At 46.8% G+C, this 576,716-nt stretch overlaps 1 protein-coding gene across 6 annotated transcripts; it reads right to left on the bottom strand.

Annotated features, from left to right (window-relative positions):
- Positions 1-104,711: 104,711 nt before the first annotated feature.
- On the bottom strand, positions 104,712-537,729 carry CACNB2 (calcium voltage-gated channel auxiliary subunit beta 2). 6 transcript variants are annotated; one of them, XM_073677469.1, is made up of 14 exons: positions 537,345-537,729; positions 493,551-493,643; positions 212,453-212,572; positions 153,523-153,645; positions 151,770-151,906; positions 150,004-150,080; positions 145,013-145,146; positions 136,286-136,366; positions 134,550-134,608; positions 123,988-124,097; positions 116,805-116,956; positions 115,469-115,564; positions 110,580-110,765; positions 104,712-109,657 (listed from the first exon to the last, which is right to left on the bottom strand). In XM_073677469.1, the coding sequence occupies exons 1-14, from the start codon at positions 537,423-537,425 to the stop codon at positions 109,163-109,165; spliced, it is 1,944 nt and encodes a 647-aa protein (XP_073533570.1). In that variant the 5' UTR covers positions 537,426-537,729; the 3' UTR covers positions 104,712-109,162. The 6 variants fall into 6 exon arrangements, with proteins under 6 accessions (XP_073533570.1, XP_073533572.1, XP_073533573.1 ...); XM_073677471.1 differs by lacking the exon at positions 145,013-145,146 and adding an exon at positions 144,848-144,867 and having other exon boundaries at positions 537,345-537,728; XM_073677472.1 differs by lacking the exons at positions 493,551-493,643; positions 537,345-537,729 and adding an exon at positions 360,990-361,736.
- Positions 537,730-576,716: the final 38,987 nt, after the last annotated feature.

Here is a 576,716-nt window from a genome sequence, read left to right as displayed (position 1 = left end):
ATAGGGGGCTCCAGACTGCACATCCAGACTGATGTTATAGGGGGGCTCCAGACTACACATCCAGTCTTCTGTTATAGGGGGCTCCAGACTACACATCCAGACTGCTGTTATAGGGTGCTCCAGACTACACATCCAGACTGCTGTTATAGGAGGGCTCCAGACTACACATCCAGACTGCTGTTATAGGGGGGCTCCAGACTACACATCCAGACTGCTGTTATAGAGGGTGCAGACTACACATCCAGACTGCTGTTATAGGGGGCTCCAGACTACACATCCAGACTGCTGTTATAGGGGGGCTCCAGACTACACATCCAGACTGCTGTTATAGGGGGGCTCCAGTCTACACATCCAAACTGCTGTTATAGGGGGGGCTCCAGACTACACATCCAGACTGCTGTTATAGCGGGGCTCCAGACTACACATCCAGACTGCTGTTATAGCGAGGCTCCAGACTACACATCCAGACTGCTGTTCTAGGGGGGCTCCAGACTACACATCCAGAGTGCTGTTCTAGGGGGCTCCAGACTACACATCCAGACTGCTGTTCTAGGGGGGCTCCAGATTACACATCCAGACTGCTCTTCTAGGGGGGCTCCAGACTACACATCCAGACTGCTGTTCTAGGGGGCTCCAGACTACACATCCAGACTGCTCTTATAGGGGGGCTCCAGACTACACATCCAGACTGCTGTTATAGGGGGGCTCCAGACTACACATCCAGACTGCTGTTATAGGGGGCTCCAGACTACACATCCAGACTGCTGTTATAGGGTGCTCCAGACTACACATCCAGACTGCTGTTATAGGGGGGCTCCAGACTACACATCCAGACTGCTCTTATAGGGGGGCTCCAGACTACACATCCAGACTGCTGTTATAGAGGGTGCAGACTACACATCCAGACTGCTGTTATAAAGGGGCTCCAGACTACACATCCAGACTGCTGTTATAGCGGGGCTCCAGACTACACATCCAGACTGCTGTTCTAGGGGGGCTCCAGACTACACATCCAGACTGCTGTTCTAGGGGGCTCCAGACTACACATCCAGACTGCTGTTCTAGGGGGGCTCCAGACTACACATCCAGACTACTGTTCTAGGAGGGCTCCAGACTACACATCCAGACTGTTCTAGGGGGCTCCAGACTACACATCCAGACTGCTCTTATAGGGGGGCTCCAGACTACACATCCAGACTGCTTTTATAGGGGGGCTCCAGACTACACATCCAGACTGCTGTTATAGGGGGCTCCAGACTACATATCCAGACTGCTGTTATAGGGGGCTCCAGACTACACATCCAGACTGCTTTATAGGGGGGCTCCAGACTACACATCCAGACTGCTGTTATAGGGGGGCTCCAGACTACACATCCAGACTGCTGTTATAGGGGGGCTCCAGACTAGACATCCAGACTGCTGTTATAGGGGGGTTCCAGACTACACATCCAGACTGCTGTTATAGGGGGCTCCAGACTACACATTCAGACTGCTGTTATAGGGGGCTCCAGACTACACATCCAGACTGCTGTTATAGGGGGCTCCAAACTACACATCCAGACTGCTATTATAGGGGGGCTCCAGACTACACATCCAGACTGCTGTTATAGGGGGGCTCCAGACTACACATCCAGACTGCTGTTATAGGGGGGCTCCAGACTACACATCCAGACTGCTGTTATAGGGGGCTCCAGACTAAACATCCAGACTGCTGTTATAGGGGGCTCCAGACTACACATCCAGACTGCTGTTATAGGGGGGCTCCAGACTACACATCCAGACTGCTGCTATAGGGGGCTCCAGACTACACATCCAGACTGCTGTTATAGGGGGCTCCAGACTACACATCCAGACTGCTGTTATAGGGGGCTCCAGACAACACATCCAGACTGCTGTTATAGGGGGCTCCAGACTACACATCCAGACTGGTGTTATAGGGGGCTCCAGACTACACATCCAGACTGCTGTTATAGGGGGCTCCAGACTACACATCCAGACTGCTGTTATAGGGGGCTCCAGACAACACATCCAGACTGCTGTTATAGGGGGCTCCAGACTACACATCCAGACTGCTGTTATAGGGGGGCTCCAGACTATACATCCAGACTGCTGTTATAGGGGGGCTCCAGACTACACATCCAGACTGCTGTTATAGGGGACTCCAGACTACACATCCAGACTGCTGTTATAGGGGGCTCCAGACTACACATCCAGACTGCTGTTATAGGGGGCTCCAGACTACACATCCAGACTGCTGCTATAGGGGGCTCCAGACTACACATCCAGACTGCTGCTATAGGGGGCTCCAGACTACACATCCAGACTGCTGTTATAGGGGGTCAAGACTACACATCCAGACTGCTGTTATAGGGGGCTCCAGACTGCACATCCAGACTGATGTTATAGGGGGGCTCCAGACTACACATCCAGACTTCTGTTATAGGGGGCTCCAGACTACACATCCAGACTGCTGTTATAGGGTGCTCCAGACTACACATCCAGACTGCTGTTATAGGGGGGCTCCAGACTACACATCCTGACTGCTGTTATAGGGGGGCTCCAGACTACACATCCAGACTGCTGTTATAGAGTGTGCAGACTACACATCCAGACTGCTGTTATAGGGGGCTCCAGACTACACATCCAGACTGCTGTTATAGGGGGGCTCCAGACTACACATCCAGACTGCTGTTATAGGGGGGCTCCAGACTACACTTCCAAACTGCAGTTATAGGGGGGGCTCCAGACTACACATCCAGACTGCTGTTATAGCGGGGCTCCAGACTACACATCCAGACTGCTGTTATAGCGGGGCTCCAGACTGCACATCCAGACTGCTGTTCTAGGGGGGCTCCAGACTACACATCCAGAGTGCTGTTCTAGGGGGCTCCAGACTACACATCCAGACTACTGTTCTAGGGGGGCTCCAGACTACACATCCAGACTGCTCTTCTAGGGGGGCTCCAGACTACACATCCAGACTGCTGTTCTAGGGGGCTCCAGACTACACATCCAGACTGCTCTTATAGGGGGGCTCCAGACTACACATCCAGACTGCTGTTATAGGGGGGCTCCAGACTACACATCCAGACTGCTGTTATAGGGGGTTCCAGACTACACATCCAGACTGCTGTTATAGGGTGCTCCAGACTACACATCCAGACTGATGTTATAGGGGGGCTCCAGACTACACATCCAGACTGCTGTTATAGGGGGGCTCCAGACTACACATCCAGACTGGTGTTATAGGGGGCTCCAGACTACACATCCAGACTGCTGTTATAGGGGGCTCCAGACTACACATCCAGACTGCTGTTATAGGGGGCTCCAGACTACACATCCAGACTGCTGTTATAGGGGGCTCCAGACAACACATCCAGACTGCTGTTATAGGGGGCTCCAGACTACACATCCAGACTGCTGTTATAGGGGGGCTCCAGACTATACATCCAGACTGCTGTTATAGGGGGGCTCCAGACTACACATCCAGACTGCTGTTATAGGGGACTCCAGACTACACATCCAGACTGCTGTTATAGGGGGCTCCAGACTACACATCCAGACTGCTGTTATAGGGGGCTCCAGACTACACATCCAGACTGCTGCTATAGGGGGCTCCAGACTACACATCCAGACTGCTGCTATAGGGGGCTCCAGACTACACATCCAGACTGCTGTTATAGGGGGTCAAGACTACACATCCAGACTGCTGTTATAGGGGGCTCCAGACTGCACATCCAGACTGATGTTATAGGGGGGCTCCAGACTACACATCCAGACTTCTGTTATAGGGGGCTCCAGACTACACATCCAGACTGCTGTTATAGGGTGCTCCAGACTACACATCCAGACTGCTGTTATAGGGGGGCTCCAGACTACACATCCTGACTGCTGTTATAGGGGGGCTCCAGACTACACATCCAGACTGCTGTTATAGAGTGTGCAGACTACACATCCAGACTGCTGTTATAGGGGGCTCCAGACTACACATCCAGACTGCTGTTATAGGGGGGCTCCAGACTACACATCCAGACTGCTGTTATAGGGGGGCTCCAGACTACACTTCCAAACTGCAGTTATAGGGGGGGCTCCAGACTACACATCCAGACTGCTGTTATAGCGGGGCTCCAGACTACACATCCAGACTGCTGTTATAGCGGGGCTCCAGACTGCACATCCAGACTGCTGTTCTAGGGGGGCTCCAGACTACACATCCAGAGTGCTGTTCTAGGGGGCTCCAGACTACACATCCAGACTACTGTTCTAGGGGGGCTCCAGACTACACATCCAGACTGCTCTTCTAGGGGGGCTCCAGACTACACATCCAGACTGCTGTTCTAGGGGGCTCCAGACTACACATCCAGACTGCTCTTATAGGGGGGCTCCAGACTACACATCCAGACTGCTGTTATAGGGGGGCTCCAGACTACACATCCAGACTGCTGTTATAGGGGGCTCCAGACTACACATCCAGACTGCTGTTATAGGGTGCTCCAGACTACACCTCCAGACTGATGTTATAGGGGGGCTCCAGACTACACATCCAGACTGCTGTTATAGGGGGGCTCCAGACTACACATCCAGACTGCTGTTATAGAGGGTGCAGACTACACATCCAGACTGCTGTTATAGGGGGCTCCAGACTACACATCCAGACTGCTGTTATAGGGGGGCTCCAGACTACACATCCAGACTGCTGTTATAGGGGAGCTCCAGACTACACATCCAGACTGCTGTTATAGGGGGGGCTCCAGACTACACATCCAGACTGCTGTTATAGAGGGGCTCCAGACTACACATCCAGACTGCTGTTATAGCGGGGCTCCAGACTACACATCCAGACTGCTGTTCTAGGGGGGCTCCAGACTACACATCCAGACTGCTGTTCTAGGGGGCTCCAGACTACACATCCAGACTGCTGTTCTAGGGGGGCTCCAGACTACACATCCAGACTACTGTTCTAGGAGGGCTCCAGACTACACATCCAGACTGTTCTAGGGGGCTCCAGACTACACATCCAGACTGCTCTTATAGGGGGGCTCCAGACTACACATCCAGACTGCTTTTATAGGGGGGCTCCAGACTACACATCCAGACTGCTGTTATAGGGGGCTCCAGACTACATATCCAGACTGCTGTTATAGGGGGCTCCAGACTACACATCCAGACTGCTTTATAGGGGGGCTCCAGACTACACATCCAGACTGCTGTTATAGGGGGGCTCCAGACTACACATCCAGACTGCTGTTATAGGGGGGCTCCAGACTAGACATCCAGACTGCTGTTATAGGGGGGTTCCAGACTACACATCCAGACTGCTGTTAAAGGGGGCTCCAGACTACACATTCAGACTGCTGTTATAGGGGGCTCCAGACTACACATCCAGACTGCTGTTATAGGGGGCTCCAAACTACACATCCAGACTGCTATTATAGGGGGGCTCCAGACTACACATCCAGACTGCTGTTATAGGGGGGCTCCAGACTACACATCCAGACTGCTGTTATAGGGGGCTCCAGACTACACATCCAGACTGCTGTTATAGGGGGCTACAGACTACACATCCAGACTGCTGTTATAGGGGGGCTCCAGACTACACATCCAGACTGCTGCTATAGGGGGCTCCAGACTACACATCCAGACTGCTGTTATAGGGGGCTCCAGACTACACATCCAGACTGCTGTTATAGGGGACTCCAGGCTACACATCCAGACTGCTGCTATAGGGGGCTCCAGACTACACATCCAGACTGCTGTTATAGGGGGCTCCAGACTACACATCCAGACTGCTGTTATAGGGGGCTCCAGACTACACATCCAGACTGCTGCTATAGGGGGCTCCAGACTACACATCCAGACTGCTGTTATAGGGGGGCTCCAGACTACACATCCAGACTGCTGTTATAGGGGGTCAAGACTACACATCCAGACTCGTGTTATAGGGGGCTCCAGACAACACATCCAGACTGCTGTTATAGGGGGTCCAGACTACACATCCAGACTGGTGTTATAGGGGGCTCCAGACTACACATCCAGACTGCTGTTATAGGGGGCTCCAGACTACACATCCAGACTGCTGTTATAGGGGGCTCCAGACTACACATCCAGACTGCTGTTATAGGGGGCTCCAGACTACACATCCAGACTGCTGTTATAGGGGGCTCCAGACAACACATCCAGACTGCTGTTATAGGGGGCTCCAGACTAAACATCCAGACTGCTGTTATAGGGGGGCTCCAGACTACACATCCAGACTGCTGTTATAGGGGACTCCAGACTACACATCCAGACTGCTCTTATAGGGGGCTCCAGACTACACATCCAGACTGCTGTTATAGGGGGCTCCAGACTACACATCCAGACTGCTGCTATAGGGGGCTCCAGACTACACATCCAGACTGCTGTTATAGGGGGTCAAGACTACACATCCAGACTGCTGTTATAGGGGGCTCCAGACTGCACATCCAGACTGATGTTATAGGGGGGCTCCAGACTACACATCCAGACTTCTGTTATAGGGGGCTCCAGACTACACATCCAGACTGCTGTTATAGGGTGCTCCAGACTACACATCCAGACTGCTGTTATAGGGGGGCTCCAGACTACACATCCTGACTGCTGTTATAGGGGGGCTCCAGACTACACATCCAGACTGCTGTTATAGAGGGTGCAGACTACACATCCAGACTGCTGTTATAGGGGGCTCCAGACTACACATCCAGACTGCTGTTATAGGGGGGCTCCAGACCATACATCCAGACTGCTGTTATAGGGGGGCTCCAGACTACACATCCAAACTGCAGTTATAGGGGGGGCTCCAGACTACACATCCAGACTGCTGTTATAGCGGGGCTCCAGACTACACATCCAGACTGCTGTTATAGCGGGGCTCCAGACTACACATCCAGACTGCTGTTCTAGGGGGGCTCCAGACTACACATCCAGAGTGCTGTTCTAGGGGGCTCCAGACTACACATCCAGACTGCTGTTCTAGGGGGCTCCAGACTACACATCCAGACTGCTCTTCTAGGGGGGCTCCAGACTACACATCCAGACTGCTGTTCTAGGGGGCTCCAGACTACACATCCAGACTGCTCTTATAGGGGGGCTCCAGACTACACATCCAGACTGCTGTTATAGGGGGGCTCCAGACTACACATCCAGACTGCTGTTATAGGGGGCTCCAGACTACACATCCAGACTGCTGTTATAGGGTGCTCCAGACTACACATCCAGACTGCTGTTATAGGGGGGCTCCAGACTACACATCCAGACTGCTGTTATAGGGGGGCTCCAGACTACACATCCAGACTGCTGTTATAGAGGGTGCAGACTACACATCCAGACTGCTGTTATAGGGGGCTCCAGACTACACATCCAGACTGCTGTTATAGGGGGGCTCCAGACTACACATCCAGACTGCTGTTATAGGGGGGCTCCAGACTACACATCCAGACTGCTGTTATAGGGGGGGCTCCAGACTACACATCCAGACTGCTGTTATAGAGGGGCTCCAGACTACACATCCAGACTGCTGTTATAGCGGGGCTCCAGTCTACACATCCAGACTGCTGTTCTAGGGGGGCTCCAGACTACACATCCAGACTGCTGTTCTAGGGGGCTCCAGACTACACATCCAGACTGCTGTTCTAGGGGGCTACAGACTACACATCCAGACTACTGTTCTAGGAGGGCTCCAGACTACACATCCAGACTGTTCTAGGGGGCTCCAGACTACACATCCAGACTGCTCTTATAGGGGGGCTCCAGACTACACATCCAGACTGCTTTTATAGGGGGGCTCCAGACTACACATCCAGACTGCTGTTATAGGGGGCTCCAGACTACACATCCAGACTGCTGTTATAGGGGGGCTCCAGACTACACATCCAGACTGCTTTATAGGGGGGCTCCAGACTACACATCCAGACTGCTGTTATAGGGGGGCTCCAGACTACACATCCAGACTGCTGTTATAGGGGGGCTCCAGACTACACATCCAGACTGCTGTTATAGGGGGGTTCCAGACTACACATCCAGACTGCTGTTATAGGGGGCTCCAGACTACACATTCAGACTGCTGTTATAGGGGGCTCCAGACTACACATCCAGACTGGTGTTATAGGGGGCTCCAGACTACACATCCAGACTGCTGTTATAGGGGGGGCTCCAGACTACACATCCAGACTGCTGTTATAGGGGGGGCTCCAGACTACACATCCAGACTGCTGTTATAGGGGGGCTCCAGACTACACATCCAGACTGCTGTTATAGGGGGGCTCCAGACTACACATCCAAACTGCTGTCATAGGGGGGCTCCAGACTACACATCCAGACTGCTGTTATAGGGGGGATCCAGACTACACATCCAGACTGCTGCTATAGGGGGCCTCCAGACTACACATCCGGACTGCTGTTATAGGGGGGCTCCAGACTACACATCCAGACTGCTGTTATAGGTGGCTCCAGACTACACATCCAGACTGCTGTTATAGGGGGGCTCTAGACTACACATCCAGACTGCTGTTATAGGGTGCTCCAGACTACACATCCAGACTGCTGTTATAGGGGGGCTCCAGACTACACATCCAGACTGCTGTTATAGGGGGGCTCCAGTCTACACATCCAGACTACTGTTATAGGGGGCTCCAGACTGCACATCCAGACTGCTGTTATAGGGGGCTCCAGACTACACATCCAGACTGCTGTTATAGGGGGGCTCCAGACTACACATCCAGACTGCTGTTATAGAGGGGCTCCAGACTACACATCCAGACAGCTGTTATAGAGGGTCCAGACTACACATCCAGACTGCTGTTATAGGGGGCTCCAGACTACACATCCAGACTGCTGTTATAGGGGGGCTCCAGACTACACATCCAGACTGCTGTTATAGGGGGGCTCCAGACTACACATCCAGACTGCTGTTATAGGGGAGCTCCAGACTACACATCCAGACTGCTGTTATAGCGGGGCTCCAGACTACACATCCAGACTGCTGTTATAGCGCGGCTCCAGACTACACATCCAGACTGCTGTTATAGCGCGGCTCCAGACTACACATCCAGACTGCTGTTATAGGGGGCTCCAGACTACACATCCAGACTGCTGTTATAGGGGGGCTCCAGACTACACATCCAGACTGCTGTTATAGGGGGGCTCCAGACTACACATCCAGACTGCTGTTATAAGGGGCTCCAGACTACACATCCAGACTGCTGTTATAGGGGGCTCCAGACTACACATCCAGACTGCTGTTATAGGGGGGCTACAGACTACACATCCAGACTGCTGTTATAGGGGGGCTCCAGACTACACATCCAGACTGCTGTTATAGGGGGGCTCCAGACTACCCATCCAGACTGCTGTTCTAGGGGGGCTCCAGACTACCCATCCAGACTGCTGTTCTAGGGGGCTCCAGACTACACATCCAGACTGCTGTTCTAGGGGGGCTCCAGACTACACATCCGGACTGCTGCTATAGGGGGCTCCAGACTACACATCCAGAGTGCTGTTATAGGGGGCTCCAGACTACACATCCAGACTGCTGTTATAGGGGGCTCCAAACTACACATCCAGACTGCTGCTATAGGGGGCTCCAGACTACACATCCAGACTGCTGTTATAGGGGGTCAAGACTACACATCCAGACTGCTGTTATAGGGGGCTCCAGACTGCACATCCAGACTGCTGTTATAGGGGGCTCCAGACTACACATCCAGACTGCTGTTATAGGGGGGCTCCAGACTACACATCCAGACTGTTGTTATAGGGGGGCTCCAGACTACACATCCAGACTGCTGTTATAGGGGGTCAAGACTACACATCCAGACTGCTGTTATAGGGGGCTCCAGACTGCACATCCAGACTGCTGTTATAGGGGGCTCCAGACTACACATCCAGACTGCTGTTATAGGGGGGCTCCAGACTACACATCCAGACTGCTGTTATAGGGGGCTCCAGACTACACATCCAGACTGCTGTTATAGGGGGCTCCAGACTACACATCCAGACTGCTGTTATAGGGGACTCCAGACTACACATCCAGACTGCTGCTATAGGGGGCTCCAGACTACACATCCAGACTGCTGTTATAGGGGGCTCCAGACTACACATCCAGACTGCTGTTATAGGGGGCTCCAGACTACACATCCAGACTGCTGCTATAGGGGGCTCCAGACTACACATCCAGACTGCTGTTATAGGGGGGCTCCAGACTACACATCCAGACTGCTGTTATAGGGGGTCAAGACTACACATCCAGACTCGTGTTATAGGGGGCTCCAGACAACACATCCAGACTGCTGTTATAGGGGGTCCAGACTACACATCCAGACTGGTGTTATAGGGGGCTCCAGACTACACATCCAGACTGCTGTTATAGGGGGCTCCAGACTACACATCCAGACTGCTGTTATAGGGGGCTCCAGACTACACATCCAGACTGCTGTTATAGGGGGCTCCAGACAACACATCCAGACTGCTGTTATAGGGGGCTCCAGACTACACATCCAGACTGCTGTTATAGGGGGGCTCCAGACTATACATCCAGACTGCTGTTATAGGGGGGCTCCAGACTACACATCCAGACTGCTGTTATAGGGGACTCCAGACTACACATCCAGACTGCTCTTATAGGGGGCTCCAGACTACACATCCAGACTGCTGTTATAGGGGGCTCCAGACTACACATCCAGACTGCTGCTATAGGGGGCTCCAGACTACACATCCAGACTGCTGTTATAGGGGGTCAAGACTACACATCCAGACTGCTGTTATAGGGGGCTCCAGACTGCACATCCAGACTGATGTTATAGGGGGGCTCCAGACTACACATCCAGACTTCTGTTATAGGGGGCTCCAGACTACACATCCAGACTGCTGTTATAGGGTGCTCCAGACTACACATCCAGACTGCTGTTATAGGGGGGCTCCAGACTACACATCCTGACTGCTGTTATAGGGGGGCTCCAGACTACACATCCAGACTGCTGTTATAGAGGGTGCAGACTACACATCCAGACTGCTGTTATAGGGGGCTCCAGACTACACATCCAGACTGCTGTTATAGGGGGGCTCCAGACTATACATCCAGACTGCTGTTATAGGGGGGCTCCAGACTACACATCCAAACTGCAGTTATAGGGGGGGCTCCAGACTACACATCCAGACTGCTGTTATAGCGGGGCTCCAGACTACACATCCAGACTGCTGTTATAGCGGGGCTCCAGACTACACATCCAGACTGCTGTTCTAGGGGGGCTCCAGACTACACATCCAGAGTGCTGTTCTAGGGGGCTCCAGACTACACATCCAGACTGCTGTTCTAGGGGGGCTCCAGACTACACATCCAGACTGCTCTTCTAGGGGGGCTCCAGACTACACATCCAGACTGCTGTTCTAGGGGGCTCCAGACTACACATCCAGACTGCTCTTATAGGGGGGCTCCAGACTACACATCCAGACTGCTGTTATAGGGGGGCTCCAGACTACACATCCAGACTGCTGTTATAGGGGGCTCCAGACTACACATCCAGACTGCTGTTATAGGGTGCTCCAGACTACACATCCAGACTGCTGTTATAGGGGGGCTCCAGACTACACATCCAGACTGCTGTTATAGGGGGGCTCCAGACTACACATCCAGACTGCTGTTATAGAGGGTGCAGACTACACATCCAGACTGCTGTTATAGGGGGCTCCAGACTACACATCCAGACTGCTGTTATAGGGGGGCTCCAGACTACACATCCAGACTGCTGTTATAGGGGGGCTCCAGACTACACATCCAGACTGCTGTTATAGGGGGGGCTCCAGACTACACATCCAGACTGCTGTTATAGAGGGGCTCCAGACTACACATCCAGACTGCTGTTATAGCGGGGCTCCAGTCTACACATCCAGACTGCTGTTCTAGGGGGGCTCCAGACTACACATCCAGACTGCTGTTCTAGGGGGCTCCAGACTACACATCCAGACTGCTGTTCTAGGGGGCTCCAGACTACACATCCAGACTACTGTTCTAGGAGGGCTCCAGACTACACATCCAGACTGTTCTAGGGGGCTCCAGACTACACATCCAGACTGCTCTTATAGGGGGGCTCCAGACTACACATCCAGACTGCTTTTATAGGGGGGCTCCAGACTACACATCCAGACTGCTGTTATAGGGGGCTCCAGACTACACATCCAGACTGCTGTTATAGGGGGCTCCAGACTACACATCCAGACTGCTTTATAGGGGGGCTCCAGACTACACATCCAGACTGCTGTTATAGGGGGGCTCCAGACTACACATCCAGACTGCTGTTATAGGGGGGCTCCAGACTACACATCCAGACTGCTGTTATAGGGGGGTTCCAGACTACACATCCAGACTGCTGTTATAGGGGGCTCCAGACTACACATTCAGACTGCTGTTATAGGGGGCTCCAGACTACACATCCAGACTGCTGTTATAGGGGGCTCCAGACTACACATCCAGACTGCTGTTATAGGGGGGGCTCCAGACTACACATCCAGACTGCTGTTATAGGGGGGGCTCCAGACTACACATCCAGACTGCTGTTATAGGGGGGCTCCAGACTACACATCCAGACTGCTGTTATAGGGGGGCTCCAGACTACACATCCAAACTGCTGTCATAGGGGGGCTCCAGACTACACATCCAGACTGCTGTTATAGGGGGGATCCAGACTACACATCCAGACTGCTGCTATAGGGGGCCTCCAGACTACACATCCAGACTGCTGTTATAGGGGGGCTCCAGACTACACATCCAGACTGCTGTTATAGGTGGCTCCAGACTACACATCCAGACTGCTGTTATAGGGGGGCTCCAGACTACACATCCAGACTGCTGTTATAGGGTGCTCCAGACTACACATCCAGACTGCTGTTATAGGGGGGCTCCAGACTACACATCCAGACTGCTGTTATAGGGGGGCTCCAGTCTACACATCCAGACTACTGTTATAGGGGGCTCCAGACTGCACATCCAGACTGCTGTTATAGGGGGCTCCAGACTACACATCCAGACTGCTGTTATAGGGGGGCTCCAGACTACACATCCAGACTGCTGTTATAGGGGGGCTCCAGACTACACATCCAGACAGCTGTTATAGAGGGTCCAGACTACACATCCAGACTGCTGTTATAGGGGGCTCCAGACTACACATCCAGACTGCTGTTATAGGGGGGCTCCAGACTACACATCCAGACTGCTGTTATAGGGGGGCTCCAGACTACACATCCAGACTGCTGTTATAGGGGAGCTCCAGACTACACATCCAGACTGCTGTTATAGCGGGGCTCCAGACTACACATCCAGACTGCTGTTATAGCGCGGCTCCAGACTACACATCCAGACTGCTGTTATAGCGCGGCTCCAGACTACACATCCAGACTGCTGTTATAGGGGGCTCCAGACTACACATCCAGACTGCTGTTATAGGGGGGCTCCAGACTACACATCCAGACTGCTGTTATAGGGGGGCTCCAGACTACACATCCAGACTGCTGTTATAAGGGGCTCCAGACTACACATCCAGACTGCTGTTATAGGGGGCTCCAGACTACACATCCAGACTGCTGTTATAGGGGGGCTACAGACTACACATCCAGACTGCTGTTATAGGGGGGCTCCAGACTACACATCCAGACTGCTGTTATAGGGGGGCTCCAGACTACCCATCCAGACTGCTGTTCTAGGGGGGCTCCAGACTACCCATCCAGACTGCTGTTCTAGGGGGCTCCAGACTACACATCCAGACTGCTGTTCTAGGGGGGCTCCAGACTACACATCCGGACTGCTGCTATAGGGGGCTCCAGACTACACATCCAGAGTGCTGTTATAGGGGGCTCCAGACTACACATCCAGACTGCTGTTATAGGGGGCTCCAAACTACACATCCAGACTGCTGCTATAGGGGGCTCCAGACTACACATCCAGACTGCTGTTATAGGGGGTCAAGACTACACATCCAGACTGCTGTTATAGGGGGCTCCAGACTGCACATCCAGACTGCTGTTATAGGGGGCTCCAGACTACACATCCAGACTGCTGTTATAGGGGGGCTCCAGACTACACATCCAGACTGTTGTTATAGGGGGGCTCCAGACTACACATCCAGACTGCTGTTATAGGGGGTCAAGACTACACATCCAGACTGCTGTTATAGGGGGCTCCAGACTGCACATCCAGACTGCTGTTATAGGGGGCTCCAGACTACACATCCAGACTGCTGTTATAGGCGGGCTCCAGACTACACATCCAGACTGCTGTTATAGGGGGGCTCCAGACTACACATCCAGACTGCTGTTATAGAGGGTCCAGACTACACATCCAGACTGCTGTTATAGGGGGCTCCAGACTACACATCCAGACTGCTGTTATAGGGGGGCTCCAGACTACACATCCAGACTGCTGTTATAGGGGGGCTCCAGACTACACATCCAGACTGCTGTTATAGGGGAGCTCCAGACTACACATCCAGACTGCTGTTATAGCGGGGCTCCAGACTACACATCCAGACTGCTGTTATAGCGCGGCTCCAGACTACACATCCAGACTGCTGTTATAGGGGGCTCCAGACTACACATCCAGACTACTGTTATAGGGGGGCTCCAGACTACACATCCAGACTGCTTTTATAGGGGGGCTCCAGACTACACATCCAGACTGCTGTTATAAGGGGCTCCAGACTACACATCCAGACTGCTGTTATAGGGGGCTCCAGACTACACATCCAGACTGCTGTTATAGGGGGGCTACAGACTACACATCCAGACTGCTGTTATAGGGGGGCTCCAGACTACACATCCAGACTGCTGTTATAGGGGGGCTCCAGACTACCCATCCAGACTGCTGTTCTAGGGGGGCTCCAGACTACACATCCAGACTGCTGTTCTAGGGGGCTCCAGACTACACATCCAGACTGCTGTTCTAGGGGGGCTCCAGACTACACATCCGGACTGCTGTTATAGGGGGGCTCCAGACTACACATCCAGACTGCTGTTATAGGGGGGCTCCAGACTACACATCCAGACTGCTGTTATAGGGGGGCTCCAGACTACACATCCAGACTGCTGTTATAGGGGGCTCCAGACTACACATCCAGACTGCTGTTATAGGGGGCTCCAGACTACACATCCAGACTGCTGTTCTAGGGGGGCTCCAGACTACACATCCAGACTGGTGTTCTAGGGGGCTCCAGACTACACATCCAGACTGCTCTTATAGGGGGGCTCCAGACTACACATCCAGACTGCTCTTATAGGGGGCTCCAGACTACACATCCAGACTGCTGTTATAGGGGGGCTCCAGACTACACATCCAGACTGCTGTTATAGGGGGTATCCAGACTACACATCCAGACTGCTGTTATAGGGGGCTACAGACTACACATCCAGACTGCTGTTATAGGGGGCTCCAGACTACACATCCAGACTGCTTTATAGGGGGGCTCCAGACTACTCATCCAGACTGCTGTTATAGGGAGGGTCCAGACTACACATCCAGACTGCTGTTATAGGGGGGCTCCAGACTACACATCCAGACTGCTGTTATAGGGGGGCTCCAGACTACACGTCCAAACTACTGTTATAGGGGGCTCCAGACTACACATTCAGACTGCTGTTATAGGGGGCTCCAGACTACACATCCAGACTGCTGTTATAGGGGGCTCCAGACTACACATCCAGACTGCTGTTATAGGGGGCTCCAGACTACACATCCAGACTGCTGTTATAGGGGGGGCTCCAGACTACACATCCAGAATGCTGTTATAGTGGGGCTCCAGACTACACATCCAGACTGCTGTTATAGGGGGGCTCCAGACTACATATCCAAACTGCTGTTATAGGGGGGCTCCAGACTACACATCCAGACTGCTGTTATAGGGGGGATCCAGACTACACATCCAGACTGCTGTTATAGGGGGGATCCAGACTACACATCCAGACTGCTGTTATAGGGGGGATCCAGACTACACATCCAGACTGCTGTTATAGGGGGGCTCCAGACTACACATCCAGACTGCTGTTATAGGGGGCTCCAGACGACACATCCAGACTGCTGTTATAGGGGGGCTCCAGACTACACATCCAGACTGCTGTTATAGGGGGCTCCAGACTACACATCCAGACTGCTGTTATAGGGGGGCTCCAGACTACACATCCAGACTTCTGTTATAGGGGGGCTCCAGACTACACATCCAAACTGCTGATATAGGGGGGCTCCAGACTACACATCCAGACTGCTGATATAGGGGGGCTCCAGACTACACATCCAGACTGCTGTTATAGGGGGCTCCAGACTACACATCCAGACTGCTGTTATAGGGGGGCTACAGACTACATATCCAGACTGCTGTTATAGGGGGGCTACAGACTACACATCCAGACTGATGTTATAGGGGGCTCCAGACTACATATCCAGACTGCTGTTATAGGGGGGCTCCAGACTACACATCCAGACTGCTGTTATAGGGGGCTCCAGACTACACATCCAGACTGCTGTTATAGGGGGCTCCAGACTACACATCCAGACTGCTGTTATAGGGGGGCTCCAGACTACACATCCAGACTGCTGTTATAGGGGGGCTCCAGACTACACATCCAGACTGCTGTTATAGGGGGGGCTCCAGACTACACATCCAGACTGCTGTTATAGGGGGCTCCAGACTACGCATCCAGACTGCTCTTATAGGGGGCTCCAGACTACGCATCCAGACTGCTGTTATAGGGGGCTCCAGACTACGCATCCAGACTGCTGTTATAGGGGGGCTCCAGACTACACGTCCAGACTGCTGTTATAGGGGGGCTCCAGACTACACATCCAGACTGCTGTTATAGGGTGGCTCCAGACTACACATCCAGACTGCTGTTATAGGGGGCTCCAGACTACACATCCAGACTGCTGTTATAGGTGGGCTCCAGACTACACATCCAGACTGCTGTTATAGGGGGCTCCAGACTACACATCCAGACTGCTGTTATAGGGGGGCTCCAGACTACACATCCTGACTGCTGTTATAGGGGGCTCCAGACTACACATCCAGACTGCTGTTATAGGGGAGCTCCAGACTATACAGCCAGACTGCTGTTATAGGGGGGTCCATACTACTCATACAGACTGCTGTTGTAGGGGGGCTTCAGACTACACATCCAGACTGCTGTTATAGGGGGGCTCCAGACTACACACCCAGACTGCTGTTATAGGGGGGCTCCAGACTACACATCCAGACAGCTGTTATAGGGGGGCTCCAGACTACAAATCCAGACTGCTGTTATAGGGGGGCTCCAGACTACACACCAAGCCTGCTGTTATAGGGGGGCTCCAGACTACACATCCAGACTCCTGTTATAGGGGGGCTCCAGACTACACATCCAGACTGCTGTTATAGGGGGGTCCAGACTACACATCCAGACTGCTGTTATAGGGGGCTTCAAACTACACATCCAGACTGCTGTTATAGGGGGGCTCCAGACTACACATCCAGACTGCTGTTATAGGGGGGCTCCAGACTAAACATCCAGACTGCTGCTATAGTGGGGCTCCAGACTACACATCCAGACTGCTGTTATAGGGGGGCTCCAGACTACACATCCAGACTGCTGTTATAGGGGGGCTCTAGACTACACATCCAGACTGCTGTTATAGGGGGGCTCCAGACTACACATCCAGACTGCTGTTATAGGGGGCTCCAGACTACACATCCAGACTGCTGTTATAGGGGGGCTGCAGACTACACATCCAGACTGCTGTTATAGGGGGGCTCCAGACTACACATTCAGACTGCTGTTATAGGGGGCTCCAGACTACACATCCAGACTGCTGTTATAGTGGGGCTCCAGACTACACATCCAGACTACTGTTATAGGGGGCTCCAGACTGCACATCCAGACTGCTGTTATAGGGGGCTCCAGACTACACATCCAGACTGCTGTTATAGTGGGGCTCCAGACTACACATCCAGACTGCTGTTATAGGGGGGCTCCAGACTACACATCCAGACTGCTGTTCTAGGGGGGCTCCAGACTACACGTCCAGACTGTTGTTATAGGGGGCTCCATACTACACATCCAGACTGCTGTTATAGGGGGGCTCCAGACTACACATCCAGACTGCTGTTATAGGGGGCTCCAGACTACACATCCAGACTGCTGTTATAGGGGGGCTCCAGACTACACATCCAGACTGCTGTTATAGGGGGCTCCAGACTACACATCCAGACTGCTGTTATAGGGGGGCTCCAGACTACACATCCAGACTGCTGTTATAGGGGGGCTCCAAACTACACATCCAGACTGCTGTTATAGGGGGCTCCAGACTACACATCCAGACTGCTGTTATAGGGGGCTCCAGACTACACATCCAGAATGCTGTTATAGGGGGCTCCAGACTACACATCCAGACTGCTGCTATAGGGGGCTCCAGACTACACATCCAGACTGCTGTTATAGGGGGTCAAGACTACACATCCAGACTGCTGTTATAGGGGGCTCCAGACTGCACATCCAGACTGATGTTATAGGGGGGCTCCAGACTACACATCCAGTCTTCTGTTATAGGGGGCTCCAGACTACACATCCAGACTGCTGTTATAGGGTGCTCCAGACTACACATCCAGACTGCTGTTATGGGAGGGCTCCAGACTACACATCCAGACTGCTGTTATAGGGGGGCTCCAGACTACACATCCAGACTGCTGTTATAGAGGGTGCAGACTACACATCCAGACTGCTGTTATAGGGGGCTCCAGACTACACATCCAGACTGCTGTTATAGGGGGGCTCCAGACTACACATCCAGACTGCTGTTATAGGGGGGCTCCAGTCTACACATCCAAACTGTTGTTATAGGGGGGGCTCCAGACTACACATCCAGACTGCTGTTATAGCGGGGCTCCAGACTACACATCCAGACTGCTGTTATAGCGGGGCTCCAGACTACACATCCAGACTGCTGTTCTAGGGGGGCTCCAGACTACACATCCAGAGTGCTGTTCTAGGGGGCTCCAGACTACACATCCAGACTGCTGTTCTAGGGGGGCTCCAGATTACACATCCAGACTGCTCTTCTAGGGGGGCTCCAGACTACACATCCAGACTGCTGTTCTAGGGGGCTCCAGACTACACATCCAGACTGCTCTTATAGGGGGGCTCCAGACTACACATCCAGACTGCTGTTATAGGGGGGCTCCAGACTACACATCCAGACTGCTGTTATAGGGGGCTCCAGACTACACATCCAGACTGCTGTTATAGGGTGCTCCAGACTACACATCCAGACTGCTGTTATAGGGGGGCTCCAGACTACACATCCAGACTGCTCTTATAGGGGGGCTCCAGACTACACATCCAGACTGCTGTTATAGAGGGTGCAGACTACACATCCAGACTGCTGTTATAGGGGGATCCAGACTACACATCCAGACTGCTGTTATAGGGGGGCTCCAGACTACACATCCAGACTGCTGTTATAGGGGAGCTCCAGACTACACATCCAGACTGCTGTTATAGGGGGGGCTCCAGACTACACATCCAGACTGCTGTTATAGAGGGGCTCCAGACTACACATCCAGACTGCTGTTATAGCGGGGCTCCAGACTACACATCCAGACTGCTGTTCTAGGGGGGGCTCCAGACTACACATCCAGACTGCTGTTCTAGGGGGCTCCAGACTACACATCCAGACTGCTGTTCTAGGGGGGCTCCAGACTACACATCCAGACTACTGTTCTAGGAGGGCTCCAGACTACACATCCAGACTGTTCTAGGGGGCTCCAGACTACACATCCAGACTGCTCTTATAGGGGGGCTCTAGACTACACATCCAGACTGCTTTTATAGGGGGGCTCCAGACTACACATCCAGACTGCTGTTATAGGGGGCTCCAGACTACATATCCAGACTGCTGTTATAGGGGGCTCCAGACTACACATCCAGACTGCTTTATAGGGGGGCTCCAGACTACACATCCAGACTGCTGTTATAGGGGGGCTCCAGACTACACATCCAGACTGCTGTTATAGGGGGGCTCCAGACTAGACATCCAGACTGCTGTTATAGGGGGGTTCCAGACTACACATCCAGACTGCTGTTATAGGGGGCTCCAGACTACACATTCAGACTGCTGTTATAGGGGGCTCCAGACTACACATCCAGACTGCTGTTATAGGGGGCTCCAAACTACACATTCAGACTGCTATTATAGGGGGGCTCCAGACTACACATCCAGACTGCTGTTATAGGGGGGCTCCAGACTACACATCCAGACTGCTGTTATAGGGGGGCTCCAGACTACACATCCAGACTGCTGTTATAGGGGGCTCCAGACTAAACATCCAGACTGCTGTTATAGGGGGCTCCAGACTACACATCCAGACTGCTGTTATAGGGGGGCTCCAGACTACACATCCAGACTGCTGCTATAGGGGGCTCCAGACTACACATCCAGACTGCTGTTATAGGGGGCTCCAGACTACACATCCAGACTGCTGTTATAGGGGACTCCAGACTACACATCCAGACTGCTGCTATAGGGGGCTCCAGACTACACATCCAGACTGCTGTTATAGGGGGCTCAAGACTACACATCCAGACTGCTGTTATAGGGGGCTCCAGACTACACATCCAGACTGCTGCTATAGGGGGCTCCAGACTACACATCCAGACTGCTGTTATAGGGGGGCTCCAGACTACACATCCAGACTGCTGTTATAGGGGGTCAAGACTACACATCCTGACTCGTGTTATAGGGGGCTCCAGACAACACATCCAGACTGCTGTTATAGGGGGTCCAGACTACACATCCAGACTGGTGTTATAGGGGGCTCCAGACTACACATCCAGATTGCTGTTATAGGGGGCTCCAGACTACACATCAAGACTGCTGTTATAGGGGGCTCCAGACTACACATCCAGACTGCTGTTATAGGGGGCTCCAGACAACACATCCAGACTGCTGTTATAGGGGGCTCCAGACTACACATCCAGACTGCTGTTATAGGGGGGCTCCAGACTATACATCCAGACTGCTGTTATAGGGGGGCTCCAGACTACACATCCAGACTGCTGTTATAGGGGACTCCAGACTACACATCCAGACTGCTGTTATAGGGGGCTCCAGACTACACATCCAGACTGCTGTTTTAGGGGGCTCCAGACTACACATCCAGACTGCTGCTATAGGGGGCTCCAGACTACACATCCAGACTGCTGCTATAGGGGGCTCCAGACTACACATCCAGACTGCTGTTATAGGGGGTCAAGACTACACATCCAGACTGCTGTTATAGGGGGCTCCAGACTGCACATCCAGACTGATGTTATAGGGGGGCTCCAGACTACACATCCAGACTTCTGTTATAGGGGGCTCCAGACTACACATCCAGACTGCTGTTATAGGGTGCTCCAGACTACACATCCAGACTGCTGTTATAAGGGGGCTCCAGACTACACATCCTGACTGCTGTTATAGGGGGGCTCCAGACTACACATCCAGACTGCTGTTATAGAGTGTGCAGACTACACATCCAGACTGCTGTTATAGGGGGCTCCAGACTACACATCCAGACTGCTGTTATAGGGGGGCTCCAGACTACACATCCAGACTGCTGTTATAGGGGGGCTCCAGACTACACTTCCAAACTGCAGTTATAGGGGGGGCTCCAGACTACACATCCAGACTGCTGTTATAGCGGGGCTCCAGACTACACATCCAGACTGCTGTTATAGCGGGGCTCCAGACTGCACATCCAGACTGCTGTTCTAGGGGGGCTCCAGACTACACATCCAGAGTGCTGTTCTAGGGGGCTCCAGACTACACATCCAGACTGCTGTTCTAGGGGGGCTCCAGACTACACATCCAGACTGCTCTTCTAGGGGAGCTCCAGACTACACATCCAGACTGCTGTTCTAGGGGGCTCCAGACTACACATCCAGACTGCTCTTATAGGGGGGCTCCAGACTACACATCCAGACTGCTGTTATAGGGGGGCTCCAGACTACACATCCAGACTGCTGTTATAGGGGGCTCCAGACTACACATCCAGACTGCTGTTATAGGGTGCTCCAGACTACACATCCAGACTGATGTTATAGGGGGGCTCCAGACTACACATCCAGACTGCTGTTATAGGGGGGCTCCAGACTACACATCCAGACTGCTGTTATAGAGGGTGCAGACTACACATCCAGACTGCTGTTATAGGGGGCTCCAGACTACACATCCAGACTGCTGTTATAGGGGGGCTCCAGACTACACATCCAGACTGCTGTTATAGGGGAGCTCCAGACTACACATCCAGACTGCTGTTATAGGGGGGGCTCCAGACTACACATCCAGACTGCTGGTATAGAGGGGCTCCAGACTACACATCCAGACTGCTGTTATAGCGGGGCTCCAGACTACACATCCAGACTGCTGTTCTAGGGGGGCTCCAGACTACACATCCAGACTGCTGTTCTAGGGGGCTCCAGACTACACATCCAGACTGCTGTTCTAGGGGGGCTCCAGACTACACATCCAGACTACTGTTCTAGGAGGGCTCCAGACTACACATCCAGACTGTTCTAGGGGGCTCCAGACTACACATCCAGACTGCTGTTATAGGGGGGCTCCAGAGTATACATCCAGACTGCTGTTATAGGGGGGCTCCAGACTACACATCCAGACTGCTGTTATAGGGGACTCCAGACTACACATCCAGACTGCTCTTATAGGGGGCTCCAGACTACACATCCAGACTGCTGTTATAGGGGGCTCCAGACTACACATCTAGACTGCTGCTATAGGGGGCTCCAGACTACACATCCAGACTGCTGTTATAGGGGGTCAAGACTACACATCCAGACTGCTGTTATAGGGGGCTCCAGACTGCACATCCAGACTGATGTTATAGGGGGGCTCCAGACTACACATCCAGACTTCTGTTATAGGGGGCTCCAGACTACACATCCAGACTGCTGTTATAGGGTGCTCCAGACTACACATCCAGACTGCTGTTATAGGGGGGCTCCAGACTACACATCCTGACTGCTGTTATAGGGGGGCTCCAGACTACACATCCAGACTGCTGTTATAGAGGGTGCAGACTACACATCCAGACTGCTGTTATAGGGGGCTCCAGACTACACATCCAGACTGCTGTTATAGGGGGGCTCCAGACTATACATCCAGACTGCTGTTATAGGGGGGCTCCAGACTACACATCCAAACTGCAGTTATAGGGGGGGCTCCAGACTACACATCCAGACTGCTGTTATAGCGGGGCTCCAGACTACACATCCAGACTGCTGTTATAGCGGGGCTCCAGACTACACATCCAGACTGCTGTTCTAGGGGGGCTCCAGACTACACATCCAGAGTGCTGTTCTAGGGGGCTCCAGACTACACATCCAGACTGCTGTTCTAGGGGGGCTCCAGACTACACATCCAGACTGCTCTTCTAGGGGGGCTCCAGACTACACATCCAGACTGCTGTTCTAGGGGGCTCCAGACTACACATCCAGACTGCTCTTATAGGGGGGCTCCAGACTACACATCCAGACTGCTGTTATAGGGGGGCTCCAGACTACACATCCAGACTGCTGTTATAGGGGGCTCCAGACTACACATCCAGACTGCTGTTATAGGGTGCTCCAGACTACACATCCAGACTGCTGTTATAGGGGGGCTCCAGACTACACATCCAGACTGCTGTTATAGGGGGGCTCCAGACTACACATCCAGACTGCTGTTATAGAGGGTGCAGACTACACATCCAGACTGCTGTTATAGGGGGCTCCAGACTACACATCCAGACTGCTGTTATAGGGGGGCTCCAGACTACACATCCAGACTGCTGTTATAGGGGGGCTCCAGACTACACATCCAGACTGCTGTTATAGGGGGGGCTCCAGACTACACATCCAGACTGCTGTTATAGAGGGGCTCCAGACTACACATCCAGACTGCTGTTATAGCGGGGCTCCAGTCTACACATCCAGACTGCTGTTCTAGGGGGGCTCCAGACTACACATCCAGACTGCTGTTCTAGGGGGCTCCAGACTACACATCCAGACTGCTCTTATAGGGGGGCTCCAGACTACACATCCAGACTGCTTTTATAGGGGGGCTCCAGACTACACATCCAGACTGCTGTTATAGGGGGCTCCAGACTACACATCCAGACTGCTGTTATAGGGGGCTCCAGACTACACATCCAGACTGCTTTATAGGGGGGCTCCAGACTACACATCCAGACTGCTGTTATAGGGGGGCTCCAGACTACACATCCAGACTGCTGTTATAGGGGGGCTCCAGACTACACATCCAGACTGCTGTTATAGGGGGGTTCCAGACTACACATCCAGACTGCTGTTATAGGGGGCTCCAGACTACACATTCAGACTGCTGTTATAGGGGGCTCCAGACTACACATCCAGACTGCTGTTATAGGGGGCTCCAGACTACACATCCAGACTGCTGTTATAGGGGGGGCTCCAGACTACACATCCAGACTGCTGTTATAGGGGGGGCTCCAGACTACACATCCAGACTGCTGTTATAGGGGGGCTCCAGACTACACATCCAGACTGCTGTTATAGGGGGGCTCCAGACTACACATCCAAACTGCTGTCATAGGGGGGCTCCAGACTACACATCCAGACTGCTGTTATAGGGGGGATCCAGACTACACATCCAGACTGCTGCTATAGGGGGCCTCCAGACTACACATCCAGACTGCTGTTATAGGGGGGCTCCAGACTACACATCCAGACTGCTGTTATAGGTGGCTCCAGACTACACATCCAGACTGCTGTTATAGGGGGGCTCCAGACTACACATCCAGACTGCTGTTATAGGGTGCTCCAGACTACACATCCAGACTGCTGTTATAGGGGGGCTCCAGACTACACATCCAGACTGCTGTTATAGGGGGGCTCCAGTCTACACATCCAGACTACTGTTATAGGGGGCTCCAGACTGCACATCCAGACTGCTGTTATAGGGGGCTCCAGACTACACATCCAGACTGCTGTTATAGGGGGGCTCCAGACTACACATCCAGACTGCTGTTATAGGGGGGCTCCAGACTACACATCCAGACAGCTGTTATAGAGGGTCCAGACTACACATCCAGACTGCTGTTATAGGGGGCTCCAGACTACACATCCAGACTGCTGTTATAGGGGGGCTCCAGACTACACATCCAGACTGCTGTTATAGGGGGGCTCCAGACTACACATCCAGACTGCTGTTATAGGGGAGCTCCAGACTACACATCCAGACTGCTGTTATAGCGGGGCTCCAGACTACACATCCAGACTGCTGTTATAGCGCGGCTCCAGACTACACATCCAGACTGCTGTTATAGCGCGGCTCCAGACTACACATCCAGACTGCTGTTATAGGGGGCTCCAGACTACACATCCAGACTGCTGTTATAGGGGGGCTCCAGACTACACATCCAGACTGCTGTTATAGGGGGGCTCCAGACTACACATCCAGACTGCTGTTATAAGGGGCTCCAGACTACACATCCAGACTGCTGTTATAGGGGGCTCCAGACTACACATCCAGACTGCTGTTATAGGGGGGCTACAGACTACACATCCAGACTGCTGTTATAGGGGGGCTCCAGACTACACATCCAGACTGCTGTTATAGGGGGGCTCCAGACTACCCATCCAGACTGCTGTTCTAGGGGGGCTCCAGACTACCCATCCAGACTGCTGTTCTAGGGGGCTCCAGACTACACATCCAGACTGCTGTTCTAGGGGGGCTCCAGACTACACATCCGGACTGCTGCTATAGGGGGCTCCAGACTACACATCCAGAGTGCTGTTATAGGGGGCTCCAGACTACACATCCAGACTGCTGTTATAGGGGGCTCCAAACTACACATCCAGACTGCTGCTATAGGGGGCTCCAGACTACACATCCAGACTGCTGTTATAGGGGGTCAAGACTACACATCCAGACTGCTGTTATAGGGGGCTCCAGACTGCACATCCAGACTGCTGTTATAGGGGGCTCCAGACTACACATCCAGACTGCTGTTATAGGGGGGCTCCAGACTACACATCCAGACTGTTGTTATAGGGGGGCTCCAGACTACACATCCAGACTGCTGTTATAGGGGGTCAAGACTACACATCCAGACTGCTGTTATAGGGGGCTCCAGACTGCACATCCAGACTGCTGTTATAGGGGGCTCCAGACTACACATCCAGACTGCTGTTATAGGGGGGCTCCAGACTACACATCCAGACTGCTGTTATAGGGGGGCTCCAGACTACACATCCAGACTGCTGTTATAGAGGGTCCAGACTACACATCCAGACTGCTGTTATAGGGGGCTCCAGACTACACATCCAGACTGCTGTTATAGGGGGGCTCCAGACTACACATCCAGACTGCTGTTATAGGGGGGCTCCAGACTACACATCCAGACTGCTGTTATAGGGGAGCTCCAGACTACACATCCAGACTGCTGTTATAGCGGGGCTCCAGACTACACATCCAGACTGCTGTTATAGCGCCGCTCCAGACTACACATCCAGACTGCTGTTATAGGGGGCTCCAGACTACACATCCAGACTGCTGTTATAGGGGGGCTCCAGACTACACATCCAGACTGCTTTTATAGGGGGGCTCCAGACTACACATCCAGACTGCTGTTATAAGGGGCTCCAGACTACACATCCAGACTGCTGTTATAGGGGGCTCCAGACTACACATCCAGACTGCTGTTATAGGGGGGCTACAGACTACACATCCAGACTGCTGTTATAGGGGGGCTCCAGACTACACATCCAGACTGCTGTTATAGGGGGGCTCCAGACTACCCATCCAGACTGCTGTTCTAGGGGGGCTCCAGACTACACATCCAGACTGCTGTTCTAGGGGGCTCCAGACTACACATCCAGACTGCTGTTCTAGGGGGGCTCCAGACTACACATCCGGACTGCTGTTATAGGGGGGCTCCAGACTACACATCCAGACTGCTGTTATAGGGGGGCTCCAGACTACACATCCAGACTGCTGTTATAGGGGGGCTCCAGACTACACATCCAGACTGCTGTTATAGGGGGCTCAAGACTACACATCCAGACTGCTGTTATAGGGGGCTCCAGACTACACATCCAGACTGCTGTTCTAGGGGGGCTCCAGACTACACATCCAGACTGGTGTTCTAGGGGGCTCCAGACTACACATCCAGACTGCTCTTATAGGGGGGCTCCAGACTACACATCCAGACTGCTCTTATAGGGGGCTCCAGACTACACATCCAGACTGCTGTTATAGGGGGGCTCCAGACTACACATCCAGACTGCTGTTATAGGGGGTATCCAGACTACACATCCAGACTGCTGTTATAGGGGGCTACAGACTACACATCCAGACTGCTGTTATAGGGGGCTCCAGACTACACATCCAGACTGCTTTATAGGGGGGCTCCAGACTACTCATCCAGACTGCTGTTATAGGGAGGGTCCAGACTACACATCCAGACTGCTGTTATAGGGGGGCTCCAGACTACACATCCAGACTGCTGTTATAGGGGGGTTCCAGACTACACGTCCAAACTACTGTTATAGGGGGCTCCAGACTACACATTCAGACTGCTGTTATAGGGGGCTCCAGACTACACATCCAGACTGCTGTTATAGGGGGCTCCAGACTACACATCCAGACTGCTGTTATATTGGGCTCCAGACTACACATCCAGACTGCTGTTATAGGGGGGGCTCCAGACTACACATCCAGAATGCTGTTATAGTGGGGCTCCAGACTACACATCCAGACTGCTGTTATAGGGGGGCTCCAGACTACATATCTAAACTGCTGTTATAGGGGGGCTCCAGACTACACATCCAGACTGCTGTTATAGGGGGGATCCAGACTACACATCCAGACTGCTGTTATAGGGGGGATCCAGACTACACATCCAGACTGCTGTTATAGGGGGGATCCAGACTACACATCCAGACTGCTGTTATAGGGGGCTCCAGACTACACATCCAGACTGCTGTTATAGGGGGCTCCAGACTACACATCCAGACTGCTGTTATAGGGGGCTCCAGACTACACATCCAGACTGCTGTTATAGGGGGCTCCAGACTACACATCCAGACTGCTGTTATAGGGGGCTCCAGACTACACATCCAGACTGCTGTTATAGGGGGGCTACAGACTACACATCCAGACTGCTGTTATAGGGGGGCTACAGACTACACATCCAGACTGATGTTATAGGGGGCTCCAGACTACACATCCAGACTGCTGTTATAGGGGGGCTCCAGACTACACATCCAGACTGCTGTTATAGGGGGCTCCAGACTACACATCCAGACTGCTGTTATAGGGGGCTCCAGACTACACATCCAGACTGCTGTTATAGGGGGGCTCCAGACTACACATCCAGACTGCTGTTATAGGGGGGGCTCCAGACTACACATCCAGACTGCTGTTATAGGGGGCTCCAGACTACGCATCCAGACTGCTCTTATAGGGGGCTCCAGACTACGCATCCAGACTGCTGTTATAGGGGGCTCCAGACTACGCATCCAGACTGCTGTTATAGGGGGGCTCCAGACTACACGTCCAGACTGCTGTTATAGGGGGGCTCCAGACTACACATCCAGACTGCTGTTATAGGGTGGCTCCAGACTACACATCCAGACTGCTGTTATAGGGGGCTCCAGACTACACTTCCAGACTGCTGTTATAGGTGGGCTCCAGACTACACATCCAGACTGCTGTTATAGGGGGCTCCAGACTACACATCCAGACTGCTGTTATAGGGGGGCTCCAGACTACACATCCTGACTGCTGTTATAGGGGGCTCCAGACTACACATCCAGACTGCTGTTATAGGGGAGCTCCAGACTATACAGCCAGACTGCTGTTATAGGGGGGTCCATACTACTCATCCAGACTGCTGTTGTAGGGGGGCTTCAGTCTACACATCCAGACTGCTGTTATAGGGGGGCTCCAGACTACACACCCAGACTGCTGTTATAGGGGGGCTCCAGACTACACATCCAGACAGCTGTTATAGGGGGGCTCCAGACTACAAATCCAGACTGCTGTTATAGGGGGGCTCCAGACTACACACCAAGCCTGCTGTTATAGGGGGGCTCCAGACTACACATCCAGACTCCTGTTATAGGGGGGCTCCAGACTACACATCCAGACTGCTGTTATAGGGGGGTCCAGACTACACATCCAGACTGCTGTTATAGGGGGCTTCAAACTACACATCCAGACTGCTGTTATAGGGGGGCTCCAGACTACACATCCAGACTGCTGTTATAGGGGGGCTCCAGACTAAACATCCAGACTGCTGCTATAGTGGGGCTCCAGACTACACATCCAGACTGCTGTTATAGGGGGGCTCCAGACTACACATCCAGACTGCTGTTATAGGGGGGCTCTAGACTACACATCCAGACTGCTGTTATAGGGGGGCTCCAGACTACACATCCAGACTGCTGTTATAGGGGGCTCCAGACTCCACATCCAGACTGCTGTTATAGGGGGGCTGCAGACTACACATCCAGACTGCTGTTATAGGGGGGCTCCAGACTACACATTCAGACTGCTGTTATAGGGGGCTCCAGACTACACATCCAGACTGCTGTTATAGGGGGCTCCAGACTACACATCCAGACTGCTGTTATAGGGGGGCTCCAGACTACACATCCAGACTGCTGTTATAGGGGGCTCCAGACTACACATCCAGACTGCTGTTATAGGGGGGCTCCAGACTACACATCCAGACTGCTGTTATAGGGGGGCTCCAGACTACACATCCAGACTGCTGTTATAGGGGGGCTCCAGACTACACATCCAGACTGCTGTTATAGGGGGCTCCAGAATACACATCCAGACTGCTGTTATAGGGGGCTCCAGACTACACATCCAGACTGCTGTTAAAGGGGGGCTCCAGACTACACATCCAGACTGCTGTTATAGGGGGGCTCCAGACTACACATCCAGATTGCTGTTCTAGGGGGCTCCAGACTACACATCCAGACTGCTGTTCTAGGGGGGCTCCAGACTACACATCCAGACTGCTGTTCTAGGGGGCTACAGACTACACATTCAGACTGCTGTTCTAGGGGGGCTCCAGACTACACATCCAGACTGCTGTTATAGGGGGCTACAGACTACACATTCAGACTGCTGTTCTAGGGGGGCTCCAGACTACACATCCAGACTGCTGTTATAGGGGGCTCCAGACTACACATCCAGACTGCTGTTATAGGGGGGCTCCAGACTACACATCCAGACTGCTGTTATAGGGGGGCTCCAGACTACACATCCAGACTGCTGATATAGGGGGGCTCCAGACTACACATCCAGACTGCTGATATAGGGGGGCTCCAGACTACACATCCAGACTGCTCTTATAGGGGGCTCCAGACTACACATCCAGACTGCTGTTATAAGGGGGCTCCAGACTACACATCCAGACTGCTCTTATAGGGGGGCTCCAGACTACACATCCAGACTGCTGTTATAGGGGGGCTACAGACTACACATCCAGACTGCTGTTATAAGGGGGCTACAGACTACACATCCAGACTGCTGTTATAGGGGGCTCCAGACTACACATCCAGACTGCTGCTATAGGGGGGCTCCAGACTACACATCCAGACTGCTGTTATAGGGGGCTCCAGACTACATATCCAGACTGCTGTTATAGGGGGGCTCCAGACTACACATCCAGACTGCTGTTATAGGGGGCTCCAGACTATACAGCCAGACTGCTGTTATAGGGCGGCTCCATACTACTCATCCAGACTGCTGTTATAGGGCGGCTCCATACTACTCATCCAGACTGTTGTTATAGGGGGGCTTCAGACTACACATCCAGACTGCTGATATAGGGGGGCTCCAGACTACACACACAGACTGCTGTTATAGGGGGGCTCCAGACTACACATCCAGACAGCTGTTATAGGGGGGCTCCAGACAACACATCCAGACTGCTGTTATAGGGGGGCTCCAGACTACACATCCAGACTGCTGTTATAGGGGGGCTCCAGAATACACATCCAGACTGCTGTTATAGGGGGGCTCCAGACTACACATCCAGACTGCTGTTATAGGGGGGCCCCAGACTACACATCCAGACTGCTGCTATAGGGGGGCTCCAGAGTGCACATCCAGACTGCTGTTATAGGGGGGCTCCAGACCACACATCCAGACTGCTGTTATAGGGGGCTCCAGACTACACATCCAGACTGCTGTTATAGGGGGGCTCCAGACTACACATCCAGACTGCTGTTATAGGGGGGCTACAGACTACACATCCAGACTGCTGATATAGGGGGGCTCCAGACTACACATCCAGACTGCTGATATAGGGGGGCTCCAGACTACACATCCAGACTGCTCTTATAGGGGGCTCCAGACTACACATCCAGACTGCTGTTATAGGGGGGCTCCAGACTACACATCCAGACTGCTCTTATAGGGGGGCTCCAGACTACACATCCAGACTGCTGTTATAGGGGGGCTACAGACTACACATCCAGACTGCTGTTATAAGGGGGCTACAGACTACACATCCAGACTGCTGTTATAGGGGGCTCCAGACTACACATCCACACTGCTGTTATAGGGGGGCTCCAGACTACACATCCAGACTGCTGCTATAGGGGGGCTCCAGACTACACATCCAGACTGCTGTTATAGGGGGCTCCAGACTACACATCCAGACTGCTGTTATAGGGGGGCTCCAGACTACACATCCAGACTGCTGTTATAGGGGGCTCCAGACTATACAGCCAGACTGCTGTTATAGGGCGGCTCCATACTACTCATCCAGACTGCTGTTATAGGGGGGCTTCAGACTACACATCCAGACTGCTGATATAGGGGGGCTCCAGACTACACACCCAGACTGCTGTTATAGGGGGGCTCCAGACTACACATCCAGACAGCTGTTATAGGGGGGCTCCAGACAACACATCCAGACTGCTGTTATAGGGGGGCTCCAGACTACACATCCAGACTGCTGTTATAGGGGGGCTCCAGACTACACATCCAGACTGCTGTTATAGGGGGGCTCCAGACTACACATCCAGACTGCTGTTATAGGGGGCTCCAGACTACACATCCAGACAGCTGTTATAGGGGGCTCCAGACTACACATCCAGACTGCTGTTATAGGGGGCTCCAGACTACACATCCAGACTGCTGTTATAGGGGGGCTCCAGACTACACATCCAGACTGCTATTATAGGGGGCTCCAGACTACACATCCAGACTGCTGTTATAGGGGGGCTCCAGACTACACATCCAGACTGCTCTTATAGGGGGGCTCCAGACTACACATCCAGACTGCTGTTATAGAGGGGCTACAGACTACACATCCAGACTGCTGTTATAAGGGGGCTACAGACTACACATCCAGACTGCTGTTATAGGGGGCTCCAGACTACACATCCAGACTGCTGTTATAGGGGGGCTCCAGACTACACATCCAGACTGCTGTTATAGGGGGGCCCCAGACTACACATCCAGACTGCTGCTATAGGGGGGCTCCAGAGTGCACATCCAGACTGCTGTTATAGGGGGGCTCCAGACCACACATCCAGACTGCTGTTATAGGGGGCTCCAGACTACACATCCAGACTGCTGTTATAGGGGGGCTCCAGACTACACATCCAGACTGCTGTTATAGGGGGGCTACAGACTACACATCCAGACTGCTGATATAGGGGGGCTCCAGACTACACATCCAGACTGCTGATATAGGGGGGCTCCAGACTACACATCCAGACTGCTCTTATAGGGGGCTCCAGACTACACATCCAGACTGCTGTTATAGGGGGGCTCCAGACTACACATCCAGACTGCTCTTATAGGGGGGCTCCAGACTACACATCCAGACTGCTGTTATAGGGGGGCTACAGACTACACATCCAGACTGCTGTTATAAGGGGGCTACAGACTACACATCCAGACTGCTGTTATAGGGGGCTCCAGACTACACATCCACACTGCTGTTATAGGGGGGCTCCAGACTACACATCCAGACTGCTGCTATAGGGGGGCTCCAGACTACACATCCAGACTGCTGTTATAGGGGGCTCCAGACTACACATCCAGACTGCTGTTATAGGGGGGCTCCAGACTACACATCCAGACTGCTGTTATAGGGGGCTCCAGACTATACAGCCAGACTGCTGTTATAGGGCGGCTCCATACTACTCATCCAGACTGCTGTTATAGGGGGGCTTCAGACTACACATCCAGACTGCTGATATAGGGGGGCTCCAGACTACACATCCAGACTGCTCTTATAGGGGGGCTCCAGACTACACATCCAGACAGCTGTTACAGGGGGGCTCCAGACAACACATCCAGACTGCTGTTATAGGGGGGCTCCAGACTACACATCCAGACTGCTGTTATAGGGGGGCTCCAGACTACACATCCAGACTGCTGTTATAGGGGGGCTCCAGACTACACATCCAGACTGCTGTTATAGGGGGCTCCAGACTACACATCCAGACAGCTGTTATAGGGGGCTCCAGACTACACATCCAGACTGCTGTTATAGGGGGCTCCAGACTACACATCCAGACTGCTGTTATAGGGGGGCTCCAGACTACACATCCAGACTGCTATTATAGGGGGCTCCAGACTACACATCCAGACTGCTGTTATAGGGGGGCTCCAGACTACACATCCAGACTGCTCTTATAGGGGGGCTCCAGACTACACATCCAGACTGCTGTTATAGAGGGGCTACAGACTACACATCCAGACTGCTGTTATAAGGGGGCTACAGACTACACATCCAGACTGCTGTTATAGGGGGCTCCAGACTACACATCCAGACTGCTGTTATAGGGGGGCTCCAGACTACACATCCAGACTGCTGTTATAGGGGGGCCCCAGACTACACATCCAGACTGCTGCTATAGGGGGGCTCCAGAGTGCACATCCAGACTGCTGTTATAGGGGGGCTCCAGACTACACATCCAGACTGCTGTTATAGGGGGCTCCAGACTACACATCCAGACTGCTGTTATAGGGGGGCTCCAGACTACACATCCAGACTGCTGTTATAGGGGGGCTCCAGACTACACATCCAGACTGCTGATATAGGGGGGCTCCAGACTACACATCCATACTGCTGATATAGGGGGGCTCCAGACTACACATCCAGACTGCTCTTATAGGGGGCTCCAGACTACACATCCAGACTGCTGTTATAGGGGGGCTCCAGACTACACATCCAGACTGCTGTTATAGGGGGGCTCCAGACTACACATCCAGACTGCTGTTATAGGGGGGCTCCAGACTACACATCCAGACTGCTCTTATCGGGGGGCTCCAGACTACACATCCAGACTGCTGTTATAGAGGGGCTACAGACTACACATCCAGACTGCTGTTATAAGGGGGCTACAGACTACACATCCAGACTGCTGTTATAGGGGGCTCCAGACTACACATCCAGACTGCTGTTATAGGGGGGCTCCAGACTACACATCCAGACTGCTGCTATATGGGGGCTCCAGACTACACATCCAGACTGCTGTTATAGGGGGCTCCAGACTACACATCCAGACTGCTGTTATAGGGGGGCTCCAGACTACACATCCAGACTGCTGTTATAGGGGGCTCCAGACTATACAGCCAGACTGCTGTTATAGGGCGGCTCCATACTACTCATCCAGACTGCTGTTATAGGGGGGCTTCAGACTACACATCCAGACTGCTGATATAGGGGGGCTCCAGACTACACACACATACTGCTGTTATAGGGGGGCTCCAGACTACACATCCAGACTGCTGTTATAGGGGGGCTCCAGACTACACATCCAGACTGCTCTTATAGGGGGCTCCAGACTACACATCCAGACTGCTGTTATAGGGGGGCTCCAGACTACACATCCAGACTGCTCTTATAGGGGGGCTCCAGACTACACATCCAGACTGCTGTTATAGGGGGGCTACAGACTACACATCCAGACTGCTGTTATAAGGGGGCTACAGACTACACATCCAGACTGCTGTTATAGGGGGCTCCAGACTACACATCCAAACTGCTGCTATAGGGGGGCTCCAGACTACACATCCAGACTGCTGTTATAGGGGGCTCCAGACTACACATCCAGACTGCTGTTATAGGGGGGCTCCAGACTACACATCCAGACTGCTGTTATAGGGGGCTCCAGACTATACAGCCAGACTGCTGTTATCGGGCGGCTCCATACTACTCATCCAGACTGCTGTTATAGGGCGGCTCCATACTACTCATCCAGACTGTTGTTATAGGGGGGCTTCAGACTACACATCCAGACTGCTGATATAGGGGGGCTCCAGACTACACACCCAGACTGCTGTTATAGGGGGGCTCCAGACTACACATCCAGACAGCTGTTATAGGGGGGCTCCAGACAACACATCCAGACTGCTGTTATAGGGGGGCTCCAGACTACACATCCAGACTGCTGTTATAGGGGGGCTCCAGAATACACAACCAGACTGCTGTTATAGGGGGGCTCCAGACTACACATCCAGACTGCTGTTATAGGGGGGCCCCAGACTACACATCCAGACTGCTGCTATAGGGGGGCTCCAGAGTGCACATCCAGACTGCTGTTATAGGGGGGCTCCAGACTACACATCCAGACTGCTGTTATAGGGGGCTCCAGACTACACATCCAGACTGCTGTTATAGGGGGGCTCCAGACTACACATCCAGACTGCTGTTATAGGGGGGCTCCAGACTACACATCCAGACTGCTGATATAGGGGGGCTCCAGACTACACATCCAGACTGCTGATATAGGGGGGCTCCAGACTACACATCCAGACTGCTCTTATAGGGGGCTCCAGACTACACATCCAGACTGCTGTTATAGGGGGGCTCCAGACTACACATCCAGACTGCTCTTATAGGGGGGCTCCAGACCACACATCCAGACTGCTGTTATAGGGGGGCTACAGACTACACATCCAGACTGCTGTTATAAGGGGGCTACAGACTACACATCCAGACTGCTGTTATAGGGGGCTCCAGACTACACATCCACACTGCTGTTATAGGGGGCTCCAGACTACACATCCAGACTGCTGCTATATGGGGGCTCCAGACTACACATCCAGACTGCTGTTATAGGGGGCTCCAGACTACACATCCAGACTGCTGTTATAGGGGGGCTCCAGACTACACATCCAGACTGCTGTTATAGGGGGCTCCAGACTATACAGCCAGACTGCTGTTATAGGGCGGCTCCATACTACTCATCCAGACTGCTGTTATAGGGGGGCTTCAGACTACACATCCAGACTGCTGATATAGGGGGGCTCCAGACTACACACCCAGACTGCTGTTATAGGGGGGCTCCAGACTACACATCCAGACAGCTGTTATAGGGGGGCTCCAGACAACACATCCAGACTGCTGTTATAGGGGGGCTCCAGACTACACATCCAGACTGCTGTTATAGGGGGGCTCCAGACTACACATCCAGACTGCTGTTATAGGGGGGCTCCAGACTACACATCCAGACTGCTGTTATAGGGGGCTCCAGACTACACATCCAGACTGCTGTTATAGGAGGCTCCAGACTACACATCCAGACTGCTGTTATAGGGGGGCTCCAGACTACACATCCAGACTGCTGTTGTAGGGGGGCTCCAGACTACACATCCAGACTGCTATTATAGGGGGGCTCCAGACTACACATCCAGACTGCTGTTATATTGGGGCTCCAGACTACACATCCAGGCAGCTTTTATAGGGGGCTCCAGACTACCCATCCAGACTGCTGTTATAAGGGGGCTACAGACTACACATCCAGACTGCTGTTATAGGGGGCTCCAGACTACACATCCAGACTGCTGTTATAGGGGGGCTCCAGACTACACATCCAGACTGCTGTTATAGGGGGGCCCCAGACTACACATCCAGACTGCTGCTATAGGGGGGCTCCAGAGTGCACATCCAAACTGCTGTTATAGGGGGGCTCCAGACTACACATCCAGACTGCTGTTATAGGGGGCTCCAGACTACACATCCAGACTGCTGTTATAGGGGGGCTCCAGACTACACATCCAGACTGCTGTTATAGGGGGGCTCCAGACTACACATCCAGACTGCTGATATAGGGGGGCTCCAGACTACACATCCAGACTGCTGATATAGGGGGGCTCCAGACTACACATCCAGACTGCTCTTATAGGGGGCTCCAGACTACACATCCAGACTGCTGTTATAGGGGGGCTCCAGACTACACATCCAGACTGCTCTTATAGGGGGGCTCCAGACTACACATCCAGACTGCTGTTATAGGGGGGCTCCAGACTACACATCCAGACTGCTGTTATAGGGGTGCTCCAGACTACACATCCAGACTGCTGTTATAGAGGGGTTACAGACTACACATCCAGACTGCTGTTATAAGGGGGCTACAGACTACACATCCAGACTGCTGTTATAGGGGGCTCCAGACTACACATCCAGACTGCTGTTATAGGGGGGCTCCAAACTACACATCCAGACTGCTGCTATAGGGGGGCTCCAGACTACACATCCAGACTGCTGTTATAGGGGGCTCCAGACTACACATCCAGACTGCTGTTATAGGGGGGCTCCAGACTACACATCCAGACTGCTGTTATAGGGGGCTCCAGACTATACAGCCAGACTGCTGTTATAGGGCGGCTCCATACTACTCATTCAGACTGCTGTTATAGGGGGGCTTCAGACTACACATCCAGACTGCTGATATAGGGGGGCTCCAGACTACACACCCATACTGCTGTTATAGGGGGGCTCCAGACTACACATCCAGACAGCTGTTATAGGGGGGCTCCAGACAACACATCCAGACTGCTGTTATAGGGGGGCTCCAGACTACACATCCAGACTGCTGTTATAGGGGGGCTCCAGACTACAATACCAGACTGCTGTTATAGGGGGGCTCCAGACTACACATCCAGACTGCTTTTATAGGGGGCTCCAGACTACACATCCAGACTGCTGTTATAGGGGGCTCCAGACTACACATCCAGACTGCTGTTATAGGGGGGCTCCAGACTACACATCCAGACTGCTGTTGTAGGGGGGCTCCAGACTACGCATCCAGACTGCTATTATAGGGGGGCTCCAGACTACACATCCAGACTGCTGTTATAGGGGGGCTCCAGACTACAAATCCAGGCAGCTTTTATAGGGGGCTCCAGACTACACATCCAGACTGCTGTTATAGGGGGGCTCCAGACTACACATCCAGACTGCTATTATAGGGGGCTCCAGACTACACATCCAGACTGCTGTTATAGGGGGGTTCCAGACTAAACATCCAGACTGCTGTTATAGGGGGGCTCCAGACTACACATCCAGACTGCTATTAAAGGGGGCTCCAGACTACACATCCAGACTGCTGTTGTAGGGGGGTTCCAGACTAAACATCCAGACTGCTGTTATAGGGGGCTCCAGACTACACATCCAGACGGCTGTTATAGGGGGCTCCAGACTACCCATTTAGACTGCTGTTATAGGGGGCTCCAGACTACACATCCAGACTACTGTTATAGGGGGCTCCAGACTACACTTCCAGACTGCTGTTATAGGGGGGCTCCAGACTACACATCCAGACTGCTGTTATAGGGGGCTCCAGACTACACATCCAGACTGCTGTTATAGGGGGGCTCCAGACTACACATCCAGACTGCTGTTATAGGGGGGCTCCAGACTACACATCCAGACTGCTGTTATAGGGGGCTCCAGACTACACATCCAGACTGCTGTTATAGGGGGCTCCAGACTACACATCCAGACTGCTGTTATAGGGGGACTCCAGACTACACATCCAGACTGCTGTTATAGGGGGGCTCCAGACTACACATCCTGACTGCTGTTCTAGGGGGCTCCAGACTACACATCCAGACTGCTGTTCTAGGGGGCTCCAGACTACACATTCAGACTGCTGTTCTAGGGGGGCTCCAGACTACACATCCAGACTGCTGTTATAGGGGGACTCCAGACTACACATCCAGACTGCTGTTATAGGGGGGCTCCAGACTACACATCCAGACTCCTCTTATAGGGGGGCTCCAGACTACACATCCAGACTGCTCTTATAGGGGGGCTCCAGACTACACATCCAGACTGCTGTTATAGGGGGGCTCCAGACTACACATCCAGACTGCTGTTATAGGGGGCTCCAGACTACACATCCAGACTGCTGTTATAGGGGGCTCCAGACTACACATCCAGACAGCTTTATTGGGGGGCTCCAGACTACACATCCAGACTGCTGTTATAGGGGTCTCCAGACTACACATCCAGACTGCTGTTATAGGGGGGCTCCAGACTACACATCCAGACTGCTGTTATAGGGGGCTCCAGACTACACATTCAGACTGCTGTTATAGGGGGCTTCAGACTACACATCCAGACTGCTCTTATAGGGGGCTCCAGACTACACATCCAGACTGCTGTTATAGGGGGGCCCCAGACTACACATCCAGACTGTTGCTATAGGGGGGCTCCAGAGTGCACATCCAGACTGCTGTTATAGGGGGGCTCCAGACTACACATCCAGACTGCTGTTATAGGGGGCTCCAGACTACACATCCAGACTGCTGTTATAGGGGGGCTCCAGAGTACACATCCAGACTGCTGTTATAGGGGGGCTCCAGACTACACATCCAGACTGCTGATATAGGGGGGCTCCAGACTACACATCCAGACTGCTGATATAGGGGGGCTCCAGACTACACATCCAGACTGCTCTTATAGGGGGCTCCAGACTACACATCCAGACTGCTGTTATAGGGGGGCTCCAGACTACACATCCAGACTGCTGTTATAGGGGGGCTCCAGACTACACATCCAGACTGCTGTTATAGGGGGGTCCAGACTACATATCCAGACTGCTGTTATAGGGGACTCCAAACTACACATCCAGACTGCTGTTATAGGGGGGCTCCAGACTACACATCCAGACTGCTGTTATAGGGGGGCTCCAGACTAAACATCCAGACTGCTGCTATAGTGTGGCTCCAGACTACACATCCAGACTGCTGTTATAGGGGGGCTCCAGACTGCACATCCAGACTGCTGTTATAAGGGGGCTCCAGACTACACATCCAGACTGCTGTTATAGGGGGGCTCCAGACTACACATCCAGACTGCTGTTATAGGGGGGCTCCAGATTACACGTCCAGACTGCTGTTATAGGGGGCTCCATACTGCACATCCAGACTGCTGTTATAGGGGGGCTCCAGACTACACATCCAGACTGCTGTTATAGGGGGCTCCAGACTACACATCCAGACTGCTGTTATAGGGGGGCTCCAGACTACACATCCAGACTGCTGTTATAGGGGGCTCCAGACTACACATCCAGACTGCTGTTATAGGGGGCTCCAGACTACACATCCAGACTGCTGTTATAGGGGGGCTCCAGACTACACATCCAGACTGCTGTTATAGGGGGGCTCCAGACTACACATCCAGACTGCTGTTATAGGGGGCTCCAGACTACACATCCAGACTGCTGTTATAGGGGGCTCCAGACTACACATCCAGACTGCTGTTATAGGGGGGCTCCAGACTACACATCCAGACTGCTGTTGTAGGGGGGCTCCAGACTACACATCCAGACTGCTATTATAGGGGGGCTCCAGACTACACATCCAGACTGCTCTTATAGGGGGGCTCCAGACTACACATCCAGACAGGTTTTATAGGGGGCTCCAGATTACACATCCAGACTGCTGTTATAGGGGGGCTCCAGACTACACATCCAGACTGCTGTTATAGGAGTTCCAGACTACACATTCAGACTGCTGTTATAGGGGGGTTCCAGACTAAACATCCAGACTGCTGTTATAGGGGGGCTCCAGACTACACATCTAGACTGCTGTTATAGGGGGCTCCAGACTACACATTCAGACGGCTGTTATAGGGGGCTCCAGACTACACATCCAGACTGCTGTTATAGGGGGCTCCAGACTACACTTCCAGACTGCTGTTATAGGGGGGCTCCAGACTACACATCCAGACTGCTGTTATAGGGGGGCTCCAGACTACACATCCAGACTGCTGTTATAGGGGGGCTCCAGACTACACATCCAGACTGCTGTTATAGGGGGGCTCCAGACTACACATCCATACTGCTGTTATAGGGAGGCTCCAGACTACACATCCAGACTGCTGTTATAGGGGGCTCCAGACTACACATCCAGACTGCTGTTATAGGGAGGCTCCAGACTACACACCCAGACTGCTGTTATAGGGGGGCTCCAGACTACACATCCAAACTGCTGTTATAGGGGGCTCCAGACTACACAATCAGACTGCTGTTATAGGGGGCTCCAGACTACACATCCAGACTGCTGTTATAGGGGGGCTCCAGACTACACATCCAGACTGCTGTTATAGGGGGCTCCAGACTACACATCCAGACTGCTGTTATAGGGGGCTCCAGACTACACATCCAGACTGCTGTTATAGGGGGCTCCACACTACACATCCAGACTGCTGCTATAGGGGGGCTCCAGACTACACATCCAGAGTGCTGTTATAGGGGGGCTCCAGACTACACATCCAGACTGCTGTTATAGGGGGCTCCAGACTACACATCCAGACTGCTGTTATAGGGGGGCTCCAGACTACACATCCAGACTGCTGTTATAGGGAGGCTCCAGACTACACATCCAGACTGCTATTATAGGGGGGCTCCAGACTACACATCCAGACTGCTGATATAGGGGGGCTCCAGACTACACATCCAGACTGCTGATATAGCGGGGCTCCAGACTACACATCCAAACTGCTGTTATAGGGGGCTCCAGACTACACATCCAGACTGCTGTTATAGGGGGGCTCCAGACTACACATCCAGACTTCTCTTATAGGGGGGCTCCAGACTACGCATCCAGACTGCTGTTATAGGGGGGCTACAGACTACACATCCAGACTGCTGTTATAGGGGTGCTCCAGACTACACATCCAGACTGCTGTTATAGAGGAGTTACAGACTACACATCCAGACTGCTGTTATAAGGGGGCTACAGACTACACATCCAGACTGCTGTTATAGGGGGCTCCAGACTACACATCCAGACTGCTGTTATAGGGGGGCTCCAGACTACACATCCAGACTGCTGCTATAGGGGGGCTCCAGAGTGCACATCCAAACTGCTGTTATAGGGGGGCTCCAGACTACACATCCAGACTGCTGTTATAGGGGGCTCCAGACTACACATCCAGACTGCTGTTATAGGGGGGCTCCAGACTACACATCCAGACTGCTGTTATAGGGGGGCTCCAGACTACACATCCAGACTGCTGATATAGGGGGGCTCCAGACTACACATCCAGACTGCTGATATAGGGGGGCTCCAGACTACACATCCAGACTGCTCTTATAGGGGGCTCCAGACTACACATCCAGACTGCTGTTATAGGGGGGCTCCAGACTGCTCTTATAGGGGGGCTCCAGACTACACATCCAGACTGCTGTTATAGGGGGGCTCCAGACTACACATCCAGACTGCTGTTATAGGGGTGCTCCAGACTACACATCCAGACTGCTGTTATAGAGGGGTTACAGACTACACATCCAGACTGCTGTTATAAGGGGGCTACAGACTACACATCCAGACTGCTGTTATAGGGGGCTCCAGACTACACATCCAGACTGCTGTTATAGGGGGGCTCCAGACTACACATCCAGACTGCTGCTATAGGGGGGCTCCAGACTACACATCCAGACTGCTGTTATAGGGGGCTCCAGACTACACATCCAGACTGCTGTTATAGGGGGGCTCCAGACTACACATCCAGACTGCTGTTATAGGGGGCTCCAGACTATACAGCCAGACTGCTGTTATAGGGCGGCTCCATACTACTCATTCAGACTGCTGTTATAGGGGGGCTTCAGACTACACATCCAGACTGCTGATATAGGGGGGCTCCAGACTACACACCCATACTGCTGTTATAGGGGGGCTCCAGACTACACATCCAGACAGCTGTTATAGGGGGGCTCCAGACAACACATCCAGACTGCTGTTATAGGGGGGCTCCAGACTACACATCCAGACTGCTGTTATAGGGGGGCTCCAGACTACAATACCAGACTGCTGTTATAGGGGGGCTCCAGACTACACATCCAGACTGCTTTTATAGGGGGCTCCAGACTACACATCCAGACTGCTGTTATAGGGGGCTCCAGACTACACATCCAGACTGCTGTTATAGGGGGGCTCCAGACTACACATCCAGACTGCTGTTGTAGGGGGGCTCCAGACTACACATCCAGACTGCTATTATAGGGGGGCTCCAGACTACACATCCAGACTGCTGTTATAGGGGGGCTCCAGACTACAAATCCAGGCAGCTTTTATAGGGGGCTCCAGACTACACATCCAGACTGCTGTTATAGGGGGGCTCCAGACTACACATCCAGACTGCTATTATAGGGGGCTCCAGACTACACATCCAGACTGCTGTTATAGGGGGGTTCCAGACTAAACATCCAGACTGCTGTTATAGGGGGGCTCCAGACTACACATCCAGACTGCTATTATAGGGGGGCTCCAGACTACACATCCAGACTGCTGTTGTAGGGGGGTTCCAGACTAAACATCCAGACTGCTGTTATAGGGGGCTCCAGACTACACATCCAGACGGCTGTTATAGGGGGCTCCAGACTACCCATTTAGACTGCTGTTATAGGGGGCTCCAGACTACACATCCAGACTGCTGTTATAGGGGGCTCCAGACTACACTTCCAGACTGCTGTTATAGGGGGGCTCCAGACTACACATCCAGACTGCTGTTATAGGGGGCTCCAGACTACACATCCAGACTGCTGTTATAGGGGGGCTCCAGACTACACATCCAGACTGCTGTTATAGGGGGGCTCCAGACTACACATCCAGACTGCTGTTATAGGGGGCTCCAGACTACACATCCAGACTGCTGTTATAGGGGGCTCCAGACTACACATCCAGACTGCTGTTATAGGGGGACTCCAGACTACACATCCAGACTGCTGTTATAGGGGGGCTCCAGACTACACATCCTGACTGCTGTTCTAGGGGGCTCCAGACTACACATCCAGACTGCTGTTCTAGGGGGCTCCAGACTACACATCCAGACTGCTGTTCTAGGTGGGCTCCAGACTACACATCCAGACTGCTGTTCTAGGGGGCTCCAGACTACACATCCAGACTCCTCTTATAGGGGGGCTCCAGACTACACATCCAGACTGCTCTTATAGGGGGGCTCCAGACTACACATCCAGACTGCTGTTATAGGGGGGCTCCAGACTACACATCCAGACTGCTGTTATAGGGGGCTCCAGACTACACATCCAGACTGCTGTTATAGGGGGCTCCAGACTACACATCCAGACAGCTTTATTGGGGGGCTCCAGACTACACATCCAGACTGCTGTTATAGGGGTCTCCAGACTACACATCCAGACTGCTGTTATAGGGGGGCTCCAGACTACACATCCAGACTGCTGTTATAGGGGGCTCCAGACTACACATTCAGACTGCTGTTATAGGGGGCTTCAGACTACACATCCAGACTGCTCTTATAGGGGGCTCCAGACTACACATCCAGACTGCTGTTATAGGGGGGCCCCAGACTACACATCCAGACTGTTGCTATAGGGGGGCTCCAGAGTGCACATCCAGACTGCTGTTATAGGGGGGCTCCAGACTACACATCCAGACTGCTGTTATAGGGGGCTCCAGACTACACATCCAGACTGCTGTTATAGGGGGGCTCCAGAGTACACATCCAGACTGCTGTTATAGGGGGGCTCCAGACTACACATCCAGACTGCTGATATAGGGGGGCTCCAGACTACACATCCAGACTGCTGATATAGGGGGGCTCCAGACTACACATCCAGACTGCTCTTATAGGGGGCTCCAGACTACACATCCAGACTGCTGTTATAGGGGGGCTCCAGACTACACATCCAGACTGCTGTTATAGGGGGGCTCCAGACTACACATCCAGACTGCTGTTATAGGGGGGTCCAGACTACATATCCAGACTGCTGTTATAGGGGACTCCAAACTACACATCCAGACTGCTGTTATAGGGGGGCTCCAGACTACACATCCAGACTGCTGTTATAGGGGGGCTCCAGACTAAACATCCAGACTGCTGCTATAGTGTGGCTCCAGACTACACATCCAGACTGCTGTTATAGGGGGGCTCCAGACTGCACATCCAGACTGCTGTTATAAGGGGGCTCCAGACTACACATCCAGACTGCTGTTATAGGGGGACTCCAGACTACACATCCAGACTGCTGTTATAGGGGGGCTCCAGATTACACGTCCAGACTGCTGTTATAGGGGGCTCCATACTGCACATCCAGACTGCTGTTATAGGGGGGCTCCAGACTACACATCCAGACTGCTGTTATAGGGGGCTCCAGACTACACATCCAGACTGCTGTTATAGGGGGGCTCCAGACTACACATCCAGACTGCTGTTATAGGGGGCTCCAGACTACACATCCAGACTGCTGTTATAGGGGGCTCCAGACTACACATCCAGACTCCTCTTATAGGGGGGCTCCAGACTACACATCCAGACTGCTGTTATAGGGGGGCTCCAGACTACACATCCAGACTGCTGTTATAGGGGGCTCCAGACTACACATCCAGACTGCTGTTATAGGGGGCTCCAGACTACACATCCAGACTGCTGTTATAGGGGGGCTCCAGACTACACATCCAGACTGCTGTTGTAGGGGGGCTCCAGACTACACATCCAGACTGCTATTATAGGGGGGCTCCAGACTACACATCCAGACTGCTCTTATAGGGGGGCTCCAGACTACACATCCAGACAGGTTTTATAGGGGGCTCCAGATTACACATCCAGACTGCTGTTATAGGGGGGCTCCAGACTACACATCCAGACTGCTGTTATAGGAGTTCCAGACTACACATTCAGACTGCTGTTATAGGGGGGTTCCAGACTAAACATCCAGACTGCTGTTATAGGGGGGCTCCAGACTACACATCTAGACTGCTGTTATAGGGGGCTCCAGACTACACATTCAGACGGCTGTTATAGGGGGCTCCAGACTACACATCCAGACTGCTGTTATAGGGGGCTCCAGACTACACTTCCAGACTGCTGTTATAGGGGGGCTCCAGACTACACATCCAGACTGCTGTTATAGGGGGGCTCCAGACTACACATCCAGACTGCTGTTATAGGGGGGCTCCAGACTACACATCCAGACTGCTGTTATAGGGAGGCTCCAGACTACACATCCAGACTGCTGTTATAGGGGGGCTCCAGACTACACATCCATACTGCTGTTATAGGGAGGCTCCAGACTACACATCCAGACTGCTGTTATAGGGGGCTCCAGACTACACATCCAGACTGCTGTTATAGGGAGGCTCCAGACTACACACCCAGACTGCTGTTATAGGGGGGCTCCAGACTACACATCCAAACTGCTGTTATAGGGGGCTCCAGACTACACAATCAGACTGCTGTTATAGGGGGCTCCAGACTACACATCCAGACTGCTGTTATAGGGGGGCTCCAGACTACACATCCAGACTGCTGTTATAGGGGGCTCCAGACTACACATCCAGACTGCTGTTATAGGGGGCTCCAGACTACACATCCAGACTGCTGTTATAGGGGGCTCCACACTACACATCCAGACTGCTGCTATAGGGGGGCTCCAGACTACACATCCAGACTGCTGTTATAGGGGGGCTCCAGACTACACATCCAGACTGCTGTTATAGGGGGCTCCAGACTACACATCCAGACTGCTGTTATAGGGGGGCTCCAGACTACACATCCAGACTGCTGTTATAGGGAGGCTCCAGACTACACATCCAGACTGCTATTATAGGGGGGCTCCAGACTACACATCCAGACTGCTGATATAGGGGGGCTCCAGACTACACATCCAGACTGCTGATATAGCGGGGCTCCAGACTACACATCCAAACTGCTGTTATAGGGGGCTCCAGACTACACATCCAGACTGCTGTTATAGGGGGGCTCCAGACTACACATCCAGACTTCTCTTATAGGGGGGCTCCAGACTACGCATCCAGACTGCTGTTATAGGGGGGCTACAGACTATACACATCCAGACTGCTGTTATAGGGGGGCTACAGACTACACATCCAGACTGCTGTTATAGGGGGCTCCAGACTACACATCCAGACTGCTGTTATAGGGGGGCTCCAGACTACACATCCAGACTGCTCTTATAGGGGGGCTCCAGACTACACATCCAGACTGCTGTTATAGAGGGGCTCCAGACTACACATCCAGACTGCTGTTATAGGGGGCTCCAGACTACACATCCAGACTGCTGTTATAGGGGGGTCCAGACTACATATCCAGACTGCTGTTATAGGGGACTCCAAACTACACATCCAGACTGCTGTTATAGGGGGGCTCCAGACTACACATCCAGACTGCTGTTATAGGGGGGCTCCAGACTAAACATCCAGACTGCTGCTATAGTGTGGCTCCAGACTACACATCCAGACTGCTGTTATAGGGGGGCTCCAGACTGCACATCCAGACTGCTGTTATAAGGGGGCTCCAGACTACACATCCAGACTGCTGTTATAGGGGGGCTCCAGACTACACATCCAGACTGCTGTTATAGGGGGGCTCCAGATTACACGTGCAGACTGCTGTTATAGGGGGCTCCATACTGCACATCCAGACTGCTGTTATAGGGGGGCTCCAGACTACACATCCAGACTGCTGTTATAGGGGGCTCCAGACTACACATCCAGACTGCTGTTATAGGGGGGCTCCAGACTACACATCCAGACTGCTGTTATAGGGGGCTCCAGACTACACATCCAGACTGCTGTTATAGGGGGCTCCAGACTACACATCCAGACTGCTGTTATAGGGGGGCTCCAGACTACACATCCAGACTGCTGTTATAGGGGGGCTCCAGACTACACATCCAGACTGCTGTTATAGGGGGCTCCAGACTACACATCCAGACTGCTGTTATAGGGGGCTCCAGACTACACATCCAGACTGCTGTTATAGGGGGGCTCCAGACTACACATCCAGACTGCTGTTGTAGGGGGGCTCCAGACTACACATCCAGACTGCTATTATAGGGGGGCTCCAGACTACACATCCAGACTGCTCTTATAGGGGGGCTCCAGACTACACATCCAGACAGGTTTTATAGGGGGCTCCAGATTACACATCCAGACTGCTGTTATAGGGGGGCTCCAGACTACACATCCAGACTGCTGTTATAGGAGTTCCAGACTACACATTCAGACTGCTGTTATAGGGGGGTTCCAGACTAAACATCCAGACTGCTGTTATAGGGGGGCTCCAGACTACACATCTAGACTGCTGTTATAGGGGGCTCCAGACTACACATTCAGACGGCTGTTATAGGGGGCTCCAGACTACACATCCAGACTGCTGTTATAGGGGGCTCCAGACTACACTTCCAGACTGCTGTTATAGGGGGGCTCCAGACTACACATCCAGACTGCTGTTATAGGGGGGCTCCAGACTACACATCCAGACTGCTGTTATAGGGGGGCTCCAGACTACACATCCAGACTGCTGTTATAGGGAGGCTCCAGACTACACATCCAGACTGCTGTTATAGGGGGGCTCCAGACTACACATCCATACTGCTGTTATAGGGAGGCTCCAGACTACACATCCAGACTGCTGTTATAGGGGGATCCAGACTACACATCCAGACTGCTGTTATAGGGAGGCTCCAGACTACACACCCAGACTGCTGTTATAGGGGGCTCCAGACTACACAATCAGACTGCTGTTATAGGGGGCTCCAGACTACACATCCAGACTGCTGTTATAGGGGGGCTCCAGACTACACATCCAGACTGCTGTTATAGGGGGCTCCAGACTACACATCCAGACTGCTGTTATAGGGGGCTCCAGACTACACATCCAGACTGCTGTTATAGGGGGCTCCACACTACACATCCAGACTGCTGCTATAGGGGGGCTCCAGACTACACATCCAGACTGCTGTTATAGGGGGGCTCCAGACTACACATCCAGACTGCTGTTATAGGGGGCTCCAGACTACACATCCAGACTGCTTTTATAGGGGGGCTCCAGACTACACATCCAGACTGCTGTTATAGGGAGGCTCCAGACTACACATCCAGACTGCTATTATAGGGGGGCTCCAGACTACACATCCAGACTGCTGATATAGGGGGGCTCCAGACTACACATCCATACTGCTGTTATAGGGAGGCTCCAGACTACACATCCAGACTGCTGTTATAGGGGGATCCAGACTACACATCCAGACTGCTGTTATAGGGAGGCTCCAGACTACACACCCAGACTGCTGTTATAGGGGGCTCCAGACTACACAATCAGACTGCTGTTATAGGGGGCTCCAGACTACACATCCAGACTGCTGTTATAGGGGGGCTCCAGACTACACATCCAGACTGCTGTTATAGGGGGCTCCAGACTACACATCCAGACTGCTGTTATAGGGGGCTCCAGACTACACATCCAGACTGCTGTTATAGGGGGCTCCACACTACACATCCAGACTGCTGCTATAGGGGGGCTCCAGACTACACATCCAGACTGCTGTTATAGGGGGGCTCCAGACTACACATCCAGACTGCTGTTATAGGGGGCTCCAGACTACACATCCAGACTGCTTTTATAGGGGGGCTCCAGACTACACATCCAGACTGCTGTTATAGGGAGGCTCCAGACTACACATCCAGACTGCTATTATAGGGGGGCTCCAGACTACACATCCAGACTGCTGATATAGGGGGGCTCCAGACTACACATCCAGACTGCTGATATAGCGGGGCTCCAGACTACACATCCAAACTGCTGTTATAGGGGGCTCCAGACTACACATCCAGACTGCTGTTATAGGGGGGCTCCAGACTACACATCCAGACTTCTCTTATAGGGGGGCTCCAGACTACGCATCCAGACTGCTGTTATAGGGGGGCTACAGACTATACACATCCAGACTGCTGTTATAGGGGGGCTACAGACTACACATCCAGACTGCTGTTATAGGGGGCTCCAGACTACACATCCAGACTGCTGTTATAGGGGGGCTCCAGACTACACATCCAGACTGCTCTTATAGGGGGGCTCCAGACTACACATCCAGACTGCTGTTATAGGGGGGCTCCAGACTACACATCCAGACTGCTGTTATAGGGGGCTCCAGACTACACATCCAGACTGCTGTTATAGGGGGGGCTCCAGACTACACATCCAGACTGCTATTATAGGGGGCTCCAGACTACACATCCAGACTGCTGTTATAGGGGGGATCCAGACTACACATCCTGACTGCTGTTATAGGGGGCAGCAGGCTACACATCCAGACAGCTGTTATAGGGGGGCTCCAGACTAAACAGCCAGACTGCTGTTATAGGGGGGCTCCATACTACTCATCCAGACTGCTGTTATAGGGGGGCTTCAGACTACACATCCAGACTGCTGTTATAGGGGGGCTCCAGACTACACACCCAGACTGCTGTTATAGTGGGGCTCCAGACTACACATCCAGTCTGCTGTTATAGGGGGCTCCATACTACACATCCAGACTGCTGTTATAGGGGGGCTCCAGACTACACTTTCAGACTGCTGTTATAGGGGGCTCCAGACTACACATCCAGACTGCTGTTATAGGGGGCTCCAGACTACACATCCAGACTGCTGTTATAGGGGGCTCCAGACTACACATCCAGACTGCTGTTATAGGGGGCTCCAGACTACACATCCAGACTGCTGTTATAGGGGGGCTCCAGACTACACATCCAGACTGCTGTTGTAGTGGGGCTCCAGACTACACATCCAGACTGCTATTATAGGGGGGCTCCAGACTACACATCCAGACTGCTGTTATAGGAGGGCTCCAGACTACACATCCAGACAGCTTTTATAGGTGGCTCCAGACTACACATCCAGACTGCTGTTATAGGGGGGCTCCAGACTACACATCCAGACTGCTATTATAGGGGGCTCCAGACTACACATCCAGACTGCTGTTATAGGAGTTCCAGACTACACATCCAGACTGCTGTTATAGGGGGGTTCCAGACTAAACATCCAGACTGCTGTTATAGGGGGGCTCCAGACTACACATCCAGACTGCTGTTATAGGGGGCTCCAGACTACACATTCAGACTGCTGTTATAGGGGGCTCCAGACTACACATCCAGACTGCTGTTAGAGGGGGCTCCAGACTACACTTACAGACTGCTGTTATAGGGGGGCTCCAGACTACACATCCAGACTGCTGTTATAGGCGGACTCCAGACTACATATCCAGATTGCTGTTAAAGGGTGGCTCCAGACTACACATCCAGACTGCTGTTAAAGGGTGGCTCCAGACTACACATCCAGACTGCTGTTATAGGGAGGCTCCAGACTACACATCCAGACTGCTGTTATAGGGGGGCTCCAGACTACACATCCAGACTGCTGTTATAGGGAGTCTCCAGACTACACATCCAGACTGCCGTTATAGGGGGGCTCCAGACTACACATCCAGACTGCTGTTATAGGGGGGCTCCAGACTACACATCCAAACTGCTGTTATAGGGTGCTCAAGACTACACATCCAGACTGCTGTTATAGGGAGGCTCCAGACTACACATCCAGACTGCCGTTATAGGGGGGCTCCAGACTTCACATCCAGACTGCTGTTATAGGGAGGCTCCAGACTACACATCCAGACTGCTGTTATAGGGGGGCTCTTGACTACACATCCAGACTGCTGTTATAGGGGGGCTCCAGACTACACATCCAAACTGCTGTTATAGGGTGCTCAAGACTACACATCCAGACTGCTGTTATAGGGGCCTCCAGACTACATATCCAGACTGCTGTTATAGGGGGGCTCCAGACTACACATCCAGACTGCTGTTATAGGCGGACTCCAGACTACATGTCCAGATTGCTGTTATAGGGGGGCTCCAGACTACACATCCAGACTGCTGTTATAGGGAGGCTCCAGACTACACATCCAGACTGCTGTTATAGGGGGGCTCCAGACTACACATCCAGACTGCTGTTATAGGGAGGCTCCAGACTACACATCCAGACTGCCGTTATAGGGGGCTCCAGACTTCACATGCAGACTGCTGTTATAGGGAGGCTCCAGACTACATATCCAGACTGCTGTTATAGGGGGGCTCTTGACTACACATCCAGACTGCTGTTATAGGGGGGCTCCAGACTACACATCCAAACTGCTGTTATAGGGGGCTCAAGACTACACATCCAGACTGCTGTTATAGGGGGCTCCAGACTACATATCCAGACTGCTGTTATAGGGGGGCTCCAGACTACACATCCAGACTGCTGTTATTGGGAGGCTCCAGACCACACATCCAGACTGCTGTTATAGGGGGCTCCAGACTACACATCCAGACTGCTGTTATAGGGGGCTCCAGACTACACATCCAGACTGCTGTTATAGGGGGCTCCAGACTACACATCCAGACTGCTGTTATAGGGGGCTCCAGACTACACATCCAGACTGCTGTTATAGGGGGGATCCAGACTACACATCCAGACTGCTGTTATAGGGGGGCTCCAGACTACACATCCAGACTGCTGTTAGAGGGGGGCTCCAGACTACACATCCAGACTGCTGTTATAGGGGGGCTCCAGACTACACATCCAGACTGCTGTTATAGGGGGGCTCCAGACTACACATCCAGACTGCTGTTATAGGGGGGCTCCAGACTACACATCCAGACTGCTGTTATAGGGGGGCTCCAGACTATACATCCAGACTGCTGTTATAGGGCGGCTCCAGACTGCTGTTATAGGGGGCTCCAGACTACACATCCAGACTGCTGTTATAGGGGGCTCCAGACTACACATCCAGACTGCTGTTATAGGGGGCTCCAGACTACACATCCAGACTGCTGTAATAGGGGGGCTCCAGACTACACATCCAGACTGCTGTTATAGGGGGGCTCCAGACTACACATCCAGACTGCTGTTGTAGGGGGGCTCCAGACTACACATCCAGACTGCTGTTATAGGGGGCTCCAGACTACACGTCCAGACTGCTGTTATAGGGGGCTCCAGACTGCTGTTATAGGGGGGCTCCAGACTACACATCCAGACTGCTGTTATAGGGGGGCTCCAGACTACACATCCAGACTGCTGTTATAGGGGGGCTCCAGACTACACATCCAGACTGTTGTTATAGGGGGCTCCAGACTACACATCCAGACTGCTGCTATAGGGGGGCTCCAGACTACACATCCAGACTGCTGTTATAGGGGGCTCCAGACTACACATCCAGACTGCTGTTATAGGGGGGCTCCAGACTACACATCCAGACTGCTCTTATAGGGGGCTCCAGGCTACACATCCAGACTGCTGTTATAGGGGGGCTCCAGACTACACACCCAGACTGCTGTTATAGGGGGGCTCTAGACTACACATCCAGACAGCTGTTATAGGGGGGCTCCAGACTACACATCCAGACTGCTGTTATAGGGGGGCTCCAGACTACACATCCAGACTGCTATTATAGGGGGGCTCCAGACTACACATCCAGACTGCTGTTATAGTGGGGTCCAGACTACACATCCAGACTGCTGTTATAGGGGGCTCCAGACAACACATCCAGACTACTGTTATAGGGGGGCTTCAGACTACACATCCAGACTGCTGTTATAGGGGGGATCCAGACTAAACATCCAGACTGCTGCTATAGGGGGGCTCCAGACTACACATCCAGACTGCTGTTATAGGGGGCTCCAGACTGCACATCCAGACTGCTGTTATAGGGGGCTCCAGACTACGCATCCAGACTGCTGTTATAGGGGGGCTGCAGACTACACATCCAGACTGCTGTTATAGGGGGGCTCCAGACTACACATCCAGACTGCTGTTATAGGGGGGCTCCAGACTACACATCCAGACTGCTGTTATAGGGGGCTCCAGACTACACATCCAGACTGCTGTTATAGGGGGGCTCCAGACTACACATCCAGACTGCTGTTATAGGGGGGCTCCAGACTACACATCCAGACTGCTGTTATAGGGGGGCTCCAGACTACACATCCAGACTGCTGTTATAGGGGGCTCCAGACTACACATCCAGACTGCTGTTATAGGGGTGCTCCAGACTACACATCCAGACTGCTGTTATAGGGGGCTCCAGACTACACATCCAGACTGCTGTTATAGGGGAGCTCCAGACTACACATACAGACTGCTGTTATAGGGGGCTCCAGACTACACATCCAGACTGCTGTTATAGGGGGCTCTAGACTACACATCCAGACTGCTGTTATAGGGGGGCTCCAGACTACACATCCAGACTGCTGTTATAGGGGGGCTCCAGACTACACATCCAGACTGCTGTTATAGGGGGCTCCAGACTACACATCCAGACTGCTGTTATAGGGGGGCTCCAGACTATACAGCCAGACTGCTGTTATAGGGGGCTCCATACTACTCATCCAGACTGCTGTTATAGGGGGGCTTCAGACTACACATCCAGACTGCTGTTATAGGGGGACTCCAGACTACACACCCAGACTGCTGTTATAGGGGGGCTCCAGACTACACATCCAGACTGCTGTTATAGGGGGCTCCAGACTACACATCCAGACTGCTGCTATTGGGGTTGGCTCCAGACTACACATCCAGACTGCTGTTATAGGGGGCTCCAGACTACACATCCAGACTGCTGTTATAGGGGGCTCCAGACTACACATCCAGACTGCTGTTATAGAGGGCTCCAGGCTACACCTCCAGACTGCTGTTATAGGGGGCTCCAGACTATACAGCCAGACTGCTGTTATAGGGTGGCTCCATACTACTCATCCTGACTGCTGTTATAGGGGGTCTTCAGACTACACATCCAGACTGCTGTTATAGGGGGGCTCCAGACTACACACCCAGACTGCTGTTATAGGGGGGCTCCAGACTACACATCCAGACAGCTGTTATAGGGGGGCTCCAGACTACACATCCAGACTGCTGTTATAGGGGGGCTCCAGACTACACATCCAGACTGCTGTTATAGGGGGGCTCCAGACTACACATCCAGACTGCTATTATAGGGGGGCTCCAGACTACACATCCAGACTGCTGTTATAGTGGGGTCCAGACTACACATCCAGACTGCTGTTATAGGGGGCTCCAGACTACACATCCAGACTACTGTTATAGGGGGGCTTCAGACTACACATCCAGACTGCTGTTATAGGGGGGCTCCAGACTACACATCCAGACTGCTGTTATAGGGGGGCTCCAGACTACACATCCAGACAGCTGTTAAAGGGGGGCTGCAGACTACACATCCAGACTGCTGTTATAGGGAAGCTCCAGACTACACATCCAGACTGCTGTTATAGGGGGGCTCCAGACTACACATCCAGACTGCTGCTATAGGGGGCTCCAGACTACACATCCAGACTGCTGTTATAGGGGGGCTCCAGACTAAACATCCAGATTGCTGTTATAGGGGGGCTCCAGACTACACATCCAGACTGCTGTTATAGAGGGGCTCCAGACTACACATCCAGACTGCTGTTATAGGGGGCTGCAGACTACACATCCAGACTGCTGTTATAGGGGGGCTCCAGACTACACATCCAGACTGCTGTTATAGGGGGCTCCAGACTACACATCCAGACTGCTGTTATAGGGGGGCTCCAGACTACACATCCAGACTGCTGTTATATGGGGCTCCAGACTACACATCCAGACTGCTGTTATAGGGGGGCTCCAGACTATACAGCCAGACTGCTGTTATAGGGGGGCTCCATACTACTCATTCAGACTGCTGTTATAGGGGGGCTTCAGACTACACATCCAGACTGCTGTTATAGGGGGGCTCCAGACTACACACCCAGACTGCTGTTATAGGGGGGCTCCAGACTACACATCCAGACAGCTGTTATAGGGGGGCTCCAGACTACACATCCAGACTGCTAATATAGGGGGGCTCCAGACTACACATCCAGACTGCTGTTATAGGGGGGCTCCAGACTACACATCCAGACTGCTGTTATAGGGGGGCTCCAGACTACACATCCAGACTGCTGTTATAGGGGGGCTCCAGACTACACATCCAGACTGCTGTTATAGGGGGCTCCAGACTACACATCCAGACTGCTGTTATAGGGGGGCTCCAGACTACACATCCAGACTGCTGTTATAGGGGGCTCCAGACTACACATCCAGACTGCTGTTATAGGGGGGCTCCAGACTACACATCCAGACTGCTGTTATAGGGGGCTCCAGACTACACATCCAGACTGCTGTTATAGGGGGGCTCCAGACTATACAGCCAGACTGCTGTTATAGGGGGCTCCATACTACTCATCCAGACTGCTGTTATAGGGGGGCTTCAGACTACACATCCAGACTGCTGTTATAGGGGGGCTCCAGACTACACACCCAGACTGCTGTTATAGGGGGGCTCCAGACTACACATCCAGACAGCTGTTATAGGGGGGCTCCAGACTACACATCCAGACTGCTGTTATAGGGGGGCTCCAGACTACACATCCAGACTGCTGTTATAGGGGGGCTCCAGACTACACACCCAGACTGCTGTTATAGGGGGGCTCCAGACTACACATCCAGACAGCTGTTATAGGGGGGCTGCAGACTACGCATCCATACTGCTGTTATAGGGAGGCTCCAGACTACACATCCAGACTGCTGTTATAGGGGGGCTCCAGACTACACATCCAGACTGCTGCTATAGGGGGCTCCAGACTACACATCCAGACTGCTGTTATAGGGAGGCTCCAGACTACACATCCAGACTGCTGTTATAGGGGGGCTCCAGACTACACATCCAGACTGCTGCTATAGGGGGCTCCAGACTACACATCCAGACTGCTGTTATAGGGGGGCTCCAGACTAAACATCCAGACTGCTGTTATAGGGAGGCTCCAGACTACACATCCAGACTGCTGTTATAGCGGGGCTCCAGACTACACACCCAGACTGCTGTTATAGGGGGGCTCCAGACTACACATCCAGACAGCTGTTATAGGGGGGCTCCAGACTACACATCCAGACTGCTGTTATAGGGGGGCTCCAGACTACACATCCAGACTGCTGTTATAGGGGGGCTCCAGACTACACACCCAGACTGCTGTTATAGGGGGGCTCCAGACTACACATCCAGACAGCTGTTATAGGGGGGCTGCAGACTACACATCCATACTGCTGTTATAGGGAGGCTCCAGACTACACATCCAGACTGCTGTTATAGGGGGGCTCCAGACTACACATCCAGACTGCTGCTATAGGGGGCTCCAGACTACACATCCAGACTGCTGTTATAGGGAGGCTCCAGACTACACATCCAGACTGCTGTTATAGGGGGGCTCCAGACTACACATCCAGACTGCTGCTATAGGGGGCTCCAGACTACACATCCAGACTGCTGTTATAGGGGGGCTCCAGACTAAACATCCAGACTGCTGTTATAGGGAGGCTCCAGACTACACATCCAGACTGCTGTTATAGAGGGGCTCCAGACTACACATCCAGACTGCTGTTATAGGGGGCTCCAGACTACACATCCAGACTGCTGTTATAGGGGGGCTCCAGACTACACATCCAGACTGCTGTTATAGGGGGCTCCAGACTACACATCCAGACTGCTGTTATAGGGGGGCTCCAGACTATACAGCCAGACTGCTGTTATAGGGGGCTCCATACTACTCATCCAGACTGCTGTTATAGGGGGGCTTCAGACTACACATCCAGACTGCTGTTATAGGGGGGCTCCAGACTACACACCCAGACTGCTGTTATAGGGGGGCTCCAGACTACACATCCAGACTGCTGTTATAGGGGGCTCCAGACTACACATCCAGACTGCTGCTATTGGGGTTGGCTCCAGACTACACATCCAGACTGCTGTTATAGGGGGCTCCAGACTACACATCCAGACTGCTGTTATAGGGGGGCTCCAGACTATACAGCCAGACTGCTGTTATAGGGTGGCTCCATACTACTCATCCAGACTGCTGTTATAGGGGGGCTTCAGACTACACATCCAGACTGCTGTTATAGGGGGGCTCCAGACTACACATCCAGACACCTGTTATAGGGGGGCTCCAGACTACACATCCAGACTGCTGTTATAGGGGGGCTCCAGACTACAGATCCAGACTGCTGTTATAGGGGGGCTCCAGACTACACATCCAGACTGCTATTATAGGGGGGCTCCAGACTACACATCCAGACTGCTGTTATAGTGGGGTCCAGACTACACATCCAGACTGCTGTTATAGGGGGCTCCAGACTACACATCCAGACTACTGTTATAGGGGGGCTTCAGACTACACATCCAGACTGCTGTTATAGGGGGGCTCTAGACTACACATCCAGACTGCTGTTATAGGGGGGCTCCAGACTACACATCCAGACAGCTGTTAGAGGGGGGCTGCAGACTACACATCCAGACTGCTGTTATAGGGAGGCTCCAGACTACACATCCAGACTGCTGTTATAGGGGGGCTCCAGACTACACATCCAGACTGCTGCTATAGGGGGCTCCAGACTACACATCCAGACTGCTGTTATAGGGGGGCTCCAGACTAAACATCCAGACTGCTGTTATAGGGGGGCTCCAGACTACACATCCAGACTGCTGTTATAGGGGGGCTCCAGACTACACATCCAGACTGCTGTTATAGAGGGGCTCCAGACTACACATCCAGACTGCTGTTATAGGGGGCTCCAGACTACACATCCAGACTGCTGTTATAGGGGGGCTCCAGACTATACATCCAGACTGCTGTTATAGGGGGCTCCAGACTACACATCCAGACTGCTGTTATAGGGGGGCTCCAGACTACACATCCAGACTGCTGTTATAGGGGGCTCCAGACTACACATCCAGACTGCTGTTATAGGGGGGCTCCAGACTATACAGCCAGAGTGCTGTTATAGGGGGGCTCCATACTACTCATCCAGACTGCTGTTATAGGGGGGCTTCAGACTACACATCCAGACTGCTGTTATAGGGGGGCTCCAGACTACACATCCAGACTGCTGTTATAGGGGGGCTCCAGACTACACATCCAGACTGCTGTTATAGGGGGCTCCAGACTACACATCCAGACTGCTGTTATAGGGGGGCTCCAGACTATACAGCCAGAGTGCTGTTATAGGGGGGCTCCATACTACTCATCCAGACTGCTGTTATAGGGGGGCTTCAGACTACACATCCAGACTGCTGTTATAGGGGGGCTCCAGACTACACACCCAGACTGCTGTTATAGGGGGGCTCCAGACTACACATCCAGACAGCTGTTATAGGGGGGCTCCAGACTACACATCCAGACTGCTAATATAGGGGGGCTCCAGACTACACATCCAGACTGCTGTTATAGGGGGGCTCCAGACTACACATCCAGACTGCTGTTATAGGGGGGCTCCAGACTACACATCCAGACTGCTGTTATAGGGGGGCTCCAGACTACACATCCAGACTGCTGTTATAGGGGGCTCCAGACTACACATCCAGACTGCTGTTATAGGGGGGCTCCAGACTACACATCCAGACTGCTGTTATAGGGGGGCTCCAGACTACACATCCAGACTGCTGTTATAGGGGGCTCCAGACTACACATCCAGACTGCTGTTATAGGGGGGCTCCAGACTATACAGCCAGACTGCTGTTATAGGGGGCTCCATACTACTCATCCAGACTGCTGTTATAGGGGGGCTTCAGACTACACATCCAGACTGCTGTTATAGGGGGGCTCCAGACTACACACCCAGACTGCTGTTATAGGGGGGCTCCAGACTACACATCCAGACAGCTGTTATAGGGGGGCTCCAGACTACACATCCAGACTGCTGTTATAGGGGTCTCCAGACTACACATCCAGACTGCTGTTATAGGGGGGCTCCAGACTACACACCCAGACTGCTGTTATAGGGGGGCTCCAGACTACACATCCAGACAGCTGTTATAGGGGGGCTGCAGACTACACATCCATACTGCTGTTATAGGGAGGCTCCAGACTACACATCCAGACTGCTGTTATAGGGGGGCTCCAGACTACACATCCAGACTGCTGCTATAGGGGGCTCCAGACTACACATCCAGACTGCTGTTATAGGGGGGCTCCAGACTAAACATCCACACTGCTGTTATAGGGGGGCTCCAGACTACACATCCAGACTGCTGTTATAGAGGGGCTCCAGACTACACATCCAGACTGCTGTTATAGGGGGCTCCAGACTACACATCCAGACTGCTGTTATAGGGGGGCTCCAGACTACACATCCAGACTGCTGTTATAGGGGGCTCCAGACTACACATCCAGACTGCTGTTATAGGGGGGCTCCAGACTACACATCCAGACTGCTGTTATAGGGGGCTCCAGACTACACATCCAGACTGCTGTTATAGGGGGGCTCCAGACTATACAGCCAGACTGCTGTTGACGCGCCCCTGGGCCTGTGTCGCGCTGCGTTGCGCACGCGGGAGCTTACCCGGAGCCGGATCTCTTGAGGGTTGTAGTCTCGTGGCGGTGACCCGGTCCGTGCCCAGGGAGTCAAACTGAGCGGCGATGTAACAGCGGTAGATGTAGGACGACTACGCCACCCGTTGAATGCAGCTATGGAGCTGCCGCTGCAGGACAGTCCGCTGAGGCCGGTGGATGGATGGTGCAGCGTAGATGGTATAACCCCCAACGGGAGGGGTATCGCCTCAGGGCAGCAGATGTGGATGATGGGGGTAGCAGGAACCACTCAGAGACGGTGCGGTGTAATTCAGGGTCTTTACTGGTAACAACGATAGACCCTCCCGGAGTACTTGCTAGTGAACGGGGCCTGGTCAGTCCTTGAGCAGATGGGATCCCCCCTGGCCAGGCGGAGTTGTAGGCCTCCCAAACTGACTGTACTCTTCTGGCTACCTTGCTAGAAGCGGATATAAGTAGCCCACGTCCCTGAGTGTACCGTGTGGTGCTCACCCGTATGGCCGGTGACTCGGGGCCTTCTAATGGCTTCCGCTCCACGATGGCGGTGCTGGTCCCACGCGTGTGACCGTGCCTTCGGGTTTCTGGGCCAGAGGACCTGCAATCCCCTGCCGGTCGGCTTCTGCTGCTGGGTAGAGATTAGTCCCCACAGCCTCGGACTCCGGGTCCGGTAAGAAATCTTCTCAGTCAGGGCGAGCTCTGCAGCTGCCAGCCCCTGACTCGTAGTAGTATTGCTTCTGCTGTTTCTTGTCTCTACTCTCCTTGACTGCTCACCCTGCTTCAGCCCCGGGTTTATATAGGGGAAGTTCTTCCCCTCCCAAGACTGGGCAGGAGGTGTGGCATGCACAGGATCCCTGACCAAAGGACCTCCCACCTGCTCTCAGACATAATATCTCTATCACTGTGGCAACCAGACCCCTGGGGTGTCACATTCCCCCCTAGTGAAATTTAGTACTCCGGGACTAAACATATTTTAGAAAAACATAACAAGATATAACAATAACAATACAATAAAGAAACACATAAAGGTGGTCACGGCATGTCCGTAACCGGGTGCAGTCTTTGAAGAAAGCAAGGTGTCCATTTCACCAAAACAGGGAGACGTAACCAGGTAGGGGTCTGTCCTACCCCGAGTCCTTAACAGTCTTTAGTCCGTCCTGGGTTACGCTCCAACTATGTACAAGGATTCCCGGTAAATCCACCAAGGACTCCTACAAATAACTAGAAACACAAAATTATACACAAGCAACAATACACAGGTAAACATAAATAAAACAATTTATACACTTCAAATCCTCCACCGTGCGGGTAACTGGCCTCTAGTGGCCCTAGTGGACCTACGGAGCTGACTGTCTGGCCCTGAACTACAGGGTGTAGGAGCTGTCAAGGGTAAACTGGGCAGCTGTCTACCGGCTCTTTGTCTCACTAGGGGTACGGCAGGCTCACTATAAGCAGAGGGTTGATCCTCCTGTTCTGCTTGTGTGGAGTCTTCTGCCTCCTGGACCGGCTGTTCTTCCAGCTCTACCTGTTGCTCCGTAGGTGCTTGGGATGCTGGTTGGAGGAAGGTGAGTACGGGTACCACAACTGCACCATTGACTTGAGTCCAAGACCGAGGGAAGTCCCCGAGCACAGTACTAACCATATCTTCCCTTTCCTCTACGGGTCGATGGTCTTCTTGTTCCTCTTCAGGGTTCCTCAGTTGTTCGGGACACTTCTTCAGGTGGTCCCGGGATACAATGGCTGTAGTTTCCCCTCCGTCTTTACTGATGGTACAAACCTTCGGGTTCTCGTGGCTTGAGGGCAGTACGGTGTACGGGTCCTTCTCCCACTGGTCGTCCAACTTGTGGAGCCGTCTCTTCCTCTTCAAGACCTGCTCTCCGGGTACCAGGGGAACAGCGGGAGCATACTGGTTGTAAGTTTTCTCTTGTCTTTCCCTAGCCTGACAGAGACTTCGCTCCACGCTCTCCTGTACTCTCCGGTACTGCTGCTGCCTCTCTGTGTCCCAGTCTGCTTCTGGTGAAGTGTCCTCGGGTGTCAGGACTCCCATTTCCAGGTCAACAGGTAACTTACCAGGTCTTGCCTTCATTAGGTAAGCCGGGGTACAGTTGGTGGAACCTACCGGGATGTGGTTGTATAGGTCCACCAGATCGGGCAGCTTCTCAGGCCACAGACTGCGTTCTTCCAGGGGCAACGTTTTCAGAAGATCCATTACCACCTGGTTCATTTTCTCACAAAGTCCATTAGTTTGCGGATGATAGGGTGTCGTCCTTATCTTCCGGCAGCCATACAGAGTGCAGAATTCTTGGAAGACCTCCGCTTCAAAGGCAGGTCCCTGGTCTGTCAACACTTGGTCCGGGTACCCGTGTGGACGGCAGAAATGCTGCTGGAAGGCTCTCGCTGCTGTTCGAGCTGTTAAGTCCTTGACGGGGACGACAACCAAGAACCGGGAGTAGTGATCCACGATGGTTAGTGCGTAGACGTAGCCACTTCTGCTTGGGGTCAGTTTTACATGATCCAAGGCTACCAGTTCCAACGGCTGCCGGGTGACGATGGACTGCAGGGGAGTCTTCTGGCTGGCACGGTCCTTCCTTCTTAGGTTGCACGGGCCACAGTCTCTGCACCACTTCTCAATGGTTCCCCTCATGCCTACCCAGTGGAATCGCTCACGCAGCAGGAACTCCAGCTTCTTCCACCCGAAGTGTCCAGCTCCATCGTGGTATGCCTCCATCACCATGGCTGCATCTCTTCGTGGCACCACTACTTGCCAGAGTAGTTCATGCGTCCGGGAGTTAACCATTCTGCGGCACAACTTCCCCTTGTAAAGGAACAGTCGACTCTTCTCTGCCCATAGTTGTTTGGCTTCCTCCGGAGCGTCTGGTTCAAGGCAAGCCTCCGGGCGAGTCAGCATCTCCTTCACCAGTCGGACGGCAGGGTCGCTGTCTTGCGTTTCCGCCCAGTTGTAGTGAGGTAAGGGGTTCAACGTAGCAGCCTGCTTACTCCTTACCCGGTGGGAATACTGGATAGTCCCATGACGGTGGAACGCAGGGAGTTCAACTTCTTCCAGTCCCTCCGGATCTTCTCCTTCGTCCGGCAGGTTGGGCATCCTGGACAGGGCATCCGCGTTGGTATTGGAGCGTCCGGCCCGGTATTTGATTGTGAACTCGTAGTTGGACAGACGGGCCATCCACCTCTGCTCCAGGGCACCGAGTCTTGCCGTGTCCAGGTGTGTCAACGGGTTGTTATCCGTGTACACGGTGAACCGGGAAGAAGCGAGGTAATGCTTAAAGCGCTCGGTGACTGCCCATACTACGGCCAGGAACTCTAGCTTAAATGAGCTGTAATTCTCGGGATTCCTTTCGGTGGGTCGCAGCTTTCGGCTGGCGTAGGCGATTACTCGTTCCTTCCCCTGCTGGATCTGGGACAGTACGGCTCCTAGCCCGATGTTACTGGCGTCGGTGTAGAGGATAAAGGGCTGGCTATAATCCGGGTACGCCAGGATTTCGTCCCCCGTGAGGGCCATCTTCAGCTGGCGGAAGGACTCTTCTTCCAGCTCCTCCCATTTGAAGGGCGGCTTCTGGTTCTTGGCCTTCCGGGACTGGCCTATCAGGAGGTCCTGCATAGGTGCTGCCTTTTTCGTGAAACCGGGAATAAACCTTCGGTAGTAGCCTACCAACCCGAGGAACTGCCGCACTTCTTTTACGCTGGAGGGGCTTGGCCATTCCTTAATTGCGGTGATCTTATCAGGGTCGGGAGCCACTCCGTCAGCGCTCACCACGTGTCCCAGGTACTGCACCTTTGGTTTCAGGAGGTGACACTTGGAGGGTTTCACCTTTAGGCCGTAACTCGCCAGAGCTTCGAACACTTCCGCCAGGTGTTTCAGGTGGTCCTCATACGTCTTCGAATATACGATGACATCGTCCAGGTACAACAGGACCGTCTCGATGTTTCTGTGGCCCAGACAACACTCCATTAGTCGTTGGAAGGTTCCTGGTGCGTTGCAGAGTCCGAACGGCATGCAGGTGAACTCACTAAGTCCCATCGGGGTGGTGAATGCGGTCTTCTCCCGGTCCGCCTCTGCTACAGGAACCTGCCAGTACCCGCTAGTGAGATCCAAGGTAGAGAAGAAGTTAGCAGATCTTAAAGCAGCCAATGACTCCTCTATCCTTGGTAAGGGGTACGCATCCTTGTGTGTGATACGGTTGATTTTCCGGTAATCTACACACATCCTCATGGTGTTGTCTTTTTTTCTGACTAAGACTAGTGGAGCTGCCCAGGGGCTACAGCTATCCCTGATCACCCCAGCCTCCTTCATGTCTCTAAGCATCCCCTTGGCGTGTTGGTAGTGTGCAGGGGGTACGGGTCGATACCTCTCTTTTATGGGAGGATGGTCTCCCGTGGGGATGTGGTGTTCTACCCCCTTGACTCGCCCGAAGTCTAACGGGTGTTTACTAAACACTCTCTCGTACTCTTGAACCACCCGATAGACTCCCTGCTTCTGATGTGAGGGAGTGGAGTCAGTACCCAAATGTAGTTGCTGACACCAGTCCTCCATTGTTTTCTTAGAGCCGTTACCTTCCTCCGGGTGAGATGGAGGCAAGGGTTCCACAGATTGTATAGCATTTTGGTTAATGGTATATAATTTGGCTAGCGTGGCATACCGGGGCAGGTACACTTCCCTCTTCCCGATATTGATTATGCGAACGGGCACCCTCCCATGGCGTACATTAACCACCCCCCGTGCTGTCAAGATGGTGGGCCTACTGTCTGAGTAAACTGGTTCTACCATTGCCTGGTAATCTCTACCTCTCAGACCAATAGCTGCACGGCACCAAATCATCATTTCACTTTTTGGGGGCATGGCAATAGGAAAAGGGTCACACATTCTTACGCTACCAATCTCACCGCCGGAGAGTTCCACCTGTTGCCGTCGCATCAGTGCCCGGATCTCTTTCTGGAGCACCCGCTGCTCGCCGGAGCTGGCGTTCTTGGCAACCTGCTGTAAAAGGAAAATCACCTCTGCAAGACAATTTTCAATTACATTAGTTCCTAGAGTTATTTTTGGGTGACTCTCATGTTTGTCAATATCTACAATGATCAGTCCCTGTGCTGCCAGTTCGACTCTACCGATTTTGATGGTCACCTCTTTAAATCCGATCTGTGGCACGGGCTGGCCATTGCTGGCGATGATACTCAAGTCGTCGTCAGGGTAGCGGGTAATATCCGAGTCATTCCAGTACTGCTTAAAGAGCACGTACGGGATGGTGGTGACCTGTGACCCGGTGTCCAGTAGGGCACTCATGGGAATGCCATCCAGTACCACAGGCAAGACTGGACGTCCTCCCACATATCTGTCGCGCCAGTTCGATGGGCCTGGTGATCTTTTTCCTGGGGGTTGGCCCTCTACCCCAGGTTGTGCCCGTTTAAAGAACAGTACCTTGCCATATGTCCGGGTTGATTGCAGCGGCGGCAGATGGGTCGTCCGTCTTCGCTGTATCGGTCACTGGGTCTTCCTCTGGCCGGTGGGGTCCTCCTTGGCCGACGCCACGGGATGTCCTCCGGTCCGGATGCCAGCTGGATCTTCCCTGGGGTGGAAGCCTGTAAAGACTGCACAGTTCGGGTTAGCGCAGCAACGCTCTTAGCTAGCTCTTGGACCTGATGGTGTAGGTCTGGAGCCGGGTCATTGTCCAAAGCCTGCGCATCAGCTCCCACAGGCCCTGCCGACAAGGGCGCCGCCTCCTGGTGGTAAGTGATAGCAGGGCGCTTGTGGGTCACAACTCCACCCGGTGCCGGTTCTCGGAGCACCCGGATGGCTCTGTCCTTGAACTGTGCAAAGCCCAGATGGGGATCCTGTAAGGCCATCGCCCGCAACTGGGTTCGGTGGGCATTACAATATAGTCCCTCTATAAATTGTTCGGTCAACAGCCTGTCCTCGTTTCACACTCCATCAGGGTCGGTCTGCTTAATGGCCCTCAGGGCCTCTTGTAGGTTTAGTGCATAGTCCCTTATACTCTCATGCGCTCGCTGCTTGCACCCGTAGAATCTAAGCTTAATCTCGGCTGAGGTGCGGGTATCAAAGGTGTCCTTCAGCCGGGTTAGTATCCCTGCGACAGTCTTCCTCCCAGGTGGCCAGGATTTTACTTCCCTTTTGGCTGCCCCGGTTAGTTGGGCCACCAGGATGCTCACTTTTTGCTCTTCTGTGAGGGGGTACACCTGGAAGAGGCTATCCAGCTTTTCTCTAAAGTCATGCAGGGTATGTGACTCCCCTGAGTACTGGGGTAGCCAGGCTGCCCCCGGGATATAGGGCATGGTGAAAGGCATGACCGCAACAGCGGTGGCGCTGGCGGGGGTTGAAGCGGTGAAGCTCTCCTCCGTATCCGACATCCTTCTCCCCCCTAGTGGACCGTGGCCTACCTTGCGATGATCCTCTTCCGTAGGCCGCGGCTCCGCAGTGGATCGTCAGGGTTGAGGACCTTCCGTCGCGCTCCGGTGACGTCGGCGTCTGCTGGGCTCCTTCCAGGACCTTACGCAACGTCCGGACGTGAGGCGGGGCTTCAGTTCTCGCGCGCTTTCGGAGTCCACGCCCCTCTTCTTCCCGCGCGGCGTCCTCAAGATGGCGTCCAACGGCGGGAAGACTCCATGGATGGCGGGAAGAAGGCTGAAGATGGCGCCGGATGGCAGGAATCTTCACAGATGGCGGGAAGAAGGCTGAAAATGGCGCCGGATGGCGGGAATCTTCACCGATGGCGGGAAAACTTCACGGATGGTAAGTTTTAAAAGTCTCTTTTTCAGGCACGCAGTACCCGGTGGTTGCGGGCACGAAATCCTGCTGACTACGCCAAAGTTGACGCGCCCCTGGGCCTGTGTCGCGCTGCGTTGCGCACGCGGGAGCTTACCCGGAGCCGGATCTCTTGAGGGTTGTAGTCTCGTGGCGGTGACCCGGTCCGTGCCCAGGGAGTCAAACTGAGCGGCGATGTAACAGCGGTAGATGTAGGACGACTACGCCACCCGTTGAATGCAGCTATGGAGCTGCCGCTGCAGGACAGTCCGCTGAGGCCGGTGGATGGATGGTGCAGCGTAGATGGTATAACCCCCAACGGGAGGGGTATGGCCTCAGGGCAGCAGATGTGGATGATGGGGGTAGCAGGAACCACTCAGAGACGGTGCGGTGTAATTCAGGGTCTTTACTGGTAACAACGATAGACCCTCCCGGAGTACTTGCTAGTGAACGGGGCCTGGTCAGTCCTTGAGCAGATGGGATCCCCCCTGGCCAGGCGGAGTTGTAGGCCTCCCAAACTGACTGTACTCTTCTGGCTACCTTGCTAGAAGCGGATATAAGTAGCCCACGTCCCTGAGTGTACCGTGTGGTGCTCACCCGTATGGCCGGTGACTCGGGGCCTTCTAATGGCTTCCGCTCCACGATGGCGGTGCTGGTCCCACGCGTGTGACCGTGCCTTCGGGTTTCTGGGCCAGAGGACCTGCAATCCCCTGCCGGTCGGCTTCTGCTGCTGGGTAGAGATTAGTCCCCACAGCCTCGGACTCCGGGTCCGGTAAGAAATCTTCTCAGTCAGGGCGAGCTCTGCAGCTGCCAGCCCCTGACTCGTAGTAGTATTGCTTCTGCTGTTTCTTGTCTCTACTCTCCTTGACTGCTCACCCTGCTTCAGCCCCGGGTTTATATAGGGGAAGTTCTTCCCCTCCCAAGACTGGGCAGGAGGTGTGGCATGCACAGGATCCCTTACCAAAGGACCTCCCACCTGCTCTCAGACATAATATCTCTATCACTGTGGCAACCAGACCCCTGGGGTGTCACACTGTTATAGGGGGGCTCCATAGTACTCATCCAGACTGCTGTTATAGGGGGGCTTCAGAATACACATCCAGACTGCTGTTATAGGGGGGCTCCAGACTACACACCCAGACTGCTGTTATAGGGGGGCTCCAGACTACACATCCAGACAGCTGTTATAGGGGGGCTCCAGACTACACATCCAGACTGCTAATATAGGGGGGCTCCAGACTACACATCCAGACTGCTGTTATAGGGGGGCTCCAGACTACACATCCAGACTGCTTTTATAGGGGGGCTCCAGACTACACATCCAGACTGCTGTTATAGTGGGGTCCAGACTACACATCCAGACTGCTGTTATAGGGGGGCTCCAGACTACACATCCAGACTGCTGCTATAGGGGGCTCCAGACTACACATCCAGACTACTGTTATAGGGGGTCTCCACACTACACATCCAGACTGCTGTTATAGGCAGGCTCCAGACTGCACATCCAGACTGCTGTTATAGGGGGGCTCCAGACTGCACATCCAGACTGCTGTTATAGGGGGCTCCAGACTACGCATCCAGACTGCTATTATAGGGGGGGCTGCAGACTACACAACCAGACTGCTGTTATAGGGGGGCTCCTGACTACACATCCAGACTGCTGTTATAGGGGGCTCCAGACTACACATCCAGACTGCTGTTATAGGGGTCTCCAGACTGCTGTTATAGTGGGGCTCCAGACTACACATCCAGACTGCTGCTATAGGGGGCTCCAGACTACACATCCAGAGTGCTGCTATAGGGGGCTCCAGACTACACATACAGACTGCTGTTATAGGGGGGCTCCAGACTACACATCCAGACTGCTGTTATAGGGGGGCTCCAGACTACACATCCAGAGTGCTGTTATAGGAGGTCAAGACTACACATCCAGACTGCTGTTATAGGGGGCTCCAGACTGCACATCCAGACTGATGTTATAGGGGGGCTCCAGACTACACATCCAGACTGCTGTTATAGGGGGCTCCAGACTACACAACCAGACTGCTGTTATAGGGGGCTCCAGACTGCACATCCAGACTGCTGTTATAGGGGGCTCCAGAGTACACATCCAGACTGCTGTTATAGGGGGCTCCAGACTACACCTCCAGACTGCTGTTATAGGGGGGTCCAGACTACACATCCAGACTTCTGTTATAGGGGGCTCCAGACTACACATCCAGACTGCTGTTATAGGGGGGCTCCAGACTACAGATCCAGACTGCTGTTATAGGGGGGCTCCAGACTACACATCCAGACTGCTGTTATAGGGGGCTCCAGACTACACATCCAGACTGCTGTTATAGGGGGCTCCAGGCTACACATCCAAACTGCTGTTATAGGGGGCTCCAGACTACACATCCAGACTGCTGTTATAGGGGGGCTCCAGACTACACATCCAGATTGCTGTTATAGGGGGGCTCCAGACTACACATCCAGACTGCTGTTATAGGGAGGCTCCAGACTACACATCCAGACTGCTGTTATAGGGGGGCTCCAGACTACACATCCAGACAGCTGTTATAGGGGGGCTCCAGACTACACATCCAGATTGCTAATATAGGGGGGCTCCAGACTACACATCCAGACTGCTGTTATAGGGGGGCTCCAGACTACACATCCAGACTGCTATTATAGGGGGGCTCCAGACTACACATCCAGACTGCTGTTATAGTGGGGTTCAGACTACACATCCAGACTGCTGTTATAGGGGGGCTCCAGACTACACATCCAGACTGCTGTTATAGGGGGCTCCAGACTACACATCCAGAATACTGTTATAGGGGGGCTCCACACTACACATCCAGACTGCTGTTATAGGGGGGCTCCAGACTGCACATCCAGACTGCTGTTATAGGGGGGCTCCAGACTACACATCCAGACTGCTGTTATAGGGGGCTCCAGACTGCTGCTATAGGGGGCTCCAGACTACACATCCAGAGTGCTGTTATAGGAGGTCAAGACTACACATCCAGACTGCTGTTATAGGGGGCTCCAGACTGCACATTCAGACTGATGTTATAGGGGGGCTCCAGACTACACATCCAGACTGCTGTTATAGGGGGCTCCAGACTACACAACCAGACTGCTGTTATAGGGGGCTCCAGACTGCACATCCAGACTGCTGTTAAAGGGGGCTCCAGAGTACACATCCAGACTGCTGTTATAGGGGGCTCCAGACTACACCTCCAGACTGCTGTTATAGGGGGGTCCAGACTACACATCCAGATTTCTGTTATAGGGGGCTCCAGACTACACATCCAGACTGCTGTTACAGGGGGGCTCCAGACTACACATCCAGACTTCTGTTATAGGGGGGCTCCAGACTACACATCCAGACTGCTGTTATAGGGGGGCTCCAGACTACACATCCAGACTGCTGTTATAGGTAGGCTTCAGAATACACATCCAGACTGCTGTTATAGGGGGCTCCAGACTACACATCCAGACTGCTGTTATAGGGGGCTCCAGACTACACATCCAGACTGCTGTTATAGGGGGGCTCCAGACTACACATCCAGACTGCTGTTATAGGGGGGCTCCAGACTACACATCCAGACTGCTGCTATAGGGGGGCTCCAGACTACACATAAAGAGTGCTGTTATAGGAGGTCAAGACTGCACATCCAGACTGCTGTTATAGGGGGCTCCAGACTGCACATCCAGACTGATGTTATAGGGGGGCTCCAGACTACACATCCAGACTGCTGTTATAGGGAGCTCCAGACTACACAACCAGACTGCTGTTATAGGGGGCTCCAGACTGCACATCCAGACTGCTGTTATAGGGGGCTCCAGAGTACACATCCAGACTGCTGTTATAGGGGGCTCCAGACTACACCTCCAGACTGCTGTTATAGGGGGGTCCAGACTACACATCCAGACTTCTGTTATAGGGGGCTCCAGACTACACATCCAGACTGCTGTTATAGGGGGGCTCCAGACTACACATCCAGACTGCTGTTATAGGGGGGCTCCAGGCTACACATCCAGACTGCTGTTATAGGGGGGCTCCAGACTGCACATCCAAACTGCTGTTATAGGGGGCTCCAGACTACGCATCCAGACTGCTGTTATAGGGGGGCTGCAGACTACACATCCAGACTGCTGTTATAGGGGGGCTCCAGACTACACAGCCAGACTGCTGTTATAGGAGGCTCCAGACTACACATCCAGACTGCTGTTAGAGGGGGCTACACACTACACATCCAGACTGCTGTTATAGGGGGCTCCAGACTACACATCCAGACTGCTGTTATAGTGGGGCTCCAGACTACACATCCAGACTACTGTTATAGGGGGCTCCAGACTACACATCCAGACTGCTGTTATAGGGGGCTCCAAACTACACATCCAGACTGCTGTTCTAGGGGCTCCAGACTACACATCCAGACTGCTGTTATAGGGGGCTCCAGACTACACATCCAGACTGCTGTTATAGGGGGGCTCCAGACTACACCTCCAGAGTGCTGTTATAGAGGGCACCTACACATCCCGACTGCTGTTATAGGGGGCTCCAGACTAAACATCCAGACTACTGCTATAGGGGGCTCCAGACTACACATCCAGACTGCTGTTATAGGGGGGCTCCAGACTACACATCCAGACTGCTGTTATAGGGGGGCTCCAGACTACACATCCAGACTGCTGTTATAGGGGGCTCCAGACTACACATCCAGACTGCTGTTATAGGGGGCTCCAGACTACACATCCAGACTGCTGTTATAGGGGGACTCCAGACTACACATCCAGACTGCTGTTATAGGGGGGCTCCAGACTACACATCCAGACTGCAGTTGTAGGGGGGCTCCAGACTACATATCCAGACTGCTGTTATAGGGGGGCTCCAGACTACACATCCAGACTGCTGTTATAGGGGGGCTCCAGACTACACATCCAGACAACTGTTATAGGGGGCTCCAGACTACACATCCAGACTGTTGTTATAAGGCGGCTCCAGACTACACATCCAGACTGCTGTTATAGGGGGCTCCAGACTACACATCCAGACTGCTGTTATAGGGGGCTCCAGACTACACATCCAGACTGCTGTTATAGGGGGTGTGATGAACCCGTAGCCGCCATCTTGGTAATGATAAATCATATCCAGGGATGGCCACACTTCAGCAGCCCCCACCCTTGGGACCTTCTGTTAAAACGTCAACTAGATAGTTTCCCCCCATCCAGGCTCCTGTAAGATAAGAAGCCTACTTAACACTTGAATGCTAGGAGCTTCAAAGACTTCGAGAGGAAACACAGCCAGCAGGGGGGGGTGCTTCGTCTATCTGTACCTGACCATTTGTCCCATAGGACTAGTTTCTTTGTCTGTCACAAGCATGGAGGCATAAGATATAGAAACATGAACAGTACACGCATGTTGCGTGGGATGGGCCAATAAAAAAATATCACGGCGTCCCGGAGCCATTGCGCACACAAGCCTCCGCGGTAGACGTTTGTACGTGCTCTGGAAGCCAAGATATAGCGCGGAGCCATTCCTGAGGACCGTATGGTATCATAATTGATATCAAAAGGTCGGTTACGGCGGCCCGAATCCATGGGAACCCCTGGGGGTATCATGAGACCATCCCAGAAGAAGTTATTGGGTTCCATAGAATTTGGGCTTCTGATCGAAGTTAGACCTGAGGGTGGAGACTGAGCCAGCTGACCTCACCAGCAGTGGGCGGGACGGGGCAGGTAAGATAGCAGGACAGACAAGAGACAAGTCAGTCTTGACCCAAGAGTGGGGTGCTGAACATCTGAGCACCAGCTGAGGCCACCAAGGGGAGGAGCAGTCTGACCATGCGGTGGTAGGCCTCAGCCTGTAACAAAGAACCGTGCCTGCGACCGCAGAATCCTCTCCCTGCGTCACAAGAAAATCAAGAAACCGGTAACTGATATGCTGTGGTGATTCTGTGTGTTGTATTCCATTGTTGTATAGTTTAGCCTGACCTTATACCTGTGTATATTTAGTTGTATATCGTGTATCTAGTGTATTATTATAATCAATTACCTCAAGTAATTGTGGGCCTGCCTTTTATTCTGCATAACGAACGCACGTCCGTGTGAGCTCGGCTCAAGCCAAAAACGCTACCCAGGGTTGGTTCCTGACCCGATATAGGCCCATTCACGGACTGGGCGTATATCTAAAATAGGGACTGGTGGCAGCATACCAACTGGGGATTGGGGAAGGCTGGTAGTGACGGTCGGAGGTTCAGATATATATATTCCTGGCGCGGCCAAGGAAGATATATATACCGCCCTCACTACAGAGGGCCCCGATACCCAGTAGGTTACAGGACAGTCTCCCTGGCGACCGCTTATCCTAGGTGCAGTTCCTTGACTGACCTGAGGCTAAGAGGGCGCTAGCGAGTTGTGCTGTGTAGTGACGTTACGGTTTAGTGACGTTGAAGGGATAACACACTACCGTGTTCCCTGCGCTGGTTGCAGCTACCTGGCACTACTTTCTCTAGGTGCAGTACCTTGACTGACCTGAGAGGTAAGGGGGCGCCAGAGAGCTGCACCCACCGGCCGGCTTTCATCACATTGGTGGCAGAGCGGTGGGATTGCAGAATAATAGTGTTGTGGGACCCCTACTCCCAGGCACTAAAGACTGCCAGTGGTAACTTCCACTGCTGGAGTCTTAAGGTCAGCCCAACGTTAGACGGTCAGGCTAAAAGTATAACAAGGTGTGTGCAAACTCAGGGTTGCAGCGGTGTCGGTTACCAAGATGGCAGACGGCACCAGGAGCAAGACCCTGCAGGAGGCTAATGCTACGGTCCGTGTGGCAGGAGGGGAGGACATTGTTACTCATGGCGAGGAGGAGTCCAGCCCGGGCACCTCAGGGAGCCAGTCCCCAGTATACGGTCCCGCAGTGGGCTGCCCACCACCTACCCAGCCCAGCCTGTCCAGATCACAAGCCCTTTTACAAGCGGCTATGGCAAGTCTCCAGTCTCATGGCGATGCCGTCTACAAAACCCTCCTGGCAGCATCAGAGAAGGCAGCGGAGGAGGAGCGCGAAGCTGCAGAGCGCCGGGAGGCTGCGGAGCGTGAAGCTGCAGAGCGCCGGGAGGCTGCGGAGCGTGCAGAGCGAGCTGCGGAGCGCCAGCACCAACTGGACCTGGCCCAGCGGGGGCTTCCGCTAGAGCAACCAACCCATCAGGAGACCAAGTCGTCCAAAGTCCGAGCTGAGGACTTCCCTCTACTGGAGAAGGATGGGGACCTGGACTCCTTTCTGGTGGCATTTGAACGGACCTGTCTTCAGCACCATCTGGCCCGGGATCAGTGGGCCAGATACCTGACCCCCCGTTTGAGGGGTAAGTCCCTGGATGCCTTGGGGGACTTACCTGCCGGGGAGGTACAGAACTACGACTGCATCAAGCGGGCCCTGATCCGGCAGTACAACCTCACTCCCGAGTCGTACCGCCAGAAGTTCCGGAGCCTGCTGCGTGGCCCCAAGGACACCTGGACCGATCATATGCGGGCGCTGTTGAGAGCCGCAGAGCACTGGACCTCGGGTCTAGCGCTTACTACCCGCCAGGAGGTCCAGGAACTGTTCGTCACGGAGCAGTTTTTGTGGAACTGCCCAGAGGACCTCCGACAGTTCCTCCGTGACCGAAAACCAACAGGGGCTTCTGCTACAGCCGCCCTGGCAGACGAGTATGCCAATAACAGGGCGCCTGAGCTGAAGAAGTCTGCCAGCAGCACCTGGAGAGGGGGTAAGCCCAGTCATGCCCCTGTTTCCCCGGCCCCTAGAACACAAGGGGTGTATCCCCCTGTTGCCCTCTCCAGGCAAGGACCAGACGTAAGACGTTGTCATCTATGCAACAAACCAGGACACTTTAGGGCTGAGTGTCCCCAGCGCCAAAAGACCCCATCCCAGTCCCAGAGAGCGCCCAATGTTTTGTGTGTGGGAGGGGGTGGTGGTAGGTCCCTGGACAACATCCAACCCGTCACCATAGGCCGTTCTGCGGTCATGGGACTGCGGGACACGGGCGCTGAACGAACACTGGTACGGCCTGAGGTGGTGTCCCCCCAGGACTTGGTACCAGGAAAGACTCTTTCCGTCTCCGGGGTTGGAGGCGTGGAGCCGGCACTTCCCGTTGCCATGGTGTATTTGGACTGGGGTGCCGGAAGGGGGATGCGGGAGGTGGGAGTAACGCCAAATATTCCCGCAAATGTTTTATTAGGGACCGACTTGGGGCGTCTAGTATCGCAGTATGTACCCTCTGAACCCCCAAGTTCGGCCCCCCAAGAGTGTATTGATTTGTCTGCTGCTAATGCCAACCATGTTGTATGTAGTGTGTGTCCTGCTGAGGAGGAGGGAGTGAAACCTGAGGGTAACACCTGCACAGACACAACACAAACAGGGTTAGTGAAAGCAGGTGGGGAGTGTGGGGATGCCCGCAGAGGTGCTCAGCCGGCGTGCCGTGACCTCTTGTCCTCCGGTGAGGGAGGGGGCGGGCAGGATTCTGTAGAGGGAAGCTCAGGGATGGAGAGGGGGGCAGCTACCGGCAGTGTAGGGCTCCCAGGGGTATCCAGGCTGCTGAGTATAGGCCCACTGCAGGGGGAGGAACAGGCCATGGGAGGTGGGGGTGTCCCAAGAGAGGAGCCGCCAGGTAAGACCCCAGGGCAGGAGTTCCCCACATCCGAGATGTCCAAAGGCCTAGGAAGCCTGCCTGATCGGGCGGCTTGGTCAGAAACAGAGGGGAAGCAGGCACTACCCACGGTCACAGCGGTCATAGCCGCTGTCACCAGGAGTGGGAGCGCCGGAGCCCAAGGAGCCTTGCAGAGGTCCGACGGCTTCCCCACTTCTGACCAAGTGTCTGCCGGGTCAGACAGCGGCCAGGTGACATGCCCGGAGGGGCTGACGGAGGATGTGGCAGTTTCGTCGATTCTGGCCACATCAAGTCAGGAATTTCAGGCTGCGTTGGAAGCAGACGACAGCCTGAAAGCTCTCAAGGAACAGGCGGCACAGCCTCCCATGGAGTCAGACTGCGAGCGGGTGGTCTGGGACCAGGGACGGCTGTACCGGGTAACGGTCCAGCAGGGTTCACCGGAGGCGTGGCCCAGGGACCGACAGTTAGTGGTACCCTATCCGTTCAGGGCGGAATTGTTGCGGATCGCACACGAGATTCCGATGGCCGGACACTTAGGGATCGCTAAAACCAAGGCCAGGATAGCTCAGCATTTCTACTGGCCTGGGATGGGAGCCGCGGTGGGTGCCTACTGCCGTTCGTGTGACACCTGTCAGAGGGTGGGGAAGGCGGGGCCGCGCCCCAAAGCCCCACTGGTAACTCTGCCAATCATCGAAGAGCCTTTCTCGAGGGTCGCTGTGGATCTTATTGGACCTCTGTCCACTCCCAGCCACTCCGGGAAATGCTTCATACTCACGGTAGTGGACTATGCCACCCGGTACCCGGAAGCGGTAGCTTTGTCGTCCATTCGGGCCGACAAGGTGGCTACCGCCTTACTGGAGATCTTCTCCAGAGTGGGTTTCCCCCAAGAAATGCTCACCGACCGAGGGACCCAGTTCATGTCGCGGCTGATGGAGTCCCTCTGTAAGCAAATGCAGGTGCAACATCTGGTGGCCAGCCCGTATCACCCACAGACTAATGGCCTGTGTGAGCGGTTCAATGGCACCTTAAAGCAGATGCTTAAGATGTTGGTCGACTCCCACGGGAGAGACTGGGAGCGTTACCTCCCACACCTCCTATTTGCTTACCGGGAGGTTCCGCAGGCCTCAACGGGGTTCTCCCCCTTTGAGCTCCTGTACGGGCGACGGGTACGGGGCCCCCTGGCTCTGGTGAAGGAAGCATGGGAAGGGGATTTGGCCACCCCCGAGGTGTCGGTCATCGAGTATGTCGTGCGCCACCGGGACAGGATGATGGCCTTGGCAAAGCTGGTGCAGGACAATATGGCCCAGGCCCAGGCCGACCAGAAGCGGTGGTACGACCAGAATGCTTGGGAGAGGACCTACCAGGTGGGTCAAAAGGTGTGGGTACTGGTCCCCGTACCACAGAACAAGCTTCAGGCAGCCTGGGAAGGTCCCTACTTCGTGCACCAGAAACTCAATGCCGTCACCTATCTGGTCACCCTGGATCACGCCCGTGGAAGGAGGAAGGCCTTCCACGTGAACATGATGAAGGCTCATCATGAGCGGGAAGCGACTGCCCACCCAGTGTGCAACCTTCCCGAGGAAGGAGAGGTAGAAACCCTCCTGGATCTGCTCACCCAAGCCAAGGCGGGTGGGTCCATCGAGGATGTGGGGGTTGGCCACCAGCTCACGGAGGACCAACGGTCCCAGCTGGGGACCACCCTGCACCCCTTCCGGGGGCTGTTCAGCAGTCTGCCCGGAAGGACTGAGATGGCTGTCCACGACGTGGACACTGGCGATCACCCGCCGATCCGGCGTTCAGCATATCGGGTCTCTTTCGAGGTGCAGGGAAACATGCGCCAAGAGATAGACGAGATGCTGAAGCTGGGGGTGATCCAGGCATCCAGCAGCGCGTGGGCCTCGCCTGTAGTCCTCGTACCAAAGAAGGACCGAACTACACGGTTCTGCGTGGACTACCGGGGGCTCAACGCTGTAACGGCCACCGATGCGTTCCCCATACCACGCATCGATGACCTGCTCGATCGGATGGCCGGGGCTAAGTACCTGACCATCATGGATCTGAGCCGGGGGTACTGGCAGATTCCTCTGACCCCCGCGGCAAGGGAACGCTCTGCCTTTATCACCCCTTTTGGACTGTACGAGTCCACAGTGATGCCATTCGGCATGAAGAATGCCCCTGCCACTTTTCAGCGGATGGTCAATACGCTGCTTGAGGGACTTGAAGGGTACGCGGCTGCGTACTTGGACGATATTGCAGTCTTCAGTCCCACTTGGGAGGATCACCTAGAGCACCTGCGGCAGGTGCTCGGTCGGATCCACCGGGCAGGCTTGACCATCAAGCCGGAAAAGTGCCAGCTGGGCATGAGTGAGGTCCTCTACCTGGGACACCGGGTAGGCGGGGGGGTTCTGAAGCCAGAACCGGGGAAAGTGGATGCCATCGCATCCTGGCCCACTCCTAGGACCAAAAAGCAGGTGATGTCCTTCTTGGGGACCGCCGGGTACTATAGGAGGTTCGTCCCACACTATAGCACCCTGGCCAAGCCCCTGACGGACCTCACCAAGAAGAAGCTGCCCGTCGCAGTCGACTGGACAGTCGCCTGCGAGACAGCTTTCGGGGCACTCAAGGCCGCCCTAAGTAGCTCCCCTGTACTGCAAGCTGCCGACTTCGACCGGCCGTTTGTGGTACAGACCGACGCCAGTGACTTTGGCCTCGGTGCTGTGCTAAGTCAGGTCAACACGACAGGCCAGGAACATCCTGTCTTGTACCTGAGCAGGAAGCTACTGCCCCGGGAGGTGGCTTACTCCACGGTGGAAAAAGAATGCCTGGCAATTGTATGGGCCCTGCAGCGTCTGCAGCCCTACTTGTACGGGAGCCATTTCACCGTGGAGACGGACCACAACCCCCTCAGCTGGTTACACACGGTCTCTGGGTCGAATGGCAGGTTGCTACGCTGGAGCCTCGCTCTCCAGCAGTACCACTTCTCCATTCGCCACAGAAGAGGCCGTGACCACGGTAGCGCTGACGGGTTATCCCGGCAAGGGGAGGGTGCAGAAGGACGCACGGGGGAACACAGGAATGTGCTACCCCCTCGCGCCCTCGTATAGGGGGAGGTGTGATGAACCCGTAGCCGCCATCTTGGTAATGATAAATCATATCCAGGGATGGCCACACTTCAGCAGCCCCCACCCTTGGGACCTTCTGTTAAAACGTCAACTAGATAGTTTCCCCCCATCCAGGCTCCTGTAAGATAAGAAGCCTACTTAACACTTGAATGCTAGGAGCTTCAAAGACTTCGAGAGGAAACACAGCCAGCAGGGGGGGGTGCTTCGTCTATCTGTACCTGACCATTTGTCCCATAGGACTAGTTTCTTTGTCTGTCACAAGCATGGAGGCATAAGATATAGAAACATGAACAGTACACGCATGTTGCGTGGGATGGGCCAATAAAAAAATATCACGGCGTCCCGGAGCCATTGCGCACACAAGCCTCCGCGGTAGACGTTTGTACGTGCTCTGGAAGCCAAGATATAGCGCGGAGCCATTCCTGAGGACCGTATGGTATCATAATTGATATCAAAAGGTCGGTTACGGCGGCCCGAATCCATGGGAACCCCTGGGGGTATCATGAGACCATCCCAGAAGAAGTTATTGGGTTCCATAGAATTTGGGCTTCTGATCGAAGTTAGACCTGAGGGTGGAGACTGAGCCAGCTGACCTCACCAGCAGTGGGCGGGACGGGGCAGGTAAGATAGCAGGACAGACAAGAGACAAGTCAGTCTTGACCCAAGAGTGGGGTGCTGAACATCTGAGCACCAGCTGAGGCCACCAAGGGGAGGAGCAGTCTGACCATGCGGTGGTAGGCCTCAGCCTGTAACAAAGAACCGTGCCTGCGACCGCAGAATCCTCTCCCTGCGTCACAAGAAAATCAAGAAACCGGTAACTGATATGCTGTGGTGATTCTGTGTGTTGTATTCCATTGTTGTATAGTTTAGCCTGACCTTATACCTGTGTATATTTAGTTGTATATCGTGTATCTAGTGTATTATTATAATCAATTACCTCAAGTAATTGTGGGCCTGCCTTTTATTCTGCATAACGAACGCACGTCCGTGTGAGCTCGGCTCAAGCCAAAAACGCTACCCAGGGTTGGTTCCTGACCCGATATAGGCCCATTCACGGACTGGGCGTATATCTAAAATAGGGACTGGTGGCAGCATACCAACTGGGGATTGGGGAAGGCTGGTAGTGACGGTCGGAGGTTCAGATATATATATTCCTGGCGCGGCCAAGGAAGATATATATACCGCCCTCACTACAGAGGGCCCCGATACCCAGTAGGTTACAGGACAGTCTCCCTGGCGACCGCTTATCCTAGGTGCAGTTCCTTGACTGACCTGAGGCTAAGAGGGCGCTAGCGAGTTGTGCTGTGTAGTGACGTTACGGTTTAGTGACGTTGAAGGGATAACACACTACCGTGTTCCCTGCGCTGGTTGCAGCTACCTGGAACTACTTTCTCTAGGTGCAGTACCTTGACTGACCTGAGAGGTAAGGGGGCGCCAGAGAGCTGCACCCACCGGCCGGTTTTCATCACAGGGGGCTCCAGACTAAACATCCAGACTGCTGTTATAGGGGGGTTCCAGACTAAACATCCAGACTGCTGTTATAGGGGGGCTTCAGACTACACATCCAGACTGCTGTTATAGGGGGGCTACAGACTATACATCCAGAATGCTGTTATAGGGGGGCTCCATACTACTCATCCATACTGCTGTTATAGGGGGGCTTCAGACTACACATCCAGACTGCTGTTGTAGGGAGGCTCCAGACTACACATCCAGACTGCTGTTATAGGGGGACTCCATACTACTTATCCAGACTGCTGTTATATTGGGCTATAGACTATACATCCAGACTGCTGTTATAGGGGGCTCCAGACAACACATCCAGACTGCTGCTATAGTGTGGCTACAGACTACACCTGCAGACTGCTGTTATAGGGGGCTTCAGACTGCACCTCCAGACTGCTGTTATAGGGGGGCTCCAGACTACACCTCCAGACTGCTGTTATAGAGGGCTCCTACACATCCAGACTGCTGTTATAGGGGGGCTCCAGACTACACATCCAGACTACTGTTATAGGGGGCTCCAGACTACACATCCAGACTGCTGTTATAGGGGGGCTACAGACTACACATCCAGACTGCTGTTATAGGGGGCTCCAGACTACACATCCAGACTGCTGTTATAGCGGGGCTCCAGACTACACATCCAGACTACTGTTCTAGGGGCTCCAGACTACACATCCAGACTGCTGTTATAGGGGGCTCCAGACTACACATCCAGACTGCTGTTATAGGGGTCCTCCAGACTACACCTCCAGAGTGCTGTTATAGGGGGGCTCCAGACTACACATCCAGACTGCTGTTATAGGGAGGCTCCAGACTACACATCCAGACTGCTGTTATAGGGGGGCTCCAGACTACACATCCAGACTGCTGTTATAGGGGGGCTCCAGACTACACATCCAGACTGCTGTTATAGGGGGCTCCAGACTACACATCCAGACTACTGCTATAGGGGGCTCCAGACTACACATCCAGACTGCTGTTATAGGGGGGCTCCAGACTACACATCCAGACTGCTGTTATAGGGGGGCTCCAGACTACACATCCAGACTGCTGTTATAGGGGGCTCCAGACTACACATCCAGACTGCTGTTATAGGGGGCTCCAGACTACACATCCAGACTGCTGTTATAGGGGGACTCCAGACTACACATCCAGACTGCTGTTATAGGGGGGCTCCAGACTACACATCCAGACTGCTGTTATAGGGGGGCTCCAGACTACACATCCAGACGGCTGTTATAGGGAGGCTCCAGACTACACATCCAGACTGCTGTTATAGGGGGGCTCCAGACTACACATCCAGACTGCTGTTATAGGGGGGCTCCAGACTACACATCCAGACTGCTGTTATAGGGGGCTCCAGACTACACATCCAGACTGCTGTTATAGGGGGCTCCAGACTACACATCCAGACTGTTGTTATAGGGGGGCTCCAGACTACACATCCAGACTGCTGTTATAGGGGGCTCCAGACTACACATCCAGACTGCTGTTATAGGGGGGCTCCAGACTACACATCCAGACTGCTGTTGTAGAGGGGCTCCAGACTACATATCCAGACTGCTGTTATAGGGGGGCTCCAGACTACACATCCAGACTGCTGTTATAGGGGGGCTCCAGACTACACATCCAGACAGCTGTTATAGGGGGCTCCAGACTACACATCCAGACTGTTGTTATAAGGGGGCTCCAGACTACACATCCAGACTGCTGTTATAGGGGGCTCCAGACTACACATCCAGACTGCTGTTATAGGGGGCTCCAGACTACACATCCAGACTGCTGTTATAGGGGGCTCCAGACTAAACATCCAGACTGCTGTTATAGGGGGGTTCCAGACTAAACATCCAGACTGCTGTTATAGGGGGGCTTCAGACTACACATCCAGACTGCTGTTATAGGGGGGCTACAGACTATACATCCAGAATGCTGTTATAGGGGGGCTCCATACTACTCATCCATACTGCTGTTATAGGGGGGCTTCAGACTACACATCCAGACTGCTGTTATAGGGAGGCTCCAGACTACACATCCAGACTGCTGTTATAGGGGGACTCCATACTACTTATCCAGACTCCTGTTATATTGGGCTATAGACTATACATCCAGATTGCTGTTATAGGGGGGCTACAGACTACACCTCCAGACTGCTGTTATAGGGGGCTTCAGACTGCACCTCCAGACTGCTGTTATAGGGGGGCTCCAGACTACACCTCCAGACTGCTGTTATAGAGGGCTCCTACACATCCAGACTGCTGTTATAGGGGGGCTCCAGACTACACATCCAGACTGCTGTTATAGGGGGGCTCCAGACTACTCATCCAGACTGCTGTTATAGGGGGGCTACAGACTACACATCCAGACTGCTGTTATAGGGGGCTCCAGACTACACATCCAGACTGCTGTTATAGGGGGGCTCCAGACTACACATCCAGACTGCTGTTATAGGGGGCTCCAGAGTACACATCCAGACTGCTGTTATAGGGGGCTCCAGACTACACCTCCAGACTGCTGTTATAGGGGGGTCCAGACTACACATCCAGACTTCTGTTATAGGGGGCTCCAGACTACACATCCAGACTGCTGTTATAGGGGGGCTCCAGACTACAGATCCAGACTGCTGTTATAGGGGGGCTCCAGACTACACATCCAGACTGCTGTTATAGGGGGCTCCAGACTACACATCCAGACTGCTGTTATAGGGGGCTCCAGACTACACATCCAAACTGCTGTTATAGGGGGCTCCAGACTACACATCCAGACTGCTGTTATAGGGGGGCTCCAGACTACACATCCAGACTGCTGTTATAGGGGGGCTCCAGACTACACATCCAGACTGCTGTTATAGGGAGGCTCCAGACTACACATCCAGACTGCTGTTATAGGGGGGCTCCAGACTACACATCCAGACAGCTGTTATAGGGGGGCTCCAGACTACACATCCAGATTGCTAATATAGGGGGGCTCCAGACTACACATCCAGACTGCTGTTATAGGGGGGCTCCAGACTAAACATCCAGACTGCTATTATAGGGGGGCTCCAGACTACACATCCAGACTGCTGTTATAGTGGGGTTCAGACTACACATCCAGACTGCTGTTATAGGGGGGCTCCAGACTACACATCCAGACTGCTGTTATAGGGGGCTCCAGACTACACATCCAGAATACTGTTATAGGGGGGCTCCACACTACACATCCAGACTGCTGTTATAGGGGGGCTCCAGACTGCACATCCAGACTGCTGTTATAGGGGGGCTCCAGACTACACATCCAGACTGCTGTTATAGGGGGCTCCAGACTGCTGCTATAGGGGGCTCCAGACTACACATCCAGAGTGCTGTTATAGGAGGTCAAGACTACACATCCAGACTGCTGTTATAGGGGGCTCCAGACTGCACATCCAGACTGATGTTATAGGGGGGCTCCAGACTACACATCCAGACTGCTGTTATAGGGGGCTCCAGACTACACAACCAGACTGCTGTTATAGGGGGCTCCAGACTGCACATCCAGACTGCTGTTAAAGGGGGCTCCAGAGTACACATCCAGACTGCTGTTATAGGGGGCTCCAGACTACACCTCCAGACTGCTGTTATAGGGGGGTCCAGACTACACATCCAGATTTTTGTTATAGGGGGCTCCAGACTACACATCCAGACTGCTGTTACAGGGGGGCTCCAGACTACACATCCAGACTTCTGTTATAGGGGGGCTCCAGACTACACATCCAGACTGCTGTTATAGGGGGGCTCCAGACTACACATCCAGACTGCTGTTATAGGTAGGCTTCAGAATACACATCCAGACTGCTGTTATAGGGGGCTCCAGACTACACATCCAGACTGCTGTTATAGGGGGCTCCAGACTACACATCCAGACTGCTGTTATAGGGGGGCTCCAGACTACACATCCAGACTGCTGTTATAGGGGGGCTCCAGACTACACATCCAGACTGCTGCTATAGGGGGGCTCCAGACTACACATAAAGAGTGCTGTTATAGGAGGTCAAGACTGCACATCCAGACTGCTGTTATAGGGGGCTCCAGACTGCACATCCAGACTGATGTTATAGGGGGGCTCCAGACTACACATCCAGACTGCTGTTATAGGGGGCTCCAGACTACACAACCAGACTGCTGTTATAGGGGGCTCCAGACTGCACATCCAGACTGCTGTTATAGGGGGCTCCAGAGTACACATCCAGACTGCTGTTATAGGGGGCTCCAGACTACACCTCCAGACTGCTGTTATAGGGGGGTCCAGACTACACATCCAGACTTCTGTTATAGGGGGCTCCAGACTACACATCCAGACTGCTGTTATAGGGGGGCTCCAGACTACACATCCAGACTGCTGTTATAGGGGGGCTCCAGGCTACACATCCAGACTGCTGTTATAGGGGGGCTCCAGACTGCACATCCAAACTGCTGTTATAGGGGGCTCCAGACTACGCATCCAGACTGCTGTTATAGGGGGGCTGCAGACTACACATCCAGACTGCTGTTATAGGGGGGCTCCAGACTACACAGCCAGACTGCTGTTATAGGAGGCTCCAGACTACACATCCAGACTGCTGTTATAGGGGGCTCCAGACTACACATCCAGACTGCTGTTATAGTGGGGCTCCAGACTACACATCCAGACTACTGTTATAGGGGGCTCCAGACTACACATCCAGACTGCTGTTATAGGGGGCTCCAAACTACACATCCAGACTGCTGTTCTAGGGGCTCCAGACTACACATCCAGACTGCTGTTATAGGGGGCTCCAGACTACACATCCAGACTGCTGTTATAGGGGGGCTCCAGACTACACCTCCAGAGTGCTGTTATAGAGGGCACCTACACATCCCGACTGCTGTTATAGGGGGCTCCAGACTAAACATCCAGACTACTGCTATAGGGGGCTCCAGACTACACATCCAGACTGCTGTTATAGGGGGGCTCCAGACTACACATCCAGACTGCTGTTATAGGGGGGCTCCAGACTACACATCCAGACTGCTGTTATAGGGGGCTCCAGACTACACATCCAGACTGCTGTTATAGGGGGCTCCAGACTACACATCCAGACTGCTGTTATAGGGGGACTCCAGACTACACATCCAGACTGCTGTTATAGGGGGGCTCCAGACTACACATCCAGACTGCAGTTGTAGGGGGGCTCCAGACTACATATCCAGACTGCTGTTATAGGGGGGCTCCAGACTACACATCCAGACTGCTGTTATAGGGGGGCTCCAGACTACACATCCAGACAGCTGTTATAGGGGGCTCCAGACTACACATCCAGACTGTTGTTATAAGGGGGCTCCAGACTACACATCCAGACTGCTGTTATAGGGGGCTCCAGACTACACATCCAGACTGCTGTTATAGGGGGCTCCAGACTACACATCCAGACTGCTGTTATAGGGGGCTCCAGACTAAACATCCAGACTGCTGTTATAGGGGGGTTCCAGACTAAACATCCAGACTGCTGTTATAGGGGGGCTTCAGACTACACATCCAGACTGCTGTTATAGGGGGGCTACAGACTATACATCCAGAATGCTGTTATAGGGGGGCTCCATACTACTCATCCATACTGCTGTTATAGGGGGGCTTCAGACTACACATCCAGACTGCTGTTGTAGGGAGGCTCCAGACTACACATCCAGACTGCTGTTATAGGGGGACTCCATACTACTTATCCAGACTGCTGTTATATTGGGCTATAGACTATACATCCAGACTGCTGTTATAGGGGGCTCCAGACAACACATCCAGACTGCTGTTATAGGGGGGCTCCAGACTACACCTCCAGACTGCTGTTATAGAGGGCTCCTACACATCCAGACTGCTGTTATAGGGGGCTCCAGACTACACATCCAGACTGCTGTTATAGGGGGGCTACAGACTACACATCCAGACTGCTGTTATAGGGGGCTCCAGACTACACATCCAGACTGCTGTTATAGCGGGGCTCCAGACTACACATCCAGACTACTGTTCTAGGGGCTCCAGACTACACATCCAGACTGCTGTTATAGGGGGCTCCAGACTACACATCCAGACTGCTGTTATAGGGGTCCTCCAGACTACACCTCCAGAGTGCTGTTATAGAGGGCACCTACACATCCAGACTGCTGTTATAGGGGTCCTCCAGACTACACCTCCAGAGTGCTGTTATAGAGGGCACCTACACATCCAGACTGCTGTTATAGGGGGCTCCAGACTACACATCCAGACTACTGCTATAGGGGGCTCCAGACTACACATCCAGACTGCTGTTATAGGGGGCTCCAGACTACACATCCAGACTGCTGTTATAGGGGGACTCCAGACTACACATCCAGACTGCTGTTATAGGGGGGCTCCAGACTACACATCCAGACTGCTGTTATAGGGGGGCTCCAGACTACACATCCAGACGGCTGTTATAGGGAGGCTCCAGACTACACATCCAGACTGCTGTTATAGGGGGGCTCCAGACTACACATCCAGACTGCTGTTATAGGGGGGCTCCAGACTACACATCCAGACTGCTGTTATAGGGGGCTCCAGACTACACATCCAGACTGCTGTTATAGGGGGCTCCAGACTACACATCCAGACTGTTGTTATAGGGGGGCTCCAGACTACACATCCAGACTGCTGTTATAGGGGGCTCCAGACTACACATCCAGACTGCTGTTATAGGGGGGCTCCAGACTACACATCCAGACTGCTGTTGTAGGGGGGCTCCAGACTACATATCCAGACTGCTGTTATAGGGGGGCTCCAGACTACACATCCAGACTGCTGTTATAGGGGGGCTCCAGACTACACATCCAGACAGCTGTTATAGGGGGCTCCAGACTACACATCCAGACTGTTGTTATAAGGGGGCTCCAGACTACACATCCAGACTGCTGTTATAGGGGGCTCCAGACTACACATCCAGACTGCTGTTATAGGGGGCTCCAGACTACACATCCAGACTGCTGTTATAGGGGGCTCCAGACTAAACATCCAGACTGCTGTTATAGGGGGGTTCCAGACTAAACATCCAGACGGCTGTTATAGGGGGGCTTCAGACTACACATCCAGACTGCTGTTATAGGGGGGCTACAGACTATACATCCAGAATGCTGTTATAGGGGGGCTCCATACTACTCATCCATACTGCTGTTATAGGGGGGCTTCAGACTACACATCCAGACTGCTGTTATAGGGAGGCTCCAGACTACACATCCAGACTGCTGTTATATTGGGCTATAGACTATACATCCAGATTGCTGTTATAGGGGGGCTACAGACTACACCTCCAGACTGCTGTTATAGGGGGCTTCAGACTGCACCTCCAGACTGCTGTTATAGGGGGGTTCCAGACTATACATCCAGAATGCTGTTATAGGGGGGCTCCATACTACTCATCCATACTGCTGTTATAGGGGGGCTTCAGACTACACATCCAGACTGCTGTTATAGGGGGACTCCATACTACTTATCCAGACTCCTGTTATATTGGGCTATAGACTATACATCCAGATTGCTGTTATAGGGGGGCTACAGACTACACCTCCAGACTGCTGTTATAGGGGGCTTCAGACTGCACCTCCAGACTGCTGTTATAGGGGGGCTCCAGACTACACCTCCAGACTGCTGTTATAGAGGGCTCCTACACATCCAGACTGCTGTTATAGGGGGGCTCCAGACTACACATCCAGACTGCTGTTATAGGGGGGCTCCAGACTACTCATCCAGACTGCTGTTATAGGGGGGCTACAGACTACACATCCAGACTGCTGTTATAGGGGGCTCCAGACTACACATCCAGACTGCTGTTATAGGGGGGCTCCAGACTACAGATCCAGACTGCTGTTATAGGGGGGCTCCAGTCTACACATCCAGATTGCTGTTATAGGGGGCTCCAGACTACACATCCAGACTGCTGTTATAGGGGGGCTCCAGACTACACATCCAGACTGCTGTTATAGGGGGGCTCCAGACTACACATCCAGACTGCTGTTATAGGGGGGCTACAGACTACACATCCAGACTGCTGTTATAGGGGGGCTCCAGCCTACACATCCAGACTGCTGTTATAGGGGGCTCCAGACTACACATCCAGACTGCTGTTATAGGTGGGCTCCAGACTACACATCCAGACTGCTGTTATAGGTGGCTCCAGACAACACATCCAGACTGCTGTTATAGGGGGCTCCAGACTACACATCCAGACTGCTGTTATAGGGGGGCTCCAGACTACACATCCAGACTGCTGTTATAGGAGGGCTCCAGACTACACATTAAGACTGCTGTTATAGGGGGGTTCCAGACTACACATCCAGACTGCTGTTATAGGGGGCCTCCAGACTACACATCCAGACTGCTGTTATAGGGGGCTCCAGACTACACATCCAGACTGCTGTTATAGGGGGCTCCAGACTACACATCCAGACTGCTGTTATAGGGGGCTCCAGACTACACATCCAGACTGCTGTTATAGGGGGGCTCCAGACTACACATCCAGACTGCTGTTATAGGGGGCTCCAGACTACACATCCAGACTGCTGTTATAGGGGAGCTCCAGACTACACATCCAGACTGCTGTTATAGGGGGACTCCAGACTTCACATCCAGACTGCTGTTATAGGGGGCTCCAGACTACACATCCAGACGGCTGTTATAGGGGGGCTCCAGACTACACATCCAGACTGCTGTTGTAGGGGGGCTCCAGACTACACATCCAGACTGCTGTTATAGGGGGGCTCCAGACTACACATCCAGACTGCTGTTATAGGGGGCTCCAGACTACACATCCAGACTGCTGTTATAGGGGGCTCCAGACTACACATCCAGACTGCTGTTATAGGGGGCTCCAGACTAAACATCCAGACTGCTGTTATAGGGGGGCTTCAGACTACACATCCAGACTGCTGTTATAGGGGGGCTACAGACTATACATCCAGAATGCTGTTATAGGGGGGCTCCATACTACTCATCCAGACTGCTGTTATAGGGAGGCTTCAGACTACACATCCAGACTGCTGTTATAGGGAGGCTCCAGACTACACATCTAGATTGCTGTTATAGGGGGACTCCATACTACTTATTCAGACTGCTGTTATAGTGGGCTACAGACAACACATCCAGACTGCTGTTATAGGGGGGCTCCAGACAACACATCCAGACTGCTGTTATAGGGGGCTTCAGACTGCACCTCCAGACTGCTGTTGTAGGGGGGCTCCAGACTACACATCCAGACTACTGTTATAGGGGGCTCCAGACTACACATCCAGACTGCTGAAATTGAGGGCTCCTACACATCCAGACTGCTGTTATAGGTGGGCTCCAGACTACACATCCAGACTACTGTTATAGGGGGCTCCAGACTACACATCCAGACTGCTGTTATAGGGGGGCTACAGACTACACATCCAGACTGCTGTTATAGGGGGCTCCAGACTACACATCCAGACTGCTGTTATAGGTGGGCTCCAGACTACACATCCAGACTACTGTTATAGGGGGCTCCAGACTACACATCCAGACTGCTGTTATAGGGGGGCTACAGACTACACATCCAGACTGCTGTTATAGGGGGGCTCCAGACTACACATCCAGACTGCTGTTATAGGGGGGCTCCAGTCTACACAACCAGACTGCTGTTATAGGGGGGCTACAGACTACACATCCAGACTGCTGTTATAGGGGGTCTCCAGACTACACATCCAGACTGCTGTTATAGGGGGCTCCAGACTACACATCCAGACTGCTGTTATAGGGGGGCTCCAGACTACACATCCAGACTGCTGTTATAGGGGGTCTCCAGACTACACATCCAGACTGCTGTTATAGGGGGGCTCCAGACTACGCATCCAGACTGCTGTTATAGGGGGCTCCAGACTACACATCCAGACTGCTGTTATAGGGGGCTCCAGACTACACATCCAGACTGCTGTTATAGGGGGACTCCAGACTACACATCCAGACTGCTGTTATAGGGGGGCTCCAGACTACACATCCAGACTGCTGTTATAGGGGGCTCCAGACAACACATCCAGACTGCTGTTATAGGGGGGCTCCAGACTACACATCCAGACTGCTGTTGTAGGGGGGCTCCAGACTACATATCCAGACTGCTGTTATAGGGGGGCTTCAAACTACTCATCCAGACTGCTGTTATAGGGGGGCTCCAGACTACACATCCAGACTGCTGTTATAGGGGGGCTACAGACTATACATCCAGAATGCTGTTATAGGGGGGTTCCATACTGCTCATCCAGACTGCTGTTATAGGGGGGCTTCAGACTACACATCCAGACTGCTGTTATAGGGAGGCTCCAGACTACACCTCCAGACTGCTGTTGTAGGGGGCTCCAGACTACACATCCAGACTGCTGTTATACAGGGCTCCTACACCTCCAGACTGCTGTTATAGGGGGCTCCAGACTACACATCCAGACTGCTGTTATAGGGGGCTCCAGACTACACATCCAGACTGCTGTTATAGGGGGCTCCAGACAACACATCCAGACTGCTGTTATAGGGGGGCTCCAGACTACACATCCAGACTGCTGTTGTAGGGGGGCTCCAGACTACATATCCAGACTGCTGTTATAGGGGGGCTTCAAACTACTCATCCAGACTGCTGTTATAGGGGGGCTCCAGACTACACATCCAGACTGCTGTTATAGGGGGCTCCATACTACTTATCCAGACTGCTGTTATAGGGGGGCTACAGACTATACATCCAGAATGCTGTTATAGGGGGGTTCCATACTGCTCATCCAGACTGCTGTTATAGGGGGGCTTCAGACTACACATCCAGACTGCTGTTATAGGGAGGATCCAGACTACACCTCCAGACTGCTGTTGTAGGGGGCTCCAGACTACACATCCAGACTGCTGTTATACAGGGCTCCTACACCTCCAGACTGCTGTTATAGGGGGCTCCAGACTACACATCCAGACTGCTGTTATAGGGGGCTCCAGACTACACATCCAGACTGCTGTTATAGGGGGGCTCCAGACTACAAATGCAGACTGCTGTTATAGGGGGCTCCAGACTACAAATGCAGACTGCTGTTATAGGGGGCTCCAGACTACACCTCCAGACTGCTGCTATAGGGGGGCTCCAGACTACAAATGCAGACTGCTGTTATAGGGGGCTCCAGACTAGTCATCTAGACTGCTGTTATAGGGGGCTTCATACTACTCATCCAGACTGCTGTTATAGAGGGCTTCAGACTACACATCCAGACTGCTGTTATAGGGGGGCTCCAGACTACACATCCAGACTGCTGTTATAGGGGGGCTTCAGACTACCCATCCAGACTGCTGTTATAGGGGGCTCCAGACTACACATCCAGACTGCTGCTATAGGGGGGCTCCAGACTACACATCCAGACTACTGTTATAGGGGGGCTCCAGATTACACACCCAGACTGCTGTTATAGGGAGCTCCAGACTACACATGCAGACTGCTGTTAAAGGGGGGCTCCAGACTACACATGCAGACAGCTGTTATAGGGGGCTCCAGACTACACATTCAGACTGCTGTTATAAGGGGCTCCAGACTAGTCATCCAGACTGCTGTTATAGGGGGCTTCATACTACTCATCCAAACTGCTGTTATAGGGGGCTTAAGACTGCACCTCCAGACTGCTATTATAGTGGGCTCCTACACCTCCAGACTGCTGTTATAGGGGGCTCCAGACTACACATCCAGACTGCTGTTATAGGGGGCTTAAGACTGCACCTCCAGACTGCTGTTATAGTGGGCTCCTACACATCCAGACTGCTGTTATAGGGGGCTCCAGACTACTCATCCAAACTGCTGTTATAGGGGGCTTAAGACTGCACCTCCAGACTGCTGTTATAGTGGGCTCCTACACATCCAGACTGCTGTTATAGGGGGCTCCAGGCTACACATCCAGACTGCTGTTATAGGGGGGCTCCAGACTACACATCCAGACTGCTGTTATAGGGGGGCTCCAGACTACACATCCAGACTGCTGTTATAGGGGGGCTCCAGACTACACATCCAGACTGCTGTTATAGGGGGGCTCCAGACTACACATCAAGACTGCTGTTATCGGGCGCTCCATACTACACATCCAGACTGCTGTTATAGGGGGGCTCCAGACTACACATCCAGACTGCTGTTATAGGGGGCTCCAGACTACACATCCAGACTGCTGTTATAGGGGGCTCCAGACTACACATCCAGACTGCTGTTATAGGGGGGCTCCAGACTACACATCCAGACTGCTGTTATAGGGGGCTCCAGACTACACATCCAGACTGCTGTTATAGGGGGCTCCAGACTACACATCCAGACTGCTGTTATAGGGGGGCTCCAGACTACACATCCAGACTGCTGTTATAGGGGGGCTCCAGACTACACATCCAGACTGCCTTTATAGGGGGGCTCCAGATTACACATCCAGACTGCTGTTATAGGGGGGCTCCAGACTACACATCCAGACAGCTGTTATAGGGGGCTCCAGACTACACATCCAGACTGCTGTTATAGGGGGGCTCCAGACTACACATCCAGACTGCTGTTATAGGGGGCTCCAGACTTCACATCCAGACTGCTGTTATAGGGGGCTCCACACTACACATCCAGACTGCTGTTATAGGGGGGCTCCAGACTACACATCCAGACTGCTGTTTTAGGGAGGCTACAGTCTACACATCCTGACTGCTGTTATAGGGGGCTCCAGACTACACATCCAGACTGCTGTTATAGAGGGTTCCAGACTACACATCCAGACTGCTGTTATAGGGGGGCTCCAGACTACACATCCAGACTGCTGTTATAGGGGGGCTCCAGACTGTTGTTATAGGGGGCTCCAGACTACACATCCAGACTGCTGTTATAGGGGGCTCCAAACTACACATCCAGACTGCTGTTATAGGGGGCTCCAGACTACACATCCAGACTGCTGTTATAGGGGGCTCCAAACTACACATCCAGACTGCTGTTATAGGGGTGCTCCAGACTACACATCCAGACTGCTGTTATAGGGGGCTCCAAACTGCACATCCAGACTGCTGTTATAGGGGTGCTCCAGACTACACATCCAGACTGCTGTTATAGGGGGGCTCCAGACTACACATCCAGACTGCTGTTATAGGGGAGCTCCAGACTACACATCCAGACTGCTGTTATAGGGTGGCACCAGACTACACATCCAGACTGCTGTTATAGGGGGGCTCCAGACTACACATCCAGACTGCTGTTATAGGGGGCTCCAGACTACACATCCATACTGCTGTTATAGGGGGGCTCCAGACTGCTGTTATAGGGGGCTCCAGACTACACATCCAGACTGCTGTTATTGGGGGCTCCAGGCTGTTGTTATAGGGGGGCTCCAGACTATACATCCAGACTGCTGTTATAGGGGGGCTCCAGACTACACATCCAGACTGCTGTTATAGGGAGGCTCCAGACTACACATCCAGACTGCTGTTATAGGGGGCTCCAGACTACACATCCAGACTGCTGTTATAGGGGGGTTTCAGACTACACATCCAGACTGCTGTTATAGGGGGGTTTCAGACTACACATCCAGACTGCTGTTATAGGGGGGACTCCAGACTATACATCCAGACTGCTGTTATAGGGGGGCTCCAGACTACACATCCAGACTGCTGTTATAGGGGTGCTCTAGACTACACATCCAGACAGCTGTTACAGGGGGCAGCAGACTACACATCCAGACTGCTGTTATAGGGGGGCTCCAGACTACTCATCCAGACTGCTGTTATAGGGGGGCTTCAAACTACACATCCAGACTGCTGTTATAGGGGGGCTCCAGACTATACATCCAGACTGCTGTTATAGGGGGCTCCATACTACTTATCCAGACTGCTGTTATAGGGGGGCTACAGACTATACATCCAGAATGCTGTTATAGGGGGGCTCCATACTACACATCCAGAATGCTGTTATAGGGGGCTCCAGAATACACATCCAGACTGCTGTTATAGGGGCTCCAGACTACACATCCAGACTGTTGTTATAGGGGGCTCCAGATTACACATCCAGACTGCTGTTATAGGGGGTCTCCATACTACTTATCCAGACTGCTGTTATAGTAGGCTACAGACTATACATCCAGACTGCTGTTATAGGGAGCTTCAGACTACACATCCAGACTGCTGTTATAGGGGGGCTTCAGACTACACATCCGGACTGCTGTTATAGGGGGGCTCCAGACTACACACCCAGACTGCTATTATAGGGGGCTCCAGACTACACCTCCAGACTGCTGTTGTAGGGGGCTTCAGACTGCACCTCCAGACTGCTGTTATAGGGGGGGCTCCAGACTACACCTCCAGACTGCTGTTATAGGGGGCTCCAGACTACACATCCAGACTGCTGTTATAGAGGGCTCCTACACCTCCAGACTGCTGTTATAGGGGGCTCCAGACTACACATCCAGACTGCTGTTATAGGGGGCTCCAGACTACAAATGCAGACTGCTGTTATAGGGGGCTCCAGACTACTCATCCAGACTGCTGTTATAGTAGGCTACAGACTATACATCCAGACTGCTGTTATAGGGGGCTTCAGAGTGCACTTCCAGACTGCTGTTATAGGGGGCTTCAGACTGCACCTCCAGACTGCTGTTATAGGGGGCTCCAGACTACACCTCCAGACTGCTGTTATAGGGGGCTTCAGACTACACATCCAGACTGCTCTTATAGGGGGGCTCCAGACTACACACCCAGATTGCTGTTATAGGGGGCTTCAGAGTGCGCTTCCAGACTGCTGTTATAGGGGGCTTCAGACTGCTCCTCCAGACAGCTGTTATAGGGGAGCTCCAGACTACACCATCAGACTGCTGTTAAGGGGGGCTTCAGACTACACATCCGGACTGCTGTTATAGGGGGGCTCCAGACTACACACCCAGACTGCTGTTATAGGGGGCTCCAGACTACACATGCAGACTGCTGTTATAGGGGGCTCCAGACTACACATGCAGACTGCTGTTATAGGGGGCTCCAGACTACACATTCAGACTGCTGTTATAGGCGGCTCCAGACTAGTCATCCAGACTGCTGTTATAGGGGGCTTCATACTACTCATCCAGAGTGCTGTTATAGGGGGCTTCAGACTGTACCTCCAGACTGCTGTTATAGGGGGGCTCCAGACTACACCTCCAGACTGCTGTTGTGGCACCCCAGGGGTCTGGTTTCCACAGTAACAGCAGTGTTATGTCTGAGAGCAGGTGGGAGGTCTCTTGGTCAGGAATCCTATGCATGCCACACCTCCTGCCCAGTCCTGGGAGGGGAAGGACTTCCCCTATATAAACCTGGGGCTGAGGCAGGGTTAGGAAGAAGAGTAGAGAGAAGAAGAGAAGCAGTAATAGGAAAGAAAGATCAGGAGCTCTGTGGGAGTCGTGCTAAGAGGAGGTCAGGGGCTGGAAGCTGTAGAGCTCGCCCTGATTGAAGATTTCTTACCGGACCCGGAGTCCGAGGCTGTGGGGACTAACTCCTACCCAGCAGCAGAAACCGACCGGCAGGGGATTTCAGGTCCTCTGGCCCAGAAACCCGAAGGCTCGGTCACACGTGTGGGACCAGCACCGCCGTCGTGGAGCGGAAGCTACTAGAAGGCCCCGAGTCACCGGCCATACGGGTGAGCACCACACGGTACACTCAGGGACGTGGGCTACCTTTACCCGCCTCTAGCAAGGTAGCCAGAAGAGTACAATTAGTTGGGGAGGCCTACAACTCCGCCTGGCCAAGGGGGATCCCATCTGCTCAAGGACTGACCAGGCCCCGACCGCTAGCCAGTACTCCGGGAGGGTCTATCTTTGTCACCAGTAAAGACCCTGAACTACACCGTATCGTCTCTGAGTGATTCCTGCTACCCCCATCATCCACGTCGGCTGCCCTGAGACCATACCCCTCCCGTTGGGGGTTATACCATCCACGCTGCACCATCCTCCCACCGGCCTCAGCGGTTTGCCCTGCAGCGGCAGCTCCATAGCTGCATTCAACGGGTGGCGTAGTCGTCCTACATCTACTGCTAATATACCGCCACTTAGTCTGACTCCCTGGGCACGGACCGGGTCACCGCCACGAGACTACTACCCCTATCAGATCCGGCTCCGGGTAGTCCCTGCGTGCGCAACGCTACATCACATAGGCCCAGGGCGCGTCACTGTTATAGGGGGCTCCTACACCTCCAGACTGCTGTTATAGGGGGCTCCAGACTACAAATGCAGACTGCTGTTATAGGGGGCTCCAGACTACTCATCCAGACTGCTGTTATAGTAGGCTACAGACTATACATCCAGACTGCTGTTATAGGGGGCTTCAGAGTGCACTTCCAGACTGCTGTTATAGGGGGCTTCAGACTGCACCTCCAGACTGCTGTTATAGGGGGCTCCAGACTACACCTCCAGACTGCTGTTATAGGGGGCTTCAGACTACACATCCAGACTGCTCTTATAGGGGGGCTCCAGACTACACACCCAGATTGCTGTTATAGGGGGCTTCAGAGTGCGCTTCCAGACTGCTGTTATAGGGGGCTTCAGACTGCTCCTCCAGACAGCTGTTATAGGGGAGCTCCAGACTACACCATCAGACTGCTGTTAAGGGGGGCTTCAGACTACACATCCGGACTGCTGTTATAGGGGGGCTCCAGACTACACACCCAGACTGCTGTTATAGGGGGCTCCAGACTACACATGCAGACTGCTGTTATAGGGGGCTCCAGACTACACATGCAGACTGCTGTTATAGGGGGCTCCAGACTACACATTCAGACTGCTGTTATAGGCGGCTCCAGACTAGTCATCCAGACTGCTGTTATAGGGGGCTTCATACTACTCATCCAGAGTGCTGTTATAGGGGGCTTCAGACTGCACCTCCAGACTGCTGTTATAGGGGGGCTCCAGACTACACCTCCAGACTGCTGTTGTGGCACCCCAGGGGTCTGGTTTCCACAGTAACAGCAGTGTTATGTCTGAGAGCAGGTGGGAGGTCTCTTGGTCAGGAATCCTATGCATGCCACACCTCCTGCCCAGTCCTGGGAGGGGAAGGACTTCCCCTATATAAACCTGGGGCTGAGGCAGGGTTAGGAAGAAGAGTAGAGAGAAGAAGAGAAGCAGTAATAGGAAAGAAAGATCAGGAGCTCTGTGGGAGTCGTGCTAAGAGGAGGTCAGGGGCTGGAAGCTGTAGAGCTCGCCCTGATTGAAGATTTCTTACCGGACCCGGAGTCCGAGGCTGTGGGGACTAACTCCTACCCAGCAGCAGAAACCGACCGGCAGGGGATTTCAGGTCCTCTGGCCCAGAAACCCGAAGGCTCGGTCACACGTGTGGGACCAGCACCGCCGTCGTGGAGCGGAAGCTACTAGAAGGCCCCGAGTCACCGGCCATACGGGTGAGCACCACACGGTACACTCAGGGACGTGGGCTACCTTTACCCGCCTCTAGCAAGGTAGCCAGAAGAGTACAATTAGTTGGGGAGGCCTACAACTCCGCCTGGCCAAGGGGGATCCCATCTGCTCAAGGACTGACCAGGCCCCGACCGCTAGCCAGTACTCCGGGAGGGTCTATCTTTGTCACCAGTAAAGACCCTGAACTACACCGTATCGTCTCTGAGTGATTCCTGCTACCCCCATCATCCACGTCGGCTGCCCTGAGACCATACCCCTCCCGTTGGGGGTTATACCATCCACGCTGCACCATCCTCCCACCGGCCTCAGCGGTTTGCCCTGCAGCGGCAGCTCCATAGCTGCATTCAACGGGTGGCGTAGTCGTCCTACATCTACTGCTAATATACCGCCACTTAGTCTGACTCCCTGGGCACGGACCGGGTCACCGCCACGAGACTACTACCCCTATCAGATCCGGCTCCGGGTAGTCCCTGCGTGCGCAACGCTACATCACATAGGCCCAGGGCGCGTCACTGTTATAGGGGGCTCCTACACCTCCAGACTGCTGTTATAGGGGGCTCCAGACTACAAATGCAGACTGCTGTTATAGGGGGCTCCAGACTACTCATCCAGACTGCTGTTATAGTAGGCTACAGACTATACATCCAGACTGCTGTTATAGGGGGCTTCAGAGTGCACTTCCAGACTGCTGTTATAGGGGGCTTCAGACTGCACCTCCAGACTGCTGTTATAGGGGGCTCCAGACTACACCTCCAGACTGCTGTTATAGGGGGCTTCAGACTACACATCCAGACTGCTCTTATAGGGGGGCTCCAGACTACACACCCAGATTGCTGTTATAGGGGGCTTCAGAGTGCGCTTCCAGACTGCTGTTATAGGGGGCTTCAGACTGCTCCTCCAGACAGCTGTTATAGGGGAGCTCCAGACTACACCATCAGACTGCTGTTAAGGGGGGCTTCAGACTACACATCCGGACTGCTGTTATAGGGGGGCTCCAGACTACACACCCAGACTGCTGTTATAGGGGGCTCCAGACTACACATGCAGACTGCTGTTATAGGGGGCTCCAGACTACACATGCAGACTGCTGTTATAGGGGGCTCCAGACTACACATTCAGACTGCTGTTATAGGCGGCTCCAGACTAGTCATCCAGACTGCTGTTATAGGGGGCTTCATACTACTCATCCAGAGTGCTGTTATAGGGGGCTTCAGACTGCACCTCCAGACTGCTGTTATAGGGGGGCTCCAGACTACACCTCCAGACTGCTGTTGTGGCACCCCAGGGGTCTGGTTTCCACAGTAACAGCAGTGTTATGTCTGAGAGCAGGTGGGAGGTCTCTTGGTCAGGAATCCTATGCATGCCACACCTCCTGCCCAGTCCTGGGAGGGGAAGGACTTCCCCTATATAAACCTGGGGCTGAGGCAGGGTTAGGAAGAAGAGTAGAGAGAAGAAGAGAAGCAGTAATAGGAAAGAAAGATCAGGAGCTCTGTGGGAGTCGTGCTAAGAGGAGGTCAGGGGCTGGAAGCTGTAGAGCTCGCCCTGATTGAAGATTTCTTACCGGACCCGGAGTCCGAGGCTGTGGGGACTAACTCCTACCCAGCAGCAGAAACCGACCGGCAGGGGATTTCAGGTCCTCTGGCCCAGAAACCCGAAGGCTCGGTCACACGTGTGGGACCAGCACCGCCGTCGTGGAGCGGAAGCTACTAGAAGGCCCCGAGTCACCGGCCATACGGGTGAGCACCACACGGTACACTCAGGGACGTGGGCTACCTTTACCCGCCTCTAGCAAGGTAGCCAGAAGAGTACAATTAGTTGGGGAGGCCTACAACTCCGCCTGGCCAAGGGGGATCCCATCTGCTCAAGGACTGACCAGGCCCCGACCGCTAGCCAGTACTCCGGGAGGGTCTATCTTTGTCACCAGTAAAGACCCTGAACTACACCGTATCGTCTCTGAGTGATTCCTGCTACCCCCATCATCCACGTCGGCTGCCCTGAGGCCATACCCCTCCCGTTGGGGGTTATACCATCCACGCTGCACCATCCTCCCACCGGCCTCAGCGGTTTGCCCTGCAGCGGCAGCTCCATAGCTGCATTCAACGGGTGGCGTAGTCGTCCTACATCTACTGCTAATATACCGCCACTTAGTCTGACTCCCTGGGCACGGACCGGGTCACCGCCACGAGACTACTACCCCTATCAGATCCGGCTCCGGGTAGTCCCTGCGTGCGCAACGCTACATCACATAGGCCCAGGGCGCGTCACTGTTATAGGGGGCTCCTACACCTCCAGACTGCTGTTATAGGGGGCTCCAGACTACACATCCAGACTGCTGTTATAGGGGGGCTCCAGACTACACATCCAGACTGCTGTTATAGGGGGGCTACAGACTACACATCCAGACAGCTGTTATAGGGGGCTCCAGACTACACATCCAGTCTGCTGTCATAGGGGGGCTGCAGACTACACATTGCGACTGCTGTTATAGGGGGCTCCAGACCACACATCCAGACTGCTGTTATAGGGGGGCTCCAGACTACACATCCAGTCTGCTGTCATAGGGGGCTGCAGACTACACCTCCAGACTGCTGTTATAGGGGCGCTCCAGACTACACACCCAGACTTCTGTTATAGGGGGCTCCAGACTACACATCCAGACTGCTGTTATAGGGGGGCTCCAGACTACACATCCAGACTGCTGTTATAGGCGGCTCCAGAATACACATCCAGACTGCTGTTATAGGGGGCTCCAGACTACACATCCAGACTGCTGTTATAGGGGGGCTCCAGACTACACATCCAGACTGCTGTTACAGGGGGGCTGCAGACTACACATCCAGACTGCTGTTATAGGGGGCTCCAGACTACACATCCAGACTTCTGTTATAGGGGGCTCCAGACTACACATCCAGACTGCTGTTATAGGGGGGCTCCAGACTACACATCCAGACTGCTGTTATAGGGGGGCTGCAGACTACACCTCCAGACTGCTGTTATAGGGGGGCTCCAGACTACACCTCCAGACTGCTGTTATAAGGTGACTCCAGACTACACATCCAGACTGCTGTTATACGGGGGCTTCAGACTACACATCCTGACTCGTGTTGTATGGGGGCTTCAGACTACACATCCAGACTCGTGTTATATGGGGGCTTCAGACTACACATCCAGACTCGTGTTATACGGGGGCTTCAGACTACACATCCAGACTTGTGTTATATGGGGGCTTCAGACTACACATCCAGACTCGTGTTATACGGGGGCTTCAGACTACACATCCTGACTCGTTTTATATGGGGGCTTCAGACTACACATCCCGACTCATGTTATACGGGGGCTTCAGACTACACATCCAGATTGGTTTTATAGGGTATGCACAGATTACTCTGAGGTTTCATGATAAGATAAGGTTATGTATATCGCTGCAATCCACAAGTCCTGTTCTCAAATGTATGTACATGGGAGGTCCTGATCGGCAGACGTAAACCATACCTAAATACTGTACGCATAAACATTTTTATTCAGTAAGAATTCTTTAATCTGGCATCTTTCGTACTGGATTAGTATTTCTGTATTTTAGGATTATTGTATGAAAAATATATATATATAAAAAAACTCACAAAATAAAATGTTAATGCAAAATCTGCCATTATAAATTAAGAGTAAATTCTCCCTTCTCAGATTTCACCTCCTCGGAAGAAGATATGAGACTACTGGTGGTTTCTCAGTTAACTCCTTCTTCATCCAGCCATAGACAGTGCAATGAGAGTCCACATTTTGTTACAGTTCAGTGCTCAAAACAAATTAGTCAGATGCCAAATTAAAGGAATTGAAATCTGCTTTTGACGTGAAGGATAGAATAAAAACACTCAATTTATTGTAACATCATTCTCTTGTTTGTTGTAGATTTGTACATGTTAATAATAACATGTTTATGTTTTGTTTTTTTTCACAGCCACCATTTGTAATATAGCATAATAAATAAATAAATCCAATTAACAGTCCGACATGTCTACGGAAACCTACAGTCCAATATCTACAAAGGCCGTTTTTGAAGTATATACAAATGCTTACAAATAGGATTCTTGAAAATAAAGATACTTTCCACAAATATGCATATACAGTATTCAACAAAGCTTATATTTAAATCTCTTTTTTTTTCATTGAAAAAACAAAACAAAAACAAAAAAACATAAAACATTTTACCAAAGTGTGTTGTCATTAACCCAAACAATGGAATTACGGAACTTGATAATTTAGTGGTTACAATGAAAATGCTGCTTGGCAATGATAATACTCACCGGTGCAAGTGTATATTTCAGTCTAATATTTTCTCTTAAATATCACAAATATAAATATAGATATTTTCTGTATATATGTACAGGTATATGTATGACTTCTGAACGGTTTATTAAAGGTTTGGGAGATTACGGGAGAGTTTTACTGCTGATACACAATGGAGAAGGCCATGTTGTAGCTTTAGCTTTTTTTGGGGGGGGGGGGGGAGACTGAGTTTTTGCATTGAATCAATGAAGAGATCTGGGAAATGTGGATACAATTCAGAGATATGAAAATGTTGGGGGAAATGCATTAGAAGCATTTTTTTTTATATATTGTGGTACCAAACTTCAGCCAGTAATAGCTAGGAATTTCCATTACCCAGGATGAATATGTACTTAAAGGGAATCTAACACCAGGTTTTTGCTGTGTTATCTGAGAGCAGCAAAATGTAGGGGCTGGAACCCTGATTCCAGCGATATATCACTTACTGGGCTGCTTGCTGTACTTCTGCTAAAATTACTGTTTTCTCTACTGCAGATCTAGCAGTTCTCTAAATACTGAGCTGAGTATAACCCCGCCCACACCATTGATTGGCAGAAAGCTGACAATTAGGAGTGGGGGCGGGGTTACACAGAGCAGGAGGACTATATAGCACTAGACAACTAGTCCTCTAGTGATAATCTCCTATGGATAAAACACTGATTTTATTGAAACTACAACAAGCAGCCTAATAAGTGACACATCGCTGGAATCAGGGTCTCTGCCCCTACATCATGCTGCTCTCAGATTACATAGCAAAAGTCTGGTAACAGATCCCCTTTAAGATGCTTTTTTAGCTCTGATTTCAAATATACTAACCAAGGCATTCTATAGATCTGTAACTGGGATGAAACTACAAATCCCAGCATGCCTGCCACAAGACATCCAGGGAGTGAAGGTTTCATAATCTGAAGCATCTTTGGTTGCATATAACTACACACTATTAACAGAAGCCACCTATAGTCTGCAAATGAGATAGAGATGGTCTGCAGGGAAGTAATGAGCGTATCGCATTCCCTATGATTTCCCGGCTGTATATCTGTATATTATTATAGGGGTTCTGTGCTTTGCAAGATTAACCTGCAAATTTGGTAATCACAATGTGACTTGCTGCTGGGGGGTTCCAGTAAAGCACTGTAATCTGTAAGACAACCTAACAGTAAGAGAATTTGAATTGCCTACAGTGCCCCCGCAGGGAATATCAAGCATTACATGGTACCTTCTGAATTCAATGCACTGTTTTTATTATGTACAGACATCCCTAGGCAACCCAAATTTAGTCTAAATACCCCAAAAGCTAAATTACAAATCCCTATTCTGATCCCTAATAATAAAACCCAACGCCCTCTGAATGACTACAAGTAGCAATCTGTAATATACTTGCAGTTAATATCTGCACGCTCCCATGGACCTGTGGTCCCTTGACACATCTTACTTACTCACTGTGGGCAGCAATGGTCTGCTAGAGTGCCATATTACTGTCAAACTTGTCTTACTGGTGTCAAAGAAGTGGCCCTGCGAAGAGTCAAGGTGGCCATGTCCCAAACGGTCTTAACACAGCTTGAAAGAAATTCTTAAAGGGCATCTGTCAGTAGGATCGTCCCTCCTAAGCCGTCTATATGGGCATGTAGCTCATAGAAAGCTGAATAAAATGACACCTTGATATCTGTGATCTGATGTCTTATTCCAGGGAAATCCAGGACCTGATGGCATACACCCACGGGTACTAAGGGAACTAAGTAATGTGATAGACAGACCGTTATATCTTATATTTAAGGACTCTGTTGAGACTGGGTCTGTGCCACTTGATTGGCGACAGGCGAATGTAGTGCCAATATTCAAAAAGGGAGCGAAAAGTGACGCCGGAAACTATCGGCCGGTGAGTCTGACGTCCGTTGTGGGCAAAATTTTTGAAAGCTTCATTAAAGAGGCAATTACGGAGCATCTTGATGCTAATAATCTTTTAATCCCGAACCAACATGGATTCACGAGGAATCGCTCCTGCCAAACAAACCTGATTGACTTCTACGAGGAGGTTAGCTCTCGAGTAGATCAGGGGGAACCAGTGGATGTCGTGTATCTCGACTTCTCAAAAGAGTTCGATAGCGTGCCACATAATAGGTTGGTATACAAAATGAGAATGATGGGGCTGGGGGAAAATGTCTGCAAGTGGGTAGCTAACTGGCTAAAGGATAGAAGGCAGAGGGTGGTTATAAATGGAATATACTCAGATTGGGTAAGCGTCACTAGTGGGGTACCACAGGGGTCTGTACTAGGCCCAATGTTATTTAATATCTTTATTAACGACATAGTCAACGGGATAAATAGTAAAATATCAATATTTGCAGATGACACAAAGTTATGTAAAACAATTAATACAAAAGAGGATAGTGAAGACCTACAGAGGGATTTGGATAAGCTGGGTAGGTGGAGCATTAAATGGCAAATGAGGTTTAACGAGGAGAAATGTAAGGTCATACATATGGGAAGGAAAAATGGAAGTCACCAGTACTCACTGAATGGGAAATCATTGGGGAATTCAGAGATGGAGAAGGACTTGGGCATCTTAATTGATAGCAAACTAAATTGGAGTGCCCAAAGTCAGGCGGCTGCTGTAAGGGCAAACAGGGTAATGGGATGTATCAGAAGAGGTATAGCTGCAAAGGATGAGAACATTGTTCTTCCACTGTACAAAGCACTGGTCAGACCACACTTGGAATACTGTGCTCAGTTATGGGCCCCAATATATAGAAAGGATATAAATGAGCTTGAAAAGGTACAAAGGAGGGCAACAAAATTAATAAAGGGAATGGAGGGACTGCAATACCCAGAGAGGTTGGCAAAACTAGGACTATTCAGCCTGGAAAAGAGAAGGTTGAGGGGGGACATAATAAATGTGTACAAATATGTTAGGGGACAGTATAGAGACCTTGCCCGGGATTTGTTCAAAAGGAGGGATATTACGGTAACAAGAGGGCACTCACTAAGACTGGAAGAGAAAAGGTTTCAGCACCAGCATAGGAAGGGGTTCTTTACGGTAAGAGCAGTGAGAATATGGAATTCACTGAGTGAGGAGACGGTAATGTCGGATTCACTACACCAGTTCAAGCGGGGACTGGATGCTTTTCTAGATACCAGGCAGATTTCAGCATATACTTAAAAATAAAATAAAATAGTAGGTTGATACAGGGATTTATTCTGACTGCTGGTTTCAGAGTCGGGAGGGAATTTTTCCTCAGGTGAAGATTGCATAATCATTTGGGGTTTTTGCCCTCCTCTGGATCAACTTTAGCAATTACAGAACTAACAGGTCGAACTTGATGGACGCAAGTCTTTATTCGGCTTTACAAACTATGTTACTATGTTACCATGTTTTTCTTAATATGTAAATGAGCTGTTAAGATCTATGGGCCGGACATAGATCTCCCAGAGAATCTGCCTCCTGAGCTTATTTTAAATAAAAAGGGCATTATCAGTGTGAGACATGTAATGACTGATAGTTTGCTCTCCTCATCTACATGTCTCACACTGGTAACGCACCCTTAAAATAAGCTCTGGAGGCAGATTCTCTGGGAGATCTATGTCCGGCCCATAGGTCTTAACAGCTCATTTACATATTAAGAAAAATGTGGATTTCTCTTTACTAAGACATCAGATCACAGATATCAAGGTATCACTTTATTCAATTACATTCCCATATAGACCGCTTAGGAGGGTTGATCCAACTGACATATTGCCTCATGCTTGTCTGAGATCCGCGTATTGGTTTTAGGGCTGAAAAAAAGATTCAAGTTTAACTTATACTCTTATGTGTTAATCCAGAGGAAGGCAAAAAACTTCTAGCTTGTCAAAGCAGGATTTTGGTCAGGCTTGAGATGATGCATCCTGTCGACATTATTGTCAATCAAGCCATAGGGGGCGGGATTAGGACATAGCTATCTTGACTCTTCTGAGGAGCTGCTCCGCCTCCTTGACTTCAGCAAGGTTCTTTTCATACAGTGCGTGTGATTATTTAACAGTTTCCTTTATAAAATCGTACTCATAATATTGCACACATGGACACCTAGAGAAAGCAACTTGGATAATGGCGAAAAACCCACTAAAAGTCATATACTGTTGGTGGTAGCCATTTGGAGTAGGTTGAAGCTTGTTGGAGCTCAGGAAACTCCTTTACCACATTACAAAACTTCTTACAATGCAGTCCCCTATTATTTTAGCCAAAGTACTTTTATGGCATAGGATCCCAGTACTGAAGATTATCCTTGTGGGGCGGCTCAGAGGCGTAACTTGATCATCCTTGTTCTAATGACACAAGTCATAACTTGATCTCTACAGCCCCTTACTAAAATCTATTGCAGGGCCCAAAAATTATCCCATATCCCTTGTAGTACTGGTTCCCCAAAAATTATCCCATATCCCTTGTAGTACTGGTTCCCCAAAAATTATCCCATATCCCTTGTAGTACTGGTTCCCCAAAAATTATCCCATATCCCTTGTAGTACTGGTTCCCCAAAAATTATCCCGTATCTCTTGTAGTACTGGTTTTCACTGATGTGGCTGAGTTGCTGTTGAGCCCTGGGTGTATCTCCAATGTCTGCACCCGATATGGTTACACTCCCTCTGATTACAAATTGCCTTCCTCCATTGTATGCCAGGAGCTATTTTTGGTATATTCCACATCTCCCGTCACTTACGAAAAGGTGAAGAAGTTCAAGCCTGACCCCAAAATCTGGTGATTTGTGTGCGTTATTTACAGATTAGTCATTTGGGATTTTTACGTCTAGAGTGGCAGCAAAAATGATATTTTTCAGTTACACCTGCAAAAATGTTAGAAGTGTCGTCCTAAATTAAAAATAAATAATAAAAGTATTTTTGGCCAAAATCAGCACCTTTTTATGGGCAGTGTCTAGTATATCAGGTCTTATCTATTCATGTGAATAAGGCCGGGCTGTAATACCAGACACGGCCCATAGAAAAAGTGGCGCTATTTCTAGATGAAAAGTTAAACTTATATTTTCTAATCTGGAAGAGCCATTAAACATTTTTATTTAGTCACATAGAGAGAGAGGAATACGAAAAAGACTCTGAGATCAGCCCATTTTTATGCCAGCAGTCAGTGAGATCAATCCTGCTCCTCAAACCTCATATATAAGCATATCTTTTATCTGTTGCTGCATTCCTGAGTAATTATCATTTGAATTCATATAAATGAAGCGTTAAGTGCTCTGGGCGTGACAGAGCACTTCCTGAGCCTTTGCCTACCATGGTTTTTTCTCTGCACAGCACCAGCCTCTTTTTCACGATTGTTACCTCACTATCTGATTTCCATGCCTGGCACCTGACGTCACACAGATAGTGAGCTATCAATCAAAATAAAGGTGCTGGTTGGGTAAATAAATTCAGGAGACAGAGGCGTGGGAAGTGCTACATCACGTCCAGAGCACTTAATGTCTAATTTGTATATAAATTAAAATGCTAAGTGCTCTGGGCGTGACATAGTACTTCCAGAGCTTCTGCCTCCACAGCTTGTTTCCTCGGCCAGTACCAGCCTCTTTATCTTGATTGTTAACTCACTGTGTGACGTTAGGCACCATGCAATGAAATCGGACAGTGAGCTGTCAATCAAGCTAAAGAGGTTAGTGCTGGGTCAGAAAACAACCTCGTAATGTCGAGGCTTGGGAAGTGCTCTTGTCATGCACAGAGCACTTAATGCCTCATTTACATTAATTAAAAGCTAATTTCTTAAGAATGCGGCAACAGTTAAAAGATATAAAGGTGTCGAATAATTTACTTTTTAAATCTCTTCAGGCGGGTTGATCTTACTGACAGATTCCCTTTAACCTTTGAAATTTCCCCTTTATATCAGTGGTTCTGCAAGAAAATAAATTACGTACAGATAATATTAAAAAGATGACCTAACTATCGATAAATCAACCACTTTTCTGTTTCCGTTGATCTCCAGTAAAGTAGCCGATTCACATACAGTTTTTTTTTTTACTACCTATTGATCAATTGAAAGAGTCCTATACCATTATTTCTCCATGCTAATTCCAGTCACTGACTATTGAAGCATGATGTAAAAACGTACAACGCCGTACAATCGAACGATTAACCATGCAGGGCTAAGAAAACAACAAAAAACATACCCAACATAGAAGAAACATCACATAGAAAATTCATCTGAAACATCGTGAGTATAAGGCAATATTTAACTCTGCTCTCAAACAAAGACGACGGGAGGCCGAAAACAAACAAAAAAAACAATGGCATAAAAAATAAAATAAATAGTGGCTTGGAAATCAACATTCAAAGTAGGTGGGTGCATTCCAAAAATACAAAAATAAATGCAAAGTTTTAGTAGTCTCTTCACAAGTCTGATATCACTTCTGCAGCCACAACAGATTATTAATATAGAGATCTAACAGTGCAAAAGTGGAACACATACGGAAGGAAAAAAAAGAACGTGAAATCACCATTTTTCGATGCCAGAAATAGGTTTCTTCTAAAAAATAGGAGGTTACAAAACATCATCACTTGCTTTAGAACAGCAACAATATCTTGATGGCAACGTACAGCATTCAAGTGGTTGTCACAGAAAACGGCTAAACACATGGTTTGGTAACAGATTTCTCAAGGAACCATGGAAAGTCAAAGTGAAAAGAATTATCCTAGGCTAGAACCGGATCGGCAAAAACCGAAAAGAAAAGAAAAAAAAGACAAAAAGAGTCGAAAAAAAGAAGAAAAATATAGAAAATACGGAAGGGGCGCTAGATGTTTTACAACATTGGGTTCAAAACAATTTGTAAGGGGTTTTATACAAGATTGAAAAAAAAAAAAACAGTCAACACATAGAAAGGTGTCGAAAGTTACTGACGGATGTAAACTTCCCGGTTCCACTCGTTATCGTTGCGTTTCCTGGAAACCTCTCCGTCCCTTTCGCCGTGTCGTTCTCTCGATTTGTGGCGACTGCGGGGTTTGTTGCATTCGTTGTGGTCCTGCTCTTTGTCCTGCTCATTTGTCCGATGTCGAGACTCTTTGTGTCTATGTTCGCTACCACCTCCGTGCGATTCGTCTCTATGATTGTGATCCCGGTGGGATTCCTGAGGATCAGCATGCTCGGAAGAGAAATCATCCTTTGGCTCTAAGTAAACGGAGTCTCTGGTTTCCTGTGTCTCGTTATCAAATGTGTCCTGTCTGGATAGGCCTCTGCTTACTCCACTTCGATGATTGTGGTGCTGCGCGGAGGAGGAAGATCGATGTTGAGACTTTCTCGTCACTTTCTCTTCGGGAGGAGCTTCCTCTTCCACGGATCCGGTTCTTTCAGGCGGTGGAGGATCATTTTTCTGTTCTGCCTGGGAGCCCTAAAAAAAGAATCAAAAATACAACATAGCTTAGAAATATCTTGAATATTGGAAGTATTTCCAGTTCATATCTCAAAACCTTTTAGTAGGAAATAAGGGACCTAGATACATAAGCCCTAACACACGGCTATATCATGGCTTCTTGTTGAACAAATTTCTTAATATGGAACCTAAAGAATTCTATGGGTCCATAACTTGCCTCCATATACATCCATATTTATAAGCTCCATTGCATAATGTATTATAGATATATTATCCCTTAATGTCAGGCTCCAGCCTCAACTGTGATTGGATATAACTCCCATACTCTCAGTTTAACCCCTTAGACGCTATGGTCAATTGAGAATTTTGGATCTAAAGGTGTTTGACAGAGGGAGAAAGCTCCCTCTGTCACAATATATCAATATATCAACTCCCTTTGAAATGTGCTGATAGGCCTACAGCTGTCAAAGTTACCTAACAAATTCAACCAGGTCAGCCAATTTAGAGACATAGTTAATAGGTTTCAGAATTATTTTTTTTTAATTTAGCCAGTAAATTATATGTACAAAAAAATGGTACCCATAAAACTATAACTCATCTCTGTCAAAAAAACAACAGTGATGTATTTTGAGTCGTGGAGAATTGCCTTGAAAAAAGTCTCCATACTAAGTTTTGTATCTTCAATGAGAGCCAGTATCTCCTCACCTCTTAAGCTACAACTATGATGACTAAAGGATCGGGAGTGTAAAAAATCAATATTCCCAATCCTTTTTTTTCCCTGACATATGCAGTGACTTTCTAGCATGGCACCTCATACACATTAAATAGTTAGTTCTGCCAAACTTGGAGGGTTTGGCCGACATTTATATTATGATGACCAGACACGTTATAGATGAAGTCTTAGACTACACCGATTCACATCATGCCTTTCTCAGATTACCTGTGCATTCGTGGCCGAGGAAGGTGCTGCAGGAATCGTTGCTGTAGTTAATGTCCGAGATATGAGTGCATTTGGTGGATTGCTGCTAGGGGGGTGGGTGGCTTTCCAGTAGGCCTCTAGATAGTCTGCTAGATGTTCACAAGCATCTTCAAGTTGGTTTTCATCCAAAATAACATCAAACATTTCCTAAAAAACGAAGAGAGGAGACTTAAGGAAATGGTATGAATTACATGTACAATCTGAACTCCATAACTATTGCTGAAGGTCCACCGTGGTCAGATGTTGCACTGGTGTATAGGTGTCCACCAAAGTAAATTACTCTGAGTGTCTAATGTCCATTCCTAATATAATCCAAAATTAGAAATTGAAAACAAGTTGTCCGGAGGATAGGTGAAAACATATCAATTGGAGGGTGTCCGACCACTAGGATCAACCCTGATCAGCAGAATAGGGAACTTTTATCCCTGTTAGAATGGCGCAGCAGTGCGCATGGCCGACCATTGCTCCATTCATTCCCTATGGGTCTGCCGTGCACTCATACAGAATGAATGGAGCGACAGGTGGGCATCCGTCCCTCCGATCCATTTTGCAATGTGGACAAAAGTTCCCCATCGCAAATAAAAATTTCCGGCTCTGTTGTTCAATGTTCGTCCCAGCGATCAGACCCCCAACTGATCAGTAAATTATGATCGAACAATCCCTTTTAGTTGTCCCTTCCAATGATTGGTACCAAAGTTAGCACCATAGGAGATAAAAATTTGCTCCATCAGAGAAAAATTTCTGCCTCTGTCGATAGGAGCTGCTCTCAGTGGTCAAATCCTCATTGATCAGTAAGCTATAAAAGGACAACCACTTTTAGGTTCCCCTTTCAGTGATTGGTTTCAAACCTAGCATCAAATTGGCCTACTGCAAAATTTTGGGGCTCAACAGGTGAAGACCATTTTTTTATTGCAGAGAATCCCCAGGGCATGATGTATCTGTAGATTTTGCTGCAGATTTTTTGGCAATTGGGTGTCAGAACTCAGACTAACTGAAGGAATCTCTGGAACGTTGTTGTGTCAATACAGCGCGCACCGAGTGTCAATAAAGGTAGGGTCTTATTTAACATGACCATTGTCTTGCTGTGAAATGGCCCAATGCCTGCTCCGTCAAAAGGGACTGTAATAAATTATTCTAATTTTATTTTATGTCACTTTTATTTTTTTTGTCTTGTGGCAATCGTAAATGGTTTTTGTGGCAAATTTTTCAAAACGGCAGACGAGGCTCACGCATTTTGCATGAAACCAAACATGCTGTTCATTTTTGTCCTTAACCTATGTTGAGATTTTTTCTATCAAGCCGAAGGTTCAGCTAAAAGTTCAAAAAACTTGAGCAGAAAATCACTCCAGAGGTGGGATTGGAGTACATTTGTGCAAAAATTTAGCAACTTAAAAAAAAAAATTGCAATTGATGAAGCAACTGCAAACGTCTGGAAAACAAAAAAAAAACATGACGACAATGGCGAACATAAAACATAAAAACAAGCGACCACATAGAAAACAGACTTTTAAAAAGAGCAAATTTAAAGAAGAAAAAATCAAAAACAGGCATAAAACATGAAAAATTAGACAAAAAAGACACAAATTCAATAATGAAATCAGGCCCTAAGTGTAAACCACTGTGGCAACCACTAGGTGAGACTTTATCCTCAAAGTCCAGCAACGTGAATATCAGGACATGATATTGCTTTGGATTTTACTAGGTAAGTTGGGTGCTTTCTCTTGCCTAAGGCCATGGCCCCACTATCAGTATTTGGTCAGTATTCGGTCAGTATTTTTTCTCAGGAGTGGGAGACAAAACCAGGTGAGGAACAATCAGAGAAAATGGATAATAGAAACAAGTCACCAATTCTGCATTTATCACCCACTCCTGGTTTTTGCTTCTACTCCTGAGAAAAAATACTGACCGAATACTGACCAAATACTGATAGTGGGGCCGTGGCCTAACAAGAATGACTGCAGTTCTAACGCTTTCTCCAAAACATCACCCTTTAGCCAGCTATTCACATTCGATGACATGGCTGTTGGCCGTACGATGCTTCGGTTGATCGATCGGCCAACAGTCATCTCGGCCGACTCTCCCAAACACAGGAGCGTCCATTTGGCCGAGCACTCCTTTGTTCTCCATGAGAAAGTCGCCGACTAACACATTGGGTGGTGGCTTATCTCCGGGAGAACAATGTGATCGGCAATTGGAACTCAGACATGCCCAATCGACATCTCATCTGACCATAAGTCGGTCGATGCTTTCCATACACATTAGATTGTCAGCCAAACGTGTCAATATCGGCGGGTTCAGCCGACATTAGTCTAGTCTAATATGTATGAGGGCCTTTAGCCTAGGAACTCATTCTCATTGTCCTGAATTTTCTTTTTGAATTATATTATTTTAATATATATTATTACCTACCAATCTTCTGTAATTCCTAAATAACAATATCCGAGCAGGACTTGATGTTTTCCCTCGGGTGACCCCATCAGATACAGTCATGCCTGAAAGTGTTATCCTTAAAATTGCTCCAAAAATTAAGTATTTCTCCCAGAAAATTATTGCAATTACACATTTTGTTATACACATGTTTATTTCCTTAACATAATTTCACACAAAACCCCAAAAATGAGAGGACAAAATTTTTGGCACCTTTCCAAAACTGTGGGTAAACAACTTTGTTTCAAACATATGATGCTCATTAAAACTCACCTGTGGCAAGTAACAGGTGTGGGCAATATAAAAATAACATCTGAAACCAGATAAAAAAGGGAAAAGTTGACTCAATATTTGCATTGTGACAAGTCCATCTCCATAGATCCTGATGTTCCTTTGTCCACAGTGCGCAACATAATCGAGAAGTTTACAACCCATGGCACTGTAGCTAATCTCCCTGGACGTGGACGGCAGAGAAAAATTGATGAAAGGTTGCAAAGCAGGATAGTTCGGAAGGTGGATAACAAGCCCCAATCAAGTTCCAAAGAAATTCAAGCTGTCCTGCAGGCTCAGGGTGCATCAGTGTCAGTGCGATCTTTACGTCGACATTTGAATGAAACGCTATAGAGACAAAGGAGGACCTCACTGCTGACCCAGACATAAAAAAGCTAGACTGCGGTTTGCCAAAATTTAAGTGGGTAAGCCAAAATCCTTCTGGGAAAGCGTTTTGTGGACAGATGAGACTAAGATACAGCTTTTTGGTGAAGCACATCATTCTAACGTTTACTGAAAATGGAATGAGGCCTACAAAGAAAAGAACACAGTACCTACAGTCAAATATGGTGGAGATTTAAAGATATTTTTGGGTTGTTTCGCTGCTTCTGCCACTGGGTGTCTTGACTGTGTACAAGGCATCATGAAATCTGAAGATTACCTAAGGATTTTGGACCGCAATGTAGTGCTCAGTGTCAAAAAGCTGGGTTTGTATCCTAGGTCATGGTCTTCCAGCAGGACAATGACCTCAAACATACGTCAAGAAGCCCCCAGAAATGGATGGAAACAAAGTGCTGGAGAGTTCTGAAGTGACAGCAATGAGTCCAAATCTAAATCCTGTGGAGAGATCTTAAAATTGCAGTTGGGAGAAGGCGCCTTCACATATGAGAGACCTGGAGCAGTTTGCAAAAGAAGAGTGGTCCAAAATTCCAGTTGAGGGGTGTAAGAAGCTTGTTGATGGTTATAGGAAGCGGTTGATTGCAGTTATTTATTCCAAAGGCTGTGCAGCCAAATATTAAGTTGGGGGTGCCAACAATTTTGTCCAGCCCATTTTTAGGGTTTTGTGTGAAATTATGTCCAATTTGCCTCTTCTTCTCTTCTTACATATGTAATTGCAATAATTTTCTGGGAGAAATATTTAATTTCTGGAACAATTTCAAGGGTGCCAACACTTTTGGCCATAACTGTAAACTGTATGTAAATAAGACGTAAAAAAAATTGCCTTTGTACCAGGTGACCTCCGGTGTAAATGATTCATATTGGTTTACTATATTATCCTCTATCATACTGGCGGCTCTCCCAGGACATGAGGAGCTGCCGCCTGTACACGGCTTGTTACCAGCTTAGATATTCATGAGACTGAACCCAGACCTCAACTCACAGGGGACGAGGCCCAGACATAAGGACAATTACAAGGTAAAATCCCCATTGCTAAATTAATCTGGTCTATAAATTGCTTTTTGTTGACGGATCTCAGAGCAGGGAACTTGAAGACCCCATTTGCATGGTGAGATATTTTATGCTAGTTATCCAATTCATACCATTAAATTTTCAATCGTAATTTCTTTTGTTTGCCAGGGAAAAACATTTACACGTTAGTAAAGCTGTCCACACATAGGCTGATCTTACAGCTTTTAGGCTGTGTTCACAAGTTGTGGTTTTTGTTTTGTTTTGATGAGGTTTTCTGCAATTTTAGCAAAAAAAGTTTCAGGTCAACAGTGCTCGTGGGAAAAAAATCCCAATGGGGTCGCAACGGGTGAACGCAGCCTCTGCTTTGGTAAAGGCTAGTGTTCGTCATAATGGAAAATTTTTTCCTTATAATTCTATAACTATACAATGTGCTGTTCCTCTGTTATTCCTCCTAGAAGTGTAAAAATAAATTGACAGCTGGGTGTTATCAAACAGAAGCGGGCTCCTACTCCATTCAGGCCGGCGATGCTTTGAAACTGGTGGTCCAAACTGTCAATCAATCAGGAGCACACCGCTACCCAACAAGCAGGGAGGCAGGGGAGCGGTGCGCTCCTGCACTGCAATTATGAAACAACCCTTTTAAGGTTCTGGTTCTCTCCATTTTTTCGTTCTCAAGCTCCAATGATCTAAAAAAACAAAAGAGAAGGAAAGGAAGGGGAGATCAAATAAAATGGAGAACTTACTGGAGGACACTGCGCTAGTTTGTCAGCTGCCACCATTTGGACATTTAGATGTTTAGCCTGAGATTTTCCTCTTGATTTTATCAACCTCTGTAAAACCTGGAAAAGAAGATAGAAAAAAAACATTAGGAACCAATGAAACAAATATATCTAAAAAATACTCGACCAAATGTTAGGCAAAATTAAAAAATAAATCCAGCGGTATTCACAAAATTGTCATTCTATTCTATAACTTGGGTATCTAGTCGTTCACTTTTCTTTTAAAATTGAAAACTTCTACAGATAAATGGGTATTTCCTTCTCAGTTATTATGGCATGTCCACAGGATACGTAATAAAGGTCTGTTCGATAGGGGTCCCAATTCTGGAACCAGCACCCCCATGCAAGGCTCTCTTCCTACATTTCTAAGGGAATTATTTTTATAGGAATTAAGAAAAAAGCCATATAAGCATGCTTAAAGGGGTATAATAAAGTTTGAAAAGACAGCTTCCCGATTGCTGGGGGTCCGACCGATTGGCACCCTCTGATTCCGAGAACCGGGTCTCTGAATGAAGCGGAGGTTGATCATTCGCACTGCCTCTCCATTCATTCGGATATTGCTGAGTGTTGCGCTTGGCTGGTCTTCGGCACTCTCGTAAGAATGGATCATGATCGACCACTGCTCCATTCATAGGCTCTTCAGATCCCTGGTTCTCAGAATCGGAGGGGGTTCCAGTGGTCAGACCTTCAGCGATCATGAACTTTCAAACTTGACTTTAGGATACCCTTTTAACATTTTGGTACTCCAAAGTGAAATGGGGTACCCAGTCTCAACATAAGTGTTTGTTTCGGAGGTGGCACCCTCATCTATCTGACACAGAAGTCTGAGTTGGAAACATCCCTTTAACTGTGACAACAATATGTAGACTTTTCTATATCATCCAATCACGTTAAAAACTTTTTCGGAACTAATGTGTTCTATATTTACTGTCAGCAGTTGTGTACCTCATTTTTTTTTACTGTCTACACTATGAGGATCTCATTGGATGGATGTCTTACGAGTACTATTGAGATCGGTAGTAGCCAATTCAAACCATGTGTAGTGAGCTCCCCCTAGTGGTGGCTTCATGCAGCCAAAGTTCTAGCATTTCATTTTATGTGTGAATTGAAAGGTATCTGCAGTTCTATAGATGAAAATTAGAGTTTTGACTACTATAAAGATATAAAAATATGTAATGCAATTTTTGTAGTTTTCAATGAAGGTGTGGGGAATATTGAGGTTTTGCAATGTGGCCCTATGATTTATGTTACCCAGTTTATGATAATAGCCCACTTAAATGTATATCTGTCACAGGCTTACCTTCGGAGAAGAAATCTTGACATAAACTATAATGGGGGCTAGGGAGGTTTTGCCAAGTTGCGTTGGATGGTTTATGGTGTCGGCATCTAGGACTACGAGCTGCAACGTTCTGGCTAATTCAAAGATCCGCTCAATTTCACTCTGAACTTCCGCTGCCAATAAAGAAAAAGGAAATAAAACAAAAGTTACTTGTGTACAATCAACAAGACAACCTGCTGTATACAAGAACAGTTCAGTGACGCATTTATCCACTTGTCTTTTCAGATTAGATTTTGGTCAGCAGCAAAAACAATGTCTACAGCAGGCTCAAAAGATCCAATCATTTGCGTACCAGACGTCCTGTAAGGCTGTTAAAAGCTGTTTTAAAGGAATTTACATTTTTTTTTTACATAAATAAAAATACTTTTTCAGAACTTTCTGCTTTTTTTGTATCCCTTTTTTTGTTGCTAATTCGTGCAGCTGGGGTCCTCATTGATTGGACAGAATATATCTTCTTCCCCATCTGGCAGCTGACAATATTGGCAGCCTCAGCCAACAGTGTAACCGTGTATGGGGGCCTCTTGATTTTCCCTAAACAGATAATGTCAATTTTGGATCCTTTTGTTCTTGCCGAGATAAGCCGACACTAGAGGAGTCTGGCACTTCAACCAATTATCTATTCTCATAACTTTCTACTTTTTTCTTGTAACCCAATGATGTTGCTAATCCATGCAGCTGGGGCACTCATTGGACAGAATATACACTGCTCAAAAAAATAAAGGGAACACTCAAATAACACATCCTAGATCTGAATGAATGAAATATTCTCATTGAATACTTTGTTCTGTACAAAGTTGAATGTGCTGACAACAAAATCACACAAAAATCATCAATGGAAATCAAATTTATTAACCAATGGAGGCCTGGATTTGGAGTCACCCCCAAAATTAAAGTGTAAAAACACACTACAGGCTGATCCAACTTTGGTGTAATGTCATTAAAACAAGTCAAAATGAGGCTCAGTATTGTGTGTGGCCTCCACGTGCTTGTATGACCTCCCTACAACGCGTGGGCATGCTCCTGATGAGGTTGCGGATGGTCTCCTGTGGGATCTCCTCCCAGACCTGGACTAAAGCATCCGCCAACTCCTGGACAGTCTGTGGTGCAACGTGACGTTGGTGGATGGAGCGAGACATGATGTCCCAGATGTGCTCAATCGGATTCAGGTCTGGGGAACGGGCGGGCCAGTCCATAGCTTCAATGCCTTCATCTTGCAGGAACTGCTGACACACTCCAGCCACATGAGGTCTGGCATTGTCCTGCATTAGGAGGAACCCAGGGCCAACCGCACCAGCTTATGGTCTCACAAGGGGTCTGAGGATCTCATCTCGGTACCTAGTGGCAGTCAGGCCACCTCTGGTGAGCACATGGAGGGCTGTGCGGCCCTCCAAAGAAATGCCACCCCACACCATTACTGACCCACTGCCAAACCAGTTATGCTGAAGGATGTTGCAGGCAGCAGATCGCTCTCCACGGCGTCTCCAGACTCTGTCACGTCTGTCACATGTGCTCAGTGTGAACCTGCTTTCATATGTGAAGAGCACAGGGCGCCAGTGGCGACTTTGCCAATCCTGGTGTTCTGTGGCAAATGCCAAGCGTCCTGCACGGTGTTGGACTGTGAGCACAACCCCCATCTGTGGACGTCGTGCCCTCATACCACCCTCATGGAGTCAGTTTCTAACCGTTTGTGCAGACACACGCACATTTGTGGCCAGCTGGAGGTCATTTTGCAGGACTCTGGCAGTGCTCCTCCTGTTGCTCCTTGCACAAAGGCGGAGGTAGCAGTCCTGCTGATGGGTTGTTGCCCTCTTACGGTCCCCTCCATGTCTCCTAGTGTACTGGCCTGTCTCCTGGTAGCGCCTCCAGCCTCTGGACACTACGCTGACAGACACAGCAAACCTTCTTGCCACAGCTCGCATTGATGTGCCATCCTGGATGAGCTGCACTACCTGAGCAACTTCTGTGGGTTGCAGAGTCCATCTCATGCTACTACAAGTGTGAAAGCACAACCAACATTCAAAAGTGACCAAAACATCAGCCAGAAAGCATTGGTACTGAGATGTGGTCTGTGGTCCCCACCTGCAAAACCACTCCTTTATTGAGGGTGTCTTGATAATTGCCAATAATTTTCATCTATTGTCTATTCCATTTGCACAACAGCATGTGAAATTGATTGTCAATCAGTGTTGCTTCCTAAGTGGACAGTTTGATTTCACAGAAGTTTGATTTACTTGGAGTTATATTCTGTTGTTTAAGTGTTCCCTTTTTTTGAGCAGTATATTTTCTTCCCCCTCTGGCAGCTGACAATATTGGCAGGCTCAGCCGACAGTGAAATTGTATGGTGACTTCCTGATTTTCATTCGACAGATAATGGCAATTTTGGATCCTTTTGTTCTTGGCAAGATAAGCCGACACAAGAGGAGTCTGGCCCTTCAACCAATTATCTATTCTCATAACTTTCTACTTTTTCTTGTAACCCAATGCTGTTGCTAATCCGTGCTGCTGGGGTCCTCATTGATTGGACAGAATATATCTTCTTCCCCATCTGGCAGCTGACAATATTGGCAGGCTCAGTCGACAGTGAAATATGTATGGGGGGCCTTCTGATTTTCATTCGACAGATAATGGCAATTTTGGATCCTTTTGATCATAAGCCGACCCTAGAGGAGTCTGGCCCTTCAACCAATTATCTATTCTTCATGTATAGAATAAAGTCATTTGTAACACAACCACCACAGACCCTCAAACACATGCAACAATAACATTGTAGAAGTTTAAACAGCAAATTAAAAAAAAATCCTCTATAAAGTTTTAAGGCATCAGTAACGATATCCTGAAAGGGAACCTGTCAGCATATTTTTAAATATGAAAGTAGTGGTATGGCTGTTTAGGCACTGGTCCCCCAATAAAAATGATACCTTTTTTATTGAGATCTAATGTGCCAGTCATGAGAAATCTAGCGTTGAAGTCATATGCAAATTAGAATGTTAGAGCACAGGGGGAGTGTTACAAGCAGCCTACATGCATTGACACGCCCCCACTGCACCTCCAGTCTTCTACATGAGATTTCTCATGACTGGCACATCAGATCTGGACAAAAAAGGTATCATTTTTATTGGGGGACAAGCTCCTATATAGCCATATATATTATTATTTCCACATATAAGAAAGTGCTGATAGGTTCCCCATAACTGATGAAGTAAAAGTCATCAAAGAGACAAACCATGTTATTGCTATTAGCCTAAGTTCACACTTGTATATTTTTGGTCTGGGTGCTGTCCTTCTGTGTAACAGACTGCACATGGACAGCACACAGATTAATGTAAAGGGCTATTTTCCACATGGATCTCAGATCTCCTTGGAAAAAAAAATGGCAGCATACGTTAGTCTGGTCCAATTTGTAGACCAAAGTATTGCATGTAAATAGAAGGCAGCTCCTTGCTATGTGGATGAGAACACAGACCTGCACAACCTTCAAACAGGACTAGTCTGCAAAGTTCAGAACTTGAGTAAACTTAGTCTTAGGATATGTGCACGCAACGTCTTTTAGGCCCCCGCATACCTGCATCGTTTTTGAAGCAGAAGACACTCTAGGCAAACAATGGCAGTGTCTTTTGCTACCAGCATCTTTTTATACATGCTATATATAAAATAGTGGCGGCTTCTTAGCAGAACCTGCCAGAATCATGGTCACCTCTTTTAGCTACTTAGGGGCTTTCGAAGCCTGAAGCTGTTAAACGAGGTGACAAAAGATGAAATATCTGCACAGCAAGTTGTTTTGCCATTCCTGTGTATATGTTCATTCTTTTTGACATTTTTCTAGCGCTTTTTCGGGTGGGTTCCAGGCGTAATTCACCTGAAAAAGACTTTGTGTGCACAAACCCATTGCTGGCAGACATGACAGTAGTAAAGTTTATGGCTTTCCCTGTAAAACATATTTTGATGCTACCTACCCCTCTCCCATACAGTCTTTAAATGATACTGCCATATAGTGCCCACATAATACCATCATGCAATCCACAAAAAGTGCCTCTCCCATTTTATACTCCCACTCAATGTTTTGATAGACAGGCAAATATTTGTCAAAATGTTTTTGGAGAAGATAACACGTCAAAATCCATTTCCATTCCCACCATGTCAGATTTTCCGGCAGAATTACGTTTGCTATAAAATCTGGTTAAATCTTTAGGACTTGTGCACATGACCGTATTTTCGGTCCAAGGGCAATCTGACAAAACATCGGATCGCAGTCGGACCAATGTTATTCTATAAGGCTGTGTTCATGTCCGATTGTTTCCTCAGACAGAGCGAATTTGGGGAAAGAAAAATCACTGCATGCCCGGGTTTGATTCGATATACAGTTCACACTCAGCCATGCAAGTCAATGAGTCCGTGCAAAACATCAGACTGCACTTTGATGACATCTGAGTGCAGTCCAATTTTCACGGACTGACAGAATGGAGAAGATGGAGAATTTTGTTTTCCACCTTCTCATCTGAGAAAACATTTTTTATTGGTTTAGTATAGTATTGAGCTTTTCAGTGATCTGCTGTTTCTTTTATTATATTGCCATGTGTATTTTTATTTTAATCACTACTTTTGCTTTGATTAGACGAAAGCATGCTGAAGGTTGTAGTTGTACAGCTAGAATAATTTAACGGGAGTTGAAATCAATGGTCTGAAGTCTTGAGCAACCTGTAGCAAAGTAGTATAGTAAACACATAATACACGCACGATATAACACCTAAAGAGGACCTGTCATCAGGTCCAAAGTTACCAGTTTTCACTCCTATTTTATCCCCACTGCTCCGGTTAACAGTCCTTTTTTTTTTTTAAATCTGCCATACAGTTCCAAAGATATGGGCCTTTTTATTTTGGGGGTGTGGCTCACAGGCTCCTCAGGGGCGTGTCCTTGGGCTGATCTGCATAACTATACTGAGAGCCACGCCCCCTTGTTAACGCCCATTAAACATTAGCACAAAATAAAACGTTCCATATCTCTGGAGCTGTATGGCGGATTTGAAAGCAAAAAACGGCAGAATACTCAGGAGAGGAGCTGTAATAATATAGGAGAAAAAAACTGGTCACTTTTGACAGGTCCTCTTTAAAGGCAAAATTTACTTTGAGTAGAAACGGACGATGCGCCACAGTTATAATGTAGACAGTCTGCTACAATCACCTTTCGGCTGGTATTATGCTCTACATTATACAAGGGGCTGCAGCGGTCGGAGGTCGGAGGGGCTGACAATGTGTCTATATAGGTATCACCGCACACACAGAAAACAATACACTGCAAGCACAATACAGTGTATCAAGTACATACCAAAACCATCTGAGGTGGGGGGGCATTAATGGAGAGAATAATGATATAAACTACAACCATTATGAGGAACACATGCAGATTGAGGGTAGATATCACTGGTGTGTGTATGAAATGGGGATAGACACATGACAGCAAAGGTCTCACATTACAGACACTGTTAGGAGTCCTGTTACCAAAACAGGGAAAAGAATAACTAAGAAACACTAAGCTGCACCCGGTGCTCATCTTAACATGACCAGTAAAACTATACATTTCTGACTCCCAGAAGCTGCCACTAGGGGGAGCTCAGTGCATACAAATGTATACAGCACCCAATAAGTTACATGGAAGCTGAGCTGCCACTAGGGGGAGCTCAGTGCATACAAATGTATACAGCACCCAATAAGTTACATGGAAGCTGAGCTGCCACTAGGGGGAGCTCAGAGCATACAAATGTATACAGCACCCAATAAGTTACATAGAAGCTGAGCTGCCACTAGGGGGAGCTCAGTGCATACAAATGTATACAGCACCCAATAAGTTACATGGAAGCTGAGCTGCCACTAGGGGGAGCTCAGTGCATACAAATGTATACAGCACCCAATAAGTTACATGGAACCTGAGCTGCCACTAGGGGGAGCTCAGTGCATACAAATGTATACAGCACCCAATAAGTTACATGGAAGCTGAGCTGCCACTAGGGGGAGCTCAGAGCATACAAATGTATACAGCACCCAATAAGTTACATGGAAGCTGAGCTGCCACTAGGGGGAGCTCAGTGCATACAAATGTATACAGCACCCAATAAGTTACATGGAAGCTGAGCTGCCACTAGGGGGAGCTCAGTGCATACAAATGTATACAGCACATAATAAGTTACATGGAAGCTGAGCTGCCACTAGGGGGAGCTCAGTGCATACAAATGTATACAGCACCCAATAAGTAACATGGAAGCTGTATACATTTATATGCAGGTGGCTCCCCCTAGCTTATCAGAATTGTATCATTAAAAGGGCTTTTCCATTCATTTAACTCAACTGTCTCACAATTACAACTTCAAAAGGATAGGTCTTATTTGTCTGACAACAAGCCACCAATTTTAAAGATAGCTCTCCTGCTAGGCAGCTTTTCTGTGGACGCAATCCAGGGGACCCAGTTGTAAGTATAGATTTCTAGATTCTAGATTGAAGTGAAAGGGTTAAGGCCAGGCCACCTCTGGGACCTGTTAAGCGGAGTGGCTTGCACAAAAACTGTCCATGAAAGCTCTGTTAAAGGGAATCTGTCACCAGATTTTTTCCACCTAATGTAAGAGCAGCATAATGTAGAGACAGAGGCCCTGATTCCAGTGACTTGTCACTTACTGGGCTGCTTACTGTAGTTTTGATCAAATTCCCTGTAGGTGATTATCACTAGAGGACTAGTACACCTCCATGTAGTACTCCATTTTCATGAGCTCTGTATAACCCAGTCCCCACCACTGATTAGCAACTTTCTGCCTATGCACAGTATCCACAGAAAGCTGCCATTTAGTGGAGTGGGCGGGGATATACAGGGCTCAACATTCAGAGAGTTGCTAGCACATAAAACTGTGATTTCATCAAAAAAGCAGCCCAGTAAGTGACACATTACTGGAATCATGGTCTCAGTCCCTTCATCATGCTGCTCTCAGATTACATAACAATAACCTGCTGACAGATTCCCTTCAAGAGCTACTTGGTTTCCATGTACAGTTCACCCTTGCAAAACCTATAGAAAAGGAGGAGACTATCTTGTGAAAAATAATACAATAGTAAAACTTTTAATGAAAAAAAAATGAAAGAGAAGAAACTGAATAGAACTTACCTAAACTTGACCGTGTATTAGACCTTTCTATAATTGCATGTTTACTTGGATTATTTAATACTGAACGTTTGGCAAGCGAGATGTCAGCAGTGACTCGAGTAATGGATATTCTGGGAAAAAATAAAGTAACACTTACAAATCAGTGACTACAGTATGATTATTACCGATTACAAAAAGAAACAACATACTGTATAAAATACAAAATTTAAACTGTCTGCAACCACCACAAGGGGGAGCAAAGGAGCCTACTGCATAATATATTCAGAAAGCTCTTAAACTCCCCCTAGTGGTGTCTGCAGGTAAACAGAAGTATTTTAATGATATGATTAACAAAGTATTCTATGAGGAATGAAGGAGACCCAGGCGCTGTAAAGTTATGTTAGAAATTTAATCAACACACAGTTTTTTATTAGATGACATTAACTTTAAGGGTGTTGTCCCATAAATAAGATTTATCACCCATCATCAGAGTAGATGATAAATGTGTGAGACCCCCATTGATCCTGTTAACGGGGGGGGGGGGGAGGGGGAGGCAAATTCCCTTGTGTGAATTGGGTGATAGTGAGCATGTGTGCCCACCTCTCCTATAAGTGGTAAAAGGAGTAATAATCACACATGCTCACTACCACTCCATTAACACAGGGGACTTTGGGACCCCCAGTGATTCTGTATACATATATAGATATACAGTACAGACCAAAAGGTAGGACACACCTTCTCATTTAAAGATTTTTCTGTATTTTCTTGACTATGAAAATTGTACATTCACACTGAAGGCATCAAAACTATGAATTAACACATGTGGAATTATATACTTACCAAAAAAGTGTGAAACAACTGAAAATATGTCTTATATTCTAGGTTCTTCAAAGTAGCCACCTTTTGCTTTGATGACTGCTTTGCACAGTCTTGGCATTCTCTTGATGAGCTTCAAGAGGTAGTCACCGGAAATGGTTTTCACTTCACAGGTGTGCCCTGTCAGGTTTAGTAAGTGGGATTTCTTGCCTTATAAATGGGGTTGGGACCATCAGTTGTGTTGTGCAGAAGTCTGGTGGATACACAGCTGATAGTCCTACTGAATAGACTGTTAGAACTTGTATTATGGCAAGAAAAAAGCAGCTAAGTAAAGAAAAACGAGTGGCCAACATTACTTTAAGAACTGAAGGTCAGTCAGTCCGAAAAATTGGGAAAACTTTGAAAGTGTCCCCAAGTGCAGTTGCAAAAACCATCAAGTGCTACAAAGAAACTGGCTCACATGAGGACCGCCCCAGGAAAGGAAGACCAAGAGTCACCTCTGCTTCTGAGGATAAGTTTATCCAAGTCACCAGCCTCAGAAATCGCAGGTTAACAGCAGCTCAAATTAGAGACCAGGTCAATGCCACACAGAGTTCTAGCAGCAGACACATCTCTACAACAACTGTTAAGAGGAGACTTTGTGCAGCAGGCCTTCATGGTAAAATAGCTGCTAGGAAACCACTGCTGAGGACAGGCAACAAGCAGAAGAGACAAGTTTGGGCTAAAGAACAGAAGGAATGGACATTAGACCAGTGGAAATCTGTGCTGTGGTCTGATGAGTCCAAATTTGAGATCTTTGGTTCCAACCACCGTGTCTTTGTGCGATGCAGAAAAGGTGAACGGATGGACTCTACATGCCTGGTTCCCACCGTGAAGCATGGAGGAGGAGGTGTGATGGTGTGGGGGTGCTTTGCTGGTGACACTGTTGGGGATTTATTCAAAATTGAAGGCATACTGAACCAGCATGGCTACCACAGCATCTTGCAGTGGCATGCTATTCCATCTGGTTTGTGTTTAGTTGGACCATGATTTATTTTTCAACAGGACAATGACCCCAAACACACCTCCAGGCTGTGTAAGGGCTATTTGACCAAGAAGGAGAGTGATGGGGTGCTACGCCAGATGACCTGGCCTCCACAGTCACCAGACCTGAACCCAATCGAGATGGTTTGGGGTGAGCTGGACTGCAGAGTGAAGGCAAAAGGGCCAATAAGTGCTAAGCATCTCTGGGAACTCCTTCAAGATTGTTGGAAGACCATTTCCGGTGACTACCTCTTGAAGCTCATCAAGAGAATGCCAAGAATGTGCAAAGCAGTCATCAAAGCAAAAGGTGGCTACTTTGAAGAACCTAGAATATAAGACATATTTTCAGTTGTTTCACACTTTTTTGTTAAGTATATAATTCCACATGTGTTAATTCATAGTTTTGATGCCTTCAGTGTGAATGTACAATTTTCATAGTCATGAAAATACAGAAAAATCTTTAAATGAGAAGGTGTGTCCAAACTTTTGGTCTGTACTGTATATAGATATATATAGATATATATATTGTGACAGAGTCACTGGTGTTATATGCGAGGGGAGGTATGTGTCACTCAGGGTGCTTACCTGTGTGAACTGAGACTTACTGAATTTCTGCCAGCATGTTATATGCTGGGGTTTACCTCTTTTAAAGGGTGTGGTTTTATGGGAATGATGTAGAGATGGGAGGGAAGTCATTCCCCATACCTCCACCTCAGGGTGTGGCTGGGCAAGCTTTAAATATTCAGTCAGTTTGTTCTCCTGGGTGGAGTGTGTGGTCTGGAGATTTAAGTCTCCAGGCTGTGTATGGCTGACGCCAGAGAGCAACACCGGAGGACTGGTGTTGCTGAAACTTCACAGAACTATCAGCAGCCGGCAAAGGCCCTGCTGGCTAGAGGACTCTGTTATATTTCATCTATATATATCTATATATATCTATATACAGTACAGACCAAAAGTTTGGACACACCGTCTCATTTAAAGATTTTTCTGTATTTTCATGACTATAAAAATTATACATTCACACTGAAGGCATCAAAACTATGAATTAACACATGTGGAATTATATACTTAACAAAAAAGTGTGAAACAACTGAAAATATGTCTTATATTCTAGGTTCTTCAAAGTAGCCACCTTTTGCTTTGATGACTGCTTTGCACACTCTTGGCATTCTCTTGATGAACTTCAAGAGGTAGTCACCGGAAATGGTCTTCCAACAATCTTGAAGGAGTTCACTGAGATGCTTAGCACTTGTTGGCCCTTTTGCCTTCACTCTGCGGTCCAGCTCACCCCAAACCATCTCGATTGGGTTCAGGTCTGGTGACTGTGGAGGCCAGGTCATCTGGCGTAGCACCCCTTCACTCTCCTTCTTGGTCAAATAGCCCTTACACAGCCTGGAGGTGTGTTTGGGGTCATTGTCCAGTTGAAAAATAAATGATGGTCCAACTAAACGCAAACCGGATGGAATAGCATGCCGCTGCAAGATGCTGTGGTAGCCATGCTGGTTCAGTATGCCTTCAATTTTTAATAAGTCCCCTACAGTGTCACCAGAAAAGCACCCCCACACCATCACACCTCCTCCTCCATGCTTCACGGTGGGAACCAGGCATGTAGAGTCCATCCGTTCACCTTTTCTGCGTTGCACAAAGACACGGTGGTTGGAACCAAAGATCTCAAATTTGGACTCATCAGACCAAAGCACAGATTTCCACTGGTCTAATGTCTATTGCTTGTGTTCTTTAGCCCAAACTTGTCTCTTCTGCTTGTTGCCTTAGCAGTGGTTTCCTAGCAGCTATTTTACCATGAAGGCCTGCTGCACAAAGTCTCCTCTTAACAGTTCTTGAAGAGATGTGTCTGCTGCTAGAACTCTGTGTGGCATTGACCTGGTTTCTAATCTGAGCTGCTGTTAACCTGCGATTTCTGAGGCTGGTGACTCGGATAAACTTATCCTCAGAAGCAGAGGTGACTCTTGGTCTACCTTTCCTGGGGCGGTCCTCATGTGAGCCAGTTTCTTTGTAGCGCTTGATGGTTTTTGCAACTGCACTTGGGGACACTTTCAAAGTTTTCCCAATTTTTCGGACTGACTAACCTTCATTTCTTAAAGTAATGATGGCCACTCGTTTTTCTTTACTTAGCTGCTTTTTTCTTGCCATAATACAAATTCTAACAGTCTATTCAGTAGGACTATCAGCTGTATATCCACCAGACTTCTGCACAACACAACTGATGGACCCAACCCCATTTACAAGGCAAGAAATCCCACTTATTAAACCTGACAGGGCACACCTGTGAAGTGAAAACCATTTCCGGTGACTACCTCTTGAAGCTCATCAAGAGAATGCCAAGAGTGTGCAAAGCAGTCATCAAAACAAAAGGTGGCTACTTTGAAGAACCTAGAATATAAGACATATTTTCAGTTGTTTCACACTTTTTTGCTAAGTATATAATTCCACATGTGTTAATTCATAGTTTTGATGCCTTCAGTGTGAATGTACAATTTTCATAGTCAAGAAAATACAGAAAAATCTTTAAATGAGAAGGTGTGTCCAAACTTTTGGTCTGTACTGTATATATATATACACATATCTATTTTATATATATATAAAATCACCCATCCTGATTAGGTGATATATGTTATTTTTGGGACAAGCCCTCTCTAAGATGAAGAAAAGCCTAAATATGCCCCAAACCCGACCAAGATCCATTAAGACATCCTATTTTTGGAGATAAAAGAAATATTTAGAAAATTGCATAAATCACAATTCCTCAATATATTGTAATTAGCAGAATTGTTCTTCTGATCAGCAGGAACAATCCAAAGATAGAGCAGGGTACTTTAATTCCCCCCTCCCCCGCGGTTTCGCAAGAGCTATAGATGGTGGTAAACAGGCTGCAGACTGCTGACAACTGTGAAATACACAGACAGCCATGTCCTATTTTCAGATCTCCCCCGCTGATAATGGAAGTGATTCCGATAATAACATTTTATTAAAGCACATCTGCACTGAAAACTCCGAGCTGCTTTTGTTTTATCGCTCTGTGCTGCTTGTCTCTCCCTATGTCATCCGACTGCACTCCTGATCTCCTGTGTCCTCTGGTAACTGGGTCCAAGCAGTAGTCTCAGTGGCTATTTTAGCAGCTATGGAGCTTTTGCAAAATCGAACGGTAACGCATTCTTTATACATATGCATAGTATATTTTTTTCCTTCATTTTCATTACTACTTCCACTTTATCACTACAAAAGCTGCCATGTTTTTCTAATTAGGGACAAACATTTGATGCCTTTCTGCCCTTAGTTGTACATTTTAAAGAATCACAATTTTTTTATTTAATTATCCTGCAGTCATCACATAGTTATACATTTTCGTAAAATACTTAATTACTTTATTTTCCTTCTTTCTCTTCCAAATACAGTGCTCTTTGAATGCTCTGTTTATGCTCCTTTAAAAGCTGCTTTCATCTGCTGATCAGTCAATATCTGTACACTGCATTCAAACAGTCTATATACAGTACTTTTCCTATCCAAGTATAAGGATGGGGAGCAGAGAGGCTCGAATAGGTAAAGTCCCATACATAGACTGTATGAATATAATGAACAGATCTTGCCAAGCAGCAGTTGAAAGCAGCTTATAAAGGAGCATAAACTGAACACTGACACAGCACTGCTGTGTAGAGTTTGGGAAAAAAAAGTAATGAAGTATATTAGAAAATTCATAATTTCACAATGACTGGAGGATAGTTTTAAAAAAAAAGGACAGTTACTCTTTAACCCCTCAGATGCCACAGTCAATGGCAACTAAGTGGTTTGACAAAACCAGGAGGCTCCCTCTGTAACCCCATTGATTGCAATAGCCTTCATATCAATATATGGCCTCAAACCGCAATGTCAAACGAAGATCAAAAAGTTACAGCTCTTGAATTTCAACAATAAAAAATAGAAAAATACTGCTGTGTCTTTAAGACCAAAATTGGCTTTGTTCTAAAGAGATTAAAGGGGTCCTCCATGACTGTACTAATAAATGTAAATGAACATAGAATGAGAGGTCAGCATAACACAGGAATTTACAACCCCTGGCAAAAATTATGGACTCACCGGGCTCGGAGGACGTTCATTCAGCTGTTTAATGTTGTTGAAAAAAAGCAGATCACAGACATGGCACAAAACTAAAGTTATTTCAAATGGCAACTTTAGGGCTTTAAGAAACACTAAAAGAAATCAAGATAAAAAATGTGGTACTCAATAAGGGTAATTTTTTTCAGACCAAGCAGAGGGAAAAAATTATGGAATCACTCAATTCTGAGGAAAAAATTATGGAATCACCCAGTAAATTTTAATTTCCAAAACTAACACCTGCATCAAATTAGATCTGCTCGTTAGTCTGTATCTAAAAAGGAGTGATCACACCTTGGAGAGCTGTTGCACCAGGTGGACTGACATGAATCATGGCTCTAACACGAGAGATGTCAATTGAAACAAAGGAGAGGATTATCAAACTCTTAAAAGAAGGTAAATCATCACACAATGTTGCAAAAGATGTTGGTTGTTCACAGTCAGCTGTGTCTAAAATCTGGACCAAATACAAACAACATGGGAAGGTTGTTAAAGGCAAACATACTGGTAGACCAAGGAAGACATCAAAGCATCAAGACCGGAAACTTAAAGCAATATGTCTCCAAAACAGGAAATGCACAACAAAACAAATGAGGAACGAATGGGAGGAAACTGGAGTCAATGTCTGTGACCGAACTGTAAGAAACCGCCTAAAGGAAATGGGATTTACATACAGAAAAGCTAAACATAAGCCATCATTAACACCTAAACAGAAAAAAACAAGGTTACAATTGGCTAAGGAAAAGCAATTGTGGACTGTGGATGACTGGATGAAAGTCATATTCAGTGATGAATCGCGAATCTGCATTGGGCAAGGTGATGATGCTGGAACTTTTGCTTGGTGCCGTTCCAATGAGATTTATAAAGATGACTGCATGAAGAGAACATGCAAATTTCCACAGTCATTGATGATATGGGGCTGCATGTCAGGTAAAGGCACTGGGAGATGGCTGTCATTACATCTTCAATAAATGCCCAAGTTTACATTGATATTTTGGACAGTTTTCTTATCCCATCAATTGAAAGGATGTTTGGGGATGATGACATCATTTTTCAAGATGATAATGGATCCTGCCATAGAGCAAAAACTGTGGAAACATTCCTTGAAAGAAGACACATAAGGTCAATGTCATGGCCTGCAAATAGTCCGGATCTCAAACCAATTGAAAATCTTTGGTGGAAGTTGAAGAAAATGGTCCATGACAAGGCTCCAACCTGCTAAGCTGATCTGGCAACAGCAATCAGAGAAAGTTGGAGCCAGATTGATGAAGAGTACTGTTTGTCACTCATTAAGTCCATGCCTCAGAGACTGCAAGCTGTTATTAAAGCCAGAGGTGGTGCGACAAAATACTAGTGATGTATTGAGTGTTCTTTTGTGTGTTTGTTTTTCATGATTCCATATTTTTTTCCTCAGAATTGAGTGATTCCATAATTTTTTCCCTCTGCTTGGTCTGAAAAAAATTACCCTTACTGAGTACCACATTTTTTATCTTGATTTCTTTTAGTGTTTCTTAAAGCCTTAAATTTGCGATTTGAAATGACTTTAGTTTTGTGTCATGTCTATGATCTGCTTTTTTTCAACAACATTAAACAATTGAATGAACATCCTCCGAGCCCGGTGATTCCATAATTTTTGGCAGGGGTTGTAGATGGAGGCCTACATACAAAACAGGATGCCCTAAATCCAAAATTAAAATGTTTCCCTGGTGCCACCTAGTAGAAAAGGTCTTGGGCAAAGGGTACGGGACCAACATGAGCTGGGTCCCTCTTTTCAAAGGTCCCCGTTGGTCCTCCAGGTGTAAATGCACGCCGGTAAAATGTTTCAAAAAGCGCTCATGTGGCGCCCCTGCGGGTTCAGTCGTCACAGAGGTACTGCATCTCACACAGAGGTGTGGTAGCCCACTCTCAGTTAAGGAGGGAGTACTACCCGGGACCCACCCACCTGCATCCAGCACTACACCATTCCAGACCAGCAGGCGGGGCAAGATGCACGTGTACAATGGTGAGCCCTGCCCCTGGTTGGAAGTGGGGTAACCAAGAGAGGGGGAACCATGTAGTGGGTGTGGGTGGATGAAGTAGTTCAGGGGAGCACCGTCAGTAGGTGGTGTAAAAGACAGAGAGAAACATCTAGAAGGGTCCAGTCCTGCTCAGGAGAGCAGTGGAAGGGTCCAGGCTCCTGGCTCCAGTGGAGCAGGAGTTGAGAGGAGCCTAATCTGAGAGGCCCAGGAAAGAGAGAGAAAGAGGACGGGAGCAGAGGGAAGGCTCCAGAGACAGAGGGGATCCCAGGGGCATGGGAAATGCAGGAAGCCACCCGTGCGCCCGAATCTACACGGATGTGGAGGGATCAGGCCGCAGAGGAGACCGGCCCCTAAACTAGTGGAGAACAGCCAGGCTCAGCTAGATAACCGGAGGCTACTGTACTTTCAAGGTGCAGCTGCCCACTACCACAATTACATCGTCGAAAAGGTGGCCGCATAGGGTCCAGGGGATTGCAAGTCGCCCGATAAGGCCCGAGGTCACTGGCTTGGGACACTGATTGTGAGGCGCAGGGCAGGAGGGTGAGAGCCAGCGCAGGAAGACGACTGAGGAAGGAACATAGCACAGGGTCCCGTTTAAGTACTCTTGAAATACTTGAGAGCTGCTGAACTCCTTCCCTGGTGAACACAGGACGACGTGGGTGGTTATAAGCTGGCAGTTGTAACCAGGAGCAGCGTGATAACTGTGAGTAAAACCTTGAAGACTGAACCCCACTGTGTCCTAGAATTATTGCTGCGCCATCACCAGCCCTGCACTACACAGCACCAGCAACATCTACCTAATAGCATCATCTATACTGCCCTGGAGCTTAGCTCTACCTGTGGAGAGCTGAACCAACTCTGCTGCATCACCATCAGCTCCAGAGGATCTGCACCGCAGCGGCGGCTCCATATAGCCGCATACCACAGGTGGCATCACGAACATCATCTCTAAAAACTTTATTCCCCTTTTACTTCCCCTTTAATTGACCGCCCTGGGTCACGGACCGGGTCACTGCCACTGTGCGCCCAGGGGGCGCATTATACTCAGTGTTGTGTAAAATAATAAAACAAATCGTACTTATCTTACTGATTCTAATCTGCTCCAGCATTCCCCCCGCTCTGGGCCCCTTCGACGGTCTCTTTATTCCTGTTAAGGTCTGAATGGACATGTGACCACTGCAGTCAAACAATAGGCTTGTAGCAGTCACATGTCTATCGAGGCGGGACAAGAACTACAAAGCCAGCCTTTGTGCTTCCTGCTTTGTCTCTAGATGAACATGCGACCACTGCAGCCAAACAATTGGCCAATAATATTGGCTGCAGCAGTCACATGTCCATGGAGGTGGGACAAATACTACAAAGCCAGCCTTTGTGCTTCCTGCTTTGTCTCTAGATGGACATGTGACCACTGCAGCCAAACAATTGGCCAATAATATTGGCTACAGCAGTCACATGTCCATGGAGGTGGGACAAATACTACAAAGCCAGCCTCTGTGCTTCCTGCTTTGTCTCTAGATGGACATGTGACCACTGCAGCCAAACAATAAGCAAATAATATTGGTTGCAGCAGTCACATGTCCATGGAGACGGGACAAATACTACAAAGCCAGCCTCTGTGCTTCCTGCTTTGTCTACATGGGTATGTGACCACTGCTGCCAATCACTAGCTGTAGCAATGATCTTTTATTTCTTTTAGTATTTTACATCATTTCGAGTGATTCTTCTTTTTTTAACTTAGGTGTCTGGACAACCCTTTTAAAGATGAACATACATTTTAAGGATGAAGGATTTCCTTTCTGGCAGCCCAACAAGTATTTTCTAGTTGATATTGTCCAGATCAGTACAGCAGCGGCTGAAAGCATGGCTGCTATTCCAAATCCTAGGGGAATGTAATTATCCAGTGGAAAAAATCCGACCAATTATAACAGATATTGCGACCAACCTATATTTTTCTGTGTGGACATATGAACCCAGACCTCATAATGGACATATCAGACTGGTAAGTGAAGCAATACATAACCTAGACCTATTATACGCTGTGGTAGGGGATGACATATAAGGCCTGGTTATTCATCATTCCTTCTACATATTTTCCATTGAGTATATATAAAGGATTAAAGGGATGGCATCAACATCGTTACGTATGTTTTTTATCCAGGAACAGCGCCACAGTTGTTTATAGTCTCAGTCTAGTACTGCAGCTTAGCTTTATTCACTTGAATAGATCTGAGCTACAATACCAGCCACTGACGTAGAAAAGAGTGGCTCTGTTTATAGAAAAAAAAGGCAAAATCTTATAAAATATAACTAGTTTCAGCACAATGCATATTTTTTGGCATAATGTTTTTTTTCCCTCCAACTAACCGAATTTGGCTATCTCACATTTTTGTTTATTATTTCCACATAGTTGAAGGAAATCGTGTCTTCTTTTGTGACGTTTTCCCATTGCAAGCTTTAAACCAAGTCTTCATTTAAAAAAAATAAATAAGTGATTAAATTAAAAGTAAAATACAAAACAAGTAAAATCTAATAGGCAAAGTAAAAGATAATAAACAAGTCTAAAAAGTTTGTGCCGGTATGATTCACTCCTCTTCCGCCTGGCATCTTTAAACTTACCTTCCTTCAAATCTGTGTTTTAGAAAGTCAAATAATGCTTTCTGCATCATATCTGTCACCTAGAAGTTAAAAAATAGATATGTTAGTACTTCCAGGGTCACAATCAGGGTAGTGCAGCTAAAAAAGAACCCAACCATTTTAGAAAATGAATGGGCCCAACCACTGATATACATTTCTGCATCTTGTTTATTCACTGTTGGTATGTACTAAGGTAACAGTTTATTCACTTCTGGTACCTACAGTCATTGCCAAAAGTGTTGGCACCCTTGAAATTGTTCCAGAAAATGAAGTGTTTCTTCCTGAAAATTATTGCAATTACACATGTTTTGGTATACACATGTTTATTTCCTTTGTGTGTATTGGAATAACAAAAAAAAAATAGAGATCTTGATGTTCCTTTGTCCATTGCACTGTAGCTAATCTCCCTAGACTTTGACAGCAGACAAAAATTGTTGAAAGGTTGCAATGCAGGATAGTCCGGATGGTGGATAAGCAGCCCCAATCAAGTGGCAAAGAAATTCAAGCTGTCCTGCAGGCTCAGGGTGCATCAGTGTCATCGCAAACTATCCGTCGACATTGGAATGAAATGATACAGTATGGTAGGAGACCCAGGAAGATCCCACTGCTTACACAGACACACAAAAAAAGCTAGACTGCAGTTTGCCAAAATGTACGTGAGTAAGCCAAAATTCTTCTGGGAAAGCGTCTTGTGGACAGATTAGACCAAGATAGACCTTTTTGGTAAAGCACATCATTCTACCGTTTACTGAAAACAGAATGAGGCCTACAAAGAAAAGAGCACAGTACCTATAGTCAAATATGGTGGAAGTTCAAAGATGTTTTGGGGTTGTTTTGCTGCCTCTGGTCCTGTGTGCCTTGACTGTGTGCAAGGCATCCTGAAATCTGAAGATTTCCAAAGGATTTTGGGTCGCAATGTAGTGCACAGTGTCAGAAAGCTGGGTTTGCGTCCTAGATCAGGAGTCTTCCAGCAGGACAATGACCCCAAACATACTTCAAGAAGCCCCCAGAAACTGATGGAAACAAAGTGCTGGAAAGTTCTGAAGTGGCCAGCAATGAGTTGAGATCTTAAAATTGCTGTTGGGAGATGGCGCCGTTCAAATGTGAGAGACCTGGAGCAGTTTGTAAAAGAAAAATGGTCCAAAATTTCAATTGAGGGGTGTAAGAAGCTTGCTGATGGTTATAGGAAGCGACTGATTGCAGTTATTTATTCCAAAGGGCGTGCAACCAAATATTAAGTTGAGGGTGCCAAAACTTTTGTCCGACCCATTTTTGGGATTTTGTCAGAAATTAAGTCCAATTTGCCTTTTTTTCTCTGTTTTATTGTGCTGTTCCAAAACACACAAAGAAACATAAATACGTGTATAACAAAACATGTGTAATTGTGATAATGTTCTGGGAAAATACTTCATTTTCTGGAACAATGTGATGGGTGTCAACACTTTCGGCCATGACTGTATTTATGCCTATGGCCCATAGGGATGTTTAATTTAATCTATAGAAATACAATTTTACATTTTATTTACTAATATTGGTGAAAGGTTCCAAAATGATCTGAAAATCTGACTGCATGGGTCTGAGACTTTTCTGATGACAGTCCCGACTACTCCTGGCAGATCCATCATACTATTCCAGGCAGACATGATACTGAGCAAACTTTTTTAAAAAGTGTCTCTCATCATGTTATTTTCTACTTTAATCCATTTTTCGTTTCTTACCTCGTATCCTTTTAAAGAAGGCCCCACTAGGACTACGGGTCTCATTGAAGGCACTACATCATAAGGAGGAATGTGCTCTGTCTGTACAAAAACGGAAATATGGGCAACAAGAACACAAGTTTAAAATAAGAAGAGAATATTAATTCCAGTAATCTGGCATCTAATCTGAAAAAGGATAGAGATGGGAAGAATGAGATGATATATCCAATTACCAGATTACTCTGATGTTTATGTTATGTTTTATCTTATTTTATGATGATTTATCTCAGTTCCACCTACATTTATAAAGTGTTGTACCATAATCTGATATTCCTGAATGTTTGATAACTGGGCACAAGTCGAAAATCCAATTTCTCCACCTCATTCCTGACTGTAAGGTTAAGTTCCCACTATGAGTTTTTGACGTTGCGTATTTTAGAAAAATTGCAAGTAACCTATTTTTCTTAATGGGTGCAGAAATGGTGCGACATCAAAAACTCACCCAAAAACTCATCGCGGGAATGTAGCCTGAGGCTGCGTGCCCACTGTGCGTTTTTCAAGCGTTTTTGCCGTGGAATTTCTGCAGCGAAAACGCTTAAAAAACGCTTGATAATAAGTGCCCCATGGTCCTTAATGATAATCCGTATGTGCTGTGCACATGCTGCGGAAATTTCCGCTGCGGATTATCATTGCGGAAAAATACGCAGCATGTCCATTAATTTTGTGGACACGCAGCGTAATTGCTGCCATTGACTTGCATTGAATCGCTTAATATCCGCATCAGGCTAAGTGCCCACGATGCAGAAATGCTGCATATTTTTTCCGCATCTCCCTGGCAGGAAAAACGCATGCGGATTGTACATGCGGATTGTACATGCGGATTGTACATGCGGATTGTACATGCGGATTGTACATGCGGATTGTACATGCGGATTGTACATGCGTTTTTCCTGCCAGGGACATGCGGAAGTGAAGCGTTCTTCACATGCATTTCTCCATGCGGGTTATCAAGCACTTTTTCAAGCGATTTTAGCATCACTTGGAAAGTGCTTGACAACTTGGTCACACTATATAAATCCATGCAACCGGCATGGATTTATATAGTGTGACCAAGTAATAGTTAAAAAAAGAATAAGAATGGTAAAAAATAAAAAAGAAAGATTATACTCACCTTCTGATGGCCTGCGGTCTTTTCTCCGATGCGTCCGGTCTCCCCGATGTCTCGCGGTGGTATGAAAGGACCTGCCATGACGTCATTTAGTCATGTGACAGGTCACGCAACCGCCGACGTCAGCGATCGAGTGACCTGTTACATGACAAAATTACGTTATGGAAGGTCCTTTTAGACCACCGCGAGCTGCCGGAGAGCCAGGACGCAGTGGAGAAAACACCGGGGGCCATCGGAAGGTGAGTATATCTTTATTTTTTATTTTAAATTCTTTTTTTAACAGGTTCTATGGTACCCGGGTCTGGAGGAGAGTCTCCTCTTCTCCAGACCCGGGTACCATCCGCACATTGAATCGCTTAATATCTGCGTGTGCACATGTAGTGATGCGGATATTAAGCGATTCAATGCAAGTCAATGGCGGCAATTACGCTGCGTGTCCGCAAAATTAATGGACATGCTGCGTATTTGTCCGCAATGATAATCCGCAGCGGAAATTTCCTCAGCATGTGCACAGCACATGCGGATTATCATTAAGGACTATGGGGCACGTATTATCAAGCGTTTTTTAAGCGTTTTTGCTGCAGAAATTCCACGGCAAAAACGCTTGAAAAACGCATAGTAGGCACTCAGCCTCACTACATGTGCACATGCGAATATTAAGCGATTCAATGTGCGGATGGTACCTGGGTCGGGAGAAGAGGAGACTCTCCTTCAGACTCAGGTACCATAGAAACTGTTAAAAAAAGAATTTAAAATAAAAAAATAAAGATATACTCACCTTCCAATGGCCCCCGGTCTTTTCTCTGTTGCGTGCTGGCTCTCCGGCAGCTCGCGGTGGTGTGAAAGGACCTGCCATGACGTCATTTAGTCATGTGACAGGTCACGCGACCGCTGATGTCGGCGGTCGCGTTACCTGTCGCATGACTAGATGACGTCATGGCAGGTCCTTTCACACCACCGCGAGACATCGGGGAGACCGGACGCATCGGAGAAAAGGCCGCAGGCCATCAGAAGGTAAGTATAATCTTTCTTTTTTATTTTTTACCATTCTTATTTTTTTTTTTAACTATTACTTGGTCAGACTATATATGCCGGTTGCATGGATTTATATAGTGTGACCTAGTTGTCAAGCACTTTTCCAAGTGATGCTAAAATCGCTTGGAAAAGCGCTTAATAACCCGCATGCAGAAATGCATGTGAAGAAACTTGACACACGCTTCTACCTGGCAGGAAAAATGCATGTAAAATCCGCATGCGTTTTTCTTGCCAGGGGGATGCGGAAAAAATATGCAGCATTTCTGCATCGTGGGCACTTAGCCTAAGATTGTAAGATTTTGTTGCAGAAATGTCTACATCTTTTTTAGAAAGTAATGTACATGCTGCAAAAAGAAGTTTGGAGAATGTCCAAACTAAAATCCCTTCCCTTTAAGAGTCTGAACAACCCTTTTAAGAACACTCTATAAAAAAATTAATTTAAAGCTTTGTCCCAATGAGATAAGTTATGGATGAAATGGTGGTCTGACCACTGGTAACCCTGATCCTGAGATTGGTGCTTTATGGAGTGACATCTGAACGAAACGGTGAATCGACTAAGCAAATCTACGCTCCATTCATTCTCTATGGGACTGCTGGAAATGGTAAATACACGGTGTTCCAAATTATTATGCAAATAATATTTTCTCAGATTTTCCCAAATTACCTATATGAATTGCAGTCATTGTAATTTTCCAGTCAAATAACTATTAGAGTACAATTGAAAGTTTTTTGTACAAACTGCCTATTATAACAGTATATTTTAAAAAAAATAAAAACTCAAACTGCACTCAAAATGCATGTTCCAAATTATTATGCACAGCAGAGTTTTCAACCTTTTCATTTTAATAAAGAACAAAAAAATGGTCATTTTTGAAATTCTAAGCATTAGCAGGTTATTACAAACTGAAATCAAACAGTTTTCAACTCAAAACTTTATTCTAGGTGATGTTACATTTGCACATAGGACCGCTTGTTCGAAAGGAGCTTCTGAACTCGTCCATTGAATTTGTCAGGTTTTGGATGGTTTCTGCTTCAATAGTTTTGCATGAGGACAGAATACTCTCCCAGAGCTGTTTCTTAGATGTGAACTGCCTCCCGCCATCATAGACACTCCTTTTGATGATGCTCCAGAGGTTCTCAATGGGGTTGAGGTTAGGGGAGCATGGGGGTCACACCATAAGTTTGTCCCCTTTTATGCCCACAGCAGCCAGAGATGCAGATGTGTTATGTGCAGCATGAGACGGGGCATTATCATGCATGAAAATGATCTTGCTGGGGAATGCACGGTTCTTCTTCTTGAACCATGGAAGGAAGTGCTGTTTGAGAAACTCAACATACATTATGGAGTTCATCTTTACCCCTTCAGGGATCCTAAAAGGGCCGACAATCTCTCTCCCCATGATTCCAGCCCAAAACATTACTCCACCTCCTCCTTGTTAGCGCCGTAGCCATGTTTGCATGGGGTGTCCATCAACCAGCCATCCTCCACTCCATCCATCTGGACCATCAAGATCATTTCATGCATGATAATGCCCCGTCTCATGCTGCACATAACACATCTGCATCTCTGGCTGCTGTGGGCATAAAAGGGGACAAACTTATGGTGTGGCCCCCATGATCCCCTGACCTCAACCCCATTGAGAACCTCTGGAGCATCATCAAAAGGAGTGTCTATGATGGCGGGAGGCAGTTCACATCTAAGCAACAGCTCTGGGAGGGTATTCTGTCCTCATGCAAAACAATTGATGCAGAAACCATCCAAAACCTGACAAATTCAATGGACGAGAGAGAGTTCAGAAGCTCCTTTCGAACAAGGGGTCCTATGTGCAAATGTTACATCACCTAGAATAAAGTTTTGAGGTGAAAACTGTTTGATTTCAGTTTGTAATAACCTGCTAATGCTTATCATTTCAAAAATTACCATTTTTTTTGTTCTTTATTAAAATGAAAAGGTTGAAAACTCTGCTGTGCATAATAATTTGGAACATGCATTTTGAGTGCAGTTTGAGTGTTTTATTTTTTTAAAAATATACTGTTATCATAGGCAGTTTGTACAAAAACCTTTCAATTGTACTCTAATAGTTATTTGACTGGAAAATTACAATGACTGCAATTCATATAGGTAATTTGGGAAAATCTGAGAAAATATTATTTGCAAAATAATTTGGAACACAGTGTATAGTACTTAGCTAGAGAATGAATGAAGCAGAGGTGTGCCTGGTGGATTTCCGTTCCATTCAGGTGAGTTTCTTCAGAGCCCTGGTTTTCGGGATCTGTGAGGGTCCCAACGGTTGGACGTCCAGCGATCAATGAGTTATCCCTAACTCTATCGATAAGGGATGAGTTAATAATTTGGTACAAACACTTTGATTAATGAATTAATTAATATCTACAGTAATTATAAACTGTTGATCAAGATTTAAGAAAAGAGGTTCATTTAAGGGAATTAAAATGACCTATTGTTTAATTCAGGGTTTTGTGTTAAATGTATTATTATTATTATTAATAACATTTTGTAAAGGTTTTTTTCCATCTGTATTAGAATTAAAAGTTAGAAATTTTGCAATTTTTACATTGGCCACTAGGGCTTTTTTAGACTCTAACTTCTTGTTAGTTCAGGAACCAACACTTGAACATGAGCAGCAATGGTAAGACCTTGACCCTATCTTTTGTATTGAAGCATTTAATGAGTGTGTGCAAAGGTAATTATGTAGGGAGGAGGAGGAGGGTCAGCTGTGACATCACCTATTGTGATTAGTGGATCCTGTGTTATCAGCCTTGTATAGAGGTGTTATCAGTGATTATACAGGAGGAGGTGAGCTGTGACATCACCAATTGTGAATACTGGATCCTGTGTTATCAGCCTTGTATAGAGGTGTTATCAGTGATTATCCAGGAGGAGGTGAGCTGTGACATCACCTATTGTGAATAGTGGCTCCTGTGTTATCTACTGTATATAGAGGTGTTATCAGTCATTGTACAGGAGGAGGAGGTGAGCTGTGACATCACCTATTGTGAATAGTGGCTCCTGTGTTATCTACTGTATATAGAGGTGTTATCAGTGATTGTACAGGAGGAGGTGAGTTGTGACATCACCTATTGTGAATGGTGGCTCCTGTGTTATCTACTGTATATAGAGGTGTTATCAGTCATTGTACAGGAGGAGGAGGTGAGCTGTGACATCATGTATTGTAATTGGTGGATGCTGTTTTATCAGCTGTGTATAGAGGTGTTACCCGTCATCGTAAACCTGCCTTTGATGATAAGGAAACTGCTGAAAACACTTCCTGAAAGGGCAGGAAGCAAGAGTCTAAAAAGGCCCCAGTGGACAGTGTTAAAATTATTTATTTTTTAATTAATATCGTGAAATAAAATATTGTGAAAAAAATACATGTAAAAAATAAGGGTTCATTTTCTGATGATAGCCTCCCTTTAAAGGGATCATCTCATTACAGACATTTATGGCTTTACTAGCTAATATATGGGGAGAGAGGTGGAAACCAGGTTCAGACACTTAAGTGGAGACTTTTTTTCCCCTGAGAACGAAGGGATTGGGCATGTTAAAATCCAACCAGACTGACATTGCTTTCCTACAACATCTAGAGTTGGGCAATCTTTTTGACTATTTCAGTGATGACCTGAAGAATTTTGAATACAGCTCTAGAGCATAATATAGATTAGTACTAGACAAGTAATGTAATGTATTTACAAAGTGACTCAACTTTTTATGTGCATTATTTATATATACAGTATAAATCATCAAACAGTACACTTAATGTACTATACTTCAATAAAGCATCCACAAGGTATAATCACAATCCGATAGTTAATACATAGAACGCAGTGTTAGAATTATTGAAAATGTTAGAAACTTTGCAGAGGTAATTTTTCACATTTTCATTGACATTTCTAAAACTTTTAGTACTGTTACGTTATAAAACAATGAACGTGAGACAGACACACAGAAGACATCAGCAGAAAATGTATATAAAGCACATAAAGCAACAAAAGCCAATTGTAAAGACATAAGGCTGAATATTATTGTAAAAGACCTGACCTAACTTTCTACTGTTTTAAAATGTTTCTTTCGATGTGGAGATATTATGTATGATTAATCTATCCTGCTGTATATGGGTAAATATTTGGTGGGGTATTTAGGATAGAACATTAAAGGGGTATCTTTTCAGTAGCTCACAGCTGTACCATCTCCTTACAGTCTCCTCACTTCCTGGTCTCTGGCAGGACGGGCTCTCCTCCTTGAGAAACAGTCCTGGTGAATAGTAGAACTATAAAGCTCAGCACAAGTTCTGCTGTAATACATTCAGGGGGTCTACACTATTATCACTATTTTTACATATAGAGATAGCAGGGCATTTGAACAAGCTCAAGGCTCAGGAAAGTGAGAGCCATGATTAGGAGACCTGATTTGAAAGCAGCTGATGGTAAAGACTAGTGATTTTGCAAGGTTTATAACAGCAGCTTGTCAGGAGCTCAGAGGGAAGTGAGTAGCCAACTGCTGTATAGAAATAAATGGGCTAGAGAGAGCTGACTGGTATGTTAGGAGTTAACCCTTCTCATGGCATGTAACTACTGCCCACTATGGGCCCGTGTCTAGGTAGTTACTAGTGGCCGAACTACATGGAAAAGAGCTGTATACTATGAAAGATAAAAGCTCTCATTTCAGAAGAATGACAGTAAATAGAAAATGCAAGTCATTGCTTATTTTCATGCTGTCTAACTAATTAAACTAATTAAATAACTTGAGAATACTTGTTTAAATTAAATTATATATTTTTAAAGGGGTTATCCAGGACTTATTGATAACTGATCATGAGGCTAGGTCATCACAAATATATCAGCTCCTGTGGCAGCTGGATGCACATTGTGTACGGGGCCAGAACAGCACAGCTCCATTATCAGGTACTAAAGCTCAGGTGTTGTCGAGTAGCGTGAATCCAGACACGGGAGCCGCAAATAACTGAATGGTAGGGCTGCTGTATTTCAGACCCTCAGCGATCTATCCTATGGCTAGGTCATGAATATATAAGTCTAGGACAGTTCCCTCTGGTGGTAACAGCAGTGGACTGAAGTTTATCAACTCAAGGAGTTGTTCCATAACGAGTTCCTCCACAGGAGATATGATAACTGTATGAAGGCTGGGGGTCATGCTGCCGAGACCCCACTGAACCCAAGAACGGGGAAATCACCTATGTGAATGAAGCAGTAGTGAGCATGTGTGACCATCACAGGAAGTTAATGGAGCAGCGGTCGCACATGTTCACTACCGATCCATTAACACAGAGGACTTTTGGACCCGGTTCTCGCAATAAGTGGAGGTCCAACCCTTCAGAGGGCCAGCAATCATATATATATCCCATTCTTTGGATCGGTGGGGGTCCAAGTGGTCAAAAAAGTTACTGATAAATGATAACTCACAATTTTAGTACAAATCCGTTTAAGAATTCTGGACCTAATTAATTATAATAAAATTTAATTTTAGATATGTTTTTCTATACCAGACCACCATCATTAACCCCTTCACCGCCCTAATCCAACAAGAAGACTATTATATCATATTTTTCCACCTCTGGGGGCTTTCTAATGTTACTTAAAAATGCATGTATTTGAGGCTAAAAATCATTTTTGCAATTAGGTTTCATTAGAAAAATGTGCTTTTCTTCTTGACTTTTAAAGGTTGTTTCCCTGCACATTGAACTTTGATGTGACCAGAGCTCATAAAAAGACAAAAACCTCTACAATCTCTCCAATAAAACTGTCAGAACGAGCTCACTGATAGATTCTTAGTTAATTCTGCAGCCAGAGCAGCACAGAGGTTATAGAAGGCAAACGGTGAACATTTTTTTTTAATGAAACACAATTTCAAAAATGATTTTTAGCTTCAAATACATGCACTAAAGTAAAACAAAAAATGTTTTCTCCAATAGGGATGAGCAGCCCCGTGGATGTTCGGGTTCGTCCGAACTTTAGTTCAAAGTTCAGTTCGGGTACCAGGACTCTACCCGAACTTGAACCAGAACTTGAACCCCATAGAAGCCAATGAGGACCTGAAATTTGGTGCTGTAAAATGGTCTCTCCCTCTCTCGGAACTCTCGGAACGGGAGAAGTTCGTGTTCGGAATTCATCACCGGACACTAGGTGTCCGGTACGAACCCCAAACTTTACAGCTGGTGTTCGCTCATCTCTAGTCTCCAAAAGGGGCCAATCCAGACCATCAAGAATATTTGATACTAACCCAAACCACCCTAGACTACCAAAGATTTACAATGGCTAATTTATCTATCTTTTGGTTCTGCTGCGGTGCAGGAACGGATCCTCGTGATGCCTTCTGCTTTGTAAACTCTACGTCTATGTAAACTTACCGATTTTTGCTTCTGTTTAGCTACAAGCAGCATGAAAAGGAAACAGAGAACAACAAGGCATGCATGTTATTGACATCTCGAGAGACAAAGACGTTAAACGAGACTTGAAATGTGGCGCATGGCAGCTGTACAGATGGTGCGCGTCCGGCCGGAGGTGGCGGTTACCTTCTTAAAAAAAGGCATTCTTTTCTCTTTCATGTGGGGTGATGTTAAACTGTTTACACTGGGTTTAGGGGAGCGATGATTTGCTGGAATTTCAATCTCTTCTGCCTCTAAGCCAGTGGCATCTAAGTCTATAGCTACATACAGACAAATTACGTATGGTTATCAGATGGAGAAGAAAAATGCAGTCACACATAATATTATCTGGAAAGGAAGGTTCAAATCGAGGCACAGGAGCAAAAGACAATTAGGTTACTACAGGGGATTTGTTTGAGCCAAACTTTGATTTTCTTAACCGAATCGGGGGTGGTCCAACCCTTAGGACCAACACTGATCAGAAGAACGGAGGGGTCGCAGGACTACAGCACAGACTTCTTGTGGTCATTCTACTGGTCTTGGTGGTGCCACCCTAACTTCCCAACAGAATAGGTCTCTGAAACGCCATGAACTCGGCTATCTCCAGAAATTCATAGAAAATGAATGGTGGCACGCACGTGTGGCCACTGCTCCATTCTTGGTATGAGTGGGGTACCAGAGAGCAGACCCGCCACTTATCAGCGAGTTATAATCTATCTTATATATAGGTCATAACTTTCAGTGTTGTAAATAACCATTTAAAGTGAATCTATAAGCTGGTTTTTGCTATTTAATCTGAGAGAAGCATGCTGTAGGGACAGAGACCCCGATTCCAGGGATGTGTCACTTGTTCAGTAGCTTGCTGAAGTTTCAATACAATCAGTGTTCTATCACTGCAGGACTAAGTGTCATGTGCTAAGCAGTCCAACTAATATGTGTAACCTCGCCCCCATCACTGATTGGCAGCTTACTGACAATGTACAGTGTACACAGGAAGCTGCCAAACAATCAGTGGTGTGGGCGGGGTTACACTGAGCTCAACATTCCGAGCTCTGCTACATCTACAGCAGAGAAAACAGGGATTCTATCAAAACTGCACCAAGCAGTCCAGTAAGTGACACCTCACTGGAATCAGGGTATCTGCCCCTACATTATACAGCTCTCAGATTACATAGTAAAAACCTGCTGACATATTCACTTTAAAGAGAGATAATCAATGTCTGACTCCTGCAAATCCCAATTAAAAGAGTTCTCTTATAGACAGTTTTCATTTACATGTATAAGCTTCCATATGGACACAATCCATACATTTATTTTCATGCACATATGCACCTTTATGCCAGACTTTATGGGCAAGTTCAACGACCAGAAAATACGTTTTTACATTTACAGAGTCTGTAAACATCTAATGAATGTTTTGTTTAAACCATATGTCAAAATTGGAATACCCCTTTAAATTAGATTGATAAAATAATAATAGGACATGAATCTATCATGCCAAACTACTTTTTAGGGGGTCATTTACATCTTCAAGTTGAAAAACCATGCATTGCCATCTGTTAATTACTAGAAATGAAAGTCAATCTCAAACTAAACAAATGTTAACTCAGTTTTACAGCCTATAAACACACTATGGTTGAGAAGAAATGGTCTGCAGGGGTATGGTCCACAGGGGATTAGTCTGCAGGGGTGTGGTCTGAGGAGGGTGTGGTCCACAGTGGATTAGTCTGCAGGGATGTGGTCTGAGGAGGGTGTGGTCCACAGTGGATTAGTCTGCAGGGATGTGGTCTGAGGAGGGTGTGGTCCACAGGGGATTAGTCTGCAGGGATGTGGTCTGAGGAGGGTGTGGTCCACAGTGAATTAGTCTGCAGGGATATGGTCTGAGGAGGGTGTGGTCCACAGTGGATTAGTCTGCAGGGATGTGGTCTGAGGAGGGTGTGGTCCACAGGGGATTAGTCTGCAGGGATGTGGTCTGAGGAGGGTGTGGTCCACAGTGGATTAGTCTGCAGGGATGTGGTCTGAGGAGGGTGTGGTCCACAGGGGATTAGTCTGCAGGGATGTGGTCTGAGGAGGGTGTGGTCCACAGTGAATTAGTCTGCAGGGATATGGTCTGAGGAGGGTGTGGTCCACAGTGGATTAGTCTGCAGGGATGTGGTCTGAGGAGGGTGTGGTCCACAGGGGATTAGTGTGCAGGGATGTGGCCTGAGGAGGGTGTGGTCCACAGGGGATTAGTCTGCAGGGATGTGGTCTGAGGAGGGTGTGGTCCACAGTGGATTAGTCTGCAGGGATGTGGTCTGAGGAGGGTGTGGTCCACAGGGGATTAGTCTGCAGGGATGTGGTCTGAGGAGGGTGTGGTCCACAGTGGATTAGTCTGCAGGGATGTGGTCTGAGGAGGGTGTGGTCCACAGTGGATTAGTCTGCAGGGATATGGTCTGAGGAGGGTGTGGTCCACAGGGGATTAGTGTGCAGGGATGTGGCCTGAGGAGGGTGTGGTCCACAGTGGATTAGTCTGCAGGGATGTGGTCTGAGGAGGGTGTGGTCCACAGTGGATTAGTCTGCAGGGATGTGGTCTGAGGAGGGTGTGGTCCACAGGGGATTAGTCTGCAGGGATGTGGTCTGAGGAGGGTGTGGTCCACAGTGGATTAGTCTGCAGGGATGTGGTCTGAGGAGGGTGTGGGTCCACAGTGGATTAGTCTGCAGGGATGTGGTCTGAGGAGGGTGTGGTCCACAGTGGATTAGTCTGCAGGGATGTGGTCTGAGGAGGGTGTGGTCCACAGTGGATTAGTCTGCAGGGATGTGGTCTGAGGAGGGTGTGGTCCACAGTGAATTAGTGTGCAGGGATGTGGCCTGAGGAGGGTGTGGTCCACAGGCGCTTAGTCTGCAGGAATGTGGTAAACAGAGGTTTAGTCTACAGGGACGTGGTCTGAGGAGGACGTGGTCCACAAGGCCTTAGTCTGCAGAGGGTTTGGTCCACAGGGGTTTAGTCTGCAGGGGTGTGGTCAACAGGGGATTACTCTGCAGGGGTGTGGTCTGAGGAGTGTGTGGTCCATGGGGGGATTAGTCTGCAGAGGGTGTGGTCTGCAGAGGGTGTGGTCTGCAGAGGGTGTGGTCTGAAGAGGGTGTGGTCTGCATAGGGTGTGGTCTGCATAGGGTGTGGTCTGCATAGGGTGTGGTCTTACACTCAGCTAATTGATGTCAATGCCAAGCTTACAGGGAGGAAACAACACTACTTGATACAAAATTAGATGTGTTCTAACGTCTATGGATTTTAGAAAATGTCACACTCTCAGGTGCCCATTTTGTGGCCTCCAGCTCTTGTCTTCCCTCTATATAGAGTAGCAGAGGGTTCAAAAGGAAACACAGACAGGAGAGTGCATGTATGGAGGCATGTACAGTCTATGTGGTAAAATACATCATCTTTAGATCTTAAAATTGTTGACTGTGACACTTTAATTAAATTCAGCCTTATCATTTTTGGATTATCACTATATACATTTTGGAGTCTACAAACAATTCGCCATGCCAGACAGCTGGGATCATCCAGATCCCAAACACAAGCATGGCCACCTCTCCAAAGGAGAAACATGGGAATACTGAATGCCATGGGTGGCCCTCAGATGTAAAAAAGGGCTACATCTGAAGATCTGATAATTTAGTAGTTTATGACCTTTCGTTATGCACTTTTATGTAATTATTTATTGATATATACGATCATTCAGAATCATGGATAGAACCAAAATAGGACTTGCTACATCCATGCATGAGAGGCCGAGCCATAGGTCTACTCGTATTAATTGTGGTGGACATTACTAATAGTATTACTATTAAAGTAATCAAATACGTAATGTATGTTACAAGGCTAAAGAAATTTACCAGGTTCAGAAGTCCATAAATAACGGACGGTCAAAATTCACATACAAATACATTGGACTTCACATTTAAATAAAGGGTGCAATTGAAAGGGTTGTCAGTTGGGGTAAAAATTACTTAAAAAAAAAAACTCAGGTTAGGGAAAAAAATAATACCCCCCTTCACCAATAACCAGCAGCTCTCAATCCCTGATCTTCTACTTGGTCCTCGTCAACACTTCAAAAACACTTTCTAGTCAATCCATGGGTTGTTAAGGATGAACAAATTGATTCTTAAGAAATCAAATTCATTTCGAATTTTCCAAAATTCAAAGATTCTAGAAAATTTGAATTTTTGAGAGTTCGATTTCTTTGAATCCAGTGATCATGGCAACTAGACAGATTTTTATGGGACCTCTCCCTGGCAGCAAAAAAATTTTCAGCTCAGAAAATTGCATGAGTCTCGGATGTGGAGAAGCGAGGAGTCACGTCTCTGCTATACGTCAGATACTGCTTTTGAAGGAAGTGAATCCTGCTTCAATCCATAAAATCAAAATTCTTTATTTGTCGATTAAAATGAGCATGGCGACACTATGGTATGCCTAGGCATAGGCATAACTGGGGATGAGGGGAGTGAGGGGGTGAAAACCAGACGAGTTTCGAACAACCCCAATCTCTCTACTAGTCCTCCACTTGTCCTAAGGCAGCTGCTCCGGTCTCCTCTTCGTCGGTGCTTCCCTCAATGCACGTCATTACATCATAACATACTCCGCCACATATGGACACTTAGGGTGTCATAACATAACACCATGCAACTAGACCTAGGAACCATTGGCAAAAAGTGAAGAGGAGACCAGAATGGGTACCTTAGGAAGCCAGGGGAGGATCATCAGGGTTCCAACTCCAAAGACTATAAACTGCTTTTTCATAAGGCAAATGAGGCTCATTCGATTCACATTGAATAAATTGGATGCAAGTCAATTTTTCCAGCCAAACTTGAGAAAAATTGCCAAATTGTATTTTTGGCAGATTCGTTGCTGTGGCCAGCGACTGGCAGAGTGGGCACTTCTGTCCATTTCTAGTGTGTCAAGATGAGACTGAGATCTGCTGGGGATCTGTTAGGGTGAGTATTACTTCTTTTTTATTCTACTCTAACAACGTGTAGAAATATTTTATATCCCCAGGACAACCAATTAAATATAAAAGGTAGATAGCTTTTAAAAGTAGGAACTATAAAAATAAAAAGTCAAGGTTAGACAAGTTGGGGCATTGTTGATGAGACCAACTTACCAGATGATGGTGGAGTCGATCTTCTAGAGCTAGGTACCACATCACCCAAACTGGAAGAAGAATTTGCTCCGGTTTTACTATTACATAGAAACAGATAGAATTATGTCACTTCTTATGCATTTATACATAAATATGTCATGTGGACACTAATGAAATGGTAAATCAAATATTTGTCAACCCCCCCCCCCCCTTTATAATACATGAAGTACACAACATTCTTGAAGTTTTTATATTGTGCCCCCACAGAGCAGAGATTATTTCCTGCGAGATCGCATTAAGCCCTGTGGTCTCTTAATATGTGAATGAAACTATCTGGCACTTTAAACCCCTGCCAAAGCCCAAATATCAAAGCAGCCAAAAATAATCTGATCCTAATAGGGGTCTCTGAACTTCCCTAAAAAACGAAGACATTTATATATGGGAAAAAGGATAATTTCATAAAAAAATATTATTTACTTAGCGAATCAAAACGTACCCTCTGCCTATGAGTAAGAAATGTCTTCTACGCCAAGAAAAAAGAAAAATATACACAGGACCAAGAAAAGCAACTGTAACAAATATAATACATGGTTATAGGGCATGGCAAACATGGCAACTATGTATCGTGTCTATCTAAGAGAAAAAAAATGTTCCCAAAGTTACACAACTTTAGGTAACAGGTTGTGCTGATGATACAATGATCAACCAATCAAGTCACAGTGTCAGCATAATACAACACATTTATGTCTTTAAAGGAATGAAAATTTTGTGTATCTTCCATCTTCGAAAATCTGATTCCAATCGGCAGCTATCATCTGAGTCTAATCAGTAGCTATCATCTGATTCCAATCAGCAGCTATAATCTGATTCCAATCAGCGACTATTATCTGATTCCAATCAGCGGCTATCATCCAAGTCAAATCGGCGGCTATCATCTGATTCCAATCAGCGGCTATCATCTGATTCCAATCAGTGGCTATCATCTGATTCCAATCGGCGGCTATCATCTGATTCCAATCAGCGGCTATCATCTGATTCCAATCAGTGGCTATCATCTGATTCCAATCGGCGGCTACCATCTGATTCCAATCAGCGGCTATCATCGGATTCCAATCAGTGACTATCATCTGATTCCAAACAGTGGCTATCATCTGATTCCAATCAGCGGCTATCATCTGATTCCAATCAGCAGCTATAATCTGATTCCAATCAGCGACTATTATCTCATTCCAATCAGCGGCTATCATCCGAGTCAAATCGGCGGCTATCATCTGATTCCAATCGGCGGTTATCATCTGATTCCAATCAGCGGTTATCATCTGATTCCAATCAGCGGCTATCATCTGATTCCAATCAGCGGCTATCATCTGATTCCAATCAGCGGCTATCATCTGATTCCAATCAGCAGCTATCATCGGATTCCAATTGGCAGCTATCATCTGATTCCAATTGGCAGCTATCATCTGATTCCAATCAGCAGCTATCATCTGATTCGAATCAGGAGCTATCATCTGATTCCAATTGGCGGCTATCATCCGAATCCAATCAGCACCTATCATCCGAATCCAATCAGCAGCTATCATCTGAGTCCAATCAGCAGATATCAGCTGAGACTAATCAGCAGCAATCAGCAATCATCATTTGACTCCAATCAGCATCTATCGCTTGAAGCATTACATGGCACCGTACACATCAGTGTATGTCCGTGGTCCACCATGGTGGATGGGTTAGGGGAGGGCACACTAGATATAAAGGATATAAACTGTATATAGAGACCATTTTAATACCTTGTGTAGAATTTCCCCTGTTTTGCCTTTTGTTCATGCTGAAGTCTCATGTTTTCCAGCTTTACTGGACTAGGGATAAATCCTATTTCACAGCCTTCTTTTACCAGCCGACCTATCCACCAGTCATTGTTAAATTTCTGAAATAAAACAAAAATGATTCAAAACTATATGACATAAACAACTTTGCATGAGGAGCACATATTCACCAGTATAATTCTGTCGTACATCTGGGTTCAAACCCTTGAGCCTATCCTTTGTGGCTTCGTGTTCTCTGTTTGCTGAGCCACAGCAGATACATCTTTACTCCGGGTGTTTAGTTTCTGTTATCCTTGCTTCAGTCTTTTAAGGGAAACAGGTGTTTTCATTTAGTCATTTGTCTGCCTTATCACCTTTCGGGTGCAGGTTTATATACTTTCCTCCTGATGGTATTTCCTGCTGGTGATAGTCTCATTTGGATGTCCTGCCATACTGCTGTAGTTTAAGGCAGTCAGTGAAAGATCAGCTAGGGTTTATCCCTCTACTGTTTATGTTCTTTACCCTGCACCTATCTTGTGTTTCTTTTTAGGAAGTAGATGGTATATACTCTAACAGTACATACTTAATCCTTGTATTCCGTCGTTTGTTTAACTCACTCTGGGATCTCTTTCTATTTCAGCACACTTTACCTTCTGTAGGTAATTTACACTTTGCTCTGCCCTTCGTTTCTTTAGGAGGAACGTGAAGCGCTTGACGGCCTTTCAGGAAGCATAGGTCCAAGTTACCAATATCTAGTCTGGGGTTAGAGTTATTTTTGCTCACGCAGGAACCACTAGGCACTGCGAGGTCAGGATCTCTAGTCTGCACAGGAACCGGCAGGGTCAGTTGCAGTTTTTTAGTGTGTTACCTATTTTCCAGAGTTGCTACACTATCATAACAAATTCCAGAAATTAATGTAGCTATAGGGGATGAGGAGTCATCTGCTGCATCTGGCGCCTGTTGTTCCTCTAGGCCCCTCAACCCACTAAGACACCTTTATTATATATGGCATGTGGTAGGTGGTGGCGCTGTTACAGAAACTGAATTGGAACCCAAGAGCTTAATAAGAGTTACCCCTAAAAACAACACTTATCTATCCATAGGATTGCTGGCGATCTGACCCCTGGGACAACCAACAATCACACCCACAGGGGACTAGGAACAGTAGAGTGCGTGCATGACCACGGCAGTCAATGGAGAGGTAGTTACTTATCCATTCTACTGCTTCATCCATTTTCATGATTGTCAGAGGTCCCAGCAGTTAGACCCCCATGTGATTATATATTTTGTAAATCTTCTTTATGGGATAACCTTTTAATTTGTACATCTGATGCCAGGCATTAAAAGTCCATGCATTGTCATTGACTAAACTAAATACATAGCACAGCAGGTCACTGGCAACCCAAACACGGCAAAAAATTTCAATGGGTGCCATATGTACAACACACTAGTGCCCCAAAAAAAGGTGCTGAGAGGACAGCAGAGGAAAAAACTGGAATATACAGTATATGGCTGACCCATGCAGACAAAGTCACGTAGTGTATGTACAGAACGGAGCAATGGTAGGTGATCATGACAGCTGCTTCATTCATGCAAAGTGCAGCCCGGATCATGGCAAATATGTTATCGTGATAGATAAAGGCTAAATAAAAAAAATTGATTTAATATTTCCTCCACGTAAGAAAATATTCCACGACTCCAGACATCAGCAGATATTAGTATTCCATAATAGTCTCACCTCTTTGACGTGCAAAAAATCTTTAGCCTCAAATGAAACAGCCATTCCTGGAACTGGAACCTCGTCATCATGAGCTGCGCTGTAGCCAACATTCGTCCGTACGGCAAATGCAACCGGCTTGGTCTAGAAAAAGAACAAGAAGATGAAGAGACAATTAATACAATCAATGACTCATCTACAACTACATCTACATGAAGCTCGCGCTAAGGAACCTTAAGGCACGGTCTTCTTGCTGTATTTTGCCCATGTTAAAGGGGTGTTCCATTACTGTAAAAACTAGTGTCAATGGGTCCAGGTTGGAGACATAAAAATAATTCTATACTCATTGACTGGACAGGCTCCATTTTTGCAGTCTTTTCTGTATACTTCGCCCTACTTACGGCATCAACGTCTTGAGGAGCAAGTCATGCGCCCGCTGTAGCCAATAAGTGACCGTTGATAAGCTGCAGTCTTCATATTCCATCCAAAACGTTTCTTCCATTTGGACAGAATGTAAAAACTGCAGCTGTCTATGACCATGAGGGCACTAGAGAAGAAGCCTAGAAAGTAGAGTACATGCACCGCAAGTGATAAACTCATGCGCTTTCCTTACACATTATGGAAGAATGGAAGATTTTGGAATGTACCAGAGTTTGAAATGTTAGTAAATTGCTCGTAAATGCCATAAAAATATTGTGTAAATGTTTAAAGTGGAGACATTTATGGAATCCAACTGCTGACATTTTTTCAAGTCTTTAATACAAAAACTGTTCCACTGAATGGTAACGTCGCTCCAGGCCATCTGATCATAAGAAGAGACCAGGATGAAGTCAGGTAATAGGCGGTTCTCCCACTCCCGTTCAACGACCATAGACCACTTTCATGGACGATGGACTGAAATGTTTGAATCAATTCACACCGATATGCCGGTTTCTGAGCCGGGAACGGCGGAGATGTATGCGATATGCATACTCCCGAGCAGAACCAGTCTAGTTGGTGCGGCCTTGCTCCATGCAAGTGTATGGAGCAAGGACGCACCCACTAGACGGCAGCATCCACTGGACGTCCGCGCCCTCACTCCATACACTTCTATGGAGCGATGCTGCGCCCACTAGACGGCTTCTGCCCCGGAGTATGTATAACACATGGATCACCACCGTTCCCTGCTCAGAAAACGACGAATCCTTGCAGCGCACAGTGCATACGCTGGCGGGATTCATAAGTCTGCAGTAACACAGAGTGACTGCAGACTTATTATTCTACACTGTACAACCCCTTTAATCTTTGCACCGAGCTGACGCTTTACACCATGCATCTGACAGGCGAACAGTAGCAGTCAGCAGAATTGTGAATTCAGCTGTTGAGTAAAATGCAAAAAAATATCATATAAGGAAAAAACTATAGGAACACTATTCTTAGTCATGATAATCAGGTTTCTCATTCATTCCCATTGCCACAGGTGTATAACGTGACAGAACGGTCGGTGGTGCAGAGCTCACTGACACCAGCGTGATTCTGTAATAGGAGCCACCGGGGTAATAAGTCAGTTCATGACAATTTTTCCCTTCTAAATCTTCCCTGTGAGTGATATTATTGAGAAGTGGAAGGAACTGCAGCAACTCAACCACAAAGTGAGACCCTGTAACGTTACAGAGCGGGGGGCCGAATGCTGAGGAGCAGAGGGCCGAAAAGTCACCATCGCTCTGCTGACTCTATAACTGCAGAGTCCAGACCTCCTCTGGTATCAGCACAAAAACCACATCCCTGCTGGGAGCTTCATGGACAAGCAGCTGCATGCAGCCGTACATCACCAAGCACAATGCCGAGCGTCGGATGGAGTGGTGTAAAGCCGCCACCACTGGACTCTGGAGGAATAATGCAGTGGGGTTAGTTCCAGTGAATGGAAATCTTAATGTGTCAACGCAAAACATTTTAAACATTTGTAGCTTGCAACTGTTTGGGAACAGTTTGCCGAAGTCCCTTTTCTGTTCCTCATGACTATATCCAATGCACAAAGCGAAGTCCATAAAGTCATGGGCAAGCAAGTTTGGCATGGAAGAACATGACTGGCCGCACAGAGCCCATTCAACACCTTTAGCATGAACTAGATCGGAGATTGGGAACCCGGCCTCTCCTCCAACAGAAGGGTCTGACCTCACAAATGCTCTTCTGGACGAAGGGGCAAAAATTCCCAAAGACACCTCCAAAATCTTTTAGAAAGTCTTCCCAGAAGAGAAGGAGCTATTATGGCTGCAATATTAAAGTCTATGGATTTAGAGTGAGAGGTTATAAAATCTCCTTTAGGTGCAATGTTTCGGTGTTCCAATACTTTGTCCTTATAGTGTAGGATTATAAAGTTACTCAACTATTGTATAGATCATAACAACATCTAGACTGGTGAATGTACTCTAGCAAAAAAAAAAAGAAACATAAACTGATCTAATGTGAAGTTTTTACAATCAGATCCTAAAAAAAATCTAAACTGTTCTTAACATCTACATCCAGTCCATGACACATCATCGTGGATTCATTCGATATCCATATATAATTTATTTCCTTTAACTTTATTTTAAGTATCGTGGAAGGTTTTTCAATAAACACTTTCCCGAAAAGACATAAGTCATCAGTCTGTGAAAGTCCAGCCGTTATACATTTTCGTAAAACTTTCTGGCAACAAATGTCAAAAATAGCAACAAAACTCTTCTAAATTTAGAGTGCAGATTTCTGAGAGAAGACAGAGCAGTAAAGTTTTGCAAAGTACATTTGCATTCTGAAAAGAAAAATTTGGAGTGCGCTAATCAATAACATATCCTATAATTGTAATAAACATATCCATCGGGATTTCGGATTCTCGTGGATATGTCACAGAACTGAATATATAAAGGTGCACAGACGAGATGCATCTGAATAGAAGACTATTCTTTACATGCGGCTTAAATACACGATCAGCCCTACCAAATTAGGAAATGCTAACGCTCAGCTAGCGGTGAGAAGAGAGGAATCTGCAATAGAAAAGTACAGGACACGCAGGCAGCAGGAGGATACAATGAAACGGAATATATACATGCACAGACCAGCGAGATAACTAATGCTAATGGGACTAGGAAAATTAGGAAAACCGATTTTTCATGACTATGCTGCACACACATCTCTCCCATACAACATGTTCACTCCTAGGCTCGGTAGACCTGTTTAGATGCCATAGAAATACAAGTAGTGGCTTAATTTGTGCACCATTTTTAAAGGGAATCTGTCACTAGGATCATCCCTCCTAAGCCATCTACGTGGGCATGTAGGTCATAGGAAGCTGAATAAAATTATACTGTCACGGGTGTGTCAGATGTGACAGACAGTCGCTATGCAGTTGGTTGCAGAAGATCTCTTTTCGTTTGGCATTACAGACATCTTCTTGAATCTGTCTCACTCTCGGACCCAGCGGCTACCTTCCTCCTGCTAATTGACACCCAGGCCTAGGTGTTTAAATACTTTCTGTTTGCAGCAGGTTGGCACCAGTGATATTCACATGTTTCCTTATGCTTGGCTTGGAGCTTCTGCAGTCTGCTTACTTCCTCTCTGGTGCTAGGAGGACGTTTGGTGTAATCTCTCTGAAGTCGGCTCAAGCTAAGTTACTTTTCCCCGTGTTTGTCCCCCTTCTTGTCTTTAGTTGCTAGTAGGGACTGACTAGTGCTCACCCCCCCTCCCTATCCAGGGCCAATCTCTAGGGATATACATAGCTTAGGTTCCTGTGCTGCGGTTGGTGAGGAACCAATATAGGGATGATAGGGGACACAGGGTGATATCAGATAAGCCTAGGAGGTCTCCACTCCCCCTTACCCTAGTGTCTGGGCTCCTTTCCCCTTTTCCCTTCATGTTGCACTTAGTCTTTCCTACACCTTGCGTGACAGATACCTTGATATCTGCGATTTGATGTCTTATTCCAGAGAAATCCACGTTTTTCTTAATATGTAAATGAGCTGTTAAGATCTATAAGCTGGACATAGATCTCACTGAGAATCTGCCTTCAGAGACTTGTAAGGGGGTGTTACCAGTGTGAGACTTGTAATGACTAACAGTCTGCTCTCCTGATCTATATGTCTCACACTGCGAATACCCCCATTTATTTAAAATAATCTCTGGAGGCAGTTTCTCGAGGAGATCTATGTCCAGCCCATAGATCTTAACAGTTCATTTACCTATTAAGAAAAACATGGATTTCTCTAGAATAAGATATCGGATTGCAGATATCAAGGTATCATTTTACTCAACTTTCTATGACCTGCATGGTCATATAGACGGTTTAGGACAGTTTATCCTACTGACAGTCTCCCTTTAAGGCTGAAATTGAATTATAAATAACAATGAAGCTACTTTTAAAAACCTTCTACCGTTTTGTGTCTACTACTCCTATGCGGTCCTTTAGGTTTCCATGGATACAGACTACAGATCCTTCGTAGTCTGGTATTGCATCAACCAAACACAATATAACTGCACATTTGCCAATGGCCCCAAATTTGCTTGGACTATCCTGAATTTTTACTGTAGATACAGTCTAGACCCAATTGAGCCACTCTGGGGTGAAAAGGGTTTGGGTGTATGTTCTAGGTCAGGGCAGGTTGCTGGCAAATATGTAACAGTGAAGGTTCAAAATTGTGTGCAGGTTGCAGGAAACCCGCAGATGCTTGTTAAAGGCACACACAGAAGAAGAATATTTGTAGATGTCACCCATACATTTCTGGATTGTTGCTATGATAGGGCACCAAAACATTAAAACTGATTACAATGGGAGCATAATTATAAAAAAGTCAGATTTTTTTATTATTTTTTTTTTTCACCATACAAAAAAAACCACCATTAGAAAATCTAAAGACATATGGAAATCCAGATAGACAAAAACAGTTATGTGGAAAAAGGCAGACAAGATATTAAAAAAAAGGGGAGAAAATTTGAAAATTAGGAACATTGTAGCACTTTACCTTTCGATTTGATCAATAATAAATGATTCAACTACACATGGTGGGAGTTTTCCTGGAAAAGTATTGCTTTCAATGGAGCTTCCCTTTAAATGAAGTACTTTAAGGAAGAATTTGTCACCAGTTTTTTGCTAATGAACTGTAAGTCTATGTTCACACATGTTGGGTTCGTCAGCGTTTTTTGCTGCAGATTTTGATGCAAATTTTCAGCTGCTTTTTGCAGTATCAGCAAAGTCTATGAGAAACCAGAATTCTCTGTTCACACATCATGATTTTTTTGCTGTTGCGTATTTTGCGCCTTGGTTGGGTTTTTGGAAAATAGAGCATGTCACTTCTTCCAGTGTTTTTTTCACCCATAGGATGTAATGGGTGGTGAAAAAAAACGCTGAAAAAAAACCGCGTCAAAAACGCACCAAAATTTGTATCAGTGTTTTTTCAGCGTTTTTGATGGCAAAATAGAAAGGGATTCTCTTTTTTCGCACAGAATTTTATGTACATGCATAAATAGAGAAAGAAGGACAGTGAAAAAAACGCTGAAAAAAACGCATCAAAACCTGCGTTTTTGACGCAGCTGATTTCCTGCCAGAGATTAGGTTTTGCTGCAGAATTGTGACGCTGAAAAACCCAACATGTGTGAACAAAGACTAAAAGTGTGATAAATACCGGAATAAAAATCTGTACACTTTTTCACAACTTCAAAAAAAATAAAAAATTTTAATGGAAGGGGAAAAAAGAGACCTATTTTTACAGACTGATCAGGAATTTCTGGACGGTTGGCAACACTGGTCATCTTGTATGTTTTACCTACCTACATATCTGTAATGCAAAATTCTTCTATACTTCTCTGTCGGGAGCAACTAGTGGACAATTCAAGTCCGGTCATTCGGAATAAATTAGAAATACCACAAATACCAGAGAACAACACAGGGGAAAGCAATCATCTAATACACTCAGCAAATCAAATACTCATTGATTCATTGTCTTGCCGAGTTCTCAACAGTCCTGACTGCTCTCCCCTCTAGTAACACTTCTTACTTATTAACGGCTGGCAGACGGCACACGTCATACCGGGTCATAGATTCACACGTTCCTGGCAGTGATTTCATAATCTATTCTTATGAATAAAAATGAGCTCTGATAGTAAACCAGTGGTGTGTACTGGGATCTATACTGGTTTGTGCGGAGTTACAAAGTGACGTTCCAGATCAAGTACGCACAGCAGAAAATGTGTCCATACTGCTGTACAACTGGTAGTCAGGGTCTGACAATGGCCAGGGGGTGGGAGGTGTCCAACTTTTTGTAACTTTTGCACCCTAAAATGGGATTATTGTGATTTAAAAAGGAAAGAGGACCCAATACCCCACTGCCGCATATGAGAACAGTAGTACTGTAAAGGAGAGATATAGAAGAGGGGTGGGAGCGTCAAGCTTCGACTCTGATCATCCATTAGAATAATTTATATGTTTTATTTATTATGTATTTTACTTATCATATTCCACAGCACTTTACAGACATCATCACTGTCCCCATTGGGGCTCACAATCTACATTCCCTATCAGTATGTCTTTGGAGTGTGGGAGGAAACCGGAGAACCCGGAGGAAACCCACGCAAACATGGAGGACATACAAACTCCTTGCAGATGTTGTCTTTGGTGGGATTTGAATTACTGAGTCTTTGTGCTAGCCTGTGGTTCTAAAGTTGTTATTCATTTTTTACTCTAAGAAATAATTAAGGAAACACTTAAAAGATGTATTCCCATCTCCAACATCCTATCCTAATATGTAGGTGCAATAATAATAATAATAATAATATTATAAGCAAATACCTCCAATTAGAAATGTAGTATAGTTCTTCTGATAAGCTATGCCGCTTACCCGATGTGCACGGCATTGCAGTAGCTTAGGTATCCTTGGTTACGACCATTAACAACTAAATAACTGTCACTATATGAGTTGTCATAACCATGGATACCCAAGCTACTGCAATGCCCTGCACATGGGGGTAAGCAACATAGTGAATCAGAAGAACTATACTACATTTCTAATTGAAGGTATTTGTTAATATTATTATTACACCTTCTACCTATTGGGATAGGATTTTGGAGATGGGAATACCCCTTTTAAGTCAAACACTGAATCTTAGTGTATGAAAGATTCAGGTTTAAAATCTTTACCAGAAATTGTGCAATTCGTATAGAATAAAATGACGTAGCAATAGTCACCAAAGACATTAACCAACTGAGTAAAAGTAAATAATAGAAATCACCGGCAGATCCAGTTTGTGTGAATTTCAAGATGGTAATAAGTATTGTGACACAGTAGTGTGCATGACTACCACGTGCTTGTGTGACCTCCTGACAATGTCCGGGCTCGCTCCTGATGGGATGATGTCCTCCTCAGTCATCTCATCCCAGACCTGGGTCAGGACATCGGTGGCTCTGGGACAGTCTGTGGGGCTACTTGGATGCACTGATACATAATGACCTAGAGGTTCTCAATTGGATTCGGGTCTGGGTTGCACAAGGTCTAGTCAATGGCATCAATGCATTTGTCATCCAGGAAACATCTACACACTCTGACCATATGTGGCCAGGCAATGTCCTGAAAATTTCATCCAGGTACCTAACAGCGATCAAAAAATGTCATGGTTTCTCTAAGGAGCTGAAGCTTGAGCATCATTGGATTTTCCACCAGGACAATAATCTCAAGCATACCTCACAGTCCACCGAGGCTAGGTTTGAGAAAAAGTTCTGGAAGATTCTTAACTGGCCCATCATAGTTCCTTGACTTGAACCCCATAGAAGATATTTGGTGGGATTTGAAAAAGGCCATAGCAGCATGGAAAACTGACCTGGAAACCATTGGCCATGAGATATAGGCTAAGATATCCTCAGGAATGCTGATAGAACCTGCTGTCTGGCTAGGCATCATGTTTGCAGCAGGGGCTTTACTATGTACTAAAGACGCTTGTCATGATGGAGTGAATAATTTTGAGATTGCAGTGAATGGTAAAAGGTACATTTTGTGCTGAATTTGGAGAAGCCGCTTGTTATATTAGTTGTGTTAATTACATTGCTCTTGTTACATTGGTAAACTGCAAACCAAAGAAAATTTGCGTAAGTTTTTCTAATTAACCAAGTTTACAACTGTAAAAAGAATGTACAGATCCAGCGTGGAGCAGCACCAAGGAACCATAACAGGATATGCATCTTAGATTACTTCTTAAAGGGGTGTCCTATTAAGCCAACTCTTGTCCGCAAGTTCTTTTAGGGCATGTGGACATCATAGAGGGGGATTCTTTACCCAGAACTCACCCTATGTGCCAAAATAGGACGTGTCTAATAATATACCTCCCAATTTTCACAGAATACTTTTACATATCCAGACGGGCTCCGTACAGCGGTCTCTCATGTGCATGACCCGTAACTCTGTGTAATATTTATATTGGTAACTCCGAGCATCATGTAATAATATGAATGTACCAAGAGTTGAAACCTCAAGTGAACAAGAAGCTGTGTATCCAACCACACTGTTTACATCCAATCCAATAGTTATCAATATGTTTAATAATAATAATAATAATAATAATAACAATTAGCGATGAAAGAGCACTAAAATGCTCGGGTGCTCGTAGTTCGAGTCGAGCAAATTGGAATACTCGGGTGCTCGACCCGAGCAACGAGCCCAATGTAAGTCTATGGGAAACTCGAGCATTTTTCAGGCAGCTAAAAAATTGCCCAAATCGATGGGAACAGTGCTCAAATGACATGGGAACAGCATGGGGAAGACCCCTGGAAGCATTTCTGACCCCCAGGTCACTGCTGTCAGCAAAGAGGTCAGAGTATTACACCACTTTTACGGACTCACAATAGAACATACCAAAACAAAACCAAAATGGATTTTCCTGGGAAATATGTTAAGGAACATCCTTTCCAGGGTAATGACTTGTATATAAAGCAAAATAAATAACCAAAAATAAAAATACTCCTCCACACCTTCGGCTATGTTCACAAGTAGCGTTTTTGATGCGTTTTTTGCACTTTTGCATTGCTTTCAACCAAGACAAATGCATTCACCAGGAAATGTAATTTTAACATTTTCCAACCTTATATGGCCATGTGGTGTGTGAGATATCATCAGACATATCCTGTTTCATTTCTGAATGAGGGACTCTGAAAGTCACAAAGGGCTAGCAGTCGGCTATGCTTTGTTGTTCCCATTATTAACAAGTGGGTCTCCAATACTATTATTGCGTTTGCAGTGACAGCAAGGGTTGCCAAAAATTTGGACGCAACCCAATACCCCTTTGAAGAGACATACAGGAGGGCCTCAGTAAAAAAATGTTCCCATTATAAAGGAGCAGGTCTCCTATAGTGGTAATACCCATGCTGTAACTGCAAGGGCAGCCAAAATTTGGGAAAAACCCCACTAACAATTTAAAGACCCACAGAGCTGGGCCACAGTAACAATATGTTCCCATTAGAAAGGAGAAGGTCTGCTATTCAGTTACAGGGTATGCAGTTGTGGCACCCCAGAGGGTCTGGTTGCCACAGTGGTAGTAATACCATGTCTGGGAGCAAAACAGGAGTTTCCTGGTTGGGAACACACTACATGCAACACCTCCTGCTCCAGACCAGAAAAGGGGAGGATCCTGCCCTATATAACTGGATCTGGAGGCGGGGTTAGCCAGTTGAGTCTAGACAGTGTCAAGAGTCAAGCAGGACACAAGAGCAAGAAGCCAGGGACTGGAGCTGTGCAGAGTTCGTCCTGGCCAGAGTACACACAGAGAACCGGACACCAGAGTCCGAGGCTGTGGGACCCTTCAAGCCCAGCAGCAGATACCGCAGGGCAGGGGATTTCAGGTCTCCTGGCCCAACAGAAGCCCGGAGACTCAGCCGCACGAAAGGACCAGTACCGCCACAGAGGAGCGAGGAATACACGGGATCCGAGTCGCCAGCCATACGGGTGAGCACAGCATGTCACACTCAGGGACGTGGGCTACAACACGACTATAAGCGGGATAGCCAAAGAGTACAGTCAGAACGTCAGGCTTACAACTCCACCTGGCCAGGGGAATTCTAGGATTGCTCCCAGACTGACCAGGCCCTCATCCCTAGCAAGTACTCCTGTTGGGGCCTATATAATTACCCCCAGTAAAGACCCTAGGACTGCACTGCAAAGACTCCGTGTTATCATTACTGATTCAGGCACTATCACCACCATCATCCATACAAGCTGCCCTGAAGCTACACTCTTCCTGTGGAGAGTTACACTACCTTGCTGCACGTACCACCAGCTTCAGCCGACTGCTCCGCAGCGGCGGTTACCAATGACCGCAATCCACAGGTGGCGTAGTCAGACTATTTAAACCAAATACACATAGACTACCCTGGTTTAACCGCACTGGATCACGGACCGGGTCGCCGCCACGGTGACTACTACCCCCAACGTCTACAATGCCCGGCTCCGTGTGCCCCCCACGGCCCAGGGGGCGCGTCACAGTGAGTCCAACGGCTGTCAAAATTTAGGAAAAATCCTACTAACAATTTAAAGACACATAGAGATGAGCCACAGTAACATGTTCCCATTAGAAAGGAGAGGGTCTGCTATTCAGTTATAGGGTATGCAGTGAGTTCAATGGCTGTCAAAATGTAGGAAAAACCCCACTAACAATTTAAAGACACATAGAGGTGGGCCTCAGTAACGACATATTCCCATTAGAAAGGAGAGGGTCTCCCATACTGTTTGCCTATGCAGTGAAGCAAAGGCTGCCAAAAATTTGGAGGAGCTCCAATGCCCCTTGCAAGAGACGTAGAGGTCGGAGGGCCTCCTGAAAACAATGTTCCCATTATTAGGAAGTGGGTCTCCCATACTATTTGCTTATACAGTGAAGCAACGGCTGCCAAAAATTTGGAGGCACTCCAATGCCCCTTGCAAGAGACGTAGAGGTCGGAGGGCCTCCTGAAAACAATGTTCCCATTATTAGGAAGTGGGTCTCCCATACTGTTTGCCTATGCAGTGATCAACGGCTGCCAAAAATTTGGAGGAACTCCAATGCCCCTTGCAAGAGAAGTAGAAGTCAGAGGGCCTCCTGAAAACAATGTTCCCATTATTAGGAAGTGGGTCTCCCACACTGTTTGCTTATGCAGTGAAGCAACGGCTGCCAAAAATTTGGAGGCACTCCAATGCCCCTTGCAAGAGACGTAGAGGTCGGAGGGCCTCCTGAAAACAATGTTCCCATTATTAGGAAGTGGGTCTCCCATACTGTTTGCCTATGCAGTGAAGTAACGGCTGCCAAAAATTTGGAGGAACTCCAATGCCCCTTGCAAGAGAAGTAGAAGTCAGAGGGCCTCCTGAAAACAATGTTCCCATTATTAGGAAGTGGGTCTCCCACACTGTTTGCTTTGCAGTGAAGCAACGGCTGCCAAAAATTTGGAGGCACTCCAATTGTAGATATGTTGATATAGTACATATGGTGGTGGTATGGTGGTGGAGGATGAGGATGCGGAGAAGGAGGAGGACAAGAGCAAATAGACAAAATCAGGAAGCGTATACCCATGTCTGGGTGTGAAGACAGAGGTGCATGGGAAGAGAGTTAGACCTCTCAAAAAATGACACTGTATTTGAGTTTGTTACACTGCTATCATTCGGTGGTGTTGAGAAGTCTGGCCCAATCTAGCCCTTGTTCATTTTTATAAGAGTCAGTGTGTCAGCATTTTCAGTTGACAGGCGGATGCGCCTATCGGTTATAATTCCACCGGCGGCACTAAAAACCCGCTCTGACAAAACGCTAGTGGCAGGGCAGGCCAGGACCTTCAAGGCGTAGAGAGCCAGTTCATGCCACATGTCCAGCTTACATACCCAATAATTATAAGTCACAGAGGAATCACGGAAGACGTTGGTACGGTTGGCAAGGTACTCCCTCACCATCTTCCGAAACCTTTCCTTCCTTTGAAGAATACCCCGTGCCTCAGGGCCTGTGCGATGGGAGGGTCTGAGAAAACTGTTCCAGAACTTTAACAGTGTTCCCCTGCCTCTGCTGGATTGCATTTGTGTCTCTCTTCCTGTACTCCTTGGTTGTCCAATGAACTGTGACCTCTGCCACCAGCGTTTTCAGATGGGAATTATTTAAATAATTCCGCAACAAGGGCCTTCTCGTACTGCCCAATTTTATTAGGCCTGTCCTGCGCAGGAATAAGAGACAGAAAGTTCTCCTTGTAGCGTGGGTCTAGAAGTGTCACCATCAAATAATGACCGTCACCCAAAATTTGGACAACGCAAGGGTCACTGCAAAGGCAGTGTAACATAAACTCAGCCATGTGTGCCAGACTGCAAAGAGGCAAGACTTCCGGGTCCTCACCAAGAGGATGACTGACCATGCTCTCCTCCTCATCCTCCTCCTCTTCCTCCTCCTCCCTGTCCTCAGGCCATTCACGCTAAACAGACGGTATGACAGTTGTGCAGGTAGTACCGTCTATAGCGCAGGAAACTAGCTCCTCTTCTTCCTCCTCCTCATTGTCACCCAATCCAGGTTGGAATGAGATGAGGCTGAGCTGTGTGTAATCGCTCTGTATGGTTCCTTGCTCCATCTCATCGTGCTCCGCCTGCAATGTATCCTCTTTAATTGTGAGCAGAGAGCATTTCAGAAGACAGAGAAGCAGGATGGTGACGCTAATTATGGTGTCATCGCTGCTCACCATCTTGGTGGCGTCCTCAAAGTTTTGGAGGATGGTACACATGTCTGACATCCATGTCCACTCCTGAGGTTTTATGTGTGGAGTCTGACCTGAATATTGATGGCCTTGTTGATGCTGGTAGTCAACAACTGTCCTCTTCTGCACACAGATCCTTCCCAACATCTGCAATGTAGAGTTCCAATGCGTGGAGACATCACAGATCAGTTGGTGAGCTGAAAGCTGCAAACGCTGCTGAAGCACGGCAAGGGCGGCGGAAGCTGTTGCTGACTTTCTAAAATGGGCACACAGGCGGCGTACTTTGACAAGACAGATCCGGGTAGGTTTTAAGAAACCACTGAACCACGAGGTTAAGCACATGGGGCAGGCATGGTACGTGTGTGAGCTTGCCTCGCCTCAGAGCCGCCACCAGATTCTGGCCATTGTCACACATGACCATGCCTGGCTGTAGGGTCAGTGGTGTCAGCCACAGATCGGCCTGCTCTTTCAGAGCGGTCCACAACTCTTCAGCGTCGTGCAGTTTGTCATCTAAGCATATTAGCTTCAGCACAGCCTGTTGCCGCTTGGCCAAGGCAGTGCTGCAGTGCTTCCAGCTTGCGACTGATGTGGTCATTTCAGAGATGGAGGCTGAAGAGGAGGAGGAGGTGCAGGAGCTGTAGAATGTGGGGGCAACTCTAATTGACCCAGGACCCGCAATCCTCGGCGTCGGGAGGACATGTTCCGTCCCAAAGTCCGACTGGGTCCCAGCTTCCACTATTTTAACCCTGTGTGCTGTCAGCGAGATGTACCGTCCCTGCCCACAAGCACTTGTCCACATGTCCGTGGTTAGGTGGACATTCCCAGTAACTGCGTTGTTGAGGGCACGTCTAATGTTGTGGGACACGTGCTCGTGTAATGCGGGGACGGCAAACCAGGAGAAATAGTGGCGGCTGGGGACCGAGTACCAAGGGACGGCTGCCGCCATCAGGTTGCGGAAAGCTGCCGCCATCAGGTTGCGGAAAGCTTCCATCTCCATGAGCCTAAAAGGCAACATTTCGAGGGCAAGCATTTGCGAAATGTGTGAATTTAGTAGTGTGGCGTTGACTGCATATTTGCGTTGTGGGGCGTTGACTGCATTCGCGAAATGTGTGACTTTAGTAGTGTGGCCTGTGGGGCGTTGACTGCGTATTTGCGTTGTGGGGCGTTGACTGCGTATTTCCAAGGACTGGGGTAGGGACAACTGAACGCTGCACTGGGACAAGGTCGTGCTTGCTGATGGTGCTAGTTGAGAGTGTTCAATGACAGGTGCAGGGCTGGAGGCATCTTGGCATGTGCCATGGACATGAGATTGGCATGTACGCACAACAGCAGAACAAGCAGTGGTGTCACCCGCAGACACTGTTGCTGGACCCTGGGGTTCGGCCCACTTAGTCGGGTGCTTTTCTGCCATGTGCCTAATTATGCTGGTGGTGGTTAGGCTGCTAGTTTTGCTACCCCTGCGAATGCTGGACTGGCAGGTGGTGCAAGTGGCCTTTTTGGGGTTATCTGCAGAGTCTTTAAAAATAACCAGACTCGGGAAGACCTAACAGTTGTACTGGCAACTTCCGTCGTGTTGGCTTTACGAGGAACGCTATCTTGCCTTGTGTCTGCAGCCACCACAATGCTTCTCTCTGTCTGTTGTGGTGTTATGCCTCCTTCCCCCTGTGTGCTGTTGTCCTTGCTCTGTATGTCCCCCTGCCAGGTTGGGTCAGTTACTATATCATCCACCACCTCGTATTCCACTTCCGCACTCTGGTCCTCCTCCTGACTTTCTGGCAATTGTGTCTCATCATCATCCACCTCTTGCGACAGTAATTGCACTTTCCCACCGTTGCCTTCGTGTGACCGTGGCTGCTCCAATATTTTGCCATCGCTACAAGTGTTCTCCTCTTGGCTCGCTTGAAGCTGGCAGGGCGAGAGGCCCGAATCTACAAATGGAAAAGTGAACAGCTCTTCTGAGTGTCCAAGTGTGATCTCAGTTGTCTCTGGGCACTCGGCATGGTGGGAGGGGAGGAAGGAGGATCAGGGTGAGGAATATGAGGTCCAGACTCACGGCTATTGAGAAGACAGGGTGGTGGTGGTGGTGGCGGCAAACTGACATAAAGCATTATCTGCTATCCAACCAACAACCTTTTGACACAGCTCTGTGTTCAATTGGTGTTCTGCGGGCCCTAATATTTGGGACAGGAAGGTCGAGCGACAAGATGTGGGTGTCTGTTGTGGCACAATTTCAGCTAGCCCCCGGCCACGTCCTCGACCTCTGCATGCACCATCACCATCATGTCCTCTTCCCCGTCCCTTGCCATGCACCTTGCCCATTTTTAATGGAGGACAATATTTTCCACGTTCACGAGAAATGGCTGATTTTGGAATGTAGTTATATGTGATACGTCTGACAGAGAACCACAATTTTAAATAGCAGGCCGGTAATTTGCTAATACTATCCTTCACAGATACCTAGTGTGAATAGCTTGACCGACACACTTCAACGGAATGAAAATGGAAGAAATGTCTGATTTTGGAACACTCTTATAGGTGTTATGTCTGACAGACAACCACGGTTTTAAATAGTAGGCCTGTAATTTGCTAATACTATCCTTCACAGAAACCTAGTGTGAATAGATTGACCGACACAACAGAATGGAAAAGGAGGCCAATATTTTCCACGTTCAGTTTAAATTTCTGGATTTTTTTCGATGAAATATGGAACAGATCTGGCTTTATTCTGCATTGAGAACAAGCAAATGGAGCAGAAAAATTGTGTACTCAGGATTGCTTTTTAAGCAAATAACCAGGATTAAGATAAAAAAAAAATTCCCTGACCCCTGATATCTGGGGCTATGTCTACAAATATCTGTAATTATTACAGCAGCAGCAGATAGGACGTTCAATGGACCCTCTTGTGCTGTATCATACACTGCAGTCTGCCACATACGCTGCCTGCCTAGCACTGATTATAAGCAGCTGGATTAGTCCCCAGAAGGACTGTTAGTTTAGGTGGATATATATATATATATATATATATATATATATATATATATATATATATGTTTTGGAATACCTATACTAACTGGACGTTCAATGGGCCCTCTTGTGCTGTATCATGCACTGCAGTCTGCCACTAACCCTGCCTGCCTAACTCCTGCTATCACCACTGATTATATGCAGCTGGATTAGACCTTAGAAGGACTGTTAGTTCAGATGGATATATACTGTATATATGTTGTGGAATACCTATATTAACTATAAAGAAGCAAATCTCTCCCTAGCTCAGCAGCACCTCTCCCTACTATGCCTGATTCCGGAGTGACTGTGACGAGCACAACGGCGCCAGGTCTGATATAGACCTGATGACGCTGCGCGGCCAGCCAATCACTGTAATGCAACTACCAACATAGCTGCGGCATTACAGTGAGTGGCAGGCAATCCCTGCATGTTCATTGGCTCTCTATAGAGCGCCAAACATGCAGGGAGGGGACCCGAGTTCCCGTCCGAGCAACCCGGAAATACCCGCCGAACTCGTCGAGCACAATGATGCTCGGGCAAGAACCGAGCAGTGGTGAGCACGTTTGCTCATCACTAATAATAATACATCTTTTTGGTGCTTGGGGGAGTGTAAACCGTTGTAGGACCGTATGGCGAGTTCCTGAAATCCATGGCCGTCCTGCTGGACCTGGCACAGTTAGGAGCCATTGCTAATTAGTGAACATAGAAAAAAAGGCACCAGCTCACCATTACACCAGAAGAAATGCTTGAAAAATCTGAATGGCAGAGGTTTGAATTCTTCAAGGCTGGTATCCTCAAGTAGTCAATGGAAAAAATAGGAAAACTGTAATCCAGCTCCAAGAAATACATTAATAATAACAAAATTTATTCTAAAAAAAATCCATTAAAAAATACATGTGATAAAATGAGAAATCCAGAACATATTGAAACCTTTGAGTAAGGAGGACCTGTTACAGTCCGAAATGCGTCAAATTTCTATATGTTCTGGATTTCCCGTATTATTACAAGTACTTTTTAATGGATTTTTTTTAAATAAATTTGGAATTTTTAATGCATTTCTTGGCACTGGATTACAGTTTTTACTATTTTTCTATTGCTAACAAGCAGTGACTTTCATTCCGGTGGAGACTCAAAGCATCAAAGTCTGACATGGACTGCCATTCAATTGATTGCCACATGTAGTACTAGGTTCCCCCTTTAGTGGGCACTATAGGGAAAATGTGTAGCTGGTGGCAAGTTATTCTGTTAAAATCAGTTTTTTTGAGGGATCTCTATCCAAATACATGATGTACGTGATATACAATCTCACAAGATTAATGGTATGAGGGGAGAAGGAAGGCATGTTTATTTTATTTTTGGACAACTTCTTTAAAGTAAATCTGTTAGTAGGATAAAACCTCCTAATCTGTCTATATGGACATGTAATAAAATGATACCTTGATATCTGCGATTCGCTGTTTTATTTCAGAGAAATTCACATTTTTTTTAATATGTAAATGAGCTGTTAAGATCTATGAGCCGGACATAGATCTCCCTGAGAATCTGCCTCCAGAGCTTATTCTGAATGAAAGGTGGCGTTACCAGTGTGAGACATGTAGATCAGGAAAGCAGACTATCAGTTATTACATGTCTCACACTGGTAACGCCCCCTTTCATTTCCAATAAGCTCTGGAGGCAGATTCTCCAGGAGATCTATGTCCGGCCCATAGATCTTAACAGCTCTTTTACATATTAAGAAAAATGTGGATTTCTCTGGATTAAAACATCGGATCGCAGATATCGAGGTATCATTTTATTCAACTTTCTATGACCTACATGCCCATATAGACGGCTTGCCTGGGTTGATCCTACTGACAGATTCGCTTTAAGTAGAATACATACATAAAGCGAACTTTCAGAGGATTGCATACTAATTAACCGCTGAAAATTGCATAAAACATTATGTAAGAACTCAGCTTTTGTAATACGAAGTCATAAAAGTCTGAAAAAGTTGCCCTTTTTAGTGAGTTCTTAATCCTTTATTTTCTAGGTATATAGTAAGCTCCAGCTCTGAAAATAGCATCTACGTCATTGACCGTGGAAAGATTATTCATGTCACATATTTCAAAGAAAGAAACCTTTGGACTCAGACTTGTGAGAGCGCTCACAGCCTGCTGCGTTTTTTTTTTTTCTGGCTTTTATTAAACCAACAGTTCAAAAACTTCTCCGTAATACAAATCGTAAAAAAAAAAAAAACTCCTCCAAAGCGAAAATAGACCTAGAAAAATCACTCTGGGGCATTGATGATGCATCGTTCCTATAAAAAAAAATGGGTTATTATTTCTGTACTACTAAACAACTGACATCTAAGAAGTTGTTTCTAGGCGGCTTATAATGTTATTCTGTCTTCTACTGCCTGGGTCAATAAAAATAAGTTGCCAGGTAATATGGTATCAAGAAGGCCACGAGAGAACTTAGGCAAGAACGGCATTTCATAAGGTGAGAGAAGGAACGGCTGTCAAATAAAGAGCACTCTGCTATAAAACCACAACACAAGTCTTGAATTTTCATCTTTTGATAAAAGGATCGTTTCAGATAAGGGAAAAAAAAAGCCTGCGTTTTTCCTGGAAGAGTGCCACTTATATGAATTGGCTGGGTCAGGTACTGCAGCTTTGATGCGTTTCATTGACACTATGCACATAGAAATGGCTTATAAGAATGCTAAGAATGGAAACAGTAACTTAAAAGGAATTTGTTACCAGGTTTTTGCTATATAATCTGAAGCAGCATGACGTAGGGGACAAAAACCCTGATTCCTGCGATGTATCACTTACTGGGATGCTTGCTGTAGTTTTGATAAAATCACAGTTTTCTCTGCTGCAGATCCAGCAGTTATCTGAATGCTGAGCCCGCCTACACCACTGATTGGCAGCTTTATGTGTACACTGTGCATAGGCAGAAAGCTGCTAATCAGTGGTGGGGGAGTGATTTTACAGAATTCATGAATATGGAGGACTACATGGAGGTAGAGGATTGGATTTATTTAAAAACCTTTAAAACAACGCGTTGTATTATCTGAAGAAGGAGTTGATCCAACTCCAAAACGCGTTGTTTTAAAGGTTTTTAAAATAAATCGAATCCTCTACACTTGGTCCACCGTTTCTCCTTGGCAGCGCCCGGACACCACCACCGCCGCAATTTTCCTCCCGCATCTTGATTCTCTCCTCCACCCGCTGGGTGCGAGTACAGTGGCCGGATCAGCAGCCTTCCATCATTTGGCTCTATACCTACATCGGAGTCGTGCCGCCCAAAACTTTTCCAAGTGAGCGACATACATCCTGCAAGCCTGTCGAGCAATCTGTGGTATTACACAAGGAGCGCTCCCTCTTTCTCTTTTTTTCTATGAATATCTGTTAGTCTCGGAGGTAGTTTCCACATCTATCTCCTACCTGGTAGGATAGGGTCCTCCAAGTCCCATTCCACCTTATGAGGCGACTGATGTAAATGATCAGATTGGCTGTTCTGAAGATTGATACTTTTTCACAAAGTGTGAATACAGGCTAGAAGGTATCCTCCAAAGTTTGGAAAAAGTTGCAAACAGATATTACTATAGAATATAGGAATTCACTTTATTTAAGATAAGTGGCTGATTCCTGAGTAAGTGACAAATGCAGAAACGAAAAAAGCAAAGAATCATTGAAACGTTTCGCCTATTGTTATTATAGCTTCTTCAGGAGGTGTAATGAAGCTACAACAACAATATGCGAAACGTAAATTGCAGTCAGCGGCAGATGAGAGTCGGGTAAACACATGCGGGTAAGGCTGTTCCATACATCATGATACTTAGTTTACATGTGTGCACATCTTGCTTATATTGTATGTATCTTCTTTTTGTAGCTCTGCCATATGTAACCCTTCTACAGTCTCTTGTTACCACATTTTGCTTGTCTGTTTTTCGTACCTTAAGCATTTGTCCTCTCTTCATATTTTTAACCATTGTAATGCAGCGGCTTGCTGCATTGCTAAAATGTCCAGGGGGTGTCTTCTGGCTGACCATTTACCTCCCACTCAGGTGACTGATCACATGACTGTGACATCATCACAGGTCCTATGTGCACAGAAGGATATATAAATCCAGGTGGTTTTGAAACAGAGAGAGAGAGAGGCCTGGTGAAGCCTGGAAGGCAGAGACTGGATCCCTGTGTTTGAGATACCAGTAGCCTTGGAAGGCAAGAGGCCTGGTCCCTGTGTTGGACTCCACTAGCCGGAAAGACAGAGGCTGGATCCCTGTGTTTGAGATACCAGTAGCCTTGGAAGGCATGTGGCCTGGAGACTACATCTGGGAGCCTTAAAGCCACAGCACTGGCAGAACCGAGCTGATAGAAGCAGCTGAGACCCGGCAAAGGTAAACCGGCACTTTAAGTTAAACCGGCACTTTAAGTGAATATTGTTGCTGTACCTTGCTGAAGTCTGTATTTGAAGCCAAGCGGGCATAGCTGCCACTGAAAAGGCTCTAGGATACATGTGTAACATTCCTGCGAGACAATGAGATGGACTATGTTATGTGCGGTTTATGATGTGTAATAAACTGCTGGACTACATATTACTGGAAAACGTTGCATGCGTGCTTTAATTGACCCGGTGAAGCAAGTGCCCTCAGCGTGATGAATAGCGCTACCTTACACCATGTAAAAATATAAGTATTTCTATTGAAACAGTTTTGATGACTCTTTACTTGGGTTATGCAGCAGGACAATGATCCACAACACACCAGCAAGTTCACCTCTGAATGGCTTAAGAAAAACAAAATTAAGACTTTGACGATTAAGATGCCTTCAAAAGGTGGTTCATTCTCAGAAACCCTCCAATGTGGCTGAATTACAACAACTTTGCAAAGATTTAGTAGGGGCTGTTCTGCGTCGAATGGAGGCAGGGCTGAATTTGTGACTCAAATATTACGGGGAGTAAATTGACCTTTTGCAGAAATAATATGAAGCTATAAAACAGTTTGGTTTATACCTTATTGAAATTGATAAATTCATTCCTAGAAACTGTAAGAATAATAAAAGATGAAACATAATGTTCAGCATTATCACTATATGAGGGTACAAGGATCTTGTTCGTTCTCATCTAGATCTAATTGTTCTAATTGAGAACTGACAGCAAAGGCAGATGAATCTATGTACAGAATTTCTCAGCTTATGTCAGTACACGGTACATCGTCTACACATATATTTTGCGCTTTGTAACTATATGTAATCATCAGGATCTGTATTTATTTTGAAACCAAGGAACAGATGTCCTATGTATCCCTGTTACCGACTAGACAAATATTCCCCAGCAGACGTGTAAGTGACGATGACATCAGCAGCGGTTCAGTAATGTAAGGCAGGGCAGATATACTAGTTTGCACTGACGTTATTATATAGTCTGTGACCTTGTGATATATATATATATATATATATATATATATATATATATATATATATGTTATACCCATTCACTACAACAATTCTACAAAAACACGACAACGCTGCCTAGGGATAATACCGTAAAATATCCATTACTTTCCTTTTATTTATATGTCACTTACCAACAACACTCCTCCAACTACAGCCTGAAGCAGCAGACGAACGCCCCATTCACACTTGCATTGTGGTTTGCATTCATGATGTAAACTACAATTTTATTTGCAACAGGATCCATCAAGTTTTTTTTTTTTTTGAAGCATAGAGAAAAAAAACTTCCAGAAAAACATTATAGATAATATAGCATAAGAGCCTTAGTGTAGGTGCAATGAAGGAAGAAGACCAGGTTTAAAGGGAATGTGTCATAAAAAAAAAACCTTTGTTTCAATCAATTTTTTACGTTATATGTATTAAAAAAAGAAATTGCATTTTTTTTTTAAATTGCAAAAATATCTATCATATAGCTATCTATCTATTGTAGTGAAGCAGGAGGTAAGGTCCTGGATGGAAGGTATGTGTCACTGAAATGGCTGGCCTTGGTAATATAGGTTCCAAAAAAAAGTGCCCTGTTAAGAATATGTTACTGGGAGGCATTTTAGTGGATGGGATTTGGAGTCCAGGATTTAGGAGTGATCAAAATAGCTTGGGTGGGAAAGGTTGTTTCCGTACATTCCAGTCTGGGGCTTTCAGGTTTGATATAAAGCAGCTGGGTTGGGCCAGGTGTGGTCTGTAGTATTAGAGTGGAAAATATCCTTAATGCTGGACAGACTGTACCAGAAGTTAAGTGTATCTGTGTCACCCCAGGCCTGGATGCCACAAATATTAAAGGCTGTGTCTGAGAGCAGGAGGGAGGTTCCCTGGTCAGGGATCATTAGCATGCAGCACCTCCTGTCCCAGGCCAGTAGGGGGAGCAGGCTGCCCCTATAAAAGCTGGAACTGGGGCAGGGTTAGAGAGACCAGAACCCGCTTCTGAAGTGTCCAGAAGGGTTCTCAGAGAAGAGGGATAGGTCAGCAGCAGCTGAGGAGTCCGTGAGGCAGAGGACAGACTGCGAGCCAGGGACAGAGGCGACGAGAGCCGGTCCTGGCTGAGAGAAGCACACAACCGGACATTGGGGTCCGAGGCTGTCAGGGTTGCAAGCCCAGCAGCAGAGAACCAACCCGCGAGGGATTTCAGGTCCCTTGGCCTAAGAAGCCTGGAGTCTCCGCCACACAGAGGGACCAGTACAGCAAGGAGAAGCAAAAGGTACCTAAGGCCCGAGTCGCAAGCCATACAGGCGAAGTACACGGCCAGCTCAGGGACGTGGGCTATTACACCACGAAAAGGGGGATAGTCAGCAAGAGCATAGAGAGAACGGTAGGCCTACACACTCACCCTGACCAGTGGGGCTCGCCCGAATGCTCTCAGATACCCAGGCCCACTCCTAACCGGTACTCCTGTTGGGTCATTAATAATACCTGCAATAAAGACCCTGGACTGTTTGAAGCGGACTCTGAACTCTTACTATTGCGGCCTGCACTATCACCCCCAGCATCCACCTACTCTGCCCTGAGGCTACACTCTTCCCGTGGGGAGTTATCCTACCCCTGTGCTGCACACCAACACCAGCCTCAGCGGTCTGCCTTGCAGCAGCGGTCATCCCTGACCGCAATTCTCGGGTGGCGTAGTCGGACATTTCAAAACACTGATAAATAGACTGCCACAATTGGTCTGACCACCCTGAGCCACGGAATCGGGTTGCCACTACTACTCCCAGCATCGTACAGAAGCCCGGTTCCGGGTACCCCACGGCCCAGGGGCGAGTCATATCCTATACCGCTCTGTGGGAGAGACCGTGGTACATTATTGTGCCTACCCTGAGAAAGGACTGTTTTTGTTATTGAAGAAAGGCTGTATACTTTATGTTGAAAGTTTATGCCAAAAAATAAACTTTATCCTGTTTGATGCATTTGAAACCCATGCCTGTGTGGACCTCAGTGGCTACCAAAGAGTGTGAACCCCCACAATATAAAAATATATATATTAATATATAGTAATATGTAGTGATAATCTCCTGCTGATAAAACAATGATTTTATTGAAACTACAAAAAGCAGCCCAGTAAGTGACACATCGCTGGAATCAGGGTCTCTGCCCTGACATCATGCTGTTCTCAGATTACATAGCATGGATCTCAGTCCTTCTCAGCCTTTATTACATCACTTGACATATGGTAAGGTTTTAATAATAGAGGTTAGGACCATCCAGAATAGGGTCACCGTGACGTGGTGGCACTGCATTTACATTTTTGTTTATCAAAATTATGTTAACTAAGAACCCTATATTATTTTCATTGCTATTTATTTAAGTACAATGGGGTATTTGCTTATTTTGTTTTTGTCTTGGGATTGCTTCTCAGATTACATAGCAAAATTTGCTGCCAGATTACATTAAGGCCATGTTCACACTAGGCGTTTTTAAGTGTTTTTTTTATGCATTTTTTAATGCAAATTTTCAGTTGCATTTTTTTCAGTACCAGCAAAGTCTGAGATTTCAGAAATCTCATGCACACAGCTTAGTTTTTGTGTCATCAGTATTTTGTGCCTTGAATGTTTTTTTGCACAATACAGCATGTCCCTTCTTTCAGCGTTTTTTCAGCGTTTTTCACCCATTGAAAGTAATGGGTGCTGAAAAAATGCTGAAAAAAATACAGTTATCATGTTTTGCAGCATTGTTTGTGCCAAAACCTCACAACCTCAAGTTGAATAGGTAATTTTTTTTGTCACTAAACTTTATCACCATGCATGAAAAGACAAATGGACAGTGACAAAAATGTAGCAAAAAATGCAGCAAAACCAAGCAAAATCTGCTTTTTTGAGGCACAAACCTTCCTGCCAAGAGAGCAGGTTTTTCTGCAGAAAAAAAAACGCTGAAAAAACGCCCAGTGTTAACATAGTTGACACGCCCCCTGGGGCTGTGGGGTACTCGGTAGCTGGGCCGGTCCTTTTCGGAGTAGCCACGGTGGCAGTGACCCGGTCCGTGGCCCCGGGCGGTCAAATAATTAAAGTAAAGGGGAATAAAGTTTTTGGGACAATGTTCGTGACGCCACGTGTGGTATGCGGCTATATAGGGCTGCCGCTGCGGTGCAGATCCACTGGAGCTGATGGTGACACAGCAGAGTTGGTTCAGCTCTCCACGGGCAGAGCTAAGCTCCAGGGCTGTATATTGTGATTTGAAGAGATAGATGTTATCGGCAGGGACATTGTAGTGCAGGGCAGAGGGTGCAGATAATGACCAGATGACACAAGAAGGGCGGTTTCTTCTACCTTTACTTGAGGTCTGGTGGTGTAGACCGGGGCACTGGTAACAGAAGATCATGGAGATCCGGGCGGCCTAGAAGCAATTTGGGGATCCAAGTTGTAGGCCTTCCGTCTGCGCTGTCCCCTTTTTGGCCCCGCTGCCTATAGCTATGCTGCGGCCCTCTCTCCTGAGCAATCGTTTAATCCTCACCCGTATGGCAGGCAGCTCGGGCCTTTTTCAGGCGTCGCTCCTTCGTGGCGGCTCCGGGCTCTAGTATACTGCTGAGCCGCCGGACGTTTGGTGGGGCCAGGAGACCTGCAGTCTCCTGCCCTCCGGATTTAGCCACTGGGCCTTCAGTGCCCAAACAACCACGGACTCCAGTGTCCGGTTTCTTGCGCTTTCCTCTGGGGCGAGCTTGGTCACAGCTCCCCTCCCCAGGTTCTCCCTCGTCGCTCTCCTGTCTCCAACTCCCTTTTTCACACTAACTGACTTTTTAAACCCCGCCTCCAGGCTCCAATTTAAAGGGTGAGAGCTCCCCCTTCTGGTCTGGAGCCAGGACAAGTGTTGGATGCTGGTGTTACCTGATCAGGCGACCCCCTCCTTGCTTTTAGGCATGGCATCACCCCCAGTGAGGGAGGCAATGCCAATGTGGTAACCGCACTCCTGGGGTGCCACATACTCTTAAAGGGTCATTCATTCATAGGATAGTGGCTGACTGGATGATCACTGGGGTGGGGGTCCAACTGCTGAGATCCTCAGTGTTCACAAGAACAGGGCTCTCAAAGCTCAAGAACGGGGCTCTACAGCTGATTCCTGTATGGAGCAGAGATGCGCATGTATGGCTTCTGCTCCATTCATTGTCTATGGAGCTACCAATCACAGCCACATAATCAGTGAATGGAGTCGAGACCATGCCTGCGATCCACTGCTCCTTTCAGGATGGGGCTGCAGAGCCATGTTCTCAAGCTTGAGAGGCTTAATCTTGAGATTATCTGATTCCAAGGGGTTGGAACTACAAAGAACAGCAAGTTATCTTCTATTCTATAGATGAGGGATAACTTAGTTTTTTGAGAATAAGTCTTTAAGGTCCGACTTTTAAGGTCTAAATACAAAACGGCTGTGGGACTCTAGACCTGAACTCAATAGTCTCATATAGGCATATGAGGCTGCTGACTTTGGGTCAGGAGACCGACGGCCAGTCTGAACTCGGACCTTGAAAGTCAGATGTGAAACCAACCTTATAGACAATGCGGTCACTATCCTAGTTGAGCATTCCTATGTGATAGCGGCACCAGGACCTAATTCTGGTCCCCACCATCGTACCCCCTTTGGCTATCCCCATTTATACCAAAGATTGCATTGGAAATACCACTGCAATTTTTTACTTCCAGTTATTTAATTTCTGTATTTAACTTCCTCTAAATAATAATAATAAAAGTTACAGAAAACACACGTCACTCTCCACTTTGCAGACATGCACTGTGGTTTTCGGCCCACAGGTTATTGGAACCTGAATTATTCACATATGTCCTTTTTTGTTTTTTAATATTCTAGAAGTTGGGCTCAAGTGAAATAACACCTTGACACAACTGGTTTGGGAATGGCACCAATCACAAGTGCACATTTACTTATTCATAGCAGCATCTCGACACTAAGCTGCCAATGTCAGTCTACATTCAGATCAAGAGACCGTAGACGGCAGAGCCAGAAATAGCCACGGTGACGCACAAGCAGCGTCGACTTAAAAACAGGCCTTTCCTTTTATCCGGGTCTGCTATTATACGTTAATATTCATCAGCTTCTTTTTACTTGAAAGCATCAAAACAGAATAAAACGTGTTACATTAAAATTACACGGGAAACCTCGTAAACTAGAGGAACTGTCCTACAAAAACACAGAAATGGTCCTTTTGCCTTGGCCATGTCTTCACTGATCAGAACTGTCACCGAAACGGATTCTACAGCCTCTTGGTTTATGCTGCCACATGTATTTCTACTACCTGACGCGTCTACATTTAATAGGTGTACGACTGTTGAATTCCAGTTTTTCATCCAGCCCCATTGCCCCCAGTATATAACATCCGGCCCCATTGCCCCCAGTGTATAACATCTGGCCCCTCGCCCCCAGTATATAACATCCGGCCCCATTGCCCCCAGTGTATCATACCCGGCCCCTCTCCCCCAGTGAATAACATCCGGCCCCATTGCCCCCAGTGTATCATACCCGGCCCCTCTCCCCCAGTGTATAACATCTGGCCCCTCGGCCCCAATGTATAACATCCGGCCCCATTGACACCAGTGTATAACATCCGGCCCCATTGACACCAGTGTATAACATCCAGCCCCTTGCCTCCAGTCTATAACATTCTCCCCCAGTGTATAACATCCGGCCCCTCGCCCCCAGTGTATAACATCCAGCCCCTCGGCCCCGTTGTATAATATCGGCCGGTCGCCCTGCCGTCTGCCTTTACCAACGTGTGACAGAATGGCTGGTGGTGAATAACTCACTGATACCAGGGCAGTCCTATAATAAGGTTTCTTCCCTCCAAAATATTCCCGCATCACATTGCAAAGTAGAAGAAACTGCAGCAACTCAGCTACAGAGTGGAGAACCCATAACGTTACAGAGCGGGGGGCTTCTGATACACTGCCGCTAAACAATATATGGGCATTCTCCGCATGTTTAGCGGCAGTGTATCAGTCACGATACATTAGGCCACGGCTACCCGAGCATTTAACTCGAGCACGCCGGCTCCTCTATCCGAACCCAAGTACGCTCGGATAACTCCATGCTCGCTCATCCCTAGTGATAAAGATCTGCAACTAAGAAAAGTCCATTGGGAAATGTTTGACGTAGTCTATACTGCCATGGATTGTTTTAAAAAATTTGCGGCAGAAATTTTATGACGCAAATTGGCCAGTGAATCTGTATGAGGATTAATCCCATTGTAATTTAGAGGGGTTGTTTGGTCTTACGATCTTGATAACTGATCTCTTGGATAGATCATCATTATTGAATCAGTGGGGGTCCGACACCTGGTACTCCCACCAATCAATTGTTTTAGTATAGGTAATCAATATCGTAACAAACTTGTTAAAGGTATTAATTCACAACTTTTCCATGTAAAAGTGTGGCAATAATAATAATGCTTTAGAACATAAAATGCCCCATTCACATGAATTGTCAGCAGAAGGTCAGTGGATACTGTCAGGATTTTGGTTTGAAATCGGTGTAAAAATTTTGACTGTGTGAACATGGCTGTAAGGCATAGCACCATGATATACTGTCACATGTCTCCATAAATCATGACTACCCACACGACAAATGGGTACATGAGTTTGTCGGTAACACCTCACTGTTACCGCAAATTTGTGCACTAATTTTTCTGCGTGACCTTTGGCCGCTTTCACCCTGGGACCGTAATCTAGTGATGATTAACAGGAGAATGTAGAATTTTCAAGTGGCACAGGTTACACCAAAAAGTTCATTTTTTTTCTCTTGTTGGTTAATAAGATCCTGGTGTATCGCGGGACTGCATTTCATCACTTCCTTTACAATTAGGGATGAGCGAATCGATCGGTAACGCATCAAATTCTTTACAAACTTTCCAAATTTTTCAGATTCTGAGATTTTGCATGAATCCAGCATTATGGTGGCCGGCCATTTATGTGTGTTGCATCCCCCACGTAACCAAACTTCTGGAAGAGAGCGCCAGAATAATGTGACATGCAGAAGTAGTGCTGTTGCTTTAAAAGCATTCAGCTACTATTAGAAGTAACACAAGCACAGGAGACAGGAAGTGTTGTGCTCCAGAAGCATCCAGCAACTAGAGGGGTTAACACAGTCACAGGAGATATGGAGGGTTTTAGCAGAGCCTCAGGAGGATTGAGGGGAAGTTGTTTACTGTCTGGCTGGAGCCGAAGAGAAAGGTGGTGTGTGTGTTCTGTATCTCACAGAAGCACCCCTGCAAGTGAAAAGGATTCAAGTCAGGAGTGAAGCTGAGCACAGGTCAGGTAGAGTTCCTGAACTAGCAGTGCAGAGTATTGTCAGGCAGTAAGATAAAGACTGTAAGAATGCTGTGTCCATTAATGTGCCTTTGCATTAGAACTGTGCTGTCCTGTGCAGCATAAGGAAAGGAGATGGTCTAGGACAGGTGAATATAATATTGTTTTTTGCCCCTTCCCAATCCATTGTTTATTATGCATTGGTGTCTAGAGAGACCTCGGAGCCTAATAAACATCTTCTCAAGGCAATCGGGGCATTTTAGACTCAGATTCGGATCTGCAGAACAAATCAAACGATTTTGCCAGAAACTAATTTTACGACATTCGCTCATCTCTATTTTCAACCCCATTAATTAATAATAGCCTTTGCTATTTCACCAGTCAAACTGGAAAAAAAAGTGTTTCAGTTCCCCGTAAGTAACACTGCACCTTACCAGGCCAATGAAAGATTAATAAAGAACACTAGTTTCTGCGCACAAGCACATTGCTTACAGCGACATGGAAACATATATGTAGTTTTTTATGTCAGTTTTTGAGTTAAACCTAGAAGTGGATTCAGCAGAAAAGAGAATTATACGTCCTTTGTTATATTTCCAATTCCTTTTGAATTTATTACTCGATTCGGCTACATAAAAAAATTATATCAAAAACTGCAAGTGTCTTTCTAGCCAAAGGCCACATTCACACATTCAGTATTTTACATCAGTATTTGTAAGCCAAAACCAGGTGAAGAACAATCAGAGGAAAAGTATAATAGAAACACGACACCACTTCTGTATTTATCACCCACTCCTGGTTTTGGCTTACAAATACTGATGTAAAATACTCACCAAATACTGAACGTGTGAATGTGGCCAAAAACTGTAATTCCAGCATCAGGCCTCTACTGCACCTGTGTATGTCTCCAATTATATCTGGAAGTTATACTGTAGAACTTGGTATATAACGACCCCAAAAAAAGCATTCAGCATGCAAACGTAGTAACACATCACAAACACCATATAAATTTGGTCACCAATAGATTACAGGTAACACATTATGTACGCTGCGTAGTAAAGTGTAAAAACAAATTCCAAAAATCAATGGTGAAACATCTTGTTCCACAAATAACATAATGAATAAAGTAGGAGTTATGGCTTTTTGAATATTTATTTTACTCACTTATATAGCACCATTAATTCTGCAGCGCTTTACATATGCTATAATCACTGTCCCCATTGGGGCTCACAATCTACATTCCCTATCAGTTTGTCTTTGGAGTCTGGGAGGAAACCCATGCAAACACAGGGAGAACATGCAAACTCCTCGCAGATGTTGTCCTTGGTGGGGTTTGAACTCATGATCCTAGTGCTGCAAGGCTACTGTGCTACCCACTGAGCCACCACGCTGCCCATGATATGGAGATAAATTAATTAGAAAACTAAGTTTAAGGGTGGTAGATTGCAAATTTCACTAGTTAACCTGACCCCCTTAAAAAACTAATCTGATCATGTGCCGACACAGGACAAACTGTGCTATGTGGAGGACAGGACCGGAAGCAAGGCAGCCGGAAACATGGACAGAGCGGCTAGTGGTGGAAAGGAGCACCTGGGCTAAGAGTACCATATATTATATATTTTTGTGTTAATGAAAAGCCCCTTTAAGGCCCAAATTAGGTTCTGTTCTTAAAGCCTCATTCTTATGTCCGTGAACCACGTTCATGTTCTATATGTCTTTTTCAAGGCTAGAACATGTACCAATTATAATCTATGGAGCTGTCCACATGTCGGTGTTTTTTCGTAGACTGTGTGTTACAAGAACAAGTCTGTTTTTGATCAAAATTGCCCATACAAGTCTATGGGACGTCCATGAAATCACAGACAGCACACGGATGGCGGCAGTGTGCTATATGTATGCTGTCTATGATTAATATTGCAGTGGATATTAAAGCACCACTCCAATGGGTTTTTTTTCAAGGTTGGAGTGGCGCTTTAAATGTGAGCCCCCTGCCCCCATTCTTATACTCACCTTCTACTGACGCCGCTCCGGTCCTGCGGTGCCATCTTGTGCCCGTAAATTTGACTGGCCGGAAGTCAGAAGCAACGTCACAAGAACTCAATGCAAGTCTATGAGAGCCAGAACAAAGCTCTCGTAGACTTGTATTGAAAAGTGACCTCCGCGCAGCTGCATGAAACACCGGAGATGCCGGCAGGTCACTTTTCGCCGGAGTCCAACGCTGGATGAAGGTGAGTATGAGACAGGGGTCAGGGGAATTACATTTAAAACACCACTCCAGCGGTGCAATAAAAAAAAAATCGCTGGAGTGGTGCTTTAAAAGCTTTGTCATTTATTATTTATTTATTTTTTCATGCAAGAAAATCTCTGATGAAACACTCATGGTAAAAAAAATTACAAACTGACCAAACACTGACGGAACGCAGATCGTTTTTTTTATGTGTGCCAGAAAAATAACAAATATCGAATGAGGCCTAAAAACCACTAAATCACCTAAGACTGCCAGGACTACCCAATAATTTGCCCGTGATCACCTGACAAGCAAGCAAATTGCTGTTTTCTTTTGGGTGATTGACCCATTTATAATGGCATAAAAATCATCATTATCTGCAGCACAACATTCCGTGTAGACAGCATACGTGCTGCCGAGAACATGATGCAGTATAAGGATGGATGATCGGTAATGGTTAGCCAAAACTATTAGTTATACCCCTACAAGACCACAATGAATCGTGCATATCAGTATTAACCCATTCATCACATTAAACATCCAGAGAGATACTAGGTACTAAAAGCAAATCCACTCTAGGACACCAGAGAAAGAATTCAATATTTTCCTGCTCTATGATGGATGGTCAAAGCCCATGGCCCTATACTTATTACGCTATATTGACACAGAGTTGAGGATTTTTTTTAGAGCAGATTTGATCCAACATCCTCCTCAAAAAAGCTAGAAAACTCTTCTTATTCTTTACTATAGGAAATCTTATAGTTTTGAGTATTTTTTTTTCCTGAAGTAGTTTTGAAAAATGCCTCATGGAAAAAAAAAGGTTACTTCTTTGAAGGAAACCTCTCTGAAATAGGCACTGTCCAATAAAAAGGCTGCAAGAAGCGCTTCAGAAAAAAAAATTGTTCCCAAAGTCTTCAAAAATAGCTTCAGAAAAGAAAAACTCCTCCAAAAAAAGAAGTGACACACCCCCTGTGCCGTGGAGTACTCGGTAGCCGTGACGGTCGGTGCTGGGGATGTCACAGTGGCAGTGACCCGGTCCGTGACCCAGGGCGGTCAATAAAAGGGGAAAAGTAGAAGGGGAATAAAGTTTTTAGGATAATAATGTTCGTGATGCCACCTGTTGTATGCGGCTATATGGGGCCGCCGCTGAGATGCAGATCCTCTGGAGCTGATGGTGACGCAGCAGAGTTGGTTCAGCTCTCCACAGGCAGAGCTTAGCCCCAGGGCAGGATATGATGATGTTATGAGGTGGATATTGATGGTGCAGTGTAGTGCAGGGTTGGTGATGGCGCAGCAATTATTCAAGGACACAGTGGGGTGCAGTCTTCAGGTTTTACTCACAGTTGTTAAGTTCCTCAGGTTATACTTTCTGGATTATAACCACCCACGTCGTCCTGTGTTCACCAAGGAAGGGGTTCAGGAGCTCTCAAGTCTCTCAGGAGTACTTAAAAGGGACCCCGTTCTATGTTCCTTTCTCGGTCGTCTTCCTGCGCTGGCTCTCACCCTCCTGCCCTGCGCCTCACAATCAGTGTACCAAGCCGGTAGCCTCGAATCTTGTCGGGCGACATGCAGTCCCCTGGACCCTCTGTTGCCACCTTTTCGGCGATGTAATTGTGGTGGTTGGCAGCAGCACCTTGCAAGTACAGTAGACTCCGGTTATCTAGCTGAGCCTGATTATTCTCCACTAGTTTAGGGGCCTGTCCCCTCTGCGGCCTGATCCCTCCACGTCCGTGTACATTCGGGCGCACGGGTGGCTTCCGCACTCACCGTGCCCCTGGGATCCCCTCTGTCTCTGGAGCCTTTCCCTCTGCTCCCGTCCTCTCTCACTGTCTCTCTTTCCTGGGCCTCTCAGACTAGGCCCCACTCCTCTCTCTCTCCTCTTCACTCCTGCTCCAAGCACTGGAGCCAGGAGCCTGGACCTCCCACACTGCTCTCCTGAGCAGGACTCGACCTGGCTAGGGACCAGGGTCTGTGCTCTCCCTTAGGAGCAATCTCGTCCTTCCCCACTGAAGTGGAGTGTATTGGATGCAGGTGTGTGGGTCCTGGGTAGTACTCCCTCCTTACCGGAGAGTGGGGTACCACACCTCTGGGTGAGATGCAGTACCTCTGTGGTGACTGAATCATCAGGGGCGCCACATAAGCGTTTCCTGGAGATGTTTCCACTTGCAAAACCTTGAATGCCTCAAAAATCTTGATGGAAACATAGCCTAAGTTTTTTGATATTAAGTAGAGATGGGTGAATCGATTGGCAGGACTCCGCTCCATCGGTCAGGTCAATAGTCTCAGGTCACTGGATGGGAGGCTCCCGAATCTCAAACCTTTGGAGAATCTCGGCACGGCTTTGGACGTACTTGGAAGGTGTTTCATCATTGCAGTGTGGCGTATAGAAGACAACGAGCAAGCCCGGATAATCAACAGCCGTGCCGGGGATCCAAGAAAGGAAGTGATTCGTGAGCATCCCGTCCAAAGACTAGAGTCTACTGATCAGTACTACAGGCCAAAATAGGTAAAGTAAGAAACACCGAACCCAAGAAGCGTAACGTCTTCAGTGGCGCCCCTGAGGGTTCAGTCGCCACAGAGGTACTGCACCTCATCTACAGGTGTGGTGTCTCCCTTCTCTTAGGTAAGGAGGGAGTGCTGCACGGAACCCCAAAACATCTGCATCCAACACTACACTGCTCCAGGCCGGCTGGAGGGGCAACATGCAGAGCGCAGCTGCTGAGCCCTGACCCTGGCTGGAGTGGGGGGAACCCAAAGGTAGGGGGAACCAGTAGTGGGTGTGGGTGGAGGAAGTAGTTGGAGGGAGTACTCTAGTAGGAATATAAATAGGGAAGCCATCTTAGGGTGGCAGACAGTTGAGTTAGGGAGCAGTTCAGAAGAACAGCTCGGGACAGTTCAGAAGAACAGTCCGGGAGCAGAGTCTCATTAGGAGATCTGCTCCACAAGTAGGGCCAAGTCAGGAGGCCCAGGAGGGGAGCAGGCAGTAGGCTCTGTTTTATGAAAGGATCCCAGGGGGTACGGCGCGTGCAGGACAGCACCCGTACGCCCCGCATCTGTCAGAAGACAGAGGGATCGTAGCCGCATTCTAGTCCCCTGAGGTCAAGCAAGTCTGTGTAACTCCGACGGACAGGAGGGACTTCAGAGTACCTGAACAGGACTGAGAGTTGGCAGCGCAGAGCAGGAGGGAGAAAGACCAGTGTGAAGACGGTCAAAATAGGAACACGAGAAAGTGGGGTTCTGCCAGGTATTCCCAAGTTGCCTGAGGAAGGATTGAACCCCTGCCCGGTGAACGCAGCGCGACGCGGGAGGCCTTAACCTGTATAGTGCACCTGTGGACTGCCTTAAGAACTGTGAGTAAAGACACGGATGACTGCACTGCACCGCCTCTGTCCAATTATTTCATCTGCGCCATCATTCCCTCTCTGCACTACAACGCCCAGCGCAACCACCATTCACCTACACTGCCCTGAGGCCTGCTCCACCTGTGGGGAGCAGTCCTATCACAAGCTGCCCTAACATCTGCTTCAGAGGACTGTTGCAGCGCTGGTGATCCTCACCAGACACCACAGGTGGCATCATGAACTTTCCAATCCCATATAATAATCCCCCCCTTTTTACTGACCACCCTGGGTCACGGACCGGGCCAGCCACCGTGATAACCCCCATACCGGCAACCAGAGGCCCGGCTCTCGAGTACCCCACGGCCCTGGGGGAGCGTCACTTCCTCATGGTCATTGGTGTAAAATCTGCATCAGAGCCCCCCAATCAAATCTAAGTCCTAGTATTGCTGTCCACTGATGAGGCAGGAGGGTCACTCAACCTCTTTAGAAGTCAAGGCCTAAATGTGAGGGCCTCTCCTATGTCTTACTCTAAACCAGGAGATTGTTCAGCTTGACTTATACCTATCTTGTGGAGTAATGCCCTCCCAAAGCTCAGAAGTTCAGGGTTTTCCAGTTTAAGCATGAGGTGCACAGTATGGCAGTAATTCAGTAATGATATATGACCCAATTACTGGAGATGAGGAGCCTCTGTTCTTTGCCCTCTACATTCACGTTTCGCTAGTACACTGCGATCAGTGTGGAGTGTTATTGCCTACAATTGCCAAAATGTCATATTCCGAAAGAATAATGAATGCTAATACAAGAACACAACATAACGCTGTATTCAGGAACCAGTCACTAAAATACGCAGAAGACGTTATTTCCAGTGAGTGCATAACTTTAATAGTTAATAGGAATAGTGACGTGCTTTAATTGCTATAATTGCTGCCTATGTCAATATATATATATTGCTGAAAAGTCCTGTAATCCCGTAAAGAGGCATAAAGTAAGAAAGTAATATATCATTTTTAGAACTCAGAAGACAATAGGTGATGACTGCTAATGTGCAGACATCCGTTTACAGGGAAGCTGACGAGATTCATGCTGCCCGAACCTCGGTAGCATGAATCAAACAATGGCTGTGCTATTGCATGTTTGAGGTGTTTCAGAGGAAATATGTCTTATGAAATCAGCATGGACTATGCATCTCGGTTGGTTCCGAGGCCAATGCCGGTCCTCGCAAGCTTCTCCTCACTCCCATAGACTGACAGTATGTGTGTGTATAGGGAGAGACCAGTCAGTCTAATGGAGAAAGGCAGGAAGAAGCCGAAGGAACCTGCCTCTCGGACTAGTCCTTCAAGATGCATAGTCCTCAGACGGGTTTTTCAAAGTATGTCTTCCCTGAAACGCCGCAGCTTTTTAGAGTAAAACATACATGGCTGCAATACGCAGACAGGTGCTGATTCATGCTGCCCGTCCAGGCATTAGATGATGCCATTAAAGCTCAGGGTGAAGAAATGTTAAAGGGGTTCTCCAATCTTGTACATTTGTGGCATGTCTACAGGATTTTTCATAAATGTGTAGTGTATGTGGGTCCTACCATTGGGATTGGCATCTATATCGAAAGCGGGGCCCGTTGAGTGCCATTTACTGTGGAGAGGTGGTCAGAAATTCACACACAAACAAATGGGAACACCAATAAATGCAAAAGTTTGAGTTAGAATTGGGTAATCTATTTTACCTTTTCTTTCATCAATCTTTACTTTTACAGTGCAAAGACACCATTAGGATCCTCTGGGGCGTGTCTTTAGGATGCTCTGCCTTATTGCCCTGTGAGCACCGCCCCCTTGGAAAGACAATAAAAATGAGCACCAAATAAAAAGGCCCATATCTCTTGAACCATATGGTGGATTTTAGAAAAAGAAAAACAGAATACTCTGGGGAACAGTGGGAATACAATAAGAATAAAAACTGTCTGCCTTTGACCTGGTGACAGGTCCTTTTAAAGCTTTACTCACCCACTGCCACTTAGCAGAGACCGTTGATCCCAGTTATTGACAAACACTGTGAACAGAGCCGGAACAATATATCTCTTTACACCATGTAGTGCCCATTCTCTGGTACTGCAACTCAGCACCTATTCACTTAAGGGGAACCTGTCACATGATTCATGCTGCCCAAACCACAGACCACATGTATCAGAGCCTAGCTACACAATTGCAGCCATATATGATTCTCCTGCATTTCATAAAGGAAATATAGTTATAACTAGATCGTGGCCGGATTCTAACGCATCGGGTATTCTAGAATATGTATGCGGCTGACCGGGCGCAATCAGCAGAGCAGTGTTTAAATTTGGCGCCAAAATCGCTGATTGGTCTCGGCCGGCAACCGCGACCAATCAGCAAAGCTGTGTTTAAATTTGGCGGCAATATCGGTGATTGGTCGCGGGCGGCAACCACGACCAATCAGCAGATCGGGATTTAAATTTGGCGCCAATAATGCCGATTGTTCGCGGCCGACGACCGCGACCAATCAGCAAAGCGTTGTTTAAATTTGGTGCCAATATCGCTGATTGGTCGCGGCCGGCGGTCGTGACCAATCAGCAGAGCGGTGTTTAAATTTGGTGCCAATAATGCTGATTGGTCGTGGCTGCAACCAATCAGCAGAGCGGGGTTTAAATTTGGCGCCAATACTGCTGATTGGTCGCGGCCGGCCACCACGACCAATCAGCAAAGCGGTGTTTAAATTTGGCGCCAATATCGCTGATTAAATTTGGCACCAATATCGCTGATTGGTCGCGGCCGGCGGTCGCGACCAATCAGCAGAGCGGTGTTTAAATTTGGCGCCAATAATGCTGATTGGTCGAGGCAAGCGACCGCGACCAATCAGCAAAGCGGTGTTTAAATTTAGTGCCAATAATGCTGATTGGTCGCGGCCGAATCTTATTAGTGAGGACCGGGGAGCGGTGCTGCCTGTGCGGGTACTTCCGCTCCGAGCAGCCGGGAGATGAGCGGCTGCTCACAGCGGAAGTATCCCGACCGGCGGCGCCGCTCCCCGGTCCTCCCTGCACACTTGCCGTCGGGAGATCAGCAGCCCTAGGCGGTCGGGGTCCTTCTGCTGCCGCTCATCTCCCGGCTGCATCGCCGCTGACCTCCGTGCAGCAGATGAGCCGCTAACGGCCGCCATCTTTTTCTGAAATATCGCGTCGCTGATTGGCCGCGGCCAGACCTATCAGCGACGCGGGATTTCCTGGACAGAAGGACAGACAGACAGACGGGATAAGACAATTATATATATTAGATATCCAGCCAGAAACAATGGCCAGAGACAGTGTCAGACTGGGGTGCCAAGGGACCACCAGTAACCAACTCCAGGACCCTAATTTTCAATTACATGCAAATGTGACTTCACTTTATCTTCAATCACAAATTTATATAACGATTAACTGGCTAGATTGTTTACCCGTTTGTCTTTAGTTTGTAGTGGGGCCTGGCTAGTGTTCACAACTTCCCCTCCCTACCTAGGGCCAAACTCTAGGGACATTCAGGGTTTAGGTTCCTGCTTGGCGATAGGTGCAGAACCTATATAGGGATGATAGGGTAGTCAGGTAGATCTGCCTAGGGGTCTCCACCCCCCCCTTTCCCTAGTTGTTGGGCTCCCTTCCCCCTTTTCCCGTTGTTGTACACTTATTCCTTCTCTCACCTTGTGTGACAGTATATATATGCACTACATCCTGGTATATGTCCCTTATCTTGGGCCCATCCTGGTATATATATCCCCCATCCTGGTTTATGTCCCCCGTTCTGTCGTTGTTTTTTAATGTATGGAAAAAAAGTAAACCATTATACTCACCAGGGGTGAACATGAGGCCCCATAGCAGAAGTATAATGCACCCCATAGTCCTACAAATAATATAATGCATCCTCCATAATTCTCCATACAGTATAATGCACAGCCCATAGTAAGCCATATAGTATAATGCACAGCCCATAGTCATCCATGTAGTATAATGCACAGTCTATAGTCCTATATATAGTATAATGCACAGCCCATTCTGGTATATGTTCCCCATCCTGGTATATGGCCCCCATCCTGATATATGGGCCCCATATTGGTATATGGTCCCGCTGTTGTTCAATACACAGAAAAAAAAACAATAAATGCTCCTAGTCATGTTCCCAGCATTCTCACGCCGTGCAACGTCCACTTCTGGAGCTGGCAGCTGACTTAGGTCATGTGCATGTGTGGCGCCCGTGCGGGTTCAGTCGCCACAGAGGTACTGCATCTCACCCAGAGGTGTGGTATCTCATTCTCAGGTAAGGATAGAGTGCTGCCCGGGACCCTAGCACCTGCATCCAACACTACACTACTCCAGACCTGCTGGAGGGGCAAGATGTGTCGCGCTTCCTGCTGAGCCCAGACCCTGGTTGGAGTGGGGGGAACCAAAGTAGGGGGAACCATGTAGTGGGTGTGGGTGGAGGACGTAGATCAGGGGAGCACTTGTTAGAAGTGATATAAAAGAGGGAACCATCTTGGGTGTGTAGCCAGTCAGTCAGTGAAGTTTGAGAGGAGCAGGAGCTCTGCAGGAGCTCTGCTCGGGAGGAGGGCCTGAGAGAGAGGCCCAGGACAGACTGAGGAAGGAGAGAGGAGCAGGAGAAAGGCTCCAGGAACGTGATAGGGATCCCAGGGGTACGGGCAGTGCTGGAGGCCACCCGTACGCCCGAATCAGCCAGGCGGTGGAGGAATCGAGCTGCAGAGGGGACAGGCCCCTAATCGGTGAGAATTACAAAGTTCAACTGGAAACCGGAGGCTTCTGTACTTTCAGGGTGCAGTTGCCACATCCGCACTCAAGTCGCCAAAAAGGTAACCACATAGGATCCAGGGAACTCCAGGTTGCCCAGAAAGATCCTATGATACCGGCTTGGGACATTGTTTGGCGAGGCACAGGGCAAGAAGGGTGAGGGCCAGTGCAGGAAGACGGCTGAGAAGGGCATATAGAACGGGGTCCTGTCAGGCACTCTTGAAGCACCTGGGAGTTTGTGAACCCCTGCCCGGTGAACGCAGCGCGATGTGGGAGGCTGTAATCTGGACAGTGCAACCTGAGGAACTTAACAACTGTGAGTAAACTCTGACTGCACCCCACTGTCTCTGTGAAGTTATTGCTGCGCCATCACCCCCTGCACTACACTGCACCACAACTGCAACAGCAACATCCATAACATCTCAGCACAGCCCTGGAGCTAAGCTCTACCTGTGGAGAGCTAAACCAACTCTGCTGCATTAACAACAGCTCCAGAGGACCTGCTCCGCAGCGGCGGCTCCATATAGCCGCATACCACAGGTGGCGTCACGAACTGTATATAAAAACTATAAATCCCCTGTAAATATCTCCTTTTATTGACCACCCTGGGTCACGGACCGGGTGACCGCCACTGTGACATCTTCCCTAGCAACGACCAGCCCGGTACCGAGTTCCCCATGGCCCAGGGGGCGCATCACATGCCGACGTCAGCTGCTGGCCTCTTACTGGCAAGCAGTGTGTATTGCAATACACTTCAGCTGAATGTGCGTCTGAGGAAGCACACCCATCTGAAGTAGGGGCCGGCATCGGCGGGCCCCTCACCTGCCGGGTTCGGTTGCAGCAGCCTCGGTCGTTACATCCCTGGTGGTGGCCCACTCTTGCACAAGGACCCACTGGAGGATTTTCCTGTTCTGGCCTGGCCAGAGATGAGACTAGTCTGGCTCTGCCCTTGGCCGGCTCATCCCAGCGCTGCTCCAGGTGATTGACAGGTCTATGGATCAGGGAGAAGCCGGCCGGGGCTGACATTTAGAGTAGATTTTCTCTAAAAAGACGCGGCATTATACCTGTCTAAAATCGTGCAGCCAGGCTCTGATTTATGCTGCATGCGGTTGGGGAGTGGGAATCAGGTGACAGGTTCCCTTTAAATTGGGAGCTGAGCTGCAGCACGAATCTGAACATGGAAAAAGAAATCTGTGAGATAGAGAATCTTGCAGACTTTTAGGGATCTCAGGTGCTCCTCTGCCACATAAGACATTTGTATTATAGATGACCTAATTGGGGGGGTCCGGGAGCCTCTCTGGTCCAGACCATCACGTGGGGGCAATGTCCTGCCTGCCATATCACTGGAGCTCCGCACGACAGATAAAATATATCAGGGCATAAATAGAAAATGAATGAGAACAGGAGAGTCATGGTGCTTGCTTATGAGTAGTACCAGAGACCACTCCTCTGCTGTGTGCGTACACAGCCCGTCCTCCCCCAGACTGCACGACAGCACTGCGCGGCCCCCCTGTCACATGCCAGCTCTGATGACACCATTAGTCTCAGTGTATCATTCAGCATCACCTCTATTGTCACTCCGACCATTTTACCCCTCCTTTTTATCACTCCATCCTCTGAATTTCAAGCACTGGCGATGGCAGCAGAAGGGAAATATACAATGCCATGTTTTACCTGCCCATCCAGGTGCCCAGGAGCGGAACAGAACTCAACACTGTGGTTCCGTCCTTCTCTGGATTGTTGGCGACCCAGAAGTCGTCCCCCACAATCATAAAGTGGTGATATCGTGGGCGTCAGCCGTGTTTACAGTTGGCACCTCAGTCTAAAGCCCCATTCACATATCAGTTTTTTACGTACGAGTGCTATCTGTGTTTTTAGGAAAAGATTGAGGCACTGATGAAAATGATAGAACTCTGATGACACTCTGATGAAAATGATAGAACTCTGATGACACACTGATGAAACTTGGTCTAAATTTCTAGTATGTAAAAAACCCTGACATCTGAATGAGGCCTAACTTTTGCGAAAGTAGCTATATCTAAAACAGACGTTTAAGCCCTAAGATGCCAGTAATTTTGGCTGTGTTTAAGAGGATAGAAATGGGGTGCCGATGGTGTTGTCATGGAACTACTGAAGGCCCCCCCCGTGTGTCAAGTTTTTACAACTATGAACCTTAATCAAAATATGACTGAAAGAGCACCACAGCAACAAAATGTAGTACATAGACTGTAAGCTTGCAAGCAGGGCCCTCACTCCTTTTGATATGAGATATGCTTATTCTGTATTGATTGTATAAGTCCCCCCTAAAATTGTAAAGTGCTGCGGAATATATTGGCGCTATAAAAATAAAATTATTATTATTATTACATTAGTAAGCAGTATTATAATTATATACTGTATATGTTGCTGCTCAAAAGAGAGGACTGATAATACACCAGTGGTCATACATATTATAAAGTGGGGAGTGGCCAAGGCCAAAATGGACGACAGAGATGGTGATGTTGTCACTTTAAAAAATGCTTTACTACATATGCATCATATAAACAGGACATAATATAGGGATAGGATACATATTATAAAAACAATCACAACAGCCATCAAGAGTGGTGGCACATAGTATTTAAGTTACTGTGCTCTACATATATATTGGGAATAGATGCAAAAGATTGATTCTGAGTATAGTTCATATATAAACATATATCATCATGCATCAAGTAAACCTATTACATACCTACCAGAGCGTTATATACCAGACCACTACGCTGAGGCCGTCCCCAACGCGCGTTTCGGCGCTTTTGCCTTTCTCAAAGGGTAATGATACCTGTCACACACCTGCAATATATAGGGGCCTAATGCCTTTTAGTCACCTCCCACGTACCCAATTAAGCATACCCACGCCTCCTTACGGACATGTGGTGACGGTGGCATCCTTTACCGCCAAGCATACAAACAAAGAAGACGTACCACGCGTCGCTGAATGGAGCGGGGATGACCGCAAGCGCGTCACATGACGTAATACGCGTCGATGAATGGGGCGGGGATGACCGCAAGCGTGTCACCAAGAAGGCGGAAGTGACGTTAATCGCGTCGTCAGGTTAGGCGGAAATTGCATCAGACGTGTCATCGATTAGGGCGGAAGTGCATCAAGGCAAGTTCAGCATGCCCATTCATGACGCAGAGGGTGTCATCGTTACCAGGATACCCGGCGGCGGCGGTGTCCACTTCACAAGGATGCTAGGAAGCCGAAAGCCGGCGTGCATACTAGGACCATGGCCCCACTGAGTACAGGCATCACATATAGAGACGAGGGATCACCATACATCACACTGTAATCCCATATGAGAGAACGGAAGAGGGAATTCCTTATCCACCTTTATAGCGTAATAAACATCAAACACTAGTATGTAAATTTGTGTCTTTTTTAAGATCCCATAAAGGAGATTAAATTCAACCAATTAACATGAAATAGAATTTCATATAAGACCAACAGTGAAATACACTGTGTTCCAAATTATTATGCAAATAATATTTTCTCAGATTTTCCCAAATTACCTATATGAATTGCAGTCATTGTAATTTTCCAGTCAAATAACTATTAGAGTACAATTGAAAGGTTTTTGTACAAACTGCCTATGATAACAGTATATTTTTAAAAAAATCAAAAACTCAAACTGCACTCAAAATGCATGTTCCAAATTATTATGCACAGCAGAGTTTTCAACCTTTTCATTTTAATAGAGAACAAAAAAATGGTCATTTTTGAAATTATAAGCATTAGCAGGTTATTACAAACTGAATCAAACAGTTTTCAACTCAAAACTTTATTCTAGGCGATGTTACATTTGCACATAGGACCCCTTGTTCGAAAGGAGCTTCTGAACTCTCTCGTCCATTGAATTTGTCAGGTTTTGGATGGTTTCTGCTTCAATTGTTTTGCATGAGGACAGAATACCCTCCCAGAGCTGTTGCTTAGATGTGAACTGCCTCCCGCCATCATAGACACTCCTTTTGATGATGCTCCAGAGGTTCTCAATGGGGTTGAGGTCTGGGGAGCATGGGTGCCACACCATAAGTTTGTCCCCTTTTATGCCCATAGCAGCCAGAGATGCAGATGTGTTATGTGCAGCATGAGACGGTGCATTGGGATTCAGGTCTGGACGCATTGCTGGCCACCTTAGAAGTCTCCAGTGCTTTCTCTCAAACCATTTTATAGTGCTTTTGGGCTTGTGCCATGGGCTTTAAACTTCTTGATGACACTGCGCACGGAAGACACAGGAACATTCAGGTCTTTGGAGATGGACTTGTAGCCTTGAGATTGCTCATGCTTCCTCACAATTTGGTTTCTCAAGTCCTCAGACAGTTGTTTGGTCTTCTTTCTTTTCTCCATACTCAATGTGGTACACACAAGGACACAGGACAGAGGTTAAGTCAACTTTAATCCATGTTAACTGGCTGCAAGTGCGATTTAGTTATTGCCAACACCTGTTAGGGGCCACAGGTAAGTTACAGGTACTGTTAATTACACGAATTAGAGAAGCATCACATGATTTTTCAAACAGTGCCAATACTTTTGCCCATCCCCTTTTTTAGGTTTGGTGTGGAATTGTATCCAATTTGGCTTTAGGACAATTCTTTTTGTGTTTTTTCACTGAAGACAAATTAAATGAAGATAATAATACCAAAGAATTTGTGATTGCAATCATTTTCAGGAAGAAACTGAGTATTATCTGACAGAATTGCAGGGGTGCCAATACTTTTGGCCACCACTGTAATAAAATCCAAACGAGTTGATTTAGCGGAGCTGCTTCCATATAAGCCGGAAATGCCAAAAAGCCTCATACTCTCCTATTCATTTTTCTACTGTGATGTTCACAATGTGATGCAGATCGAGCCTTCATCTTATATTAATGGACAGATCATGCATATCACCCCAATTATCAATAACAGGTAAGTAACAGATAATTAAGCCTGCATAGGGGCTTAAAAGGGTATTCTCAACTATACTAATATGTAGTAGGTGCAAATGTAGTATAGTTGGTCTGATTAGCTATGTGTAGCGTCGGCATCCCTGCCTCCTGGTTCCCCTCACCTCTCCGCTCCGTGCCCGGCGTCCTCCTCCCGCTTTGCTGGCAGCGCGCGCTGCTTCCCGGTCACTGTGCTTAGGGCGCGCGCTCCCTCTCTCTTAAAGGGGCCGCGCGCGCCGTCCTAAGGAGTCCCCGGCCAATGGCCGGAGGATCTCACCATATGTAAGGCACCTCCTCCAAAATGGAGGTGCCCGAGCAATGTTGTTGCAAAGCCTTTCAACTCTGCTTCAGCCCTCAGATCCCGTTGCCAGCTTGTTTTCCAGTGCAGTCTACCTGCTTGCAATCCTGCGGTCCGACAGTCTGCCTACCAGCATCTGCCAGTCTGTCTATGGATCAGTCCGCCTGCGGACCAGGAAGCACCTGTCTGATACCTGCCTGATACCTGTCTACCTGCTTGCAATCCTGCAGTCCGACAGTCTGCCTACCAGCACCTGCCAGTCTGTCTATGGATCAGTCCGCCCGCGGACCAGGAAGCACCTGCCAGATACCTGCCTGATACCTGCCTGTCCAGAGACTCTTATCCTGCTGTCACTTGCCGTGACCACCTGCCTGTCGAGAGACTCTTACCCTGCTGTCACTTGCCGTGACCACCCGCCTGTCAAGAGACTGTCCCCGTCACTTGCCGTGACCTCCTGCCCTTCTACCCAGAGACTGTCCCTGTCACTTGACGTGACTGTCTGCCCGCTTTCCCTGGGAGCCACCCGCTTCCTTACAAGGACTGCCCCTTTGTATAGTAGCTCAGAGGTTCCACCTCCCAGACCCGTTACAGTTTGCTTGGGCCATGGAACCCGGTGGCACCCAAGCTCCCTCGCTCTCGGACCTATGTCATGAACTATCCCATTAGCGGTCCCAACAGGACTCCATCTTGGGCCACCTGCGTAGTGTTAACTCCCGCCTGGACAAACTGACCGCCTCATCGGGAGCTGCTTCCACCCGCACAACTACTATTCCGGCAGCGCCGCTGCCCATCAACACCATGGCATCCCTTCCCGGTCCACGCCTTTCCACCCCGCCTCGTTTTGGTGGAGATCCCGGCCTGGCACGAGGCTTCATTAACCAGTGCACCCTGCACTTTGAACTTTTGGCATACCAGTTCACCACTGACCGAGCCAAGGTGGCCTTCATCATGTCCCATCTCACTGGGGAGGCACTGGCTTGGCTAAATCCTCTATGGGAGAGAGGATACCCCCTGGTATCCAACCTGCCAGCCTTTTTCACGGCCTTCCGGAAAGTCTTCGACGAACCAGGACGAAAGACCTCATCCGCCTCATCTCTGCTACGCCTCCGTCAAGGGAGTCTCACCGTGGGCCAATATGCCATACAGTTCCGTACCCTTGCTTCCGAGCTTGCCTGGGATAATGAGGCACTGGTTTCCGTGTTCTGGGAGGGCCTGTCCGGCCGGATTAAAGATGAACTTGCCGGTCGGGACATTCCTACCACTCTCGATGACTTTGTGACACTTGCCACCCGGATTGACATCCGGTTCCAGGAGCGCACCAAAGAGGTCACCCGTGAGAGGAGGTTTCCACGCCTTGCTCCTACTTTTCTGAATCCCGTCTCTTCCTCTGTAACTCCCCGGGCGCACTCGCCAGAGCCCATGCAGGTCGACCAAACCAAGATGGTCAAAACCCGTCAAGAGTCTCTCCGTGCCGAGGGGAGCTGTTTCTACTGTGGTAGTAAGGAGCACCGGATCCGTTCCTGCCCGGAGAGGTCGGGAAACGCCTGTGTCTAGGATCGCTCAGAGAGGTCGTCCTAGACAAAAATAAATCCTCTCCTTCTCTGATGCTGTCGGTCTCTATCATCTGCGGGGAGAACCGTTACTTTGAACTTGCTCAACTTGATTCTGGAGCTGCTGGAAATCTCATTTCTCAGTCCCTGGTAGAGAAATATCGCATTCCCACCAAACCTCTGGCTGTACCCTTATCTGTCGCCTCCGTGGATGGGGGTCTCTTACCGCATCCCATCCAACTCATCACCGAATCCATAACTCTGCAGGTGGGAATGCTGCACTCTGAAAGCATCTTCTTCCATGTTCTGCCTGGACTCTCTCACGCCCTCTTGCTAGGCCTACCTTGGCTCCAGAGACATGCACCCGTGCTTGATTGGCAGACCGGAGAAGTCCTTCGCTGGGGTCAGGACTGCCATAAGACTTGTTTAGTTCCCGTTCGTCCTGCCCGTCCTTCTCCTACCCCAGCCAATCTACCCGGCCTACCGGTTCCCTATTGGTCTTATGCGGACGTCTTTAACAAAAGAGAAGCAGAGACATTACTCCCTCATAGACCATATGATTGCCCAATCGACCTGATACCCGGCGCTACTCCTCCCCGTGGGCGTATTTACCCTTTGTCTGCTGAAACCCGGTCCATGTCTGAATATATCGAGGAGAATCTGGCCCGGGGATTTATCCGGAAATCTACCTCCCCGGCGGGAGCAGGCTTCTTTTTCGTCAAAAAGAAAGACGGCTCACTCCGTCCCTGTATAGACTATAGAGGCCTTAACCAGATCACGGTGAAAAATAAATACCCCCTTCCGCTCATTCCTGAATTATTTGACCGTCTGAGGGGTGCTAGAATCTTCACCAAGCTGGATCTCCGTGGGGCGTATAACCTGGTCCGTATCCGTCAGGGGGATGAATGGAAAACGGCATTCAACACCCGGGACGGCCACTATGAATACCTCGTAATGCCCTTCGGTCTCTGTAATGCTCCCGCCGTCTTTCAAGAGTTGGTCAATGACATCTTCCGTGACCTTCTCTACTCCTGCGTGGTGGTGTACCTGGACGACATCTTGGTCTTCTCTCCGGATCTTCCCACACACCGGAGGGACGTTCGTCAGGTCCTGCTCAGGCTCAGGCAGAACCACCTCTACGCAAAATATGAGAAGTGCCTCTTTGAGCAGACCTCGCTTCCGTTTCTGGGCTACATAATCTCTCAGACCGGCCTACGAATGGATCCTGAGAAACTGTCTGCCATCCAGAAGTGGCCCCGACCGGAGGGGTTGAAGGCTATTCAGCGGTTCCTGGGCTTCGCCAACGACTACCGCCTCTTCATTCCGCACTTCTCTTCCCAGACTGCCCCTATCTCTGCGCTCACCCGTAAGGGCGCTAATCCCAAAGAATGGCCGCCCGAAGCAGAGGAGGCCTTCCTTTCCTTGAAACAAGCTTTCTCCTCCGCCCCTGTGCTGCATCGTCCGGACGGCAACAAACAATTCTTCCTAGAAGTAGACGCTTCCTCCTCCGGAGCCGGAGCGGTACTCACCCAAAATTCGTCTTCCGGAAGAATGGTAACCTGCGGCTTCTTCTCCAAACTCTTCTCCTCTTCTGAGCGCAATTATTCTATAGGAGACCGAGAATTATTAGCCATTAAGCTGGCACTGGAGGAGTGGCGTTACCTGCTCGAGGGGGCTCTTCACCCGGTAATAATTTACACGGACCACAAGAACTTGGCTTACCTCCAGAGTGTCCAGAGACTTAACCCGCGCCAAGCCCGGTGGTCCTTGTTCTTCGCCCGCTTTGATTTCATTCTTCATTTTCGCCCAGCAGACAAAAACATCAAAGCTGATGCCTTGTCCCGATCCTTTTTGGTCTCTGATCTAGAGGAGGAGCCTAAGCACATCATCGACCCCGCCAAAGTAATGCAGGTGGCCCCCGTGAATCTAAATCGTCTTCCACCCGGTAAGACGTTCGTAACAGTACCTGATCGTGAGAAGGTCCTACACTGGGGACATTCGTCTAAGCTAGCTGGCCATGCTGGTCAGAAAAAGACCCTCCAGCTTATTACCCGGCATTACTGGTGGCCTACCCTGCACAAGGACGTAATAGACTTTGTTTCAGCCTGTGCGTCCTGCGCCCGCAACAAGGTTCCTAGACACCTGCCAGCCGGCCGCCTTCTGCCTCTTCCTGTACCTGCTGCCCCGTGGCAGCATATAGCCATGGACTTTATAACGGACCTCCCTGTCTCTGCCGGTTTGGGTGGTCGCTGACCGCTTTTCTAAGATGGCTCACTTCATTCCCCTGTCGGGCCTCCCGTCTGCATCTGAGTTGGCTAAAGACTTTATCCGTCATATTTTCCGTTTTCATGGTCTTCCTCTCCACATCGTATCCGATCAAGGAGTTCAGTTCACCTCTCGCTTCTGGCGAGCCATGTGTAAATTGCTGGAGGTCACCTTGGACTTCTCTTCTGCTTATCACCCACAGTCCAATGGTCAGGTAGAGCGGATCAACCAAATTTTAACCAGTTACCTCCTGCACTTTGTTAATGCTCACCATTCCGACTGGGTGGATCTTTTACCGTGGGCCGAATTTTCCTACAATAATCACGAGAGCGAATCTTCCTCCATATCCCCGTTTTTTATAGTCTACGGTCAGCATCCTCGGATCCCGTTTCCCGTCTCCACCTCGGTGGACAATCCGGCTGCGGAATCTCTTGTTAGCGAATTTTCCTCCATTTGGGAAAGTACCAGATCCGCACTTCTTCAGTCATCCGAGCGGATGAAAAAACAGGCTGACAAAAGACGTCTGGATCCGCCACAATTCCGTCCTGGAGATAAAGTCTGGCTCTCGTCCAAATATGTCCGGCTCAAGATTCCTTCCTACAAGTTAGGGCCTCGGTTCATCGGCCCACTGGAAGTTATCAAACAAATCAACCCGGTGGCCTATAAATTGAAACTCCCGGCCAACTTGCGGATCCCTAACTCCTTCCATTTATCTCTACTCAAACCCGTTGTACTTAACTCTTTTTCCAAGTCTACAGGTACGCCTCCTGCTCCGGTTTCCACTGAAAACGAGTTTGAGGTAGAGAACATTCTGGCCACCAAAAGGGTAAGAGGAAAGACCTTTTTTCTAGTGGATTGGAAGGGGTTTGGTCCTGAGGTGAGAACGCGGGCGCCCCGGGAGAACATCCATGCCCCTCTCATCCTTGATAAATTTCTCTCTGGCCTAAAAAAGGGGGGGCTAAAGGGGCGGGTACTGTAGCGTCGGCGTCCCTGGCTCCTGCTAGGCAGGGACGCCGTTCCCCTCACCTCTCCGCTCCGTGCCCGGCGTCCTCCTCCCGCTCTGCTGGCAGCGCGCGCTGCTTCCCGGTCACTGTGCTTAGGGCGCTCGCGCTCCCTCTCTCTTAAAGGGGCCGCGCGCGCCGTCCTAAGGAGTCCCCGGCCAATGGCCGGAGGATCTCACCATATATAAGGAACCTCCTCCAAAATGGAGGTGCCCGAGCAATGTTGTTGCAAAGCCTTTCAACTCTGCTTCAGCCCTCAGGTCCCGTTGCCAGCTTGTTTTCCAGTGCTGTCTACCTGCTTGCAATCCTGCGGTCCGACAGTCTGCCTACCAGCACCTGCCAGTCTGTCTATGGATCAGTCCGCCCGCGTACCAGGAAGCACCTACCAGATACCTGCCTGATACCTGCCTGTCCAGAGACTCTTACCCTGCTGTCACTTGCCGTGACCACCCGCCTGTCTAGAGACTCTTATCCTGCTGTCACTTGCCGTGACCACCCGCCTGTCAAGAGACTGTCCCCGTCACTTGCCGTGACCTCCTGCCCTTCTACCCAGAGACTGTCCCTGTCACTTGACGTGACTGCCTGCCCGCTTTCCCTGGGAGCCACCCGCTTCCTTACAAGGACTGCCCCTTTGTATAGTAGCTCAGAGGTTCCACCTCCCAGACCCGTTACACTATGTAGCTTACCCCATGTGCAAGGCAAATGTAGTATAGTTGGTTTGATTAGCTATGTAGCTTACCCCATGTGCAGGGCATTGCAGGTATCCATGGCCACAGTCACTAACAGCTAACTAACTATCGTACCTGTCACTTTATGAGTGGTCATAACCATGGATACCTAAGCTACTGCAATGCCCTGCACATGTGGTAAGTAAAATAGCTAATCAAAAGAACTATACTACATTTCTAATTGGAGATATTTGCTAATATTATTATTATTACACCTACTACATATTGGGATAGGATCTTGGAGATGGGAATACCCATTTAATACGTGAATGGTAGTTTTACAATACACTGCAATATTACAGCTTTGCAGTCTATTGTACAAGCAATCACAATTTTGCGCATGAACCTAACATTAGCTTAATGACCTTATGGAAAATTAAAAAAAAAAAGTTTTAAAAACTATTACAAATTATCTAAATTTCCAAGTCTAAAAAAAAAAAACTTTTAGCCATACAACACAGGCGAACATTTCTTTTAAATCTTACATATGCACTTGCAGTCTGATTTCTATTAGGGGATATTAAATGATTTCTCTGGGGATATTAATAGTACAGTGTTTGAGAAATTACCATCCTTCGCCATCTGACAGTAAAATACAGTAATCCTGGTAGAAATAAGTGGTTTGCAAAAATAACTTCTGTTCCACTGACTATTAACATGGCGAGTAATACATCTGCAATCCATGAACAGCACCAGACTCCCGGGGAAGATCCCTCTCCCTCCATACACGGAATGAGACATCTCTGTGCCAAGCTCTCGCAGCTGCCCGACGGAGAACGGAAACGTTCTGTGACAATCACCACCTTCGCCTGAAATTACTGAGTAGTTAGTAAATGCCGCTTTCTAGAAATTGTCATATTTCTTCCACAAATAGAACAATCCGCCAGTCGCAGATTCGGCTTTTGCAATGTATCCGTGCAACTAAAATATAAATGCGGTGCCAAATTCCCATAGAAACAGGGAGCGCATCGCTGCTTAACACAAAGAAACAAATCTTAACCACCACGTAACGTCTTACATCAGGCTGTTTGCAGCTTGCGTCTATATTATACCCGCGAGATACAGTATACAGCGTGACACACTGAGTAATGACTCTTAGTCACATCAGACTGAGAAGGACGTGATAACCAATTCCATTATTTTACGTAAGAGCAGATGATCGCCCCTTCAGCTTCCAGAAGGAGATGTCACCCAACTTTCCTAGCACCTTAGCACAGTCATTATGCCTGTTACAAAATGTGTCATGTAAATTCTTTGGTGCACTTCTTGTGCATAATTCGTGCACTTTTGCAGTTTTTTGTGCATTTTTTCCACTTTTTCTTTTGTAACAAAAACACACCCTATTGCTACACCCCATATTATAATTAAAAGGGTTGTCCTCTACTTGGACAGCCACTTCTTAAATACAGTATTTCCAAGTGTAAAACCCTTGCACCGGGATCTATGCGTGACATTGTTATGCCATGTAAGCGCTGCAGCCAATCAGTGGCCACTAATGGGCTGCTTAGCTCATTTTGTCCTCGGAAGAAACTCATACATCGAGGAGAAGTTTGAGATCTGCAGCCCTTTATGCAGAGCAATGTCATGTCAGCCCCGGAAGACGAAGCGCTGACATGACTGTGTAACATGGTGTGGGGCGGTAGATGTGGGCGAGGTACCCGTCTCATGTTACATGAAAATGGGGGTCCTGACTGGGTGTGTGGATTGCTACGCCCTTGCGGGCCGCATGTTACCGATGACTTTGGTTGGCCAGGACCAGATGTTGAGGACTTGAATGAGGGAGACCAGAAGTCAAAAATAAACTTTTTACTGAATGACAACTTGGTGGGGATTATGTACAACAGATAGCGGGTACATACCATGATGAACGTTTCCTTCACAATACGGAGCATTTTCACACATAGTCTTAGTTCCTTTCTCTTAACTTGCTTGGTCTCTGTCTCCAATGGTTCACCTGCCTTCAACACAACCCAGCTTAATACTACAGCCCAGTTAGTAAGAGTCCTATTCTCAACCTGGGGTTCCGCGTCCTCTTTCCTCTCAAGGGAACTAGTTTGCCAATATGACCAGTACTTAGCTTCTCTGCTTGTCATGCTGCGGAACTCCTACCCGGAGCACTCTCCTTGTCTTATGTTCTCTGTTCCTTCCTGGCCCGTTACACTGAGTTATAAACTCGGGGAGGTACTGCTAACCGTCCTCTCCCAGGACCTGTCTTCAGTTGATCACTCTGTCCTTCGGTCACTTCTCTCTCTCTCGCTACTCAGGATTAGTGTTGGCCGAATTTGTTCGGCATTTCAAATTCGGATTCATGTTCGGGGTTCCGGCTTGTTTGCGCCAAAAAATCGGCTCTGCCCACGAACATCCCTGATTTGCCACGCTGTCATGCAGATGTTATGTGTGACAGCGTGACAAATCAGGGATGTTCGTGGGTGGAGCCGATTTTTTGACGTGAACAAGCCGGAACCCCGAACACGAACCCGAATTTGAAATGCCAAACAAATTTGCTCAACACTACTCAGGATCACACTATCCTCTGACTTGGTCTCCACTCACGTTAGGGACACCCATGTCACTTGGCTCTGCTGACTGGTCAGACCTTAGGTCTGCTTTTGTGGCACTCTGGGCACTATCTGACGTCCTGACAGGAAACTGTCTCTGTCCCTTCACTTTAGCCCATAACACTGGGCTAGTCCCAATCATTAATCCTAACTCTCCTTAATGTCGGGCCAAATACAACACCAACACTAATAAAGCATGTCACAATTCACATTAAACATTAAAATACACTGCAACAATACATATGCTTTCAAGGGGGAATGTGGGCAGTATGTCCATCTCCTTACAAATGGAACTGCGCCAGTGCGGGATGTGACCATTATTTTTATTTTACACTGGGGAATATAGTAATTAGGAAGAGGTTGCCCAAGTAGTAGATCCAGAGGCTATGTTCACATATGTGGATGAAACAGTGGATAAGATATGGATGAAAAAGGCACATCTAAAAACCACTTGTTAAAGATGTGTTTTTTGCTTGCTTTTCTAATGCTTTTGGTGCAGTTTTGATATGGTTTTTGATGCATTTTTTTTCATCGTGGTTTTTTATGCATTTTTAATTATAACACTGCGTGTAGAATTAGGGTGTATTTTTGGCGTATTCCAGCTACAAAAACCTCATAAAAAAAACTCCATTTGGACATACCCTAAAAAAAAAGTAGCTTTTGGTGCAGTTTTGGAAGAACACCGTTTTTCTGCTGTTTTGATGCAACTTTTCATGCTTTTTGCATGTTTAATAGCCGCACATAGGAAGAGACCTGTCAATACATGGCGGGGAGAAGCTATTAAAGTATGTTTTTCTCTGAAACGCCACAACATTTCAGAGTCAAACATACATGTTTCGAAGAATTGTCATGACGCTTTTCCATCACATTTACAAACACGTGGGGAAAAAATGCAACCTGTGCATTATAAGTTCATTTTCCTATTCAAATGAACAGGAGACATGTTGAAAGCAGATTTGGAGCATTTTTTATGTGAACTTTGAAACAGAATCTGCACTAAACCAAAATTTTCGAGGAGTTTTTGGAGCAGAAACTGAGCGGAAATTCTCCAAATCCTCCACAAAAACACAAAACTCTTCAGCTAGGAGGTTCTTCTCAGTTTCTGCTCTGAAAACTCAGCACTAAGACTCCATGTGCACATACCCAGTATCTGCTCCGAAAACTCAGAAGCTCTGCCTGTAGCTCGTCCCTCCTCCTCCCCTCTCCATAGGATCTGATCAGCAGCAACTGCCGTCTCGTACCTCAGTAATGTAAAAATCTGTCTTCACTGAATACAGATTTTATCCATGAATTGAGAATTTGGAAAATGAATGATCAGCCCAGAAGGAGAACGAAGCCGATTTATGTGATAAGATACAGGTGCATCTCACTGAATTAGAATATCATCAAAAAGTTAATTTATTTCAGTTCTTCAATACAAAAAGTGAAACTCATATATTATATAGAGTCATTACAAACAGAGTGATCTATTTCAAGTGTTTATTTCTGTTAATGTTGATGATTATGGCTTACATCCAATGAAAACACAAAAGTCATTATCTCAGTAAATTAGAATACTTTATAACAACAGCTTGAAAAATGTTTTTAAAATTCGAAATGTTGGCCTACTGAAATGTATGTTCAGTAAATTCACTCAATACTTGGTCGGGGCTCCTTTTGCATCAATTACTGCATCAATGCGGCAATGTGGCATGGAGGCGATCAGCCTGTGGCACTGCTGAGGTGTTATGGAAGCCCAGGTTGCTTTGATAGCAGCCTTCAGCTCGTCTGCATTGTTGGGTCGGGTGTCTCATCTTCCTCTTGACAATACCCCATAGATTCTCTATAATAGATTCTCTATGGGGTTAAGGTCAGGCGGGTTTGCTGGCCAATCAAGCACAGTGATACCGTTGTTTTTAAACTATCTCTAAAAAGCTTGTCGGCAGAGGGAAGCATGAAGTGCTCTAAAATTTCCTGGTAGACGGCTGCGCTGACTTTGGTCTTGATAAAACACAGTGGACCTACACCAGCAGATGACATGGCTTCCCAAACCATCACTGATTATGGGAACTTCACACTAGACCTCAAGCAGCTTGGATTGTGGCCTCTCCACTTTTCCTCCAGACTCTCGGACCTTGTGGAGTGTGTCAATGACTGCCTTCTGGACATCTGTCAAGTCAGCAGTCTTCCCTATGATTGTGGTGCCTACTGAAACAGACTAAGGGACCTTTTTAAACGCTTAGGATGCCTTTATAGGTGTTTTTGCTAATTATTTTAATTTACTGAGATAATAACTTTTGTGTTTTCATTGGTTGTAAGCCATAATCATCAACATTAACAGAAATTTAATTTAGTGAGATGCACATGTATATCACAATGTTTCTTATTTTCATGTGTAAAAGTGATTTGTAAAATGAAAAACAACGGTTACTCTTTTATTGTGTGATGTGCACATAGCCTAAGGTTGCTTTCACATTGGGTTCAGGCACATGTTCAATGGCCCCATCGGGGCTTATGTCCAAATCCCCCGCAAAACGGGATTTAGATGTATGTGCTGGTGGGCCCATAGACTATAATGGTGCCGGCAGAGCTAACGTGCACTCTGCTCTGCATCTTATTCGGTAGACTGCGTCTGAGTGTCCGCCTCCAGCAGGCATACACACCCAAAAATGATGCACGTCAGAGCGCACGTTCGCTCTGCCGGCACAATTATAGTCTATGGCCCCCGTCGGCGCATACCTTCACATCCCATTTTGCAGGGGGTTTGGATGTGAGCCACCGAATGGGTGCCTGAACGAGGTCTCTTAAACTAAGAGATATGCAAGATCCCTAAACAGAATGTCAGGCTTGAGAAGCTCAATTTTAGTTACGATTTTGGAAGCTATTGTACGTCCGAATTTTAAATCCCTTAAAAACATTAGACTAAAGTTGGCAAAACCCGTTCATATGAGTTTGATGGGCCGACAGTCTAATGTGTATGAGGGCCTCTTGACTGATGTTGGGGGAGAGAACGATCCAGCCTGTTGGATTTCCATTAAAATAAGCCAATGCCAGAGGAGGAGGACAGAGGAATCTGGAGGACAAAAAGGAGTCTGGAGGAGAGCAGAGGAGTCTAGAAGACACCAAGGAGCCTGGAGGACACAGAGGAAGTCTAGAGGACACAGAGGAAGTCTAGATGACACACGAAGTCTGGAGGACACAGCGGAAGTCTGGGGGACACAGAGGAAATCTGGAGAAAACAGAGGTAGTCTGGAGAACACATAGGGAGTCTGGAGAACACATAGGGAGTCTGGAAGACACAGAGGGAGTCTGGAAGTCACAGAGGGAGTCTGGAGAACACAGAGGAAGTCTAGAGGACACAGAGGAAGTCTAGAGGACACAGAGGAAGTCTAGAGGACACAGAGGAAGTCTGGAGGACACAGAGGAAGTCTGGAGGACACAGAGGAAGTCTGGAGGACACAGAGGAAGTCTAGAGGACACAGAGGAAGTCTGGAGGACACAGAGGGAGTCTGGAGGACACATAGGGAGTCTGGAGGACACAGAGGGAGTCTGGAGGACACAGAGGGAGTCTGGAGGACACAGGAGTCTTGCAGCATCTCTCTTATAGGGCGCACAGGAGCACTCAGCCAAGCCTGTATGTGAGGGATATATCTGATGATTGTTTAGCTGACTGCTATCTAATGTGTATGGGGACCATTAGACAATCTCTTCAACTCAACCATCTTTCCGTACAGTTACAATATGGAATAACTAAGTTTATGGGGCTACATTGATGATCGCTATGGCAACAGATGACTTACAGGTACTGTATGGAGTACGGATGGCGGTACATGCCACCTCATGACTGGAGGCTCTCGGCCCCGCTGTGCACCAGTTGTCTCCCAGTCAGCATCTGTGTTAGCTTTACAAAACGCCTCTGCTACCTAAAGTGAAAACATTTCAGGCGCAGATATGAGAAATAAAAAAAAAAAGTCCCTGGCTTTGATGTGATTTCTTCAGCTTCTGCTGTGACAGATACGCCAGAGGTAATAAATATTGTATGGAGTCTGTCCCAGTAACGCCGCTTCTCGGAGCTGCATTCCCATAGCAACCCTGCACTAGATTTACTTGTAAAGGAATAAATATACTGTGTGACTTCCATGCCTTCTTATTTCCAAATCCTTTCTGTATACAAGTTGCCTCATACATCCAGCAACCACTGATCGGCCCATCTTTTACCAGCCAGCACTAAGGAATAGGGTGACAACTGATCTAGGCCGCATCCTGCACAGACTCCCCATGACATCTCTGAAACAATCGTTACCCTGCCAACAAACTTGCCAAAAGGGACGTTCGACATCAACGTGTCACTCATTTGAAATGAGCATCCAAACCCATAACTCCTAACTCCTGAGGGACAGGAAAGAGGGACACATATTGTGGCACAGCGCTACATTTCTTTTATACCGTAGCCACACCTCAAACTCCGCCATAACCTTTTTGTGTGCCCACACAGAAACAATGTCCCCGTGGAAGTCCCTTATTATACCCACACAGTTTAATACTAGTTTTATGGCCTTCACATTGTCTCTCCACGCAGTATGATGCCCCAAAGATGTCCCCACACACCCTAATGACCCATAGTGCCCTCCTTCACTTCATTTGGGAAATTGACAACTGTTTGCCAGGTTCTCCTAAAGGTCCCTGTGGATCAAGGCAGTGAAATTAACTTATTTTTGTGGAATTCTTCTAACAAACAAACGACTGTGAAAATCGATGGAAAAGACGTTTTCTCCTAGCTGACTCTACTTTTGTATCTCTCCTTCTACACGTGTGATAATAACAAAATGACATTTTACTCTGGATAACGGCCAAAAGCACAAAAGAGGGAGGAGAGGTCACAATTCCACTTTGTAAAATGGTTGTGACTTCCCTTCCACCACAGTAATGAAGATGACCTACCTAAGGTCTCCTCGAAAGGCTCCATCCAGGTGAAATATAAAAGATAGCTCACAAACATTCTAGTCTTGAATTTGATGACTTAATGGTATTTTTTTTTTATTTTGAAATACCAACCTTTTGCACAAAATTACTATCACAGAAAATGTCCTACAGCACAAAAGGAATAAAAGTCTAACTTGAGAAAACAAAGTCACTGGTTTTCCAATTTGTCATCCTTTTGGCCACAGTTGTGTTTATTGATTGGCGCAATATATCAAAATCAAAAGAAACCCCTCAAATTTCCTTTCTCCAATGAAAAATGTGAGGATCAAAACAAACAACTCTCTAAATCTCAGCTTCTTGGACACCCGTTTGTCTGACAAAAATGGGACAAAGTCATAAATAACAGAGAGCACTATTGAATTCTCAGTGAAGTTTCTTCAAACTCGAGGGTCGGTCCCAATGATAAAAATCCAACAGGATCCCAACTATCACAGGTTTTTAATAGTATTGGCCTAGGACAAAGGAATCTTTTGGACCCCAGAAGGCTCTTGGGACCGGGTGCGACTGCAACCCCTGCACCCATTATATTTACTCTCCTAAGAATTCTTAAGACTTAATGGGGATATCACCCATAAAGAATATATTGCCTATAATGAGATGGTAAATTATAGTCCACACAGATCTGCTGCACATCAGATCCTGCCAATGCTTCAATCTATAGGTGGGCATTACATCCACATGCTCACAATAATATACATCATGTATAGGAAAAAATGTTACCAACAAAGGAGTTGTCCCTTCTCGTACATCCACAAGATTCGCATTCACAGCCACCTCCCCATTACTGGTGGCCTGTGACAGATCTCTGTTCTAGATATAGTAGTGGAACCTGGATCTATCAGACATATTTAGCATATTCCGTGGATACGTACAATGTATGTAAAGGGACAATTTCTATAAAGGGGTTGGCAACTAATTATATACTGATCACCTGTCCTTGGGATAAGTCATCAATATTTGACCAGTAGGGATCAGACACCTGGCAGTCAGACTGATCATATATTATCACCTTCGGTGACGGACCAATGTTTAAAGTGTTGGATACGGAATACCGCAGCTGCCTATAGTATTTGGTGGCCAATGTGGGCACTGGAGATCAGCTGCTATTCTTCTTAGTAGGTGTTGATCTGTAGGCCTAGCAGTGGCCACCAAACAGTATTCCAGCTCAGTACACCATTTACATCCGGCTAAAGCCAATTGGGTGGGGTGCTGTGTATCAAACCCACACCGATCGGATATTTCTGACTTATCCGATGGATAAGTCATCAACATAAAAGCAGTGAACAACTCCTTTGAGATGTTAACACATATTAGGGGAAAGTTGGATGAACCCTCCAGGGGAACCTGCCAACCATCCAATAAGTAGAGGGGCCTCTTGCTTTCCCAAAGAAGGCAAAATGGGAAAAAAAAAGGCTCAGAATTTCAACATGCCCTTTCTTTTGTTAGAACAGGAGGTAAGTCGCTACCAGAACATTAGGGGGTCGGAGGGATTAGCTCTCAGCAAGCATTCAGTTATCTTAGGTGTAGGGTTTACTGCCTCTATCCCATATTTATGTGGTAAGAAAACACATCATTGAGTAGTCGCCCGCATTCATCAGAAGCATCACAGAAACATGGCGACGACATGTAAGCAGAGACCGAAAAAGAAAGTACAAGTTTTTAAAACATTATTTCAAATATTTGATCAAAAAAAGCCACTCAAAGTCTTATCAGAATGCCCCATGAAATTTGTTAAAGTTACAAAGATACCCCTTCACTTCCTTTGCGATTTTCCAGCATCCCGGTCGCCAGCTATTATGTTCCATTCCCTTTCTGTACTATGACCGGTAGACATGCTGATAACAATATGTCAGATGCTGTACCTTGGCTTTCTCCAGCTGTGCCTGGGCCTGACGCTCTGCCTCTCTCCGCACGGCCTCCCTGTCTTCCTCCAACGAGACATCAGAATCAGATGGACGGCTGGTATAGGAGTCCGCCGAACCCTGGGGAGAGGAAGAGGAGAATATTATAATGGCTGTGTATGCAGTCTGATAATACAGAATATACATGGACTGGAGCAGCTCATTGACTTCCCACAATATACGAGCTGTTTTGACTATAAATCACGAGGCGTGTAATCTCGCTGAAGAGAGATCTCTATTCTCCCTGTCTTCGTGTTCATTTGTGCATCTCTAATCTGATTCCAGATCAAAACAGACCATGTAACACATGCTATTAACCAAACAGTTAAAGGCAAACATAAAACAAATGTGCGGTGTTGGCTGAACGGCTCATCTATGCCAATCACAGTACCATTCACTGTCAGTGCCACCCGAGACTTCATATTAGATTCTCTGTCCCTCCGTTGATTTCAGCACTCTATTAGGAATATTTACTATAATTAAAGTGGTTTTCCATTTTGGATATTTCCTTCTTGATTGTGTGACTCACAGGGATTTTTGAAAAGTAAGAATCTAATTTCTCTGTGAAAACAAATACCATTGGGTGCCCACCATTATCAATGGTCATTAATTGACCCTATAGCTGAGGTGCTTCAGTCCAGAACTGACATGACTCTAGTTAGAACTGACATGACTCTAGTTAAAAGCTAATAAAGGGAGTTCTTGGCACAGGACCCTTTGTATTCGATTAGTATGATGGGCCTCTGTTCCTCTTGGAGAAGTTTGACTGATGAGATAGTATTCTTTATTCTGGGATCAAGGAAATTTATATACTATTTCTCATGAAGAACTTATTGTAATTAAGTCTTTCTACCCCAGTTGGGTCTTCTCAATGAGAACCAATACCCTCTTCTCCAAATAAATATGCCAAATTAGAGGAAATAAAAAAAAAGTTAGATCTGTGCTGCCCTGGTCTGACAAGTAATCTGGTCCTCCATGACCAGGGCAGTCTTCAATTTTGTGACTAGCATTCTCTGCCCAACATCCTGGGCTTCGCTGGCGTCTACTATGCTTCACAAAGTCTGACGCAATGTTATGACGTGCATCATAACATCACAGGGCCTAGTAAATGCCAGAGTTGCCATGGATGCAGAATTAAAAACTGACCTATTCCGGTTGTCACAAAGTATTGGACTGGACTGCGAATCAGGGTAGAGCAATTCTTTTTAATAATAGACACCCTCTATAAAAAGACGTTGTCATCTCGGATAATTATGGTCCCATCTATGTTGAGAACGGGGACCCATCTCCCACCATAAGGAATGGAGAAGTTTTCCCAGGTATCCACGAGATCCATCTATCTTAAGAGTGGAGACCCATCTCCCAACTCAGAAAATGGAGAGGTAGCATCAGATATCCACAAGACCTGAATTTATCTTGAGAACAGGGACCCATCTCCCACCACAGGAAATGAAGAGGTGGCCTCAGATATTCACAAGACACATCTATCTTGATAATGGAGACCCATTTCTCAACACAAGGAATGGAGAGGTGGCATCAGGTCCCATCTATCTTGAGAATGGGGAACAATCTCCCACCACAATGAATGGAAAGGTGACCTCAGGTAGCCTCAGGTCCCATCTATCTTGAGAATGGGGACACATCTCCCACTACAAGGAATAGAGAGGTGGCTTCAGGTAGCTACAGGACACATCTATCTTGAGAACAGCAGCCTTCTCCCATCACAAGGAATAGAGAGGTGGCCTCGGGTATCCATAGGACCCATCTGTCTTGAGAATGGGAAGCATTCTCCCACAGGGAGAAGGCTTAGGTATCCACAGAACATGAATCTATTTTGAGAACAGAGACCCTTCTCCTACCACATGGAATGGAGAGGTGGCCTCGAAACAGGGCATTATTCTTGAGAAACCTGAAGGTCCCAGAGGTGGCACCATATGGCATATCCCTTGGATATGTAAGAAAAAGTAAAAAATTGTACAGCCCCTTTAAATACAAACTATTTGCATAGCCTCATTAATATATATCCATTTTCCATTGATGCATGTAGCAGCATGATATGCCAAAGACAGAAATACAAGTACAACTGTCAACAGACCCTGTAGAACACATGTCCTGGACCGAAGAGCTTACAATCTTGCAAATGTTATAGTCACATAAAAACATAGTATTAAGAAAATAAAAGCATAAAACGGCATGCACAGGAGCTTACACTCATAGGTAGACCCCTTCTCTACAAGACCCAAAAAAGATGTCTTCCTATAGATTATTAATTATTTTGTATATTGCCAGTAACGAGCATCTCACTTCAGAAGTCCCTAGTGCCGTGTACTTCAATTTCCTGAAATCCTTATCAAGAACAACCTGCAGATGTTTACATACAATATTACTGAACACATGACGTCGGTGGCTATCTCATACATTACAGTACTATAAATAGCAGAGGCTCGTAATAGCCCCCATCACCGCTTCTCATTTAGGAAGATAAATAGATGGAGCTTACACAAACATCAGAAGTCTTCAGTCGTCCTCCTTTGGTTCTTTTTAAGAGTCTAATCCAAGAGGCCTTCATTAGCCAGACGGGTTAATTACTGTGCCTGGCGGAGGCCCCCTGTGCGGATCCTTCCCAAACAAGTGCACGGATTATTCTGAAGAACAGCATCGTATTCCCTATCCATCTTTTCTCGTAAGCTCCAGGACTGACCACACAGGGCAACTTCAGCAGAAGTAAAGGCTGAGAGGTTGTGTTTCCTTCTAAATCCAATCACAAGTGTCCATTTATGAAGGAACATAAAGGTCATTTAGAAGAAGAAGATGAAGAAGAAGTGCAAATATGTCTCCTTGTCCTCATCATGGTTAAGGAGATGCTGAGCAGAAGGCATCTCTGCAGCTGGTGCCAGGTGACTGCTGAGCACAGAGAAGGGAGTCTACATGGCTCCTGGAGGATGGAAGCCTCATAGAAAGAAAATCACAGGCAAAATGCATTCAGTGACATTTGCAAGTGCAAAGTTCAATCAATCTCTTTAGGGATCTGGTTGGGGGACGGAGTCTGGCATCACTGAGCATGCTCCGTATCCTGTCCTTACGCAGTTGCTCACATCACACAGTGCTGCTAGTCTTTGTCAGATTGCTTTTCTGCATCTCAAGGGTACAGAGCTCGAAAATAGCAAGATGCAGGCCGGACGGAGCGGCTGATAATCTGCATCACATGCAATACACCTGGATTTATAGGAGATAGATGGATGGATAGATAGATAGATAGATAGATAGATAGATAGATAGATAGTGTAATTTACTATCTATCTATCTATTATCTAAGACTGAAAATTCCAAGAATGGACTGTAGAATATTTATTATTAGCAAATGTAATAATTATACTTTATTCAATTTTCTTTTATCCTATCTTGTATCTATCTATATCTATTAATTTATCTATCTCATATTGATCTACTGCATGTTTATCAATCTATCTATCTATCTATCCATATCTATCTATCTATCTATCTATCTCATATCTAAGTATTTATTATGTATCTATATAATTAATGTATCATTTTATTATCTATCTACATTATGTATCTTTATCACGCATGTATCAATATATCTATCTACCTTTCCCATTATCTAACTATCTATCCATAATTATCTTTGTACGTGTAAAGTGTTTATTATTTAATATCTAAATATCTATTATATGTCAACCTCATTATCTATTTATAATTAACCATCTATCTATCTATTATCTAACTATCTATCTCATATCTATCTATGTATATTATCTATCTATCAATCTATCTATGTATATTATCTATCTATTTATCTGTCTCTCTATCTATCTATCATCTATCCCATATCTATTATCTATCTATACTATTATCTATCTATCTATCTCATATATATCTATATTATCTATCTATCTATGTATATTATCTATCTATCTATTATCTATGTATCTCATATCTATCTATCTGTCTCATATCTCTCTATATATCTATTTATCTATCTATCTCATATCTATCTTTCTATCTCATATCTATCTATCATCTATCCCATATCTATTATCTATCTATCTATTATCTATCTATCTATCTCATATATATCTATATTATCTATCTATCTATGTATATTATCTATCTATCTATTATCTATGTATCTCATATCTATCTATCTGTCTCATATCTCTCTATATATCTATTTATCTATCTATCTCATATCTATCTTTCTATATCATATCTATTATCTATCTATCTATCTATCTATTATCTATCTATATATCTATTTATCTATCTATCTATCTCATATTTATCTATCTATCATCTATCGATCTATCTATTTTTGACCAGGGTTAGAGACACACTCTGTAATGTACTGTGCTTATTCATTACAAATAAATGTATGAAATGTGTCCCACCATCTCAGACATAAATGATACATAATTCCCATCTATTTGATGATTACCAATAATTATCGTATCTCAGCTGAGAAAACGAAGCATCTGCTCTTCTAAACCTGCGGTGACTATATCCGCTGCGCCTGTGAGATGGAGGAAGCCCCCTTTACATTATCTATCGGCACCTTCTGTAATAACACATCACAATATTGTCTCCAGACAAGACCGGGCATTTACTGTCCTTTCACTTTATTTCTAATCACCTCATTCTGGAATATGGCCATGGATGTGAAATCAATAAAATGACCTCTAAAAACCCTGTGAACTCCCATGACATTAAATGCACAGCACTCCCTGGTCTCTGCCACATAGATGATGATTACTAAAATGTTCTCACTGCAAAAAATCATATGCTAAGAAATAACACTACAATCTATAGCAGTGATGCCCCCATGTCACATGTAACTAAGCAAAAGTCAAGTTATAGGAAGAAACACACCAGATCTTCCTTGGAGATTATTTACCCACTGTATTCTGAGGACACTGGGTATGGGAAAAGCCCTTTAATCTGGCACCCAATAATTTGGAAAGGCATTTGTTTGTACCTTAGAACTGGTATACAACAGCTCAGAAGGCCAGAAACAGAAGACTGAGCTTTCTTAATTAGTTAGGAATGTGCTCTGATTATAAAAGATTCATCTTTGGCCACCGCTCGAGCGATGCGAGTGAGGAGGAGGAGCGTTGAAGTGAGCAGACAGATTGTGCACACCCCCTCCTCATCCCTAAAGTCACTTGCTCGCTACCTTTCCGGAAGCATCAAGAAGGTAGCCACAGATGGGCAGCAGCCGGGTGTCCGAGAGCGCCCATAGCTACATTGTGTGCACGCCCGACTGACACCTGGAGCACAACGCTGGACTCTTCTAGTCTGCAAATGCAGACCTGCAAACTGATTTTAGTCAGTGTACGCTCTTTCCACGCCGAGGGTGCACCGCTGTGCCCTCATTTGTATATTAAAAGTAAATTTTTCAGCAAATATTAAGTTAAATTGTATATTCCTGGTATGATTTTTATAGGGGCTACATCCCCTATAAGTGCTCGATCACACAAGCGTATATATTGGACGAGTGCTATGTGATGTTTTATCGGATAGCCCTTGGACCAATATTATAATATGAGGCAGCTCAGATCTGCGTTTTTTTCTCATGCTGATTCGGCATGCTGCGAGTGGTTCCACAAATCGGATCACACACACCCATTCAAGTCTATGAGTGCCTGTAAAATATCGGACTGCACTCAAATGACATCTGAGTGCAGTCCGATTACCGTGAACTCAGACAATGGAGAAGATGGAGAAGATAAGTTTTCCGTCTTCTCCGCACCTGTGATCTGATTCCCTCATGCGAGACAATCGGATCACGGTAAAGTGACACTCGGCTCAATGTCTGATCAGAATATGAGCAGAGTGTCTTTGCTATAAAAGATCAGATTCTCTCGGAAGACAGAATCATCGCTCGGGTGAGTGAGCCTTATAAATGTTTAGGCCTCATTCACACATCTGTGTTTAAACACGTCTATAAAAAATTTGAACCAGAGTTATCAGTGTTTTGGATCAGTGTTTTTACCATCAGTGTTTTTCATGGATGGATAAATAAATAACAAAGCTTGATACCGGAAAAAAAAGGACATGTCTCCATGAAAAAACACGGACATGTGAATAGCCCCATAGATTATAATGTGCACGTGTTGCATCCGTGAAAAGCATGGATAAAGCATGTGAATGAGGCCTAACTGGCACTTTGCGGGTGACTTTCTCCCATGTAATTATCCCTCCAGGATAAAAAAAAACATTTTCTGTCATCTCCAGCTGTACCAAAGTCTAGATTAAATATAACTCTTGGCAACATCAGGGATTACTTCTGCCAAATATCTTATTTTCCCTAATTTCTTCGGCCTCGGTACATTTTTCTGTCCTTTGTTGACAGATCTGGACTCCTAAATGCACAATAGTTTAATTTGTGCAATATTTTCATTATTCTGGACATGACTTTAATACCCTTAAAACTCTTTGTGTTTGCGATGATGACATAGCTGGAGACATATTTATTATCTTGGAGACGGCTTCAGACATGACACATTCCTCTCATTTTGGATGAATAAAATACTAGAAGTTCCCTAAAGTAAACTAATAACTATGTTATCATACCCATTGCTGTTTGGATACTGGTGCAATGGGTAATAAAAAGCTAAAACATAAATTGTTGCCATAGTGCACCCTGCTCTTTTTTAAATAATTAAAAATACATATTGCTTTACAGCTGGCACCTGAACTGGAAAAACATGGAAAAAGTGACCCATTGACTTCTATGGGAACACGTGGTGCATTTGTTGCGCCCCTGAGGGTTCAGTCGCCACAGAAGTATTGTATCTCACCCAGAGGTGTGGTATCTCACTCTCAGGTAAGGAAGGAGTACTGCCCGGGACCCTAACACCTGAATTCACTACACCACATTTCAGAGGGCAGGGCAAGATTGCTCCTACGGGAGAGCACAGCCCCTGGTCCCTGGCTGGAGTGGGGGGAACCACAGTAAAGGGGAACCACGTAGTGGGTGTGGGTGGAGGAAGTAGTTAAGGGGAGCACATAGAAGAAAGATATAAGTATAGACACCATCTTAGAAAGACATGCCAGTCAGAGGAGGAGAAGTGACAGGAGTAGAGGCTCTGTACGAGCTCTGCTCCAGAGGCGGGCCTGGACAGTGAGGCCCAAGTCTGAGAGGAGAAGGAGAGAAGAGAGGAGAGGGAGCAGGAAGGCTCCAGGAACGGAAGAAAGGACCATAGGGGTACGGGCCGTGCAGAAGGCCACCAGTACGCTCGCATCTACTGGGAGGTGGAGGGGTCAGGCTGCATATAGGGTACCGGATCCCTCAACTAGCGAAAGATTGCATATCTTAACTAGAGACCGGAGGCTGCAGTATTTCATGTCCTGTAGCCAACATTCCATACCAGTCTCCCCAGGAAGGTAACTACATAGGAGCCAGGGGACGGAACAGACGTCGCCCGCCAAGGCCCGCCGATACTGGACTGGGACACTTGGTATGAGGTTCAGGGAGACAGCCAGAGAGAAGACACAGAAGGGGGTCCTGCGAAGTACTCCGGAGCTATCTGAGGGTGGACTGAACCCCTCACTGAGTAAACGCAGCACGACGTAGACAGTTATACTGAGCTCTGTAACTTGGACTGCAATAACCGTGAGTAAAGACCCTGGGGCTGCACCACCTTGTCTCTGTGTTTCTTGCTGCACCATCTCTCCCTGCACTACAACGCCCAGCACAACCACCATCATCCACACACTGCCCTGAAGCTAACTCTTCCTGTGGGGAGTTGTACCATCATTGCTGCAGAACCACCAGCTTCAGAGGACTGTTCCGCAGTGGCGGCCCCCTTTAACCGCATTCCACAGGTGGCGTAGTCGGACTCTTTAATAAAACCTATACATATAATTTCCCTTGCATTGACCGCCCTGGGTCACGGACCGGGTCACCGCCACTGTGACTACAACCCCCAGCATACACCGCCCCGGCACTGGTACCCCACGGCCCAGGGGGCACGTCACATATGCCCAGCAGAGACAGGGAGGAGGAGCAGCAGAGAGAGAGGAGGAGGAGGAGCAGTGAGAGAGGAGGAGGAGCAGTGAGAGAGGAGGAGGCGCAGCAGAGAGAGAGGAGGAGAAGGAGCGACAGAGAGAGAGATGAGCAGCAGAGAGAGGGAAGATGAGCAGCAGTGAGGGAGGAGGAGGAGCAAAATAGAGAGGCAGAATGGAGGAGGAACAGCAGAGAGAGGGAGGAGGAGCAGCAAAAAAAGGGAGGAGGAGAAGCTGAGAGAGGGAGGAGCAGCTGAGAGAGGGAGGAGGAGCAGCAGAGAGAGGGAGGAGGAGCAGCTGAGAGAGGGAGGAGGAGAAGCAGAGAGAGGGAGGAGCAGAAAGAGGAAGGAGGAGCTGCAGAGAGAGGAGGAGGGAGGAGGAGCAACAGAGTGAGAGGAGAAGGGAGGAGGAACAGCAGACAGAGGGAGGAGCAGCTGCAGAGACAGAGGAAGGTGGAACAGCATAGAAGGAGGAGGAGCAGCAGAGAGAGGAGGAGGAGCAGCAGTGAGAGAGGAGGAGCAGCAGTGAGAGAGGAGGAGGAGCAGCAGTGAGAGGGAGGAGAAGCAGCAGTGAAGAGGAGGCACAGCAGAGAGAGAGAAGGAGCAACAGAGAGAGAGATGAGCAGTAGAGAGAGGGAAGATGAGCAGCAGTGAGGGAGGAGAAGGAGCAAAATAGAGAGGCAGAATGGAGGAGGAGCAGAGAGAGAGTGAGGAGGGAGGAGGAGCAGTAAAAAGAGGGAGGAGGTGAAGCTGAGAGAGGGAGGAGGGAGGAGAAGCTGAGAGAGGGAGGAGGAGCAGCAGAGAAAGGGAGTAGGAGCAGCTGAGAGAGGGAAGAGGAGAAGCAGAGAGAGGGAGGAGCAGAAAGAGGGAGGAGGAAGGAGGAGCAGCAGAGAGGGAGGAGGAGCAACAGAGAGAGAGGAGAAGGGAGGAGGAGCAGCAGAGAGGGAGGAGGAGCAGCAGAGAGAGAGGGAGGAGGGAGGTGGAACAACATAGAAGGAGGAGGAGCAGCAGCCAGAGGGAAGAGGAGCAGCAGAAGGAGGGAGGAGCAGCAGAGAGAGGGAGGAGGAGCAGCAGAGTTGTCCTCATCATCTATTATCAGCAGCAGGGGTGTAATTCTAATAGATGCAGGGGTTGCAATCGCACTGCAGCCCCGGCGTCTAGGGGGCCCGAAAGGTCCCTTTGTTCCATTTGAAAAGACTTTTAATATTAAAGAGCTGCATTAATTCTGGGTCCTATTGAGGTTTTGCATTGGGGCCCACAAGCTGCAAGTTATACCACTAGGTCAGCAGTGTGATCTTGACTTATATCCCTATGTCTTAATAATATAAAGGTACATTTAAAGGGACCCCAAACATTTTTATATATGTAAAATAATAAATAAAGCAGCAACTCAACTTCCCTGGGTGCAATGTCACCTCTCTGCTGCTGGTCCGATCTCAATGTTTTGACATCAGCGTTGACATCACGTCGATAGCTCACATCAACACTGCCACCAGTCACTGAGCTCAGCGGATCTGCCAATGTAGACAGTAACTGGCTGCAGCGGTAATGTGAGCAGACAACGTGATATCACTTCTGCAGCCAAAACACTGAGCCTGGGAGGAGCGACAGAGAGATAAATCTAAGATCTGGGGAAGGAGAGCACTTGCTCTATTTGTTATGTTACTTATATAAAAGTGTTTGGGATCCAAAACCCCGTTAAAATTGAGAACGAGGTAAACATCTTATACGGTGCTGTCGTTTTACAAATTTCTTATACTTTCTATGAACGAATAATTCAGAATTGTCTGATAAGATGGCAACTATCTTCTCTTATTAAGTCTGGATTAATATAATTTTATAAAAAGTATAATTGTATTATTTTTATATTTCTAAAGGTTTACAACACAGACACCGAGCCCGTACGTGGATATATGTATACTTATTAAATTGAAGATATTGCAGGATGCAGCTTGATGGGATACAAAATACATGTCCACCTAGTGGACAAAACATAGTAAGGTATAAATCAGCTCTACAGCTGAGAGCGCTGCTGTGAAGTATAATAAAGCTGTATCAGTATCGCCTCCTTACCGTCACAGCAATCTCAGGCTTAATTACTACCAGAGCGGCTGTGAAATCAATCCAGACGATGCGCAAATTCATTCATAAATACTATACTATGCATGGCAGAAAAGGATGTTGCCACCGTGATTTTATTGGATAGAAATATACATTTTTTATTGGGTAAAATCCCCTTTACATCTCTGCTATGTTATGGTGGTCTACTGCAAATGAGGGTGTTCTTCCCTTTACATCTTCTTCCCTGGTGGGCTAGGGTAAAATAGTGGGTTCAAGTTTTTTTTTCTGAAAGTCTTGGGTAAAATTGGCGAGTAAAGACAAACTATCACTTGCTCAAACAAATTGACTTAAAGGGGTTGTCCAGCCTTGAGGCTCAAGTCTGCAGTCACTCTATGTATCCCAAGGCCGGACAACCCCTATAAATACTCTATATGACTGCAGACTTTTGAATCCTCACAGTGCGCACAATGTGTGCTGTCAGCATTCTCCAACGCCGGCAGCGGATGGTCATATGACTGCTAGCAGGTTTGGACTAGCCTATTAGAGAACCGGGGAATCCTTCGGTGGGCCCTGGTTTATCCTTCAGGAGAGTTCATAGTGAAAACCTTGCAGCTGCTATGGGGCTCTTGAGTGGGGGGACGGGGACGGTGGTGGGCCCTCAGAATCAAATCCTTTGGTGGGCCCAATGTTCTTCAATCTGATACTGACTGAAAGTATGTGATTTGCATATTTCTGGCCACATTCCGACTAGACGTATCCAGCCTCGCTCAATTCACTTGTATTGAGTGAGGCCATGAACGTCTAGTCGGCAAGTGACAGCATGTATGCAAATTGCATAGCTGCGGTCACATGCTCGCCATCCTCGTGAGGATTTACAAGTCTGCAGTCACTTAGAGTGATTGCAGATTTGTAGCCCAAGGTAGGACGACCTCTTTAAATCAGTCTGAGAATCTTCTCTGGGGGAGTGCGCTTTCACCCCTCCCAGATGCCGATAATCACAAAATCTGCGATGTCTGAATCTGCAAGACTGATAAAGCAGCGTCTGGGCGGGGTGAAAGAACATGGCACCAGAGAAAAGTCCCAGAAATGTTCAGTCGTACCATAAGCAGAGATTTCACATATTGAACCCCAATAGCAATAAATGGCGACTATCTCAGCAATAGAGTGACGCAGCGCAAAACAGAAAAAAGTGGCAGAATCAGGGGAGCAAAGGGATTTTTGCAAGGTATTTACCTTCATTTTTGTGAGCAAGTGACAGGACATCTTTAATACCTTGTGGTCTAGTATATTGTAAAAGAAGGTGTTAATATCTTGTTCCATGGTTGTCTGAGTAAAATTGAAGGTTGATATCTGGTTATCTAGTTTTACTATAAAGCATGTTTATATATTTTTTCCTTGTGTTCTAGAATGAAATGAGAGGTCAATACCTGAGGGATATTCCTGGTGGTCTCGTGTAAATGAGGGTTTTCATAGCTTGGTCCCTGATGATCTAGGGTAAAATACAAGTTAATATCTGGTGGTTAACTCACCTCCCAGACTCCGGTAGGTATCCTGGGGGGTCTTGCTGGGGTACAAATAGAGCAGTGGTGCTCATAAGACACCAACACCCCTTTCAAAGGGAGCCTTGTTCTTGCAAACATTGGGGGACCCAGCAGTGAGTCTCCCAGTGAAAAGTACGGTAAGTTGTCAAGAGGGACGTAGCTACAATAATTGCAGGGGCTGCAATCACACCTGGGCCCTGGAGCCTAAGGGACCCAAAAAGTCCCTTTGGCATATATAAAAAGACCCATCCTATAAAAAGGTTGTCCGGTCCAAACTGATAAGTCTGCAGTCACTCTGCGAACGCACTGTGCGCTGCGGGGATTCACCGGTTTCGGAGTTGGGACCAGAGGCTATGTATGAATTATACATACTCCTGGCCAGGGGGCGTGGCCTCGCTCTCCGTACAGTTGTATGGAGCAAGGCTGTGTCCTCTAGTTGGCCACGCCCACTGGTTGGGCACATCTCTACAAGAGGCGTGGCCTCTCTCAATACAAGTGTTTGTAGCGAGGCCACGCCCACTTGCCAGGAGTATGTATAACTCATATATACCCTCCGGTCCCGACTCTGAAAACGGCAAATCCCTGCAGCGCACAGTGCGGGGGGATTCATAAGTCTGCAGTCACACAGAGTGACTCCAGACTTAATGGTTTGGACCAGACAACCCCTTTAAAGACTTGCAATAATTGGGGGCCCCAGTGGATATTTTTCTTTGGGTGCCCATGAGCTTCAAGTTACACCACTGGATATCACCTGTTACACCACTGGATATCACCTATTCTGCAAATAGGTGATAATTTGCATCCTCCTTTAAGGAAGAAGCCAGGGAGCTTTGGTGCTTTGCTTCTCCCACCAGACTTCTTATAGTACAAAACATACACTACATATAAATAAAGAAAATGTGAAAAATTCCAAAAATGTACATCAGATGCATTTGGAATCATTTTACGTTCTGTTGTAACAATTTTACGATACGCATTTAACACGGTCATTAGTAACACTTAAATTATAGATATAAAAGTTTGTGAACTTCTGAAACACATCAACTTTTATTTATTATTTTTTTTAGACACCCAGCAATTAACGAGACTCTTCAGCTAAAACAAACTACAACATTTTACAGTCCTGCCCTTTCTGAGGATTGCTCGTAGCTTCCCAAGTCATGAATCATACAGAACTGTTTATGTGGACTGCTAGCACGAGTCCTATTCTTCAATTGAAAACATATGTCTACCCGGCAGAATATTTTTGGAAATAATCAACTAATGAAACGCGGCCTGATGACACGAAAGTGCTGCTTGGGTTTTTGTTTAATGTACATTGATTTTTTTATGTCCGTCGCTTCCTACTCAGATGTCAACAATATAGAATCCCAGTACGCTATCTGGACTCCAGCTTAAATTCCTTTACCAATGGCCTGTAAGTACTCAGATGTCAGGGATTTACTCCGAGCATGGAAAGCAGAAAGGAATAAAACAAGTGCAGAACTAGTGCAGGTTTAACCGGGAAATTATTTAAAGGGAAACTCCACCTTTATCTATGATTAGCTAAACAGCCAATGAATGTAAAATCTTGCATTGGTGACATCAAGTATTGCTACAGTTTTCAACGTCTACATAAAGGTATTGTTCAGACTTGCAGACTTCTAAATTCTGACAGCGTGCGCACCACTGGTGCAAGCATTTTGCATACTTGAGGTCACATGCCAACTAGTCAGGTTTATCCTCCATAGAGGTGCAGAAGATATGCAAGTCTAGTCGGAATGTAAGAGGAAGTATGCAAATCGAATACATATGGTCACCATAACGGAGGACCCTGACAGCGTGCACACCGCCGGTGCAAGCATTGTGCATACTTGAGGTCACATGCCGACTAGTCATGTTTATCCTCCATAGGACTGCAGAAGATATGTAAGTCTAGTTGGAATGTAAAAGGAAATATGCATAGAATACATATAGTCACGTAACTGCTCGCAACAACGGTGCAGTTCACATGCTGTCAGGATTCAGAAGTTTGCACTCGCATAGAGTGACTGCAGAGTTTCAACCCGAGCCTGGATAACCCCATTAATTTATAGTTTCTTTTTTCCTGGGCAACAAACAAAAAATGATCTGGTTTCCTAGAAACTATCGACAAGCTGCTGCTGATGTAATTATTAGCGGTGATCAAAAAGTTTCACTGGGTCCAGCAGCCATGTTGGTAATCCGTAGCCGCCCATCAGAGCCTTGTTAACCTCCTATTACTTGCATGGAATCCTCACCACCTCTTCTAGTTCGTAGCGATGGTAGCAGGTACGAGGGGGTTTGCAGGGCTTTCACCCGACAACCAAGGTCCTGTGAACAGTGGCGTAACTTGAAGCTCATGGGTTACTAATGACCATGTTAAACGCATATCATAAAATTATTACACACACAGCGTAACATTATTCCAAACGCATCTGATGTACATTTTTGGAATTTTTAACATTTTCTTTACTCATATGTAGCATATGTTTTGTACAATAAGAAATAGTTTTTGGCAAGTAGGGTGGGAGAAGCAAGGCTTTAAAGCTCCCTAGATTCTTCCTTAAAGGTGGACGCAAATTATCACCTACAGTCTTTGCAGAATAGGTGATATCCAGTGGCGTAACTTGAAGCTCATGAGTCCCAAAGCAAAAGCTCCAATGGGGTTCCCAATTATTTCAAGCCTTTAATAGGATGGACCTTTTCATACAGGCCAAAGAGACTTTTTGGGCCCCTTAGGCTCCACGGCCCGCGCCTATTCAATCTTTTTGCTCAACTCTAGTAATTATGTTTTTCTTTTATTGTTTATTCTTTTTCCCTATTGTTTATCTTCTTTGTATCCTTTATGGGAACTCTATTGTTGCATATAATAATGACTTGTGTTCCGTTACCATAATATACTCTGCAGCTCTGCTCAATAAAGCATAAATCCTTAAGGTAGATTCACACGTGACATATTTTAAGCCACAGATTTGACTGCAGTGAATCCATGGTAAGATCTGATGAACGCATTGTTGGTCCCAATGTTAGCCTATGTGCTAGCTTACATTGGCTTATTTTTTCACAAGGACGGTCTGAAAAAATATTGCAGCATTCTCTAGTCTGGTCCATATGTGCCCTTATTTTAGAGATAAGAATAACAGATACACAACAGCAACTTGCTGACAGTTTCCATGTAGAACTTTATATTGCAAATACCAAAAATGACCGGTCAATGTAAATACAAAGGGGAGCATCCCTTTAAATTGCAGATATGATGCAAGGACAGTATTTATCCTGTAGAAGTTCAGGCATTGAACCCCAGTTTTTTAAAGCATTTAATCCCTTGCCAAATGATTCTATACAGTGCAGATGACTCGCCCCCTGGGCCGTGGGGCACGCGGATCCGGGCAATAGGGAGACGCTGGGAGTAGTAGTGGCGGCCCGGTCCCGCGGCTCAGGGTGGTCAGACCAATGGTAGTCTGCTACTGTACTTTAGATAATGTCCGACTACGCCACCCGTGGATTGCGGTTATTAGGAACCGCCGCTGCAAGGCAGTCCGCTGGGGCCGATGATGAAGGCAGCTGGGATGGTGTGACTCCCCACGGGAAGAGTGCGGCCCCAGGGCAGTGTAGTGGATGGTGGGAGTGATGGTGGTGAGAGTCCCCGTGCTGATAGTGCTGGAGGAGCGAAAGAGCACACAGACAACGTACTGCAGTCCAATGTCGTTTACTCACAGTTCAGGTACTCCAGGTCACTTCTGTACAGGTAGTGACCGCCCGAGCCGTGCTGCGTCCACCAGGTGCGGGGCTCGGTCAACTCCCAGGCAGTTCAGGAGCATGGCACATGACCCCCTTTAATCCTTTCTCTGGCCTGCCTCACCAGTGACCCACTTTTGTCCAGCTGCCGCAGACTTGTGCGGTTAAACGTGGGCCCCGTCCTCCGCTGTCCTATATGGTGCCTTCCTAGCAGGTTTGATGAGGTGTCGCACCAATAAATGATCACGACGACCGGTCTTTGGCTGAGGGTAGTTTCTCCTCCACCAACTTGGGATCCGGTACCCTTAATCTGCCTGACCCTTCACCCTGGATTCTCGTGGGTTCTTAGGGTCCCTTCCACCTTCTTGTTCCTGAGCCCTTCTGTTTCTCTCTCTCTTCTCCTCCTTCTCTTGGCCTCTTCTCCAGGCCCACTTCTCCTTCTCCTCTCAGGCTCCGGCCTCTTCTCTAGGCCTGCCTCTGGAGCAGCACTCAGCCTGAGCTGCTGCTCCCTGTCAGCTCTCCTCTCCTCACAGACTGAACTGAACTAAGATGGTGCCCACCTTTTATACCTCCCTCTGACCATGAGCCCAGGTGACCAGCAACCAATGGGCTCCTTCCTACGCTCAGGAACCAACCCCTATCTGCTCCTACAGCACTGGGTGTTCCACCCCCCTCCCCACTCCAGACAGGGACATAGTAGGTCGTGCCTGCACTTCTGTCCAGTGGGAGCACCGTTGAGCTGTCCCTCGGAAATGGGGTGTGTGTGCTGTATGCAGCTAACTGAGCCCTGGTCCATACTCCATCCTTACCTGGGAGTGGAATATCACACCTCTGGTCTGAGGTGCAATACCCCTGTAGCGGCCGAACCCTCGGGGCGCTACATTCCCCCCTGGTAAAGCACAGCACGTCCTCGGGCTGGAAAAGAGCAAAAACAGTTAATTACAGGACATGCAAAACTTTTTAAAACTTTTCACATCAGAAAACAGGCAACATGGTTCAATTCCCTTTATGGGAAACGCTTTCCTTTTCTTGTCACACTATTATAAAACACTTTGCTAATGCCTCTGGAACTCTTTTGTCATATAAAACATCTTGTAAAACATTTGCATTATCACCTAGCAGCATATTAAACTTTCTCATGTAAAACATTTTTAAGTAAAGCACATTCTTGGATTCTTGGATCATGGCCGCGGTGCAACTTGCGACAAGGTAAAGGTGCAACAGTCCAGTAAATCTTGAGGTAGACGTTGCGGTTTTTGTATAAAACCAGTAGGGGGCGCTTTAGGAAGCGCAACTATATACAAGGGATTTGACCGCTCTCAGTCCTCGGCCAGTTTTGGGAAGGGAATGGCTGCTCACAGTCCTCAGCCTGGTAGGGGATGAGGGGCACACAGGTAACAGTTCAATATTTGTCCCAACGGGGACCACACTTTCAAGGCGGGAACAGTCCCAAAAACAGTTCTGATACCCTGACGGGTAACTATGTACACAGGTACTTTGCTACTTACTAGTAGCGGTGTCCTCCATATGCTCCTTCTTCCTCCTCATATGGTTCTTCAGACCCGTCCGGGTCCTCTTGGCTCTCCTCATAGCCGCGGTATTGTAGCTCCTCCTCGGTGAGCCGATGGACATGTAGGGCGTATGGTCCTTTTGCACCTACGTGGCGGGTAAAGGCGACCACATCACCAGGGTATAGGTCACGGCCACGATGTCCCTCAGGTAGATGACTCTCCACGTCCCTGCGGGTCACAAAGACGTCGCCTGCGGTTTCTGGGCCCTTGATAAAGCCCCAGCCGTTCTCCATGTGGAACTTGACTATGGTCCCGGTGATTCGGGGACCACGGGCTGCTTGGGGGTCTTGGTGGGCCTTGCGCTTTTGTTCAGCGGCTTGGAGCCGTTCCTCTCTGACGCGCCTCTCTCGTCGCTCCCGCTCAAAGGTCGCCAGTTGCTGATGACAGGCCTCCAGACGACGGACCGCGTCTGCCCGGGTCTCTTGAGAGAACCCCATCAAGTTCTCGCTGGTGGGGTCCCACGCAAATTGGATGTCCTCCAGTGGGGGTAGGGTGACCTCGACGGGTTCAGGAGCCGGTATCAGAGGCTCGCACGGGGGCTGGGCCTTCCATGGCTGATTGCCGGTCACTTCAGCCGGCCACTCCAGCGGCAGTCCATCCGGACCGGTGTGATGTGCCAATAGGTCCACGCCCAGCGATGGTATAGTGGGGGGACCTAATCTGGGAGCAGCGCCCGGGGGCACTCGGCCTTGCGACCAGGCCGGGGATCTTGTGGCTGCGCTAGGTGGCAGTCCCATCCGGGACAGGGGCGCAGGCTTAGCGATGGCGCCCGGGTCATCCAGGCCTTGCGACCGGGCCGATGATGCTTCCTGCTTTACGGCGCCCGGGGTCAAGGGGCGTGGCGCTGGGCGGGGCGTGGCCGCGGCGCTCGCCGCTTGAGGCCTAGCCGGGAGCAGTGGCGGCGCGGCAACAGGTGCGGTGAGTGGGGCTTCTGGTGCTGCGACGGGAGGCTGGGGCAGGCCTGCGGGTGCTGGGCTTGGGGTGGTGACGTCCCCTTCACTTGCCTCAGTCCTCGTGGCTCCCTCCGCGGCGTCGCCTCCGGTCCTCTCTCCTCCTGCGCAGTCCTCAGAGGCAGGCAAACCCCGGGGTGCGGCTGAGGCCTGTCGCTGGTGGGTCTCGGCCTGCCGGGCCAGTTCCTCTCTCCACTCGGTGAGTGCATCTCGCTGCGCCCGGACCATCCTCCGCTCCAGGTCCTCCAGTGCAGCTTGCGCACGCTCCGGGTCTCTGGGGAGCTGCGCTAGGACTTCTGCTAGGCTGCAGAGCGGTTCGGCCTGCAGCAGGCTTTGGGCCAGGAGGCTGGTGCTGCTGAGGGCGTCCATCCCCGGGTGCGGTTTGTCTGGACTGATCCAGACCACCCCCTGCCCCGCAGTTTTCTTCTCTTTCCGCCCCCATGGGGGGTGGTCCTGGGGCATTCTGCTGACAATCACTCTCAGGGGCAGCCCCCCCACGTTGACGGACATTTCCACAGCCGTACTCATGGTTGTTGGGGGCGGGCTCCCTCTTTGGCGCCATTCTGGGACCCGGCCCAGGATGGGAGGCGGCCTCCTGTGGTCTTTTGGCGCGCACATTATGGCGCTCGTTCTTCTGGGGCGGGCGCCATCTTTAGTACAGTGAAACAGTCTCTTTTCAGGCGCGCAGTACCCGTGGTTAGCGGGCACGAAATCCTGCCGACTACGCCAAAGCTGACTCGCCCCCTGGGCCGTGGGGCACGCGGATCCGGGCGATAGGGGAACGATGGGGGTAGTAGTAGTGGCGGCCCGGTCCCGCGGCTCAGGGTGGTCAGACCATTGGTAGTCTGCTACGTGCTTCAGATAATGTCCGACTACGCCACCCGTGGATTGCGGTTATTAGGAACCGCCGCTGCAAGGCAGTCCGCTGGGGCTGACGATGAATGCAGCTGGGATGGTGTGACTCCCCACGGGAAGAGTGCGGCCCCAGGGCAGTGTAGTGGATGATGGGAGTGATGGTGGTGAAGGTCCCAGTACCGGTAGTGCCGGAGGAGCGAAGGAGCACACGGACAACAAGTTACAGTCCAGGGTCTTTACTCACAGTTCGTTTGTTCCGGGTCACTTCCGTCGGCAGTGACCGCCCGAGCCGTGCTGCGTCCACCAGGTGAGGGGCTCGGTCAACTCCCAGGTTGCTCAGGAGCATGGCACAGGACCCCCTTTAATACTCTCTCTGGCCTGCCCCACCAGTGACCCACTTTTGTCCAGCTGCCGCGGACTCGTGCGGTTAAACGTGGGCCCCGTCCTCCGCTGTCCTATATGGTGCCTTCCTAGCAGGTTTGATGAGGTGTCGCACCAATAGATGATCACGATGACCGGTCTTTGGCTGAGGGTAGTTTCTCCTCCACCAACTTGGGATCCGGTACCCTTAATCTGCCTGACCCTTCACCCTGCATTCTCGTGGGTTCTTAGGGTCCCTTCCACTTTCTTGTTCCTGAGCCCTTCTGTTTCTCTCTCTCTTCTCCTTCTTTCCTGTTCTGTCTTCTCCTCCTTCCCTTGGCCTCTTCTCCAGGCCCACTTCTCCTTCTCCTCTCAGGCTCCGGCCTCTTCTCTAGGCCTGCCTCTGGAGCAGCACTCAGCCTGAGCTGCTGCTCCCTGTCAGCTCTCCTCTCCTCACAGACTGAACTGAACTAAGATGGTGCCCACCTTTTATACCTCCCTCTGACCATGAGCCCAGGTGACCAGCAACCAATGGGCTCCTTCCTACGCTCAGGAACCAACCCCTATCTGCTCCTACAGCACTGGGTGTTCCACCCCCCTCCCCACTCCAGACAGGGACATAGTCGGTCGTGCCTGCACTTCTGTCCAGTGGGAGCACCGTTGAGCTGTCCCTCGGAAATGGGGTGTGTGTGCTGTATGCAGCTAACTGAGCCCTGGTCCATACTCCATCCTTACCTGGGAGTGGAATATCACACCTCTGGTCTGAGGTGCAATACCCCTGTAGCGGCCGAACCCTCGGGGCGCTACACAGACACCGAACGTCGCTTGCACATTTATATAGTGAGTTTACATTACACGGTATACATATGGGGCTCAGTGGTGGCAAAAGTTATATATATAAAACGACGATATTCCAGGCTAAACCTTTTCAGGTTTGTTAGTTTATGAAGTTTTGCTACCTTAGCATTATAATAAAATACCCAGCTCAAAGCAGAGCAACGTGTGCGGACCCCACTGACACCTCATACTACCTTATTCCCTGCTATGACCCCAAGGTGCAGAGTATGAACACAACCCTACGAGGCTGGTGCATTTTTGTGATTTATTTTTGGAAATGCAACTTTTTACATTTCCAAAATCTAAAATTGTGGTAGCACTCACAATATTGTAGCAGAAGTACACGATGCAAAGAAATGGAACCGAATCCAAACTTTTGACTCTAATAGGGGACGATTCTTCTTTGCATTGTTTGCCATTTTTACTGCAACTCCGACAACTTTTTTTTAAAAGTGGACACAGCTCATTGGGAGTGAGCATGGCCAAGCACAGAGCAACAAATTCATCATAATTTACAGCGCAAAAGTGACGTAAATTAGAAATCTTATCTAGTCCACAGCAGCTGAAAGATTCGATATGGCACATTTTACTCCACAGTGCCATGGATCAAGACGAGCATAAAAACTACAATTCTTGGAGGTCACATATTTGGATATACCAATATTTTAGCCTCATTCAGCAATTTTACACATCTGTACTCCAGGACAAAAATAAAAAAACCCTCTTTAAAAACACAAATTTATTAAATATCTATTAAAAGCCCTAGACTAACACACATAAATGTAGCGCACATGTAAAAGCAAAACCCAGAATTAAGGGTGCATGGAAATTGGGCGCTGAACTAATACTGCCCTAAGAAGAAAGCCAAGTAACAAAAAGGGAGGCTCTGATTCACCCTAACAGTAATGCCCTAGACTCTGATACTGCCTAGCCGCGGAGGTTGGCACCCTAGATAAGGTCGACAATGGCACCCCCGCTCCTCGGTGGCTTTCCCTGAGATACCCTATGAGGCCCTAGAAACTGTATATAATAATATAGATATAGACACCATGACCAAATCTCTTGCGACAGTCAAATCAGGGTTATTGATTTTAACAAGACGTAGAAATGTATGCAGACTAGGACACACTGGTGAATAGATAAAATTAGCAGTACTCCAGTATCCTAGTGCAATCCAAAATATGTCTAATTTTTCTTTTACACAGTAGAAGATGAATAAAAAACACATGAAGAGTTGAACTGGAATATAAGTTGGTGTGCATGCAGCATGTAGGCACACACATTTTCACACTGACCACTAAACAGACAAAACCCAAGATAAAAACATAAAAATCAAATCCCCTGCAGTAAATAAATAAACAGCAATAGTGCGTGAAAATAATATATGGTGCTTAGCTAACATAATTTTGATTAAAAAATATGTAAAAGCAATCCCACCACGTCACGGTGACCTTATTCGGGAAGGTCCTCATCTCTAATATTAAAACCTTACCCTTTGTCAAGTGAAGTATATGTGGATAAGGGCTGAAAAGGACTGAGACTGGATAATGGACAACCAGGCATGGGGAACTACATGAATTTAATGTCCAGCTCAAAGAAAAGGCAGGCCACTCCTTTATTTGTATAGAATGCAAAATACTGAAATGAATAGGGTCACTGTGACGTGGTGGGATGGCTTTTACATTTTTTTGTCAAAATTATGTTAACTAAGCACCCTATGTTATTTTCGTGCACTATGGCTGTTTATTTATTTACTACAGGGTATTTGCTTTTTATGTTTTTATCTTGGGTTTTGTTAGTAGAAGATGAATGTATGACATTCTAATGCGACTTTTTCTTCTAAAAAGGAGTAAAAAAAGTACTTTTTTAAATTTCTGCCATTTCATTAAACACTGTGCACCCACTTTTATGTATTCGGCAAAAAATCCACCAACATGAAAAAAAGACGAGACAAAATAATTACATAAAAAAATCCACAAATGATGACTAGGGGCCATAGTATTAATTCTCACACATTATTAAATGTCTTAGGTTTTATTGAACTAGACGATGGTACAGGATATGGGTTTGAGGTCTAATGTATGTCTGGTTAAACAAGGACGTCTTCAAGATCACTTACAGGAAAACAAATCTTATTGATCTCCTTCCTCCCAAGTAACAAAACTTATCAGCGCTGCAATCACTGCCTGACAGACAACATGGGGGTCAACATCAACACTCTTCTAAAGTATCCAGAACAAGAGAAAGTTTTATAATATCTCAAGAAGACATTTACTTTTTGTTGTCTTCTTGTGTCAAGTTGGTAAAAATGCTATTAATTTCTTAAATCTGTATCAAGGAAGCGGGTCAGCATCATGTCCGTCACACAAGGGTTGTCATCCAACTTTAGGCCTCATACACACAAGAGAGCCATGTTCATTGAGTCGGTACAGAGCCAGACACTTTGCATGGCACCGTTCAGTTTGATTTACATGGAACCCTATACTATCTCTGGATGACACCCTATGTTGCCTCCATATGGCACCCTATATTCACTTCATATGCTGCCCTATGTTGCCTCCATACGGCACCCTATGTTGCTTCCATATGGAACTCTGTCTTGCCTTCGTATGGCACCCTATGTTGCCTCTCTATGGCACCCTATGTTGCCTTTGTATGGTACCATTCCTTGCCTCCATATGGCACACTATTTTGCCTTTTTATGGCACCCTATCTTGGCTCTGTATTAATTTTGGCAATTTTTTAAGGTTTTAGCCAAATCCCCCATCCACCCTGGGATTGCACCAATTCCACCAAGGACCTCCCATTTATGGGTTGATTTTGTGTAAACCCTGCCCTTTTTGGCTGGTGGTATCCCCGAGTTTGCCAGGACTGTTTCGAAAAACCTTGTGATAGTTTTGGTCCTGATAAATCCAGGACTGTTGGCCACTATGCAGATTTTTCATTGGAGTTTGGACCCTTAAAGGGGTTTTCTGATCCATTATTTAAATTTGCATATTGCCCCAGTGTGGTAATAAAAAACGAAGTAGCATATAATCACCTTTGGATCCCCCATTCCATTTGTCCATCCTACTAGTCTGTCCCCCCACTAAGGCCACTGATTGGCTGCAAAAGTCACATGACGATCATGGTGAAGAGCAGAAGAGGAGACCAGAGGAGGACATGAAACATGGGATGGTGGACAGTAAATGAGTATATGCTACTTATTTTTTTTACCACACTGAGGCTATATTTAAAGTTAGAAATAGCAAATACTTATCATCCTTTCCCTCCGCCCCACTGGTTATGTCCCCCACCAGTCTCCCCATCTCCACTTCTGGCATGATCGGCATGTGGCCAAAGCGGGGGATACAGCCGGTGGGACGGAGGATCTGTATAGTCAAACCACATGTAAAGTTAAAAAAGGGGCAGAAAAACCCTTTAGGGGTCCTTATTTGGGTCTCTGTCTGCTTGCATACAGTCCTGGACTTGCCTGGACTATAACAATTTCTCGGAAGCAGTCCCAGCAAACTGGGGACAAAGGATGGGATTTAAACAAAAAACACCCATAAATGGGAGGTGCATGGTAGGATCGGGGTGGTCTAAAAAAATAAAATCACAAAATTGCCACCATCAAGTTACGTCTCTGGCAAATCTGTATGACAAGGTGACAATCTCATAAGAACTATATTGGCAACCCATTACAGCTTGTTAAAAGCCATAATATGGTCACATGCACCAGCCCATAAACTGGCCATAAGTATAAGGATAGCTGTAATTTGGCCGGCTTCCCCATTGGCATGGCAACAAACATATTCAGGAAGATTAATGTAACGGTCTTAAAAGCCAAACTGTCTCTGTTGCTCACAGCAACCAATCACAGAGCAGCTTTCATTTCATTTTCTGCTTTTGAAGAATGAAAGCTGTGCTGTGATTGGTTGCTAGGAGCTAAAAGAAAAAAAAATAAATCTTTTGCCCATAGCAACCAAAGACAGCAGCTTCCATTTCATATTCTGCTCTTGAAAAATGAAAGTGATTGGTTTCTATAGGCAGCAAAGACAGCTTTTATTTTAGATTTCATAGGTCTTCCCCAATATTTCTATAAACGGATGGAGATCAGCAGTTGCTAATCATTCAGGCGCTGCTTATGAGGAAAATAACATGAAGCTGAAATCTAATCTTTGTTCACTTCTGTTCCCTTTAAAACTCTTAAAGGGGTATTCCCATCTCCAAGATCCTATCCCAATATGTAGTAGGTGTAATAATAATAATATTAGCAAATATCTCCAATTAGAAATGAAGTATAGTTCTTCTGATTCGCTATGTTGCTTACCCCATGTGTAGGGCATTGCAGTAGCTTAGGTATCCATGGTTACGACCACTCATATAGTGGCAGTTAGTTGTTAGTGGTCGTAACCATGGATATTTAAGCTACTAATGCCCTGCACATGGAGCATAAGAAGAACTATACTACATTTCTAAGTTGGAGGTATTTGCTAATAATATTATTGTTACACCTACTACATATTGAGAATACCCCTTTAATTGTAAATGGATCCTGTTGACATCAGTAGCATATACTCATTATACTCATTTATAACATCTCATGTATAACTTTCTGGCCGCAAAATTCTGAAATTCCTTACAATTCAAGAAATATAGTCCCAAAAATATTAGCAGGGACCTAATGGTCTGTAATTTTGAGGTAGGAACCCATAAATAGAAATTAGTAGTGTCAGCAGCAGAAAGCATCTGGGAACATATAAAAGACATGTCTGCGGCCAGAGCTGTAATCATCTTGGCAGGGATTAAAATGAATGATTCAATATTGTGGAAGTAATGAGAAGGTTCACATTCCGCAACATGGACGGTGACCACATACGGCACGCTACTACTACAGCATGGTGGTCACCTTTGAAGGCAGAGACAAAAGAAAATAGGGCACTGTCAATCAAGCATGGGGAACCAATTCCTAATAAATGATAATAATGAGAATTCCAGAGGAGTCCCCATTTTATAGCCAGCATATTTTAAAGGGAATTCCCTGAACATAACTTCATATATTAACCTCTTCCCATTCCATGAAGAAGTGTTACGTCTGGAATGGGTGTGGGTGCAGTGTCGGACTGGATTGGCAAAGGCCCACCAGTAACATTGATTCTTTGGGACCCACCGTTCACAAAAAATAACCTGACCCTAGTACATAAATTTACTTTTACTTTTATGTAATACTAATTTGGCTAGTTTGTTTAATGAGTGATTAGATCAAACCTGTTTCTGAAAATTGTGAATTAAGTGTAATAGCACTGCTTATTAGCACTTCTTCACAGGGGCGGCCTACTGGATTATTCTCCTTTTCCCCTGTGGGCCAGTCCGAGCCTGTGTGGGTGTACGGAGCGGGCTCAGGAGCTGAGCCTGCTCCACACTGGACAGGTCCTGTTGTGTTATAAAGCCAGCACCCGCCAACGTCAGACATGTGATTCCCATGCTGCAACTATTTGAGAACCCATCAGCTCCTTGCATTGTGATCGTGAGGTGCCAATGATTTGCCAAGACAGCCAGGAGCCTGCTGAAGGCTTGTCAGTTGTCACCACCATCTTGGTACTACTGCAAATCCCAGCCTCCGGATGGGCTTTATTAAAGATATTGATGTATATCGTGGAGATGAGGGAATTGATTTGCTTCGGTAGCCAGGTCAATATTCTGTGGCCTGTGGACAGTGGCTCTACGAACCAACTACTAGCTGATGGCATCGGCGGCTCCTCTTTTGATTAGCCGTCCTGGCATGACATTATGGTTGCCGCATGACACACACACAAAGCCGTGCCAGGCCGGCAAAACAAAAGAGGAACCAAAGATGTCAAGAAGGAGGTACTGCACAGGGCTCTCAAGATGCCCACCCGGCTGTTGGAGAAGTCCTGCGAATTTATTCGCTCATCTCTAATAAATTAGTAAATATTACAACTGATCAAATGAGCGCAGGTTTAAATCTCATGTGGGGGACAAAAAAAATACAGAATATACAGTACAGACCAAAAGTTTGGACACACCTTCTCATTTAAAGATTTTTCTGTATTTTCATGACTATGAAAATTGTACATTCACACTGAAGGCATCAAAACTATGAATTAACACATGTGGAATTATATACTTAACAAAAAAGTGTGAAACAACTGAAAATATGTCTCATATTCTAGGTTCTTCAAAGTAGCCACCTTTTGCTTTGATGACTGCTTTGCACACTCTTGGCATTCTCTTGATGAGCTTCAACAGGTAGTCACCGGAAATGGTCTTCCCACAATCTTGAAGGAGTTCCCAGAGATGCTTAGCACTTGTTGGCCCTTTTGCCTTCACTCTGCGGTCCAGCTCACCCCAAACCATCTCGATTGGGTTCAGGTCTGGTGACTGTGGGGGCTAGGTCATCTGGCGTAGCACCCCATCACTCTCCTTCTTTGTCAAATAGCCCTTACACAGCCTGGAGGTGTGTTTGGGGTCGTTGTCCTGTTGAAAAATAAATGATGGTCCAACTAAACGCAAACCGGATTGAATAGCATGCCGCTGCAAGATGCTGTGGTAGCCATGCTGGTTCAGTATGCCTTCAATTTTGAATAAATCCCCAACAGTGTCACCAGCCAAGCATCCCCACACCATCACACCTCCTCATCCATGCTTCATGGTGGGAACCAGGAATGTAGAGTCCATCCGTTCACCTTTTCTGCGTCGCACAAAGACACGGTGGTTGCAACCAAAGAGCTCAAATTTGTACTCATTCAGACAAAAGCACAGATTTCCACTGGTATAATGTCCATTCCTTGTGTTCTTTAGCCCAAACAAGTCTATTCAGCTTGTTGCCTGTCCTTCGCAGTGGTTTCCTAGCAGCTATTTTACCATGAAAGCCTGCTGCACAAAGTCTGTTCTTAACAGTTGTCGTAGAGATGTGTCTGCTGCTAGAACTCTGTGTGGCATTAACCTGGTTTCTAATCTGAGCTGCTGTTAACCTGCGATTTCTGAGGCTGGTGACTTAGATAAACTTATCCTCAGAAGCAGAGGTGACTCTTGGTCTTCCTTTCCTGGGGCGGTCCTCATGTAAGCCAATTTGTTTGTAGCGTTTGATGGTTTTTGCAACTGCACTTGGGGACACTTTCAAAGTTTGCCCAATTTTTCGGACTGACTGACCTTCATTTCTTAAAGTAATGATGGCCACTCGTTTTTCTTTACTTAGCTGCTTTTTTCTTGCCATAATTCAAATTCGAACAGTTTATTCAGTAAGACTATCAGCTGTGCATCCACCTGACTTCTGCACAACAGAACTGATGGTCCCAACCCCATTTATAAGACAAGAAATCCCACTTATTAAACCTGACAGTGCACACCTGTGAAGTGAAAACCATTTCCGGTAACTACCTCTAGAAGCTCATCAAGAGAATGCCAAGAGTGTGCAAAGCAGTCATCAAAGCAAAAGGTGGCTACTTGGAAGAACCTAGAATATAAGACATATTTTCAGTTGTTTCACACTTTTTTGTTAAGTATATAATTCCACATGTGTTAATTCATAGTTTTGATGCCTTCAGTGTGAATGTACAATTTTAAAAGTCATGAAAATACAGAAAAATCTTTAAATGAGAAGGTGTGTCCAAACTTTTGGTCTATACTGTATATATATAAAAAAAAGTTTTAAATATTTTAAAACAATAAAAAACAAGAATTTGAATCATGTCTTTTCATTTGTGAAAAATACAGAAATTCCAAAAAAAATGTAAAAAATACCCAAAAACATATTCGGCATTGTCGCATGCATAAACGTCTGATCTACAAAAATATAAACAAGATAAACGCTGTAAAGAAAAAAAAAAGCGGAAATCAAGTTAAACTTTTTTCAAGTCGCTAAAAGAATAAAAAAAAACTGAACAATTGTAACATCGCCATAATTGTACTGATCTGGAGAATCCAAGGTCAACGCCAAAAAAATGAAACCAGAAAAACAATGGTGGAATTGCAATTTTTTTTTCACCATTTCACATCACTTGGCATTTTTTTCCCCTTTTTTCAGTACATTACACAGTAAAATGAATGGTGTCATACAAAACTACAAATAGTCCAGCAAAAAAAAAAAAAAGATCTCATATGGCGATGTCTACGTTAAAAAAATGATGGCTGTTGGAAGAAGGGGAAGAAAAAAAGGAAATAACTAAAAAGAAAAATTGTCTGCGTTCTTAAGGAGATAAGATATGTTTCACATGATGGGTATGTTCGTACATGTGTTTTTGCCATGAAAACACGTGTGAATACACCCTTAGGGTCGGAACTTCCTATTTTGGTCAGCTGACGGATATGATCAGCGGGCGACCAGGAGGAGCACCCTAATTCCACTGCTCAGACTGATGACATCATTGAACCAGACAACATACTCCAGGGTGCTGAAGGTTTCCTCTTATATGGGGGATGAGTTTAGAGAGTGTAGAAACTAAACTTTAAGACATTATTTATTAATAAATTGCTAAATTGGAGCAATATCGGGTATATCTGTCATGTTAATACGCCGGATTTAATAAAAAATATTGCAACATTTGTGCAAATATTTTGCAACTTTGTGAACTTTTGCAACAATAGTGTTGTTTTTCTAAAAAAAAAAAAAAAATAAAATTAAATAATGCCCAATATAATGTAACCTGATTTATTTTAGCAGCAGGAGCATATAAATAATTTGCAATGAATTTACGTTATTACTAGTGCTGCTAACTAAAAGGATTTGGATACCAATAATAAAGTGACCATTGGACTAGTCACCCGCTTTGAATGACATACAGAATATATATATTTACTTATATATGCCATTGTGAAGCAAATTTACATCTCTTTCCGCCTGTGTCAGTCTTTACTGCAGTGCCAGAATTCTATTCGTGAATCACCATAACCAGAAAGTAATTTAAAGAGAATGAAAAAAATATATATATATAGCTAAAGAAAAATGTAAAGAGTATCATCAGCAAGCCAAGTCATGCATACACATTAAAAAATAAAATCGAAAAAAAAAATATTTTATGCGGCGCTCACTGAATGCTCTTACCTCATCAGATTCCTCGCTGCCATAGAGGTACATTGCTGTAGTCCCCCAGCAAATAAACTAGGAAGCCTGCACTTCCATCAGGAGACACACAAAGAGTTTTTGTTGTGTTACAGCTGGAGACGTCTCGTTCCCACGCTCAGACCTCTCTCCAAATAAATACTAGTTATATATATATATATGTATGTATGTATGTATGGCAATGTCAGGCTGCAGTCAGCTCAGTGCAACAGGCTGCGGTGGGCTCAGAGCAGCATTGCCTGGGAAGGACATATCCGTTACTGAGGGATGGGAGGATTTACTTAGGAAAATAATGTAGGGATCTGGTAAATGAAGATGGTCACATGGCGCAGGGGAGATGAGTTCATTGGCTGCCTGTGAACTGTTGGAACTTTCACAGACTACTTAGAACTTTTCTTTTTTTTTCCAGGGTGATGATAGACTCCAGTTACTCACTGAGAACTATACTGACACTTCATTTACAGTAAAGGCGCATTCACATGAAGCATTGGGTGTTTACCAGACAATATCAGGAAACTGCAAAGAAAATAAGTATTCTTGTACGCCATCCAAAAATATAGTCAGTTTGTAGTTTGTTGTTGGAGTTAAAGCTACAGGCTGCCATAAAACAGCGTCCAATAAGCAGAAACTTCAACGTTTTTAGGTGTTTTGAAACTTGGTTAAGGATTTGGAGACTTTCCGCTCAGTTTTTGCTCCAAAAACTCCTTGATAAACTCCGTGTGCTCATATCTTAAGGGTACGTGCACATGGCAGCTTTAAGACACCAGGGGACATACTGAGGTCTTCCTATGCAAAGCTGCTTCTGGAAAAAGCATTAACCGATTAAAAGAAGTGACACAGACAGAACATTTGCACAGCAATGTCGTTATTTTCACGTTTTGCAGTGGTTGTGCCGCCCTTTTTCAGGCAGGTTCAAGGCAAAATCCGCCTGAAAAAAAAATGTTGTGTGCACGTCTTAACTCCCCAAAGAAGGAGAGTTTCATGTTTGAACTCCACGCTACTTATAGCCTTATGGGTAATGACAGCCTCACTGCGAGAAAAGTATGCAACAAGCCACTGTATGCTAAGAACAGAGTCATTATTGATAACTATTGAAGACAGCAATACTAGAAGACAATATTGACCAGTTAAAGAGCCTTTCACAAGATTTAGGGTATGAAGCCAATGTTTTGGCTTGGCTCTATATCCTAAGTCAGTATGAGGTAGAAATGTGTGAGGAGACATACTGGGAGTTATTGGTTCATGAGATACAACTGTACTGTATATGGGGCTGAACTGACATTACAACTGATCACTGTACTAATCTTGGTGATATATTCATGTACTAATGGTGGTTTGAGTGATGCATTTATGAACTAATGAAGGTTCAGATGATGTATTCATGTACAGATGTTGGTTATGGTGATGTAATTATGTATTGATGGGGATTCTGGGTATGTATTACTGTACTGAAGGTGGCTGTGATGCGGTACTGTTGGTGGTTCTGGTGATGTATTTCTGTACTGATGGTGGTTTTGTGGAATGAATTTTTGTACTGTTGGTGGTTCCAGTGACGTATTCATGGACTGTTTTGGTTCTGATCCTGTACAAATCTAGCAATATATAACTTGTTCGATAATGTGATACATGGCTATGTTAAAAAAGTATTGTGCTGTCTGACAAGTTAGGTTGTATTTATCTTAAGAGCATTACTGTAACATGCTAAATCTTAACAGCGTGTAATATACTGTCAGGATTCGGTTCGGCTTGCCAGTTCCAGCAGTCATCACATAACTACTCATATGTGATATTCATACTTACGGTCATTTGCCAACTAGCTTCACTCAGCGAGTTTCACTAAACATTGAGAAAATTAGAAAGAGCAGCTCGTCAGCATGTGGCTGTAAATATGCTAATCGCATAAGAGTGGTCACATGACGACTACTCAAACCACTTAAGCTGTGTATAGGACGGGCACCAAACTTAGTTTTTGTCCTGGGTGCAGGAAAACCTAGATTTCTTCTGCATATAGGGAAATAAAAGGTCCTTTATGAAGCTGAACCACAGGCTGGACTTCATGGGAACACCAAGATGGTGGCCACGAAGAAGCTGGAAAGATTGCACTATGCAATTGCGGCATTTAAATGGCAGTCAAAGATTGATAATGAAATTAAAATGATTACATAGCAGGGTCAGAATTAGCTTCAATCTCTGCTGTTAATGCATTTTGTTATCTGTATAATACAGCCGGCACCTGCCCTGTGTGAAGTGGGCTCACCTCTTGAGATTCCTCCATAGACCTGCACCTGACGTACGGTACATGTGTAATGCAGGAGCCGGAATGCAACGCACAGAGACACAAGGCGAGAACAGTCAGAGATTAATATAAACAGTATATATATATATATATATATATATATATATATATATATATATATATATATATATATATATAAAACAGGTATTCTGAACAAGGGGTTGCAACAAGGGTAATAAACAGTAATTTGAAATATTAGCAAAATACGAAGTCTCTCAAAGTAATGTGGTGCCCTCAGTCATGGGGGACACCACGTGAGTTCTTTAACTCTGCATATGGCCCTAGCGGGGGTCACCGGTTATTCCCGCTAGACCGAAAGTCTTTTCCGGACAAATTCAATTAGATCACGTTGAGCTTCTTTAACCCCAACCGTTCCCCTCCCAACCTGAGTACCTAAACCCAATTGGCCCCGGTACCGTGAGTGAACAGTAGAAGTGACGGCCCTGTTCACGTATGCAGCTCCTCTGCTTTCACTGGCGTGACTTTCCTGGGACAGCCGTCTCTCAACTCCTCTCTTCTTTGCTGTTGGAGGCAATCTCTCAAGCCTTAGGTAGGGGGGTCCAGACCTCGTCTGTCGGCGGGCAACGTCGGGTTCCGCGAACTCACTCAGCACCGCAAGCAGGCTCCGAGTCTCCTCAGCAGGCACAGCACTCAGGTCACATCTGTGAGGGATCTGGAGCTCTTCCACCGGCGCCCGGCTGTGGCACCTCACAGGCCTCTGGCTTAGGCCTGCCACGCGGGGCTTCTCAGCACGCAGAGAACACGTCTCCTTCTCTCTGCTGCTTGGCGCCAAAAACTCCTCAGGCTTGGCGCGCTGGCCTCTTATCTCCAGGAACTCCTTCCTGGAAGTCACCTGATCGGGTCCAGCGTCTAAATCTGCTCTCCCTTCAACTTCCCTTGCATATCTTGGTTCCGCTTGACTGTGTCTGGCCAGCAGATGGCAGCCTCTCTCCATCTTTGGAACATCATGTAGGAGTTCTCTTACAAGCTCTCTCGCCTTTGCTACACATGGACGTGATATTTTTGAAAATGAATAAAGAGTCAATATTAACTTCTAGGATTGCTACCTCCAATGCGTGGCACTAGACACCCATTCCTCTTCCATACTACTTTATGTTAGGGGGGTTGATTAAACTTTTTTTTAAAAAAAAAAACACAATTTTCCAACGGAACCAGAACTTGACCATTTTACACGACTGTACAGAAGAACATTACAAAATAAATTTCTTAAGCACATCATTCAATTTTTAATTTTTCCACTTGACCCAAGAGGCCCACTGGGTGGCATAATGAGAAAAACACCGGAGCTGGACTATAGATTATGTAGTAAGAGTCAAGGATATACATATAAGCCATAGTGGACCTCATGATGAATGTGTGATCTCTGGAAGGCACAGAGCTGGAACCTCCAGAACGAGGGGCCATAATGCTGTCTTTGAATATAGGTGATGTCACACATCCACCCAACTGTCCTATTTATCTCTGATAGAACTGAGTACAGCTGAATTTAGGGCCAGCTAACTACATTTCATACGGTGCATTACACTACAGTGCACTGCATCACATATGTTCTATCCTTTCATCCTTATGTAAAAAAATGTATGGAATTTTATAGATTTTAGAGATGAAGAAAGCCCTCATGAGAAAACAATCTGCTGTTAATGTGTGGAATTCTGAATGGCAGCTCTGTAAGAGGTTTTAATGTAGGGATTAAGTCTCCGTCTTATGCCAGCATGCACCTCTGACTTCCCCCATAAACCAACAAGCTCAGACCACACGAGTTTGCATTTTTATTTTTAATAGTGATAAAAGTGATGAGCTCCTGCCGGACACTTCTGCTGCCACTGATCTCTAAGACAATAAAGGATCAGACAGGTGAACATCAACAATTGTTTCAAGCTAGAAAAGCCGACTCCCCTTTACAATATTATACTATGTATAAAAGTGGCACTATTTCTGGGAAAACTCACACCCTATATTCTAAGAGTATGTGCTACACACCTGTCCCAGGTAAGAGCTCTGTCCCCTTTACTCTGGTCTGCTAAACTCTCTTGTGCTCCATGTCGGGTTTTGCAAGTAGCCCGGAGTGTTCCCATATGATAATCTACCTAAGCCTATATAAGGCCCACCAAGACACACACCTGTTTCTTGGTATTAATACTCCTAATTTGTCTGTGCATCACTACATGCTCAGTACCTGTTCCTGTACTCCTACTGATTTGAAATCTCCAGGACCTCTGCTTCCTGTCTGCCATCTCTAGGACCTCTGCCACTTGTCTGCGGTCTCCAGGACCTCTGCTACTTGTCTATGGTCTTCAGGACTTCTGCTACCTGTCTGCGGTCTCCAGGATCTCTGCTACCTGTCTGTGGTCTCCAGGACCTATGCTACCTGTCTGTGGTCTCCAGGACCTCTGCTATCTGTCCATGGACTCCAGGACCACTGCTACCAGTCCGTGGACTCCAGGACCACTGCTACCAGTCCGTGGACTCCAGGACCACTGCTACCAGTCCGTGGACTCCATGACTGCTGCTACCTGTCCGTGGATTCCAGGATCTCTGCTACCTGTCTGCAGACTTCAGGACCTCTGATTCCTGTCTGCAGTCTCCAGGACCTCTGCTACCTGTCTGCCATCTCCAAGAGCTTTGTTATCTGTTCCCAGACTCCTGTCTCTCTGTGGTCCCTCGTACCTCTGATATCTGTTTCCGTGTGCTTCAAATCCTGCTGCACCAACGCCCATTGCCCATGTGCCCACCCGGACAATGAACTTTGAGGAACCACCTCACCAGATGAGCCAAACAGTATGCTTCAGATAATATCATATTATAGGTAGCAATATACCTACTATATGTCAGAGTACCTGGAGCTGTCTAGTAAATAACTACCAGATATCAATTAGGAGCGCCTTGGTCCAGCGGACACGTCAGTAATCCATTGTTGCCAGATAGGAACCCTGTGATCTGCCTCCTACCTGTTAGAATTCCTCTTCTGATTTGTAGGCCTGACATGATGTTCTCGTTCTGGTATCACACACACATAACGTTGTGCCGGGCCGACTAATCAGAAGAGGCACTGGGGATGCTAGTAGGTAGGAGATGATTCGCAGGGCCCCCATCCTGTGGTTCCAGAATAATGACATGATTGCTGAATCGATTCGTTCATCTCTACTGTGCTATATAGTATCTGCCAGGAACTCCGCAGCGACCACACCGGGGAGATCACGCAATATCTCACCGTTGCCGTCACGCTGTCAGTGATTTGTCCGGAATCGCGAGCACACGATCCAGACTATTCACTCCTTGGACATCGGTAAGTGACCAGTGAGAGTATGACGTCACACCTCTGGATTCCAATGCATGGAATATGTGTTTACACCCTCCGTACGGTCACTGTCAGCTTCACGATAGCCCAATTATTAATATTATTCTCTGCCACCACCGTCTTTGAAATGTAATACAGGCCTAGGCGGACGCCTGCGTTTTGGTAGCGTATATGGCTTCGGGGGAGTGAACGATTAGAGGACAAAAGAAACAGAACTATTAAATTTTATATTTAATCCAAAAGGGAGGCAGTGTTTAGGAAAAATATATACAAGGATGTTACAAAGGAGACATTAAAATACATAAGCAGTTACATAAAATAAACAGGATTAAAGAGGAAACTTAAGCTATACAGTTCGCAGGGACAAATCAGCATAGGTGGAGGAGGGGCTCCTCAGTTTGATTTGAGCGTTATCAAACGCGACCCATTGCTTATAGTCCTTATACCCCCCTGGCAATGAGTGCTCCTCTATTCTCCATGAGTTCTCTTATACCTAAGGGGAGACTGGCCCACATGCCCCTTGTGGTAACATAATGTGGGCTGGTCTCCAGCCTGTACATTTTTATTAAAAACGCTAACTTCTGCAATAACTTATTGCTCGTGGATCGCAGAAGCTTGCAAACGACACCATTTTTTCCGTTATGATTTTACTTTCATTTAGAGACCACGCATGACGTATTTGCAACCCGTCATTCTGGTGCTTTTGCGCTACAGCTTGCCAGAGGGTTTTTCAGTGACAGAAAAATATCCCTATCATACCCTAGCTGGTCCTACCCCAAAAAATATGGGTCCCGTTATTATCGGAGTTCTGGAACCTACAATATTTCATATTCCGTATCGGAGTAGGCGTGTCTATAAACTTCTTATTGAAGCTCGGGAAGCAAGCTTCAACAGTTACATGCAAATTATTGCAATCCTGCCACTAATTGCCCCCTGTGTCTGCCAGGGACAAGATGCTCGCATCTTGTAACACTTCTTGGCTGGCATTTGTTTGTGTAAGCTATTTTGGCTGTGGGTGATAATTTGCTGGGAGACACTGTAGATTGTCGTCTGTGGACTGTCAGCTCTCAAAAGATGGATAAGGGAGGGGGTGAAGAGAGGTGTGGGAGAAATGGTAAATATCTATGACAAGGGGAGCAAGAGAATATATTTTTAATATTCCTCAATATTTCCCTGACAGTATCTATAAAATTACACGGGGCCCATTTACTTATTCTTAACTTGTGCCAAGGATCTTCTTTTTATCTTCTGTGGTTTTGGACCTATACTACATAATCTGGTGTTCCTAGAATAATCCACTCTAGTTGCAAAAAATATATATTTTGGCATAGTAGGATATTTAGGGTGTTGCTGAGGGACATCCAAGACATCCACAGGGTCTCCACTAATGTCTTCTTCAAGGGCTCCATTAATATCGGCAGGATCACACTTCACCTCAGCATCATGGTCAAATTAAAAGTAATTTGGGTTTTACTTTATGTCTTATATTTCCTCTATATAGATTTGTAGCGGACGTGCCGTCCGCTACAGCCATTAGATTTCACGTGCAGACAAATAATTTTCAGCTAATCTGGCATTCCAAATATTTTAAAGATATTATTTCCAATTTCTCACCTGCATTTTTTATGCAATTTGAGACAGAAGCGACAAGAAAAAGGACAGCCAAGAAGGGAAGAAGAGTGGTGGTGGTGGGAGACTCACTACTGAGAGGAACAGAAGCAGCTATCTGCAGACCGGACATAACCGCAAGAGAAGTATGCAGCCTCCCAGGGGCGAAGATCAAGGATGTTACCGATAGGATACCGAAGCTCATCAGTTCCAAGGATGTCCACCCATTTCTTCTGATACATGTTGGCACCAATGACATGGCAAAGAAGGACCTACCGACAATCTGCAAGGACTTTGAAGCATTGGGGAAGAAAGTAAAAGAACTGGATGCGCAGGTAGTTTTTTCTTCTATCCTTCCAGTAGACGGGCATGGCGTCAGGAGATGGAACAGGATCCTTGATGTGAACAACTGGCTGAGACGATGGTGCAGACAACAAGGATTTGGATTCCTGGACCACGGTGTGAATTACCTCTATGACGGACTCCTTGCCAGAGACGGAGTACACCTCAACAAACCCGGGAAACACACATTCGCCAGGAGACTCGCAACACTCATCAGGAGGGCGTTAAACTAGAAGAAGAGGGGATGGGAAGAAAAACGCCGGACACGAACATGCAACCAGAGAACATACTAATGAAAGATATGAAGTGCGACAAAGAAGGTCCAAGACAAGATACTTGGAAGGGAGGTAAGGAAATTTCTAATACAATCCACAGGGAGAAGACTGGAACAAAACAAAATTGTGTAAACTGCGTGCTAGCAAATGCCAGGAGCCTGACAAACAAGATGGATGAACTGGAAGCAGAAATATCTACAGGTAACTATGATATAGTGGGAATAACCGAGACATGGTTAGATGAAAGCTATGACTGGGCAGTTAACTTACAGGGTTACAGTCTGTTTAGAAGGGATCGAAGAAGTCGGAAAGGGGGTGGAGTCTGTCTATATGTAAAGACGTCTCTAAAGCCTACAATACGGGAGGATGTATGGGAGGGAAATGAGGAGGTCGAGTCCTTATGGGTGGAGATACATGGGGCAAAAAACAATAATAAAATTATCATAGGAGTCTGTTATAAACCACCAAATATAGCAGAAGCCACGGAAAGTCTATTAATGAGACAAATAGACGAAGTAGCAAAAAATAACGAGGTGATTATTATGGGGGACTTCAACTACCCCGATATAGACTGGGAAACCGAAAGCTGTAGATCTCAGAAAGGAAACAGGTTTCTATCAATTATCAAAGACAATTATTTGTCACAACTTGTGCAGGAACCAACTAGAGGGACGGCCCTTTTAGACTTAATATTAACTAACAGGCCAGACAGAATAACTGAGGTGCAGGTCGGGGGGCACCTGGGAAATAGTGACCACAACATTATACAATTCCACATGTGCTTCAGTAGGTGCCCAGCAAGGGAGTCACAAAAACACTGAACTTCAGGATGGCAAAGTTTGATCAGCTAAGAGATGCCCTTCACCTTATAGACTGGGATAGTATCTTTAGTAATAGGAGCACGGATAGAAAATGGGAAATTTCAAAACAGTCCTACATAGTCACTGTAGAAGGTACATACCTTATGGGAATAAAAGGGCTAGGAATAGGAGGAAGCCAATGTGGCTAAATAAGGAAGTCAAGAGGGCAATGAAAAACAAAAAAAGGGCTTTCGGTAAACTTAAACAAGAAGGCAGCGAGGAAGCGCTAATATCTTATAGGGAAAAAAACAAAATCTGTAAGAAACAAATAAGAATAGCAAGAGAGGAGACAGAGAGACTAATTGCCAAGGAAAGTAAAACGAATCCCAAACTGTTCTTTAACTATATAAACAGTAAAAGGATTAAAACTGATGGAGTTGGCCCATTGAAAAATAACCTGGGTAAAATCATAGAGGGCGATGAGGGTAAAGCAAACCTACTCAATAGCTTCTTCTCCACTGTTTTCACAAAAGAAAACAATTTATCGGAGGAAATGCAGAGTGATAAAGTAGACCCTCCGCTAAATATCACCCACCTAACCCAGGAGGAAGTTCAGAAACGCCTAAATAATATCAAAATAGACAAGTCACCAGGCCCAGATGGCATACACCCCCGGGTACTAAAAGAATTAAGTAATGTGATAGACAGACCGCTGTATCTTATATTCAAGCACTCTTTATGGACAGGGACTGTCCCACTAGACTGGCGCCAAGCAAATGTGGTACCAATATTCAAAAAGGGGTCTAAAAGTGACCCTGGGAACTATAGACCAGTCAGCTTAACGTCTGTTGTGGGTAAATTGTTTGAAGGATTTCTTAGAGATGCTATTGTAGAATATCTTAATGATAATAACTGTCTAACTCCATATCAACATGGATTCATGAGGGATCGCTCCTGCCAAACAAACCTGATGGCCTTCTACGAGGAGGTGAGCTCACAGCTGGACCGGGGAGAGTCAGTGGATGTTGTATACCTTGACTTCTCCAAAGCGTTTGATACCGTGCCACACAAAAGGTTGGTATATAAAATGAGAATGCTTGGTCTGGGGGATAATGTGTGCAAGTGGGTAAAGAGCTGGCTGAGTGATAGAAAGCAGAGGGTGGTTATCAATGGAGTAAGCTCAGGGGGTGTCAGGGTTACTAGCGGGGTGCCTCAAGGGTCAGTCTTGGGCCCTATATTATTTAATATATTTATTAATGATCTAGTGGAAGGGTTGCATAGTAAAATAGCAATATTTGCAGATGATACTAAACTTTGTAAAGTAGTTAATACAGATGAGGATAGGGCACAGCTACAGGAGGATTTAGATAAATTGGGGAGTTGGGCCAAAAAATGGCAAATGGGGTTCAATGCCGATAAATGTAAGGTCATGCACATGGGAAAGAAAAACAGCAGTCACCCATACATATTAAATGGTAAACCGTTGGGGAAATCTGACATGGACAAGGACCTGGGCGTCTTGGTTAATAGCAAATTAAATTGGAGTGCCCAGTGTCAGGCAGCAGCTGCGAAGGCAAATAGAGTCATGGCATGCATCAGAAGAGGAATAGGGGCATATGATGAGAACATTGTTCTTCCTCTGTATAAAGCGCTGGTAAGGCCGCACTTAGAATATTGTGCACAGTTCTGGGCTCCGGTGCTCAGGAAAGACATATTGGAGCTAGAGAGGGTACAAAGGAGGGCGACTAAGGTAATAAAGGGAATGGAGGGACTAGAATACCCAGAGAGGTTGTTAAAATTAGGCCTATTTACGTTGGAAAAGAGAAGGCTTAGGGGAGACCTCATAAACATGTATAAATACATCAGGGGGCAGTACAGAGATCTCTCCCATGACCTGTTTATACCAAGGATGGTGACAAAGACGAGGGGGCACACTATGCGTCTGGAGGAAAGGAGGTTCCTGCACCAGCATAGAAGGGGATTCTTTACGGTCAGAGCCGTGAGACTCTGGAACTCTCTGGGAGAGGAAGTGGTGATGTCCAACTCACTTAATGAGTTCAAGAGAGGCCTGGACGCCTTTCTTGAGAACAATAAAATTACATCTTATGCTTAGTGATAGTTAATTAATCCAGGGATTTAATCTGACTGCCAGAATTGGTGTCGGGAAGTGAATTTTTCCTCAATGATGTAAATTGGCCTATACCGCATGGTTTTTTGTTGCCTTCCCCTGGATCAACGCTGCGGAATAGCTGCAGTGCACAAGAAATAGGCTGAACTGGATGGACGCTTGTCTTTTTTCGGCCTTATAAACTATATAACTATAAAATTAGGAAAAAAAATAATTATTTTTACAATAGACACAAATCTTTGGTGACACTACCCTATGACCATTCTGTATCCCCCAAGCTGCTAATGTTTCCGATCTTTGACTTCTAATGCTGCTCGATCTTCCTTGCCCTTGCCTTTGGCTGTAGAAAGTTAATTACACTAAAACTAGCTAAGTAGCTTATGGTTATTCAATTACCTCTTTTGCTTTATAGAATTTAAGGTAAATGCAGTGGTCAGAGGACTGACTTTTTCTAAGCTGATTTTCTATCTTCTGCCAAATGGCACAAGTACTGAGTATACCGCACATCCTTCCTTAAACTCTCTAGTTATTCTTGTAGTAATGGAAGTGCAAAAATGCAAATAATTTATAAGAAGTTCAGAAAACTTCTCCCACCAAGATCCTATGTGGTGCCAGAACCTGGAGCTTAATCGTTATATATGCAATATATTCTGTTAGGAACCCTTATTATGGTGTCCAAAGGATAAATTCACACTGTAGACTAGATGGACAAAAGTATTGGGAAAAATACACATTACATCCACAGTACTGGAGCTTTTATGACATCCCATTCTAAATCCATAGGCGTTAATATGATGTTGTTCCCCCTTACAACTATAACAGTATCTACTCTTCTAGGAAGACTTTCTACAAGATTTTGGAGTGTGTCTGTGGGGTTGAGGTCAGGGCTCTGTGTGGCGATCATGTTCTTCAACACCAAACTCCCCCAACCAATCCTTTATGGACCTTGTAAACTGGCACACAATTTTGGGAACAAAAAAAGGGCCTTGCTCAAACTGTTCCCACAACGTTGGAAGCTACAATTGCCCAAAATGTTGAAGCAATAAGATTTTCCTTCAGTGAAACTAAGGGGCTTGGCACAATCCCTGAAAAACAAGCCCTTAGTTTTATACCTCTTAACCAAACTCTTCAGTTGACCCTATACAGTAAAGCAGGTAATGTTCTCCTGACATTCACCAAACCCAGACTCCTCCACCAGACACCAGATTGAAAAGCTTGATCCATCACTGCACAGAACACGTTTCCTACAGAGTCCAGTGGTGGCGGCTTTATACCACTCCATCCGATGCTCGGCATTGTGGTTGGTGATGTAAGGCTGCATGCAGCTGCTCAGCCATGAAGCTCCTGGCGGGGCATAGTTTTCATGCTCATGTTAATATCAGAGGATGTTTGGGCTCAGCAGTTATGGAGTCAGCAGAGTGGTGGTAACTTTTGCCCTCCCCTCCTCAGTACTTGGTGAAATGTTACGTGGTCTCTACTTTGTGGCTGAGTTGCAGCGGTTCCTACCACTTCTCAACAAAACCTCTCACAGGTGATGGGGGAATATTTAGGAGGTGTAGTGAGTCACGCTCAGCAGTAGGCAGTGTTCACACTGGCACTGAATTTTTGTGTCAAAACAAGGTGACATTTATTTCCACAGGTAGCACAGCACCGAAACAAAACCATAAAAACAAAATCCCTAGCCTTATCCAGGCTCTAAGTAAACAAAGTAGACCCTTGCTACTCATACATTGCTGAGCTAGTCCAAGTTCGGTCAAACATAATAATAATATTTTTATTTATATAGCGCCAACATATTCCGCAGCGCTTTACAATTCATACAATTTACAGACATTATCGGCACTGTCCCCATTGGGGCTCACAATCTACATTCCCCATCAGTATGTCTTTGGAATATTGGAGGAAACCGGAGAACCCGGAGGAAACCCACGCAAACACAGGGAGAACATGCAAACTCCTTGCAGATGTTGTCCTTGGTGGGATTTGAACCCAGGACCCCAGCGCTGCAAGGCTGCAATGCCAACCACTGAGCCACCATGCTGCCCAAACATAATGGCTACTGTCCATAGCTAACATGAATACTTTGGCAGTTTGGTGCACACAGCGCTATGCAGACTCCTGTTAGAGAGACTCTGGTTTGTCTCTCTCTGCCCCAACACAACCCACTCTGCTCAGCTTCCCCAGCTGACAGAGAGACCAGGGTGAAAACATATCTTGGTTCTTAGTCAAAGCTATCCAGGCACATCTAATCAAGACCTGAAATGCTAGGATTTAACCCAGTCCTACCAGGCTTTAAGGGAAGAAATGTCATGACCTGACTTGTTACATTAGTGGCTCCTATTACAGGACAGCACTGGTATCAGCGAGCTCTGGACCACCAGCCACTCTGTCATATGCTAGTAAAAACGGCATGTGGGGGGCAATGGCCCAATTGAATGAGAAACCTGAATTCAGTGATTAACACATGTGTGTCCAAATACTTTTGTCCATATAGTGTATATCTTTCTCTTTACAATAGACCTCAGGCATATAGCATATACAGTACTGTTTGGTATATATTGCCCAAATTCTCCCATGTAAAAGGAGATGTATACTATAAACTATACTTTTTTTTACCAAATGCTTCTGAATCCCATTCTTGACAACCTTATTCCTTACAGAGGGAAAAAAGGTATACTGACATATAGAACCTCAAAAGGATACTGAAACTTTTAAATAACCCCAGAATAATGACACCTGTACTGCCATATCCATGACACTAACACCTGTATGTGCTGCTGTTTCCTATTGTTGATGCTATGTGATACAAGGTTACGACAGTCGACATCTGGCTATTCTGGGATTCAAGGTGCTGCTGCAAAGGAGCAAACAATTAGCAGTGTCCCTTACATTGCACCTTCCATCACAGCCAGATGCTAACACCAGTCCCACTGAAATAAAACACTGACATTTTTAGTGCATAAACAATGACATAGTGACACCTTAATGGCTATGTACATCATAGCACAGATTTTTTTTCCTATTTTTCTTTTTCTTCCTATATGCAAAATTAAGTAACTTTCTAAATAGTCTTGGCATTTTTTGTTTTAAGGTTTCATAACTGACTGTGGCCTGGGGACTCTTTGAATGACAGCTCAGCTGCCCCAAGGAATCTGGAGTGTGCTGGACTGTCGGGTTTGTGAGTGACAGTCCAGTCATCCAATCTGATCCTGGGGCATGCTGGGCTGTCAGCATTTTGATTGACGGCCCTGCTGCTCAATCTGGTCTGGTCTGCGGGTATTTCCCCAGGTGCCTCATGTGGCACCCCAGGGGTCTGGTCTCCACAATAATAGCAATATTATGTCTGAGAGCAGGTGGGAGGTCTCTTGGTCAGGGATCTTATGCATGCCACACCTCCTGCCCAGTCCTGGGAGGGGAAGAACTTCCCCTATATAAACCTGGGGCTGAGGCAGGGTTAGGAGAGAGAGAGAGAACAAGAGTAGAGAAGAGAAGCAGCATAGGAAGAAACAACAGGAGCTCTGTGGGAGCAGTGCTACAAGGAGTCAGGGGCTGGCAGCTGCAGAGCTCGCCCTGACTGAGAAGTTATCACCGGACCCGGAGTCCGAGGCTGTGGGGACTAATCCTTACCCAGCAGCAGAAACCGACCGGCAGGGGATTGCAGGTCCTCTGGCCCAGAAACCCGAAGGCACGGTCACACGCGTGGGACCAGCACCGCCATCGTGGAGCGGAAGCCATTAGAAGGCCCCGAGTCACCGGCCATACGGGTGAGCACCACACGGTACACTCAGGGACGTGGGCTACTTTTACCCGCCTCTAGCAAGGTAGCCAGAAGAGTACAGTTAGCTGGGAAGGCCTACAACTCCGCCTGGCCAGGGGAGATCCCATCTGCTCAAGGACTGACCAGGCCCCGATCGCTAGCAAGTACTCCGGGAGGGTCTATCTTTGTCACCAGTAAAGACCCTGAACTACACGCATCGTCTCTGAGTGGTTCCTGCTACCCCCATCATCCACTTCGGCTGCCCTGAGGCCATACCCCTCCCGTTGGGGGTTATACCATCCCCGCTGCACCATCCTTCCACCGGCCTCAGCGGTCTGCCCTGCAGCGGCAGCTCCAAAGCTGCATTCAACGGGTGGCGTAGTCATCCAACATCTACTGCTAATAGACTCGCCACTTAGTTTGACTCCCTGGGCACGGACCGGGTCACCGCCACGAGACTACTACGCCCATCTGATCCGGCTCCGGGTAAGCCCCCGTGCACGCGATGCCGCACGACACAGAAGGCCCAGGGGCGCGTCACCTCACATCCGTCCGATGATTTTCTAGGTATTTAACTGGTTTGCTGTGAGCTGAAGATTGTCAGTTGTAGCTTTGCTTTAGGTAAGAGTGTGTGTGCTTAGCCCTGTGTCTGACTTCTGGTATTGTTTTTGACCTTGGATCTGTTGTGACAATTCTGGTGGATTTTTCCTTCTGCTTTTGATGCTTTCTGACTTCAGGTATCTGACCCCGGACTTGGCCTCTGACTATCTGTTCGTTGTATTCCCTGGTTTTTACGTACCCTTCTGGAATTTGACCAAGAACCATTTCCTGACCATGCCTTTGACTTACTCCTCTGTACCTGACCTCGGACCTCCTGACTACCCCTTCTCACTGCTTGTCCGTGAGTATTGACTCTGTGTTACAATCAGTAAGTCTTTTATTTAGCAAAGCAGTTTTCAAAAATTATCCTGCTCCTGCTAATGCTCTGAATTCCCCTTCCCTTCCCTCAGTGCTAGAGATAGTAGAAAGTATATAGAAAATAGTTTATAGAAAACCACATGAAGAGGAAACAAGTGCAGGGCAGAAGCTGTGCTGATATATGAGCTCATGAAGACAGAAACAACCTGGATAACACAAATCTCACATCCAGCCTATATTACTGGAAGAGACACTCTCACAAGAGAAAAATCTGAAACCTGAATAAGACTTCAAACTGTATATCATGGGGTCGGAAAATGAATATAGAAATGAAGATTGCAGACTGAAATTTAGTGCAATTTCATTAACTAAAAGTAAACAATAACATATGTGAAAATCATTTTTTCCATGTCAAAAGATGCCCATTTAAATCCCAGAGCAATGGTGGATTGAGACTTTAACTTCAAAGTCACTTGCTTGTTTTTCAGAATTATTTTCAAGAAGACCTAATATGTGACCCATTTTTTTCACTACATAAAATCTGCCCACATGGCAAACGTCCATAGTGACATAGAGTCTTCACCGAAGGCTGTCATCAAAGTAAACCAATTATTGGTGCATGCTTGCCAACTTTGACAGCTGGCTCTCTGAGAGATGTATGCTGCCATCACATTTTATGTAGGAAATATTTACCAATATCTTCCTTCTCTTGCCTTATTACCTGCCCACAAATCCAGAATTAGGCGACAGAAAGTCTCCTCTTTTTTCAGGAATCTTCACAAACTTTCTCGAAAAGTTGACAAGTAAGTATTAGTGGCATAAGTTTGCCCCCATATAAAGGTAATAGCAAAGTGCCCTACACAGTACAAGACCCACTTCTTTTGACATCCGTTTCTTTGGACTATCTTGGGAATGTTGGCAAAAATACTCTAGACAAAGCCCTAATGCGTGACAGCACGGACAGGACATTGTTAGAGTGTATTGGAATACATCCCACTGATAAGGGCAGTGGTAACACCACAAATCAATTCATTTATACATTTCCAGGATGAATAACTGAGGAACAAGTCAAAGGAAAAATACTTTTGAACTGTTATTTACAGGGCTTCTAACTTCAGGACATGCCAATGGCCTGAACCATTATAATCTTCTGGAGTACACTGCCCCCCTAAAAAGCAGGAAGCCGGGAGGCAGGGAGCAGTGTGCTCCTGCATATTGACAGTTTGGACCAGCAGTATGGTCATGCTGCTGACCAAACTGTGTGCTCTCCAGTGCAGGTAGAAGAGGCAGCTTTGCCTCTGCAGCATTGGAGGAGCATAGATGGACTGAAGTAGGCCGGCTCCAGCAATTCGGCAAGTTTCAGAGCAAACTCTATAGCAAAAAGCTTGCAAGTGCATGTTCCTTGCCTAGGAAAGCAGGCACTTTGGATACACTGCAGAGGTGGCCGGTAACCTAGGCAACGAGCAGTAAACTATAGAATTCAAAATCCCTCTCTTCTTGAAATTACAAGCACTTCTCAATTTTACCCATTTATGCTCCTAATAAAACCCCTGTGTGATGAAACAGCTTCTTATCTTAATCAGCCAGACATCTAGATTTGTTAAGCCAAGAGAAATACACTATTGTGTTTGTGTTGACTTGTGAATGTATGTGTTTTTCTGTGGCTGGTCAAGAAGGACAGACCAGTATTTGTATAACCCTGAATGTTGTCTTCTCTTGGTTCTGAAACAATGATGTTTGTTACTATGCTAATTGCATATTATACTAAAGCCAGCTAGATGTTTATTTACAAGAGCCCCTTGCTATACCAACTATGTAAATTGATTAAAGGCTCAAACAATGAATCCTGAGCCCTGTGGAATAATACCCTCCCTAACCCTTGCCCTGTGGATGTGTACTTGAAAGAACAAATATGAACAATTTAAGTAACATATGCCTCTGTACCAGGCAGATTTGAAACAGAGAATTGAAAGGGACTTTACAAGGATAATTGAACGTTCAGACACACTCTTCAGGAGAGTAGCTTGGTAGCACGATCCAGAAAGACACAGATTTGGATTATACAGGATTCCAGCTTAAGGGTATAAGGCCCTGACTAGAAGTGTACGGATCTGCTCCATTGACCATCAGAGAGCCCATGGATACATTTGGGGAGACCAGGTTGGGACGATGAAGTCACCTGGCCCCATGGATATGTTGTTAGAGGTTGCCAGGTGTGACCCTCCGGTCGCCTGGAACCCATGGAGACATTCGGAGAAGTCAGATTGGGACCAGCCGGTCATCTGGCCCCATGGAAACTCTCGGAGCGGTCAGGGTGGGACCCTCGGGTTTCTTGGCCTTGTACTTCGATGGACTGTTGGCTTCCTAAGCTTGCCACTACTTCCTCTCTGTGGGAGCCCGTCAAAAGCGGGGAGCCACTGGTTGAAGTAGTTGGCCCTGGAAGTCCCAAAGTCGCAGCTGTTCTATTCCTTGGCGGGCCAGCGGAAGGGTGAGGACTGTGTAATGTTGTACCATCTTGGGTATGTGCTGGGACTGTTCTATGTGTTTATTGTCGGTTTGGTAGATCAATAAATAAAGTTTTACCCTCACCCTGTGTTGTCTGAGTAGTATTGCGTCCACGGAAGACCCCGGGTCTTCACACCCTGTAACGGAGATTACAAGTATTTACTAAATTAGACCAGTCAGTTAATCTGATAACTCTTCTTTAAGTGGGGCCCCATTTTAATATTTTGCCCTAAGTCCAGAAATTTTAAGTAACGCCTCTATATATTACAGAGACTGCTTAGGTCCTTGCAATTTTTAGAAACAAGAGATGAAGCAGAAGCCGCTTCTGAATTTCTAAATAAAGCATTTTGTGCAGCCTGTGTTACATTGCTTGCCATATTATAACCAGTATATAATTCCTAGCAGACACGATCCATGCCCGAGCAAATAGTTCTCAAAATAAGTATGTAAAACCTATCTACACTGCAAGCAATAATCCGTGTGAGACGGTCACTGGTCACACCTTACATTCTAAAAGCCCCTTTTTTTCTATTGCACCTTATTTCATGCTAAACCCTACATATTTAGATTGTGAGCCCCAATGGGGACAGTGCCCATAATGTCAGTAAAGCGCTGTGGAATTAATGGCGTTATATAAGTGAGTAAAATAAATAAATAAATAAATTCAACTACAAAGACCATATATATACAGTTGAAACCAGAAGTTTCCATGCACTATATAAAAAGACACATCTGCGTGTTTTTCTCAATATCTGACATGAAATCAAATAAACCTTTCCCGTTTTAGGTCAATTAGTATTACCATAATTTTTAATATTTGCCAAAAAGCCCAGAAAAGTAACTGAAACTGGATGGAGCTGCTCGACGGAACAAGTGCAAGTTGGAGAGAGATGAGTATTATATTTAACTTTTTTAACCCTTAACGGCCCTAAATGAATTCAGAAAAATGGCTGCTGACTTGAAATCAAAAGAGGCGAATCCCAAAAAAAACATGGATTCTGGTGAATTAGAATTTTTTTTTAAATTTAACACAAACTCAATTTCCTTTTAATCAATTCGCTCATCTTTAATCAATAATAATAGATACCCATCTGTTGGAAAATTTGTTTCTGTCTTTTTACTTCATCAGCGCAAAGCAGGCTTTTGTTTAGTTCTTTGATATACCATTCACTGGAGCACTGACTCTAACCAGGTAGTGGCAGATGAAAAATAAGGTAATTATGTAAAGGTAATCTGTAAATCCTTAGCATAGTAAGTGGAGAAGGGAGAACTGATTTGCTGGACTCCGGGTCATTGGACAGGTCCGTAATCTGTGACTGCTGGATGGGAGGCCTACAGATCTCCTTACCTCCCGTATTCCTAGCTCTTCCTTTGGTTAGCTGGGCTGATGCAATGACATCATTGTGGCGTGAAGCACACACAACTGTGACATGCAGAAGTAGTGCTGTTGCTTCAGAAGCATCCAGCAACTAGAGGGGTTAACACAGTCACAGGAGACAGGGAGTGTTTTAGCAGAGCCCAAGAGGGATTGTGGGGAACTTGTTATTGTAGTCTGGCTGAAGCCAAAGAGAAAAACAGTGTGCTATTTGTATCTGACAGAAGGCAACTGAACAGGATTCAGATCAGGAGAGAAACTAAACACAGGTCAGATAAACTTCCTGAACTAGCAGTGCAGAGTATTATCAGTCAGGAAGACAAGGACTGGAAGGAATTGTGTCACAGGGATCATCTCCCTCATCAACCCCCCCCCCCTCCACCTCCATGCAGGATAAAGAATGCTGTGTACTATTGTGGCCTTGTGAAGGAAAAACCTGTGGTTGTGTATGCATAGAAGTGTGCTGCTAAGAGATCTAATCTATGCTGAATTATACTACTGAAGAGACTGTAATACTGTGCCTTGTGAAGAAACTACTGTATTGTTACTGGAGCTTGTTGCTCAAGAAACTCAGACTGTACTGTAATGAAGATTGTAGCTGTAATATCCCTGAATTGCACTGGCCGTGCTTCAGATTAAATTCCACAGTTAAATTGTTGAAAAAGACTCTTGTCAGATGTGTCTGGTCAGCAATTGAATCTATCGTGTGCCTAAGAGAAGCTGCAGCCTATGGTCACCCTGAGTAATGGTTCCCCCAGGATTCCAACGAATTCATGAAACCAGTCTCGCCCTATCTGAACCTAGCGGCATGCGTGTAACACAACGTCACAAAAGGCCGGCTAATCAAAAGAAGATCCAGAAATGCTGGGAGGTAAGAAGAGATTTTCAGGCTTTCCACCCAATGAACAGATTACCGCCCTGGCCTATGGACTGGATTGCTGTGAATCGATTCTCCCATCAGCACTGGTTTTGTCTTCAAAAAGACAGTAACCCAAATGGAAACCTGACAGGCCAAACTATGAGTCATTGGAGTCCGTTAGTCAACACTTAGACTAAGGCCCCCATACACATTGGATAAAAGTCAGCCGAACCCACCAGTCTCTAAAGGACTGACATCCTGTATAATTTGTATGGGGGTTTGTCTTCCTACTATATAACAGAATAGACGGAGCAGAACCGCGCATGTTCGACGACAGATAAAGTCAAACAAGGGGCATAAGATCTCCTTTTGCATGATCATTTAGGGGTCCACCACTGAAATATATCACTTATCCTGTGGATAGGTGATAAATCCTGATTCTGAAAACACCCTTTTATTCAGTATCAAAACTAGCTCTGATCTCACAAGCGTCCCTAACAAAATAACAGCTGCTAAAGAGCACTGTGCCAGGAACAAGGCGAAACGCTGCAAAATAAAAAGTTCCTTGTTATTTCCAACAAGGAGTAGGCTACAATATGTTAAATTAATTATTAAAATGGTTGTCAGAGAGTAAAATATTTTTTTAGGCATGTATTCATTAAAAATAATAAATGTATTAATACTTATCTTCCAGCACCCCCCAGTCGAAAGCAAACGAAACCAGAGGTCTGTGCCGTTTCTGGAAACGGTGCCTTCCCCATTCGGAAGTAAAGGCACCAATGCAGCCAATTACAGCTGAGAAACATCTGATGACTCACTCTTCTGGTCAACTGACCACTGCAGCCAATTACAAGATGCAGCAATGCTGTGACTTCCTAACGGGACAGGCACTGCTTCTGGAACTGGATAATTATTTTACTGTTGGAAAACCCCTTTAAGAATTACAAATCACATACATACAGATGTAAAGGAGGTCTATGTGTCACAACAATAATTTGTGAAGTGTGATAGCTTAATGCGCATGCTTGCACATGTGCAGATTTTCTTGCTATAAAGAGTGCTAATTGAGGATCTAGGAGGTTTATCGGACCTCACTTGCTTTTAAAGCGCACCTGTCAGCAGGATTGTGTTAAGTAAGCTACATACACTGTCAGGTGGGCGAGATCACACTGTTTAAAATGATACCTTGGTTGATTAAATCCGCCCTGTGGTTCTTGTGTAATCTTTACTTTCAGTTTGGAGATAATAATATGCCTGTGCTCCGGGGAGGAACTGTGGGGTGGGCTCAATTTCGTGCTCTGCTTACATATTTATCTGTATGCTCTTCATCTGGATGCTCCACCCCGGAGCATGAGCATATCATTATCTCCAAACTGAAAGTAAAGATTACACAATAACCACAGGATGGATTTCATCAACCAAGGTATTATTTTAATCAGTGTAATGTCACCCACCTGACAGTGTATGTAGTTTACTGAGCACAATCCTGTTGAGAGGTGCGCTTTAATTTAATTGAACAATGATCTTGATGGGTCTTTAGTTCTATCGTTTGTGTCTCTACCACTTTTATTACAGTCAAGTCTGGACTGGGGGCACGAATAGCCTGAGAAGAGGCAGCATGATTGGGGTTTGACGCAAGTAGGGCGGAACAAAGAAGTGATAGGTGGTGCTTGGCAATTTGACATGAAAAACAAGAGTAATGTCCTGGCAACCAAAAATGATTTATAGGACCCCAAGATGCCATAGGTCATCAGATGAACATTTGATTATATGTCAACTTGTCCAGGCCATGTTTGCCCTGAGCAATTATCAGGAACAAATGTTTTAGGAATGTTCATTTGGCCATTCAAAGGCCTGTGTAAAATCCAAGATATAATTTAAAGTTACTGGGCCCAAATGCAAAATCTATAAAAGGGCCATGTGCCATTCATGATATTCGTATTGTATGTGGTGGGGAGGTCTTTACATACAGTTATAACCTTTCAAGAGAGAAGAAAGGGGAAGGGGAGGGAAGGAAGGAAGGAAGGGGAGGGGAAGGAAGGGGAAGGGGAGGGGAAGGAAGGGGAGGGGAAGGAAGGAGAAGTGGAAGGGAAGGGGAAGGGAGGAGAATGGGAAGGAAGGGGAAGGGAAAGGAAGGGGAAAGGGAGGGGAAGGAAGAAGTGGAAGGTGAGGGGAAGGAAGAGGAGGAAGGGAGGGAAGGAGGCAAGTGGGGAGGGAGGAAGGAAGGAAGGCTGGCTGAGCCCAGATGAAGCTAGACATCGTGGAATGGCAGCTGCTTTCTCTTTCTGTATCTTCTGCCCAGCAATACAATGATGGCTGGTGCTTACTTATTTCTGACTTTTCATACAAGAAGGAAAGAGACACAAGAGACATATAGACAGACAGATAACGAGGTGAGGCGTAACCCTAGTTATAAGTGATTTACTTTTAGAAGAAATGACATGCTGGTCAAGCATTCTGGGTTTGTACTTCTGCAGGTTTCTCAGAAATACATTTTGGAAGGAAAGTAATAAATTGGGAATTATCTATCATGGGAATGAAAACATATTCATGAGCAGTTCCACTGGCCCTTAGACCTGTAGTTACCTCCTTTCTCCATACATATATAGGTGTCTGGTACACCCAATTTACCATTTAAGCTGCTTGTTGATGTAGTTTAGCTTTTGAGCTGCTCAAGCTCCAACTTTAAGATCAGCAGAGTTCCATCAATATCAATTACTGAGCAGAGACACATGATCTGCTGTGACGTATGGACCAGGAGGCCACTGCACATTCGTATGAGAAAATGAGAATTACAAGAATGCACAAACACACAAGTCAATGCAAAGAATTGCCCAAATTCCCACATACTGGCATTTGTGTCACACCCAGAATAAATTTAAAGGAGTAGAAAAAAGTAAAATAAAAGTGTATTTATACTATACTGTACTATTTTTATTGTCTTTGATCCAGTTACAGACTAAATTGTCCAGACAATGCAATATATGTAAGTATTCCTGGTCTTAACGACCAGCATCTACTTGTCAAATGGCTAGAACATTTTTATTTTTTAGGCTTTTAAAGGGGTTGTCTCATTATCATAAATGGGTAAAATTGCCAAATACTTGTGAAAGCAAGCAACTTTGCAATTTACGTCTCATTAAAAATCCTCTCTGTTCTAAAGAAAAGATGGAATTTAATTAATTGCCTAGGTTATCCACCACCTCTGTAGTCTATCAGCAGAGATCGGTGGTCAATGTCCCTTAACCCCTCTGCCTCTGCTTGCAAAATCAGAAAGTGCAGGGTGCAGGCCAGCAGCTCAACCGTGTCATTGGTCCGAACTGTCAATCAGCAGGAGGGCACCGCCCCGGCAAGAAGGAAGCCTGGAGGCAGAGGAGCGGGATACTGCTGAAGGTAAGATCATGAGAACAATAATTATCTTTTCACCACTTGGCGATCCACCCGCGGCTGTTAAATGCCGCTATCAGACTCTGACAGCGGCATTTAACATAGCCGAGCCGGAAGCGCATCATATCACCTGCTCATCAGCACGTCCATCACATGATTGCTGGTCGCCATCTGTAGTAGACCCCTGTGGTTGTTATAAGCAATCTGCCATGAGCATTTTTGTTACACATAGCAGGGCTGAGGCTCTGCTATGTGTAACACAAGCGATCGGAAGATCGCAGCTTCTAGTCTCCCATGGAGACTATTGAAGCAAGTGAAAAGTAAAAAAGTTTTTAAACAAATTAAAAAATATAAAAATTCAAATCACCCCCCTTTCGCCCCATTCGAAATAAAACAATTAAAAATCAATCAAAAATACACATGTTTGGTATCGCCGCATTCAGAATCACCCGATCTATTAATATAAAGAGAGAATTAATCAGATCCGTAAACGGCGCAGTAAGAAAAAAAATCAAAACTCCAGAATTACTTTTTTTTTGGTCGATCAAAACATTGTATCTACCCCAAAATGGTATCAATGAAAACATCAGCTCAGCGCACAAAAAATAAGCCCTCACCCGGCCCCAGATCACAAAAAAGCAGACGATATGGGTCTTGGAATATGGTGCCCTTTTTTTTATTCTTGCAAACTTTTAATTTTTTTTTCACCACTTAAATAAAAAAGAATCTATACATGTTTGATATCTATGAACTTGTAATGATCTGGTGAATCATAATGGCAGGTCAGTTTGAACATTTAGTGAACATGGTAAAAAAAAAAAATTGTGGAATTGCACTTTCTTTTGCAATTTCACCATACTTGGAATTTTTTCCTTGTTTTCCAGTATACGATGTGGTAAAACCAGTGGTGTTGCTCAAAAGTACAACTTTCCCTGCAAAAAATAATCCCTTATATGGTCATATTGAAGGAAAAATAAAAAAGTTATGGGCCTGGGAAGAAGGGGAGCAAAAAATGAAAATGCAAAAACGGAAAATCCCAAGGTCATGTAGGGGTTAAGGCCCATAACCTTTTTATTTTTCAAACAGCAGAACCATAAGAGGGCTTGCAGAATGAGTGGAGTATTAAATTACTCTTTTCATTATACCATACAATGTACTGAAAAATTCGAAAAAAAAATTCCAAGTGGAGTGAAATAGTGAAAAAAAAAGTAATTTCACCATTGCTTTTTGGATTTTATTTTTACAACGTTCACTGTGCTGTAAAAATGACCTGGCATTATGATTCTCCAGGTCAGTACAATTATGGCGATATCAAAAGAATATTTTTTTTTTTATATACAGTACAGACCAAAAGTTTGGACACACCTTCTCATTTAAAGATTTTTCCGTATTTTCATGACTATGAAAATTGTACATTCACACTGAAGGCATCAAAACTATGAATTAACACATGTGGAATTTTATACTTAACAAAAAAGTGTGAAACAACTGAAAATATGTCTTATATTCTAGGTTCTTCAAAGTAGCCACATTTTGCTTTGATGACTGCTTTGCACACTCTTGGCATTCTCTTGATGAGCTTCAAGTGGTAGTCACCGGAAATTGTTTTCACTTCACAGGTGTGCCCTGTCGGGTTTAATAAGTGGGATTTCTTGCCTTATAAATGGGGTTGGGACCATCAGTTATGTTGTGCAGAAGTCTGGTGGATACACAGCTGATAGTCCTACTGAATAGACTGTTAGAATTTGTATTATGGCAAGAAAAAAGCAGCTAAGTAAAGAAAAACGAGTGGCCATCATTCCTTTAAGAAATGAAGGTCAGTCAGTCCGAAAAATTGGAAAAACTTTGAAAGTTTCCACAAGTGGAGTTGCAAAAACCATCAAGCGCTACAAAGAAACTGGCTCACATGAGGACCGCCGCAGGAAAGGAAGACCAAGAGTCACCTCTGCTTCTGAGGATAAGTTTATCCGAGTCACCAGCCTCAGAAATCGCAGGTTAACAGCAGCTCAGATTAGAGACCAGGTCAATGTCACACAGAGTTCTAGCAGCAGACACATCTCTACAACAACTGTTAAGAGGAGACTTTGTGCAGCAGGCCTTCATGGTAAAATAGCTGCTAGGAAACCACTGCTAAGGACAGGCAACAAGCAGAAGAGACTTGTTTGAGCTAAAGAACACAAGGAATGGACATTAGACCAGTGGAAATCTGTGCTTTGGTCTGATGAGTCCAAATTTGAGATCTTTGGTTCCAACCACCGTGTCTTTGTGCGACGCAGAAAAGTTGAACGGTTGGACTCTACATGCCTGGATCCCACCGTGAAGCATGGAGGAGGAGGTGTGATGGTGTGGGAGTGCTTTGCTGGTGACACTGTTGGGGATTTATTCAAAATTGAAGGCATACTGAACCAGCATGGCTGCCACAGCATCTTGCAAAGGCATGCTATTCCATCCGGTTTGCGTTTAGTTGGACCATCATTTATTTTTCAACAGGACAATGACCCCAAACACACCTCCAGGCTGTGTAAGGGCTATTTGACCAAGAAGGAGAGTGATGGGGTGCTACGCCAGATGACCTGGCCTCCACAGTCACCAGACCTGAACTCAATCGAGATGGTTTGGGGTGAGATGGACCGCAGAGTGAAGGCAAAAGGGCCAACAAGTGCTAAGCATCTCTGGGAACTCCTTCAAGATTGTTGGAAGACCATTTCCGTTGACTACCTCTTGAAGCTCATCAAGAGAATGCCAAGAGTGTGCAAAGCAGTCATCAAAGCAAAAGGTGGCTACTTTGAAGAACCTAGAATATAAGACATATTTTCAGTTGTTTCACACTTTTTTGTTAAGTATATAATACCACATGTGTTAATTCATAGTTTTGATGCCTTCAGTGTGAATGTACAATTTTCATAGTCATGAAAGTACAGAAAAATCTTTAAATGAGGTGTGTCCAAACTTTTGGTCTGTACTGTATATACAGGTGTATCTCACTAAATTAGAATATCAACAAAAAGTTAATTTATTTAAGTTCTTCAATACAAAAAGTGAAACTCATATATTATATAGAGTCATTACAGAGTGATCTATTTCAAGTCTTTATTTCTGTTAATGTTGATGATTATGGCTTACAGCCAATGAAAACACAAAAGTCATTTTCTCAGTAAATTAGAATACTTTATAACAACAGCTTCAAAAATGTTTTTACAATCCGACTTGTTGGCCTACTGAAATACATGTTCAGTAAATGCCCTCAATACTTGGTCGGGCTCCTTTTGCATCAATTACTGCATCAATGCGGCAATGTGGCATGGAGGCGATCAGCCTGTGGCACTGCTGAGGTGTTATGGAACCCCAGGTTGCTTTGATAGCAGTCTTCAGCTCATCTGCATTGTTAGGTCTGGTGTCTCTCATCTTCCTCTTGACAATACCCCATAGACACTCTGAAGCGTCGGCGTCCCTGCCTCCTGCTAGGCAGGGACGCTGTTCCCCTCACCTCTCCACTCCGTGCCCGGCGTCCTCCTCCCGCTCTGCTGGCAGCGCGCGCTGCTTCCCGGCCACTGTGCTTAGGGCGCGCGCGCTCCCCCTCTCTTAAAGGGGCCGCGCGCGCCGTCCTAAGGAGTCCCCGGCCGGAGGACCTCACCATATATAAGGCACCTCCTCCAAAATGGAGGTGCCCGAGCAATGTTGTTGCAAAGCCTTCACTCTTTTTCAGCCCTCAGGTCCCGTTACCAGTTACCTGCCAGTCACCTGCCAGATTCCTGCTTGATACCTGCCTGATATCCGTTTACCTGCTTGCAAGCCTGCGGTCCGACGGTCTGCCTTCCGACACCTGTCAGTCTGTCTATGGATCAGCCTGCCCGCTCACCTGGGAGCGCTCGGCTGCTACCTGTCTGCTAGCCTACCTGGAGGCTCCGCCGTCACTTGCCGTGACCACCTGCCTGCCTAGAGACTCTTGCCTGCTCACCTGGGAGCGCTCACCTGCTACCTGTCTGCTAGCCTACCTGGAGGCTCCGCCGTCACTTGCCGTGACCACCTGCCTGTCCAGAGACTCTTGCCTGCTCACCTGGGAGCGCTCACCTGCTCCCTGTCTGCTAGCCTACCTGGAGGCTCCGCCGTCACTTGCCGTGACCACCTACCTGTCCAGAGACTCTTGCCTGCTCACCTGGGAGGCTCACCTGCTACCTGTCGGCTAGCCTACCTGGAGGCTCTGCCGTCACTTGCCGTGACCACCTGCCTGTCCAGAGACTCTTGCCTGCTCACCTGGGAGCGCTCACCTGCTACCTGTCTGCTAGCCTACCTGGAGGCTCTGCCGTCACTTGCCGTGACCACCTGCCTGTCCAAAGACTCTCGCCTGCTCACCTGGGAGCGCTCACCAGCCACCTGCCTGCTGTCCTTCTACCCAGAGACTGTCCCTGTCACTTGCCGTGAGAACCCGTCCTTGTACCCAGAGACTGTCCCTGTCACTTGCCGTGAGTACCCGTCCTTCTACTCAGAGACTGTCCCTGTCACTTGCCGTGACTACCTGCCCTTCTACCCAGAGACTGTCCCTGTCACTTGCCGTGACTACCTGCCCGTCTTCCCTGGGAGCCACCCGCTTCCTTACAAGGACCGCCCCCTTGTATAGTTGCTCAGAGGTTCCGCCTTCCAGACCCGTTACAGTTTGCTCGGGCCATGGAACCCGGTGGCACCCAAGCTCCCTCGCTCTCGGACCTATGTCATGAACTGTCCCGTCAGAGGTCCCAACAGGAGTCCATCCTGAGTCATCTGCGGAATGTCGACTCTCGCCTGGACACTCTGACTGCTCCACCAGCAACCACCGCTAGTGTCATGACTCGCAGCCCGGCAGCGCCGCTGCCCACCAATACCATGGCTTCCTGCCCCGGACCCCGGCTTTCTGCACCTACACGCTTCAGAGGTGACCCCGCTCAAGCTCGGGGCTTCATAAACCAGTGCACCCTGCACTAGAGATGAGCGTTGTTCTACTCGAACTGTTCGCCAATCTCAAATTCGAGCTGTTTTGGGCGGTGTTCGAGCCGTTCGGCGAACACGAACGATTTGAGAAAAATTCGGCTGTTCGAGGTTATGTTCGATAACTGTTCGTGCACCAAAATCATAACTGGATTTTTTCTCAGTAATGATGAAAATTAATGTTAATACGCAGTTTGAGTGTACAGCGGGGTGGGGGGAGGGGCAGGGGATGGATCTCTGCAGTAATAATGAAGAACTCCATTTTTTTTTCTCTTTCCCGCATTTACAGTGGGGAGGTGCAATCTGTCAGCCTATCAGCAGCGCACACACGGAGCGAAGTGCTTTTTTTCACACAAGCAAGGGCATGTGTCATTGGCAGTGTATGTCACATGTCCTTGCCCTATAAGACCCAGCCATTTTCCCTGTCGCCACCATTTTCTCACTGCTGCAGCTGCGTGTTAGACGGCACCGCTGTTGCTGTGTGCGCTATACCTTGTTAATTTCAAGCCAATTTTCGCACAAATCTACAGATAGCTTGGGAGTAGGGAATAGTTGTGATTGCAGTCCTTTTAAGGACTAGGTTACAGCATTTCCTACGACTTTTATCAGGCAGGTCTGTGCTCTTAAATAGATAGATTGTGGGAGTAAAGACTAATTGTAATTGCAGTCCTTTTCAGGACTAGGTTACATCAGTTCCTATCAGTTTTTGCCAGGCAGGTCTGTGCCAGTGCTGTGCAAGTTTTTTTCACAGCATTTGGCTGAATCTAGCAAAGCTAATCCTTTTTGGCCTATTGCAGAGTGTGTTAGTCAGTGGAGTAGCCTATCTGTGTTGCAAGATATACCACCTGTGTATAGAATACCAATTTTTTTACTGCACCTAGTGAAGTAAAATCTTTTGAGCATAGCATCATTCTATTAGTCCATCTATACTGACCTCCATCAGGTTGCAAATTGAATATAATTTTTTTCTGCATCTAGCTCTGAAAAAATATTTGGGCTTCTAGCAGTGTATGGGACTTGTTCTATTAGTCCATCTATACTGACCTCCATCAGGTTGCAAACTGAATATCATTTTTTTCTGCATCTACCTCAGAAAAAAAATGTGGGCTTCTAGCAGTGTGTGGGACTTGTTCTATTAATCCATCTATACAGACCTCCATCAGGTTGCAAATTAAAACTAATTTTTATCTGCATCTACAGTACCTCTGAAAAAATATTTGGGCTTCTAGCAGTGTGTGGGACTTGTTCTATTAGTCCATCTATACTGACTTCCATCAGGTTGCAAATTGAATATAATTTTTTTCTGCATCTACTTCTGAAAAAATATTTGGGCTTCTAGCAGTGTGTGGGACTTGGTCTATTAGTCCATCTACACTGACCTCCATCAGGTTGCAAATTAAAAATAATTTTTATCTGCATCTAGCTCTGAAAAAATATTTGGGCTTCTAGCAGTGTGTGGGACTTGGTCTATTAGTCCATCTATACTGATCTCCATCAGGTTGCAAATTAAAAATAATTTTTTTCTGCATCTAGCTCTGAAAAAGTATTTGGGCTTCTAGCAGTGTGTGGGACTTGGTCTATTAGTCCATCTATACTGACCTCCATCAGGCTGCAAATTGAAAATAATTTTTTTCTGCATCTAGCTCTGAAAAAATATTTGGGCTTCTAGCAGTGTGTGGGACTGGGTCTATTAGTTCATCTATACTGACCTCCATCAGGTTGCAAATTAAAAATAATTTTTATCTGCATCTAGCTCTGAAAAAATATTTGGGCTTCTAGCAGTGTGTGGGACTCATTGTATTAGGCCATCTATACCAAGCTCCACCAGCTTTGAAATTAATAATAATTTTTAGCTGCATCTAGCCCTGAAAATAATTTTCCCAATAGTGGTAGCAATAGAAATATGGGGCGCGCGCCTGGCTAACAAAAATATACGCTTCATAACACAAAACACCAGCCTAGCGCACTGCATTAATAAGATGGCATCATCGTCTCTCCCAGTACTAGGCCTACTACGCAGGCTAGCATTCCTGTGCCTAAAACACAATGTATGGGTCCGCGCTAGCCACTATGCTGAGGGGTATAAAGCTGCTGCTAACGCTTTATAACAATTTAATTGGCAGATTTTCACAGAGCTCTTCCACAACGCCCACCCATCGGGCAACAGTTGCCCACCCTCCCTATGGGATCTAGTGGCGAATAGTTGATGCCATTAATCAGAGCGTCAGTTGCCCCGTCAACGTGGCAAGCATACGGTAAGGCATGGGAAGAGTGGACACGACTAGTAGCAGGCAGACGGGTTGACCAATGTGAACAAGCCAGATCACAAGTCACCATAGAATTTCTCCACCAGCTAATGATGAGGGGCATATCAGGAGCGTCAGCGCAGCGGTGTCTGACCGGAGTAGCATTTCACTTCCAACTACTGAATTGGGGAGATGTGACAAAGATTCATCATCAGACAATCCATAAAAGGGTGGAAAAGGGGTCAGCCAAGTCAGGAATGTAGACGTCCCGTCCCGTGTCACTAAAACTGATTTCTCACATCATATCCCTAACACCATTAACTTGACACTCACAATTTGAAGCAACACTAATGTCTACTGCATTTGTGATCGCCTTCTTCGGGGCGCTATGTATAAGCGAATTAGTCCCTCAATCCAAAATTACCACCAGTGGAGGCTTATTACACCAGGACATAGTCATAGCCAATAATGCAATACGTCTACGCATACACCAATCGAAAACGGTTCCAGCGGGCAGGGGTACTTGGGTACTTCTACAACCCACAAACGGTACACTGAGTCGGGTAACAATAGTAAAAACATATCTAACCATCAGATCACAAAGTAATTTCTTCCTATCACACATTGATGGAACGCCATTATCAAGATACCTGTTCCAAGCTATATTTAATAAATGCATAACATCGGCAGGGAACCACCCCAAAGATTACGGGACACACTCATTCCGCATAGGTGCGGCCACAGAAGCAGCAAGAGCAGGACTGTCAGAAACGGAAGTTCAGAGGATAGGGAGATGGCGATCCACGTGTTTGGCGAGATACATAAGACCGGACTTGTTATCCTAACGTGGTTTGTTTCTTTTACAGGTGACGCTAAGCCAACAGTGTGAGTGATAGGCCACTCGTATATATATTGGGCACAAAAAAGGGCGAAAGTCCGCCCAGGCGGGAGGAAATTAGAGTTTCATAACACATATTTCAACTGGAGAGGTATTAGAGGCCTGCTATGGCCACAGGTACTAATGGAGGTAATCAAGGTAGGGAGAGAGGCAAGAGGTCCGGTCATCTTAGTTATACAGACCGGGGGAAACAACCTAGGTCATCACAAGAGCGCATAACTAATGGCAATAATGAAACTAGACACTGAGCGCTTCAGAGAATTTTTCACAAAATTAGCTATAGTATGGTCAGAGATTGTGCCGATAGCGGTATGGCAAGGTGCGCGAGACATCACGGCCATCGAATGGACAAGGCGGGTAATAAATATTCGGATGGCAAAATTTAGAAGAGACAGAGGCGGTGTAGTGATACGACACCGACAACTGGAAGGAGATAAAGCAGGCCTCATACGGCCCGACGGTGTTCACTTAATAGATATTGGACTGGACATATTCCTGTCAGGACTCCAGGACGGAGTGGAACAAGCGTTAAGAGTGATGGGTGGGGGTCAGAGTCCTGCATACGAGTACGCTGGATCCTCCGTGGCCTGGAAATAGAAAGGACATGTTGGAGAGTTACACTTGTTGGCCAACTTGCCGGAGTGGGGACCCAGGGCATGCTGCAACAAGCTGAATTATTTTAGAAATAAAATGCCTTTCTAATGGAATGAGTATAAAGAGTTAATAAAGCTGTGACCGATCCTCACCCATCCAGTTGTAAGAGTTACATTATTGTATTGTCCATGAAAGGGGGGCGGTAGGCGGGCTGAGCATCTGGGTTTGGTTGGGGGTCCCCACAGTCTGCCTAGGCTAGATTCATTTAAAAATTCTTATTAGATACACAGGCGGTGCAGCTTGCTTCGCAGCTGGGCTACTACGCCCAAAGTATTGCCTAGGCTAGATGCAGTTAAAAATTCTACGCTGACTAGCAGACACTGAAGATTTGGAGCAGACCTCTGAGTAAACAGCTCTTCAGACTCAACCATCTGTGTTACCCCAAGCCATAGTGTATGTAGTTTCTTACAGTTAAAAGGGGGGGGGTGCGACCCAACCCACCTGGAATTGACGATGCCAACGTCACGTAAGACACAGCAAGGGGACTCCCAAAATTGTGGCACAGACACCACTTAACCCTAGAACGCATACCTGTGGCCTTGCAGGCCCGCCCAGTTAATTGTTTTCTATTTTCTGCAAGATTACTTTAGTTAGAATTTTGAAACTCTAGGTATTCTTCATGTATATAGTTGTTTGTCATTTGAGTTTGAGTTATTCCATGTTATTTGCACACGGGCCTAAAGGGCCCCAGGTATGTGAAAGTGTAGATTTTTATGGTCATGCGTTCTAGGGTTAAGTGGCATCAATTGCCCCACTGTTGCTTAAAACGGTTGGTGAGGTGATTTTACCAAATCCCCAAGCTTTTAGTCTCCCAAGGATGACACAGGGGTAGAAATGTCCTTGCGAATCCATGATTTGTTCATCTTTATGAACGTGAGTCTGTCTACATTCTCAGTGGACAGCCGCGTGCGCTTATCTGTCAGCACACCACCAGCAGCGCTGAACACACGTTCAGAGAGAACGCTGGCTGCATGGCATGACAAGATCTCCAAGGCGTGAGTGGCTAGCTCCGGCGATTATTCCAGATTGGAATACCAAAATGAGCAAGGGTCCAGTGACACAGTCATGGCTTCGATGTTCACTTGGAGATTCTCCTGTACCATCCTCTCTAGGCATTGACTATGTGTCAGACTTCTTGTCTCCTGTGGCCTTGCAAAGGATGGTCTAAAAAAGTGGTGAAACGATTCCACAAAATTGCTGTTACCAGCAGATACTGTGTTACTGTTACTGTTTGAGTGATGAAGACTCGACAGTCCCACCGTTGGCAAGTTAGAACTGTGAGATTCACTACGTGCACCACTGGTGTTTTGTGGAAAAGCACATGTAAGATTCTGCAACAGCGTCTGCAGATACTCCTGCATTCGTCAATACCTTTTTATGGCAGGAATTATTTCGGCAAATATACTTTTGTACCGGGGATCTAAGAGTGTGGCAACCCAGTAGTCGGGATTACTTCGAATTCTGACAATCCGGGGGTCATGTTGCAGGTAGTGCAGCAAGAAGGCACTCATGTGTCTTGCGCATCCAGAAGTACCAAGTCCCTGTTGTGTTGGTGGCGAGGTAAGAATCATGCTTCCTTCCTCTGCCCTCTCCCTCCAACCTCGCACAACAGAAATGTGATCAAGGTCTCCCTCATCTGATGAGTCTTCCATGCCCATCGCCAGTTCGTCCTCCACTTCTTCCTCGGCTCCCGCACCTTCCTCAACAGTTTGGCTGCTACCATGCGCCCTGGTTAATCCCTCTCCCCCACCTTCCCATGCCTGCCGCCTTGGTGCTGCCAACCGTCTGGACCTTGGAGATGTTATCCCTTCCGCATACGACTCCTCCTCTACTTCCTCCACCTCCTCTTGTCCCACCACCTGACTCTGAATTCTGTTTAATGTGTGCTCCAGCATGTAAATCACCGGAATAGTCATGCTGATAATGGCATCGTCGTCAGCACTAAACATCTTCGTCGCCATTTCAAAACTGTGCAGAAGGGTGTGTGGCGCCCCTGAGGGTTCAGTCGCCACAGAGTTACTGCATCTCACCCAGAGGTGTGGTATCTCACCCTCAGGTAAGGAAGGCGTATGGCTCGGGACCCTGACTCCTGCATCCAACACATACCCGCAGTGGGGGTAGGGCAAGATTGCTCCTAAGGGAGAGCACAGTCCCAGGTCCCTAGCTGGTTTGAGGGTCCTATGTAGTGGGTGCTTAGGGGAGCAGCTTAGGGGAGCACATGACAAGGAGAGTATAAATAGGAAGCCATCTTAGAAAGAGCAAGCCAGACAGAGGAGGAAAAGTGACAGGAGCAGAGACTAGGCATGAGCTCTGCTCCGGAGGCGGGCCTAGCCTGGGAAGCCCAGGACTGAAGGAGAGAAGAGAGGAGTGGGAGCTGGAAGGCTCCAGGAACCGAAGGGACCCTACGGCTACGGGCCGTGCAGAAGGCCACCCGTACTCCCGCTGCTACCAGGAGGTAGAGGGGTCAGGCCAGATAAGGGGAACCGGTCCCTCCACTAGCGGAGAAACAGCAAGGCTCAACTAGAAACCGGAGGCTGCTGCATTTCATGTACTGCAGGCCAAAGTCCACACCATTCTCACTAAGAAGGTAGCCACATAGGACCCAGGGGACGGAACACACGTCACCCGCCAAGGCCCGAGGATACCGGATAGAAGTGTCACTGGGTGTGAGGTGCAGGGAGAAGGCCAGAGAAAGGACACACAGAAGGGGGTCCTGCTAAGTACTCCGGAGCTATCTGGGGGTGGACTGAGCCCCTCACTGAGTATGCACAGCACGACGGGGGAGATTACTCTGGTACCTGTAATCTGGACTACAACAACTGTGAGTAATATCTTGAGACGGCATCACACGGACTCTGTGTTCATTACTGACTCCCTGCACTACAACCACCATCATCCACCCACACTGCCCTGAAGCTACACTCTTCCTGTGGTGAGTAATAATACCATTGCTGCAAAACCACCAGCTTCAGAGGACTGTTCCGCAGCGACGGCCCCTTTGGCCGCACTCCACAGGTGGCGTAGTCAGACATTATAAAATCCATATATACAAATTACCTTTGGATTGACCGCCCTGGGTCATGGACTGGGTCACCGCCACAGTGACTACAACCCCCAGCGTCTACCGGCCCGGCTCAGGGTACCCCATGGCCCAGGGGGCGCGTCAACTTCATAGGTCCCTGATCTGAGACCACTCCTGCAGCGTGATTTGCCCCACCTCTGGATCTCGTTGGCCCAGGCTATACGTCAGAACGTATTGCACCAGGGCTTGTCGGTGCTGCCACAGTCGCTGCAACATGTGCAGAGTTGAATTCCACCGTGTCGGCACATCGCATTTCAGCCGGTGAACTGGCAGGCCCAACGACTTCTGTAGAGATGTAAGTCGTTGAACTGCGGGATGCGAACGGCGGAAGTGAGCACACAGCGACCGTGCCCTCTGCAGAAGGCCATCTAGTCCGGGATAGTGGGCTAAAAATTGCTGGACAACCAGGTTCAACACGTGAGCCATACAAGGCACGTGTGTGACATTGCCCTGGCGAAGTGCCACACCCAGGTTTGCAGCATTGTCGCACATGGCCTTCCCTGGTTGCAGGTCCAGTGGAGACAACCTTTCATGAAACTGGGTCTCCAGAGCTGACCACAACTCCTCAGCTGTGTGACTCACATTTCCCAGACATTTCAAAGTAAACACTGATGCCGTTGAGCCCTGCTGCCAGCATAGTAAGGAGGTGTGCAGGATTCCTTCTGCGCAGTTAGAAAGCAGGTGGCATTACCAGACAGGCTTTGGGTGCAGGTGGAGGACCGAGAGGAGGTTGAGGAGGCAGAAGCAGTGGAGGAACTTCGAGATAAAGAGGATTGACGGACAACTCGTGGGGACGGTAAGACTTGGACAGCAGCCCCTTGTCCTGCTGTCACCATAGTTACCCAGTGCCCAGTCAGCGACATGTAACGCCCCTGTCCATGCCTTCTCGTCCAAGTGTCTGTGGTGAAGTGCACCCTGTCACACACAGAGTTTCTCAAAGAAGCGGTGATGTTGTGTGCGACATGCTAGTGGAGCGCAGGCACACCTTTCTTTGAGAAGTAGTGCCGACTGGGCATCTGGTACTGGGGCACTGTGACGGACATAAGGTCTTGGAAATCCTCTGTGTCCTCCAGGTGGAAAGGCAGCATTTCTGTAGCCAACAGCTTGCAGATGGTGAAATTCAACCTCTTAGCTTTCTCATGGCTAGGAGGAAATGGTCTTTTACTTTTCCACATCTGAGGGACCGAGGGCTGGCTGTTGTGCTTAGACGGTGTTGAGTAGGGTGTCCCCGGCAAACTGCCGGTCTGTGAGGAAGATGCAGGCGGACATGTTAGGTTGCCTTGATCCAAAGGTGGTGCTCTCGATGTCGGAGAGCGCTCAACACTAGCAGGTGTTTCCACTTCCCAATGAACTGACGACCTGCCAATCACACTGGCTGTTGCGGGTAAAGAGGTGGCAGGTCTGCGTCCAAAAACATGTGTGACTGCTGTCCCCCCAGTCACAGAGGATGAAGAGGCTGCGGATGCACAAGATGGGGCAGACGGTGGTTGGCCCAGCCGGCTAGGCCGCATTGTAGCACAGTGAGCTTCCCACTGCAACTTATGCTTCATATCCATGTGACGGTACATGCATGAAGTACTCAAACTATGGATTTTTTGGCCTCTACTTAGCTTTTGCTGACAAATATTACAGATAACACGAGTTGGGTCATCCTTATCGATCTGAATAAATGCCCAGGCTATGCAAGGCTTAGAGCCCATGTGACCTGAAGAGCCACTACGACTTGTGGTCAGAGGCAAAGTTGTGGTTGAGGATGCAGTTGTTGACGTGCTTCCAGTACTCCGTCTCTGTTCAGGAAGGCGCAACCTAACCTCGTCGTCAATAGCATCTGTGATGCCCCGCTGCGCTTGGTATCACAGATCCTAGAAGAGTGCATTGATGGAATCCTACACAAGAGGCCCCCATAAACATTCACACATCTCCACCTTCCACCTCAGACCAGCAGAGGGAGCCCATTAGGGATATAAATAGGGAAGGTGGAGCTAGGCAGTTCAGTTCCTCTGAAGAGTTCCTGCAGTAGAGAAGCCTAAGAGAGGTCAGTCTGCAGTGGAGCTCAGTCTAGTCTAAAGAACGCAGTTAATAGTTCAGCAGTGGAGCACGAGGCTCCTGCTTGCTAGATTCAGGGAGCCGTAAGATCAGTGAAGCGCGGCAAGCTGCCGTTAGTGTGTATAGCCTAGTGAGGGCCCGAGTAGGCCGAAGGCGAGTGGCGAGTTAGTACATAAGGGGCAGAGGAGCTTAACCAGCTCACCCCGAAGCATTTACCGGACACAGGATCCGAGCTTACCGGTATCTCTATGACCCAGTAAGGCATAACCGGAATCCCTGAAGAACTACAAGTCCCAGGATCGCTAAGGTGCTGATATGTAACAGAGCCAGGATACGCTTAGGCCCCGCATACTGGGAGCGTGAACTCCAAGAGAAGGCCCTACCACAAGGTCAGCCAGCGCAGGACAGAGACAAAGTTAGGCCTAGCTCCAGGCAGGTCAGAAACTTACTACGCAGAGGCAAGAAACAGGAGGCCCTACACCCGCTCATTGGGGAGGATCCTGATATGCACCCTTCACCCTACAGTGCTCCGGGATGTGCCTGAATTTCCACCAGTAAAAGGTACTGAAGTGACTACCGTGTCCGTTCCCGTTCTTGCTCTGACCCAGCTGGGTCTCGCCTGTCCTGCATTCCCCCTGCATACGCTGCCCTGAGACCTAGGTCCACCTGTGGGGAGCTATACCATCGAGCTGCCTTATCACCGGCCTCAGTGGACTGCTGCAGCGCTGGTGCTTGTCACCAGATACCACAGGTGGCGTCATGAACTCTTATAAAATTAACAATTATCCACCCTTTTAAAGAGAGACCCCAGGGTACGGGCCAGGAAGCCGACCACCGCGACATCCCCAAGGCCAGGCAAATGCCCGGGTACCGAGTCATCCCCATCCCCAGGGCTAGTCACATCCTCCTCCACCTCCTCTGCTGACCTCATCGACTGGCTGACTGTGGGTTGACAGTAAGTGGGATCTCCAACCTCGTCATCATCACCCTGTGTGTTATCACACCCGTCGTCCTCATAGCCAACCTCTTCCTGCCCTGACCGAAAAGTCAAGTTGTCGCTCCAATCAGGTATTTGAGTCTCATCATCGTCTTCATCATTGTCTCCACCAACAGGAGTTACAGTTTGGGAACAAGGGTCTACATTATGCTCAGAACCTTCTTCATCTGGTCCTGGATCCGACTTATAAAGATTCTGGGCATCAGATCAGATCATTTCCTCATCTGGATTAACAGAAGCTCTGGAGCAGACCTCTGTTTCCCAGGCTATAGTATGAGTAAACAGCTGTGCAGACTCAACCATCTGTGCTACCCCATACTCAGACGGGCAGCTGGAGACTTGGGAGCTGTGAGGAAGCAAGTGCGATTGGGGTGACACCTCTGAGGACTGGAGTATTTGTGATGTTGAAATTGAGGTGATGGAGAGCCCACTTGAAGGAGCACTTGATATCCGTTAAAGCACCTGCTGTTTTTGTGCCTCATTTAGAATTTGTAGCGATGGGCGTGTCCGTAAGAATGGGATCGTATCACATTGTCCACGAAAAGAAGTCGACATCTTAGTTTGGCTGGAAGATGGTCTTTCTTCTGCAGATGTTACCCCCCCCCACCGTGGGGGGCCTCGACCCACCGGCGGACAGGCACCAGTTTTGGGATAGGGGGGCTGGCCGTCAGGGTCCACCGCGGCTCTGGCACAAACCCGGCGACACAGAGGTGGCACGGGCAGGAACGGACTGGCCGTGTCGGCTTCTCACTTTTTGGATTTTAGAAGGGCATGACATGCCTATATCTGTGGCTCCCCCTCCTTTTACTCCTCCACCTCTTTTCTTTTCGCATGACTATATGTACTTGTCACTTTTCCATGTGTTAGTTGTGTCTTCTGAGCAGTTTGTCAGCTTTTGGACACCTTTGAAGGTGTTTTCTATGTGTTTCTATGTGTTTTTGTTTGCCTGCCATTGGTTTTAACGGTGTTCGAAGGTGTTCGACGAACAGTTCGACGAACAGTTCGGCGAACACACGGGTGTTCGACGAACCGAACCGAACTCGAACACTACGGGGGTGGCTCAACACTACCCTGCACTTTGAACTCCTGTCCCACCAGTTTATCTCCGACCGGGCCAAAGTAGCCTTCATCATGTCCCATCTCACGGGGGAGGCACTGGCTTGGCTAAATCCTCTATGGGAGAGAGGAGACCCCCTGGTGTCCAACCTGCCAGCCTTTCTCATGGCTTTCCGGAAAGTCTTCGACGAACCCGGACGGAAGACCTCATCCGCATCATCTCTGCTACGCCTCCATCAAGGAAATCTCACCGTGGGCCAATATGCCATACGGTTCCGTACCCTTGCTTCGGAGCTGGCCTGGGATAACGACGCCCTGGTGTCTGTCTTTTGGGAGGGTCTGTCCGGCCGTATTAAAGATGAACTCGCCGGTCGGGACATACCTACCACTCTCGATGGCTTAATAACTCTTGCCACCCGGATTGGCATCCGGTTCCAGGAACGCGCCAAAGAGGTCACCCGTGAGAGGAGGTTTCCACGTCTAGCCTCTACCTTTCAGAAACCTGTCACTTCTCCCGCTACTCCCCAGGCGCACTCACCCGAGCCTATGCAGGTCGACCAGACCAAGATGGTCAAAACCCGTCAAGAGCTACGCCGTGCCGAGGGGAGCTGCTTCTACTGTGGCAGTAAGGAGCACCGGATCCGTTCCTGTCCGGAGAGGTCGGGAAACGCCTGTGTCTAGGATCGCTCAGAGAGGTCGTCCTAGACAAGAGTAAACCCTCTCCATCTCTGTTGCTGTCGGTCTCTATCATCTGCGGGGAGAACCGTTATTTTGAACTAGCCCAACTTGACTCTGGAGCTGCCAGAAATCTAATTTCTCAGTCTCTGGTAGAGAAATACCGCATTCCCACCAAACCTCTAGCTGTACCCTTATCTGTCGCTGCCGTGGATGGGGGCCTCTTACCACATCCCATCCAACTCATCACCGAATCCATAACCCTGCAGGTGGGAATGCTGCACTCTGAGAGCATCTTCTTTCATGTTCTGCCTGGACTCTCTCACGCTCTCTTACTAGGCCTACCTTGGCTTCAGAGACATGCACCCGTGCTTGATTGGCAGACGGGAGAAGTCCTTCGCTGGGGACAGGACTGCCATAAGACTTGTTTAGTTCCCGTCCATCCTGTCTGTCCTTCTCCTACTCCAGCCAATCTACCTGGTCTTCCGGCTCCTTATTGGTCGTATGCGGACGTCTTTAATAAAAAGGAGGCAGAGACATTACCCCCTCATAGACCATACGACTGCCCAATCGACCTGATGCCCGGCGCTACTCCTCCCCGTGGGCGCATTTACCCTTTGTCCGCTGCTGAGACCCGATCCATGTCAGAATATATTGAGGAGAATCTGGCCCGGGGATTCATCCGGAAATCTACTTCCCCGGCGGGAGCAGGCTTCTTCTTCGTCAAAAAGAAGGATGGCTCACTCCGTCCCTGTATAGACTATAGAGGCCTTAACCAGATCACGGTGAAGAATAAATACCCCCTTCCGCTCATTCCGGAATTATTTGACCGTCTGAGGGGGGCTAGAATCTTCACCAAGCTGGACCTCCGTGGGGCGTATAACCTGGTCCGTATCCGTCAGGGGGATTGTAGCGCTGGCGTCCCTGCCCTCTGCTAGGCAGGGACGCTGCTCCCCTCACCGCTCTGCTGTCAGCGCGCGCTCCGTCCCGGCGTCCTCTCCCCGCTCTGCTGTCAGCGCGCGCTCCGTCCCGGCGTCCTCCTCCTGCTCTGCTCTCAGCGCGCGCTCCTTCCCGGCCCCTGTGCTTAGGGCGCGCGCGCGCGCGCTTCCCTCCTCTTAAAGGGGCCGCGCGCGCCGCCCTAAAGAGTCCCCGGCCAATGGCCGGAGGACTTCATCATATATAAGGCACCTCCTCCAAAATGGAGGTGCCCGAGCAATGTTGTTTGCACCTGTGTCTCACCTGTGCTTCAGCCCTCAGGTCCCGTTGCCAGTTACCTGCCAGTTACCTGCCAGTTACCTGCCTGATTCCTGCCTGAATACTTGTTACCTGTCTGCCAGTCTGAGGTCCGACGGTCTGCCTTACTACTCCTGTCAGTCTGTCTAAGGACCAGCCTGCCCGCTCACCTGGGAGCGCATATCAGCTACCTGCCTGCTTGCCTGAGGTCCGACGGTCTGCCTTACTACTCCGGTCAGTCTGTCTATGGACCAGCTTGCCCGCTCACCTGGGAGCGCTTCTCCGTTACCTGCCTGCTTGCCAGCCCGGAGGCTCCGTTGTCACGTGCTGTGACCACCAGCTATCTCAGAGTCTCTTGCCCGCTCACCTGGGAGCGCATCTCCGTTACCTGCCTGCTTGCCAGTCCGGAGGCTCCGTTGTCACGTGCTGTGACCACCAGCTATCTCAGAGACTCTTGCCCGCTCACCTGGGAGCGCATCTCCGTTACCTGCCTGCTTGCCAGCCCGGAGGTCCCGTTGTCACTTGCGGTGACCACCAGCTATTCCAGAGACTCTTGCCCGCTCACCTGGGAGCGCTTCTCCGTTACCTGCCTGCCTGCCAGCCCGGAGGCTCCGCCGTCACGTGCCGTGACCACCAGCTATTCCAGAGACTCTCGCCTGCTCACCTGGGAGCACCCATCTACCATCTGCCTGCTAGCCTACCCGGAGGCTCTGCCATCACAGGTCGTACCTACCCCTTACCCAGAGACTGCCCTGATCACTTGCCGTATCTCCCTGTCCGTTCACCCAGAGACTGCCCTGATCACTTGCCGTATCTCCCTGTCCGTTCACCCAGAGACTGCCCTGATCACTTGCCGTATCTCCCTGTCCGTTCATCCAGAGACTGCCACCCGCTCCCTTACAAGGGCCGCCCCCTTGTATAGTAGCTCAGAGGTTCCGCCTCCCGGACCCGTTACAGTTTGCTCGGGCCATGGAACCCGGTGGCACCCAAGCTCCCTCGCTCTCGGACCTCTGTCTTGAACTGTCCCGTCTGAAGTCCCAACAGGAGGCCATCCTGGGTCATCTGCGGAATGTTAATACTCGCCTGAACACCCTGTCTGATCCTGCAACTACGGCCAGTACCATGGTATCCTTTTCCGGACCCCGGCTCTCTGCACCTCCTCGCTTCGGAGGCGACTCCGTCCTGGCTCGGGGCTTCATAAATCAGTGCACCCTGCATTTTGAACTATTGTCCCACCAGTTTAACTCCGACCGAGCCAAAATTGCATTCATCATGTCCCATCTCACCGGGGAGGCTCTGGCCTGGCTAAATCCTCTGTGGGAGAGAGGAGACCCCCTGGTGTCCGACTTGCCTGCCTTTCTCACGGCTTTCCGGAAAGCCTTCGACGAACCCGGACGGAGGACCTCATCCGCATCATCTCTGCTACGCCTCCGTCAGGGAAGCCTCACCGTGGGTCAATATGCCATACGGTTCCGCACCCTTGCCTCGGAGCTGGCCTGGGATAACGAAGCTCTGGTATCCGTCTTCTGGGAGGGTCTGTCCAGCCGTATTAAAGATGAACTTGCTGGTCGGGACATTCCTACCACTCTCGATGACCTAATAACTCTTGCCACCCGGATTGACCTACGATTCCAGGAACGTGCCAAAGAGGTCACCCGTGAAAAGGGGCTTCCACGTCTGGGTCCTACTTTTCTGAAACCCGTCACTCCTTCCGTTTCTCCCCAGGTACACTCTCCTGAGCCTATGCAGGTCGACCAGACCAAGATGGTCAAATCCCGTCAGGACTTTCGCCGTGCCGAGGGGAGCTGCTTCTACTGTGGCAGTAAGGAGCATCGGATCCGTGCCTGCCCGGAGAGGTCGGGAGAACGCCTGTGTCTAGGTTCGCTCAGAGGACTTGATCTAGACAAAAATAAATCCTCTCCATCCCTGCTGCTGTCTGTCTCAATCATCTGCGGGGAGAATCGTTATTCCGAACTAGCCCAACTTGACTCTGGAGCAGCCGGAAATCTTATTTCACTGTCCCTGGTGGAGAAATACCGCATCCCCACCAAACCTCTGGCTGTACCCTTGTCTGTTGTTGCCGTGGATGGGGGCCTCTTATCTCGCCCCATCCAATTCATCACCGAATCCATTACTCTGCAAGTGGGTATGCTGCATTCAGAGAGTATCTCCCTTCACGTTCTGCCTGGACTCTCTCACGCCCTCTTGCTAGGTCTGCCTTGGCTCCAGAGACATGCACCCGTGCTTGACTGGCAAACCGGAGAAGTCCTTCGCTGGGGACAAGACTGTCATAAAACCTGTCTGGTTCCCGTCCATTCCGTCCGTCCCTCTCCTATCCCAGCTAATCTACCTGGACTTCCGATTCCTTATTGGTCTTGTGCTGATGTCTTTGATATGGAGGAGGCAGAGACATTACCACCTCGTAGACCATGTGACTGCCCCATCGATCCCGCCAGAGTAATGCAGGTGGCCTCCGTGAGTCTAAATTGTCTCCCTCCTGGTAAGACGTTCGTATCGGTACCTGATCGGGAGAGGATCCTACACTGGGGTCATTCGTCTAAACTAGCTGGCCACGCCGGTCAGAAAAAGACCCTCCAGCTTATTACCCGGCACTACTGGTGGCCTAACCTGCACAAGGATGTTATGGACTTTGTTTCTGCCTGTGTTTCCTGTGCCCGCAACAAGGTTCCGAGACACTTGTCGGCCGGCCGCCTTCTTCCTCTGCCAGCACCTGCTGCCCCCTGGCAGCATATAGCGATGGACTTCGTAACTGATCTGCCCGTCTCTGCCGGTTGTACGGTCATTTGGGTGGTCGCTGACCGCTTTTCCAAGATGGCTCACTTCATTCCCCTGCCAGGTCTTCCGTCTGCACCCGAGCTGGCCAGAGTCTTTATCCGCCACATCTTCCGTCTTCATGGCCTGCCCCGTCACATCGTGTCGGATCGAGGAGTACAGTTCACTTCTCGTTTCTGGAGAGCCACTTGTAAATTGCTAGACGTCACTCTGGACTTCTCCTCCGCTTACCACCCACAGTCTAATGGTCAAGTGGAGCGGATCAATCAGAACCTGACCAGTTACCTCCGGCACTTCGTTAATGCTCACCATTCTGACTGGGTGGATCTCCTGCCAAGGGCCGAATTCTCGTACAACAATCACAAGAGCGAGTCTTCCTCCATATGGGAGAGTACCCGGTCCGCACTCCTTCTGTCATCCGAGCGTATGAAAAGGCACGCTGACAAAGGACGTCTGGATCCTCCTCAATTCCGTCCTGGGGATAAAGTCTGGCTCTCGTCCAAATATGTCCGGCTCAAGATCCCTTCCTATAAGTTGGGGCCTCGGTTCATCGGCCCACTGGAGGTTATCAGTCAGATCAACCCGGTGGCCTATAAATTGAAACTCCCGGCCAACTTACGGATCCCTAACTCCTTCCATGTATCTCTCCTCAAACCTGTGGTACTTAACTCTTTTTCTAAGTCTACAGGTACGCCTCTTGCTCCGGTTTCTGCTGAGGACGAGTTTGAGGTAGAGAACATTCTTGCCACCAAAAGGGTAAGAGGAAAGACCTTTTTCTTGGTAGATTGGAGGGGGTTTGGTCCTGAGGAGAGAACGTGGGAGCCCCGGGAGAATATCCATGCCCCTCTCATCCTAGCTAAATTTCTGTCTGGCCTAAAAAAGGGGGGGCCTAAAGGGGGGGGTACTGTAGCGCTGGCGTCCCTGCCCTCTGCTAGGCAGGGACGCTGCTCCCCTCACCGCTCTGCTGTCAGCGCGCGCTCCGTCCCGGCGTCCTCTCCCCGCTCTGCTGTCAGCGCGCGCTCCGTCCCGGCGTCCTCCTCCTGCTCTGCTCTCAGCGCGCGCTCCTTCCCGGCCCCTGTGCTTAGGGCACGCGCGCGCTTCCCTCCTCTTAAAGGGGCCGCGCGCGCCGCCCTAAAGAGTCCCCGGCCAATGGCCGGAGGACTTCATCATATATAAGGCACCTCCTCCAAAATGGAGGTGCCCGAGCAATGTTGTTTGCACCTGTGTCTCACCTGTGCTTCAGCCCTCAGGTCCCGTTGCCAGTTACCTGCCAGTTACCTGCCAGTTACCTGCCTGATTCCTGCCTGAATACTTGTTACCTGTCTGCCAGTCTGAGGTCCGACGGTCTGCCTTACTACTCCTGTCAGTCTGTCTAAGGACCAGCCTGCCCGCTCACCTGGGAGCGCATATCAGCTACCTGCCTGCTTGCCTGAGGTCCGACGGTCTGCCTTACTACTCCGGTCAGTCTGTCTATGGACCAGCTTGCCCGCTCACCTGGGAGCGCTTCTCCGTTACCTGCCTGCTTGCCAGCCCGGAGGCTCCGTTGTCACGTGCTGTGACCACCAGCTATCTCAGAGTCTCTTGCCCGCTCACCTGGGAGCGCATCTCCGTTACCTGCCTGCTTGCCAGTCCGGAGGCTCCGTTGTCACGTGCTGTGACCACCAGCTATCTCAGAGACTCTTGCCCGCTCACCTGGGAGCGCATCTCCGTTACTTGCCTGCTTGCCAGCCCGGAGGTCCCGTTGTCACTTGCGGTGACCACCAGCTATTCCAGAGACTCTTGCCCGCTCACCTGGGAGCGCTTCTCCGTTACCTGCCTGCCTGCCAGCCCGGAGGCTCCGCCGTCACGTGCCGTGACCACCTGCTATTCCAGAGACTCTCGCCTGCTCACCTGGGAGCACCCATCTACCATCTGCCTGCTAGCCTACCCGGAGGCTCTGCCATCACAGGTCGTACCTACCCCTTACCCAGAGACTGCCCTGATCACTTGCCGTATCTCCCTGTCCGTTCACCCAGAGACTGCCCTGATCACTTGCCGTATCTCCCTGTCCGTTCACCCAGAGACTGCCCTGATCACTTGCCGTATCTCCCTGTCCGTTCATCCAGAGACTGCCACCCGCTCCCTTACAAGGGCCGCCCCCTTGTATAGTAGCTCAGAGGTTCCGCCTCCCGGACCCGTTACAGGGATGAATGGAAGACGGCATTCAACACCCGGGACGGCCACTATGAATACCTGGTAATGCCCTTCGGTCTCTGTAACGCTCCCGCCGTCTTTCAAGAGTTGGTCAATGACATCTTCCGGGATTCCGGGACCTTCTCTACTCCTGCGTAGTGGTGTACCTGGATGACATCTTGGTCTTCTCTCCGGATCTCCCCACACACCGGAGGGATGTTCGTCAGGTTCTGCTCAGGCTCAGGCAGAACCACCTCTACGCTAAATATGAGAAGTGCCTCTTTGAGCAGACCTCGCTTCCGTTTTTGGGCTACATTATTTCTCAGACCGGCCTACGAATGGATCCAGAGAAACTGTCTGCCATCGAGAAGTGGCCTCGACCAGAGGGGTTGAAGGCTATTCAGCGGTTCCTGGGCTTCGCCAACTACTACCGCCTCTTCATACCGCACTTCTCTTCCCGGACTGCCCCAATCTCTGCGCTCACCCGTAAGGGCACTAATCCCAGAGAATGGCCGCCCGAAGCTGAGGAAGCCTTTCTTTCCTTAAAACAGGCTTTCTCTTCCGCCCCGGTGCTGCATCGCCTGGACGGCAACAAGCAATTCTTCCTGGAAGTTGACGCCTCCTCCTCTGGAGCCGGAGCGGTACTTACCCAAAAATCGTCTTCCGGGAGAATGGTAACTTGCGGCTTCTTCTCCAAACTCTTCTCCTCTTCCGAGCGCAACTATTCTATAGGAGACCGAGAGATATTGGCCATTAAGCTGGCATTAGAGGAGTGGCGTTACCTGCTCGAGGGGGCTCTTCACCCAGTAATAATTTACACGGACCACAAGAACTTGGCTTACCTCCAGAGTGCCCAGAGACTTAACCCGCGCCAAGCCCGGTGGTCCTTGTTTTTTGCTCGCTTTGATTTTGTTCTTCATTTTCGCCCGGCTGACAAAAACATCAAAGCTGACGCCTTGTCCCGATCCTTCCTGGTGTCTGATCTTGAGGAGGAACCTAAACACATCATCGATCCCGCCAGAGTAATGTAGGTGGCCCCCGTGAGTCTAAATCGTCTCCCTCCCGGTAAGACGTTCGTAACGGTACCTGATCGGGAGAAGATCCTACACTGGGGTCACTCGTCTAAGCTTGCTGGCCATGCCGGTCAGAAAAAGACCCTCCAGCTTATCACCCGGCACTACTGGTGGCCTACCCTGCACAAGGACGTAATAGACTTTGTTTCTGCCTGTGTGTCCTGCGCCCGCAACAAGGTTCTGAGACACCTGCCAGCCGGTCGCCTCCTTCCTCTTCCAGTACCTGCTGCCCCCTGGCAGCATATAGCTATGGACTTCATAACAGATCTCCCTGTCTCTGCCGGTTGTACGGTCATTTGGGTGGTCGCTGACCGCTTTTCCAAAATGGCTCATTTCATTCCCCTGCCAGGCCTCCCGTCTGCACCCGAGCTGGCTAAAGACTTTATCCGCCACATCTTCCGTCTCCATGGCCTGCCCCTCCACATCGTGTCGGATCGTGGGGTTCAGTTCACCTCACACTTCTGGAGAGCCACATGTAAGCTGCTAGACGTCACCATGGACTTCTCCTCCGCATACCATCCACAGTCCAATGGTCAAGTGGAGCGGATCAATCAGATCCTGACCAGTTACCTCCGGCACTTCGTTAATGCCCACCATTCAGACTGGGTGGATCTCCTGCCATGGGCCGAATTGTCTTACAATAATCAAGAGAGCGAATCTTCCTCCAAATCCCCGTTTTTTGTAGTCTTCGGTCAGCATCCTCGGATCCCATTTCCCGTCTCCACCTCGGTGGACAATCCGGCTGCGGAATCTCTCGTTAGCAAATTTTCCTCCATTTGGGAGAGTACCCGATCCGCACTCCTTCAGTCGTCCGAGCGGATGAAAAAACACGCTGACAAAAAACGCCTGGATCCTCCACAATTCCGTCCTGGAGATAAAGTCTGGCTCTCGTCCAAGTATGTCCGACTCAAGATTCCTTCCTACAAGTTAGGGCCTCGGTTCATCGGCCCACTAGAAGTTATCAAACAAATCAACCCAGTGGCCTATAAATTGAAACTCCCGGCCAACTTGCGGATCCTAAACTCCTTCCATGTATCTCTACTCAATCCCGTGGTACTTAACTCTTTTTCCAAGTCTACAGGTACGCCTCCTGCTCCGGTTTCCGCTGAAAACGAGTTTGAGGTAGAGAACATTCTGGCCACCAAAAGGGTAAGAGGAAAAACCTTTTTTCTGGTAGATTGGAAGGGGTTTGGTCCTGAGGAGAGAACGTGGGAGCCCCGGGAGAACATCCATGCCCCTCTCATCCTTGATAAATTTCTGTCTGGCCTAAAAAAGGGGGTACTGTAGCGTCGGCGTCCCTGCCTCCTGCTAGGCAGGGACGCTGTTCCCCTCACCTCTCCACTCCGTGCCCGGCGTCCTCCTCCCGCTCTGCTGGCAGCGCGTGCTGCTTCCCGGCCACTGTGCTTAGGGCGCGCGCGCGCGCTCCCCCTCTCTTAAAGGGGCCGCGCGCGCCGTCCTAAGGAGTCCCCGGCCAATGGCCGGAGGACCTCACCATATATAAGGCACCTCCTCCAAAATGGAGGTGCCCGAGCAATGTTGTTGCAAAGCCTTCACTCTGCTTCAGCCCTCAGGTCCCGTTACCAGTTACCTGCCAGTCACCTGCCAGATTCCTGCTTGATACCTGCCTGATATCCGTTTACCTGCTTGCAAGCCTGCGGTCCGACGGTCTGCCTTCCGACACCTGTCAGTCTGTCTATGGACCAGCCTGCCCCCTCACCTGGGAGCGCTCACCTGCTACCTGTCTGCTAGCCTACCTGGAGGCTCCGCCGTCACTTGCCGTGACCACCTGCCTGCCCAGAGACTCTTGCCTGCTCACCTGGGAGCGCTCACCTGCTACCTGTCTGCTAGCCTACCTGGAGGCTCCGCCGTCACTTGCCGTGACCACCTGCCTGTCCAGAGACTCTTGCCTGCTCACCTGGGAGCGCTCACCTGCTACCTGTCTGCTAGCCTACCTGGAGGCTCCGCCGTCACTTGCCGTGACCACCTGCCTGTCCAGAGACTCTTGCCTGCTCACCTGGGAGCGCTCACCTGCTACCTGTCTGCTAGCCTACCTGGAGGCTCTGCCGTCACTTGCCGTGACCACCTGCCTGTCCAAAGACTCTCGCCCGCTCACCTGGGAGCGCTCACCAGCCACCTGCCTGCTGTCCTTCTACCCAGAGACTGTCCCTGTCACTTGCCGTGAGAACCCGTCCTTCTACCCAGAGACTGTCCCTGTCACTTGCCGTGAGTACCTGCCCTTCTACCCAGAGACTGTCCCTGTCACTTGCCGTGACTACCTGCCCTTCTACCCAGAGACTGTCCCTGTCACTTGCCGTGACTACCTGCCCGTCTTCCCTGGGAGCCACCCGCTTCCTTACAAGGACCGCCCCCTTGTATAGTTGCTCAGAGGTTCCGCCTTCCAGACCCGTTACACTCTCTATAATAGATTCTCTATGGGGTTAAGGTCAGGCGAGTTTGCAGCCAATCAAGCACAGTGATACTGTTGTTTTTAAACCAGGTATTGGTACTTTTGGCAGTGTGAAAAGGGGCCAACTCCTGCTGGAGAATGACATTTCCATCTCCAAAAAGCTTGCCGGCAGAGGGAAGCATGAAGTGCTCTAAAATCTCCTGGTAGACGGCTGCGCTGACTTTGGTCTTGATAAAACACAGTGGACCTACACCAGCAGATGACATGGCTCCCCAAACCATCACTGATTGTGGAAACTTCACACTAGACCTCCAGCAACTTGGATTGTGGCCTCTCCACTCTTCCTCCAGACTCTGGGACCTTGTGGAGTGTGTCAATGACTGCCTTCTAGGTTGTACTGGGTTGTCCCTGGACACTTGTATTGATAAAATAGAATCATCTACTGATAAAAGCAAAGCAGTCTCCGAGTTGACTAAATGGAGCAGCATGGTCGCTACGTTCAATCAATCTAGAGTTACCGTTCAGAACCTTTTAAACAAATTTTGTTTTGTTTTGGAAGGGGATCCAATATTAGGGCAGCACATACCCAGTAGAGCAAGAATCATTTACAGAAAAAATAAAAACTTGCGAAGTTTGATTGCACCCAGTAATATATCCTTGAAGCCAAAAATGCAGAAATCACATGATAACATCCCCGTCTGGGTTGTTATTCTTGCAATACAACAAAATGTTTATGTTGTAAAACCATTCAAAATGGTGTTCAAAAAACTTTTTCATCACGAACCACAGGCGAAACTTTTACCAATTACCATTAGACATGGTGTGAATTGTCAATCAACACATGTAGTCTACTTATTGGAATGTACATGTGGCCTCCAATATGTGGGCCGCACGATACAAACCATGCATGCTCGCCTTAATAAACATAGACATAATATACGTATAGGGTATCAGTTACTTAGTGTATCTAAACACTTTAAGGCTGTCCATCAGAAAGATCCAAAATTCATGAGGCTCACCATTATTGATCATGTGGGAGATACTGTCCCAGATCGGTTGGCCAGCTTGATCAATAGGGAGAGTTTTGGGATTTTTAAAGTGGGCACTCTAGGCCCCTGAAGGTTTGAATTTGGCTATTGAGAATGTGGTTAGCTATTAACGGTCATTGATAATTGAGTGGGTGATATCACCTTTTTTTTATCATTCATGTTATATTTTTATTATTATATAATTTATATTAATCTATTTTTAATATCGTAATTCTTAATACTTTTCAATGGCATGGAGTATTATATTATCATTATTTTTATGTTTTGTAATTATTGTCATATATTCCCTTGTTCTAGGAATTTGTGTGCTAGTTGTTTGTGCATATACATTGGCACATAAAGGGTGTTTGTAGATTCCATGATTAACCAATTAGTTTTTTAACCAAACAATGTTGTACTATCCCTATAAATGTGTTCCCTTGTCTAAACCCCTGTACACCTGATGAAGACAGTATTGCTATCGAAAAGCGTTGTGGAGAGGGCTAATAAATAAGTTTTCAGCCCCAATACTGTCCCCCCGGTGATCATTGTCCTTGCGCTCCACAGAACGCTTTCAACCTTGTGCACATGTTCTACTTCCCTCCTTTAAGGGTAAGTGGCAGGAGCAGCCCTTGGTTTGATCATACCCCCCTTCTGGATCCAATTGAGGACCTGCGGTATCGGAGCCACGACTCCTAACCTAGAGGACCTGCAGTGACACACAGTTGGCTTCCAGTCATGTGGTCCGGGACTGGAATGCGGAAGCACCAGTGATGGACGGCGGTCTGCAGCACGCCGAGCGAGCACCAGTCTCCTTACGCTGAGGCTTTCACTGGGGTTGTGCAGGGGTGCACAACCCCCCCAGGTGAGTGGCCAATAGGCCCCCCATGTTCATTCATCTATTCACCGGGTTCTTCACAGAGCACGCTCTTTCTCTCTTTGTTTTCACAATGACTGCCTTCTGGACATCTGTCAAGTCAGCAGTCTTCCCCATGATTGTGGAGCCTACTGAAACAGACTAAGGGACCTATTTAAATGCATCGGAAGCCTTTGCAGGTGTTTTTTTGCTAATTATTTTAATTTACTAAGATAATGACTCGTGCTTTCATTGGCTGTAAGCCATAATCATCAACATTAACAGAAATAAACACATGAAATAGATCACTCTGTTTGTAATGACTCTATATAATATATGAGTTTCACTTTTTGCATTGAAGAACTGAAATAAATTAACTTTTTGATGATATTCTAATTTAGTGAGATGCCCCTGTATATATCTTAGTAGTTTAAAAAAATTATGAACTTTGTTAAAAAAAAAAATGTTTCTTTTGACATTTTCTGAGACCCATAAATGTTTTATTTTCTATTGAAGCTTGTTTTTGAGCACTGAACTGTAGTTTTTATTGATACTATTTTGAGGGCACATATTACGTTTCAATTACTTTTTATTACATTTTTTGAGAAGTGCAACGACCACAAAAATAGCAATTCTGACGTTTAAACTGTTGGGGAGGCGTTTACCATACAGCATAAATAATTTTGTATTTTGATAGACTGGACATGACAATACAAAATATGTTTATTTTTGGTACATTTTATATATGAACAGGAAAAGAGATGATTTACATTTTTTTATATTTTTTTTTTACAATATTTAGTCAAATTAGGGGAGCTGGACCTGCAAGTTTGAGCTCAGTGATTAGCACTTTTGCTTTGTAGCGCTGGGGTCCTGGGTTCAAATCCCACCAAGGACGACCTCTGCAAGGAGTTTGTATGTTCTCCCCATGTTTGTGTGGATTTCCGCCAGCTTCTCCGGTTTCCTTCCACACTCCAAAAACATCCTGATAGGGAATTTATATTGTGAGCCCCAATGGGGACAGTGATAATAATGTCTGTAAAGTGCTGCGGAATATGGTGTCGCTATATTAGCAATGGATAATAAATAAATACTGAAATACCACATTACGACAGTATATAGAGTAATTGACTTTGTCCTATAAAGTCAGGCATCCCAGGTGTAGGTTTCTCTGAAATAAATTTTAGAAGAAAAGACGTTATAAATTGCGAAATATCTGTTATGAATAGAAAAATAATCATGCGCTGTTGCACTAAGATGACAGCCACGGGGCCCTTTAGCAGACCCTCAGCTGCCTTTATAACTAGTCTGCTCTCCACGAATGTGTTGCTGGGGGGTGATGGGAACCAGTGCACAGTGATTGACAGGGGCAATTAAATGGTTAATTAGCAGCTACTGGATCTAGCTCTGGTTACTGCTGTTATAGACAGGTGTGGGCTGCGAAACACTGCTGGGGTCTGCCTGATATCAATCTGGCTCAGCTCCTGAGCCTGCTCTATATACTCTGCACATGACCTGTGATGGAAATGTATGTCACAGGTTGTTAAGGTGATTTTTGCTTTTTTTAAATAAATAGATCATTTTTATTTGACCATTTTTAACCATAAAGCAGTTGCTATATGAATAGGTGATAACTTTCAATGTTGGGAATAAATAACCCTTTAAAGAGAATAGGTCAGCAAGTTTTTGCTATGTAATTCGAGAGCAGAATGGTGTAGGGGCAGAGAGCCTGATTCCAGGGATGTGTCACTTGCTAAGAAGCTTGCTGAGGATCAATAAAATCAGTGTTTTATGAGCAAGACTAGGTGTCATGTGTAAGACAGTCCAGCTAAATCTCTGTAACTCCTCCCCCACCACTGATTGTCAGCTTGCTGATAATGTACAATCTACACAGGAAGCTGACAATCAATGGTGTGGGCGGGGTTATACACAGCTCAGCATTCTGAGCACTGCTACATCTACAGCAGGGAAAACAGGGATTCCATCAACACTGCAACAAGCAGCACAATAAGTGACACAACACTGGAATCAGGGTCTCTGCCTCTACATCATGCTGCTCTCAGATTCCGTAGCTAAAGCCTGCTGATAGATTCTCTTCAAGGCAGGGAGAGCTGCTCTCTGGGAGGTTCTGGGAGGCTTTTGTGGCATCTAGGAAATTTGCCAGCTCTTCTGGGCGCCTGGGGTGGTCTCTTATTTTTTCTGGGACATTCCCAGAGTTGGAAAGCATAAAGTAAATGAACACATGAGGTCCATAAAGAATGGCCCCTGAAGTGTCAGCTTGTGAAACATATTGATGCAGAAAGCACAATACAAAGACATTGTTAAGACCTTTTCACTTTTCAGAGAATAGTAAAATGAAACCAGCCGTGCTGATACTGAACCTCATAATGGATTTCTAATCAGAAAGGAGACGCAGTAATACCTGCTGGTTTCATACAAAGATCTGCTACTGAATCCTTACATATATAATAGAATGTTTTATATACAATGAACTTGTTCTTGGACATTATCAGAAAAAAAAACTTCCTTAGTTACTGAAGGACTGAATAAAAAAAAAAGGAGTACAAGAAATACGGCAACTTCCATTTCTATGTTAACCAGTTCAAGCCGAGAGTAGCTTCTGTTCAAAGGGTTGTCCGGGCTAGGTTTGTCTGCAGACTTGCGAATCTTCACAGCGTGTACAGTGCGCGCTGTCAGGATTCTTCAGAGCAGGTCACGTGCCAACTAGACATGTGTGTCCTCGCTCAGTGCAAGTGAATTGAGCAAGGTTGGACACGTCTAGTAGGAATGTGGTTGGAAGTATACAAATTTCATACTAGCGGTCACATGAATCAGCTGCTCCCTTCACCAGAGAATCCTGACAGCACGCATTGTGCACATGGTGTGACGATTCACAAGTCTGCAGTCACATAGTTTTCTTCTTTTTTTTTTTTTTTTTTTTTTTTACATTTATGCAGCTCTTTTCTCATGATACATAAAGCCTCAGGTCGAGGAGAATAAAAAGGCTCATGAGATGGATTGTAAACCTGTTCTAGGTGCACAATTTCAGCGTAAAGATCTTTGCAGAGTTAATTGCAAACCAAATGGTCATTTTAAGACAATCATCAATCTGTAGGCAGTTAAACGGAACTTGACAGCTGATACAAGCTGCCCGAAATGCAAGCAGCATGTATCAGACACTGTCTCAATCATTTCAGCCAGATATGTTTTAGGCCTCATTCACACATACTACCGTATTTTTCGGACTATAAGACGCACTTTTTTCCTCCAAAATTTTGGAGGAAAATGGGGGGCGCGTCTTATAGTCCGAATGTTGGGGGGGGTGTATATATATGGGGTGTGAGGGGAGCGGTAGCGGTGGAGGAGCGGGGCACAGGAGGCAGCAGCCGCCCGCTGCAGCCTACACTGTCCCCGCTGCTAAAGAAAATTAATATTCACTGCTCCCTGCGCCCATGGGGCGTGGGGAGCACTGAATATTCATGCTCCTTAATAGCGGCACACAGTGTAGCCTCGCTGCGGCTCCTGCTGCTGCCGGAATCGCCTGTGCCCGCTGTTAAAGGGTATGAATATTCAACCTCTCTCCACGCCCATGGGCGTGGGGAGGGGGTGAATATTCATGCCCTTTAATAAGCGGGCACACGAGACAGCCGGCAGCAGCAGGAGCCGCAGCGCGGCTCCGCTGTGTGCCGGCTATATGAAGGAGAGTGAAGTCACTGCTCCCCGCGCACACAGTCCCGGCATGGGGAGTAGTGACTTCCGGCAGCTGATCTCTCCATGTGAGCCGTGCATGGCAGTGATGTCATGCGCGGCTCACATGGAGAGATCAGTGCAGGCAGACCAGACGCAGCGCTGGAGGAGAGAAGAGAGGTGAGTAGGAGTGTTTATTTTTTTTAATGTGCAGCATGATGGGGATTAGGGGGACCATGCATACCAGGATAGGGATTAGGGGTGCCATGCATACCAGGATAGGGATTAGGGGTGCCATGCATACCAGGATAGGGATTAGGGGTGCCATGCATACCAGGATAGGGATTAGGGGTGCCATGCATACCAGCATAGGGATGAGGGGTGCCATGCATACCAGGACAGGGATGAGGAGTGCCATGCATACCAGGATAGGGATTAGAGGTGCCATGCATACCAGGATAGGGATTAGGGGTGCCATGCATACCAGGATAGGGATTAGGGGTGCCATGCATACCAGGATAGGGATGAGGGGTGTGCATACCAGGACAGGGATGAGGGGTGCCATGCATACCAGGACAGGGATGAGGGGTGCCATGCATACCAGGACAGGGATGAGGGGTGCCATGCATACCAGGATAGGGATGAGGGGTGCCATGCATACCAGGATGGAGGGGTGCCATGCATACCAGGATGGAGGGGTTCCATGCATACCAGAATGGAGGGATGCAGGCATACCAGGATGGGGATCGGGACAAAGTATAAAAGGAAGGGGGGGGGGCATATATACCAGGATGGGGGATATTGTCAGAATTGGGGGACATTACCCCTATACCAGTGTCATCAGAAGACCCCCTCCCCCTTAAAAGTGCATCATGACCACATTTTTTGCTTACATTTTTTATTTTTATTTTCCTCCTCTAAAACCTAGGTGCGTCTTATAGTCCGAAAAATACGGTATGTTCTTGTACGAATGCTATTCGTTACTGATGGCACTCGTACCTGTGATAGTCTATGGGGCCATTCACATGTCCACGATTTTTCGCAGAATGAGCCTTCCGTGGAAAATCAGGGAAGGATGTCCGAGCGTCAGATCAAAATCAGCAATGCAAGTCAAAGGGTCTGTGAAAAAAAATTGGATTGCACTCGGATGACATCCATTTTCATGGACTGTCACATAGGAGAAAGTAGAAAACCTTTTTTTTTCCTACACGTACGAGAAAAAGTGATGACACTCGGCCCACACTCTGTTTAAGCCTGTTCAAAATAATTGGTACATTTTTCTCATATGTGAAAAAAACTGATGTCAGAATGAGGCCTTACTCTGAAACTTTGCAGAGGTTAAGATAAAACATATATATAAAAGCCAGGGACCATCTGAGGACTGACTAGTCCAAGAGTACGGTCCCCAGTGGCTTCTCTCTGCCCTCCTCCACTTCAGTAACAGGTTTCTCCCTATACACACACATAAGGAGAGACCTGTCACTCAAGGGGAGCGGTGAGATGCCTCTTGGACTAGTCACTCATGCGGCTCGATCCCCAAGCTGGCATTTCAGTGGAAAACCTACCTGTCTGTGTCAGGTTCCTTTTAAAGAAGTTATCTGAGATTTTACAGAAACAGCTCCACTCTTGCCTCTAGTTTATTTCCGGTATTGCAGCTCATCCCCATTGTAAAATAATAGACCCAAACCTCAATACCAAACACAGCACCTACTAAAAGGTAGACTCTTTTGTTTCTACACCCAGACCAGGTGAGCTAACCTGATCATTTCTATTTTCTGGGCAACTTATCCGAATACCACAGTCCATCACTCTTGATATGGTGTCATTACCGTCACTTCAAGTACTGGAAGAAAATATCGCTTAGGTGCTACCAGATCATCCTAGAGAAGAAGACCACCATTCCCCAGTGCTGAGGTGAGGACGGGGGAGGAATATGAAATTTGGACATCTCTGAGTGCAAAAAAATCAGAAACAGGATAACAACAAAGCAGAGGTATCAAAACCGGAGTAACGAAAAGGGCTCATAACAGCCAGATTGTCATTGACAGTCAAAAAGGCTGTGAAAAATATGAGTTGAAATCTAATTGTTAGCTACAGACAACCATTTTTTTTTTTTTTGCAACACTTTTAATAAATGGCCCCTAATGTGTCCACACTGGGAGTTTTCTCCAGCGCAATAACCAAGAATGCTATAATACGTTATATAATCATTGCGGACCTTTTATTTAATGTTCTCAGATCTAACCTCTTGCAATTACAGAGGGTCAGAGACCAAGAACTGGAACATAAGGTCGGAATATGAATGTTAAGAATGTTCTGTAGTCAATTTTCTCTGTGAGTAGAAGAGAAAGAAACCTAATTACTCATGTATTATACAAGAGCAAGGTATAATCTAATGTTGTGAGCGCTGCACACAAAAGAATGTTGGCAGCGCTCCCGGCTCGCTCCGGAATGTGCACTAATCATCTTAGAACCCAAGTGAATCTACGACTATTACGGCAACTCAGTCCAAGAGAAAGTTTCTCAAGGAGCCGGATCTGTAAATAAACGTCATTCTGTGACCGTAGAGCCGCATGTTTTATGTATCTCACATAGAACTTCTGTACGTAACATACAACACAAACACGACGGACACGATCACAAATATCAAATATAAATCGAGGAAGAAAGTGAAATAAATTCAGTTCGGGAATCGGGATTAACCCAATGTCATAAACGGACGTATAGATAATAAGGGAAAAATCTATGTTTCATCTACTTTTAAAGTGTCTGCTAGTTTTCCTTGCAAATTTTGTGAGGGAAATTTAAAGTGGAAAAACACACTACAGGCTGATCCAACTTTGATGTAATGTCCTTAAAACAAGTCACAATTAGGCTCAGTATTGTTTGTGGCTTCCACGTGCCTGTATGACCTCCCTACAACGCCTGGGCATGCTCCTGATGAGGTTGCGGATGGTCTCCTGTGGGATCTCCTCCCAGACCTGGACTAAATTTTGGGGGTGACTCCAAATCCAGGCCTCCATTGGTTAATAAATTTGATTTCCATTGATGATTTTTGTGTGATTTTGTTGTCAGCGCATTCAACTTTGTACAGAACAAAGTATTCAATGAGAATATTTCATTCATTCTGATCTAGGATGTGTTATTTGAGTGTTCCCTTTATTTTTTTGAGCAGTGTATATTAGGTATTCTGTATATTTTGGGTATATATGGATTAGTGATCACTCTGTGGCACCCCAGGGTTCTGGTTACCACAGTAATAGCAATATTACGTCTGTGAGCAGGTGGGAGGTCTCCTGGTCAGGAACCCTAAGCATGCCACACCTCCTGCCCAGTCCTGGGAGGGGAAGAACTTCCCCTATATAAACTGGGGCTGAGGTGGGGTTAAGAAAAAGAAGAGAAGAAGAGGAGTCCCAGACAGAGACACAGTCTGGTCTGGAGTGGAGCAGATGCAGGGAGAGCAAGATCAGGAGCTCTGTGGGAGCAGTGATAAAAGGGGTCCAGGACTGGAAGCTGTAGAGCTCGTCCTGACTGAAGAGATCTCACCGGACACGGAGTCCGAGGCTGTGGGGACTGTTCCATACCCAGCAGCAGAAACCGTCCGGCAGGGGATTTCAGGTCCTCTGGCCAAGAAACCCGAAGGCACGGTCACACGCAAGGGACCAGCACCGCCGTCGTGGAGCGGAGGCTACCAGAAGGCCCCGAGTCACCGGCCATACGGGTGAGCACCACACGGTACACTCAGGGACGTGGGCTACTTTTACCCGCTTCTAGCAAGGTAGCCAGGAAGAGTACAATTAGTTGGGGAGGCCTACAACTCCGCCTGGCCGGGGGAGATCCTATCTGCTCACGGACTGACCAGGCCCCGATCGCTAGCCAGTACTCCCGGGAGGGTCTACCTTTGCCACCAGTAAAGACCCTGAACTACACCGCACCGTCTCTGAGTGGTTCCTGGTGCCTGCGTGCAATTCTGCTATCCCCATCATCCACGTCTGCTGCCCTGAGGCCATACCCCTCCCGTTGGGGGTTATACTACCCACGCTGCACAACTGTACCACCGGCCTCAGCGGTCTGCCCTGCAGCGGCGGCTTCATAACCGCATTCAACGGGTGGCGTAGTCGAACACTATAACATCTTCTGCTAAATTCCGCCACTTAGTTTGACACCCTGGGCACGGACCGGGTCACCGCCACGAGGACTACTAACCCCGACAGATCCGGCTCCGGGTATTCCCCGCGTGCGCAACGCTACACAACACAGGCCCAGGGGGCGCGTCAACTCACCTTTCACATCACTGGTTGTCCTTCCTCTTGGACCACTTTTAGTAGGTAATAACCACTACACATTAGGGCGCAGTCAGACGGCCATAGAAATCAGACCAAGATTAGACCGCAGTGCACGGACTGGCCGGCGGCTCTCCCCACCCGAGATTCACAGCTGCATAGAAATACATGAAGCTGCCACACTCGGGTGGGGAGAGCCGCCGGCTAGTCCATACACAGTGTACCGATCTTGATCTGATTTATAAGGCCGTATGATTGTGCCCTTAGGTACACACCACAAGCCCTGCCATTTTGGAGAAGTCCTGACCCAGTTATCTACACATCCTAATTTGAGGGTCAGTCACTTGGATCCCTCAATAACTGTTCATCTGCTGCCTCATTCATCCCGCGCGACACACACTGTAATGCGATAACCGATGTGATTGCCTTCACCCGTCGGTGGTATTAATGTTCTGATGGCTGTATTATATCATGTGGTCCTCCAGCCTAATGTGCATTGCATTACTATCGCACCGTGAGGACTCCTGGCTGCTGCTCTCTGCGCTTCAAAATGATTGTTTTGTTGTAAGGAGATTTAGGCAGATTACGTCAATCATGGATTTAACAAGAGACACAAATACCATTCCATCTTAATATTGAAAAACAGCTGCTACTTCCTTGTCCTCAGTCACCAGACTCAAAAGTCCGGGAATTTCAGACCTAAAATATTATCAGGTTTTAATGCTCTTGCGTAAACCACTATGTTTCTGTACAGATAGATGTAGCAGAGATGAAGATATCATTTAAAGGGAATCCATCATCACATTTTTGCTGCCTTATCTGGGGGCAGCATGATGTAGGGGAAGAAACCCTGATTCCAGTGATGTATCACTTACTGGGCTGCTTGCTGCAGTTTTGATAAAGTCACTGTTTTATCTGCTGCAGATCTCTGAATGCTGAATCCTCTATAACCCCGCCCACACCCCTGATTGGACAGCTTTCTGTGTACTGTACACTGTGCATAGGCAGAAAGCAGCTCATTAGTGGTGGGCGCTGGGTTACAGAGAGCTCATGAATATGGAGGACTACATGGCAGTAGGTTTACTAGTCCTTTAGTAAAAATCTCCTTCTGATTGAACAGTGATTTTATCAAAACAAAATCAAGCAGCCCACTAAACGATACATCACTGGATTTAGGGTTTCTGCATTGTGGGCACTTAGCCATAAAGACGTAATCCCATCATGTTCATGTTTTTTTTCTAATCAGAAGCAACCGATGATATGCTCCTCCTTGAGCTTTTCTTGGATATCTACTGCTCATATCTTGATCTGTTTACTTTATAATAAAAATTCATATTTTTATACACTGATTTGACGATATCTCGCTTTCTTCCTCTTTGTTTGTCTTTATGTTCTTTTTCACTTTTTCTCCAATGCATGTGTTCACACATTTTAGGATACATGCAACCATGCATCTATTAACATGTTAACATGAGTCATGACCTTTAAATACATAATCATTGTATGTACCGTATTTTGCGGATTATTAAAAGCACTGGATTATAAGACGCACCCCAAATTTTGGAGTGCAAAATAGCAAAAAAAAAAAATGTAAAAATAAAATGGTGCACCTTATAATCCTGTTTATCTGGGGGGCAGCGGTGGTGGAGTGGGGGTCACACATACTGAAGATTGGCAGGAATTGAGCGATGTTGCAGGCCCCAGTGGTGGCTGAGGTTGGTGGCAGCTGCGGCGGTAGCGGGGCGATGCTGCGGGCCCCCATGTTGGCGGGGCGATGCTGTGGCCCCGTCCTCAGAAGCCGGCGGCGAGCTGAGGCAAGGTTCCCTATCCTGTATATCGTACATAGAGCTGTGCTTCGGTAAAATGGCAGATCAAGATTTCGTCTCCTGACACCGGGGCCCGTAGCATTGCCCCGCTACTGCCGCAGCCGCCACTCACATCTGGGAACCCGATCCGACGCCGCCCCCCCATGTAAAACCTTAAGTTCGCATTATAAGACGCACACCCTTTTTCCTCCCAAATTTTGAGGGAAAAAAGTACGTCTTATAATCCACAAAATACGGCACATACAGTTGGTAAAAATAAGTATTTGATACACTGCCAATTTTGCAAGTTTTCCCACCTACAAAGAATGGAGAGGTCTGTAATTTTTATCATAGGTACACTTCACCTGTGAGACAGAATCTAAAAATAAAAATCACATTGTATGATTTTTAAATACCGTAAATAAATTGCATTTTATTGCATGAAATAAGTATTTGATCACCTACCAACCATCAAGAATTCTGTCTCTCACAGACCTGCTAGTTTTTCATTACTCTGCACTTATTACCTATATTAATTGCACCTGTTTGAACTCGTTACCTGTATAAAAGACACCTGTCCACACAATCACACTGCAACCTCTCCACCATGGCCAAGACCAAAGAGCTGTCTAAGGACACCAGGGACAAAATTGTAGACCTGCACAAGGCTGGAATGGGCTACACGACAATAAGCAAGCAGCTTGGTGAGAAGGCAACAACTGTTGGCACAATTATTAGAAAATGGAAGAAATTCAAGATGATTGTCAATCTTCCTCAGTCTGGGGCTCCTTGACAGGTCTCGCCTCGTGGGGTAAGGATGATTCTGAGAAAGGTCAGGAATCAGCCCAGTACTACACGGGAGGACCTGGTCAATGACCTGAAGAGAGCTGGGACCACAGTATCAAACATTACCGTTAGTAACACACTACACCGTCATGGATTAAAATCCTGCAGGGCCCGCAAGGTCCCCCTGCTCACGCCAGCACATGTCCAGGCCAGTTTGAACTGCGCCAATGACCATCTGGATGATCCAGAGGCATGGGAGAAGGTCATGTGGTCAGATAAGACCAGAACGTTTTGGTATCAACTCCACTCACCGTGTATGGAGGAAAAAGTAAATGAGTACAACCCCAAGAACACCATCCCAACCGTGAAGCATGATGGGGGAAACATCATACTTTGGGGGTGCTTTTCTGCAAAGGGGACAGGGCACCGTATTGAATAGAGGTTGTATGGGGTCATGTATCACGAGATTTTGGCCAATAACCTCTTTCCCTCAGTAAGAGCATTGAAGATGGTTCATGGCTCGGTCTTCCTGCATGACAATGACCCGAAACACACAGCCAGGGCAACTTAGGAGTGGCTCCGTAAGAAGCATATCAAGGTCCTGGACTGACTTAGCCAGTCTTGAGACCTAAATCCAATTGAAAATCTTTGGAGGGAGCTGAAACTCAATGTTGCCCAGCGACAGCCCCGATACCTGAAAGATCTGTATGGAGGAGGGGGCAAAAATCCCTGCTGCAGTGCGTGCAAACCTGGTCAAGAACTACAGGAAACGTCTGACCTCTGTAATACAAAGTTGTTTTTCTATTGTATCAAATGCTTATTTCATGCAATAAAATTATATATAAAAATCATACAATGTGATTTTCTGGATTTTTTTTCAATATTCTGTCTCTCACAGGTGAAGTGTACCTACAATAAAAATTACAGATCTCTCCATTCTTTGTTGGTGGGAAAACTTGCAAAATCGGCAATGTATCAAATACTTATTTTTCCCACTGTATATGTATGTTTTTTGTCTTTGATGCGTTTTCTTAATTTTTTTTTCTAATTGTAGATCCAATAGGAAAAAGCTGATCATTACACCTTATTCACACATGCACAAAAATAGCAAGTATAGGGCAGCACCTCACCACAATTGTAATACGTAGGTAGTGGTTACACATATGCCAAAAAGAGGATGATCCCACTCCTCCACAAGGGAAGAGAGAAACAACAGCGTCCACGGCAGGAAACAGTATTTTCTTTTATTAATACGTCACATAATACAGGGAGACGGCAACGTTTCGACCTTATAATATATAGAGGTCTTTGTCAAGCCATTTAGCTGTGATCTCATATCTATCTATTCCATATCTATCTATCACTCAAAAAAGTAGAAGTTAAAATGTAAAGTGCTGCGGAATATGTTGGCGCTATAGAAATAAAAATTATTATTATTAAGTAGCACCAGCAGAAATTAAGAGTGCCAAGCATCCCAAGCCAAAAACAATATTCCAATTATATAGAAAATAATGGAGGCAGCAAACCGATTGAAAATTTAGAAAAAAAAAAAGCCTGAGAAAACTTAAGAAAGGTTCACAAACTTTGGAAGGCATTTAAAGGGGTTTTCTAAGACTTTGAAGGGGTTGTCCACTGATTAATAATTGATTCACCTATCCTTAGGATAATAGTGATCAATATTAAAGTCCAGAAGAAAAATCTTTGTCACCAAATTTTACAATACAAGCTGAACACATTAATAAATAGATACCTCAGACCTGATGAGGCTTGGGTATTTACTTTGAAAACTCATGTCAGAATAATTGCATAATCCTGATATTTTAGATGAGCCAGGGCTGGATTCATAAAATGCTCATTTTAATAATAAGTGGGGAAAACGTTAATAATGTTGCTGGGTATGGATTTTTCACAGTAAGTACATCGGCCTCATCAGGTATGAGATATAATTTAATCATAAACGCAGTTTGTATTGTGAAATATGGTGACAGATTTGAAGGCATGTCTACTTTAGGGAGACAGATGGGTTTCCTGAACTGGATACATAAAACGTTAGAAATTAGTGAAATATGTGTCATACGACTGCACTGCTGGTGCTGCTGTAGTAAAAGCCCCACGGTTCATTAGGCTACACCTAGTTGGTGTTTTGCAGCGTTCCTTGCATACATTTCCATCGCGTTCTGACAGCACTTCAGTGAAATCAGCCATAAACACCGTCAGAAATCATTACTGCTTTGTATTTCTCTTATGCAACTGCAAGGTCATTTATGTCTGAAATGATGAGAGCAGGCGGCATGTGAAATGGAAAAAGACAAAGACATCAATCTCTTCCCGCAGACAGATTCTCCACACTGCATCTCTATATCTTAATGTCTCACTTTCCGATTCATTTACATGACATGTATAATAAAAACTAAGGGTTCTATTCTTTGTTGAATTTGTGCCTTTTTTGTATAATTTTTGGCGTTGTTTTTTTTTTGTTACATTTTTCATCTTTTTATTTGCACCTTTTTTTTAAAGTGCATTTCCTATGTGGTCGCCTGTTTATTTTTTTTTTACATTCGTCACTGTGGGCAGGGTTTGGGGTTTCCAGATGTTTTTTGGCTGATCCATCAGTTGTGACTTTTTAAAAAGTTTATGAAAAGTTTATGAAATTTATTCCAGTCTCTTTGTGGTGTGATTTTATGTACGCCTGAATTTTTTAGCACACACTTTGCAACATTTTATCAAACACGCCCTTAATGTTTGTTTTTGTAATGTTGCAAAAAAAAAAAAAAAGAGAGAATTGGGTTTGGGCAAAATTCATGAACCAAGTGTGACATTTTGAAGAATTTGACACAGAAAACATCAACAAATATCAACAAACACCACAAGATTGAACAAAGACTTAAGAAAACGCAAATGATAAATTGAGTTTCATTTTTGAAATTTTTTTTTGTCCTTGACCTTTTTATACGTCTTTTTGGAACAAAAAAATTGCATGTTCCATTAAAAATTCCTGCAAAATATTCAGGTGTACATAAAATCATTCCAGGGGAAAATGGAGTAAAATGTGCACAGAAATTTTGAGACAATAAAAAAGTCAAAAACATCTGGAAACCCCAAACCCTGCCCACAAATGGAGAACATAAAAAACAATCAGGTGAACACATATAAAATAGACTTTAAAAAAGTTGCAAATTAAAAGAGGAACAAGGCACAGATGAAAAAATATAAAGACAAAAACCAGCAAAATAACAGACTAAAGAGGTGCAAATAGATACATAGGGCCCCAAATGTGTATTCCTGAGAATACTAGAAAAAAATCTTTTGATTGGACTCGGACCAGAAAAATGAAATAGCTTCCAATATTCCCACCCTGTGATATTTCAGCTCTTACTCATGTAAGTGAATTTTGCTGACCTGTAATACCAAACACTGCCTGTGGACAGGAGTGGCACCATTTCTGGAAAAAATAAAGGTACACATATTTCCTGATCCTGGCCAACCCCATTTTTTTTTTTAGAGACACAACCCTTTTTCATTTTTGTACCTTTTTTTTGCATATTTTTTTTTCCTCTCCTTTTTTCATTTTCTATTATGTTTCTGTAAAAATTATCTGACAATATCATTCCCCAAGTCAGCGCAATTGCGGTGATCCCAAAATTGTAGTTTTTTAGATTTTAGTAAATTAAAAAAAAATGCAGAACTTTGTTAAAAAAAAAAAATTGTCTCGTGTTGCCATTTTTTAACACCTATTATTTTTCATTTTTCCAGCAATGAAGTGGTGTGAAGGCTTTTTTTCATTTTTAAGGAGGTGCAGAGACCAAAAAAAAAACAGCAATCCTGACAATTTATTTATTTACTTTTGGGTTAAATAATTTTATAGATTGGACATTTCAGGATGCGGTAATACTGAATATGTTTAATTTTTTTTCATTTCTGACGGAGACGTTCAGTAGCGTCCAAATTACATGACAACACACAGGGACATAGAATAATCCTGATCACGCCACTTAAATGCTGCTGCCTGAAACTGTCCACGGTATTTATGTGGTTAGACAGCAGCGATCAGAGATAGCTCTGATCGCTTTTGGTAGAGGCACATGCTGGCTGTATAACATCCACTGTGTATGAAGCGGGCTCATCTCCTGAGCTCGTTACATACACTCGTACCCAAGATGCGCCGTACATGCACGGCGCATGTTGAAAAGATATTGCCTTTTATTTTTGTTGTGCTGTAAATTATGGGGGTTGGGATTCCGAAACCCCAACAATTGCTCAAAAGACCATTCGAAGCCCTCTGTTCCTGCACAAGAGGATGTATGGTGGTGTACCGGCTTAACAGAGATTCTATGATGGTTTAGGTCTGCAAGAACAGTGGGGCACACTTATAGACAGGCCCTCCATTCAGACTCATAGAGGGGGAAGCCACTTCCATATGGCATATTTAGATAAGGGATATCATTAAGAGACCATATCTGCCAACTTTTGAAGAACAGAACGTGGGACAAGTTATGTATCACGCGTAGCAGAGATATTAGAAGGGCCGGTGGCAGTAAGAGACATTCTGCAGACGTCTGGGACTGCAGGGGTAGACCTAAATCCGGGACTGTCCTGCTGTATCAGGGACTGTCCCGCTGTATCCGGGACAGTTGGGACTAGACATGAGCAGATCGATTCACAGGACCCCGGTCCAGTATCCAGGTCAGTGCTACCTCGCGGCTGGATGGGATGTTGAAAATCTCTTACCTTCCGGCGTCCCCTTCTCAGCCTTTAATTAGCAAGGGTTGGCATGACGTCATCTATGCATCCTGCTCACCTCTAGTTGGGACATACGGATTTATTTTTTGTCGTAGCAGCTTGGACTCTCATCTTTAAGTAGCTTCACTGTGTCTGGCTTTTTCTGTGTCTGTAAGGCCGTGTTCACACGTTGCAGAAATACTGTGGTTTTTTTTTTTTTTTTTGCAGGTGTCTCTGGTTTTTATGTTGGTCTTTTTTATTCATATTTCAGTCTGATTGTCCTCTTAGCTTACAATTATACAACAAATCCTCAGTCTGGAATATAGCGTCATATTTCACAGAAATAAAACCTTCGCTCCGTAACACCACTTTGCTGGCTGTATACCCATATGGGATGGCTATTTATATCGATATCATACACTCGACTCATAGGTGTTCTTTATGCTGGTAACTATTTTTTCCAGCCACTAATCTGCTTAGAAGCAATAGTTACTGGCGGTAACCTGAAATCGACACTGACCTTGATGTAAAATATCAATGGCTTTTGTTTGCCTATTCTCCCGGCTTTCTACCTTACACACACAGCCGCCGAGCGTTGCCTGGTAACTGTACCAGTATAACCTCCCGAATGCACAGACAGGAAAAAAACAAAAGAAAACAAGACAAAGAGGTTGTGTGCACGCACCGGACGTGTAACGTGACACCCGCGACAATATAGTCTACTAGTCATCAATTAACAAAAAAAAAATAAATAAACATCCTGAATTTCCCGGGATCGGCTTTCAATGCACTTTTTTTTTTTTTTTCCTCTCTTTTTTTTTTCTTCTTCTTTGTAAATAACACCAAGAGAACAGATTAGGTTACACCGGCCGCTTCCAGATGGTTGATAGTGTGCCCAGACACAAGCAGGGAAGAGGAAGACAGGAGGTAATGGATGTAGGTGCGTTACTGATAGAATAGTGTCTTGTTCTATGACTAGAGATGATCGAATCGTTTGAAATTTGAATTCGCTTGGTTCGAGAAATTTTTCCTAAAAATTCCATTTGCAGTTAATATATTTTCCATTAATCGCAATAATCCAAAACCTCTAACTGCCCTGAAATTATGCGTGTAAGGTTGCTTTTACATTGCGTTTAGGCACACGCTCGGTGGTGGCATACATCCGAAACCCCCCGCAAAATAGGATTTGGATGCATGCGCCGATGGAGCCATAGACTACATAAGCCTACTGGAAGTGGACAGTCAGACATAGTAGACTGCTTCTGGGTGTCCACTTCCAGTAGGCTTACACGCCCAAAAATGATGTACGGTAGAGCGCACGTTCGCTCTGCCAGCACCATTATAGTGGTGCAATGTGAAAGCACCCTAACACTTTGAGGTCTCCTAGGATTGTATCCAATCATTTTCAAGATCTTTAACACAAACACAGCCTTAGTAATGTCAAACTGACCTCACTATAGAAATGGATGGTAACCTGGTAGTAACCAAAAGCCCGTTTAGCTCCTTCATGACTGGATCATTTTCCGTTTTTGTTTTTTGCTCCCCTTCTTCCCAGAGCTATAACTTTTTTATTTTTTTGGTGAATATGGCCATGTGAGGGCTTATTTTTTTTTGTTGGGCAAATTGTACTTTTGAACGCCATCACGGGTTTTACCATATCGTGTACTGGAAAACAGGAAACAAATTCCAAGTGCGGTGAAATTGCAAAAAAGTGCAATACCACAGTTGTTTTTTTTTTTTTACCGCGTTCACTAAAATACTAAAACTGACCTGACATTATTATTCTCCCGGACATTACGAGTTCGTACATACCAAACAAGTATAGGTTCTTTATTATTTAAGTGGTGAAAAAAAAATCCAAAGTTTGTAAAAAAAAAAAAAAATAGCATCATTTTCCGAGATATGTAGAGTCTCAATTTTTCGTGATCTAGCGCTGGGTGAGGGCTTATTTTTTGCACACCGAGCTGACATTTTTATTGATACTATTTTGGGGTAGATATGATGTTTTGATCGCCCGTTATTGCATTTTATTGCAATGTTGCGGCAACCAAAAAAACATAATTCTGATGTCTAGAATTTTTTTCTCGTTATGCCGTTTACCAATCGGATTAATTCTTTTTTTATATTGATAGATCAGGCGATTCTGAACACGCCGATACCAAATATGTGTGATTTTTTTTTACTGTTTTATTTTGAATGGGGCAAAAAGGGGGGTGATGTAAACTTTCTGCATGTTTCAATAGTCTCCATAGGAGACTAGAAGCTTCAGTTGTCTGATCGGCTCTGCTACATACAGGCAATGATCAGATCGCCTGTGTGTAGCAGAATTGCTGGGCGACGCTCATAGCAATTTGGCAATGACAACCACAGGGGTCTCCTGCAGACCTCGGCTTGTCATGCCAACCCATCGGTGACCCGCGATCATGCGACGTGGTCGCCGATGGGCGGGGCCAATGACGAGCTTCCCGGAAGCGCGAGTTAAATGCCGCTGTCGGAGATTGACAGTGGCATTTAACTAGTTAACAGCCGCGGTTGGATCGCGATTCCACACTCGGCTGTTGCGGGCACATGTCAGCTGTATAGATCAGCTGACAAGTCCATGGAAAGTTGCGGGCTCAGCCTCGGAACCCGCACCTAACAGGGGGATCTGACGTGGGGCGTACTATTAAGGTCCACGTCAGGAAAGGGTTAATAATAATGAACTGACAGACTTTATGTTTTTGTTTTTTTTAAATAAAAAAAGAGTCCAAAAATTATCCCCATTAATAATTTGTGATCAGGGACACCATTCCATGCAGAATACTGACTTAGAGCGCAGTCAGACAGCGGTATAACATGGACAGAAATCTCATCATAATGCTCGGACTGGACGATGCTCTCTTGACCCGAGCATGACAGCATGTATTTTTATGCACCTGTCACGTTCGGGTCAGGAGAGCCGCCGGACAGTCCAAGCATTGAGGTGCAATCGTCGTTGGTATTATATACCCATCTGTCTGCGTCCTTAAACTGACAGCGCCGCTGTCAGAAGTAACATCATCCAGCTGTGACTGAGATAAGTGAGCTGTCAGATATTCCATAACACCCTCTGCTTCCTCTCCACATATACAATTGCCAGAGGCGAACTAGGCCATCTGTGATCTATATAGGAGCTGAGCCTGCTTCAAGCAGGGCAGGAGCTAGTGGTATTATACAGACAGATCCTGCCTCTAACAGCAGTGACTAGAGCTAGCTCCAATCCCTGCTGTGTAAACACTTAAATGCAGCTGTCAATCACTGTCACATCATCATCTTCAGACACCTATCGCCCTCCTCTTTCTGCTAAATAACAGGGTGATGATAGGTTGCCATAGCAATTGAAGGCTATGTCAACGGAAAAATTACAAAATTATGGTTCTTGAAAGAAAAGGAGGAAATATGAAAATGCAAAAAATAAAAATTAGTTGCATCCTTAAGGGTTGAAAGGGCTAACGAACACAGTAATATTCATGAGACTTGTCACTTGGATAAGTTGAAAACAAAAAAAAACATACATGCTTGGACTGGCACACAGGAGAACAGGAGAATCCTCCGATGGGCCAGCACCCTCTTATATGAGCAGTACTTGGCACTATATACTTGAATCACTATGTACAGACAAAGGCAGAATCTTATTCATTTAACAATCTATCCAGTTCATTGTTGTATAAATTTGTGATTGAGTAAAAAGGTCACATTTGCATGTAGCTGAAAAGTGGGTTCTGGAGTTAGTTACTGGTGGTCCCTTGAAAACCCCAGTCCGACACTGAAAACATACATAGAAAAAGTGTGAACTTGAACTTAGTCCTCCAGACACAAGAGGGAAGGAGAAGGTGACAACAGCCTCTGGGGGAGGTGGATCACATGGCACTAGCAAGGCTTTCAGTACCCTAGCCTTTTACCTAAATATTTTGGCCAAAGCAAATTGACTTTGCAGGCACCTCCCTTCCAGGCCCTTATAGACCCACCTCCTTTAGTTATGCACCAGGGTATGCAATGCAATTGAAAAGAAAAAGCCCCATTCATTTAATCCTCAACATTATAAATCTTACATGGGACTGCTGGCAGCAATATATAGAGTATCTAATATATGATTGGTAACTTTAATATTTTTTTTACATTGCTCTCACAATGATTAGATAGATTAGATCTGGCAACAAGTGTTCAATTCCTAAACAGCGCCACCACAGGAGAAATAAAGTTCTACATTACACATAAACATACCAAATATATATACACTCCTCAACACTGATATTACAGCACCAAGAAGGAAAAGCCATGGAATTACAGAAATCACAGGATGGATAGACATGTTACTGATCTACAAATTACTGTTTTTTTTTTTAAATAAATTGGTGAACCAAGGAAAGAGTCAGGGAGTGTTTTTTTTAAATAAAGTATTTTTGTGTGTTTTTATTTCTTTTTAGTACTGGGTTAGTAATGGGGATGTCTGATAGATACATGCACAGTATTAACATCAGGGCTTGATGCCAGCTGCGTTTTTAAACAATTCACAGCTGACATCAACCCCAAGCCCAATTAGCCCGATTGCCAAAGCACCAGGGCAATCAGGAAAAGCCAAGGCGAAGCACCAGAACTAGAGCATCTCATGTGATGCTCTACTTCTAGGGCGGCTGCTGGCTGGTATTTTTAGGCTGGGAAGGGCCCAATAACCATGTACCTTCCCAGCCTGATAATATAAACTCACAGCTGTCTGCTTTACCTTTGCTGGTTTCCAAAATTACACCGTGTGCAGAATTATTAGGCAAATGCGTATTTTGATCACTTTGATACTTTTTATACACGTTGTCCTACTCCAAGCTGCATAGGCTTGAGAGCCAACTATCAATTAAGTAAATCTGGTGATGTGCATCTCTGTAATGAGGAGGGGTGTTGACTAATGACATCAACACCCTATATAAGGTGTGCTTAATTATTAGGCAACTTCCTTTCCTTTGGCAAAATGGGTCAGAAGAGAGATTTGACAGGCTCTGAAAAGTCCAAAATTGTGAGATGTCTTGCAGAGGGATGCAGCAGTCTTGAAATTTCCAAACTTTTAAAGCGTGATCACCGAACAATCAAGCGTTTCATGGCAAATAGCCAACAGGGTCGCAAGAAGCGTGTTGACCAAAAAAGGCGCAAAATAACTGCCCATGAATTGAGGAAAATCAAGCATGAAGCTGCCAAGATGCCATTCGCCACCAGTTTTGCCATATTTCATAGCTGCAACGTTACTGGAGTATCAAAAAGCACAAGGTATGCGATACTCAGGGACACGGCCAAGGTAAGGAAGGCTGAAAAACGACCACCTTTGAACAAGAAACATAAGATAAAATGTCAAGAATGGGTCAAGAAATATCTTAAGACTGATTTTTCAAAGGTTTTATGGACTGATAAAATGAGCGTGACTCTTGATTGGCCAGATGGATGGGCCAGAGGCTGGATCAGTAAAGGGCAGAGAGCTCCACTCCAACTCAGACACCAGCAAGGTGGAGGTGGGGTACTGGTATGGGCTGGTATCATCAAAGATGAACTTGTGGGGCCTTTTCGGGTTGAGGATGGAGTGAAGCTCAACTCCCAGACCTACTGCCAGTTTCTGGAAGACAACTTCTTCAAGCAGTGGTACAGGAAGAAGTCGGTATAGTTCAAGAAAAACATGATTTTCATGCAGGACAATGCTCTGTCACATGCATTCAACTACTCCACAGCGTGGCTGGCCAGTAAAGGTCTAAAAGAAGAGAAAATAATGACATGGCGCCCTTGTTCACCTGATCTGAACCCCATAGAGAACCTGTGGTCCATCATAAAATGTGAGATCTACAGGGAGGGAAAACAGTACACCACTCGGAACACTGTCTGGGAGGCTGTGGTGGCTGCTGCACGCAATGTTGATCGAAAACAGATCAAGCAACTGATAGAATCTATGGATGGAAGGCTGCTGAGTGTCATCATAAGGAAAGGTGGCTATACTGATCACTAATTTTTTGGGTTTTTGTTTTTGCATGTCAGAAATGTTTATTTCTAAATTTTGTGCACTGATATTGGTTTACCTGGTGAAAATAAACAAGTGAGATGGGATTATATTTGGTTTTTATTAAGTTGCCTAATAATTCTGCACAGTAATAGTTACCTGCACAAACAGATATCCTCCTAAGATAGCCAAATCTAAAAAAAAAACCACTCCAACTTCCAAAAATATTAAGCTTGGATACTTATGAGTCTTTTGGGTTGATTGAGAACATAGTTGTTGCTCAATAATAAAAATAATCCTCTAAAATACAACTTGCCAGTGTAGAGGGGACCTCATGTCATTTTTTTCATGTAATTAATTTTTTATGTTGCTTAAACCCTTCATGACTTTGGACGTATAGGTACATCCAAGGTTGTGTCCCTGACTTTGATGGGGGCTCCGACGCTGAGCCCGTCTCTTTCCATGCACGTGATAGCTGATCTGATCAGCTGTCATGTGCCTCTAACAACCCTGAGTGGATCTCGGCTGTTAACAAGTTAAATTCTGCTGTCACTCACTGATAGCCGCATTTAACACGCACTGGCTGGAAATGCGTCACAAGACCCGTCCATCGGTGCCCCGTCACTTGATCGTGGGGCGCCGATGGGTTGTCACAACAGCCAGGGATCTGCAGAAGACCACCGTGCCTGTCATTGTGAATCTCCTATGAATAGGAGATCGTGATTTTTGCTACACATAGCAGAGCTGAAGCCCTGCTATGTGTAGCACAGGCAATCGGATGATTGCAGCTTCAAGTCTCCTAAGGGGACTATTGAAGCCAGTAAAAAGTTTTAAAAAATAATACAGAAATAAAAAAAAACACAAGTTCAAATCACACCCCTTTTGCCCCCATTCAAAATAAAAATTAAAAATACACATTTGGTATCGCTGCGTTCAGAAATATCTATTACAATATAAAGTAAATTAATCAGATTGGTGAATGGCGTAACGAGAAAAAAATTTAAACATCATAATTACGTTGATTTCGGTCGCTGCAACATTGTAGTCAAATGCAATGCGATCAAAACATCGTATCTACACCAAAATGGTATCAATAAAAATGTCAGCAAAAAATAAGCCCCACACAGCCCCAGAACCTGAAAAATTGAGACATTACTAGTCTCGGAAAAATTAAAAAAAAAAAATGTCTTACTAATATTATATTTTTTTTTCACCACTTAAGTAAGAAAGAACCTATACATGTTTGATATCTGCGTACTCGTAATGACCTGCAGAATCATATTGTCAGGTCAGTTTTAGCATTTAGTGAACATTGTAAATAAAAAACCCCAAAAACAATTGTGGTATTGAACTTTTTTTGCAATTTCACCGCACTTGGAATTTGTTTCCATGTTTTCCAGTACATTATATTGGAAAACCAATGGTGTCATTCAAAAGTAAAACTCGTCCCGCAAAAAAACAAGCCCTCACATGGCCATATTGACAGAAAAATGAAAAAAAGTTATGGCTCTTTGAAGAAGAGGAGCAAAAAATGAAAGCGCAAAAATGGAAAATCGCAAGGTGGTGAAGGGGTTAATACAAAGCACTACAAGCTATCTATCATCTTATGCACATGCACAACAACCATTTGGACGGCACATGGATGGTACACTGATGACACACAGATGGTACACACGGACGGCCAACAGAAAACCACACGAATAGTAAAAACAGACCGTCTCACGCGTACATTTTTTTAAGCGGACATGTGAAGGGGGCCTTATAGAAAGTGAAAAATACCACCTGATGAGTTATGGTGGCATTATCTAGTGATCATTGAGACACATAAAAGTACTTTCCTGTGGAAATGCCCTCTACAGTACAAAAAATACGTACGTTGATGGAGCGGTGGGAGCCTACGATTCTCTAAATGAGGTATTGATGATTTGTGTTAGTGCAGGTATCAGTGATAGGTGTGATAACAAGGTGAGAGGAAGACAAGAACGGAATACTTTCTACCAGTAAATATCTCTTGACATTTCTTGCCAGAATTGCAAATTGAAGAGAAGGCGATCCGGCTCACTCCCCGAAGCAATAATGTTTTGATGAAACAGAGAATGATTTCTGAGCCGAAGATGCTTACTTGACATTACTCCTTTATACTGGATGTGTGCACACTACCACATGTCCTAAATGTATGTAGCACCCTGAGGATTCGGCTGCTACAGGGGTATTGCACCTCAACCCAGAGGTGTGATATTCCACTCCCGGGTAAGGATGGAGTGTGGACCTGAGCTCGGTAGGCTGCATGCACTACATACATCCCATTTCCGAGGAGCAGACCGACGGTACTCCCACTTAGAAATGTGCAGGTACGACCGAGTCTGTTCCTGGCTGGAGTGGGAGGGGGGTGGTACATCCCAAGTAGTGTAGGGGCAGATAGGGGGAGCAGCCTGGGTAAAGATAGGAGCTCATTGGGTGCTGGTCACCTGAGCTCACACATAGAGGGTGTATATAAGGTGGGCACCAACTAAGAACAGGGTCAGTTGCAGAGAGAAAGTCAGCGAGCGGAGGAGAAGAGAGACCCAGAGTGAGAGAGGAGAGAGAGAGACCCAGAGGGGGAAACAGAAGAAAGGACTCTAAGACCCCAAATTAAATCCCCGGGTGAAGAGTCGGCGCAGGGTACCGGAACCCAAGCTGGTGGGGGCAAAAACACACCCCAGCCAGAGACCGGAGGCCGTGGGCAGCGTTTGCCACGGCCACCCACCACATCCACCACGAACGCATACCACGTGGAGGGTCAGGGAACCCAAGGCCAAGGGTCTCCCAACAGAAGGCCCGAGGGAGCTGGACCTGGGTGGATCTCTGGTGGGGACGGCCAGAGGAAAGGACAGAAGGAGAGCTCAGGGTCACGCTCCGGACTTATTTGGGGGTTGGCTGGATCCAGAACCTGGTGGACGCAGCACGGCTCGGGAGGTCACTCGAAGCTGGAGTGACCGGAACATCAGCAGTGAGTAAACATCCTAAACTGCATAACCCGACTCTGTCTCTGATTGCCGTCTACACTGCATCACCACAACCCCCATCCTCTGCACCTGATCCCCCTGAGGCTATACCCCACCCGTTGGGGGTTATACCACCAAAAGCTGCACCTACACCATCAGCCTCAGCGGACCCTGCTGCAGCGGCGGCCATAGTGACCGCAACACAACGGGTGGCGTAGTCGACATTAAGAACTTATAACATCTGTAGGACTGCCACATACAACTGAGTTTGACACCCTGGGCACGGACCGGGTCACAGCCACTCGGAAGACTACAACCCCCATCTGATCCGGCTCCGGATATTCCCACTAACGAATATGGCCCAGGGGGCGCGTCAACTTTGGCGTAGTCGGCAGGATTACGTGCCCGCAACACCCAGGTACTGCGTGCCTGAAGAAAAGAATGAGTTTACCTCAAAAAGAAGTCTCCTGCCGGTTCCGGAGGGTCCCCGCCATCGGACCCCATCACAGGTCGTTTCCCGCCGGTTGTCCGCCATTAACAGCGTTTTCCCGCCATCTGCAGAGTTTCCCACCACTGGGAAGCGATTCCCGCCATTTCCGAAGGTTTCCCGCCTTGGAAGAGCGGACGCCATTATGGGCGTGCCAGAGGGTGGCGAGAGGCCACCTCCCATCGTGGGCGAGGACCGAAAATGGCGCCAAAAGTGGAAACCGCCCCCACCAACAGAGACTGTGATGCTAGAGGTGTCTGTCAGCGTGAAAGAACAGCCCCTGGAGCTGACAGTCACCAAGTGGCCCCGGGACCGCCCTCGAGGTGGGAGGAGACGAAAGGAGAGAACAAAGATGGGTGCCGCCTGGAGCAGTCTAGAGCGAGCGCACCCGGAGGCAAGAAGCCTGGAGAGGAGTAGCAGAGAAGCTCACCCGGAGATGGCCAGAGAGCAGAGCAGCACCGGCCCGCTGGCCAGGAGCCTGCTGGAAGAAGAGCAGAGCAGCACCGACCCGTTGGTCAGGAGCCTGCTGGAAGCCACGACCCCACTAGGCCTAGTGGAGGTCCTCGCACAGCTCCCCCGAGACCGGGAGTGTGCACAGACTGCCCTGGAGGGCCTCGCACGGAGGATGGCCCGGGTACAGCGAGAGACATTGGCGGAGTGGAGCCGAGAGATGGCCCAGCAAACCAAGACCCGGAGCACGCCAGCCAAGATGAGGAGACAGACCGCCTCTGAGGATGGCGCGGGAGGACCCAAGGCCGGAGACGGCGCCGAGAAGGGAGCCGAACGCATGGAGGCAGGTAAAGGGGACGTCTATACCCCAAACCAGGACACCGCTTACCTGCCCCAGCTCCCCGTCGCAGAGCCCGAAAGTCCCCCTGCTGTGCCCGAAAACGCCATGTCACCGACGCAGACTAGGCCCCAACCGGAAGCCGCCGCCGCGACCCCTGTGACGCCATGCGCACCGACCCCGAGCGTGGCAAAACAGGAAGTAACACCAGCCTGGTCGCAGGGCCTAGAATTCCCGGGCGTCGCATCACCAACAGCGCCCCCTACCTCCGCGGAGCCTCCGGCCTGGCCGCAAGGCCAGGTAGCCCAGGGCGCCGCCGTCCTGACGGTGCCCTTCACCTTCCAGGTGCCCCAGGCCTGGCCGCAAGGCCTGGGCAACCCGGGCGCCACCACCACCGCGCCCGCACCCGTAAAACCAAGGGTGCCGCGTCTGGGAGAGGACTTGTTTGCCCAGCACACGTGGCCGGACGGGCAGCCTTTCATCTGGCCCCAGAGATATTATGAACTGGAGCACCAGAGGAGAGTTGGGGCCATGTGTGCACCCCTGATTCCGGCTCCGAAGCCCGTGATAAGGATCTCGCCCCCACTTGAAGAGACCCAATTTGAGTGGGACCCCACCGGAGAAGACCTAATGGGGTTCACTCAAGAAACCAGGGCGGCTGCAGCGGAGCGTGCTGCGTGCTGCCGACAGCAGCTCGAGGAGTTTGCGAGGGAGCGGAGAGAGAGGCGGGTCCGGGAACAACAGGCCCAAATAAGGAGCGCCGAGCAGAAGAGCCGAACCAGGAGGGACCCCCGTGCAGCGCACAGTCCCCGCACCACCGGGACTGTAATTAAGTTCAACATGCAGCATGGGTGGGGCTTCATCAGAGACCACAACACCCCCGGCGACGTCTTTGTCACGCGCAGAGATGTGGAGTCCCATCTGCCGGAGGGGCACAGAGGTCGTGACCTTTATATCGGGGACGAGGTCACCTTTACCCGGCACAAGTGTGCCAAAGGACCTTACGCCCTCCATGTGCATCGCCTGACAGAGGAGGAGCTGCGATGTGAGGAGGAAGAGCAAGAGGATCCGGACGGGTCTGAAGCTGAGATCCCCAAAGAAGGAGCAGGAGGAAGACGTTGTTGAGTACAGCGGGGTAGGTGCTGTAAATAGTTACCCGATCGGGGTATAAAGAAACTGTTACTGCAAATATAGTCCCCGTTGGGACCAGCTGAGTGAACTGTTTACCCGTTTACCCTTAATCCCACAGGCTGAGGACTGTGAGCAGCCATTCCCTTTCCCTCCTTAACTGGCCGAGGACTGAGAGCGGCCATATCCCTGTAAATAGTTGCGCGTCCTAAAGCGCCCCCTACCGGTTTTATAGGAAAACCAGTTTTCCAGAGAGACTGTCGCACTTTACCCGGTCACACGTTGCACAGTGACCGGAGGAGGAGCCAGAGGCGACGAGAATGTTTATATGAAAAGTTTTTATATGATGTTTTATTATGTTGTTTTATGAAAAAAAAAAAATGTATGTTTGTGGATGTTTTGTCTTACAGCCCGAGGACGTGCTGTGATTTACCAGGGGGGAATGTAGCACCCTGAGGATTCGGCTGCTACAGGGGTATTGCACCTCAACCCAGAGGTGTGATATTCCACTCCCGGGTAAGGATGGAGTGTGGACCTGAGCTCGGTAGGCTGCATGCACTACATACATCCCATTTCCGAGGAGCAGACCGACGGTACTCCCACTTAGAAATGTGCAGGTACGACCGAGTCTGTTCCTGGCTGGAGTGGGAGGGGGGTGGTACATCCCAAGTAGTGTAGGGGCAGATAGGGGGAGCAGCCTGGGTAAAGATAGGAGCTCATTGGGTGCTGGTCACCTGAGCTCACACATAGAGGGTGTATATATGGTGGGCACCAACTAAGAACAGGGTCAGTTGCAGAGAGAAAGTCAGCGAGCGGAGGAGAAGAGAGACCCAGAGTGAGAGAGGAGAGAGAGAGACCCAGAGGGGGAAACAGAAGAAAGGACTCTAAGACCCCAAATTAAATCCCCGGGTGAAGAGTCGGCGCAGGGTACCGGAACCCAAGCTGGTGGGGGCAAAAACACACCCCAGCCAGAGACCGGAGGCCGTGGGCAGCGTTTGCCACGGCCACCCACCACATCCACCACGAAGGCATACCACGTGGAGGGTCAGGGAACCCAAGGCCAAGGGTCTCGCAACAGAAGGCCCGAGGGAGCTGGACCTGGGTGGATCTCTGGTGGGGACGGCCAGAGGAAAGGACAGAAGGAGAGCTCAGGGTCACGCTCCGGACTTATTTGGGGGTTGGCTGGATCCAGAACCTGGTGGACGCAGCACGGCTCGGGAGGTCACTCGAAGCTGGAGTGACCGGAACATCAGCAGTGAGTAAACATCCTAAACTGCATAACCCGACTCTGTCTCTGATTGCCGTCTACACTGCATCACCACAACCCCCATCCTCTGCACCTGATCCCCCTGAGGCTATACCCCACCCGTTGGGGGTTATACCACCAAAAGCTGCACCTACACCATCAGCCTCAGCGGACCCTGCTGCAGCGGCGGCCATAGTGACCGCAACACAACGGGTGGCGTAGTCGACATTAAGAACTTATAACATCTGTAGGACTGCCACATACAACTGAGTTTGACACCCTGGGCACGGACCGGGTCACAGCCACTCGGAAGACTACAACCCCCATCTGATCCGGCTCCGGATATTCCCACTAACGAATATGGCCCAGGGGGCGCGTCATGTACACGTTGCAAATCTCCAAGGTTCTACACATCTTCTAATCTATATCGAAGGATTTTATTTTATTTATTTTTTGTTATACAATTAGTGCCCCTATTTATAGGGGACATTCTTGCGATTAGGAACATGAGATTGTTTATGAACTTCTCTCTAAAATTAAAGGGATTTTCTACTTTAAAACAAAGTGGTTCCCAAATGATAGAAGTCGTGTAAGGTAACAAATACAGATAGTGCTCATCCTTCCCGGGTTCAGCGCCAGCTTTCCCCCGACTGCTTCTTTCTCAGTGTTTTGGCTGCAGCAGCGATACCACATTAACAACTTACATCACTGGTGCAGCCAATCACTGAGCTCATCAGCTAGTGCTGCCTACATGGGCAGACCGCTGAGCTCAGTGATTGGCTGCAGCTGTGATATGAGCTATCATGATGATGTCACCACTGTATCCAAAACACTGAGACAAGCTGTAGTAGAGAGCCACTAAGTATTATATGATTTTATTATTTTACTCAAGTTTGATCATTTTAAGGCCACGTTATTAGAAGTGGAAAACTACTTTAATCATACTTGTCAACTCTTCCTGGAGGTTCTGGGAAAAAGGGGAACCCACAAAACTCCATGAAGAGATGGCGAATTCTTTGGGAGGTACTGAAGCCTCCATGAACATAGCCCTTCCACGAGGCTTCTCGCAGTCAGTCATTAGACTAAACCCCGGAGTCCAGACGCAAATTAAGGGAGCATGGAAAAGATGGAGCCTGAAGAAGGGTTGTGGTTCTGAGCCATATTTCCCGCCTCTAAGCTTCTGCATGCTGTGACCAATGTCCTCTTGGAAGGGCATTCCTAAAAAGTGTAAAAGTGGCAAGAAGGCAAAAAAAAAAAAACCCTACGGTTCTCAAAATGCCCATTATAAAAAGAGCTGCTACAATAATTCCTACATAAATGTAAATGTTTCTGGAAGTTCTAAAAACTGGAGATATGGGAAGTAAAGTAGTTATATGTGTTAGAACCTTGCTCTTAGTTTTTTTTTCCTTTGCTGGTCACATGACCTTGTTGGCCTATTTAAGCCTGCTCCGCCCTTCTGGCTTTGCTGGACTTCATTGTATAACTACTTTCTAGCTAGCCTGTGCTCTGTATCTTACTCTGTTAGTTTGCTTGGTCTACGGACCTCTATGTTCTATATATTTTGTTTGCTCGTCTGTCTGCTACTATTTCTGTTAGGAGGTGTCCCATATTCCTCCCAGTCCTTAGTACTTGTAGGGATTCCTTCCCCACATCTATAGGTCTCCGTGCAGACTAGCTTAGGACTTTAGCAGGTCTGATCGCAGGATCAGGTTCCCTGTTACATCGTAGGGATTCAGCTGAGTTCTATCGTAGGGACAGATTTCCTCTCTTTCCTTAGCTCTGGTAGCAGAACATAACAGTAAGTCCAGCCTGCAAATTCTCTAAGGAAAGATTTTTCTGTTCCATCATGGTGTCGGTTCAGGATCTGGCTCATCGCCTGCAGGGACTCTCTCTGGAGATGGCCGAGCTCCGTCAGCACGTGAGTAACTGTCCTGGAGCACATTTCTTGGAGCCTAAGGTATGTTTGCCGGATTTATTTTTTGGTGAACATCGAGAATTTTTTTCATTTAAAAATGCTTGCTTATTGTATTTTCGTTTGAGACCCAAGTCCTCTGGGGATGAATCCCAGCGCATAGGGTTCATAATGTCACTTTTGCGCAAAGAGCCTCAGGAGTGGGCCTTTTCTTTGCAACCTAGTGATACATGCTTCAGATCAGTGGATAGTTTTTTTTCTGCTTTGGGACTATTATATGATGATCCTGACCGTGTCGCATCAGCTGAGACTGAGTTGAGACGTTTGAAACAGGGATCAGGTAATGTGGAAAAATATTGTACTCATTTCCGTCGTTGGTCTACTCAAATAGGGTGGAACGATTCTGCTCTGAAAAGTCTATTTCTTGCTGGGCTCAGTGAAAGGGTTAAAGACCTGCTAATTGCTTATCCTACACCTGAAGATTTGCAACAGGCTATGCAATTAGCTATACGGGTGGATAGGAGACTGCGTGCAAGGGTTAATGAGAGCAAATCCTCTGCTATGTCAGTTTCTGGTTATGAGAATGTGTGTACTAACAGTGGTGAACCGATGGAGATTGGATCGGTGGCACCTCGCTCTCAAGAAAAAGACCGTCGATTTTCTGAAGGCTTGTGTTTCTATTGCGGAAAATCTGGTCATTTGATTAAAGGCTGTGAGCTTTGTATGAAGAAAGAAAAAAAAATGGTCAGTCATGCCCGTATTGCCTGTTTAAATTCCAAGGGTGTATTTTTAGCTGCTTCCACGATTGCTCAGGAAAAATTAATGGAATTTCGGGTGTTTGTTGATTGTGGGTCTACTCTGAATGTAATTGATGGGGGTTTCTTGGAAAGACTCAATTTAAAACCCGAACCTTTATCATCCCCCATTGCTGTGGTTTCTGTGGATGGTTCCCCTTTGAAGAATATTACTCTCAAGGTCTGTGAATTTCCTCTCACTATTAATGGTGTTCACCATGAGAAATTGGATTTGGTAGTTTTGAATAACTTGCCTTCTCCAGTAATATTGGGATTGCCCTGGTTAAAATTTCACAATCCTGTACTGGATTGGTCTACCAATGAAATTAAATCCTGGAGCCATAAATGTTATGACAAGTGTTGTAACGGGCGTATTGCAGCTTTGGATAGGGGAGAATTGCCTGTTCCTATTCAGGATTTTTGGAGAGTTTTTTCTGAGAAGGAATCGCAGGTTTTGCCTCCCCATAGAGACTATGATTGTTCTATTGAATTTGTTCCTGGAGCGACTCTTCCTAAAAGTCGTTTATTTAACCTTACTATTCCTGAGAGGAAGGCTTTGGAGGAATACATACAGACAAGCTTGGCCGCCGGTCACATTAGGCCTTCTAAGTCTCCTGTGGCGGTTGGATTTTTTTTTGTAAAAAAAAAGGACGGCGGTTTACGTCCTTGTCTGGATTTTCGTGAGATTAACAAAATTACTGTACGCAATCCTTACCCACTGCCATTGATTCCTGATCTGTTTAACCAGTTAATGGGGGCCAAGTGGTTCTCTAAAATTGACCTTAAGGGGGCATACAATCTGTTGCGCATGAAGGAGGGTGATGAATGGAAGACTGCTTTTAACACTCCTGTGGGTCATTTTGAGAATCTGGTTATGCCTTTTGGTCTTACTAATGCTCCTGCATTTTTTCAGAATCTTATTAATGACATCCTGAGACCTTTGATCGGCAAAAATGTGGTTGTGTATTTGGATGACATTTTGATTTATTCGCCGGATCTGGAGTCTCATTGGCGGAGCGTACGTGAGGTATTACAGTTATTAATGGACAATTCGCTTTTTGCTAAGCTGGAGAAATGTGAGTTTGCTGTACAGAGAATTAGTTTTTTGGGCTACATTATCTCCAGTGAAGGTTTTGAGATGGACCCGGTTAAAGTTCAAGCTGTACAGGAATGGCCTAGGCCTATTGGTTTGAAATCGATACAGAGGTTTTTAGGTTTCGCCAATTATTACAGAAAATTCATAAAAATTTTTTCTAGTATTGTCAAACCTCTGACCGATCTCACCAGGAAAGGTGCTGATGCGGTTCAGTGGTCTTCTGAGGCCATTGAAGCTTTTGTGTATCTCAAGGAGAGGTTCACCTCTGCTCCCATCCTTATGCAGCCTGATGTGACTAAGCCGTTTTTGGTTGAGGTTGATGCTTCCTCTGTGGGGGTTGGCGCAGTATTGTCTCAGGATAACGGGGATGGATTACATCCCTGTGCCTTTTTTTCAAAAAAATTTTCGGAGACTGAACTGAATTACGATATTGGTAATCGGGAATTATTGGCTATTAAACTCGCATTTGAACACTGGCGTCACTTCTTGGAAGGTGCGGAATTTCCCGTTCAGGTTCTTACGGATCATAAAAATCTGATATATCTTGATGCTGCCAAGCGCCTGAATGCCCGTCAGGCTAGGTGGGCACTGTTTTTCTCGCGGTTTAATTTCTCCGTTACTTACATCCCTGGTACTAAGAATGTTAAGGCGGATGCCTTGTCTCGCAGTTTTTCTCCCATAGTCGGTGCTGAGAAAGAGGAGAACATTTTACAAGAAGGTGTTGTGATAGCTGCTTTGGACTCCGTTTTGGAAGATGAGATTCTTAAAGCACAGGAGAATGCCCCATCTAAAACTCCCCATGGGAGGTTGTTTGTGCCTGGGACCTTTAGGAGAGATTTATTTGTTGAGTGTCACGAATCTCGGTTGGCAGGTCATCCCGGAATCTCTGAGACCAAGAGACTGGTGGGTCGCAGTTTTTGGTGGCCTGGATGGCAGAAGGAAGTCATTAAGTGGGTGCATCAATGTACTATATGTGCTAGATCTAAGTCCTCACATACTCCTGCTGCGGGGTTGCTTTGTCCTTTGGAGGTTCCCAGTGCTCCTTGGACACATTTGGCTATGGACTTTATAACTGACCTTCCCCCCTCTGAGGGTTTTACTGTCATCTGGGTGGTCGTGGACCGTTTTAGCAAGATGTGTCACTTGGTTCCCTTTGTCAAACTGCCCTGCGCTAAAACTCTCGCTAAGGCCTTTGTCAAGGAAATTGTCAGACTTCATGGCGTTCCTACTGACATTGTTTCTGATAGGGGTCCTCAGTTCGTGGCTCGTTTTTGGCGTGCCTTTTGTGACAGGTTGGGAGGTCATTTATCGTTCTCGTCCGGATATCATCCTGAATCTAATGGCCAGACAGAAAGGAAAAACCAGGATGTTGAGCAGTTCTTGCGTTGTTTTGTGGCAGACAATCAAGAGGGGTGGTCTGAGTTTCTGCCACTTGCTGAATTTGCTCTGAACAATCATACATCTTCTTCTGCTGGTTGTTCGCCTTTTTTTTGTTGTTCTGGGAGACATCCGTCGTTTGGGTCGTTCTCCAAGTTGGGATCTGCCGTGCCTGAGGAGGAGAATTTTTCCGGTGATTTGGAGAGAGTTTGGACGGATGTGCGTGGTAATCTTCAGGAGGCCAACAGAAAATCTAAGGACTACTTTGATAGGAAATGACAGGAGGTTTTGTTCGCTGTTGGTGACATGGTTTGGTTGTCCTCTAGGAATCTGCGGTTGAGGATTCCTTCTAAGAAATTGGGTCCCAAGTTTGTAGGGCCCTTTAAGGTGCTTCAGGTTGTCAACCAATCTGCTGTTAGGTTGGAGGTTCCTACCTCCTGGAGAATTAATCCGGTATTTCATGTCTCTCTGTTGAAAAAAGCTGTTGTATCGGATTGTGACGCCTCTGCCTCTGTTCCTCCGGTGGTGGAGGACGGGGAATATGAAATTTCTCGCATCCTTAACTCTAGACTGTATAGAGGTAGTTTGCAGTATCTTGTGGCCTGGAAAGGTTTCGGACCCGAGGATAACTCTTGGGTGAGGTCGGATGATGTTTCCGCGTCCAGACTTATCAGAGCGTTTCACAGGAGATTTCCTGATAAGCCTGGTCCTAGGGGATCCGGAGGATCCTCTTAGAAGGGGGGGTACTGTTAGAACCTTGCTCTTAGTTTTTTTTTCCTTTGCTGGTCACATGACCTTGTTGGCCTATTTAAGCCTGCTCCGCCCTTCTGGCTTTGCTGGACTTCATTGTATAACTACTTTCTAGCTAGCCTGTGCTCTGTATCTTACTCTGTTAGTTTGCTTGGTCTACGGACCTCTATGTTCTATATATTTTGTTTGTTCGTCTGTCTGCTACTATTTCTGTTAGGAGGTGTCCCATATTCCTCCCAGTCCTTAGTACTTGTAGGGATTCCTTCCCCACATCTATAGGTCTCCGTACAGACTAGCTTAGGACTTTAGCAGGTCTGATCGCAGGATCAGGTTCCCTGTTACATCGTAGGGATTCAGCTGAGTTCTATCGTAGGGACAGATCTCCTCTCTTTCCTTAGCTCTGGTAGCAGAACATAACAATATGGTGATGAAGGGTAATTCTGGACATGGAAATGATTATTATTCCTAATTTTTGAATATTATTCATGAACATATCTGGAAACATGTAAGCTACTCCGATATGGTTGACCATGCAATACATTGTATGGCCCAATCATTTGAAGATGGAACTGGTTTTAATATGCATCCTTACATTATAGCTTATGGGAGAGACCAATAACAGGACAGAGAAAATATGCAATAAAAATAACTTATTACAAATAACAATTAAAAGATCCAAAAATAATAGTTATCCCAACACAAAGCACAATTGACACATGTTGGTGGTTTAACTAGAGGGAGAGACACACCTGAAAGTAATATGAAATGTATGGTTCTGGTACAAAATATGGGGCCTAGTCAATACATAATTAAATATAGTAAAAGCAAAAATGGCATGGCAAGGGAAAAGTGAATAAATAATCTGATAAAAATCAATATTAGAATATAGAAATATGCATCATGGCAGCCAAAATACAGAGGGTCACCCACCTAAAACACTCAACGCGCGTTTCATGAATGCTTCATCAGGGGACCCAAAATATGGTAAGCTAGAGATAGGATTATACTGCAAGCTAGACAGGTGCGTGAAGTGGAGTGCAAGGGGGTAAAGGGGGAAAGAAGATGGAAACATCTTGATGTGCTTCCTGTGGGGAAGCTTTGGGAAAGTGGAGAGGGGGTGCTGAATGTGGTTCACGGCCACCTTTCTGACATGAATGTGGCTCTCAAAGTAAGAAAGTTCGGAGACCACTGCATGAGGGCATATGGACAGGGGCAGTCATGAATTTTGTTCTAACTCTAATCGTGTCAATGGATGAAATGGTAATAACAGTGGTAGCATCTATTTGCTCCATAAACCACATATGCTGGGATCAAGTAATATCTAACTCTATATGCAGGTATTCACTGTATGTCTTGTATTCATGGCCCATTAGTAACGATAGCTGAAAGTTACTACTAAAAAGGGGAAGTTTTTTATGTATTATATATTGTAGAAGTCACCCTAAGTCTTCCCAACCCACCCATTTCGGTAGGACCGTCGACCATCTAATATGTATCAGGGCCCCCTAATTCTTTTCCGACAAATGATGTCAGTGAAGAGAGCGGACGGACAGTTGTACTGCAACAGCGATCCTCTTGTTTCCCGTAGAGATAAGTCACCACCAATGGCACTTTGCAGTGACTTACTCTGTTCTCTACTGTAAAAACTCAGCCGGCCAATCGTATATGTGTATGGGAGAGTAAGGAGATATAAAGAGCAGCTTAAAGGTGCATCTATATGTATACTTTTCTTTGCACCATGATGGACATCTGTTCTTCCTAAACCACCATTGCTTAGGTGTCATGCAAGGTAAGGGAAAGACTAAGTGCAACACGAAGGGAAGAGAGGAAGGAAGACCAAACACTAGTGAAAGGGTGAGTGGAGACCCCTAGGCAGATTTAAAATCACCCTACCTACTCTACCGTCCCTATATAGGTTCCACACCTATCGCCGAGCAGGACCCTAAACCCTGGATGAGCCTAGAGCTTGGCCCTACATAGGCAGGGGGAGGCGTGAGCACTGGTCAGGCCTCACTACAAACTAAAGACAACAAGGTAGACAAACAAAGGGGATTAAGTTAGCTTGAGCAGACACCAGAGGAGTAACGCCAACAGTCCTCCAAGGGCATCAGAGAAGACGCTAGCCGACTCCTAGTGCTCCAAGCCTGCACAAAGGTACATAGAAGTATCAGAGGCGATTGCCTGGAGCAAAATGAGGGTTTTTAACTCCCATGCAAGGGTGTGTCAATCAGCAGCCGGAGGGAGGTCACCACTGGGTCTTAAAGGAAGAAGGATTAAGAAGGTGTCTGTAATGCCAAGCACAGTGACTTTCTACACCAGATCCAGAGCGACTGTCTATTACACCTGACACACCTGTGACAATAACAAGAGGCATTGTTACCTCTTGTCACTCCACCCTGTGTCTTCAGAACAGGCCACTGCGGTGACCAGCAGCCGCCCCAGAAGGGATGAAATCTGTGATTGGCTGCTGTGTTTAGGTGACAGGAACAGCATGTAATCAGAGAATCATGAAATTATGTACTGCCATCACTTCCAGAGCTGGTGCCTACTACTGGAGCGGCAGTGGCTACACCAAATAAAAAGAATAGAGTATGCTTCAGATTTTGTTTTTTATATGACAACCCATGACAGAAAAAAAATAACACTGGAAAACCTATTTAATTGGTATAGAGATCATCAAAAAGCCCTGGATTCATATATCCCTTGTGAAAAAACCCAGCAATATGAGAAGGAGCCTATTTTGATCTTTGGTATGTTGTCCTCTTACTTTTATGTATGCTGCTGTTGAGCTGTGGGTAAAAAAAATTCTGGCGTGAGTGGGCACTTAAGACAGAATTATTCATTGTAATACATGTTGAGTCACCATTAAATCCCACTTTATAATATTTGTAAAGATAATTATTCCCATCCTTAAGGCCACCATACACATTAGACTAAAGTCGTCCAAACTTGCCGACATTGGCCGACAGTCTAATGTGTATGGGGGCCTCCCGACTCTACCCCGAGAGATGATGTCTGGGGAGAAGGATCCAACAAGTCGGATTTCCGACTTGTGATCTTTTTGTTCACTGGGAGATAATCCACCGCTAGAGGAGCCTGGCACTGGCTTTTTCATAGAAGTCTAGCACCGGTCCTCTCATAGGGTTCTATCACCAGCTTTCTAATGTGCATGGGGGCCTTGAGATACAGATGTTGTTATCCATCCAGGCCTTCCTTTTTTCTAAAAGAAAAGGGAAAAGTCTAGCTAACTATAACAATCTCCGTCATATTGGGGATTGCCTCTGATGATCCTAGTTCTCAATATCAGAAAGGAGATCAACATTTCCAATTCTCCATAGGTAAATTCCTTTAACCTAGTAAAGGGAACTAAATATTTAAAATTAAAAATTTAGTGTTTCAGCAAGTGACTTTTGGGAAAAATTCCAAATTTGAATTATATTTTTATTTTGTAATTCTCACGTAGCTAACACATTCCTGTCAATTTGGCCAAATGTCATCTAAGGCCATCTTGTCATCTTCTGCAGGTTCAGAAGGAAAACTATTTTTTTTTAATTATTGTTAGTTATACATATAATTACAAAGATAATTATCATAAAAATGTGTCATCAAATTGGCAAGGTTTTTGTGGCATAACTTGTAACTCCGTTTTCTCATGACTCTTGGCTCATACTAAACTACAGGCAGTAGGATATCAGTTAATTAGTGATCATTCTAGACAACATTATCACTTAATTAGTTAGTGATGAGACAAGTGATGCAATGAAAAAAGAAACAGTGGAAAAGTGCAAATAAGAAATGGCTCCAAAAATGGGAAAAAAATATTGAAGAAAAGAATCCATGTTCTCAAAGCCCATTCCTACCGCACAGTAGATAGAAGTCCTCAACAGCTCCTCAAAATAATATTTAGCTGCTTCTATAAGTTTGTTTTACGCTTTCTATCCAAAATTGAGAACATTAGCTCTCACATGACCCCAAGTATAGATGTGGATGGTATATCATGACTTTCTATCTGAAATTTTATCTAAAATTGTGTAGTAGTTTAGTACTGTGGTTTTCACGTCTTTCACCAGGGTAGACCTCCTAAAACTTTATCCGACCTCCACCTATCTTGTAGTAGGAAAAATATTTGCTTTGTTCTGAATAGGGTGTCTTATCAACACCCTCAAAGTGGCATCTTCCAGACTACAGATGAGTGAATCTCACAGACTGAGTTATTTGCAGATTTTGATCAATTCGGCCAACAGGTTCGATTTGGTCCAAATAACATTTGGTCCAAAAAACATTAGATATGACTTGAATCTACCATGACACAATGTTTGTTCTTCTCCTCAGACCCCAAAGCATCATAAATGGAGGGCAAGAAAGTAGTTAAAAATAATAAAAGAATATACTCACCTGTGCTAGGCTGGATTGTCACCAGTCCTACTGCTGCAGCTTCCGATCTGGTCATCCACTCGCTTTAAATCAGTCTTTAGTTTGGAGTTTCTGGGACTGACTAGGCCTCACATGGTCATGTGGGACGCAATGCATGTCAATGACATGCGTGGAGCCCCACATCACTGTGTGAGGTCTACTCAGTTCAATACAATCTGGACTGAAAACCGATAAAAAGTGACCTGCAGACCGGAGTATGGATCTGCAGCAGTAGGACAGACGATTTTGCCTAGGACATGAGAAGTATAAACTTTTATTACTTTTTAAGTCATATCTGGACCTAACAAAAATCTGACAAAATGGAGGCTTTCTGAATAATCAAATCCCAATTATTACAAATTAAAAATATTTCCAGACTTTTGACTGGACATTAATAACATCCTTTCGGAATATTTTCTAGCTGGTACCACAGATGATAAGCTAAGGTAGCTTTATAGCAAAGCTACCTGTATCACATATCATGGCTAAAATCTATGAGAATAATTTGTGCACAATGAAATGTCCAGAATATAAAAACCTTCTATAATGTCCATATGCCCGAACAGGACCTAAAGATAGGGGCTGTCCCCATTGAATTTAGTGGGTTTAAAATTGTCACAAAGCCTCTAGGGAAAGGACACATTGCAAGCTATGAACTGAGATACCACTTCTGGTCTAGAAGAAACCATGCCTCGAGATGTGAACAGGGTCCATGGTGGCATTTCATCTCCCTACTAACCTTCTTGCTCGGCCCAGAAGTTAAGTTCAGCTCCTGCGAATGGTTAGTGGATTTTAGACAGAGCTAGATACAGGGATGGACATACCATTGGTTTAATCTTTTTAACAGCACATGGCCCCAATAAGTTACGGGGAACAGTCTTAAAAGTTTTATAGTATCAATTATATTGCAAATAAGGACATGATCCAATAAACTTTAAAGTTCACAATTATTGATGGACTGATAGAGAAAAATAATTGGGTGCTTTGTGATGAGATATGGGGTAGGAGGGGTCCCTTATACAGATATTGCACAGAAGCAATGTGGGCTACTGCCTAGGGCGCAAGGCTCCAGGTGGCCCATGGATTGAAAATTGCTTTTATTATAATTGAATCCTTCCTCTTTAGCTCAGTCCCAGGCAGCGAGCGTTGCATGTGCCTTCTCATGGCCTGCAATGGAAAATAGTAGGGGAGCTGCAGGAGGCTACCTCTGGCTTCTTATCTGTGATCTCTCTATTATGCGTAGTTGCGATGATGTCATCGCACCACCTGAGATATTTAGGAGGATCCCGGAGTAAACGCACAGTGGGGGTAGGAGTGGGGGAGGCATAGACAGCACAATGAGGGGCAGAGCACAATGGAGGGGTGAGAACAAAAAGGGGGATATCACAGTGGGAGTGAGCTCAATGATGGACAGAGTACAATGAGGGGAGAGTTAAAAAAGGGAGAGAGCATAATGGGGTGGGAGAGCACAAAAAAAGGTATTGCATAATGAGGGCAGAGCAAAGTGGTAGGGAGCGCAACTGGGAGAGAGCACAGAGGACTGGAGCACAATGATGGACAAAGTACAATGAGGGAAGAGTACAAAAAGAGGGAGAGCATAATGGGATGGGAGAGCACAAAGAAGGGTATCACACATTGAGGGGAGAGCACAGTGCAGGGAGCGCACCTGGGAGAGAGTGGGGTGGAGCACAGTGAAGGACAAAGTACAATGAGGGGAGAGTACAAAACGAGGGAAAGCACAAAGAAGGTTATCGCACAATGTGGGGAGAGCACAGTGGCAGGAAGCACAATTTGGAAAAAGCACAGTGGAGTGGAGCACAAAGAGGTAAGAACCCAGTAGAGGGAAGTCCTTGCTTATTGTGTATAGTAACATACCTTATTATATAATGTCTTTACTTATTATATACAGCACCATCTCTTATTACATAGTGTTATCCCTTATTAGATATAGCATCGTCCATTATTACACAGTGTTCTCCCTTATTATATATTGCGATATTGCGTCATCCATTATTAGATAGTGTCCTAGCTAATTATGTATAATGCTATCTATTATTACATAGTGTCCTTGCTTTTTAGGTATAGTGCCATTTCCTATTACATAATATACTCTCTTATTGTGTATAACCTCATCCATTATCAAATAGTGCCCTCCCTTATTATGTAAAGTGCTGTCTACAAGGGAAAACATTTTGATAGATGATAGATGAATAGATTGTTAGATACAGTAGGTGATTCAATAGATAGATAGATAGATATTTAGTCATTTGAAGCACAATGCATCTCTCTCGCTCCCTCCTTTCTCTGCTGGCTATCACTGACCTGGGTGGCTTGCTGAAATGCAATTGGGTTAAGTGTTGAGATTTTAAGCTTTAGGCTTTCTAAATATAGATGAGGTTTTAAACCACACATTGAATAATGATTCGACCACAGGGATAAAGTAAAGAGACTGAACCTTGGAATTAAACCTAAAGGCAAAAAACAACCTAAACAAGAAGCCTATACTGGTCCTGTATATACAGAATAAGCTATTACTTAGCTAGCAGCAGGGTGATATAACCTAAAAAAAATATTTTTAAAATATTTTTGGGAAATTTTTAAATAAAAAAAAAAAAATAGATGTAAAACACTTTATTACTTATCATACTCACATCATGTATAATGTCTATGAAACAAAAGTCACGTTGAGCAAAAATACAATTAAAAATTTTAAAAAAATGTACAGGTAAAATGAATACCATTCTGAATTTATAAGGCAGAAAAAAAAATCTGAATATTATTACTATTAATATTAAGTTCTTTTTTTTTTTTTTTTAAGTGGTTCAAATATTACTTACCCAGGACACATTTTTACCCTTGGGAGCCTTTAGCATGGCAGCATGCAGTGATAAAAAGATTACTAACAGCCCCACCAGCATGGGAAATCCAAATTCCTGTGTAGTCCAGAAATATAAACTCTTCCCGTCTTGTCAATATCGGCATATTAAGCGGTAATCACAACAAAAATAATGCAAAGCCATCGACCTTCTCGATATTCCTCGCATGAAAAAGTTGAGATTTGTTGCTTCTTTTCCATTCACGTAAACCTAACACCTGAGATGTTCATTTTTTTTAAAAAAAAAAGTAAAATAAAATTCCATCAAAATAAAAAAAAAAAATATATATATATATAAAACAGGAACTTCACTAAAAAAAAAAAAAAAGTCTAATATGACAAATGCAGCCGCCCGTCTGCTGTGGAACAGCCGTGCTGATTACTCACAAAGCTTTAATAAAGGCTCTGAGGCTGAAGCTTATGTGAGAGAATTAAGACATAAATACTAGATGCTGCTACCATTCAGGAGACCTTGAAAGTTGCATGGTGATAGTATCATCCCGCAGGCATCTGTGCTTGCATTTGGAGGTTTTTCCTCATTTTTTTCTTTTTTTGTGTGACCTCCCCCCAAGAATAAAATATAGTAGAAATAAAAAATAAAAAAGAAGAATACTTCTTTCAGCCTGAAATAAATAATAGATGCAAACAGGTAGAGATTACCAGGCAGGCACCCTTGCAGAATGTCACTATCTGAGGCTCAGCGAGCACCTGTTGGTGATGTAACGCCACAATGGGATTCCAGTAACCTGACAACCAATAAGGTTGGGGAAGAAAAACAAGTTGTAGCCCGGCATAAAGAGAAAGCTGGAATCACTGATCTGTCTTGTGTGCGCCTGTTTATCCCCTCCGCCCCTCCACCGTCCACCCTTTACTTTTACTGCACTGGCTGCCAATCTAGATTAGTGCAACAGATTCAGGCTAAATTTTGCAACTATCAGAAGTGATTAGTGTGCGTTGATTGAAATCGGATCATACATTTCGCTCGCCGAGGCCTGTGTGCTGATCAGGAATGCAGATTAGTCTACAAACGTAAAAAAAAAAAAAAAAAAAAAAAAGAAGAGTAAATAAAAAAATACATAAAAAAATCAAATATGGTAAATATTTACATTTTACATAAACAGGGCTGCAAACATGATCAAGAAAAAAGGGCGGGAATGCAACTAAATAATAAAAGGAGCATTACTCTCTTGCGTTGATCACCTTTCAGAAAATCTTCATCGCGGGCTGCAGTTTGCTATAATATAAAATAAACCCCAAACTGCTCTCTATTCACTCTTCTTGGGTCCTGCGTTAGGTTCCCAGTGTCCGGTATTGGCAGCGTTCCCAACGTCATGTCAACTGTGCGGCAGCCAATCAGTGAGCTCAGAAGGGAGCATTCTATCAACAAGGGCAGAGCTGCTGAGCTCACTGATTGGCTGCCATGATGGGAAGTTAGCAAAGCAGCCAATGCCAAACACCGGCCATAGCGCCAGAGACTCAGTCCCGAACCACCCAAGGAGATGGGAGGTGGATGAAGATTTTCTGAAAGGGGACAATCCCTTTACGCAATGCTTCTTTTAAATACCACGCAGCTCCAGCGCTGCCCCACTAATGCTCTCCACCGGTTTCTGTCTACCTGGCTACAGGGATGATGTCAGTCTACACATGTGACCGCTGCAGCTAATCACTGGTCTTGTGCCATAGACCACTGAGGTCAGTAATTGGTTGCAGTGGTTATGTGGTTGCAGGGGATATCATCGTGCTCAAGTGCATTCAGTGGCAGAACCTTCATCAAACGACCATTAATAACTTAACTGATAGCAGTCGAGGCTGGAAGTGCAGGGATTTCTGCATGTGGCGCTCATACTCCATACTGAATAAATCAGATGTTTTGAAAATTCTGCCTCCGTCATGTGATTTCCATAACTCCAAGGCTTTTCCTTCTAGGTGCTGCAATTTCAGTGTTATACATATGACGCGCCCCCTGGGCCATATTCTTTAGGGGGAATATCCGGAGCCGGATCAGATGGGAGTTGTAGTCTTCCGAGTGGCTGTGACCCGGTCCGTGCCCAGGGTGTCAAACTCAGTTGTATGTGGCAGTCCTACAGATGTTATTAAGTTCTTTATTGTTGACTACGCCACCCGTTGTATTGCGGTCACTATGGCCGCCGCTGCAGCAGGGTCCGCTGAGGCTGATGGTGTTGGTGCAGCTTTCGGTGGTATAACCCCCAACGGGTGGGGTATAGCCTCAGGGGGTCAGGTGCAGAGGATGGGGGTTGTGGTGGTGCAGCGTAGATGTAAAATGAAGACAGAGTCGGGTTGTGCAGTTTAGGGTATTTACTCACTGCTGATGTTCCGGTCACTCCAGCTTCAAGTGACCACCCGAGCCGTGCTGCGTCCACCAGGTCCTGGATCCAGCCAACCCCCAAGCAAGTCCGGAGCGTGACCCTGAGCTCTCCTTCTGTCCTTTCCTCTGGCCGTCCCCACTAGTGATCCACCTAGGTCCAGCTCCCTCGGGCCTTCTGTTGGGAGACCCTTGGCCTTGGGTTCCCTGACCCTCCACATGGTATGCCTTCGGGGTGGATGTGGTGGGTGGCCGTGGCAGACACTACCCACGGCCTCCGGTCTCTGGCTAGGGTGTGCTTTTGCCCCCACCAGCTTGGGATCCGGTACCCTTTTGCCAACTCTTCACCCGCTGATGGACTTTGGGTTCTCAGAGTTCCTTTTCTGTTTCCCCCTCTGGGTCTTTCTGGCTTTCTCCTCTCTCTCTCTCTGGGTCTGCTCTGCTCCTCTTCCTCTGCTCTGCTCTGACAGACTGACTGACTGACCCTGTTCTCTGATGGTGCCCACCTTATATACTCCCTCTATGTGTGAGCTCAGGTGACCAGCACCCAATGAGCTCCTATCTTTACCCAGGCTGCTCCCCCTATCTGCCCCTACACTACTTGGGATGTTCCACCCCCCTCCCACTCCAGCCAGGAACAGACTCGGTCGTACCTGCACATTTCTAAGTGGGAGTACCGTTGGTCTGCTCCTCGGAAATGGGATGTGTGTAGTGCATGCAGCCTACCGAGCTCAGATCCACACTCCATCCTTACCCGGGAGTGGAATATCACACCTCTGGGTTGAGGTGCAATACCCCTGTAGCAGCCGAATCCTCAGGGTGCTACATTCCCCCCTGGTAAATCACAGCACGTCCTCGGGCTGTAAGAACAAAACACCAAAAACATACAAGTTTTTGCATAAACATATAAAACATATAAAACATTATATATATATATATCAATATAAAACATTCTCGTCGCCTCTGGCTCCTCCTCCGGTCACTGTGCAACGTGTGACCGGGTAAAGTGCGACAGTCTCTCTAGACAAATGGTTTTCCTATAAAACCGGTAGGGGGCGCTTTAGGACGCGCAACTATATACAAAAAGGGAAGGTGGCCGCTCTCAGTCCTCGGCCAGGTATTGGGGAGGAATGACCGTTCTCAGTCCTCGGTCAGTGGGATTTAGGGAAATACGGGTAACAGTTCACACTTGCTGGTCCCAACGGGGACTATATTTAGCAACAGTAACAGTTTCAGTTCACGGTGCCCCGACGGGCAACTATATACAGCTTCTGCTTCGCTGTACTTAACGACGGCGTCCTCCTGCTCTTGCTTTATGGTTACCTTTGGCTTCAGACCCGTCCGGGTCCTCTTGCTCTTCCTCCTCACACCTCAGCTCTTCCTCCGTCAGGCGATGCACATGGAGGGCGTAGGGTCCTTTGGCACACTTGTGCCGGGTGAAGGTGACCTCGTCCCCGATGTAAAGGTCACGACCTCTGTGTCCCTCCGGTAGGTGGGACTCAACGTCTCTCCTCGTCACGAAGACGTCGCCTAGGGTGCGGTGGTCTCGGATGAAGCCCCACCCATGCTGCATGTTAAACTTTATCACAGTCCCGGTGGTGCGGGGACTATGCGCTGCACGGGGGTCTCTCCTGGCCCGGCTCTTCTGCTCCGCGCTCCTTATTTGAGCTTGCTGTTCCCGGACCCGCCTCTCTCTCCGCTCCCTCTCAAAGTCCTCGAGCTGTTGGCGGCAGCACTCAGCACGCTCCGCTGCAGCTGCCCGAGTCTCTTGAGTGAACCCCATAAGATCTTCTCCGGTGGGGTCCCACTCAAACTGCGCTTCTGCTAGCAGGGGCGAGATCCTCTTTACGGGCTTTGGAGCCGGGATCAGGGGTTCATCCAGGGGTCTCTCTCTCCGGAGTCGGGGATGGTGAAACTCCGGTGGCCATATAAATGGCTGCCCATCCGGGCACGTATGCTGGGCGTACAGGTCCTCTCCCAGATGCGGCACTCTTGGTCTTATGGGCGCGGTGGTGTTAGCGCCCGGGTTGCCCGGGCCTTGCGGCCAGGCCTGGGGTATCTGGAAGGTGAAGGGCACCGTAAGGACGGCGGCGCCCTGGGCTACTTGGCCCTGCGATCAGGCCGGGGGCTCCGCGGAGGTAGGGGGCGCTGTTGGTATTGCGGCGCCCGGGGGTACTAGGCCTTGCGACCAGGCTGGTGGTACTTCCTGCTTGGTCACGCTCGGGGTCGAGGCGTGTGACGTCACAGGGGTCGCGGCTCCCGTTTGAGGCCTAGTCTGCGGCGGTGACGTTGCAGCGACGGGCACGGCAGGATAGACTTCGGGCTCTGCGACGGGGAGCTGGGGCAGGTACGCGGTTTCCCGGTTTGGGGTATAGACGTCCCCTTTACCTGCCTCCACTCGTTCGGCTCCTTTCTCGGCGCCGTCTCCGGCCTTCAGTCCTCCTGCGCCATCCTCAGAGGCGGTCTGTTTCCTCATCTCGGGTGGCGTGCTCCGCTGACAGGTCTCGGTCTGCTGGGCCATCTCACGGCTCCACTCCGCCAACGTCTCTCGCTGCACCCGGGCCATCCTCCTTGCGAGGCCCTCCAGAGCGGTCTGTACACACTCCCGGTCTCGGGGGAGCTGTGCTAGGACCTCCACTAGTCCTAGTGGGGTCGTTGTTTCCAGCAGGCTCCTGACCAACGGGTCGGTGCTGCTCTGCTCTCCTACTGTTGTCTCCAGCAGGCTCCTGGCCATCGGGCCGGTGCTGCTCTGCTCTCCCTCCTCTGTTTCTAGCAGGCTCCTGGCCAACGGGCCGGTGCTGCTCTGCTTTCTCGCCATCTCCGGGTAAGCTCCTCCGATATTCTTCTCCAGGCTTCTTGCCTCCGGGTGCGCTCGCTCTAGACTGCTCCAAGCGACACCCATCTTTGTTCTCTCCCTTCGTCTCCTCCCACTTTGAGGGCGGTCCCGGGGCCACTTGGTGACTGTCAGCTCCAGGGGCTGTTCTTTCACGCTGACAGACACCTCTAGCATCACAGTCTCTGTTGGTGGGGGCGGTTTCCACTTTTGGCGCCATTTTCGGTCCTGGCCCACGATGGGAGGTGGCCTCTTGCCATCCTCTGGCACGCCCATAATGGCGTCCGCTCTTCCAAGGCGGGAAACCTTTGGAAATGGCGGGAATCGCTTCCCAGTGGCGGGAAACTCTGCAGATGGCGGGAAAACGCTGTTAATGGCGGACAACCGGCTGGAATCGATCTGTGATGGAGTCCGATGGCGGGGACCCTCCGGAACCGGCAGGAGACTTCTTTTTGAGGTAAACTCGTTCTTTTCTTCAGGCACGCAGTACCCGGGTGTTGCGGGCACGTAATCCTGCCGACTACGCCAAAGTTGACGCGCCCCCTGGGCCATATTCTTTAGGGGGAATATCCGGAGCCGGATCAGATGGGAGTTGTAGTCTTCCGAGTGGCTGTGACCCGGTCCGTGCCCAGGGTGTCAAACTCAGTTGTATGTGGCAGTCCTACAGATGTTATTAAGTTCTTTATTGTCGACTACGCCACCCGTTGTATTGCGGTCACTATGGCCGCCGCTGCAGCAGGGTCCGCTGAGGCTGATGGTGTTGGTGCAGCTTTCGGTGGTATAACCCCCAACGGGTGGGGTATAGCCTCAGGGGGTCAGCTGCAGAGGATGGGGGTTGTGGTGGTGCAGCGTAGATGTAAAATGAAGACAGAGTCGGGTTGTGCAGTTTAGGGTATTTACTCACTGCTGATGTTCCGGTCACTCCAGCTTCAAGTGACCACCCGAGCCGTGCTGCGTGCACCAGGTCCTGGATCCAGCCAACCCCCAAGCAAGTCCGGAGCGTGACCCTGAGCTCTCCTTCTGTCCTTTCCTCTGGCCGTCCCCACTAGTGATCCACCTAGGTCCAGCTCCCTCGGGCCTTCTGTTGGGAGACCCTTGGCCTTGGGTTCCCTGACCCTCCACGTGGTATGCCTTCGGGGTGGATGTGGTGGGTGGCCGTGGCAGACACTGCCCAAGGCCTCCGGTCTCTGGCTAGGGTGTGCTTTTGCCCCCACCAGCTTGGGATCCGGTACCCTTTTGCCAACTCTTCACCCGCTGATGGACTTTGGGTTCTCAGAGTTCCTTTTCTGTTTCCCCCTCTGGGTCTTTCTGGCTTTCTCCTCTCTCTCTCTCTGGGTCTGCTCTGCTCCTCTTCCTCTGCTCTGCTCTGACAGACTGACTGACTGACCCTGTTCTCTGATGGTGCCCACCTTATATACTCCCTCTATGTGTGAGCTCAGGTGACCAGAACCCAATGAGCTCCTATCTTTACCCAGGCTGCTCCCCCTATCTGCCCCTACACTACTTGGGATGTTCCACCCCCCTCCCACTCCAGCCAGGAACAGACTCGGTCGTACCTGCACATTTCTAAGTGGGAGTACCGTTGGTCTGCTCCTCGGAAATGGGATGTGTGTAGTGCATGCAGCCTACCGAGCTCAGATCCACACTCCATCCTTACCCGGGAGTGGAATATCACACCTCTGGGTTGAGGTGCAATACCCCTGTAGCAGCCGAATCCTCAGGGTGCTACACATATACATATTATATACAGTACAGACCAAAAGTTTGGACAAACCTTCTCATTTAAAGATTTTTCTGTATTTTCATGACTATGAAAATTGTACATTCACACTGAAGGCATAAAAACTATGAATTAACACATGTGGTATTATATACTTAGCAAACAAGTGTGAAACAACTGAAAATATGTCTTATATTCTAGGTTCTTCAAAGTAGCCACCTTCTGCTTTAATGACTGCTTTGCACACTCTTGGCATTCTCTTGATGAGCTTCAAGAGGTAGTCACCAGAAATGGTCTTCCAACAATCTTGAAGGAGTTCCCAGAGATGCTTAGCACTTGTTGGCCCTTTTGCCTTCACTCTGCGGTCCAGCTCACCCCAAACCATCTCGATTGGGTTCAGGTCTGGTGACTGTGGAGGCCAGGTCATCTGGCGTAGCACCCCATCACTCTCCTTCTTGGTCAAATAGCCCTTACACAGCCTGGAGGTGTGTTTGGGGTCATTGTCCTGCTGAAAAATAAATGATGGTCCAACTAAACGCAAACCGGATGGAATAGCATGCCGCTGCAAGATGCTCTGGTAGCCATGCTGGTTCAGTATGCCTTCAATTTTGAATAAAGAACCCCCACACCATCACACCTCCTCCTCCATGCTTCATGGTGGGAACCAGGCATGTAGAGTCCAACCGATCACCTTTTCTGCGTCGCACAAAGACACGGTGGTTGGAACCAAAGATCTCAAATTTGGACTCATCAGACCAAAGCACAGATTTCAAATGGTCTAATGTCCATTCCTTGTGTTCTTTAGCCCAAACTTGTCTCTTCTGCTTGTTGCCTGTCCTTAGCAGTGGTTTCCTAGCAGCTATTTTACCATGAAGGCCTGCTGCACAAAATCTCCTCTTAACAGTTGTTGTAGAGATGTGTCTGCTGCTAGAACTCTGTGTGGCATTGATCTGGTCTCTAATCTGAGCTGCTATTAACCTGTGATTTCTGAGGCTGGTGACTCGGGTAAACTTATCCTCAGAAGCAGAGGTTACTCTTGGTCTTCCTTTCCTGGGGCGGTCCTCATGTGAGCCAGTTTCTTTGTAGCGCTTGATGGTTTTTGCAACTGCACTTGTGGACACTTTCAAAGTTTTCCCAATTTTTCGGACTGACTGACCTTCATTCATTAAAGTAATGATGGCCACTCGTTTTTCTTTACTTAGCTGCTTTTTTCTTTCCATAATACAAATTCTAACAGTCTATTCAGTAGGACTATCAGCTGTGTATCCACCAGACTTCTGCACAACACAACTGATGGTCCCAATCCCATTTATAAGGCAAGAAATCCCACTTATTAAACCTGACAGGGCACACCTGTGAAGTGAAAACCATTTCCGGTGACTACCTCTTGAAGCTCATCAAGAGAATGCCAAGAGTGTGCAAAGCAGTCATCAAAGCAAAAGGTGGCTACTTTGAAGAACCTAGAATATAAGGCATATTTTCAGTTGCTTCACACTTTTTTGTTAAGTATATAATTCCACATGTGTTAATTCATAGTTTTGATGCCTTCAGTGTGAATGTACAATTTTCATAGTCAGGAAAATACAGAAAAATCTTTAAATGAGGTGTGTCCAAACTTTTGGTCTGTACTGTGTATGTATGTATATATATATATATATATATATATATATATATATATATATATATAGTGCTGGCCAAAAGTATTGACACCCCTGCAATTCTGTCAGATAATACTCAGTTTCTTCCTGAAAATGATTGCAATCACAAATTCTTTGGTATTATTATCTTCATTTAATTTGTCTTCATTGAAAAAAACACAAAAAGAATTGTCCTAAAGCCAAATTGGATACAATTCCACACCAAACTTAAAAAAGGGGGTGGACAAAAGTATTGGCACCCTTCAAAAAATCATGTGATGCTTCTCTAATTCATGTAATTAACAGCACCTGTAACTTAACTGTGGCACCTAACAGGTGTTGGCAATAACTAAATCACACTTGCAGCCAGTTAACATGGATTAAAGTTGACTCAACCTCTGTCCTGTGTCCTTGTGTGTACCACATTGAGCATGGAGAAAAGAAAGAAGACCAAAGAACTGTCTGAGGACTTGAGAAACCAAATTGTGAGGAAGCATGAGCAATCCCAAGGCTACAAGTCCATCTCCAAAGACCTGAATGTTCCTGTGTCTTCCTTGCGCAGTGTCATCAAGAAGTTTAAAGCCGATGGCACTGTGGCTAACCTCCCTAGATGTAGACGGAAAAGAAAAATTGACGAGAGATTTCAATGCAAGATTGTGCGGATTGTGGATAAAGAACCTCCACTAACATCCAAACAAGTTCAAGCTGCCCTGCAGTCCGAGGGTGCAACAGTCTCAACCCGTACTATACGTCGACGTCTGAATGAAAAGGGACTGTATGGCAGGATACCCAGGAAGACCCCACTTCTTACCCCGAGACATGAAAAAGCCAGGCTGGAGTTTGCCAAAACTTACCCGAGAAAGCCTAAAACGTTTTGGAAGAATGTTCTCTGGTCAGATGAGACAAAAGTAGAGCTTTTTGGGAAAAAGCATCAACATAGAGTGTACAGGAAAAAAAAAGAGGCATTCAAAGAAAAGAACACGGTCCCTACAGTCAAACATGGCGGAGGTTCCCTGATATTTTGGGGTTGCTTTGCTGCCTCTGGCACTGGACTGCTTGACCGTGTGCATGGCATTATGAAGTCTGAAGACTACCAACAAATTTTGCAGCATAATGCAGGGCCCAGTGTGAGAAAGCTGGGTCTCCCTCAGAGGTCATGGGTCTTCCAGCAGGTCAATGACCCAAAACACACTTCCAAAAGCACTATAAAATGGTTTTAGAGAAAGCACTGGAGACTTCTAAGGTGGCCAGCAATGAGTCCAGACCTAAATCCCATAGAACACCTGTGGAGAGATCTCAAAATGGCAGTTTGGAGAAGGCACCCATCAAATATCAGGGACCTGGAGCAGTTTGCCAAAGAAGAATGGTCTACAATTCCAGCAGAGCATTGTAAGAAACTCATTGATGGTTACCGGAAGCGGTTGTTCGCAGTTATTTTGGCTAAAGGTTGTGCAACCAAGTATTAGGCTGAGGGTGCCAATACTTTTGTCCGGCCCTTTTTTGGAGTTTTGTGTGAAATGATCAATGATTTGATTTTTGCTTCATTTTATTTTGTGTTTTTTCCTTGCAAGCAAATTAAATGAAGAGAATAATACCAAAGAATTTGTGATTGCAATCATTTTTAGGAAGAAACTGAGTATTATCTGACAGAATTGCAGGGGTGCCAATACTTTTGGCCAGCACTGTATATATACACTGCTCAAAAGAATAAAGGGAACACTCAAATAACACATCCTAGATCTGAATGAATGAAATATTCTCATTGAATACTTTGTTCTGTACTAAGTTGAATGTGCTGACAACAAAATCACACAAAATCATCATTGGAAATCAAATTTATTAACCAATGGAGGTCTGGATTTGGAGTCACCCCCAAAATTAAAGTGGAAAAACACACTACAGGTTGATCCAACTTTGATGTAATGTCCTTAAAACAAGTCAAAATGAGTCTCAGTATTGTGTGTGGCCTCCATGTGCCTGTATGACCTCCCTACAACGCCTGGGCTTGCTCCTGATGAGGTTGCGGATGGTCTCCTGTGGGATCTGCTCCCAGACCTGGACTAAAGCATCCGCCAACTCCTGGACAGTCTGTGGTGCAACGTGACGTTGGTGGATGGAGCGAGACATGATGTCCCAGATGGAGAAGGTCGTAGGAGGGCAACAACCCAGCAGCAGGACCGCTACTTCCGCCTTTGTGCAAGGAGGAACAGGAGGAACACTGCCAGATCCCTGCAAAATGACCTCCAGCAGGCCACAAACAATACTGAGCCTAATTGTGACTTGTTTTAAGGACATTACATCAAAGTTGGATCAGCCTGTAGTGTGTTTTTCCACTTTAATTTTGGGAGTGACTCCAAATCCAGGCCTCCATTGGTTAATAAATTTGACTTCCATTGATGATTTTTGTGTGATTTTGTTGTCAGCACATTCAACTTTGTACAGAACAAAGTATTCAATGAGAATATTTCATCCATTCAGATCTAGGATGTGTTATTTGAGTGTTCCCTTTATTTTTTTGAGCAGTGTATATATCTTTTTTTGTTACCAATGATTGTTAGGTTTTTAATCACTACAATGTATAAGGCTTCATTTCTCGCTGATTTGCACAGACCCTCCTACATTAGGGATTATTTTATTCAAAGCTCAACTCTAGATGAGTCGCAAAGTTAATCTGGGACAGCTGTTGTAGTCGGCCGGTCAGCTGGAAACGTGGCCTGACATCCATTGTAGTCATTTAAGTTTTTGCACATACTGTTGTAGCAAGCTCCAGAGGCAAACCTCTGTTTCTACAGTTAGGTCCATATATATTTGGACAGAGACAACATTTTCCTAATTTTGGTTCTAGACATTACCACAATGAATTTTAAACAAAACAATTCACATGCAGTTGAAGTTCAGACTTTCAGCTTTCATTTGAGGGTATCCACATTAAAATTGGATGAAGGGTTTAGGAGTTTCAGCTCCTTAACATGTGCCACCCTGTTTTTAAAGGGACCAAAAGTAATTGGACAATTGACTCCAAGGCTATTTCATGGACAGGTGTGAGCAATCCCATCGTTATGTCATTCTCAATTAAGCAGATAAAAGGCCTGGAGTTGGTTTGAGGTGTGGTGTTTGCATTTGGAAGGTTTTGCTGTGAAGTAAACATGCGGTCAAAGGAGCTCTCCATGCAGGTGAAACAAGCCATCCTTAAGCTGCAAAAACAGAAAAAACCCATCCGAGAAATGGCTACAATATTATGAGTGGCAAAATCTACAGTTTGGTACATCCTGAGAAAGAAAGAAAGCACTGGTGAACTCATCAATGCAAAAAGACCTGGGCGCCCACAGAAGACAACAGTGGTGAATGATCGCAGAATAATCTCCATGGTGAAGAGAAACCCCTTCACAACAGCCAACCAAGTGAACATCACTCTCCAGGAGGTAGGCGTATCAATATCCAAATCTACCATAAAGAGAAGACTGCATGAAAGTAAATACAGAGGGTTCACTGCATGGTGCAAGCCACTCATAAGCATCAAGAAGAAAAAGGCTAGACTGGACTTTGCTAAAAAAAATCTAAAAAAGCCAGCACAGTTCTGGAAGAACATTCTTTGGACAGATGAAACCAAGATCAACCTCTACCAGAATGATGGAAAGAGAAAAGTATGGCAAAGGCGTGGTACAGCTCATGATCCAAAGCATACCACATCATCTGTAAAACACGGCGGAGGCAGTGTGATGGCTTGGGCATGCATGGCTGCCAGTGGCACTGGGTCACTAGTGTTTATTGATGATGTGACACAGGACAGAAGCAGCCGAATGAATTCTGATGTATTCAGAGCCATACTGTGTGCTCAGATCCAGCCAAATGCAGCCAAACTGATTGGTCGTCGTTTCATACTACAGATGGACAATGACCCAAAACATAAAGCCAAAGCAACCCAGGAGTTTATTAAAGCAAAGAAGTAGAATATTCTTGAATGGCCAAGTCAGTCACCTGATCTCAACCCAATTGAGCATGCATTTCACTTGTTAAAGACTAAACTTCAGACAGAAAGGTCCACAAACAAACAGCAACTGAAAACCACCGCAGTGAAGGCCTGGCAGAGCATCAAAAAGGAGGAAACACAGTGTCTGGTGATGTCCATGAGTTCAAGACTTCAGGCAGTCATTGCCAACAAAGGGTTTTCAACCAAGTACTAGAAATGAACATTTTATTTACAATTATTTAATCTGTCCAATTACTTTTGGTCCCTTTAAACACAGGGTGTCACATGTTAAGGAGCTGAAACTCCTAAACCCTTCATCCAATTTTAATGTGGATACCCTCAAATGAAAGCTGAAAGTCTGAACTTCAACTGCATCTGAATTGTTTTGTTTAAAATTCATTGTGGTAATGTCTAGAACCAAAATTAGAAAAATGTTATCTCTGTCCAAATATATATGGACCTAACTGTATATTAAATTGGAGGCATACAGAGGACGTGTAGAGCTGCAGAGACTTTGCGTACTGTACTGTATTTGTCCTATGTACACTCATCACTCATCTCATTTTTTTTTTTTGCTTGTATTGCATATACCCAGATTTGGCCACTAGAGGGCAATCTACCTGCGTATTATCTGAATGTTTACAGAAAAGACTGACAGAATTTCTACTGAACAAGCCGTATGCTGCACAAGAAAATGTGACAACAGGAATGCCAGACTTCTCAGCTTGGGTGATTTTATGATTTAAATATGCTATCTAATTTCTGGAGAAAAAAAAACAGCAGCAAATGGTAGTAAAAAGAAAACTTACAAAAAAACAAAAAACGAAACAAAAGAAAAAATTAACTTTTCTTCCCCAGAGTGATCGAGTGCTGATGATCCTGTGGTCTTCTCAGTCCTTGCTTACAAGCACCTGGCATGTGACTGCTGCATCTAATCAGTGGCTTTGGTGGTCTTGTGTCATATTTAGGCTACTTTCCCATTATGAACTTTTGGTGAGTTTTTGACGCTGCAGAATTTCTGCATCTATTATTTAAATTAGCATACCTGCATTTTTTTTAGCATGCATTTTTGTCTCTTTTTGGTGTGCCATGCTTTAAATAAAGCTGCTTTGTTTTTGATACATCCTGTTTTTTTGCTTTGACAAAACTTTATTGCTATACTTAGGTGCAGGTTACCTGCATTTTTGATGCGTCTTCGGTGCTGAAGCGCACTGAAAATGCAAGTGCGTTTTTTACCTACGGATTTTTCGCATCTAATGCAAGTCTATGGAGAAAATCTGCACAGAAAACTCAGCGTGCCTGCAAGAGAAATTGACAAGCTGCGGATATGAAACACGCCCCGCAGGTCAGTTTACGGTGAGTAAAAAGAAGCACAGTGAGCAGGAGATTTCTATAATCCCATCCACTTTGCTGGAACTGTGTTTTTGAAGCAACAAAAATCCGAGGGGAAAAATGCACCAAAAGCTCATTGTGGGAACGTAGCCTTAAAAAGAAGTAGTGGTATCACTGGAAGAAATAGGCCAAGTGCTCTGACACGCCCCCTGGACACTTCTTGCTTGATTTGCATATGACTTCTACACTAGATTTTTCATGACTGGCGCATCAGATCTCGATAGAAAAGGTATTATTTTTATTGGAGGATCAGTGCTTATACAGACATTCCACTATTTCCATATATAATAATATCATGACAGATTCATATTTTGAGAGATCATGTACAGTTGTTGGAAAGAGGAAGGAGGAGTTATGTGAAGCTGGGAAGAAAGAGCCAGTCACACAGACCTGCTGCTGCTGCTAGTAAGTGATTTCTATCTCAACCCAGAGCTGGATTCACAACTACACTGCTTGGCACTTCTGATGCTAATGCCTCTGTGTATGTGAGATATTTGCAGGAGAGCAAGATCTCCTCTTGTCATTGTGTGTGTTATACAGTGGGTACGGAAAGTATTCAGACCCCTTTAAATTTTTCACTCTTTGTTTCATTGCAGCCATTTGGTAAATTCTAAAAAGTTCATTTTTTTTCTCATTAAAGTACACTCTGCACCCCATCTTGACTGAAAAAAACATAAATGTAGAAATTTTTGCAAATTTATTAAAAAAGAAAAAACTGAAATATCATCATGGTCATAAGTATTCAGACCCTTTGCTCAGACACTCATATTTAAGTCACATGCTGTCCATTTCCTTGTGATCCTCCTTAAGATGGTTTTACTCCTTCATTGGAGTCCAGCTGTGTTTAATTAAACTGATAGGACTTGATTTGGAAAGGCACACACCTGTCTATATAACACCTCACAGCTCACAGTGCATGTCAGACCAAATGAGTATCATGAGCTCAAAGGAACTGTCCAAGGAGCTCAGAGACAGAATTGTGGCAAGGCACAGATCTAGCCAAGGTTGCAAAAGAATTTCTGCATTACTCAAGGTTCCTAAGAGCACAGTGGCCTCCATAATCCTTAAATGGAAGAAGTTTGGGACCACCAGAAGTCTTCCTAGACCTGGCCATCCAGCCAAACTGAGCAATCGTGGGAGAAGAGCCTTGGTGAGAGAGGTAAAGAAGAACCCCAAGATCACTGTGGCTGAGCTCCAGAGATGTAGTAGGGAGATGGGAGAAAGTTCCACAAAGTCAATTATCACTGCAGCCCTCCACCAGTCGGGCCTTTATGGCAGAGTGGCCTGACGAAGCCCCTCCTCAGTGCAAGACATATGAAAGCCCGCATAGGAGGATCACAAGGAAATGGACAGCATGTGACTTAAATATGAGTGTCTGAGCAAAGGGTCTGAATACTTATGACCATGTGATATTACAGTTTTTCTTTTTTAATAAATTTGCAAAAATTTCTACATTTCTATTTTTTTTTAGTCAAGATGGGGTGCTGAGTGTACTTTAATGAGAAAAAAAATGAACTTTTTAGAATTTACCAAATGGCTGCAATGAAACAAAGAGTGAAAACTAATGAGGGAAGTGAAAGATTTCTTCCTCTAATTAACTTCAAAGCCATCGACTACAGGAATGGCACATGTACTGTAAAGTGAGTAATGAGAAACAGTCGGGTATGCTGCAGGAAACGGCCGCACTGCAATCACATTCTCCTTTTACTCTATGTCCATGGCTGTCTAGCAGATGCATATTGTGCCCGCGTATAATATGGCCAATACGGCACCTCTGTGATCCCCCAATTTTGCTCTTTCCTATATCACGGTGGAAGCATTTTCTTGAGGATTAAAAATGGTGACAAGTTCTCTTTAAAGTACCAAGTACAGTTGGATAATAGTTACTTTTTTAAACCCTTCTAGTTTGTTACATTCTTCCAACCATTCTTTACACTGAAGTTCTTAGTTCAGTTTAGCTACTGTGTTTAAAGGGAATCTGTCAGCAGGTTTTTAGTACCCCATCTTAGAGCAGCATGATGTAGGGGCAGAGACCTTCCATTGATGTATCACTTACTTTACTGGGTGCTGCAGTTTTGATTAAACCATTTTCTCAGATCTAGCAGTTCTCTGGATACTGAGCTCTGTATAACTACGCCCACACCAATGATTGGCCGCTTTATGTGTACACTGTGCATAGGCAGAAAGCTGACATTCAATGGTGGGGGCATGATTGGACTACCTGGCAGCAGGTTTACTAGTCCACTAGTGAATCTCTTGCTCATAACACAGTGATTTTATAAAAACTACACTAAGAAGGCCAGTACGTTATACATCACTGGAATCAGGGTCTCTGCCCCTACATCATGCTGCTCTCAGATTAGGTAGCAAAAATCCGGTGACAAAATCCTCTCATACCAATAGCTTTAGCTTCTGCTTGCAATGATGTAAGTTGTAGGTTCAATTACCGGGGAGAACAGATCACAAGAAGAGAGAAAATACACAAAATCCTCTAATATCAATAGTTTTAGCTGCTACCTGCAATGATGTAGGAAATAATAATTTGCTGACACCTATTTTCAAAACTTAAATGGTCATTGTCTTTTCAATAAACTTTGCAAGAGTCAGTAATGCAAGATAATATAAGAGCCTGTAATAAACCTTATCAGAGAAATCATTTTCTTTCTCTACTTATGAGTCACTTTACATCATCCTCCCTCAACACCTTCTAAACTTATTATTCACTCTTAAAACCAGTTTAAATCCGAATTGGTCAAAACAAAACTGACTGACAGCTCATTGAGAAGTGAAATTACAGCAGCCTATAAAAGTCTATAGGGAGTAAAGGAGAAGGAAAGATGAAAGTGAAAAAGAGAGATAAAGACGCACATAGATGGTGCTTCTGTTATTTTTAAGTAAGCGTTCATCTCATCCCAGAGCTGGATTCACAGGCACGCTGCTCAGTACTGCTGTATAATCTCCTTGTCACATCTCGTTCTCGAACTGCTCCTGTGACATCTGCTTCTGTCATCAGGTGGTGCCATTGTCAAGCAAGGTGAGGGAAAGACTAAGTGCGCCACGAAGGGAAGAGGGGAAGGAAGCCCAAACACTAGGGAAAGGGGGAGTGCAGATGCCTAGGCAGATCTAATATCACTCTGACTACCTTATCATCCCTATATAGGTTCCACAACTATTGTCCAGCAAAAACCTAACCCCTGAATGTCCCTAGAGCTTGGCCCTAGATAGGAAGGGACAGGATGAGCACTAGTCAGGCCCCACTACAAATTAAAGACAACAAGGTAGACAAACAAAGGGGATACACTTAGCTTGAGCAGACACCAGAGAGATAGCGCCAACTGTCATCCAAGGGCACCAGAGATGAAACTAGCTAACTGCTAGTGCTCCAAGCCAACACAGAGGTACATAGAACTGTCACCGGCGACTCTCTGGAGAAACTGAGAGTTTTTAACTACCAAGCAAGGGTGTGTCAATCAGCAGCAGAAGGTGGAGGTAGCTGCTGGGTCCTGAAGAAAGAAGGATATAACAATACTAAAGAGATGAGAGGATCAAGAAGGCGTCTGCAATACTAAGCGCAGTGACCTTGTACAGCCGGATCCAGAGCGACTGTCAGTCACACCTGACACACCCGTGACAGCCGTATTTTATTTTGTGAGCGGCACTAGTGATAGAGGAGAGATCAGGTTGCGCAGGCTCTGTCCAGCCACAGAGACTAGGGTGGCTGTGACCTGTAGTGTCATCCAGTCTGGCATCATGGGTGTGTGTGCTGTCCAGCTGGGTTAAACAGCTCCCTTCTTTGGTCATCTGGAGAATAGTGCACTCTACTAAACTCTGATAATAATAAAAATAATTTTTATCTATATAGCGTCAACATATTCCGCACCACTTTACAATTAATAGGGACGTGTGCAGACAATAAAAACAATACAATGTATCACATTTCAACAGTTACAGGAGGAGTGAGGGCCCTGGTCGCAAACTTACAATCTACATGGGTATATGCACAAGGTCAGGAGCCGCCTGTGGCCCCGACACTGCGAAATAGCTGCCCGACTTCCGCTCATTATGCAAGTGAGTGCCGCTATTTTTTTTTCCACATGCGGACTTTCCTCATAGAGGTTAGTCTATGGGGAAAGTCCACATGCGGACCCGCAAAAGAAATTGACATCCTGCAGGTCTGAAAGACTGGCTTCATGTCAGTTTCTGTGGGTGATCCGCTGGTGCACAGAGACGCATAGTGGACATGGGATTTCTAGAGATCCCATCCACTATGCAGTAACATCTGGATGCTGCGGGTTTGACGCTCCATAACACGCAGCTTCAAACCCGCAGCGGCACCTGATTGTGGGCACTTACCCTGAGCTTGCTGCTGGGAGTTGCCAGTTATAGTTCAGTCTAAGGTTATAGTTCCGTTCATATGCGTGCCTCTTCCTGGGGTATTGGGAACATGGCATTGATTATCCTGATAAAGAAGATGGAGCGGTCCACATGTGGGTCCGCTTCATAGATGATCTTTTTTTGATCTGGCAAGGTGGCGAATACCAGTTACAGTGTTTCTTTGATGAACTAAACAACAACAAACGAAACACACGACTGACATATTCTCTGAGCCCTAAGAAAATCGAATTCCTTGATTTGCAAATTGAAAAGGGGACTGATGGTAAAATACAAACTGATATATATAGAAAAAAAACTGCAGTAAATTCCCTTCTGAGTGCTAAATCCTCTCATCCCCCTCAAGTGATAAAATCTATCCCTACGGGGCAATTCCTTCGGGCTCGGAGAATATGTTCCTCGGATGTTTTGCTTGAAAATCAAGCTAGGGAATTACAAAAGCGTTTTAAAGCCCGTAACTATAATAATGATACTATCCAACAGGGCTATGCCAGAGCAGCGGCAACTCCAAGGGATCAACTTTTGAGTAATAAACCAAAGAAAAAAGATGAACAGGTAAGATTGATTACTCCATACCATGCACATTGGAGGGAAATGTCCGCAATTTTTGAGAGATATTGGCCAGTCTTGATGTCCGATCCCATCCTTAAAAATATCATCTCTCAAAAGCCTCTGATAACCCCAAAAAGATCCCAAAATCTAAATGATATGTTAGTCAGAAGTCATTACATAACACCACCCATGGAAGGGTCTAACTTTGGTTCTCAAAATCCTAAATGGGGTTGTTTTACTTGTGGCTCTTGCGGTGCGTGCTCTCAAGTAGATAGAGCTTTTGATTTTCATGATTCTTCCAATACACATACTTACAAAATCCTCCATCGGATTACCTGCCGCTCTACCGATATAGTTTACTGGGCAATATGCCCTTGTAACTTGATTTATGTGGGATTAACTTCTAGAGAGTTTCGTGTGAGAATTCTGGAACATTTACGCGATATTAAAAATGCTGCGAAAATTACTACCACAGAACAAATAGCGAAGCTCAAAAACATTCCCAAACATTTTCGCGAGTCCCAGAATTGCAATTGGCGTCTTCTACGGTTTAGAGTGATTGACCAAATTCGTCTAGGTGCGAGGGGTGGTGATGTTAAAAATTTATTATACAAAATGGAGGCAAAATGGATCACTGTCCTTGATACTACAAAACCGAAAGGGCTAAATGATTCAGTGAGTTTTGCCCCATTTCTGCGTTAGTTCCTGATGTTGCTGTGCCTGTGTCTGTGCTATAATTAAAATAAAATAAAAATAATAAATAATCATAAATGTCTTTCCTGGGAAAAATGTATATTAAAAATGTATATTATCTGATTTGATATACCATTATACTAAATGCGGTAATTCTATATAATTGATTTGCTGTATTCCTAATGTGTACTTTATCATATCTTTACTAGAACAAGTTACTTTTCTTTTTTTTTTTATCCGTAAGATAATGGGCTTGCACTCGGACTAAGTGTGAATCATCACATATGAAGTTACTGAAGCTATCGTTACTTTTTTGCAGCAATCGAACCTCTTTGTAATGTGTTGCTTCACTCCTGCTATTTATGTGCACAAGTGGTTAATGGGCAACGTTACCCTAACCCAAAATGGCGCTGGTTACTCCCCGTGTGGTGCGCGTGCGCGCCGTGTCATTGCTGGCCTCTCCTCCACCGCCCGGCGTCCAATCAGATATCGGTCTGCGTACATGCGCAGTCCGATTTCCGGGACGCCGGCCGTGGGAGGATGACGCGCAATGAACAGCGTGCGCGCGCCCGGAAACACGGGGTGCACAGGTGACCGGCATACAATTTTGTTATAAATACCCAGGGATGACGCTGCCTCTGTACCCCCCGACGAAGCAGAACGTGAAACGCGCGTTGGGGTACGAGGCAGTGCGGGTCTAATAGCAATGGCACATGGTCTGTATAATATTGATATGTACTGATGTGTATACAGTGATCTATGATATAACTGGGTGTGCTCCACCTTTCGGATCATACTATACCATATAACAAACTAATTTAATATTATGATCGAATGTGATTAATATGTATGTTATATTGTTACCATTAATTTAGAAACTGGCTGTTAAATCTCTTGATGGTGGAGACTGTTATTAATGACGTATATGATTTAAAAATATAAATAACTATATATACATGTTATTGCTGGATACTATAGTTCAGTCTAAGGTTATAGTTCCGTTTAAGGGCACGTTCACACGTTCAGTATTTGGTCAGTATTTTAAATCAGTATTTGTAAGCCAAAACCAGGAGTGGAACAATCAGAGGAAAAGTATAAAAGAAACACGTCACCACTTCTGCATTTTTCACCCACTCCTGGTTTTAGCTTACAAATACTGATGTAAAATACTGACCAAATACTGAAAGTGTGAATGTGGCCTAACTCTGGTTTACTCTTGCTGTTCTGTTCCTGCTTTGCCTATTTAATTCTCGTTTTGATCTTGGGGCTTTTACTGACCATTCTTCTTACTCATGATTTTGTCCCTTGACTACCCTACTGGTTATGACCTGGCAGCCTTATCATTTCTGCCAGCCGGCTCCACTAGCCAGCGGCTACTCAGAGGACTCAACCCAGGGCCCTTGTCAAAGTAAACACCCCTCCACTGGGTTTAAAGGATGAAAGTCAGGGCTTTCCTGGGACCTGATAGTCAGAGTAGCTGGTAGAACCGGACAGAGCTGGTGACCACAGACAGAGCCACTATTACAGTCCTCCATGCTGGTTATGGCTTCTGGACATGTGCTAAGTAAGAGACAGGAGAGCAGTAATCCCTCATGTCTGTGTGTGCTGATGTGACACCCCAGGGGTCTGGTTGCCACAGTAATAGAGATATTATGTCTGAGAGCAAGTGGGAGGTTTCTCTGGTCAGGATCCCTAAACATGCAACACGGCCCACCCAGACCTGGGAGGGGAGGAATCTGCCCTTATAAACTGGGTCTGGGGCGGGGTTAGAGCAGTCAGAGTGAAGCTGCAGACAGAGTCAGAGCCTGGAGAGGGAAAGCAAGAACAGGAGCTCTGGAGGAGCAGAGGCAGAAGGCCAGGGGCTTGAGCAGAGATATAGCTCGCCCTGGCTGAGGACACTAAAACCGGACACAGGAGTCCGAGGCTGTGGGGACTGATCTACACCCAGCAGCAGAAACCAGCCAGCAGGGGATTCCAGGTCCTCTGGCCATAGAAGCCCGGAGGCTCAGTCACAAAGAAGGGACCAGCGCCGCCATCCAGGAGCGGAGGCTAACAGAAGGCCCCAAGTCACCAGCCATACGGGTGAGCACCACACGGTATACTCAGGGATGTGGGCTACGTGTAACCGCTGACAGCAAGGTAGCCAGGAAGAGTGCAGATTAACGGGGAGGCCTACAACTCCACCTGGCCAGGGGAACTCCTGCTTGCTCGCAGACTGACCAGGCCCCTTACACTAGCCAGTACTCCCGGGAGGGTCTGCCTTGTACCATCAGTAAAGACCCTGAACCGCACCACACGTCTCTGTGATTCCTTGCCGCTCCAGCACCATTAGCACTGGGACCCTCACACCATCACTCCCATCATCTCTCACACTAGCTGCCCTGAGGCAATACTCCTCCCGTGGGGAGTTATCCCATACTCGGCTGCGCAACCAACATCAGCCTCAGCGGTCGGCAGCGCAGCGGCGGTCCCCACTGACCGCAATCCACGGGTGGCGTAGTCGGACACTTATTACAACATTTAGACTGCCACTGGTTTGACCACCCTGGGCACGGACCGGGTCACCGCCACGGAGAACTACAACCCCCAGCGATCCGGTTCCGGGTATTCCCCCTGCACGGGCAGCACAGCACAGGCCCAGGGGGCGCGTCAACTTTGGCGTAGTCGGCAGGATTTCGTGCCCGCAACCACCGGGTACTGCGTGCCTGAAAAAGACTTTTGAACTTACATGTGGTGAAGTTTCCCGCCGTCCGGAGTCGTTTCCTGCCATCCGGAGCCGATTCCCGCCATCAGACGCCATCTTGGACCGTTTCCCGCCGTCTTCTGCCTTCTTCCCGCCATCCGCAGCTGCTTCCCGCCTTCGGACGCCGCACGGGAAGAAGAGGGGCGTGGACGCCGAAAGCGCGCGAGATCCGAAGCTCCGCCCCACGCTCTGACGCTGCGCAAGGTCCTGGAAGGGAGGAAGAGCGACGCTGACGTCATCGGAGCGCGACGCCAGGTCCTCAACCCCGACGATCGACTGCGGAGCCGCGGCCTACGGAAGAAGAGCATCGCAAGGTAGGCCACGGTCCACTAGGGGGGAGGAGGATGCCGGATACCGAGGGGAACTCCACTGCCACAGCCACCGCCAGCGCAACCGCTGCAGCAGTCATGCCATTCACCATGCCCTATATCCCGGGGGCAACCTGGCTACCCCAGTACTCAGGGGAGTCACATACTCTAAATGACTTTAGAGAAAGACTGGATAGCCTCTTCCAGGTGTACCCCCTCACAGAAGAGCAAAAAGTGAGCATCCTGGTGGCCCAATTAATCGGGGCAGCCCAAAGGGAGGTAAAGTCCTGGCCACCTGGGAGGAAGAGGACTGTCAGAGACATACTAACCCGGCTGAAAGACACATTTGACACCCGCACCTCAGCCGAAATAAAACTAAGATTTTATGGGTGCAAACAACGGGCACATGAGAGTATAAGAGACTATGCTCTAAACCTACAAGAGGCCCTGAGAGCCATTAAGCAGGCAGACCCTGACAGCGTGGGAAATGAAGATAAGCTGTTGACTGAACAATTTATTGAGGGTCTACTGTGCAATGCCCATCGAACCCAGTTGCGGGCAATGGCCTTACAGGACCCTGACCTGGACTTTGCACAGTTCAAGGACAGAGCCATCTGGGTGCTCCGAGAACCGGCACCAGGTGGCGCTGTGACCCACAGGCGCCCTGCTATCACTTACCACCAGGAGACGGCGCCCTTGTCTGCAGGGCCTGTGGGAGCTGATGCGCAGGCTTTAAACAGTGACCCGGCTACAGACCTGCACCATCAGGTCCAAGAGCTGACTAAGAGCGTTGCCGCGCTAACCAGAACTGTGCAGTCTTTACAGGTCTCTTCTCCAGGAAAGATCCAGCTGGCATCCGGACCGGAGGACGTCCCGTGGCGCCGACTGAGGAGGACCCCACCGGCCAGAGGAAGACCCAGCGACAGATACAACGAGGACGGACGACCCATCTGCCGCCGCTGCAATCAACCCGGACATGTGGCAAGGTACTGTCATTTAAACGGGCACAACCTGGGGTAGAGGGCCAACCCCCAGGCATAAGACCATCAGGCCCATCAAACTAGCGTGATAAATACGTAGGGGGACGTCCAATCTTGCCTGTGGTACTGGATGGCATTCCTATGAGTGCCCTACTAGACACCGGGTCACAGGTCACCACCATCCCGTACGTGCTCTTCAAGCAGTACTGGAATGACTCGGACATAACCCGCTACCCAGATGACGACCTGAGTATCGTCGCCAGCAATGGTCAGCCCGTGCCGCAGGTGGGATTCAAAGAGGTGACCATTAAGATCGGTAAAGTCGAACTGGCGGCACAAGGACTGATAATAGTGGACATAGACCGTCATGAGAGTCACCCTAGAATAACCTTGGGAACTAATGTGATTGAAAATTGTCTTGCAGAGGTGATTCTCATTTTACAGCAGGTTGCCAAGAACGCCAGCTCCGGCCAGCAGCGTGTGCTCCAAAAAGAGATCCGGGCACTGATGAAGCGGCAACAGGTGGAACTATCTGGTGGTGAGATAGGTAGCGTGAGAATGTGTGACCCGTTCCCTATTGCCATGCCCCCGAAAAGTGAGATGATGATTTGGTGCCGGGCAGCTATTGGTCTAAGAGGTAGACACTACCAAGCAATGGTAGAACCCGTCTACTCAGACAGTAGGCCCACCATTTTGACAGCACGGGGGGTGGTCGATGTACGCCATGGGAGGGTGCCCGTTCGCATCATAAATATCGGGGAGAGAGAAGTACACCTGCCCCGGTATGCCACGCTAGCCAAATTGTTCACCATAAACCAGAATTCTGTACAGGCCGTGGAACCCTTGCCTCCATCTCAACCAGAGGAAGGTAACGGCTCTAAGAAACCAATGGAGGACTGGTGTCAGCAACTACATTTGGGTACTGACTCCACTCCCTCACACCAGAAACAGGGAGTCTATCGGGTGGTTCGAGAGTACGAGAGAGTGTTTAGTAAACACCCGCTATTTACTAACTTTGTATTTATAAAGATGATTACATGAAACACAGATTACAAAAGTGTCCTGATCCCGAGCAATGGCGTAATACTACCAAAAAATAATAAAGCACTGTACTCATGTATTAACCTGATGGGTTTTTTTAAAGCCTCACTCCCCAGCCACATTGGAGGGGAAACCTTGTAGCATTCTGCTTCCTCAATCTTCAGAACACCAGCTCTTCTAGGGCGACTCCTGCTGGCCAAATGGTGGTAAGACAATAATACAATCCTATCATGTATCACACAGACATAGAACATTATACCTTCCACCACGATCTGACCTCTGCACCACTAATCCTATATAATAAGCTCTTGCACTTATGTATTCCTATCCGAGATGCCACCAATACAACCATATTGCCATATACTATTAAATATCAATTACCCACATCGACATCTATGGGCACATACGTGCACACTGACTCTGCAGGGGGCCAGTCTGGAGCAGGGCAGACACATGTGAGCCTCTGAGCAGGGCAGACACATGTGAGACAATATCATAGATGGGAAAAAAAAAGACCATGACAGTGCTGTTGCTATGAGGCATCAGCATCTGCAGAGTCCGGCGAGGATGCACCACGCAGTAATGAGAACTTGACATTCCTTCCGTCTTGTTTCTATCTATGAAAATCCACAGGTTAGTAGGATATTACACTCCGCTGGATACATGTTATATATGGGATACATCCAAGAAATCGCACGGTGCATGCAGTGAGCTAATACACAGCATCATAATGGAGCGTACGTGTCATAGAAATGTCATAGAAATGCTTCCCCGGAGCTGGAAATGTCATGTAGGTATATAAATGTATAACCAAGATCAATCTGTCTTTATCTATAGATACTAAGGTAGGTATAGGTTAAAAATAAGATAGACGATAGATAGATATGAGATAGCAAGATGAGATAGAAATTAGATGGTGAAATAGATAAATAAGAGGTAGATGATTGATATTGATAGATTATTGATAGATATTAGGTGGATAATTAAATTAAATAGATAAATAATAGATTATTGATAGATAGATAGATAGATATTAGGTGGATAATTAGATGGATAGATCTGATATTGATATAAAGTAGATGGATCATTAGATAGATGGATAGATAATTAGATGATTGATAGATAATGAACTAGATAAAACACTAGAAAATAGATAGATCATAGTACACCCGAGGTAGATCTACCTGTCTCTGGGGTACTATGATCTATCTATTTCTAAGTTTTTTTTTCTAGCTCATAATCTATCAATCTAATTATCTATCCATCATCTATCTATCTCATATTTATTTATCTATCTATCATAGATGGTGAGATAAGACCAATCGACAGGTTGATTGATAGAAAGAAAATGAGCAAATGATCAATATATATAGAAATAAATATGTATATAGATAGATTGATAAATGGATAGATAATAGATAGATATGAGATAGAATAGATGATAGATAGAATAGATGATAGATAGATATGATAGATAGATTTGTTTTATAGTGTTATATTGATGTCAATGAGTCTGATGACACCTGATATAAGTTTTCATGAGCAACCTGAACAATTTGAAACGAACCATGATAGATAAGATAGATAGATAGATAAGATAGATAGATAGACAGATAGATAGATAGATAGATAAGATAGATAGATAGACAGATAGATAGATAGATAGATAAGATAGATAGATAGATATGGGATAGATAGATAGATAGAAGATAGATAGATAGATATGAGGATAGATAGATAGATAGATAGATAGACAGATAGATAGATAGATAAGATAGATAGATAGATATGGGATAGATAGATAGATAGATAAGATAGATAGACAGATAGATAGATAGATAAGATAGATAGATAGATAGATAGAGGGATAGATAGATAGATAGATAGATCGATAGATAGATGTAATATATCTCTTTAGAACGATATCATTATGAATAGGAAATGTTTGCGGTAAATTTGCCCGTCACCAAAAATTCCATCCACTCCGACATTAATGACAAAGGATGGCTTTTGGGATGACCACCCAGAGGGGTAACCATTAAACTTACATAGGAAACCCGTACTCTCCGGCGATGTCCCAATCCACAGCACTGCATGAAGAGGAGGACAGAGGGATGCCATCAGCACCGGACTCCTGTCTGGATGACTTTTCCTTCGGAGACACGCTCCTCCATGACTCGGAGACACGGCTTCACCCGACAGCAAGTCACCAAACTCTCCCGAGCCATATATTACAGAGCCATGAGGCTGCGTCTGCACCGTAGACAGAATGTGTCTCCCACATAGGACGAATCCTCGGATGCCACAGACGTGTTTACCAGGAGCATGGTGTCCTTATCATCGGTGCAGGGGGGCAGTATTGTTACTATGCCGTGCAGGCTGATCGCTGCAGTGCATTACTCCCAATCTTTATTATCAGCAATGTCACCAGTGTTGTCCCCGGGATTGTGGATTTGGGAGATCATATTCTGCTGCTGAGGCTGCATGTATGGATTCACAGCACACACAACCTGTCACCCCCATCCCTGGGCACAGACGGAGCCCAATCACTGACCATTTCTTCTGAGGCTCAACATACAGCCATACGCTGCCTGCATCCATTGGATTATACGAGCACCCTCCAAACCGGCTGCTGCACTACGTGCCTCACATGAAGCTGCATTGCTCGGCGGCCTTATTACTCTCACTCTCGTGCTGTTGCAGCTATATGTTGTCATCTCTCCGACTGCGTGCCAGCATTAACCCGCTAATGGCCGAGAGGGAGATATGTGCCTGATCTATACATAGCGGTCCATGACCTGCAGTGAAAAGATGATTGCAAATAGGTTGTCAGAATATAAAGGATGTGATGGCATCTGCCCCGTCTCCTATTTACCTTTAGGCACCTCCGGCAGAAGCTCCCCGAACCTCACAGCTGAAGATTAGGTGCAACTCCTCCTTTACTATGCTGGTTTATGTATCGCCAACATATTCCACAGCGTTTTACAGACATTATCGGCACTGTCCCCATCGGGACTCACAATCTAGATTCCCTGTATGTCTTTGGAGTGTGGGAGGAAACCACAATTTGTGGCGTGGAAGTCACGTAGCGCTGGTTCCAACAATAGGAGCATAAAGAAGCCAATATGGAGGAGAGCGGTTCTTCAGCGTTATCTCTCCTGACTGTATGAGGCTTCACTCCTTTGTGGAGGTGACAATATGAGGAAAGACGTCCCCTCAGCGTGGACTGGATAAAGATTCTGGGAGTAGTAGTGCATCCTTCCACTCCCAGAACTAGACTGGTTTGTATCAGTTTACAGGAAGTGTCAGTGGCGCGCCCCCTGGGCCGTGGGGTACTCGGTGCCGGGCCGGTCGTTGCTAGGGGAGATGTCACAGTGGCGGTGACCCGGTCCGTGACCCAGGGCGGTAATTAAAAGGGGGATATTTACAGGGGAATTAATACAGTTTTATATATAGTTCGTGACGCCACCTGTGGTATGCGGCTATATGGAGCCGCCGCTGCTGTGCAGAACCTCTGGCGCTGATGTTGGTGCAGCAGAGTTGGTTCAACTCTCCACAGGCAGAGCTTAGCTCCAGGGCAGGGAATGTGGTAGATGATATAGGTGATGCTGGGCGTTGTAGTGCAGGGGTGATGGCGCAGATGTGGCGCTCCTGAGGGTTCAGTCACCACAGAGGTACTGCACCTCACCCAGAGGTGTGGTGTCTCCTTCTCTCAGGTAAGGAGGGAGTGCTGCCCGGAACTCCAACACCCACATTCAACACTACACTGCTCCAGGCCGGCTGGAAGGGCAAGATGCACTCTGTCTCTTCTGAGCCCTGTCCCTGGATGGAGTGGGGGGAACCAAAGAGAGAGGGAACCAGTAGTGGGTGTGGGTGGAGGATGTAGAGTAGGGGAGCACCATTGTAGGAGGTATTTAAAGGGAAGCCATCTTAGGGTGGCAGGACAGAGAGTGAGGACAGAGGTCAGTGAGAAGTGAAGAGAGGAGGGGAGCAGAGTCTCTTCAGGAGCTCTGCTCCTGAAAGTGGGGCCTAGTTATAGAGGCCCAGGAGGGGAGCAGAGGCAGACCACTCCGTCATCAGAAGGGATCCCAGGGGGTACGGTGAGTGCAGGACGGCACCCGTATGCCTGAATCTGCCAGGTGTCAGAGGGATCAGGCCGCAAGAAGGGAACTGTTCCCTGGACCAGCCGTGTTACTCCAGGTCTCGGCTGGAAAACCGGAGGCTTCTGCACTTCCATGGTGCAGTTGCCACAGTCTCACCCTAGTCACCGTGAAGGGCATCAAGTAGGTCCGGGAACTCCAGGTTGCCCAGAGGGACTTCAGAACACCCGATCGGGACTGTGTGTGGGAAAGCGCAGGGCAGGAGGGAGAAGACCCGGAGCGAGAAGTCGGTCTAGTAAGGAACATAAAGAAAGTGGGGTTCAGTCAAGTGCTCCTGATATACTTGAGAAAGTGCTGGACCCCTTATCTGGTAGACGCAGTGCGACGCAGGAGGCTGACACCCATACAGTGTACCTGAGAAACTTGAACAAGAACTGTGAGTAAAACTCGGATGACTGCACTGCACTGCCTCCGTCAGTTATTTCTGCTGCGCCATCTCTCCTGCACTGCAAGCCACAGCATCACCACCATTTGCAGAAACATCCCAGCTGCCATCCCATCACCCCCCGGAGGTCTGCAGCAGCGCCAGTAACCATTACCGGAAGCCACAGGTGGCGTCATGAGACAAACTGTACACTAAAACCCCTTTTTAAAGAGAGACCCAGAGTACGGGCCCGGGAGCCGACTGCCGTGACCTCCTAAACAAGGTAAAAGGCCCGGGTACCGAGTTCCCTATATTCCCCCTGGGTGACACACAGATAATAATCACAGAGACAGTGGGGTGCAGTCCTCAGGGTCTTTACTCACGGTTGTTGTAGTCCAAGTTACAGGTACCAGTGTAACTTCCCTCATCGTGCTGCGCTTACTCAGGGAGGGGTTCAGTCCACCCTCAGATATCTCCGGAGTACTTAGAGGGACCCCCTTCTGTGAGTTCTCCCTCTGGCCGTTTCCCTGCACCTCATACCAAGTGTCCCAATCCGGTACCCGCGGACCTTGTCGGACTACGTCCGTTCTGTCCCCTGGGTCCTCTATAGCTACCTTCTTGGAGAGACTGGTATGGACTGTTGGCTGCAGGACTTGAAATACTGCAGCCTCCGGTTTCTAGTTGAGACGTACAGTCTTCCGCTAGTTGAGGGACCGGTCCCCTTTGTGTGGCCTGACCCTCCACCTCCTGGTAGATTCGGGCGTACAGGTGGCCTCCAGTACTGCCCGTACCCCTGGGGTCCCTTCTTCGTTCCTGGAGCCCATCCTGCTCCTCTCTCCTTCTCCCTCAGTCCTGGGCCTCTCCTCAGGCCCTCCGCCTGAGCAGGGCTCTTACAGAGCTCCTGCTCCCAACTCCTCCTCAGACTGATCTCTCTGACTGCTCTCTACTCCCCCCAAACAAGATGGCTTCTCTATTTATACTCTCCTTTCCTGTGCTCCCCTAAGCTACTTCCTCCACCTACACCCACTACATAGCTCCTCCCATCAGCTAGGGACCCGGGACTGTACTCTCCCTTAGGAGCAATCTCGCCCTGCCCCCACTGCTGGTATGTGTTGGATGCAGGTGTTAGGGTCCCGAGCTGTACTCCTTCCTTACCTGAGAGTGAGATACCACACCTCTGGGTGAGATGCAGTACCTCTGTGGCGACCGAACCCTCAGGGGCGCCACATCAGCACTGAGCGGAGGCTCCTCCTGGCCTTTTCTATGGAGCTTGTGGTGAGGAGACTGAATACCTAACTTTCATACGCATACATCTACCAGTAGATGGCAGCAAAGTACACTGCACATTTATCAGTCCTCAGTGTATGTACATGCAATGTATTATACATCTCCTAGCTCACAGGGCCCAAAGTCATTCTGGCACACTGGAACAATTCTACAGCCACACGACAACTGTTTCACTCAGCAGTATTAGAACAGGTAGCCATAGCTCCCAACAGTCCCAGATTCAGCATCTCCATGTTCACAGGCTATTGCTCTATCCTGGAGCCACAGCCCACTATGATGTAGATAGGAACATTTGGTAATCTTGACCTCTATTGCAGGCAATGAACCCAGAGGCAGGTTATACATGTCAATAGAGATAGATTGTGTAAAGCAATGTATTTCTATTGTCCCTGTATACTGAGGTGAATAAAAAGATTTTCTTTGTGCCAATAAAAGTAGTAAAAATAATTGACGCGCCCCCTGGGCTGTGTGTGTGTGGGGATACCCGGAACCGGACCCGTTGTGGAGGCTGGGGGTTGTAGTCCTTGCGTGGCGGGGACCCGGTCCCGTGACTCAGGGTGGTCAACTCAAATGGCGGTCTATTTATAGGGTTTTGTGATTAAATGTCCGACTACGCCACCCGTGGATTGCGGTCAGAGTGAACGGCCGCTGCAGGGCAGACCGCTGAGGCTGGTTTTGTGGGTGCAGCAGAGGGTAGTATAACTCCCCACGGGAGGAGTATAGCCTCAGGGCAGCGAGTGCAGATGTTGGGGGTGATGGTGAGCGGGAGCAGCAGTAATGACACGCAGTCCTGTAATGCAGTCCAGGGTATTTACTCACAGTTCTTTATCCACGTTACTCCAGCTGGTCATAACGTCCCACGTCGCACTGTGCTCACCAGGTGAGGGGCTCGGTCTACTCCCAGATAACTTTGCCGCGTTTCACAGGACCCCCTTTGTGTGTCCTCTCTCTGGCCTGTCATACCCCGCCAGTGACCTCGCTTCTGTCCGGCTGCCTCGGGCCTTCGCCGGTAAACGTTGGTGCCGTTTCCCTGACCCTATGTGGTGCCTTCCTAGCGGGTGTAGCGAGGGGCTGCGCCACATAAAATGTCACAGCCTCCGGTTTCTAGCTGAGGGTAGTTCCTCGCCTCCACTAGTTTCGGGGACCGGTCTCCCCCTTTGGCCTGACCCCACTACGCAGGTAGATTCGGGCGTGCGGTGGCGACTCGCCGGTCCACACCCCTGGGGTCCCTTCGTTCCTTGTTCCTGCAGCCTCCTCCGCTCCTCTTCCTTCCTTCTCCATCCTCCAGGCTCCGGCCGCCCTCTCAGGCCTGCCTGCGGAGCAGAGCCCATGCAGAGCCTTTGCTCCCAGCCTCCTGCTCTCTCTTCTTCTCTTCTCCTTGCTCTTTCAGTCCTGGCAGGGCCTCACAGGCTAGGCCCGCCTCCGGAGCAGAGCTCCACAGAGGCCCTGCTCTGTCACTTCTTCCCTCTGACTGAACACTGTTCCTAAGATGGCTCTCCCCTTTTATACCTCCTACTCAATGCACCCAGGAACTGCCCTCTCCCTCCTATGCACTACAGGGTCCCCCCTTCCTCGGTGTTCCCTCCCCCCACTCCAGCCAGGGACAGTGACTGTCGTGCTCTACTTGGAGCATATCGGTCGCCCTGCCCCCCGGAAATGTGGTGTAATGCATGCAGGTGTCAGGGTCCTGATCCACACTCCATCCTTACCTGGAAGTGAGATATCGCACATCTGGTTGAGATGCAAACCTCTGTAGCGGCCGAACCCTCGGGGCGCTACATAATCACCAGTTACAAAAATGTAAATTTTTTTTTCTCGAGTCTCCCCAGGTCTCAAACCCCCAACCTCAACATTACAGGCAGGTGCTCATGCTACTCAGCCCCGAGATCTGATGATGCAATAGGGAGAATTTTGTGTACTTGGTCTGTATTGCAGGATCTGACTCCACAGACAGATTATACTGATAGAAACACACTGCTATGTACAATGTATGTATTCCAGAGGGAGAATGAGATATTTTTTTTATCCTAAAAAATTACTAAAAAATAATAATGAAAAACACTTGATAATGAAAAAAATAATGTCATTTTCAAAAAATAATAAACATCAGAAATCAGCAAATAACACGGACATATTTGGTGCACAAACGATCCGCACAACACAACGGTCAGATTATTTATGGGGATTGGTAAAAAAAATGGCGTGTTTGATATGTAGCACCCTGAGGACTCGGCTGCTACAGGGGTATTACACCTCAAGCCAGAGGTGTGGTATTCCACTCCCGGGTAAGGATGGAGTGTGGAACTGAGCTCAGAAGGCTGCATGCACTACATACATCCCATTTCCGGGGGACAGAACTACGGTACTCCCACCAGTATATGTGCAGGTACGACAGCGTCTGTCCCTGGCTGGAGTGGGAGGGGGGTGGAACATCCCAGTAGTGTAGGGGCAGATAGGGGGAGTAGTCTGGGTAAAGATAGGAGCTCATTGGGTGCTGGTCACCTGAGCTCACACATAGAGGGAGTATATAAGGTGGGCACCATCTTAGGACAGAGTCAGTCAGTCAGTCAGTCAGTGAGTCAGCAGTAACTCCAGGAGAGGAGAAGGAAGAGGGACCCAGAGGCGCAGGACGAGAGGGGACCCCAAGATCCCAGAATAAGGACAAAAGGGTGAAGGGTCGGCAAAAGGGTACCGGATCCCAAGCTGGCGGAGGCCAAAGCAAACCTTAGCCAGGAACCGGAGGTCGTGGGCAAGATTTGCCACGACCCTCACCAAATCCACCAGAATGGCACACCGAGCATAGGGTCAGGGAAGCCAGAGAAGGTTCAACCACCAAGAGACCCGAGGGAGCCGGACATAGGTGGATCCCTGGTGAGAACGGCCAGAGAGAGAGAGAAGAAGGGAGCTCAGGACCATACTCAGGAATTGCCCGGGAGTTGACCGAGTCCCGCACCTGGTGGACGCAGCACGGCTTGGGTGGTCACTGCTGTACAGAGTGACCCGAGCAACACCAGTGAGTAAAAACCCTGAAACTGCATTTCATGCCTCTGAATCTCCTTGCTGCACCTTCACAACCACCATCCTCCACGTCTGACCCCCTGAGGCTATACCCCTCCCGTTGGGGGTTATACTACCACAGCTGCACACACACCACCAGCCTCAGCGGACCATCCTGCAGCGGCGGCCTTTTGACCGCAAATCAACGGGTGGCGTAGTCGACACTAAGAACATCTGCAAGGACTGCCGCACACTGAGTTTGACACCCTGGGCACGGACCGGGTCACAGCCACTCGGAGACTACAACCCCCATCTGATCCGGCTCCGGGTATCCCTAACAACATGGCCCAGGGGGCGCGTCAGATAAATGTCTCTATTAAACTCAAAAAGTTAAACTGTAATGCTGAGGCCGTGTTCACACATAGAGTAAATGCTGTGCTCTTTCTGCTGCTATTTTTCTGCAGGTGTCCTCATCATACAACGCAATAACATTCTTCTCTGATTATTGGTGTTTGCTGCTTTTCTTTTATGCATTTTCCCTTTTCTTGATGTGATTTCAGTGCAAATATGAAGCAGAGTTCTTAACTCTTTTTTAATAATACAGAAAAGCTTTGACTCTGCACTTAAAATGCATCAGGTTTTTTTTCTTCATGCGTTTTTTTTTCAAAAGAAGCCTATAGAGAAAAAATGCACCAAAACCGCACAGTTCAGCAGCGTCTTCAGACGACAGAGGGCGGAGATTATATGAAATCACATCCACTTTGCTTCGAAATTTAGACTTTGTTGAAATGTAGCGTAAATGCTGCGTATTTTCTGCTCCTTTTTTTGCATAAAAATTCTGCCATGTTTAACTGTCCAATTAAATTTGATGTGATTTAATGAGAACTGCGCCTGCTGTGCGCCCAAGGACGCTGCTGATCTGTGCGGTTTTGGTGCTTATTTTTCTCTTGTCTTTTATTTGGAGCCTAAAAAAAATGCATGTAAAAAACTGCAGATACTTTAAGTCCTGAATCAAAGCTTTTCTGTACTTTAAAAACACATTAAAATGCGACTTCACATCTGCACCAGAAACACATCAAATAAGGGGGAGAAGATTGTTATTGTGTCGTTTGGTGCGGATCCTGTGGAAAGCAAAAAACACAGTATTTCTGTAACGTGTGAACACGGCCTTACAGACACAAAAAGGCCGGATGTCGTATAGTGAAGCTACATAATGATGAGAAAGTTCTGGCGGCTCTGACTGTGAATGAAGGAACAAAAATATTCCACAGGTCCCCACTAGAGATGAACAGGACACACAGATGACGTTGCACCAGCTCTGGCTAATCAAATGCCGTGCCGGGGACGTTGGAAGGTAAGAAATTCGCAACCTCCCGTCCAGCCACCAGTTAGCACTCATCTGGACGCTGGACCAGAGACTTGTGAATCCATCCGCTCATCTCTAGTCCCAACTGTCCCAAATACAGCGGACAGTTCCGGATTTGGGTATACGACCTGCAGTCTTGGGGATCAGCACAGATCCATCTGCAATACACGTTAACGGCCAATCAGAGGCCAGCAGCTGACGTCGGAGTGCACGTGACCGGGGGCATTATATTACATGCATAAGTATGGGCTGTGCATTATACTACATGCATAACTATGGGCTGTACATTATACTACATGCACAACTATGGGCTGTGCATTATACTACTGTACATGGATGACTATGGGCTGTGCATTATACTACATGGATGACTATGGGCTGTGCATTATACTACATGGATGACTATGGGCTGTGCATTATACTACATGGATGACTATGGGCTGTGCATTATACTACATGGATGACTATGGGCTGTGCATTATACTACATGGATGACTATGGGCTGTGCATTATACTACATGGATAACTATGGGCTGTGCATTATACTACATGGATGACTATGGGCTGTGCATTATACTACATGGATGACTATGGGCTGTGCATTATACTACATGGATGACTATGGGCTGTGCATTATACTGCATGGATGACTATGGGCTGTGCATTATACTACATAGATGACTATGGGCTGTGCATTATACTACATGGATGACTATGGGCTGTGCATTATACTACATAGATGACTATGGGCTGTGCATTATACTACATGGATGACTATGGGCTGTGCATTATACTACATGTATGGACTATGGGCTGTGCATTATACTACATGCATGACTATGAGATGTGCGTTATACTACATGCATGACTATGAGCTGTGCGTTATACTACATGCATGACTATGGGCTGTGCATTATACTACATGGATGACTATGGGCTATGCATTATACTACATGGATGACTATGGGCTGTACATTATACTACATGGATGACTATGGGCTGTACATTATACTACATGGATGACTATGGGCTGTGCATTATACTACATGGATGACTATGGGATGTGCATTATACGACATGGATGACTATGGGCTGTGCATAATACTACATGGATGACTATAGGCTGTGCGTTATACTACATGGATAACTATGGGCTGTGCATTATACTACATGGATAACTATGGGCTGTGCATTATACTACATGGATGACTATGGGCTGTGCATTACAGTATATGGATGACTATGGTCTGTGCATTATACTACATGGATGACTATGGTCTGTGCCTTCTGCTACAAGTATGACTATGGGCTGTGCATTATATTACATGTATGACTATGGGTTGTGCGTTATACTGCATGGAGGACTATGGGTTGTGCATTATACTATATGGATGACTATAGGCTGTGCATTATACTATATGTATGACTATGGGTTGTGCATTATACTATATATATGACATGGACTGTGCATTATACTACATGGATGACTATAGACTGTGCATTATACTACATGGATGACTATAGACTGTGCATTATACTACATGGATGACTATAGACTGTGCATTATACTATATGGAGGACTATTGGGGGTGCATAATAAGGTATGGAGGACTATGGGGAGTGCAATATACAGTGTATTTTTTTTTTAATTGTTTTATTTTCAGTGGGGCAGAAGGGTGATGATTTGAACTTTTGTGTTTTTTTATTTTTTTAAAAAAAACTTATTTTTTAAATTGTATTTAATAGTCCCCTTAGGAGACTTGAAGCTGCAATCATCTGATCACCTGTGCTACACATAGCAGGGCTTCAGCTCTGCTATGTAAAGCAGAAATGACGAAGTCTTGTGAGTGTGGCACCCCAGGGGTCCGGTTGCCACAGTGGCATTGCCTCCCTCACAAGGGGTGATGCCATGTCTGGAAGCAAGAAGGAGTCCCCTAATCAGGTTTACCAGCATACAACACTTTCCTGGCTCCAGACAAGGAAGGGGATCTCCTCCCCTTAGCAACTGGAATCTGGGGGCGGGGTTAGTAAGAGTTAGTTGAGAGGAGTTGAAGACAGGACAGCGACGAGGAAGGACCTGGGGAAGGGAGCTGTGTACAAGCTCACCCCAGAGGAGAGACGCGCAGAAGAACCGGACACCGGAGTCCGAGGTTGTGGGGCACTGAAGGCCCAGCAGCAGAATCCGGAGGGCAGCAGACTGCAGGTCTTCTGGCCCCACCAGACGCCTGGCGGCACAGCAGCACCATAGGGCCCAGCACCACCACGTGGTAGTGACACTTAAGGAAGGCCCGAGCTGCCTGCCATACGGGTGAGGAAAAAGACGTTTTACTCATGGACGAGGGCCGCAGCATAGCTACAAGCAGCAGGGCCAAAGAGATTCGCGCAGAGGGAAGGCCTACAACTTCATCTGGCGAGGTGGATCCCCAACTTGCTTCCAGGCCGCTCGGACCTCCACTACCAGCTAGTACCCGTGTCCCGGTCTGCTTAACAAACCGCAAGTAAAGATAAGAGGAAACCGCCATTAAGCTGTGGACTGGTCATTATCTGCGCCCTCACCTGCACTACACTGCACAGCAACATCTACCCCATCAAATCATCACTACACTTGCCTGGGGCTTAGCTCTGCCTGTGGAGAGCTGAACCAACTCTGCTGCGTCACCATCAGCTCCAGAGGATCTGCACCGCAGTGGCGGCCCCATATATCCGCATACCACAGGTGGCGTCACGAACATTATCTCTATAAAAACTTTATTCCCCTTTTACCTTTTTCTTTAATTGACCACCCTGGGTCACTGCCACCGTGACATCCCCCAGCATCGACCGCCCGGCTGCCGAGTACCCCACGGCCAAGGAGGCGCGTCAACTTGGAGTCACGAACAGGATTAACGAAGCCAGGTATAACCGGGTACTGTGCGCCATTGACTTTCCTGAACTGTGTCATCACATCATTTGCCGTCAGCCGTGGGGAAGCAGGAGGCCCCGATCCGGAACCGCCGGGTAAGCGATCCCTCTTGCCGGCAGAGCAGCATACTGGTACGTCAGCAGAAACCCCGGACCTGGCTGAGGTTCACTAGGGGGGAGGAAGATGCCCAACCTGGGAGAGAATTCAGCCGCGGGCACGGCCGCTACCACTGTAATGCCGTTATCAATGCCATATATACCAGGGGCGGCGTGGTTGCCCCAGTACTCAGGGGAGTCGCACACCCTGACCGACTTTAAGGAGAGACTGCGCAGTTTGTTTAAAGTGTACCCCCTGTCTGAGGAGCAAAAAGTCAGCATCCTCATAGGCCAGCTAATCGGTGCAGCCCAGAGAGAAGTGAAGTTCTGGCCGGGTAGGGACAAAGGCACTGTTAAGGAAATACTGGCCCGATTGAAGGATACCTTTGACACCCGCACAGCAGCAGAGATTAAAATGAAGTTCTACGGGTGCAAACAAAGGGTGCAGGACAGTGTGCGGGACTATGCTCTAAACCTGCAGGAGGCGCTGCGGGCCATTAAACAGGTAGACCCCGATAGTGTGCGAGACGAGGACAGATTGCTAACTGAGCAGTTTATTGAGGGGCTCCTGTTTAACTCTCACCGGACACAGCTGCGCATTATGGCTCTGCAAAACCCTGATCTGGACTTTGCGCAATTTAAAGACTGAGCCATCCGAGTGCTGTGAGAATCAACCCCAAGTGGCACTGCACCCCTCCGGCGCCCAGCTATCACATACCACCAGGAGGTGGCGTCCTTTTACCCGGCACCTGCGGAGGCTGACGCGCAGACCCTAGATAATGACCACTCTGCAGACCTACGCCTTCATGTCCAGGAGCAGACTAAAAGTGTGGCTACGCTAACCAAAACTGTGCAGGCCATGCAAGTGTCTCCAAAGGAAAGAATCCAGCTGGCTTCCAGTTCAGATGACGTCCCGTGGCGATGGTAGAGAAGAATTCCACCGACCAGAGGGAGGAACAGCGATCGCTACGACCAGGACGGACAACCCATCTGCCGCTGCTGTCAAAAGGCGGGGCACTTCGCAAGATTCTGAGATTTAAAACAAGCAACCCCTGGGGCAGAGGGCCAACCCCCAGGAGTAAGACGACCAGGCCCACAAAGCTGGCGAGACAAGTACGTGGGAGGACGACCAGTCCTACCTGTCGTGCTTGATGGCATCCCGATGAACGCATTGCTGGACACTGGTTCCCAGGTGACAACGATGCCATATATCCTTTATAAACAATACTGGACTGATTCAGACATTACCCGCAGTCCAGATGAACATATTAACATCTATGCCAGCAATGGTCAGCCCTTGCCTCAGGTGGGGTATAAAGAGGTGACCATAAAAGTTGGCCGGGTAGAATTGCCATCACAAGGAATGATTATTGTTGATATTGATCGCCGAGAAAGTCATCCTATGATAACTATAGGCACCAATGTGACAGAGAATTGTCTTGGGGAAATTATTGTTTTGTTGCAACAGGTTGCAGAGACTGCCAGTTCCAGTCAGCAGCGAGTTCTGTAGCAGGAGATCAGAGCCCTGATGCAAAGATAACAGGTAGAGCTGTCTGGAGGAGAAGTCGGCAGTGTCAGAATGAGTGATCCGTTCCCCATTGCAATGCCCCCTAGGAGTGAAATGTTAATATAGTGTCGGGCAACAATAGGTCTCAGGTGTCAAGATTATCAGAACCCGTGTACTCTGATAGTAGGCCCACCATCTTGACAGCCAGGGGTGTAGTCGATGTCCGCAAGTGGAGAGTACCGATACGCATCCCGAATTGTGGGGAGAAAGAGGTCCATTTACCCCGGTATGCTACCCTTGCTAAGCTGTTCACAGTCAGTAACAATGCAATAAAGGCAGTGGATCCCTTGCCTCTGTCCAAATCGGCGTGGGATAATGGCTCTAAGGGGCAGATGGAGGATTGGTGTCAGAAGCTACAAGTAGGCACCGACTGCACCCCTTTGCACCAAAAGCATGGTGTGTACCGGGTGGTCCAAGAATATGAGCGAGTCTTTAGCAAACACCCACTAGACTTTGGGCAGGTAAAAGGGGTCCAACATCATCCGCCCATTAAAGAGAGGTACCGGCCTGTACCCCCAGCTCACTATCAATGTGCCCAAGGAATGTTACGGGAGATAAAGGAGGTTGGGGTGATCAGAGATAGTTGTAGCCCCTGGGCAGTTTCATTAGTTCTCGTTAGAAAAAAAGATGGTACAATGAGGATGTGTGTTGATTACAGGCAGATTAACCGCATTACACATAAGGACGCTTACCCACTACCCAGAATAGAGGAATCATTAGCAGCACTGAGATCCGCTAACTATTTCTCCATTTTGGATCTCACCAGTGGGTATTGGCAGGTTCCCGTGGCAGAGGCGGACAGAGAAAAGACCGCGTTTACAACACCAATGGGCCTCTGCGAGTTCAACTGCATGCCATTCGGGCTCTGCAACGCCCCAGGAACCTTCCAGCCGTTAATGGAGTGTTGCCTGGGACACAAAAACTTCAAAACCGTTCTGCTGTACCTAGACAACGTAATTGTCTATTCAAAGACATATGAAGACCACCTGGAGCATCTGGCCGAGGTGTTCGAAGCCCTATCAGGTTATGGCCTGAAAGTAAAGCCGTCCAAGTGCCACCTGTTGAAGCCCAAGGTGTAGTACCTAGGTCATGTGGTAAGCGCCGAAGGTGTAGCACCAGACCCTGAAAAAGTCACAGTGATCAAGGACTCGCCAAGACCCTCCACTATCAAAGAAGTGCGGCAGTTCCTCGGGCTGGTAGGCTACTACAGGAGATTCATCAAGGGTTTCACCAAGATAGCGGCACCCATGCAGGACTTCTTATTGGGCCAGTCCAAGAAGGCCAAGAACCCGAATCCTCCGTTCAAATGGGGTAAAACAGAATACGAATCCTTCACTCAACTGAAAGTGGCTCTTACGGGAAACGAAGTCCTGGCCTACCCCGACTATGGCCAACCCTTTATACTCCATACGGATGCCAGCAACGTGGGATTGGGAGCGGTGCTGTCCCAGGTACAGCAGGGCAGAGAGGGAGAGATTGCCTACGCCAGCAGGAAGCTCCGTCCTACGGAAAGGAACTCCGACAACTATAGTTCCTTTAAGTTGGAGTTTTTAGCCATAGTCTGGGCTGTTCCAGAGTGCTTCAACCACTACCTCGCCTCCTCCAGATTTACAGTCTTCACGGAGAACAACCCACTGACGCACCTGGAGACTGCGAATCTTGGTGCCCTAGAACAACGATGGATGGCTTGACTGTCCAACTACGAGTTTACCATCAAGTATCGGGCGGGGCATAAAAACGCGAATGCTGATGCGCTGTCCGGGATGCCCAACTTGCCAGATGGGGGGAAGACCCGGAAGAGCTGGAGGAGATAGAGATACCCACTTTCCATTGTCACAAGGTAACCCAGTGCTCCCACTGTGTGAGGAACAAGCGCTCCGCCAACAGGGAGGCCACATTTACCCCATTGCCCCACCATGGATGGGCAGAAACGCAGGATAGCGACCCAGCTGTTCACCTAGTAAAGGAGTTGTTGATACAAGCTGACTCACACCCTGATCCAGATGCTCCACAGGAGACCCAACAGTTGTGAAAGAAGAAGGGCAAGTTGTTCATCTATGAGGGAAAGCTGTGTCGAAGAAGCATCAACTCCCGGACACACAAACTGGTCTGGCAGGTGGTTGTCCCGAGGTGGGATGCGCCAATGGTCTTAGAAGCGTACCAAGATGGAGCAGGGCACTTTGGGTGGAAGAAGTTGGAAGTCCTGCTACGTGAGCGATTCTCCTGGGCTGGCATGAGGAAAGCAATCGAGAGATGGTGTCGAGAATGTGGTCCATGCAACCTGAGACGGAAAGACCGTGATAGCCAGAGGGCTCCCCTGCAGCCCATAATCACCAAACAACCACTTGAACTCGCACAACGTTGAAGACGTAGCCTGTGGCCAGAGAAGTTACCTGATTTGGTGGACCTATATAACCACATCCCGGTGAACTCCACCAACTGTACACCCACTTACCTGATGAGAGCAAGACCTGGCAAGTTACCCATTGACTTAGACATGGGAGTCTTAACACCTGAGACAACATCACCCGATGCAGACTGGGATACGGAGCGGCAGCAACAATACCGCAAGGTGCAAGAATGTGTAGAGAGAAGTTTGTCTCTGGCGAGACAGAGGCAGGAAAGAACTTATAATCAGCACGCACCTGCAGTTCCCTTGTCACCTGGAGAACAGGTACTCAAAAGGAAGAGACGAGTTCGCAAATTAGATGATCAGTGGGAGGTTGAGCCATACACCGTCTTACCTTCAAATTTCGACAACACCAAGGTATACCTCATCAGTAAAGATGGAGGAGAGACTTTAGCGGCAGTCTCAAGAGACCACCTGAAGATATGCCCTGAGCAGTTGAGACACAAATAGGAAGACCAAAAGAGCCCCCAGTACACAGAAAAGGTGGAAGAGACGGTCCAAACCATCCTTGGAGAATTTCCCCGGTCTTGAAAGCAGGTGAACCAAGCAATCGTGGTACCTTTCCTTTCCCCATGTAGCCTCACCGGAAGCTGCAGAGGCTCCAGAACAGCAGAGAGACCAGTCAGCCCCAGAAACAGATGCTTCATCAGCAGTGGAACAAGTGAATCTACTCCCTGCTAGCGGTGAATCTGTCATACTCATGGTGAGTCAAAGAAGTCGTAGAAGACTACCAAGCTTACCGTTGTTACCTCAGACTAACCGTAATGTAGTCCACACTGAGCCCATCACACCAGCGGTAGACACTAGAGACGCAAATGTACTGCGTAGATCAACCTGTAGTACCATAGGTCAGCTGCCTGTCCGTTATAGGGACTGAAGTGTAGTAAAATAATAGTATATGTTATATAGTTGCAACCGTTAAGTAATCCTGGATATATATAGTTATTAAATTTATGGACAAATGGACCACAGGACTAAGTGTGGTCAGGACAATGTTGAATAAAGTTGATTGTTGGCCTTGAAAATAAACCGCAGGCGTGGCCGAAAGCCAGGCCCACCGACAGAGTGCCCTGAAGCCACGCCCAGGGACGATACACAAAGTGGGTTGAGGCGGTTCCCACCAACCAAACTTTAGTCATCCGGAAAAAGACAATTCCCGGATAGCGGCGTAAAGACTAAGCGCCTCAGTGACTGCTACCAATTTTTGTTGGGTTTTTGTGATTTTTGCTTTTTGATACTTTGTAAACTTTTGTAATGTGAGTTGTTATGGTTGTTAATTGTTCAATTCTAAAGGTGTCCTCAGTCCGGAAGTACTGAATTTAACTAGGGTGGAATGTGGCACCCCAGGGGTCCGGTTGCCACAGTCGCATTGCCTCCCTCACAAGGGGTGATGCCATACCTGGAAGCAAGGAGGGGTCCCCTAATCAGGTTTACCAGCATACAACACTTTCCTGGCTCCAGACAAGGAAGGGGAGCTCCTCCCCTTAGCAACTGGAATCTGGGGGCGGGGTTAGTAAGAGTTAGTTGAGAAGAGTTGAAGACAGGAGAACGACGAGGAAGGACCTGGGGAAGGGAGCTGTGTACAAGCTCACCCCAGAGGAGAGAAGCGCAGAAGAACCGGACACCGGAGTCCGAGGTTGTGGGGCACTGAAGGCCCAGCAGCAGAAACCGGAGGGCAGGAGACTGCAGGTCTCCTGGCCTCACCAGACACCCGTCGGCACAGCAGCAGCATAGGGCCCAGCACCGCCACGTGGGAGCGACACTTAAGGAAGGCCCTAGCTGCCTGCCATACAGGTGAGGAAAAAGACGTTTTACTCAGGGACGAGGGCCGCAGCATAGCTACAAGCAGCAGGGCCAAAGAGATTCGCGCAGAAGGAAGGCCTACAACTTCACCTGGCGAGGTGGATCCCCAACTTGCTTCCAGGTCGCTCGGACCTCCACTACCAGCTAGTACCCGTGCCCCGGTCTGCTTAACAAACCGCAAGTAAAGATAAGAGGAAACCGCCATTAAGCTGTGGACTGGTCATTATCTGCGCCATCCCCTGCACTACACTGCAAAGCAACATCTACCCCATCAGATCATCACTACACTGCCCTGGAGCTTAGCTCTGCCTGTGGAGAGCTGAACCAACTCTGCTGCGTCACCATCAGCTCCAGTTGATCGGCAGAGCAGCGACGGCCCCATATAGCCGCATACCACAGGTGGCGTCATGAACATTATCTCTATAAAATTTTTTCCCCTTTTAGCTTTTCCTTTAATTGACCACCCTGGGTCACGGACCGGGTCACTGCCACCGTGACATCCCCCAGCATCGACGGGCCCGGCTACCGAGTACCCCATGGCCCAGGGGGCGCGTCATGAGCGCCGGCCATGGGACTGCGTTCACAGGATGATTGTAATGACAGACACAGAGGTCATCAGCAGACCCCTGGCTGTCATGACAACCATCGGCAGCCCACGAGCACATCATAGGCCCGCCTATGGCAGCTAGGAAAAACGAGCTCACTGCCGGCGTGTTTTATATGCCGCTGTCAGAGATTGACCGTGAGATTTAACAGATGAATAGTTACCAGTGGAGCACCACTCCGCCTGTTCCTGTTAAGGGCACATGATGGCTGATTTAAATCAGCTGTCATATACCGGGAAAGATGCAGGCTCAGTGTGCGAGTCCACATCAAAGGCAGGGACCCGACATATGACATAAATGTACGTCATATGTCGTGAAAAGGTTAAATAGATCTCAAAGACCTGATGAGACTGGTGTATTTACTTTGAAAATTAATGACCTATAGGCTATATATAAAAGTTAAATCTTATCAGGATCGCTCACACCCAGCAGGCTTTACACTGACTGAGCGGAAAAAGAGAATAAAAAAAAGCATATATAAAAATTAAAGCACTTACTCTTTGTAAGTGGCAAATTACCACCAGTTACAAATACTCTAGGGCGCTTATTTCCCTTTTTTTTCTAGACATCTGCTTCAATCCACACCAAAATCCCCTCAATCAAGATCCCTTTTAAATATGTGTGGAGCCCCTGCGGGTCCAGTTGCCACAGAGGTATTGCATCTCAGCAAGAGGTGTGGTACCCCACTCTCAGGTAAGGAGGTAGAACTACCCGGGACCCACACACTCACATCCAACACTAGACCACTCCATTAGGGAAGGGCAAGATTGCTCCTGAGGGAGAGCACAGACGGTCCCTGTCTGGAGGATGGAACTAAATAGAGGAGGTGGGTGGAGGAAGTAGTTTAGGGGAGCACTGAAGGAAGGACTGAAGTTAGAGGGGTCCATGTACAGTGACAGTTGGTGACGTGGGTCACATGAAAGACAGTATAAAAGACAGGTAGAAACATCTAGAAGGGGCCAGTAAGAGAGGACCTTTGAGGAGTAGGGTCCAGATAGAGTGAGGGCCCAGTCAGAGGGGCCCAGTAGGAGAGTGAAGAGAGAGACCGGAGCAGTGAGAAAGGCTCCAGAGAGAGAGAAAGGATCCTAGGGGCACGAGAAGTGGGGAGTACACCCGTGCGCCCGAGTTCACGCTGACCGTGAAGGGATCAGGTCGCTGTAGGGGACCGGCCCCAGACTAGTGGAGGACTGCAAGACTCAGTTAGCAAACCGGAGGTTGCGGTATCTTTAAGTGCCATAGTCAAGAACCACACACATTCGCTGAAAAGGTGGCTACATAGGACCAAGGGGACAAAGAGGATGTCGCCCAACAAGGCCCAGGAAGGTACACAAGAAGGAGGTCCTGATCAAGTGCACCCAAGTTATCTGAGAGTTGGCTGCATTACTTCCCCAGAGGACACAGGACTCGGTGGGCTGATATAACCTGCTGGCAGTTGTAACCTGGAACATCATAAGAACTGTGAGTAAAAACTTGAAGACTGCACCCCGCTGTGTCCTTACTTAATTGCTGCGTCATCTGCCTTGCACTACACCAACAACATCTAAATTCATCTCTTTAACTGCCCTGGGGCCTAGCTCTACCTGTGGAGAGCTGAACCATTTTTGTTGCGTCACCAACAGCCCCAGTGGATCTGAACAGCAGCGGCGGCCACCTATAGCCGCATACCATGGGTGGCGTCACGAAACATTATCCCCAAAACTTTAATCCCCCCAATTGGCTTTTCTCATTGACCGCCCTGGGCCACGGACTGGGTCACTGCCACCGTGACTACCCCAAAAAGGACCGGCCGGGCTACCGAGTGCCCCACAGCCCCAGGGGGCGTGTCATATGGGAGCATAGAAAAAGTTACCTCCCACTCTCCTCCTTTCCTGGACCAGCACTTCTCAAGTCACGCAATCCAGGATGGTCCTTCTTTCCAGAACCATATTAAAAAAATGGTAGTTTAATCAGAAAAACTTAGAACAAATAATTTAGCAAAAAAAAAAAAGTGTATAGATCCAATGCGTTTCGAAGTGAACCCATTGATCAAGGATAATTAACATGTATTCTTGATAAAGGGATTCACCCTGAAACGCGTTGGGTGTATTACACTTGATGTATCTTTCATCTGCTGCACCATTTCCTTGGCCGACCTCTGTATCTACCATCCGAAATGTTGCCCATTTCTTGGTGTCCTCAATGCTGAGAAATACAGACAGACACTTATCCATCATACATCACCATCAGGGAGGCGTCTGATTGCCTCTAAATTTATTCTGCTGCAGGAGAACGACCCAAAACATGCAGCCAATGTCATCAAGAAATATCTTCAGCATGAAGAAGAACAAGGAGTCCTGGAAGTGATGATCCGGCCCCAAGAGCCCTGATCTCAACATTTGGGATTACATGAAGAGACGGATTTGTACAAGTGACATCCACAGAAGATCTGTGGTTAGTCCTCCAAGATGTCTGGAACAACCTCCCTGCCGACTACCTTCAAAAATTGTGTGTAAGTGACAAGTACATAGAAGAAGGCAGAGGGAGGTCACACCAAATATTGATGTAATTCAGATTTCTATTTTGTTCATTCACTTTACATTTTGTTAATTGATAAAAAAATAAAACATTAACTCTTCTATTTTGGAAAACATTCTTACTTTGCAGCATTTTTTACATGCGCCGCTACCAAAATACCTAATTTTCATTAAAAAAATGCATACAAATTACCGGTTTTCAATCGAAGACACAAGTTAGGATGGTGTCGCCTAATCCCACACAATCTGGTTTGATTGAAGTCTCCAAACACAGGCCTCAAGGACTTCAATCAAAAGGACAACGTATCCACTGAGCAAAAACTGGGCGACTAACAGGACCGGCTCCAAGTTTTCATGGGCCCCGGGTGAAAGAGTCTCAGTGGGCCCCTTTAACACATACCACGATTCATGATCCACAGATACAGCAGAGGAATATATATATATATAGTACAATGCAAAGATTTCACTTCTTACATTAGATGAGTGATATCTATTGTAAATTCTAAAATAGCTCAGAAAATGGCGAATCCTCGCAGCACAAAGTGCAGACCGGACAATATAGTCCTCCATACAGTATTATGGGCACCACATAGTCCTCCATACAGTATTATGGTCACCACATAGTCCTACATACAGTATAATGGCCTCACATAGTCCTCCATACAGAATAATGGGCCCCATATAGTCCTCCATGCAGTATAATGGACCCCACATAGTCCACCATACAGAATAATGGGCCCTACATAGTCCTCCATACAGTATTATGGGCACTACATAGCCCTCCATACAGAATAATGTTCTCACATAGTCCTCCATACAGTAAAATGGGCCCCGCATAGTCCTCCATACAGAATTATGGGCACCACATAGTCCTCCATACAGTATTATGGGCACCACAAAGTCTTCCATACAGTATAATGGGCACAACATAGTCCTCTATACAGTATTATGGGCATCACATACTCCTCCATACAGTATTATGGGCACCACATAGTCCTCCATACAGTATTATGGGCATCACATAGTCCTCCATACTGTATTATGGGCACCACATAGTCCTCCATACAGTATAATGGGCCCACATAGTCCTCCATACAGTATAATGGGCCCCACATAGTCCTCCATACAGTATAATGGACCCACATAGTCCTCCATACAGTATAATGGGCCCACATAGTCCTCCATACAGTATTATGGGCACCACATAGTCCTCCATACAGTATTGTGGGCACCACATAGTCCTCCATACAGTATTATAGGCACCACATAACCCTCCATACAGAATAATGGCACCACATAGTCCTCTATACAGTATAATGGGCCCCACATAGCCCTCCATACAGAATAATGGCCCCACATAGCCCTCCATACAGAATAATGGCCCCACATAGTCCTCCATACAGCATAATGGGCACCACATAGTCCTCCATACAGTATTATGGGCACCACATAGTCCTCCATACAGTATAATGGCCCCACATAGTCCTCCATACAGCATAATGGGCACCACATAGTCCTCCCATTCAGTATTATGGGCATCACATAGTCCTCCATACAGTATTATGGGCACCACATAGTCCTCCATACAGTATAATGGGCCCCACATAGTCCTCCATTCAGTATAATGGCACCACATAGTCCTCCATACAGTATTATGGGCACCACATAGCCCTCCATGCAGAATAATGGCCCCATGTAGTCCTCCATACAGAATAATGGTCCTACATAGTCTTCCATACAGTATAATGGCCCCACATAGTCCGCCATATAGAATAATGGCCCCACATAGTCCGCTATATGGTATTATGGGCCCCACATAGTCCTCCATACAGTATTATGGGCACCACATAGACCTCCAAACAGTATTATGGGCACCACATAGTCCTCCATACAGTATTATGGGCACCACATAGTCCTCCATACAGAATAATGGCCCCAAATAGCCCTCCATACAGAATAATGGCCCCACATAGTCCTCCATACAGAATAATGGCCCCACATAGTCCTCCATACAGAATAATGGCCCCGCATAGTCCTCCATACAGAATAATGAGCCCCACATAGTCCTCCATACAGAATAATGGCCCCCACATAGTCCTCCATACAGTATTATGGGCACCACATAGTCCTCCATACAGAATAATGGCCCCATATAGCCCTCCATACAGAATAATGGCCCCACATAGTCCTCCATACAGCATAATGGGCACCACATAGTCCTCCATACAGTATTATGGGCACCACATAGTCCTCCATACAGTATAATGGCCCCACATAGACCTCCATACAGCATAATGGGCACCACATAGTCCTCCCATTCAGTATTATGGGCATCACATAGTCCTCCATACAGTATTATGGGCACCACATAGTCCTCCATACAGTATAATGGGCCCCACATAGTCCTCCATTCAGTATAATGGCACCACATAGTCCTCCATACAGTATTATGGGCACCACATAGCCCTCCATGCAGAATAATGGCCCCATGTATTCCTCCATACAGAATAATGGTCCTACATAGTCTTCCATACAGAATAATGGCCCCATATAGTCCTCCATACAGTATAATGGCCCCACATAGTCCGCCATATAGAATAATGGCCCCACATAGTCCGCCATACGGTATTATGGGCCCCACATAGTCCTCCATACAGTATTATGGGCACCACATAGACCTCCATACAGTATTATAGGCACCACATAGTTCTCCATACAGTATTATGGGCACCACATAGTCCTCCATACAGAATAATGGCCCCAAATAGCCCTCCATACAGTATAATGGTCCCACATAGTCCTCCATACAGAATAATGGCCCCACATAGTCCTCCATACAGAATAATGAGCCCCACATAGTCCTCCATACAGAATAATGGCCCCCACATAGTCCTCCATACAGTATTATGGGCACCACATAGTCCTCCCTACAGTATTATGGGCACCACATAGTCCTCCATACAGTATTATGGGCACCACATAGTCCTCCATGCAGAATAATGGCCCCACATAGCCCTCCATACAGTATAATGGTCCCACATAGTCCTCCATACAGAATAATGGCCCCACATAGTCTTCCATACAGAATAATGAGCCCCACATAGTCCTCCATACAGAATAATGGCCCCCACATAGTCCTCCATACAGTATTATGGGCACCACATAGTCCTCCATACAGTATAATGGCCCCACATAGTCCTCCATACAGCATAATGGGCACCACATAGTCCTCCCATTCAGTATTATGGGCATCAGATGGTCCTCCATACAGTATTATGGGCACCACATAGTCCTCCATACAGTATAATGGGCCCCACATAGTCCTCCATTCAGTATAATGGCACCACATAGTCCTCCATACAGTATTATGGGCACCACATAGCCCTCCATGCAGAATAATGGCCCCATGTAGTCCTCCATACAGAATAATGGTCCTACATAGTCTTCCATACAGTATAATGGCCCCACATAGTCCGCCATGTAGAATAATGGCCCCACATAGTCCGCCATATGGTATTATGGGCCCCACATAGTCCTCCATATGGTATTATGGGCACCACATAGACCTCCAAACAGTATTATGGGCACCACATAGTCCTCCATACAGTATTATGGGCACCACATAGTCCTCCATACAGAATAATGGCCGCAAAAAGCCCTCTATACAGAATAATGGCCCCACATAGTCCTCCATACAGAATAATGGCCCCACATAGTCCTCCATACAGAATAATGGCCCCGCATAGTCCTCCATACAGAATAATGAGCCCCACATAGTCCTCCATACAGAATAATGGCCCCCACATAGTCCTCCATACAGTATTATGGGCACCACATAGTCCTCCATACAGAATAATGGCCCCACATAGCCCTCCATACAGAATAATGGCCCCACATAGTCCTCCATACAGCATAATGGGCACCACATAGTCCTCCATACAGTATTATGGGCACCACATAGTCCTCCATACAGTATAATGGCCCCACATAGATCTCCATACAGCATAATGGGCACCACATAGTCCTCCCATTCAGTATTATGGGCATCACATAGTCTTCCATACAGTATTATGGGCACCACATAGTCCTCCATACAGTATAATGGGCCCCACATAGTCCTCCATTCAGTATAATGGCACCACATAGTCCTCCATACAGTATTATGGGCACCACATAGCCCTCCATGCAGAATAATGGCCCCATGTAGTCCTCCATACAGAATAATGGTCCTACATAGTCTTCCATACAGAATAATGGCCCCATATTGTCCTCCATACAGTATAATGGCCCCACATAGTCCGCCATATAAAATAATGGCCCCACATAGTCCGCCATACGGTATTATGGGCCCCACATAGTCCTCCATACAGTATTATGGGCACCACATAGACCTCCATACAGTATTATAGGCACCACATAGTCCTCCTTACAGTATTATGGGCACCACATAGTCCTCCATACAGAATAATGGCCCCAAATAGCCCTCCATACAGTATAATGGTCCCACATAGTCCTCCATGCAGAATAATGGCCCCACATAGTCCTCCATACAGAATAATGAGCCCCACATAGTCCTCCATACAGAATAATGGCCCCCACATAGTCCTCCATACAGTATTATGGGCACCACATAGTCCTCCCTACAGTATTATGGGCACCACATAGTCCTCCATACAGTATTATGGGCACCACATAGTCCTCCATACAGAATAATGGCCCCACATAGCCCTCCATACAGTATAATGGTCCCACATAGTCCTCCATACAGAATAATGAGCCCCACATAGTCCTCCATACAGAATAATGGCCCCCACATAGTCCTCCATACAGTATTATGGGCACCACATAGTCCTCCATACAGTATTATGGGCACCACATAGTCCTCCATACAGTATTATGGGCACCACATAGTCCTCCATGCAATTTTATGGGCGCCTGCCACATAGTCCTCCATACATTATAATAAGCCCCATATATTGCTTCATACAGAATAATGGGCCCCATATAATGGGCCCCATATAATGCTCCATAAAGAATAATGGACCCCATATAATGCTCCATACAGAATAATGGACCCCATATCATGCTCCATACAGAATAATGGGCCCCATATAATGCTCCATACAGAATGATGGGCCCCATATAATGCTCCATACAGAATAATGGGCCCCATATAATGCTCCATACAGAATAATGGGCCCCATATAATGCTCCATACAGAATAATGGGCCCCATATAATGCTCCATACAGAATGATGGGCCCCATATAATGCTCCATACAGAATGATGGGCCCCATATAATGCTTTTTTACAGACACATTGGAAAACAATAATAAATCATTATGATTATAAGTGATAAATGTCTACAGCCCATAATTCTGATCTGTAGACATCAGCTGCATTCGTTGTAAACTGTAAAATGATGAGAATTAGTCATAATCTGTGCAAGTTTCCCCAAAAATTTTTTTTATGGATAGGGCAAAAAGTGCCCTATTTTTATGGACTGTCCTGGAATTTCTGGTCGGCTGGCAGCCCTGGTGCTAGTTATAAGCCCGGTCTTTGGACTTAAATTTTTTTTATATGGAATCTGTAACGTGTATATTGATAAGGTGTCTGCTTGGTGACAAGTGCAGTTTAATTGTCGCTACAGTGAAGGGAATTGCCTGTGGCGAAAGGGTTAATACTTGATCCCTGCATTAGTATTAGGCCCCTGTAGTCACCATGACAACTGTTATGAGGTCATAAACACATGTCATAAAGAAGATTCCACAAAAGAAGAGCGCGCTGCCACGATCAGCGCCATTACTGATGCGCCTGAGGACCTTGAGCTTGACTACCCCACGTGTGCCGACCTTGCTGTAATTTGGAGGTTCTAGCAGGGAAAGGGGTTGTCTGCTTTAGACGCCCCCAGGGTATATGAAGGTAATAGAGGGGGGTCTCCAGCAGAAGATCCCCTTCTGTTACCCAGAGCAGAGAGACCCTCTATATAGAGCTGCTCTCCTTTGGGTGAACATGGACAGACCTATGAATTTCATGGGTGCTGGGTTGGGAGGGGCAGGAGGAAGGAAGGAGGGGTATTTATTCCATTTGGGGTTATCCAAACAACCCTTGGAGCCGAGTGTCCACCTTCCTGAGACATGGACCTGGATCTGTAAGGTTATAATCATTTTTGGAATGAGTATATAATTTCATCCATTTTGCATATACAGTACAGACCAAAAATTTGGACACACCTTTTCATTTAAAGATTTTTCTGTATTTTCATGACTTTGAAAATTGTACATTCACACTGAAGGCATCAAAACTATGAATTAACACATGTGGAATTATATACTTAACAAAAAAGTGTGAAACAACTGAAAATATGTCTTATATTCTAGGTTCTTCAAAGTAGCCACCTTTTGCTTTGATGACTGCTTTGCACACTCTTGCCATTCTATTGATGAGCTTCAAGAGGTAGTCACCAGAAATGGTTTTCACTTCACAGGTGTGCCCTGTCAGGTTTAATAAGTGGGATTTCTTGCCTTATAAATGGGGTTGGGACCATCAGTTATGTTGTGCAGAAGTCTGGTGGATACACAGCTGATAGTCCTACTGAATAGACTGTTAGAATTTGTATTATGGCAATAAAAAAGCAGCTAAGTAAAGAAAAATGAGTGGCCATCATTACTTTAAGAAATGAAGGTCAGTCAGTGCGAAAAATTGGGCAGACTTTGAAAGTGTCCCCAAGTGCAGTTGCAAAAACCATCAAGCGCTACAAAGAAACTGGCTCACATGAGGACCGCCCCAGGAAAGGAAGACCAAGAGTCACCTCTGCTTCTGAGGATAAGTTTATCCGAGTCACCAGCTTCAGAAATCGCAGGTTAACAGCAGCTCAGATTAGAGACCAGGTCAATGCCACACAGAGTTCTAGCAGCAGACACATCTCTACAACAACTGTTAAGAGGAGACCTTTTGCAGCAAGCCTTCATGGTAAAATAGCTGCTAGGAAACCACTGCTAAGGACAGGCAACAAGCAGAAGAGACTTGTTTGGGTTAAAGAACACAAGGAATAGACATTAGACCAGTGGAAATCTGTGCTTTGGTCTGATGAGTCCAAATTTGAGATCTTTGGTTCCAACCACCGTGTCTTTGTGCGACGCCGAAAAGGTGAACGGATGGACTCTCCATGCCTGGTTCCCACCGTGAAGCATGGAGGAGGAGGTGTGATGGTGTGGGGGTGCTTTGCTGGTGACACTGTTGGGGATTTATTCAAAATTGAAGGCATACTGAACCAGCATGGCTACCACAGTATCTTGCAGCGGCATGCTATTCCATCCGGTTTGTGTTTAGTTGGACCATCATTTATTTTTCAACAGGACAATGACCCAAACACACCTCCAGGCTGTGTAAGGGCTATTTGACCAAGAAGGAGAGTGATGGGGTGCTACGCCAGATGACCTGGCCTCCACAGTCACCAGACTTGAACCCAATCGAGATGGTTTGGGGTGAGCTGGACCGCAGAGTGAAGGCAAAAGTGCCAACAAGTGCTAAGCATCTCTGGGAACTCCTTCAAGATTGTTGGAAGACCATTTCCGGTGACTACCTCTTGAAGCTCATCAAGAGAATGCCAAGAGTGTGCAAAGCAGTCATCAAAGCAAAAGGTGGCTACTTTGAAGAACCTAGAATATAAGACATATTTTCAGTTGTTTCACACTTTTTTGTTAAGTATATAATTCCACATGTGTTAATTCATAGTTTTGATGCCTTCTGTGTGAATGTACAATTTTCAAAATCATGAAAATACAGAAAAATCTTTAAATGAGAAGGTGTGTCCAAACTTTTGGTCTGTACTGTATGTATATATATTCAATGTGTTCTTTCGTAGAGATCGTAAATAGGTAAGGGATAGTAGAGATAGGTAAGGGATAGTAGAGATAGGTAAGTGCTGAAACCGTGTACGGGGAGGGATTGAAATACCCTCTGTGGAATAAGTCCTCTGCCTAAATTGGCGTCAAAAGAGGTCAGTGTTCTCCCTAACTGAGGAGGAGAGACGGATTTGACTACAGTCCGAGGAGAAATGAGAGTCAACTGCATCTGAATTTGGGTAAGAAAAATTGTATTATTATTAATTAGGTAATATTGTTAGTCCAGTATTAATGGTATTTATAGGTTGCTGCAATTGGGGTTTGTTTTGACCCCTATAAGGTGCGGCAATTTGGGTTTGTTTTGACCCCTGTAAGTTACTGCAATTGGCATTTGTTTTGCCCCCTATATGTTGCCACAATTGGGATTTGTTTTGACCCCTGTAAATTGCTGCAATTGGGGTTTGTTTTGACCCCTATAAGTTGCTGCAATTGGGATTTGTTTTGACCCCTGTAAATTACTTCAATTGGAATTAAATTTGACCCCTATAAATTGCTGCAATTGGGATTTGTTTTGACTCCTGTAAATTACTGCAATTGGGATTTGTTTTGACCCCTGTAAGTTGCCGTAATTCGTATTTGTTTTGACCCCTGTAAGTTGCCGTAATTAGTATTTGTTTTGACCCCTGTAAGTTGCCATAATTAGGATTTGTTTTGACCCCTGTAAATTGCCAGAATTAGGATTTGTTTTGGCCCCTGTAAATCGCCACAATTAGGATTTGTTTTGACCCCTGTAAGTTGCTCCAATTGGGATTTGTGTGACCCCTGTATACCGGTATTTTGTTCAATTTTGTCTTTTGTCAATTGTGTCATTGTCATTTGTCTTTTTATATCGTAAAACTAAAAGGCCATAAAATCTATGTTTTATGTAGACACATGAGACTCCTTGAATGATTTCTTGAATGAATGTATAAGGATTAAATATAAAATCCTGAGTGTATAAGAGAGTCCAATTAGGTGTGGTTGAGAGTCATTTGTGGACTGAAGACAAATGATAGGTTATTATAACTGTGTCAAACACCAAGGTACACGTCACCTGATCCCAAGTAGATGATATTTCTTAGTGTCTTACAGTATACACTCTGTATTGTTCTATGTATATTTCTTATAATAACACTGAGTGACTGAAACCTCCACATTTCAAAGCTGAACGCAGGGTTAAACCTGTGGTGGTCGAGTGTGACCTTGTCACGATCACTGAGGAGTTAGTAGAGTCCGCGACGGTGGTGTTCTGAATACCTGATTTTAAGAATTGGAATGTCTCTGGATATAAAGAGACGGTGTCGATAGACTTTATCTCAGCACTTCAAGTCTAGGAATATGAGCCAATTTTTGTCTACTGTCTTATGCGTTTCTCTTGTCTGTTAATATCCTGTGATTCACGTCTTCATGTGTGTATTTGTCCAAACGCTGATTGTGAAAGTTGTTGTGAATTGTGTTTGTACTGTTATCCTAGTCACAAGTTCCTGAGAATGTATTACCTCTTTCATAGAAGTGACTACATTTTTCATCCCCACTCCTTGGGGGCACTTTTTACTAATTACACTGTGTTGCCATATTATTATTTTACAGGCCTTCATTAGACAAAGGTGGGTGTACATAGAGCACCAAGTAAATACACAGAGATCTCCTTCCTGAACTCAGGTGTTGTCCTATCTCACTTGGTAGGTGAAGTTCTCCTGTCAGAGAGATAGTGGATCCACCTGGGCAAACCGATCAACAAAATTCATTCTAGCAATCACTGAGGTGTCAGATATCGCAGCCAGATCTCTCCCACATCCACTTTATCACATTTATACTCTACATTTCTTATGTCGTTCTCTGTAAATCTGGTAAAATGTACAAATTGTAAAACTCTACAGTTGCATCTGTTATATATCGGCACTAACTCTCTAAGCCCAAGGGAAGGGCAGCCCTCCAGCCATGTTTCCCTAGAGGTTTCCTCCACAGGGGTTTTTGCTCTCCTGAGTGCTGGAGGGTGACTCTTCGTGAGTCGGGGGTTGTGTTATTTTCGGTGTCATGTAAATTTAAATAAAATTGTGACCATTTGACACCTAATTACAGTGCTTCGTGTATTTATTTTGCGTGCTTCTGTCTGATTCATTTTGTTTGGGGGTCGTGGTCCATCACATACGGCTGGACATCTGCCGGCCGCACAGAACCCTGTAAGCACATTATGCCGGAGGGGTCTCCCCTGCTCTGAAGATGATGATGATGATGGAGAAGTGGAGATAAGTATTACAGCACAACTCCTGGACCTGTGGTCTCATCATTGGAATAAAGAATTGTATTACAGCAGTATTATAAGCAGATTACTCATCTATTCCTGCAATTCCTGTTGTCTTCAAAGGATAAGGCTGCATGCAAGATGGTCATGGGAACAGCCGCTACACAGAATATTCTTTATCCTGATAGGTGCGGCAGATTCCTGCCACCACCTCGTCCTAAGGGGAAGCCTCAAAATCATTCTTACTTAAAGGGAAACTTTTTTGTCTAATAACACTACAAACCTGAACATATAGTGTTAATCTACAGGTTAAAAGCATTAGGAAGGTGCCCAACTGTCGCATCGTAAGTGCGGCACCTGGGAGAAAATTAACTTTATGTATCCAGGGAGCCACCGTCTTTCAGACATGACCCGGAGAAATTACAGTCATCGCTCACAGGACTGAGAACGGCGGCTGTAAGCATACCCCGGCACTGACTGACAGCCGGCTAACAGTTGGACTGCACTTGGATGACATTTGAGTGCAGTCTGATGTTTCACTCGCACCCATAAACTTGCATGGGTAACATGCAATTTGATTCTCGGCATGAGAAAATAATCACAAATCTGAGTTGCCCCATAGAATAACACTAGTCTGAGTGTATATGATAAAACATCGCATAGCGCTCAGCCGTGTTATTCGCTCATGAAAGCGAGCCCTAAAAAAACAGAAATTAAAAAAAGCTGACATCCAAAACATGCTCAGGAAACGACTGAAAAAATTACACAAAAGATGCTTCAGAAAAAAAACTCCAGAGTTTCCGGAAACATCTTCTGCATGAAAAACTCATCTGGTTCGCCTGTATGTAAAAGACATTGTGTGCACAGAGTCATTGGCGGCATTGTCTCTATGCACAGCAATAGGAAGGTGTCAATCTGCAGTGCGGGGAGGGAAAGCGAACACAGAATGAGCACATCTAACATTGCACAGAACTCTTACAGAGGGAGATTAAAGATGTTGCCCACTTTTAGAAAATCTTGGTACACAGGCGCAGTTTGTTATAGAAAACAAACCTCACTTTACTCCATCATCACACTAAAGTACAAATGCAAAACCAGGCAATGTTATCTTGCTGTGCTGCCATCTAGTGGTCAAAATAAAATCTGCAACATTATAACTACAATTATAATAAAGTAATAAAATATTTGAATAAGAAATGAAAAACAAGAAGCATCCTTACAATAACTTCCTAAGGTAACCGTGCAGAGTATATAGCTGTGGGCTGAACGTTAATTCTACCAACAGATATCTATCCCAAGCCTCCCATACATGAATGCGATCTGTTGTCGGAGGGTCCCATATACATTCGATGTTCAGTCAACTTTCATCTAATGTGTATGTGTCTTTAGAATTCTGCTTTGTGCCATCCACTGTTATTCCTCTTGGTCAAAGCACCATTAACATCCACAGCACTTTCATCACTGTCCCCATTGGGGCTCACAATCTAGATTCCCTATGAGTATGTATTTGGAGTGTGGGAGGAAACTGGAGAACCCGGAGGAAACCCACAGAGAACATACAAACTATTTGCAGATGTCGTCCTTGGTGGGATTTGAGCCCAGGCCCCCAGTGCTGCAAGGTTGTAGTACTAACCACTGAGCCACCGTGCTGCCCATTAACTCATACATTTCATATTTAGCCCACACAGATCTTTTCCACTCAGTGTGGGAACCAGGCTAGTTATTTTTTTTCCAGTGGGTTGGAGATACACTATTATGGGGAGAAAGGGGGCACTATGGGGCATCATAGTGGGTATGGAGGGGCTCTGTGGGAACATCATTGTGTAGGGGTCACTTTGGAAGCAAAGCATTATAAGGTGTAAGGCATGCACCGTTGAAGCATCATACTGTATGTGGGGGTATTTTGGGGGCTTAATACTATGTTGGGGGAATTAGAGAAAATATATTGCATAAGGGAGGCACTGTGGAGGTATTATGCTATAGAGGGTCATTACACTGTATGGAGGGGCATTGTGATATCTTCATACTATGTGGGGACTGTAAAAGGGGTATGAGGAAGCACTAAGGGGCTTCACTAGGGTCAATATTTTACCGTGCACAAAGAGGACCGGGTGGGTATTAGGGAAGTTGCTTAGCTGTAAAAAAATATATACAGGTGATCTCACTAAATTAGAATATCATCAAAAAGTTAATTTATTTCAGTTCTTCAATACAAAAAGTGAAACTCCTATATTATATAGAGCCATTACAAACAGAGTGATCTATTTCATGTGTTTATTTCTGTTAATGTTGATGATTATGGCTTACAGCCAATGAAAACACAAAAGGCATTATCTCAGTAAATTAGAATAATTAACAAAAAACACCTGCAAAGGCTTCCTACGGTTTTAAAAAGGTCCCTCAGTCTGTTTAAGTAGGCTCCACAATCATGGGGAAGACTGCTGACTTAGCAGATGTCCAGAAGGCAGTCGTTGAAAGTTGAGTGGAAGGAAAAAGTGTGGTGGGAAAAGGTGCACAAGCAACAGGGATGACTGCAGCCTTGAAAGGATTGTTAAGAAAAGGCCATTCAAATATTTGGGGAGATTCACAAGGAGTGGACTGCAGCTGGAATCATTGCTTCAAGAGCCACCACACACAGACGTATCCAGGACATGGGCTACAAGTGTCGCATTCCTTGTGTCAAGCCTCTCATGACCTATAGACAACGCCAGAAGCGTCTTACCTGGGCCAAAGAGAAAAAGACCTGGACTGTTGCTCAGTGGTCCAAGGTGTTGTTTTCAGATGAAAGTACATTTTGCATTTCATTTGGAAATCAAGGTCCCAGAGTCTGGAGGAAGAGTGGAGAGGCCACAATCCAAGCTGCTTGAGGTCTAGTGTGAAGTTTCCACAATCAGTGATGGTTTGGGGAGCCATGTCATCTGCTGGTGTAGGTCCACTGTGTTTTATCAAGACCAAAGTCAGCGCAGCCGTCTACCAGGACATTTTAGAGCACTTCATGCTTCCCTCTGCCTACAAGCTTTTTGGAGATGGAAATGTCATTCTCCAGCAGGACTTGGCCCCTGTCCACACGGCCAAAAGTACCAATACCTGGTTTACACACAACAGTATCACTGTGCTTGATTGGCAGCAAACTCGCCTGACCTTAACCCCATAGAGAATCTATTATAGAGAATCTATGGGGTATTGTCAAGAGGAAGATGAGAGACACCAGACCTAACAATGCAGACGAGCTGAAGGCTGCTATCAAAGCAACCTGGGCTTCCATAACACCTCAGCAGTGCCACAGGCTGATCGCCTCCATGCCACATTGCCGCATTGATGCAGTAATTGATGCAAAAGGAGCCCGACCAAGTACTGAGGGCATTTACTGAACATACATTTCAGTAGGCCAACATTTCAGATTTTAATATAATTTTTAAAGCTGTTGTTATAAAGTATTCTAATTTACTGAGATGCCTTTTGTGTTTTCATTGGCTGTAAGCCATAATCATCAACATTAACAGAAATAAACACTTGGAACAGATCACTCTGTTTGTAATGACTCTACATTATATAGGAGTTTCACTTTTTGTATTGAAGAACTGAAATAAATTAACTTTTTGATGATATTCTAATTTAGTGAGAAACACTTGTAGAAGTCATTTTTATGTGATAACCATCATGTGGATTCCTTAAAATCTGTCATTTGGAATATATTAAGGACTGTGGACTTTATACCAGTGGAATATGACCATGGATTTGTTTCTCTAACGTACTAATGTTACGATACCCAAACATTGGGATAATATGATGTAAATTTGTGTTGATCACCATTACTGCGTTCTTTAATACAATTTTTTTATATAGACTATTGTAAGTTCTCTGTTTATATTTACGTTTCTACCTCTTTTATGCACTATACCATTTGCAAGTAGCGCGATAGATCTATATTTGCTTCTTTTTGGTTTTACACACATTTTTCTTAAGGGCGCTTGTAAAAATAATTTTCTTAAGTATTATCTATCGTCCGTTATGTGTAGTCACATTATTTTAGAGGCAGATGACATGACTAAGGTTTACAGTATCCACAATTCAGCGTGCACATATCATGTTTAAATTGTGAAGTTTTCAGAAAAATATTAACCATTTATACCATAAATTGCATGCTTTACACAAATACATTAGATGTAAATACACAAAAGGAGTTGCAATGTGTGTGTTCCTTAATACTACCACTAGATGGCAGCATCAGTCAATATATTTTTCCTAATCTACTTTTTAAAGGAATTGTTCATCTTTAAGCACTCAATCTCCCATTTGCTGCATCCATGTAATGCACATCCAAAAGCAGAACACAGGGCACGTACTCCCACCTATGACATTGGCTTGATATGCCACTGACAGGAGGCCAATGCCATCCATTGTCACCCATCCTTTCCATAAGCATGTTTTCTTTTCTTTTTTTGGGGGGGAGGTGGAATCTTTGTGAAATCTCCTCCAAACTGTCAAGTCAAGAAGGTTGCAAAAAAAAGTGTTCAAAAATATTTCAAAACTGCTTCAAAAATATATCAACTCCAAAACTGGATTCCTCTTGAAAACGTCAGTTTTATCTGCCTCAAAAATACTGTGTGTGAACATGCCCTATCTCATCAAAGTGATTTCTATGCAGAAACACAGTGGGCACTGCACTAGGATTATTCCTAATGTAGGCCACGTTCACACGTTCAGTATTTGGTCAGTATTTTACATCAGTATTTGTAAGCCAAAACCAGGAGTGGAACAATCAGAGGAAAAGTATAATAGAAACAAGTCACCACTTCTGTATTTATCACCCACTCCTGGTTTTGGCTTACAAATACTGATGTAAAATACTGACCAAATACTGAACGTGTGAACGCGGCCTAAGGCTCATTCATACTCTAGAGATTTTTCTCATGCGCAAAACACAATCCAAGTTACATCAATTTTTCTAATTGGTGGCTCAGTGGTTAGCACTGTATGGTGGCTCAGCGGTTAGCACAGTAGCCTTGCAGCACTGGGGTCCTGGGCTCAAATCCCACCAAGGACAACATCTGCAAGGAGTTTTTATGTTCTCCCCATGTTCGCGTGGGTTTCCTCCCACACTCCAAAGACATACCGATAGGGAATCTAGATTGTGAGCCCCAATGGGGACAGTGATGATAATGTGTATGAATTGTAAAGAGCTGCAGAATATGTTGGCGCTGTATAAATAAAGAGATCATTATTATTATGATAAATGGACAGCGCATAGATGGCATTCGAGCACTGTCCAATTTTTTCACGAACCCGTAGACTTGCATTGGCGATTTTGATCTGAAACTCAGATCAATACTGAACATGTCTTTCTGCTTTTGTGTGGACCACTTGGTCTGAAAAAATACACGGACATGTGAACAGCGCCATAGAATGTAATAGGTACAAGTTCTATCCGTGAAAAAGATGGATAGAACTCGTACGAGAAAAACTGAGGTCCAAATGAGCTCTAAGGCTATGTGCACACTGGTGGTTTATCAGGTGGATTCCACCTGAAATGAGCATGAAAAGGGGCAGAAAAAACGCCACAAAAATAGGTATAATGCACTGCAATATCAAAATGACTTTGCTGTGCACATGTTCCGTCTTATGTCACTTCTTTTAACCGCTTCAGGGTTTGAATGACAGGTCAATGACCTGCCTCTTGTTTGAAGTTTTGTACCGATGCAATTATTGCCTTGGGCAGCGCATGCGCAGATTGATTTCCTGGCTTGTTTTCAAGAAAATGCTGTGGGGGCTGCACATGCGCAGATTGAGGTTTCGGCTCAATGATGTTTTAAAGGCCATGGCCCCACTATCAGTATTTGGTCAGTATTTGGTCAGTATTTTTTCCCAGGAGTGGGAGCCAAAACCAGGTGAGGAACAGTCAGAGAAAAGGTATAATAGAAACAAGTCACCAATTCTGCATTTATCACCCACTCCTGGTTTGGGCTCCCACTCCTGAGAAAAAATACTGACCGAATACTGACCAAATACTGATAGTGGGGCTGTGGCCTTAGAGATGTCATTGAGCCGAAACCTCAATCATCCCCACCACCATATTATTGAAGATCTTCTGGGAAAGCAATCTGAACACGGCAAGGACAGCGGCGATGTGAAATTCCAAACAGGGGGCCGGTCACTGAAAAAGCAGTGATCTGTTATCCAAACACCGGAGGGGCAGGAGAAGATCCAGTGCACAGTCCGGCCCCTGTGCACCGAATTCTCATTACCAGAAAACTTCAAATGGTGATTGAAGCAGAACCACAAAAGCAGATTTCTTCACCAAAGGTATCGCTTTAATCAATATTACGGCACCATTATGGCCATGTCTTTAATTTAACTTGAAAAATAGTGCTGACAGGTTCTCTTTAAAAGGAATCCATCAGCAGGTTTTTGCAACATGATGTAGTGAAAGAGACCCTGATTCTAGTGATCTGTCACTTACTAGGCTGCGTGTTGCTATTTTAATAAAATCAATGTTTTATTAGCAGGAGATTATCACTATAAGACTAGGTACCTCGTGCCTACTAGTCCAACCCTGGCCCCACCACTGATTAGCAGCTGTCAATACACAGTGTACACAGGAAGCCATGGTGTGGGTGAAGTTATACACAGTTCAACAACTGAGCTCTGCTACATCTGCAGCAGCGTAAACTTTGATTCTATCACAACTGCTAAACCCAGTACACTAAGTGACACATCACTGGAATCAGGGTCTCTGTTCTTATATTATGGTGCCGTCAGATTACAAAGCGAAAGCCTCCTGACAGATTCCCTTTAAGGAACATACTGGGTATTTCACATATGCTAGATTTCACATTTTGCTGACTAGATTGGTGGAGTATTACTTTAACCCATTTCATACAGACTCCCACTGTACTCCTTACACTAACATTGTAGCAGCTCCCTGGTCCGCTGTATGGGTCTTCAATCCTTGTGTAATCATTTGGGCGGGTGATGCTAATCATTGACATATCATGTGTTCCCCCCCATGTGCCCTCTTGGCACTCAGTGCCGAAACACCTGTGTAGAGGACTGAGGAGAAGCAGGTTAGGTGTCAAGTAAGGTTCTAGTACAAGGTGTGACAACTCAGCATCAATGAGGAAAATCTGGCCCTTTGTGCGTGGGTGAGCTATTCTTAATTATGCCAGACGTGCTATTCCTTTGTTCATTAAGTCAAGGGACATGAGCCATTGTTTCATGTAAGACTGCCCTGTGCCCCTTGTTGCATGCTAATTTGTGGAATGCCTGCTGAATATGGTTTGCATCAGCCCCCTGCGGTGTACTAGTCTGCATCATTTGGAGGAAAATTATGCAGTCTATTTGCAATGAGGGAACAGCCATGATTATCTCCCCCCAATCCTGTGGTGTACAATGCCCTGAAATACGAGCTGAGGGATATAAAAAGGGGCCTGCTCCTGTCATCGGTGTGATTCTAAGGGACTTCAGCCTAGGGACCATGCCCAACTGCTCCACTGTCCAATACTGAGCCCACAAATTCGTTTGGACAACCCAGGTTGGGACAACTGGTCGCCTGGCCCCATACCTGGCCTGGCCACAAACCTCACTTTTCTCGGTCAGCTGCCTAAGCTTGCCGCTACCTCCTATCAGTGGGTGCCTGCCAAAAGCAGGGTGCTGCTGGTTGGGGTAGTTGGCCCTACATGCTCCAAAGTCGCAGAGGTTCTAATCCCTGGCAAGCCAGCGGAAGGGTAAGACTCTGTCACTTTCACCATTGTCACAGGGATACCATGACAGAGATGGGCCAGAAGATCATGGGGTCTAGTCACAAAAAACTCCTGCAATGATTACAACGGCTTCACCATCCCATTCAACAGTGCAGGTTTTCCTTGCTCTGTCATTGCAAGGGTTAATCAGTTCAGTTGATCTCCTGGAGCTCTCCATCCTGAATTGTCTCAGCTGTTCTGTGTTGGCCACTCCCCTCTGGTATATATGCTCACCACTGACACTTGGGAGTTGCCAGTGATTGTTACAACTTCCTGGTTTGGTGGTGAAGGAGAGTTCTGAATTAGTAGAAGTCGGTTGGTGTAGTCTACAAGAGATTACTGCGTGGATTTGATATTGTGTGTTTATCCTAATCCTCTCCCATTTGATTTACCCCTCCTACTGTTCCTTTGATTTACACTCTTGTTTTGTGAGTGCATTTGTATGATTGTAGTTTTCTTTTATTCCTGTATGTTTCCCCTGTCTGTCAGGTTTGTGTTTTCCTATACACTTCTGTTCCATACCTCTCTGGGTGGGGGAGGAAACAGATTAGTGTGTATATAGGAGCATAGCAAGGTATGAGACCCCAGCATCTCCACCTTTAGGGATAATCTGGGATACAGGGATCGTCTAGATTCCTCCTGGCTTGAGGAACAGTGAAGGAGCCAATTACCCCAGGGAAATCCTGCTACAGTATTGTGACAACCATCTTGTGTCCTTGCTGGGAATGTACTATATGCTGATAACTTGTTGGTGATCCAATAAAGGCTTACCAGAGTGTGGTATGGGCATTCATTGGGATGAGCCCCGGCCCGTGCCGTCTTTCTGAAGGCGGCCAGGCCAGCGGACGAGAGCATCCACTGACCCTCGTGTCTCCACACAAGGTGAGTACAGTACATTGTGGCGTTTTATTTTTAACCCCTTCCCTCCAATCTGGGCATTTTCAATTCAGACTGAATCGAATATACCGTCTCATTTGAACGAATTCGCCTGAAATGAATTTTGGAAGATTTGCTCATCTCTAAATTGTATGTGAACATCAGGATCATTTAAAGCATCCATAAAACAGCAGGGAACCTAATAAATCCATCAGTATAAGAACACATTGCTCCTTATTTCCTGTAGGCAGCAAACAGACAACATATCAGACATGACCCGGTGAACTCTCCAATTAGAAATGTCAAATAGTCCATATAATTAATGACGGTTTCTTTTCATTGGGACGTTGCGAGTTTCTGCCAGAAACATATTTTCTCATTGAAACACTGAGGTCCAGAAAGAGAAAAAAATAAAATCTCAGGCGGAATTCCCTGATGGCGTTTGTATAAATTGATGAACGGCACAGACTCTGAAAATTGTATATTTCGTTTGACTTGGCGCAGGACCAGCGTGCACTTCTTTGAGGCAAACTAAATACACTGGAAGCACCAAGATTACAAAGACGAGAGGAATCAGAGGACAGGCCGGCTCTGCCCCCTCCGCCAGAGATAAATCTTTATCATTGGAACAAACTATTTTTACTACTAGTGCAAGATGCTCGTTAACCCCTTCCCAATCTTAGCCTCAGAATATGTCTGTACGGCTCCAGACACACAGCTCAAGACATGGATTCAGGGACTTCATGTGCCGCCATTTGGTGCCCCGTACAGTACAGCGCCATAGTACAGATATATGCATCGAAGAACAATACTTCTGTAATGTGTTGCCCAATGCCGCTAGTTTTATAGAACCCCACAGAAAAAGATCAAACGTCTCTCTACGGCCACAAATCAAGGTGACTACGGCAGGGCCGGCTCTAGGTATATGCAGGCCCTTGAGCAACACAGTCTCTTTACTTTTGATTTTTCCTTTTTGCTTTCCAAGAGCTATTACTACATTTTTTTAGCTGCAGTTTTCTGTGGTACCATAATGGGGTTCATACTATTTCTGATCTCTTTTTATTCTATGTTTTCGAGAGGTGAAGCAACTACAAAACAGTAACAGAAATTTTTTGGCGTTGAATGTATTTTATTAGTTTGGTGATAACAATTATCTAAATTTTTTTCATCTTCTTAGGTTTCACTTACGCTCTGGGAAGAGTAGGGTGATTTGAACATATATACTGTAAATATGTTTATTTTTTATATTGTGTGTGTATAATATATATATATATATATATATATATATAAAAACACACACACATACACACAGTCATGGCCAAAAGTGTTGGCGCACTTGAAATTGTTGATATTTTTCAACAATTTTGGTTCTCAAGTCCTCAGACAGTTCTCTTTTCCTCTTTCTGTCCCCCATGCTTAGTGTGACACACAAATATACGATGCAAAGATTGAGTCAACTTCTCCCCTTTTTATCTGGTTTCGAGTGCGATTTTTATATTGCCCACACCTGTTACTTGGCACAGGTGAGTTTGAACGAGCATCACATGCTTGAAACAAAATTGTTTACCCACAATTTTTTTGGAAAGCTGCCAACAAATTTGGCCCCAAAACATTTGGCCATGACTGTATATATATATATGCATAATTTCCCTGCTCCTATGTATGCTGTCATCTAATGCTCTGCTGACCCATCTCTCTGGTACATGCTCTGCATAATTTCCCTGCTTCATCTGTCCCACTCCAATCAATATTCACATATGTTTGTCCCTTCCCCACTATATACCTTATCTGATTTTTAGAGGTGCTAAATTGCAGAGACTAGAGTCCTAGCTCTGTCTTTGATCACCCAGCCATCTCCTGTTGAAATGACCAGCTGTTAATTTATCCACAAGCCGTTCCCACAATGCCCTTCACCTGATATAGTTTAATGTGGCCTATATATTTAGACTCTCTGTAAGGGGTGCACGCGTCTTCTTGTGCAAAGTGGCTTCGGAGAGAAGTGGCAGTTATTTCAGAGGCAGTTAGTCAGGGCAGGAGTCAGGTAACCGACACTTTGACCACTTAGTCTCTTTTAACTATGTTTCTGTTAGCTCTCACTTTTTCCTCTATAGTCCTCCACTTTCTAATAACCCCTCAAATCCCTACACCTAGTAAGAGACTCTTCATCTCTCCCTCTATCCTCCCAATTCACCTCACCTCCTCCTCCAAATTATTCCTCAACATTCAATCCTGGATCTCCAAACACAGACAGCCACCTCATGCTCTCTCCTGTTCCCACCTGCTAACACTTTCTCTGCTCCTCCTCACTGCTGGAGATATCTCTCCAAATCCTGGTCCTCCTCGCCATATCCCCACAGTCACTTCTACCTCCTATCCACGACCTTCCTCAAACTGTCGCAACCCTTCTAACCTCATACCCATCCAACTAATACCCACCTCCTCAGCTATACTAACAGGAGCTCTATGGAACGCTCGCTCTGTCTGCAACAAACTTTCCTTCATCCACGATCTTTTCATTACAAACAAACTCTCCTTCCTCGCCATCACCGAAACATGGCTCACCCCCTCTGACACAGCCTCCCCAGCTGCCCTTTCATATGGCGGATTCCACCTTTCCCACACCCCCCGCCCCAATGGCAAACATGGTGGAGGCGTAGGTTTCCTCCTATCAGAACTCTGCGCTTTCACCAAAATCCCACTGCCACCCTCCGTTACACTCCCCTCTTTTGAGGTGCACTGTGTGCGCATCTATTCCCCCTCCAACCTCCAACTGGCCGTCGTTTACCGACCCCCAGGGCAAGCCACCACCTTCTTAGACCATTTCACCACCTGGCTGCTTCACTTTCTTTCCACTGACATCCCCACTATCATAATGGGTGACTTCAACATCCCCAGTGACACTCCCCACTCGTCTGTCTCTAAGCTCCTATCCCTCACTTCCTCCTTTGGACTCACTCAATGGTCTTCCACGCCCACCCACAAAGATGGCCACACACTGGACCTCATCTTCACCCGCCTCTGTTCCCTATCTAACCTCTCTAACTCACCACTCCCTCTCTCTGACCATAACCTCCTCACATTCTCTACCCTCTCCTCTCCGGGTGCACAATCCCCACTCCACAAACTCACACACCCTCGCAGAAATCTCAAACACCTTGACCTACACTCTCTCTCTGAATCCCTCCTTCCTCTCACAGACATAAATTCCTTACACGATGCAGACGTTGCTGTTGCTTCATATAACACCACAATAGCTTCAGCTCTAGACTCGATCGCCCCTCTCACACACACCACACCTCGCACATTCAACAGGCAACCCTGGCACACTAAACTTACCAAAGAACTGCGCCGGGCCTCCAGGGTTGCGGAGCGGAGATGGAAAAGGTCTCACTCCATCGAGCACTTCATCGCATTCAAGCAATCCCTCACTAATTTCAAGTCCGCACTCACTACAGCAAAACAAACCTACTTCTCATCTCTCATATCCTCCCTATCTCACAACCCTAAACAGCTATTTAACACTTTCAACTCTCTCCTTCGTCCCCCAGCACCTCCTCCCTCTTCTCTCATCTCAGCCGACGACTTTGCCTCATTCTTCAAACAGAAGATTGACACCATCAGACACAACTTTTGCCTAAAGTCCACACAACCCCTCCTCATATCTACTCAACCCTCCTCCTCCAAACTCCACTTCTCCACCATTACAGAAGGTCAAGACTCCTCTTTACTCTCCAAATCACACCTCACCACCTGCGAACTTGACCCAATCCCATCCCACCTCATCACTAACCTCACCACAGTCTTCATCCCAACCCTAACCCACCTCTTCAATCTGTCACTAACAACCGGAGTCTTCCCCTCATGTTTCAAACATGCCGCAATCACACCCATCCTCAAAAATCCCTCCCTTGACCCTTCCTCTCTGACTAGCTACCGCCCCATATCACTCCTCCCCTTTGCCTCAAAACTTCTAGAACAACATGTCCACCTTGAACTGTCCTCCCACCTCTCCTCCTGCTCCCTCTTCGACCGTCTACAATCTGGCTTCCGACCGCATCACTCGACTGAAACTGCCCTGACCAAAGTCACCAGCGACCTACTAAATGCCAAATCCAAGCAACACTACTCCATCCTCCTCCTTCTTGACCTGTCATCTGCCTTTGACACAGTGGACCATTCCCTCTTACTCCAGATTCTCTCATCTCTTGGCATCACAGACTTGGCTCTATCTTGGATCTCCTCATACTTAACAGACAGGACATTCAGCGTCTACCACTCACGCACCACCTCCTCATCTTGCCCCCTATCTGTCGGTGTCCCCCAAGGTTCAGTTCTAGGACCTCTGCTCTTCTCCATCTACACCTTCGGCCTGGGACAGCTCATAGAGTCTCACGGTTTTCAGTATCACCTCTATGCTGACGACACACAGATCTACCTCTCTGGACCCGATATCTCCTCCCTACTAACCAGAATCCCACAATGTCTGTCCGCCATCTCATCCTTCTTCTCCGACAGATTTCTAAAACTCAACATGGATAAAACAGAGTTCATCATCTTTCCACCCTCTCATTCACATCCCCCATCCGACCTATCCATCAACGTCAATGGCTGTTCACTCTCCCCAGTCCCACAAGCTCGCTGCCTTGGGGTAACCCTGGACTCTGATCTCTCCTTCAAGCCACATATCCAAGCCCTTTCCACCTCCTGCCGACTCCAACTCAAAAACATCTCCCGGATCCGTGCATTCCTCAGCAAAGACTCTGCAAAAACACTAGTGCATGCCCTCATCATATCCCGCCTCGACTACTGCAACCTCCTGCTCCGTGGCCTCCCTTCCAACACTCTTGCGCCTCTCCAATCTATCCTAAACTCTGCTGCTCGACTAATCCACCTGTCCCCCCGCTATTCCCCGGCCTCTCCTCTCTGTCAATCCCTTCATTGGCTCCCCATTGCCCAGAGAATTCAGCTCAAAACCCTAACCATGGCATACAAAGCCATCTACAACCTGTCTCCCCCATACATCTGTGACCTAGTCTCCCGGTACTTACCTGCACGCAACCTCCGATCCTCACAAGATCTCCTTCTCTACTCCCCTCTTATCTCCTCCTCCCACAATCGTATACAAGATTTCTCCCGTGCTTCCCCCCTACTCTGGAACTCTCTACCCCAACAGATCAGACTCTCGCCGACCGTGGAAACCTTCAAAAGGAACCTGAAGACCCACCTCTTCCGACAAGCCTACAACCTGCAGTAAATACCACTGCACGACCAGCTCTACCCTCACCTAATGTATCCTCACCCATCCCTTGTAGACTGTGAGCCCTCGCGGGCAGGGTCCTCGCTCCTCCTGTACCAGTCGCTGACTCGTTTTGTTAAGATTATGTAAATGCTTTTGTTATGTATATCCCTATCACATGTAAAGCGCCATGGAATAAATGGCGCTATAACAATAAATAATAATAATAATATATATATATATATATATATATATATATAGTGTGCTTATATATATATATATATATATATATATATATATATATATATATATATATATACACATACATACATACAGTACAGACCAAAAGTTAGGACACACCTTCTCATTTAAAGATTTTTCTGTATTTTCATGACTATGAAAATTGTACATTCACACTGAAGGCATCAAAACTATGAATTAACACATGTGGAATTATATACTTAACAAAAAAGTGTGAAACAACTGAAAATATGTCTTATATTCTAGGTTCTTCAAAGTAGCCACCTTTTGCTTTGATGACTGCTTTGCACACTCTTGGCATTCTCTTGATGAGCTTCAAGAGGTAGTCACCGGAAATGGTTTTCACTTCACAGGTGTGCCCTGTCAGGTTTAATAAGTGGGATTTCTTGCCTTACAAATGGGGTTGGGACCATCAGTTGTGTTGTGCAGAAGTCTGGTGGATACACAACTGATAGTCCTACTGAATAGACTGTTAGAATTTGTATTATGGCAAGAAAAAACAACTAAGTAAAGAAAAATGAGTGGCCATCATTACTTTAAGAAATGAAGGTCAGTCAGTGCGAAAAATTGGGAAAACTTTGAAAGTGTCCCCAAGTGCAGTTGCAAAAACCATCAAGCGCTACAAAGAAACTGGCTCACATGTGGACTGCCCCAGGAAAGGAAGACCAAGAGTCACCTCTGCTTCTGAGGATACTTTTATCCGAGTCACCAGCCTCAGAAATCGCAGGTTAACAGCAGCTCAGATTAGAGACCAGGTCAATGCCACACAGAGTTCTAGCAGCAGACACATCTCTACAACAACTGTTAAGAGGAGAATTTGCGCAGCAGGCCTTCATGGTAAAATAGCTGCTAGGAAACCACTGCTAAGGACAGGCAACAAGCAGAAGAGACTTGTTTGGGCTAAAGAACACAAGGAATTGACATCAGACCAGTGGAAATCTGTGCTTTGGTCTGATGAGTCCATATTTGAGATCTTTGGTTCCAACCACCTTGTCTTTGTGCGACGCAGAAAAGGTGAACGGATGGACTCTACATGCCTGGTCCCCACCGTGAAGCATGGAGGAGGAGGTGTGATGGTGTGGGGGGGCTTTGCTGGTGACACTGTTGGGGATATATTCAAAATCGAAGGCATACTGAACGAGCATGGCTACTACAGCATCTTGCAGCGGCATGCTATTCCATCCAGTTTGCTTTTAGTTGGACCATCATTTATTTTTCAACAGGACAATGACCCCAAACACACCTCCAGGCTGTGTAAGGGCTATTTGACCAAGAAGGAGAGTGATGGGGTGCTACGCCAGATGACCTGGCCTCCACAGTCACCAGACCTGAACCCAATCGAGATGGTTTGGGGTGAGCTGGACGGCAGAGTGAAGGCAAAAGGGCCAACAAGTGCTAAGTATCTCTGGGAACTCCTTCAAGATGGTTGGAAGACCATTTCCGGTAACTACCTCTTGAAGCTGATCAAGAGAATGCCAAGAGTGTGCAAAGCAGTCATCAAAGCAAAAGGTGGCTACTTTGAAGAACCTAGAATATAAGACATATTTTCAGTTGTTTCACACTTTTTTGTTAAGTATATAATTCCACATGTGTTAATTCATAGTTTTGATGCCTTCAGTGTGAATGTACAATTTTCATAGTCATGAAAATACAGAAAAATCTTTAAATGAGAACGTATGTCCAAACTTTTGGTCTGTACTGTACATACAACATATATATATACGTATATATTGAAATAACTGTACTTTTCCCAGAACAAGTAAAATCTGAAAAAAAATTAAACATGAACAGAATTGGTATCAGCAAACTAATGAAGTACAGTAATGGCCAAAAAAAACTATTTAGAGTTGTCATTGTTTTTTTTACATTTTTTCATTAGTCCTCCAAGGAGACTTGAACCTGTGATTGCTTTTGCAATACACTGCAATACTGGACTTTATAGCTGTGCAAACATGGCAGACATGGGGGGGCTGCAGCAGGACCCTAGATGCCGTGGAAAAACGCCCTCGGCACCTCATTTCCAACCGATTGAATGCAGTTTTCACAACTGACAGCAGCATCTAAGGGGTTATACCACTGCAATTAGAGCCAGCTCCATACATACATAGCACACAGGGCTCATTGGGGACAAACACAATAAAAATGTTCCTTCCCTCAACAGCCCCAGATAACCCCTTTTAGGACTTGTGACGCGCCCCCTGGGACATATTCCTTTTTGAGGGGAATACCCGGCACCGGATCAGATGGGGGGTTGTAGTCTCCGAGCGGCTGTGACCCGGTCCCGTGCCCAGGGCGTCAAGCTCAGTGTTATGTGTGGCAGTTCTACAGATGTTACTAAAGTTCTTTTGTGTCGACTACGCCACCCGTTGTGATGCGGTCACTGTGGCCGCCGCTGCTGCAGGGTCCGCTGAGGCTGATGGTGGGTGCGCAGCTTGGTGAGATAACCCCCAACGGGAGGGGTATAGCCTCAGAGGGGACAGGCGCAGAGGATGGGGGTTGTGGTGGTGCGGTGCAGCCGGCAATGAAGACAGACTCGGGTTGTGCAGTTAAGGGTGTTTACTTACTGCTGATGTTATACTGGTCACTCCAGCTGCTAGTGACCACCCGAGCCGTGCTGCGTCCACCAGGTCCTGGATCCGGCCAACCCCCAAACAAGTCCAGAGCGTGGCCCTGAGCTCTCCCTCTGTCCTTTCTTCAGCCGTCCCCACCAGTGATTCACCTAGGTCCAGCTCCCTCGGGCCTTCTTTTGGGACACCCTTGGCCCTGGGTTCCCTGACCCTTCATGTGGTTTGCCTTCAGGGTGAATGTAGTGGGTGACCGTGGCAAACGCTGCCCACGATCTCCGGTCTTTGGCTGGGGATTGTTTTTGCCCCCACCAGCTTGGGTTCCGGTACCCTCTTGCTGACTCCTCACCCGGTGCTCTAATTTGGGTTCTTGGGTCCCTTCAGTCTTCCCCCTCTGGGTCTTTCTCTTTCTTTCTCCTCTCTCTCTCTCCAGGGCTGCTGTTTCCTTCTCTCTCTCCAACTGACTTGTTCTCAGCGTCTGACCCTGATCTAAGTTGGTGCCCTCCTTATATATCCCTCTATGTGTGAGCTCAGGTGACCAGCACCCAATGAGCTCCTATCACTACCCAGACTGCTCCCCCTATCTGCCCCTACACTACATGGGATGTACCACCCCCCTCCCACTCCAGCCAGGAACAGGCTCGGTTGTACCTGCACATTTCTAAGTGGGAGTACCGTCGGCCTGCTCCTCTGGAATGGGATGTATGTAGTGCATGCAGTCTATCTGAGCTCAGTTCCACACTCCTTCCTTACCCGGGAGTGGAATATCACACCTCTGGGTTGAGGTGCAATACCCCTGTAGCAGCCGAATCCTCAGGGTGCTACATTCCCCCCTGGTAAATCACAGCACGTCCTCGGGCTGTAAGACATAAAACACCAAAAACATACATATTTTTATAAACATAAACATATAAGACATTATATATATAACATATCTTATCAGATAACACTTTCTCGTAGACTTCTCTTGTCTCTGGTTCCTCCTCCGGACACTGTGCAACGTGTGTCCGGGAAAAGTGCGACAGTCTCTTAGAAAATCTGGTTTTCTTATAAAACCGGTAGGGGGCGCTTTAGGACGCGCAACTATATACAGGGGAAGTTGGAAGTTGGCCGCTCTCAGTCCTCGGCCAGGTATTAGGGGAAAAACGGGTAACAGTTCACACTTGCTGGTCCCAACGGGGACTATTTTAGCAGCAACAACAGTTCCAGTTCCTTTATACCCTGATTGGGTAACTATTTACAACACCTGCTCTGCCGCACTCAACGGCGTCTTCCTCCTGCTCTTTGCTTATAGCTGGTTGTTACTTCAGACCCGTCCGGGTCCTCTTGCTCCTCCTCCTCGCACCGCAACTCCTCCTCCGTCAGGCGGTGTACGTGGAGGGCGTAAGGTCCTTTGGCACACTTGTGCCGGGTGAAAGTGACCTCGTCTCCGACGTAGAGGTCACGGCCTTTGTGACCTTCCGGCAGGTGGGACTCGACGTCTCTGCGCGTCACAAAAACGTCACCGCGGTTGTTACGGTCCCGAATAAAGCCCCACCCATGCTGCGGGTTGAACTTTATCACTGTCCCGATGGTGCGGGGACAATGCGCTGCACGGGGGTTCCTCCTAGTCCGGCTCTTCTGCTCCGCGCTCTGGATTTGGGCCTGTTGTTCTCTGACCCGCCTCTCCTCCCGTTCTCTCTTAAACTCTGCCAGCTGTTGACGGCAACACTCTGTACGTTCAGCTGCGGCTGCCCGAGTTTCTCCGGTGAACCCCATCAAATCTTCTCCCGTGGGGTCCCACACGAATTGGGCTTCTGCTAGAGGAGGCGAGACCCGAGCCACGGGCTTCGGAGCCGGGATTAGGGGCTCACACAAGGGCCCTAGTCTTTGCTGCCGCTCCAGCTCAGGGTACCCTTCGGGCCAGATGAAGGGCCGCCCGTCCGGCCATGTGAGCTGGCCGAAGAGGTCCTCCCCCAGGTGTGGCACCCTAGGTATTGCGGGCGCGGGCGCGGTGGTGGTGGCGCCCGGGTTGCCCAGGCCTTGCGGCCAGGCCTGGGGCACCTGGAAGGTGAAGGGCACCGTTAGGACGGCGGCGCCCTGGGCTACCTGGCCTTGCGGCCAGGCCGGAGGCTCCGCGGAGGTAGGGGGCGCTGTTGGTGGTGCGGCGCCCGGGGGTACTAGGCCTTGCGACCAGGCTGGTGGTAATTCCTGCTTTGTCACGCTCCGGGTCGGTGCGTGTGACGTCACAGGGGTCGCGGCGGCGGCTTCCGGTCGGGGCCTAGTCCATGGCGGTGACCTGGCGGCTACGGGCACAGCAGGGGGACTTTCGGGCTCTGCGACGGGGAGCTGGGGCAGGTGAGCGGTGTCACGGCTTGGGGTATAGGCGTCCCCTTTACCTGCCTCCTTGCGTCCGGCTCCCTTCTCGGCGCCGTCTCCGGCCTTGGGTCCTCCCGCGCCATCCTCAGAGGCGGTCTCCTTCCTCTTCCAGGGTAGCGTGCTCCGTTGACTGGTCTCAGCTTGCTGGGTCATCTCCCGGCTCCACTCCGCCAGTATCTCGCGCTGTACCCGGGCCATCCTCCGTGCGAGGCCCTCCAGGGCAGTCTGTGCACACTCCCGGTCTCGGGGGAGCTGCGCTAGGATCTCCGCTAGACCTAGCGGGGTTGTGGACTCCAGCAGGCTCCTGACCATCGGGTCGGTGCTGCTCTGCTCTGCTTCCGGCAGGCTCCTGGCCAGCGGGCCGGTGCTGCTCTGCCCTCCTTCCTCGGTCTCTAGCAGACTCCTGGCCAGCGGGCCGGTGCTGTTCTGCTCTCTTTCCATCTCCGGGTGAGCTTCTCCGCTACTCCTTGTTAGACCTCTTGCCTCCGGGTGCGCTCGCTCCAGACTGCTCCAAGCGACACCCATCTTTTCTCTTCTCTTTCGTCTCCTCCCACTTCGAGGGCGGTCCCGGGGCAACTCGGTGACTGTCAGCTCCAGGGGGAGTTCTTTCACGCTGACAGACACCTCCAGCATCACAGTCTCTGTTGGTGGGGGCGGTTTCCACTTTTGGCGCCATTTTCTGTCCCGGCCCACGATGGGATGTGGCCTCTTGCCCTCCTTTGGCACGCCCATAATGGCGTCCGCTGCTCTTCCAAGGCGGGAAATCTGCGGTTTTGGCGGGAAGCGTCGCCCAGTGGCGGGAAACTCTGCAGATGGCGGGAACAAGCTGGAAATGGCGGACAATCGGCGGGAAACGACTGGTGATGGAGTCCGATGGCGTGGACCCTCCGGAACCGGCGGGAGACTTCTTTCTGAGGTAAACTTGCACTTTTCTTCAGGCACGCAGTACCCGGGTGTTGCGGGCACGTAATCCTGCCGACTACGCCAAAGTTGACGCGCCCCCTGGGACATATTCCTTTTTGAGGGGAATACCCGGCACCGGATCAGATGGGGGGTTGTAGTCTCCGAGCGGCTGTGACCCGGTCCCGTGCCCAGGGCGTCAAGCTCAGTGTTATGTGTGGCAGTTCTACAGATGTTACTAAAGTTCTTTTGTGTCGACTACGCCACCCGTTGTGATGCGGTCACTGTGGCCGCCGCTGCTGCAGGGTCCGCTGAGGCTGATGGTGGGTGCGCAGCTTGGTGAGATAACCCCCAACGGGAGGGGTATAGCCTCAGAGGGGACAGGCGCAGAGGATGGGGGTTGTGGTGGTGCGGTGCAGCCGGCAATGAAGACAGACTCGGGTTGTGCAGTTAAGGGTGTTTACTTACTGCTGATGTTATACTGGTCACTCCAGCTGCTAGTGACCACCCGAGCCGTGCTGCGTCCACCAGGTCCTGGATCCGGCCAACCCCCAAACAAGTCCAGAGCGTGGCCCTGAGCTCTCCCTCTGTCCTTTCTTCAGCCGTCCCCACCAGTGATTCACCTAGGTCCAGCTCCCTCGGGCCTTCTTTTGGGACACCCTTGGCCCTGGGTTCCCTGACCCTTCATGTGGTTTGCCTTCAGGGTGAATGTAGTGGGTGACCGTGGCAAACGCTGCCCACGATCTCCGGTCTTTGGCTGGGGATTGTTTTTGCCCCCACCAGCTTGGGTTCCGGTACCCTCTTGCTGACTCCTCACCCGGTGCTCTAATTTGGGTTCTTGGGTCCCTTCAGTCTTCCCCCTCTGGGTCTTTCTCTTTCTTTCTCCTCTCTCTCTCCAGGGCTGCTGTTTCCTTCTCTCTCCTCTCCAACTGACTTGTTCTCAGCGTCTGACCCTGATCTAAGTTGGTGCCCTCCTTATATATCCCTCTATGTGTGAGCTCAGGTGACCAGCACCCAATGAGCTCCTATCACTACCCAGACTGCTCCCCCTATCTGCCCCTACACTACATGGGATGTACCACCCCCCTCCCACTCCAGCCAGGAACAGGCTCGGTTGTACCTGCACATTTCTAAGTGGGAGTACCGTCGGCCTGCTCCTCTGGAATGGGATGTATGTAGTGCATGCAGTCTATCTGAGCTCAGTTCCACACTCCTTCCTTACCCGGGAGTGGAATATCACACCTCTGGGTTGAGGTGCAATACCCCTGTAGCAGCCGAATCCTCAGGGTGCTACACTTGATGTATTTTTTTTACTTTTTTTTTCATACTCCAGCATGTTGAAGTTTTGTTGCAAACTTTGTTGCAGTTTATTTTTTGATTTATTACTATTATTTTTATTATTGTTGGGTTATTAGAGCTTCTTTATGGAAATGACTTCCTTTGTCGGGATTTTCCGAAATCATAGTAAAATCGCTGCACTTTTATTGCAAATTCACAAAATCCCATCAAACAATGCGCAAGTGATTACATCCAAAAAAAACCCACAACAAATGCATGTAAAAATGTATAAAATGCAAGTATTAAAAGCAAAAAAACAGCAAATACTAAAAACCTTCAAAATTCACATTAAAAAAAAACACTTCAAATTTGATGAGGATTTTAAAGCCTAGGCAGTGTAAAGATTCACCAGATTTCTCAAACAGCATGAACCAGTAGGAAAACGGAAACATAATAAAAATGCACATTTATCTGCAGATTTTCCTAATCTCAAGTCTATGGTTGAAAATCTGCAAATAATATAAACATTTACTGCAAGAGCAAAAACTGCAGATTTCAAAATCGCATCGCAGGTCACTTCCCGCAGCGTAAAAAAAGACAGTGGGCAAGAGATTAATATAAATCCCATCCACTTTTGTTGGAGATGTAATATGTTGTGTGTTTTTTGCTCACGAAAAAACACAGCAGAAAAAAACGCACCAAATACTCATTATGAGAACTTAGAATTAAAGAGGTTGACAAAGGTGACAATATTTTTTCTTATTCTAATGCATGTATTTAAGAGCTAAGAATCATTTTTTAAGTAAAAATTTTGCACCATTATTCTTCTATCACCTCTGGGCTGTACTGTGTATTGCATGAGTTAACTGAGAGTCCGTCAGTGAGTTTGCTATGACGCTCCGACAGTGAGTTTGTGCCTTTTTATCTGACTTTTTCAGAGCTTCTCTCAGCAAATTTATGACTACAGACCACATCAGAGTTGAACGTGCAGAGGACGAGCAGCAGAGAAGCAAAACGGTGCAAATTTTTCAGTGTGACCGAATTGCAAAAATTGCGCGGATCCATAACACGGTGCCGATAGATTTGTATTGGCCGATAATGTAACTTGATGTGCAGCCGATGTTTGTATGGATACACGCAGCGGTATTTATGGGATGCCTATCATATATCTTCTTTCCAGTAGGGTGTGTGGAACATAGAACAACCCTATAAACATGCATATAAAAAAAATACATATAAATTACCTTTGTTTTTTGTGTCATGGTTCGATATCTGCGCTTTGGTGCCGCATATGACGCTGCTCAGATGGAGTGCGGTCATATAAACGCCTCATAGTGGAGTCTAATGTAAGTGATCTACTCCAGCATGATACCATGAAACCCTCATTGTTATGCACAGTGTCAGCTTCACCCCCTGCAAATGTAACAGTAAGCGACCACTTAGGGACAGGGCATAATAATCTAGCTATGGCCCTTTGTTAACCAGATGATAGTAAAGGGACAATTTAAAGGGCTCAGACACTAATATTAATACTGTGGGATTCCAAACCTGGAAAGGTGTCAATAGATGTCTTATGATATATTCTATAATTAATACATTGCGCTTTGAGCGAAATATAAAAACACTTGCCTTAAGAATGCAATTTTTCATAGCTGATGTAAATGCCGCTGTTCTCCTGAATCCGGCGTTGCTTTTCTTTTGTCCCTGCGCCTCTCCGCTCCTGAGATATGGCCCTCTTTTATCTATATATAAATCTAATTGTTAGCCAACTGGGCGTAGTCATCATGAGGATGATCACGCCCTCTTGGTAAATGAAAAGATTTATATCGAAGAAAGAAGGGGCCATATCTCAAGAACGGAGAGGCGCAGGAAGAAAAGAAAAATAGCTCCGGATTCAGGAGAACAGCGGCATTTACATCATGTAAAAAAATTATATTATGGCAAATGACAGGTTTTCCTTAAATTAATAGTGTTTTAGGGCAAGCAACAGCCAAGGAACCTGTTGTAGGCTGGTCCTGATACTGTGGTGTTTCCAATGACATTGTCAAGCAGCTATGCTTAGATTAGGGGAAGTTTACTGCATACAGTTATACAATGAATTCAATACAAAATGGTGAAATCCATCTAAAGCTAGCTCCCCCTAGTGGTAGCCACATGCAGCCATATATCAAGCCAGATAAACAAATGCGCTGAAATGAATCAAAATGGAATTTTGGATACATAAAGGAAAACAATGGACATTAATAAGTGTGTTCAACATTCGGCGACACTCTCGACAGGGATAAGGCCATTCTGAGGTTTTTTTATTTGGCCCTGTGTATTGGGAAGAAATCAATTCTTTCCCATTTATGCTGAATGTCTTAAAGTGAACAATATGCTCAGACGAATTGTCCATTTTGTCTTTATCTGCAATGCATTATACAAAGATAAACAAATATGGGAAGAAGCTTTCTAGAAATTCCCATTTAACTAAGCTATTTGTGAAAAACCATGAATATATATATATAAATAGTATATGTAAAGTGAAGTGAATGGGAGCTGAGCTGCAGTACCCGAGAATGGCCACTACTCAGTATACTGATCTGTGTGGTTCCACCTCCTTACAGTGTATGGCATCCAGGGTCAAAACAATCGTGGCTGCAAAGGGTGTGACTACGACCGGGCCCATGTGGGAGGGGTAGCGCCTATATCAGCTGGATGTGCATCCAAGGGTGTATTGTGGTGCTCTCTGCATTGCACTACACTCTGCTGGCAAATCAAAGACTGGCAGCTATCTTTAGTGTGCCCGTCATGGGCGGTACATGACAGTGACATCCACTGGAAAAGATCAGCAGGATGGAGGACATTATTACAGGAAAGTGTCAAGGATGGGGAACATTATTACAGGAAGGGAACCAGGATGGAGGACATTATTACAGGAAAGTGTCAAGGATGGGGAACATTATTACAGGAAGGGGACCAGGATGGAGGACATTATTACAGGAAAGTGTCAAGGATGGGGAACATTATTACAGGAAGGGAACCAGGATGGAGGACATTATTACAGGAAAGTGTCAAGGATGGGGAACATTATTACAGGAAGGGAACCAGGATGGAGGACATTATTACAGGAAAGTGTCAAGGATGGGGAACATTATTACAGGAAGGGGACCAGGATGGAGGACATTATTACAGGAAAGTGTCAAGGATGGGGAACATTATTACAGGAAGGGGACCAGGATGGAGGACATTATTACAGGAAGGGGCCCACAATGGAGAACATTAATACAGGAAAATGCCAAGGATGGGGAACATTATTACAGGAAGGGGACCAGGATGGAGGACATTATTACAGGAAAGTGTCAAGGATGGGGAACATTATTACAGGAAGGGGACCAGGATGGAGGACATTATTACAGGAAGGGGCCCACAATGGAGAACATTAATACAGGAAAATGCCAAGGATCGGGAACATTATTACAGGAAGGGGACCAGGATGGAGGACATTATTACAGGAAGGGGCCCAGGATGGAGGACATTATTACTGGAAGGGTCCCAGGATGGGGGACATTATCACAGTTACGGACCAAGGGTGGAGGACATTATTACTTCAAGGGGCCCAGGATTCAAGACATTATTACAAGAAGGGGCGCAGGAAGGGAAACATTACAGGAAGGGGCAAATGATGAGAGACATGATTACAGCAAGGGACCTGGATGTTGGACATTATTACATGGGGGAGGTGAACACATACTGTATGTCTTTATATTATCTACATTATCTTTATATTATGCTACAAGGATCCATAAATCTATCCAACATGTATGTGGGGTCAACGTCCAAATTTAGCATCGAGGCCCATTGGACTTTAGTTACGCCACTGATGGTATCCATTGATTGGTTGGAGTCCCAAGTGTCAGACTCTGTACTGATTGCATAGGATATAACATATAATATCTCAGTCCCTTACACCCCTTTAATCCATTATGTATAATTATTTAGAATAAAGGATAAGATTCTTATTAAGTGCAATACATTGTACAACAGTCCTAAACCAAATCCATGATACAGCACAAGACAAATCATCACATAATCAGTTAAATAAAGGGCCAAAAATAATTCTTGTGTTTGCACTTTATTCCTTCCTTTCTTCCAGGAGCTGTAACTTTTATTATTTTTCTGTCCACGTAGCCATATGAGTGTTTGCTTTTTGTTGTAGTTTTGAATTATACCATTCATTTTATTGTACAATGTCCTGGAGTACAGAAAATAAAATCTGGTGAAATGGTGAAAAATGCATTTCTGGCAATGCTTTTTTGAGATTCTGTTTTCACAGCGTTCATTGCAAGGTAAAACTGACTGAACTTCTGAAGCTTTTTTTTAAAAAAATTAAATGATGAAAAAAAAAGTCAAAGTTTTGTTAATTGTCTGTTCTGTAGCCATTTTCTGAGACTGGTAACTTTTTCTTTCTATCAATGGAGCTGAGTGAGGGCTTGTTTTTTTTTTTTTAATATTGGTGACCAGATGTTTTTATTGATGCAATTTGGCAGTTTTCACGTTTTCACGCGTTTCGGTCCCTTTTGGCATGCGTTCATCTAATTCATTTGTGGCGAGGTGCACGCCACTTTTAAAAAGTGCCTTTGACTTCTACATGCCCACTCATCAAGATGGACATGAATATTGCCATAGTTTTGCTTCCCTACAAGTCACTAGTGCGGCCACTTAGAATATTGGTCTCCGGTGTATAAGAAGGACATAGCTGAACGAGAGCGGGTGCAGAGAAGAGCGACCAAGGTTAAGGGAATGGGTGACTGCAGAAAACGGGTTATCAAAATTGGGGTTATTCAGTTTGGAAAAACCAAGGCTTATGGGCGATCTTATTACAGTGTACAAATATATGAGTAGACAGTACAGAGAGCTTTCTAATCCTCATTTTGCACCTAGGCTTAGATGACAAGGTGACATCCTCTACATCTAGAGGAAAGAAAGTTTAATCTTTATCACAGACACAGATTCTTTACTGTAAGAGCAGTGAGACTGGATCCTTTAATGGACAAACAATTCTTTACTGTACAAGAAATGAGACGATGAATTCTTTATTGTACAAGCAGTAAAGCCATGGATTATTTACTATACAAGCAGTGTGATTACGAATTCTTTACTGTACAAGCAGTAAAACTATGGATTATTTACTGTACAAGCAGTGAGAGTATGAAACTCTCTGCCACAACATGTTGTAATGGTCAATTCACCAAACAAATCAAGAAGGGTCTGGACGCCTTTCTCGACAAACATAATACAGGTTATGTGTACTAGATTTTGTGATGGGGTGTTGATCCACTTGTAGAGTCAGAAAGGAATTTTTCCCCTACTATAGACATTTAGCATCTACCTCTGGGGTTTTTGCCTTCCTCTGGATCAACAAGTTAGATTATAGGTTGAACTCGATGGACCTGTGACCTGTATCTTTTTTCAACCTTAAAACTATGAATCCACTCTAGACCACCAAGTATTATTACTTTTGACCCCTTTAATACCTGATAATATTTAGAGGTGTCTCATGTTATCATTTGAGATTAGTATTACCTGGATGCTGCATATCAGTAGGACACTACATAGTATTAAGTGGGCTACATATGATGGTATTACATTGGCACCATATAAACTATAAAAGCTGCTTTTGAAATGAAGAGAAAACTGTCTAAAAATGCCAAGCATGTGCATATATGTATGTGTATATGGGGGGTCTTGGGTCCTTGTTGCCCTGAGCCACTGTTCACTTTCTCAAAAAATTGAAATAAATACCTTGTAAGAATCCCTGAGCTCCCCTGACTCTGACATATTTTTCCATTTGGTGCTGCGTTGCTCCATTGTAGAGATATTCATATTTGTTTCTTCTGGAGCACAGTATGTGAAATCTCTGCTTGTTGATCAACTGGGCGTTTCATCAGAGTATTCCCTCTCAGATGCTGCCAATCACATCTCGGCAGCTAAGCTAGCAATCTCAGATGCTAGTGAGCTGTGATTGGCAGCATCTGGGAAGGAGGGGTCAAAGCGCACTCTCCCAGATAAGACTGTGAAGAAACGTCCAGTTGAACAACAAGCAGAGATTTCACATAGTGCGCTCCAGAAGAAACAAATGCAATTATCTCTGCAAAGGAGCGACGCAGCACAAAAAGGAAAGGAGTGTCAGAATCTGGGGATCTTAGAGATTTTTACAAGGTATTTAACTTTGTTTTTTGAGCAAGTGACAGGTCCTCTTTAATGGCTCTCACCAAAATAACAGGATATTCAATAAATATACTTATATATAGGAAATGGCTTAAAATGGGGTTATAATAATTTTTGGATTCTGGTCCCCAGTAAAAATTAATTTAGTGTGTACAAGTGAACAGGTTTAAACTGCAATACAAGACACGGCCAAGGGTAGGAGTGGTGCTCTTAGGAAAACTGCCCCGATTTACATTCTCAACATACAGTATCTCATGCTCCTGTTATAGCATTTCCATACTTTTGCGTACAGTAAGTTAAAATTCTACAATAAGTTGTTATCTCTGCCGAACCTGACAAGTTGTCTTATCTTGTTCTCTCCATCTACATCCGCACAGATAATGGTATCACATGCGTTAAGAGAGTGACATCAATTATTAACTGGGAGGCAGATGGCATATATATATATTAAAGGGGTTGATTGCAAATTTGGCTTGATTAATTTACAACTCTGACACTTTGCATTCGGCGATATCAAGCTGCATTAGTGCAAAGAACCTCATTGTTTATTCAGCAGCCGTGAAACTAAGTGGGCCAAACTACTGGAAGTTAAAAAAAAAAGTATCTGATAGGAATATGCTGAAGTAGCAGAGCTTGGTTTGCAATTTTAAAGGGTTTGGCTATCTGGAAAAATGGTGAACTTATCATTGGATAAATGAGCTGGTGGTCAGAACTATGAATATAAGTGAGTCCTGAGATATTTGTCTGTAACAATAGGGATGCTCAGGTCGGCAGTGGGGCTGCATATGCAAAATGGTAGGAAACTTACAAATCTGCTATAATTTTTATTTTTGTTAAAGCACCACTCCATCGTTTTGTTTATTTTTCAGCGCTGGAGTGGCGCTTCAAATATAAGTCCCCTATGCCCAGTCATATACTCACCCTTTGGCTCGCCAATGCAAGTTAATGGATGCGATTAAAAAAAAGGCACTCGGACCATGCGAGTGCCATCCAATTACAATGCGATTTTAACATGGGCTTTTACATAGAGAAATTCTCTGTGTCATTAACACATAGTTTTCCAAGGAAATATTCTTCATCACACACATATTTATATATACACTGCTCAAAAAAATCTAGACCTGAATCCGATTGAGCACATCTGGGACATCATATCTCGCTCCATCCACCAACGTCACGTTGCACCACAGACTGTCCAGGAGTTGGCGGATGCTTTAGTCCAGGTCTGGGAGGAGATCCCACAGGAGACCATCCGCAACCTCATCAGGAGCATGCCCAGGCGTTGTAGGGAGGTCATACAAGCACGTGGAGGCCACACACAATACTGAGCCTTATTTTGACTTGTTTTAAGGACATTACATCAAAGTTGACTTCAAATCTCCATTGGTTAATAAATTTGATTTCCATTGATGATTTTTGTGTGATTTTGTTGTCAGCACATTCAACTTTGTACAGAACAAAGTATTCAATGAGAATATTTCATTCATTCAGATCTAGGATGTGTTATTTGAGTGTTCCCTTTATTTTTTTGAGCAGTGTATATTAGATATACCATATTTTTCGGACTATAAGACGCACTTCAAATTTTAGGGTGGAAAATAGGAAAAAAAAATATTTTTTATAAGATGGGGGTCCGTCTTATAGTCTGAATAGGTATCTTACCTGGGGGGGCGGTGGAGCTGGGGTCACAGGAGGCAGGGTCCTTCAGGAAGCCGACGGAAGTGAAGGCATGCTGGTACCTGGTGGCTGGGGGCCTGGTGCCCTGGTACCTGGGGTGATGGTGCTGGGGGCCTGGGGTGCAGGTGCTGGGGGCCTGGTGCCTGGCGTGCGGGTGCCTGGCTAGGGTGCTGGTACCTGGCCTGGGGTGCGGGTGCCTGGCCTGGGGTGCTGGTGCCTGGCCTGGAGTGCTGGTGCCTGGCCTGGGGTGCTGGTGCCAGGCCTGGGGTGCTGGTGCAGGGGCCTGGGGTGCTGGTGCCTGGCCTGGGGTGCGGGTGCCTGGCCTGGAGTGCTGGTGCCTGGCCTGGGGTGCTGGTGCCAGGCCTGGGGTGCTGGTGCAGGGGCCTGGGGTGCTGGTGCAGGGGCCTGGGGTGCTGGTGCCTGGCCTGGGGTGCTGGTGCCAGGCCTGGGGTGCTGGTGCCAGGCCTGGGGTGCTGGTGCAGGGGCCTGGGGTGCTGGTGCCAGGCCTGGGGTGCTGGTGCAGGGGCCTGGGGTGCTGGTGCCTGGCCTGGGGTGCTGGTGCCAGGCCTGGGGTGCTGGTGCAGGGGCCTGGGGTGCTGGTGCCTGGCCTGGGGTGCGGGTGCCTGGCCTGGGGTGCTGGTGCCTGGCCTGGGGTGCGGGTGCCTGGCTTGGGGTGCGGGTGCCTGGCCTGGGGGCCGGGCCTGGCCGGGTACCAGGGCCGGTGTATTGCTGTGAGTGAACTTTGCAGAGCAGAGTGAGCGGCTTCCGGTGGCCGCGGCCATGTTCCCTAAGATGTGCTCTACAGGAAAATGGAATTATTTATTACTAAATTGCATGTACAGTAAGCTACAAACACAAATCAGTGATTATATATCTCACTTACATATTTATATATTCGCATGTAAATCAGATGTTATTCGGATACTAGGTGAGAAAAATTACATTGTACTTGGATTGAAAATCGCATGCCAATCATCCGACTTTTCGGGCCAGATATCCGAATGTTTTTTTGAAGTAGATGAGTGCTGGAGTGGTACTTTAAAAAGGATCAATAAAATGTTTGTAAAAGTTTACATAACATGAAAAGGGTAGTCTAGGACGTAAATATTGATGACTGATTCTTAAGATAAGTTATCAATATCAGATCAGTGGGGAACAGACAAACAACACTCCCAACAATCAGGTTCTGTTTCCTACAAGAAATCAAAGTAAAAATGTAGCTCCAAAAACCCCAATGTAAAACAAAAAATCACTAAAGAAGCTAAAAATGTTTTTTTTTTACTTAAACGTGATATAAATACATTAAAGAGAACAGGTCACCGGAAAATGACCTAGTGTTTAAATGCGGCTTTTTATGTTAAATGTATTTTATTTTATTTTTTTTACAAAATTTTGGTAATTTATTTTATTGTATTAAATAGTTAGAAATCTTGAAATTTTCACACCGGCCACTGAGGCTTTTTTAGACTCTAGCTTCCTGTTGTTTTTGGAAATCTACATGCACATTAACAGCAAAGAACAGACATAGATTTTATCTTTTGAAGCATCTAATGAGCGGGTGCAAAGGTCATCATGATGGGAGAGGGAGTGTAGTTAGCTGCTACATAACCTATTGTAATTGGTGGAGCTTTGTATAGAGGTCTTACCTGACATTGTAATCCTGCCTGTAATAAAAATGAGGCTGCTGAAAAGTCTTCTGTATGTTAACAGGTGGTATATGTCTAAAATAGCCTCTAAAGTAGCCCTAGCGGCCAGTGTGAAACTTGCAATATTTTCTTCAATTTATATATAAAAAAAATACATTGCCAAAACTTAAAGAGAGATACATTTAACATAAAAACCTAACCTAAACAATAGGTTATTTTCTGATGATGGACTCCCTTTAAAAGGGACCTGTCAGAAAGTTTAGACCCTCCTCAACCATTATAATTATCAGGACTGTGTAGTCCTTTAAAAGAAAAGCCAATCAATCCCTTTATGAACCCAAGGTGCTGCTTCAGCAGTGATAAAAACCGTCTTTAGAAGCTCAGTCTGGAAGTGCACAAAGGTATGAAGATGCACTTACAGCTTCTCAGCCTTCGCTGTATTCCCAAAGTAGCAGCACCCTCCCCTGACTGATTGACAGATCAGTGACCATAGTCCAGTTAATCAGCCAGGGGAGGGTGCTGCTAGGTAGGAAATACAGCGGAGGCTGAGAAGCTGTAAGTGCATCTTCACACTCGAATGTACGACCAGACTGAACTTCAAAATACAAGTTCTTGATGCTGAAGCATCACTATAGTGTCATAAAGGGATTGACTGGCTTATCTTTTATAGGTCTACACAATAATATTTATGGTGTCGGTTGGTTGGGTATAAAAGTTTCTGAAAGATTCCCTTTAAGCGCCATGTAAATCCATCACTGTCATCTGCAAATGTTGCAGTAAGGTGTTTATTTCTGATATTATTATTACTGTAAGGCCATGTTCACATGTTCAGTATTTGGTCAGTAATTTACATCAGTATTTGTCGGCCAAAACCAGGAGTGGAACAATCAGAGGAAAAGTATAATAGAAACACGTCACCACTTCTGTATTTATCACCCACTCCTGGTTTTGGCTTACAAATACTGATGTAAAATACTGACCAAATACTGAACGTGTGAACGCAGCTTAACTCTCATCAGCATAAAAAGAAAAAAAAAGGAAAACCTCAGAAATGTTATTCTACCAGCTGACATAATACCCATGAGAACTTGGCTGTGTTAGGCTTAAATCTAGAACACACTGGTAAACCTTTCCTGACCTTTGACATTTTTCCTGCAAGTTAAATACATCCCATTACTGAAAAGTAAAAGTATTTGAAAACATAAAATGTGGTGAGTCATCTCTGGATTTTCAAGAAATGACGTGAGCGAACACTCAACTTTGTAACTGCCAATCAGAGGGTGACTTTCAGGACAAAAAGTTTATTTTTGACTGAGTGATATAGGTTATAGCACATACAACTCGAGCTTAAAGGGGTTGTCAACTCATGACAACACCTGTGTAGAAGCCCTTTTAAAGGGAGAGAGCCCCTTACTTCTTCCATCAGGGCTTTAGCTCTGATGGATTTTTACATAGTGCCTATTGATTTCAACAGACACAACATTTACATTACAGCTTTTCCAAGTCTTAACAACTGCATAATCAGTAAGGTCATCCTGGATAAACAAACCCTTTTAGGCTTACCCCTCTGAATGCACAATTTTTTTTTTGTACAAATTCTGTCTTTTTACAGTAAACCTACAGAAAAGCATGGTTTTGCTGCAGACATCAATCACAACAAGTTAAAACTCCTTTCGGTGCACATACTGGTCTAATATGTTCAGGAACAATCCTGTTTCTCATGCTTTAAGAAGTAAGAGATCCAGGTGCTGAGTGTTCCCAAACAAATGAGAAAAATCTCAAAGGTGAATGTGAAATGATGAATCAAAATATGGATATAAAATAAAATTTATTTAAAACCACAACACACACGTTTCGACTGCGAATAGCCTTCCTCAGGTATCGCCAGGAGACACTTGAAGAAGGCTGTTTGCAACCGAAACTCCTTATGGTTTTAAATTAATTTTATTTTTTATCCGTATTTTGATTCACCATTTTACATTCACCTTTGAGATTTTTCTCACTTGTTTGGGAACCCCCAGCACCTGGATCTCTTACCTCTAAATTCCTTCTGCTGGAATCTTTCCTGGAGGATTTCCCTGCAGCACACCGGATCAGCTGCACCCACTCCTTTCCAGCATACATGTACATAGAGTTGTGCCCTATCTGCACAACTTCACCAGGTGAGATATTCCACTCGCCATTATATTGATTTTTTCACTTAATACGCTCAGAAAGTGCTACCTTATCTCACTTTCCCGCAGGGATTAGCCATACATCATACATTTATCATGCTTTGTAAATCCACTTGTACAATAGGTGATTCCTCTTTATCAGCATTCTACCAGCACTATAGGTGCGAGAACGTCCCTTTCTTCACTTCCCAACATGCATTGATGATGCTATTGTCCAATGCCTACCCTGCCTTGGTGTGAAAGTACGCCTCTTTGTTATGCCGGTATGCAATTTGATAGACAGGAAAAAAAAGTGTACAAAGACAAAGACTCACCCCGACGTGATGTAGAGAAATAAAGAATCACTTCCACTTCCTGTAGAGAAACAAAGAACCCCCCCCACACATTTCTTAGAAAGAGACAAAGTTCTGCCCCTATTCTGCTTAATCCATCTCAGCATCTCTGCTGCTACAGATGGATTAAACTTGACAACAGACGGTGGACAAAAATTGCAACCAAACTAAGAAACTGGGTGGACGGCACTTTGGATTGATTTTTGGGGGGAATAAAACATTCTTAACAGAACTGGTCTGAAAGTGACTATTTAAAGGGAAAAAGAGTGTAAACTTGACTTGATAAGGAAGATTGTAATAAAGAGAAGAAAAAATTTTTTTGATGTCCAAAACAAAAAAATTACCTCCATATCATTGTGTTATTGTCCAAATTATTGTGCTAAAATACATTAGTATCACCATAACAGTACCATAACAGGAAGTCTAAAAGGAGCAGCTTCAGCCTATGACTGCAGAGCAGGAAGTGATGTCAGAGCATGGGCATTATTCTGGGAACTGTGCAGGCGGTACCATATAGCAATACTTCTCATTGCCTGTGGCTTTTAGGATCTGCGGTTTACAGAGCACCTTGTAAATTTGATTTAAAGGGACCAGAGAAAAAAAAAAGTGTGGTTTTGGAAGAAAATATTTTGGCCCATCACCCTCCCATAGATCCCATAAATTAGTAGTGGACCTTCCTTGGAAGTCCTTGAAATGCTGTCAGCTATATACAGTACAGACCAAAAGTTTGGACACACCTTCTCATTTAAAGATTTTTCTGTATTTTCCTGACTATGAAAATTGTACTTTCACACTGAAGGAATCAAAACTATGAATTAACACATGTGGAATTATATACTTTACAAAAAAGTGTGAAACAACTGAAAATATGTCTTATATTCTAGGTTCTTCAAAGTAGCCACCTTTTGCTTTGATGACTGCTTTGCACACTCTTGGCATTCTCTTGATGAGCTTCAAGAGGTAGTCACCGGAAATGGTTTTCACTTCACAGGTGTGCCCTGTCAGGTTTAATAAGTGGGATTTCTTGCTTTATAAATGGGGTTGGGACCATCAGTTGTGTTGTGCAGAAGTCTGGTGGATACACAGCTGATAGTCCTACTGAATAGACTGTTAGAATTTTTATTATGGCAAGAAAAAAGCAGCTAAGTAAAGAAAAACGAGTGGCCATCATTACTTTAAGAAATGAAGGTCAGTCAGTCCGAAAAATTGGGCAAACTTTGAAAGTGTCCCCAAGTGCAGTTGCAAAAACCATCAAGCGCTACAAAGAAACTGGCTCACATGAGGACCGCCCCAGGAAAGGAAGACCAAGAGTCACCTCTGCTTCTGAGGATAAGTCACCAGCCTCAGAAATCACCGGTTAACTGCAGCTCAGATTAGAGACCAGGTCAATGCCACACAGAGTTGTAGCAGCAGACACATCTCTACAGCAACTGTTAAGAGGAGACTTTGTGCAGCAGGCCTTCATGGTAAAATAGCTGCTAGGAAACCACTGCTAAGGACAGGCAACAAGCAGAAGAGACTTGTTTGGGCTAAAGAACACAAGGAATGGACATTAGACAGTGGAAATCTGTGCTTTGGTCTGATGAGTCCAAATTTGAGATCTTTGGTTCCAACCACCGTGTCTTTGTGCGACGCAGAAAAGGTGAACGGATGGACTCTACATGCCTGGTTCCCACCGTGAAGCATGGAGGAGAAGGTGTGATGGTGTGGAGGTGCTTTGCTGGTGACACTGTTGGGATTTATTCAAAATTGAAGGCATACTAAACCAGCATGGCTACACAGCATCTTACAGCGGCATGCTATTCCATCCGGTTTGCGTTTAGTTGGACCATCATTTATTTTTCAACAGGACAATGACCCCAAACACACCTCCAGGCTGTGTAAGGGCTATTTGACCAAGAAAGAGAGTGATGGGGTGCTACGCAGATGACCTGGCCTCCACAGTCACCAGACCTGAACCCAATCGAGATGGTTTGGGGTGAGCTGGACCACAGAGTGAAGGCAAAAGGGCCAACAAGTGCTAAACATCTCTGGGAACTCCTTCAAGATTGTTGGAGGACCATTTCCGGTGACTACCTCTTGAAGCTCATCAAGAGAATGCCAAGAGTGTGCAAAGCAGTCATCAAAGCAAAAGGTGGCTACTTTGAAGAACCTAGAATATAAGACATATTTTCAGTTGTTTCACACTTTTTTGTCAAGTATATAATTCCACATGTGTTAATTCATAGTTTTGATGCCTTCAGTGTGAATGTACAATTTTCATAGTCATGAAAATACAGAAAAATCTTTAAATGAGAAGGTGTGTCCAAACTTTTGGTCTGTATTGTAAGTCTCGAGTTATTGCTGAATGTCTCTTTTTCCTCTATACTTTGGTAGTCTAGTGGAGGCGTCTTGTCAAAAATTTCTGTTTTTATGCCCACAGAAAAGTGCTTTTAAGTGTTAAAAGCTACGAAGCACAGTGCATTGTCAGGCACAGTTATGATATTTTGCTCGCTGAAAGGTAATAAGTGACTAGCGTGCGGAAATGGAGCAAAAAAACAATGGTAATAATTATGATCTTGGGAAAAAATGCAGTTAAACAATATCATATGACAGAGTCTACAAAGGCTGTATAGAAATGTGAGGGTGGTAACAAAAGCGGGTGTGCAGCTCCGCAGGTCTGCTCTGTGGTAAACACCAAGTGCAAAATCCCACTTCCACATGTCACTGTTACAGTCGTCCAGGAAGCAGAGATATGGGGAGCTGTTTGTTGAGCTGCTTTAGCTGTCCCTCTGTCTGCTGCCTGTGAAGAAATGCAGCAAGTCACCGAAGATATTCTTTCCTTAAAGGGAACCTGTCATGTACAAAAAAATAAAAATATTTACCTGCAGATATCAGGTTACTCTGCAGGTAAATAGCATTAAAATGCAACTACCGAAAATGCAGCTACTGGGAGAAAATGAAATGATATCCTCCCAGGAGCCACTAGCTTTCAGTCATAGGGCATGCATGGAGCAGCTACAGTCACCACTCACTATACTGCGAGTATACTACTTAATAAACGTACTTACCTTGGTCCTCACCAGTCCCTGCAACCACAGATTCCCGCTGGTCCTCTGCTCGCACCCTTAGGTAACAGCTCCTATTCTAGTTTTCTCTTTACTCTTCACCAGTGAGACCCAAGTGCATCAATTATTATGTATATACAGTCATGGCCAAAAGTATTGAGAATGAGACAAATAGTAATTTTTCCAAAGTTTACTGCTTCATTTTTGTAATGGCAATTTGCATATACTCCTGAATGTCAAAGAGTGATCAGCTTAACAGCAATTACTGTACTTGCAAAGTCAATATTTGCCCAGAAAATGAACTCTAACCCCCAAAACACATTTCAACATCATTGCAGTCCTGCCTTAAAAGAAGCAGCTAACATCGTTTTAGTGATTGATCCATTAACACAGGTGTGGGTGTTGATGAGGACAGGGCTGGCGATCAATCAGTCATGATTAAGTAAGAATGACATCACTGGACACTTTAAAAGGAGGCTGGTTCTTGGTATCATTGTTTCTCTTCAGTTAACCATGGTTATCTCTAAAGAAACACGTGCAGCCATCATTGCACTGCACAAAAATGACCTAACAGGGAAGAGTATCGCAGCTACAAAGATTGCACCTCAGTCAACAATCTATCGCATCATCAAGAACTTCAAGGAGAGAGCTTCCATTGTTGTCAAAAAGGCTCCAGGGCGCTCAAGAAAGACCAGCAAGCGCCAGGACCGTGTCTTAAAACTGTTTCAGCTGCGGGATCGGACTACCAGCAGTGCCGAGCTTGCTCAGGAATGGCAGCAGGCTGGTGTGAGTGTTTCTGCACGCACTGTGAGGCGGAGACTCTTTGAGCAAGGGCTGGTTTCAAGGAGGGCAGCAAAGACGCCACTTCTCTCCAGAAAAAACATCAGGGACCGACTGATATTCTGCAAAAGGTACAGGGAGTGGACTGCTGAGGACTGGGGCAAAGTCATTTTCTCTGATGAATCCCCTTTTCGATTGTTTGGGACATCTGGAAAACAGCTTATTCGGAGAAGAAGAGGTGAGCGCTACCACCAGTCTTGTCTCATGCCAACTGTAAAGCATCCTGAAACCATTCATGTGTGGGGTTGCTTCTCAGCCAAGGGAATCGGCTCACTCACAGTCTTGCCTAAAAACACAGCCATGAATAAAGAATGGTACCAGAATGTCCTCCAAGAGCAACTTCTCCCAACCGTCCAAGAGCAGTTTGGCGCCCAACAATGCCTTTTCCAGCATGATGGAGCACTTTGCCATAAAGCAAAGGTGATAACTAAATGGCTCATGGAACAAAACATAGAGATTTTGGGTCCATGGCCTGGAAACTCCCCAGATCTTAATCCCATTGAGAACTTGTGGTCAATCATCAAGAGACGGGTGGACAAACAAAAACCAACAAATTCTGGCAAAATGCAAGCATTGATTATGCAAGAATGGACTGCTATCAGTCAGGATTTGGTCCAAAAGTTGATTGAGAGCATGCCAGGGAGAATTACAGAGGTCTTGAAGAAGAAGGGGCAACACTGCAAATATTGACTTGCTGCATTAACTCATTCTAACTGTCAATATAACCTATTGGTACTTATAATATGATTGCAATTATATTTCTGTATGTGATATAAACATCAGACAAACACTAATAAAAACCAGAGGCCAGCAGATCATGTGAAAATATAATTTTGGTGTCATTCTCAAAACTTTTGGCCATGACTGTACATACACACATACAATCATGGCCGAAAGTGTTGGCACCCTTGAAATTGTTCCAGAAATGAAGTATTTCTTCCAGAACATTATCGCAATTACACGTTTTGTTATACACATGTTTATTTCCTTTGTGTGTATTACAACAAGACAAAAAAGAGAAAAAAAAGCAAATTGGACTTCATTTCACACAAAACCCCAAAAATGGGCAGGGCAAAATTTTTGGCATCTTTCAAAAATGGTGGGTAAACAACTTTGCTTCAAGAATGTGATGCTCATTCAAAGTCACCTGTGGCAAGTAACAGGTGTGGGCAATATGAAAATCACATCTGAAACTAGGTAAAAAGAGGAGAAGTTGTTTGTCCTTCTGGGAAAGCATCTTGTAGACAGATGAGATCAAGATAGAGCCTTTTGGTAAAGCACATCATTTTACTGTTTACTGAAAATGGAATGAGGCCTACAAAGAAAAGAACACAGTACCTATGGTCAAATATGTCAAAAGTATAAAGTGGGAAGGCACCTCCAGTTAAAACAATCTTCAAACTTTATTTCATATCATAAAGGAGAATACAAATTTCCACATGTTGGCAGTAAAAACACTTTGACGCGTTTCTGGCGCTGAGCGCACCCTTAGTCATAGAGCATACATAAGGGCGTGCTCAGCGCCAGAAACGCATCAGAGTGTTTTTACTGCCAACATGTGGAAATTTTTATTCTCCTTTTTGATATGAAATGAAGTTTGAAGATTGTTTTAGCTGGAGGTGCTACCCACTTTATACTTTTGATGGATTTTTCTGCGGGTCAGCAGTTTTGGATACGGCATTCCACTGAGATAAAGCAGGTGTGGCGCCCCTGCGGGTTCAGTTGCCACAGAGGTACTGCATCTCACCCAGAGGTGTGGTATCTCACTCTCAGGTAAGGAAGGAGTACTGCCCGGATCCTAACACCTGCATCCAACACTACACTACTCCAGACCAGCAGGAGGGGCAAGATGCGTCGCTCTCCTGTTGAGCCCTGTCCCTGGCTGGAGTGGGGGGAACCAAAGTAGGGGGAACCATGTAGTGGGTGTGGGTGGAGGAAGAAGTTCAGGGGAGCTCAGTAAGAGGTGATATAAAAAGGGATGGAACCATCTAGAAGGGTTCCAGTCAGAGAGTGAGTCTGAGTCAGAGGAAGAGTTGGGAGCAGGAGCTCTGCTCAGGGAAGTGCGGGCCTGAGTGAGGAGGCCCAGGAGAAGGAGAGGAGGAAGGAACGGGAGCAGAGAAAGGGCTCCAGGAGTGAAGAAAGGATCCCAAGGGTACGGGCAGTGCTGGAGGCCACCTGTACGCCCGAATCTACCAGGCGGTGGAGGGATCGGGTCGCAGAGGGGACCGGCCCCTAACTAGTGAGAATTACAATATTCAACTAGGTAACCAGAGGGTGCAGCATTTCAAGTGCTGCAGCCACTATCCACATCTATCTCACCGAGAAGGTGGCCATAGAGGACCCAGGGACAGAGAAGACGTCGCCCGACAAGGTTCGCGGTCACTGGATTGGGATACTGGGTGTGAGGTGCAGGGAGACGGCCAGAAGGAACACACAGAAGTGGGTCCGTTATGGTACGGAGGCACCTGAGGGTTGGCTGAACCCCTCCCTGAGCAAGCACAGAACAACGTGGGAAGTTATGATCTGCAGTAGTAACCAGGAACAAAGTGTGAACTGTGAGTAAATCCGGAAGACTGCACACCACTGTCTCTGTCAATTATTACTGCTGCGCCATCACCCCCTGCACTACACTGCACCACGAGTGCTACCTCAATAACAACAACTTCTACACTGCCCTGGAACTAAGCTCTACTTGTGGAAAACTGAACCAACTCTGATGCATTCACACCAGCTCCAGAGGACCTGCTCCGCAGTGGCGGCTCCCTTTAGCCGCATACAACAGGTGGCGTCACGAACTGTATATAAGAACTATAAATCCCCTGTAAATAACCCCTTTTATTGACCGCCCTGGGTCATGGTCGGGGTCACTGCCACTGTGACATCTCCCCTAGCAACGACCGGCCCGGCACAGAGTACCCCACGGCCCTGGGAGCGCGTCACAGGCATGAGATGATATAGTATGGTGAGATTTTATTTCCATTTTCAAGTCTTACAGTCAAATGTGGTGGAGGTTCAGAGATGTTTTGAGGTTGTTTTGCTGCCTCTGGCACTGGGTGCCTTGGTTGTGTGCAAGGCATCATGAAATCTGAACATTACCAAAGGATTTTGAGCGCAATGTAGTGACCAGAGTCAGAAAACTGGGTTGGCGTCCTAGGTCATGGGTCTTCCAGCAGGACAATGAACACAAACATACTTCAAGAAGCCCCCAGAAATGGATGGAAACAAAGCACAGGAGAGTTCTGAAGTGGCCAGCAATGAGTCCGTATCTAAATCCCATTGAACACCTGTGGAGCGATCTTAAAATTGCCTTTGGGAGAAGGCGCCTTCAAATATGAGAGACCTGGAACAGTTTTCAAAAGAAGAGGGGTCCAAAATTCCAGCTGAGGAGTGTAAGAAGCTTGTTGATAGTTATAGGAAGCGGTTGATTGCAGTTATTTATTCCAAAGGGAGTGCAACCAAGTATTAAGTTGGTGGTGCCAACAATTTTGTCCGTCCCATTTTGGGGGTTTTGTGTGAAATTATGTCCAATGGAAGTGCATTGAGCTGTAGGTTGGATTGCTGCTGAAGGGAAAAAAAATAACTCTTTAAATCTTCTTCCTTAGCGAGTGTGAACGAGTGTAAGTGCAAACGGAAGTAAGTGTGTGACTTGTGATTCAGTGACTTTGGATTCAGGGAGTTTGGAAGGGAGGAATTTGAACTAAATTGCTGTCTGTATTTTATTAATTCTTTATGTGGCACCCTGGTGTTCACAGGTACCACAGGACCCAAAAGGGTGCATGGATGGACTTCTCCACAAGAGGACCTCATTACAAACAGACACCTCCACCCTTCCACCTCATACCATCAGAGGGAGCCCGTTAGGGAGATATATATATGGAGGGTGGAGCCAGGCAGTTCAGTTAGAGTTCAGAGAGTGTGCTGCCACTGAGAGCAGTGAAGACGCAGCACGTCTGCTGCTGAATTGAGGGCCCCGAGTGTGGCCAGAGGCAGTAAGGAGAGGAGAAAGGAGTTGAGGGGGCAGAGGAGCATCACAGGCTCACCCCAAGACACGAACCGGACACCAGGTCCGCGCCTACAGGGTCCTTTATACCCAGTAGGGATCACCGGCATACCAGGAGGACTACAAGTCCCTGGTCGACCTGAAGCTAAACCCTTGACAGGACTAGGAACCACGAAGGCCCCGGCGTCCAGGGATAGTGGTTGCCAGAAAAAGGTCCTACTACCAAGCGACAGGTGAAGGAACAGCACGACACAGAAGCTAGGCCCAGTTGCAGGCTGGCCAGGAGCTTAGAGAGAGGGAGACACGGACCAGGAGGCCTTATACCCGCTCACTGGGGAGAAGTCCTGAAGTGCACCCTTCCTACCGAGTACCCTGGACCGTACCTGACATCCGCACCAGTAAAGGTACTGAAGTGAATCCCCTGTCTCTGTCAGTTACTCCTGCTGCGCCATCTCTCCTGCACTACAAGCCCCAGCATCACCACCATCTGCACCTACACTGCCCCGGGGACCCGCTCCGCCTGTGGGGAGCAGGAACATCCCAGCTGCCGTGCCATCACCCCCGGAGGTCTGCAGCAGCGCCGGTAACCATTACCAGAAACCACAGGTGGCGTCACGAGACAAACTGTACACTAAAACCCCTTTTTAAAGAGAGACCCAGAGTACGAGCCCGGGAGCCGACTGCCGCGAGCTCCTAAACAAGGTAAAAGGCCCGGGTACCGAGTCCCCTATATTCACCCTGGGTGACACATTTACATTTCTTTTTACTTAACATTTCTGTCTAGTGCAATCCCCATTAGGAAATGAGCTCCATTATTGACAATGCTATCCAGTGTACATCTTGCCACATGTATTTATTCCTTGAACAGCCGGTCGAGGTTGCTTACTGCTGCGCGAGATGTGTGCACGTTGTGCATTTGGAAGCCCAGGTACTGGATCTAAATGAGCAGCTGGCAACACTGAGATCCATCGACAATCTGGAAAGGAGTCTGCTGCTCACTGAGCAGCTGCTCACTGGGGTAGATGTGGGGGAGAGTGGTAGTATGGAGCTGCAGGACAGTGTGGCAGCTAGCTGGGTGACAATTAGAAGGGGAGGTAGTGGGAAGAGTGCCAGGGAGGCTAGTCCTGATCTGGCACACCCCAATAAGTTTCTAAAGTTGGCAGATGAGGGGGGTGTCAGTACAGGGGTAGCACTGCTGCAGCAAGGCATGTCCTCTGAAAGCCGGAGGATTGTTAGCTCCAGTAAGGGGGGAAATAGGAGAGCAGGGCAGGCCAGGCAGGTGCAGGTAGTGGGGGACTCAATTATTAGGAGAACAGATAGGGCAATCTGTCACAAAGACAGGGATCATCGAATAGTGTGCTGCCTATGACGCGCCCCCTGGGACATATTCCTTTTTGAGGGGAATACCCGGCACCGGATCAGATGGGGGGGGGTTTGTAGTCTCCGAGCGGCTGTGACCCGGTCCCGTGCCCAGGGCGTCAATCTAAGTGTTTTGTGGCAGTCCTTACTGATGTTATAAGAGTTCTTTTGTGTCGACTACGCCACCCGTTGTAATGCGGTCACTGTGGCCGCCGCTGCAGCAGGGTCCGCTGAGGCTGATGGTGGATGTGCAGCTTGGTGGGATAACCCCCAACGGGAGGGGTATAGCCTCAGAGGGGACAGGCGCAGAGGATGGGGGTTGTGGTGGTGCGGTGCAGCCGGCAATGAAGACAGACTCGGGTTGTGCAGTTAAGGGAGTTTACTTACTGCTGATGTTTCGGTCACTCCAGCTGTTAGTGACCACCCGAGCCGTGCTGCGTCCACCAGGTCCTGGATCCGGCCAACCCCCAAACAAGTCCGGAGCGTGGCCCTGAGCTCTCCCTCTGTCCTTTCTTCAGCCGTCCCCACCAGTGATCCACCTAGGTCCAGCTCCCTCGGGCCTTCTGTTGGGCAACCCTTGGCCTTAGGTTCCCTGACCCTCCATGTGGTATGCCTTCAGGGTGGATGTAGTGGGTGGCCGTGGCAGATGCTGCCCACAGCCTCCGGTCTCTGGCTAGGGATGTTTTTGCCCCCACCAGCTTGGGTTCCGGTACCCTCTTGCTGACTCCTCACCCGGTGCTCTAATTTGGGTTCTTGGGTCCCTTCAGTCTTCCCCCTCTGGGTCTTTCTCTTTCTTTCTCCTCTCTCTCTCTCCAGGGCTGCTGTTTTCTTCTCTCTCCTCTCCAACTGACTTGTTCTCAGCGTCTGACCCTGATCTAAGTTGGTGCCCTCCTTATATATCCCTCTATGTGTGAGCTCAGGTGCTCAGCACCCAATGAGCTCCTATCACTACCCAGACTGCTCCCCCTATCTGCCCCTACACTACATGGGATGTACCACCCCCCTCCCACCCCAGCCAGGAACAGGCTCGGTTGTACCTGCACATTTCTAAGTGGGAGTACCGTCGGCCTGCTCCTCTGGAATGGGATGTATGTAGTGCATGCAGTCTATCTGAGCTCAGTTCCACACTCCTTCCTTACCCGGGAGTGGAATATCACACCTCTGGGTTGAGGTGCAATACCCCTGTAGCAGCCGAATCCTCAGGGTGCTACATTCCCCCCTGGTAAATCACAGCACGTCCTCGGGCTGTAAAGACAAAACACCAAAACATACAAAATTTTTTTTTTTTTTGAACATATAAAACATATAAACATTATATATAACTTTTCATATAAAACATTCTCGTAGACTTCTCTGGTCTCTGGTTCCTCCTCCGGACACTGTGCAACGTGTGTCCGGGAAAAGTGCGACAGTCTTTCTAGAAAAATGGTTTCTCCTATAAAACCGGTAGGGGGCGCCTTAGGACGCGCAACTATATACAGGGGAAGTTGAAAGTTGGCCGCTCTCAGTCCTCGGCCAGGTAGAGGGTAGGGAATGGCTGCTCACAGTCCTCAGCCTGTAGGATGAAGGGGTTAACAGGTAAACAGTTCACTGGTCCCAACGGGGACTATTTTAGCAGCAACAGTTCACTGTGCCCCGACGGGCAACTATATACAGTCTCTACTCCCGTCCTCAACGACGGCTCCCTCCTGCTCTTTCTTGATATGATGTTTCTTCAGACCCGTCCGGCCATGTGAGCTGGCTGAACAAGTCCTCCCCCAGGTGTGGCACCCTTGGTTTTACGGGCGCGGGCGCGGTGGTGGTGGCGCCCGGGTTGCCCAGGCCTTGCGGCCAGGCCTGGGGCACCTGGAAGGTGAAGGGCACCGTTAGGACGGCGGCACCCTGGGCTACCTGGCCTTGTGGCCAGGCCGGAGGCTCCGCGGAGGTAGGGGGCGCTGTTGGTGATGCGGCGCCCGGGGGTACTAGGCCTTGCGACCAGGCTGGTGGTAATTCCTGCTTTGTCACGCTCCGGGTCGAGGCGCGTGACGTCACAGGGGTCGCGGCGGCGGCTTCCGGTCGGGGCCTAGTCCATGGCGGTGACCTGGCGGCTACGGGCACAGCAGGGGGACTTTCGGGCTCTGCGACGGGGAGCTGGGGCAGGTAAGCGGTGTCACGGCTTGGGGTATAGGCGTCCCCTTTACCTGCCTCCATGCGTTCGGCTCCCTCCTCGGCGCCGTCTCCGGCCTTGGGTCCTCCCGCGCCATCCTCAGAGGCGGTCTGCTTCCTCTTCCAGGGTAGCGTGCTCCGTTGACTGGTCTCTGCTTGCTGGGCCATCTCCCGGCTCCACTCCGCCAGTATCTCGCGCTGTACCCGGGCCATCCTCCTTGCGAGGCCCTCCAGGGCAGTTTGTGCACACTCCCGGTCTCGGGGGAGCTGCGCTAGGATCTCCGCTAGACCTAGCGGGGTTGTGGACTCTAGCAGGCTCCTGACCATCGGGTCAGTGCTGCTCTGCTCGGCTTCCGGCAGGCTCCTGGCCAGCGGGCCGGTGCTGCTCTGCCCTCCTTCCTCGGTCTCTAGCAGACTCCTGGCCAGCGGGCCGGTGCTGTTCTGCTCTCTTTCCATCTCCGGGTGAGCTTTTCTGCTGCTCCTTTCCAGGCTTCCTGCCTCCGGGTGCGCTCGCTCCAGACTGCTCCAAGCGACACCCATCTTTTCTCTTCTCTTTCGTCTCCTCCCACTTAGAGGGCGGTCCCGGGGCAACTCGGTGACTGTCAGCTCCAGGGGGAGTTCTTTCACGCTGACAGACACCTCCAGCATCACAGTCTCTGTTGGTGGGGGCGGTTTCCACTTTTGGCGCCATTTTCTGTCCCGGCCCTCGATGGGAGGTGGCCTCCTGCCCTCCTTTGGCACGCCCATAATGGCGTCCGCTGCTCTTCCAAGGCGGGAAATCTGCGGTTTTGGCGGGAATCGCTTCCCAGTGGCGGGAAACTCTGCAGATGGCGGGAACAAGCTGGAAATGGCGGACAATCGGCGGGAAACGACTGGTGATGGAGTCCGATGGCGTGGACCCTCCGGAACCGGCGGGAGACTTCTTTCTGAGGTAAACTTGCACTTTTCTTCAGGCACGCAGTACCCGGGTGTTGCGGGCACGTAATCCTGCCGACTACGCCAAAGTTGACGCGCCCCCTGGGACATATTCCTTTTTGAGGGGAATACCCGGCACCGGATCAGATGGGGGGGGGTTTGTAGTCTCCGAGCGGCTGTGACCCGGTCCCGTGCCCAGGGCGTCAATCTAAGTGTTTTGTGGCAGTCCTTACTGATGTTATAAGAGTTCTTTTGTGTCGACTACGCCACCCGTTGTAATGCGGTCACTGTGGCCGCCGCTGCAGCAGGGTCCGCTGAGGCTGATGGTGGATGTGCAGCTTGGTGGGATAACCCCCAACGGGAGGGGTATAGCCTCAGAGGGGACAGGCGCAGAGGATGGGGGTTGTGGTGGTGCGGTGCAGCCGGCAATGAAGACAGACTCGGGTTGTGCAGTTAAGGGAGTTTACTTACTGCTGATGTTTCGGTCACTCCAGCTGTTAGTGACCACCCGAGCCGTGCTGCGTCCACCAGGTCCTGGATCCGGCCAACCCCCAAACAAGTCCGGAGCGTGGCCCTGAGCTCTCCCTCTGTCCTTTCTTCAGCCGTCCCCACCAGTGATCCACCTAGGTCCAGCTCCCTCGGGCCTTCTGTTGGGCAACCCTTGGCCTTAGGTTCCCTGACCCTCCATGTGGTATGCCTTCAGGGTGGATGTAGTGGGTGGCCGTGGCAGATGCTGCCCACAGCCTCCGGTCTCTGGCTAGGGATGTTTTTGCCCCCACCAGCTTGGGTTCCGGTACCCTCTTGCTGACTCCTCACCCGGTGCTCTAATTTGGGTTCTTGGGTCCCTTCAGTCTTCCCCCTCTGGGTCTTTCTCTTTCTTTCTCCTCTCTCTCTCTCCAGGGCTGCTGTTTTCTTCTCTCTCCTCTCCAACTGACTTGTTCTCAGCGTCTGACCCTGATCTAAGTTGGTGCCCTCCTTATATATCCCTCTATGTGTGAGCTCAGGTGCTCAGCACCCAATGAGCTCCTATCACTACCCAGACTGCTCCCCCTATCTGCCCCTACACTACATGGGATGTACCACCCCCCTCCCACCCCAGCCAGGAACAGGCTCGGTTGTACCTGCACATTTCTAAGTGGGAGTACCGTCGGCCTGCTCCTCTGGAATGGGATGTATGTAGTGCATGCAGTCTATCTGAGCTCAGTTCCACACTCCTTCCTTACCCGGGAGTGGAATATCACACCTCTGGGTTGAGGTGCAATACCCCTGTAGCAGCCGAATCCTCAGGGTGCTACACCTACCTGGCACTCGAGTCTGGCACATCGCAGATCGAGTTGACAGATTACTGGGAGGGGCTGGTGAGGACCCAGCGGTTATGGTGCACGTTGGCACAAATGACAAAGTTATAGATGGTGGAAGGTCCTTAAAGATGATTTCAGAGAATTAGGCTGCAAACTTAAAGCAAGGACCTCCAAGGTGGTATTCTCTGAAATACTGCCTGTACCACGTGCCACACCAGAGAGGCAATGGGAGATTAGGGAGATAAATAGATAAATAAGTGGCTCAGGAATTGGTGTAGGAAGGAGGGGTTTGGGTTCCTGGAGAACTGGGCCGACTTATCAGTTGGCTACAGGTTCTACGCTAGGGACGGGCTGCACCTCAATGGGGAGGGTGCAGCTGTGCTGGGGGAAAAAATGGCTAGAAGGTTGGAGGAGTGTTTAAACTAGGGATTGGGGTGGAGGGTATTCATTTTATAGGTGGGGAAGATAGTGCAGATAGTGACCTGGGCACAAATAAAGAAATTGGGGGTGGAGTTAGAACAGTCAATATAGTAAGAAGGAATAGAGGTACAGAGAGATACATAAAATGCATGGACACTAATGTCAGAAGCCTCACCAACAAAATGGAGGAATTAGAATTAATTTTGTTGGAAAAAAATTATGACATGGTGGGGATATCTGGGTTTGTTATAAGTCTCCAAATATAATGGAAACAGAGGAGAATATCCTCATAAAGCAATAGATGAAACAGCGACTCAAGAAGTCATTATTAAGGGGGACTTCAACTACCCTGAAATACATTGGGGAACAGAAACCTGTAGTTCCAGCAAAGGTAATAGGCTTTTGACAACTGTGAGAGACAATTACCTTTCACAACTGGTTCAGGACCCAACAAGATGGGGGGCCCTGCTAGACCTAATATTAACCCCTTAACCCCCGAGGGTGGTTTGCACGTTAATGACCAGGCCAATTTTTACAATTCTGACCACTGTCACTTTATGAGGTAATTACTCTGGAACGCTTCAACAGATCCCCCTGATTCTGAGATTGTTTTTTCGTGACATATTGTACTTCATGATTTTGGTAAAATTTCTTCGATATCACTTGCGTTTATTCGTGAAAAAAACGGAAATTTGGAGAAAATTTTGAAAATTTTGCCCTTAAATCAGAGAGATATGTCACACAAAATAGTTAATAAATAACATTTCCCACATGTCTACTTTACATCAGCACAATTTTGGAACCAACATTTTTTTTGTTAGGGAGCTATAAGGGTTAAAAGTTGACCAGCGATTTCTCATTTTTCCAACAAAATTTACAAAAACATTTTTTTAGGGACCACATCACATTTGAAGTCACTTTGAGAGGTCTTTATGACAGAAAATACCCCAAAGTGACACCATTCTAAAAACTGCACCCCTCGAGGTGCACAAAACCACATTCAAGAACTTTATTAACCCTTCAGGTGCTTCACAGGAATTTTTTGAATGTGGAAGAAAAAAATGAACATTTAACTTTTTTCACAAAAATGTTACTTTAGACCCAATTTTTTTTATTTTCACAGGGGTAAAAAGAAAAAATGGACCCCAAAATTTGTTGTGCAATTTCCCCTGGGCACGCAGATACCCCATATGTGGGGAAAAACCACTGTTTGGGTGCACGGCAGGGCTCGGAAGAGAAAGAGCGCCATTTGACTTTTTGATTGAAAATTTGCTTGAATAATTAGCGGGCGCCATGTTGCGTTTGGAGAGCCCCTGATGTGCCTAAACATTGGAGCTCCCCCACAAGTGACCCCATTTTGGAAACTAGACCCCCCAAGGCACCTATCTAGATGTATAGTGAGCACTTGGAACCCCCAGGTGCTTCAAAAATTGATTCGTAAAAATGAAAACGTATTTTTTTTTCCACTTTTTCATTTTTACGAATCAATTTGTGAAGCACCTGGGGGTTCCAAGTGCTCACTATGCATCTAGATAGGTGCCTTGGGGGGTCTAGTTTCCAAACTGGGGTCACTTGTGGGGGAGCTCCAATGTTTAGGCACACAGGGACTCTGCAAATGCAACATGGTGTCCGCTAACAAATTGAATGGAAAATCGTCTCAACTTGTTAGCAGACACCATGTTGCGTTTGGAGAGCCCCTGTGTGTCTAAACATTGGAGCTCCCCCACAAGTGACCCCATTTTGGAAACTAGACCCCCCAAGGCACCTATCTAGATGCATAGTGAACACTTGGAACCCCCAGGTGCTTCACAAATTGATTCGTAAAAATGAAAAAGTGTTTTTTTTTTCCACTTTTTCATTTTTACGAATCAATTTGTGAAGCACCTGCGGGTTCCAAGGGCTCACTATGCATCTAGATAGGTGCCTTGGGGGGTCTAGTTTCCAAAATGGGGTCACTTGTGGGGGAGCTCCAATGTTTAGGCACACAGGGGCTCTCCAAACGCGACATGGTTCCAATTTGTTAGCGGATACCATGTCACGTTTGGAGAGCTCCTGTGTGCCTAAACATTGGAGCTCCCCCACACGTGACCCCATTTTGGAAACTAGACCCCCTAAGGCACCTATCTAGATGCATAGTGAGCACTTGGAACCCCCAGGTGCTTCACAAATTGATTTGTAAAAATGAAAGTGTTTTTTTTTCCACTTTTTCATTTTTACGAATCAATTTGTGAAGCACCTGGGGGTTCCAAGTGCTCACTATGCATCTATATAGGTGCCTTGGGGGGTCTAGTTTCCAAAATAGGGGTCACTTGTGGGGGAGCTTCAATGTTTCGGCACACATGGACTCTCCAAATGCAACATGGTGTCCGCTAACAAATTGAATGGAAAATCGGCTCAAATTGTTAGCGGACACCATGTTGCGTTTGGAGAGCCCCTGTGTGTCTAAACATTGGAGCTCCCCCACAAGTGACCCCATTTTGGAAACTAGACCCCCCAAGGCAAATATATAGATGCATAGTGAGCACTTGGAACCCCCAGGTGCTTCACAAATTGATTTGTAAAAATGAAAAAGTGTTTTTTTTTTCACTTTTTCATTTTTACGAATCAATTTGTGAAGCACCTGGGAGTTCCAAGTGCTCACTATGCATCTAGATAGGTGCCTTGATTTTCCATTTATATTTGTTAGCGGACACCATGTCGCGTTTGGAGAGCCCGTGATGTGCCTAAACAGTGGAGCTCCCCAACAAGTGACCCCATTTTGGAAACTATACCCCTCAAGGATTTTATTAAGGTGTATAGTGAACATTTTGAACCCAGAGGTACGACACAGAATTTGTTTACATTAGGTCATCATATTGAATAAGTTGTCATTAGTCTTGAGCGCAAGTGCTCGCTACTTGAGTTTGCATCGGGTACTCAGGTATGCACCATGTACTGCGTGTGCTCGAGTGACATGCTCGAGTCCCTGCCCCGCATGTTTCACGGTTATTAGACACTCAAAAAAAAACATGCGGGGATCGCTCGTGCATGGCAGGCAATCCCCGCAAAGGTTTTTTGGCCGCGAAGTATATGGGGCGGAGACTCGAGCATGTCACTCAAACACCCACAATACTCAATGCATACCCGAGCACCCGATGCAAACTCAAGTAGCGAGCACTTGCGCTCAACACTAGTCGCCATATCGTCATCTTTTTTCTTACTTTTGAAAAAAATCCCAACCCCATCACAATCCTAACCCCAAACCCAGCCCTAACCCTAGCCCTAACCCTAGCCCAACCCTAACCCGAGAGTTTATTTTTTACGCCGTTCCTCGTGCGGTATAAGTGATTAGACAACCTTATTCTTCGGGTCGGTGCGACTACAGTGATACCAGAATCATATGGGGTTTTTATGACTGACAGCTGTCACACACTAAAAGATGCATTTTTTGTAAAATCTAGTTTTTGCATCGCCATATTTTGAGAGCTATAATTTTTCCAGATTTTGGCAGACAGTTATGTGAAGGCTTGTTTTTAGCGGGATGAGTTGACGTTGTTATTGGTGCCATTTTCAGGCACGTGACATTTTTTGATCGCTTTCTATTCCGATTTTTGGGAGGCAGAATAAACAAAAACCAACAATTCAGGAATTGTTTTTTTTGTTTTTTTTTAATCTGTTCTGCGTGTGGTAAAATTGATAAGGCAGCTTTATTCTTCGGGTCAGTACGTTTACAGCGGTACCACATTTATATAGTTTTTCTATGTTTTGTACTTTTACATAATAAAAGCAATTTTATAGAAAAAATTATTTTTTAGCATAGCTTTATTCTGAGAGCTATAACTTTTTTATTTTTCGGCTGTAGGAGCTGTATGGTGGCTTGTTGTTTGCGGTACGAGCTGACGTTTTCAGCTGTACCATTTTTATTTCTATTCGTCTTTTTGATCGCGTGTTATTCCATTTTTTGTTTGGCGGTATGATGATAAAGCATTGTTTTTTGCTTCGTTTTTTTTTTTTTTTTTTTACCGTGTTCACTGAAGGGGTTAACTAGTGGGACAGTTTTATAGGTCAGGTTGTTCCGGACGAAGCGATACCAAATATGTGTACTTTTACTTATTTTTTTTTTAGAATAATATTTATTGATGGGTACATTATATTTTTATTTTTGGTGGATTATTTTTTTAATTTTTTTTTTTATATTTTTACAATTTTTTTTTTAATTTTTTTTTCACTTTCTGACAGTTTTTATACTTTTTTACTTTGTCCCACTCTGGGACTTTCACTTTTCTTTCTCTGATCGCCTGCATGGCACAGGAATACAGCACCATCCCTGTGCCATGCAGGCTGTCAGCGCTGGACAGGGAGAAGATAGTTTGGAGATGCACTGCGCATGTCCGAAAAATCTTCCTGCTGTCTGGTGACACGGGTCGTCATGGCAACATCCTGGAAGCCGCGGCAGACAGCGCTGGAGGCCGGAAGAGGAGGTGAGTATCTGCGATCACCTCCCCTTGCCACTGCAATGCTGCGATCGACTTCGATTGCAGCATTGCGGGGGTTAATGTGCGGGGAGCAGTGTGGGACCGCTCCCTGCACATAGTACCGGGTGTCAGCTGTGACAATCAGCTGACACCTGGCGGCGATCGCGCCCACACAGCCTGTGTGCGGGCGCGATCGTGATGACGTACTAATACCGGTCTGGCTCTTAAGTCCCAGGGCACAGACGCGTATTAGTACGTCTAATGTTGTTAAGGGGTTAACCAACAGGCTAGACTGCATATCAAATATACGAGTTGGGGGTCACTTGGGTAATAGTGATCACAAAATAATAAGCTTTCATGTATCCTTTAATAAGATGTGTAGTAGAGGAGTTACAAGGACACTAAACTTCAGGAAGGCAAATTTCCAACGGTTGAGAGATGATCTTAGTGCAATAAACTGGGGCAATATCCTGAGACATAAAACTACACAAAGCAAATGGGAGACATTTATTAGCATCCTGAATAGGACCTGTGCACAATATATACCCTATGGGAATAAACATGCTAGAAATAGGAGGAAACCACTATGGCTAAATAGAGCTGTAAGGGGCGCAATAAGTGACAAAAAGAAAGCATTTATAGAGTACTAAAGCTAGTAGATAGTGATGAGGCATTAAATAAATGCAGAAAATTAAATAAATTCTGTAAAAAACAAATCAAGGCAGCAAAGATTGAGGCAGAGAGAATCATTGCCAGAGAAAGTAAAAATAAGCCCAAAATATTCTTTAACTACATAAATAGTAAGAAACTAAAAAATTATAGTGTTGGCCCCCTTAAAAATAGTATGGGTGAAATGGTGGATGAGGATAAGGAAAAAGCCAATATGCTAAATGATTTTTTTTCAACAATATTTACACAAGAAAATCTCATGACAGAAAACATGATCAGTGATAACAAAAATTCTCTATTAAATGTCACTTGCTTAACCCAGCAGGAAGTACGGCGGTGTCTAAAAATCCCCAAAGTTTAAGACAAATCCCCGGGCTCGGATAGGATACACCCGCAAGTACTGCAGGAATTAAGTAATGTCATAGATAGACCATTATTTTTAATCTTTAAAGATTCCGTAATAACAGAGTTTGTACCACAGGACTGGCGTATAGCAAATGTGGTGCCAATATTAAAATAGGGGACAAAAACCGAACTTGGAAATTATAGGCCAGTAAGCTTAAACTCTAATGTGGGTAAAATCCTGGAGGATTTCCTAAGAGATGCTATACTAGAGTATCTGAAGAAGAATAACCTCATGACCCAATATCAACATGGGTTTACGAGGGACCGTTCCTGTCAAACTAATGTGATCAGCTTTTATGAAGAGGTAAGTTCCGGACTGGACCAAGGAAATGCAGTGGATGTTGTGTATATGGACTTTTCAAAAGCTTTTGATACGGTTCCACACAAAAAGTTGATACATAAAACGAGAACAATGGGGATAGGGGAAAATATATGTAAGTGGGTTAAGAACTGGCTCAGTGATAGGAAACAAAGGGTGGTTATTAATGGAACACACTCAGACTGGGTCTCAGTTAACAGTGGGGTACCACAGGGGTCAGTATTGGGCCCTCTTCTTTTTAACATATTTATTAATGACCTTGTAGGGGGCATACAGGGTAGTATTTCAATATTTGCAGATGACACTAAACTCTGCAGGGTAATCAATACAGAGGAGGACAATTTTATATTACAGGAGGATCTATGTAAACTAGAAGCTTGGGCTGATAAATGGCAAATGAGCTTTAATGGGGATAAATGTAAGGTAATGCACTTGGGCAGCGGAAATAAAATGTATAATTATATGCTTAATTGTAAAACACTGGGCAAAACTGTAATTGAAAAAGACCTGGGTGTATTGGTGGACGACAAGCTCACGTTTGGTGGCCAGTGTCAGGCAGCTGCTGCAAAGGCAAATAAAATAATGGGATGCATTAAACAAGGCATAGAGGCTCATGAGGAGAACATAATTTTACCTCTATACAAGTCACTAGTGCGACCACACTTAGAATACTGTGTACAGTTCTGGTCTCCGGTGTATAAGAAAGACATAGCTGAACTAGAGCGGGTGCAGAGAAGAGCGACCAAGGTTATTAGAGGACTGGGGGGTCTGCAATACCAAGACAGGTTATTACACTTGGGGTTATTTACTGTGGAAAAACGAAGGCTTAGGGGTGATCTTATTACTATGTACAAGTATATGAGGGGACAGTACAAAGACCTTTCTACTGATCTTTTTACTCTGAGGCCTGAGACGGCGACAAGGGGGCATCTTCTACGTCTGGAGGAAAGAAGGTTTAATCATAATCACAGACTCGGATTCTTTACTGTAAGAGCAGTGAGACTATGGAACTCTCTGCCGCATGATGTTGTAATGAGTGATTCACTACTAAAATTTAAGAAGGGCATGGATGCCTTTCTTGAAAAGTATAATATTACAGGTTATATATACTAGATTCCTTGATAGGGCGTTGATCCAGGGAACTAGTCTGATTGTCGTATGGAGTCAGGAAGGAATTTTTTCCCCAATGTGGAGCTTAGTGTTTGCCACATGGTTTTTTTTGCCTTCCTCTGGATCAACATGTTGGCTATGGGTTGAACTAGATGGACTTAGTCTTCCTTCAACCTTAAAAAAACGTACTATGTATTTGCCTTTTTTTCTGCTTTAATTTTCTGGGAGAAATACTTCATTTTCTGGAACAATTTCAAGGGTGTCAACACTTTTGTCCATGACTGTCCATACATATACGATAAAATACATGATAAGTAATACACATGCATGTTGGATTGCTAATAATAAATACCATCTCAAATTATCTAGAGTTCCTACTTCTTCAGTCCAACACATGAGAAATTAACTCTAGTGGAAAGTAATTGTCTCCAAAGTCACCTCCAAATTAGGTTGTCTTCTGCTGGATCTTTGTAACTTATTACTGCATCAGAGCACGGCCCCTCTGTGGATTAGAAAATCATTGATGCTTTGTTCTAAACACAGCGCCACACCTGTGTACAGGTTGTGTGTGGTATTACAGCTCAGCATCATTTACTGCTTTGGTGTTGAGGTGTAACCCATGGACAGGTGTGGCGCTGTTTCTGGAAGAAAGAAGCCATCATTTTCTCATCCATTACCACCCCTTTAATGTGACTCGTAGGAGGAACTTTGAGGCCATATTTCACAAATCATAATTCACTAGGTCACATAAAAAAAAAAAAACATTTGCCCATAAGATAAGGACACACTTCTGGGAAGACTGATGGACTCGCTCCATCATGTACATAAATGGCATAAAAACGAAGAAGAGAAAAACAAAATCTCCCGAGCGGTTTTGTATAATCTCTGTCCTAATGAAGGCAGGCTGGTAATAATGAGAAAATCACAGGAAGGACCAAAACCATTTCAGGACGAATGGGAAATAATTGCTTTTTATTCTGATTAACAGCCTTTAATTCATGCTGGGTCCAGCTTATCGCTGCCTTGCAAATTTAGGCTGAAAATCTGTTTGCAGGTCTGAAAACTAACAAAAGTCTTTGTAAATGAGAGAAACTCTGGAGCAGAGCGACGTATTGTCCTACGAGTGCAGCAATAACGAGGGCTGAACATCACATGCATATACCGATACTGACCACGTTTCCTCTTCTACCTGCCTTAGGCTGTGTTCACACGTTGCATTTTTTGCTGTGTTCTTTTTTCTACAGGGAAAACCTGCTCTCTCGGCAGTAAAGAAGCTGCTTGCAAATAGCAGGCTTTGCTGCGTGTTTGGTGCATTTTTTGCTGCGTTTTTGTCAGGGTACGTTTGTCTCTTGTGCATGCTGATAAAGTTTAGTGCGTAAAAAAATAATCTGATTCAACTTTGTCAGGAAAACGACACCCACTTTTGGGTCAGACCTTGCAGCTCTCTGGCGCCCCCTTATCCTGCTGGTCAAACACGGTATTGACCGAGGATAAGCACGGGTGCAGCTGCTCTAGTTTATGTCGACTATTGCGGCACGTGATGTGACAGGACGTATATATACCACCAGTTCCTTCCAGGAACGTATATATACCTCCGACCAGCCACCCTCAAACCACAATATCACATAAATACTGGTATACTGCCACCACCGATCGCTTAACAGGTGGATCGGGTACCTGGTAGGTAACGTGAATTAGCGGGTGAGGAACGTGTTTGCTCGACATAGGACAAGAAGAACGAAACTGGTAAATAATTATGATTTACTCCCAAAGGGGGGCAGTGTTTACAAAATATATACAAGATATTATAAAGGAGACAATTTACATGTATGCATAAACAGTTATTAAAATAAAAGGGATAAGTAATAGCAAAACCTGCTTCACAAGGTGATGGTCTCAGATTCTGTGGGGGGGGCGGCTCCCCGGAGAGTAGACGTGATTCTTCCGCACAGCGTTGTGTGCGTGCGTCTGACGTCCCTGAGAAGAATGACCTGAAAATGGCCGATTTGCTTTTTAGTAACAGGGCCAAATTATTAGGAACCACCCATTTTGTCTACCTCACACGGGGGCTCGGTTTCGTGAAACCACCCAGCTGCATAGAACATAGAAACCTTCAGATTTCATATCTTGGTGTGGGGGGGTCCCACATCCAAGATGGAGACATCATGTTGGCCGTCACTAATTTTCATGCAGATGGATATTAAACAGGACCTCTCTATGATGCTCAGAAGCTAAGAAACCAATTCCTCGATTTCTGGGGGTATCCCAGTTATGAAAAATATATCATTGTAACCAGGAAAATGTGAGCATTCCAAAAATCTGGTCCCTGGGTTAGTGACCGTCATGTGCGTTTTTAAATTCTACATTAACTGTACAAGCTTTTAAACAATGGGAATTTTGGAGGGAATAATCTAGTTTGAGCTAGAAGCTGCGCTACACTGAGGGTTTACGATGCTAATAAAAATTCTTAGGGTGGGGGCCAGCACTGCAGTTCTATGTCTTCTTACAAACGGATAGGGGGTGGTGGGTTTTCTTTTTTAAAACATCTCTCATTTTTAAAATTCGGGGAAAAATACCTTTTGCCTGACACCTCCCCCTTTTAGACTGCGCTATGGAGGTAGGACCTTCTGGTACTCCTCCAAGCGTATGTCTGGAGGCTCCCCTCGCCGGCACAACCCATCGGCATTGCCATGCTCGCTGCCTTTGCGGTGTTGAACGGTAAAGTCATACTGCTGGAGGGTGAGGCTCCAGCGTAACAACCTTCCGTTGGCACCTGACATGGTGTGCAGCCAACTCAGGGGGTTGTGGTCAGTCACGACAGTGAAGGGGCGCCCGTACAAGTAAGGCTGTAAGCGGTTGAGGGCCCATACAATGGCCAGGCACTCCTTCTCTATGGTGGAATAGGCCACTTCCCTCGGCAGCAGTTTCCGGCTTAGGTACAACACGGGGTGTTCTTGGTTCCCCGATTCGACCTGGCTGAGTACAGCACCGAGGCCAAACTCACTGGCGTCGGTCTGTACTAAGAGTGGCCGTGTGCCGTCGACCGCCTTTAGCACAGGGGATCTGCTCAAGGCAGTCTTCAAAGCCCTAAAAGCCACCTCGCATTCATCTGTCCATTTGACGGAATGGGGTAGGCTCTTCCTGGTGAGGTCTGTCAAGGGCTTCGCAAGGCTACTATAGTCCTGTACAAAGCGTCTATAGCACCCTGCGGTGCCCAAGAAGGACTGCACCTGCTTCTTGGTCCTGGGGGTGGGCCAGGACACGATAGCGTCCACCTTTCCAGGCTCTGGCTTCAGAGTACCCCCACATACCCGGTGCCCCAGGTAGTGGACCTCGTTCATGCCCATCTGGCACTTTCCCGGCTTGATGGTCAAGCCCGCCTGGTGAATGCGCCCGAGCACCTGCTGCAGATGCTCGAGGTGATCCTCCCAGGTGGGACTGAAGATGGCAATGTCATCCAGGTACGCCACTGCGTACCTCTCCAGTCCCTGGAGCAGGTGGTTGACCATTCGCTGGAACGTGGCAGGGACATTTTTCATGCCGAAAGGCATGACCGTGGATTCATACAATCCGAAGGGGGTGATAAAGGTGGACTTCTCCTGGGCCCCGGGGCTCAAGGGAATCTGCCAATATCCCCGACTCAAATCCATAATGGAAAGATAGCTCGCACTGGCTAACCGCTCCAGCAGCTCCTCAATGCGTGGCATTGGTTGTGCATCAGAGGCTGTGATAGCGCTGAGCCCCCTGTAGTCCACACAGAACCGGGTGGTCCGGTCCTTCTTTGGCACCAGGACTACAGGTGAGGCCCACGCGCTCTTGGACCGCTTAATCACCCCCAACTGCAGCATCTCCTCGACCTCCTGGCGCATGACATGCTGCACCTCGTCGGAGATTCGATAGGCTGTCCGCCGGAGTGGGGCATGATTCCCGGTGTCCACTTCATGGACCGCCACTTCAGTCCTGCCAGGCAGGTTGGTGAACACTGCTTGGAAGGGTTTCAGCACTGCTTGCAGCTAAGACCTCTGGTCTGCGGACAGCAAGTCGCTTATCTCTACATCCTCTAGGGACCCGCTGGCCTTCGCTTGGGCGAGCATGTCCAAGAGGGGGTCATCCTCCCCATCCTCGGGCAGGTTGCAGACCGGTAGGATGCAGGTTCCACGTTCTTGATGAGCCTTCATCATATTAACGTGAAACTCCTTCCACCTACCCCGCTCGTGGTCAAGTGTGATCACGTAGGTGACCGGGTTGAGCTGTTGGTGAATGACGTACGGGCCTTCCCAGGCCGCCTGAAGCTTGTCCTTTGGTACGGGGACCAGCACCCACACCTTCTGACCCACCTGGTAGGTCTTTTCTCGGGCGATCTAGTCGTACCAATGCTTCTGGTCAACCTGGGCTTGCGCCATGTTGTCATGCACCAACTGCGTCAAGGTCTGCATCTTGTCACGGAAGCGCATGACATACTCCACGATGGACACTCCTGGGGAGCTCGGCTCTTCTTCCCAGAATTCCCTTATCAACCCAAGGGGTCTTCGGACACGCCTGCCATACAGGAACTCAAAGGGGGAGAACCCCGCCGAGGCCTGTGGAACCTCTCTGTAAGCAAATAGCAGGTGTGGGAGGTAACGCTCCCAGTCACGACCCTGGGTTTCAACCAGCATTTTTAACATCTGCTTGAGGGTACCGTTGAATTGCTCACACAAACCATTGGTCTGTGGGTGATACGCGCTCGATACCAAATGCTGCACCTGCATTTTCTTACAAAGAGCCTCCATTAAGCGTGACATGAACTGAGTCCCCTGGTCGGTAAGCATCTCCCTGGGAAATCCTACTCGCGAAAAGATGGCCAAGAGGGCGTCCGCCACCTTATCCTCCCTAATTGAGGACAGGGCTACTGCCTCCGGATACCGGGTAGCATAGTCTAACATGGAAAGGATGAAACGTTTTCCAGAGCTGCTGGGTATGGCCAGTGGTCCCACAATGTCCACAGCAATCCTCTGGAAAGGCTCCTCTATCAATGGCAAAGAGATCAGGGGGGCTTTGGGGGCCGGCCCTGACTTTCCCACTCTTTGACACGTGGTACAGGAGCGACAGTAGTTCACCACATCTGTCCTCATTTTGGGCCAATAAAAGTGATGAGACAGCCGGGCCTTGGTTTTGCTGACTCCCAAGTGTCCAGCGAGTGGAATTTCATGGGCGATCCGCAACAACTCGTCCCTGAATTGGTAGGGGACGACCAGCTGTCTTTCCCTCAGCCACTCCTGTTGGGGTGTACAGGGAACTGTCTCCCGGTACAACCTTCCTTGGTCCCAGAATACCCTCTCCTTATCCGACTCGGAGGTGGGTTTCTCTGCGAGGCTCCTTAACGTCTCCAGGCTAGCATCTGAGTGCAGAGCTGCCTGAAACTCCTGGCTGGAGGAAGCCAGAAGTGAGGTTAAGGCCACGTCCTCACAGGGAACTTCTGGGATCGGCTCTGGGTCCATACATGATCCGGTTATTCCTCTGTCCGAGGAGGGTCCAGAAAGCAGGGCGTTACTTGCGTTCTGGGCACTCTGACTGCGGGTAACAGCGGCTATATAGGCCGTCTCCCCGGGGAATAACACCGTCTCATTAGCCTGTGAGGCCATGAGAACTACTTCTCCATCATCCTCCATTACCTCAGGCACAGTGCTACGTATGGGGCAGCGACTATCAGCCAGGTCACCTTCTGTTGTGACACTGGTCACTGGCACACCACCACCTGCTTCATGGTCCTCGTGCCTCTCCCCATTACCCTTGGCACTGACCTTTGCTCCTGCTAGGGGATCCTCAGCAACATCACCCCGCAGAGTGACATGGCTGAGTTCTCCTGCACCTTCCAATACAACATCATCATCATCATCATCATCATCATCATCATCATCATCATCATCATCATCAGGTAAAGCATTGACATTCACAGTATCAGTATTAACCTTACCAACCGTATCAGATCTGGGAGGGGTGTCAGGGACATAATAAGCAAACATCCTCCCCAAATCAGTTCCCAACAAAACATTTGCAGGTAGGTTTGCAGATATTCCCACTTCCTTCACCCCACTCCCCGCACCCCAATCAATAAAAACCCGGGCCATGGGCAAGGGGCATCGGACGCCCCCAATCCCGGTGACAGTCAGGGTCTTTCCCGGAATAAGCGCTTCAGTGGACACCAGTTCGGGTCGGATGAGGGTTCGTTCGGCCCCAGTGTCCTTGAGGCCTACAGTGAGAGTGTTCCCCACCCTGACAGACTGCAAGTTTTCACAGGCCCTCCCAACTGGCCCACCCACCAATAGAACTGATGCCTTAGGCCCTGGGGCCTTGGATGGGGGGTTCTTCCTCTGCTTCTCTGGGCAAGTGGCGCTGAGATGACCAGTCTGGTTGCAGGAATAACACCTGCGGGCATCAGATGCAGGCAGGGCCTTGGTAAAGGGAAAAAGGCCTCCGGAAGGTCGGCTGGCAGGGGCAGGGATGGTGGTTGATGGCTTACCCCCTTTCCAGCTGGCGACGACCGGCTTCCGCACCTCTGGTCTCCGGTTGGCCTCGTAGGTGTCTGCGATCTGCGCTGCTTTATTGGCATCTGGTGGCTCCCGATCCATCACGAACTGCCATACCTCAGTCGGACACAGATGCAGGAACTGGTCTTTCACCATCAGATCCTTTAGCTGCTCAAAGGTGGTCGCTGACAGTCCTTGGATCCACTGCTCAAAGTTGGTTCTGAGCCCGTCTACCACATTGCTGTAGGTGTCATGTGGTCCACGTTGGAGGGCTCTGAACTTTTTCCGGTAAACCTCCGGAGTCAGCTGGTACTTTTTTATCAGGGCCTGCTTGACGGCCTCATAGTCTCCATCTTGTTCTCGAGGGAGGGAAGCGAACACCTCCAAGGCTTTTCCTCGGAGCCCTGGAGTTAAATATCTTGCCCATTGGTCGGTGGGCAGCTGATACTGCCTGCAGGCCTTTTCAAAGCCTCGCAGAAATGTGTCCAAGTCCCCATCCTTTTCCATCACAGGGAAGTGCTCAGGACGAAGTTTAAAGCAGCTAGCACTGTTGGACTCACGGGTCTGCGTAGAGGGCGACTCCTTCTGAATATGGGCTAGCTCCAGCTGGTGTTGTCGGTCAGCTTGTCGCTCAGCAGCCTCTCGGTCAGCTTGGACTTGTCGCTCAGCAGCCTCTCGGTCAGCTTGGGCCTGTTGCTCTGCTCGCTCCTGGAATTTCAGGATCAGCTGCAGTCGTCCATCACGATCGTCTGCAGCGAGCTCCTCCAAGGCCATCTGCAGGTGGGGGTCCACACTACCCTGGTTGTGGGTATGGCTGGCAATCACAGGTTGGACCCCTGCAGCAGCGCCATCCGGGCCTTGGCTGGCCGACCCCTCATCAGGGCTCTGCTGTCGGACGGGCTCTGCAGCATCTTGTAACAGTTCAGCAATCATTTGTTCTCTGCTTTTGCCGTGGGGGTTAATGCCTTTGGTTATACATATTCCAATAAGAGTGTCCTTTTTCTGCTGGCTGTACCAGGACTCCCCAACTACGACCATGATCACCAAAATAAAAATAGAAAAGAAAAAAACGAAGAAGGGTAGGGGTAACTGCTACACATACAGTATTGTCTCAGATCTAATAAACACTGAGTTCGATCTTCCAAAACTTTTGTGCAAGTTTTTAGTGAGAGGAATGATTGCTCAAACCCGATCACTAATGTCCTATGATCCCACCGCTTGCCACCAATTTGTCAGGAAAACGACACCCACTTTTGGGTCAGACCTTGCAGCTCTCTGGCGCCCCCTTATCCTGCTGGTCAAACACGGTATTGACCGAGGATAAGCACGGGTGCAGCTGCTCTAGTTTAAGTCGACTATTGCGGCACGTGATGTGACAGGACGTATATATACCACCAGTTCCTTCCAGAAACGTATATATACCTCCGACCAGCCACCCTCAAACCACAATATCACATAAATACTGGTATACTGCCACCACCGATCGATTAATAGGTGGATCGGGTACCTGGTAGGTAACGTGAATTAGCGGGTGAGGAACGTGTTTGCTCGACATAGGACAAGAAGAACGAAACTGGTAAATAATTATGATTTACTCCCAAAGGGGGGCAATGTTTACAAAATATATACAAGATATTATAAAGGAGACAATTTACATGTATGCATAAACAGTTATTAAAATAAAAGGGATAAGTAATAGCAAAACCTGCTTCACAAGGTGATGGTCTCAGATTCTGTGGGGGAGGGGGGCGGCTCCCCGGAGAGTAGACGTGATTCTTCCGCGCAGCGTGGTGTGCGTGCGTCTGACGTCCCTGAGAAGAATGACCTGAAAATGGCCGATTTGCTTTTTAGTAACAGGGCCAAATTATTAGGAACCACCCATTTTGTCTACTTCACACGGGGGCTCAGTTTTGTGAAACCACCCAGCTGCATAGAACATAGAAACCTTCAGATTTCATATCTTGGTGTGGGGGGGTCCCACATCCAAGATGGAGACATCATGTTGGCCGTCACTAATTTTCATGCAGATGGATATTAAACAGGACCTCTCTATGATGCTCAGAAGCTAAGAAACCAATTCCTCGATTTCTGGGGGTATCCCAGTTATGAAAAATATATCATTGTAACCAGGAAAATGTGAGCATTCCAAAAATCTGGTCCCTGGGTTAGTGACCGTCATGTGCGTTTTTAAATTCTACATTAACTGTACAAATTTTTAAACAATGGGAATTTTGGAGGGAATAATCTAGTTTGAGCTAGAAGCTGCGCTACACTGAGGGTTTACGATGCTAATAAAAATTCTTAGGGTGGGGGCCAGCACTGCAGTTCTATGTCTTCTTACAAACGGATAGGGGGTGGGGGGTTTTCTTTTTTAAAACATCTCTCATTTTTAAAATTCGGGGAAAAATACCTTTTGCCTGACAAACTTCCTCAGGTTTTTGCACCACAAATACAGCAAAATCTGATACCTGCGTTTTTGCACTTACTGGTTGCTTTCTATGGGTGAAAAAACGCTGCAAAAACGCTGAGAGAAGTGACATGCTGCAGTATGCAAAAACGCGGCAGTTTTCCAAATCAGTCTGGAAAAAAAAAACAATGTGTGTGCATGAGATTTCTGAAATCTCATAGACTTTGCTGGTACTGTAAAACGCAGCTTAAAATTTGCATTAAAAAAACGCAGCAAAAATGCAACGTGTGAACATAGCCTAAGTGTCTATGGTCCCTTGCTGTAGTAAAGCAATACACCCTTGCAATCAATTCCTGGGGACAGCTAAGTACCTGCGTCCCAAAGCAAAGTGAGCGCTATAGTTGGATCCACGAGGCTACCACATACTCAGGAAGTGCACAGTGGGCTGTCAATGTAATTTGCTGCTTTTTCCAAGTGCATTGTCCGCCCACGGTGCACTTCCAGCTAGATTTGCATGTGGTTTCTATTATCTATTTATCACGACTGGCAAATTAGATCTCAAAAAGGGGCTAAGTGCCGATGCAGCCATGCCATTACTTCCATATGAAAAAACATGTTGACGGGTTCCCTTTCAAGGATTATTAGTTGTAGTGATGAGCGAGCGTGCTCGTTTAACCCTTTCGCCGAGCACGCTCGGGTGCTTTCCGAGTATCTTCAGCGTGCTCGTATATTAAGTTCGAGTCCCTTCGCCTACATGATTTATGGCTGTTAGTCAGCCTCAAAACATGCAGAGATTGCCTGTTTGTTAGGGAATCCTCGCTTTGGCAAGATAGCGCTGTCAATGAAGCTAAGAAGAGGTGGTTGAGGGGGCAGAATGGTGCGCTGAGTCCTTGGCCACGCCAAAGCCACACAGAGGAGCCCTCATTTACAAACAAAATAAAAACGCACTTCTGTCCAACTATGAAGGTAAAATTTATACTGCAGGTATGAGTTGTATAGGGGATAAGACCCCTACAGGAATGTATAAACTGTTTAAATCACGTTTTGAGGGTGAGGATTCTCCTGTGCCAGCGCCATATGATTTGCATACTCATGGCCACATTCTGACTAGACGTGTCCGGTCTCACTCAATACACATGCATTCAGCCAGGCCGGGTGCATCTAGTTGGTATGTGACCACTTGTGTGCAAATTGCATACTTGTGGTCTCGTGCCAGCGGTTCCTGGCACCAGCAACGAAAAATTCTGACAGAGCGCACACTGTAAGGATTCACAGCTCCGCAGTCACTCTATGTGACTTGTAGCCTAAGGCCAGACAACCACTTTAAGATAAATGCTTTTCCTGGTAATATATGGATGGTTGAAGTCTACCAAACTGGGAGCCATTTTTACAGAGTAACTCTCCATGCTGGCTATTAAAAGGGGGCCTGGAGCATCTATGATGACCATTGGCCCTAATGGGGCATATGTACATAGACTGGCTTTATGAAAAACCCTTTTAAAGGGCACCCTGTCAGGATCTTTAGAGTTTATTCACAAGATGAGATTATGCTTTTGTTTGTTTTTAACTGCAATTTTTTTAAATGTTATCAAAAACAAAAAGTTTTTACAATGATTTTGGAAAATAATGGCAAAAAACTTGATCGCATCGTTTTAACATACTTTTAGACTCTCCAAACTAATTGCTGGTTAGGTAGAAAAAAAATAGTTTAAAGAGACCTTCCTGCCCACAAATTAACATTTTAACTATGAGAAAATTATCTTTAAATCCTTATTTAATTGAAGCTTAAAATGCATGAATCAACACCAAGCTAGGGAATCAATCCCCTGCATTCTTGCCTGCCTTGCATTACCACTATGTGTTTAATTGGCGTCACCTCATTAGGGTGTAGCTATTTGGGGAATAATGGGGGAAGATTGATGCACTAGCTAGGAATTGTCCTATCTTCGTTGCATTTGCAGACTTATTCCCAATAGGCTGCAAAAAATTGATTTTCTCAGTGAAAAAAAATACATTTGCAGCCAAAATGTTTTGTTTCAACTTCTGCTTGTAAGGGTATTGTTCTAGGTCTTTAATGGTTAAAATTGCAAAGTGCTTGTAAAAAAAAGGAACTTTGCAAAATTTCCTTTTTCTGAAAAAACCTCTCCATCTAAAAGAAAGAAGGGATTTTTTTTTAATTGTATTGCTTACTTCTCATTGCTTAGGTTACTGGTCATCACTGACAGACAGAAAAGCTGGCTGTTCTCCTAGGCAAGGAGCAATGCTTACAAACTCTCTCCAATGAACTGGTGCTGGACTGAAGCTTTCCAGATCCCTGGATTCAAAAAGCTTCAGCACCATTGCAAAGCTGACTGCTTGCAACATCAGAGAGTTCAGGCCATACTGCTGCTCCACACTGTCAATCAATCAGGAGCTCAGGCAGAAAGCTGATCAGCTGTTCCTGATGTCGGCGGCCGCAACCAATAAATCATGGAGCTGTATAGAACACCTCCGTCGACTGTATAGGGTACTGCACATCTGCCACCTGTCACCTATTCAGACATGCGGTAACCGGCCGTGGCCACTATTCCATTGATGGAGCTGTGCAGCTCCGTAACTGAGCAGTTCCTGCTGCTGTCAATACCAGGAACTGCTGATCGGCGGAGGTGCTGAATGTTGCACTCCCACCCATCAGACAATCATGACTGATCCTAAGGATAGGCCATCAATGTTAACCCCTTTACAACCCGTGGTTTGCACGTTAATGACCGGGCCAATTTTTACAATTCTGACCACTTTGGAACACTTCAACGGATCCCCCTGATTCTGAGACTGTTTTTTCGTGACATATTGTACTTCATGATTGTGGTAAAATTTCTTTGATATCACTTGCGTTTATTTGTGAAAAAAATGGAAATTTGGGGAAACTTTTGAAAATTTAGCAATTTTTAAAATTAGAATTTTTATGCCCTTAAATCAGAGAGATATGTCACACAAAATAGTTAATAAATAAGATTTCCCACATGTCTACTTTACATCAGCACAATTCTGGAATCAAATTTTTTTTACTAGTAGGGAGCCATAAGGGGTAAAAGTTGACCAGCTATTTCTCATTTTTCCAACAAAGTTTACAAAACCATTTTTTTAGGGACCACATCACATTTGAAGTCACTTTGAGGGGTCTTTATGACAGAAAATGCCCAAAAGTGACACCATTCTAAAAACTGCACCCCTCAAGGTGCTCAAAACCACATTCAAGAACTTTATTAACCCTTCAGGTGCTTCACAGGAATTTTTGGAATGTGGAAGAAAAAAATTAACATTTAACTTTTTTCACAAAAATGTTACTTTAGACCCAATTTTTTTTTATTTTTTTCAGGGGTAACAGGAAGAAATGGACCCCAAAATTTGTTGTGCAATTTTCCCTGAGAACGCAGATGCCCCATATGTGGGGAAAAACCGCTGTTTGGGCGAACGGCATGGTTCGGAAGAGAAGGAGCGCATTTGACTTTTTGATTGTAAAATTAGCTTGAATAATTAGCCGACGCCATGTTGTGTTTGGAGAGCCCCTGATGTGCCTGAACAGTGGAAACCCCCCACAAGTGACACCATTTTGGAAACTAGACCCCTCAGGGAACTTATCTAGATGTGTGGTGAGCACCTTGAACCCCCAGGTGCTTCACAGAACTTTAGAACACTGAGCCGTAAAAATAAAATTTTCACATTTTTGCAACAAAAATGTTTTTCAGCCCCCAATTTTGCATTTTCATGAGGGTAACAGGAGAAACTGCACCATGCAATTTGTTATGCAATTCCTTCTGAGCATCCCGATACACCATATGTGGGGGAAAACCGCTGTTTGGGCGAACGGCAGGGCTCGGAAGAGAAGGAGCGCCATTTGACCTTTTGAATGTAAAATTTGCTTGAATAATTAGCGGATGCCATGTTGCGTTTGGAGAGCACCTGATATGCCTAAACAGTGTAAACCCCCCACAACTGACACCGTTTTGGAAACTAGACCCCTCAGGGAACTTATCTAGATGTGTGGTGAGCACCTTGAACCACCTTGAACCACCAGGTGCTTCACAGAAGTTTAGAACATTGAGCCGTAAAAATAAAATTTTCACATTTTCCCCACAAAAATGTTTTTCAGCCCCCAATTTTGCATTTTCATAAGGGTAACAAGAGAAATTGCACCATGCAGTTTATTGTGAAATTTCTCCTGAGTAAGCAGATACTCCATATGTGGGGGAAAACCACTGTTTGGGCGCACGGCAGGGTTCAGAAGGGAAGGAGCGCCATTTGACTTTTTGAATGTAAAATTTGCTTGAATAATTAGCGGATGTGCCCCTGATGTGCCTAAACAGTGGAAAACACCCACAAGTGACACCATTTTGGAAACTAGACCCCTCATAGAACTTATCTAGATGTGTGGTGAGCACCCTTAACTCCCAAGTGCTTTACAGAAGTTTATAACATGGAGCCATGAAAATAAAAAAATCAAACTTATTCCACAAAAATTATGTTTTAGCCCCAATTTGTTTTATTTTCACAAGGGTAAGAGAGAAAATGGACCCCAAAAACTGTTGTGCAATTTCTCCTGAGTACACCAATACCCCATATGTGGGGAAAATACAGTGTTTGGGCGCACGGTGGAGTACAGAAGGGAAGGAGCACTGTGTGACGTTTTGAACGCCATATCGCGTTTGGAGAGCCCCTTATGTTCCTAAATAGTGGAAAACCCCCACAAGTGACCCCATTTTGGAAACTACACCCCTCAAGGATTTTATCAAGGGGTATAGTGAACATTTTGAACCAAGAGGTACGACACAGAATTTGATAACATTAGGTCATCATATTGAATAAGTTGTCATTAATCTTGAGCGCAAGTGCTCGCTACTTGAGTTTGCATCGGGTACTCGGGTACGCACGTGCTTGAGTGACATTGAGTCCCTGCCTCGCATGTTTCACGGTTGTTAGACACCCAAAAAAAAAACATGCGGAGATTGCTCGTGCATGGCAGGCAATCCCCACGAGGTTTTTTTGGCAACAAAGCATATGGGGCGGAGACTCGGGCATGTCACTCGAGCACCCGCGATACTCAGTGCATATCCGAGCACCTGATGCAAACTCAAGTAGAGAGCACTTGCGTTCAATACTAGTCGCCATACCGTCATCTTTTTTTTTTACTTTTGAAAAAAATCCCAACCCTAATACAACCCCAACCCTAACCCTAGCCCAACCCTAACCTTAGCACAATCCTAACCCCAACCCTAACCCTAACCCCAACCCTGACCCTAGCCCAACACTAACCCTAGCCCAACCCCAACCCTAACCCTAGCCCAACCCTAACCCCAACTTCAACCCTAGCCCAACCCTAAACCTAGTCCAACCCTAACCTTGGCCCAACCCTAACCCCAACACCAACCCTAACCCTAGCCCATCCCTAACCCTAGCCCAACCCTAACCCTAGCCAAACTCTAACCCCAACCCCAACCCTAACCCTAGCCCAACCCTAACCCCAACCCTAACCCCAACCCTAACACAACCCTAAGCCGAGAGCTTATTTTTTACGCAACAAGCAGAAGAGACTTGTGTGGGCTAAAGAACACAAGGAATGGACATTAGACCAGTGGAAATCTGTGCTTTGGTCTGATGAGTCCAAATTTGAGATGTTTGGTTCCAACCACCGTGTCTTTGTTCGACGCAGTAAAGGTGAGCGGATGGACTCTACATGCCTGGTTCCCACCGTGAAGCATGGAGAAGGAGGTGTGATGGTGTGGGGGTGCTTTGCTGGTGACACTGTTGGGGATTTATTCAACATTGAAGGCATACTGAACTAGCATGGCTACCACAGCATCTTGCAGCGGCATGCTATTCCATCCGGTTTGCTTTTAGTTGGACCATCATTTATTTTTCAACAGGACAATGACCCCAAACACACCTCCAGGCTGTGTAAGAGCTATTTGACCAAGACGGAGAGTGATGGGGTGCTACGCCAGATGACCTGGCCTCCACAGTCACCAGACCTGAACCCAATCAAGATGGTTTGGGGTGAGCTGGACCGCAGAGTGAAGGCAAAAGGGCTAACAAGTGCTAAGCATTTCTGGGAACTCCTTCAAGATTGTTGGAAGACCATTTCCGGTGACTACCTCTTGAAGCTCATCAAGAGAATGCCAAGAGTGTGCAAAGCAGTCATCAAAGAAAAAGGTGGCTACTTTGAAGAACCTAGAATATAAGACATATTTTCAGTTGTTTCACACTTTTTTGTTAAGTATATAATTCCACATGTGTTAATTCATAGTTTTGATGCCTTCAGTGTGAATGTACAATTTTCATAGTCATGAAAATACAGAAAAATCTTTAAATGAGAAAGTGTGTCCAAACTTTTTATCTGTACTGTATATGTGGCGCCCCTGAGGGTTCGGTCGCCACAGAGGTATTGCATCTCACCCAGAGGTGTGGTATCTCACTCTCAGGTAAGGAAGGAGTATGGCTCGGGACCCTAACACAGCATTCACTACACCACATTTCCGGGGGACAGGGCGAGATTGCTCCTACAGGAGAGCACAGTCCCTGATCCCTGGCTGGAGTGGGGAGGAACCACTTAGAGAGGGGGAACTATTTAGTGGATGGGGTGGAGGACATAGATCCTGGGAGCACTGGAGTAGGAGGTATAAAAGTAAGGAACCATCTTGGTTCAAGGGAGAAGGGAGTCTGTGGAGTTCCAGTCAGTCAGACTGAGGAGAAGTCATGGAGCAGGGGCTCCGCACGAGCTCTGCTCCACAGGCAGGCCAAGTCAGGAGGCCTGAGCCTGAGAGAGAGGAGAGGGAGCAGGACGGCTCCAGGAATGAGGAGTGAAGGGACCCTAGGCATACGGGCCGTGCAGAAAGCCACCCGTACGCCCGCTGCTACCAGGAGGTAGAGGGGTCAGGCCAGATAAGGGGAACCGGTCCCTCAACTAGCGGAGAAACAGCAAGGCTCAGCTAGAAACCGGAGGCTGCAGTATTTCATGTACTGTAAGCCAAAGTCCACACCAGCCGCACTAAGAAGGTAACCACATAGGACCCAGGGGACGGAACATACGTCGCCTGCCAAGGCCCGAGGGTACTGGATAGAAGTGGCGCTGGGTGTGAGGTGCAGGAAGAGGCCAGAGGAAGGTACACAGAAGGGGGTCCTGATAAGTGCTCTGGAAATACCTGAGGGTGGACTGAACCCCTCACTGAGTACGCACAGCACGACGGGGGAAGATTGCTTGGTACCTGTAATCTGAACTACAACAACAGTGAGTAAAGACCCTGGGACTGCACTATCTTGTCTCTGTGTTCCTTACGGCGCCAGCACTCACAGCACTAGAACGCCATGCACAATCACCACCATCATCCAGTCACGCTGCCCTGAAGCTACACTCCTCCTGTGGGGAGTCACATCACCTTGCTGCACATACCACCAGCTTCAGCGGACTGCTCCGCAGAGGCAGTTGCCAATAACCGCATTCCACAGGTGGCGTAGTCGGACATTAACGTTTGTACACATAGACTACCCCCTTGGTCTGACCGCCCTGGGTCACGGACCGGGTCGCCGCCACGATGACTACAACCCCCAGCATCTACAGGCCCGGCTCCGGGTACCCCACGGCCCAGGGGGCGCGTCATATATATGTGTGTGTGTATATATATATATATATATGTATATATATATATATATATATATACACACACATATATATACACACACACACATATATATATATATATATATATATATATATATATATATATATATAGACACAGTGGGGAAAAGAGGTTTTTGGTACACTGACGATTTTGCAAGTTTTCCCAGCTACGGAGAATGGAGAATTATCGTAGGTACACTTCACCTGTGAGAGACATAATCTAAAAATAAAAAACAGAAAATCACATTGTATGACTTTTAATTAATTAAATTACATTTTATTGTATGAAATAAGTATTTGATCACCTACCAACCAGCAAGAATTCTGTCTCTCACAGACCTGTTAGTTTCTCTTTAAGAAGCCCTCCTACTCTGCACTTATTACCTGTATTAATTGCACCTGTGTGAACTGGTTATCTGTATAAAAGGCACCAGTCCACGCACTCAATCAATTACACTCCAACCTCTCCATCATGGCCAAGACCAAAGAGCTGTCTAAGGACATCAGGGACAAAATTGTAGACCTGCACAAGGCCGGGATGGTCTACAGGATAATAGGAAAGCAGCTTGGTGAGAAGGCAAAAACTGTTGGCACAATTATTAGAAACTGGGAGAAACATAAGATGACTGTCAATCTTCCTCGGTCTGGGGCTCCATCCAGGATCTCGCCTCGTGGATTAAGGAGGATTCTGATAGAGGTCATGAATAAGCCCAGAACTACACGGGAAGACCTGATCAATGACCTGAAGATTGCTGGGACTGTCAGTCTCAAACATTACCATTAGTAACACACTACGCCGTCATGGATTACCATCCAGCAGGGCACACAAGGTCCCCCTGCTCACACCAGCACATGTCCAGGCCCGCTTGAAGTTCACCAATGGCCATCTGGTTGATGCAGAGGAGGCATGGGAGAAAGTCATGTAGTCAGATGAGACCAAAATAGAACTTTTTGGTATCAACTCCACTCGCTGTGTTTGGAGGAAGAAGAAGGATGAGTACAACTCCAAAAACACCGTCTCAACAGTGAAGAATGGTGGGTGAAACATCATACTTTGGGGGTGCACAGGGGACAGGATGACAGCACCTTATTGAAGGGAGGTTGGATGGGGTCATGTATCGCGAGTAGTGTTGAGCGATACCTTCCGATATCAGGAAATATCGTATCGGATTGGATCGGACCGATACCCAAAAAGTATCGGATATCGCCGATTCCGATACCGGAAACCAATGCAAGTCAATGGGACACAAATATCGGAATGAAAATAAACCCTTTCTTTCCTTGTAGGTTAATTCTACATGAAGTAAAACAACTAAGAATAATGTAGAATGTATTATGCGAAAAGCCGGCAATTCATCAGCGGCATACACCGGTACCCGACAATTTACAACAGAAAGAATAGAGCACCACACATAGATTAGATAGATAGAAACATGTCAGTCACATATATATGAAGTACAGTGACAGTGTTGCTTACTGTACTTGTCATTTAGTGTAAAGGATTTATTAAAAAAAATAATAGTGTTTTCATGCACCGTCTCCTTAAAAAAGCCGGCCGGCAATTCAGCAGCGGTACCCGACAATTTACAACAGAAAGAATAGAGCATCACACATAGATTAGATAGATAGAAACATGTCAGTCACATATATAATAAGTACAGTGACAGTGTTGATTACTGTACTTGTCATTTAGTGTAAAGGATTTATTAAAAAAAATAATAGTGTTTTCATGCACCGTCTCTTTAAAAAAGCCGGCCGGCAATTCAGCAGCGGTACCCGACAATTTAGAATAGAAGGAATAGAGAATCACACATAGATTAGATAGATAGAAACATGTCAGTCACATATATATGAAGTACAGTGACAGTGTTGATTACTGTACTTGTCATTTAGTGTTAAAATAAAGGATTTAGTTAAAAAAAAAATTGGCGTGGGGTTCCCTGTAATTATAGGCTCTAGCGGAGGTTAAGCAGACGGCTGGGGCAGATGTTTGAAGCCTGGGAAGGGGGTAATACCCATGGAGCTTCCCAGGCTACTAATATCAGCCCCCAGCTGAATACCTAGCCTTTACTAGCTATTAAAATGGGGGACCCCCCCCAAAAAAATGACGTGGGGTCCCCCCTAATTTAATAGCTAGCAAAGGCTAGGCAGACAGCTGGGGGCTGATATTAATAGCCCAGGAAGGGTGCCATGAATATTGGCCCCCTCCCAGGCTAGAAACACCAGCCGTCAGCCGCCCCAGAAATGGCGCATCCATAGGATGCGCCAATTCTGGCACTTAGCCTCGCTCTTCCACGCTGCCCTGGTGCGGTGGCAGGGGGTAATAGTGGTGGGGTTCATGTCAGTGCCAGCTGCCATGAAGCCCAGGTTAGTAATGATGGGCGTCTATAAGACACCCCCATTACTAACCTACAAAGTGTTAAAAATAAAAAACACACACTACACCCAGAAAAAAATAATTTATTTGAAATAAAACACACAATTTTATTTAATTCTTAGTTTACTAAAAAAAATAGTTACCTGTCCACGTTCCTGCGCTGATCTCCCATGCACAGCTGTCACATCTGGAGATGTGACAGCTGTCATGGCTGCTGTAAGCTCACGCTGCCGGGAACACGTCCGCTCCCGGCAGCGGGAGCCACTGACTGAGGTCACCGGAGTGCATTCAGTCAGCGCAGCTCCGGATACCTCCTTTACGGCACTGCTGTACCGTGGGAATTTCTCACGGTACAGCAGGGCCGTAAAGGAGCTGACTGGAGCAGCGCTGCCTGAACTCCGGTGAACCCGCTTATGCAATGACGGGCTGCTTTACGGCCCCGTCATTCTAGCGGCGGCAGCGGTTCAGAGCGGTCACATTCTATGTGGCTGCTCTAAACTGGAGATCTTCGTGGGACACTCGTGGACTACTACGGAGGTGTAAGGATAAGGTTGTGGTTTATTATTTTATATTTTATTACAAGAGATCGATGGCTTCGGGGAATTAGGTGTCTAGGTGAGTATAGGTGTATTTTTTTATTTTTTACTTTATTTTAGGTGGCGATTGGCGGGGACAGGTAATGTATAAACTAATTTATTGTAGGTAACCACTGGCCACCAATGACATGTATTTAAAATTTATTGGGGACCAAAAACAAAAAAAAAAATATGGGGGCCTAAAAAAATAAAACATGTATAGGGCCAAAATAACATATGGGGTAGTTTAAATAGCAGGATCAGGCTGATGGGAACTACTGCTCCCATCGAGCTGATTCTGCTGGCACGAGTGGACGGGGGACAGACATAGGCCGATGGGAGTAGTAGTGTCACATCGGCCTATGTTTGCCTGCACGCAGACACCCGCAGACATCGCACAGACACCGCGCACACCCGCACACACCCGCACACATCGCACAGACACCGCGCACACCCGCACACATCGCACAGACACCCACACACACCAATCATGACCGGTCTGAGAGGTGAGGCTGACCTGTGCGGCTGTGGGAAAGTTCATGTGAGTTCATGCAGTCAAGCATGAACTCACATGAACCCTCTGAGGGTACCGCGGCTACTTCAAATGAACAGCTGATCGGCATCACCTGATACCTCAGCTGTTCATTTGAAATAAAAGGCGGGAAAGCGCAGCACAGAACGGGAAAGCCGGCGGTGAAGTCTTTTCACTGCCGGCTTCCCCGCCCGGGTCCTTCGCTCCCCGCTCCTTGGTGCTGCGCTCCCCGCCCGGTCCTAACTTACGATCGGGATGGGAGGTGGCGAGGGGAGCGGAGGATCGGGGTGGGAGGCTGCGGGGAAGCAGTATGGGGCTGTGTGATTGTTTAAAAGCCGGCGGCTTTTTACCACCCGCCGGCTTTTAAACAATCAGGAGAATTCTCTCACGCTAGGATGGCACTCTGATGACAGGCTGGATCGCAGCTGAGTGCTGCCATCCAGCTTGTCATCCTTCAGAGACACTGCAGAGCGCAGGCATTATGGGAACTTCCAATTCCGGTATTCAATATTGTAAAAGTATCGGAATTAAGTATCGGAATTCCGATACCGCGAATATCGGCCGATACCCGATATTTCAGTATCGGAATGCTCAACACTAATCACGAGATTTTGCCTAACAACCTCCTTTCCTCAGTAAGAGCATTGAAGATGGCTTGTGGCTGGGTCTTCCAGCATGACAATGACCTGAAACACAAAGCCAAGGCAACTAAGGAGCGGCTCCGTAAGAAACATTTCAAGGTCCTGGAGTGGCTTAGCCAGTCTCCAGACCTGAACCCAACACAAAATCTTTGGAGGGAGCTTAAACTCAATGTTGCCCAGCGACAACCCCGAAACCTGAAAGATCTGGAGAAGATCTATATGGAGGAGGGGGTAAAATCCCTGCTGCAGTGCGTGCAAACCTGGTCAAGAACTACGGGAAACGTCTGACCTCTGTAATTACAAACAAACTTTTCTGCACCAAATATTAAGTTCTATTTTTATATTTTATCAAATACTTATTTCATGCAACAAAATGCAAAATAGTTATGTAAAACTCATACAATGTGATTTTCTGGATTTTTTTAAGATTCTGTCTCTCACAGTTGAAGTGTACCTACGATAAAAATTACAGACCTCTCCATTCTTTGTAGGTGGGAAAACTTGCAAAATCGTCAGTGTATCAAATACTTATTTTCTCCACTTTGTGTGTGTATACATAGATATATATACATATACATATATATATATATATATATATATATATAGATATATGTATATATAGAGATATCTATCACTCTTACTATAAAGTGCAGGCAACCAAAGAACCATAAGGGTTGGCTGTACAATATATATACAACTTTAGTTTCCCTCCACACTCTTACAGACTGTGAGCAGAAGGCGGCTCAGCCCCTATCTGTGTGTTTCTATAACAGAGCGCTGTTATGCCAAGGCTACAAAATGTTATTTTAAGGTTTATTTGAGCTGTGCTTAGCCACCAGCATAATATTTATACAGGGGCGGCTTTCTTTTCCTGCAGAACTCAATGGTCCCCAATTACGCTGCACTTCTCTCAATGAAAGTATGAAGAAGCCACCAAGTCTGCATGGAAGCTGGCAACAATGTAACAATAACTTTCTGCTTGCATCCTTCTCTTTTCGCAGTTGCAGCTTTCTCCAATTCTATTCAACCACAAAAGTAAACAATTTATACCCTAAATAAACTCGCGGGTCTCAGAGCCGCTGCTGAGAACGTCCAACATTCATCGGTATCTTATACAATGTCATTTACTGTGGAGCTGAAAAGAAACAATTGTTTAAAGTCTTGACCTGTCTCCAAGCAGTTAGCACATCCGCTCCAGCATGAAGCTCTAACGTGTTTACATTTACATGTGTTCCCGACACTGGAATCCTGTCCGGAGCGCTGGGCTTCTGTTCTAAGTGTGCGCTGTCTCTTGTTATTTACACTGGCACATGACCCACTTACCTCTTTGTAATTCCTGAAAGCACTTGGGTATGTAGATTGGTATAAATAATAAGAGCTGGGTGCAGCTTGGTCTCCAAAGTGCTGTCACTATATGTCACGAACACCACCCACTCATGACGCGGATGAGGCTGTAAAGGAGGACTCCGCTTCTCACACTCACTCGTTCATACACCTATCGCAATAGGCTGACAATCCCACCATTCCAGTTCACAAATCCACATCACACTTCTTGCTGCCACCACTTGCCAATTTGTTAGGCCAGCAAAACGCCTATCCTGTGTAACAAAACTAGCACACGTGCACACTTAGCTTTCCTAATCAAGTGACAGGTACACTTCTTGCACTCTGACATGCACAGGGTAACACAACCAGAACCAGGACATACTTTCCATCTTCGAGGTAGTGGGTACATTTAGAGCAGCAAGGAACAAACTTATTAAATCTTACCTTTAATATACGAAAAAAGCGTACAGTGCTTATAAATTGACAAAGAGATGAAATAAGAAAAAGTCATTCACGCAAGGTAAAAACAGTACAAAAATAAAAGGGATAAAATGCAGAAAAGTCTTATGGATTGGATCTGTGATACCTTCTGGCAGAGGAGTTGCCACGGAAATTTGGACAGATCTACAATTCGCATTGTCTCTCTTGTGTCTAACTAGGAGTTTCCATGGATGAGCGGTTTTAATGGGTGACATCTGCACCCATCACCCCTCCTGTAGGTCAGATGGGAGCGAGATGACTAATTATATGCAAGTAAAAATAGGTACAGGACATAATTCTAATTTATGTCATATCCCCCCTTAGGAATCTCCTAGCTGAATAATATGAGCAAACTATATATCAGAGCAAACTTTCACCATCCTAGCTATGCCAAACAGAACTATGATATTTGCATCGTTCAAGTTGATATTACTTTAATGTGGTTTCCCAAGTTTGAGAATCTGTGTGCTTGGAACCACAGAAGCAATATATCCATGGATTGTGTAGACATCAGATTACAGCTATGACATGGAAATATTGCATTTCCATTGTGCTATGTGATGTCCCAGGTATGGACTGGAGACGTTCAGTCTTGCTAGTATCAATTATCTTTACTGCATATACTGTATTAGCACTCATTTGGTAGCAAGGAAACGCGATGACAGCATTTGGTGTCCCTGTAGACAGGCTGACTCTTAGCTAATTTAATTATCTGCTCACAGAGGAAATGCTGCCAGGTGTCCAGTGATATCGGAATTTGTATTTATCTAACCCATAAAACAAATCAAAACACTATAAATAACAGTCAGTCCTATAAGATGAACATAAATGCCCATTGTACTATATGGGTATTGCTTCATGACCAGGTTGACAGGGAGCTTTTTCCTGTTTAGCTGAGTAATCATAAGGTACTTTTTCTGCAATTCATTATGTCTAAAAATCATAACAAAAATGGCATAGAGTATGGAAATGTAATGAAAGTACAAGACAGACTGAGCGTTATCAGGACTTCGAGTCATTACAGGTTATGGGCTACATACCAACGACTAGACCCATGGACACCATCAGGTCTAAGGCATATACAAAACGTTCAAACTCACCTGCCTTCCATGCACAACTCACCAGGAGTTGCATGATAGCTACGATTTGCAAACTTAGTTTCCAATTTGGTGCCCTTTACTTTATGAAGCTTTGGCACTAACTTAAAGCCTTCATGCACTTTAGATGAAAATTGTCCTAACCTGCCAACTTCGGACGACCATCTGTTGTGTATGGGGTTCACACAGCTTTTCCCTGATGGGAAGGAATGTTGGGGGATAGAAGGAATAGGGCTTTATGCTTTCAGGGAAGATAAGTCAGTGCCAGAGAAATGTGGCAGCAGCTTTCTCCTCTGTCTCCCCAGAAAATACATGGATGCCTGGCTGCACCAAATACTCATGTGTATGTGGGAGTCAGGAGTGATAGTTAGAATGTCTAGTAAACTCATGGGTACGTCTAGCTTTATAGGGTGGCTACCTCCAATAAGTGGCACTATGGGGCCAACTTTCTTCTTCTTTGAAGGGAGCAAATTTTACATAGAGAATGCCAAGAGTGTGAAAAGCAGTCATCAAAGCAAAAGGTGGCTACTTTGAAGAACCTAGAATATAAGACATATTTTCAGTTGTTTCACACTGTTTTGTTAAGTATATAATTCCACATGTGTTAATTCATAGTTTTGATGCCTTCAGTGTGAATGTACAATTTTCAAAGTCATGAAAATACAGAAAAAATCTTTAAATGCGAAGGTGTGTCCAAACTTTTGGTCTGTACTGTACATTGTGCATAATCTTTTGCATAGTAATGTGTACACAGGCCTGGCGTCAGCACCCGGCGCACCTGGGCAAGTGTGCCCTGAGCAGGCGGTGGGGGGCCCACTCACCGTCGGGCACCCCGATGCGCTATCGGACCCGTGAGCGGAGGAGTGTGGTGCCCCCTCACCCCGCTTGCTCAGGGCCCCGGCAGCTGGCACAATACTTACATCTCCCTGTGCCAGCAGGTCCGGTCACTTCCGCAGCTGCTGCACTGTGACGTCTCAGGTCAGAGGGCGCGCTGATGTGTTTACACCACGCTCTCTCCTGAGCCGTCACAGCGCAGAGCGGGATGATGCCGGTGATGCTGAGGAGTCCGGAGCAGCGGCAGCAGGTGAGGAGAAGTGTGGTGAGTATTTGATTTTTTTTTATATGTATGGAGGCATGGGGCATTATAGGGGGGGTGACATCCTGCATGGGGCATTATAGGGGGGAACAGCCTGCATGGGGCATTATATGAGGGGGAAGTGACATCCTGAATGGGCCATCATATGGGGGGGGGGGTGACATCCTGCATGGGCCATTATATGGGGGGGAGGAAAGTGACATCCTGCATGGGGCATTATATGAGGGGGGAGGAAAGTGACATCCTGCATGGGGCATTATATGGAGGGGAGTGACATCCTGCATGGGGCATTATATGGGGGGGGGGTGACATCCTGCATGGGGCATTATATGGGGGGAGGAAAGTGACATCCTGTATGGAGCGTTATATAGGGGCCAGTATCCTGTATGGAGTGTTATATGGGGACCAGTATCCTGTATGACGCGTTATATGGGGGCCAGTATCCTGTATGAAGCGTTATATGGGGGCCAGTATACTGTATGGAGCTTTATATGGGGGCCAGTATCCTGTTTGGAGCATTATATGGGGTCCATTATTCTGTATGGAGTAATATATGGGGCCCATAATACTGTATGGAGGACTATGTGGTGCCATAATACTGTATGGAGGACTATACTGTCCGGTCTGCACTGTGCGCTGTGAGGATTCACCGGTTTCTGAGCTATTGTGGAATTTACAATAGATATCGCTCATGTAATGTAAGAAGTGAAATCTTTGCATTGTACTATAGATATATATCTGCGGTATCTGTGAATCATGAATCGTGGTATGTATCCACTGAGACTCTTTCGCCCAGGGCCCACAAAAACCTGGAGCCGGCCCTGTCTGTACATGCATATGATAAATGTCTTAAAATGACGGCTCTTTACAGTTACATTACAGGGATGTCAGTCTGTGGACTGGTTTCACTTAGTCTTAAAAGAGGACCTGTCTCGTGCCACAAATTATTTTTCTTTACCTTGTATAAATGCCACAACAGTTCTCCTGACTCTTGCATTATATTTTTGTTATCCTCCTCCTCACTGTTGTCCTTTCTTCCTTGAATATAAATCTTGTCTTCTTATCTAAGGGGGCATGGTCATTAGAAAACATACTGATAATTAGAGGGGCACACCCACTTTGCCAACAAAGCAAGACTTATATACAGTGAAAAGAGGGCCTTATCTCAGGACCGGAAAGGCGCAGGATCAAAAGAAAAATGTCACCTACAAGCCAGTCTGAAAAATCTGTTAAATGGATTATCCTTCAGGCGTCTGGAAAGGTTGGTGCCAAGCCCTAGTTAGGGAATGAAGGTATTCCCAGAGGCTTTTTTATTTATCATGCTTACTTATATAGCCCCACAATATTCGACAGCGCTGTACAGATATTGTTATCACTGTCCCCATTGGGGCTCACAATCTAGATTCCCTATCAGTATGTCTTTGGAGTGTGGGAGGAAACCGGAGTACCCAGAGGAAACTCACACAAACATGGAGAGAACAAACAAACTCCTTGCAGATGTCGTCCTTGGTGGGATTTAAATCCAGGACCACAGTGCTGCAAAACAACAGTGCTAACCACTGAGCCACCGTGCGGACTACGATATGAGTAGAGAAACAAAAGTAGAGGAAAAATGAAGTTATCTTTAGGGTTCCTTCTCAGACTGTGAGGTGGCCACATTGGCACAACCAAGTCAGAACAACAGGCCTATTGTCCCAGGACATGGTACATCCTTTCACCAGAACATTGCAACATCCAATAAGCTAAGAGCATGGGAAGAGACTTACTGTGTCCAGCACTATACAGGTCCCTGTATGATAGAAGTTCACTGGTGGTGAGGCTAAGGTGTCACCATAGTTTGATTGATAAAAGAAAAAAGCTCAAAAATCCCTTTTCTAATAATTCTAATTTAAATAGTACATGTGAAAATAAGAAATGTTGTGATATATCTTAGTAGAGAAATCTGCTTCTTTCTCCTCCTGGACTGATCTTTCATTTTCAAAATTCTAAATTCTTCTTTGGATACAGATTTTTTCCATTACTGAGATAGGAGATGGCAGTCAGTGCTCATAAAGTTCGAACTGCCATCTCTTATCTCGGTAATGGGAAAATCTGTCTTCACTGAATACAGACTTTACTCAAGAATGGAGAGTGAAAGATCATCTCAGGAGGAGAAAGAAGTAAATATCTCTGGTGATAAGATATATTACAAAGTTGCTCACTTTCATCTGTACTATTGATTTCTGAAGCAAAAATTATAATGATGGTTACTCTTTAAACCAAAGCTTTACAAGGAATACTACAGCCCTGATTCTCTAGTAGGCTAAAGTCAATGTCAAGCAAAGCTCTGCGGGATATAATAGATGTGAAGGCTTTATATAGTAACACTACAGCCAATGAACATGGCGGCCGAGGTTCTCTGCACATTCCCGATAACTAGAATGAATCATCATTATTGAAAAGTGTGAAAGCTCTAATTATATCAATCTATCTAGAATCACATGCATTTCATTACAAAAAAATATATTTTTTATGTGCTTACTCAGATGTTAAAGTTCGGCAGCAATTTACACGTTTCTAGCAAAAACTTTATATATAAAATATTATTAGGTTAGTCCCATTAGATCTAATTGATGATATGTCCTATATAATATATATATAATTTAAAAAAGTTAAAGGGGTTGTCACAACGTTTTTTGTCAGGTGTGCAGCGCTCCAGGTCCCCGACTTCCTGCTTTGCAGGGGGCGTTGTGCTTCTGAAGATTGACAGTTTGGACCAGCGGCATGGTAATGTTGCTAATCCAAACTGTGCTCTCCTGAGGTTGCTAGAGGCAGCTTTGATCTGCAGTATAGGAAAAGCACAGGGACATTGAGCACTTTGCAATTTAACCACATAAGAACTTGAGACAACCCTTTTAATTTACACATGATTAGTTTAGATGGAAGAATTGGCAGCAGAATCATCTGATCCGATGGACCAAGGAATCACGATGTGGCACAGCTCTTAGCAGGAATGGGCACTATTATAGGCCAAGCATCAACAGGAGCTACTGTGGGGCCCAGAGGCTAAGGATACCCACTGATCCCAGCAATGTATAACCTGTGGGAGCTCCCCTGATCAGGAACCCAATTACTACCCACAGAACAGAAGCAGAACTTATGAGGCCTTCAAAGCTTAGATTGACATTTTAACTTTATCTATCGTACAAAAGTTTTCTTCCCAACTTCCCCGACTTCAGCTGAGGTTGGATGAACGCAGATGTGGTCCTAATGGGGAGAGGAGAATAAGTCGCTGCCAGACATCTCTAGAGGCCAAATGATCAGTCAAAAAAAAATCAACATGCTCGAACATTTTATGTCAACATTTGCTATCAGAGATAGGTTTCAAAGAGTATAGTTGTAAGATTAATGTGATAATACAATATAGAAAATTGGTGGAAAAAAATTAATTAAAGAGAATCTGACAGCAGGCTTTTGCTATTTAATCTGAGAGCAGTATAATGTAGGGGCAGAGTCCGGATACCAAGCATGTGTCACTTGCTCAGCAGTTTGCTATAGTTTCAATGCAATCAGTGTATTATCAGAAGGAGAGTATCATTGCAGGACTAGGCGTTATGTGCTAGGCAGTCCAGCTAATCTGTGTAACCCCGCCCCCAACACTCATTGGCAGTTGCTGACAGTATACACAGAAAGCTGCCAATCAGTGGTGTGGGTGGGATTACACAGCGCTCAGTATTCCGAACACTGCTAGATCTGTAGCAGAGAAAACAGTGATAGTATCAAAACTGCACCAAGCACCAAGCAGCCCAGTAAGTGACACATTGCTGGAATCAGGATCTCTGCCCCTACATCATGTTGTTCTCAGATTCCATAGCAAAAACCTGCTGAGAGATTCCTTTTAAGTGGTTAAACCTACTATTTTGGGAGAAGATGTGTTTTTGTTTTAATTAAAAGGGATTGTCTCATCATCTAAAATGGATAAAATTGCAAAGTGCTTGCAAAAACAAACAACTTTGCAATTTACCTCTTATTAAATAATACTTTTTCCATTCTGAAGAACAGTAGAATTTTTAATTTGATTGCGTACTGGTCACCACTTTAGTCTATCAGAGATGGCCAATTTCCTAGGCAAAGAGAATATGCAGCAGGCTCTTTGCTATGCAGCTTGCAAGCACAGTGTTGCTCTGAAGCTGGCCAAATTGCTGGATCCGAGCTGTGTCAGTGCCTCTGCGCTCCTCTGATGCTACAGAGGAAATGTTACCTCTGCAAGCAGCTGTCACGCAAGGTGAGGGAAAGACTAAGTACAACACGAAGGGAAGAGGGGAAGGAAGCCCAAACACTAGGGAAAGTGGGAGTGGAGACCCCTAGGCAGATCTAATATCACCCTTCCTACCCTATCGTCCCTATATAGGTTCCACACCTATCGTCGAGCAGGAACTTAAGCCCTGAATGTCCCTAGAGCTTGGCCCTAGACAGGGAGGGGACAGGGTGAGCATTAGTCAAGCCCCACTACAAACTAAAGACAACAAGGTAGACAAACAAAGGGGACACACTTAGCTTGAGCAGACACCAGAGAGATAATGCCAACTGTCCTTCAAGGGCACCAGAGAAGAAACTAGCCAACACAGAGGTACATAGAACTATCACCGGCACCTCTCTGGAGAAACTGAGAGTATTTAAATACCAAGCAAGGGGGTGTCAATCAGCAGCAGAAGGTGGAGGTAGCTGCTGGGCCTTAAATGAAGAAGGATATAACAATACTAAAGAGATGAGAGAATCAAGAAGGCATCTGCAATGCCAAGCGCAGTGACCTTCTGCAGCCAGTTCCAGAGTGACTGTCTGTCACACATGACACACCTGTGACAGCAGCATTTTAGACAGCACAGTTGGGACCAGCGACGCAGCCATGTCACTGGCGCAAGTTGTCAATCATAAGGAGCTCACCACCCTCCAGAAGGCAGGAAGTCAGGAGGCAGAGGATCGAAGTTGGAAGAAGAGAATAACCCTTTAAGACCACTTATGGTCACTGATCTTTACAGGTGTACTATAATTTAGTCACTGTTGTGTTAAAGGAAGCATTGGCTTGAGAATATTTCATCATGTGTATTTTCTCACTGACTAATGTAAAATAGTCACATCAAACTATCAGGCAAGCCATCCACCATTGCTCACTGTCTCCAACTAGTTTCGCAATACCTTGGGAGCGCTGCCCACCCATCCTAAAAAGGCAGAAACATTTTGCTTAGAACATATTACGCACTTTGATTTCTCTAAAATTCAGACTCCATTTAACTTGTCAAGGTAGAACATATCTGAACCACTCAATAAAGATAGTTATCATTTTAATGGCTTGTTATTGCAGTCTATACAGATAAGAACAGGATGACTTAAAAACAATGACATAAGAGAGGAAACTTTTTAGATCTGCCAATGCAGAAAACATTAGTGAAAGTGCACAAACTATGCAGAACTCACAGCAGCTCATCAACGTCTAGTTGACATCTGTAATACAGACAATGCTCTGAAGATCTAAGTGTGAAAGACTCCAAGAAATAGGAATTTCTGCATGAAAGTCACATATCAAATGGCCCACAATACAGGTAATGATCTATACAGCAACAAGTAAAGGCTTCACCAATCATAGAGTGGTCTGCGGCGCCAAGTATGAAATGCTTCACATGCATAAAATAAAATTGTAAAAAGGCTTCTGTGACGATACAGCCTATAATCTTAATCAGCCAGACGATTAGATTTGTTAAGCCAAGAGAAATACACTATCATCTTTGTGTTGACTTGTAAATGTATGTGTATTTCTGTGGCTGGTCAAGAAAGACATATGATTATTTGTATAACCCTGAATGTTGTCTTCTCTTTGATTCTGAAGATGTTTATTTACAAAAGCCCCTGCGATACCAACTATGTAAATTGAGCCCATGGATACATTTGGGGAGACCATGTTTGGACGATGAAGTCACATGGCCCCATGGATATGTTGTTTGGGGTTGTCACGTGGGACCCTCCGGTTGCTTGGAACCCATAGAGACATTCAGAGAAGCCAGATTGGGACCATCCGGTCATCTGGCCCCATGGAAACTCTTGGAGAGGCCAAGGTGGGGCCCTCGGGTCTCCTGGCTTTGTACCTCAATGGACTGTCAGCTTCCTAATCTTTCCGTTATCTTCTCTCTGTGGGGGCCCACCAGAAGCGGGGAGCCAGTGGTTGAGGTAGTTGGCCCTGGAAGTCCCAAAGTCGCAGCTGTTCTATTCCAGGCGGGCCATCGGAAGAGTGAGGACTGTGTAATGTTGTACCATCTTAGGTATTTTGCTGGCACTGTTCTATGTGTTTATTGTCCGCATTGTGGTTCCCTGTGTCGTCTGAGTAGTATTGCGCCCACGGAAGACCCTGGGTCTTCACAGCTTCACAATCTGTTCTACCCGGCGCCAGCACAGAACGGTCATTGACGGTTCCTACCGGCAATTCAGCTGCTCCATGTCAACAGAGTAGCTCTTCTACTTCTTCTGGGCTGCTCTGCTGACGGGGTGCAACTGCTGATGCCATGCTGATTGACAGCCAGCTCCCTGCAGTTAGGCAGTGGGGAGCCAGCTGTCGATCAGCATGATGTCAGCAGTCACACGCCGTCAACAGAGCAGAGTAGAAGAGAAGTTGCTGCTCTGCCGACGTACTTTCAGCGGAAGCCGCTGAATCTCCAGCAGGAGCGGTCTGTGAAGGCAGAGATCGGTGCCAGTCATAACAGGCAGGTAACTAGCAACTACCTGCCTGTTAGTTTTTAGGCTGATAGTAAAAAACAATTAGTCCTGGATAACCACTTTAACCATAATTCAAGCAATGTGCCAGTTTCCTTCCCTGTTGATGAATATGATTGTAACCACTCTTACAAGGGTTGCACAGGTCCAGTAACACTGATTATTGGGTCATTCCCAACATTAAAAGATATTACCCATGCAAAGGATATGAGAAAACTTGTAGATCAATGGAGGTCTGACTGCTAGGACCTCCATCGATCCCAAGAATGGGGCTCTAAAATGTCCAGGTGGAATAGAGCCACCGCTCCATCTATTCTCTGTTGGGTTTCCAGAGGTAGCCGAGTGCAAAACTCAACTCTATTCATCAGTCCCATACAGAATGAATGGTGTGAAGGCATACATACTCAGCAGCTGCTCCCTTCTGACAGGTGTAATGCAGCGACTTGCTGGCATTACGGTAATGGTCCAGGATGTGTTTTTCCTGACCATTTACCTTCCCCCTCAGGTGACTGGTCACATGACTGTGACATAGCACAGGTCCTGCATGCACAGAATGTCTGTTTGATCACATGACTGTGACATCAGCAAGGTCCTGTCAGTATGTGTGTGTGTGTGCACGGGATGCATATATAAACCCTGCTTGATGGGAGACAGGTGTGTTCTGTGAGAGGCATGAGGCCTGCTCCCCATGTGTGTGGGACACCGTTCATGTGAGGCCTAGTGAGGCCGAGAGTGAAGCCTGGCAGCCTGAAAGGTCGAGCCTGGATCCTGTGCGTGGATGCCAGTGACCTTTGAGGGAGAGCCGGCTTGGCATACAAGAGTCCTGAAAGGCGCAGACTGGATGTGAGTGAAAACATACCAGTAGCCTTCGAAGGTACGAGGGCTGGAGACCCCCACCTGGGAAGCCTAAAAGCGAAAGTGGTGGCAAACTAAACCTGGAACTGTTAAGACCCTGCAAAAGGTAAAAGCGGTACGTTATATGGACATTGTGATATATGGACATTGTTTTCCTTTGCTGAAGCCAAGTGTTATAGTTTACCTGGAGCCAAGTGGGCATAGCTGCCACTGGAAAGGCTCGTGGACTTTATATGTGTGAACTGCGGTTTATGAAGTGCAATAATAAGCTGCTGAATTGAGAAATACCGGAAGGACATTGCACGTGTGCTTAATTTACCCGATGCAGCGAGTATCCCCTAATATGATGACTAGTGCTGCCTTACATATGGTTCGAGAATGCGGGCAACTGCAGCCCGGTTGCTAGCGGCAACAACAACCCGGTTGCTAGGGGCATCTGCAGCCCGGTTGCTAGGGGCAACGGCACAGGACGACGAGTGTGGATTAAAGCATCTGGCTGCAACTCGGTGGGGTTGCGAAGATTGTTGTCGCACTCAAACCTGGTTTGCTGTGGCTCGGCGGGGCTCACGAAGTTTAAAGCATCTGGCTGCAACTCGGCGGGGTTGCGAAGGTTGTCGTCGCACTCAAATCCGGTTTTGCTGTGGCTCGGCGGGGCCACGAAGATTTTTCCGGGGAGAGCGGTGTGTGAATAGTGTTGTGAATAGTGTCCTGAGGAAATGCAGGAGCAGATAAAAATGGCTGTGAAAGGAGCAGCAACTGAGTCTGAAGCTATTGAGCGATTAGAGCGATTAAAGTGCCTGTTAAAACCGGAGCAGGTATTTGAGAAACGTCTACTGGACATGAAACTGGACATGGTGCAGGAACCACAGGAGCTGTGGGCACCATATGGAATGGCGGCAGTGGACCATTCTATGAATTCTCCGGGGGCGCCAGTGTTGTCCCAGAGTGCCCGGGGAGGTGGTAAGAGCTGTTGTGAACTGAGTCCTAAGACTATTATTGATTTTTCTTGTAAAATTTCCCCTGCCGGTGTGGTTGTTAAAAAGGGGGCGGAGTCTAAAAAAGGGGCGGTTGTTCAAAACAGCGTGGAGGATAGAAAATCAAAAAAAATTACTGGTGGTGGGTTGGTACCTCCTAAAAATGACAATGTGACTGTTGATAACGGGGTAGCTCCAGTAGAAGGGGGTGACGTCAAAGTGGGAGATGACCTGTTAGTCCACAACACCATGGGGAGTGACACAGACCCCGTAGCTGACGGTGACACTACGAAAGTAGAAGGAGAGGTCAGTCAGGAGGGGCTAGACGAGGGGAGAGAGTCCCCCTCTCGTCGTCGACGGCGCAAGGGCCACAAAAAGGTTGCTCCTGTAGACTTGGCTGAAAATGAAAATAAAAAGAATGTAGTACTGTGTGCCTTTGCTTTAAATGTGGATCCTCCATTAGAGGTAGAAGAGGAGGTGACGTTGCCAGTAGCAACCTCCGGTACGGTACCGAGTCAGAAGGATCTGACAGCCCTGAAAGAGGAGGCGGCCAGTCGTGACCAAGAGCTGGAGCCTATCGGCCAGCAGAGTCAGAGTGACGTGCAGCAATTATGTGAAAACCTGGGGAACGTGTCCTCAGACCAGCTGATCCTGGAGTCTGAACAGCAGAAAATGCACCAGCTTATGAGGAACTGGCAGCGAGACGTGGAGCAAAGCCACGCGGAAATTAACCAGTGGAAGGAAATGTTCTACGCAATTAAGGAGGACCGCCGCAAAATCAAGGAAGAGGTTTTGCAGTTGAAGCTTGAGAAGGAGGCGCGGCAGGATGGTGTTTCTGGACACGAACAAATCCTAGAACGACTGCGCAAACAGCTCAACCAGGAGCTGTGTGACTCCAAGAAGGAGTGTGATGAACGCAGTAGGGAACTGCAACAGAGTAAGAGAGATTATGAGGAACTCCTCAAGGTGAAGAAAAAACTAGAGGAGGATAAGGCGGGTGCAGAGCAAGTGCGCCAAGTGGTTGAGACCACTCTGCAAGACACCCGTGAGGAGAATGATGATCTCCGGGGAAAGACCCTAGATCTGGAACCTCAGGTGAAGGAGCTACAGATGTCCTGTGATACTCTCCAGAAGGCGGAGACGTACCTTAAGGAAACAGTCAGCAAGATGGAAGCTGAGCGAGAGAGGATGGAGGAGTCCATCGGAAAAGCCACAGACCAGGGCCAGGAGTTGACCGCTGGTGATGGGAGGTATGAAACAGATACCTCCTCGAGTGATGTGGGCTCGGAGGGTTCGGTGGATGTCGGAGTCGAGATCAAGCAGCTCAAGGAGTTGCTACAAACCCAGTGGACGCAAGAGAAGCGTGAGAGACTGGCTATTGAGAGCCGAGTGGGCGCATTGGAGACGGAGAGGTCTGAGAGAGCTCTGCTGCTGGAAGAGCAGTTGAAGCAGGAAGAGCTTCAGAGACGGGCCGCTGAGAGGCGAGTGGCGGAGCTAGAGGAAGAAGTTTCCGGGCTCAAAAGTCGCCTGACAAAGTATCACTCAGTAAACGAGGCCTTCTTGGAGAAGGAAAAGGGCGAACACGTTGCACTCACTCCCTTATACCATGAGAAGGTGGACCTGAGGAGAGCTAAGAGAGTGTTAACCACAGATAAATATGAGATGGAAGTGGTCAAGACGAAAATTCATGAATTTGTAGCTGTGAGTCAGCTCAGGGGAAGCATACAGGGTGAAGAAGCTGGAGGTCAGTTGCCCCTGAAACCTGAGCTGGTTGATCGTCTGGAAACCACTGATGAGACCGAAACGTCTTGGTACAAGTGCCTCGTAGATGTGCCCGAGAATTTGAGGGAAGAATGCACCAGTGAGTCCGTGCATGAGGAGTTTAAGAAGGCCGTGGGAGCCTGTAAGGTGTACTTGACCTCAGAAGCTAAACAGCTGGTGGTCCTGTCCACGACCGAAGTCACAGTGAAGAGGGTGGCTATCCTAAGTGAAATGCACTGGCGATGTATTCGCACGAAGCGGTTTCTCCGGTTGAAGATGGAACAAGCCGTTAGACAACTGGAGTTGATGAGGAAAGCTCACAGTATGCGTAAAGAGGTCATCCGGGTGCCTCATGTTCTGGTGAGGAAGCTCGTTGGGAGAAATGGTCGAGCCATGCAGATGATGGTCAAGAAGTCTGGTGTGGTGAAAGTAAGCAGTCCACGTGATCGTCAGGACTGGATACCAGACGAAGACGGCATGGTATCATTCTCCGTTGTAGGAACAGAAGAAAGCCTGGGATATATGCGCATGCTGTTGGAGTACCGAGTGCCCTACCTGCGAGAGGTAGAACAGTTGAATCTCGCTAGACTGCGTGTGGATAGACAGCATCATCTGAGTAGCAGAAGGTGGCAGCCGTCTAGAAATTATGAGACCAGACAGAGAAAGGGCCCCTTAAATAACAGAACAGCTATAGCTGGAGTTAGGGACCTTTCAAGATGTCCTGAGAGTAGTGGGCGTGGGTTTAGAGGTAGTGAGACCTCCAGTAACTCAGGTTTGAGCAGCCCATACAAATGACCCAATAGAAGACGGGACAGTACGGAGTCAAACCGGACCTTAGATACCAGGGCATGTGAGTCACACCGCTGTATGACTGACCGCTGGGAGCGGGGGAGACCTGACAAGGTTACGACTGACCGCTGGGAGCGGGGGAGACCTGACAAGGTTACGTCTGACCACTGGGAGCGGGGGAGACCTGACAAGGTTACAACTGACCGCTGGGAGCGGGGGAGCTCTGACAAGGTTTCGACCCGGAAAGGTGACCTGACGAAGTCAGTGACAGTGACAAATGGTAGGTCCCTAAGGAATGGGCTAATGTCGTTGACTAATGTTCCAGGGGCTGAGTAGCACAATTGTAGAGTACATGGTCTCTATGTGAACTGGGGGTTATAATGTCATTGTGTATATTATGTGTTCAACCCCACAAGTTTGAACAGAGCTGGGGGTTATAGTGGTTGTGTATATTATGTGTTCAACCCCACAAGTTTGAACAGAGGGGGAGGATATGTAATGCATATTTGTGAAGCACCTGGGGGTTCCAAGTGCTCACTATGTATGTAGATAGGTGCCTTGGGGGTCTAGTTTGCAAAATGGGGTTACTTGTGGGGGAGCTCCAATGTTTGGGCACACAGAGCCTCTCCAAACGCAACATGGCGTCCGCTAACAATTTGAGCCGATTTTCCATTCAATTTGTTAGCGGACACCATGTTGCGTTTGGAGAGCCCGTGATGTGCCTAAACAGTGGAGCTCCCCCACAAGTGACCCCATTTTGGAAACTATACCCCTCAAGGATTTTATTAAGGTGTATAGTGAACATTTTTAACCCAGAGGTACGACACAGAATTTGATAACATTAGGTCATCATATTGAATAAGTTGTCATTAGTCTTGAGCGCAAGTGCTCGCTACTTGAGTTTGCATCGGGTACTCAGGTATGCACCATGTACAGCGTGTGCTCGAGTGACATGCTCGAGTTCCTGCTCCGCATGTTTCACGGTTATTAGACACCCAAAAAAAAACATGCGGGGATCGCTCGTGCATGGCAGGCAATCCGCGTAAAGTTTTTTTGGCCGCGAAGCATATGGGGCGGAGACTCGAGCATGTCACTCAAATACCCACGATACTCAATGCATACCCGAGCACCCGATGCAAACTCAAGTAGCGAGCACTTGCGCTCAACACTAGTCGCCATATCGTCATCTTTTTTTCTTACTTTTGAAAAAAATCCCAACCCCATCACAACCCTAACCCCAAACCTAGCCCTAACCCTAGCCCAACCCTAACCCGAGAGTTTATTTTTGACGCCGTTCCTCGTGCGGTATAAGTGATTAGACGACTTTATTCTTCGGGTCGGTGTGATTACAGCGATACCAGAATCATATGGGGTTTTTATGACTGACAGCTGTCACACACTAAAAGATGCATTTTTTGTAAAATCTAGTTTTTGCATCGCCATATTTTGTGAGCTATAATTTTTCCAGATTTTGGCAGACAGTCATGTGATGGCTTGTTTTTTTTGCAGGATGAGTTGACGTTGTTATTGGTGCCATTTTCAGGCACGTGACATTTTTTGATCGCTTTCTATTCCGAGTTTTGGGAGGCAGAATAAACAAAAACCAACAATTCAGGAATTGTATTTTTTTTTTTTTTTTAATTCTGTTCCGCGTGTGGTAAAATTGATGAGGTAGCTTTATTCTTCGGGTCAGTACGTTTACAGCGGTACCACATTTATATTGTTTTTCTATGTTTTGCACTTTTACATAATAAAAGCAATTTTATAGAAAACAATTATTTTTAGCATAGCTTTATTCTGAGAGCTATAACTTTTTTATTTTTCGGCTGATGGAGCTGTATGTCGGCTTGTTTTTTGTGGGACGAGATGACGTTTTCAGCGGTACCATTTTTATTTATATTTGTCTTTTTGATCGCGTGTTATTCCATTTTTTGTTTGGCGGTATGGTGATAAAGCATTGTTTTTTGCTTCGTTTTTTTTTTTCTTTTTACCGTGTTCACTGAAGGGGTTAACTAGTGGGACAGTTTTATAGGTCAGGTTGTTCCGGACGCGGCGATACCAAATATGTGTACTTTTATTTTTATTTTTTTTTTTTTTATAATAATAACATTTATTGATGGGTACATTATATTTTTATTTTTGGTGGATTATTTTATTTTATTTTTTTTTTTATATTTTTGCAATTTTTTTTTTTCACTTTCTGAAAGTTTATATACTTTATTACTTTGTCCCACTATGGGACTTTCACTTTTTTTTCTCTGATCGCCGGCATGGCACAGAAATGCAGCACCATCCCTGTGCCATGCAGGCTATCAGCGCTGGACAGGGAGAAGATTGTTTGGAGATGCACTGCGCATGTCCAAACAATCTTCCTGCTGTCTGGTGACCCGGATGTTGTCATGACGACATCGGGTCGTCATGGCAACACCCGGGAAGCCGCGTGAGACAGCGCTGGAAGCCGGAAGAGGAGGTGAGTATCTGCGATCACCTCAACTTCCCACCGCAATGCTGCGATCGACTTCGATCGACTTCGATCGCAGCATCGCGGGGGTTAATATGCTGAGAGCGGTGCAGGACCGCTCCCTGCACATAGTACCGGGTGTCAGCTGTGACAATCAGCTGACACCCGGCGGCGATCGCGTCCGCACAGCCTGTGTGCGCGCGCGATCGCCATGACGTACTAATACGGGTCTGGCTCTTAAGTCCCAGGGCACAGATGCGTATTAGTACGTCAGATGTTGTTAAGGGGTTAAAGCACTATAAGGTTATGTGCGCATGATCAGTATTTGCTTGCAGAAATTTCTGCAGCGTTTCGGCAAGGTTCTGCACCTCTTGGCATCAAAAACACTTCCGCACTTTTTTTGCATTTTTGTGCCTTCTTGCCTGCGGATTTGCCATGTGGTTTTTCCAATGCATTGTGCAGGAAAAACACAGGCAAATCCGCACAAAGAATGGAAATTCTGCCTATTTAAACGCACATGAAATCCTGTCAGGAAAACTCCTGATCATGTGCACAGATCTTCCAAATTCTCATAGGAAATGCTGGGATAAGGTTTGTAATGTGTTTTTGGGGCCAATTCTGCGCGGATTTACAGCATCAAAAAATACCTAAAAAACGCACCATGTGCACATACCCTAAGTCTCCTCTTTGTAGTCAAGTGGGCGTGGTCCTCAACGCTTTACTATGGAAGTCTTCTGGAAGATCAAAGCCAATTGGATAAAATGACCAAATTATAAATAGGAAATAGGGGGTCATAGCTGAGGAATGGAGAGGCACAGGAGCAAAAGGAAAACAGCGCCAGGCTCAAAAGAACAGCGGGAAAAACACCAGCCCCCAAAAATAATATATATATATATATATATATATATATATATATATATATATATATATATATATATACATATATATATATTTATGACAAGTAACAAGTCTCTTTTAAAATGAAAACAACAATGTAATGATGATACTCTTCGTCATTAGTGTCTATATAAAAGGAGTCCTCCTAGTGCGGCAAAGTGGCGGAATCCATTTTTCAAGCCAAATAATAATTTATTCATGAGAATGAAATCACTCCATACTATGACATCAGTAAATCACAGGTCACTCTAAAGACCACATATTGCTTTAAAACAGAAAATGGCGACTTAACATTTCCCTAGACACATTGTAAGCTCAGAGCAATTATTGACGTCTCAGCCAGATGCCCATTAAATGTGATCTATGGTGGTTAATGGGATGTAATTGCCGGTAAATCTCCATCTCTTGGATATTATGCGGCCTGCACTAAACATTACACTTCTCTGTTTTGAGTAAATTTCAGGAAATAAAAGACATTAGACCTTTATGTAAATGTAGGATATTGTCTGTTCCCTTGTTCTTCTCATTGCAATAATTACAAGGATTGGAAGCATTTAGCAGCACAGACATTCTGCCTACTGCTCCCGTCAGTCCATATGTATCAGAAATCAACCCCTCACCCTTTTATTTGCTTTTTTACTCATCCAAGTTAAATGGAATCGGTCAGCAGTTTTTTGCTATTTAATCTAAGCACACCATGATTTAAGAGCAGATACCCTAATTCCAGTCATATGTAACTTACTAGGCTGTGTTTTAGTTTCAATAAAATCAGTGTTTTATCAGCAGGAGATTATCACTACAGGACTAGGTGTCCAATGCCTCCTAGTCCAACGCTGCCCCCACCACTGATTATGTAGCAGATTTCTGTCAATACACAATGTACACAGAGAGCAGCCAATCAGTGGTGTGGGTGGGGTCATATGCAGCTCAGCATTCTGAGCTCTGCTAGATCTGCAGCAGAGAAAACTGTGATTCTATCACAACTGCTGCACCCTGTAAACTAAGTGATACATCGATGGAATCAGGGTCTCTGTCCCTACATCATGCTGGTGTCAGATTACATAGCAAAAACCTGCTGACAGATACTTTTTAAAGGGAATCTGTCAGTAGAAAAATTACCACCAATATCATTTAGATCTTTAATCCTGTATCCAAATAATGGCCCTGTGAGACCAGACAATAGATGTTGTCATCACAAAAAATTATTTTTATTGCCGTCCTCGGCGTATGCAAATTACCCTTCACAGTCCAAGAGGGCATCTCTTCTCCCAGAGCTGTCCGACATCACATGACTAATTTGCGCCCCCCCTGGCATTTCGGAAACACTTGAAATCTTGTGCCTGAAGGAGACTACATTGCCCCCTGGACGTGCGCAAGGCGAAGGTTTGGAGAGTACACCCGACTTCACTGCTCAGGGAGGAAGGACGTCTTGCACATGTGTTGTATACGCCATTTTCATTCTATCCACCTTTGTACATAAATATATGTATACTGTTTTTTTAGTCTAAATTCTCACTAAATTTTGCTTCTGCTGTATTCTGAAACATGACCATTTGCTAAAAAGCACAATATTTTCTTGTCCAAACTGGTCTAATGTTTCCAATCAATGAGGAGCATAGTATGGTGACAAATCCATTTTACTATGCCAGCCTACAGGACATACTAAGATGTAACAGAATCTAATCACACCTATATCTCATCTACTGCAGCTTCAACTATTTCCCGATATCAATCATTTAAAATATATAAATGGAATCTGTCACCTTGGAAAATGTTTCCCAATCTACTGGCTGCTGTTTCTATGCTTAGAAGTCCAGTGGGAGGTCCTAATCCATGATTGACAGCCAAGTTTGTCTGCATACTTGTCATGGAGATATTAAGAAAATATTAACAATTTCTCCCAAACCCCTCTTCCCTCTCATCCCTTCCTTACCTACCATTTGTCACCAGAGAAGAGCTGACAATCTAAAGAGCGATCTCTCTGCAAATTATCACTCACAGCAGAAGTAGCTTAAACAAATGCTGCCACAAGAGAGGTGCTACCAACCCACTTAAAATGCGAGTGTATTTTCCCCAGTCTTGCAGCGCTGGAGTCCTGGGTTCAAATCGTACCAAGGACAACATCTGCAAGGAGTTTGTGTGTTCTCCGGCGTTTGAGTGGGTTTCCTCCGGGTTCTCCCGTTTCCTCCCACACTCCAAAGACATACTCATAGGGAATGTAGATTGTGCGCTCCAATGGGGACAGTTCCGATATTGTCTGTAAAGCTCTGTGGAATTAATGGTGATATAAGTGAGTAAAATAAATAAATAAATAATAATAATTGGGCTATCGTGAAGCTGGCAGTAACCGTACGGGGCGTATACACATATTGCATGTGTTGGAATCCGGAGGTGTGACACCATACACTTTCTGCTTGCTTGCCAATAGCTCCGTAGTGAGTAGTAGGGTTCGTGTGCTCGCTTAACAAAATCCGGACAGAGTGACGACAACGGTGAGATTTTCTGTGTTCTGCCCTTGTCGCTGTGAAACCCTGACAATACTCATACAGGAAACACTGTCAATTATTGAGAGGAAACCAAAAAATATGAGCCGGAGCATAAGTTGGTATTCATGCAACATATAGACGCATGTTCACACTGTAGCCATTTAGCAGACAAGACCTAAGATAGAAACAAAATGAGCATATACTCTGCTGAAAGTAAGTAAATAGTAATAGTACATGTAAAGAACATAGGGTACTTAGTAAACACTATTTTTGATGAAAAAGGCGTATAAGCCATCCAACCACGACAAGGTGCACTCAATCTGGAAGGTCCTATCCTCTAATATTAAAATCTCACCTTGTGTCGAACGATGTCAATGTAGATGGGCCAGAGCCGGACCGGAGCCCGACTGTTCAGACACCTGCCCATTGATAACTATATATAATGAAATGCCTAGCTAAAATAGGGGAACCACGCAGCGGTTTATACAAAGTACAAGAAACTACAATTATTGATAGAGACTGCACACTGGACTTTTAAATAGTTTTTGTACTTTCAGGCACAATATGTGATAAATAGACAATCTGTAAATCACCCCAATTTATCACCCTAAAGTGCCAGACACTATGTAACCTCCTGTTTACCACCAGTTGTCAAGTATAATCCATCCATAACAGCAGAGGCTTGAAAACAGATTACAGAAATTGGAGGTGGTTGTTTGTCTCTACTGGAAGTAGGGGTGAGTTTTAGCCTCTCAGCTCCTGCTCTCCTGTCTGTTGCAATGCATACGAGCATAACAGATAGACGGTCTATTAGTTCAGGACATGTAAACTATTTGACAATGGGCATGATCAATGTTTGCTGGTAAGGGAAAGAAAGCCCCAGCACCTATAGTGCTGGCAGAATTATGATGAAGTTGAACCACCCTTTAAAAAAGAGTAACTGGCAAGTTACAGAGGATGAGAATTAAGTTATGTCCAGGACATATTAAATTGGTATATTCACCAAAAGCAGTTTTAACTTGTTGTGCAGACCATGAATTTTTACACATTTGGCATATATGGGCAGGTATCATTGAAGTATAGAAAAGAAGGGGATTTAAAGGGAACCTGTTGGTACAATTTACTTGTGGGAGTATCAGTATAGCTGTATAGGCGCCAATGTAAATAATGTCTTTTCTCATAGGGAAACGATGTGTCAGTGTCACAACGTGTGGGAGAGACTTAGTGCAATACAAAGGGAAGAGGGAAAGGGAGCCCAGACTCTAGGGAAAGGGAGGAGTGGAGACCTCCTAGGCTGATCTAATATCACCCTGTCTCCACTAACGTCCCTGTATTGACTCTTCACCAATCGCCGCACCCGAACCTCTCCCTGTCTTTCCCTGGCGTTGGGCCTTGGCTAGAGAAGGGAGGGAGATGAGCACTTGTCGATCCCAACTGACCACTAAAGACAACAAGGGGGGACAAAGAAGGGAAGATAGCTTAGCTTTTAGTCGACTTCAGAGAGATGAACACCCGTCCTCATAGCTCCAGAGAGGATGAAGTAATGCACGTGCTCCGAGCCTTCACAAGGGATAATATGAGTATCGCCAGCATCTCCCTCTGGCAGGCAGCAGGTATTTATACACCCAGGCCAGGGTGTTAATTAGCCAGAGGAAGGTAGCCGCTGGGTCTTAAAGAGACCGCCTCTAAGAAGGTGTCTGTAATACCAAACGTAGAGATCTCCTGCAACCAACTGCAGGGCGACTGTCTGTCACTTCTGACACACCCGTGACAGTCAGCCATAAACATTTTTAGCTTAAGGGTACTAGATCAGGCTGGAAGTGCAGGGGGTGTGTCAATGCACTTAGGAGAAGCAGTGCCAGCGCACTGACACGCCCCATGTGCACTTCCAGCCTTGCTGCAAATGCCTTCTATGTTACATTTCTCATGACTGGTACATCGGATTTCTACAAATAAAGTATCATTGTTATTGGGGGGGGAAAGCGCTGTTACAGCTATACAACTACCTCCAGATGTAAGAATGTGCTGACAAGTTCCCCGGAGATCAATTAAAGTGGCTGTCCAGGCTAATGGTATTGATGACCCATCTTTAGGATAGGTCACAATATTACATCGCCTGGCTGGCACCCCCAACGCTCATCACTAGTTATCACCTCTGATAGCAGCCGGATGTACACAGTGATTGGGGCAGGAGCAGCACGGCTCTATTCTCTAGGTGCAGCTCAGACCTTATTATCTTGAGTATAGTCGGTTTCAATCTGTCCAGCTCCTCCTGCTCTATAACATGTTGCTGGCAGATACAACTGTGAGTTCAATGTGAAAAATGTGAAGAAAGTTAAAAGTTAAAAAAAGAAAAAAAAATCAAAAAAATCAAAAAGATGAGTTTTATCAGCTGTTGTGAAACTAAATGTGCCCCTGTTGAAAAAAGTTGCTGATCACTTAAAGGGAACCTGTCATGAGGGAAAACGATATTTACCTACAGACATAGGGATAATTTGCAGGGAATTAAGTTAAAATGCACTGAAAGAAATTAATTTATATCATCCCAGGAGCTGCTTGCTTTTCAATAATAGGAGCGGTGCAGGTAATCACCAATCACTATACTGTGAGCCGCAGCTGTAATCACTCCCCGACACTCTGATTGACAGCTTGCTCTGCAAATGTGTTTGTGCAGTGTGTGTGGGTGTGGAATGAACTGTCAATCAAAGTGACAGGGAGTGATGACAGCTGCAGCTCACAATATAGCAAGCGATGATTGAAACTGAGCGGCTACACAGAGGATATACAGATTATAGATGAGCGAGTATGTTTTGTTAACCCTTTCGCCGAGTATGCTCGGGCGAGCACCGAGTATTTACAGCTGCTCGGTGATGTGTTTGAATCGCTCCCGTGTGCATGATTTGCGACTGTTTGACAGTTTTATTACATGTGAGGAATGTCTATTTCTTACACATTCCTCACATGTAATAAAGCTGTCAAACAGTTGCAAATCATGCACACGGGAGTAATTCAACCATATCACCGAGCAGCTGTAAATACTCAGTGCTCGCCCGAGCATACTCGGTGAAAGGGTTAACAAAACATACTCGCTCATCACTACGGATTTACCTATAGATTGACTATATATCTGCAGGCAAATTGCATTTTCTGTACATGACAGGTTGCCTTTAACTGACAGATACTGTGGATATATCCCTGAACTGAACAGTACATTTATACCATTTAGCAAAGTTTGGCAATTTTTTTTTTTAGCTTTTCTCATCCTCTGTTGTGATTATCAATCTACGTCAATTGCGATCAGCCCTGGAGCGGTTTTACAGGCCTACAATAACCACAGGGTACATGGGAAATAGAAGGATTTCTAATTAAGAAAAAAAAAATTAAATAACAAACTCCCAAAATAGCATTTCTGCCTGTCCGACGTTCCCCCGGTTCTCAATTTAGTTACATTATGACAAACTGCACAAGATGAAAATGACAAGTTATGTAGTGGATCTCTACGCTTTATCATGCAACTAGACAAAAGGGGGACGCTCGGCAAAGCTAAAACTTTCTAAAAGTTTCACTGAAACCAAAAACATTAAATCAAACTATCAAGAACTGTTAGAATGGAAAGATATGATAGATTCAGGTGCATCTCACTAAATTAGAATATCATCAAAAAGTTAATTTATTTCCGTTCTTCAATACAAAAAGTGAATCTCATATATTATATAGAGTCATTACAGAGTGATCTATTTCAAGTGTTTATTTCTGTTAATGTTGATGATTATGGCTTACAGCCAATGAAAACACAAAAGTCATTATCTCAGTAAATTAGAATACTTTATAACAGCTTGAAAAATGTTTTTAACCCCTTAACGACCTTGGGTCTTTCTGTTTTTGTGTTTTCATTTTTTGCTCCCCTTCTTTCCAGAGCTAGAAATTTTTTAATTTTCGTTCAATATGGCCATGTGAGGGCTTATTTTTTGCGGGACGAGTTGTACTTTTAAACGCCATTACTAGTTTTACCATATCGTGTGCAGGAAAACAGAAAAAAAAAATTCCAAGTGCGGTGAAATTGCAAAAAAAATGAAATTCCACAGTTGTTTTTTTGGTCCTTTTTTTACCACGTTCACTGATTGCGCAAAACTGACCTGCCATCATTATTCTCCAGGTCAAGTTCGTAGACACCAAACATGTACAGGTTCTTTTTTATTTAAGTGGTGAAAAAAATCCCAAATTTGCTAAAAAAAAAAAAAAATGGCGCCATTTTCTGAGACCCGTAGCGTCTCCATTTTTCGGGATCTCGGGCCGGGTGAGGGCTTATTATTTGCGCACCGGGCTGTCGTTTTTATTGATACCATTTTGTGGTAGATCTGATATTTTGATCGCCCGTTATTGCATTTTATTGCAATGTTGCAGCGACCAAAACAACGTAATCCTGGCGTTTAGAATTTTTTTCTCGTTACGCCGTTTACCGAATTCTTTTTTTATATTGATAGATCAGGCGATTCTGAACGTGGCGATACCAAATATGTGTATGTGTTTTTTTTTTTTTATTTTATTTTGAATGGGGCGAAAGGGGGGCAATTTAAACTTTTATATATTTTTTATCTTTTAATATTTTTAAAAATATTTTTTTACACTTTCTGCATTCTTCAATAGTCTCCATAGGAGACTAGAAGCAGCAGTTGTCTGATTGCTTCTACTGCATACAGGCGATGAGCAGATCGCCTGTATGCAGGAGAAATGCTCCTGTGCTATGAGCGCCGACCACTAGGTGGCGCTCATAGCTAGCAAGACATGACAACCACAGGGGTCTGCTGCAGACCCTGGGTTGTCATGCCAACCCATCGGTGACCCGCGATCACGTGACGGGGTCACCGATGGGCGGGGCCTAGGACGCACTTCCTGGAAGCGCGAGTTAAATGCTGGTGTCAGAGATTGACAGCGGCATTTAACTAGTTAACAGCCGCGGGTGGATCGCGATTCCACCCGTGGCTGTTGAGGGCACATGTCAGCTGTAAGAATCAGCTGACATGTGCCCGGTTCAGTGCGGGCTCAGAGCCGGAGCCCCCGCTGAACCGGCCTTTCCGACCTGGTGCGTACTATTACTGACCAGATGGAAAGGGGTTAAATCCGAAATGTTGTCCTACTGAAATGTATGTTCAGTAAATGCACTCAATAATTGGTCTCCTTATTGCATCAATTACTGCATCAATGCGGCAATGTGGCATGGAGGCGATCAGCCTGTGGCCCTGCTGAGGTGCTATGGAAGCCCAGGTTGCTTTGATAGCAGCCTTCAGCTCGTCTGCATTGTTGGGTCTGGGGTCTCACATCTTCCTCTTGACAATACCCCATAGATTCTCTATAATAGATTCTCTATGGGGTTAAGGTCAGGCGAGTTTGCTGCCAATCAAGCACAGTGATACTGTTGCGTGTAAACCAGGTATTGGTACTTTTGGCAGTGTGGACAGGGGCCAAGTCCTGCTGGAGAATGACATTTCCATCTCCATAAAGCTTGTCACCAGAGGGAAGCATGAAGTGCTCTAAAATGTCCTGGTAGACGGCTGCGCTGACTTTGGTCTTGATAAAACACAGTGGACCTACACCAGCAGATGACATGGCTCCCCAAACCATCACTGATTGTGGAGACTCCACACTAGACCTCCAGCAGCTTGGATTGTGGCCTCTCCACTCTTCCTCCAGACTCTGGAACCTTGTGGAGTGTGTCAATGACTGCCTTCTGGACATCAGTCAAGTCAGCAGTCTACTTCATGATTGTGGAGCCTACTGAAACAGACTAAGGGACCTTTTTAAATGCTTAGGAAGCCTTTGCAGGTGTTTTTTGTTAATTATTTAAATTTACTGAGATAATGACTTTTGTGTTTTCATTGGCTGTAAGCCAAAATCATCAAAATTAACAGAAATAAACACTGGAAATAGATCTCTCTGTTTGTAATGACTCTATATAATATATCAGTTTCAGTTTTTGTATTGAAGAACTGAAATAAATTAACTTTTTGATGATATTCTAATTTAGTGAGATGCTCCTGTGGATAGATAGATAGATAGATAGATAGATATAGTAACAAAAACATCATATAATAACAAATAAATTAAAGTTAAAATATTTGTGCAGATCGGGTATGAAACTAATTTTGCACTTTTTTTTATAATAAATGTGGAGAATAAAACTTTCTCAATTCCCTCCAAAATGTTTATATAAAAAGGAGATATTAATTAAATATTGAAGATTTAGCTAAAAGTAACTGCAAAGAGCGACTCTGTCTCTGGAGGACCTGGCGAGTCCATGCATAACGCAGACAACCTATTGATTACAGTGGGCAATATGTAATCCTTGTTTACTCCATTGGTGGAATTGCAGAAAAATTGAACCTACTTTATTTGACGATTTACTCCACTGATCATCTTATAATAGGAGATCCTTTCAATAAACTACAAGACTGGTTTATTAAAATCCTTGGGGGAAAACACATCAAGGCACTTCTGATTGCAGTAATATCACAGTACCTGTCGGACAAAGCTATTTGAGGTAGTATCAGAAGACGTGCTGCCATCCGAGCCTTTGAACCGGTTTTTCCGTCTTGCTCCTTTTCCATAAGTCTGAAAAATACACATAAGCTTATTAGTTCTATCGAAATGTTCTTTCTTATTTTGCAATTTTAATGAAAAAAAAAATATATATTATGTATGGAAAATGTGGTATATATATCATAAATATTAGATAAAAGAAAAGCATTTTCAATTTTGTACTCCAGTATCTAAAGATATCTATAATAGCAGAAAACATTACAGAGGTATTCCACTTTTAAAAAAAAAGTGGTACCCAGGTGATTGCACCCATGTAATATAGTAAAAATCTAAAAGTACTCACCTTCCCCAGGTTCAGTGCCGGCTCCCTGCTCCCATTGCAGCCTCTGGGTTTTGGCTGCATCTGTTACGTCATGTCAACAATGCACATCACTGCTGCAGCCAATCACTGAGCTCACAAGCTCAGCTGACGTAGAAAGCACGAGCTACTGAGCTCCGTGATTGGCTGCAGCAGTGATGTGAGCTGTCGATGAGACGTAACCGATGCAGCCAGTTATTTTACATTAGTGTTATCATTTGGGGAGCACTTTTTTTAAAAGTGGAAATTTGAGGGTATGTGCATACGACGTCTTTAAGACCCATGGAGGTTTTCCTAGTTGAACCTGCTTCAGTAAAAAGCTGCCAGTTTTTTACCTTCATTGCCTTTTTTTTGGTCATTTTTTTTTGTGTTGCCAGTATCTTTTCTGTATTATTTAAATCATACCTATCGGAAAATGAAACTTCGTTTAACCGCTTCATGGCTTCCGAACCTTGAACTAGTTAAAACAAGTAACAATAGACTGAACATTTGCACAGCAATGTCATTTTTACACTGCTGTTATGCTCATTTTTTGCTGTGGTTTTGCGTCACTTTTCTGGTGGATTCGAGGAGGAATCGCCCCGAAAAAGAGGTCATGTGCACATAGCCTAATGAATGTTTATTTAATTGAATTTATTTTGACTTTTAGTTTAATTGTTGTATTGCCTCTTGGAAGCAATAAGCAAGAAAATTAACTGCTCTTTACGGATCTTAATGTGTTTTTTTCTGCATGGCATATTCCCAAAACCTAAGACAGAAACAAAATGAACATATACCCTGATATAAGTAAGTACAAAACAATAGTGCATATAAATAACACAGGGTAATTAGTAAACACTGTTTTTGATTAAAAAAAAGTGTGAAAGCCATCCCACCAGCGTCAAGGTGTACCCAAATCGGGATAGTCCTAACCTCTAGTATTAAAACCTTCCCATGTGGCAAAGTCAATGTGAATAAGGACCGAGCAGGACCTGACCCCAAAAATGAACACCTATATAAACGTAATGTCTAGTGATGAGCGAGCATGTTCGCTACAGCTCGGTGCTCGCCCGAGCATCTCACTGCTCGACATGCTCAGCGCTCGCCGAGTATTTCCGGGGTTGCTCGGCGAGAGCTCGGGTCTCCTCCCTGCATGTTTGGCGCTCTTTAGAGAGCCAATGAACATGCAGGGATTGCCTGCCACTCACTGTAATGCCGCAGCCGTGTTTGTTGTGGCATTAAAGTGATTGGCTGGCCGCACAGCGTCATCAGGTCTATATCAGACATGGCGCCGCCATGCTCATCACAGTCACTCCGGATCAGACAGTGTAGGGAGAGCTGCTGCTGTGTCAGGGAGAGATTTGATCGTGTATTAGGTAGTGTAGGGAGAAAAAAAGTACATTACACATATGCATCTTAACAAACAGTCCTTCTGAGGACTAATCCATCTGCAGAGATATCAGGCAAGCAGGGTGCATGGTCGTCACAGTCACTCCAGAATCAGGCAGAGTAGGGAGAGGTGCTGTTGCGTCAGGGAGAGATTTGCTTGTTTTTAATTAGTGTATGTGTACAGACTATATTAGAGACACATATCCACCTCAACAAACAGCTCTTCTGAGGGCTAATCCATCTGCAGAGATATCAGACAGGCAGTATATATAGGCAGGCAGGGTATATAGCAGACTGCAGTGCACATAGCACAAGTGGCTCCATTCCAATTCTGCCTTCTGCTGCTGTTAGATAGTTCTAGACCCAGATATTTCCTGGCCCAGGTCTCAGGGGCCAGGAATACTTTTTTTTGGATTTTAATCCTAATTATTTGCTTGAAAAGCAATCCAGAGAACACCGTTTTTCTGCGCCATTTGCTTGTTGGCACTTTCCATATTACAGCGCTAGAAATCAGGCTATTTAAAACTGTGTTTTCTCTGTCACAAGGATCACATATACGTTTTCAGAAAATACTGCCATTTCTGGCCTCCATTAAATTTTTTTTTCAGTGTGTCAGCAAAGTTTTTGACACCGGTTTGCTGTTCAAAATTGTTACCTACAGGCCAGGTATTTAAAACTGTGTTTTCTGCGTCACACGGATCACATACGTTTTCAGAAAATACTGTCATTTCTGGCCTCCACTAAAAAATTGTTTCAGTGTGTCAGTGAAGCAATTGACACCAGTTTGCTGTTCAAAATAGTTACCTACAGGTAAGGTATGTAAAACTGTGGTTTGTCCGTCACACGGATCACATATAAGTTCGTTCCAAATTCAGTCATTTGTTGTGAGCGTGGAAGATATTGTCCTCCATTTAAAATGGACAAGTCACGTGGCAAGGGACAGGGAACTGGACGGTGATGGTGATGATGGTGCATGCAGAGGCCGAGGCTGTGGGCAAGCTGAAATTGTGCCACAACAAACACCCACATCTTCTCGCTCAACCTTCCTGTCCCAATTAATAGGGGAGAGCAGAACACCACTATTGAACACAGAGCAGTGTCAAAAGGTTGTTGGTTGGATAGCAGATAGTGCTTCCAGTCACTTAGCCACCACCACCATCATCACCTTGTCTTCCACACGGTCAAGTCTCAGTAGCTGTGAGTCTGGACCGCATATTTCTCACCCTGAATCTCCTTCTTCCCACCATGGCGAGTGCCCAGAGATAACTGATCCCACACTTGGACACTCCGAAGAGCTGTTCACTTTCCCATTTATAGATTCGGGCCTCTCGTCCGGTCAACTTGAAGCGGGGCAAGAGGAGATTGCATGCAGCGATGCCCAAATATTTGAGCAGCCACGGTCACACGAAGGCGACGGTGGGAAAGTGTCCCAAGAGGTGGATGACGATGAGACACAATTGCCAGAAATTCAGGAGGGGGACCAGAGTCTGGAAGTGGAAGACAAGGTGGTGGATGATATAGTAACTGACCCAACCTGGCAGGAGGACATGCAGAGCGAGGACAGCAGGACACAGGGGGAGGGAGGCAGAGCACGCCAACAGGCAGGAAGAAGCAGTGTGGTGGCCGCAGAAAGAAGGCAGGCAACCATTCCCTGTAACACCAACACGAAGGAAGTTGCCAGTACAACTGTTAGGTCTTCCCGAATCTGGTTGTTTTTTAAAGACTCTGCCAATAACCCCAAAAAGGCCATTTGCACCACCTGCCAGGCCAGCATCAGCAGGGGTGGCAAAATGACCAGCCTGACTGCCACCAGCATGATCAGGCACATGGCAGCAAAGCACCCTACTTCGTGGGCTGAACCCCAGGGTCCAGGAACAGTGTCTGCGGGTGGCACCATTGCTTCTTCCTCTGTTGTGCATGCAAGCCAATCCCCTGTCCACGGTGCATGCGAAGATGCCTCCTGCCCTGCACCTGTCGTTGCACACTCTCAAGTAGCAGAATCAGGAAGTATGTCCACGTCCTTGTCCCAGCGCAGCGATCAGTTGTCCATACCCCAGTCCTTGGAACGCAAGTGCAAATACGAAGCCAATGCCCCACAGGCCACAGTACTAAATTCCCATATTTCACAACTGCTTGCACTTGAAATGTTGCCTTTTAGGCTCGTGTAGACGGAAACATTCTGCAACCTGATGGCGGAGGCCGTCCCTCGTTACTCGGTCCCAAGCCACCACTATTTCTCCCGTGCCCTCAACAATGCAGTTACCGGGAAAGGCCACCTAACCACGGACACGTGGACAAGTGCTTGTGGGCAGGGATGGTACATCTCGCTGACGGCACACTGGGTTAACATAGTGGAAGCCGGGACCCAGTCGGACCTTGGGATGGAACACGTCCTCCCGACACCGAGGATTGCGGGCCCTTGGTCAATCAGGGTAGCCCCCACAGTCTACAGCTCCTGCAACCTCCTCCTCTTCAGCCTCCATCTCCAAAATGACCACATCAGTCACAAGCTGGAAGCACTGCAGCACTGCCTCGGCCAAGCGGCAACAGGATGTGCTGAAGCTAATATGCTTAGGTGACAATCCGCACAATGCTGAAGAGTTGTGGACAGCTCTGAAAGAGCAGGCAGATCTGTGGCTCACACCGCTGAACCTACAGCCAGGAATGGTCATGTGTGACAACGGCCGGAACCTGGTGGCAGATCTGAGGCGAGCTCACACACGTACCATGCCTAGCCCATGTGCTTAACCTCGTGGTTCAGCGGTTTCTCAAATCCTACCCGGAGCTGCCGGATCTGCTTGTTAAAGTACGCCGCCTGTGTGCCCATTTTAGAAAGTCACCTACAACTTCCGCCGCCCTTGCCGTGTTTCAGCAGCGTTTGGAGCTTCCAGCTCACAAACTGGTATGTGATGTCCCCAAGCATTGGAACTCTACACTGCAGATGTTGGGAAGGATTTGTGAGCAGAAGAGGGCAGTTGTTGACTATCAGCATCAACAAGGCCGTTGGTATTCAGTTCAGACTCCACACATAAGACCTCAGGAGTGGACATGGATGTCAGACATATGTACCATCTTCCAAAACTTTGAGGACTCCACCAAGATGGTGAGCGGCGATGACACCATAATTAGAGTTACCATCCCGCTTCTGTGTCTTCTGAAACGCTCTCTGCTCACAATCAAAGAGGATGCATTGCAGGCGGAGCACGATGAGATGGAGCAAGGAACCATACAGGGTGATTACACACAGCCCAGCCTCATCTCATCCCAACGTGGATTGGGTGACAATGAGGAAGAGGAGGAGTAGGAGGAAGAACAGGAGCTAGTTTCATGCGCTATAGACGGTATTACCTGCACAACTGTCATACCGTCTGTTCAGCGTGGATGGCCTGAGGACAGAGAGGAGGGGGAGGAGGAGAGCGTGGTCAGTCCTCCTCTTGGTGAGGACACGGAAGTCTTGCCTGTTAGCAGTCTGGCACGCATGGCTGAGTTTATATTACGCTGCCTTTCCCATGACCTTCGCGTTCTCAAAATTTTGGGTGATAGTCATTACTGGTTGGTGACACTTCTAGACCCACGCTACAAGGAGAACTTTATATCTCTTATTGCTGAGGCGGACAGGTGTATAAAAATGGGGCAGTACCAGAAGGCCCTTGTTGCGGAACTATTAAAAAATTCCCATCTGAAAACGCTGGCGGCAGAGGTCACAGTTCGTTGGATAACCAAGGAATACAGGCGAAAGAGACACAAATGCAATCCAGCAGAGGAAGGGGAACACCGTCAGAGTTCTGGGACAGTTTTCTCAGACCCTCCCATTGCACAGGCCCTGAAGTGCGGGGTACTCTCACAAGGAGTGCAAAGTTTGGGAAGATGCTGAGAGAGTACCTTGCCGACCGTACCAACGTCCTCTGTGCCTTTTAATTATTGGGTATCCAAGCTGGATACGTGGAATGAACTGGCTCTCTACGCCTTGGAGGTCTTGGGCTGCACTGCCGCTAGCGTTTTATCAGAGCGGGTTTTTAGTGCCACTGGTGGAATTATAACTGATAAGCGCATCCGCCTGTCAACTGAAAATGCTAACAGGCTCACTCTTGTAAAAATGAACAAGGGCTGGATTGGGCCAGACTTCTCAACACCACCGAATGATAGCAGCGTAACATAAACTCAAATCCAGTGTCTTTTTTTGGGAGGTGTATTCCCATGCCCCTCTTCACACCCACACATTGGTATACGCTTCCTGATTTTGGCTATTTGCTCTTGTCCTCCTCCACCACCATATCACCAGGGTGACCGTGGTCCGTGATGCAACACCCACATAATTTTTTTAAAGGGTGTTTATGATGCCCGTAATAAATTTTTTTTATACAGTATGCTCATGTATACCCCCCAGCGGTAAATGTTTGTCAGTCCATACACTTAGTGCATGGGCATTCCAAGTATAGGAGACCCGCTCCTTTCTAATGGGAACATTTTTTTATGAGGCCCTCTACGTCTCTTCCAAGGGGCATTGGAGTGCCCCCCAATTTTTGGCAGCCCTTGCATTCACTGCATAGGCCAACACTATGGGAGATCCTCTCTTTTCTAATGATAATTTGTCGTTACTGTGGCCCTGCTCTATGTGTCTTTACATTTTTAGTGGGGTTTTTCCTAAAATTGGTCAGCCGTTGGACTCACTGCATAACCTATAACTGTATAGCAGACCCTCTCCTTTCTAATGGGAACATGTCATACTTGTTACTGTGGCCCTGCTCTGTGTGTCTTTAAATTCTTAGTAGGGTTTTCCTAAAATTGGTCAGCCGTTGGACTCACTGCATACCCTATAACTGTATAGCAGACCCTCTCCTTTCTAATGGGAATATGTCGTACTTGCTACTGTGGCCCTGCTCTATGTGGCTTTAAATTCTTAGTGGGGTTTTCCCTAAATTGGTCAGCTGTTGGACTCACTGCATACCCTATAACTGTATAGCAGACCCTCTCCTTTCTAATGGGAACATGTCGTACTTGTTACTGTGGCCCTGCTCTATTTGTCTTTAAATTCTTAGTGGCGTTTTTCCAAAAATTGGTCAGTCGCTGGACTCACTACTAGTGATGAGCGAGCACTAAAATGCTCGGGTACTCGTTGCTCGGGTCGAGCAAATTGGAATATTCGGGTCCTCGACCCGAGCAACGAGCCCAATGTAAGTCTATGGGAAACTCGAGCATTTTTCAGGGGGCTCCCCCTCGGCGGTCAGCAAAGGGCCTAAACATTGCCCAAATCGATGGGAACAGTGCTCAAATGACATGGGAACAGCATGGGGAAGACCCCTGGAAGCATCTCTGACTCCCAGATCACTGCTATCAGCAACGTGGTCAGAGTATTACTCCACTTTTACGGACTTACAATAAAACATACAAAAACTAAACCAAAATGGATTTTCCTGGGAAATATGTTAAGGAACATCCTTTCCAGGGTAATGACTTGTATATAAGGCAAAACAAATAACCAAAAACAAAAATACTCCTCCACAACTTGGGCTATGTTCACACGTAGCGTTTTTGATGCGTTTTTGCACTTTTGAATTGCTTTCAAACCAAGACAAATGCATTCACCAGGAAATGTCATTTTAACATTTTACAACCTTATCTGGCCATGTGGTGTGTGACACATCATCAGACACATGCATACAGTGCAGAAAAGACATGGGAACAGCATGGGGAAGACCTCTGGAAGCATTTCTTATGTTAGAACCTTGCTCTTAGGTTTTTTTTCCTTTACTGGTCACATGACCTTGTTGGCCTATTTAATCCTGCTCCGCCCTTCTGGCTTTGCTGGACTTCATTGTATATCTACTTTCTAGCTAGCCTGTGCTCTGTGTCTTGCTCTGTTAGTTTGCTTGGTCTACTGACCTCTATGTTCTATATATTTTGTTTGTTCGTCTGTCTGCTACTATTTCTGTTAGGAGGTGTCCCATATTCCTCCCAGTCCTTAGTACTTGTAGGGATTCCTTCCCCACATCTATAGGTCTCCGTACAGACTAGCTTAGGACTTTAGCAGGTCTGATCGCAGGATCAGGTTCCCTGTTACATCGTAGGGATTAAGCTGAGTTCTATCGTAGGGACAGATCTCCTCTCTTTCCTTAGCTCTGGTAGCAGAACATAACAGTAAGTCCAGCCTGCAAATTCTCTAAGGAAAGATTTTTCTGTTCCATCATGGTGTCGGTTCAGGATTTGGTTCATCGCCTGCAGGGACTCTCTCTGGAGGTGGCCGAGCTCCGTCAGCATGTGAGTAACTGTCCTGGAGCACATTTCTTGGAGCCTAAGGTATGTTTGCCGGATTTATTTTTTGGTGAACACCGAGAATTTTTTTCATTCAAAAATGCTTGCTTATTGTATTTTCGTTTGAGACCTAAGTCCTCTGGGGATGAATCCCAGCGCGTAGGGTTCATAATGTCACTTTTGCGCAAAGAGCCTCAGGAGTGGGCCTTTTCTTTGCAACCTAGTGATACATGCTTCAGATCAGTGGATAGTTTTTTTTCTGCTTTGGGACTATTATATGATGATCCTGACCGTGTCGCATCAGCTGAGACTGAGTTGAGACGTTTAAAACAAGGATCAGGTAATGTGGAAAAATATTGTACTCATTTCCGTCGTTGGTCTACTCAAACAGGGTGGAACGATTCTGCTCTGAAAAGTCTATTTCTTGCTGGGCTCAGTGAAAGGGTTAAAGACCTGCTAATTGCTTATCCTACACCTGAAGATTTGCAACAGGCTATGCAATTAGCTATACGGGTGGATAGAAGACTGCGTGCAAGGGTTAATGAGAGCAAATCCTCTGCTATGTCAGTTTCTGGTTATGAGAATGTGTGTACTAACAGTGGTGAACCGATGGAGATTGGATCGGTGGCACCTCGCTCTCAAGAAAAAGACCGTCGATTTTTTGAAGGCTTGTGTTTCTATTGCGGAAAATCTGGTCATTTGATTAAAGGCTGTGAGCTTCGTATGAAGAAAGAAAAAAAAATGGTCAGTCATGCCCGTATTGCCTGTTTAAATTCCAAGGGTGTATTTTTAGCTGCTTCCACGATTGCTCAGGAAAAATAAATGGAATTTCGGGTGTTTGTCGATTGTGGGTCTACTCTGAATGTTATTGATGGGGGATTCGTGGAAAGACTCAATTTAAAACCTGAACCTTTATCATCCCCCATTGCTGTGGTTTCTGTGGATGGTTCCCCTTTGAAGAATATTACTCTCAAGGTCTGTGAATTTCCTCTCACTATTAATGGTGTTCACCATGAGAAATTGGATTTGGTAGTGTTGAATAACTTGCCTTCTCCAGTAATATTGGGATTGCCCTGGTTAAAATTTCACAATCCTGTACTGGATTGGTCTACTAGTGAAATTAAATCCTGGAGCCATAAATGTTATGACAAGTGTTGTAATGGGCGTATTGCAGCTTTGGATAGGGGAGAATTGCCTGTTCCTATTCAGGATTTTTGGAGAGTTTTTTCTGAGAAGGAATCGCAGGTTTTGCCTCCCCATAGAGACTATGATTGTTCTATTGAATTTGTCCCTGGAGCGACTCTTCCTAAAAGTCGTTTATTTAACCTTACTATTCCTGAGAGGAAGGCTTTGGAGGAATACATACAGACAAGTTTGGCCGCCGGTCACATTAGGCCTTCTAAGTCTCCTGTGGCGGTTGGATTTTTTTTTGTAAAAAAAAAGGACGGCGGTTTACGTCCTTGTCTGGATTTTCGTGAGATTAACAAAATTACTGTACGCAATCCTTACCCACTGCCATTGATTCCTGATCTGTTTAACCAGTTAATGGGGGCCAAGTGGTTCTCTAAAATTGACCTTAAGGGGGCATACAATCTGTTGCGCATGAAGGAGGGTGACGAATGGAAGACTGCTTTTAACACTCCTGTGGGTCATTTTGAGAATCTGGTTATGCCTTTTGGTCTTACTAATGCTCCTGCATTTTTTCAGAATCTGATTAATGACATCCTTAGACCTTTGATCGGTAAAAATGTGGTTGTGTATTTGGATGACATTTTGATTTATTCGCCGGATCTGGAGTCTCATTGGCGGAGCGTGCGTGAGGTATTACAGTTATTAATGGACAATTCACTTTTTGCTAAGCTGGAGAAATGTGAGTTCGCTGTACAGAGAATTAGTTTTTTGGGCTACATTATCTCCAGCAAAGGTTTTGAGATGGATCCGGTTAAGGTTCAGGCTGTGCAGGAATGGCCTAGGCCTATTGGTTTGAAATCGATACAGAGGTTTTTGGGTTTCGCCAATTACTATAGAAAATTCATAAAAATTTTTTCTAGTATTGTCAAACCTCTGACTGATCTCACCAGGAAAGGTGCTGATGCGGTTCAGTGGTCTTCTGAGGCCATTGAAGCTTTTGTGTATCTCAAGGAGAGGTTCACCTCTGCTCCCATCCTTATGCAGCCTGATGTTACTAGGCCGTTTTTGGTTGAGGTTGATGCTTCCTCTGTGGGGGTTGGCGCAGTATTGTCTCAGGATAACGGGGATGGATTACATCCCTGTGCCTTTTTTTCAAAAAAATTTTCGGAGACTGAACTGAATTACGATATTGGTAATCGGGAATTATTGGCTATTAAACTCGCATTTGAACACTGGCGCCACTTCTTGGAAGGTGCGGAATTTCCCGTTCAGGTTCTTACGGATCATAAAAATCTGATATATCTTGATGCTGCCAAGCGCCTGAATGCCCGTCAGGCTAGGAGGGCACTGTTTTTCTCGCGGTTTAATTTCTCCGTTACTTACATCTCTGGTACTAAGAATGTTAAGGCGGATGCCTTGTCTCGCAGTTTTTCTCCCATAGTCGGTGCTGAGAAAGAGGAGAACATTTTACAAGAAGGTGTTGTGATAGCAGCTTTGGACTCCGTTTTGGAAAATGAGATTCTTAAAGCACAGGAGAATGCCCCTTCTAACACTCCTCATGGGAGGTTGTTTGTGCCTGGGACCTTTAGGAGAGATTTGTTTGTTGAGTGTCACGAATCTCGGTTGGCAGGTCATCCCGGAATCTCTGAGACCAAGAGACTGGTGGGTCGCAGTTTTTGGTGGCCTGGATGGCAGAAGGAAGTCATTAAGTGGGTGCGTCAATGTACTATATGTGCTAGATCTAAGTCCTCACATACTCCTGCTGCGGGGTTGCTTTGTCCTTTGGAGGTTCCCAGTGCTCCTTGGACACATTTGGCTATGGACTTTATAACTGACCTTCCCCCCTCTGAGGGTTTTACTGTCATCTGGGTGGTCGTGGACCGTTTTAGCAAGATGTGTCACTTGGTTCCTTTCGTCAAACTGCCCTGCGCTAAAACTCTCGCTAAGGCCTTTGTCAAGGAAATTGTCAGACTTCATGGCGTTCCTACTGACATTGTTTCTGATAGGGGTCCTCAGTTCGTGGCTCGTTTTTGGCGTGCCTTTTGTGATAGGTTGGGAGTTCATTTGTCGTTCTCGTCCGGATATCATCCTGAATCTAATGGCCAGACAGAAAGGAAAAACCAGGATGTTGAGCAGTTCTTGCGTTGTTTTGTGGCAGACAATCAAGAGGGGTGGTCTGAGTTTCTGCCACTTGCTGAATTTGCTCTGAACAATCATACATCTTCTTCTGCTGGTTGTTCGCCTTTTTTTTGTTGTTCTGGGAGACATCCGTCGTTTGGGTCGTTCTCCAAGTTGGGATCTGCCGTGCCTGAGGAGGAGAATTTTTCCGGTGATTTGGAGAGAGTTTGGACGGATGTGCGTGGTAATCTTCAGGAGGCCAACAGAAAATCTAAAGACTACTTTGATAGGAAACGACAGGAGGTTTTGTTCGCTGTTGGTGACATGGTTTGGTTGTCCTCTAGGAATCTGCGGTTGAGGATTCCTTCAAAGAAATTGGGTCCCAAGTTTGTAGGGCCCTTTAAGGTGCTTCAGGTTGTCAACCAATCTGCTGTTAGGTTGGAGGTTCCTACCTCCTGGAGAATTAATCCGGTATTTCATGTCTCTCTGTTGAAAAAAGCTGTTGTATCGGATTGTGACGCCTCTGCCTCTGTTCCTCCGGTGGTGGAGGACGGGGAATATGAAATTTCTCGCATCCTTAACTCTAGACGGTATAGAGGTAGTTTGCAGTATCTTGTGGCCTGGAAAGGTTTCGGTCCCGAGGATAACTCTTGGGTGAGGTCGGATGATGTTTCCGCGTCCAGACTTATCAGAGCGTTTCACAGGAGATTTCCTGATAAGCCTGGTCCTAGGGGATCCGGAGGATCCTCTTAGAAGGGGGGGTACTGTTAGAACCTTGCTCTTAGGTTTTTTTTCCTTTACTGGTCACATGACCTTGTTGGCCTATTTAATCCTGCTCCGCCCTTCTGGCTTTGCTGGACTTCATTGTATATCTACTTTCTAGCTAGCCTGTGCTCTGTGTCTTGCTCTGTTAGTTTGCTTGGTCTACTGACCTCTATGTTCTATATATTTTGTTTGTTCGTCTGTCTGCTACTATTTCTGTTAGGAGGTGTCCCATATTCCTCCCAGTCCTTAGTACTTGTAGGGATTCCTTCCCCACATCTATAGGTCTCCGTACAGACTAGCTTAGGACTTTAGCAGGTCTGATCGCAGGATCAGGTTCCCTGTTACATCGTAGGGATTAAGCTGAGTTCTATCGTAGGGACAGATCTCCTCTCTTTCCTTAGCTCTGGTAGCAGAACATAACATCTTACTCCCAGGTCACTCCCTAAAAGTGCGCCCATCATAAGTGATCCTTGGCGAATGCAAAGATGCCTCCCGCCATGCACCTGTCGTTTCAGACTTGCAACAATCACCGTCCATGTCCTTGTCCTACTGCAGCGTTCAGTTGTCCCTACCCCATTCCTTGGAATGCAAGCACAAGTATGCAGGCAGCCACCCACCCAACCACAGGCTGCAATACTATACTGCCAAATTTTTGACAGCTGCTTGCACTTGAAATGTAGCCTTTTAGGCTCGTGGAGGCGGAAGCTTTTCACAACCTCATGGCGGCGGCGGCCGAGTGTCCATACTCGGTCCCCAGCCGCCACTATATTTCCCGGTATCGCCTCCGCCTTCCACAAGCACGGGTCCCACAACATTACCCGTGCCCTCCCCAGTGCACTTACTGGGAAGGACCGCCTAACCACAAACACGTGGACAGGTGAATGTGCCCAGGGACGGTACAGAGCCAGCCCACAACTTTTTTTGCTAAGAGTTGTATTTAGCTTGGTGAAAGGACTGGCATAGAGGGAAACCGTATGTACCCTGCGTGTCATTTTTCCCAGGAAGTCCTGTAATTGAGCTTGTTGCAGAAGCAATGGCAGCCCATCCAACATCAACTCGCCCTTGTCGGTGGTGCTTTGACACACACACATCTTTCTTTGTGCATTTAATTTCATGAATACAGAGTTGGACAATGGCCTGATCTGTAATGCGTTTTGAGAAATAACATGCATAAGCAAGGCCGATCCACATTAAAAAAGCAGCCATAGAGTGTCCAGGAACCTTCCCCCACACTTTTCTTAGCCAGGGCTGCTTTTCGGCAGGGTTGGACGGGCCCACCAGAGAACCGGAGACTCCTCCGGCGGGCCCTGGCTTCTCCTTCAGGAGAGTTCATAGTGCCGAGGTGAGGCCATGATGATGATAGAGGCCACCTTCTGCTTAGTTTTCTGTTACTTGGAATGCAAGTGCAAGTATGCAGCCAGCCACCCACCCATCCACAGGCCGCAACACTAAACTGCCAGACTTCTGGGTAGCTCTTTGCACTTGAAATATGGCCTTTTAAGCTCGTGGAGGCGGAAGCTTTTCACAACCTCAAATGACAAGTAACGTAAAAAAAACCAAAACAATAGGATGTTTCTTTAGTATAAAAAACAGCGTCACCAATTTAACCTCAACGTAATCACATTGTTCAGCTCCTGCACGTCCTCCTCCATCTCCGAAATGACCACATCAGTCACAGGCTGACAGCACTGCAGCACTGCCTTGGCCAAGCGGCAACAGGCTGTGCTGAAGATAACATGCTTAATGCTTAAGTGACAAACCGCCCAGCGCTGCAGAGTGTTACGAATCCGGGTGGTGGAACCTCTGCGCTGCAGTGCAAGGAGGGACCAAAGGGGCGTAACTACGTATCAACTCGGACTGACCAAGGTCGCACAGCGGCTCAATCGACTCCGTGAACCAGGGAAGGACCGAGCAGAGGGACCAGGTGCTACTCTGGGCCTGTCCTTGTATGAGAGCAGGTGACTCCCACGGGTAACTGGCAGGAGCCTCCGGGTAGGCACGGCAGGTAACAGACAGGAGCCTCCAGGTAGGCTGACTGATAGGCACGGCAGGTAAGTGGTAGGAGCCTCCAGGTAGGCTGACAGATAGGCACGGCAGGTAACTGGTAGGAGCCTCCAGGTAGGCTGACAGATAGGCACGGCAGGTAACTGGTATGTTCCCTGGGTAGGCAGGCAAGCCAGGCCCATAGACAGACTGGCGGGTTTGGATCATAGGCAGACTGTCGGGCTGGAGAGTACACTTGGCAGGCGGAGACAGGTAGTCAGGCTGGCGGACTGGACTAGTAGTCAGGCTGGCGGACAGGACTGGTAATCAGGCTGGCAGACTGGACTGGTAGTCAGGCCGGCGGACTGGACTGGTAGTCAGGCTGACGGACTGGAATGGTAGTCACGCTGGCGGACTGGACTGGTAGTCAGGCTAGCAGCGGGACCTGAGGGCTGAAACAGAGTTTAGGACACAAAGCTACAACCTTAGACGGGCACCTCCATTTTGGAGGAGGTGCCTTTTATATGAGAGGTCCTCCTGCCATTGGCCGGGGACTCCTTAGGATGGCAGCAGGAGAGCCGGAAGACGCCGGGCCGGGAGCGCGGCGGTAAGAGGGACGGCGTCTCAGCCTGTCAGGGGGCAGAGACGCTGATACTACACAGAGTTGTTGAAAGCTGTAACACAGCAGCCTGATCTGTGGCTCTTAGCGCTGAACATACAGCCAGGCATGGTCGTGTGTGACAATGGGCGGAACCTGGTGATGGAGAAATGACAGCCGGAGTAGATACGGTTTCCCTCTATGCCGATCCTTTCACCGAGCTAAAGAATATGGCTGTGGTGAAATACAACTTCCACTGAGAAGCTATTTCAGATTGAAAAACATTGTGCCCACCAGAAGATTTGATTCTGAGGGCTCACCTTTCTCCCCCGCTCAAGAGCCCCATAGCAGCTGCAAAGTAAGCGCTATCATGAACTCTCCTGAGGTAGAAGCCAGGGCCCACCAGAGGATTCTCTGGTGGGACCGTCCAACCCTGCCGAGAAGCAGTCCAGGCTAAGAAAAGTGTGGGGGAAGGTTCCCGGACACTCTATGGCTGCTTTTTTAATGCGGATCGGACGTGCTTATGCATGTTATTTCTCAAACCGCATTGCAGATCAGGCCATTGCCCAACTCTGTAGTCATGAAATTAAATGGGCAAAGAAAGATGTGTGTGTGTCCAAGTGTAATGCAGGTACCGGAATGCAACGCACAGAGACACAAGGCGAGAACAGTCAGAGATGTTTGTAAACAGTTTTATACAACAGGTATACTGAAACAAGGGATTAGCAACAAGGGTAATGAACAGTGGTTTGAAATATCAGAAAAATACAAAATTTTTCAAAGTAAGGCGCAGTCTCTTAAAATAAGGCGCAGTCTCTTAAAGTAAGGTGATACCCTCAAGCATGAGAAGCACCACACAAGTTCTTTAACCGTGAATTTGGCCCTAGCGGGGGTCACCGGTTATTCCCGCTAGGCCGTGAGTCTCTTTCCGGATGAATTCAATTAAATCATGTTGTGCTACTTTAGCCCCAACCGTCCCCCTCCCAACCTGAGTACTTAAACCCAATTGTCCCCGGTACCGTGGGTGAGCAGTGGAAGTGACGGCCCTGCTCACGTATGCAGCTCCTCTCTGCTTGGCTGTTGGGGGCAGTCTCTCGAGCCTTGGATAGGGGGGTCCAGGCCTCGTCTGTCGGCGGCCGACGTCGGGTTCCGCGAACTCACTCAGCACCGCGATCAGGTTCCTAGTATCCTCAGCAGGCACAGCACTCGAGTCACAACTGTGAGGGATCCGGAGCTCTTTTACCGGTGCCCGGCTGGAGCACCTCTCAGGCCTCTGGATTTGGCCTGTCACGCGGGGTTTCTCAGGACCCAGGGAGCACGTCTGCTCCTCTCTGCTGCTTGGCGCCAAAGACCCCTCAGGTTTGGCGCGCTGGCCTCTTATCTCTCTGATCTCCTTCCTGGAAGTCACCTGATCGGGTCCAGCCTCTGAATCTGCCCTCCCTGCAACTTCCTTTGTATATTTTGGTTCCGCTTGACTGTCTCTGGCCAGTAGATGGCAGTCTCGCTCCATCCTTGAAACGTCATGTTGAAGTTCTTTTACAAGCTTTTTTGCTCGTTCTACATTCCTCCCTCCTTTTTGCTCGCCAGTCCTCGGGCGAGTGGACTCCTCGCAGAATTTATGTCTCCTTCGAGGCAGTGCAAGCTCAGACAGGAGTTGGGCACACTCCTGCGTTTTCTGTTGGATTCGAGACCAGATAAACTCTTCCTGAGCATACCGGTTAGGAGGAATTCCGGCATTATCCCGCTCAGTTCTGCGGGGCTCTTCTTGCGGAGGTGACTCTGGGAGATCCGAGGAATCAACTACTGGGGATTGCAAATCATTTCCTGACTCATTCTGACTTCCACTCGGGAGTGGCACCAACGGTTCTGACGGGCCCAACTGCATTGTGGCCCGCCCTTCTTCATCCCCCAAGGTTCCTGTATGTGGCACTTCAGCCAACACGTCTGAGGGCCCAGCCCTGTTACAGACTTCTGCTTCAGAGGAGCAAGGTCGCAACATATTACGGTGCAACACCCTGGATGTCGCGGCGTCATTCCCTTCGGGCCTAACCTCGTAGATGGGGTTGTCTGGGTGAACCTTCTTCACCACCCGATGTGGTATTGCCTCCCAACGATGGTCCAGCTTACTCCCAAATCGTTTAGCCCTCACCAGCACTCGGTCTCCTGGCTGAAGCGATCCACCTGTGGTCGGGGGCCGAACTGCATGCTCTACTTCCTGAAACTTCTGAGCAACCAGTCTTCTCACGGTATGGAGTCGACGCTGGTGTTCTCGAATCCAGGTACTTGGGCTACTGCCCGGACCGGGGTCTTCTGAGTCTAGCTCCAGTTCGGTGATTTCTCGGCCACTTCTTCCAAACAGCAACATGTAGGGGGTGTAGCCGGTGGTTGCATGAACTCGATTATTATACACCCACACCAGCTCGGACACGAATTCGGGCCACTTCATATTTTTGTCCGCTTCCAGTGTTCGCAACATTTGCAACAGGGTTCGGTTAAAGCGCTTGCATGCACCGTTCCCTTGCGGGTGGTAGGGCGTTGTCCGGGAACGGTCGATCCCATAGATGCGGTATAGCTCATCCATCACTCGTCCTTGGAAGCAGGTCCCCTGGTCAGAATGTATTCGCTTCGGGCACCCATAAATCCGGATGAAATCTTGACAGATGGCCTTGGCTGCGGCTTCTGCCATCTGATCTTTAGTGGGCGTCACTACTGCAAACTTGGTGAAGTGATCAGTCATGACTAAACAGTGTCCATAACCGTTGTTTGAAGTTCCTACCATCAAGTAGTCAATCATCAAGACTTCCAAGGGGGCAGAAGTTCGGATGGTCTGAATGGGAGCTCTTTGCTCCGGGGGCTTGTTCAACTCACACTGGCGACATGTTCGGCAGACCCCCTCGACTTCTTGTCGCAGTTGAGGCCAATACACCAGCCGTTGCAACCACCGGAAGGTCTTTTCTACTCCGAAGTGAGCACCTCTTCTATGAGCTTCTTGGGCTAGCTGTGTTACTAGCGCTCCTGGAACTACCACTTGCCAGGTAACATCAAACTCTCGAGGCAGCTGGATTCTTCGGCATAGCAAGCCGTCCTTCAGGAGGAGCCTCTCCCACTGGCCTAGGATTTGTAGGGTAGTTGGAAGTGAAGCAGCTCTGGTTTCCTGGTCGGGTCTCTGATTAAGGGCGACCCATTCTCTCAACTTTGCTAGCTCCGGGTCGGATTGCTGCAGATGTATCCATTCGTCTCTTGAACGGCCCAGAATCTGAGTGGGCCTCGGCTCCCCTCTGGTCTCTTGGGCGTCGACCACAGCAGCGGCGAACTGGCTGAAATCCGGGATCTCGTCGCCTTCGAGCTCCTCATCTCTGTCCTTCTTCGGCCCCGCCTGAGTGACCTGGGACAGGGCATCTGCATGTGTGTTCAGGGCCTTGGACCGATAGGCGATTTTATACTGGAATTTGGACATTCTTGCGACCCACCGCTGTTCTAACGCGCCCAGTTTGGCGTTCTCCAAGTGGGCCAAAGGGTTGTTATCTGTCCGCACTTGCACTTCTGACCCTGACAGGTACTCAGCAAACTTCTCGGTCATGGCCCACACCAGTGCCAGTAGCTCCAGCTTAAACGAACTGTAGTTGTCCGGATTCTTCTCCGTATCTCGGAGTGACCTGCTGGCATACGCGATCACTCGCTCTTTCCCTCCTTGTACTTGAGCCAGCACTGCTCCCAGCCCATGCAAGCTTCCATCAGTGTACAACATGAACGGCTGCGAAAAGTCAGCGTAGGCCAGAATCGGGGCATCTGTTAGCGCCATTTTCAATGCTCGGAATGCCTCTTCTTGTCGTGGGCCCCACTGAATGGGCTGCCGCTTGGCTCCCCCGGCTGTTCCTCTCAGCAATTCATTGAGCGGGTTCGCAATCTTAGCGAAGTCTTTAATGAATCTGCGGTAGTATCCAGCGAGCCCTAGGAATGCCCTTAGTTCCCTTAGATTGGCGGGCGTGGGTCACTTCTGCACGGCAGCTACTTTCTCCGCAGTGGGGTGCACCCCTGCACTGGACACAGTGTGCCCCAGATATTCAATTTCTCGTTTGAAGAGACGACACTTATGAGGCTTAATTTTCAGGCCGTGCCTTTGTAGCCGTTCTAACACTTGTTCCAATCGGCGGAGATGATCCTCAAACGTTGCGGAATAGATAATTATATCGTCCAGATATATTAAAGTGGCTTCAAAGTTGAGGTCCCCCAAGCATCTCTCCATCAGCCGTTGGAAGGTTCCTGGCGCATTTGTTATTCCGAACGGCATTCGATTGAACTCAAACAGGCCCATAGGGAGAACAAAAGCTGTCTTCGGACGATCCTTCTCAGCTACTGGGACCTGCCAATAGCCACTGGCCAGGTCGAGGGAGGAGAAGAATTTGGCGCTCCCTAGTGCAGATAGAGACTCTTCAATTCGGGGGAGTGGATAGGAGTCCCGTACTGTACAGGCATTCAGCTTCCGATAGTCTACACAGAATCTCAGGGTACCATCCTTCTTTCGGACCAGCACGATTGGAGCCGCCCAGGGGCTCTGGCTTTCACGGATCACACCATTCCGCAACATGTGGGCCAACAGCTCTTTCACCTCCTGGTACATTTGAGGCGGGATCTGCCGATATCTCTCTCGGATGGGAGCAGTATTTCCGGTGGGTATTTCGTGCTGAATGTCCCGAGTGCACCCGAAATCATCTTCATGCTGTGCAAACACTCCCTGATATCGCTGTAGAAGTTGTTCGATCTGCCTTACTTGTCCAGCATAAAACTCAGTCAGGTTGGCTTCCATTTCTTCCAGGAGGTGGTGTCCAGCCAACGGTTCTCTTCCATGTTCCTGGCTATTGAGGGACACCTCTAGGGTCCATGGTTTTCCTTCCACAGGTGCCAGCCCTATAGCGTCAGCTCTAGTAAGGGCCTCCGGCATTACGCACACTCGCGCCACCTCTTGTCGGGGCAACAACTGTAAACTGGTGCCACTTAAATTGATGCAGCGCACGGGTACTCGACCGTGCCGCACGGTGGCCAGAGTTCGAGCAATCAGGAGTCCAGAGGGCGCTTCTTCTCCCTCCATTGGTTCAACTTGAATGTCCACGCCCTCTAAGGACACATGTGCCAGCACCGGCAAAGTGAGTACAGTCTGTCCCACCGGCAGTGTCATTGTGGCTTCGGGCGGTATCGATACTTTACCAAGGTACTGGGAGGTAGTGGGCAACTTTTGAATCTGACTGACCCGCACGAGGTGCTGGAACACTCTCTTGTTAGCTGGGTCTCGAGTGGCGCGGGTCCAGTTGTTTTTGCTACAGCCCTCAGCCAGGAACTGTCCGACTTCTTTCAGCACATTCATGCCCAGGGTTACAATGGGCCCATCGCCTCCGGGCCCGGTGGTCAGTACAATCCCTTTTCGACCGAGGTCCTTTCCACATGCCCGCACGGACATCCATACTACTCCCGCTAGTGGGATAGGTAGTTGATTAGCCGCCACCAGTTTGACAGTGGGTTCCCGGCAGGAACGAGCGACTTCAGGAAAGTGACTTTGGAAGTACGTCTCAGGCATAGTGGTCACTTGAGACCCGGTGTCCATCAAACAGCGGATCCGCTGCCCATTGAATTCAGCCAAGATAATGGGCCTCTCGGAGACAATGTCTTCAGAGCTCCCTCTTCTACTCTCTGAAGCTCGATACCCCACGGTATGCTCCACAACCGTGGGGCATTTTAGTTTAACGGCTGTCCCCTCCTCCTCCTTTCTCGGTTGGGACAGTCTTTGGAGATATGCCCCCTACCTCCGCAGGTGCAGCACTCCGGTCCTCGTTCTGCCGATAGGTCGGGTACATGTCGTGCTGGGGCCGGGAAGGAACGTCTTTCTCGTTCTGGTCTCCATCCGCGTTGAGCAGTACGGTCCGTCGGCAAGGGGGCAGTAGGAGTCTTCCTAATAGAATTCAGCTCACCCCGAATGTCTCGAATTTCCTGACGTATTTCCCGTACCCAATCAGGCTCTTGGTTGGTGAATCCAGGAGCAATTGCCTCATGACTTCTAACTGTGGCTTTGAGAACAGGAACTTCTCTCTCCAGGACTCTAGCTTCAGCCCCTACCTCCAGGAAGCCCATATCAGGGCTCAATCGCAGCCGCTCCTTCAGGATCTGCCTCAGGGAAGGGTCTTTCAAGCCAGCAATCAGCTGGTCACGCAACACCTCATCCAATGGTCCCAGTCCTCGGTTCCCATCTCGAGTTTTCTTAGTGATATGGGCCGTCACTTCCTGTAATGCATTAACATACTGATTTACTGTCTCATTTTCCCCTTGGACCCGCTGAAACAACCGTAAGCGCAAGTATCCCAAATCTGTAGTGTCACCGTGCATGTTCTCTAGAATTTTTATCACTTTATCCACGGTGTCACGGTCCCCAGGTGGGCGGTACATCACAGTCTGTCTGGCCTCTCCATCAAGGGTTAGGAGGGCCAGCTCCGCCTGGGCTAGAGGGTCAAGGGGATACATACGTAGCATACTTCTCAGTCTTTCTGCCCAGTCCCAAAGTGACATGCCATCCCCTGTAAACTTGGGAAGATGGCTGAGCATAGCCCCCAGGGGTATATGGCTCCGGCCGGACCCAGCCACAGACTGATCCGCCATCTCTGTGTCTGAATGATGCATCCTGCCGACTATGCCAAATGTAATGCAGGTACCAGAATGCAACGCACAGAGACACAAGGCGAGAACAGTCAGAGATGTTTGTAAACAGTTTTATACAACAGGTATACTGAAACAAGGGATTAGCAACAAGGGTAATGAACAGTGGTTTGAAATATCAGAAAAATACGAAATTTCTCAAAGTAAGGCGCAGTCTCTTAAAATAAGGCGCAGTCTCTTAAAGTAAGGTGATGCCCTCAAGCATGAGAAGCACCACACAAGTTCTTTAACCGTGAATTTGGCCCTAGCGGGGGTCACCGGTTATTCCCGCTAGGCCGTGAGTCTCTTTCCGGATGAATTCAATTAAATCATGTTGTGCTACTTTAGCCCCAACCGTCCCCCTCCCAACCTGAGTACTTAAACCCAACTGTCCCCGGTACCGTGGGTGAGCAGTGGAAGTGACGGCCCTGCTCACGTATGCAGCTCCTTTCTGCTTGGCTGTTGGGGGCAGTCTCTCGAGCCTTGGATAGGGGGGTCCAGGCCTCGTCTGTCGGCGGCCGACGTCGGGTTCCGCGAACTCACTCAGCACCGCGATCAGGTTCCTAGTATCCTCAGCAGGCACAGCACTCGAGTCACAACTGTGAGGGATCCGGAGCTCTTTTACCGGTGCCCGGCTGGAGCACCTCTCAGGCCTCTGGATTTGGCCTGTCACGCGGGGTTTCTCAGGACCCAGGGAGCACGTCTGCTCCTCTCTGCTGCTTGGCGCCAAAGACCCCTCAGGTTTGGCGCGCTGGCCTCTTATCTCTCTGAACTCCTTCCTGGAAGTCACCTGATCGGGTCCAGCCTCTGAATCTGCCCTCCCTGCAACTTCCTTTGTATATTTTGGTTCTGCTTGACTGTCTCTGGCCAGTAGATGGCAGTCTCGCTCCATCCTTGAAACGTCATGTTGAAGTTCTTTTACAAGCTTTTTTGCTCGTTCTACAAAAGCACCACCAACAAGTGCGAATTGATGTTGGACGGGCTGCCATTGCTTCTGCAACAAGCTGCATTAGAGGACTTCCTGGGAGAAATTACACCCAGAGTAGATACGGTTTCCCTCTATGCCAGTCCTTTCGCCGAGCTAAATACAACTCAGCAACAAAAGCTGTTGACTGGCTCTGTACCGTCCCTGGCCACATTCACCTGTCCACGTGTTTGTGGTTAGGCGGTCCTTCCCATTAAGTGCACTGGGGAGGGCACGGGTAATGTTGTGGGACCCGTGCTTGTGGAAGGCGGAGAAGATACTGGGAAAAATAGTGGCGGCTGGGGACCGAGTATGGATACCCGGTTGCCGTCGCCATAAGATTGTGGACAGCTTCTGCCTCCACGAGCCTAAAAGGCCACATTTCAAGTGCAAGCAGCTGTCAAAAATTTGGCAGTATAGTATTGCAGCCTGTGGGTGGGTGGGTGGCTGCCTGCTTAATTGCGCTTGCATTCCAAGGAATGGGGTAGGGACAAATGAACGCTGCAGTGGGACAAGGACATGGACGGTGATTTTTGCAAGTCTGAAACGACAGGTGCATGGCGTGAGGCATCTTCGCATGCGCCAAGGATCACTTATGATGGGCACACTTTTAGGCAGTGACCTGGGAGTCAGAAATGCTTCCAGAGGTCATCCCCATGCTGTTCCCACGTCTTTTCAGCACTGTATGCATGTGTCTGATGATGTGTCACACACCACATGGCCAGATAAGGTTGTAAAATGTTAAAATGACATTTCCCAGTGAATGCATTTGTCTTGGTTGAAAGCAATGCAAAAGTGTAAAAAAACATCAAAAACGTTACGTGTGAACATAGCCCAAGGTATGGAGGAGTATTTTTGGTTTTGGTTATTTATTTTGCTTTATATACAAGTCATTATCCTGGAAAGGATGTTCATTAACATACTTCCCAGGAAAATCTATTTTGATTTCGTTTTTGTATGTTTTATTTTGAGTCCGTAAAAGTGGTGTAATACTCTGACCACGTTGCTGACAGCAGTGATCTGGGAGTCAGAAATGCTTCCAAGGGTCTTCCCCATGCTGTCCCCATGTCATTTGAGCACTGTTCCCATCAATTTGGGAAATTTTTAGGCCCTCTGCAGACCGCCGGGGGGAGCCGCCTGAAAAATGATCGAGTTTCCCATAGACTTACATTGGGCTCGTTGCTCAGGTCGAGCACCCGAGTATTCCAATGAGCTCGACCCGAGCATCGAGCACCCGAGCATTTTAGTGCTCGCTCATCACTAGTAATGTCCAATAAAAGAATGGGAACATATTGAACATATTGCTGGATATGCATAGTTGGGCCTCAATCCTGCTCGGACCTCATTCACATTGAGATCATTTTTGACACATGGTAAGGTTTTAAGATAGTCTGGAAATGTCATATAATATAACAGACTTTTATGTGTGAAAGAACTATTGAACTCAATCTATCAAAATCTATTGATAAACTATATATAAGTACATTATAAAAGCAAAATACATCATCCTCCTAAAAAGTAGCAAAAAAGAGCAAGCATTTCCCTGATATCGCCTAGAAAATGTGAAAAGAAAAATCAGCAATCAATACTAAAGCATTGAAGTGCCGTATTCTCACCCGTCAAGTGAAAATTCAACTCAGTAAATTCAGACTCATATTTGTTTCCGAGACAACCAATATGGCTGCTATTACAGCACCCACAAGGGGTTATTAGGGGTCATGATTTCAGCTCCTGAATGACAAATCAACCTGTTTAGTTTATTTTAGGTTTACATTTTTAAAAGTGACTCATTTTTCATTACTTCGAACCAGATATTGAAACATTTTTTTAAATTTCAAATCTGTTTTTATTTTCAGATTTCAGTTTTTTATTTCTACTGCATAAGCTATTTTCTGGGTTTTTATTTCCTGCAGGCTGTAAGCTAACATCATTGTCATAGTTACATAGTTACATAGTTTATAAGGCTGAAAAAAGACAAGCGTCCATCCAGTTCAGCCTATTTCTTGTGCACTGCAGCTATTCCGCTATTCCTATACCATGCGGTATAGGCCAATTTACATCATTGAGGAAAAATTCACTTCCCGGCACCAATCTGGCAGTCAGATTAAATCCCTGGATTAATTAACTAAGCATAAGATGTAATTTTATTGTTCTCAAGAAAGGCGTCCAGGCCTCTCTTGAACTCTTTAAGTGAGTTGGACATCACCACTTCCTCTCCCAAAGAGTTCCAGAGTCTCACGGCTCTGACCGTAAAGAATCCCCTTCTATGCTGGTGCAGGAACCTCCTTTCCTCCAGACGCATAGTGTGCCCCCTCGTCTTTGTCACCATCCTTGGTATAAACAGGTCATGGGAGAGATCTCTGTACTGCCCCCTGATGTATTTATACATGTTTATGAGGTCTCCCCTAAGCCTTCTCTTTTCCAACGTAAATAGGCCTAATTTTGACAACCTCTCTGGGTATTCTAGTCCCTCCATTCCCTTTATTACCTTAGTCGCCCTCCTTTGTACCCTCTCTAGCTCCAATATGTCTTTCCTGAGCACCGGAGCCCAGAACTGTGCACAATATTCTAAGTGCGGCCTTACCAGCGCTTTATACAGAGGAAGAGCAATGTTCTCATCATATGCCCCTATTCCTCTTCTGATGCATGCCATGACTCTATTTGCCTTCGCAGCTGCTGCCTGACACTGGGCACTCCAATTTAATTTGCTATTAACCAAGACGCCCAGGTCCTTCTCCATGTCAGATTTCCCCAACGGTTTCCCATTTAATATGTATGGGTGACTGCTGTTTTTCTTTCCCATGTGCATGACCTTACATTTATCGGCATTGAACCCCATTTGCCATTTTTTGGCCCAACTCCCCAATTTATCTAAATCCTCCTGTAGCTGTGCCCTATCCTCATCTGTATTAACTACTTTACAAAGTTTAGTATCATCTGCAAATATTGCTATTTTACTATGCAACCCTTCCACTAGATCATTAATAAATATATTAAATAATATAGGGCCCAAGACAGACCCTTGAGGCACCCCGCTAGTAACCCTGACACACCCTGAGCTTACTCCATTGATAACCACCCTCTGCTTTCTATCACTCAGCCAGCTATTTACCCACTTGCACACATTATCCCCCAGACCAAGCATTCTCATTTTATATACCAACCTTTTGTGTGGCACGGTATCAAACGCTTTGGAGAAGTCAAGGTATACAACATCCACTGACTCTCCCCGGTCCAGCTGTGAGCTCACCTCCTCGTAGAAGGCCATCAGGTTTGTTTGGCAGCAGCGATCTCTCATGAATCCATGTTGATATGGAGTTAGACAGTTATTATCATTAAGATATTCTACAATAGCATCTCTAAGAAATCCTTCAAACAATTTACCCACAACAGACGTTAAGCTGACTGGTCTATAGTTCCCAGGGTCACTTTTAGACCCCTTTTTGAATATTGGTACCACATTTGCTTGGCGCCAGTCTAGTGGGACAGTCCCTGTCCATAAAGAGTGCTTGAATATAAGATACAGTGGCCTGTCTATCACATTACTTAATTCTTTTAGTACCCGGGGGTGTATGTCATCTGGGCCTGGTGACTTGTCTATTTTGATATTATTTAGGCGTTTCTGAACTTCCTCCTGGGTTAGGTGGGTGATATTTAGCGGAGGGTTTACTTTATCACTCTGCATTTCCTCCGATAAATTGTTTTCTTTTGTGAAAACAGTGGAGAAGAAGCTATTGAGTAGGTTTGCTTTACCCTCATCGCCCTCTATGATTTTACCCAGGTTATTTTTCAATGGGCCAACGCCATCAGTTTTAATCCTTTTACTGTTTATATAGTTAAAGAACAGTTTAGGATTCGTTTTACTTTCCTTGGCAATTAGTCTCTCTGTCTCCTCTCTTGCTATTCTTATTTGTTTCTTACAGATTTTTTTTTTTCCCTATAAGATATTAGCGCTTCCTCGCTGCCTTCTTGTTTAAGTTTACCGAAAGCCCTTTTTTTGTTTTTCATTGCCCTCTTGACTTCCTTATTTAGCCACATTGGCTTCCTCCTATTCCTAGCCCTTTTATTCCCATAAGGTATGTACCCTCTACAGTGACTATGTAGGACTGTTTTGAAAATTTCCCATTTTCTATCCGTGTTCCTATTACTGAAGATACTATCCCAGTCTATAAGGTGAAGGGCATCTCTTAGCTGATCAAACTTTGCCCTCCTGAATGCACTGCATGTAACTATGTGAACCCGGGTGTAGTTTTGTTTGATTTAGTGTTTATGTCAGATTAACCCCTTAATGGAAACATATTTAGTATGGAGTGTCCTTTTAAATACAGGACATAGCAGCCTTTGGTGGTCGAGTGGTTGGCATAAGGATACAGGTTATACACAGTAATCAGTTGAAGAACTTTACTTACAAGAAGGCAACTAGCTTGATCGTATTAGCAGCCTAACAAAAGGAAACAGATTTACTTGAACAGAGGTAAAAAAAAACTAAAAAAAACTAACCAGCACCTCCATATAGTGTGAACAAGCTGCAATGATGGCACAATATACAAACAAGAGAACACAGCAGCACTCTGTAAGCGCTAATATGTATGCAAACACTGAATAGAGGTAGATATTTGACATTTTCAATACTTGTGACAATTGGCTGACACTTGTAACATTCTGCTGGTATTTTCCTCAGCAGCACCTCCATCACTGTATTCTACAGTGATCTATGCTATTACAATCTGCTGGCACTTTCCTCAGCAGCACCTCCATCACTTTACTCTACTGTGGTCTATGTTGTGACAGTTTGCTGGCCCTTCTTTTCAGCAGCACCTCTGTCACTCAGCACCAGTTTCTGTATAACTTTACTCAGCAGCACAAACCCTCTCAGTTCTGGTCACAACCCCTCTTATTTCCACCTTTTATTGGCAGTACTTTGCACTCACTTGCAACCTACCCTTGTCGATCTCATAGTCAGTTTTATAGCCTTTTCTGCCTTGATACTCCTCTTCACACACAAGCAAAAGCATCCTGATTCCTCCAGTGTGGCGACACCACACTCATCACAGGTGACAATCTTTTCATCCTTTTGTGAGAGTGTGAAATGTGATAACAGCTGGAGAGCTCTAGGACCCTGTGACTTTTGCATGGCTGGGCTCAGAGGAGGGTCAGGGCTAGAAACTGTGTGTATTTTGAGAGCGTCTGATATGTGACAGTCTAGACAGGAAGTCTGAGAGAAGGAGCTGCAAGAAGACGCTGTCTTTACTCTCTTCTGTGTGGAGTTTGTTGACCCCTATCCCTGTTTAAGGACAAGTGCTGAGCTGGGGAAGCTGTGTGGCTCTGTGGAGTTTTGTGAAAGTCCATGCTGAGTGGATTATAGACTTTGTGCTTGGGGAGTCACTGTCGGGTGATGAAGAGGCTGAGTAATCCATCTCTGTGACTGAACACGTGTATGGTGTACTGGATAACAGTGAGAGACTTCGGGAGGAAAGACGATTTCTGGTGCTATTTCCACTGAGAGGATATTGACAAGACTTTGTGAAGAGATCTTCCCAGACCTTAATCTGAAGCTACAGGACTTAAGTCCCCGGCGTGTGGGCTCGGCATCGGCCGACAAGACAAGGAATTTTTGCTGTTTTGTGAACTCTGTTTTTGTTTTGGCGCCAAAGTTTTCCGGGACTAGCTGCAGCCACCGCGATTCACAGGCCTGTGATAGACTGCATCCGAGGTTAACGGTACCATAACTTTAAGATATTCGGATAGCCTAATAATAAGAGCAATTGATATAGTTTCATGCATTATTATTGTTTATAGTGGTAGGATTGTATGCAGTGTGCCATCTCAGGGGGTCCCCATATACCGCCCTCACTAGTCTGACACTGTTTTTAGGTAAAATTGTTCCAGATCTTTAGAATAATTTACATGAGCTGGAAACCTTGAGATTGGCACATTGATTTCAGCTTTTGCTGATTGTGTGTATTTAGTAGAGACAGTGTCCCAGGTAGAACCTGAGACAGATTCATGCAATACTGAATTTTAGTCTAATCCCTGTTTTAGTAAAGAAAGTGTTGTTTATTTCTGTCTCTGTCTCAGTTTGTGACTCACTGGATCTCTCTCGGACCACCGGTCATTACACTTTCATGTCAGTTTTACTCTTCACAGTCAGAAATAAACCGCTATGTTCTCCTTTGTGGCAAAATCACTTTTCTAATGGCAGCTTTAGCTTAGGTAAGCTGATTTCCTCCACCAGAGACATGGAGCTCAGACTGAAGCTTTTAGCATCCTCCTCTGTGGCTCCATCTAAAGCTAGCCGTGCACATGAAATAACTGTCGGCAGAAGGTTCATTGGTTTGGCAGACCGTTACCTCTCCCAACTTCCCCATACAAATGAGTGCTCGGCTCAGCCAAGCGTTTGTGTTTCCAATAGGGACAGAAAAGACAAATGCTGCCAGACTCCTCTGGCAGAGGCTTATTGCCCCTGAAAACAAAATGATCGGCCATTGAAATTCCAACTCCCTGATCCTTCTCTCCTTCTCTAAGGTCAATTTGGGAGGCCCCCATACACATCAGATGATCGGCATCATTCTGGCCTGCCTGAATCAGTGGGTTTGGCTGACTTTATGCCAGAAAACATACAACTATATAAACATTCCGAAAAGATGCTGAAGTGAATTCATGTAAATGCAGACTTCAGATAGAAAACATTCAGTTACTGGTTTGTATATCCCCTCTCTACTAAATTTAAAAAAGCCTGAAGCACAAACTGACTGTTGAAACCAATGCCAGGCACTCGGTGCACCCTTGGTGTGGCCAAACAGTTCAGTGCACCTTTCTGCCTACTTGTTTCCATCTCTCACTTCCCTCCCCGACTTGTGGAAAGCCAGTGCTGCCAATCAAGGAACATGGGGGCGGAAATAAATGCAAAACAAGTAACGAGAAAGGTGCACTGAACTGTTTGGCTGCATCAAGGGTGCACCAAGCAGCCAACCAAGCAGTCATTTTTTGCAGAGTGATTGAGTTATATAATAGACACTCCATCTTTAAAAAGTCTTCCTGCCTTCTAAATGCAATTTTATACTCTAATCTAATATTTGCCAACTCTCTCAGAGGTTTCCGGCAAAGTAAAGACCTCCCGCACCCCCAAAAGAGTTGACAAATTTGGACAGAAGTATGAAGAAGCCTCCATAGAACTCCCAGAAAGAGTTTTTTTGATCATGGTGCCAAAATCATCTGAGATCAGTAAGAGTCAAGACGTCCAGGCGTACATTCCGGAGGTGAAAAAATGGTCATGAAAGGGGTATTGCTAAAGTGTAACCTTGAAAATGCAAATATGTTGTGGGCACTGCCACGTATGCCAAGAGAACATTATTGAAACAGTTCACAGATGGGCCAACAGATTAATGAAACGGATGAAAGATCTAGGATATAACACAGGGAAACGCAGATTATTAGTAATGCTTTAATGTTGGCACAGCAAATCAAATACTAAGACTCAATAAAGATGAGGACAGGTATGGAGGTATTACCGATACGTTAACAATCTAAACTGAAAATTACATAAAAGAAAAATTTCTTAACTCTGCCTCTAGGGAAGAATAGCGATGCGATATGGTGCTATATCATACAAAGTGCCCAACTGCTGATACTTGTTTTTAGGACAGATTGGTGTAAACCAATATGGCCACTATTACTAACCTGTATAGCTTGCTACTCAATCTCACTAAACTCCACTGATGGCAAAGATTCCTAGTTTTTCAATGACATATCCACCAGACCTGTAGAAAGGACCACCATTAGAAATATCGGAGCCCCATAAGGTCAAATATCCAAGGCTTCCTGGACTTTTGTCCACATTTGCTGTGCTCCTTCTTGCACCCAATAATTTACATTTGATGTGCATGTGAGGGAGGTTGTTGGAGGATAAAATCATCTTTATGTATGAAGATTCAGATAGTTCATGCACTTCTACATGCAATGTCTCTATGCTTGCAAATTATTGCTTTACTCTTAAAAGGTGGGAAGCAGCCATCAGTGACTCTTAGCTGGTGGATGGTATCTATGGGTGACCTTTAGGAGTTGGATGTCAGCCATCAGTGACTTTTAGGAGGTGGGAGGCAACCATTAGTGACTCTTAGGAGGTAGGTGGTTCCCATCAGTTACTCTTAGAAGGGGGTGGAAGCCATCAGTGACTTTTAGGAGGTGGGTGATAGTCATTAGTGACTCTTAGCAGTTGCGTGACAGCCATCAGTGACGCTTAAGGTAGGTGCAGATGCTCATAGTTACGGTCTAAGTACAATCTGTCAAAACAATGGATCGCACTCGGACCAATGTTATTCAGTGAGGCAATGCACATGTCCAATTTTGTCCTCGGAAAGAGTGGTCCAAGGAAAAATATTGCTGCATGCATGCTTTGCCTGAAATAATGGAATTGCACTTGCCCATTCATGACTATGTGTGGATAACATCTGATTTTCATGAACAGACTGAATGGAGAAACATTTTTCCACCTCCGAGGAAATCGGATGAAACTCTGATGAAACTCTCATCACACTCTGATGAAACTCTGATCAGCACAATCTGACCAATTTTCTCGAATGGAGAACATAGTTGTCAGCACCTGCCCTTTAGAGTTGGGTGTCAACCATCAGTGACTCTTAGGAGGTGGGAGGTGACAAAAAAATAAAATGCTGTTGTTAGTAGGAGGGACACGTAGCATTTGGCACACCTTGCACTTAGGAACCTATCTGGTCCACACTGCAGTACTAAGCCAATGTCATCACCAACTTAGATGAATGCAATAATACAGAACTGTACAGGATGGTTTTACTTGAGATCTTCTGACTGTTCCTTGTTCTCTTGATGAATGAAGGTCCTAGAGGTATATTTTACAGCAATCAGAATTTATCACATATTCTAGAAATAATCCCATAACATGATATGATAATAATATCACTGCTCTAATTGCTTAGATCACTAAGGAGGTTAAGTAATAATGCCTTTGCTACCCTAGATATCATGGGATACTAACATTAACCAATTTAATACACCAATCTACCATAATTACTTTCAAAACAACAGATTTGCTAGACTAAAAGCTGATAAAGGATTTTCATTTTAATTACTTCACTCATTTTCAGAACACCCTTTCCCCCTTCCTGATACACAGTTTGCTCTTGATCCAAGTGTCACATTTTTTTCTTATGGGAGTTTCTCTCCCAGTAATACAGGCTGAATGTGAGTTATGTGTGTATCAAGAGTGCTGATGTTTTCAAAAGGTAATATTACAGTTTCTATCCTGAACTTAATTTCCTCATCATGTGCTTTCCTACTTTTCTATAGACAGTTTGATTTGCCTTTACAGTGCTTTCCCTGCTCCCTGCTGCTATTTCTAACACTGAGAGAAGGGAGAGCAGAAACAGCCATCAGCACCAAGAGCAGGACCTGTGACAGATGAGTAATCTTTATGCAGATCACTCAGCTCGATGAAGGATTAACAGCGTCAAAATGCTAAGACATTTTACAGCGTCAAAATGCTAAGACATTTTAATTGAAGATTATTATGAATGTCCCTAACTTTGTATTTAGGAACAAACAAGCAAGGTGTAAATGATCTTCACTACCTTACACGACTGAGGTTAAAACCATTAATTCCTTCACCCATGAGAACTACCTAAGTGAAAAAAGTATTACATATTTTGATTAAGTCTTAAGCCATATCGCATTACCAAAAACATTCAGTATCGCATATGGCTGTCCTATTTAAAGGGATTGTCCACTTTTGACAGGCAAAGGTTTACATCTATTAGTTTCTCTGTCCATTTTTTGTAAAACTTTGTCTTGAACTTGGGTTTGATCTTCTTCAGCTACTGGATGATAGAAAATGTAGACAATATTAAATAGTTTAGAGCCTTCGAAAATTCCTTGTTTGCTTTGGCAACTGGTGCACTTGTTACGTAGGAACTTTGCACGGTAGCGATCAGAAAGACTGTAACACACTGCAGGTCGCTCAGATGCTGCAAAACATAATCCGTCACTTCCAGTTTACTGACGACAGATATGATCCCCTAGGAATCTGCTAAACCGTGGAGTAAAGAAAGCTAGAAAGGAATCATCAGGTGCAAAAACCACTAACGAAAAAAAACAAAACTATGTAGACTACAAACGTATTATTAAACAAGATGTCTCATCAAGACAAATTGAAGATGATCTATAGCGGCCACTACAGGACAAATGTAGTATTACATGCTGACCAATCAATAGAAGTGATGACCAAGTAAGTATAGGAAGGTGCAAGATCCACCAAAGTGAGAGCTGCTCTTTATAAGTCAAATAAAAATGGGACGTCATGGTAAGATAAAAAATAATGCCCAGTGGTTATTACTAGGAATATTTAATCAAAACCAGGTACCAGGAAGGACCCCAGGATGGAGGTCATTATAGCATGATGGGACAGAGGATGGAGGTCAATATACCAGTAAGGGGACATTGTTATAGGATAGGGGGCATTATACCAGGAAGAAGCCCATTACAAGGGACATTATTCCAGGATGGGAGACATTGATACACAAAGAGGCCAGGATGAGGGACATTATTACAGTAAGAAGCCCAGTATAGGAGACATTATACAATAAAGGGGCCCATGATGGGGGACATTATACCAGGAAGTAGGACATTATACCAGGAAGGGGCACAGGATGGGGAAATTATAACAGGAAGAGGACCAGGACAAGCAATATTATAACATGAAGGGGCCAGGATGGGGAACATTATTACAGAAAGGGGTCAGGATGGGGGACATTATTAAAGAAAGGTGCCCAGGATGGAGAACATTATTACAGTGTAACATCACTGCCTGCATCCCTGCATGGCTTCCCATTCACCACCATGCAGGGACATCGATGTACTCACCACTCCAGGCCATGCAGTGTGTTCCTTTTTCTCTGTTTGCTGTGTGCAGTGCGGTCCTTGTCGTCTGCTTGTTGTGCATGTTTCCTGGCTGCATGCTTAGGGCCCCCGTGCATGCACTTCCTGATCTTTAAACAGTGCGTGCACTTCCTGATTCTTAAACAGTACGTACATTCCTAATATGTCCCCAGCCTATTTCTGCGAGGCACTTGGCATTTAAGGCACCTCCACCTGTTGGGAGGTGCCTGAGCAACATTCTCTTTCTGTATGTTTGTGTAACTACTGAGTTGCCAGGTCCTGTCCTGTTTCTGTCTCTGAACCTGTTTCCTGCCACCTTGGGGGCTGAATACCCAGGCTTGAACCCTGTATATTTACCTGTATTTGATCTTTCCTGTTCCTGCCACCCTGGGGTCTGAATACTTAGTCCTGAACCCTGAATCTGTACCAGTATCTGATACTTGCCTGTTCCTGTCACCCTAGGGGCTGAATACCAGGACTGATCCCTGAACATGTACCTTTGTCTGTCCTTGTCTAAATTAGGACCTATCCCTGAACCTGTTTATATCTATGTCTGGATCTTTTCCTAAATTCCCTGTGTCTGAATCTGCACCTATCTCTTAAACCTGCAGTGTCGGAACCAGTATCTATCTCTTAAGCCAGCAGTGTCTGAACCTGTACCTATATCTAAAACCTACAGTGTCTGAACCTGTACCTATCTCTAAAACCTGCAGTGTCTGAACCAGTACCTATCTCTAATATGTTACTTTTGTGCAACATTAGTTATTTGTGTGTTCACTTGCTACTTCACTGTAAGTACCTTGTGTGAATCTGGCTCCATCTGTCTAGTGTGTACCTGTCCTTATGATTGTCCTGTGTGAACCTGACCCAGTTTGTTATATGTGAACCTGCTCCTGTTTGTCCTGTGGGCTTCCTGCCTGTCCGCACCTGCGGTTCCCTGCCTTTCCGCACCTGCGGCTCCCCTTCCTGTCAGCACCTACGGTTTCCTGCCTGTCCGTACCTGCGGTCCAGTACACCCTTGCCAGATACCTAGTTCTTCCTGAAGCTGTTCTTGTCACCCTTGGGGCTGAATACACAGGCCAGAGCCCTCCTGAAGCTGTTCCTGTCCATCCAGTCTGAACTGGGCCCTACCTGTTCCTGTATTCCAGTCGTACCTGCCAGTGACCCAGTTCTTCCTATAGCTGTTCCTGCCTGTCCAGTCTGAACAGGGTCCTACACCTGCCTGTCTATATATCAGCTGTGTCTGCCAGTACCTGGCTGCCAGTATACCAGCCATGGCTGCCTGTACCCGCCTGTCTCTGAGTCAGCCATGCCAGTCAGTATACTTCCTTGAGGGTCAGCTGCCATGTATCCGAGGTCTACCCTGGAGTAGCACCTGGACTCGCCCCCCCCCCCCGAGCTCTCACTGGATCGCAGCACCGTCAGTTGCTGTACATTCGAGGTCAGTCTCGGTGTGGCACTTAGTCACGCCCCTCCAGGTTCCCCTCGGTCCACGGCACGGTGGGACCACAATCCACGCTCACGCTTAACAGTCCGAGTACGAATGTAACATACAGGAAGGGGCCAGGACGGCAGACATTATTACAGGAAGGAGCCAAGGACGGGGGACATTATTACAGAAAGAGGCCATGATGGGGGACATTATTACAAGAAGGGGCAAGGACAGGGGACATTATTATATGAAGGTGCCACGATGGTGACATTAACAAATGGAGGGTGAACACGTATGACTTCATATGATCTAGAACGCTACAACGGCCCCTACATCTCATCAACATGGAGGTGGGGCCCAAGTCCAAATTTTACACAGTGGCCCATGGAACTTTAGTTACGCCACTGGCTGCCAGTGTTCAGTTTTATTCCCCAGACCAAGTTTTCAACATAGAATCGTCAAAAATAGGGCTTCTACTGGACTACTTAGTCTGAAATATCTAATGGATATGACCCTATTAAATGCATTAACACCATTTTCTCAATTACTTTTCATAAATATTGGTGCCTGATGTTACAGCAAAAACTATCATTAATTGTAACTCACACCTTGTTAAGCACTGCACATCCATTCCCTAGATTTCTATGTGACAGGTCCAAAAGTGTTTCTAGTGAGATAGATGAGTGTAGCACGACTGCATTACTATGCATTTATCCGGATATGTCTCTGCATTGCACACATACATTATAGTGCTGATGTTCTCTGTTGTACCATTAGGCACCTAAAGACCCCATAATTGGAGGTACTGCTACCTCACCTATCCCTGCAATATCTGTAGCTACAGCATTGGATAGATAGTTATGTAGATAAATAGATACAGTGGGGAAAATAAGTATTTGATACACTGCCGATTTTGCAAGTTTTCCCACCTACAAAGAATGGAGAGGTCTGTAATTTTTGTCGTAGGTCACTTCAACTGTGAGAGACAGAGTCTAAAATAAAAATTAGAAAATCACATAGTATGATTTTTAAATACTTAAATTGCATTTTATTGCATGAAATAAGTATTTGATCACCTACTAACCAGTAAGAATTCTGGCTCTAACAGACCTGTTCATTTTTCTTTAAAAAGCCCTCCTACTCTGCACACATTAGCTGTATTAATTGCACCTGTTTGAACTTGTTACCTGTATAAAAGACACCTGTCCACACACTCAATCAGTCACACTCCAACCTCTCCACCATGACCAAGACCAAAGACCTGTCTTAGGACACCAGGGACAAAATTGTAGATAGGCAGCAGCTTGGTGAAAAGGCAACAACTGTTGGCACAATTATTAGAAAATGGAAGAAACACAAGATGACTGTCAATTTTCCTCAGTCTGGGGCTCCATCCAAGATCTTGCCTCGTGGGGTAAGGATTATTCTGAGAAAGGTCAGGAATAAGCCCAGAACTACATGGGAGGACCTGGTAAATGACCTGAAGAAAGCTGGGACCACAGTCTCAAACATTACCATAAGTAACACACTACTCTGTCATGGATTAAAATCCTGCAGGGCACACAAGGTCCCCCTGCTCACTCCAGAACATGTCCAGGCCCGTTTGAAGTTCACCAATGACAATCTGGATGATCCAAAGGAGGCATGGGAGAAGGTCATGTGGTCAGATGAGAACAAAATAGAACTTTTTGGTATCAGCTCCACTAGCCGTGCTTGTAGGAAGAAGAAGGATGAGTACAATCCCAAGAACACCGTCCCAACCGTGAAGCATGGTGGGGTAAATATCATACTTTGGGAGTGCTTTTCTGCACAGGGGACAGGACAGGGTCATGTATCGCGAGATTTTGGCCAACAACCTCCTTCCCTCAGTAAGAGCATTGAAGATGGGTCGTGGGTGAGTCTTCCAGCATGAAAATGGCACAAAACACACAGCCAGGGCAACTAAGGAGTGGCTCCGTCAGAAGCATTTCAAGGTCCTGCAGTGGTCTAGCCAGTCTCCAGACCTGAACACAACAGAAAATCTTTGGAGGAAGCTGAAACTCAATGTTGCCCAGTGACAGCCCCGAAACCTGAAAGATCTGGAGAAGATCTGTAAGGAGGAGGGGGTAAAATCCCTGCTGCAGTGTGTGCAAACCTGGTCAAGAACTACAGGAAACGTCTGACCTCTGTAATTACAAACAAAGGTTTCTGTACCAAATATTAAGTTCTGTTTTTCTATTGTATCAAATACTTATTTCATGCAATAAAATGCAATTTAATTATATAAAAATCATACAATTTGATTTTCTGGATTTTTTTTTAAGATTCTGTCTTTCACAGGTGAAGTGTATCTACGATAAAAATTACAGATCTCTCCATTCTTTGTAGGTGGGAAAACTTGCAAAATCGGCAAAATATTTATTTTCCCCACTGTATGAGATAGATGAAAGTTATGATATTGATATAAATTAGACGGACCATTAGATACTAGATAGATGATTGCTATATAAATAGATATATGTTAAATATACGATAGATATGAGATCTATAGATAATAAGATAGATATGAAATAAGACGGACAGACACATAGCTAGAAAGATTGACAAGTAGACAGATTGATATATTACATACATAGATGAGATAGAGGGAAATTATTAAGAAGAATGGATAGACAGAGAGTAATATATATTTTATATATCCGATATCGCACAGACGAGTGCAGGCTGATCCGTTTCGGCACTGCCATACATTACTCCATGCATCATGGTGTTTACTTAAACTGTTCCGCAGCCTACAGATAAAATATCATGTGATAGTTGCCATGCCGACAATTCAATTTGTGCTGGCACCGAAGACAAATAATTTCATAGAAATCTCATAGAACATACTGTAACTTCCGTGCACGCATCAATAGAGCGTCTGAACAATTCACTGCTCTCTGGATATATTACGTTTTCTTTTTCCGTGTCTCCAAAATGCCTCTAACTCCATGCAAGGAGATGTCACCGAGATGATCCCATTATCAGGCATGGATGGTATCCGATCCTTGTCCGATGGGTACAAAGTAGCTCTGTTCTCGAATTCACACAGCAAAAAAGGGCAACATTATTTACCAGGTCACATACAGTAGCTCTGGGTTTTACAAATGTTAGACAAAAGTGAGTTCTGTACTTATCTTGTCCTGTTTTGGGGCAGCACATATATCAAAGGTTGTGCGCTGTCAGGATTTTCCAGCGCCGGGAGCGAGCGGTTACGTGATTTGCAAATTTCTGGCCACATTCAGACTAGACATGTCCGGCCTCGCTCAATTCACTTGTATTGAGTGAGGCCACGCAGTCTAGTCAGCAGGTGACCACATGTATGTAAATCAAATACTTGTGGTCACACGCCAGCTCCTCGCCAGCACACAAAGTGACTGCAGACTTGAACCCCAAACATGGACATCTTTAAGGACTCTAGAACTAAAATGCCATATTTTTAAGGACTGTCGATAATTTTTGAAGTGTTTGGCAACCCCTGTAGCTTCTACGTTTTGGCAACACCGTTGTTCCCATCAAATCTTCCAGGATTGCTGATGGAGAACCCGAACCCAGTCTCTTAGTAAAGTATATTCACTTTACAACCTTAAAATATGTTTATGACTACCCTGAGATCAAAAGTGTGCGTTAAAGGTTTTGCCTGGATTGATTAAAAATAATAAACGGTGGCACACTCATCTTCCACCATTTTTACGGATGTTTCTTTGATGATGCACTCTTCTAACAGAAGACTGCTGCAGCCAATCACATGCTGCAGTGGTGCTGTGACCAAATGGGATATTCTGCACTGGATCCAGGGGGACAATGGAAGGCATCTGTTTATTATTTTTAATCAATTCGTGGCTAAAATATATATATATTTTACTGTCTGAGAATTCCGTTAATTCCAGCAAATTTTTCCTTTTGCACTTTGATTTTTTCTTCCAAGACCTGGAACTTTTTTATCTTTCCATCTATATAGCTATACGAGGGCTTTCATTTTTTGGCATGAGTTGTAGTTTTGAGCAATTTACCACAGAATGTAATGGAAAACAGGGGAAAAAAAATCCAAGTGTGACAAAATGGTGAAAAAATACAATTCCATCATGTTTTTTTGGGTTTTGCTTTTACAGAATTCATTGTGCAGTGAAAGTAACTTTGAAACATAATTCTACATGTTAGTGCGATTAAGGAGATACCAAATTTGTAACTTTTTTTTTATTTAAGTGGTAAAAAAAATTCTGAATTTGATAAGTTTTTTATTGCATTCTATTTATTTTGGTTTACAACATTTACCATATGGGCTAATTATTTATTTTTAAGCGGGGTTAAGGCAGGTAATTTGAATTTCCATAATATTTTTTATATTGTATTTTTAAAAACATTTTTATATTAAACTTTATGTTTTAGTCTTCTTAGTGTCTGTCTGGGCCTCAAAAGAAGTACAAAGATGGTGGCAATATGGAGACTTCAGCTTCCCATCGGCTGACATTACTACCAATTGACACCCCAAAAGTGAAGTGGAAATGATGAATGGGTGTTGGAACAGAGCGACATTGTGATCACACACCTTAAATTTCGTTATATTTAAGGGTTAACAGCAGCGATTGGCGCTATGAGAGAGCCACTGTCAAACATCTCTGTGGCTTATCTCTTTGAGTACAAAAGGATCGTCAGTTCAAAATCGGACATATCGGATCCTAATCACCTCTGACATTATCTGTCCGGGGACCACATACATATTAGACTGTTGGCCGAACTCAACGATATCGGGTGGTTCAGCGGACATTAGTCTAATGTGTAAGGGGGCTTTATTGATGATTGTCTACATACACATCTCCATATGGTCAGCATTGAATCTCTTCCAATGGAGGCATGGAGCACCGAGATAAGTGATGGTTAAAATATATTCAAGATTTACCTATCGGTAGTAATCTCCACTCATGGACACCATCCAATGTCATATTTTGAACTCTCAGATGATTGATAATGATTATACATGTATCCTGATGTAGAAGGAAAATGTCCTAAAAAGTTAGGTGTCACCAGCATGTTTCCGAGTACTTTGGCTGCCTACATCCTAGAATGGATTCACTCCGGCTATGCCAAGATATGAACAAATATCCTCTGCTCTATCTGCTGGTAGATCTGTTCTAGTAAAGTCATATCTATTTCCTATAAGTATCCTGTGGTGTGGAACAGGTCGTAGTGTTCATCAAGAGCGAGGCAGTAACCATAAGGGGTGGAGAGGTTGCAGTCACCTCAGAGTCCTGAGCTTATTAGAAATTAGTTGTCTTATTGTTAAGCAAAGCTAATAACCCTCCATTGAGTGTAGATCGGATTCTCCATTTTGGTTTCTCTCCGGGAGATCTCACTGAATCTGAAAGAATACAACCAATTCCTTCTAGTGACCAGTGAGGGTCTTGGCCACTTACCCCTACCAAGAATAGCCATAACATGTCTAAGTAATTTATTTAAAAGGATGCAAATCCTATAGAGAATAGCTTTCTGGAGACAGAAAATAGTTATCTATGTTCGACAAATAAAAAATTACCAAAAACTTGTTTCCAGAATTTCATGGGCCAGAAATCCAACTGATACACAATAATCCTAATTCTAAAAATACAGGATTAAAATGATCTGTAATGTCAGGAGAAAGATTTATATAAGGGAAACTGAGAAGATTTGGAATAGTATGTTCATAGAGTCTAAGAAAACTCTGATATTTTGGCAGGAAAGGTTTAGCATCTAGTGGGTATGGGGCATCTCAACTCTAGCTTGATAGATGATGTTGGGGAAGAAAAGGATCGGGCATGTTGAATTTCAATGTTCGATCCAATACACATTCTGGGACACAACTGCCATCATAATCATTATTTAAAGGGAACTTGTCACCAGCTTTTCCCAATATAAAGTACGGCCAGCACTTTTAAGCTCTCTTTTACAGCATTCTAGAATGCTGTATATAAGTCCCCTTTCCCCTATCCAAGGCACAATGAAGATTTTTTATTATACTTACAGATGGCACGGTTTGGTCTGATGGGCAACTCTGATCTTCATCCGGTGCCTCTTCTCTTCCTACGATCAACTTCCCCCTTGCCTGCTTCTTGCGGATGGTGGGTCCTACGTCATTCACACAGCGTCCCCCAATCGCTCTCATGCACAGGCGTACTTCTCTCTGCTGTGAAAAGGGCAGAGCAAAGTACTGTAGTGCGCAGGCACCGGTTTAACCTATGGGTCATTGGCGCTCTCTGACCTTTCCCGGCACATGCGCATTACAGTACTTAGCTCTGTCCTCGGCACAGCAAGAGAGAAGTGTGCCTGTGATGGAGCACAACTGGGAAACACTGTATGGATTACGTAAGACTCGTCATCCATATGAAGCATCGAAGGAGGACAGCGATCGCAAGAAGAGAGGAGGCACCAGATCAACACCAGAGACGACCATGGGACCGGACCGCGCCATCTGTGAGTATAATAAAAGGTGTTTTGGGTGCCTTGCATAGGGTTTGGGGACATACATACAACATACCAAAATGCTGTAAAAGATGGCTTAAAGGTGTTGACCGAACTTTATTTTGGGAAAACCTGGTGACAAGTTCCTTTAAAATATTCCCCATAAATACACAATTAAAGCTCAATACCAAAGCAATGAAAAAGATACAGTTATCCAATCTTCTCTATGTAATCAATAGATAGGTCTTTGTACACTACGTCTATGGACACTTTTATGTTAATAATGACTGTAATTTATACCAAATCATAGCAGCAATCACCGAGATAAGTCTTCATGAACCACATTTCCAAGACAGACCTCTTGAAGGACTCTTTCCACCATATTAAGCGATGTCAACAGTAAGTTACAAAAACAATAGATTAATAGTACCCACGGTCAGGGTTGGAGGGGCCCACCAGAGAACTGGAGACTCCTCTGGTGGGCCCTGGCTTCTCCTTTAGGAGAGTTCATAGTGCAAACCTTGCAGCTGCTATGGGGCTCTTGAGTGGGGGAGAAAGGTGGTGGGCCCTCAGAATCAAACCCTCTGGTGGGCCCAATGTTCTTCAGTCTGACACTGCTCACGCTGGTCTACTGAGTGTCCCATTGGCTCAATAATCAATGGACCATTCTGGTATCTTTTAAAAGAAGATGTATGGGAGGCAAAGTGGCACATAAGGAGCAACCCAGTTTGGAATCCAACTGCTCCAAAATTTATGGAATAAACTAGGGCCAAAAACAAGTCTGATACTCTATAGATGAGCCTGAACCTTAGCCTTTGGATAACAGAGAGGACTTATCGAATATGTATTCTCTTGCAAAGTGTCTCAGATGCAATTCCTACATTCTTCTTATAGCATTATAGGATCTGACTGTAAGCCTCATTCAGACACCCCTAATTTTTCAAGTGGGCAAAATCCGATCGGAGTCAGTGCATCAGTTTTTACCATCAGTGTTTCATCAATGATTTTCACGTATGAAAAAAGTAAACAAATGACAAAGCTTCTCCTATCCATTGCAACATTAACAACGGACAGCGCACGGATTATACAAGGACACCATCCATGTGCTGTCTGTCTAATGGATCCTTAGACTTGTATGGATAATTTTGGTCCATGATATGTATGAGTGATTTTTTATTTTATGGATTTTCTGTCCAGAAGAAAAAACATGGACATATGAACCGCTCCATAGACTTTAATGAGTGCGTATTCTATCTGTGAAAAACGGACATTTGAATGAGGCCTAAAGTTGCATTCAGATTGTCTGCTAATTAAATATGGCTTGTAAACTCTGTTTTTCTCCTTCATGTGAGGTTGGGTTCAGATGAGCGTACATTTCATTCATAAAAAAAGGAGACTTTTTCATCCGTATGGTGCTCCCTCCGTATGTCATCCGTATATCTTTTTCTTACATCTATAGAACATCCGCTTTAACCATCAACAATGTAAAAAGTAATAAAAGGCCAAATACAGTTTTCTACTTTAATATTTGCAATGGATACATAAAAAATAGATGGTGTCCATAAGGCGTCCATTTTTTATGCATTCATGGCATTTAATAGTTGAGTCTGATCCAAAAATCGGATCGGATCAGAACATGCGGCAATTTTTTTTTTACATGTGGACCATCAGTCTGTAGACATTGATGTGAACTATCCCCGTGACTTGCATTGATCCATGTGCTATCTGTTTGGCATACGGACAACACACAGACATAAAATACGCTCATCTGAACGATCCCTTTGGAGCAGAAAAACTTAATTAAAACTGAGAATGGACGGTCACATGACAGACACTGGCGGCACTCAACTGATCCTATTGACCTATAACGGGGTATGTCCGGAAAATAGCTCTGTCTACTTTGCTAATTATTTTTTTCCATCAATTGTCTCGAAATTTGCAATGGGGATCCAACACAGATGTGAATACAGCTTTACATAAAATGTCACCTGTTGATGCTGAATCCAAAAAACCTAAATGGATAATGAAATAAACTAAAATAACTGATGACGACTGATACATCTGAGTCTAACGATGAAGAATAGGATCCATTTATTGATATCAGTTAATACGTAACAATTTTCTCATCCTGGAGAAATGACAATACAATATACAAAAGAAAATATTAGAAAGTTCTATAACAGATAAAGCTACAGTTGTATATGTGTCTGGAAAACATATTAAGTCATTTTATTTTCCCTTTTCCCTTTTTATGACTATAACTGATGTTTTCCCTGCTTGGCTGAAACTATATTTAGACAAACCTGATCTTGGAGTTGTTTAGTCTCCGAATACAGCCATATATGACAAATGTATCTAGAACAATCACTGGCCTCCACAATGTAACCACTAAAAAAAAAGCCTCTGATTTTTCAATATAATGCAGTTTAGGAACAAATGACCAATGCATCTCTCTCTGTACACAGGCTTGGAGAACAGGTGGTTCCAACTTTATATATAAAAACCTTGCAAACAATCCTTGCCGTACAATAGGAAAAAACAACAATACAATAAAGCCCAATCTGAACTTAGGAAACTTTGCAATAGTTGCCAGACTAGAAGTCTGAGATTTGAAGTTGATCACTAATATACTAAATGCAATGATGAATCAAAAACAATCGAAACGTCACATGAAGAAAAGGACAAAACAGCAGAACATCGTATTTACTAAACATTCCCCACAGTATATAAACGTTCTATAAAGAAATAAAGGCCACTTATACCTGTATAGTAGGGTTCTCCAGTACATCCAAGTGGATCTCCTGTGAGGCTGAGGGGGTCTTGGACATGTTATTTTGGACCATTGGAAAAGAAGGAAGAAAAAATAAAGTAAACAGTAAAAAAAAAAAAAAAAAACTAATAGAGGTTGAATTCTGCACCAGGCACAAGCTTCTCCTACATCCAAGCAGCCTGGTCTTGTTATATTGCCTGATATGGTATCATGGTAGAAGGAGGATCAGTCCCAGGATGGCAGCTGCTTGCTACTCTTTCCAGATGCACTTCACTCTCTGTGACTTGTATGTGTAGCAAGAAGAGCTCACAGCTGAGCCACCTCCCAGGCAGGCTGGAGACATAGAAGAGGAGGAGGAGGAGGAAGAGGAGTGCTTCTCCTGCCTGAGCATTATACACAGCACTGAGCTGAGACATGCTCCAAGATGGGGACACCCATGCCTTCATCCAAACTCTATCCCTATATATAAACTCTATCCCTATCCCTATAGCCCTGCATTCAGCCCTCCCTATCCTTGCTCACCACTCTGCTGCAATGTATCCATGACTCATGTGGCCTGGTACATAGCAGAAATACAATGTAATAAAATTAGATTTCAGCAGCCACTGTACATCATCAGTGAGAAAAGAAGCATTATTCATGAGAATGACCATGACTGCATGGAGTGATCCATCACAGAGGAGGCCAAAACCCATCAGGGTGTCATTAAACGCAGGAGGTTTTCACATTAGACACAAGCAGCCATAGATTTATGTGTTTAAAGTGCTGGAGGTCAGAGATTAAATCATGCGGAGAAGTGGAATGCTTGGAGATGTTGCAACTTTTGTGTTTTTGTTAAATAAACAAAGAACTTTTAGAATTTACAGTCTTTAGAAGTTCTCAGAAGTGATCTCCAGAGGGCTGAGCTGTCAGAAGTGTCAGGCGGCTGCACCACAAGGGTTACCTTCATTGCCGAAGTTGCAAAGTGCATCCAGGAGCCAGTTCTGCATGTGTGGCAGCTCATGCCGCATGATTTACATAAGATTTTTACTACTGTAGATTTCCTGATGGAGGAAAAAAGATTAACTTTCTTTTCATTCCGCAAGTGAGCAATTTCCACCAGTCATCATTGATCTTAAAGGGACTCTGTTAGCACAGGATGACTGTTCAAACTAAGTCCAGGCGCTCGGTGCATCATGCCACTGCCAAACATTTATTTACACCTTCCCACTTGCTTATTTATGCTACTCAGAAAATATACAGTATATGTTAAATGTCTGCTTGATATTTGTATGGTAATATAAACATCAAAAACTGACCGTCACTTCCGTTATCTTAGTTTTTTATTATTTTTTAGAGCAGTAATGAAATTCCAATTTCATATATTTCATGTTTGCATACTAAAGCGTTACAGAGTGCAACTTTATTTGTTATTTATATATGTAGATGGCTACTCTTAGCACCTGTTCACACCTGGTCTCTGTTTGGAAGTAACGGTCAGTCTTTGATATTTATACATAGTCTCTCTGACTGAGCACTCCACCCATCAGCCTATGGTAGTTTTAATCACAGCAGGATCCTACCTACCCATATAAATATAGCCTATTAGCCCAGGAGAGGCTTCACATTAGGTTAGGTTCCCAGCAAAGAAGGTCACCTTGCCTTGGCTGTTGGGCATACATGAATTGGCCAATTTATGCACTAATTATCTTCTTTTTATCCTATTTTCTAAAGCAGTAATGCAATTCCAATTTCATGTTTGCATACTAAAGCGTTACAGAGTGCAACTATATTTGTTAGTTGCTTAGTATAAGGGTCTGACCTGATCACGAGCTCTACAAATATATGTTTGTGTGCCATTATAGCCCCAGAGTGATGGATGTTTTTATATTTTTTAGATTCTGGAGTGACCATTGCAGTCACCTGACATCAGCTCCATAGGAAATATTTGAATAACGTTGGTCCTAGCGCTGTCCGTGTGATGTCAGTTTTTTCCACAGACAGCACTCGGACTGAAAATACGGTAGTGTGAACGCAGTCTTACTACAGTTTTATCAGCTCTTCTTGCTTATGAAGGTTTCTGAAGCTTTTCCTAGTAAACACTGAGAGAAATTTGGACAGCACACGGATGCAACAAGGATGGCAGACAACTGCTGTTTGATTTTTTTTCACTGCACAATACACTGCGTTGGCCAGTTTGCTATGGAGAGATGTCTCCATGTTTTAGTGTAGACCACTCAGTCTACAAAATACCATGGACATGTGAACAACCCCATAGACCATATAGGGAGCTATGTGGGGCTCATAGTGCATATAGGGGGCTATGTAAGGGCTCATACTGTATATAGGGAGGCTATGTGGGGGATCATACTGTATATAGGGGCTATATTAGTGCTCATCCTGTATGTAGGTGGCTATGTAAGGTCTCATACTGAATATATTGAGGCTATGTGAAGGCTCATACTGTATATAGGGAGGCTATGTGAGGGCTCATACTGTATATATGAGGCTGTGTGAGGGCTCACCCTGCATATAGGGAGTTATGTGGGGGCTCATACTGTATATAGGGGCTATGTGAGGTCTCATACTGTATATTGTCATGCAAGGTGTGGGAAAGACTAAGTGCAACACAAAAGGAAGAGGGGAAGGGAACCCAGACTCTAGAAAAAGGGGGAAGTGGAGACCTCCTAAGCTGACCTAATATCACCCTGTCTCCCCTACCATCCCTATATTGGTTCTTCACCAATCGCCACACAAGAACCTATCCCTGTATCTCCCTAGCGCTTGGCTATGGCTAGTGAAGGAGGGGGATGAGCACTAGTCGATCCCTACTGACAACTAAAGACAACAAGGTAGACATACATGACATGGGGGAAATATAACTTAGCTTGAGCCGACTTCAGCGAGATAACACACATGTCCTCTTAGCACCAGAGAGGAAGTAAACAGGCTGCACTCACTCCAAGCTTTCACCAGAGAACAAATGAATATCACCGGCGCCGCCCTATAGCAGAATGAAAGTATTTAAACACCCAGGCCAGTGTTTTAATTAGAGCAGGAGGGAGGTAGCTGTTGGATCCTAGAGTAAGACAGTTTCTAAGAAGGTGTCTGTAATGCCAAACGAAGAGATCTCCTACAACCAACTGCAGGGCGACTGTCTGCCACATCTTCTGACACACCCATGACATATATAGGGAGGCTATATGGGGGGGCTCATACTCTATCTATAGGGGGCTATGTGAGGGCTCATACTGTATAGGGAGACTATATGGGGGGTTCACACTGTATATAGGGGGCTATGTGAGGTTTCATACTGAATATAGGGAGGCTATGTGGGGGCTCATTGTGTATATAGGGGTGTCAGCATAATTAGTTCTGCTCAATATTAGGTGATGCAAATAATATTCATATAAAATGCTAATTATAATTCACATGTTAAGATTAATATTAACCCCTTCACGACTGATTACGTATATTTACGTCATCGGCCAAGTCCCTGTCTTTGATTCTGGCTCCGGTGCTGAGCCTACATCTTTCCCCACACTTAATGGCTGATTAAATCAGTCATCAAGTGCCTCTAACAGCTGCGGGTGGATGCGAGATCAACCCCTGCCCGATAAACACGTTAAATGCCGCTATCAATCACTGACAGCGGCATTTAACACGTGCCGGCCAGAAGCGTGTCATTGATCCTGCCCATCGGCACCTGTCACGTGATCGCTGCGCACCAATGGGTTGTCATGACAGTCGGGGGTCTGCAGAAGACCCTCGTGCCTGTCATTGTTAATCTTCTATGAAAGCCGGCTTGTGGCCTGCGTTCATAGGAGATTGTGATTTCTACTATAGCCCTGTGCTGAAGCCCTGCTATGTGTAGCACAGGTGATCAGATGATCGCAGCTTCAAGTCTCCTAAGGTTACTAATACATACAGTAAAAACTGAAAAAAATGTTTAAAAAAATATTTAATAAATAAAAAAAGCACAAAAGTTCAAGTCACCCCCGTTTTGCCCCATTAAAAAAAAATATATAGAAAAAAATGCACATATTTGGTATCGCTGCGTTTAGAAATGTCCGATCTATCAAATTATAAAGTAAATGAATCAGATCGGTAAACGGTGTACCGAGAAAAAAATCAAAACGCAAGAATTACATTTTTTGGGTTGCCGCAACATTGCAATAAAACCCCAAAATGGTATCGATAAAAATGTCAGCTCGGGGCGCAAAAATAAGCCCTCACCCGGCCCCAGATCATGAAAAATGAGAATGTTACGGGTCTCAGAAAATGGTGACAAACGCAAAAACTTTTTTTCATATAAATTTCAGATTTTTTTTTCACCACTTAAATAAAAAAAACTATAGCTGTTTGGTATCTGCGTACTCGTGTTGACCGGGTGAATCATAATGGCAGGTCAGTTTTACCATATTGTGAACATGGTAAAAAAAACAAAAAAAAAACAATTGTGGAATCGCACTTTTTTTTGCAATTTTACCGAACTTGGAATTTTGTTTCCATTTTCCAGTGCACTGTATTGTAAAATCAATGGTGTCATTCAAAAGTAAAACTCATCCTGCAAAAAGCAATGCCCATATTGACGAAAATATAAAAAAGTGATGGCTCTGGGAAGAAGGGAAGAAAAAAAAGAAAACGAAAAAAAAAAAACGGAAAATCGCAGAATTGATTTTGGCGTCCACAATAGTCACGGTCTCTCATGTGGCCCCTCAGGAAAATCAGTTGTCGGCCCCTATCATAGACTATAATGGATTAAGACTTCTATCCATTAAAAAATTAAGGATAGAATTCGTATGTGATGGAAATGATGTCTGAATGAGCCCTAACACATTTGTTATGATCTGGGCAGCTAATTAATCGGCTACAGATGACGTGGTGGGGAAATGTCTCTATTTAGGAAGCAGAGAGGCTTTTTCATGCTCCATTTGCATTCCTGTATCTGCCCACGTGCACAGGCCCTTAGGGTTAGGTGGCGAGTTGTGAGCGCATTAATGTCTTTTTAGCGGGGGTTGCGGGTGGGTTGTGTCAATGTAAGTACATGAATACCGGTGAGAACATAATAACACTTTCTACAGAAAACATTCATCTATCCTCATGGAAATATCCAGTGTCGAGATGATTACTGTGCCAGATGTCTTCAAGCTTCCTTCTCTGTACTTGTTAATGAACTCTATAATTATTTGCAAAGTAATTGTATTAGAAATTAAATGTAGTAATCTGATTTCACGTTTGTGGACTGAACGTAACATAAATTGCAGGAATAGACAAATGACTAAGCAAACACAGCACAGTCACAGCTCGGTCAGGAGATCATGATCAGTCCACTTCTGCACTGCATGAATGTGCCCATCATCTCTGAGACATTATTTATTTTGCTTATATAGCGCCATCATATTCCGCAGCGCTTTACAGACATCATCTCTGTCCCCACTGGGGCTCACAATCTACATTCCCTATCGGTATGTCTTTGGAGTGTGGGAGGAAACCGGAGATGGTGTCACACCTCCGGATTCCAACACATGGAATATGTGTATACGCCCCGTACGGTTACTGACAGCTTCACGATAGTCTAATTATTATTATTTATTTATTTTATTTATTTTATTCACTTTTATAGCGCCATTAATTCCACAGCGCTTTACAAACATTATCGACACTGTCCCCATTGGGGCTGACAATCTACACTCCCTATCAGTATGTCTTTGAAGCGTGGGAGGAAACCGGAGAACCCGGAGGAAACCCACACAAACACGGAGAGAACATACAAACTCCTTGCAGATGTTGTCCTTGGTGGGATTTGAACCCAGGACCCCAGCGCTGTAAAGCTGCACTGCTAAGCACCTAGCCGCCAAAAAGTTTTTTCTGACCTGAAAATAAGAATTATCAACTTAACATTTTTTGTGAGTTTATGGACCAGAATGCTGAAAATGGGAATCTGATAATCGTCACCATAGTTTAATGATATTCATGATATGCTCCCTTCCCAATCTGCAACTGCTGATTGACAATTTTCTCCCTGTCGATGGACATAGGAAGAATCCTATCAATCGGCAGGGCAGGGCGCATATCGTTAATGTAATCCAACTCTTTTTGTACAGGAGACTCCTTTCCGGCTGCTCGCCATCATTTAAATACTATTTACTGTACACTTTTGACATGGAAAAACATATTTTTGCATACGGTATGTTAGTGCAATTCTAGTAACTAAAGGTAACTATTAAGTTTCCAGTCTCCAATCTTAATTCCTTTATTCAGTTTCATTCATTTTCAGATTCTTTGATACAGTATGTAGTTTGCAGCTTTGATACAAGTGTCACAGTGTTTTGTCTTGTAGGAGTATCCCTCTCAGTAATACAGGCTGGATGGGAGTTCTGTTTGATTCTAGAGTGCTGATGCCTTCATTTGTTTTGATGTATCACTCAACCTTATGTAATTTCCTCTTTGTCTGTATTCTTCTTTTTCTGCTCTCCATAAAACTTGAGATGATTTCCCCTCACTCCACTAGAGATCTATAAACTCACCCTACCCCTCCCTGCTGCTATCTCTAACACTGAAAGGAGGGAGGAGAGGAGCAGAGAGGAGAGCAACCAGGAGTAGCAGCAGTAGCGGTGATGGATTTGCAACATTTCCGCAGAACATACAGCTAGATAAAGGACTTACAAACACCGTAAGAACAAAGTGATAGAAAATTTTTAATGAAGATTATTTATAAAGCTGCTTACAGGAATCTATCAGTAAAAAACAAAACAAAAAAACACTATCTTCCTGTAGCCAAAATGGTAATATGCAGGTACATATCATTTTAACATGTGTGGCAGCCTAATTAGAAGTCCTGCAGAAAAGAGAAAAGCAAGTTACATTTTTCCTGCCGCCGCTCATTTCTCTCTCTGCCATCTTGTGGACGCAGCTCTGACTGGCCGGAAGTCACTGCTAGCGTCACTTTCACTAAAAGTCACTATCTCTCCTAATGTAACTGTTTCTGAGTCTCATAGACTTACATTGAGGTGACATCCGGTCACCCAGCAAACATTGGAGTAATCCAGCTCGTCAAAACTTGGGTACAGTGGCGCAGAAGAGTACTGGAGTGACGCCGAGAACAGCATAAAACTGTGATTGGTAAGTATTTTACTACAGGCAGGGATCTAAGGGGTAACGTTTCTCCTTGTGGAGAGTGACAAGCCAAGCCTGGCATGTCAGAGTGAAGAGACTTATAAGCCATGCAAGCTCCTCTGGGAAATGATATATGCAAATTGTCTCTTCAGTGAGGAAGAGGACTAGAACTCTAATGGAAGCAGTGATTCTAAAAGTCAATATCGACCCTTTAACAAGTCTTGCCATATGACTTAGGATAAAAGCCAAGCCAGAATCTAACATGTTTCAGGGTATTGCCCCTTGTCAGTGCAAAGTATGAGATCTGATTTGGCTAGAGGCTTAAGACTGAGATCTAAGGGGTAACGTTTCTCCTTGTGGAGAGTGACAAGCCAGGCATGGCATGTTAGAGTGAGGAGACTTATACGCCATGCATGCTCCACTGGGAAATTAAATATGCAAATTGTCTCTTCAGAGAGGAAGAGGACTAGAACTCCAGCACCACCTATTGGAAGTAGCAATCCTAAAAGTCAATATCGACTTTTTAATAAGCCTTGCAATATGACTTAGGATAAAAGCCAAACCAGAATCTCAATTTGTTTCCCCTCATCAGTGCAAAGTATGAGCTCTGATTTGGCTGGGTAATATCTGTAGGAATTACAGCACATTCTCCGAGAAGAATCATTTCCATGATTTTATGTATCTTCAATGAACGTACCTCCACCTACGTGTGGCGCTATAGTAATACATGCTAGTCACATAGTAGGAAAATCTTATTTTTGGCATGTTTGGGCAATGTTGGACTGTTTGATGTTTCTGAAACATGTCTGTGCAGAACGACACTTCTGTATCTTCTTACCATGCAGGCGCTATTGTGATGCAGATTCTGTACACGACGTCCGTCTCTCCTGTTATCTCACTGTACGACTATAATTAATGGATTATCAAAAGTATTTTCTTGTCAAAACCGAGCGCTTTACAACAAAGCTGCAATTTTTTTTCCCTCCTACATAAAATTGCATGTAACATATTGTTCTGTAAATGAAGGAAGGCTCGGGAAAGGAGAGAAGATAAATTCATCTGTCACCATCACCAGTAAACAATGGCTGAAGGGGAAAAAAGTATTTCCAAGGTACAATATACACATTTATCTGTAAAAGAGCCTCATTGTAAGGCTCTATCAAGTATTGGTTGTATCCATAGTGTTATATTATGTTAACAACAGAAAAAAATAATTCTGGTGTGAACAGGGCCTGAAAGGGGTTATACCAAAATTATCAAATCTGTATCGCTAATTCACAGGATAAGCAAAAAATTGTTGGGACATCTACTGATTTTGAGAATGGGGACCGTGATTGTGCTTAAAAAGTAAGTAAACTTACATAGAATATTGTCCAGCATGGAAAGTTGTGAAACTTTGAAAATCACTTTATTAGGAGATTTGTCTTCATTCGTGTAAGAAAATTGCATTTAAGTGACTTTCATACCTTGGCTTTTCCCCCATCTATTTGCCTGCCTTTAGCTGTATTGATAACAGAGTGTACTCATTTGGAGTACAGATGATGGCAGTGATGGATCAGCTCAGCATCTATGTCTCACTAACTATGGAGACAAGCTGCTGCAAGAGATTGTTCTGATAAGCTCAACACTCAGTAGTGGAGACAGGTACCGACTAGTGTTGAGCGAGTATGTTCTATTAACCCTTTCGCCGAGTATGCTCGGGCCGAGCTATTCTTACACATTCCTCACATGTAATAAAGCTGTCAAACAGTTGCAAATCATGCACACGGGAGCGATTTAACCTTTATCACCGAGCAGCTGTAAATACTCGGAGCTCGGCCCGAGCATACTCGGACAGAACATACTCGCTCAACCCTAGTACCGACCCTTTCACTGCCAGCATCTGTACTCCAAATGGCTAAATTCTGATATCAATGCATCTTAAGGCAGCCAAATAGACTGGAAAAAAGCTGAGTTTTCAGGTAAAATGCTCAAAAATACATAAGAGCTTCTATTGGTCACCTTTTGAGCCTTCCAATTGACTTGTATTGTAAAGTATGGATCATCTTCAGAGCAGAAAACACTTGAAAAAATGGTCATCTTACTTATTTTAACAGCTTTGCGGTCTTTGGAAATCTGAAGCAGTTAAAGGATGCTCAAAAATCGGAACTTTTGAAAATCAAGTCTTTGAGTTCATATGTTCATTCTTTAGAGCGTTTAGTTTGCTCTTTTTCAGATGGGTTTAGGAACAGACCCACGTGAAAAAACCCTGAAATATTGTGGACACATACTTTTACTGTGGTAACTCGGTATGCTCCTCTGATGTCATCACCCATGGTCTTTTAAGGCTGGTTCAGACAGCTGATTCCTGCCTGAGTACCAGTCCTTGCTTAACCACGTGCTGTCCAGCAAGTCCAGCTCTGCTGAATCATCACCTCCAGTCTGTGCTGCTCACCTCTGGATCAGAGAATCCCCCTCCCCAAGTGAGCCATTATACCATTTTTCTGTATCCAAATTAAACTAACTCCAATGCAAATTTTATTTAAAAGTTATGAACAGCTTTATACAGATTTTATTTATTATTCATTTTCTTCCTAAAAGTAAAGTTAAAAAACTTTCCACGCAGTCTTTATTAAAAAATGTTCTACCACTTGCTGCTGCAGATTGTTTGTAAGTCCTTTATCTAGCTGAGTAATATGCAAAAATGTTACAAATCCATCAGAGCTTCTGCTCCTGGGTCTGACAGCTCTTTCTGCTCTCTCTTTCGCTTTTCATAGTGTTAGAGATAATAAGAAGCAGGAATTGTACCCAGATCTCCAAAGCATAGACAAAGTAATAGATTACTGGGATGGACACTGCCACAAGACAAAAATATAAAATTGGATGAGGCTGCAAACTGCACATCAGGAGGTGTGAAAATGAATAAAGGAATGAAAAATTCAAACTGAATCTTAGAGCAATTTTATTAACTGGAGATAACCACTAAAATAAGTAAAGATACATTTTTACCATCTTAATATTATCCATAATCTTAAATTTTGTTGTTCACATCAGGCATCTGTTTACCCCACATTTTATTAATTCAGCAAAGATTTTAATTTTAAGAGATTAGAAGGAAAAAAACATCATGCATGGACCAGAAAGTGGACATATGATAAATATCTTAAAACTTGGAATATTTGGATTGAATTTTACAATATCAAGAAAAGATTCTTCTGAGATAAAGATGAGGTGATCAACAAAGTTACATTTCCCTCAATAATAAGATGTAGCCTGCGCCAATTGTCCATTCATTTCTAAGGAACAATTCTATCGCAGTTCCTCTGTTTGGATAGCTTGGTAACCCATTAAGTTTGACAAAGCAAATAACATAGGGTTCACGTTTTTGGGGGGATGGAAGTAAATTATTTATTGTGTAGATCTAAATTTTAAAACTCACAACTTAACAAGCAAGCAAATAATATCTCCAAAAAAATCCTTCAACTATTTGAAGTTATTGAATAAATTAAAATGCATTTTCTTTGACATTCCTATATATCTTATTATCATTTGATTTGGAATTTGAGAATGTACAGTAAATTCTCGATCTCTTCAGCCAGAAGGATTTTCTGTTATTGTCCGTAATTTTTCCTTGGATCTGCTGAGAATTTCCTAGCATGCGTTTCCCTTGGGTACAATTAAACTATGGATATGTGAACTATTAATATTTTATAAGTCCTCTGGGATTGTTATGTTGGACTTTTTTTTGTTATTATTTTTCTATTTTGCCATGATACAGTCATATGAAAAAGTTTGGGCACCCCTATTAATCTTAAGCTTAATGTTTTATAAAAATTGGTGTTTTTGCAACAGCTATTTCAGTTTGATATATGTAATAACTGTTGGATACAGTAATGTTTCTGCCTTGAAATGAGGTTTATTGTACTAACAGAAAATGTGCAATCTGCATTCAAACAAAATTTGACAGGTGCATAAGTATGGGCACCTCACCAGAAAAGTGACATTAATATTTAGTAGATCCTCCTTTTGCAAAAATAACAGCCTCTAGTCGCTTCCTGTAGCTTTTAATGAGTTCCTGGATCCTGGATGAAGGTATTTTTGACCATTCCTCTTTACAAAACAATTCCAGTTCAGTTAAGTTTGATGGTCGCCGAGCATGGACAGCCTCTTCAAATGATCCCACAGATGTTCAATGATATTCAGGTCTGGGGACTGGGATGGCCATTCCAGAACATTGTAATTGTTCCTCTGCATGAATGCCTGAGTAGATTTGGAGCGGTGTTTTGGATCATTGTCTTGCTGAAAGATCCATCCACTGCGTAACTTCAACTTTATCACTGATTCTTGAACACTATTGCCAAGAATCTGCTGATACTGAGTGGAATCCATGCGTCCCTCAACTTTAACAAGATTCCCAGTGCCGGCACTGACCACACAGCCCCAAAGCATGATGGAACCTCCACCAAATTTTACTGTGGGTAGCAAGTGTTTTTCTTGGAATGCTGTGTTTTTTTGCCACCATGCATAACGCCTTTTTGTATGACCAAGCAACTCAATCTTGGTTTCATCAGTCCACAGGACCTTCTTCCAAAAAGAAATAGGCTTCTTCAAATGTGCTTTTGCATACCTCAGCCGACTCTGTTTGTGCGTACTTGCAGAAACGGCTTCTTTCGCATCACTCTCCCATACAGCTTCTCCTTGTGCAAAGTGCGTTGTATAGTTGACCGATGCACAGTGACACCATCTGCAGCAAGTTGATGCTGCAGCTCTCTGGAGGTGGTCTGAGGATTGTCCTTGACTGATCTCACCATTCTTCTTCTCTGCCTTTCTGATGTTTTTCTTGTCCTGACACTTCTGGCCTTAACAAGAACTGTCCCTATGTTCTTCCATTTCCTTACTATGTTCCTCACAGTGGAAACTGACAGGTTAAATCTCTGAGACAGCTTTTTGTATCCTTCCCCTGAACAACTATGTTGAATAATCTTTGTTTTCAGATCATTTGACAGTTGTTTTGAGGAGCCCATGATGCCACTCTTCAGAGGAGATTCAAACAGGAGAACAACTTGCAAGTGGCCACTTTAAGTAGCTTTTCTCATGATTGCATACACCTGGCTATAAAGTTCAAAGCTCAATGAGGTTACAAAACCAAAAAAAGTGCTTTAGTAAGTCAGTAAAAAGTAGGCAGGAGTATTTAAAACAAGAAAATGATAAGGGTGCCCATACTTATGCACCGGTCAAATTTTGTTTGAATGCAGATTGCACATTTTCTGTTAGCACAATAAACCTCATTTCAAGGCAGAAACATTACTGTGTCCAACAGTTATTACATATATCAAACTGAAATAGCTGTTGCAAAAACACCAATTTTTATAAAACATTAAGCTTAAGATTAATAGGGGTGCCCAAACTTTTTCATATGACTGTATATATTTTATTTCTGCTATTATAAACTGTTGTATCTTCACAAATGCTTTTCTTTTATCTTCATGTAGCTCTTTAAAATAAAAATACATGGAAAAATAAATCAATAAGATACTTAAAAAAAATTCCTTCAAAGTTAATTTGTGACATAGTTGAATGAGGGCTTATTTTTTTTGAAGGATGAGTTGAATTATACCATCCATTTTACCATGGAACAAAAAAAATCCAAATGTGATGAAAAAAACAAAATTCTGCAATTGTTGTTGGGTTTTGTTTTTATGGTAGAAAAGCAAAAAAATCCTTTAACTCACCATAGTTAGCGCACAGCCAACACTGACAAGCTTTTTTCTCCATAAAGACCGTGCTGTTATTTTTCATATGTTGGTGAAAACCTATATAAATACTCCAGTTGTATCCAGACATATTGTGCATTATTTCGTTTTTACAGTATTCATTGCATGGTAAAAATAACCTGGCAATATAAATCTCCAGGTCAATATGATTACACCGATACCAAACTTGATTATTCCGCTATTTTGATTTTTTTTCTCTTATCTTAATATTTTGATAGATCAGACTTTTATGGACACAGTGATACCAAATATTTGTATCTGTATTAGGCCATAGCGTTTGAAGCACGTTTATTTATTGAGGATAGTCACTTCAGCTTTTTTTAAAGTATGTAAATTTTTTTTCACTTTTTAATGGATTAAATAAAATTTGATGTTTTTTTATATACTGGAAGCCAGGGTCTCTGCCCCTACATCATGCTAATCTCAGATAGGGGTAGCAAAAGATTGGTGACAGATTCCCTTTAAAATTTGTAATTATGTTTTTAAAATATTTTTTTATTGTTTTTTTTTTAGTCCCATTGGCGGACTTGAGCCTGTGATTGTTTATACTACATGCTTTAAAACAATTGTATTGCAGAATATAGTAAAAATCATTGGTACATGCTGGTCTTAACAGAGGTAACATCATGGCAGACACAGGAGTCTTCAGTAGACCCTCGACTGCATGGCAACCCATAGGCACCAAATACCTTGTGGAACTGTGCTCCTCCGACTGCGCAATATAAATGCTGCTGTCAGAGATTGAATAGGTTAACAGCAGTGGAGCTCCGCTCCACTTGTGACTGTTACAAGCAGATGATGGCTGAGTAACACAGCCATCATCTGCCTGGAATGAAGCAGGCTCAGCCTCAGAACCCGCTCCATATACCCACTCCAGACTAGCGCCGTACATGTACAGAGCTCATCATTAAGGGATTAAAGGGATTGTCCACCGCTGATCAAACTCAGTCTCATGCACCTATTCGGACCATATCTTTATGTGGGGCATTCATACAAAAAAAAGAAATTATTCAGCTGGGTGCAGAGCTGTGCTTGTGCAAGTCTTTGTAAACTATGTAATTTATGTCTTTATTCTTTATTTTTAAGTCCTCTGCTGAAAAGTAGGTGACTTTGTTGTGTTGGAGTACACACGCGCAGGGAGAAAGCTATATAAGTGACACTAAGCAGAGCACAGATAGCGGTGGCACTATGTGATAACAGGTTGGCGGCACATCCGATTGCAGCAGGCACCTGTGTCTGTCATCACCTCTGTGCCAGAGATTGTGCACTTCTGTGACCGGACCTTTTAAGTCAAGAACCCATTGTGTACATCTGACATGGTGAAGTGGCTCATAGCACTCTGTCCTGACCTTCAGCTAACCTTCTGTGCTCGCTTTTGCTTTAGAAAGCACATAGAGGCTGCTGAGTAGACTGCACAGTATATACAAATGTATATAGAAATGAACTATGGCTGTTGAGAAATATTGACGGCTTCATAAATTGAAGCTTTTGGTCCCCAATGCAAAGTCTGTAACAAGCCACATCCCGCAGCATGGGCCAACTATACAACTGTCGTCCTGAGTGAAATACCTTTGGGCTCCCTCAGGCACCAGGTCCCTGTTTGATGGGTACGTCTGCACCCCCTATAGCTGCACCTCCGAATATTGCATGACTATGCCAAGGGAGCAGTTTCTGAGCTTCGTATATATTGGCACATTTCTCACTAAGGTCCCCTTCACACGTCTGCTTGAAAAAATGTATGCTTGAGACTGTGGTTTTCTATTGGCCGTCCATGTATACTTACTGGGCTGCTTGCAGTAATTTTTATAAAATCACAGTTTTATCAGCAGGAAATTGTCACTAGAGGGCTAGTAAACCTGCACAGATGGTACGTGTATACCATCCGTGTGTGTGACATCTGTGTGACATCCGTGAGCCGTCCATTTGACCGGAATAGATTGCAGAATACAAATTTCACATTTTTGGGCATTAAAGATGTTCAAAAATATAGATAATAGATAGATGATAGTGTGGCACCCTGCTATTACAGGTACCACAGGACCCAAAAGGGTGCATGGACGGACTTCTCCACAAGAGGCCCTCAGTACATAACAGACACCTCCACCCTTCCACCTCATACCACCAGAGGGAGCCCTGTTAGGGATATATATACTGGAGGGTGAAGTTAGGCAGGCAGAGTGTGCTGACACTTTAGATCAGTGAAGGAGCAGCATGTCTGCTGCTGAGCTGAGGGCCCCGAGTGTGGCCGGAGGCAAGCAGAGGAGAGAGGAGTTAAGGGGGCAGAGGAGCATCTGAAGCTCACCCCAGAACACAAGCCGGACACTGGGTCCGCGCCTACAGGGTCCTCTACACCAAGTAGGGACAACCGGCATACCAGGAGGATTCCAGACCCCTGGTCAACTTGAAGCTACCATCATTTACAGAACTAGGAACCACGAAGGCCCCAGCGTCCAGGGATAGTGGTAGCCAGAGAAAAGTTCTACTACCAAGCAGACAGGTGAGAGAGTGAAACAGTACAGAAGCTAGGCCTAGTTCAGGGCTGGTCAGGAGCTTCAGAGACAGAGAGGAAGAAACGGATCAGGAGGCCTACTACCCGCTCACTGGGGAGAGTCCAGAAGTGCACCCTTCCTACTAAGTACCCTGGAACATACCTGCCGTTTACCCCAGTAAAGGTACTGAAGCGAATCCCTTGTGTGCGTGTCCGTCAGTCCCCTTGACCCGACCGGGCCACCTCTCACCTGGATCCCTTCCATCAACCCTGCCCCGGGGGCCCGCTCCACCTGTGGGGAGCAGAAACATCTCAGCTGCCATCCCATCACCCCCGGAGGTCTGCAGCAGCGCTGGTAGCCATTACCAGGAACCACAGGTGGCGTCACGATGAGACAAAACTGTTATTCATCTTCCCAAGCAACAACAACCCTTTTAAGAGTGACTCCAGGGTACGGGCCCGGGAGCCGACCGCCGTGACATCCCAAGAAGGTAAAGGCCCGGGGACCGAGTCCCCCATATCCCCCTGGGCGAGTCATCTCTTCCTGGCGTCACGAACAGGATTTCGTTCCCGTTGCCACCGGGTACTGTGTGCTGTATTTGAACTGTGGTGAACATCGCCGCCATTACCGCGTCGCCGCGCGGGAAGAAGAGGGGCGTAACCGCGGGAACCAGAGAGGAGTGACCGTTAGTAGCGCGCGAAGCTCAAGCCCCGCCTCGCGCTCTGACGCAGCACCAGGAAGTGTCAGGTCCTGGAAGGAGACCGCCATCTGTGGAGCTGCGGCCTACCTGATAAAAGCAAAAAAGGTAGGCTACGGTTTACTAGGGGGGCGCAACCATGGCCGACGACCAGCAAAACGCCGGAGCACTGGTTAACGCTCCCGATGCTCAACTCGCGCCCGGCGCTGCTCTGGCCGGAGCGGCCGCCCCACCAGCAGGGGTCGTGACTCCAGTGATACCCATGGCCCTGCCGTATGTCCCTGGAGCAAAATGGCTTCCCCAGTATGACGGCAAACCAGACACCCTGTCTGGGTTCAAAGGAAAAATATGCGGTGTATTGGACATGTACTCAATGACTGGTAAACAGAGAGCCACTGTTGTGCTGGGACAATTGACTGGTGCCGCAGAGCGGGAAGTTGAAACCTGGCCAGCCGCAGACCAGGAATCAGTATCTATTATATTTAAGAGACTGCAAACTGTCTTTGAAAACCGCACTGAGACAGATCTCCGGATGAGGTTCTACCACTGTACCCAGAAACCTGAGGACAGTATACGGGACTATGCCTGGCGTTTACAAGAGGCCCTGAAACAGGTTAGTCCAGCCAGCATATGACGCACCCCCTGGGCCATGGGGTACCCGTTGCCGGGCCGATAGATGCCTGGGGATGTCACAGTGGCGGTGACCCGGTCCGTGACCCAGGGCAGTCATTCAACAGGGGAATATTTACAAGGGGCTTTATGTACAAAGTTCGTGACGCCACCTGTGGTATGCGGCTATAGGAGCCGCCGCTGCTGTGCAGAACCTCTGGAGCTGGTATTAGTGCAGCAGGGTTGGTTCAATTCTCCACAGGTAGAGCTTAGCTCCAGGGCAGTGTAGATGTTGTGGGTTATGCTGGGCGTTGTAGTGCAAGGGTTGATGGCGCAGCAATAATCACAGAGACAATGAAGTGCAGCCCTCAGGGTCTTTACTCACGGTTGTTGCAGTCCAAGTTACAGGTACCACAGTAACTTCCCTCGTCATGCTGCGCTTACTCAGGGAGGGGTTCAGTCCACCCTCAGATATCTCAGGAATACTTAGCAGGACCCCCTTCTGTGTCCTCTCTCTGGCCGTCTCCCTGCACCTCATACCTAGTGTCCCAATCCGGTACCTGCGGGCCTTGTCGGGCGACGTCTGTTCCGTCCCCTGGGTCCTCTATAGCTACCTTCTTGGTGAGACTGATATGGACTGTTGAAATACTGCAGCCTCCGGTTTCTAGTTGAGTCATAAAGTTCTCTGTTAGTTGAGGGACCGGTCCCCTTTGTGTGGCCTGACCCCTCCACCTCCTGGTAGATTCGGGCGTACGGGTGGCTTCCAGCACTGCCCATACCCCAGGGGTCCCTTTTTCTGTTCCTGGAGCCCTTCCTGCTCCCTCTTCTCTTTCTTCAGTCCTGGGCCTCTCCTCAGGCCCTCTGCCTGAGCAGAGCTCCTGCAGAGCCCTGCTCCACTCCTCTCACTGCAGACTGTTCTCTCTCTCTCCTTAGACTGACCTTCCTTTCTAAGATGGCTTCCCTTTTTATACCTTCCTCTCATGTGCTCCCCTAAGCTACTTCCTCCACCCACACCCACTACATAGTTCCTGCCCCCAGCTAGGGACCCGGGACTGTGCTCTCCCTTAGGAGCAAGCTCGCTCTACCCCCACTGCGGGTATGTGTTGGATGCAGGTGTTAGGGTCCTGAGCTGTACTCCTTCCTTACCCGAGAGTGAGATACCACACCTCTGGTTGAGATGCAGTACCTCTGTGGCGACCAAACCCTCAGGGGCACCACACATACATGATGAGGGCAAAATGCTGATAGAACAATTCATCCGGGGGTTAAGGTCCCAGGAGGAGAGCAGAACTGTATGATGGTGGGCCTTAGATCATCCAAATGCCACCTTTGACACCCTGAAGGACATGGCTATTAAGGGCCTGCAGCCCCTGGAAACATCAGATACTGCTATCCAGCGTAACCAGGGTGGGGCCACCTCAATTCCCACAGCACTCACTGCCCCTTCATTAGCGGCTGAGGCAAAAGTGCAAACAGCGTCCCCTAGCGAGCTGGACAGCCTGCGCTCTGAAGTGCGTCAGCTAAGTAAAACCCTGACCACTGTCCTGAGTGCCCTGCAGCTACGGACGGAGCCCGAGCCGGATGAAAGGATCCTACTCGCCAACAGTCCTGAGGATGTCCCCTGGATGAGGAGAAGAAGGAGGACAATGCCACCCCGTGGGAGGACTAACGACCGACCTCGCCCTCCAGGAGACTTCATCTGCTACCGTTGCCACAAGGCAGGCCACACTGCATGGGACTGTCCTTTAAACGGGCAAACCCTGGGGCCAAGGGCCAACATCCAGGAATAGATCAACCAGGCCCATCAAGCTGGTACGACCGGTTTGTAGGATGAAGGCCTTTCCTGTCCATCGTGCTGGACAGCATAGCAACCCCTGTGCTACTGGACACCGGGTCACAGATAAACATCATACCTGATGTCCTCTACAAAAGGTACTGGTCCATAGATGAACTCCACCCGCCAGACCCAAACCTCTCTGCGTATGCCTCTAATGACCTTCCTCTTAACCTAGTAGGGGTTAAGGATGTGACAGTGAAGGTGGGAAGACTAGAACTAAAGGACCAAGGACTGATTGAAATAGAGTCTAACCCTGGTGATACAAACCCATATATGATACTTGGTACAAATGTTGTTGGTAATTGTCTGGGAGAAGTGTTGTTTTTACTCCAACAGATTGCTGTCACTGCCAAACCAGGGCAGAGGAAGGTGCTCCAGAGAGAGATTCGAGCCCTCCTGTACCAGCAACAGGTAAAACTAACAGGTGGTGAGATTGGTAATGTACGGGTGACAGACCCGATACCCATTGTGATACCCCCAATAAGTGAAATGCTGATTTGGTGTAGGGCAGCAATAGGTCTCAAGGGACAGAACTACCAGGCGGCAGTAGAGCCCGTTAACTCAGAGCACAGACCTACACTCCTAACTGCTAGAGGGATAGTTGATGTACGCAATGGAAGGGTACCCATACGCCTCCTAAATTGTGGGGAGGAGGAAGTCAAATTGCCAAGATACACCACTGTTGCCAGACTGTATACTGTGAATAATAATGCCATATGTGGCACCCTGCTGTTCACAGGTACCACAGGACCCAAAAGGGTGCATGGATGGACTTCTCCACAAGAGGCCCTCATTACATGCAGACACCTCCACCCTTCCACCTCATACCACCAGAGGGAGCCCTGTTAGGGATATATATATGGAGGGTGGAGCCAGGCAGTTCAGTGAGTTGTTTAGTCAGAGAGTGTGCTGCCACTGAGAGCAGTGAAGACGCTGTATTGAGGGCCACGAGTGTGGCCAGAGGCAAAGAGGAGAGAAGAGAGGGGTTGAGGGGGCAGAGGAGTATCATAGGCTCACCCCAATACACAAACCGGGCACCGGGTCCGCGCCTACGGGGTCCTTTATACCCAGTAGGGATCACCAGCATACCAGGAGGACTACAAGTCCCTGGTCGACCTGAAGCTAAACCCTTGACAGGACTAGGAACCACGAAGGCCCCGGCGTCCAGTGATAATGGTTGCCAGAAAAAGGTCCTACTACCAAGCGACAGGTGAAGGAACAGCACGACACAGAAGCTAGGCCCAGTTGCAGGCTGGCCAGGAGCTTAGAGAGAGGGAGACACGGACCAGGAGGCCTTATACCCGCTCACTGGGGAGAAGTCCTGAAGTGCACCCTTCCTACTGAGTACCCTGGACCGTACCTGACATCCGCACCAGTAAAGGTACTGAAGTGAATCTCCTGTCTCTGTCAGTTACTCCTGCTGCACCATCTCTCCTGCACTGCAAGCCCCAGCATCACCACCATTTTCATCTACACTGTCCCGGGGGCCCGCTCCGCCTGTGGGGAGCAGAAACATCCCAGCTGCCATCCCATCACCCCCCGGAGGTCTGCAGCAGCGCCGGTAACCATTACCGGAAACCACAGGTGGCGTCACGAGACAAACTGTACACTAAAACCCCTTTTTAAAGAGAGACCCAGAGTGCAGGTCCGGGAGCCGACTGCCGTGACCTCCTAAACAAGGTAAAAGGCCCGGGTACCAAGTCCCCTATATTCCCCCTGGGTAACACATCTCTCTTTCCTGGTGTCGCGAACAGGATTTCGTGCCCGTTGCCACCGTGTACTGTATGCCGTAATTGAACTGTGTTTGTACTGTGGTGAACATCGCCGCCATTACCGCGTCGCCGCGTGGGAAGAAGAGGGGCGTAACCGCGGGAACCAGAGAGTCGTGACTGATGGAAGCGCGCGAAACTCAAGCCCCGCCTCGCGCTCTGACACAGCACCAGGAAGCGTCAGGTCCTGGAAGGTGACCGTCGTCTGCGGAGCTGCGGCTTACCCGATTAAAGAAACAGGAGGTAGGCTACGGTTTACTAGGGGGGTGCAACCATGGCCGATGACCAGCAAGACGCCGGAGCACCAGTTAACGCTCCCGATACTCAACTCGCGCCTGGCGCTGCTCAGGCCGGAGTGGCCGCCCCACCAGCAGGAGACGTGACTCCGTTGATACCCATGGCCCTGCCGTATATACCTGGAGCAAAATGGCTTCCCCAGTATGACGGCAAACCAGACACCCTGTCTGGATTCAAAAGGAAAATATGCGGTGTACTGGATATGTACTCAATAACTGGTAAAAAGAGAGACGCTGTTGTGCTGGGACAATTGACTGGTGCGGAAGAGCGGGAAGTTGAAACCTGGCCAGCCGCAGACCAGGGATCAGTATCCATTATCTTTAAGAGACTGCAAACAGTGTTTGAAAACCACACTGAGACAGATCTCCGGATGAGGTTCTACCACTGTACCCAGAAACCTGAGGACAGTATCCGGGACTACGCCTAGTACTTACAGGAAGCCTTGCGGGCCCTGCAACAGGTTAGTCCAGCCAGCATACATGGTGAGGACAAAATGCTGACAGAACAATTCATCCGGGGGTTGAGGTCCCTGGAGGAGAGCAGAACCATACAGTGGTGGGCCTTAGATCATCCAAATGCCACCTTTGATGCCCTGAAGGACATGGCTATTAAGGGTCTACAGCCCCTGGAACCAACAGATACTGCTATCCAGCGTTACCAGGGTGGGGTCACCCCAGTGCCCGCAGCAACCACTGCTCCTTCATTAACGGCTGAAACAAAGATGAAAACAGTGCCCCCTAGCGAGCTGGACAACCTGCGCTCTGAAGTGCGTCAGCTAAGTAAAACCCTGACCACTGTCCTGAGCACCCTGCAGCTACAGACGGAGCCCGAGCCAGAAGGAAGGATCGTACTCGCCGACAGTCCTGGGGAGAGTGGAAGGTGGGGAGAGTGGAACTAAAGGACCCAGGACTAATTGTCATAGAATCTAACCCTGGTGATACCAATCCGTATATGATACTTGGTACAAATATTGTTGGTAACGGTTTGGGAGAAGTGTTGTTTTTACTCCAACAGATTGCTGACACTGCCAAACCAGGGCAGAGGAAGGTGCTCCAGAAAGAAATTCGAGCCCTCCTGTACCAGCAACAGGTAAAGCTAACAGGTGGTGAGACTGGCAATGTACGGGTGACAGACCCGATACCCATTGTGATTCCCCCAATGAGTGAGATGCTGATTTGGTGTAGAGCAGCAATAGGTCTCAAGGGACAGAACTACCAGGCGGTAGTGGAGCCCATTAGCTCAGAGCACAGACCTACACTCCTAACTGCTAGAGGGGTAGTTGATGTACGCAATGGGTGGGTACCTGTACGTCTCCTAAATTGTGGGGAGGAGGAAGTCAAATTGCCAAGGTACGCCACTGTTGCCAGATTGTATACTGTGAATAATGATGCCATACACACAGTGGAATCCTAGACCCCACCAGATACAGTGGAGGACAATGACTCCGAAGCTCAGCTGGAGGATTGGTGTCAACAGCTCCATGTTGGGACTGACGCCACTCCTGCCTATCAGAAACACGGTGTTTACAGAGTGGTTCAGGAATATGAACAAGTGTTTAGTAAGCACCCACTTGATTTTGGAAGGGTTAAAGGGGTACAACACCACATACCCACCGGTAATCATCCACCCATTAAGAAGCGTTACAGACCCGTACCACCAGCACATAACCAAAAAGCCAAGGAAATGTTGCATGACATGAAAAAGGCAGGGGTAGTAAGGGATAGCTGTAGCCCCTGGGCAGTTCCCCTGGTCCTGGTCAGAAAGAAGGACGGTAGCATGAGGATGTGTGTAGATTATAGACAAATTAATCGAATAACACATAAAGATGCATACCCTTTGCCCCGTATAGAGGAATCCCTGGCTGCACTAAAATCTGCCAATTACTTCTCTACATTGGATCTCACTAGCGGGTACTGGCAAGTCTCTGTTGCTGAGGAAGACCAGGAGAAGACAGCCTTCACCACCCTGATGGGATTATGCGAGTTCAACAGTATGCCGTTTGGGCTCTGCAACGCTCCCGGAACGTTCCAGAGGCTGATGGAGTGTTGCTTAGGACACCGGAACTTTGAGACAGTGCTTCTGCACCTGGATGACGTTATCGTGTACTCGAGGACGTATGAAGACTATCTGAAGCACCTGACGGAGGTATTTGAGGCATTGTCCCGGTATGGGATGAAACTAAATGCCACCTGCTCAAACAGAAGGTTCAGTACCTGGGACACGTAGTCAGCTCGGAGGGAGTAGCACCAGACCCGGAGAAGGTGACTGCCATCCAGAAGTGGCCTGAACCGAGAAACATCAAGGAAGTACGTCAGTTTCTGAGACTGGTCGGGTACTACAGGAGGTTCATAAGGGATTACACCAAAAAGGCAGCACCTTTGCAAGATCTCCTGGTAGGACAGTCCAAGAGAGGTAAAAATCCCCCATTCCAGTGGGGTAAGGAACAGGCTGAATCCTTTGCAATAATGAAGGAAGTCCTAACTGGTGAAGATATCCTGGCTTACCCTGACTACAGCCAGCCTTTCCTGTTGTACACTGACGCCAGCAACGAGGGACTGGGAGCTGTGTTGTCCCAGAAGCAAAAAGGCAGAGAAAAGGTAATTGCGTATGCCAGTAGGAAGCTTCGCCATACTGAGAGGAACCCGGAGAATTACAGTTCCTTCAAGCTGGAGTTCCTGGCTTTGGTTTGGGCTATCACTGAAAGATTCAAGCATTACCTAGCCTCAACTAAATTCACAGCATTTACCGACAATAATCCCTTGACGCACCTGGAGACAGCCAGGTTGGGAGCCATGGAACAGCGTTGGGTAGCCAGGTTGTCGAATTATTAGTTCACAATCAAGTACCGGGCAGGTCACAAGAATACCAATGCTGATGCCTTGTCAAGAATGCCACACCGAGGATGAAGTGGATGATCTCGAAGAGATTGAACTACCTGCTTTCCACAGAAATGGAATGGTCCACGAGCAACACGCCTCCAGAAGATGTCGTGGTAGGACGCCAAACCCTCTACCTCATCACAGCTGGAAGGAGACCCAGGACAGTGACCCGGTTGTCAGCCTCATCAAAAGACTGATAACCCAAGAAGGTTCTCACCTGGAGAAGGATGCTCCCCCACAAGCCAAGCACCTGTGGAATGAGAGAAGCTGGCTGTTCATCTACAGAGAGAAGCTGTGCAGAAGGTATGTCAACCCCAAGACCCATGAAATGGTGTGGCAGATTGTTGTACCTAGGACAGATATCCAGATGGTGTTAGAGGCCTACCACGACCAAGCAGGTCACTTTGGCTGGAAGAAGCTGGAAACTCTGCTGAAGGACCGGTTCTATTGGGTTGGAATGTGGAGTTCCATAGAAAGGTGGTGCCAGAATTGTGGACCCTGTAGCCTCAGAAGGAAAGACTACGGCAGCCAGAAAGCACCCTTGCAGTCCATCAAAACAACCCAACCCTTGCAGATTGTCGCTCTGGATCACGACAAACTGTCGCCCAGCAGATCAGGCTACTCCTATGCACTGACCATGGTGGATCACTATTCCCGGTTCCTGGTGGTAGCCCCTGTCAAGGACCTGACAGCAGAAACTGCAGCAAGAACGTTCCAAGCCTACTTCTGCAGACCCCATGGATATCCAGAAAAGGTGCTAACAGATCAAGGCCCTGCTTTCGAAGCTGAGCTATTCAAGGAATTCTGCCACCTGTATGGATGCAAGAAGATCTGGACTACGCCATATCATCCGCAAACCAACGGTTTGTGCGAGAAAATGAACAACATCGTTATAGACCTGATGAAAACCCTACCTTTGGAAGAAAGGAACCAGTGGCCAGAAAAGCTACCTGACCTAGTGGACCTGTATAACCACATACCTGTGAGTTCTACTAATTGTACCCCAGCGTACCTCATGAGAGCAAGACCTGGAAAATTGCCCATGGACCTGGAGCTCGGAGTGGTAGAACCTACTGCAGATACGTCCACTGAAGACTGGGACACAAGTCGACAAGAGCAGTACAGGAAGGTACAGGCCTGTGTTGAAGATAGTCTAAACAAGGTGAGGGAAAGACAGGGAGAGCAGTATAACAAACATGCACCAGCAGAACCCTTGGCATCTGGAGAGATAGTGCTAAAGCAGAAAAGAAGAGGTCACAAGCTCGATGACCAGTGGGAAAGAGAGCCCTACACTGTGCTGAACTCCAGATTTGACAACAGTAAAACCTGCCTGATTAGTAAGGATGGAGGTAAGACAACCGCAACAGTCTCAAGAGACCACTTGAAGGTGTGCCCAGGTCTACTGAAGACAACGGAGGAAGAAGTACCTCCTATAGCACCGGAAGAACCCAAGGATGATGTGCTTCACACAGTTCTAGGAGATTTCCCTGCGGACTGGTCTCAACTTGATGGAGCAGTTATTATACCAGTAATACACTTCTATCAACCACATGAAGAACATGTGAGCGCCCTAGAGGAACCTGCTCAGGAACAGGAAGAGTCCCCAGTCAGAGGAGGATCACCCGTTGAAGCAGAGCCTGAAGGACCAGTAATCAGTGCACTTGCCAGTCCCATAGAGAGATTGAGGCAGTTTTATAATCTTCCAGCACGTACACCTGATAGGTTAGCAGAGAGGGCATGCACTGACACCAGTATCACCCCAGTGCTACGAAGGTCCACGCGCAGCACACAAGGACTAAACCCTGCCAGGTTTAGGGAATAAGCACAAAGTGCCTACATTATAACTAGTTACCCAGTTGGGTATTGCCTATTGTTTATTGCGTAAACTGAAATTAATATGTGCCTGTAGTTACCCATCAGCGTACAAAGACTTGTAGGCTGAGGACTGTGAGCAGCCAAAAAAAAACTGTCCTTGTAAATAGTTGCACTCATCAAAAGTGCCCCCTTATTTGACCACTGAACAAAAACCCGTTTGGCGTGGCCGAAGACATGGTCCAACACCTGGATCACTTATGCCCTGTAGCCAGGCCCAGGGCCTACGTTGAGGGTTTTCAGGCGGGTCCCTCATGTTACTCATTTTACGCTTTCTTCGGTGAAATGGACACCGGGTTATGGGACTTACTGTAACTTTATTATTGTTATTACTATTGTTATTGTTGTAACCTGTTACAAAATGCTTCAGTCCAGGAGTACTGAATTGTACTAGGGGGGAATGTGGCACCCTGCTGTTCACAGGTACCGCAGGACCCAAAAGGGTGCATGGATGGACTTCTCCACAAGAGGCCCTCATTACATCCAGACACCTCCACCCTTCCACCTCATACCACCAGAGGGAGCCCTGATAGGGATATATATATCTGCTGCTGTATTGAGGGCCCTGAGTGTGGCCAGAGGCAAAGAGGAGAGAAGAGAGGAGTTGAGGGGGCAGAGGAGCATCATAGGCTCACCCCAAGACACAAACCAGACACCGGGTCCTGGTGGTAGCCCCTGTCAAGGATCTGACAGCAGAAACTGCAGCAAGAACGTTCCAAGCCTACTTCTGCAGGCCCCATGGATATCCGGACAAGGTGCTAACAGATCAATGCCCTGCCTTTGAAGCTGAGCTATTCAAAGAATTCTGTCACCTGTATGGATGCAAGAAGATCTTGACTACACCATATCATCCTCAAACCAACGGTATGTGCAAGAAAATTAATAACATCGTCATTGACCTCTTAAAAACCCTACCTTTGGAAGAGAGGAACCAGTGGCCAGACAAACTACCTGACCTGGTGGATCTGTATAACCACATACCTGTGAGTTCTACTAACTGTACCCCAGCGTACCTCATGAGAGCAAGACCCGGAAAATTGCCCATGGACCTGGAACTCGGAGTGGTAGAACCTACTGCAGATATGTCCACTGAAGACTGGGACACAAATCGGCAAGAGCAGTACAGGAAAATACAGGCCTGTGTCGAAGAAAGCCTAAACAAGGTAAGGGAAAGACAAGAAGATCAGTATAACAAGCATGCACCAGCAGAACCCTTGGCGCCCGGAGAAATAGTGCTAAAGCGGAAAAGAAGAGGTCACAAGCTCGATGACCAGTGGGAAAGAGAGCCCTACAACGCGTTAAATTCCAGATTTGACAACACCAAAACCTGCCTGATCAGCAAGGATGGAGGTAGGACAACCACAACAATCTCAAGAGACCACTTGAAATTGTGCCCAGGTCTACTGAAAACACAGGAGGAAGAAGTACCTCTTATAATACCGGAAAAACTCAAGGAAGATGTAGTTCATACAGTTCTAGGAGACTTCCCCGCGGACTGGCCTCAACTCGATGGAGCAGTTATCATACCAGCAGGGGTGGATTAAGAGTAGCAAGGGCCCCTGGCAGTTTAGAAGGCGCCCCCCCCCCACACACACACACCTGATGTATCACATGACATGTCACATGATCCCCTGTGATAGTTCACGTGAAATTAATTTGGCACAATATTAATTATAATAATTTTTTTTAGGCTGTGTGCCCACTATGCGTTTTTTAAGCATTTCCGCAGCGGCAATTCTGCTGCAGAAACGCTTAAAAACGCTTGCTAGAAGGTCTGCCATGTTCCCCAATGATAATGCGCATGTGCTGTGCACATGCTGCGGAAATTTCCGCTGCGGATTACCATTGCGGAAAAATCCGCAGCACTACCAATTATTTTGTGGAAGCGCGGCGCTTTCGCCGCCATTGACTTGCATTGGAACACATGGAATCCGCATCACTGCATCTGTACATTCAGAATCCATGCGTTTCAATGTGTGGATGGTACCTGGGTTTGGAGTAGAGGAGACTCTCCTCCGGATCCGGGTACCATAGAACCTGTAAAAAAAGAATAAAATAAAAAATAAATATCATACTTACCTTCTGATGGCCCCCGGTGTCTTTATCCGATGCGTCCTGGCTTGCCGGCAGCTCCCGATGGTCTGAAAAGGACCTGCCGTGACGTCATTTAGTCATGTGACGGGTCACGCGACCGCTGACGTCGGCAGGCCATGAGAAGGTAATTATATATTTATTTTTTACCATTCTTTTACGGTCACACTATATAAATCCATGCCGGTTGCATGGATTTATATAGTGTGACCAAGTTGTCAAGCACTTTCCAAGTGATGCTAAAATCGCTTGGAAAGCGCTTGTCAACCCGCATGCGGAAATGCATGTGAGGAACGCTTCACATCAGCATGTCCCTGTCAGGAAAAACGCATGTACAATCCGCATGTACACTCCGCATGCGTTTTTTCTGCCAGGGAGATGCAGAAACGCTCAGAAAAAATCCGGAGCATTTCTGCATCGTGGGCACATAGCCTTACATTAATTGTATGACTCAATATTGAGCACACATAGCCATCTATACAAAGCAGGAGGCCACACGTAGCCATCTATACACAGCAGGAGGCCGCACGGCGCCATCTATACACAGCAGGAGGCCGCACGGCGCCATCTATACACAGCAGGAGGCCGCACGGCGCCATCTATACACAGCAGGAGGCCGCACGGCGCCACCTATACACAGCTGGAGGCCGCACGGCGCCATCTATACACAGCAGGAAGCCGCACGGCGCCATCTATTCACAGCAGGAGGCCGCACGGCGCCACCTGTACACAGCGGGAGGCCGCTCGGCGCCATCTATACACAGCAGGGGGCCGCACAGTGCCATCTATACACAGCAAGAGGCCGCACAATGCAATCTACACTGTGTTCCAAATTATTATGCAAATAATATTTTCTCAGATTTTTCCAAATTACCTATATGAATTGCAGTCATTGTAATTTTCCAGTCAAATAACTATTACAGTACAATTGAAAGGTTTTTGTACAAACTGCCTATGATAACAGTATATTTTTAAAAAAATAAAAAACTCAAACTGCACTCAAAATGCATGTTCCAAATTATTATGCACAGCAGAGTTTTCAACTTTTTCATTTTAATAAAGAACAAAAAAATGGTCATTTTTGAAATTATAAGCATTAGCAGGTTATTACAAACTGAAATCAAGCAGTTTTCAACTCAAAACTTTATTCTAGGTGATGTTACATTTGCACATAGGACCCCTTGTTCGAAAGGAGCTTCTGAACTCTCTCGTCCATTGAATTTGTCAGATTTTGGATGGTTTCTGCTTTAATTGTTTTGCATGAGGACAGAATACCCTCCCAGAACTGTTGCTTAGATGTGAACTGCCTCCCGCCATCATAGACACTCCTTTTGATGATGCTCCAGAGGTTCTCAATGGGGTTGAGGTCAGGGGAGCATGGGTGCCACACCATAAGTTTGCCCCCTTTTATGCCCATTGCAGCCAGAGATGCAGATGTGTTATGTGCAGCATGAGACGGGGCATTATCATGCATGAAATGATCTCGATGGTCCAGATGGATGGAGTGGAGGATGGCTGGTTGATGGACACCCCATGCAAACACGGCTACGGCGCTAACAAGGAGGAGGTGGAGTAATGTTTTGGGCTGGAATCATGGGGAGAGAGATTGTCGGTACTTTTAGGATCCCTGAAGGGGTAAAGATGAACTCCATAATGTATGTTGAGTTTCTCAAACAGCACTTCCTTCCATGGTTCAAGAAGAAGAACCGTGCATTCCGCAGCAAGGTCATTTTCATGCATGATAATGCCCCGTCTCATGCTGCACATAACACATCTGCATCTCTGGCTGCTATGGGCATAAAAGGGGACAAACTTATGGTGTGGCACCCATGCTCCCCTGACCTCAACCCCATTGAGAACCTCTGGAGCATCATCAAAAGGAGTGTCTATGATGACGGGAGGCAGTTCACATCTAAGCAACAGCTCTGGGAGGGTATTCTGTCCTCATGCAAAACAATTGAAGCAGAAACAATCCAAAACCTGACAAATTCAATGGACGAGAGAGTTCAGAAGCTCCTTTCGAACAAGGGGTCCTATGTGCAAATGTAACATCACCTAGAATAAAGTTTTGAGTTGAAAACTGTTTGATTTCAGTTTGTAATAACCTGCTAATGCTTATAATTTCAAAAATGACAATTTTTTTGTTCTTTATTAAAATGAAAAGGTTGAAAACTCTGCTGTGCATAATAATTTGGAACATGCATTTTGAGTGCAGTTTGAGTTTTTTATTTTTTAAAAAATATACTGTTATCATAGGCAGTTTGTACAAAGACCTTTCAATTGTACTCTAATAGTTATTTGACTGGAAAATTACAATGACTGCAATTCATATAGGTAATTTGGGAAAATCTGAGAAAATATTATTTGCATAATAATTTGGAACACAGTGTATACACAGCAGGGGGCCGCACGATGTCATCTATACACAGCGGGAGGCCGCACGGCGCCATCTATACACAGTAGGAGGCCGCACGGCGCCATATATACACAGCGGGAGGCTGCACGGCGCCATCTATACACAGCGGGAGGCCGCACGGCGCCCCCCCCTTAGACAGCAGGAGGCCGCACGGCGCCATCTATACTCAGCAGGAGGCCGCACGCAGTCACGCACGCACACAAACATATACAGACATATACATACACGCATAAACACATTTGAAACACAAAAATACATATAAACAGACATCACACAATGATATTTGCCTGCACACACACACACACACACACTCACCATCCCCCGGCTCGGCTCCAGTGGTCCTGCTCCCGGCTCCAGTGGTCCTGCTCCTTTCTTGTGCAGCACTGCAGGCCAGGTGCAAACTGCGTGACATCACAGCTAGGAGACACGGCCGCGCACAGGGCCGTGTCTCCTAGCAGTGACGCGGCCGGGCCAGCACAGGGAAGTTAACTGCTGCAGTGCTGGCCCGGCCGAAGAAGAAGCGATGGGGAAGCGGTCCGGGGGCCCCCCCTGCCACTGTCTGCCGGTATGTGCCGCGGCGCCGCACATATAATGAGGACAATCTGGCCATAGACACCCCAGAGCCCCGGGCTCCCTGGAGGTTCGGGGCCCCGGGCGGTAGCCCAGATCGTCCTCATTATAATCCGCCTATGTATACCAGTGATACACTTCTGTCAGCCACCAGAAGAACATCCACCACAAGAAGAACCTGTGAGCGCCCTGGAAGAACCTGCTCAGGAACAGGAAGAGTCCCCAGTAAGAGAAGGATCACCAGTTGAAGCAGAACCTGAGGGTCCAGTAAACAGTGCACTTGCCAGTCCTATAGAGATGTTGAGGCAGTTCTATAACTTACCCGCACGTAGACCTGATAGGTTAGCGGATAGTGCATGCACAGACACCAGCATCTCCCCAGTGCTACGTAGATCCACACTCAGCACACAAGGCCAAATCCCTACCAGGTATAGGGAATAAGGTACAAAATAGCTACCCGGAAGGGTATAGCATTGTTTGTGTGAACTGAAAAAGTTATATGTGTGCATTTAGTTACCCGTAAAGGGCATAAAGACTTGCAGGCTGAGGACTGTGAGCAGCCAAAAACTGTCCATTGTAAATACTTGCACTTATTAAAGTGCCCCCTATTGGTTTTATATTAAAAGACCACTGAACAAAAACCCGTTTGGCGTGGCCGAAGACGTGGTCCAACACCTGGATCACTTATGCCTTGCAGCCACGCCCAGGGCCTACGTTGAGGGTTTTCGGACAGGTCCCTCATGCTGCTCATATTGCACCTTCACCAGTGAGATGGACACCTGGTTATGGGACTCACTGTAACTTTGAAAAGCTGTTTGAAAATCTTCTATGTGTTATTGTTATTATAATTGTAATTATTGTTGTTACTTGTTACAAAAAAAAATACTTCAGTCCAGGAGTACTGAGTTGTACTAGGGGGGAATGTGGCACCCTGCTATTACAGGTACCACAGGACCCAAAAGGGTTCATGGACGGACTTCTCCACAAGAGGCCCTCATTACATAACAGACACCTCCACCCTTCCACCTCATACCACCAGAGGGAGCCCTGTTAGGGATATATATACTGGAGGGTGGAGTTAGGCAGGCAGAGTGTGCTGACACTTTAGATCAGTGAAGGAGCAGCACATCTGCTGCTGAGCTGAGGGCCCAGAGTGTGGCTGGAGGCAAGGAGAGGAGAGAGGAGTTAAGGGGGCAGAGGAGCATCTGAAGTTCACCCCAGAAAACAAGCCGGACACCGGGTCCGCGCCTACAGGGTCCTCTACACCCAGTAGGGACAACCGGCATACCAGGAGGATTCCAGACCCCTGGTCAACTTGAAGCTACCATCATTTACAGAACTTGGAACCACGAAGGGCCGAGCGTCCAGGGATAGTGGTAGCCAGAGAAAAGTTCTACTACCAAGCAGACAGGTGAGAGAGTGAAACAGTACAGAAGCTAGGCCTAGTTCAGGGCTGGTCAGGAGCTTCAGAGACAGAGAGGAAGAAACGGATCAGGAGGCCTACTACCCGCTCACTGGGGAGAGTCCAGAAGTGCACCCTTCCTACTAAGTACCCTGGACCATACCTGCCGTTTACACCAGTAAAGGTACTGAAACGAATCCCCTGTGTGTGTGTCCGTCATTCCCCCTGACCCGACCGGGCCACCTCTCACCTGGATCCCTTCCATCAACCCTGCCCCGGGGGACCTCTCCACCTGTGGGGAGCAGAAACATCTCAGCTGCCATCCCATCACCCCCGGAGGTCTGCAGCAGCGCTGGTACCCATTACCAGGAACCACAGGTGGCGTCACGAGATAAAACTGTTATTCATCTCCCCAAGCAACAACCCCCCTTTTAAGAGTGACCCCAGGGTACGGGCCTGGGAGCCGACCGCCGTGATATCCCAAGAAGGTAAAGGCCCGGGTCCCCCATATCCCCCTGGGCGAGTCAATAGATAGATAGATAGATAGATAGATAGATAGATAGATGGTAGATAGATAGTGCCTTACGTGTGTAGTTTACTGTACATGTATTAATCTAATAAATAATTGAAGAAAATTAATTGGGGTCATTTTTGGTAACCAGCCAAGGTAAAGCAGACAGCTGAGAGCTGATATTATCAGGCTGGAAATGTCCATAGTTATTGGGCCCTTTCCAGCCTAAATGTACAAGCCCGCAATCGCCCGAAAAATGGAGCATCACGTGAGATGCGCCAATTTTGGTGCTTCACCTTCGCTCGATTCGATTCAGCAACATTTAAGGGGTAGTCTACTATTTTGATATTAATAACCTATCAATTCCATTGATCATACACATCAGATGGGTGAGGATCATTCACCTTGCACCCCTAGTTATCATTTCCTGCAAGGCAATGATCTCATAATTTTGGGCCACTCTCTTGACAACCCAACACATTAATGAACTGGAAGCCATTGCCCATGAGGAATGGGCTATGAAACCCCAGGAACACTGGCGGTAGCAGGTGTCTGGCTATGCAATCATGTTTCGAGCAGGTTACAACAGCCAGAGGGGCTCTGCTAAGTACTGGGAAACCACTTATTATATTAGTTGTGTTGAACTATTTATATTATTTTTTTCATTGGTTTATTGCAAACAGTAGAATGTTTGTAAATTTTGCTAATAAACCAAATTTGCAATAGGGTTGTATAGTTTTTATTGCAACTGTGAGACCACATAAATTAAGAGTATGTGCGTCATAGTCAAACTTATCGCCCAATACATAAGAGACGTAAAATACAACCAAATTTAATATCTTTGCTTGTATCTAGGAAACTGTAGTCTTCTTGGCACAGACACACGGCTGTTCTTTGATCTTGGGTTTTCTGGTTTGCCTGAAGTCTTCTCCAGCAAATATTTATCTGGCTCTGTGTTATGTATTAAAAATAAACGATGCGCTTCTAAAATAAAGTCTAAAAAAGAAATAAAGCAGAATTTATGTTCTGAATATAAATACAATCCATTTATAACTGTGCATTAAATCTACGGCATAGGAAGTCATATAAGGTAATGGAGGAGATTTTAGGGAATGCTGTAAATTCACAACCTGCTACCTCCTGTGATATCTTGTGCACTATCTGGAACAGTCGACCAATATACTAGAAGGCAGTCTATCTTTCTGCAATTTAGTCCGCATGCAGGCACACATATTTGAACACCTTCCAAGCGGTGCATTTGTGACACCCCAGGGGTCTGGTTGCCACAGTGATAGAGATATTACGTCTGAGAGCAGGTGGGAGGTCCTTTGGTCAGGGATCCTGTGCATGCCACACCTCCTGCCCAGTCTTGGGAGGGGAAGGACTTCTCCTATATAAACCCGGGGCTGAGGCAGAGTAAGTGAGAAAGAAGACAGAACAAGAGTAGAGAAGAGAAGCAGCATAGCAAGAAACATCAGGAGCTCTGTGGGGAGCAGTGTTACAACGAGTCAGGGGCTGGCAGCTACAGAGCTCGCCCTGACTGAGAAGATTTCTTACCGGACCCGGAGTCCGAGGCTGTGGGGACTAACTCCTACCCAGCAGCAGAAACCGTCCGGCAGAGGATTTCAGGTCCTCTGGCCCAGAAGCCCGAAGGCACGGTCACACGCGTGGGACCAGCACCGCCATCGTGGAGCGGAAGCCATTAGAAGGCCCCGAGTCACCGGCCATACGGGTGAGCACCACACGGTACACTCAGGGACGTGGGCTACTTATTCCCGCCTCTAGCAAGGTAGCCAGAAGAGTACAGTTAGTTGGGAAGGCCTACAACTCCGCCTGGCCAGGGGAGATCCCATCTGCTCAAGGACTGACCAGGCCCCTATCACTAGCAAGTACTCCGGGAGGGTCTATCTTTGTCACCAGTAAAGACCCTGAACTACACCGCACCGTCTCTGAGTGGTTCCTGCTACCCCCATCATCCACGTCGGCTGCCCTGAGGCCATACCCCTCCCGTTGGGGGTTATACCATCCACGCTGCACCATCCTTCCACCGGCCTCAGCGGTCTGCCCTGCAGCGGCAGCTCCATAGCTGCATTCAACGGGTGGCGTAGTCACCAACCATCTACTGCTAGTACATCGCCGCTCAGTTTGACTCCCTGGGCGCGGACCGGGTCGCCGCCACGAGACTACAACCCTCAAGAGATCCGGCTCCGGGTAAGCTCCCGCGTGCGCAACGCAGCGCGACACAGGCCCAGGGGCGCGTCAACTTTGGCGTAGTCGGCAGGATTTCGTGCCCGCAACCACCGGGTACTGCGTGCCTGAAAAGCAAAGACTGTTCAAACTTACCAGTGGTGAAGATTCCCGCTATCCGTGGAGGTTTCCCGCCATCCGGCGCCATCTTCTACCTTCTTCCCGCCATCCGCGAAGTTTTCCCGCCATCCGGCGCCATCTTCGACCTTCTTCCCGCCATCCGTGGAGTTTTCCCGCCATTGGACGCCATCTTGAGGACGCCGCGCGGGAAGAAGAGGGGCGTGGACTCCGAAAGCGCGCGAGAACTGAAGCCCCGCCTCACGTCCGGACGTTGCGTAAGGTCCTGGAAGGAGCCCAGCAGACGCCGACGTCACCGGAGCGCGACGGAAGGTCCTCAACCCTGACGATCCACTGCGGAGCCGCGGCCTACGGAACAGGATCATCGCAAGGTAGGCCACGGTCCACTAGGGGGGAGGAAGATGTCGGATACGGAGGAGAGCTTCACTGCCTCAACCCCCGCCAGCGCCACCGCTGCTGCAGTTATGCCCTTCACCATGCCCTATATCCCGGGAGCAGCTTGGCTACCCCAGTACTCAGGGGAGTCACATACCCTGCATGACTTTAGAGAAAAGCTGGATAGCCTCTTCCAGGTGTACCCCCTCACAGAAGAGCAAAAAGTGAGCATCCTGGTGGCCCAACTAACCGGGGCAGCCAAAAGGGAAGTAAAATCCTGGCCACCTGGGAGGAAGACTGTCGCAGGGATACTAACCCGGCTGAAGGACACCTTTGATACCCGCACCTCAGCCGAGATTAAGCTTAGATTCTACGGGTGCAAGCAGCGAGCGCATGAGAGTATAAGGGACTATGCACTAAACCTACAAGAGGCCCTGAGGGCCATAAAGCAGACCGACCCTGATGGGGTGGGAAACGAGGACAGGCTGTTGACTGAACAATTTATAGAGGGTTTATATTGCAATGCCCACCGAACCCAGTTGCGGGCAATGGCCTTACAGGATCCCCATCTGGACTTTGCACAGTTCAAGGACAGAGCCATCCGGGTGCTCCGAGAACCGGCACCGGGTGGCGTTGTGACCCACAGGCGCCCAGCTATCACTTACCACCAGGAGGCGGCGCCCTTGTCGGCAGGGCCTGTGGGAGCTGATGCGCAGGCTTTGGACAATGACCCGGCTCCAGACCTACGCCATCAGGTCCAAGAGCTAGCTAAGAGCGTTGCTGCGCTAACCCGAACTGTGCAGTCTTTACAGGTTTCCACCCCAGGGAAGATCCAGCTGGCATCCGGACCGGAGGACATCCCGTGGCGTCGACCAAGGAGGACCCCACCGGCCAGAGGAAGACCCAGTGACCGATACAGCGAGGACGGACGACCCATCTGCCGCCGCTGCAATCAACCCGGACATATGGAAAGGTACTGTTCTTTAAACGGGCACAACCTGGGGTAGAGGGCCAACCCCCAGGAAAAAGATCACCAGGCCCATCGAACTGGCGCGACAGATATGTGGGAGGACGTCCAGTCTTGCCTGTGGTACTGGATGGCATTCCCATGAGTGCCCTACTGGACACCGGGTCACAGGTCACCACTATCCCGTACGTGCTCTTTAAGCAGTACTGGAATGACTCGGATATTACCCGCTACCCTGACGACGACTTGAGTATCATCGCCAGCAATGGCCAGCCCGTGCCACAGATCGGATTTAAAGAGGTGACCATCAAAATCGGTAGAGTCGAACTGGCAGCACAGGGACTGATCATTGTAGACATTGACAAACATGAGAGCCACCCAAAAATAACTCTAGGAACTAATGTAATTGAGAATTGTCTTGCAGAGGTGATTTTCCTTCTACAGCAGGTTGCCAAGAACGCCAGCTCCGGCGAGCAGCGAGTGCTCCAGAAAGAGATCCGGGCACTGATGCGACGGCAACAGGTGGAACTCTCCGGCGGTGAGATTGGTAGCGTAAGAATGTGTGACCCTTTCCCTATTGCCATGCCCCCAAAAAGCGAAATGATGATTTGGTGCCGGGCAGCTATTGGTCTGAGAGGTAGAGATTACCAGGCAATGGTAGAACCAGTTTACTCAGACAGTAGGCCCACCATTTTGACAGCACGGGGGGTGGTCAATGTACGCCATGGGAGGGTGCCCGTTCGCATAATCAATATCGGGGAGAGGGAAGTGTACCTGCCCCTGTATGCCACGCTAGCAAAATTATATACCATCAACCAAAACTCTATACAGTCTGTGGAACCCTTGCCTCCATCTCACCCGGAGGAAGGTAACGGCTCTAAGAAAGTAATGGAGGATTGGTGTCAGCAACTACACTTGGGAACTGACTCCACTCCCTCCCACCAGAAACAGGGAGTCTACCGGGTGGTTCAAGAGTATGAGAGAGTGTTTAGTAAACACCCGTTAGACTTCGGGCGAGTCAAGGGGGTAGAACACCGCATCCCCACGGGAGATCATCCTCCCATAAAAGAGAGGTATCGACCCGTACCCCCTGCACATTACCAACACGCCAAGGGGATGCTTAGAGACATGAAGGAGGCTGGGGTAATCCGGGATAGCTGTAGCCCCTGGGCAGCCCCGCTAGTTTTAGTCAAAAAGAAAGACAACACCATGAGGATGTGTGTAGATTACCGGAAAATCAACCGTATCACACACAAGGATGCGTACCCCTTACCAAGGATAGAGGAGTCATTGGCTGCTTTAAGATCTGCTAACTTCTTCTCTACCTTGGATCTCACTAGCGGGTACTGGCAGGTTCCTGTAGCAGAGGCGGACCGGGAGAAGACCGCATTCACCACCCCGATGGGACTTAGTGAGTTCACCTGCATGCCGTTCGGACTCTGCAACGCCCCAGGAACCTTCTAACGATTAATGGAGTGCTGTCTGGGCCACAGAAACTTCGAGACGGTCCTGTTGTACCTGGACGATGTCATCGTATACTCCAAAACTTATGAGGACCACCTGAAACACCTGGCGGAGGTGTTCGAAGCTCTGGCGAGTTACGGCCTAAAGGTGAAACCCTCCAAGTGTCACCTCCTGAAACCAAAGGTGCAGTACCTGGGACACGTGGTGAGCGCTGACGGAGTGGCTCCCGACCCCGATAAGATCACCGCAATTAAGGGATGGCCAAGCCCCTCCAGCGTAAAAGAAGTGCGGCAGTTCCTCGGGTTGGTAGGCTACTACCGAAGGTTTATTCCCGGTTTCACCAAAAAGGCAGCGCCTATGCAGGACCTCCTGATAGGCCAGTCCCGGAAGGCCAAGAACCAGAAGCCGCCCTTCAAATGGGAAGAGCTAGAAGAAGAGTCCTTCCGCCAGCTGAAGATGGCCCTCACGGGGGATGAAATCTTGGCGTACCCGGATTATAGCCAGCCCTTCATCCTCTACACCGACGCCAGTAACATCGGGCTAGGAGCCGTACTGTCCCAGATCCAGCAGGGGAAAGAACGAGTAATCGCCTACGCCAGCCGAAAACTGCGACCCACCGAAAGGAACCCCGAGAATTATAGCTCATTTAAGCTAGAGTTCCTGGCCGTGGTATGGGCAGTCACTGAGCGCTTTAAGCATTACCTTGCTTCTTCCCGGTTCACCGTGTACACGGATAACAACCCGTTGACACACCTGGACACGGCAAGACTCGGTGCCCTGGAGCAGAGGTGGATGGCCCGTCTGTCCAACTACGAGTTCATAATCAAATACCGGGCAGGGCGCTCCAATACTAACGCGGACGCCCTGTCCAGGATGCCCAACCTGCCGGACGAAGGAGAAGATCCGGAGGGACTGGAAGAAATTGAACTCCCTGCGTTCCACCGTCATGGGACTATCCAGTATTCCCACCGGGTAAGGAGTAAGCAGGCTGCTACATTGAACCCCTTACCTCACTACAACTGGGCGGAAACGCAAGACAGCGACCCTGCCGTCCGACTGGTGAAGGAGATGCTGACTCGGCCGGAGGCTCGCCTTGAACCAGACGCTCCGGAGGAAGCCAAACAACTATGGGCAGAGAAGAGTCGACTGTTCCTTTACAAAGGGAAGTTGTGCCGCAGAATGGTTAACTCCCGGACGCATGAATTACTCTGGCAAGTAGTGGTGCCACGAAGAGACGCAGCCATGGTGATGGAGGCATACCACGACGGAGCTGGACACTTCGGGTGGAAGAAGCTGGAGTTCCTGCTGCGCGAGCGATTCCACTGGGTAGGCATGAGGGGAACCATTGAGAAGTGGTGCAGAGACTGTGGCCCGTGCAACCTGAGAAGGAAGGACCGCGCCAGCCAGAAGACTCCCCTGCAGTCCATCGTCACCCGGCAACCGTTGGAACTGGTAGCCTTGGATCATGTAAAACTGACCCCAAGCAGAAGTGGCTAAGTCTACGCGTTAACCATCGTGGATCATTACTCCCGGTTTCTGGTTGTCGTCCCCGTCAAGGACTTAACGGCTCAAACAGCAGCTAGAGCCTTCCAGCAGCACTTTTGCCGTCCACACGGGTACCCGGACCAAGTGCTGACGGACCAGGGACCTGCCTTTGAAGCGGAGGTCTTCCAGGAATTCTGCAATCTGTATGGCTGCCGGAAGATAAGGACGACACCCTACCATCCGCAGACTAATGGACTTTGTGAAAAAATGAACCAGGTGGTAATGGATCTTCTAAAAACATTGCCCCTGGAAGAACGCAGTCTGTGGCCTGAAAAGTTGCCCGATCTGGTGGACCTATACAACCACATCCCGGTAGGTTCCACCAACTGTACCCCGGCTTACCTAATGAGGGCAAGACCTGGTAAGTTACCTGTTGACCTGGAAATGGGAGTCCTGAC

Source organism: Phyllobates terribilis, unplaced genomic scaffold, assembly GCF_046119375.1.
Source record: "Phyllobates terribilis strain yellow unplaced genomic scaffold, ASM4611937v1 Scaffold_4__5_contigs__length_816908805, whole genome shotgun sequence".
NCBI lineage: Eukaryota > Metazoa > Chordata > Amphibia > Anura > Dendrobatidae > Phyllobates > Phyllobates terribilis.
Note: the sequence above shows the minus strand (reverse complement) of the source record. Positions and strands in the feature narration are given on the sequence as shown.

What these genes read in the sequence shown, in the direction of transcription:
- CACNB2 (XM_073677469.1), bottom strand. Translation starts at nt 537,425, where the DNA reads ATGGTCCAAAATAACATGTCCAAGACCCCCTCAGCCTCACAGGAGATC. An exon ending in TAATACACGGTCAAGTTTAG is followed by an intron (nt 116,957 to 123,987) that starts GTAAGTTCTATT and finishes CTTTATTGGCAG; the next exon opens with CGGAAGTTCAGAGTGAAATT. An exon ending in AACTAGCGCAGTGTCCTCCA is followed by an intron (nt 110,766 to 115,468) that starts GTAAGTTCTCCA and finishes TTCGTTTTTTAG; the next exon opens with GAAATGTTTGATGTTATTTT.